At 40.7% G+C, this 507,690-nt stretch overlaps 2 protein-coding genes across 7 annotated transcripts; one reads left to right on the top strand and one right to left on the bottom strand.

Annotated features, from left to right (window-relative positions):
* Positions 1 to 28,853: 28,853 nt before the first annotated feature.
* On the bottom strand, positions 28,854 to 83,390 carry SSTR2 (somatostatin receptor 2). 2 transcript variants are annotated; one of them, XM_032208657.1, is made up of 3 exons: positions 83,296 to 83,390; positions 74,105 to 74,169; positions 28,854 to 33,775 (listed from the first exon to the last, which is right to left on the bottom strand). In XM_032208657.1, the coding sequence occupies exon 3, from the start codon at positions 33,674 to 33,676 to the stop codon at positions 32,558 to 32,560; it is 1,119 nt and encodes a 372-aa protein (XP_032064548.1). In that variant the 5' UTR covers positions 33,677 to 33,775; positions 74,105 to 74,169; positions 83,296 to 83,390; the 3' UTR covers positions 28,854 to 32,557. The 2 variants fall into 2 exon arrangements, with proteins under 2 accessions (XP_032064548.1, XP_032064547.1); XM_032208656.1 differs by lacking the exons at positions 74,105 to 74,169; positions 83,296 to 83,390 and adding an exon at positions 40,990 to 41,207.
* Positions 83,391 to 89,682: 6,292 nt separating this feature from the next.
* SLC39A11 (solute carrier family 39 member 11) lies at positions 89,683 to 460,826 on the top strand. Of its 5 annotated transcripts, none has more exons than XM_032211064.1 (11): positions 89,688 to 89,762; positions 90,097 to 90,322; positions 91,568 to 91,700; positions 93,200 to 93,238; positions 120,190 to 120,348; positions 188,433 to 188,577; positions 309,303 to 309,473; positions 397,150 to 397,219; positions 454,199 to 454,297; positions 456,179 to 456,337; positions 459,274 to 460,826. In XM_032211064.1, the coding sequence occupies exons 3-11, from the start codon at positions 91,593 to 91,595 to the stop codon at positions 459,350 to 459,352; spliced, it is 1,029 nt and encodes a 342-aa protein (XP_032066955.1). In that variant the 5' UTR covers positions 89,688 to 89,762; positions 90,097 to 90,322; positions 91,568 to 91,592; the 3' UTR covers positions 459,353 to 460,826. The 5 variants fall into 5 exon arrangements, with proteins under 5 accessions (XP_032066956.1, XP_032066952.1, XP_032066955.1 ...); XM_032211063.1 differs by having other exon boundaries at positions 89,715 to 89,865; XM_032211065.1 differs by lacking the exon at positions 90,097 to 90,322 and having other exon boundaries at positions 89,683 to 89,762; positions 188,433 to 188,556.
* Positions 460,827 to 507,690: the final 46,864 nt, after the last annotated feature.

Raw genomic sequence — 507,690 nt, 5'->3', positions numbered from 1 at the left:
CGATCTCCGCCCTCCTCACCCTAGAGAATAAATCATAAACAATTTAAATAAAAGTTCAAAGTTATCCATCAAGTCTTTTTTAAGTCCCATTCAATATATTTTCCGAGGAAATCAGCATCACTTCTTTCAGCCTTAATGTCTCTTCATCGGTATACAACTACCATTTTATACAAGACAGAAATCACAAAGTATTATTCAAGTTAAAAATTAAGCAAGTGTTTTGGAAGCATAACTAAATCCTTGTTCTCTGCTCTTCTGCCCTTCTGGAGGGGGAAAGCGATACCTCCCACCTTGTAGTTGTGTGTTTTGTTGTTTCTCTTCTACTTCTCCTTGTCTTTCTCCAAGTCCGGGTAATTCAGGAAGTCCCGCCTTCAGGATCTTGTAATAAAAATCTCAGGCTTCCCAAACAGAGTTGAGGCGATGTTTTTGGTCATCAAATGTAACTGTAATACCAAATGGCACTTCCCATCTATACTGTATCTGAGAATTTCTGAGTTCTTTAGTTAGAAAAGCATAGTCTCTCCTGGCTCTTAACATTTGGGGTGGTATTTCTTTGAAAACGATCAAGTCCTGTCCATCAATTCGCAGCCTGTTATTATAAAACTCTTGTAATATCGCATTTCTGGATTCTCTTGTAGCAAAATATATAATTATATCTCTCAGAAGCTGTCTCTGTTTTGCTGCCCATGAATTATGGCGGTAAAGTTTTTGGATCTGCCAATCAAAGTTGAGTCCCGGACTTCCCACCGAATGACTGAAAGCCTCAAAAAAAGTCTGTTTCAAATTCTCCTGTTCGTTTTCACGCAATCCCCTAACTCTTATTGCAAACGCAGTCTTCTTATAATTTGTCATAACAAGTTGTTTTTCTGCGTTTTCAACTTCCTGTTGCAACATTTCAATTTTAGATGTCAGGTTAGAATTAGCTTCTTCCAAAAGCTCCAGTTTATCCTCCATTCCAGCAATATAATCTGTCATTACAGTTATTACCCCGATCATATCCTCCTTTGTTTGAGCAATCTTGGCATCAAGTTTGTCACATAAGTCCGAAATAAGTTGCTTCATTTCCTCTCTAAATTCTTTAAGGGTTTCAAAAAGAAATTCTTTCGTTAACAAATCTCCAGTAGAGGGCGTAGAAGGCAAGAGCTGCGGCTTTATCGCAATTGCTTGGGATGTATTGTTAAAAAAACGTTTAGATTGCTTTGACTTCGGAGCCATTATAAAAAGGAAACAAACAAAGTCTCTGCTCACCTTGATTTAGGATAAGATACTTTCAATAAACTTTTGGTAGTTCGTAAAAAGAAGTCTTCAAGAAAACAGGGCTGGTTAAATATGTCATGTATCAAATGCGGAAGCTATAAAATCGCCATTTTGAAAAGCAGTTAAAGGAGTTTTTTATAAAGTTGAAGCTGGTATTTTGAGTAATAATAAAAAAAGGGTTCTCAGGAATGGTTGCTGCTCGGATTGATTTTAAATAACTTAGTTTCAAAAATTTCTCCTGAGGGGGGGGGGGGGGTAAACCTGCCTTGAGCTGAAAAAAACAGCTGAGAAGATTTGGCCGGAGTAAAAAAAAAAACCCAGCTTTTGTTGAACCCTCTTCTCCGTTCACAGCTAACAAAAAAAAAGCTGTGAACTACAAAGAGGATCCCAACGACTGAGTTCCTCCCTGCTTCTTTCTTGCCTGAAAGAAGTGATATCTATAGATCTTGTAGATATACGAACCAAAACTCTGAGGGCAGCTCCGTTGAGCCACCGGTGACGGCAGACCCCTCCCCCGGAAGCCTCTGATGTGTCTTCTGAAGCCTTTGAAAATTATGCAAATGAAGTGGGTTTTTTGCATGGTTTGGAGCAGGGGTGAAATCCAGCAGGTTCTGACAGGTTCTGCAGAACCGGTAGCAGAAATTTTGAGTAGTTCAGAGAACCAGCAAATACCATCTCTGGCTGACTCCAGAGTGGGATGGGAATGGAGTTTTTGCAATATCCTTCCCCCTGCAGCTGGGAGGGAATGAGAATTTTGCAGTAACCTTCCCCTGGAGTGGGGAGGGAATGGAGATTTTGCAGTATCCTTCCCCTGCCACACCCACCAAGCCACAGAACTGGTAGTAAAAAAAATTGAATTTCACCACTGGTTTGGGAACACTGCAAGGGCAACGGAACAGCATTCTCCTAAACTGTTTCAAGAATGAAGGCTTTGTGCAACCTGGAGCACCTGTGAGTAGCCACAAGGACCTGTCAACAGAAAGACAACACCTGAGGGGCACTGGCATATGGCAGGTTCTGGAGATCAAACACATGATTGGAATGTGTTTTCCAAATTTTTAGCATCCTGAGCCTAAAAGGTTTGCCATCACTGTCTTAGGGAAGAAGGCATCTAGAGACATCTTAATAGCACAGTTTGTATACCCAAGCCAATCAGGTTAGTTAATGAGATCTTACCCTTCTCCTCTTCCCATCTCTGTTGCAACACTTGTGGTTGCTTATAAATAGTTCTCAACTTACAAAAACAATTGAGCCAAAAATTCTGTTGCTAAGCGAGACAATCGTTAAGTGAGTTTTGCCCCATTTTACAACCATTCTTGCCACAGTTATTAAGTGAACCACTGTAGTTGTTAAGTTAGTAACACGCTTGTTAAGTGAATCTGGCTTCCCCGTTGACTTTGCTCACCAGAAGGTCATAAAAGTTGATCACATGACCCTGAAATACTGCAAGTGCCATAAATATGAATCGGTTGTCAAGCATCCGAACTTTAATCACATGACCACAGGGATGCTGCAATTGTCGTAAATGGGGGAAATGGTCCCAAGTCACTTTTTTTCAGTGCCGTTGCACCTTTGAACGGTCACGAAATGAACTGTCATAAATCAAGGACCACCTGTACTATCTCAACCAGAATAACCACCATTTTCAGTTCCTGGTAGAAGCTCTTGTCCTTGCGTAGCAAAATGGGCTTGCCAACTCCATAAGAAGTATGAAACAGGACGTATGATGATTGCTGCTTAGTGACATTTCATTATCCTTTAATTTATCCTTATAAATTAAATCCTCCAATTACAACTGTTTGTTTAGTGGCTGTTCGACATTACAACAGTATTGAAAAAAAGTGATGTATGATCATTGTTCACACTTAATGGCTGTTGCAGCATTCCAATGCGCGTGTGATCAAAATTTGGATGCTGCTGGCAATTGGCTCGTGATGCTTGCAGTGTCCCAGAGTCAGATGCCACCTTATGTTAAGCCTTAAGTCAATGGAGAAGCCATAACCACAGGGTTACTAATTTAACAATTGCAGTGATTCACTTGGTAAGAAAAGTCATAAAATAGGACAAAACTCACTCAACAACTGTCTCAGCAACAGGAATTTGGGCTTCAATTGTGATCATAAGTCAAGGACTACCTGTAAGAGCCGAGGTGGCGCAGTGGTTAGAGTGTAGTACTGCAGGCTACTTCAGCTGACTGCTGGCTGCAGTTCAGTAGTTCAAATCTCACTGGCTCAAGGTTGACCCATCCTTCCATCCTTCTGAGGTGAGTAAAATGAGGACCCAGATTGTTGGGGCAATAGGCTGACTCTGTAAACCGCTTAGAGAGCGCTGTAAAAGCACTGTGAAGCGGCACATAAGTGCTATTGTAACGATCTTCAGATTATGGCCGGCATAGAGCTGTTCTGAAACATTTCTTCATGTTGGTTCTCTTCTGCCAAATGCGTAAACCAAAGGATTGCAAAAGAGTGCATTTTCTGGAAGTCTGTATCTGTAGCATGTCATATTTCTCACTAGGGATAGTTTAGCCTTGAGTATGGTTTTACTGAAGCATGCACACATGCTGAGGAAAAGGCTACATTATTTCTATGGCCTAGCACAGCATTACTTTGGGGATGTACTATTTAGGAAATGTGTTCATACCAATTACTCTGGTAGATGAAAAACGGAATCTGCTTGTAAAATGAATATAGATTATTCAATTTTTTTTTTTAGCAGTTTGATGTTCTTCCAGCTACAGAAAGTTTACAAGAAAGTTTTCCTTTGCAGAAAGTGGTATTTACATATAAGATTTTTTTAAAAAATGAAAACGCACAACCCAAAATGAAGTCCCTGACGGGAAAATCTCTTGTAATTCTGATTTCACAATTTTAGAGGTTACAGAGCAGGGACGTGCAGTCACTAGAGGCAAGGGAGGCGGAGCCTCACCAGTCTCCTCAGGAAAAAGAAAGAAATTTAAATATATATTTTTAAATAATTAAAGCCAAGATAGTTGCTACCAGATTCCAGCTCACAGTGGCTTGGTGTCTGCTTAGAGTTAACCAAAGCAGGAGGCGAGAGAACTCGGGGCCTCTTTTCCATAAGGAATTTTTCGCCTTCTAAAAGTTAATAAAGAGTTAAAAGGCAAAGAAGTTCAGATGGAAAAGAGGCACTAATTCTCCCGCCTCCTGATTTGGAAGCAGCCAATCGTGTCTTCTTGAGCACGCTTACGTTGGGCGGGGCGTGCTTCAGAGGAGAGAGGAGTGGGCGAGAAGGAGGAGGCTGCCTCTTTGCTGCAGACCTGGGCGCTTGGCGGCTCCCGCGATGCAAAGTGCCCCACCATCCCCGCTGCTGCCGCCCGCTGCCCCGACCTGCTTCTCCAGGCTCCGCCACTGGAAGTCCCGGATCGCCTCTGGGGGAAGGCTGGGTGAGAAGCGGAGCGAAGCTTCTCTGCGGCCTCCCGGCGCTGGAGCACGTGTCAGCGGCCGGCGGCCTGGAGCGGCCCCGGCTGTGAGACAAGGGAGCACTTAAAGCAGCCGCTGCCGCCGCTGCCGCCACCACCACCACCACCCCTCCTTCGCCCAGCGGGGCGGTGGTGGCGGCAGCGGCAGCGGCTACTTTAAGTTGGTTGCTCCCGCGATGCAAATTCCACCCCCCCCCCGCCGAGGCCGACCGCTGCCCTGCTGAGCCTCACCAGGTATCAACCTCACCGCACGTCACTGTTACAGAGGGTACAAATTTAACAGGCTCACATACAAAATGTATCAGAAAATTTATTGCAATCCTTTAATTTTTCCTTTTATGAGGCCTGCTAGCAAGAATCCTGTGGGAAAGTTGTCCTCCTACTGCTAGCAAGGACTCTTACTTTCATTTTATGTAGCCTGTTGATCATCCAACTGAAACCAATCAAATGCACTGCCAGCAGACAAGTATATTCCCGGGAGTGGGGCAGCATACAAATTAAATAAACATATTCCAATTGCAAGATATTTGCTTGTAATCTCTTTTGCTCATAATGCTCAGAACAAGGCTAGTCTTGCTTAATATTTCTGAACACTTCCTGGCATTCAAGCAATCTACCTTTAACAACCACTAAGGCAGTGTAGGAAGTTAGCACTCACCCCTCTCCTAGAAGAATGAAATATCCTAGGACATATTGAAAAGGCAGAATATTATATTTCCCTGGATAAGAAATGGAGAAACATTTTCTTAGGCAGGAAACAGACTCACTCTTAATAGCCTCCGTCTTTCTTAATGGGCCATTAGGGGCCCTGAGCTAATCTACTCTACATAACAAAGACAGGGTTAGCCTTCCATAGAAACTCACCACATGGCATCTGGGAAGAAGCAATGCTCAACCAAACGTGGAAACAAAACACAGCCTAGAAAGCTCCCCCTGCATGGCCCATGGGAGTCTGACAATCAGTCAGAATACATTTCTTCCACAGGGACAAGAAACAGAGAGGTGGGGCCAAACGGAGAGCCAGGAACTTTCAGCATCTCGCTTTCTCTTTTCTTTTTCACCCAACATCTGGAAGCATATGACCACCCTTTTCCCCAGGACCACAAGCCATGTGGGCCTGTCCACCATTAAACCTTCTTTCCAAGCAGCCTCCATGTTTCCAGTGTCTTTTTCCCCACTTGGAACTGAACCCAGAAGGACATTTCTTCCACTAGCAGTCTTTTCAAAACTAATGGCTTCCTGAGATGTTGGACTGTAACAACCCAGACAGTAAAGGAGAAAATCAGTACACACTGAGGGCACAGTACAAAGTTTAAATGTCTGCCTTAACTGATCAAACAGTGCAACGCTTTAAAACCAGCAGGTCCCCAAGGCTCTCAGAAGGAATCTTCATGCTAGTTTGAATCAGATTCAATTGATGAATCCAGTTGGCTTTCCAAAGCTCTTCCTATTGTTGGAAGAAAGGTCCTTCTGGGTTCAGTTCCAAGTGGGGAAAAAGACACTGGAAAGATGGAGTCCGCTTGGAAAGATGTTTTAATGGTGGACAGGACCACATGGTTTAAGGTTCTGTGGAAAGCGGGGAATCACATGCCTCGAAGATGTTGAAGAAGAAGAAAAAGGGCCGGCTTGCTGAGAGTCCCTGGGTTTTATTCCCTCTGTGGGCTTTGAACTTGAGATTATATTCTTTTTTTAAAAATATATACTTTTTTAATTTTCCATTTTCATAACATATAATCACATGTATACTGTTACATAGCCAATATCCTATTGTATTAAGTAGTAATTACATCAGTTCCTCTTGCCATCAACACCCAGAAAGATAAAGACCCATTATTAGCTCTTCTGCTCTCCATACACCTCTTTCTTCTACCTCTCTCCTACCTCCTTTCTTCCCTCCATCATCCTTTTCTACTCTACTTCCCCTTCCTTTCTCCTTCTCCTCTCTCTTCATTCCACTCCTCCTTATCCTCCTCATCTTCCCCCCTTACCTTCTCTCCTATCCCTCTCTTCCAATCTTTCTTCTTTCCTCTGTTTCCCCCTCTTCCTCTCATTCACTTGGTGTATTTCAGTTTCTGAGCAAACTCCATTCTATGTTGATGGTATTTATGCTTCCATATCAATATACTTAACATATCTTAGTTTTAAAGAAAAAATAAGAGAAGACAGTATACATGTGCAATCATATTACTTTAAAATCTAACACCCCTCGTCAAGCCTAATATACATCCCTCCCTCCCACCATCCCCCCAGCCCCCCCAGCCTTCCCTCCCCCGACTTCCCAGAACCCATACACAGTATAAATCTTTAACAAAAACAGTCTAAAATATATTTGAAAAAAGAATAGAAAATTGATAACATCTTTACATTGAACTTAGCTCCTCCTTGCTAGGCTAACTTTAAACAATTTATATCATTCCTGATCTTAATCATAAGCTATCTGGAATTTCTTAGTCCCATATTTATTTTGTATATAATTGATCCATTTTTTCCAGTCTCGTTTATATCTCTCGTTTGAGTGGTCCTTAAGAACTTGAGATTGTATTCTGATTGGTTGTCGGACTCCCATGGGGCCCTGCAGGGGCAACTCTGTAGGCTGTCCTGAGACCTAAGCCTATTTGTCCTTTTGGCTGATACAACCCTCCCAGGTGCCATGTGGTGAGATGGGTGGTATACTAATCCTACCTTTGTTATGTAGAATAGACTGTCCCAGGCCCCAATGGCCCATTGACAAAGGGGGGGGCAGGAAATTGCAGGGAGGTATTTTGTCTTTAAAAACATGTTTTTCCCTTTTCACATCCAGGGAAAAATAATATTCTGCCTTTTTAATATTTCCTAGGATATTTCATTCTTGTAGGAGAGGGGTGGGTGCTAATTTCCTAACACTATAATTACACGGAGTGGCAAGAAGGATACCACTGATGGCCAAACGGAATGGCGACCAAGCTAGTGGCTTAATTGACCAATAAACTCCTATGAGCTAAACCCCAATTCCATAATAATCCTACAACTGTGGAAGAGGGATGTAGATTGAAGCAGGAGGAAGCTGTCAGTACTGCCCTTTGAGTGGAGGAGGCAAAATTGCTCAGAGGTTTGCAAAACAGTGTCCTGTCCCCCACCCCAAAGTAATCAGTAAACAGTAAGAACTGAAAGTTGAAGCCCATGTAAGACCTGGCAAGCATATCCGAAAGCACCAGACAGACCTTGTGTAAGCAGATGCCTCTGCAGAATACGGAGTTCAAAATGTGGTTGCTGTATTAAGAACAAACTTGACCTTTTCCTGAATTGTCAATCTCCTTATCTTGCTGAGTTTTACACACAGAGGAGCATCTGGCTCACTCTTTGCATCCAGAAGCTTTAGTTGTGCTTGCAATTGTGGGAAAGAAAGAAAAATACTTCTGCTTTGTCCTGAACTTTTGGTAAGTGAGACACACACAATCGTGTGCCTGCTTCTGTACAAAAAGCACCAGAAGTCTTGGCACTACATAGGTAATCCAGATCCCCCCCACTCTCACCCAGTCATTTGAGGTTGGGAATGGAAAGGTTAGGGCTGTGATGGCGAACCTGTTAAGTATTCATTAATATTCATGATGCCAGCAACAGCCTCTTGCTTTCTGATTGGCTGAAAGCTGCAGAGGGTGTTGCCGGCCTAGAGTTACAGTTGATTGGCCGAGGGACTGACGTCAGCGGTTGCTGCCCAGTCCCCGGCCGGTGATTGGTTAAACTGTTCGTATAAATACCTTTGGCGCGCGTTCTGTTCTTCGAATCGCTGTCAGCTTAAGAATAAACCGAGTTGTTTGTTGAACCCTGGCTGCCGCGTCGTCCCTCCGCCGATATATAAAACTGGCGACGAGGATGGGATCGCGATTCCACGCAAGCCTAGGGTAGAGAGAGAGGTTCTATCAGCCAGCTGCCACAAGCCGCAAGTCGCGCCGGCACCGAACGCTGAGAGAAAAAAATTCCTGTCACAACCTCCTCTCCTCAGCCTGTCACTAACTCCTGGCCAACATGAATCCTTTGCCGCCTTTCGCTCCATTCGGCTCCGCCGGTGAATCCTGGGAAGGGTTCATGGAGCGGTTTGAGACATACCTGATTGCTACAAAGAACCAGGCTCAAACCGATGAGGAGAAATGTAGTTTCTTTTTATCCTGCTGCGAACCTTCTATGTTCGCCTCAGCCAGAGCTATGGCTGCTCCCAGACCAGCTTATAAATTAGGTTGGGACAACCTGATGGCTAAACTGAAGGGACACTATGCCCCGACACCTTCCAAAATCGCCCGCAGCTTTGCGTTCCGCAGAAGAGTGCAAAAGCCGGGAGAGTCAATTAGCCAGTTCTTAGAAGCCCTACGCACGGTAGCGTCCCAGTGTGACTTCTCAAATCTTGAGGAAAATTTAGTAGAGCAATTCGTGTGCGGAGTGCGGGACGTCCATCTAAGAAGCCGCATGTTCCGCTACCACGATATTACCCTCCTACAAGCGGTGGAAATCGCCAGAGCGGCCGAGCTCTCTGAGCAATCCACCGCTGATCTGGAGCGGCTACAACTATCATCACAAACTCCGGGACATGTTCCGTTCACTCCACCGGCCTCCCAAATCCATGACATTGACTTTGACGATTTTACGCCTTCCGAGGACCCGGAGCCCGACAACGTCGGCCAAGTACGGGCCCAACCTCGGCGAAGACAACCGGTTTCCTCAGCGGCCGCGCCGCAAACCTCCAAGGTTCCTTGCCTTAGTTGCGGAGGCCGCCACGACCGCCAGACCTGTCAATTCCGGAACTCCATCTGCCGCCGTTGCCAGAGGCAGGGGCACATTGCCCAAGTCTGCCGAGCATCTCTGCCGGCCCCTGCCTTCTTCCAAGCCAACGAAAGACCCAAACCGCAGCCGCGCCGCCAGCCTCCGCGGCCAACGCGCAGAGGAGACGACTGCCACAATGTGTCCGCACCGCAGGAAGGGGAGAGTTCAATCAACCAGGCCTCCTCCGGATCCCGAAAAATAACAGCTAATGTCCACCTGGCAGGTCAGCCGTGCCAAATGGAGGTGGACTCCGGCTCCTCCCGTTCGTTGCTGTCCTGGGACATGTTCTCCCGCCTCTGCCCTGGGGTGCCCCAAACAAAGTTAGCCCCTACCCGTTTACTGTTGAGGGACTACCAGGGAAAATTGATTCCTGTCCTGGGGTCTTTCCCTATTCCTGTTAATTATGGCACTTTTAATGGGGAGCTGCCAATCATTATTGTAAAAAACGCCCTGCCGGCCCTTCTCGGCCTTGACTGGTTTCCAGCCCTGGGGTTGACCATTGGGGGGGTGCACCGGGTGGTTTCCTCTTCAGTGGAAGACGTCTTAAAGGAATTCTCCGACGTTTTTGATGGCCAGCTCGGGTGCTACAAGGGAACCCCCATCTCCCTTAGTTTAGATCCCCAGATTGCTCCCATTAGGCTGAAAGCCCGCAGGGTGCCCTTTGCCTTAAGGGCCAAGGTTGACGCCGAACTTGACAAACTTCTGGCGCAGGGTGTCATCGAGCCAGTTGATCACGCTCCATGGGAGACCCCCATAGTCCTCCCGGTCAAGCCGGATGGCTCGGTGAGAATCTGCGCCGACTACAAGTCGACGATCAACTTGGCCCTTCAGGCAAACCCCTATCCAGTCCCTGTTGTGCAACACCTGCTCCACTCCTTGGGGCAGGGTTGCATATTTGCCAAACTGGATATGGCGCAGGCCTATCAACAGCTCCCGGTGGATGACGATGCGGCGGCTGCCCAGACCATCGTCACCCATCGTGGGGCTTTCCGTTGCCGCCGCCTGCAATTCGGCGTGTCCGTTGCCCCGGGGATCTTCCAGAGCCTCATGGAGCGTCTGCTCCATGGACTACCGGGGGTTGTGCCATATTTCGATGATGTTCTGATCGCTGCAGCCAGCCGCTCAGAACTCATCGAGGTATTGCGGAAGGTCCTCAGTCGTTTCAGGGGCGCGGGATTGAAATTGAAAAGCAGCAAATGCTCATTTGCTGTCCCTAGGGTAGAATTCTTGGGCTTCTTAATAGACGCCCAAGGCATTCACCCCACACCGTCAAAAATTGCCGCCATTAAGAACGCCCCTGCTCCCACCTCCAGGGCGGAGCTACAGGCGTTCCTAGGGCTGCTCAATTTCTACGCCCCCTTTATTCCTCACAAGGCGTCACTAGCCGAGCCGCTGCATCGGTTGCTCGACCGATCCGCGGCCTGGCGCTGGGGCAGCCGCGAAGCGCATGCGTTCGCGGCTGTCAAAGAGACGCTGACGTCATCGGCAGTCCTGATTCAGTATCATGACGGGATGCCTCTGACGTTGGCGTGTGACGCCTCCCCATTTGGTCTAGGGGCGGTCCTGAGCCATGTCCTCCCGAATGGCTCAGAGGCCCCTGTGGCCTTTTATTCCCGGACACTCTCCTCGGCGGAGCGAAACTACAGTCAGATCGACAAGGAGGCTCTGGCTGCAGTGTCCGGGATTAAGAGGTTCCATGACTACCTCTACGGTCGGCACTTTACTCTTGTCACCGACCATAAGCCACTCCTTGGGCTTTTGGCGGGCGACAAGCCGACCCCTGCCATTTTGTCCCCCCGAATGACCCGCTGGATGGAGTTCCTCGCAGCGTATTCTTATACGCTGCTCTACCGTCCTGGCAAACAGCTGGGGCATGCGGATGCCCTCAGCCGTTGCCCGCTACCGGAGACGGACACCGCCCCCGTCCCAGCCCTCTCCGTCCTCTCCATTGCTTCCTCCGGTTTTCCAATCTCCGCCACAGACGTGGCAGCCCACACGAAGGCCGATCCAATCCTCTCCCAGGTCGCTTCCTGGGTTTTGAGGGGATGGCCATCAGACAAAGTGGCAGAGGGCTTTCGGCCCTTTAAAAATCGCCAGGCAGAAATCTCCCTCCACGGGGGATGTCTCGTCTGGGGGGATCGGGTGCTGATCCCCACCGCGCTTCGGCCACAAGTTCTGGATCTGCTCCACAAGGACCACCCGGGCATAGCACGAATGAAGGCGTTGGCCCGTAGCTATGTCTGGTGGCCCTTGCTGGACACAGAGATAGCGGCCTATGTAGGCCGCTGCACGACTTGTCAAGTGTCCAGGCCCAACCCTCCCGCCGGGCCTGCTCGAGAGTGGGAGGCTCCGAGAGGCCCATGGTCCCGCCTCCACATCGATTTCGCTGGTCCCTTCCACGGCCAGAACTTCCTGGTTGTGGTGGACGCCTACTCTCGGTGGGTGGAGCTGGTCCTCATGGGCTCTACCACAGCCGAGAGTACGGTCAGGGCTTTACGGAAATTGTTCGCGACCCATGGGTTGCCGGATGTGATGGTTTTGGACAACGGGCCCCAGTTCACATCCACCACTTTCCAGGAATTCTTGGCCGAGCAAGGGATCCGGCACGCGCCCATAGCCCCGTACCACCCGGCCAGCAATGGCCGGGCGGAGCGGGCGGTCCGCTCAGCGAAGGAGGCGCTGGGCCGCATGGACCGGGGCGACTGGCAGGCAAGGGTGGCGGCTTACCTGCTAAGCCAACATTCCACCCCCTGCCCAACCACCAACAAAAGCCCCGCGGAGCTCTTGATGGGTCGGCGCCTGCGGACTCCCCTGGATAGGCTTCACCCGCTCTATTCAGGGGATCAGCCGAGCAATCTGGGGGTTCTCCCTCCCCGTTCATTTAAGTTAGGGGACTCCGTGTGGGCCCGTTCCTTTGCGGGGGAGCCGAGATGGGTTCCCGCTTCTATCGTTGCCCTGACCGGCCCATGTTCTTTTAGGATCCAATTGGCTGACGGATCCCAATGGAGACGCCACCTGGATCAGCTAAGGAGGCGTCTCCCGTTGCAGGCCGGCTCCCACGAATCCCCGATCGACAACACCGCAATACCAGGGTTGCCCTGGGAAGCCTTCGCCACTCCAGGCCTCAACCTGTGCCAACCACAAGATACTCAAGCCGAGAGACCGCAAACAAGGGCCTTCGCCACTCCAGGCCTCCACCTGTGTCAACCACAAAATACTCAAGCCGAGAGACCGCAAGCAAGGGCCTTCGCCACACCAGGCCCTACCTACCAAAGCGCCACCTGCAGGGACGCTGATCTAACATCTCAACCCGTCCTAGGAAACTTGCAGACATTCACTCACAACCCCGGGAACACTCTTCAGAAGGTTCCTCCTACGCCTGGTGACGCGCCCCCACGGCCAAGCATACCTTTGCAGTTGAGCCCGCCTTCTGGGCCTTTTCAAAATGGCGTGCCTCGGAGCTCCACTCCCTTCGGGGAGGAGCTACCACGAGGAGGTCCTCCTCCGCCGACGACTGCCCCTGCAATGAGAAGATCTGGGCGGGTCCGGCACCGCCCAGCATACCTTCAGGACTACGCATGCTCCGTTTCGGGCATGCGCAGAACTGGGGGAAAGGGGTGTTAAGTATTCATTAATATTCATGATGCCAGCAACAGCCTCTTGCTTTCTGATTGGCTGAAAGCTGCAGAGGGTGTTGCCGGCCTAGAGTTACAGTTGATTGGCTGAGGGACTGACGTCAGCGGTTGCTGCCCAGTCCCCGGCCGGTGATTGGTTAAACTGTTCGTATAAATACCTTTGGCGCGCGTTCTGTTCTTCGAATCGCTGTCAGCTTAAGAATAAACCGAGTTGTTTGTTGAACCCTGGCTGCCGCGTCGTCCCTCCGCCGATATATAAAAGAACCTATGGCACGCGTGACACAAGTGGCACACGGAGCCATTTGCCCAGACACGCGAGGCGTTGCGCTGTCAGCTGGCCAGTCTTCGGCCTTCTTTTGAGGCCATTTTTCGCCCTCCGGAGGCTTCAGGAGCTTCCCTGAAGCCTCCGGAGCGTGAAAAACTGGCCCTACGGGCAAACCAGAAGTTCAGGAACGTACTTCCGGTTTGCTCATAGGGCCAGTTTTAGCCCTCCGGAGCCTTCAGGGGCCTTCAGGAGGCTTCCCTGAAAGCTCCAGAAGGGAAAAAAACAACCCTACAAGCAAACCGGAAGTCCATTCCCAAACTTCCGGTTTGCCCATAGGGCCGTTTTTTTTTGCGCTCCGGAGGCTTCAGGGAAGCTCCTGAAGCCTCCGGAGGGCCTCTGGGGGGTGGGTAGGGGAGGCTGTTTTCACCCTCCCCAGGCTCCTATAAAGCTTCTGGAGCCTGGGGAGGGCGAAAAAAGCACACCAAAAATGGGGGAGAACGCTGGTTGTGTGCATAGCATTATGGGTGTGGCATGCCCGCATATGCCCCCCCCCTGCATTCCCCCCGCTTTTGGCACGTGAGCCACAAAGGTTTCACCATTACTGGTGAAATAGGTGGGAATGGAAAGAGAGGCATATGGTCTGAAAATTCCTGCAGAAAGAAAGATCGATCAAATGATGTCATGCTTCTCTATTGCTATGCAATATAACAAGAGCGTGATGCAAAGCAAAGCAGCTGATTATACCCCCTGTGAAATGTGTATGCATCTTTAGTGAGTAACACAGAGTTACCATGGATACACATTCTATTTCACAGGTCCTGAGCAGCCCATATAGTTATACACCCCTTTATATGCGACATGTGGTGAAAAAAACAATGTAAAAACAAGGCAACTAATCACATTTCTCAAAGGGGGGGGGGGGAAGCTCAGTCTCCACATTTGCAGGTGCAGGCAGAGTTCCTGAAAACCAGTTGAACTGAGTCTCCAGGTGCTAGTTTTTGTTTCCTTGTCTATTTCTTCTTTTCTTTCACTTTAACCTTTTAATGTAAAGAGTCATCTTGTCTTATTTCCCTTCCCAAGGGTGTTCAACCACATTATCCAGGATTTCTTGTGATAGAAAGCAGGTGTGTTCATTCCTCTTCCCCCGCCACACACACACACTCCCCAAAAAGGAAGAAAATGAAACAAGAACAATTCTGAAGTTTTGAGGCCTTGGTGTTTCGCTGACCTTATATTAACCACTAAACTTTTCGGGGAGAGTATACCATACAATAGACACTTCATTCATATCCATGGTGAGCATCCAAGGTCTAGTGAATTACTCCTCCTTAGATGGGACCAGAATTAAAAGGAACAGAACATGCATAATGGCAAATATTCAAATTCTTCTTGTTTTTAACCCATTTTTGGTATTGCAAGTCCAATTTTGCTATGTCTTCTTTTTTTTTAAAAAAAACAACAACCCTGCTATCTCAATGTTTTTTAAACTGCAGCATGTTTAAAGATCGCTGCTCCTGAAGCCTGGGGTAACATTGTTGTGCAGAAGAAAACATACTAGACCCGTGATGCGAACCTATGGCACGCAGAGCCATTTCTGAGGGCATGCAAGGCATTGCCCTGTCAGCTCCAGCATGCATGCATGCCCTGGCCAGCTGATTTTCAGCCTTAACTTTCAGCCTTGGTTTTCAGCGGCTTTTTTGCCAAAAATGGCCTGACACACAAACTGTGTCCCCATACTTGTTTGCACATTGGGCTGTTTTTCGTTAACTTACTAGGCCAACTGGACCCTTTCTTTTTCTAAACTGCTCTTCCTGCCTTGAACTTCAATTAGTTGATTAAAAGCTTAGTAAGAGCATAGAAACAAACTTAGTCGGAACACCACAAACAATAGACTCTCTGTCTCTTTGTATTTTACACTACGCCAGTTATATTTAGCAAACTAGCAGCGAAGCATGGTTTCAAACTCTTCATTGTGCTAAAACTCAGCTATGATTTACTCATTTTATATTTCAATCTCCCTTGGGATCGTTTAAATGGTGAAGGCACTAAAATCCTGGTGCCAGCTTGTCCTTCAAACCTCCACTCCGAACATAATTTTTCTTGTTGTCTTTACTCTTTCTGCTGATTATGAATAGAAGCTAAGCAAGAAGGAGTTGGAGGTTAAATAAAATACAATCTCAAATCTATGATACTTCAATGTTCTTTTTCTTAATAGTTCACATGAGAATGTATAATGGTTTTCAAAATAGCATTGCCATTTTTTTTTTCTGTTTTCCACTCCAAAAATGGTGTTTGGTAGCTACTGTATGATCAGAACTTAGATTTAGAGGCCTCCCAAGGGCAACAGATATAACATTTGAAGTCAGAGTATAAACCCAGTTGTCCAGTTTCAGTGGTAGCTTATGTCATTCAGACATCGCATGGACCAAGCCTTTGTGTGGTTGGTTGCTTCTGAGTGAATATTTCAACAAAGCCCAATAACAATGATAAAGAATCTCAATCTATCCCTGTTGTTTGCTTAGATGGGAAACTTCCATTTCCAGGCATTTGAGCGCTTCAGAACTGAGAAGCCTCAAAGGAAACAAAAACATCAAGCTGTCTTTGGACACCAGTTTGTTCCTTGCCAAAGAGATCGCACAGACTGGGCCTCCTCCGAATCCCATCCGCCAGTCAATGTCGACTGGCAACTACACGGAGGAGAGCCTTTTCTGTTGCAGCTCCGACCCTGTGGAACGATCTCCCCGTCGAGATACGCATCCTCACCACCGTCCAGGCCTTCCGCGCAGCCCTTAAGACCTGGCTATCCCAACAGGCCTGGGGATAAGTCTCTAATTTGCCCCACCCGAGTGTTGAATGTTGAATGCAAGTTGTGTTTTTATACTTTATTTATTTTGTTCACATATTGTTTGTTTTGAATTGCACCCCCTCCCTAATGATTGTAAGCCGCCCTGAGTCCCCTCAGGGAAAAGGGCGGCCTATAAATCCTAATAAAATACTCAAAAAAAAAAAGCTGGTTAGTCTGGGAAGAATTCCTGTGTCAGGGTTCAAACCAACACCCCCAACAGAAGTAAAACTCCAAGGTAGGCATTTTCCTCAAAATTCCATTTCATTAGAGATGTCATATTGGCACACCTGGGAAAATGTCAGAATCTGAAAGCCCCCTGGATTTTTCCCACCCAAAGTAAAGTCAAAGTCCCTTCCCCACATGCCCATCACATGGTCCAATCAGGACCCCGGGAGATGGAAAAGCTAATTGCTAGAAATGTGGTGGGACAATGAGAGATATAGAAGTGATCTGATGAGAGTTGGTCAATAACAACACTTTAAATGCAACAGAAAGCTGAGCTACTGAAAAGAAGCAAAACCGATCCCACTTTTCTCTGCCAGAACGCACATTCTTTGCTCATTAGAGAAGATAATGATTTGTCTGCAAACCAACCATGTCTACTGCTTTTTAAATACTATCTTTAGTGTTGCTCTGAAGGCTGGACTGGAGAGGGGGATTACCAGCAACAAATAAGGAATGATGCAACCAAAAGTAATCACTTTAAGCCCTATTGATTTTAGTGTGAGAGAGTTAAGCCCATGCCTAGCACTTGCATTGAAATCAATATTTTCTAAAGTGCTTATTTGCGACTGATTCATAGAGATTGAGTAAAATTAAATTGTTTATAGGGAAAATACATATAATTATTATAGGTAGGACTTTAGATTCATAGCTAGGGAACTACTTTTTTTTAAACCAAGAATAAAACATCTAGCAAAGAAAACATGGAACCATAAATATTCTACTTTGTGTATAACCTTACAGACTTCCCATGATGTGTCAAACTATAAGAGATGGAAAGAACTGGATGTGATTTCATTTAAAGAAGGGAACACTCATTCACAAGATTATCAGTTAAAAGCATTAAGAACTATAAGAAATGTGAAAGAGAAGGAAGGCTGATTTTTCTTCTCATAGATTAAAGACAGGACAAGAATCCATGTTTCCACTGAAAGAAAACATCAACAATTCCAAGAGTAATAGGATTTTGATAATTTAAAAATAGTTTTATTAGTTCCAATACTGATGAACATGTTAAAACTATTGGATGTCATTCTTTGTCATTCTTTTTTTTTCTAGAAAAGTTTGGTCAAGTCTGACAGAGTTATGTTTCAAAGGCAGCATGTCCCGCCTAATAAACATAGACCAGAAATAATTTAAAATATGAAAACAACTTTGTATTTTATGAGACTTGGCTTATGGAAGGATCAGTTGCAACAGAAGACTGATTTAATGTAATCTCTAAATTTGGAAGAGAACCTAAGGGTAGCTAGTGTAGCTTGCCCTGTTTCCCCAGTTAAAATTTGTGAAAAGCTGCACGAACCACTATTATTTGCTTTTATGGTTAAGCTTTGCAGTAGATGCTATAGAATCTACTTATTGATTTTTTTGTTTTAACTTGACACTTTGGAAGATTTCAGAGCATAATGTCAAGGGGGGAGTTGACAACCTCATCCACAAATTATCTGTCAGGATTCCCACAAACCTATTATACATTACTTCATTGTTTTTAAAGTATCTGGTCCAGAAATTGCCTTAAACCTTGGTTGACTTAATTATGATTTGTTAATCAAGCCAGAACTCTTTAGAGTCGTTCAAGCTAATAAGATTTGAGCAATTTTATACAAAAGCTAGGTGTGAAGATGGAAGCTGATGAAGTGAATCTTGTTTTATCATGCCAGAGAAAGTCATTTTATAAACAAAGGACAGATCATACAAACCTTCACTGTTGGAAAACAAGTAGCCCCAAGGCCAGTGGCTCAAGACGGTGGGAGGTAGAGATCCAGGATATAGATGTTGGGATCAGTGGTGAAATTCACATTTTTTTACTCCCAGTTCTGTGGGCGTGGCTTGGTGGTGGGGTCCTGTGACTGAGTGAGCGTGGCCAACTTGATGTCACTCATGGTCATGCCTATTCAGTAGCATGTCACCACCACCAAGCCACGCCCACAAACCCAGTAGGAATAAATGTGTGTATGAGTGCATTCACAGCAGAGCTGCTGCTCCCTTTATGGTCCCCACCCCACCACCTCCCTTCCTGGGTCTAACTTAAAAGGACAGGCTGCAGCAGCTCTGCTGTGAATGGAGGGAAAAACATTCAGATTGGGTGAGTGGGTCAATTGGCCAGAAGAGGTGAGCCGAGACAGGGTGACCAGGTGGGGATAGGTGGGGCCACCAGGGATTTTTACCACTGGTTCGGAGAACTGATGCCAATCGTCCCTAGCAATTTGGCCGAACCGGGCAGAATTGGGAGGATTTCACCCCTGGTTGGGACTCACATATATAAAAGGCAGAATTTGGGGTTATTATTAGATGATAATTTCTTGTATGGCTGACTTCTTAATTCTGTGCAATAAATCTACTTGCTACTCACCTCAGACCAGTATGATTCTCTTCCTTCAATGTGGAAAAAGTTTTATTTTCTTTTTGTAAAGCTCAAAGTGCCTTAATCACCTCAACAATTTTGATTACATCAGCAATTCCCACAAGCCTTTTTGGACCAGGAATTTAAACAAGCCGTGCTGGCTGAGTTCTTTGCTAAGACCTTATTAATTTGATACAGTATGGCTTTTTGATTTCAAGCATATGATTTGACTTTTTTAAAAAATAAAGAAATATAGATTTTATTCTTTTTAGTTATAATTTTTATGTCTGTATTTTATTTTACCTAACACGGAAACTATTTAGTTATTGGCATTTTGACCCAAGTTCAAAGAGAACATGCGTAATTGCTAAAATAAACTGAGAGTTTTGTCCTTCCCTCACAAAATATGTTTCTAAGTAAAGAATAAGCTCAGATTATGTCATGTTAAGCATCACACTTTGTTTTATTAAACATTGAAAATTTGACTGTTCTTTTTATTTCTATGTGTTCATTAAGACAAATGTGAGAATCATACTGGGACAATGCATAGATATTGACTGTCAGCTTGATTTCTTATCTGTATTTTTAAAAAAAACGGTATATGGCAATCCACTCATAGTGATTCTGGATGGATTACAGGAACAAACCCCAAATATAAAAGTCAAAATCTCGCCACCCCTCCTGGCAACAACATCCAAATAAACCACTTGCTCCCATTTGATCGTGGTATCCTCAGGCCTGTTGACACAAATGTGTCTTGTGGGTCTTTCAAAAGAATATCAAGGTAGGGGGCAGTTTTATCTCCACAGGGATGATGTTGCACCAGAGGGAGCCACCACAAAAAAGGTCTCTCTTCTTGGTCCCACTAGGTAGGCCTCCTTGACTGAGGGGATCACGGGTGAAATGCTAACCAGTTCAGGCCGGCTCACCCGAATTGGTAATAAAAAATGCTACCGGTTTGGGTGAACCAGTAGTTCAGATGATTAGCTGTGCGGCAATCAGCTGGGCCGCATGATTTATAATCGCTAGAAATCAGGAAATCCTGCTTTCTAGCTAATCTAAATCATGTGGCACAGCTGTTCCCCCTCCCCCCTCACTGTTCTACTTACCTTTGCAGACTCAGAAAATGTTTCTTAATCCTCCATTTTCATTGCTGCGCGATAGAGCCTGCAGTGTGCATGCGCGCACGAAGCAAATCAGTAGCGAAGCAAAGCAAACAAGTAGCAGACTTCAGAGCATTTCACCCCTGGAGGGGACCCATAACAACCCTGCCTCCTTGATTTGTAGGCTGGGTAAATGTAATTGGGAAAAGATGGTCCTTCAAATAGTCTGACCACTCCTGCAAAAACGGGGGCACGTGCAAATCTAGATTTGCACAAAACTATGCCAGCCATTGCATTCTGAACCGATGGAAGCTTCTGGATACTTTTCAAGGGCATCTCCATGAAGAATACATTATAGTGGTCAAGACAGGAGGTAATGAAGGCATGGCTGACTGTGAGCAGAGCCTGTTGATCCAGAAAAAGTTGCAACTGATGCACAACCCACAGTTGTGCAAAGACCCTCTTGGCCATGACTGCCATTTGCTCCTTGAGCAGCAGTCGCAAATCCAGGAAAGCCCCCAGGTTCATCTAGGTTCATCTAGGGCAATACAACTCCATCAAAATCACAGATAGCAATTCTCCATGAATCAAGGAGCCCTGAAACTGCAGAGATCAGTCTAGCTAAGATTCACTTTCTCTCTGTTGTTCGCCATGTAGCCCTTAATAGTCTCTAGGCACTGTTAAAGAGAGATCAAACCATCGGTTAACTCACCATGGGCTGAGATATGCAACTGAGTATAGTCAGCATTTAAACACACCCTATGGTGATGGAAGATCTCACCCAGCAGCTTCCCGTAATTCAAATGCTTTAGGAATTGCTCACTCATGCACACACCTCTTCCTACCCATATTTCTGAACATGAAAAATTAAGGTTTTGTCATCACGAAGCCTCAGTTCGGCTTCTTCTTTCACTCTCCACTCCAAATCTTCAAACAGCTTAGCTGTGAGCTATTCTTAGGAATTAATTTCTAGATAAGTAAGCTTCAGTTCAGTTGTTTTTTCATTTCATTTTTAAAAGCTATTTTAAGCATAGTTCTTTAATAATTGGATGCTCAAATAAATTCTAATCTGAAATTGGCAATACCGTATTCATGCAGGACTAACATTCTACTTAACACCCACAAAAGCAAAGGAGGTTCTGAAGAGAGAGAGGGACAACTGTTCCCTGTAAGTGTAAAATCTTAATTGCACACATGTGTAGGTCCATGGCATCAGTGTCAAGCTCCGTGCTGAACCTCGCCATATTTGGGAGAAGAGAGACAGTGGGTGGTGAAGCTGATGATGTCCTACATACTGGCTAATACAGCTGACAGCGGAACGAAGCTAGTGGCTACAGGAGATCCCCACAAACCCTCTGATATCTGATTTGTGCAGGCTGCCGATGAATGACGTCTCACCGGTCCAAGGCACATTGCTGGAGCTGTGCCGGGCAAGCCGTATGAACCTAGAGCAACAAGCATGCCGAACAGCTGGGAGGGGGGTGGGAGTTGGGAGCGCCAGATAGTGGTTAGTTTAGGGCGTACATTGCATATGCATAAAAGGCGCTGGAAGGCAGGTGCTCCCAGCACTGACTTTAGACCAATTCACGGACTCACGTCGTTCTGAGCACCTGTCTGGTCATTGGATTAAAGGCAGTTTTATTGCTCTGGCACGAATGTTCTGGTTTTTTGTTCCTTCTGTGTGAAGCAGGCCTAGACAGCTGAGACTCAGATGTGAAATTTTGTGCATTATTGTATTATTGATGATTGGATGTTGATTATCTAAAGCCATCTGAAGCATTTCTCATTCGCTCATCAGTTTCATATGTTCACACAATAGTGGTTTTGTTGGGTTCCACATCCAGTAGCCAGCGTTCTGGAACTCTTATTTGAACAATTTGATGCTTTATTGTGATGGAGTTCCATTTCCACTAATTGGAGATACTGTTAAACCACTCTCTTTGAAGCCAGCCATCTTTCGAAACATTTGTAGATTGCAATGATTAAAGAAAAATGTTAGATTTATAGCTGCCTGGTTTGTAAAACAAGATACCCTATTATATTAATATCCTCTAAGACAGTGTTTCTCAACCTTGGGGACTTTAAGTCCCGTGGACTTCAACTCTCAGAATCCCCCAGCCAGCATAGTTATGCTGGCTGGGGGATTCTGGGAGTTGAAGTCCACAGGACTTAAAGTCGCCAAGGTTAAGAAACATTGCTCTAAGAAATACTTAGAAGGAGAATTTGCTTCATTTAAAGCAAGTTCACAATGTTAGAATAGTTTATTAACAACATAGTGACTTGCTAGGCTGAACTTATCCCTCTACCTAAACAGTTCTTAGAGCACGTAATAATAATTTATTAAACTTGTTTACAGTCTGCCTCTTTAGAACTATGCACAGCTCACACCAAAGAAATTACAATAAAACTTAAAAACAAAACAAAAAGATGGCAAGTGTCAGGATGTAAAACATCTTTCTCTCTCCCTCTCCAAAGGCCTGGGTAAAGGGAAGCAGAATGGGGATTATTTGGATCTTCCAGCTGGGGTGGGGGATCCTTTTTCCACAGGGCTACAGAGAAGGCTCACTTCTTGTTGTTGCCTCCTGGCAACTAGCAGAGCTGGCAGCAGAGTCAGACAGTGAGGAGGTTGGGGAGGAACAACTCCCAGTCCTGGGAGTTGAGGAAAGCTCAGACAAGAGGTCTGCATCAGAGGCAGAGAGGGAGCTAGACAGCAGTGAGGCAGAACAGCTGGAGCCTGTTCCAATGTGCGCAAGCACAGAGCTGCCAGAAGACAAGAACAACTAAGAAAGCAGGGTCAATTTAGGACTAAAGCCACATCTTGGAGGTGATTGGCCCCTCCCATAGGAAACAAAAGAGGAACGAACAGGGAGTGGGCTTTTGCAGGAAACAATTCATTCATTCTGTCGGTTTGAGAGTGGAAAGTTCTGTGTGTGACTTTAAGAGACTCTGTGCCAAGTTTGCCTTGCCCTGCATTTGGAAACTAGTTATCTAGCAGAGCTCCAAACGAGATAAGGTGCGTGGGGATAAACATTCCTCTGAAAGACTGTTTGCTAAGCCTTGATGACTATGAATGAAAGGCATTCACAGTCATGTAAATAAAAGAGGTTTTTCAGGGACCAAGACTTTGCTTCTTGTTTTCTAAGAAAGCTTCGGTCAGAACACTTCTACCTTCTACATTTCATATCAAAAATGTAAATGCCTACTTTCATTTATGTCAGTAGAAGCCAATCTTAACATGTACCACGAAACCCTAAGTCTACTCTTGTGAGACAGTTATTTTATTTATACGGTCTCCTTCCAAACATGTTTCTTCTTCAACTGAACCTTAAGTTTCAACCTTAAATTTGGGCTACCTTGCCAAAATATTGGACCTCCCCCTCCAATATATTATTTATCCTTAGGGTTCACATCCATGAGCTTTATGTCATATCATATTTAATTTATGTGCTGGTAATCAGTCTCCAGCTTGCTATAAAAGTAAGAAGGTTGATTCTAAGGACAAACCCATATATTTCACTGGCAACAATAGGAAACACTTTCAGGTATCCATTTGAAGGCAAAAGGAGAAAGAGACAGGAGAGGATGAGTTGGTCGATAACACTATAGTGTTATTGATGCAATGAATATGAATTTGAACAAATTCCAGGACACAATGGAGGACAAGGGGGCCTGGTGTGCTATGGGTCATGGAGTCACAAACAGTCAGAAACGACTTAGTGACAACAACAAAAATGTGTCTTCAGCTTCCTGGATTCACCCATAATTTGGGGATTTTTTCATCCTTTCCCATGCATACATTAATTGGGTCCATCCTGAGATTGACAACATTTGTTATTGTGTTGCTATTTGCTATCTATTACATATTTCAAAAAGGGACATGGCTCAGTGGCTAAGACACTGAGCTTGTCGATCAGAAATGTCGGTGGTTCGAATCCCTATTGTTGCGTAACAGAGTGTCCCAGCTTCTACAACCTAGCAGTTCGAAAGCATGTAAAAATGCAAGTAGAAAAATAGGAACCACCTTTGGTGGGAAGGTAATACATTCCATGCATCTTCAGCGTTTAGTCCAGAGGTGGGTTGCTCCCGGTTTGGCTGAACCGGTAGTGTTTTTTTGGCCTGGATCGCAGAACTGGCAGTGACCCAGGCTGACCACGCCCCTGAACTGGTTCCCTGGTCCCTGCTGCCATTACCGGCATGTTGTTTTGTAGTGTGTGAGTGTGCGCAGTTCACTGTAAATTGTTCTGCGAAGTGCGTGCGAAGTGAACCGGTAATAAAACCGGAAGCAACCCACCTCTGGTTTACTTATGCCAGCCATATAACCACGGAGACATCTTCAGACAGCGCTGGCTTTGAAACGGAGATGAGCACCGCTCCTGAGAGTTGGGAATGACTAGCACATATGTGCAAGGGGAACCTTTACCTTTACATTACATATTTCAAACACTAGCACATTATTTTGACATGCATTAAAAAAAATTTCAGACCTTAACTAAAGATTATTATGTAACTTAAAGACTACTGTTTTGATTCAGCCTTTTCTAAGGGACATCTTAACCAGACAATTGTGAATGGCTGGAACAGGATTCCCACTTGCACTAAACAGATACACAGAGAAATAATACATCTTGATCTTGAGTGAGTTCAAATTTCCAGAACCAGATGGATTGCATTCTCGGTTACTGAAAGAAATTGCCAAAAACCAAAGTGTGATCTATTTTTTTTTAGCCTTTGAGAAAACCTGGAGAAATATTGAAATGCCGGATGATTGAAGGACAAATGCTACCCCATCTTTAAACAAGGGCAACAAGCAGATGCTGGAAACTACAGTACTATCTGACCAACCACTCTGCTACTGATAAGTGGAAGGATCCTAGACAGATCACAGAATCAATCAATCTCTGGGGGAGGGAAAGACTATATAAGTCAGGACAGATTTGTCAAGAACACATCTTGCCAGACTAATGGTATTTTATGTTTTTATTTAGTAACTTCCTTAGGACATTATGGGAACACTGTGGGCATAATACAGTTGACTTCAGCAAAGAATATGACAAAGTTCCCCATAAACATATTGGTTAGCAAGTTAGTTAAGAATGGGCTGGTTGGGACATCTATGAGATGGATTCATGCATGGCTTGAAAATGATATTGACATCATTTCTCAACAGATCAAATTAAAGCGAGAGACAAATGCAACGCAACAGGGTTTAGTCCTAACATGGTAGACAATCAGTATTAGAGATAATTATCACCCAATTTAAGATGGTTTAAAACTAAATGGTACAGCTAGCATTTGTCATTGGGTTTGGGTGGGGGAACCTCACTTGCAGTTGCAGCTCTTTCATAGCCTTCATAGTTCTTCCTCTCTTCTCTCTCCATATTGTTTTTCTTCCTTGGTGTCGGAAATACTTTGTTCACCCTCTTCACTTTCATTGCTGCAGAGATCTGGCAGGTACGTCTGGAGGCAGCTGCTGTTTTATCTCTTCCCTTTTCATCCTTCTAGTTTGTTTGTTTTTTAACCTCTCAGCCAAGTGGAAGCTTACATAAGCAGGCAGTTGTCGGCTTATGACTGCAATTGAAGTCCCCAAATCCCATTGCTAAGCAAGGCAGTGGTTAAGGGACCTTTGGCTCATTTCATGACCTTTCTTGCCACAGTTGCTAAGTGAATCACTGCAACTGTTAAGTTCGTAACACGGTCGTTAAGTGAATCTGGCTTCCCCATTGATTGTGCTTGTCAGAAGGTCGCAAAAAGGGGATGTTGTAATGGCCGTTGTGAAAAATGGTCATAGTCCCTTTTTTTCAGTACTGCTGTCACTTTAAACAGTCACTAAATGAATGATCGTAAATCGAGGACCACCTCAACTTACGTTGCATTTTAAGGTCTCCCTCTCCATGCACTTAGTTATGTCAGAGAAAGCTAATTTTTGTTAATGTTTCAGTGCATACCACATTACCTCTGCAACCTAAAATGTTATTAAAACCTGGATTGTAAACAATAGATCATTCCAACATGCAAATCCATCTTTATGGATTTTTCTTATCTGCATCAAAGTATTGTTAAAATGAAGAAAAAGCTTAGCAAAAGAATCTGTAATGCAAATCAATGACCTCAACAATTAGCGAGTCTTTACATTTTTATTGTTGTACAACAGCTTTGATTTTTCCAGGTTTCTTTTTCCACCATCACAAAAGGGAATCTGATAGATATTATTGTTCTCTTGTTATTTTAAAAGAAAGCATGCAGACTCAGACCATTACCACAAATGGCAAAATTGAAAGTAAAATGCCTTTTTCATTCTACAGGTTTGGCATACAACTGGCTGCAATACATATTTCATCTAAAATGTCTCTCCCTTCTTTGGTCTTATTCCCCTTGCATTTAATTATAGCAGCATATGCATCGATTATATGAGAGATTTGAGGACTCTTAAACATACATGGGAAAAATACAATTTCAGAGTCATTTTTCTTTTGTTTCAAAGATTAGTGGAGAGCCCAGTAATGATATAGAAACCCTGGGTCTTTTGTAAACTCCTCCCTCTTGAGCTATTGAACTTTGCCCAAAAATGCCAACTTATGATGCAATTTTCTGAATAAAAGCATATAGCAATAGCATTTAGACTTATATACTGCTTCACAGTGCTTTATCACACTCTCTAAGCGATTCATAGTCAGCATATTGTCCAACAATATGGGTCCTCATTTTACTGACCTCAGAAGGATGGAAGTTTGAGTCAACGTTGAGGAGGTTAGGATCAAACTGCTGGCGATGGGCAGAGTTTTGCCTGCAATACTATTATTCTAACCAGTGCACCACCACGACTCATGAAATAAAATACTAGCATAAGCCTCTGGATATGTTTAGTTCATATAAAGAAGTAAAACTACTATATGTAGCTTCCCAAGTCCACAGATCCAAAAGAACATTAAAATCTTATCGGCTCTTATTTGCAGGAATGTTATTGGGTTATAACCCTGCTCAATTCATTATAGCTTTTGTTGGTGAGTTTTTTTTTTAAAAAAAATAGCACAAACCTTTACTGCCGATTAGTTGTCTACCTCTCCTTTACATGCAGTCCTCAACTTACAAACATTTGTTTAGTGACTGTTCAAAGTTGGCATTGATAAAAAGTAACCTATGATGGGCCTCCCACATACAACCCTTGCAGCATTCCCAATTGTGATTAGAATTTGGGGGCTTAACATGCATTTATGATGTTTGCAACATCCTAAGGTCGCATGATTGCCATTCGTGTCCTTCCCAACCAGTTTCCCACAAGCAAAGTCAATGACGGGAGCTGGAGTTGCTTAATGACCACAAAGTTCACTTAACAACTGCAGTGATTTTCTTAACATGGCAAAAAAGATTGTGAAATCGGGTGCAATTCACTTAACTTTGCTTAGGAATGGAAATTCTGGTTTCTGTTCTGGTCATAAGCCAAGGATTATTATCTGTATAGGGCTGTGATAGCGAACCTATGGCATGCGTGCCATAGGTGACACACAGAGGCCTCTCTGCCGGCACGCAAGCCTCAGCTGAGCTCCACCAAGCATGGCCACCAGCCAGCTTATTTTTGGGTCTCTGCAAAACACTATACAAGCCACCAATATACATCCAACGGGAATGTATATCCTTCGGGATTGGGCGGCCTACAAATTTTATTAATAAAATAAATTAATAAATAAATAAACAGGGAGTTCCTAACTGGAGCAGATAGAGGTAAATCCTAGAGAGGCATGAAATGCATCACTAAACAATGGAGATGAATGCTAGAGAGGAATAAAACTGCATACTAGGCCAACATAACTCCTGTTAACAGCATGTAGGCATGTACAGGGGGGAGCATGGCAGGGGGCACTCCCCCCTGCACCCCTTTTTTGATCCCAGGAGGCTTCAGGGAGGCTTGCTAGGCCCAAAATGGGGCACGGATGGGTCGCACGCACCTGCACAGTGGGAGGTGCGGGGGGCACATGCGCATTATATTATGGGTGTGGACATATGTACGTGCGATGTCATGCGCACGCACAGGCTTTCGACACACGAGGACAAAAAGGTTAGTCATCACTGGCATAGGGATTATAAAGCCTGTTCCTGCTCATAAATAACTTAAAATCCTTGGTAAATATACTACTTGGTAATGGGCTAGCAGCAGTGGGCTGCAAAATCCAGAAGTCCAGTAGGGGACAGCAAAGAGAGAAAGGGAGGGAGGGAGATATATTCTTTGATATCACCTAGTGGCTATTATTAAGTTCTGCAGCCTGCATCTGATGGTCTACTATGTCCTGTATGATAAATACAAATTGAACCCCAAATTTGGGATAAATGAAATTGTAGCAACGACTGAATTTTCAAGTCCTGGTGAGATCGCATTCAATTGTTTTCTGTGCTCAAAATTGCCATTAAAATAAGTGCCATGAGGGCGAGTTGTGATTGAGGGGCAAGTAATAATGTACTCCAGCAAGTAAAAGCCATGTTAAAATGCCTAGGATCATAAAATGTAATTATCTTTAAGGATATCAAGACTTTAATGATCAACATGCACCTTGTTTTATCAATCAACTGTTCTCCTGGGGACAATAACTGAAAGATAAACTTACTCAAGCTATGGCTTCCTTGATAAGGGGTAATGTTATAGTTTATGATAAAACTTCATTAAACAAACTCAGAAATGCAAAGACTTAAATTAAAATATCTTGCTTAATGCAGACTTCCAAATCCTACAAGTCCTCAAAATCTATAAATCATGCAGAAATACAGAACTTTGGGGCAGAAACCTATCTGGTGGAGGGGAAAAAAAGATACGATATAGGAAAGGAATAGGCAAACCTTGGGTGAAATTAAGTATGTCATCAGCTTAGAGTCCCTACATTGCCACAAATAATCCATGTCAGCCCTCCTTGAATCCCTTTGACCCTTTTCTAGCATCAATTTAGTGCTGATTTTTAGTGACTAGGTTCTTGTGTATAGGCTTGAATAAATCTTCTGTGCTGCAACTTAGCATATGGGCCTGTTCCTTTGCCCTGACATAACAGTACTCTAAAGATAAGTGTGTAGCAATCAGGAGAACAGGAATCTTAGCAGATTAAAGTCCTGCTCCTTACTGGTTGCCAGAAAAGTTGTACCATATTGTATGCTGCTCCTTATTAATAAATAAGATCTGATTTATAGTTAGATTGATCCTATCTAGTTAGATTGATCCTATCTAAGGTCTAAACACCCATTTTTCTAATGATACCTTCATCCCATCCTTCAATGAGACAGGATTAAATTGTCCTCAGTTACTCCAATTTTAAGGTAGGTTTTCCTCAAAGCCAATGGCCACCTATAGTACTTTCAAGGTATACAAAAGCTAGTTGCTTTGCCAAATATTCTATCGGCAATATATTTGGAGGATATGGGATAGATGAGAACAACCTGGTACTTACTGGCCACTGAAGGAGGCAATAGAATTGGAGGCCTCTACTGTAATAAATGGTTCAGACAGCCCAACAAGCAGCTATCACAGTAGCAGGGGAACCCCAGAGACCTAGGGTTTTAAGAGCCAGCACTCTCATTTTGCCACTCATCTACCCAGCTGCCTTATTTTAACAGTGGGCTTTTGCACCCTCTAAACAGCTGCTTCCAGCTGAGGAAGATGGCCGATAAAGTGAAGGCTTTCATTTCTGGCATGCAAAACCCTCGAGTAATTATTGCACCACAGAAAAGAGCACTTAGTGCACCAGCCCATTTCTCCCAGTCAAAAGCAAACCCCTGATGACATTTGGGCACATGGAGGGAAGAGAGGAGCTGCCAGAGGGAAAGACACCCGCAAAGGAACTGGCAGACTTTTGTGAGTGTGTGTGCAAGAGCTGAGCGTAAACATGGGGCAGTCGGTCTGACTCTCTTGCACCTCATTAAAGCCTGTCAAAAGCTATACTGAAGGAGATTCTGATTCCTTCGTATGTCAAGCTGGTGGAGTCCAGGGTTGAAATTCAGCAAGTTCTGACCAGCAAGAACTGGTAGTGGAAATTTTGAGTAGTTTGGAGAACCGGCAAATACCGGCATAATCCTTTGCCTTGGCGGTAACTGTTGAAGGTCCTGCCCCAAGTATCAGATTCTGAACTGGAAACTTTGGAATTGGAGGATATCTTCCATACTGAACTCCTAAAGCAGTTATGGCGAACCTAAGTGGCACACAGAGCCATCTCTCTGGGCACGCCAGCTGTCGTCTGTTGCTCTTTTGGGTTCCAGTGTGCACATCAACGCTAGCCAGCTGGTCTTCAAGGGCGGGACAGCTAGAAACTGAAAAAGCAGCTCCCTGGCGCACAGGGAAGCTGAGCATGTTTCCAGCGTGCATCACCTGGTCTTCCAGTTTTTGCCGCTCCCCCACATGTGCGCGCGGTCCCATTTCGGCATTCAGTGCCAAAAAGGTTCACCAACTGACCTAAGGCAAGTTCAGTATCCAGGACTTGTAGGTACAGAATAGGTCCTTTGTTTAATATTGCCAAGCTACAACTCCCAGGAGCCTCAGGCAAGATGGCCAAGAGTAAGGGATGGACGGAATTGCTAGATCGGTGTTTGTCAACCATGGCAATTTTTAAGATGTGTGGACTTCAACTCCCAGCACTCTTCAGCCAGCATGGGAATTCTGGAAGTTGAAGTCCACATGTCTTAAAGTTGCCAAGGTTGAAAAAGCACTAATCTAGACAGCCACAGGTTCCTTCCTACTAATATAGGGAAGTGCCCATAGATTCCTTTTCCATGTGGGTCAATGTTACACCTTGGTTCCTTTTTTAATAATTTAGCCACATTTTTGTTTTTTAGCCATGATACTTAAGAAGATATAAAAGAAAAGATAGCAACAGGTAAGATAGTAGACATTTGCCACCATCATTTTATCAGGGCTGTTTCATATATGAATGTTACCCGTTATCTAGATATCAAATGATCAGCAGTTTATGATCTTTTATGATCTTAGCAGAATGGATAGGAAATAGATAATAGAAATGGTTATTAAAGAAGTATTATTAATCTTGAGTTCAAGGTGGAGTAAATTCTCTCCCACAAACCATAAATACACAAGCCACTAGGGGGTTGTTTTTACCCGGGATAAAGATTTGAATCACACTGAGGACAATGTCTATTCCTTACCTGACACATATGTGGATAGCAGTGGTTTCCCGATCCCGTTGCAACCAGTATGGTGCAACGGGGCCCAGCGTCCACCACAGGAACATGTGCACTTACCGCCTGCGACACTCTGTGATGCCTCCATAAGCAGCTGGAGCATTGCGCAGGCGCCATACGTTCCTTGTGCCTGCGCAGAAGCCACGAAGAGCTCAAATGCCAGTAAGGAATGCGGGTGGGCCCTCCGGAGCCCCATACTGGAATGGTACCCGGTGCTCTTGGCAGGCACAGGTACGCCCGTACTGGGGCGTACCAGTCGTAACCCACCACTGGTGGGTAGTTGTCTGGGTTCAGTTAAAATAGCATCAGGAACAAAGACCTACATAAAAATATTAAGATTTTACCTAAAAATGTCAAAGTTGGGAGTAAGACTGAATATGCTACACACCTTAAAAGCTTGCTTCACAAGAGGTGGGTGGTCCATATAATACTATTATTCAAGTGTGGATTTTGGATCCATTTATAGAACACGAAAAATCTGATTTCATACTTTGGTAATATCAGCTCTATTTACAAAAGAACTTTTTGTGGTGCTACCAAAAATAGTGCTGAAAAAATAATGAAGATGGCTAGATGGCAGTAAAGAGTAAGAAGTTTTCATTTCTCTCTCTTGCCATCTAGTGGCCTCCTGATATTTGCAGGTGAGATCCAATTGCCCTGCTTTCTGAGAGAAAACCATTAAGAAGGAAACCAAGGGATAGCAATATGGCAAAATAAATTATTTCTTTGAATTCATAGGAAAACAATCTGATTATAGCTGCAGACATCTCTCTATTGCCCAACGAGCTATACAATCCTCATTTTTTGAAGATCACATTTTATTAGCTACTTTTTAAATAATATATTTATGCAGCTTTAATTTTCCCATTATCTCCTTCCAACCTGCAAATAGTATCATGACTACTATTTTTTTTTATTTGAACACACAAATGTAATGTTTGGTTAACTAAAAAAGGGCAGAAACTTTCAGAGCATCTACTTTTAGAATGGGAAGAGGGTGTCAATGATCCCAGCTTCATACAACTTGTTCAGAATTGGAACTTGTTTATTTAATGCTTGTCCAATCATTTTAAAATTATAATTCAAATCCTGGAAATGAAATAATTCAATACTAGAAAAAATCTTACCAGTAAAGGTTTTTTTTTAAAGACAGTGCAATATGATGGATTCCAATATAGACATTCTTTGATGGATCTAGTATAAACATTCTTACTATGCTTGATCACATCATGCCTTTATACATGCATGTACTATTGTGCACACACCAATGTGTGTGTCTAGTCTATCACCCCAAAATATACTTCTTCTTTTGATTAGTATCTTCATAACCAGCTAGCCTGGAGCTGTGATGTACTTCTGTGCCCTTTTCGTCACATACATTTGCCACTCTCTTAAGAGAACAGTCAGTAGCTTTTGCTGTCATTCAGTGTGGACTGCTGCCTTCCATGAAGAAGTATGGAGATTGTATTGACCACGGCTGGAGTTTCTCAGATACTTGTCTGAAGGTCTCCATTGAGCAATGTTCTCTGGGTTTCTGTAGCTTCATTGAGCCTGGCCTTGTCCTGCTTGCTGTCACTCCTATCAGTTTCATCTATGCCACCAACTTTCATCAGGCAGAGGACATTCTGGAAGCTCTTCTTGAAGTTGTCAGATAGAAAGGCATAAAGGATAGGATTGGCACAGCTATTTGCATATGTGAGGACTACCACAAAATCAAACATGCCCTTGAGGATAGGCGTTGGGACAATAAACACAGAGACCGATGAGACATTAAAGATGTAGAAGGGCAGCCAGCAAAAGATGAAAACAGCAACAACAATGGAGACCATCCTGGTGACCTTTTTCTCTGACTTTTTCCTCTTGGAGGAACCTACCCTAATACCAGATGATTTCACCTTGATGATGATGAAAAGATAACAAAGGCAAATGATGGTTAGGGGTATCAGGAAGCCAAGAATAAAGGCATAAATGATGAAGGCAGCATACCAAACACCAGAATCATCTGGCCAGATCATGGTACAACTACTGTTTCCATGATTATTGATCACTCCAGCATATATCATGATGGGTAATATGACCAGAAGAGAGATGCCCCAGACAGCTACATTGACCATTTTTGCTGTTCTTGGGCGCCTCCATTTAGCAGATTTTATGGGGTGTACTACAGCAAGATACCTATCCACACTCATGACTGTTAGGCAAAAGATGCTAGTGAATTGATTGATTCCATCCACTGTCATGACAATCCGGCAGATGACTTTCCCAAAGGGCCAGTGAACCAGAGCCACCTGCATAGCCAGGAAAGGCAAGCCCAACATAAACAGTTCATCAGCTATAGCCAAATTAAGGATGTAGATATTGGTGATTGTCTTCATCTTGGCATAGCGAAGGATGACATAGATGACTAGAGTATTTCCACAGAGGCCCACAATGCACACCACAAAGTAGATAAAGGTGAGGATGGCATTGCTAGTCAAGTCATAATGGTGGCTTGTGTTGTTGATGGAAACATTAGTAGCTGGAGTCTCTGGGGAGAAACTGTCCAACTGAGAGGTTGAGGGGAACCAGAAGACTGTGGTGTTGGGAAACTTGTTATCCTGGTCCATGGTGCAACCGCTGTCACTGTCTGCCTGGCAAGAAATCTCCTTCAAGCAAAAGAAGACGCCATCTTGATTGATTCAGGGTGGTTTAAGATAAAGTGGAATCTAAGCACAAAATAAATGAAAAATAAAGATCGGGTTCAGAATGGTTATTTAACAACTCCCTATAGCCAAAAATCAAGGAAAGTTCTTACTTTCATTATCTTTTTGATGATGCCCCAGCTTTTTCTTTGAATAGAACTGTCACAGTGGATTGAGCGCTAATAACCCACGTCTTCCTATATACATCAACTTGGGGAGAAACCAAAACTTCCAAGAGTAAAAGAATGTTATTCTTGATTTGACCTCTCATATGAATTATATTTCATTTAGTGCAGGGCTGTCAAATTCACATCATCACAGCAGCATCACGTGATGTATCGGGACTTTTCCCACCTTTGCTAAACCGGGCATGGGCATGGCGTGACACATCCGGCCCGCGGGCCACAAGTTTGACAGCCCTGATTTAGTGGATATTATCTGTAACAGAGAAATCTCAGCATAGGCCACTGAGTATAATTCTCCCATTAATCTGGTCCTGCAATTCATCAAGAAAGCACAATCTGAAGCCACAATCTTTAACAACCCCATCATTGACCACAGATAAGCTAATTTGGATGAGAAAGAATTTTCCACTGGAAAAAGGAGATGGGAGATAATCATTGTGTATATCCTCAGATTATTCATGCACCTTCAAAAGGTCCTTCAGCCTCTTTTAAGAACTTTTCAGGAGATGTGAAAGCTTAGAGCAGTGTTTTCACAACCTCAGCCATTTTAAGATGTGTAGACTTCAACTCCCAGAATTCTTCAGCTGCATGCTGTCTGAGGAATTCTGGGAGTTGAAGTCTACAAATCAAAATAGCTGAGGTTGAGAAACATTGACTTAGAGCAGTGTTTCTCAACCTTGGCAACTTGAAGATGTCTGGACTTCAACTCCCAGAATTCCCCAGCAGGTAAATGCTGGCTGGGGAATTCTGGGAGTTTAAGTCCAGACATCTTCAAGTTACCAAGGTTGAGAAACACTGACTTAGAGCCATGCCCTGTTTAGGGAAGGGGGGGGGAGTTGCAATATGTCACACGACGACGCCAGTTTGATACCCCAGGCTTGGAGGATTGCTTCCTATTCCCTATAGAATGCTACTAATAATAGATTTGACTGAACCCATTACTGCTTGGATGCTCAAAACATTATTCTAGTGGGTTGCCATTGTTGTTACTGTTGTTGACAATCATTTTTAAAATGCATACAGGTAGTCTTTGGCTTACAACCATTCATTTAGTGACGACTGAAGTTACAACAGCACTGAAAAAAGTGACATGAACATTTTTCACACTTACAGCATTCCCACAGTCATTCCATCAAAATTTGGATACTTGGAAACTGCCATGTATTTATGATAACTGTGGTGTCCCAGGGCTACAGGATCATTTTTTGCGACCTTCTGACAAGCAAGGTCAATGAGGAAGCCAGATTCACTTAACAACTGTGATACTAACTTAACATCTGCAATGATTCACTCAACGGTTGTGGCAAGGAAGGTCATAAAATGGGGCAAAACTCATTTAACTGTCTTGCTTAGCAACAGAAATTTTGGGGCTCAATTGTGGCCATAAGTCGAGGACTACCTGTAAACAGGAGCTTCATGTGTTCTATATGAGTTTCATTTTTTCCCCGTGATAACCCTATAAAATAGGTTAGGCTGAGAGCTAAGCTTGTTCAATAAAGTTTATTCTGACACAGATTTTCTCAACTCACTTCTCCTTCATTAGGCAAAGCACCAGATTAGTTCCAAATTATAGATCTGGTGATAAGGAAAAATGCCAGATGTAAAGCTAATTGCAGTTTATATAAACCAGGTTCCAAGTGGGTGTATTATATATGATTGCACCTCCGTAGAGGTGAGATTGGACTGCATAGTTTTTTTAGACATAACCAGCCCCTACTCTGCAGCAGCTGTTTACCTGGCAATGTGAAACAATGTCATCCCAGTAAATAGGAACCAAGTCCATTACTTCTCATCCATCAACACAACCTCTGGGGTTTTTTTCATGGAGAAACAATGCTGAAGTAAAATGTATCCTTTTGCACAGATGTGGAAGATATGGAGAAAGGTATCTCCTAAGAAGAGAGTAATTCACCTGTATCTTCCCAAGAGACAACATTTAGCTCTGGACTACAAACCAAACTAGGGTTTGAGGTTCCAATACTATATTTACTATAAAAGAGTTAATATTGTGTTGCAGCTGAAAATTGTAAGAGATTACTTTGGAAGAATCAGCTAAAATATTAACAGTCTCTAATATATCTTTTTTTCATGACCTACTTTTCAGGATAGAAATCAGCACTCCAAGATAGACTTGCAAACTACAGGTAACTCCTAATATATTTTTTTCCCTAACTGCAGAGTCTTCTCTTCAAGAACATGCCAGAAATCACCACTGATTTCTTCCTGAGTTTCAGCAGGAAAACAGACAAACAAGCAAGCGAACAAACAGGTGTGTTAAGCAAGTGGTAGGAAACTCTATCCTGCCCCTCCAGCAATATCTTTGCTTCGCCCTGTGAAACCTGTAATCGCCGAAACAGACACACTATCCAAAAGCTATCAGCCTCTTCTCTTGTATTTTCAAAAGGTGTGAAAATCAGAAGAGTTTTCTACTTAACTTTTTCAAAACAAATACTCTACTTTTTATTTACAAGAAATCTCCCGTCCACGAGGGGTAAATTCAGCAGGTTCTGACAGATTCTGGAGAACTGGTAGCAGAAATTTTGAGTAGTTCGGTTGGCCCCAGAGTGCGGTGAGAATGAAGATTTTGCAATATCCTTCCCTCAAGAGTGGGGAGGGAATGGGAATTTTGAAGTATTCTTCCCCTACCATGCCCACCAAGCCACGCACAGAACCGGTAGTAAAAAAAATTGAATTTCACCCTCCACAATGTGTACACAAATAATAAGGAGTGAATATTAGATATCTCTAAAGATGAAATTCCATGTTTACTTCTACTGGAATATATTTCACTCAATTAATGAGATTTATTGTTGTTAAATAATGATACAATTTCATTGTCAATGTAGGCTATATAGTTTTGTTTTTATTTTGCAAGGAAAACATTACTGCATTAACTTGAAGAGATTCTTTATTGTATTTTGTTTTTCAAAATAATTTACCTGTAAAATGGAAGGGCCACTTTCAAATCCTTTTGAGATTATGGTATGGAGATAAACAATAGAAATAGCACTTAGACTTACATACACTTCACAGCCCTCTCTAAGCAATCAGAATATTCCCTCAACTATCTGGATCCTCATTTTACTAACCTCGGAAGGATGAAAGGCTGAGTCAACCTTGAGCCAGTCAGGATTGAACTGCTGGCAGTTGGCAGAATTAGCCTGCAATACTAGCCACAGTCTGTTCTGACCTTCCTATACAGGAGAGTGCTGCTTCCAGGAAAATGTGTACCTCAGATTTGGGGCATTATGACCTCTGGCTGAAAATCTGCTCACAAAGCCAACTGAATCTCCAACTCTGATCTCTCCCCATTACAAGTAGTTCTTGATTTAGAAGCATTCATTTAACAGTCGATTAAGTTACAGCACCACTGAAAGAAAGTGATTTATGACTAAGCCACACATGTACGATCATCGCAGCATTCCCATGGTTCAACATAACCAAAATCTGGGGGCTTGACAACGGGCATGTATTTATGACAGTTGCAGCATCCTGGGGTCATTGCATTTGTTTAATGACCACATGTTTCACCTTACAACTGCAATGATTCGCTTAACTGGCAGGAAAAGTAAACTCCAGTGCAACTCGCTTAACAACCAAAGTTACAACTCACTTCACAAAGTTACAATTGTGACTGTAAGACATGGACTACCTGTATTAATTCCTGACTTCATTCTGTTGTAGTCTACCTATAAAAGCCGAGGTGCCACAGTGGTTGGAGTATAGTACTGCAGGCTACTTCAGCTGACTGCTAGCTGCAATTTGGCAGTTCAATTCTCACTGGGCTCAAGGTTGACTCAGCCTTCCATCCTTCCAAGGTGGGTAAAATGAGGACCCAGATTGTTGGGGAAAATATGCTGACTCTGTAAAACCGCTTAGAGAAGGCTGTAAGAAGCACTATGAAGCAGTATATAAGTGCTATTGCTATTTTGTGCAAATAAAGGAGAATTATTTGAAGCTCAGGGTTGAAACGAGGGGTCCTTGGTGCTCTCTGAGCTTGCTTGTTTTCTTGTAGACGTTTCATTGCCCAAACTAGGTAACGTCATCAGTGTTGTGAAACAAGAGTTACCCATTTTGTTCTAATGGAACGCATGGGGGAGCAGGGGGGTGGAGGAGGCAAATGGGCAATTTCCAAGTGGTTCTGCAGAGGTGATTATGTTTCTGGCCATTGGAGACAAAATGCAGAACCTTCAAATCAGGAGATAAATATACAACTTACAATTGTTCATTTATTTACTGAGGAACTGGTCACTGACAGACTGAGGTATACGTATCTGTGCTCATCTTTTTGTCAAGAAAAACTCGTTCTGATTGGCTGTCAGTATTCTGCACGTGCTGCAGGTCCCGATATATGTAAATAGGTCTGTTGGCACAGCATCCTAGTAACTTAAAATATTTCTGAAGTCCTGATTACTTTCAATTATGAAATCAAAATTTTGAGTGGTGAAAGGCTGACTGTATCCTCTGAGCCCTACAACTCATGAGCAAACTCTTTTCTTGTCACACATTTACATTGCTCCTTTCTTTCCAAGAAGGTAATTTTTAAAAACCTCTCACTCCAAAAAGACTTGTGTTACTGATACGCTAAGGAATACTAACTTGATGCCTCAAGAAGTGACCAATCATTCATCTGTATTTACAAATTACTGAGATAAATGCTGGATCAACTTAATTTTTTTATTGTAATAAGCTTTTATATTTTATCCTTTTGGATTGTAGTAATATTTCACACATGCATTTCAAGGATCAGTTTGCCCTGTTTATCTATTACTTTTTTATTTACAAATTTTGGATTTACAAATAAATCCAATTCAGAGTCTACTTGGATGCAAGGAAGTTCCATCCATCATTCAGTACTTTGTTTTAAGAAAAAAAAGCAACCTTTTGTTTTTAAGACCTAATTCAGCATGGCACTAAGCTTTTTTTTTTTAAACCAAGATTGTAATCTTAACTTTGTGGATCAACATGTTAACTGAAGCTGTTCTTTTACACCATAAAACACGGGAATCTGGATCTATCTCTCCTTTCAGTTATTGCCTGCAGTGGCCCATTATCACATACAACTGGCATCTCCCCCTTGTCTCAGAAAAATCCATTCCAAATGATAAAATGTACGCAGTGTGAGTCTGTGGACAGAATCAATGTGCCAAGAGGGAATCAAAGTGATTTAATTTCTCCAAATATATGTGCAGCCCCTTTGTCAAAACAAGACTTAACCCAACTTCAATACTTTCTTGGCATGGCGTTAGCTGACACAAGCCCTCCTAAGACAGCATTTCATTTTCCACCCAAGTGTTTCCATATTCCCTCTATTGGCTCTATGTCATTCTTGACTGGGAGCTGCTGATTTATACTGGATGTCAGATAGCAGCCATTCTCCCCCTGGCAAAAGACGGGTTGCTGGATATTGTCTCGCAGCTCCTAATCAAATCAGACTTGAAAAGAGGAAAAGAACATGTTGGTGCAGGGAAGCCACTTAGGATGGCTCTTAGGATGGTAAAAGGAAAAGCTATGTTGCCAGCTTCTCCTGCTTCCTTCCTTCACAGAATCAACAGGCAGCACCGGATCCAAGCAACAGGGGTAGGCATAGGTGCTGAAGGACATAAATAAAATGTATTGGATGGTTAAAATTAATATCTGAGTTTAATTACATTTACATTCCCATCTTTTATCAAAAAGTTCAGACTATTACACAAGATCTTTCCCTTTTCCTCTTGTCTTACCCTCTCCATCTTTTCATTCTCTTCAGGAGTAAAACTCGAACTAGGTCATGTCAGTCTTCTGTTGTACCTGGCTATGGCTGAGCCACTCAAAACATCAGAGAGGCAAGAGACAATCAAGGACACCAGGAATAGCTAGGAGTCGTCTTTCAGTGTCACACTGACTTAGCTCAACCACAGATTATTTAATCACGATTTACTAAATAACCCATAAATGGCTGGGTTTGTTTAACATACTAAGGTAAAACACATGGATAGCCGGGGTCAATCTAATGAAAATCAAAGAAATTGCATTCCTGATTAATGTGGGTGCCTTTCTCTTCCTTTTACATTAGAAAAAAAATTGCCTCCCTGTTGGGTTTTTGGAAAAAAAGATCAGATTGCAATGATCTCTAGATTGGGAGAACAGCATTCACATAGTTATCTCTGCACCATCATTTTGATTATTGGTCTTCATGTTACAGGGGAGAGAAGTGGATGAATGCATTTCACAGGGACCCAGTTTAAAGTAAAACTGGGAATCCTGGCTGGGCAGTCCTCATACTCAGCAGTTAGGGAATTGCCTGGGGAAGAACTGGGAATGAGTTGGGATACAGATGAGAAAGTCAAAGTGTGGGTGGGTGGGGGGGTAATATTACACTGCACAGAGCCTCTCTCTTCACAGAATTCACCCGTCTATCCAATTGCCAGTCAACACAGTCAATGTGAATTTTCAGATTTTCAATCACCTACACAACTGAAGGCACATACCGAAGAAAACTGCCCAACATGAAACATCCACTTTTCTTTAGGAGCAGTGGCCACAGTAAAACATCTTGTACGATTAGCGGGTTTTTTTTCCCTATCGGCCGGAATAAATGCAACGAGGATTAGACTCACTACAGATACGTTGCTACGGAAGAAGGTTCTTTTAACGCACTTTGATTCTAACCCAGATGAACGGGGAGGGCACGCAACCCAACTCGGGCGTCCATCCCATCGGTGGATGAAGCTCTTATCGAAGTAAAGCATGCAACAGATTACACAGCTTGCTCCCGTTCGCTCTGCTTGCTCGGGAAAGAAAAATCCATTAAAGGCAAGGGGATAATTTCCAAATGAGCGCGCCCACGACTGCAGCCTAAAATAAAAATTAAAATTAGAGGAGCGTAAGCAATGTGCCAGGAGAGAAAACTAGCATTTTATAACCACCCCTGCTTGGTTGTCGATCCGGGCCAGTCTCGCTTCTGCCTTTCCTCGATCGGGAAGTTTTCCCACCTGTAATTCGTAATACTTCGAGCCCTCTACCCGCCACCGATCCTGGTTGCACCACCGACTCTCCCGCAAGATCACTTACAAGGTCCGAGTCTGTGCTTCACTCTCTCTCTCTCTCTCTGCCTTCTGGCTCCAAATCGGGGCCGCGCACCTCTTCCTGCCCTCTGGTCCAAGTGAATCCCTTGCAGCTGTTGCGACGGAAAGCTTCCCCTCCGAAGCGCGGAGGAAGGCAGAGCGGCGCTCGACGCGACTCTGCTCCTTCAGCTGTAGGAGCCCCTAGATAGGGAAGGCGGGTGGGGGGCGGAGCAAGGGAGCGCAAGCGGCGGATCCCGGGCTCATATGCAGCGGAGCTCTCCAGGCACAGGAGCTTTGGAAAAGTGCTCCGCTCATGCACCCACCGGGACGGACCACGCTCGCTCGCTCCAGCCACTCCCCCGTCCGATAATTGTCCCCGTCTGCTCATCACCGAGCTGTGTCACGCTAGGGTTGCGATGCAAAGCAGGGAAAGCTAAAGTCCACCTAGCACAGAAACTGCGCTTGCCAACATAGGGCAGCCTTTCGAGAAGTGATCAATCATTGCAGCAGACCGGGAGGGGGGGATTGATCAGGGTTGCCTAGGTGGGGAACGCGGGAGGGCAGAAGGCAGGCCGATTGCCAAGAAGGTAAACTCCAGCGGCAGCGCGCCCTGGGGACGTCCAGCGTTTGTTGCAATAACAAACAGGCTGAAGGACGCTCGGTCTGCAAACAAGGCGCTGGGCCAGAGCAGCGCGTGACGTCCCGCGATACACTCTCTCTAGTCTAGAGCGACCAGCGGACAGGATGCATTTTTATTTTATTTATTTTGTCAAGCATGTATAAGATAACAGGTATAAGTATAAACATGATTATGAATACAGGAAATTGATATGAGTAAGTGGGGACAGTAGGACAGAGACGGTAGGCATGTTGGTGCACTTATGCAGGAATGGGGTGAGGTCCACGATAGACAGTCTAAAGTTAAAGTTTTGTGGGGTTGGGGAAGAAATCACAGAGTCAGGTAGTGCATTCCAGGCATTGACCACTCTGTTGCCAAATGTCCTATTTTCTGCAATCGAGTTTGGAGGATGGAAAGAGGGATCTGCAACTAGTGCCCCTGGACTAAAGGTGGCCTTGCCCCTAATACAGAGATGCTGGTGTCACACAGTAGCAGGATTTGCTCCTGGAACCAAACCTTGGATGTAACAGAGGAGGCATCTTTGGAAGACAAAGACTGCAGCAGATGGAGAAGAAGTGGGAGGAAACCATGCATCCTTAAAATCTGCTTTCCCTATTTTCTTCCCATAGCCTTGGGAGGAGAGAAAGAAAGATGGGAGATATCCACCAGCTACAGAGCCATTTCTTTGATACTTCTCACCAAAATGCTGGTCTTAAAGATTAACCTTGTGAAGGCTAACCAAGAAGAATCAATCTTCAGCACGTGCAAGAAGTAACGTTGAACTGGGTTTGACAGTTATATGTTGTAGGAGTGTTAACCCACCTCTCTCCTAGAAAATGAAATATTTTAGGAAATATTAAAGGACAGAATATTTCCCCCTAAAAGGAAGAAACTCACCCCCCCCCTTTGTCAATGGGCCATAAGGCCTGGGCCAGAGAAACATGTTACAGACTCACTCTTAATAGCCTCCACCTTTGTCAATGGGCCATTAAGGCCTGAGCCAATCTATTCTACATAACAAAGATCTACAGGCAGAGCCATAATAAGAATCCCAACGCCCTTTCAATACATCACCACCAGCAAGGCTCAATCAAACTTGGACTCAAAGAACAGCCTACAGAGGTGCCCCTGCATGGCCCCATGGGAGCCTGAGAGCCAATCAGAGTGCATTTCTTGCACAGGAGCAGAGGCCCCAGGGCAGGGCCCAACAGAGGGCATGAAACCCAGGGACTTTCAGCAAGCCAGCCCTTTTTTCTTCAATATTTTTGAGGCATGTGATTCCCCTTTTCCACAGGACCTCAAACCATGTGGTCCTGTCTACCAATAAAACCATCTTTCCAAGCAGTTTCCATGTTTCCAGTGTCTTTTTCCCCATTTGGAACTGAACCCAGAAGGCCATTTCTTTCAACAATGTACTATGAGGCTGATTCAGATCCAATTTTATTTATACCCCCAATATTTTTCCCTAGAGTCACCCTGATGATCAGATTAAAAATCCAATCCATTAGCACTTGAGAAGGCCAAAAAGTACATTGGCATAAGTTGTGCTGCCCCCATTGCTGATCTCTATTCTGCCATAGTAACAAGGCCAGATAATTGTTCTGTCCAGGCTCTCGATATTTATTGTGGGTCAAATGACAGAAAGGGCTGCGAGGAAATTCCAACGAGCAACAAGGAACCTGATTCTGATTATGTGGCCAGTAGCAGCAGGTCCATTTGGTACCCAAGAGGTCTATGCCAGGCGTATCTAATGCATGGCACATGGGTCACATTTGGCTCTGGATAGCTAGTAATGCTGCCCCAAGAGATTGTAAACTTCTAACATTATGTGATTTATATGCATTAATTATTCTACATATTTTATATGCAGCCTAAGACAATTCCTCTTCACTCTGTGTGTCCAGGCAAGCCAAAAGGTTGGACACCCATGGTATATAATATCCACATATCCACAGTAAAAGGTGTGTTTGGAAAAGTGGAAAATATTACAGTACTTTATTATCAAATGCAATAAGAAAAAAACTAATCAAGGAGAGACGCAATGTAGAACTAAGAAGAAATTTCCTGACAGAACAATCAATCAATCAGAGGAACAACCTGTCTCCAGAAGTTGTGAATGCTCCAACACTGGAAGTTTTTAAGAAGAGATTGGATAACTATTTATCTGAAATGGTATAGGGTTTCCTGCCTGAGCAGGGGGTTGGACTTAAAAGATCTCCAAGGTCCCTTCCAACTCTGTTATTCTAATTCTAATTCTAACTTGAACATGGCAAAAACAAATAAACAAATAGCTTCATTTTGGGGGATGTTTGTGTTTTGGTTAGGAACCCTTGAAATGTATTATTTGAACAAAAGATGCAAGCGAGTGAAAAAATCCCACCCACCCCCAGCCTGAAAAATCAGTATTCAGTGCAGGACAGATATGCCAACTGGAATTTCTTAATTTTTTTTTCCCTTCAGGACTCCTTCCACTTTTAAAAAATACGAAGCTTTTGTTTTTATGTGTTATTCTTTTTAATTATTTTTTTTTACCATTTAATCATGTCCAATTCTTGGTGAATTTATAGGCAAGTCCTCTCCATACTACCCTATCAAACACAGCTTCTTTCAATTGTTGGATTTCAACTTTCTGTCAGATTTGAAGTTACCAAGCCAGTGTGTTCTTTCCTTTCCCCTTCTTGTTCAACTAACCATTTCAAGCATCACTACTTTCTCCAATGATTTTACTATTTATCATATTAAAAATGTAAAATTGATATATTTGCTGCCAGTACTGCTTCTCACAATTTTTTGGTTTTAGTACTGTGCTATTTTTCAACATAGGCTCAGAAATAATATTGATTTTGAGGACCCCTGAGAGCGTCTGAGGGGATCCCCAAGACCCCTAAAACCACACTTTAGGACTGTGATGCGAACCGTGCGCCGTCGCCAGTTGCTCTTCTGGTTTCCAGCACACGCATGCACGCTGGCCCCCTAGTCTTTGTGTTCTGGTGCTCCGGCGTGCATGCGCATGCACGCACACACGCATTCCGGTTTGGGGACTCGGTGCCAAAAAGGTTCACCATAACTGCTTGAGGAAATGCTGGTGTAAACAAACAAAGGAAAAGGCAGCAGACCTGTCTGGTTCTTTTACTGTACAAAAACACCCCCTCCCAATGCTTGCAAAATGTCAGATGCACCATGAAGTGGCTTCTCTTTTTGCAGAATTCACAAAAGTTGGCACCAAAGGTAAGGGAAGAATTATAGTCTGAGAAAAGCACAGTGTGTATTCTTTTGTCACAATTATTTTGCCTGCAGAAGCTGCAAATGCCAGTTCAGATGAAAGATAGATGAAGACCAAGATGAAAAATGGAACAGTTAGTTTCCTATTCTGTCATGCAACTGTTAAAAACTTAGGAGTCCTGCCTTAAAACTTTATGAGAACTCATACGAGTAGGTCCATGAGCATTTGGACATGGCCCAGCAGGAAATAGGTACTTTCCAAGGGGCACTTGGGATTCTAGGCAAAAAAGAACTGCAGGTAATCCTCGACTTACAAGAGTTCATTTAGTGACTATTCAAAGTTACAATGGTACTGAAAAAAGTTACTTATGACTGTTTTTCATATTTAAAACATTGCAGCATCCTCATGGTCACATGATCAAAATTCAGCCGCCTGGCAAACTGACTCATATTTATAACAGTTGCCATGTTCCAGAGTTGCGTGATCACCTTTTGCAATCTCCTGACAAGCAAAGTCAATGGGGAAGCCAGATTCATTTAGCAACTATGTTTTTAACTTAATAACTGCAGTGATTCTCTTAACAACTGTGGCAAGAAAAGTTGTTAAATGGGGCAAAATTCACTTAACAAATGTTTCACTTAGCAACCCAGGTTTTGGACTTGGGCTTTATGGTCGTAGGTCAAGGATTTATCTGTATTCCTTTACAGGGGACCAAATTTCGTTCTTCCACAGAAGTTTATTCATCATTTATAGTTTCACGTGGCCCTTCCGTCAGATGTTTTATGTTCTTTTTCATAAACATGAGTACAAAAATATGTGAAACTATCCGGCTGAAAAAAGAGGAAGAAAGGGAGCTTTTCTTTGATGGTGAACTATGGAAATAGTTGTAGAGAAAGAATCTGGGGAATAGCCTCAAATCTAGAAGAAGCCTTGCCTAATCAGTCCCTTTATTTCAGGAATCTGGTAGACTGCCTCTGATACTAAGTACCTGAAATGCTGCAAAAATGGATTTGCATTCACTCATCAATTATTCCGAGTTCTTTTTTAGGTTGATTAAAGTCTATTTCTTTTATTTTACTAACACATACACACACACACACACACACACAGAGAGAGAGAGAGAGAGAGAGAGAGGATTTACTCTCTGAAAACAAATACTGTGGGGGTAAGACACCCCTAAAACCCCTTGGAGTCTGTGTTCTGTTAAGATACAGCCTGTTGTTCCTTAAAATGGCTTCTACTATGCAGTACAGTGGAGTTGCCATGGTAATGGCTTCACAGTACTCTATAAGGGGGCTCCCTCTGGTAAGGGGGAAAATCCAATATTAGAAATTACGTTTGGTCCGGCCATTTTCTGTCTATAAATAAATATCCAGGCAACGCCGGGTTATCAGCTTGTATCTATCATCTATCTATCTATCTATCTATCTATCTATCTATCTATCTATCTATCTATCTATCTATCTATCTATCTATCAGATGTACATACAGTAGTAATACACACACACACAAATGCACACAAAACACAATGTAGCAATCTACTGCCCAGAGTTGATTCTGCTATCTTGTAACCAAACTGAGAAGTACATCTATTAACCTATACAGAAGAAAATTAGAAATTAATGGCATTAAACCACTTAAACCCAATACAGAAGAAAGGGAAAGTTGCTGATAGGTTGAGCTGTTAATCTATCATGCTAAGAAAATTAAAACCAAAAAGGAAGAGCATAGCTTAGTACTGGGAATTCTTATACTTTTTTAAGCCATAAAAAACATGCACATATATACACAGATGCAAGCTATTATATGAGAGTAGTTGTATCCCACCCTTATTATTTTTATAAATAACTTAATGTGCTGAACATCCTTAATGCACCTTTTTCCTCCTCTTTTCCCTAAATCAACAACCCTATGAGGTGAGCTGAGAAAGAGTGACTGGCCCATAGTCACCCATTCAGCTTTCATGCCTAAGTGGGACTACTGTAGAATTCACAGTCTCCCAGTTTCTAGCCTGATTCCTTAATCACTCTCTTATGTATTATTTGTTTATAGTTATTATTTTACCTCTAGAAAGGAATGCTTCCTTGGCTATTGCTACATTTGCTGATCAAGCACACTTTAAAGTGACTAAAAAAACAGTGACCAATAAAAGAATCGGGAAGGGGAAAATAGATTTTAAAAATCACATTTGAAGCACTGCATCTGTAAACCAGGAGAAACAACACAACAGGAAATTACAGCCTATATATTAATTTATTCAATTTAATTCTCAGAGTGCTTTGGAGCCAAAATAGTATGTTTAAAAAATAAAGTCTCCCTTGAGTCAGGCTGTGCTTTCTGTTGTCTACATGGGCATTTTGTTTTGTTGATGATAACGTGGAAGCAGTTTGCCTTTTGGGGGGCTATTTTTGGACCTCATCTAGTTTATACTGTAGGTCTGATGTTCTCTGGCAATTGCTGATTCAAATACTAAACCAGGACTTATCTGGCTCAAATACTACCTCCTCTATCTGTTCTCATAAGAGAGGGATCATCAAGAGGCACAGAAATAATCCCTCAAATTTTCCAGGAATAAGCTAAAGATTAAAAGTCAGACTAGAGACTTGAGAATGTTCAATAGCAGAGAATGGCATCTTTGGAGGGTGAATAGAAAATATAGCAAAGAAAGGAATGAAAAGTCTGACTGGGTTGGGCTAGTAGCTTAGTTAGAAGCAGCACAAGTGGCAACATTTGTCAAAATACCACTTTAGTTTTTTGGGGGAAAAATCTGGAATTGAAACCCCAAAGGTGCTTTTACCAAAAAGGAACTAGTCTTTCTTAATTTTTTTTTTGCTCTGAAAATTCAGGTAGAACTGAAAAATCTTCTCGGATGGAAAGTGAAACGTTTTCAAAGTAAAAAACCAAGGAAGTCTAGTTGCCCTGTAGAAAAAAAGCATCTTAGCCATGACCTGGATGACCGAAAATCTCCACAGACATCTGCAATTGAAAGGTTGTCAGTGTTCAGCTGGAAAATATGGAGAGACAGTGTGACACAGTAATTAAAATATTGGAATTGTGCTGGGAGACCTCAGTCTAGTCCATCTTAAAGCAGAGAATCTCCTTGGATGCCTTGTACACTTTTTCTTAGCCTGCCTTGCAGGGTCATTGTAGTGAATAAACTTGGCAGAAGGGAGTGCTGTATATGTAACCTCCATATCCCAAAGGAAAGGCAGGATGTAAATCTCACAAATACAAAATAAACAAAAAGAGATCCCATAGGCATGTGAAGCCCTATCCATTTTTATGATGAACTAGAAATACATAGAATGGTTTGGAAATATGAATAAATCACCATTAGAATGCTAAAACTTTCCACTTAATGTAAGCCTTTTTGTGCTTGGATATCAGATGATCTTAATAATTAGCGATCCAATATTACATACCTGTTCTGACACCCCTTGTCCCACACCAACACACACTCCGAGTCAAAGATAAGTTACGGCATTTAATTAACAGACAGACAGGTCTGGCAGCAAACCAGCACAGACAAGCTTGGGCAGCAATCCACCACAGATAAGGCTTGGCAGCAATCCAGCCTGCCAAGCTCACCATAATGTTCTCCAACATTAGTTCCTGCGTTGACTTCTGCAAGAGGGGCGTGTGTACAAGCAGTCTTTTTATAGTCTGGAGAGGAGCCTAATGACCACCAGCTGAGTGCAATTACCTCCTGTAACTGCACAACTGTTCCTATTAGCTCTTCGGTGCCGGGCATCCAGGAACAACTCACTGCTGGCATCCGGCTCACTCTCCCTTGTCTCCTCCACACTGGTCCAAGGCTTAGGTGCTTCCTGGTGGCCAACCAGCCTCTCCGTGCCCTGCTCGGAGTCAGAACCCTCTCCAGGGTCCTCCACATCCTCCAGAGCCGACTCATAGGGCCCCTCACTGTCGGAGTCTGGTGGCAGCTCCAACGGCTCCTGCTGGGCCACAAAACATACCTATCTTCATTGGTGGTTTTAGATGGCTTTTCTGTCTATTCTTACCTAAAACAACCTTCATTTATTTCAGAACAAAATATAAATCCAACTGAACCATTTCATATAATAGTTGTGAAAATTGTACACTTCTCAATACCACCTGATGATCCCTAGCATGTACTTTTTAGTCTTGTCTTTTAAAAATGTAATCATAAGTTTAACACACATAAATTCACATACACGAACAAAAACTTTCTCTGATGTTTTTCCTTCAATGGTATGCAGAAAAGAACAACTAATAACTATCATTTATAATAGCTATTATTTCACCTCTTTATTAGAATGTGGGGAATTTCAAACAGTCACATAAAGGTGTCGTATTTAGAATAGTGTGTTTCTGCACAATTCTTTTTCTGTATGGGTTTTACAAATTCGGGGGCATTTCCATGTCTTGCTTCAGCCTACAAAGCTGTGATTTGGGGATTGTAGTTGAAAAATCTTGCAAATAAATTAGCAAAATAAGAAAAAAAGCTTTAGGTGGAAGTCCTTGTAAGAAAGTGTCTGGAGACATGTCACCCAAATTCAATAGTATTGTAGATAAGCTGGGAGTGAGCTATAATACAGAATTGTATTATGTATCCTCATGAAAGCTATAAAAAAACGGACTTACCTTTTTTCATAACATATTGATTTTGTTCCCTTCTTGTGTTAAGACTGTTCTATGCTAATCTTGGTTTGTTTAAATTTCATTTATAAATGCATAGCACATAAGTCGTAGTGCTTAACAGCGTGCTTTGTAGAGATCTACACTTGATAGACTTGCCATTATAATCTCAAAATTTGTAATTGTTTTCTGTAGCTCGTAAGTGTACCTGAGGCACAAGAGCAGGCCAGAGTAATTGAATCTGTTCAGTTGACAAGTCTAATCTGGGGTGCTTATTTATAGTGCTCTACCATTCAATCAAGAAGTCATAACTGTATCCATCAGAAAGTGCCACACTTGGCAATTTCACTCTGATGGCTGACCAATACCCCAGAAGCAAAGCAGTACATTTTAATGAAACTTCTCTAATGATGTTTAGTGGCACTGAAAGGTTGTTGGGTAGAAAAACTTCCCAGCTATCCTTATGGCCTGAAATACATCTCAAACAAAAGCTGCTGGTTATAACGACCGCCTTCTAAAAACAGACCTTGATTCCAGCAATGAAAAGGTGGAGAAGGAGGGATTGGGTGCCACATTTTTCAGGCACAAGATGTGTCAAGAGATATTGTATTCAATACTCTCTCTGTCAGCAAGAGTTAGTTATCGAGTAACCGTCATTCAGAAAGGCCCAAAGTAAAGAGGAGAGGTTTGGGTTAGAGAGATAACCTTTCCAATGTCCTGGGAGATTCTAGGAATGAATTAATATTCACTTTTTATCTCCGTCTCTTTTATCGCTTATCACAGAAACAACAGAAGACTGGAAATTAAGGGCAGGTTGGAATAAAGATGACAATGGCCATTAATAATTAGCATCAGGCACAGGTGGACTACAAACCCAAGAAGCTTTCATGGTTGTGGGATCTCAGGAGTTCGAGGAAGTAATCATTACCACAATAAATAACTCATCAGGCAGGAATATGACCTTTCCCAAAGAAGCAAATAGGAGATAAATATCCAAATAAGCTTTATTTTTAAAAACCCATAGAGCAGACTCATAGGGGAGCAGATGGTGTTACTATGGGTGTCCTTGTGAAGGGATCTGCACACTTATACAGAGGCAGCTGGCACAGTCCTCCAAACACTGTCCTTGCCACAAATAATGCCTTTGTGGTGATCCAAGGCCAAGGGAGATTTCCTCCAGTTAAAATAAGAGAAGGTTTGCATTTATTTAAACAGTACCTTGGAATCATTCATGGACTTTATTTTAAATGGATTCTAGCTGTCATTGAGAAAGGCCAAAATAAACAGCAGCTGAATCAACATGTTAGGGAAGCCATCCACATATATACATATCAACACACACATGGGGGGAGAGGGAGGGAGGGGAGAGAGAGAGAGAGAAAGAGAAAGAGAGAGAGAGAAAGAGAGAGAGAGAGAGAGAACATTTACATCTGCGATTCCTTCCAAGTACTTCATAGCAAAAAACTAAAAGTCATTAAATTATCCTTCACATGCCATTTTTATGTCTAGCTTTATAAATATAAATATAGCTCTCCTAAGCAAAGGAGAAATGGACAAATTCCTGCTTTAAAAAAAACACTCCTCTTAACTGCTTGGGTGTTTGTTTGTTTGATATATGACATGGAAGCTAATCAGTGCAGAAGAAAAAACAAAGCAGGAAATACATTTGAGATCTTCTAGATTCAATCTGTGTTTTTTAAAATCTTCCTCTCCACCCAGTTGGAGAATATATCCAAGACTGATCCAGGGTATCCCAATATTTGCAAATCTCTTCACTTATCAAGGCATTATGAGCGTGGTCAAGCTGACATCGTGTGGAATGTATCTTTTAGATTCAATTTGTGTTTTAAAAAATCTTCCTTCTCCACCCAGTTGGAAAATATATCCAAGACTGATCCAGGGTATCCCAATATTTACAAATCTCTTCACATATCAAGGCATTATGAGCGTGGTCAAGCTGACATCTTCGGGAATGTAGTTTGCTGAGGGTGATCAGACATTGCTTGCTTTTTCTGGCCAATATCCAAGAACTCTCAGCCAGTCAGTGGTTATCATTTCAAGCAGGCCAATATTTGAGAGCCTTATCCTGCTCTTCTCAGGCTGCTCCAGGCACAGGCAGGCTATGCACAGGTCTGTGCATAATTAATCATCTCTTTCTTCTTTCTCAACAATAAAATAACTTGCTTATATTACTCCTGTTCTACAGACATTTCTGTACCTGAATGCATGAATATTTGTCCATTGTTACTCAACAACAACAATAGCAACAACAAAACCCAGAAGCTTTTGGAGGAAAAGTTATGTAAGGGGAGGTCAATTTTTAAAAAAATGCACAAAACATTGAAAACCCTACGAAAGTTCTCCCTTGCAGGGGAGCAAGCTTCCCTTGCCTCAAAAAATGCACAGAAGGGGGATCCACAACAAACCTTTGGACCAGAAACAACAGAATACAGCACATAGATCTGTAATTACCCTGTTTCCCCCAAAATAAGACCTCCCCTGATAATAAGCCCAATCAGGCTTTTGAATGCATGTGCTAAAATAAGCCCTCCCTGAAAATATTGCAATATAACAGCAGCCATGAGGTGACCATGAGGCCTCCTGCACCTCAAAAATAATGAGATCTCCCCAAAAATAAGGCCAAGTGCTTATTTCGGGGGTAGGTGGGTGTCAAAAGAAAATAAGACCCTGTCTTATTTTTGGGGAAACACGGCATTAAGAAAAAATTAAAAATGAAACAAAATGACATAAAACACATTCTTACAGTAACTGGTAGAAATAGCAGTTGGTAATCACCAAAAATTTGCTAAACATCAACCATGGGTAGGATAAATACAACGACCGATAGCAAAAAACCTAGAAAGATAATGGCATCTGCACTATAGCCAGTGAATTGAAACACTTTAATTATTCCTTGATGACCAAAAATGAAATTAAATAAACTAAAATGCCCCCAAGAGCAGGCCATAGCCAGTCTGGTCTCAACCTCAGTGGAGAAATACTAGAAATGGAGAAATACTAGCAGAAAATGACCAGCTGGACTATGGGATATGGGGTTTTTCTGCCAGCAAGCAAGGAACAAGATATGTTGAGCATGTGGTGACATCAATGCACAAGCCTTGCTCCACAGCCATGTAAATGAAGGGCTTGTGCATTTGTTACATCTTGTCCCATTTACTTGCTGACATCCCTATTCCATGGAACTTAATCTTGGCATAGTGGGAACCCTGATTTGAGGACCTATGCCAACTATGCCCACATTAGTGGTGGGTTTCAAAATTTTTTAGAACCTCTTTTGTAGGTGTGGCCTGCTTTGTGGGAGTGGTTTGCCAGCCATGTGACCGGGTGGGAGTGGCCAACTTGTAAAATGTGGTGAAACTCACTTAACAATGCTCTTGCTTAGCAATCAAAATGTTGGGTCAGAAACTCTGGCACTTGAAGTACGCAAGTCTTAAAGCTGTCAAGTTACAAGACCCTTGCACCCCTAACCTTTTAGAAAAAAAAACCCAGGGGTGTTCAAACTTGACAGCTTTAAGACTTGTGGACTTCAACTCCCAGAATTCTTCCTCTCGCTCTTCATCTTGATGATGTGTGGATGGGCGAGGGGAGGGAGCTGGAACCGGTTCTAAATGGCACTGTAGATTTGTGGAACCTTTTCTATAGAAGAGGTTAGAACTGGCAGGAACCCACCCCTGGCCCACATGTTCTATAACAGTTGGCGAACCTTTTAGACACCAAGTGCCCAAACTGCGCACGTGCATGCCCAAACTGAAAGGTGAATGTACACGCATGTGCAGAAGAGACCCTAAGACCAGCTGGCTGGCAGGAGGTGGGGCATCCCAACACCAGCAGTGCGGCAAGAGGTAAGATCTTTTTCTTTCGTGAGCTTCTGTTTCGTCGTTTGCAGGGAAACAGAAGCTCACGAAAGAAACGCCATGGAGATCTGACCTGGGGTGATGGTGCAGGCACATGTGCCATAGGTTCGCCATCACAGCTCAGAAGCTAAGGCAAAATCTCTCCAGTGGGAATATGGATCTTCCCTTGGAGCATAAGGTAGCAATATGTTCTGAAACACTTTGCTGTCTTAAAACAGCATTTCCCTATTTAATAAGACAAGCATGAGTATACGACCATGATGGCAAACCTATGGCACACATGCCACAGGTGGCATGCGGAGCCCTATTGGTGGGCACATGAGCTCAGCTCCGGTGCACATGCGCCAGCTGATTTTCGGGCCTTCTGGCCTTTTTTAAACAAATACAAAGCCTAAAAATTATATGAAATGTTAAAACAGACTCGATAAACAAACAGTTTTTCTTTCCATCTTTGAAATTGCTAATAAATAGGAATATGGCAAGTGCAAGCCAATAAATTTTCATCATTTATTTCTCAAGCACATCCATTACAGTACATCTGGAGCTGGCAGCAGTTCTCTGAAATGGATTGTAAAAATTATGCAGTTTGAAGATCTGAAATGTTGAAGCTTTATAGTTCATGACAAACAATGAGAGCTGATGGGTTCCTTATGCATTTGCTTTTAGGTGAAAGACAGGGAAATACAATAAATGCAACAACTCCTAGTGTGAAACTTATCTTAGTCCTCAAGTTTTTTTTAAAATAAAAATGGTAGGTGACTAAGATCCTGTAGTTAGTTTGAGGATATGGTCCTCCTCCCAGAAAAGAAATAAAGTATGGATGGTAGAGAATATATATCCTGGGGAGCTAATGGGTTTCTAGTTTGAGGAAAAAGAAAGAAGAGAATATCTCAGAGGAAAAGTAGGATTCTTTTCCAAATGCCTTACTTTAAAATTAGAGGTAGAACAGGAGGTCATCTTGGATTATTAAGAATATAGTATCTATTATTTCATTTTGGAAGTGATGATCTTAAATATAAGATAAATCAGCAGTCATGAGTTTTTTTGTGATGACCACAAAAGTGTATGACCAATTTGAGAGCATACCAAGGACACAGATGCTTTTACAATAATCAGATCCCAATCCTACTTAACAAGAAGTGTGGGTCATACATACTTGGATGATATAATATCACTGATGAAATTCAACACAAAACTAATCTGGGGCGGAGTGACAGACTTTTCAATTTTATTCAGGTGTAATATCTGGAGGGGTGACATAAAATGTATATTTTCTGCAATTTTAATCTTTATTTGAGCACTACAGGCTGGATAGAACCCTGCAAGAAACCTCCCTACAAATCAATTTCCCCTCTTTTCTACTTCTCACATTCCTTGCAATCCAGTTTGGAACCAAACTGTTGGGTTTGCTAATCTAGAAACACTAAGAAACGGCAGGGAACCAAATAATTCAATCAGTTTTCCTTCAAGCTGATTAATAGGAGAGTTTAAGAACAGGATTTAGAGCCACCTATTGTATTCCTGCTACATTCAATGTGGTCCATCTGCCACTTTTTACTGTGATTTGTCATGGAAAGTTGATCTTGTATCTGTCGTGCTCCATAACTGGGCAGTTGAAGAGCCCAACTGCCAAAGTAAATGTATGGCAGAATTACAAAGATTGAAGGGGTTACTTGTAGCGACCACACCCTATTTCAGAATTGGAAAGAAAGGCCAAAAAAAAAAGGAATTTGGAATTTAGGCTCTTGATCATGTTATCACATTTATTCCTGAAGGTGTAAAACAAATTCTGGGACTAAATCCTCTAAACTACGAAGGACCATGGACTGGAGAACCTTCTTTATAATTTGCTTTGAGTTTGCAGGTGTTAGCTCAGAAGTTAGCTTAAATCAACATCTTTATTTTCAAATGGGAATTAGGAAGTAACTAACCACAAAAACAGACTTGTGCCAACCTCTACTTTATTAACTGTATATTCTGACGATAAGCAGAAAATCTAACCCAAGTTATCAAAAATAAGACGTTTGGCATTTTAACATCATTATTGGTCAGGATGATTATATAAAGTTTATTTGCTATTTGTACCAGCCTTAAACAGGTGGAACCTTATGATCTGTCTTCAGCAGTGTTCGGATAAACTGGCTCAAGAAGGTCATGTGGTCTCCACTCGTAAATTGGGTCTTGGGGAATTTTCCCCTTCACTCCTCACTTTATTTATAAGAGTACAGGTTTTGCAGGATTGTCCCTACTATTAAGGAAAGGTCCATGTTTCAGGCAGTACATGATATGTGGGGTATGCAGGATAATGGCAGATTTTTTTATGAGGGGTCCTTGCTGCTCTTTGACTTTGGTTGTTTTCTTGCAGACATTTCATTACCCAAACTAGATATCATCATGCACTGATGATGTTTCCTAGTTTGGGTAATGAAACATTTGCAAGAAAACAATCAAGCTCAGAGAGCATCATTTCAACCCTGAGCTACAAATATTCTGCTTCATAGATGCTCTTTGTTTCAGACATCTACCCTGCATCACCTAAATTAAGTTATTTTGCTGCAGCAGAGAAAGGAAGCTTGAGAATTTCTCTCTGTGGAAGGAACGAGTTGAGGACCATCATGTAGCTAAATATTTTGGACCAATCTGAGCCATTGGCAAGGATGTCCAGATGGTGGGTGTGACAATTAAAGCCCTGTCCTTTTTTTATGTACATGATATGAGCAGCATTTTAAAAAGGGTTGAAGTTTTGGTAACCCAGTTGCACCCAGCATTTTGACATTACTGACCATCCCTGTGGATGTCCCTCTATATGATCCCTTTGTTCTCATGTCTTTTGGGCAGAAATACTGAATTATTATTATTTAGATTGAAATTCTATCTTTTACGGGGGGGGGGGCTCAAGGGAGCTTACGTAGGATGTTCATAACAACAATCATTTGAAGTAGAGGAGAGAGAAAAGTTAGCCAGTAACCTTCCCTGGCTGAAATGATCTTGACCCCGAGTCTCAGTTGTCATAATTCAACACAATCACCACAACAACACAGTGCTTTCATATTTTAAGTATAAATGACCAAAACAAGGTCTAAATATATGGACAGAAAACATCTTCTCTCCCTTATTTATATTGCCTTCTTACTCTTTTCTCTCTTTCTGCTTTACCAGGAGAAAATTTTAAACTGTAAACTCTATAAGGAAAACATGCTTGCATTATATGATAACTTGCAAGTATATAAACAATTTAACCAATCCAAGTTGGTAGAAGTCACAGCCCTATATGTTTGCTGGGAAAGAGTAAGCCTTCTTAAATTACGTTCTCAATTATTTGCAAGATCTGTTTAGAAATTATTTTTATTGTGTGCTTTCCAAGCAATCTTTTTCAGCATCAGAAATAGAGCTGGGAAACAACAAGTATAAAATCCCAAGAAAATTAATTGTTAAAACAAAGATCAGGACTTCATACAGTATATATCAATCAGAGCCAATTAAGAATTCCTGCATCATACCCAATAACTGTTTATAAATCGCCACTGTTATGTATTGAATATATGTAGTTGTATTAAACCCTGCTAAAATGAAGCTAACCTTTAGATGACCCTAACTGTTAACTCCAACTGTTTTGGAGGGAAATTTTGAACATTCATATTTGGGTGAGGTTTTTCATGTATTATGAATGGTTAACACCCTGTGGTCCCAGAGTATAAATTACAGGCAACTGCCTGCTGTTCTTCAGTTCCAGTTTGAGTCAATAAATGCTGTTGTAGCTATGCTGGTCTGCTTTTTGTCTACTAAAGCCCCACTACACAATAGCCACAGTCTACAATACTTGGCCTCATCTCTACTTTTTACAATTTTCATTATCTCTGTGATACAGGATAATTACTTCACACTTGGTGAACTGGGGATGTCCAGAGAAGCTAATGATGTAATAACTTCATAAAAGGAGCTGTAAAAACTAGTGAGAATCAGCTTTCAGCTGCTTATCTCTTGTGTATAAAGTGGCTACAAATTAACTTGGTTTTAAAAATCCCTTTCAGGATTTCAATTCCCTGCTTTAGGCACAGCAATGGCCTGATAAATTTACAATGGCTTGTATCGGGGGATTCTCCTGCTTTATGTCTTTGGACTTGTAAAAACACACTGCTTTTATTGGTTTTTTTTTCTATTTTGGGGGAAAGAAAGTGATCGAACTCTTGACAATTTTATTTATTTATTTAAATGAACTTGTAAAAACATTGTTTTCCTTGTTTTCCAGATTCTTCCAATATGCGCGCCAACTTGAAAAAATTGCATACTTACTGATGGCCTAAAATATATATATTTTTTATTAAAAATAGTTTTAGTATTCAATTAGAACCTGCTAAAATCAAAATAACGGATACAAACAAATCAATTACCACCATCCTATAACATAGTCTCAAAAATAAAGCCCACTGAATTCAATTGAATCTTTCCCATTCCCAGTGTATATAAAGCTGAAGCTTTATCTTGGAAATTAAACCTTTTTCACATCTTTTTACAAACCTTTGCTAAGCTGTTTTTATTTCTTCCAAGTCCATATGGATATCTTTGTACTCCATACTAATTAATATTATTTGCTATTAATTGTGACATAGAAATTCTTTCTAGTAATACTTGTGAGGAACTTTTAAAATGTATTTTGGAGAATATGTTGCCTTTCCTGGCTTGTTTTCACAATTTCTGATACTGATTAGGATGCCCATTTCATATATAAGAAATATCACTTTTTATTTCTGAGAGGTAGTCTCTCATCCATTTATCCAGCCAGCCATCCACAAATACATGCACGCACATAATGAAAGAAAAAAAAATTGAGGGCAATCTGAAATGTGTAAAACGTGACTGTCTTCCAGGCTTAAACTTTGCCTCTCAAATTTAACTTCAAACTGAATTTGAAGTTAGCTTACTGTATATTTATGTGTCTGGCCCAGTAACCATCTTTTAGACAACATGTTTTAAGAAGGACACCTTCAATACATTTTATTTTATATCTACTCAGTTTCCCTGACTGTCAGAGATGAAATAGGCAAGCTGTGCCTAGAGCAAAAGCAAACATTGCCCTCTAAAGAAGCCGAATAGCAATTCACTTAGCCATTGGAAGCAAAAATATTTCTTTCTATCAATACTATTAATGGTTTGGATAGACTACTTACAGCAGCCAAATTGTACACCTGCATTGTGTATAGATTTAGTGACTATGACCTTCTTGCAAGAATGAGACCTGATCCTGATTAAACTGGGAACCCTAATCTCTCACAGCTTCATTTCCCAAACAGTGTCTATTAGATCTGCCCAAAATATTCCAAAGAAGAGCATTGTAAAATGTGTTTTGGATAAATGAAACACTTCTTCAAAGCTTTAAAGTGGTGTGTGTTTTGCAAGACTCATGCAGCTGTTTCAAAAGCTATCCCCAGCCAACTGTTTCGGCATAGCCATTTCACCCCACTTGTGATCACAGCACAAGTTTCTTCTGTACAAGCACAAAATGGGTCAGCTTGCCACACTTGCAAAGTACACAACTGCTTTAATGTTTCATAGAGATGTTTCACTTGCAGTTTGCCACAAAATCCTTCTGAAATGCTTTGCACAGCTTTAGGGCACTGCATTCAGCAGAGAAGACCAACCCCCACCCCAATACTCACAGATTAGAGCAGTTACCCTACTGGGTCTTTTTCATCAGAAAACAAAGATGATTTAATGCCCCACCAGAAACTGATTTTCTAGTGCTCCTATAGTGGTATAATTTTTGTATACTTTCCAGCATGATAATCTGTTATTCCATTTTGTGGATCAACATGTTCCAGCCAAGAGTTTAGAATATTCCCTTAGGAATCATGTTCCCTCATGGCTAGGCAGTGATCCATTGCATTGTTTTTGTCAGAATCTGAACCTGTATTTGGCCAAGGCTTTAATTGTTAAAATTTTATACGTTAATTGCATGTTTTACCATTTTCTTTCACTGTTTTACTATTTCTGCTCTATTTTTAATTTTTTTAATTATAATCATTACTGTACATTGTTTTGATATTTTAAGGAAAGGTTCTATTTTTTTAAAAATAGTATGATTGACATCACTCTTTGTTATCAGCACAAAGAACTTAATTTTCATCTATCAATGGTGCTTTATTTAGTAGCAATATCAGTAAAGCAGAAACGAAGTAGGAAAAACATAATGCTGTTTGAAACTACTACATTCATATTGGAAGCACTACCAAGGCGCTTCCAGGTTGAAAGGAGTAGCCGGTGACATTACCGTTGACCAGGAGATGCCAGAGGGGGAGGGGTCCTTTCGTGTCTCTGTTATTTTTCCCACCAAGGTGGTACTTATTTATCTACATGTATTTGCATGATTTCAAACTGCTAAATGGCAGAATTTGAGGCAAATCGATAGCTCATTCCATCAAGTGATTCAGTGTCCTAGCCACACAAGCCACTCCACCCCCGGCCCATGCAATTTGATTGCAGTTTGGATCAGAATATTAAAAGAGCTCCAGTAACTGAGGTTTAGTTCATAAAGTTTGGTTTAACATGGCAAATGAACCAGTTGAGACATCGCCTAAGAGACAATAACAGTGCAAAGCTTTGCAGCCACAACTCCCCATCAAGTATGGCAGCTATGGTGTATAAAAGTAATGGACCAAATCTTTCCCAACTTGGTCCCCTTCATTTATCGGTTTTATAACTTCCAGAATTCCCAACAGGTACAGGTACAGTAACACTGAAGGAAGTAATGAAGTAATGAAGTTTTTCCATAGTTTGCTAAAGTAAATGTATCACCCTATTCTGCCCTAGCAAAAATTCTTTTTATGGGAAAATTGCTGTTTATGGGCCTAGAAACAAAATTTCTACATGAGTTTTCTTCCCCTGCCTTGAAATTGAGGGATAGCCAATATTGGGTTCTGTCAGTGTGTTGCTTTAAGAAACTCTTATTTTGTGTTTTATCATCTTGAATGCTTGTCTTTTTATTTGTACATTTTATGATATTGTATATTTTGCCCTGCTCCACAAATATGATAAAGTTAAACCTGAACTATTCCATTTTTTGTAGATGTTGGTTCTCCTGGAGAGACTACACATTTTTAGCTGTTTTATGAAAACAGATCCATCAAACAATGGATCTATGAAAATATCCTTGGCTTTGTGATGGCAGAAGATCCCAAGGCAACCTAAAAGCCAACCCCCCTCCAAAAAACTCTACCCAATCCCACTAATTATGACAAATTTCAGAATATTTTAGCATGAATTGCTGTCTTAATTATGTTCACTATATGGAAAGCAGGCAGCAGAGGAAAGTTTAAAAAAACCCAATTTAAGCAAAGAATTACTTACCAGGAAACATCTTTATTACCAAGCAATAAGATTGTATCACTTTCCAAACTCTAGCTATTTTTTAATACTCAGACGTTCCTCCTATCCAGCAGAATCTATTTTGTCTCCCTATTCCTCTTTAGCCTTGTTAATTATTTACAGGAACAATGGTGCTCTACAGCTTGTTCACTGTTAATTGTTCCGTGTACATGCAAAGCATAACTGAACTTTAAGATTATGCATAGTTTACTGCCTAAAGCTTGCATTGGTTCACATCTCATACAGAATACGTTCCATTTAGATGGTGTTCAAGTAGCAAAAGATACATAAAAATGCCACATATCCTCTTTTTACACTGAAAAGGAGCATTGGTCTTACCTGATACGTTCCTTCTCTGTGCACTGTGGGAGAATCCAAGCATGAGTTAACTTCTGTCTATCTGCTCAGAGATTGAGTTGAGAAAGCTTTGGCCACACCTCCTCTGTTTGACTTTTTTTTAGTTTTTTAGACTTCCAGTAGACCTGGACTAGAGTAGTTATCAGGGTGGGTTTGGATTCTCCCGCAGCGCACAGAGAAGGAACGTGTCAGGTAAGACCAACACTCCGCCTCTAGTGCGTTGCTTGGAGAATCCAAGCATGGGACATACCCATGCAAAATGTCTCACGGGCGGGAAACAGAGTGGTCCAGGGTCCTCAATGTCGAATTAATCCTTTGCAGCACTCTCCTTCCGAACAATGCCTCGATTGAGATGAAAACATCCCACTTGTAGTGTTTAATAAAGGGCAATGGGGAGGACCATGTCGCTGCCCTGCAAATGTCCTCAATTGATTCCTGCATTGCCCATGCTGTTGTTGTGGCCGCGTTCCTGGTTGAATAAGCCATTATGTGCCCGGGTAATGGCCTGGCCTGATGTTCATAGCCCTTGGCAATGCACACCTTCAACCAGCATCCTATGGTGGATGGAGTCACCTTCTTGCCCCCAGATGCAGGCTGGAATGAGATGACCGGGGATTCTGTCCTTCAAAAGGATTTGGAGAGCCCTCCTGACATCCAAAGTATGCCATTTTTTCTCCAGGGGGTGACTAGGTCCTGGACAGAAATCTGGCAAAATGACCTCCGGAGCCCTATGAAACCAGGAGTTCACGTTGGGGATAAAGGATGGTGTCCAACCACAGAATAACCCTGTCTGGATGGAAAATGCACAGGTCCTCATGCACGGAAAGGGCCGCCAATTCAGAAATCCTCCTGGCCAATGTAATGACCAATAAAAGCAACCTTAAAGGTCAGAAGTGGAGGCTGGTGGTCCTCAACAGCTTGAATGGCGTAGCGGTGAGGACTTATAATACTATAAAAAGGTCCCAGGTAGGGTACCGGTATACCACAGGGGCTTAAATTAGGGGCTCCTTTTAGAAAGCTGCACACTCTTGGATGTTGAGTAAGGGATTGCAGATCGTCACACATCAATACCATGGACAGAGAGGCCACCTGCCTGCGGAGGGTGTTGGGGGACAACCCCTTGTCCAGTCCTTCTTGTAAAAAGTCTAGGATTTGTGGAACCGATACCGAGATGGGATTGATGTGTCCCTTGGAGCACCATTTGTAAAAAGCTGCCCAGGTCGCATTATAGATCCAGTTGGTTGAAGGCCTTCTGGAGGCCTGGATAGTCTGTATCACCTTCCTGGAGAATTATCCCTCCTCAGGATGTCCTTCTCAAGTGCCAGATGGTCAACTGGAGCCACTGAGGCTCCGGATAGATCAAGACGCCCTGGCTGAGAGAGATCCTGTTCTGGGGTATCCTCCAGCGCTGTGATACAGAAAGGCTGACCAGGTCCACATACCAAGGATGTCTGGGCCAATAGGAAGCAACGAGAAGAATCTCCACCCCCTCCAGTAACACCTTCCTGATCACCCTTGGGATGAGGGGAAGGGGAGGAAAGGCATACAAGAGTCCTTGAGGCCAAGGGCTGCGGAGAGCGTTGACCCCTTCTAGCGTCCTGAATCTGGAAAAAAAACCTGGTAGCTGGGTGTTCTGTGGTCGAGCAAATAAGTCCATGATCAGATGGCCAAACCTCTCAGACAGATGTTTGAAAAGGTCCAGATGCAGGCACCATTCAAAATGGTCTAGAGTGGTCCTCTTCAGCCAGTCCGGTTGCACATTGTCAACCCTGGATATGTGTTCTGCCCTGATGGAGAGGATTGGCCCAGAGCCCCAATTTCTCCACCTCATGTGTGAGGGACCTGGAACAGTTGGCAGTTTACATGTGGTTTGGCGGCCACATTGTCTGTTAATAGCAGAATGTGTTGGCTGGCTATCCTTTCCTGGAAATGACAAAGTGCCAGATGCACTGCTCTTAGTTCCAGCCAGTTGATGTTGTTTTTTAACTGTGAAATGGCCTCAGAAATGATGTTATGTAATTCCTGAGATAGCCCAGGGCCCTGATCCTCCCGTGAGTGGAGCTCTGCTGCAATAGGGTGAAGGTTGCTTCAGGGGCTGAACCCCTTGCAGTGCCAGCTGACTCCAAACCTGCTGTTGCTAGGCAGACAAAGGGAGCAAAATCATCCTTGAAGCAGGCTGCCTGGAAGGCCAGCGGCTCAGTGGCGCCATCTGGCAACCAATCCTGTTGTCTTTCCTCAATGAGGAAAGGAGACAGCTCATGTTGCAAAGGGCAGGAAAAATCTGCCTTCCCCAATGAGGCCTTTGGTGGCCTATCCGCCTCTTCTTGCCTTTGGGCTTTGGCAAATTGCTTCTCTAATGCCCTTTGGCATCTTCTGGAATCTCTGTCTGAGGCAGAGGAATACTCTGCTGCTGGCTAGGGGAAGGCTCAGCCTGATTGCAGCTCTCCGACAATGTGTGTTCCACCATTTTGAATAAGGGCCGGAACGTTAAGGCCCGCCAGGTGGTCACGCTATCCGAAATCCAATATAATGTCCCTCCAGGCTAGTGGGGCACCTGATTAGCAAGGCCCATGCAAAATCTTCTAGAGTGATGGCAGTTGCGTTGGAATAGCAGCGGGGGGGGATAGATCACTCACCGTTGCTGTGAGGGAACAAAATGGCTCTTCATTGCCACAAGTATCATTGAGATCCTCAGAGTTTTTTTTTTTTAAATCTATTTTATTCATTTTCACATTCCATTTTACAATCACTTATATACAGGGTATTTGCTATAAAATAAAAAAAATAAAAAAATAAAAATAAAAAAAATAAAAAAGAAAACACAACTCATCATTCACAACCCCACCTGACACTTCCATCCTCCATACACCCCATCTACCCCCTCCAACTTTCCTTTCCTCCCTCTAACGCTCCCCTCCTACTTCCCTTTCCCCTCAAACCTTCCTTCTCCCCTTACTCCCAACACGCCCTCCTTGCATTCCCCTTACTCCTTCCTTACTCCTCCCTCCTCTTTCCCTCTACCTCCCTCCTTGGTGTATTCCTTTATTCAAGTGTTGTTTATTATAATCTGATAAAAAGTAAAATAAACCAAGGGAAAAAAAAATATAAAGAAAGAAAAGAGAAAAAAAGGGAAAAAAAAGAACAACCGTATATAAGTGCATTCTTGTTCTTATTGCGACTATGTTAACACCCACCCACCCACCCCCCATAAATCCCCATCCCTACTCCTCCCGACTTCCCAGGGCCCACACCTGGCACTGCCTTCTATCTAAAGTATCTTATGTTCGTATGGATTAAAAATAAAAGTAATATATTAAGGGGGAAAAAAAACCAAAAAAGAAAAAGAAAAAAAAGAAAAGAACAAAGAAAAAAGAAAAAGAAAAAAAAGAAACTCTTTGTGTTAAGCTCAGCCCCCCATCTTTATCTATGCTTAAATAGTATGTCATTCTATCTATATTTTATTCTCGTCTCTTGCTTCTTTGTTATTTACCCCGACCTCCTGTAGACTCTCCCATTCCTCTTCCTTAACCTTGTATTCAGATAAACATTTATCCAAATTTGTATAGACATCAATATACAATCTAACTCAAACATAATCCCTTCTAGTAAAATTTAAGCAGCGTGGATCATTCCACATATTCAAATATTACTTTACAGAAGAACAATCAAACTTTCCCTTTCTTAACCTTAATTTCAAACAATAATTCAAAATAATCTGACCAAACTTTCCCTTCTTAGTAAAATTTAAGCAGCGTGGATCAAGTATTACTTTACACAAAAATCAGTTTGCATTCTATCTTGAAATGATACCGACCAGCTTTCCCTTCTAATAGGATTTAAACAACGTAAATCATTCAGTATATACATTCAGTATCACCCCACCAATATACGTAAATCATTCCGCATGCATTTTACCCTCATCCCTTGCTTCTCAAATATTTGCCACTGTCAAATTTATGCAAACATTAGTTTAAAATCTAGCTCAAAATAATTTCACCAAACTTTCCCTTCTAATAAAAATTAAATAGCATAGATCATTCCACATATTCAAATAATAGTTTCAGCAAGAATCAGTTTACCTTCTATTTTAAAATAATCTCTTCAAACTTTCCCTTCTAACAAGATTTAAACAGCGTAAATCATTCTGCATGCATTTTACATATATACATTCAATATCACCCCACCAATAAATTCCGCTTTTTCTGCCGGAGAGAGGTCGCAAACCCCCATTCAATCCACAACTTTAGTGAATATTTTAGAATGTCTAAATCCTCAAACTCCGCTTTTCTGCTTCTCCGAGGGAGGGGGAGCTACCCCCTCCATCTTGCAGCCATGTGGTCTGTTGCTTGCCTTCTCCTTCGGCTTGTCTCTCCTCTTTTCCAAGTGAATCAGGAAGTCCCGCCTTCAAAGTCTTGTAATAGAAATCTCGAGCCTCCGAAACAGAATTGAGACGAAGTCTTTGATTCTCAAATGTGACCGTAATACCGGCTGGGGCCTCCCATTTATATTGAATCTGATGATTTCTAAGCTCTTTAGTTAAAAAGGTATAGTCCCTTCTTGCCTTTAACATCTGGAAAGGTATTTCTTTGAAGACAATCAAGTTCTGGCCATCAACTCTCAAACTATTATTGTAAAATTTTTGCATGATCGCGTTTCTGGATTCTTTTGTGGAGAAATATATAATTATGTCCCTCGGGAGCTGTCGCTGTTCCGCTACCAACGAATTCTGGCGATAAATTTTCCGAATCTGCCAATCAAAGTTAAGTCCCGGGCTTCCCACCGCATGGCTGAGGGCTTCAACAAAGGTCTGTTTCAGATTCTCTCGCTCCTTTTCGCGGAATCCTCTGACTCTTATTGCGAATGCCTTCTTATTAAAGTTTATCATAACGAGCTGTTCTTGAGTGTCTCTAATTTTTTGTTGTAATATTTGAATATTAGTAGTCAAATTAGAATTAGCCTCTTCCAAACTTTCTAATTTATTCTCTATTTCAGCGGTATAATCTGACAGGGCAGACACGGCTGCAAACGTATTCGCCTTCATTTGGTCAATTTTAGACTTTAAATCACCATATAGCTCCAATACAAATTCCTTAATTTCTTGTTTAAAATCATTAAACATTTGAAAAAAAAATCCTGTGTTAAGAATTCTCCAGTAGAGGGCGTAGGAGACAAGGGCTGCGATGCCAGTGTAAATTCTTTAAGTTCATTCACAGATTCTTTAGGCACATTTGTAGAGAGACGCTTCGATTTTGACCTGGGTGCCATTATAAATAAACAAATAAACAGCGCTTTCGCTCCCCTCTGTTTCCAAAAAAACAAAAAACAAAAAAAATTATTTTGTTAAGGAGCGGTCTGCAGGAAGGCAAAACCGGCTACGTACATCCCCTATCAGTCACCAACGGAGAGAAATCGCCATTTTGAAGTTCGTTTAAACAAAGAAGCCTCTAAGACAAATGGTGCTGGTATTTACGATAGTAATAAAAGCATAAATCTCACAGGGGTGGGACCCGCCCGTATTAATCTTAGCTTCAAACAACTTTGCTTTGTCCTGGGGGGGGGGGGTCGCCTGTCTAGGGCTGCAAAAAAAAGGCAGCTGAGAAGAACTGGCTGGAGATAAAAGCTCCGCTCATGCTGGATCTAATCTCTGTCCACAGCCAAAAAAAAAGAGAAAGGCTGTGAATTACGAATAGACCCTAGCACACAGAGCTACTCCCTGCCCCTTTATGCCAAAAAGGGGTGATATCTATGATCTTATTTAGATATACAGACCAGATCTCTGAGAGGAGCTTGGTTGAGCCCTCCTCGGCGACAGGATCCTCCCCCCGGACCCGAGATCCTCAGAGTTTGACCCAACAGAGTGGGCAGTGACTCTAGAGCTGCCATGATCCCTTGGGTGGTGGCGGTCATGCAGGCAGACTGGGGGGACCAGCGCACACACTGGCAGCAACAAATGGTGGAGACATGCGACCGCTGAAATCCGGGAGATGCCACGAATGCTCGGGCTTCTCCACTTGCTGCCTCTCCTCAGAGTCCCCAGGTGGTGGCGATCATGCTGGTGGACCGTGGAAGACCAGTGCACTCACCAGCAGTTGTGTTCACCAAAAGATGCAAAAACACCATGTGGCATCGAGAAATCTCCTGATCGCAATGCCTGCTCCTCTGTAGAAGGAAAATTAAGAGAATCTAAGCAAGGATAAGTTCTGTTTACTCTGAGTATCAGAGCAAGTCTTTTCCACATCTCTAGGCTAGACTGAGTCGAAAAACTGGGCTCAGTTGAGCAGAGGATGCGTGGTGAAAGCTTTCTCAACTCAGTCTCTGGGGAGATAGACAGAAGTTAACCCATGCTTGGATTCTCCAAGCAGCGCACTGGAGAATGAGTAGCTTGTTAATGAAACAACTGTCCAAAGCTCGCCTTAAAAAATTCACGGTTATGAGAACACTTACAGGTAGTCCTTGACTTACGACCACAAGCAAGCCCAAAATGTATGTTTCTAAGCGAGTCTGTTGTTAAATGAATTTTGCCCCATTTTACAAAGTTTTTTGCCACAGTTGTTAATTGAGTCACTGTGGCTGTTAAGTTAGTAACACAGTTGTAAAGTGAATCTGACTTCCCAATTGACTTTGCTTGTCAGAAGGTTGCAAGAAGGTGATCACATGCTCCTAGGAATTTTGATCATCTGACATCTGGAGATGTTGCAACTGTCGTAAGTGTGAAAAACGGTCATAAGTCACTTTTTAAAGTTTATTTTAACTTTAAACAGTCACTAAGTGAACTGTTGTAAGTTGAGGATTACCTATATAGAATGTAGCTCTTTAAAACATCTATGTAGAATAAATCCTAATATTGTAAATTTAGCACAATGCACATGTACTCCCAGCACATGTTCTTTGGATTGTGCTAAAAAAGAACAATCTAATCAAGGCTTGCTATGAAGCCAGAAGAATCTTCAGTGTAATTGATCTGATTCTTTATCTTTAAGGTAGAATGCCTGCCTGCCTGCCTGCCTGCCTATCCTCAAGTTAGCCTTTTATAGGATAGCTGAGTTAATCCAGAGTACAATATGCCACATTTATTGTCACAAGTAAAGACCAGAAACACATGTTATGCAAACTGCAATGCATGTAATTCAATGCTCAGGCAAATGAATTAATATTTATGACAGAATTTATGGCTGGAAAGGGCCATTTGGCTCATTGAGTCAAATTACTTGCTCTGTGCAGAATGTAGATTAAAGCATCGTCAGCAGATGTATGTATGTTTAATTTCTGTTTGAAAACATCTACCAAATCTATCTTGCTGCAACAGTTCTGGAAGGAGAGAGAAGCCTCCTTATAAATACTAACCAAGGGCAAGTATCCAGATTCTTAAAGAAGATTTTTCTCCTGCTTTGAGGTATTTTTGACAGTGACAAACTCTTCTTATTCAAGTGACTATCCCTCATTCATTTAAATTGCAGCATAAAGTAACCTTGCTGACACCACCACCACCATTCCCTTTCATTCTCTTCTTTCCCCCTTCTCTGAATCTGTTTTTAATTTCTCCTCATCTTCTTTTCTTTTCCTACTTTTACTGGTTCCCACTTTGTTCATTTTTTGTTGTTCTCTTTTTGGTGTGCTTGTATGTGTGCAGGAATAGGGAAATATACACAGGCCAGGGGGAAAAGAAGATAACTCTGACTAGTTCACTTCCACACTAGGTGGAGTTTCACTTAATATACTGAGCGAGGTACCTTTCCTTTAGGCACACAGCCTTCTGAAAGCAAATCTTACTATGGTCTATGGGATTTAAATTTCCCACTGTATGATTGCAAACCTCAACTGAGGGCTACACTGATAAATTAAAAATAATTGTGGACCACAAAGAAATAGCTGACATGTTGATCCTTTGTTTGGTGGCATCAGTGGAGCTGATGGTGTCAGTCAGGACAGAAAGTGTTGGAGGTGCTTGGCAGTGTCTTGTGGGAGACTATGCTGGTGGATCCTTCCTGGCAGTTGTGATATCTGGGGGCATTGAATAGGGCATTGGTACTTACCTGATACGCCTCTTCTAATAGAGTGGAGATAGCATTCACTTATGGGTGGATCCATTCTCCTATTGGACTGAGTCTGATTAATAATTAATTAGCCGCATATATAATCCGTCTCTGTGAGTGACTCTACCCATCTTTGCGATGAAGAACAAAAACACAGACTCCACATGTTATCCAACTTTCAACTTTAGTAACGATATATAATAAACCCAACAATAAATTCCACAATGATACATAATGCAATGAACAACAACCTCATCAACCCTTCATCCAGGTAATCACTTAAGGAACATTCTCCAATCAGGGTGGGGCTGGATGCTATCTCCACTCTATTAGAAGAGGCGTATCAGGTAAGTACCAACGCCCTTTCTCAATAGAGCTGGAGATAGCATCCACTTATTGGACATACCCATGCTAGTCCCCATAGGGAGGGAGAGACTGTTGTATTACCTGCCAGTATGGACCACTTGTAGAACCCTGTGGCCAAAGGCAGCGTCTCCCGAAGCGAATTTGTCCAGCTTATAGTTCTGAACAAAGGGCAATGGGGTCGCCCACGCTGCCGCCCTGCAAATTTCCCCCAGGGAAGCCTGGGTGTTCCATGCCACCGAAGTGGCCGAGCTCCTGGTGGAATGGGCCGTAATCCCTTGCAGGACCGGTTCCTCATTGGAGAAATAGGCTGTGGCTGTACATTTCCTAACCCATCTGCCTATGGTAGTGACCGAGACCCTCTGCCCAAGAGAGGAAGGCTGGAAAGAAACTAAGAGACGTTCTGTCTTCTGCCAAGCCGCAGTCCTGTGGATATAGGTTTGAAGGGCATGCTGGACATCTAGCATGTGCCACTGCTCCTCCAAGGGAATCGAAGGTGAGGGACAAAAGTTAGGTAATACAATGTCCTACACCCTATGAAACCACAAATTGACCTTGGGGCAGAAGGAAGGGTCAAGCCTGAGGACCACCCTATCTTCATAAAAGGTGCACAGCCCTTTGCCAATAGATAGCGCCTGGAGCTCTGATATTCTTTGCGCAGATGTGATGGCCACTAAGAATGCAACCTTCAGGGAAAGAAATTGTAGAGGAATAGTGTCTAGAGGTTCAAATAGGGTTTTCGTTAGGGAGGTAAGGACCTTTGCCAAGTCCCATGTGGGCTATCTGTGTACTATAGGTGGCCTAAGATTAGAAGCCCCTTTTAAGTATCTCCTAACTGCCGGGTGCTGAGATAATGATTGTCCCCCTCCCCAAGACAACATGGTGGACAAGGCCGCTACCTGCCGCCTAAGGGTATTGGGCGACAATCCCTTCTCCAGTCCGTCCTAGAGGAACTTGAGGACTTGGGGAACCAATGCTGATAGATCCCTGAGGTATTAATAGACAGCATTGGACTAAATGGGCCAGACCCAGAATCCAACTGTGAGCGGGGGTTGCGTCCTGAGATAGTAGTGGAGGAATGAGAATGAGGCCCAGTCTTGGCCTGGGGGTGGGCCTCTTTGTCTGCTGATTTGGGAGTCTTTTTTGTTTGGAGCCCTTGCTGGAGGATTTAGAGTCCTTAGATCCTTTATTTTGAGGCTTATTTGTACTGCTGCTTTGGGCTGAGGCAGGCAAGGCCAGTGGATCGTAGCCCCTAGCCACTGACAGCAAACCTCCTTGGGCACTCCCTGACATGTCAGACTGGCCTGATGCTGTGCTATCTGCCATTTGAGGGACTGTTGGTATTCAAGATGGCGGCCATGCTAATTTTCCTATTCAAAATGGCGTTCGTGCCAAAATTCTCCTCCTTGTAGACGGCCACCGGCTCTTTCTGGGCTCCTGAGGGCTCCCTCAACCTATTGCGGCCACTCACACTTTGAATCTCCCTCTGCGGGCCTCGCAGGTATCAAAGGCAACTGCCAGGATCAAAGGCAACGTGTGAGGACTCTTTTGTCTCTCCGCAGCGTCAGCGTGCCAGATCCCTAATTAACTTGGAGAGGTCAAGTAAAGGCCGGCAAGGCGCCTCCCAGCCACAATCGGCCATTCACAATAGGGGGAGGTGTTTGAAGGGGCTGGTTGTCAGCACGCGATCCTTCCTCCCCCTTTTGCACCTGTGGCTCGAGGCTGACAGAAACCTCAATGAGCCTCTCTCTCCAATAGCCTCAAGGCTCTGTTACTCACTTTTCCTGTTAAAAACAATTTTGCTAACGAAGATCAGATACTGGATAACACTACTGTCCAGAGTGGACTGAGTCGAAAAGATGGGTGGAGTCACTCACAGAGACAGGTTATATATGCGGCTAATTAATTATTAATCAGACTCAGTCCAATAGGAGAACGGACAGGGTTAACCCTTAAGTGGATGCTATCTCCAGCTCTATTGAGAAATACTGAGTTTTTATAAAATGCTTGGTGTTCCACAAATCACCTGTATATCAAGGGTTTTTTTTGTTGTAGCAGCACACACAGCAAGCACACAAGTAAATGATCTTCAACAGAATTCAATTATATATCAGAAACCTCTTTATATACAATACTATAAATCAGAATTCAGCATACAATACCAGGAACACAGAAGCAATATTCATAGAAGTAAGTCATTACAGAAAAAAGAGATACAGAGGCCTACATTGTACAGAAGCTGAGGTAAAGTTACAGAAGCCAAACCAACTCTTATATACAGTTCAGCAAGTCTAAGTCATACCCAAACTCCAAACGTCTCTTATGACCCACATACAAACAAATACTATATTTCAGATTCCAAACAGTCCCCATTGGCTGACCTGTTATCATGTCTATTCCAGTCTATGAACATACTCTGACACTGTAGGCTACATTTTGTGCAGAAAACAAATGAGCTAGAAAGGCTATTTGTAGGATTCACCTACCCTTCATTTATTCCAAAAATAAACCTGTTTTCCAAGTGCAAGAAGGCAATGCTTTTTACTTATGTGACTGACAAGAAAGAAACTTTACATTTACTTATTTTCTTAGTGGATTGTGGCTCTTAATCTCTAGAAAGCCAAGAGTTACAAGGGCTTTCAAGTGGTACAGTACTTAAAAACTTTACTATTACAGGCATTATCTACGAATATATAAAGTTCACACCAGCTACTCTAGTGAAGTCTTACTGCACATATGGTCCAAATTCAACTCATTCATGGGTTATAAAATGATAATGAAATACAGGCAAAAGAGATAATAACTGATTTTTTCTGGATCCTGCCACAGAATGCAAAATCTATGAGAATATTTAATGCTGTTTATGAACTAGAATTGCCAATTGATCAAAAATAACATTAGCTTGACATCTTTATGTTTTTCATTATCGCTTCATTTTATTTAATTATCGCTTCAGACATAGAAATTAGCAGATGCTTGTCATTTCTTACAAACAGACATTTTCTATAATGATTACCATCATGATGTGGAGTTTTCAGAGAAGAGAATAAGCTAAAATGTGTCTATGCATTACAATGGCTTTCTATAACTTTCAATATCAGAGGCAGAATACCGACAAGAGACTGTGGTGATTCACAGATGCCTGCTGATTCAGTTCTTCTGGTGATAGAAGCACCAGTGACCGACCCCTTACTGCTGCCGCAAGCTGCACCTGAAATAGTGTCCACCACTCTGTCTAGTCAAGGCCCTGGACCTTCTGGTCTTGAGGCGGAACCTCGAAGGTTGGGACAGAAACTTCACCACCCTGCCTACCTAAAAGACTACATATGTAAAATTGTTATTTTGATCACCACAATGCTCCATCTTGGTGGGGAGGAGTGTTATGTATTGTATATAGTTGTCAGTCACTCAGGCCTTGCCTCCATTCTTCACCCAGAACATAACACTGGCGACGAGGATGGGATCAAATGGAAACTGAGGCTGCAAAGAGCTGATCACTGTGAACTGACCCACTCAGAGCTGAATCACCAGAGCTGATCCACAGTTGCTGCCACTGCATTGATCATAGATGCCTCAGCCCAGATTGCTTGGGGGCTCACACAGTCTCATGGAAAATGGCTGCACTACTGCCTTTTGCTCCATTCAACCCTGCCTCTGAAACATCCTACCTTGCTTGTTTCGACTGCTTCCTTGAAGCCAATGACTTTGCAGAGATCATTGACAACAGGAAAAGGGCATTTTTCCTAAACTGCTGCAGCCCAAAGATCTTTGAGATGGCCAGGGCTCTCCTCACTCCACTGGCCATTCAGTCTACGCTATGGGACTTGCTGAAGAGCAAGCTATGGACTCACTAAAAACCTATACCTTTTTGAATCGCATGTCGGCATGGCTTTCATCATCAGAATCAGGCTGAATGAATCCATCAACAAATACATTGCCACCATTCAACAGGCAGTCCTATATTGTGAGTTCAAGGACTTAGACGATGCTCTCTTGGACAGAATGGTCTGTGGTGTGAGGGACATCAAGCTACAGCCCAGGGTGAAATTCAGCAGGTTCTAACAGGTTCTGGAGAACTGGTAGTGGAAATTTTGAGTAGTTCAGAGAACTGGCAAATACCACCTCTGGCTGGCCCCAGAGTGGGGTGGAAATGGAGATTTTTCAATAACCTTCCCCCAGGAGTGGGGAGGAATGGTGATTTTGCAGTATCCATCCCCTGTCACACCCACCAAGCCACGGCCACAGAACCGGTAATAAAAAAAATGAATTTCACCACTGCTACAGTAGCACCTCCTTGCAAAAACAGACCTCACCCTGCAAATGGTAATCGACGAAGCACAAGCAGCCAAGATGTCCAATTAGTCAATGGCTGAGATTCAAAAATCAAACAGCCCATCAGCATCATGGAAACCAGTCATGATGCACCATGAAGATGCCAACCACAGTGAATCAGCAGATGAGGACGATGATGTCTATCACCTCAAATCCTTTAAGGGGAGGAAAGCGGAAAAGAGCTAACCATCATGTGCTGGTTGTGGCAGCAATCACTCGTGAATGGCATATAAGTTCAAGAATGACATCTGTCAAATATGTGAAAAGAAAAGAAAAGACATTTGGCCAGGGTCTGTCACACAAACCAACTGATAGCTACCACTGCAAGCCCAGAAACTCACCCCAAAAGAATGCAGAAGAGACAACAGAATCATGGAGATGACTGCTTCACCGTCTCCAAAGGCACCTGCAAATAGAAGCAGACATTGGTCAGGCCAGCCTCTCCTCTTACAGGAAGATCCATGTCACTGTCCTGTTTGAGGGGCAATGGGGGTGGATATGGTATTTTCAATGACCATCGTCTCTTGGAGCACACTTAAGAGATTGGTGCCCCAAATCTCAAAAGATAGTTGGACTTCCACTATATTCATCTCTAAGACTACCAGAGGAACAGCATTCCTGTCATCAGAGTGGGCACCTTTAGAGTATCTTTCAAGGATTTCTCGGGCCCACTGCAACTGCTCATAGTGGACGGCTCCCTATCAAGTCTCATAAGACTGGACTGGTTCTCCTCCCTAGATCTGGGAATCATTGGTATCCACTCCATCAGTGACTCTGATATCGAGGCCTTAATATCTGATTTTGCAGACATTTTTGATGGGAACCTGGGTAGGTATAAAGGGACACCCATCTCATTGAATCTTGACCCCCCAGGTTGCTTTGATCCAAATGAAGGCGTGAAGAGTACTGTTTGCCTTGCACTCAAATGTTGATGAGCAACTCAACAACCTCATCAGCCAAGGAATCCTGGCATCTGTCAACCAAAATGGGAGACCCCAATTGTGACTCCTGTGAAGCTGGACGGTTCTGGCTGCATCTGTGCAGAGTATAAATGTACATTGAATGAAGTGCTACAACAAAATGCATACTGGTGCCCATGGTCCAACATGTATTGTACTCTCTGGGTGAGGGTAAGGTCTTCACTAAACTGGACCTTGCCCAAGCCTATCAACAGTGCCACAGCTGAGGCTCAGATTGAGGAGCTTTGAGATGTCGCTGGCTGTAATTTGGGGTGAGCATGGCACCAGGACTCTTCCAGAGCCTGATGGAGCGTCTCATGCAAAGCATCCCAGGTGTTGTTCCCTATTTTGATGATGTCTTAGTGTCAGTGGCCAACAACACTGAACTCCTCGACCGTCTGTGAGCGGTACTTACTTGTTTCCAGGAAGTTGGCCTCAAAGTTAAAAAAGAGAAGTGCAAGATCGCTGTTCCACAGGTAGAGTTCCTTGGCTACCTTATCAATGCCTCTGGTTTACACCCTACACAGGCAAAGTTCTAAACCATCCAGGAAGCTCCCACACCCAAGAACAAGACCAAACTCCAGGCGTTCTTGTGACTCCTAAAGGTCTACAGCATCTTCTTGCCACACAAAACTTTCATACCTGAACCTCTCCATCGCTTGCTCAACAAGAAGATGTCTTGATCCTGGGGCCAAAAAGAATCTGCTGCCTTCTCAGCTGTCAAGGAGCTACTATCTTCAAACAGCGCCCTGATGCAGTACAACAAGAATCTTCCCTTGGTTCTCACCTGCGATGCCTCTCCATTTGGCATCAGTATCGTTTTAACCACCGATTCCCAGATGGAAGAGAGGCCCTGATTGCTTTCTTCTCACGGATTTTGTCATTGGCTGAATGAAACTATAGCCAGCTGGGTAAGGAAACTTTGGCTGTGGTTGCAGGAGTCAAATGCTTCCATTAATACCTATACGGCAAACCATTTGACATCGTGACCGATCACAAGCCGCTACTGGGTCTGCTCGCCAGGGACTGCCAAACACCACAAGTTTGTCCCCTTGCATGGTGTGCTGGACTGTGTTCCTAGCTGCATACAGCTACCGCCTCCTGCATCAGCCATGCCGATGCCCTCAGACAATGCCCACTCTTGACTGTTGTGGAGGATCCGGCTCCAGCACTATATGTCTTATTAATTGAAGACCTGCCGTCCGATCCCATTGCAGCGTCGAAGATTGGTGCACACTCTGCCAAGGACCAAGCCATCATCCAAGTGCTCAACTGGATGTGGAGGGGATGGCCAAAGGGGCCAGTCAGAGTTCCTTCCCTTCCACACCCAGCAACATGAGCTGTCCACTCAATGGGGCTGCCTATTCTGGGAGAGTCGTGTGGTAGTATCCTAGAGGTTGCGGTGGCCAGTTTTGGCAGCTCTTCATGTAGGTCACCCAGGCATCGTGCGGATGAAGGCATCACCCGCAGTTATGTCTGGTGGCCTAAATTACACAAGGTTGTGGATGCCCACTCAAAATGGTTTGAGGAGGTACTCATGACATCAACTACCTCAGACGCTGTGATCAAGGCCCTTAAAAAGCTGCTTGCAACCCATGGACTGCCAGATGTCCTTGTTTCGGATAACCGTCCACAGTTTACATCAAGCCAGTTTGAGATGTTCCTGGTGGGTCACGGCATTCGTCATGCCCTGATTGCACCATTCCATCCTGCTAGCAACAGGCAAGCTGAGCGGATGATCTGATCAGCAAAGGAAACACTGGCAAGGATGGCCCTGGGGGCCTTCCAAACATGGATAGCCGAGCACCTCCTGGTTCAGCATGTCACACCAAGCTCCACCACCAATAGAAGTCCGCCGAACTCCTAATGGGTTGCCATCTGAGGACCAATTTGGACCAGCTGCACACAGACTACTCCTCAGAGGTCCCTGCAGACTCGACCAGTCAGTTCCGGTCATTTTCCTTAGGTGACCTTGGCCACAACTATACTGGAGGTCCTTCCTGGATTCCTGCCCGGGTAGTGGACTTCACACGGTCATGTTCCTACAGGATGGCACTCAAAGATGGCAGGTTGTGGCACCGCCACATCGACCAACTGCGTTGCTGTCTCAGAACCTCCATCTGCTGTCAGCTAGAATGGACTCCACCAGAGACAATCCCAGCTAAGGACATTTCAGCTCAGCCACCACAAACTACAGTACTGACAAGGGATTGTGGTGATTCATAGATGCCTGCTGACTCGGTTCCTCTGGTGATAGAAGCAAAACACTCAGCGAACCGGTAGTAAATTGGTTAGCAACCATCACGGAACTGGGGTGGGGGGAGGTAGGATGCTCTTCCAGACGGCAGATACCCTAACAGAATGTGCTTTCCTTAGGACCCAAGATCAGTTAGTCTTTGACGTATGCCCACAATTGAGCCTAAATTTTTCATTGCTAAGCAAGACAATTGTTAAATTAGTTTTGCACCATTTTAGAATCATTTTTGCCACAGTTATTAAGGGAATCACTGCAGTTGTTCAGTGAATCATGAGGTGATTAGGTGAATCTGGCTTCTCCCATTGATTTTGCTTATTGGAAGTTGGATGAGAAAGTTATAAATGATGATTATATGACCCTGGGCAGTGCAACCTTTGGGCATAAGTGTGAACACAAGTCATAACTTTTTTTCAATACTGTTGTAATTTTGAATGGTCACTAAACAAATAGTTGTAAATTGGGGATTACCTGTATTTAATTGAAAGAAATTGGAGTGCACCTACTTTACATGATTGTACTAAATGAACATAAAGAATCAGAGATAAATGGCCTCAGATAACCAGGCCTTATGCCATAAAAGGCTTTATAAGTAATAACTGACTCCTTGAATTGCATTTTGGAATTCAAGCAGTGCAGCTTTTGGGCATATTGTGGCATGCTCTTCATGGCACACACGTGCGTGCATGTGCATGCACACACCCACGCACGCACGCACGCACGCACACACACACACAGCTGCATTCTGGACCATCTGTAATTTCAAAGTCAACTTCAAAGGGTTAGGGATTAAGTGATCATATGAAGGGCTTCCAAACATTTTACTCTGCCCTTTCATTCAATTTCTTGAAGCTACTGAATATAGTAGTTTTATTTCTTTCTTTCTTTCTTTCTTTCTTTCTTTCTTTCTTTCTTTCTTTCTCTCTCTCTCTCTCTCTCTCTTTCTTCTTTCTTTCTTTCTTTCTCTTTCTTTCTTTCTTTCTTTCTTTCTTTCATTCTTTCTTTCTCAGGGGAGATTTTAAAAATATTTTAGGTCAAAGGTGGCAAATCCATGACATGCGTCAAAGATGTCATGCCGTGATGTTTTGAAAGACATAGCATGGTTGACCAACACCTGATGACATTTATTCTCAAAAGCAAGCCCCATTTTCACTTGATTTTTGGAAGCTGTGGAGGTTGCATAAGAATGAAGTGTGCTCAGCGTGGCCTCCCGATTCCCTGGAAGCTGGGTAAGAGGGATGTGCTCTTGTGCACCTTTTGGAGCATCCAAAAATTGCCCAAGAATGGGACGTGCTTTTGTCTGGTGTTTAGAGGCTACAGTAGAAGAACATTCTCTAAAGCTGCTTTGAGTATGAAGACCTTGTGTAAACTGGAGCAATCTTAGGCTGATCGCAGGGGCCTATCAATAGAAAGAGAACACCATCTGAAGGGAAGCAGCATTCAGTAAATCTTGAGGAACAATGGGAAGTGGCTGTTTTGAGTGGCATTGGTGACCTTAGGACTAAGTCAAGACCGGATCTCAACCAAGTGCCACTGCTCAAGGTGGCCTAGATGCGGGGGTGGAGATAGATAATTGTTTCACTTTTATTTTTATGTGTGCACTTGTGATATCCAGCAGGGTCATTTAGCAAGTTAGGCATTTTGTTGTGTCTGCTATTTCGCAGATGTGGCCAAGTACGGGTCGCTGCTGATTGGCAGGAGATCGCGGTTTGCTGATTGGTCGCCGCTTGACAGCTGCTGCCATATAAAGAGCTGTCAGGCGGGGTTTGTTTCTCTCATTGCCGTTTTGCTTACTGTTGCTTTGAGTTACTGGCTATTTTGTTATCTCAATAAAGGGATCATTTTGAGCAATCCTGTTTCGCCTCAGTCCTTGCCACCGAGTACCCACAAAATACTGGGCTCTTCCCAGTGGTGGGTTTCAAAAAAATTTCGAACCTACTCTGTGGGTGTGGCCTCCTTTGTGGGAGTGGCTTGCCGGCTATGTGACCTGATGGGAGTGGCTTGCTGGCCATGTGTTCTCTCTCTCTCTCTCTCTCACTCACTCTTTCCTTCCTTTTGTCTCTCTGTCCCTTTTTCCTTTTTTTCTTTCATCTCTCACTTTTTCTTTCTTTTTTCTTTTTTTATTTCTTTCTTTCTTCCTTTCTTTCTCTTTCTCTCTCTGTGAATCTCTGTGTGTGTGTGTGTGTGTGTGTGTGTGTTGGGTTTCAAATTTTTTTGGAACCTCTTCTGTATGTATGGCCTGCTTTCTGATGGAACCTCTTCTAACCGGTTTGGTAGATTTGATGAACCGGTTCTACCGAACTGGTGCGAACTGGTAGGAACCCACCTCTGGCTCTTTCCATCTTGGATGGCGCATGCATACTCTTGCAAGTATGCCGGGCGTCTGCACAATCGTCCAAATCGTCTGTGTTCAGGAGTGGCTTACAAGAGGAGTCTGTGCGGCTGCTGGAGGAGTTTCAGGCAGTTGTATGGAACTGTCGGCGGCAGAGGACGGCCTGAGCTGACGGTCTTTAACACAAGGTAAGTCTTGTGCCGAGGTAGCCGGGAATGTAGACGGCTTGTTGTGCAATGGCAGATGGTCGGATGGTAGCTGAAGTTCCATGAGGCCTAATAGTCGGTCAGTGGTCAGTGCAGTGCCCAAGGTGAACTGGCGCCTCCATAGCTGATTGATGTGTCGGCGCCAGACTCGCTCGTCCTCTAGGCTGACCTGTTATTTCAATGATGTGACCAGGTAGCCATTTAGGGTCACCCCCATAGTTCCGAGCATAAACCAACCCCCCCGACCTGAATTCCCTGACTCTGTTGTCAAACTCCACCAGCTTAGACATGTCATAACTTGGGTGCAGTCTATCCAGGTCAATTCAAAGGGGGCGACCCATCAACCGTTCTGCTGGACTTCGGCTGGTCACTGGACAGGGACTTGAATGTTGGGCTAGGCGATACCTGTCTATTCTACTTCCCCACTTCCCTGGGCCTGACTTATAGAGCCTCCAGACCGTTTCCTGCAGGGTGGAATGGAGCTACCTGTGCATGGCGAATGCCATGTTCGGCCAAAAACATCTGGAACCGTGCAGATGTTAATTGCAGCCCATTATCTGAGACTAACACGTCGGGGTACCCGTTCATCGCGAAAAGTCTTCGCAAAGCTCTAATAACGGCTTCTGAAGTGGTTGATGCCATAAGATTGACCTCCACTCACTTAGAATAGGCATTCACCAAGACCATGAAGTTTTGTCCATGGTATGGGCCAGTGAAATCCAGATAGATTCACAACCACGGAACCTTTGGAATTTCCCATTCTCTAACAGGGGCAGCTGGAGGAGCTGGTCATGAGGTTTGTCATTGGTGGCAGGCAGCAACTCAGTTTGTGACATCTTTGTCTAACCTTGGCACCACACATAGCTTCTGCTGAGTGCCTTCATTTGGACCACCCCGGGGTGACCATCATACAGGCTGGCTAGAATGGGCTCTCACAACTCCTGGGGAATCACCACCCGGTTTCCCCATAGAAGACATTCCCCCTGCACAGAGCACTCATGTTTTCTTATTGCGGTATGTCCTGAGTAAGTCATCTGTGTACCAAGTTTGGTTGAAATTGCTTGAGGCGTTCCAAGTTATGACATATCATACATGGACTAGCAACAAAAATTAATTTTTCATCTAGATTAGTAAAATGCAATAAAATATAAATGTTTAAAAGAACTATGTTTGAATACCAATGTCCAGGCTGTTTAACCATTGATGTGTAGCATTATTGATTTTTTTAAAAAAATCAGAAACTGGACTCGTATATGCCTTCGGTTTATAGCCAGTCACGATGTGGGACTCCCGCAGTCACATTGAGAAGAGGGTACTATGCCCCATTTATATAGAAAGCCTGGCAGACACCATATAACAAATTCATAGGTTTTACTCAAGCAATCAAAGTTAAACAAGGCATGGCTTAACATGATATACAACATGATGATGGTGTGATCCTTTCCCAGTGAAGCTTCTGAATTAACTATATGTTTTATCCACAGGTTTCAGCCTTTGCCATATCATGTTGTTGGCCAATTGCATCTCCTTTGAATTAAAAGCTCACTCTTTGAATTGCTGCCAAAACATGTGAACTGTGTTTGCTTAGCAATGGGCTTTTCTGAGCCAAAAACAGCAGATTTGAAGTTTGTCTAGTTTGGCTTTTATCATCCTATCCTGTTTACTTGTGCAGCAGCCAACTGCCTGAAATCTTCCTGTTTGCTTGTTTGTTTGTTCATAAGATCATGAGATATACAATTGCATTTCTCCCCCACCCCTCAAATATACCCTGAAAAATGTGAGCTATATTCTTTCTGCTAACTCAGGGAAAGGCAACTTGTGCCCCCCAAAGCACCAGAGAAGGGAAGCTGAAATATGAGGACTGATTTTTCCCCCTTTTCTTTTATTACTGGAAGCTTGAGAGAAGATTAACGGAATCTTAAATCTTGCACAGATATCAATTTTGCCTCATAAATATTCCCCCAAAGCCTCAAAAGGTGATAAAATGTCCAAGCATTGAAACACTTTATACCACCCATTCTTAAGAAGGGTACTTGTCTTTAAATCACCATTTGCCACCTGCATTATAAGATATTGTATAGTTTGTTTGATTTTAATTGAACACGTCAAGTGAATTCTGTGCCTTGTTTGGGTGCATGTTGTGGGTACTTTTACATAATGGCTGCCATTGGCCCTGCCCATTCAAAAAATGACATTCAAATGGGTGATTTGTCAGTTCCCAAATACCATTTTAACAGAAACTAAACTGGTAAGATTGCTTCCAACCAATCCCTCTAAGAATTAAAATTTAATCTTTGCAAGGAGCAAAGAAACAAGTGGATATCAAATCTTTCTATTATGGTTACTTTTAAAGGCTGCCCTCGAGGCTTTCTTATAAACAAAGGCTGTGCTAAAGGCCGGTACTTTCCTTTGTAACATGCCACAATTTCATTTCATTAATTAAAAGAAAAAAGAAAGTTAGGGCAGTTCTATTGTTGATGGAGATTTGCAGGTCCTGCTCTCACTCTTTGTCTTTACAGGTTGTTCAGTGGCTTCTTTGGATTTTTTTTTTATATAGTTCATCATTGTCCAAGAATAACACGAAGGCTGTTTTCATAGAGACAATTTACTGGTGCTAAAATTCAGAGAGTTGCTAGATGTCACGCATTAAATACTGCACTTATGACAGATTAATAGGGTTTAGGATTTGAGAGCAAAAAGGTAAAGTGTGGGGAGGCTACATCGGATCTGACTGCACTCATAAAAACCATCGTGTCTCTTCTTAATGTCATTCAGCCACTTCCTAGGAACATTGTTTAGTTTAAAAGGGGGATGGGTAAGACTTGAAAAGATGAGCTGGAATGTTTCAATAAGAATACAGAGAGACCAACTATTTCTCACTGAGAAATGAACAGCTATGAGTAATAAAGACAGGGGGAGGAAGTGTCATTTGAATCTTGGGAACTGTAACATAAAGACCCGAACCCTAGAATTTGCAGAGTCTGCCTTTCTTGCTTAGCAAATACCTGCAATCAAAATATTTTATCAGAGCAATAACATATTGTCCTTGAATCACTGGCTGGGAGCTTTTTGGTTCAAGTATTGGTTGGGGTAAAACCAGGGGTGAGCTTCAGCTGGTGTTACTACTGGTTCCCTTGTGCGAGCACTTTGCGTGCGCTGGATGCGAGCTGTGTGTGGATGCACAGTACAATTGAAATGGTTCTGTGCATGCACAGAACTAAAAAAAGAGATGCCAATGGCGGCAATCAGGGAACTGGTTTGGGGGCGTGGCCAGCCTGGGTCGCTGCCAGTTCTGTGACCCAGGCCGGCATGCCACTATCAGTTCAGCTGAACCGGGATGAACCGGTAGGAACCCAGCTCTGGGTAAAACATGACCTAAGGAGCTGCACAGAGGAGCTATGACTGCCCCATGCCCTTCAAAGCAATTTCAAATATCAAGGGCGACCCATGCCTAAAAAGTCAATAATGCTATCTACTCAGAGCAGAATTAAAAGGGCTTGTGTGCTGTTTTCGTCGATCTTTACCTCATCTTAGCAATTAGTCCTTGAAGCTTCAACGGTTGGTTCCTTGTCCAGTATGTCAAGCTCAGAACCTTAAGTAGAACTCACAATTTTAGCTGTCCTATTAGTTTGGTGAACACTGTCACAGAATGACAAGCTACCTTTGCTCCTTAGTCTACAATTAATATTTAAAATTCTTTTGGTTAGCACTGTTTCCAGGTTCCGGGGACAACTTGAGCAAGATCTTCTCAAAATCCTCATCCTTACTTGAGTGGACTTACCTCTTTGCCACAACTTCTGCCTCTGTTTCATTGTGGCCCAGTCTTCAGGAACTTCATGGAGGAAAGGAAAGGCACAGAGACTCTGCTTCCCTTTCACCATTACTGGTTTGAAAGAAGGCAGGAAAACAAGCTTCAACTGCAACAGCAAACAGCAGCAGGATATGGGCCTTGGCAGTGACTGAAGGATGATAACCCCTGGCCCCGCTTAAAGAAACTGTGGAGATCAAAAGCCCTATCAGACAGCTTGAGCCTCCTGAAAAAAAACAAAAGAGCACCAAACGGGAGGATTAGTCAATTTTTACAATGTACGTATCAATATTAGCAATGAGTAACAGCTTTTGTTATTTACATTTTTGTCAGAACCTCGTTTGTTTTACTGACAAGGACTTTTCCCCCTTAATACAAATTTGAGTGCAATAAAATTGCAAATCAGGTTGCAGGATTCAATTTCTTGTTGCTCGTTCATCAAGGAGAGAATTTAATTTGGATTTGTAGCATACCGTTTTTCAAACAGCTTTGAATTAAGTTTAAGACAATGGTCTAAGCACCTGGGGCTAAGGGGAACTGCGTGGAAAAGAGAGAACATGTTTTCAATAGTAAATGGCTGAAGCCTGGGGAATCATCTGCCATCTGTTCTTCTCCATTCCATGGTTAAGGGAGAAAATGGCAAGCTTTCAAAAGATGAATGTTGCAGCTGCTTAAAAAAGACATTGCCTTATACCCAACATGTTTGCATTTGCTTTTAAAGTCCCTGTTCCCTTTCTTCTTCAAATTAATCCATCAAGAAGAAACAGCCAGCTGTGAAACAGCCACTGTCTATATAAGATCTCTGTGTAGATTAGCAGCATGTATTTTCTCCAGTAGTATTGACACTTCAATTTTCTCTTTAATTCTCATCCTGGAGTACCAGGGATGCAGCAGATCTGAATGGTTGTTGGTTGAGGCAAGAGGCAAAGCTAGTTTAGGTCAGAGCTAACAACCAGATCACCTGAGTCAGAGGCAAGAAGGATGTAAGTGCAGCAAACATCCAATTATCAAACAGTGCTGTTAACCTTTGGGACCAATTGGCTACCCAGACCTGGATCTTTTGTTTTCTCTTTAATTATCAGCAAACAGTTAATCAATAGTGTCTGTTTTTACTAAGTGACAATCCATTAATGTTCCCTGAAGTAGAACAGACACACATACACAAACATACACACCCAGGCTGATTACAGGTGGGAAAAGACTACAAGGACTCCTAATTAACATGGTGACTGGGAAGTCCCAGAGCTGAACGCTCAGTTCTGAGGGCTATCATGTTAGGAATGATTGATCTCAGCCTTGATTGCTTTGTCCTGTGTCTGTGAAATAAATGCATCCATTTTGCAAAACTGGCCAGACCCATAGGAAAATCCCCCAGGACTCCCACAATGTTAGCTTTGATCTTGTGGCTGCATGTTTGAAAAAACATTTTGAATAATCCATAGAGCAAGTTTCATACAGTGGTAAAGCATCAGGCTAGACATCCTGGAGATTGTGAGTTCTAGTGTCTCCTTAGAGCACAAGCTAACTTTTGTGACCTTGAACAGACAAGAGCAAACCGCTTTTGAAAAGCCTTGACAAGGAAACTGCAGAAATTTGTCCAGGCCATCACCAAAAGTCAACATTTATTTGATGGTGCACAGAGACAGACACAAACAAATAAATAACTCATCCAGCAGATGAGACCACTAAAAAGGAACGTCTCTGCTTATGTCTCAGCTGTATGAATAGTCTACACTTGTGTGCACTGACGCCACATTTTGCTTTGTTTTGTTTTGTTGGAGAAACTAACTCTTTAAATAGTTATAAGTAAAAATCCGACAGAATTTAGTTGGACTTATTTCCAGATAAGCATTCACAGAACTTAGCTTCAAAAGCTCACTGCTTATTGGAGGTGGACGGACTGCCTCTATTTTAAACAAATGATTTAAGTTTCCACTGTAGTCTCTGAATGTGACAAAATTTATGAAAGGTTTCCTAGACATCAAAAACTTGGTGTATGGGGGGTTGTGGAAGGAGAGGAATCAACAGAGATTTAGGAAAAGCTGCCTTCTCAAATTATTTCAGCTTTCAAAAACAGTTTAGCACAGAGATACTCAACAATGCAAACAAATAGTTTAAATAGTTTATTTATTTGAATCAGCTTTGTGGCTTAGAATACATTCTCACGTTCTTCTAACTAGTGGCCTGCTGTAGGAGCACCTCTTCACCTCTCGTAACTTATGGTTATTTTGGTCTAAGTTGCAGGATAGGGGAGACACTAAGGAGAAATTTTCTGAGAGTGAGAACAATTCACAAGTGGAAGGGCTTGCCTTCAGAAGTTGTGGGTGCTCAATCACTGGAGGCTTTTAAGAAGAAGCTGGACAGCCACTTGTCTGGAATAATATAGAATCTTGGGGGGGGGGGGCGGTAGATGTTGGATTAGAAGACGTCTAAGGTCCCTGCCAACTCTGTTATTCTGTTCTGTTCTTATACATCTGACTTCTACTGGGAGCCCAGCCATATAATGCCTGATTGGTAAAAGCATTCCTCAAGCATTATGTGGGTTTACAGCTTTTTTGAACAAGTGTTACTCTCTCCTACACCATTTTCATTGTTTTATGTGGTATTTCTCGGTGCTGGACACAAGACAATCCTTGCCAAAAGCACTGTTATTCCTTTGCAAAGCTTGTCAATTCTGCTCTTCTGAACCTGTCCTCTGTACCTGTAACCTGTCAGTGGTCAGAGCTGTCGTCTTTCTATAAACCTTGGTAGGTGTGTGTGGAGTGCTGGCTTTGTTGCTGTAAGTGGGTTGATTGGCTGTGTAGTTGCATCCTGATTGGTAGATGGAGTTGATGTTTGTAGATTGGTTGGCTGTTTTGTATCATCCTGTGTGGCTGAGGTGCTGGCTGTGTCCATTGTTCCCCACCCCACCCACCACCCAGATCGTTACAATACAAAAGAATAATGGACACACACATATATATATGCTGGTCTTGTTGTATTCGGGTCTTTTCCTGTGTAAGATTGAGGTTGTCTTGGCAATGTTTCGATGAGGTCTCACTTGCCATCTTCAGGCTGGTGTTTTCAGCTTAAAGTGTGGTTGGAGCTGCTGTCTTTCTATAAATCTTGGTGGGTGGGGGGTGTAGAGTGCTGGCTTTGTTTCAGTAAGTGGATTGATTGGCTGTGTGGTTGAATCATGATTGGTAGATTGGTGCTGGCTATGTGTCCGTTGTTGTTTTATGTTGTAACGGCCTGGGTGGTGGGTGGGGCTCGTTTGTTGACTAGGGCTGGTTTCCAGATGTCGGGAGGTATTGTCACATTTATTTATGTTGTGGGAGTGATTTTCTATTTCAATAGCTTCTATAATTATTCTCCTGTCGAAGTGTTCAGTTTTGGAGATTAATTTGGTTCCTTCAAAATTAATTTCATGTCCTGTAGTTTTAAGGTGCTGGAAAAGGGAGGAAGTTTTTTCTTTTTTTCTTACTGCATTCTTGTGTTTTACGATGCGTGCATTTATTCTCCTGTTCGTTTGTCCTATGTTTGTTGCAGGGCAGATTTTGCATGGTATTTTGTAGACTACTTGGTTTTCTAGCTGGATTTTGTCTTTGGGGTTTCTTAAGATGTTGGCTATTTTTTGGTCAGTGTTGAATGCTGTCTTGATATTGTGTTTGTGGATAATTTTGCTGATTTTATCTGTGGTGCTTTTGATGTAGGGGAGGAGGGCGATGCTGTTGTCCTGTTCTGTGTCTTGGTTCTTGGTGGGAGTCTCCCTTTGGATTAGTTTGGTAATTGTTTTTCTTTGGAACATTTGTGAGAATGTGTAATTCAGTTTTCAGGTGGTCTTTGTCAGCTAGGCGTTTGGTTCTGGAGATGAGGGTCTTGGCTACAGAGTTGATCTGTGCAGGGTGGTGATGGGATTGTGCGTTTAAGTAGCAGTTGGTGTATGTTTTTTTTTCTGGTAGATGGTCTGTCCTAGGGACCCATTGGTTTTTTTGTAGATTAGGAGGTCCAGAAAGGGAACTTGGTTGTTTGGTTTTATTTCCATAATGAATTGTATTTTGGGGTGTAGGCTGTTGAAATGTGTGTGGAAGTTGTCCAGTTTTTCTTTCCCATGTGGCCAAATCACGAAAGTGTCATCAACATATCTAAGCCAGAGTTTGGGTTTGGGTTCAGATTCATCTAAGGCATTAGTTTCAAAATGTTCCATGTATAAGTTTGCGATGATGGGTGAGAGGGGTGATCCTGTGGGTGCTCCTTCTATCTGTTTGTATCTTTGTCCATTATGGATGAAGGAAGTGTTGGTTAGGCAGTGGTTGGTCAGGTCCAGGATGTGTTTAGGGGGGTTGTGTTTGTTCTGGATAACTGTCAAGGCTTCTTTTACAGGCACTTGGGTGAAAAGGGATATGATATCGAAGCTCACGAGTAGGTCACTGGGTTGTAGGTTTTGTTTCTTTATTGTTTCTATGAAGTGGAGTGAGTTTTGTATGTGTGAAGTGATGGATTCTGCGTAGGGTTGGAGTTGTTTGGCGAGGAATTTGGCAAGATTCTGTAGAGGTGAGCCTAGACAATCTCAATCTTACACGGGAAACGACCCGAAAACAACAAGACCAGCATACCTACACCCGTGAAAATCTACGAAAACACATACACACACACACACACACCTGACTTTATAGTCACCAGCTATTTTTGAGCTAGAAATTTAAAAGGTGGATAAACCCACTTGTCTGTACTTGACCTACCCCACCACACGAAGTAGCAGAATTCGTCAATGATCTCCTTTAACTTGTTTGACAGCAAAACTATGAAATAGCACCTCTTACTAGCTTAGTCACTGAAGCAGAATAAGGCTTGGTATTAGGGGTGATTACAGTATATACTTTTCTGCTGAGTCAGAGATTAGAGGAATGCACATTAATATGACTGTGAAGAACTCTTAGTCATATGTGTGAATCTGCAAGCCATTATTTTTGCAGTCAACTATTATTAAGTAGCCTATTGTCTAATACAGTTGGGAATCTATCCATAGTCTCTTGTGCGATAAAAAAAATGGTGACACAGACATCTAGGTGAACCCATTGGCATGATGTATGGTCACAAAATAGTTGTCCACAGCAATGTTCTGATCATATGCCAGCTGTGCTTTATTTAATCATGGCTTCCTGAAAAAAATTACAATTTGCTGATTTTGCATTACATGTGAATTGTATAAAAAGCTAACCTGCACATAAGAAACTATATTATAGCATGGCATCTTATTTAAATCTAGCTTCTGCATATGTCTTTGTTTTCATTTTTTTCTTTTTTCAATTGAATCATTATGCATCAAACCCTCTGCTTCCAAAAATTAAATACTTTCATATTCAGCAAGATTTTACATATGAGGGTAATCTTTTATTAAGTCTTTTATTTAAAAAATAGCAATATCATATTTAATGAATTGCTTTATACTAAGTACAATCCTGAAGATAAAAATTGTTGTGATTCTAAAATGTACTTTTTAATGTAATTATTAAAGAACCTGTCCTTCCTTCAATCAATGGCAATCTAATTCACTCTCCAATTTTTGTATTGTAAAGCCTTTGCAATGCAAACAGAAAACAGTAAGTACTGCAGATGGAAGCAACACACCAAACAAGAAGCAACAATCTACCCTAAACTAAAATTCTCACTTATTTTATATTCTGGATGAGTTTACACAACAACGGTCTTAACCTACGGCACTTTCAAGCCACTAAGTTTATTATGAAACAAGCTTATATGGCCTCAGCGTTTATAATTTATAACCATTTTTTAAAACCCATATGCACTCACAAGTCAATAATAAAAAAACAAATATAATTGGGTAAAATATAATCAAAATCATTATTCCTAATAAAAAAGGGCTAATTGAATAAGAGGGTCTTGATTCCCTTCCCAAAGATAGCAAAAGAATCCTATGTAGATATTGGGGAAAATATTTCAAGGATAAGCAATGGGAAAACGTCCGAAGACAGAAAAGCAGCGGGGCAGCAATAACTGAACGATAGAGTGACAAAGAAACTCTAACCTAAATGAGAATAATTAAAATATTTGAATCATTCTTGGTCGTTCGTGCTCATGGGATGTACAAAACAAGTACAGTTTTTTTAAAGACCTGCCAGCTGTGATTTTTGTTGTTTGTTTGTATTGGTAAACTCGGATAGTCGACGAGACTCGGAAACCATATTAATCCCATTACATAGTAGTGCATGCATCCAAACAGTCTTTTTTTGAGCCACACGTTTCACTTTTTACAGAAATCTATAGGCGTGTATCGCAAAATCTAGCCTGCTATTCCAGGCTGCTTTGCCAATGGCTGAAGCAGAATAGTAGGTGGAGCCACGTCGGTTTGAGAGACACGTGTACAAAGGAACCAGGAAGTGACTGCCGGAATTGGAGTAACTGCTGTATATTGCAACGTCTGGGTGATCTTATTGAGTGTATGTAGTGAATTATTATTTTTAAATAGAATTGGTTATTAATTTAAAAAAAATCCAGGAGGATACATTGAAAACAAACACCCAGGAAGGCAAAATTCTTGCGGTATGTTTTAGGAGGTTTTATCTTAAAGAACCAAACAAACCCGGGTTAGTACTGGGCGGGGGGGGGGGGCGGATGATCTAACTATTTTTACTTGTCAAGTTTGTATCTTCGATTTTTTTACAGATTGATTATTTTAAAAATGGACCGCAAATAGTTTTTTTTAAAAATATATTTTACATTGTGGCAAACCGACCGACCTACTCATTCATTTTGGTGCCTTTCACGTTTTAGGTGGGCTATTCAAAGCTTTGCTTTGAATGAAAATGGCCATACAGACGGATTAAATCCAGTGTGATTAAAATAGAAGAAATTGTAATAGTCTGCAAAGGTTAAATTGGCGACGATAATATTATTATGGAACTTCATATAGACTGATTAAGTTACAGTAACCTGGAGTTGTGCCTCCCCTTCCCCAGGGCTGCAAGTTCTCAGATAAAAATCTAAGCAGACATAGAAGGTAGGAGAAAGTTCTATGACTATTTTTCTTCTCCATTGTAGCAATTCCCTTGTGCAATAACTTCCTTGATGAGAACAATGCTTCACTTGAAAGACAAAATTAGCGCAAGTCAAAAACACAACCCAAAGATTAGGAATTCACCTGATGTGCCTTTCAAACAGTGATTTGTGGTTTAATATGAACCAGGCATCTATGCTTGTTCATTTAATATTATTAAAACAGCTCATAGTTTATAGTGTAATGTGTAAATTCAGCTGGAAGTAAATCTCTCGGTTCATGAAGGACTCACATGCTTAGAAAGGATCACAACACCATTCCAATTTTATGAGGGATTGAAGGATGGTAGAAATTCTTCAAGGATCCTCCTCAAATGGATTACTAGCTAAACTGTCTTACTCCTTATGATATCTCCTATATTGCCCTTAATCCTCCCTTACAAGAATGGGTAAACTTTTGGGATGGAAATATTTGAAACTTTGAAGGTATGTGGTTATTGTTTTCTTCAAATGGCTGCCATGAGAGGTCTCTTAAAGAGCCATGGTGGTGCAATGGTTAGGAGAATGCAGAATTGCAAGCAAATTCTGCTGACTGCCAACTGCCGGCAGTTCGATTCTGACCAGCTCAAGATTAACTCAGCCTTCTCTCCTTCTGAGGTGGGACCCAAATTGTTTGGGCCAATATGCTGACTCTGTAAACTGCTTAGGGAGGGCTGTAAAGGCAGCATGAAGTGGTATATAAGTCTAAGTGCTATTAATCTTTTCACTAAATGGCTCCTAATGGTAGGTGTGGCCAATCATAAAATAGTAATTTACCAGAAGGCAAACAGATAATGTTGGTTCCCCCCCCTTTAGTTTACCTGGGAGTCCCCCCCCCCACCTTCCTGGACAAGCAGACACACTTCTATTGGAAGCATCATTCTTCCTATTTTTATTTTCTAAAAGTATCTACAAAGCCAAAGTGGGTCCAGAACCATCTTTTAAATAAGGATGATTCTGAGGGATAATGGTTTGCTCTATATTTAATTACAAGTATCTAATAATATATGAATAAGCAGGCACTTTATGCAGATATGGTGATGATAGGTAGCATTTTGCCAGTTTCAGGCACACTTGAGGAGACACAAATCAAATAACTTTCTAACTATTGACTAATAGACAAATAAAATGTATTTCCGAAACAGAATAATTGATTTTGATTGGCTCAGATTTTAAGTTTTCTACCTAATTTTCCTTTCATGTTTACCAGATCTTCAAATCCAGAATTCCTCATTATGATACTTGGTTACAATCCAGTGTTGCAAGCACTCCTAGGAACTTTACTGACTTGGGGATTGACAGCTGCTGGCTCCGCACTTGTATTTATATTTTCCAGTAGGCAGGTGAGGCCTGAACATTTTTGGTACAAATTTCAAAATTAGAGGATGAAAAATGCATTTTCAGCATTAGATATGATAAAATTGTGAATGTGGAGTATAAGTATGGATCTGATAATCACCATAAATACTAATTATGGCATGTGGGAGTTATGTGATAGAGCTGGAAAAAGTAATGAGTTTAGTATTAAATTTTTATATCTTTAATTAATACTCTGCAGACATTTAGCTGAGATTGTCTAGAAATGCTTGTCTCTAGCTTTTGCATTTTTAGAAGAGTAAACCAAATTGCTACAGCAGATAAATAGGTCTTTTGATATCATAAATTTGAAATATTTATTATTACCTGGGTTATATTAGAAGAGATCCTTCTAAAACTCTTTGAAAGTCATATTTATGATATCCAAAACTATATTTATCAACTGTAGCAATTAGATTTTATTTTAAAAGTGTAAATAACATAGTTATTGTGATTACCTTTAACCCATGTCCTGACATCTGGAACTAACTTGGGAAGGTTTCAGGAATATGCAGTTGTTGCAAAAGGCAGTTGGCTATGTTCCTACCAATGAAAGTGGTATGCTAAAATTGAAGGAGAAATTCCCTTTTTTTGTGCTTCTTCTGTAAGCCTGAATTTTGGTGGACAGAAGAATTAACCAGTATATGTTTACAGCAGCTTTCCCAGTTTCATGCCTTTCAGATATGCTGCTATTACAGCTGTCAGCATTCTTAACCTGCATGGTGGTACTAGATGAATATTTTATGAATTGCAGAGGATATCAAAATGGGGAAAAATGACACATTTTGAAGTGTGATGTCTTTATTAAATATGGACTAGATTTTTAACTCCGTATTGAGTATCATCTTAGTTTTACAAGAGACTAACATACACTTACCCGTATTTTTCGGAGTATAAGACGCACCAAGATTTTGAAGAGGCAAATAAAAAAAAAGTTTTTTCAAAAACGGACTGTTTTTCCAAAAAAACACCCCCTTTTTTTCTCAAAAAAAGGGGGGGGCATGAATAGCCTTTAGGAGGCTTGTAGAGTGCTCCTGGAGGTTGGGGGTAGGGGCAAAAATAAGCAAAGAACGGCCTGTTTTTCGCTCATTTCTGCCCTCCCCAGCCCCCAGAAGCATTCTGCAAGGCACCTAAGGGCTATGCACGGCCATTTTGGTGAAGGGGCAGGGTTTCGGGAGGCAAAAATGCTGTATTCAGTGTATAAGACACATCCAGATTTTCAGCCTCTTTTTTGAGGGAAAAAGGTACATCTTATACTCCGAAAAATATGATAGTGTGTTTTGTGTGTTAGGGTAAGCTATAGTGGATTTTTTTTTGCTTTTCAATGCAGCTGTTTTCTGCAAGCTATGTTTTACGGCTTTGCATGTTGCACGAAGCCAGCAAATTAACATTTACATAAACTATGATTCAACGTCAAATGTGAAATTATATGTTGCTGCTGCTGCATACAGTATCATTCTGACGACTTGTAATCTTACATTTGCAGAGACGAATCCTGGATGGGAGTCTAGGCTTTGCTGCTGGGGTATGTAATAACTTGATTTAATTTATAAATTTCTTAAGTTTACTTTGACTTATCTGACCTCCTCATTTCATTTTTCATTTATTTTCATTTATTTGACATTTATAGGCCGCCCTTTTCCCTGAGGGGACTCAGGGCGGCTTACAATTTGTAGGAAGGGAGTGCAAGACAAAACACAAAAAGAAAATGTGGAATATAATAAAATAAAACAATAAAACACAACATTCATTCAGCATTCGGGTGGGGCGAGATTAGGGTCTTATCCCCAGGCCTGACGGGATAGCCAGATCTTGAGGGCTGTGCGGAAGGTCTGGATGGTGGTGAGGGTACGAATCTCCATGGGGAGATCGTTCCAAAGCGTCGGAGCTGCTACTGAGAAGGCTCTCCTCCGCGTAGTCGCCAGTCGGCACTGACTGGCGGATGGAATTCGGAGGAGGCCTACTCTATGCGATCTGATGGGACGAAGGGAGGTAATCGGCAGAAGGCGGTCTCTCAAATAGTCAGATCCACTACCATGGAGGGCTTTATGAATGGTAAGTAGCACCTTGAAGCGCACCCGGAGATCAACAGGTAGCCAGCGCAGCTCATGGAGGATCGGTGTTATGTGGGCGAACCGAGGTGCGCCCACGATCACTCGCGCGGCCGCATTCTGGACTAGCTGAAGTCGCCGGATGCTCTTCAAGGGCAGCCCCATGTAGAGCACATTGCAGTATTCCAGCCTAGAGATCACAAGGGCTCGAGTGACTGTTGTGAGGGCCTCCCGATTCAGGTAGGGCCGCAACTGGCGTACCAGGCGAACCTGGGCAAATGCCCCCCTGGTCACAGCTGACAAATGATGGTCAAAAGTCAGCTGTGGGTCCAGGAGGACTCCCAAGTTGCGGACCCTATCTGAGGGGTGTAAATTTTGACCCCACAGCCTGAGTGATGGAACGCTGGCCAAATTGTTGGGAGGGAAACACAACAGCCACTCGGTCTCGGGTTGAGTACCAGTTTGTTAGCTCTCATCCAGTTCTTAACGGCCTCAAGACCCCGGTTCATCACGTCCACCGCTTCATTGAGTTGGCACGGGGCGGACAGATACAACTGTGTGTCGTCCGCGTATTGGTGGTATTTTATCCCGTGCCTCCGAATGATCTCGCCCAGCGGTTTCATGTATATGTTAAATAGTAGGGGGGATAAGACCGAGCCCTGCGGCACCCCATAAGTAAGGGGCCTCGGGGACGATCTCTGCCCCCCCACCAACACCGACTGCGACCTGTCCGAGAGGTAGGAGGAGAACCACTGCAAAACAGTGCCTCCCACTCCCACCTCCCGCAGTCGTCGCAGAAGGATACCATGGTCGATGGTATCGAAAGCCGCTGAGAGGTCAAGGAAAACCAGGATGGACGCATGGCCTCCATCTCTGGCTCTCCAGAGATCATCGGTCAATGCGACCAAAGCGGTTTCTGTGCTGTAACCGGGCCTGAAGCCGGACTGGAAGGGGTCAAGGTAACTAGCTTCCTCCAAGGTACGCTGAAGCTGGAAGGCCACCACCTTCTCAACAACCTTCCCAACGAAGGGAAGGTTGGAGACTGGACGGTAGTTATTAAGAACGGCTGGATCCAAGGATGGTTTCTTCAGGAGGGGTCTCACCACCGCCGCTTTAAGTGCGGCGGGGAAGTGCCCCTCCCGAAGGGAGGCGGTAACGACCGCATGGATCCAGCCTCGTGTCACCTCACTGCTGTTGGCAACCAGCCAGGAGGGACACGGGTCCAGTATACAGGTGGAGGCACTCACAGCTCGCATAGCCTTGTCCACATCCCCAGAGGCAACATCCTGAAACTCAACCCAGAGATGGTCTGCCAAGTTATCCCCCTGTGTCTCGGCTGGATCTGCAGGGGTGGAGTCCAAGTCCGACCGAAACCGAGCAACTTTGTCCGCCAAGAACTGGACATACTCCTCAGCCTTACCCTGTAAGGGGTCCCCTGCCTCCCTCCTATTTAGGAGGGAGCGGGTTATCTTAAACAGGGCGGCTGGACGGGACTCGGCGGACGCAACCAAGGTGGCAATATGTGTTCTTTTAGTTGTCCTTAATGCCCTGATATATTCCTTGGTGCATTGTCGATGGTATTTGATCTGTTGGCATTAGGACTTCTAGCTGAAGTTCCATGAATAATCACCTGTTCTGTTTAGAATTGGTGGTACCATGTTGCTTATCAACACTCTTTTTCCCCTGCCCCCATAATTGAATAGAGCCAAAGGTTAGGCCCTGCTTGCATTTGTTGGTTGTCAGAAGGCTAAAGGGCAAATGGGTGTTTATACCTTACAAATAACACACATTTAATTCCTTCAAACTCTTGAAATTGCCTCTTCCCAAAAGGCTTGGGTCCTCCTCCCTCTTGTTATGGGTTCTTTTATATGCTGTCAGACTTGTGAGGTAGTCCAGAAATGAAGCCCACCCATATGAACTAATTCTACTTTGTTGTATTGTTAATAGAATTTTGTAAGTCTGAAAGTACATTTCTCCCCTCTCCCCTCTAAAGCCCAAGAAATTAAAGAGGTTCTCTTCTGAGAAAAGGAACGCGGTGGCTCAGTGGCTAAGACGCTGAGCTTGTCGATCAGAAAGGTCACCAATTTGGCGGTTCGAATCCCTAGTGCCACGTAATGGAGTGATCTCCCGTTACTTGTCCCAGCTTCTGTCAACCTAGCAGTTTGAAAGCATGTAAAAATGCAAGTAGGAAAATAGGAACCACGTTTGGTGGGAAGGTAACAGTGTTCCGTGCGTCTTTGGCATTTAGTAATGCCGGCCACATGACCACAGACATCTTCGGACAGCACTTGCTCTTTGGCTTTGAAAAGGAGATGAGCACTGCCCCCTAGAGTCGGAAACGACTAGCACATATGTGTGAGGGGAACCTTTACTTTTACTTTCTGAGATGTTTGCCATGCCCACATACCTGCTGTGAGTTGTGATCTTTTATCCAACTGTTCCCCTGTTGTGGCTCTCTCCCTTATCTCCTAAGGTGATTCCCACATACCATTATACCTGCCACCCAAAACCCAGCATTGCCTATTAGCCAACTTTAATCCTTGCCCTGGAAACAGATGGGATATGTCAGCATCCAGATGCTGTGGATACCAGGAAAATGCTACTTGTAATATGGAAATGATTTCTGAGATAAATGGAATAATTTCCATATTATTTGTGTTTTTATTATATCTCTGTGGCATTTTCAAGAATCGGGTTTAATTTTTAATCTCCATATACATTATCAAAGTCACCAGTTAATATTCCATATGATGTAGCATTTTGGGCCATTTTGGAGATGGAATGGGGGTGGGGTGAAGTTTTTCATTTTTTTTAAAAAAAGAGAAAAAATTTACAGGGAAAAATGGAAAAACGTGACAGTTCTCTTATTAAAGGTAAATTTTATGTTCTGGTTTATAACAAGAATATATAATTGAAGCAGAACATAACAAGATCAAGGAATCTGCAATTCAAAACGGAATGTTGCATCTCTTTTTTTCTAGATTTATGAAATGTAGGACTAAATGTTCTATATTTTATTAAGTGATATTTGTGTATATATAGACAATTCCCAAAATGGAACTGCAGGGTGCTACGTCTTGAGATATTTCATTTTGTAACATAGGAAAGAAAGGAATAAAATATTAGTGGGCAGAAGGGGGAATGACGCTGTTAACAACTATAATCATGTTTCTACAGTAGATTTAGATGTATGCTGTTGACAGGTACATGTCACAGTTTTTATGGACTAATGAGTTATTTTATTTATCTAAAATTTATATCTCACACTTATACTTAATATTTATTATCCCATAGATATATCTTTAGAGCTATAAAAATACACATGGGACTTGGAAGCAACTATTTCATGTTAATTCCTTAACTGTATAGGTGCATTTGCAAATTGGTCATTATTTACCAGCAGCATTTGTAATACACTTCAGTCCCAAAGGGCTTTGGCAAGCACAAAATATCTTAAAGTTAAAAAAAAATCAAAAACACCCTCTCAATTCAGACAAGTTGAGTAGTAAAAACTGTGTTCATTACTCTTTGGGCAATAAGAAATTGGCTATGCTAGATGTAAGAGAATGCTTGAAATCTGTGCTAAGACAATATTAGGGCTACTCGGTGATCACAAAAAAATAATAATAGAGAATGTTTGGAATTCCAGATAATTGTTACAAAAATGGAAGTGTGTGTTTGTGGGGGGAGACGAAGAGAGAATGGTGTGATCAGAAAATCCTGACATCTGTAGAGTTGTCTCAAGAGAAAATAATGGAGGATGATATGGATATTCACATTTGACTGCACCTCCTGTAATAATTGGAGGTAGAACTGGACTCATAGCATGAAGAAAATAAGCCCTTGCGAGATGAATGTAATTGTCATCAGTGTGTAGGAAACTGATTATCTACAGTTTTATTCATTAAAAAAATAGAAAATATTCTGTGAAACTCCACTTAGTGTCACAAATGACAGTTGGGCATGTTTGACGCATTTAAATTGTGTTGCTTAATGTATTTGAAAATACAAGGAATGTTGCCAAGCTGCCAGTTCAGGTTATTGTTTGGGAAATATATTAATTTCTCATCCAAGATTTTTCAGCCAATACTTTAATGCCACCAAAATGCTCTGTAAACAACTAGGTAGAGCCGGCTGTAGTGCAGAAGTTGACCATCTGGGAGTGGGTCAACAAAACGTATTTCCAGGCTGTTCTCTTTATTCTATTTTTATTCTTTCTTCTTGAAATGTGTGTCTGTCTTCAAGCATATTCCAGCAACAAGAAAGGACAGGTGGTCCTCAGCTTACAGCCACAATTAAGCCCATTATTAAGTGAGATAGTTAAGTGAATTTTGTCCCATTTTACAATCTTTCTTGGCATAGTTGTTAAATGAATCACTATAGTTGTTAAGTGAATCTGGCTTCTACACTGACTTCTCAGAAGGTTGCAAAAGGTGAGCACATGACCCAGGGATACTGCAACCGTCATAAATATGAGTCAGTTGCCAACCATCTGAATGTTGATCACATGACCAAGGGGATGCTGCAATGGTTGCAAGTCACTTTTTTTCAATGCTGTTATAACTTCAGTCACTAAATAAACCATTGTAAGTCAAGGACTACCTGTATTGTGATTCTAAGTATTGCAAAAGAAAATGCTATTAAAAGCAAGAAACTAAATATATAACTAACATAAAAAATGAACAACAAAATTAGAATCTGGTTGCTATTATTTAGTCTTCTCTAAAGATGAAATGCTATTCCTGAAAGATAGGAATTTATCTTCGTGGATATAGATATTGACAAAGAGAAGCAACTGTCAAAACAGTCTTTGGGCTTATTAAAACTAAGTGCAAAAACAAATCTGAACCAATTCCAGCAAAAATATGTAGTTTTGTGAATCCTGCTTGTGTTACTCCATTCTTGTGTTTATTTGCTTTTCTGAATAGATAGTAGACGTTCTTTGGTGTATCACTAGGCCCTGGGTAACATAATGATATCCTTGAATGCCTTTGGAAATGAGTAATGATTGTAGGGACGTGGTGGCTCAGTGGTTAAGACGCTGAGATTGTCGATCAGAAAGGTCAGCAATTCGGTGGTTTGAATCCCTAGTGTTGTGTAACAGATTGAGCTCCCATTACTTGTCCCAGCTTCTGCTAACCTAGCAGTTCGAAAGCACGTAAAAAATGCAAGTAGAAAAATAGGAACCACCTTTGGTGGGAAGGTAACAGCATTCCGTGCGCCTTTGGCATTTAATCATGCCGGCCACATGACCTTGGAGATGTCTTCGGACGGACAGTGCTGATTCTTTGGCATTGAAATAGAGATGAGCACTGCCTCCTAGAGTCGGGAATGACTAGCACATATGTGTGAGGGGAACCTTCCCTTTAATGATTAGAAAGTTGTCCCTTGGTTGTGTTTCTTGGCACCATAACATTTGATTAGTGGATGGCATCTTTCCTTGTTCTTCTCATGGCAGATGCTTTGGGAAAGCATCTTTTCAAGTTCTTTTCAAACCTTTGGAGGCTGCTAACTGATGAATCAGACAAGAATATGGATTCTAAGCCCAGGGCATCTTTGTGTATTCCTTGCTCAGATATGCCTAACTAATCTTTTTTGTCATTTTGTGTAACAGTGTGAAGCTTAAATATTGCAAATGTGTAGTCTTTTTGACAGAACTCTGTGTGTTTGCTTCAAGAGAACATTCACTAAAATGCCAAGGATGTTTGCAGCTGGGAGCTTTAAAACTAGATAATTGCAACAGAAAGCAACTTATTTTAAAGTCTTAATAATGGTTGATTCAATTAAGAAATCACTTGCAAAGATAGGCGGCCATACACATTAAATGAATGAATGAGTATTCCTGATTGGAGAAATGGCATGGAAGTGAAACACTTTACGTCAAGACACACCCTTGAGTCCTCAAATCTTTTTTTCCCAGTGAGCACACTATGAATTTTGAATGCTTCCACAAAGGGAGGGGCTGTTCCATCCCCAAATGGCTGTCATGGCCAAATGTAAAACAGTAAGCCAAGTGGGACATTGATCCCCAAGGACATTAAGGGCAGAATATGCCATGTTGGGAACTCTATATTTCAGGTATTACAGAATGGTGAGAAAATGTTCTTCTCAATTAGGAATACTTCCATATCCACGTATCTTCCAATTATGTTGGATGCTATTATCTTCCTGGAAATCCCCCTGCCCCAGAGTAGCTGGAAAGGGTACTGCAAAAGAATGAGGTAAAATAAACTTGGCATCTCTGACGCCGGTGTTACCTTGTGGAGAAGGGGTATGTGGGTGTGAAGAGCGGAGGGTGTTGTTGTTGAGGAGCTGGAGGGAAAACTATATGTGTGGTGCTTCTTATCTGTGACATACAGTACTGTGCAAAAGTTTTAGGCAGGTGTGAAAAAATGCTGTAAACAAAGAATGCTTTCAAAAATGGAAGTGTTAAAACATTTATGTTCATAAATGAACAAAATGCAATAAATGAACAAAAGAGAAATCTAAATCAAATCAATATTTGGTGTGACCACCCTTTGCTTTCAAAACAACAGCAATTCTTCTAGGTACACTTGCACACAGTTGTTGAAGGAACTCGGCTGGTAGATTGTTCCAAACATCTTGGAGAATTAACCGCAGATCTTGGATGTAGGCTTTCTCACATCCTTCTGTCTCTTCATGTAATCCCAGACACACTCGATGATGTTGAGATCAGGGCTCTGTGGGGGCCATGCCATCACTTCCAGTACTTCTTGTTCTTCTTTACGCTGAAGATAGTTCTTAATGGCTTTGGCTGTATGTTTCGGGTCATTGTCCTGCTGCAGAATAAATTTGGGGCCAATCATACGCCTCCCTGATGGTATTGCATGATGGATAAGTATCTGCCTGTATTTCTCAGCATTGAGAACACCATTAATCCTGACCAAATCTCCAACTCCATTTGCAGAAATGCAGCCCCAAACGTTCAAGGAACTTCCACCATGCTTCACTGTTGCCTGCAGACACTCATTATTGTACCACTCTCCAGCTCTTCAACGAACACACTGCCTTCTGCTGCAACCAAATATTTCAAATTTTGACTCATCAGTCCAGAGCACCTGCTGCCATTTCTCTGCACCCCAGTTCCTATGTTTTTGTGCATACTTTAGTCGCTTGGCCTTGTTCCCACATCGGAGGTATGGCTTTTTGGCTGTAACTTCCATGAAGACCACTTCTGGCCAGACTTCTCCAGACAGTAGATGGGTGTACCTGGGTCCCACTGTTTTCTGCCAGTCCTGAGCTGATGGCACTGCTCGACATCTTCCGATTTCGAAGGGTAATAGATGTGTCTTTCATCTGGTGCACTAAGTTTCCTTGGCCTACCATTGCGTCTATGATCCTCAACGTTGTCCGTTTCTTTGTGCTTCTTCAAAAGAGCTTGAACATCACATCTTGAAACCCCAATCTGCTTTGAAATCTTTGTCTGACAAGTGGTGGCTGGGTGGGCGCCAGACTAGCCCCACTGTCCTGGCCAAGTGGCACCCGCGGCTGCCGCTTACCTTGAATGTGATGTTGTGGAACTCGCCTCTGCTGCTGAGGGAGGGCTGGCTGGGCAGCATCTCCCCGTTGGCCACTCTCTAATGGGCCGCGCCTGCGCCCCTGCTCAGCCCGGCCGACGAAGTGGTGGTGGCACATTGCTAGGCAATGTGCAAGGTGGAGGAGGGTGCGGCGCTGCCGCCCTTGCCCCTGGGGCTCTTCTTGCGGGACATGCTGGCTCCTCCGTGTGCAGCCTGGCTCCCAGCGCCGCCGGCATCCTGTCCGATGCCCATCCTCGGAAGCACAGTCGGTCCTTTTTGGGGGGGAGGAAATCCCCAAAACCAGGTTGCCCAGCACCCTGAAGAGGTCTGCTCGGGGCTGCAGTGGCTGCAAAGCATGGCATGAGGGGCAGAAGTCCCTGAATCCAGTGGGGCAATGCAGCTCCAGTAGCCCTCGCTAGGATTTCCCCATTCCTCTGCCCAGCCTTCCTTTGCTTAGGCTTCTTCGTCAAGAAGCGGCTTTTGGGACTAATGGGACTTGGGTTTCCAGTCCGACAGCTCCCGCCGCTTCTGGACGTCTATTGCAGTTGCGAAGAGCCAAGGAGAGCGCAAGTGTTCTCAGCGCTCTGGGAAGCTGCGAAAGCGGCTGGGAGGGGCACGCGGCTTGGGTTAGCCTCCCTGGATGTCACAGCAGCCTCAAGCCTGCCAATCTTGATGTTTTTCACATCAGGGCATGCTGCAAGAGGGAGTGAGTGAAGACCTTTTTCGGCCGGCGCAAAGGACTTCTCCAGACTTGCTTTGCTGCACACGGGGCGGCGGGCCCGCACTCCCACCCCCAGCAATCCAGAAAAGGTCTTCACTCACTCCCTCTTGCAATATGCCCTGATGCGAAAAACGCTGAGATTGGCATGCTTGGCGCTGCTTCTGTGACATCCAGGGAGGCTAAACCAAGGTGCGTGCTTCTCCCTGCAGCTTTCGCAGCTTCCCAGAGCGCACTTCTCTGTGCTCTCCTCGGCTCCTCACAACTGCAAAGGCTCTCTATAGGGCTCTTAGAGGCATGGTGCGGATGGGCGAGGGGAGCGAGCGGATGAGCGGCGACCAGATGGGTGGGTCCCAGGGGTGAGCGAGTGAGCGGGCGTTCCACTACTGGAACCGGTTCTAAACAGCATGCTAGATTTGTGGAATCTCTTCTAGCGAACCGGTTAGAACCGGTAGGAACCCTCTCCTAGTTTGGTTCATTTTGCCAGTGTCATAAAGAAATAAATAACAAACACATATTTGAAGACAGTATTAATTCCTTAGAAGTCTAGATCTAGTTCTTCTTTAGGCTTTGGATAAAATTTGTTTTTGTATTGATCTATTTGGCCTTTTCAATTCTAAAGAAATTTAAATTTGCATGGAAGAGAATACTGGAGGAAAAATCTGGTTTTCAGGTTTCTCAGACTTGTGTTGGGTTTTGAAAAAGCTCACTGATTTATTTGGGACAAAGAGATAGGAATTCAATTTTCAACCATTTGTATGCATGCAGCCTTGCATTGTACCGTCGGACTTTTATAGTAGCTTGATTTAATGCTCTTCCCCCAGGGCTAACAGTGGGTGAGCATGAAGACACAAGAATAAGTAGTTCCTGGGGGACCGAGGAGGTGGGGGAACCAGGTACTTCCAGTTTTATAATAGTATTTAGGAACAGTGTATATCTTATTTCCTATTCAGACTAATGTTTGGACATCTCTAGCAGCATAATAAAGTTCCTGCCATTACTTGCTTCCACTTTGCCTGCTATTTAGCAAGTTTTAAAGGGCAAGTTGCCCTTCCAGACTACATATTGCTTTGTTCTATATATTTATTGCATGCAGTCCTTTGATTGTAGCAAGAATCTAGATATAGAATTTTAATTAGATTAAAACATATGTTTATATATAAAAAGCAGGACAGATAAAGGTTCTAATTCCATCTATTTCAACCATTAAGCTGCTGTTACTCATTGCAAACTCCCATTAATGTAACTAGAAATAATACAATACAATTTAATTTAATTTCAGTTTTAATTTTCAAAAGAGAAAAAAAATGAGAATATTGCTGCTCCTGCTGCTAATTAAATGTAGTCACTACCACTCTTTGTGATCCTCAAGTCCCAGGATGCATCTTTTCTTCTGTTTTGTCAAACTTTGCAAAATGTCATCCAAACATGGCATGATTATAAGATGACTCTAGAATTTGTTTGTACTGTGTGCTATGTTCTTACATCTTCTTTTTGTGACTCTGTTGAAAAATAAAGGTGAACTATATCAGTGTTTTTCAACCACTGTGCCATGGCACACTAGTGTGCCATGACATAGTGTAAGGTGTGCCGTGGGAAAAACACTTTATATATAGTCAATATAGGCACAGAGTTAAAATTTTTTTAACATTTTCTAATGATGGTGTGCCTCGTGATTTTTTTCATGAAAAAAGTGTGCCTTTGCACAAAAAAGGTTGAAAAACACTGAACTATATCACTGTCTTCAGTTAAGTTCCAACCCCCACAGTCATTTTTATGTCGCTAAGGTAGACTATGTTCCTCCCCATTCAGATCCTCATAGTGTCCATATACCAGGGCAGCATCTAGAATCATCTCTTATTTCAGCCCAGGACTTAAGATATGCAATTGCAAATTATCTACTGATAATACCTGAACTCATGCCACTGGTGGAACTCCCTCAATGTGTCTTCATGAAGATGTTTAAACAAGAGGGGTAAGTTCTTTAACACCCTACAATAGAGAGCTTTAGAAATCATCCTCTCCCCCCTTCCCCTCTTCCAGCCTGAAAGAAGAGAACCACTATTTACACCCTCTTGCGGCACTTAAACTTCTGATGGCATTCAGGATAATGTTAGACAAGTATCACTGGAAATGCTGGGTAATTTTTAAGGGTTTTGCCCCTTACTGAGCACTTCCTCTGAGCACTATGTATTTTTGGACTACTCAGGAAGAACATCTGACTATTAGTTGCTCCACTACAAAACACTGATAATATGGCTGAGTTGTTTTTCAGTAAGAAGTACAAAAGTTCCAAAATCATTTTGACAGTTGTAACACATGGCTTGGAATGAACTCATTGCTACATTTGTAGGAATGCTGTCCACCATCAATATCTTGTAGTACATTAAATCTGAGCTCTCTGGTATATTTTACAAGCAACCCTATGAACAAATTATTACCTAATCCGTGAGTCAGTTCCTGGTCTGTTATATATTCCCTGTTTTTATATAAAAACCCCTCTTAATTTTTTCCATGATATTTATTTGCTCTGAATCCGGCAAACGCATGCACACTGGGCAGCTGCTCTTCTGGTTTCCAGTGCTCCCATGTGCATGAAGATCAGCTGGCCAGCACGCTGGAACCTAGAAGAACAACAGGCGACGGCTCCCGTGCCTGGAGAGATGGCTCTGCGTGCCACTTCTAGCAGACGTTCCATAAATTTGCCATCATGGTTCTAGCTTCTGGTCTCAATGATTTATGCTGCCTCTATCCATGGCCATGCTTCTTCTTTCTCTAATCCTCCCCAAACCCTATTAGAGCTTTGCCTATCTGTTTTTGCTGCCTGTCAATCTAGGAACATTTCCCTATACGAAGATTCAGATATCCTCTTCCCTTCCTTGCTTCACAGGCCAGCACTCAGAGCCTCCCACAAAGATGCAGCCCTCCACTCTTCCCAGACACCCCCGAATTCTACCCTTGGACCCAATATAATTCTTCTCATGTCTCCCATACAGGTTCCATAATACATTGCTACTAAGCAAAGAGCAGGCAAGAAAGGAGACTGAGTTCACAAGGAGTCCACTGGAGAGGGTGAATGTGTGCATGATTATGTTCATGCATGTTGTGGGTTCCTTTGTGTCTATTAAAGTATTGGACTTTGATCAGGGAGATTGTAGGAGATGACCCTGCTGAGTCCAGGGGGCAGGGGGTGTCAAATGTGTCATCAGTTTGGAATCACTAGGCTCTCACAAGAAACCTAAATCCAACCCCCTATGAATGCTTGTTGATTTGCCCTGACCATTGGTAGATCAGATTCATGTGAATAGGTAGCATGGAATAAACATTTGTGCTTGTGAATTATATCTTGACTCCTGATGTCCCGCTCCTGGCAGACTCAGGTTCAAATTCACACTTAAGAATGGAGCTCATTGGTGACTGTTAATCGTATTTCTCAACCCAACTTGTTTTATAGAAAAGATGTTAGGGTAAACTTGAACGGGGACACTCCATAAACACTCTTGAGGATTCAGAGAAAAAGTGAAATATAAATGTAAAAAAAATACACTTTTTGCATATACGGTGCATTAGTTTGCATTGTCACCTCTCCAGTTCAAAAATGATGTGTTTAAATGTTTACATTGTTTTAGTTCGGCGGTTTGAATCCCTAGCGCCGCTAGGAATGGGCTCCCAGCTTCTGCCAACCTAGCAGTTCAAAAGCACATAAAAATGCAAGTAGAAAAATAGGAACCACCTTTGGAGGGGAAGGTAACAGCGTTCCATGTGCCTTTGTCGTTTAGTCATGCCAGCCACATGACCTTGGAGATGTCTTTGGACAGCGCTGGCTCTTTGGCTTTGAAACGGAGATGAGCACTGCCCCCTAAAGTCGGGAACGACTAGCACATATGTGCGAGGGGAACCTTTACCTTTACTCTTAAAACATGTTAATAAATCAATTAGCAAAAAGAAAATGCAGAAAGTACCAATGGCTTTGAGAAAACTTCAGCAGCCCATTTTTTCCCCTTCATACCTGCCTGCTTAGGTGGGAGCCTGGAGGTATCAGCTGTACAGAAGTCACAGTAGGAGATGACGATTTGGATTGTGGAAAGAACTAAATTCCTTTCTGTCCACACAAGTGTTTTTCTATTAAGCTTGGGTCTTCCAGCAGAAACAAAGTTCCCCAGAATTAGGGTACCATTCAGATCAGCATATTATGTTGTGCCAAAGACTGCTACTGGAAGGCTACATCAGTTCGCCTCCTGCATAGGAAGAATGGTATTGCTTGTATTCAAGCAAAGTGGAGACCAGGGGGAGGGTGGGGCGTTAAGAGACCCAAACAGCTTGTCTAATTTCTTTGAAATTATGGAAGCTAGGTACCCTTGACATATGCACATCATACGTTTTTCTTCTTCACATAGAGTAAAATCATTAAAAAAAAATTCAGGATCCAGAGTTTCCTTTTCATGTCAAGGAGAAATACAGAATCAGAAGATGCAGTGAACTGCAGAAGCCTGGCTCTGTAATTAATTAAATTCAACCCACTACTCCTGTCTGCTGAGTGTTGCAGAGCTCAAAAACTTTCATTGCCAAGAGGATGAAAAATATCACATACCTGCCCTGCTTTAATTCTCAGGAAGCAGTTTTGACCTGAATATGAAGAATGTATTTGATGATCACTTTAAGGCTGTAATGGAAAATATATTTTTTTTAAAAAAAAACTAAAACCATGATGGCAAATCTATGGCACGCGTGCCAGAGGTGTCACATAGAGCTCTCTCTGTGAGCACGCATGCTATCGCCAGCTACTGTTATGGATGCATGCATGCAACGGAATCGGGAAGAGCAACTGGACGCCACACGCATGCGCACCGTCCAGCTGCTCCCTTCCAGGTTCCAGCACTCCAGTGCATGCACCCTCCAGTTTCGGCACTCGGTGCCGAAAAAGTTAACCTTCACTGATCTAAAAGAATGGTGCCCCAAAGCTAATTTTTTAAAATGAGGATGGAGGATCACTTTTGCAATTTGTTTTGCTTGTGCTGGTTAAATATATCCAAATCTACATAGGTAGCAGGTTTATTGCATGTCTTTTTAGTTATGATGCCTTGGTGATTTAGGATGGCTACTTCGAACATCTCAGTTCCTCTCCCTCTTGCGGAAATGACAAAGAGAATTAGACTAACAATGTGCTTTTTAATTTTTTTATTAGCTATTGACTGTCAGATTTGAGGAATTTGATCCATAATCTGACATTTGTTGTTTTTGACGAACAATTTGGATGATAGCACACCAAATGCCATACTTTCTAGCATTACTTGGAGAACTCTGGGTCTTATTCTGGGGAGAAAAAGGGAATGTTCCTCATGTGTCACACTACTGTTCAAATGTTTCTTGTATTTCTAAGAGAAAGAATCAGACAAAAAGGTTGTCTCACTATCTATCAGCAAGGGTGAATTTTAAACTCTCTTGCACAAATAGTTGAGATTATTCACAGAAAACCAATTTTTTTTTGTTTTTAGGCAATTAGCAATATTAGACAATTTTTGTTAGTTTCTAGACAATTAGTAATGAAACATAGCAATGAGGAGAGGCCATGTGCCATGACACCATTACTGACTTTGTGGTAGATTGAAAGTTAACCTATTGTTCTTGCCAGGGAAATAGCTATATCATAGCTATTTGACATTAAGCAAATGTCAAATAGCTATGAAATTTTCAGAGTTAAATGAATGGTGAAGGAACAGTTGGCTGAATGTCAACCCCACTAGGTAGTACAGACCAGGAAATTACCTCCAAAGGAAGGCTAAAACTACATTTATAATAATCAGCTACAATAACAAAAAAGTATGATATACATACATATATATATATATATGCGCTATAGACTTTAATTATATATATATATATATATATATATATATATATATATATATATATATATATATATTAAGTATAATATAATAGTATAGTATAACATAACATAACATGACATATAACATCACATCACATCACATCACAACACAACAACACAGCATAACATAGCATAGTATAATATAATGATGTGGTGGCTCAGTGGCTAAGAAGCTGAGCTTGTTGATCAGAAAGGTTTGCAGTTTGCTGGTTCGAGTTCCTAGTGGCGCATAACGGAGTGAGCTCCCGTTAGTTGTTCCAGCTTCTGCCAACCTAGCAGTTTGAAAGCATGTAAAAATGCAAGTAGAAAAATAGGAACCACTTTTGGTGGGGAGGTAACAGTATTCCATGCTCCTTTGGCATTTAGTCATGCCGGCCACATGACCACGGAGACGTCTTCGGACAGCGTTGGCTCTTCAGCTTTGAAATGGAGATGAGCACTGCCCCCTACAGTTGGGAATGATTAGCACATATGTACGAGGGGAACCTTAATATAATATAATATAATATAATATAATATAATATAATATAATATAATATAATATAATATAATATAATATAATATAATATAATATAATATAATATAATATAATTAATATAATATAATATAATATAATATAATATAATATAATATAATATAATATAATATAATATAATATAATATAATATAATATAATATAATATAATATAATATAATTAATATAATATAAATAGAAAATTGTAAGAACAGAAAAACAAACTATGTTCTGGATTGATTACAAAAAGGCATTCGACTCATTGTCACATAGTTGGATCATAAAATGCTTAGAAACAACTGGCATTAGCAGAAATATTACATCCTTCACTGAAAAGACGATGAAACAATGGAGAACTGAGTTGGCAGTAGGGAATGAGAACTACGGAATGGTTAATATCAAGCGAGGAATTTTCCAGGGTGATTCACTTTCACCTCTTCTCTTCATCATCGCGATGATCCCACTATCAGTAATCTTAAAAAAAAAAAATGAAATTAGGCTACCAAACAGCCAAAGAAGCTGAAAAAATTTCTCATTTATTATATATGGATGATTTGAAACTCTCTGGAAAGTCAGAAATAGAAATCCAATCACTGACAAACACGGTCCGAGTATTCAGCACCGATATTTCAATGCAGTTTGGCATGGAAATGTGTGCCACTGTATCTATAAAAAGGGGCAAAATCACTGCATGTGAGGGTATTGAAATGCCCAATGGCCAACTAATTAAATGCAATGAAAATGAAGCCTTCAAATATTTAGGCATTCTGCAGTTGGATAACATCAAGCATGGAGAAGTAAAAACTATTGTCAGGGGAGAGAACACCAACAGAGTTAGGAAAATTTTGAAATCTAAATTGAATGGTGGAAATACAATCAAGGCCATAAATACCTGGGCAATACCAGTTATAAGATACACAGCTGGTATAGTTAACTGGACACAAGCTGATTTGGACATTTTGGACTGAAAAACCAGGAAACTAATGACAATGCACTACAGTTTACATCCACGTGTTGATACTGATAGACTATACCTATCCTGAAAATCAGGTGGCAGAAGATTCTTTCAAGTGAAGCAAATAGTTGAAGAAGAAAAACATGCACTGGCTGATTATTTAAAAGAAGGCCAAGAACATCTATTAATCGAAGTAAAGAACAAAAATCTGTTGAAGGTCCAACAGACAAAACAAGAATACAGAAAAGATGTGATAAAATCAAGAATGGAGAGTTGGCAGAACGAAGCATTGCATGGCCAATTACTTGAAAAAATAAAAGATAAAGTGGACAGTGAAAAATCTTGGTTATGGTTAACAGCACATACATTAAAGAAAGAAACGGAGTCACTAATTCTGGCTGCGCAAGAACAAGCTATCCGCACAAATACCATTAAGGCCAAAATCGAAAAATCCTCTGATGATGCCAAATGCAGACTTTGCAAAGAAGCTGATGAAACTGTTGATCACATACTCAGCTGCTGTAAAAAAATCGCGCAGACTGATTATAAATTACGGCACAATTCAGTAGCACAAATGATCCATTGGAATTTGTGCAAAAATTATAATATTAAAACAGCAACAAACTGGTAGGAACATAAGCCTGAAAAGGTCACCGAAAATCAGATGGTCAAGATCTTGTGGGATTTTTGCATACAAACGGACAAAATACTGGCGCATAATACACCAGACATCACACTGGTTGAGAAAAATAAAGTTACAATCATAGACATCGCAATACCAGGTGATAGCAGGGTCGACAAGAAGGAATATATAAAAAATGGCAAAATACCAGAACTTAAAAATCGAAATCCAACAATTATGGCACAAACCAGCAGTGGTAATTCCATTGGTAATCGGCACACTGGGTGCTATTCCAAAAGCACTGGAATTACATTTAAAACAGTTAAAAATTGACAAAATCACCATCAGTCAAATGCAAAAAGCCGCACTGCTTGGATCTGCACACATATTACAAAAATACCTTACGACGTCCTAGGCCCCTGGGTGGCGCCCGACTAGTAATTAATGCCAAATCCGGCGAAACAACTGGCCGCTGTGATACAATTCTGTTGTTGCAATAATAATAATAATGATAATAATATAATATCAGTCCATCCAGCAAGAAATAACATTAAAGAGGATATGATTGAAGGATCTGACCTCCCTTATTCTATGGCACTTGGAAGACTCTGAAAAGGTTGAGAGTTGGAGTGCCTATATGTAAATCCAATATGTTCAAGTGGAGGCTTTTAGCGGATTACAATACGCTTTGTGAATGTGAAGAGACACAGAGCCCAGCTCATCTGCTGGTATGTTAGCTACTACCAGAAACATGTAGGCATAAGGGCTTATTTTCAGCCAACGACAAAGCCAAGAAGGTGGCTTCATTCTGGCAGTGTAAAGTTTGATTTAGACATGGAAGAACAACAATAACAGAATCTTGTAAGTATGATTGTGCGATATCTTCCTACTTCTTGTACTTCTGTGAATTAGGGAGTTGTCTCTCTGAGGCCCTTCCAGATATTATTAGACTGTTGTGGATTTAAAACATGTTTCACCCCTTTTGATTGTAGTAATGATGCTTATATATCTCCATCAAGATGAACTTCCTTACGCTCTACATTGAACTGGAAATAGCAAACTGAAGGGAAAGGGAATATCTACTATGTATTTTAGATTCATTTCCTTTTTTTATACAAATTTGACAGCAGGCTATTGGATGGAAAGTTGTTCACAGAACCTTTCTTAGATACATGAAGTGCCCAGAGTTGAGAATGCTTTTAGATAGGAAGTCTGAAGATGAGAAGGACTTGCACTGGCTTTCTCCATGATCCAGAATCCCAAACAACCAATGTGAATACACTTTTCCCTCAGACTTCTTGCCTAAATATTTAGAGACTGGATAGAGATTTGGGAGGTCTGTATGTGCACAGTCTCATTTTCTACCCTGAATTCTGGATTTTACACGTAACCAACCAAATGCCTGAACAAGATTAGAAGTAGAGAAACTAAACAATTTTGAAGTTTTTGAAAATCTAATAAACTTTATATTCAGAGACAAACAAGGCACTTTAAATTACTGTGCAGTGGAAGTAAAACAAATTTGGCTTTTGATTAATTATGTCATTTCATGCCAAGAATTGGTAAGAACTGTATTTTCTGGAAGGAAGAGTAGGCGTCTGTTCCTACTTTATTCACTTTATTAGAAGTGACAAACAAAAGAATAAACAAAAATTATGTTAAAAATTTTCAAAGATTTTGGCTTAAAATACAGATGAACAGAAAACTAGCTATAAGACTATTTTTGAAGGTGTTAAAATGTTTTTTTAAACTCAGAGATGGAATAAAAGGTTGGCTTATTGATCAGGATTAAAAGATAAAAATAGTTCATCTAATTGCCTTTACTGGATTTTTGCTGATAAAGAACAATATTGAAGCATTTGGATTCTGTTTTTACCTACTAGATAAACTTTTTTTTTGGGGGGGGAGAGGATATATTAATTTGTGTTTAGTTAGGGTGATAAGTTATTAAGATTGTCTGTAATGGTTGGATGAAGGCGGAAGGTACTTTTTCACAGTTTTTTTCTTTTGATTTTTTTGTATTATTTTTGTTCTTTTCATTTATAATTCTTAATAAAAGTATTTTAAAAAAGAGAAATGTAATTGTAGGGATAAATAAAATTCAGTAGGAAGTGAATATTTATTTACCCAAACAGCTGAACAGAAACAGCACGGGCCTGGACAAAAACAATGGGAACAGGAACGGTGACAAACATTGACTTTTCTTGTGGGAAACTGGCAGCGAGTTTTGGGAATCACAATCACATTTCCAATTAAAAATGGTATAAACATCATGGAAATGTCAATTCCATAGGAATAATATGTCCTGGATTATTTGTGCCTTCTTTGAATTAATGGATTTTAGGTATTTTGATTTAAAAATTGTTGCAAAATACCAGCTTTAGGGTACTGACAAACAAACGGCTAAACACAATAAAAGACTAATGTATATATATATTTTGTCTTGTAACTTTAAATATTTAGATTTATTTTTACATTTTAAAATGTCATAATATCTATTCTTTTCATTTGGGAAGATTAGTGCTATAATCCAGTGTTCCCCAATCTTTCCGGGTTGGCGGCCTTGCACAGGAGGAGGAGAAAGAAGGAATGGTTTTGTATTAGGGGTAATCGTGCATGTGCACAGCTTCATATATGTAAGTGGCAGGCTCATGCGCCTGCCACTCACTTGATAAGGACTGTCAGCCCTGATGCCCGTCACTTGTGTGGGCTGAGCTGCACAGCCCAGTTGAAAATAGCCAATGGCCCAGACGTTGGGGACACCTGCTGTACTTGCTCTCTTTCCCGCCCCCCCCCATGATAGGAATGCTGGGATATACTAGTAGAGGTGGTAGTTTTTCCTCCACATGGGGAAGTAATGCCTGAAAAGGATTAGAATGCTTTCTTTCTTCTTCCTGAGCACTTTCTCCTGCCTGTGTTTTTGTCTCCAGGGCTCACATCTGGAATAGGTAAATCCAAATGCACTTGATACCTATTGTTAAATAATGTAAAATTAATGTCATTGGAACAGGTGTTTCTTTTCTTCTATCTTGAAAAGGAAGCTTTTAAAATGCTTTTTATTCTGACTCCCAGAATATAAATGTTAAATTAATCTCTTTTTAAAAAATAAATCAATCCAGCAACTTGTTGAAAGCACAAGGTGAGTGGCCGGAAAACTTCTCTTTTATCATCCCTGTCCCTCAATAATCCTGTCATCTTGTGGCACACGGCATTTGAATGCTCTCTTTTTAGCTCTTAATTTAGTTTAATCTTTGTGGCAGTTCATTGTGGGATTTTATTTCCTATATTCTCGGTGGTGATGGAAAGCAGCCAATGAGTTTTGTTCACTTTGAGGAACCCTGAAGCTTGGCAGTGCTGTGAGTCACTGATAAGATAATTATGGCAGCAAAAAGACTTTATTAAACACACACACACACGCACGCACGCACACCACACTGGATTGAATGCCAGCAAACTAGGGTGGGATTCTGTAGCTGTCTCTTTCCACAGGGTACCATGCCAGAAGAAGAAGTTTACCTAAATATATAAAATAAAAATGCTGCACTTTATCTGACTTTCAATATAGATAGGTTCTCCATTTCAGTGTATCTTATGTAGTAAGGCTACGACAGGAAATCCTACTGCACCGTAACAATTTTTCAGCTTGGCTATCTGCCCTTATAAATTTGGTGGGAAACATTAGGCTTTTGTCAATTACTCAGATTTCAAGGCTAGCAAGCAGAGATTCAAGCACAGAATTTTTGATAAGCTAGTTGATTACTGATATTAGTACTGGAGTAGGAAACCAGCTGTAAATAAACCACACACAAACATGTATACATATATACATGTATAAATATAGATATATATGTGTGTGTATGCATGTATGCATATATATAATGTGTGTGTATGTTATATACATGTATACATACATATACATATACACATATATGTTTATGTACATATGTGTGTGTTAGATATATGTGATATATGTGTATATGTATATGTATGTATGTATGTATGTATGTATGTATGCATGTGTGTGTGTGTATGTGTGTGTAATACTTTCCAAAGGTTTGAACCTTAACATCTCTTTTTCCTCCCTTAATGAACATTGTTGCTCAAGGAAAAGTTTGTTTTATTTATTTGTTTATTGAATTTGTATATCCCATGTCGCTTGTATGTAATTCTGGGCAGTTTATGCAATTAAAATAAAAATTAAATAAACATTAGCAATGCATATAATTGGCCATTAAGAATCAAATAAAAACAGTTAAAGACTATGATAACAAAAAGAAAGAACACAGTCCTCAGATAAACCATTTACGGGGGTCCCACTTTTCATGGGATGCCCAATGGCACAAACACCTTTTGGGGGCTAATTTGACTGCAGGAGGAATGAACTTTCAAAGGGTGAGTATCATGGCAGAAAAGGCTGCCTTCTTGGGTCCTGCAAAATAAAATTCCTTAACTGACAGGATACACAACATGTCCCTCCTCTTGAATCTGATGAGAAGATGTAATTGGGAAGAGGCAGCACCTCAAAAACTTGGGCCTGTGGCTTGTGGGACTTTCAACGTCAAAACCAGCACCTTGAATTGGATTTGGAAGCAAACTGGCAATAGTGCAGCTTAGGGAGCCCAGGCATACCATCCACAGTTTATAACTGCCTGCGCCATTGACTTTTATACCAACTGAAGCTTCCACATACTTTTCAAGGGCAGCCAGATGTAGAATGTGCCACAGAAATCCAAGAATAGCCAAGATGGATCAGGTCAAAGTCCATCTTAATCTAGTGCGTTTTCTCAAAGCTGCCATCAAAATGGTGCTAGGTTGATTCCAAGCAGGAGATTGAGGCCTACCACTCTCCTAACATTATAACCTTGGAACTTGTATTTGATCCTGACTTCTTCTTACTTTTTGCATTTTATTCTTTAAATGGTTAGCATTTCATAAAATCATAAGTCCTTTTATCTAATTATCATTAAATATGTTTAAGATGATTTAGTGAAAAACTAAAGCTTTTTAAATATCCAGATATGCAGTGCAGATAGAGCTGTATTCAGAAGTGCCTGTTCACAGCAGGATTTTTCCCTTCAAGAAAGTTCATTATTTTTTTAATTATTTCACTTCAGTTAAGGTGGCATGCAGATAGTCTTTGACTTGCAACTATTCATTTAGTGATCATCAGAAGTTACAGTAGCATTGAAGAAAAGTGAAATGATGATTTTTCACACTTACGAGTGTTGCAGCATCCCCATGATCATGTGATCAAAATTCAGATGCTTGTCAACTGGTTCATATTTGTGATGGTGGCAGTGTCGTGGGGTCATGTGATCACTTTTGGGGACCTTCTGACAAGCAAAATCAATGGAGAAGCCAGATTTACTTTACAACTGTGTTACTAATTTAATAACTGCAGTGATTCACTTAGCAACCATTGCAAGAAAGACCATAAAATGAGACAAAACTCATTCAACAACTAACTTGCTTAGCAACAGAAACTTTGGGCTCAATTGTGGTCATAAATTGAGAATTATCTATATACAACTTCAATTTATATATGTGGGGGGCTATATCATGAATTAGTAGTAGGCAAAGTTATATAATATTGATGTTTGGGCTTAGAATGTGGAAGGTGTATTTATGAGAAGAAGGTTCTGGGACAGCTTTCCTTTGTCTCTATGTTAGGAGTGTCAAACTTGTGGTGTCACGTCACATGACATATCACGACACCCCCCCTTTGATAAATGTGGTGGGCGTGGCCAGCACATGATGCATCTGGCCTGCAGACTGCGAGTTTGACGCCCCTGCTGAAGGTGAAGCCTGAAAGCTGGGTACTGTTCTCATGCCATGTGACTCATGTCTTTCATTATCTCGGTGGCGGAGCCTTTCCATTGGACTCACTGATGGCTGTCTGATTGCTTATAGTGATCAGAGACGTTGTGAATGATTTATAGGCAATATTAGCATCTGGTAGCTACAATGGAGAGACCCATTCACTAAGATCATGAAAAATTACTGGTATGTGGATTGGATGTAGTAGAAGCAGGATAGAATAGAAAAAAAACTTCCAGTGTTAGAGTATTCACAACTTCTGGAGGCAAGTTGTTCCATTGATTAATTGTTCTAACTGTCAGGAAATTTCTCCTTAGTTCTAAGTTGCTTCTCTCCTTGATTAGTTTCCACCCATTGCTTCTTGTCCTACCCTCAGGTGCTTTGGAGAATAGCTTGACTCCATCTTCTCTGTGGCAGCCCCTGAAAGGATAACTTCCTCTATCACCAGATGAGCAAGTTCCAAAGAAAAAGACCAAGGAAGTACAAGGAAGCCACATTTAACCTTTCAACCAGATTGACCAGTGAGAACAGCTACAGTTGAACAATGAGAAGGAGAACAAATGCATATGCATTGGGAGAGAAAGTGTAGCCATAAGCTCACCCCTCAGTTCTTAACTTCTGAAGATCTCATTATTTGTGGTTTTGCTATTTGCATTCATGTTTTACTATTTACATTGTTTCATGTCAGAACAGAACCCAGCAAACAATGAGATTACATTTGCAATGTAAAATCATCTTAGTGTTATTTTTATCTGTTAGTTTTATAAATGTAAATGAGATGTTTTCTTTCATGTTCAAATTGGGATGGTGGAGATAAAGAAAAATAAATTTCATGAGTTTAGTTGCTGATTTTAATTATGAGAAACTTCAAGTGCATTATTTGTATGCCTTCACAATTTAGAGTAATTTCTACCATGCATGATAGCTATTCTTGTTACAAGCAGACTATTGGTGTAGTCCCCAGTGTCTGATCTGTAGAAGTTATTTTCATGTTATTACTGCTCAATGGAATAAGACTGCCAGATTTTTCATGCTAGTTGCTGCACGTCAACTGAAGAAAAAGTTTCTTAAGAGTTGAGCTTAATCCATAAAGTGTTTTCATGGGAATAGAGAATAAGCATTCCATCTGAATATTATGCTGCTGTCATTTGTGTAAATAAATATACTTAGAACTCCAAAACATCTATTGTAGCATCTTTGGTGTAAAAAAAATCATGCTATTTTATATTTTGACACCTACTGTTCAGCTGGATTAGGAAAAGGCTAGATGGGGAGTGTGGGAGGGTAGAGGTAGGCTGATGTACCCTGGATAATTACAAAAGCCAAAAATACCAAAAAGAAGTCAAGATGGGCTTCATTGATTATAGGCATGCCTGGAATTCCATTGATCACATCAAGCTATGGATTGTGCTCAGAAAAATGGGAATCTCAGAACATCTCATTGTCCTCATGAGTAGTTAACACGCAGGCCAGGAAGCCACAATGACAGACAGAATATGCACAGTTTTAAAATGGAGGAAGAAACATCAATAATCTGTGCTATGTTAATGGCACTACTCTGGTAGCCAAAATGCAAAACATCTTCAAGCTCTAGTAATAAAAGTGAAGGGGCACAGTGAAACATGGGACTAAGTTAAACCAGTGGCAACAGGTATGACAACCATTTTTGAATGGGCAATCGAGATATCAAAGTAGTAGACTGCTTCTGTCTTTTAGGATCAATCATTAGGCATAAAGAAATAACCAGTTAAGAAATCTGGAACAATCTGGAGATGAACATGTTTAAAACTGTAGAGATGAGAGTGGATTTTGGAGGAGCTCTTAAACTATATCCAAGAGCACAATATTAACAGTAGAATCATTCAAGTTTTAGGGTTCTATAATCTCCCACGATTTGAAATGGACTCCCAACATTAGAACCATCATCAAAAAGGCACAACAAAGAATGTGCTTCCTGCATCAGTGTAAGAAGTTCAGACTGCCCCAGGAGCTGTTGATACAGTTCTACACAGGAATTACTGAAACTGTCTTTTGTATTTCTATAACTGTCTGGTTTGGTACAGCAACTAAACAGGATAGGTACAGATAGTTCAGAAAAAAAAACCCAGGTGCAACCAATCTGCCTTCCATAGAACATGCATATATTGCTTGGGTCAGATCCCTCACATCCTGGACATAAACTCTTTCAACTCCTCTTGGGCATTACATGCCAAAACAACTAGATATAGGGAGCCATCACTGCTGAATCCTACAGTACTGCCTTATGTCTTCACCCATATTGTATGGCTGTAGTGTTATTATCCTTCTCATCTCCTCTACCACTCCCTCTTATTGGTATCATTATTACGATTATTATTTCTCTGTTGCTTTGCACGTGCACTGAGAGCTTCTGCATCAGAGACATTGGACATGTCTGGATTAGGATTAGAATTAGGATTTATTTCATTTATATGCCGCCCTTTTCCCCGAAGGGGACTCAGGGCGGCTCACAACTCAGTCAAGAGAAAGGAAGTACAAACAGGGGATAAAGACAAACAAACAATACACAATTTAAAAACACACAACAACCATACCATTCGAGAAGTGGGGGGCAGAAGCTCTTTAGCCCCAGGTCTGCCGGAATAGCCAGGTTTTGAGGGCTTTGCGGAAGACCTGGAGGGTGGTGAGGGTTCGAATCTCCACGGGGAGTTCGTTCCAGAGGGTTGGAGCAGCCACAGAGAAGGCTCTCCTCCGGGTAGTCTCCAGTCGGCATTGGCCGGCGGATGGAATTAGGAGGAGGCCTAATCTGTGGGATCTAATCGGTCTATTGGAGGTAATTGGCAGCAGGTGATTTCTCAAGTGTCTGTCCAATCACACTTGGCCAGATCAAGTGTTCTCTTCTCTTCTCTTCTCTTCTCTTCTCTTCTCTTCTCTTCTCTTCTCTTCTATTCCTTATTCTATTCTATACCACCATCTGATACCTGTCATAAATTAGCACTTGATAGATCAGCCACAAAAGCCTTGGAAAAGATATTAAGATAGCAGGATGGTGAAACTACAGTATTCCCTGTAATGCTGTATGGAAGGGAAAATTGGACTTAAGTAGGATAGGAAGACAATGAACACTTTTGAATTTTGGCGTTAGAGAAGAATCTTGAGAATATTGTGGACAGCATGAAAACAAATTGATAGATCATTGAACAAATCAACCCAGGGTTCTCATTTGAGGTACAAATGACAAGGGTCAAATTAGCCTAGTTTGGACATAAGTGAAGGCCAGCTCTCTGGAGAAGGCTCTAATGAAGGGAAAAGTGAAGAAGAATGAGAAGAAGATGACCAATAGCAAATGTGAATGGACCCAGTTACAGTGGCAATGGGTGCATCATTGAAAGATCCAAAAGATCAATTTAGGGACAGGTCATCATGGAGAAAACTATTTATGTAGTCACTAAGAGTCAAAAAGGACTTGATTGTTCAAATAAATTCCACAGTAGTATGCAATATGAGTATGCACAGTTCAGTGCAAACATTAAAGATATGCTTACATTGTAATCAGAAGGCAGCACATACAGAATACCAGTGGGGAAAAACCCGGTCAATTAAAATACCTCAGTAAAGTTCTTGCGGAGAGGGGATTTGGGATGGATTTTTTAAAATTGATCATTATTTTATTTAATGGAACAGTAATCAAGAAAATTTGAGATAATTGAATAAATGATAAACTGACATTTTCTGAAGGCAGGAATAAATATAGCCAACAGTTCATGTCCTAACAATCATTATTACAATATATTAAGATTTAGCCCAGGTGTGCTTTTATAAAACATCTGCTGCACTGCTTTTAAGGAAAAATTGGGTGAAAACAACAGCTTGTGATAAAATATAGGAATTAAGCAGGAATAGTAGTTGGATTGAAAATTGCCAACACTTCTGTGCATTCTCAAGGGATAGCTGAAAACTTTTTCACTGATCTGCTCAAGTTGCACTGATCAGAGCCATAGTGAAAAAGCAGTGGTTAAAACAAGCCTTTTATATTCCATAATAAAATGACCATTTGGTAAAAAGCTTTTAGATTTTCTTTGGAAGCCACATATACCGAATATGAGATCATTAAATATGAGATTAGGCTGAATGGCCCCTTCCCAGCCTTGTGATTCTATGATTCCTAGGTAACAAGTTGCTGACTTTTAATTTGAAATATTTAGACTCTGTTTAACTCTTTTTGTTTAAACCAAGGAACAATGCATTGTATATAAATCCACACCGGTTCCTCCCTCCCTGTTTGGTAAATTGAAGTCGATATTAACAGTGACTTCCTTTCATTGGGTTCTCAGGGAATGAGCATGAGGTTGCTTTAATTGTGATTTGAATAGCCTAGTGTCTTCTGTTGTTTAGGTTATGCTGGCTGCTTCTTACTGGTCCCTTCTTGAACCTGCAATTGAGCTAGCTGAGGAGTCTGGGAAGTTTGGAGCCTTGGCCTTCCTCCCTGTAGCTATTGGCTTCACTCTGGGAGCAACATTTGTATACTTCACTGACCTCCTGATTCCATGGCTGGTGAGTACCTCTCAAAATCTGATCATCCAAGACCAATAGTTATTTTTGGTGTGCTGGGGATTACTCTGAATGAAAAACGGGTACCAGGTAAGGTGTATCATTTTTGATCCAGCTTTCTTTTCAGAGCCTGTGGTGAGTTTGGAGAAGATGGAACAATGTTTATTTGGTGCGTTGCTCCTTTGATATGCCTCACTGTGCATTCTAAATCATAATTATTAATAGGAAAAGTCCAGCACTTGAATGACTATAGCCAGCATCATGACTATGAGTCTGAATCTGTTTCTTGCCTATTGTGAAAGCAACCATTCCAGATAATCTCACTCAGTGATTTTTACTGTTCCCCTTCTCCAATTGGAACAGGAGTGAGACACTGCTGGCTTTTATAACCCCAAACAACTCCTAGATTTTGTTTATAAAGGTTTCCTTGCTTTTGCATCTTTTTTTGTTTATTTTCGGGGCGGGGGGGGGAATGTTGAGAAAAGATTGAAGGAAGACCAAAGAAAGAGAAAAAGACACAGAAGGAAGGAAGATCAGGTGTGAAGGGTTAGAACTGGTGTGATCTTTTTTTTCCTGGGTCTTGCCAAGATATACAAAATGTTTAAAATTTCAATAAACTTATTTCAATTCTAGAAGATTTTATTTGTAGTGTTCTGAGTGTGCTGAAAACACTTTAAGCTTAAACATTTGAAATTCACAATATCTGGACATCATTCTTCTTCTTTACCATATCAATACCTTCTCTGTCTTTTTTGTCCCTGTGTACTTGCTAGATGTCAAGAAGCCAAAACCATTCTGTTTTTCTGTCTGCGATGTACTTTGTCTCACAATGAGAGGACAGTAAACAGAAGAATCTAGGATGGACACGGATGGCCATCTTGACAAATAGCATTATACATGTCTTTTTGACCACGTCAGTCTTAGGATATTGGACAATTTCAGTGCTTATATTTGTGCGTATGAAAATGAGAGAACTCAGTTTCTTTTCTCAGTTTCTTTCTAGTAGATGTCTTCTCTATTTTAAATCTAAAACTTTTTAAAAGTAGTTTATGGGCATTCTTACTTTGGAGATTTTGAATTGGTTTTTTTGAGCAGTGGTCTATTCCCTTATTTTTTAGCAAAGAGCTAGAACATAGAATTAACCCTCAAGTGATGTCTTTAACTTGGAAATGTTTTCTCAGCTCCTAGTTGGAAGGGTGGGCCTTAATTAAGCAGAGAGAGGCAGTTATTTTCATGAATATCTTTTACAGAGTTACAAATTGACAGTCATAGGTAGTCCTCAACTTATATCTCTTCATTCAGTGACCATTCACTGTTATGATAGAGCTGAAAAATGGATGTATGACTGATCCTCAAAGTTCTGGACATTGTAGCATCCCTGTGGCCATGTGAATGATGCTGGTGCTTGGGTGCCTGGAATGCAATTATGATGTTCCAGGAAACCATGATGTGATTGCCATTGGTGACCTTCCCTGCTGGGTTCCACAAGCAAACTCAATGGGGAAGCTGCAGGGAAGGTTGCAAGCCATTCTAATAAGTCACTTCCACTTTATGTCTCATCTATAGTACACCCCCATCCCATCCACAACTGTCTTTGGTCTCTCCAGGCCTTACTTAAATGCAGCCTGCATTGACTCTCCTAGATCCTCTGATGGCCTCCCCCACAGCACCCCACACTCCTTACCTGGGACTCCTGCCTCTTCCTGCTTAACCACCCACATGTCTTGAGGTTATGATGACAACTGTGACTGGCTGGGATTGAATTCAGTTGAATTGAATTAAATACTTTATTTGGTCAAGTATGATTAGACACACAAGGAATTTTCTCTGGTGCGGAAGTTCTCAATGTACGTATAAAGTAACAGAATAATGATAATCATAATAATAAAGAAGTAAAGTAAAGGAGTAAAGAAAATAAGGATAATAATCCTACAGCCATACTACATAGATAAACACACATAGACAATAAATTAAATTGCTATTGTTAAATAATGCAGTCATTTGCTGTTACGGTTTATGATCACTTATTTTAGCAATGTGAATCCAGATTTCAATTGCCAATGTAACCTGACAACAACTTGCACTTTGTTGGTATTAGTTATTAATTCAGTAGATACAGGTTCATATAGAACAAATATATAAAATTGTTTAAAGGCCTATACATTTTTTTCAACAAAAAAAATAGTGTTTCAGGAAATGTACCAAGATTTATTGGCAGATGTGCAAAAAGGATAATTCTATATATAATAGCATATGTACCTGCTACAGGAGGACATTTTTTTGAGTGTTTATGAACCAAATCTGACATTTCCTGCTAATAATGAGAAAACTTTTATCTAAATATACCATAGAGAATGTAGTTAAGTTCCTTTTCTATCTCTTTCCCTCCCTCCTTCTCTTTTTCAAACTCGCTTCTGATAAAGATCTTGCTATAGCAGCTTGTTTTTCTCCATTAGTTAAAACTGAAGTGAGGAAGAAATCCCTTTTAAGGTTTTTACAACGTGACTGGACTGCTAATGTCTTCTGAATTACTTAACCAGGTTTGCTGTATTGAAGTCAAGGAATAGGTTCAAACTGCTGAACTTCTGAGATTTCCTTCTATCCTAATATTTAATGTGATACTTAGGTATTTTGTTTCATTGGGTCCCAAACATCCTAGTAAATTTGGAAGGTTATGTTGGTTTACAATCACAAGTTAGGATTTCATTACTTTTAGTAAGTAATTCATTTCAATAAACATAACTTTAGATAGATCTCTTTGGTCTTTTACTCTGTGTACAGTTGTTTATGTTCCCTTTCCCCTTTGAGTTGTTCGCCGCCCTGAGTCCCTCCTGGAGAAGGGCGGCATACAAATAAACCAAATACAAATACAAATCTTAAAATCCTTCTGTGTCTTCTCTGAACATGCAGAGAAGTAAAATGTAGAAATAAAATTACCTTTAACATTGTAATCACGTGAAGATCAAGATCACATGAAGTGTTAATACCACTTTATAATGCCTTGGTAAGGCCACACTTGGAATACTGCATCCAGTTTTGGTCACCATGATGTAAAAAAGATGTGGAGAAAGAGTGCAGAGAAGAGCAACAAAGGTGATTAGGGGACTGGAGGCTAAAACATATGGAGAATGGTTGCAGGAACTGGGTATGTCTAGTTTAATGAAAAGAAGGATTAGGGGAGACATAATAGCAGTGTTCCAATATCTCAGGGGCTGCCACAAAGAAGAGGGAGGGGGACAACATATGCTCCAAAGCACCTGAAGGCCGGAGAATAAGCAATGGGTGGAAACTAATCATGGAGAGAAGCAACCTAGAACTAAGCAGAAATTTCCTGACAGAACAGTTAATCAGTGTAACAACTTACCTCCAGAAGTTGTGAATACTTCCATACTGGAAGTTTTTAAGAAGATGTTGGATAACCATTTGTCTGAAGTAGTGCAGGGCTTTCTGCCTAAGCAGGGGTTGGACTAGAAGACTTCCAAGTCCCTTCTAACTCTTATTCTGTTTTCTGTAATACAATAAACAACATTTTATTTAGATTAACTACTAGATTGCTGGTAACAAAGGAGACATCTTGGCTTTGGTAGATTAAATAAACCACAGAATTAAACATTTTAAAATATTGTAGTCTGGCAACTTCTTAGTTCAATTTTAGTTTTGAAGTTCTTCGTTCCTTTTAGAATGGCTGTTACAGTCAGTTACAGAATGTTCTTTTAGTTTGGAATAATTTCTCCCTTTGGTTATTAATTTCTGCCAGTCTTGATCTCAGAAATAAATTTCTGTATTATTTTGTCAAGACACTGCCCGGTTTGTTTTATGTAAAGTGCGGAAGGGCATTGCTGATGGGGATTGGGTGACTGCCCACTGCCAGGAGTTTGATCCTGATCAGCTGAAGGTTGACTCAGCCTTCCATCCTTCCGAGATCGGTAAAATGAGGACCCAGATTGTTGGGGACAATACGCTGACTCTGTAAATTGCTTAGAGAGGACTATAAAACATGCGGTATATAAGTCTAAGTGCAATTGCTGTTGGAAAATAAATAAATGAATGAATGTATGAATGATGTTGTCAAAGTCTGCTTAATGAACAAGTGGTTGAAAATTGACGACTACCTATAGTCCTCATTTACCAACTGTCTATTAGGACTGACAAGCCTGTTGCTAAGTGGTGTAGTTGTTATGTGTCAGTGTCAGACCTGAAAGCCATCTTTTACATTGGGCCATCAGGCCGGCCACATTTTCTACTGTGGGAAAATGGGAAGGGTGAGATATAGTCAAAATAACATTCTTTTCTCAGTGTGTCAAGGCCACCTTTCCCTGCAGCTGCAATTGTGTAACTGGGAGGCATCTCCAGAGTTGGATGGTGGCTGACTGGATCATGTGATGGACATGTGGTTGCTGGGCAGGGGCTTGAACTTTCTTTTGGGTGGGGAAAACCTGGAAGCCTTCAGATTCGGGTTTTCCCAAATGTGCCAATATGACATCTCTAATAAAATGGAACTTTGAGGAAACTCAAGCCTCAGAGTCTTCTTTTGTTGGAGGTGTTACTTGGAACCCTGACAATGAGACTGTGACAGATTATGTCAGTTCTGGCTATAGTAGTTAAGCAAATTATCCTAGATTGCCAAGAATGACATCATGTTACTGCGACTTGCAACTTCTTGTGGATTTCCCCATTGATTTTGCTTGTCAGAAGCTGACTCTTGTCAGAAGCACTAGAATAATTATCTGATGACCATGGGGATGCTGCAATGTCTGCAACTAGTTGTAAGTCTCATTTTTCAGTGCTGTTGTAAGTTTGAATGGTCACTGAACTGGAGATCTGTAAGCAAAGATGTGTATTGCTATTCCAAGTATCTATTTGTTGTTTCTTAATTCTTTTTTCATCTACTGAGCCTTCTAGCAGGGTTCTCTGTATAGCGTCATAACGGAGTATATGACCCATTCCTCTCAGGTTTGGTTTGTTTGATGGTCTTTATGACCGTTCTTTCTTCTTGTGCCATCTCTAGGATTTCAGGATCAATCTTTTGTGACTTGAAGAGATTCTTGAGATTTTCCTCAAAGCTGCATTTAAAAAAAGTTGTCAGTCTGTTCTCAGTCTCCTTTAGTACTGTTTATGTTTTGTAGTTTAAAGGAGAAATGGCCAAATATGGTATTGATCATAATCTGTTTCTCACAATCTTTCAGATATGGTACTTGGTCATTCTTAAATTTTAAATCCAAGTCCCTTGAGGTCAGAATATACTTCAGGTCTAAAAAACTTTCCTGATAATTTCTATTTTCCTCTTTATTTTTCCATGTTCCAGGTGAAACTAAATAGCTGGACAAAACACCTTTCTTGCTGCAGAAGGGCATTATTGACTATGGCAGTGTTTCTCAACCTTGGCAACTTGAAGATGTCCGGACTTCAACTCCCAGAATTCCCCAGCCAGCGATGCTGGCTGGGGAATTCTGGGAGTTGAAGTCCGGACATCTTCAAGTTGTCAAGGTTGAGAAACACTGGACTATGGTTTATATTTCTGAGGGTCTTTTTTTCTAGAAGGTACATTCATCTTAGTTTCTTTTTTGTACTACAATATAACTTGTACTTTTCACTTTATTTTTTTGTTTTGTTTTCTCAGTTAAGTTTCAGGTTCCATTCTTTTTCTGTCAGAAGCACAGAATTAGCCACATATCTTAAATTGTGTCCGTACTACCTATCTTTAATTCTAGAAGTATTGAAGGTCCTGATGTAGTGTTTAGTTCATCAAATATTTTTTCAGTAGAGACACAGAAAAGGAGAGGAAAGGTGAAAGGACATAATTCTAGTGCATTTTTCTTTTTGATTGAAAACATGTTTGAAAAAGCTCCTTCAGTCTTCAAAGAAACTTGCGCTCAATAATAGATTCACTATCATTCTAATACCTTTAGCCATCCATTCCAATTCCCTTCCAGATTGTGATCAATATTTCATGTTTTATAGAATCAAAGGCTTCTGAGTAATTGACAAACAGGTCTATTTTGTTTTTCCAAATATCTCTTGATTATTTTTTCAGACTGAGCATTTTCCCCTAGTAATACTATCTGTAATAAAGCCACATTAAAGCTTATCACATTGTTCTGTTTTTCTTGAATTTCTTAAGAAAAGACTTCTAATACAATTTTTGCTGCCTGACTGATAAAAGTAATGATTCTGTGTTCAGACCATTTTATAATTCCTGTTTATTTAACAATGGGGAAAAAAGTTGAGTGCTAAAATTCTTTTAGCAAGTGATTTCTTCCATACATTTGAGTCCAGATTTTGGTTAGAATTCCTATTCCTTTTCCCCTAGGGATTTTAAGATTTGAAGTGATTTTATCTATGCCTAATATCTTATTGTTTTTTTAGATTTATCTTATTGCTTACTTTACGTTCTGGCCCAATAAAATAGATAAATTTTCACCCTGCAGACATAGAACAATTTTTGTCTATCCTTGTGTTATATTTTTTGCATATTAAAACCACCCAGGAAGTCACAAAGAACAATATTAGGGATTTGCAAGCCTCTCACGTTGGCTAAATCAATGTTCATGAATCCACCAATAGAAAATCATTTTATAAAAGTGCCAATAGACAATAGCCTGCCTCAAGTTTTTCAAAAAGTACTTGGATTATCCTTTTTAAAAATAAAATAAATGGACCAGTAAGTCAAAAATGTGTATCACTATGTTTGGCAGAAGCTAAACATTGCATTCCACAATAAGAATCACATATTGGCCGTCAAGCATCAAAGGGGTAATGTCATGGTTCGGGGTAGCTTTGCAGGGTTTACCATCTTTGAAGGAAGCACGAATTCTCCTTTGTATCAAAGAATTCTCGGAGAGAATATCAGGCCATCTGTCTGTCACCTGATGTTGAAGCACATACGGTTTATAAAGCAAAAATATGATCCCAAAGAAAGAAGAAGTACAAGAAAATGAATGAAGAAGAAAGTGTTTTGCAGTAGCCATGGGATAGGTCTAGATCTAAATTCTACAGAAATGTGTCAGGACTGGAAACAAGCAGTTCATTCTGGAAAAGTTCAAATATTACTGTGTTGAAGCAATTTACCATTGAGGAACAGAAGCCAGTTCCACAGTAATGTGAGAGACTGATCTTTAGTTACTGGAAGTTGTTTGGTTCACTCTTAGAGACATTCTGTAGAAATTCAGGGTGGTTTTTTTCTGAAATTAGGAAAGATATGCAAAAACTCAGAAAATCCAAATGTGGGTTGCATGATATCAAGGGCAACTACCAACAGTAATTATCTGACCATTATAAAATTGTTGGAAATGTTATACATCTTCTTGCTTTCTCCTAAGTTGAACCATATGACAGGCTGAGCGCCAAAGAATTGAGGCCTTTGAACTATGGTACTGGAGAAGACTCCTGCGAGTCCCTTGGACTGCAAGGCAATCAAACCGTTCAGTCCTAGAGGAGATCAACCCTGACTGCTCTTTAGAAGGCCAGATCCTGAAGATGAAACTCAAACACTTTGGCCACCTAATGAGAAGGAAGGACTCACTGGAGAAGAGCCTAATGCTGGGAAAGATTGAGGGCAAAAGAAGAAGGGGACAGTAGAGAATGAGGTGACTGGATGGAGTCACCGAAGCAATAGGCGTGAGCTTAAATGGACTCCAGAGGATGGTAGAGGACAGGAAGGCCTGGAGGAACGTTGTCCATGGGGTCACGATGAGTCAGACATGACTTTGCAACTAACAACAACAAGAACAAAGTGGGCATTAGTTAGAGAGTAAAATTTGAGACCTTTAGAAACATTCCATATGATCATTTCCAAAGCATCTGTTGCCAGCACCTCCTCTTCTTGCTTCAAAATGTTTTAGATGATAAGAAGGTTGTAGGATCTTTAGAATCTCTCAAACTAATAAGAGCATCTTTCCTTGCACTAGACTAAAGTGTGGTTTTCTGAGGCTTGTGATGAACCTAAAAGAAAGAAATGCTGTGGTAGGTACATAACTGGGTTTTATAAAGAAAGCTTGAATCTTGCTTTGAAAACCTATTTGTGAAAGATAACCAAAAAGTTACTAAATGGAAAAGATATTATAATGTTTCTACAGGTTTTTTTTTTGAAAAAAAATAATTAAAGTGAACTGTAGTGAACTGGAGGCAAGAAAACGTTAATATAAAACTATCTTGACTTTTAAAGGAACTTTAATTGTGTGAAGAGTAGAGGGTTTTTTTTATTCATGAAGGAACAAGTTGCACACATAAAAAATTGAACATCAAGAAGCTTTAATCACTAATCCCTCCAGTGATTATTTACATTGTGTTTGCTGTCTTATTTCAATCCTAACTGGTTGGTGTTGAAAAATAATATATGTAGAAGGGTTTTTCTAAAGTACCTAACAAAACTAATGTCTGGAATTGTTTATTTTCATTAGATTGTCTTTACGGGGGTAGTATAAAATCCACAGTAGTTATCTTCAGGCTGCCTAAAAATGAAGAAACAGTGAATTTTATTGCTCTGTAACATCAAGAACATTTAAGCTAACAAATGCACAAGCCGTTCAATTTGTGAATTTAGAAATTATTATAAAGTCTTACTTACAATGTATTTCAAGGTAACTGTCAAATACATCTAACTAAATTTTCCATAATCTAAGCATCCTTCTGAAAAGTTCTTTGTTAAGAACTCATAACAACAATGTATCATCATATATTACTTCGAATTTCTTTTCCAATACCAAACCTATTAGCTTAGATACCAAAGGACAGTGAATTATTGTTGAATTGTCTTTTTTTCTTCAAACTTATTCAGGGAGGATTTGATGCCTTCAGAAGAACCTATTAAAATGTTCTTACCTGCAACAAAGAGCTGGAGCAGTTAATAAAAAGGCATTTTATATGAATTAGATCATAGCAAAAAATAAAATAATATGTCATAGATTCTTATGATAAAAGATGAATAGTGTAAAGAATTTATCTTAAGGGAGTTACAGCCCTTTGCAAGCGAATACAGATTATGCTGAAATATAACTATAAATCTGGATTAACTTTCTCCTTATGCCTGTTGCAGACAAACTGAACTTGGTGATTTGTGTCAAGTGGGAGGAAAAAAAAAGACATCTCTTACAGAAACATGCACTGGTGTCAGAATATGCTTTGAAAGGATGTGGTTGAAAAGATTAGCCAGTGTCATCATTGTTGCCTGGGGGATGCCCGGTTGGGGGCTCCTTTCATCGAAGTAGAGCTTCGATTGCTCTACTCCTAGCTCTACTTGAGTTTTTAATACAATATTTCATTTTTTTTAACAGAATGGGAACTGGCTGCCAGACAAAGCAAGGCATTAGTTTTGGCACCATTTTTATTTAGAATAATGCTTCTGGGCTTCACTTAAATACCATAGCCTTTCTTAGAAAACGGATGGCTAAAAAAACAGTGCTTTGTTTCGAAGTTTAATCATGTGTTCAGAAAAATAAAGGAAAGATGTAAACTTTAAAAAAAATGTTCTGAAATAATTTCTCTCATCTGTCTGTCAGTCTGTCGGTCTGTCTGTCTGTTTGTCTGTCTGACTATCTGTCTATCATCTATCATTTCTGCCTGATTGCTAGCCAACCAACCAACCAACCAACCAACCAACCAACCAACCAACCAATCAACCAACCTATTGTATATGTATTATATATTTTTTGTTCATCTTTGCTTTTTATAATGAAGTATTTAATTATTTTAGAAAAGAATATAAATCATGAAACATGATATTAATATAGTACATATGTTAGTAGAATACAAGTAAGTAAATGTGGGGTAAAATATCAGAAAGATTGTAATTTTTCAATATATGTTTTATAGAATTTTATAAGTTATGAAATTTGACATTTATCACTAATTAAAGGAGAATTTAAAAGTCAATTTAAGCTTTCAACTAAAAATGTTTAATTAAGCTTTAAACACAGGCTAAATTACTTTTAAAAATTAAGTCAAGGATTCTAATTTTTTATAAAGTTAAACTATATACAGGATTTGGTATAAATCCACAAGTTATTGTAATTGTCTTAATTATAGTCCAAGAATGAATTCCAGAGAGAACTGAATTCTGGATCAGTTTTATTTTTAAAATACGAAGTTGTTTTTGATATTGAAACATAATTCCATAATTTAATTATTCATTCGTCCAAGAGAAAGGCAGAACACATTTGTAATAAGCAGCATATTCTTACCACTGGGGAAAGATGCAAACTTGGTCAAAAAGACATTCCTGAATGTTAGAAAGGATGGTTGGGTGGTGGTGGTTCACGTTTTAAGATTCTCAAAAGTTAAAATTACTTTTATTAAGATTGACAATAATATCAATACTTTTAAGTTTGACTGTTCTCTGTCTCCTCAGTTATGAATCCATCTGGTGATGATGCTATCTATTCAATACTTTTGTATTTTATCAAAAAGTAAGGTTATGTTTTACTTTGTCAAATGCCTTATTGAAATCTAGCTATAGGGCCATAGCATTTTACTGGTCCACTATTTTAGTCACTTTGCCAGAAAATGCACTAAGGATTGTCTGGCATGATCTGTTTTTGACAAACTCATGTTGGCTTCCAGTAATAGCTTTGCTTCTTTCTAGGTCTAAGTCAGTGATGGTGAACCTTTTTTGGCTTGTGTGCCAAAAGCGGGGGGAGCTCAGGGAGGTCATGCGCGGGCATGGCACACCCATAATGCTATGCACAAAACCCCAGCATGCATTCAAGCATGACCAGCCCAGCATTCCCCCCCTTTTTAGCGTGCTTTTTTCACCCTACCCAGGCTCCAGAGGCTTTATAAGAGCCTGGGGAGGGCAAAAACAGCCCCCCCCGGAGGCCTCAGGAGCTTCCTTAAAGCATACAGAGTGCGGAAAACCAGACCTACGGGCAAACGGGAAGTTTAGGAACGGACTTCAAGGAAGCCGTCAGAGGGCGAAAAATGGCCTCAACAGAAGGCCAAGGGCCAAAGTCGGCTGGCCAGTGTGTGCCAGGGCAATGCCTTGCATGCCCTGACAAATGCCATAGTTCGCCATCATAGGTCTAGGTTCTTGTTTTTTTTAAAGCAAAAATATTTCTGACATTTATTGCAAGTCTTAATTCATTCTGCGTCTTAGCTTTCCTGATTTCATCTTCTCAAATTCGGACTGTATGCTGGTTTTCTACCTTAGCTATGTGCCCCTCTTTCTATTTTTTAATACTTCTTTCTCTCTCTCTCTCTCTCTCTCTCTCTCTCTCTCTCTCTGTGTGTGTGTGTGTGTGTGTGTGTGTCTCTCTCTCTCTGTCTCTTTCTTTCTTTCTTTCTTTCTTTCTTTCTTTTGTCTTTCAGTTTACGAGAGAGTTCTTTATGTAACCATGCTGATTTCTTCTGGGACTTCTTATTTTCATTTTTTTCAGTAATATTGACTTCTTTATAGCCTGTTGATGACCCAGTTTATTTCTTTACTAGCATAGAATATTATGTGCTAAGATGGTATGACTTTATGTCCAACCTGTTTCTTGAGCTGTACTAGTAGCATTCTTACTTTTTCATTCTGAAATACAATAAGGATTGACCTTCTGGATGGCAGAGGAAACCTGGTCGTCATATAATGTGCACTCTTTCCTCTCTGATAGCTGTTTCCAATGGGTCCCTTTGGTTCTTAACACTATCACAAGAATATAAAGCTATATTTATACTGCTTTATTAAGTGATAGACTACAGATATCTTCAGGGCTTTTCAGAGCTACAATAATAGGCAGTATGTGGGCAACCGTTTGGTAATCTGCTCTTTATCGCATTCTGTTGCAAAGAGCAAGGAGCACTTTATACTGAATATCTGAGAAAGCAGGCTGACATCCTTCTTTCTGCTCAGCAGCATGATCCAGATGTCTTGCTTGTGTGCCATAAATAGCTGTCTGTGTTTGCTCATACTATAGTTAAAAGGGTATTGGATCTCCTTTTTAATCTTTACTGTCAAGATATTATATAGCAACTAAAAAGGAAGGAATTTATGGCGTACATGAGTTGGGTGACCAGTGAATGACCTTTTTTTTCTTCAAGGTGTGAGCCTGTTCTTTCTTGCATTGCGTCAGAAACCCTAAAAGTCTTAATTTATAACAGTATCCAGGCTTCTTGAATCGGCAGCGTTTGTATACCTCCAGCAGAATGCAAGATGAGCTGTTGTCTTCATTGTATTGAAGCACCCAGGGATGATTTTGAGAAAGATGCCTGAGGTCAGGCAGACAATGCAAAGTGGTACTTCTGTTGCTATAGCAGCTCAGTTACTCAGTGTGTTTTATAATTCTATTGTGGAGTAAGCTTAACTTACTGTCTTGGAGAAAACTATATCTCTACAATTCTGAGTTTAGAGATTATCTGTGCTGTTTTATTCTTTTTAATTTATGGGGCCTAGACATGTGATGTGTTTGGTTTCCATACTTTTCCCTCCTTTTCCCTCATAGGATTGATAAAAACAATGGCACTGGGGCAGATACCCCTAAGAATCCTGAATCCTGTGTTTTTTCATGTTGGAAATGCAGTGAATATATTTACATTCTTGAAAGATATCTAGTTATTGCATATTCTTATGGGAGGTGGAAATCTTTTTATGTATACTTCTATTGATGCAGCTCACTGAAAATATAACCCAAATTGCTGGTCTCCCTGTTTCCTTTATGCAACAGTTATCTCTATTAGACTTGACAATCTCTTGCTCAGCTTTCCTCAGAGAAAATAAACAGATGGACACTTCATAAGATCACGTGAAGCGTTAATACTACTTTACAATGCCTTGGTAAGGCCACACTTGGAATACTGCATTCAGTTTTGGTTGCCATGATGTAAAAAACATGTTGAGACTCTTGAAAGAGTGCAGAAAAGAGCAACACAGATGATTAGGAGACAGGAGGCTAAAACATATGAAGAACAGTTGCAGGAACTGGGTGTGTCTAGTTTAATGAAAAGAAGGACTAGGGGAGACATGATAGCAGTGTTCCAATATCTCAGGAGTTGCCACAGAGAAGAGGGAGTCAGGTTATTCCCCAAAGCACCTGAGGGCAGGAGAAGAAGCAATGGGTGGAAACTAATCAAGGAGAGAAGCAACTTAGAACTAAGGAGAAATTTCCTGATAGTCAGAACAAATTAATCAGTGGAACAACTTGCCTCCAGAAGTTGTGAATGCTCCAACACTAGAAGTTTTTAAGGTGTTGGATAACCATTTGTCTGAAGTGGTGTAGGGTTTACTGCCTAAGCAGGAGGTTGGACTAGAAGACCTCCAAGGTCCCTTCCAACTCCATTATTTTAAATTCTAAATTCTAAATATAAACAAGTGTAATGCCAGGGCTTTGGTAGGTCTCTCTTTGGTAAGCACTGTTTGAACTCTGCTGTGGTGAAAGTTGGAGATGAACATCTACATCTAACATTCTTCTTCCTTTATTCCTTCAGTACCAGTTGAGGGGTATCAGTTGATAGTATACTTACCAGGTTCAAGGATAAAGAGAATCGGTAAATAGAAGACAAAAATCAATAACCTTCTGGCATTTACTTTTTTAATATACAAGTAATCCTCATTTAGTAACCACAATTGGGCCTGGAACTTTGATCATTAAGTAAAATGGTGACTAAGTAAAACTGCAATTGTACCTACAACCTTTACCTCAGCTTTCCTTTCCTTTGCAATCTTGTGAAGATTGCACATATGGAGATTGGTCATAAAGTTAATCATCCTTATTTATTATTTATTTTAATAATGTCTGAATTGTCTAGCACTGCCTCTTGTGACACTAGCATTGTATGAGTTTAATAAATAAAGTAAAATAAAGTTATTTTTTCATCCTTGCCTTAATTGTACATAAACAGCAGTCAGGGTCGATCTCCTCTAGGACTGATCGGTTTGATCAGATATGCAGATGATACCACTCTAATGGCAGAAAGTGAAGAGGAACTAAAGAGCCTCTTGATATGGGTGAAGAAGGAGAGTGCAAAAGTTGGCTTGAAACTCAACATTAAGAAAACTAAGATCATGGCATAGTGAAGTCCAGATAGAGAAACAGTAATGACACTTGTTATGAGGAACTTGCTATCTGGTTAGTTTTGGATGATTTGTTGCTTAGCTTCTGCAATGCCTGCTTATTCTGGACAGCCTCCTGCATGAGGTACATTTGCATATATCATTTTGTGGGCCCCAATTCTTTATTTAAGTTGTAGAAATACCAGGAAAATACTTCTGTGTGGGATTATATAACTGCTAAGCATTGATTGCAACACATTTTTATTTTGTACTCCAGGGGGAAGATTATTCACTTCCTTCTACCATATTATTCCTCAGAGTGAGTTGTTGTGCCTAAACTATGTTCATGAGACTTGCACAGAATTCTTGAGCAATGCATGGAAGCTCCACCAGGGATCTGGAGACTACTTAAGTTTGCTAAGTTCCTAACATGATGTGCTTGTTTATCTAAAAGTCATTAGAAGGAGGGATTGGAGAAGAAAACCAAATCATGAAAGATCCCACCATAATGTCATTACTATGCATGCAACATAGCATTTTGTTCCCTGTTTGATTGCTGAGGGAGATTGTAGCCAATTCCAGTTGGTATCTCTCATATACTGAACTGAATTTATTTTATTTGAAGTATTCTCTTCAAATGTTAACTTTGTGGGTTGTGGGGGAATAAAATATATGGTGTGTGTGTGTATGTGTGTGTGTGTGTTTGTAAAACAGTAACACAATAAGAGTAACACAAAAGCTCAGTGAACATTTTTATTTGTATGAATTAAACCTCAAACAGTCTCCTATTTCCCCATTTGTACACAATAATAATACACTGAATTCTTTAGTCTTTTCTGAATTCTTTAATCCTTTGCTTTTTGGAAGTTTTAGAGAAATGAATGGTTGGAGTTGGGTAGCCTAACAAAACGAATAAATAAATAGCTTTTAATTCTAAAATTGCAGCATGTCTTCCCAGGGGCACTTATACTTTTTGAGAGGAAATTGAATACCTAAAAGATCAATTTGCACCCAATGCATGAAATCAAATGAAATCAAACTGAAGTGAGTTCCTCTTGTTCAGTGTTAGTGGAACATTTTCAGATAGAGGTGATAACAATGTGATTTGGTGACTAAAAAGCAGGTCTGATAAAGAAACTGATTTATTATGCAATCAGAAGAAAAAACTGAGAGGGATGAGATAGTACAGTGCTCTTCAAATACCTGAAATGATGGTTAGAACAATAAAATTTGTTTTTTAGTATTCCAGACTGTCGGACATGGAACAATATATTTAAATTACTGTATAGGAAATCAAATTCCAATTGAATATTAGAAAGTTAGAAAAAAAAACTTCAGACAACTAAGAACAGCTGGAGAATGAAAGCAGAGAGTAATAGGATTGCAGGTTAGGCATCTGTTAAATGTTGTTTTAATTCTAGATATCCTAAGCAAGCTATTTTATTACCGTATATATTTTATTACCGTATATGTCCCACTAAAATTCCAGCAATTCTGATCCTACAACATACTCATTTTTAATAATGTTCTTGTCTGTTAGATTCCATAAGGTTTTTTGTTTACAAGAACTTGTTCAGGCTGATACTTTTTCTAGCACTGTATTATCTACTGTGATTAGAGGCATTTTTGCAAAACCTAAAAGGAAGAGTTTCATATAATCTATCTGATTCTTTTTAACAGAAAGTAGCAAGTGTGTGTGTGTGTGTGTGTGTGTGTGTGTGTATATAGTCTCCCTTTATTTATTTATCAGCACAAATAAAAAAACAACACACACACACACACATATATATATATATATATATATATATATATATATATATATACATACATACATACATACATACATACATATACACCATTATAGCATTCGTATGGCGACATAATTAATATTTAGATACATGGCAACTGTCATGTATTTATGATAATTGCAGTGTCCCGGGGTCACATTATTGCCATTTGCATCCTTCCCAGCTCTCTTATGACAAGCAAAGTCAATGTGGGAAGTTGGATTCACTTGCAGCCACATGATTCACTTAGCAACCGCAGTGATTCACTTTATAGCTGGGTTAGAATACAGCACCATTTGTCAATTTCCTTCATGTTGTTTGCCTTCCATAATTTTTCGGAAATGTTAAATAAGACTTGCACTTTTTCAAAGTCAATCATTTACCAACATTTGCTAAAATGATTTATGGCCAGATCTTCCAAGACAGTGGTTTTTATTTTTTGTTTTATGGATTCCATAACTGAAAGAGCCTTAATGGTAGATGATGTCCTTGAAAACAAGTCCTACATCATACCTACAGTTTTTACATGCTTTTCACATGCGTGCATTCCCATGGTTCCTACAGTGGCCAGAGGTTATGGAGGTTAAAGTCAACACATATCTGTAGGCAAGACATCAAGTTAGAAAAGATTGGTGTAGGGGGAACAGGAGTTAGTTTGGTAGTAGTTATCTGGTCCTGGAAGGTATTGCATGGTCTCAAAATAACATGCTAGGAGTTGAAGATTTTTATGGATCCAACTCTATCACTAGAGTAAAGAATGCTATGTTATATGAATCTTTGTTACATCAGCTAAATGTCAGGAGTGCTCCTGTTTTGATGGTGGCAATAAAAAGGTTATAATAAATTGGCTTATTGTGGAATGTACTTTTTGGGGTCAAGCTTTTATATGAAGCTTATGATATCAGACATCATGTCCACTTGTATCTTAACGTTTTAATTGTGTCTTAAAGCTGGCTTTAATCTCTGTGCAGATGTTTAAAATGCTGTATAAAGTTGAATTCTGATATTTTATGTCTTGCTAAGCTTGAAACCCCAGTTTGTGTGCTCTTTGTATTGCATTTAAGTAGACTTTTATATTTCATTTTGACATGCAAATGTTGTCCTAAGAGCTTTATCTTTAGAATGACTCAAAAACTTGAAAAATAAGTGACTACCGTATTTTTCGGAGTATAAGACGCACTCTTTTTTCTCCAAAAAGAGGCTGAAAATCTGGGTGTGTCTTATACATCGAATACAACATTTTTTGCCTTCTGAAGCCCCGCCCCTTCACCAAAATGGCCGTGCATACCCTTATGGAGGCTTTCAGAGAATTCCTGGGGCTGGGGAGGACAGAAATGAGCAATAAATGTGCCGTTTTTTGCCCCCCCCGGCCCCCAGCAGCACTCTATAAGCCTCCAGAAAGCTATGCATGCATTTTTTTTGACAAAAAAATTGCTCATTTTTGGCCCCACCCCCCACCTCCAGGAGCACTATGCAAGCCCCCCCCCCAGGCTATTCATGCCTTTTATTTGAAAAAAACGGGCCCGTTTTTGCAAAAAATGGGCCATTTTGGGGAGGTTTGCAGAGTGCAAAAAAATTTTTTTTCCTTTTGGAAAGCTCTTTAACTGATTAATGAGAATTACATTGATCAAGTGCAAAAAGAAAGTCTTAGGTGCTCCAGATTGTCAGCAATTTCTTTCTCCAGCACATGGATAAATACACTTGGAAACATCTACCTATCGACCTACCTACTCTCTCCCTCCCTCCCTACTGTATTTCTCTCTCTCTCTCCCCCCCTCTATCTATCTATCTATCTATCTATCTATCTATCTATCTATCTATCTATCTATCTATCTATCATCTATCTATCTATCATCTATCTATCTACCAACCTACCTACTCTCTCTCTCCCTACCTATCTACTGTATTTCTCTATCTCTTTCTATTTCTCTATCCCTCTCTCTCCCTACCTACTACTTACCTTCCTACCTACCTACCTACCTACCTACCTACCTACCTACCTACCTACACTCTTTATCTCCCCCTACCTACTGTATTTCTCTCTCTCTCTCTCTATTTCTCTCTCTCTCTCTCTCTCTTTCTCTACCTACCCACCAAACTACTCTCTCTCTCTCTTCTTACCTACCTACTGTACTTCTCTCTCTTTCTCTCCCTCTATCTACCTACCTACTTTTTAAAAAAATGCCTCTTCAAAACCTTGGTACGTTTTATACTCTGGTCCATCTTATACTCCAAAAAATACGGCAACTCTGTAATTATATGAAGACATTATCATCTGAACCATATTAAAAGAAAATTCTGAGTCTCCAAAAGCCAAGCCACACGAAAACCCTCAAAGATGCCACTTGCCTGTATCTTGCCATTGGAAAGTTCACAGAACTGCAGGATTCTCTTAACTTTTTATTTTTTATTTTATCAGATAAATAAAATTACATGTGATTTATTGACATCCAGAAAGCACATTAAGAAATACTCTCTATTTATTGCTTCTGGGATGCATGTTACATTCCTGTAAGTGATCTTGAATGTTCCTTTTTTAAATGGTTGTCAGTCAAGATGAAGGCTCTATTTCCTTTCGGATGAGGCATGTAAGACATGAAAACAAAATTGCTTCCTTCTATTCTCTCTTCCAGTTGTTAGGTTTGCCTGACAACAGGGCTGATATTTATTGTCTACCTAGAGTGGGAAATGAGAGTATTGTCACGGCTTTTGTTTAGACTTTAAAAACTCCCAATAAAATGCTAGTGAGAGAGACAAGATTTATTTCAAGCATCCATCAGTAACAACAGTAGAAAGCCCATTGAAAGCAAGATATCTGAAATTGGCTTTTGGTTTAAACCAAGGATAGGCAGCTTGTTGACCTCGAATTATAGTTATAATTCCATATGGTGAACATCAGCAGTGCTGGCTGGATGATTGGAAACATATGAACGAGGAAGGGTGCTTACTTCTGGGATTGCTAATGCTTGCCAAAGCTTTCAGTTTAATTTCAGGGCCCAATTCAAAGAGTTCTTTCAACTTTCACTGCTTGTTTTTTTTGTTCCTTGCAAGTGATAAAACCTATAGAGAAAAAGTATAGCCATGTCTTGAGCCCCCATGTATGCTGTTATACATGTTTGGGTCATGTCTGATTCTAGGATTTCTTTTAATTAGAATACCAGATTTTGTATCAGGAGAATAACTGTCAAGTTCAAGCAACCAGAACAGCTCTGAGTTAATAGAATATTTATATATTAATTTATATATTAATTTAAATACTTAATAGAATATTTCAGTTGATATAATCCATCTAGAGGTGAAATGATGCAAGCATCTAAACTAAGGGAGAAAAATAGCCATGTATGAAATAGAAATAAGGGGACACGCTGGCTCAGTGGCTAAGACACTGACCTTGTCGATCAGAAACGTGGGCAATTTGGCAGTTCAAATCCCTAGCGCCCGTTACTTGTCCCAGCTTCTGCCAACCTAGCAGTTTGAAAGCATGTAAAAAATGCAAGTAGAAAAATAGGAACCACCTTTGGTGGGAAGGTAACAGTGTTTCTTGCGCCTTTGGCATTTAGTCATGCCGGCTATATGATCACGGAGACATCTTCGGACAGTGCTGGCTCTTTGGCCTTGAAACAGAAATGAGCACCGCTCCCTAGAGTCAGGAACGACTAGCACATGTGTGCAAGGGGAACCTTTACCTTTACCTTTATGAAATAGAACAGGAAAAAAGCTCGACACAGATGTGATTACAAACAGGAAAGTAAAGGGATAATCAGTAGCTGAGGAACAGTGCAATGATATAATCTTTGAACCAAGGTGAAAAATGGATCAGCAGACTTGGGATCTCTGATAATTCTGTAGATTTATAAGAGAACTCAGTACAAGATAAAAGTAACTACTGTTACAAAAGGAAATCACACAGTACTATAATCATTTGGATCAGCTCTTGAAAAAAAAAGTAATTTTCACCCTTTGTCCCCAGCTAAAATGTTTCTGAGAATTAGTCTAAGAGAAGGACAATCCTTTCTCGTTATCCTGTTTGGTAGTTAATTTAGTGACAGAATGGTGGGAAAGAATGGGTAGTGTAAGTGTACCCTGATTTTGACTTCCATCTTGCTGAAGATGGCAGCATGAAGCCTCCCACTCTTGCAACACCCAATTGTATTTCATTATTATTGCAATTGAAGTTTAGATAGCACTCTGACCACGAAGGGTAGTTTCTAGTAGTTTTCTCCTCTAAGCTGCTCCTTTGTGGAAGCAAATGCATGTGGGGTGATAAATCCAGAAAACAGCCTTGCCCTTTCTGCTGCTCTGCACATGATGTTTCACCTCAGTTTCCGTTGGGCCTACAGTATTTCAAGTGTGATTGTTCATTGATCTGAATTGCCTTGAAACCTCCCTTCGCCAAACAGCTTTAGTCAAAACATTTTTCCTCTTTGTTTTGTCTACACCGGTGGATGTAATGAACCTGCAAAAACAGATTATTTGTATTGTACTCTGCAAAAGAATTAAGAATGCCATTCAGAGAATGATTTCAACTGTAGGGAGAGGGAAGATTGACTTACCTAGGACACACAGTTCCATTTTTTCTGGGGAAGATGGGAAAATTTACTAATCCTGGGTATACAATTAACATAATTTCCTGCTAATTTGCAGCATTTCCTGAAAAATGAAGGCAAGGATGAAAGCAATCTGAATCAAGGTTTTGTTTATTTAGCTATTTACCCCAAACTCATTTATAGAGTTGATTTGTTTTAAATAAATCTAATTATACCCCCAGAGGAAATCCACCAATTTAGAGAGTGGGTTGGGAATGCAAAGAACACGAGCCATTTCCTCTCCCCTATACGAAAACGTGGAATCAGATTTGCACGCACAACCTTTTCCATCTGGGAATCCCAAATAGATCTCCTTTCCTTTTTTTTTAATAGGTATTGCAAAGACCTACTATCTTATTCTCATCCAGCTACTTTACTGTAGCTTCCTGAACTTTGGATACAGGGAACAGCAATTCCAGTTCAGGGCTAGTGTTTTGTCTGTTTTTCCTTGGAAAAGAATTCTTCAGTTCTGTTAATTTGAAATGTGTCTAAAGAGCACTCCCAAGGTTTTTTTTACCAAAAAGAAAAGAAAATGTAATGGTGTCCTGTACTTGAACTGATTGGGGCTGTTGGATTTTCAAGGTTAAGTTACAGGCAATCTCAGCCTAGCACTCAGAGTTTTTTGCACATTATAATGCTTCATTTAGTGATAGTCAATCTGCATCTCTTGCAATAATGAATCTTCAACTAGGTTCCAAAGCAGATTACCCTGACAATGATCTGAATGATGGGTGGCCCATTATTAAAAAGCCAGCACATGAATTTTGTTGTTGGTAGACTTCCTGTCTCTTAAGAGTCAAGCTGCATATCCCATCTTTTGATGAGTACAGGAAATAGTGGAAGCAGTATCGATGGAGCTTCTCAGTCATCAAGGTCAGGGTTGTCCCAAAGGTGGTTTTCTTCTTCTTCCTCTTCCTCCTCCTCCTCCTCCTCCTCCTCCTCCTCCTCCTCCTCCTCCTCCTCCTCCTCCTCCTCCTCCTCTTCTTCTTCTTCTTCTTCTTCTTCTTCTTCTTCAAGAGGCAGCTGGACTTTCTGGTTTTTCATTAAAGACGTTTCACTTCTCATCCAAAAAGCTTCTTCAACTCTTGACTGGATGGCGGGGAATGGAAGGCTTTATCCTCCTTGCAGACAGCTGGTCATTTGCAATATTTTAGCAAGTCAATAAGGTCACCTGGAAGTTTATCTGTGTCATCAGGGTCACCTGAGTGGTGCAAATTGGTGTGGAGCCTTCTTGGAATTGTTGAAAGGACTGTGTTGCACCTCTCAGGTGACCCTGATTACACAGATAAACCTCCAGGTGGCCTTAATGACCTGCTAAAAGAATGCATATGACCAGCTGTCTGCAAGGAGTATATATCTTTCCATTTCCCACCATCCAGGCATTTCCCACCTTCTTGCATGAGGAGCAAAACATCTTGAAGGAAAAACCAGAAAGTCCAGCTGCTTCTTGGAAAAAAAACATCTTTGGGACAGTTGAACCAGTATTTTCTAGGCAATTTGGATGGAAATATAGATGAAATTTCCTTTAACACACTGGGGCACAAATTCAGATTGCCAAGAAAAGTAACAATGACTTTACTCAAATGGGATGTAGAGTAATTACTAACCCATCTAAAAGAACACACGAAAATATTCAGGCTAAGATCTAGTTACATTACCAACATCTTGGTTGAACTGCCAGATAATCTTTGTGTCTATAAGCCTTTAAAGATGGCTTAAACTATCTCAGCCTATTTATATATAGCATAATACATTTTAAGAAGAAACCATAATTCTAAATGCTCTGGCTTTGGAGTTGCCACTTGGCCAGCCTTCCTTCCTTCCTTCCTTCCTTCCTTCCTTCCTTCCTTCCTTCCTTCCTTCCTTCCTTCCCTCCCTCCCTCCCTCCCTCCCTCCCTCCCTCCCTCCCTCTCTCTCTCTCTGTTAGTCATTTCTCCCCAAGAAGGAACAATGAGCAGAGGGAACTATTATAACCCAAATAACCCAGGCAGCTTTCTTGTGGAGAAATCAATTTTATTCTAGTTTTTTTTAAAAAAAACAAATTTAAGGATATGAAAATACAAATGCCGCTTTTTAATGGCTTTATTGGATTTAGGGCATGTCAAATTTTTCAACGTTCAATTTCCAAACGTTAGGGGTTTTTAAAAGTTGTGATATGCCTTGGGGATTGTAAAGATACTTTGGCTACTTTAATATACTGTAGATATGCTTGTTAAGTAACTACATAAATATTATAACTTTTTAACATTTTGTTTCATAAAAGCATATAAGTTTAACTTACGGCTAATTTGTATGGGTTTCCATGTACACACCTTTTTCAAAATTCAGCAAAAGTACTCCTTTGAAACTGTCGTCATTTTTTATGCAAGCAGTGCCTTTAACTTAGTGTTTCTCTTGGGCATTGTTTCTTTTCAGGTTATTGTTTCACGTTACACATGAAGCATCTGGAAGCATGGAGAGGAATAAAAGAAAGGCAGGAATAAGTTTGATAGTTAGCTTTGTTGCTTGGGGGCCCAGCTGTTACTTAGAGCCACTGATATTTCTTCTTGTTCATATAGTGACTGATGGGAGGAAAATGATGAATGTCAAAGAGCATGGTTGTTTTGGTGACCTTATCATCTGTCTACAAAAAAGCAAGTGGATGTACTCAGACACATTAGAATTCTGGAATATTTTAAGATAATTACGGTAGATAATGAAATAGCTCAGATTTCTAATTTAAATAAGTTAATGGGTCTATTAATCAGCTTATTATGGTAACATTATTTTGTTGGGAGACAATCATTGTCTAAAGTTTCCACTAACATAGTTGGGGTAAGATCCTATAAACAAGAAATAAGGGAGGGAAACTTGGTATGCTATGATAAACTAGAAGTCTTCTGAATTTCTAACTTTTTAGAATGAACCAAACTGGCTGATAGATTGATTTCAGAAGTTAGATAGAAGTTAGGTTTATTATGGATTTCTGAACATAGACTGAGCCCTGGTGATGCAGTAGTTAGAATGAACTATTGCAAGCTACTTCTGCTAACTGATGGCTGCCAGGAGTTTGGCAGTTCGATTCTCACCAGGCTCAAGGTTGATTCGCCTTCCATCCTTCCGAGGTTTGTAAAATGGGAACTCAGATTGTTGGGGCCAATATGTTGACTCTGTAAACCATATAGGTCTAATTGTTAAGTGCTATTGCTATAACTTGTTTCTCTTTAGAGAGTTATGATAGCAAACTGTGGAAAACATTCTGTATATTTAGCTTGTCCCACTTATAAAGAGTGCCAAATTAGAGTAATAGGACACCATGCACCAGCATACTTATTCAACCCATTAAAGAATAATTCATATAAATCCACTGTAATGTAATAATAGCCTTACAAATCTTTCCCTTATGACAGCTGAAGTTTTTGTTCAGAACATTATAGTTTTGTTTTATTTATTTCATTTATATCCCTCCTTTAATCTCAATTTGTTGATATGTGTTGCTTTTATGGATCTTTTCTAAGCAAATACTATAATGTAATTTCTTTTATTTAGATGTAGTAGTTTTGTGAACAACTTAGTCTTTTCGGAGTTGGGGTAATAATGAATTTCGTATGGTACCTATTTATACAAATACTATTAAAGGAAATAGAATTTCCTAATAAGTTAAATTTCATTAAGTGTGGTATGCCTGTTGTAAAACCTAAAAGTTTTGCAGATGAAACCTTTATTACCATTTTATTTTTAATAGCAGCTTGTATTCATTTAATCATTTTAATACAATTATTTCATTGTATTAAAATAAGTATTATTTTCATTATTCAAAATATTTATACCTTAGTAATTTTCAGATTGTCCAGCTTGCCTGATTTTGGTAAATTTTAAAAAGCTTAAGTAAGGACAAATCTAGCTACTATTTATTTGGCTTGAAGATGACAAGGAAACACCAAGATTTTACGTTAGACTATGAACTTAAAGGTCATCCAAGAAGAATGTAAAGAGAATCCATTTTCACTGGATTGATTAAAGCAGGGGTCCACAATTCCTGGTCTGCGGACTGGCACCGGTCTGCGGCATGCCAGAAATGGGCTGCACAAACAAGAGAAGCTCCATCTACAGAATGCAGGCAGCACACAAAACCACGCCCCCTCCGGTCCACAGAAAAATCCTCTCCATGGAACCAGTCCCTGGAGCCCAAAGTTTGGGGACTGCCACATTAAAGGAATTAAGTAGTCCCAGAAGACTACCATTAAATTCAAGATTGAATGTTTAAACATTTGTGCAACGCTGAACTGAGTAGTTTCTCTCTCTCTCTCTCTCTCTCTCTCTCTCTCACACACACACACACACACACACACAAACACACACACACAAACACACGCACGCACATCTATGGGATTGATCTTACTGAAAAGAGTTATCAAACTCATGTGGAACAACTTGCCTTCAGAAGTTTTGAATTCTCCAACTAGAAGTATTTAATAAGAGATTGGACAACCATTTGTCTGAAATGATATTGGGCTTTCTGCCTGAGCAGGGGGCTGGATTAGAAGACCTCCAAGGTCCCTTCCAACTGTTATTCTATTCTGTGCTGTGCTGTGCTGTGCTATGCTATTCTATTCTTTAGGAATATATTAATTTTGACTTAGTATGTGTGTATCAGGGGTGGGTTCCTGGCAGTTCTAACCTCTTCCACAAATCTACAGTGCCGTTTAGAACCGGTTCCAGCTCCCTCCCCTCGCCCGTCCTCACATCATCAAGATGAAGAGCGAGAGGAGGAATTCTGGGAGTTGAAGTTCACAAGTCTTAAAGCTGTCAAGTTTGAACACACCTGGGTTTTTTTTTCTAAAGGGTTGGGGGTGCAAGGGTTTTGTAACTTGACAGCTTTAAGACTTGCGTACTTCAAATGCCAGTTTCTGAGCCAACATTTTGGCTGTTAAACAAGAGCGTTGTTAAGTGAGTTTCACCACATTTTACAAGTTGGCCATGCCCACCCAGTCACATGGCCGGCAAGCTACTCCTACCCGGTCACATGGCCAGCAAGCCACTCCCACAAAACAGGCCACACCTACAGAAAAGGTTCTAAATTTTTTGAAACCCACCACTAGTGTTTATGATGCATCTATTCCATAGAATGGTATGAAGTGCTAGAGGTTCTTCTGATGGAGACCTGAGGCTTTCTTATTGTGTAGTTAAATTCAATGCTTTGTAATTTGGAAGAACTGTCACTTTGAACTTCTGAATGTGACTGACTCTTTTAAGGAGAGGCTACAATATTATTCATTTATAAACATAAAAGAAAGAGACAAACATTTGGGTTGATCTCACTATCAGTGGGAATCATTATGCTGATATTATTTACAGCACCAAAAGTGTGAGTACACATCTAAGATAACAAGTGACAAAATTGTAAGTAGGCTCAACAAAGGAAAATGTCAAAAACAAAATGAGAGTAACAAAATTTCCAGGGGTTGGTTTTTTGTTTGTTTGTTTATTTCAATATAGAGGCTGAATCTGTAGCAAATGATAATGGAGAAAAACTGCTAGAGGCATCATGCATCTCAGATCTAATAGCTTGGTAATATCTTTATTATCACTACCATACCCAGAATAGAGGTTACAAAAAACAGAAATTGTGCTGCATTATCTGATTTTATTTTTTCAAAGCTCCAGGCGTTGGAGCTGAAACCATAACAACTCATTCATGGGTTTGCAGTGAATACTCACAACGCTTAGTTCAACAATACTTTGAAGCAACATGGTCAATTTATGAATAATTAACATGTGTTTTTATTCATTATAATTAAAAAGTTAATACTTGGGTGTGAAAGAATGTCATCCTGGACTTGGAAAGGGGGAAGAAATGACCTAATAGCTAATGGAGGAGTTTCAGAAAAAGTAAGAAGCATGAGAAAGAAACTTAAAATATTCTTGTTTTGATTTTGTTTGGTATATAAGATGGCATAGAGAGTAACTCTGATAGGCGTTCAAGACTCTAGAATAATAAAGAACATTCCTGGAATCCAGGCATAAAATGCTCTTATCTTTTCTACCAGTTCGGTAGCTGGAGCACACATGATACACATGCGCCAAGCATGCATGATGATGTCAGGGTGGGTGGCATAGCTTCGTACCTCCACCATTACTAGTTCGCCCAAACTGGTGTGAACCGCCAGAATACCAACTCTGCTAGAATCCCAGTTAAATCTTTTTGTTGACCGTACCTGCCTTAAAGGGCTTAAGTAAGCTACTGTATCTGTGTTGTTCCTTTCACGAATCAAATCTTTATAATGATACAGTGACATGCTAAACCCAGTGACATTATGACCTATCCCATTGTGTACACTTCAAGGTACAATAGATTGGAAATAAGAAATCAGAGTAAATGCAATACACCAGAAAAAGAAATGGCAGTTCACTCCAGGATTCTACCAAGAAAATCAAACAGGCATTTACCGCCAGGACAAAGTCAATATGAAGAAGAGCTCTCCATGTGATAACTAAAATTGAAACATTGACTTTGGTTTTGTTGATCAGAAAGATTTATTGTTATAGAAATGGCTAGTTATATATTAATGTGTAAAAGCAAAAAATTGAAGATGGACGGTTTTTATCTTGTACTGCGCTAAGAAGAGTCAGAAGTCAATGCCTTTTTCTTTCTTTCTTTCTCCTCCCTTATATCTCACACCCTCTTTCCCCCCACTACTTTTTCTTCCCTTAATTTCCCATTTTATTTCATTTTCCTTATATTTTATATAATAAAAGAAATAAAAACTTGGATCAACGAAGATGAGCCCTCCTGATAAGCAGGTATCCAGAAAGTTACAGGGGAAGAGGAGATTAGCACTGGAGTTTAAAATGTGGCTGCATTAAAGCCCCCTCCCCAATAGCCAGCTGTTGATATAATCATAGGCAAAATAAAAAAATGATGCTGCATACTTTTGTATGCGGAATGTCAGAACCATGGACCAGAGTAAAAAAAGTCAAGATGGAGCATTAACATTTTGGGAATCAATGGACTAGAATGAATCACTTTACAGAAAGAAAATAATATCTTTTATTAGGGACAAAAAATAGAAGAAACGGAGCAGCCAATATTATTAACAAAGGATGTCAAGGTCAGTGCTTGGATTCAATAAAAAAAAAAAGATAAAATCATTTCAATTCCTGGCCTAGGCAGGGCAATTAATACTATAATGATACAAGTCTGTGGTTCAGTTACAAATGCAGGGGAAGCAGGAATTGAATAATTCTATCGTGACTGGAAATAGCTTGTCAGTACAACATCGGAACAAGATATCATACTGCTTAGAAGAGACTGAAATATAAAGGTTGCAAGTAAAAGAAAATCTGAAATAATGGGGAAATTTATTTCATACAGATTAAAAGAGCTTTTCCTAGACAATCCAGTGTTTATAAGAGATCCTTTCTTTCAACAACCAAAACCACACACGAACAACCCTGAAATAAAGTTGACTATATATTGTGTAAGTGAAAATGTAGATGTTCTACTCAGTGGAGACAGGACCTGGTGCTGAAATGTGGCTCAGATAATGAACTCCGTGCAGAATTATCAATCTGGAGGAAATCATACTGGATGTACCTAGGAGCTAAGCAATGCAGCATTTGAAAGTATCAAATGAACTTTTCTTGAATGAACATTTCAGAAAACCTATATATTGATCAATATACAGTCTCCAATATTGGTGTAATATAGCTGAAATGGCTCTTACCAAGCATCATACAGGCAGGTGGATTTTTATCAAACCACAGTGTTGGGTTTGATACAGTTATTTACTACATATCAAATGTCTGATCAAAATCCTTACTAAGTATTAGTGATAAAATTAGCCAGTTTGGCCTGTTCCTGGTGATTGATGAACCTAGTGGGTTTTCAGGGGATGCTCGGGGTTTTCCAGAAAGACTTGTTGGGTTATTTGAGCAATCATGGTTTTTCCATGGTTTCTGCCAATCTAGTAAGATTGGACAGAACTGGTGTGCTGTGGGTCCCATATATTAAACAATGCCATGTGGTAGAATGTAGGAAGATTTTTCTCTGTTGGAGCATTTGCCTTCTGGAATTGTCTTTGGTCAAATCAAGAGAGATGATGTTCTGTCCTAGGCTTCCTGATAAAGCATAAATCATACGCTTAGTCCCAAAACCCTCTTTTATTTAAACGGCTGTGAATTATGGTCATTCACAGCCCGTAATGATTCACAAACAGTCTGCGAAGAGTCTGACAGATGTCTGCCACAGTCTTTCAGGGTAATGCTGATAAGCACCCACCTTTATCTCCCTTGAAATGCTGCCAGGGACCTAATTCCCAGTTAGTTTTGCAAGGCTAAACAAAGCACAGAGTCAAATGGAGCTTCTCAGAGTTTGAACGGTCCAGAATGAACAAATTGCTTCCTGCAAAGGCTCCCGTGCGTTGCTCTTTTATGTCTAATGGGAGAGGCCAATCTTCTCCAAGCCTTACTCCTGAGTCACCCCTTTTGTCTTAACTGTTATTGCCTTCTGACAGCTCTGTGCATGCGCAACCTGGAAACAGGATCACGCTGTTCTTCTGCCTCGCTGATGTGAGACTGCGGAGGCTCTGGAGGCAGCACATCACTACAGATGGCCCTGCCCCCTCTCTGCCTCCGACGCAGAGCCTTCGGCCGAACCTTCCCCAGACTCCAGGACTGGCCCATGTTCCTCCACAACTCCTCACTGTCTGACTCTGCTGCCAGCTCCGCAGGCCGCTGGCGGACCACAACAGATGATTCCCTTCTCTGGTTACTGGAAATGTGTAGCTGGTTGCGTACATAATTGTCACATGAATCTGTATCAGCCTGATCTTATAAAATTTTAGGCTATATAGATGATTTGTTGAAACTGAATTTCTTTTTGTTCTCTGAGTGTGATTGCTGTAGAGCTAGGGAACATGCAGCCTGGCATGGAAAGCACCAGTTACCTGTGGACTTGGCAGTTAAAAGCAAACTACTCCAGACCGTTTATTAAGGGATAGAATCAACTGATACATGGCAGTGGTCTGAATAGTATGTATTACAACAGATGTCAAGAGACATTTTAATTACTTGCTTAATGAGGCATAGTAACTCTTATGAACTGGGTCACCTCTCCAGTGCCATCCTAACCATCTCATCCTATGTGTAGTATATGCTTTCCAAGATATTTCATCTGCTTCTTGGCATCTCCAAGAGGCTTTACTAGTAAACAGCAATTGAAATTCTTTTTTGAGTTGTCTCAAAGGATATAGCTTTGCCGAAGCATCTGTGAGCTATACAAATAGCAATCATAAGCCATTTTGAGTTTGTCATCATATAGATTATCAGACTTAAAAACAGCACAAGTAAGCAAGTGCAGATGCCACCGGGCTCCTTGCTCCATCTGACTTCATTTTTAAAAAAAAGAAATTGTTTTTTTTAAATAAAAAAAATAGGAAGCTGACACGTTATACAGCAACGCCCAGCCTTGGCAACATATTTATTTGCAGCAGTGCCCTGGCCTTCACAAACTTCTAGTCAGACACTAGAAAGAATTCTGAGAGGTCTAGTTTGTATAGTTCTATTTCTCATGAATGGGCATATTGAGAGTGGCCGTGTCTTCTGTGGCAGTCATTTTGTAAATATATCCCTGTTTTTAGAGTTGCAAATGTCTCCCTGGCCTCAGAATTTGGCTTGCATTTGAATGCCTTGGTATCTAGTATCCTCATTTATTACATTTCTTGAGGAGATGATTTGTCTCTTGCAGAAAACCAGCAATGTAATTTGTGATACGGAACAGATTATCAAGGCAATCCCTTTGGAAAAATAGCATGAAGGGATGGTGACAATGGATGCTTTCTCCTCCCTCATTAAGTACTGCAAAGGAACTACTTTCTTTTTTTATAATTTTTTTTTACTATAATGAAGACAAAATTGTCTCAGTTTTGCTAATGAGGCATTATAGGCCAAACACATTAAGCAGAAATGGTTGTGAATTTTTAATATTGTTTGATATCTGCAAATGAAGGAAAGATGTGGAAGTCTGATTGCATTATCTGTTTTCTTTGCATGTTCAATTCTCCTTTTGATCAAGGCTGTTTAACTACCCTGTAAGTTAATGAAGGGAAACTTCATTATTTGATGAAACAAATAAGTAATTCTATGAAGTAGGGATGGGTGGATGCTTTTGACCATGGCTCATGAGAAATCTCATTTCACTGTAATGTAGAAAATGTAGTAGGAGACATGCTAAAAATGGAAGTATGTTTTAAAGTATAATTTATCTTGAAATTTACTGCCTTGGGAAAAGGCAATCTAATGTACACTAGATATTAGTACTCCTTACCTTTTATCAGCTGCAGACAACTTGATTAATATCCAAGGTTAGTAGGAATTTAATCATTTTGCAATGTTTGTTACTCCGAGCTTGAAACTGGTTTGAGATCATCTCTCCACTAGACATACAAATCTGAATTAATTAGTTAATTGACTTGCTTGTCATTCTCTAAAAGCTTCATGTGAGCCATCTTCAAATGGTCGTCCTTTATTCTGAGATGATTAGTCAAGAATTTATAGATTACCTTCATTTAGGATTACAAAGAAGTCCATCTTTCCTACTTGCAAACCCATTGCTATTTTGCACTGTTTGATGATGTCTAATTTGATTTTGTATTTCTTGAATTTTGTCCTCATCTATGACTTGATGGGACGCAGTGACTCAGTGGCTAAGATGCTGAGCTTGGTGATCAGAAAGGTGATCAGTTCGGCGGTTCGAATCCCTAGTGCCACGTAATGGAGTGAGCTCTCGTTACTTGTCCCAGCTTCTGCCAACCTAGCAGTTCGAAAGCACATAAAATGCAAGTAGAAAAATACGGACCACTTTGGTGGGATGGTACAGCATTCCGTGCGCCTTTGGTGTTTATCATACCGACCACATGACCACGGAGATGCCTTCGGACAGCGCTGGCTCTTTGGCTTTGAAACGGAGATGAGCACTGTCCCCTAGAGTCAGGAATGACTAGCACATATGTGCGAGGGGAACCTTTACCTTTATCACTTGATTTACGTTTCTGAGTAAGCTTTTGTTTCCTGATGTCTGATCTGACATAGATCTTGGTATAGAACTATCCTAATTTTTTCCTTGGAATGGTCCCACTAGGGTAAGGGTAAGGGTAGGGAACTACACTACTCACAGTCCTACAGTCCCAAATGACAAACCCACCCACCTCGTTTTTTCTTTCTCAAATCTGGGCAGAGCTGATATAGATAGTCCTTGACTTATTATTACAATTGGGACCATAATTTCCATTGCTAGGCAAGGAAATTAAATGAATTGTGGCCAGTTTTGCAGCATTTTTTGCTATTATTGTTAACAAGTCATTTCAGTTGTTAAGTGAATCACGTGGACAATCAATCAATCTAGCTTCCAACTTTGCTTGTCAGAAGGCAGTTGGGAAGATCACAAATTGCAATTACATGCCCCCTGGTTGCTCCAGCCATCATAAATTCTTGCCAGTTATCACTCACCTGAATATTGATCATACGACCATGGGGATGCTGTGACAGTTGTAAGTGTGAGAATTGATAGTAGTTGTAACTTCAAATGGTCACTAAATGAACGGTTGTAAATCAAGGACTATCTGTACGGTCCTGTAAAGCAGAGTTCCAAGCAGTTTTTCTCATTATTCAGAGTATCTTTGAATATGAGGATCTATTATTTTAGGGAATTTTAGGCTATAGTAGGCAACATGATTGCCCTACAAAAAGCTTTTTTAAGAAAGATCTGCGCCCTTATCTTGTTCAAGGGGTTGAATTGACTACCATATTTTTCAGAGTATAAGACACACCTTAGTTTTTGAGGAGGAAAATAGGAAAAAAAATCTGCCTACCAGGTATTCATTTTTATTCTCATAGTACCAGAAAGGCAAGCAAACACAATAGTATAATAAAATGAATTTTTTTGCCACTTTTTTTCTTTCCCCAGCAGCTGGGGAATATCTTAACTAGATGTCTAGGCATTCAGCCAAAAGTACTTAACAGCTTTAAAATGTAACAAAGCTGAATCAACAAACCAGCCCAGCTTGCCTGAAGGAAACCATTGAGAAAACTCAGATAGCAAAAATCCCTGCCTTGCCCTTAAAGGGATTATCTCCAAAAGAATAGAAATCACATAGCCACAGGAACTTTCTGCCTTGCCCTTGAAAGGATTATCTCCCCAAAATAGAAATTGGACAAAAGAAGTCCAGTTAAGGCAGTCTTCAAATCTTTCTCCTTGGCTTCTCCCAGCTGGAAAAATATTCGAAGCTTTTTTTCCAGCCCTAACGAGGTGCTAATGAGTGAAGCTGAAAAAAAGCTTCCAAAAAGCTTCCAAAAAGCCCATATTTCCACCCTCTTTTAGTGGGGTTAGGGTTAGGGTTAGAGTTAGGGTTAGGGTTTTATACTCCAAAAAATACAGTAAGTAGAACTAAAGGAAAGGCAGACAAGTCTATCTTTACTTTTTTTCAAAATGTTCTATAGCTAATTGAGAGTTAGTGACAGTTCTGTACTACTAGCAGCTGAATTTCAAATTGTATCTGCTATTATATAACCTTTGAACTTAGTCTGCCTATTTACAGGTTCAGATGCTGAAATCCCTCCTTGCCAAGCAGATCAGGAAAAGTGATTGTGTAATTTGGTTACTTGTACTGCAATCATGTCACTTATTTTCTTCTTCGGAAAGCTTTTGTGTATTCAATCTTCTTGTTTGACTTCTTCTGTACCTCTATAATAGTGTCAAAGTTTGCAAATTCTGTTAAGAGGAACGTTAATTTCAAAAAAGGCAACTGCTTTCAAGTGGAAGCATAATTAGAGAGACAAGTGTACTTTGAAATATTTTGCAATATGTTTTCAAAAATATGCCCTTATTTTTATTTCATTTGAATTTAACTTCCTAGAATTGAACTAAATTAATTCTAAACAAAAGCAGAGGAGAGGTGGGAGGAATCTGAACTAAAGATCTAAATTTCTAATGACTCACATATGCATTCATTTGCTTTTGTTGATCTATTCAGAAAGCCTGCTCCAAGAAACATAAATAATTTATATTCTAAACTACAAATAAGATAGTAAGTGAAAAAGAATCAGTTGAGAAAATGAAAATACCAACAATGCAAGATATATTTCCAGAGCCCAGTATAATTGTGGGCAGAAAACAAAAATACAAATGCAATAGCAGAGTTGGAAGGGACCTTGGAGGTCTTCTAGTCCAACCCCCCTCGCCTAGGCAGGAAACCCTTTAGCGTTTCAGACAAATGTAAAGGGCATTTTATTATTGAATAGAGGTGATCCTTTTTTTCAGAATTTCCAATGACAAATTGTTGAAGTCTTATACAATTCTATGAATAATCATTTCTCTCCTTTTGGCTTTTTTGAATTTCTACATTTTTTGCCATTGAATGTTAAGACAGTTTCAAGTGTGTCCTACTATAAAACACAAAACAGAGACAGAATTTTAGTGACCAAACCACAATGTCACCCTAGTTCAATCAAGTCAATCAAAGGGATAATTAGGACCACTTGTATGAAATCTGACTTTGGTTTCCTTATCATGACAAAGTTCTTACCAAATAAATTCTAAAAGCATTTTAAACAAAAAATTCATTGTGCCTTATCAGTGAGGAAGAAGTTGCAAAACCATTTCTAAACTTGTAAAGTTCACAGACAGAAAAATTATCGTGAAATGAAGATGATTTGGGACAATAGACTGTTTAGTTGAAAACAGCCAAAGAATGGAGCATTGTCCATGTTGTTATTGTTAGTTGTGAAGTGATGTCCGACCCATCGCGATCCCCATAGACAACGTTCCTCCAGGCCTTCCTGTCCTCTAGAGTCCATTTAATCACAGAGTGCTTCAGTGACTCCATCCAGCCACCTCATTCTATGCCACCCCCTTCTTCTTTCCCAGCATTACGCTCTTCTCCAGTGAGTCCTTCCTTCTCATTAGGTGGCCAAAGTATTTGAGTTTCATCTTCAGGATCTGGCCTTCTAAAAGAGCAGTCAGGGTTGATCTCCTCTAGGACTGAACAGTTTGATCGCCTTGCAGTCCAAGGGACTCACAGGAGTCTTCTCCAGCACCATAATTCAAAGGCCTTCATTATTTGGCACTCAGCCTTCCTTCTGGTCCAATTTTCACAGTCATACATTGCAACTGGAAAAACCATATCCCTGACTATATGCACTTTTGTTAGCAGGGTGATGTCTCTGCTTTTTAGTATGCTGCATTGCCCATAAATTTCCCCAAATCTGCAGCCTTCTGTCATCTGTCATTTGAATCTAAGCTACATTCAATGCTTATGACCAGTTGCCTGGTGATCATGTGATCACCATTTGAAGTCTTCTCTGCCAGTCCCCCAGAAAGTTAATGGAGAAGCCAGCAGAGAAAGTTGCCAGCTGCTGCTGCTTGCCACATACAATGGGACCTCAGGTACCGAATGGCTCAGATGAAGAACAATTCAGGTGCTGACCGAAAAACCTGCTAAATGCTTCTCTCGCGTCATGAACACATCCTCGGGTGCCGAATAAACACAGCTGCGGCAATTTTCCCTGCCACGGTGATTTCCTCTTCCGCACCATTTTTTTAATGCACGCATGGGCAGTTTGTCTTGCTTCTGGTCACGACCAAATCAGGTGCCCACTGAAGTCCTGGAATGGATAACGGTCGGCACCCAAGATCCCACTGTAGCTGATATTCTCTCCCAGCAAGCAGCCCTTTGAGAATGAATCTCTGTGTGGAATTGAGATTCCCCACACCTCTGGGGTCCTTTGAGAGCAAAAGCCCTTTAACTTGTGTTATGTTACTAAATTAAATTGGGAAATAACTGGCTGAAAGTAGTATAGTCAATAGTAATTGACTGAGCACTACTAATCATTTTTGGGATATTGTATTGAACAAGATAGATGATGAAGAAGACTAAAACACCAAAATCCAAACCATATGACAGCCAGAAAACACATGACATACCACTTCTGTAAAAAATCATTCATAGAATTTTATTTTTAAAAAGGAAAAAAAACAAAGTAAAAATAACAAGCCGAGTGGTATTGCTGTTAAAGATTAATAGCAATTAAAATAGATGAAAAGTTGAATAAATAACCACAGAAAAATATGAGAGAAAATATTGATTTAATCACTGTAAAATTAAATGGGTCAAAAGTTCTAACATATAAGATGAAAGAAAGCTTTGATTAATGCCTCTGATCTATTTGGCAGAAATGCTCAACTGAGGGAATTAAACAATGATATTGGTGGCACTATAAAATGGATGGGAGAACATATTAATAAATGTAAGATATCATCCACATTCCCCCATTTATTGTATGAGCTATGTTTTATGTTAGCTGTCATTGGCTTGCTAACGTTGGTTTAAAAGTCATCACTTTGTGATGGCTTCCAATTTATCCTTGATTTTTTTCCTATTGTCGAATTAAATAATGTATCTCTGCCTAAAGGTGGCATAAAGTAGAACTTATAAGTGCAGATTTTGTTCAATTCTTTGCTCGCCCCCTCAGTTCAATTCCTTAAGGAGTTATTCTTATTTTCCAGGCTCTAAATGCTGCCTTTTTGCCTTTTAATAAGCATGAAATGAGTTAGCCCCTGGGACTAAATGACTTGTAAGTTATTAGCTCCTGTTCTTTTTCTTCAGAAATTATTTTGAACATTGCTGAATTCATAATAGGGCAGTTACATTTGTGTTTTTTCCCACTAGTGCTCACACATAAATCATATAATAAATTATTCCTTAATATTTTCTTTTTGTTTTTGGTGGGTGGGTGAGAGAACTTTTTTTTATTTCAAAGCTTTATATTTAATAAAAATAGGACAAAATAAAAGCAGAGATGGCTCAGTGAACATTTATCTGAATTACCGCAGCTAGAGTTTTATTTAAATGTTACTTTTCCCCTTTCGCTTATTATTTTTAATGGTAACCTTTTTACCACTCCTCCCCCCCCCAAAAAAAAAGTTGGTTCAAAGTTTATGTAGATACTAGGGTTTTTTTTTTTTTGCAAGTAGATCAAGTGTTGATTATTGGAGATTGAAAAGTCTATTGAAAGTCCCATTAAAATTTGGACAGAACACATGTGAAAGCTGTTGGAATGAATTGTCTCTATGTTTAATCCCAAAGAATCTTGGTCTAATCTGGAATCTAAAATTTGGTCTTTGTATTTCTCTAAATTGTATTGTGCCTTGCTGCTGCTTCTATCCATGTCATGTGCAGAGAAGAGCAACAAAGATGATTAGGGGACTAGAGATTAAAACATATGAAGAACGGTTGCAGGAACTGGATATGCCTAGTTTAAGAGAAAGAAGGACTAGGGGAGACATGATAGCAGTGTTCCAATATCTCAGGGGTTGCCACAAAGAAGTGGGAGTCAAACTATTATCCAAGGCACCTGAGGGTAGAACAAGAAGCAATGGGTGGAAACTAATCAAGGAGAGAAGCAACTTAGAACTGAGGAGAAATTTCCTGACAGTTAGAACAATTAATCAATGGAACAGCTTGCCTCCAGAAGTTGTGAATGCCCCAACACTGCAAATCTTTAAGAAGATGTTAGATAGCCATCTGTCTGAAACGGTATAGGGTTTCCTGCCTAGGTAGGGGGTTGGACTAGAACATCTCCAAGGTCCCTTCCAACTCTACTATTGTATTGTATTGTATTGTATTGTATGTAGATTAAAGGAGGAAAAGCCAGGAGAGTTATGAGGTCATCACAATTTCTCAAGTTCTTTTTCTTGCTCCATTATCTCCTTTACTTTTTTTTCCATGACCCAGAATAAAAAGTTTTATTTTGAATTTTGTGTCTCCTATCTTGTTCTCCTTCTCTTTCTGTCTACACTTTGGTGGTCCAGAATGCTTCCTCTTATCCATTCTATTTCTATTTCTTTGTTTTCAATCCATGCTTGCTGAGCTGGTGGGATAGACACATCTTTAATCCTGTTCCTAATGATTTTGTATGCAAACCAATAGTTTCCTGTTGGGTGAAATCTGCATTCAGCACTCTGGTCACTTGAAGTGGTGGAAGCTTCTTGGTTCTTTGTGTACTTTAAAATACCCATTAAGTAGAATAGGGGTCCCCCTCCCTTATCTTGCCCTATTTGGTATCTCACAATGCAAAGAAGATGCCTTTCCTTTTTAGAAAGGTCTTCATTCCATGTCTATTGGTGGTATATATGTGTCAGTTTAAGACGCAGGATGTGTCCATGATGTGAGAACAGAGCATCAGTGGAACATTACTGGCATCTTTATTTAAGAGATTAAAAAAAAAAGAATGGTGGGTCTGTGGGTATAGCGGTAGTTTTCAATGAATTATCATTTGCTCAGTGTCTGTTCCAAGTTGAGACTGTACTGGATAGTGGGTCTTAAGTGTTCCATCTTTCCCAAAGCCCCTGCTCTGGAACTTTGAGCAATACTTTGCCTTGAATTCTGATTTACTTTTGGACACTGTGTGTGATTGCTATCTGGAGGTTTGGCAACTAGTTTGCACTCATGACCCATTGCAGTTCCCTGCAATCACATGACTGCCCTTACAAGCTTCCCTGCCAACTTCCCTAGAAAGTTGGCAGGGAAGATAAGTCTCACCTCCTGCAGCTCCTCCATGCTTCTGCCACATGAGCCGCTCACGCATCCCTGCACATCCTTCCTGATTCTTGCTGCACCACCCTTGTACCCTTGCACATACTCACCAATCATCCCTGCCCTCCCTCCCTCCTTTCCTAACTTGGCAGCAGCTAATTTACCTGACTTTGGTTGTGGGAAGCTGGCAGGAAATTGTCTTGCCTAATGACTGTGGGATTTGGTTAATGAGAACAACTGGGACTTCTTGATGACCCCATTGCTTAGTGACAGATGTTCTGGTCCCATTTGCAGTTGTAAGTCAAGGACTGCCTGTAATATGTGTTGATCCTCTTGTATTGCTCTAATGATAGAGAGCCTCGTAAGAAGCTGGAGAGCAAATTCCAAGAGGGAAGTTTCTTCTCACTCAAACATTCTTTATGATGACATTAATGGGAAAAGTGTCAAGGCTTGAGGGAAGGTACTAGCCTCAAAGGATACAACTTCTTGCTGTTACTTAATTTGATTTGAAGTGAAGATTCTACCTGCTAAATTTCAAGGGGATTCATTAGTCACACAGCATCCCTTTGAGCTCTTCTGTATCTTTTAAGAATGCGTTTGTTTGGTAAGTAAAAAAACAAACAAACATACAATGCACAATCCATTTATTTGGAAAAAAATCACTAAAACTATGGTTCCAAGTAGAGGTTCTCTGGCAAATATCCCTCTTTTTTCCCCTTCTCTACATTATGAAGCACAAGTGGAAAGTAGTACATTTGAACAAATATATAGTCCAAACAGAAGCAGTCATAATGAGACTAAAAAAGAAATATTCACAACTTGTTTTAGAGAAATGTGCTTTATTGTCAGAATAAATCAGTTGAACATAGCAAGACTTTTACTTTGATATAAACTGACCTTCTAAATGGAATGTATTGGTCACAGGAGGGATTAACAATTGTTCATCAATGTAAACATTTGCTCAAATGTTTGCCATGCGTGCCTTTTCCATGACAGCCGGTCCTGCCTTTCGAACACCTTCCCCCTGAGGCTTGGCAGGCCCCCACTCAAGACGTGGTTTCTCCCCCAAGCACTGGGATGGGATGAAATTGTGGAGTTGATATTTTAGTAGGCTATAAGGGAAAGGTTAGCTATGGTGCCAGGCCTTTTGGTTTTGATGTGCTTGGTTTTAATATGTTTTATTGTAACTAGATCTTGTTTTACTTTTTTGGTTGGTAAAGATGAGTGGTTATATAAAGGTTTTAAATAAATATTTGAAAAAGTAAATGCTATCACGGTTAAGAGCTGTGATCTGAAGAAGACTAACAGTGTTTAGAATCTCGGGTTCACCTTAGAGTTTTCCAGCCTGAGGATATGGCTTCCTCAAGCACTCCCCCCACTTAAGTCTCTTTCATAATATCTGATATTTCCCACCTATATAGGTTTAGACATATCAATGTATTTTAAAGAAATGTGAACAGCAGAAATAAGATTAGTGGTGGAATTGAGAAATTGCTTTTCTATCTTCTTTAGTTGAACATGGGAGGGTATTGGAACAGCGCTTACATTGAACCTTGCTATAGCTGCATCTGAGCTCTCCAAGGTCCTGAAAATGCTATAATTTCATTGTAAAATCTATAGCAAGGTTCAAAGATAGCAGGGCTTCAGCTATGTGGGAGTCAAAGTATGATCAAATTCAATTACTCATAACTGTTGTTCCAGCTCCTGTGAAACAGAAGCTTTTATGCCAAAAGGTCCTGATCCATATATGAGCATAGCTGATACTGATCAACTCTGATTGTAATAGCAATATTACTTAGACTTACATACTGCTCCATAGTGCTTTACAGCACTCTCTGAGCAGTTTACAATGTCAGCATATTTTCCTCAACAATCTGGGTCCTCATTTTACCAATCTCAGAAGGATGGAAGGCTGAGTAACTTTGAGCCTGTCAGGATCAAACACCTGACTGTGAGCAGAGCCTGCAATACTGTGTTCTAACTACTGTGCCTTTAGGGCTCTTTAGTAGCTGGTCTTCTTGAGAGTTATTTATTTCTTGACACTGTTACTCTCAGTGGGCCCTTCTGCACTATCACAGCCGTTTGGTTCCGGATGTCATAGTATTAACTTCGCTGATCTAAATTGCATAATAGGAGTTGAAGAAAATGGCTCAATTGGATCATATTCTGGTGCATCTTGCACCTTATTAAAGTGCATCCAGTGCACTTTATCAAAGCAGAAAGCACATCCAGATAAAAATTAGTGTGAGGGGACCATGATATCCCCACTGTGGAACACCAAGAAGAAATACAGATAACTCCTGAGTTACAACAGCAAAGGAACTTAATACAATTCCATTGCTAAGTGAAAAGGTTGTAAATTCTGATGTCATGTGACTGGATTGTTTAGTTACAACAATTACAGCAATCCCAGTTGCTATCATAAATCCAAAATTGTGCATGTTGTTCAAGGATCAATGCAACAGCTTCAGAGGGGCCAATATATCTACCTGATGAATTTAACCGATGAGCATATTTCTACATTGAGATGACTATTGAACACTTTCAATAGTTGTGCATTAAAGAATACCACCCATTAAGAAGTTATAGTTCTATTCTGTCATCTTGCTTAATGTTGTTTAAATCCTCCCATTTCTGAAGACCTCCTAAAAATAGGATATGAATCATCACCACACCTTGTATGCTCCTTGAATGGTTTTGACTTTGGCTTTGGCTACTGTATATAACATTTTTCTGATATACTGAGTTTTTGCTGCAATACCAATGGGTCATGTGCTTCAATACCAATTTATGCAGATCTGGATGTTCATTCAAGTCTGGAATTTCGGCTTTCACAAATATATTATAAACTTGTGGTCTTGGCTTGTCTGCTTCATCAAGCCACAGCAGACAGCCCAAATAAGGCAGAATCCACTTTTGAAATTCTATATTGAGCACATAAGCCATACAACTGCAAAGAGATTAAATGTTCCAATGAAGTACATCATGAACAACTTTATTTTCAACTTGAGTACTCCTGTGATTAAATCTGGCTGATCATTTGGCTGCTGATTCAAAAAAAAAGATGCTGCCATATTTCTGTCCAGTTTGGATTGGATTGCATATCATTGTAATAAAAAATGAAGCATTGCCATACTTCCTTATATACATCATAGCATCTTGACATTGCTCCATCATATATCTTGGTCCATCAACAAATGTTGAAGAGAGAATGATGCACCTTCTGATGTTTTTAAAATCATCATCTGTCATCATTCAATATATCAGTCACGTTTCTATATATTGTTGAACTCAAGGTCGCATGATTCATTCAGACATAACTCAGCCCCTTGTCCTCAATCTTTGCAGCCATGTCAAACATGTTTTGTTGGAGTAGACATCCTCTTAGAATGTTATTAAACTCATTCTCATGGTGCATTATTCGATATGCATAGTAACAAGCACTGCCATTAGTCTCTTGTTCATCATTTGGAGCTGGTGATGCCAGCCATTGTCTCCAAGAGGAAAAAAAACATGTGTTGAAAAATATCTTTGGAGCAATGAGATTTTGAAATTATTTGCAAACCACTTTCAACATAATTGGCATGGTATTGGTTCAATTTCAGTGTTGTTTGGTATAATGACGGCAACTTCATAGTTAATCAGTCTACTAAATCATCTCTCAGATTCAAATGTTGGTCTCCAAGAAGCTTTGGTATGTTTTACATTTATCCTTTTGCAAATCGAAGAGACACAACGTCCAGGTTTTGGTTGTTGTTGTAGTTTCTCCAGTTGTTCAACAATTTCACATTGAATTTATTGTGAACTATACTCGTTCTCAATTCTATGCTGACTTGAGGATCCATGATGTAAATTTGAATAAATTTGGCTTGCTGCTTCGAGTCTGGCATGAAATGTCCATTGTAATTATGGATTTGTCCTTGAATAATTGCAGACATATTCTGTCTATTTTTTGTTGGAAGGACTGTTTTTTAGCATCAAAGGATGTCATTTTTAAGAGGATGTTTGTTGTTTTGTCTGATGTTCTTCCTGAACTCATTTGCAATAAGTTCCTTATTGCTATATAAATTGAGCTCATTAGATAAAGGTTGGAAATTGCCTATCCTGATATTTGTCTTCATACAGCAGAAATTGGCAGTTTCTCTATAGAATAGAAATGCATGAGAATGAGGGCAATCTTTAGCCATGCCACCAACTTCAGAAAAAACATTACATTGTGCAAATCATGTATTTTATCTCAGTCTCTCTTTGCTGAGGTCTTGTTAAAGGTGGATATTGTCATATTGAGGAATTCCTGCAGTAATTAGTGATTGCCACATATTCTCTAGTATTCCTCCTCCCTTTCCATATTTTCCCTTTCTCCATATTCTCCTCCCTTTCCATATTCTCCCTTTCCTCCTCTATCTCTTCTTGTCTTCTCATTCTGTTTTTGTGATTCTGCAGTCATGCAACCCTTTCCTTCTCTAATTTCTCTTTTCTCCTCATTGTGTCCCAAGTTGTTGGGTATCATCTCTTGACCATGTTGTCTCCCTCTCTTTCCACATGGGATAATTATGCTGATGATAACTTAATTTACTGTATTTTTCGGAGTATAAGACGACCGGAGTATAAGACACACCAAGATTTTGAAGAGGCAAATTAGAAAAAAAAGTTTTTGCACTCTGCAAACCTCCCCAAAATGGCCTGTTTTCCTCATTTCTTTTTTGCTCATTTCTGCCCTCCCCAGCCCCCAGGAACACTCTGAAAGCCTCCTAAAGGCTATGCATGGCCATTTTGGTGAAGGGACAGGGTTTCGGGAGGCAAAAAAATGCTGTATTCAGTATATAAGATGCACCCAGATTTTCAGCCTCTTTTTTGAGGGAAAAAGATGTGTCTTATACTCCGAAAAATATGGTAACTTAACTTAATTTCTTTTGTACCACTATTTGTATGTTGACTTTCTCACCTCAGAATAGTTTAGAATCCCTGCTGTCTTACACACTGAGTTGTAAGAAACTCTCTAAGGACAATTCCAATATAGGATCACATGGCTTTCTGAGGGCTAGGGTAGGACTGGTCTACCTGATATTTGGGGGCTGAAGGAGGAGCCAGTTTATATGCAATTTTAGAGTTAGAAGCACATAAAGCAAAAAAATAAAAATCCAGGCCTTTCTTCATACCCATTAAAGTTGTTCCTTTTTAAAGAGTGACATGATGAATCAATTCCTTGCTGCTGGGTGGATGAGGGAGAAAGAGGTTTCAAGACTGGCTGGGAAATTGTCATGGGATGTTGAAAATGAAATTCACTTGACTATAGGAGCAGCATAGAAGCAGCCAGTAGCAATGGATCAGGCACAACTTCCCTGTATTCCCTTGAGAGTTGTGGATCCTGGATTTCAGACTCATTATCCATTTGAGGTACCTTGGTTCAAAAATTGTTATTGTGTGATGCATCATTTGGACCAGTTAAAGGTCATGACAATGACAGTTGTATTATTACAGAGTAGTTGTGAATAGTTTAACAACCATAGCAAGATCTATCAAGTGAGTTTTTCATACCAAGTTGGCATTTATTCTTTTGGCAAACTGCCATCATAAATCCTCCTGTATATAGCCCTCCACATTTCTATATGTGAGGAAAAATGCAATCTACAAGTAAAAATAGATTTGAAAAATAGAGAGGTAGATCAGGTGTGAGTGTATATATGTGTGTCTGCTTTGAGCTATATGATCATTGTTTCTTCTCATTCTCCTTTTTCATCAAATGCGAGAAAAAATGCTCAAGTTGCTCCCTTTTTCAACTCATTGTTTTTGTTTTATTTATTCTTTTATTGCTTTTTAAATGACAGGAAAAAATGCAAAGATAAAACACATGTATTGCCAAAGAAAAGGGAAAAAAACCACAAAGAAAGTATATTATTGTTTCTCTTTAATACAGGGAGGTAGTTGATGGACATAGTCATTTTAGCCTTGTTTTATGAATATTTATTATAGCCTGATGTATAGTCTTATTTAGTAGCCTTAAGGTCCTAATCTTATTTATGCTACTACCTTGTTTATTTTTTTTCCCGGAGATGGGTTAGCTCCTTGGCTTTTCTTCCCTATGTATACAGAATTTTATTCTTCACCTTAGTAACAACCACGGGGAAAGACGTTGGAGTTGTGAAGAAAGAATTTGTTACGGAGAAGGAAGTCTGAGCAGGAGCCAGTTTGATATCAATGACTAGTGAGGAGAACCTTTATCTTTACCTTATGACACCGAAGACTTTGTAACACATTATGATTTTGAACTTAGGAATAAGATTTCTTCTGGCATTTTCAGTTTATTTTCAATAGCAGGAGTTCATAAGAAATGCCTCTCTGAGGCCTTCAGTTTTATTTCCTATTTTATGTAATATGACTATTGTCATCTCCTTTGAATGTGGCTAGGTTTCCTATATCTTAATTGAGTATAATTACTACTATTAAGCAAAGATTAAAATGATTTTTAAACAGCACAGTGTTAATCAGGGCCTTTAAAAATACTCTTCTGTTTAGTTGAAATCAGTTATAAATGTTGTAGAGAATGGTGTGGGAAGTAGAAAATTATTGAGCTAATTAAAAAGAATAACTGCATGGCTCTGACAAATTATGCTTTGAAAAGTATGCTACCTCACACCCCTGAGTAACAAGTCTCATTTCCTTGTAAGTGTCGGTCTAAAGCAGCCATTCCTCAATTATGGAATTAAAAGACTAGGTTGACATACTCATATTCCTATCACATCTCAACCATGTAAACTTATCAAGTTGTAGAAAAAGTTGGCATGAAGATGTCCTGCCTTACCTAAAATAATGTTGAAATCACATGAAATTTTGAAGTCTCCTGTGATCTTGGCAAATTTGAATGAGATTTCAGTATTTTTTAAAAATACGCAGATGAGTAACTGCATTTGAAAAAAAAAGCCAACTCTAGGCATATAGGAGCATGCAGATCAGAAATCTAGTTGACAAATGTCCTTTATGTGTACGTAAATAAAGGCCCATGACCTGATGAGTTCTCAGAATGCTTCATAAACTTACTAGGGGCCATGAAAATAATTGGTAGCTGTTGAAAATTGTTATTCATATTCTTTTGAGGAGGAACCTGTGAGTCCCATGACAAGGAACAATGGCAGATTGTCCATTTGTTCTTATCGTCTTCAACTATAAGAAGCTGCAGTGAAGGGCTTCTGGTTTTTGGGCTGGAATGGAGAAATGGGATGCATTGATATGCCTTATTGGCAATGCCATGTGCCTTTGTCGGTCCATTTAGGATTTCTAAGGCTTTATGTCTCTTTCAGCACGAAGATCTATATACATTCTGAGACACTTAAGAAGTTTGCCTACAGTGGTTGCAGGCTCCCTCTTGCTGACCCAGATTTTTGAAATGCATAAAGGCTTTCCATTATTAATATTTACAATTAGTTTTACTTATTTTGAATGTTTTTTACTTGCAGTCTTAATCACTTTAATGTTTGATTTTAATTTGCTTTTGTTGTGAACCAAGTAGCTGGCAGTATAGCAAGTTCTGTACAATGATAAATAAATAAAAATCTATTCTACCAGCCTAGCTTTAAAAAAAGTAAAAAAGGAAATGAAAGCACTTTGGATGTTCTTACCCAAAGTCCAGAGCCATAAAACATTGAAAAACTGATGAAGTGCTATCCTCTGCTTTCTTCTTCAACCTTGACCCTGCACCACTTAAGCCAAGACAGATCTCTTCTTAAGCCACAGCTTCTGACTACAGTTATATGCTCCAGTTTCTTCTTCTTTTTTCTTAAAAAACCCAGGAAATTTGATAAACAAGACTATTAGGGTAATGCCTGAAATCATTGACTTTCAACAGCTGAAGTTTTATTCTTATTTTTTGGAGTGGAGATGCCACTGTAATGCCTTTAGAAGTAGAAGTAGCTAACCACCAATAATGAAAAGTATTTTTCCTATTTTCTTTTAATGGAGTAAAAATGGCCAATGATATTTCATAAGCTTGTTCTACTATGATCATTGATAAAAGCAAAATGTTTCAGAAGCAATTGACACTCTGTTTGGACAGGATGCCAGCTCTCCAAATCCGCCTAAAGCCTGCATTTATAGGCTGAAAAAAAATATGAGCCACTGATTTATATCCATGCTTCTCCATTAGCACTAATTCTGCAACCTGTAATTTAAAGTTTGGAAATTGCAAGCGACTTCTCGAAAGCATACTGAAAGCATCGTTGAAGGACCTATAGTAGATGAAATGGACAGGCAATAAGCTAGACCGAGGAATATTAGACTATCTTTTCTTTTAAAGCAGTGCTGTCAGTGTTTTCCCTGTTCCTCTGAATCAGCATAGTGTTCATAATATCTTATTCTTAGTAGAGAGAAGAAAGGACTCAGTTCAACTCTCTTGCTAAAAAAAACCCCTGTTCTTGAACTGCTACCAAACAAAAGACATTTAATTTGAGTTAGCCCTCAGCAGGTCTTAACTGACCCTGTACAAAATTACAAGTATTTGGTGAATATTGGAAAAAGCTTGCTGGATCAGAAATGTTTAGCTTAATATCTTAACTGACAAGTTTTTGATTCTTGTTCCTATCTATCATCATAGGGAGCACCAGTGCTGAGATTGTTCTCACCTTTAATTATCGTACTATCGCTCTTAAGAGCTGATTACTGTGACTTTGAGTAGTGTGATCCAAGATGCTCCTTCCTTTGCGTTGATGAGGTCCACATGAGGCCTCCAAACTTACTAGTGCTGCAAGACCAAATCTCCTCCTATTTACTACCACGGTCACTGCCAAAAAGGTTCTGAGAGTGTCTAGTGTCATGATGGCGAACCTTTGCCAGGCGTGCCAGAGGTGACATGCAGAGCCCTTTCTGTGGGCACGCGTACTGTCACCAGCTGCTCCTCCGAGTTCTGTCATGCGCATGTATGCCAGAACCCAGAAGAGAGAAGACAGAACCGGGCCAGCTGCATGCGCACTAGCCAGCTGCTCTCTTCCAGGTTCCGGCACACATGCTCCATTTTTGGCACTTGGTGCCGAAAAGGTTAGCCATCACTGGTCTAGTGCTATTTAGAAGCTTTTGTAGGTGCAAACAACAACAACCACTGTTAAGTTATGCTTCTTCTAACCAATCGCATATTCTGCAGCTTGCCTCACCCGTTGTATCACTGGCAGTATCTGCAGCCTAACCTTTTACAACATTTGGCATTGATTTGAGGTTTCAGAACCAAAATTCTGGTTGCATCTGCTTTCGGCATTAGCTAAAATGGATCAGTGAAGATGGCCATCTGCATTTCACTTCTACAGTATCAGATTAGTCATTGTTGTCAACCCAATTAGGATTTCATCAGCTTTCTCATTAGAGGATACCAGTCACCCGCTGAACAATTGCTTTGCATAATGAAGGCACTTGGAATAAAGATACAAATGGTTAATTGTCCCTTTTTACAGTTCATCCATTATGTTACTTCCCATTCCCTTTTACAGGCTCTGAAGTTAGTCGAAGACATTTGGCAGTGGCAGCACTAATTTCTCTCAAAAGATAAGAGTTCATGTTAGTCTGCCAATTATATCGACAGCTTTCTTTTCTAAGCCAGCCATCAGTATTGAGTGCTTTCTCCAGTTCCTACAGGGAATTAGGCTGTTTAGTCTCCTGCCTCTTTACTATTGGAATAGGCTTCCCTTAATACATATGGATGAGCACAGAGATGACGATGATGACGACGATGATGATGATGATGATAATATCATCTGAATATCTTATCTGTAACTGTGGGTACTTGAATAACATACAATAAGAGATCGTAGCCTATGGCTGTCTGTCATCCTCTCATGTGAGCAAGGAAGCACAATATTCTGTTTAAGTAGAAGTTACCGTATATACTCGAGTATAAGCCGACCCGAATATAAGCCGAGGCACCTAATTTTACCCCAAAAAGCTGGAAAAGTTATTGACTCGAGTATAAGCCTAGGGTGGGAAATGCAGCAGCTACGGTAAATTTCAAAAATAAAAAATCAGTGTTATTTGAAACTCAAAGTTATGTTTATTCAAGGGACCCGCTTAATTAAAGTGTTCTATAATATCAGTATGACTTATAATACTGCAAGTCTGCAATATTAAAATACTTGTATAGGGGATCCCCGGGATCCCCTGAAGAGATCAAATCACAACCAGTATGCCACCTTCTTGGTATATTGTTTTTATTTTCACTGAGTTTTTAAAAATGAGCATTATTTCATCCTTTTTTTCTTTATGTTTGATTGGTATCTGCAATTTGTGTTAATTCTGTTCATACATATAATATAAATGAAAAACCCAGCTCTCTTAAAAAATATTTTAAGTTCTTTCTGGTGCTCCCTTTTAGAATTGGCCAACTAATATTTCTGTTCGCCCAACTAATGTCAGGCAGAGTTAACTGAAAAAGTAATTTTTCATGAAAGGACATTTTCCTAGGATTTTAATTGTTCTTACTGTCAGATTTCTCGTTATTTCCAGCTTGAGTCTCCTTCTGACAAGTTTCCATTGCTTCTTGTCCTGTCCTCAGGTGCTATTGCTGCCGCCGCCTCCTCCTCCTCCAACAGCACCAGCACATTTGCTGCCCAGCGCTGCGGCTGAGGTGAAGCCGCCAAAGCTCCCGCTGGCGCCCCCGCAGCGTTGGGCGGATATCCGGCAGTGCTGTTGGAGGAGGAGGAGGCGAACCAGCCTGCCATCGCCAGCCACCGCTAGCCCCGCCGCTCTTCCCAGAAGCTGCTCCATCCGCTGGACTGTGGGGCTTGGAAGGGGGTGGGAAGAGCGGCGGGGCTAGTGGTGGCTGGCGATGGCAGGCTGGAATCCCCTCTCCAAGGGATCCCCGTGCAGAAAATGCGGGGAGCAGCAGCGAAGCCCTGGAGCTGCTTCTGCTCCATCCGCTGGACTGTGGGGCTTGGAAGGGGGTGGGAAGAGCGGCGGGGCTAGCGGTGGCCGGCGATGGCAGGCTGGAATCCCCTCTCCAAGGGATCCCCGTGCAGAAAATGCGGGGAGCAGCAGCGAAGCCCCGGAGCTGCTTCTGCTCCGTCCGCTGGACTGTGGGGCTTGGAAGGGGTCGGGAAGAGCGGCGGGGCTAGCGGTGGCCGGCGATGGCAGGCTGGTTCGCCTCCTCCTCCTCCAACAGGCAACAGCACTGCCGGATCCAGTTGTAGACTCGAGTATAAGCCGAGGCGGCTTTTTTCAGCCCAAAAAGTGGGCTGAAAAACTCGGCTTATACTCGAGTATATACGGTAAGAGTAGAAGACAAAGCATGTTTTATCATAAGCACAAGAACTTTCTCATAAGAAAGGTGGTGGCAAATTGGGAGGAGATAGCTGGTGTCTTAGAAGAGAAACCACTAGGAAGGAGAGGAAAAGAGATCCCTGATAATCCTAAAACAGATTAGGCAGTTTTGAACTGCTGAAAACCTGCTAGTTCCAGGGAAGACAGGGGCAAGATGTCTAAAGTTGCAGCTTGTGGGATCTGGAGAAGATTAGAAGAAACAGGGCCAATGAGGGACAGATATCCTTGCTATGGGTTTCTTTTATGGAACGCTGAAGTGAAAGATCACATCCTGACACACTAAGGATACATTTATTTATTTATATTTCATATTTCTTAATCATCCATCTCCCTCTGAGAGAGGCTCTTAGTGCGTACTTGCCAGCTAGCATAATTACCCCCTTTCTTTCTTGCAACTAAGTAGGAGAGCAATCTATACTAATGCACACATAATGTTAATGTTGTAGACAAGTGATGGCTAACCTTTTCCAGACTGAGTGCCCAAAGCATGTGTGCATGTATGTGAATGCGCGTGTGTGAGCCTGTCCCCCCAATTGCAATGTGTGTGTGCCTCCCATGCATGCACATGCCCCACATTTGCTCTGCCCTCGCACATGCACACCCTTGCATGTGCATGTGTGTGTGCCTCCCACAGGCGCCCCACTCCCATGCATGTGTGTGCGGCCCCTGCATGCACCCGTGCATGTGTACATGCCCCTCTGGCACACCCCCTACATGTGCACATGGCCCCTTGCATGTACCCCAACACCTGTACATGCGTGGCAGAGACCCAAAGACCAGCTGGCTGACAGGAGGCCTCCGTGCATGCATGGCGGAGCTGAACTGGGGCGATGGCTCGCGTGCCCACAGAGAGGGCACTACAAGCCACCTCTGGCACATGTGCCATAGGTTTGCTATTACGGTTGTAGACTGAACACATATTCAGTAGTTAGATAGATAACTTAAAATTCATTGGAAATGTAACGTAATGTATAGTACAGTGCAGTACAGTATTAACATATAACACAACATAACACAACCAGGCTTTGATTTATTGCTCTATTGCTGCTTCATTACTGCTTATCAGAAAGGTGAAAGTGTGGGAGAAAGTGAAGATGTTTTGATGTAAGGCTTCCTGTATTTGTTTACATGCCTGAAAACTGAAGAACTTGCCTTGTTTTGCTAATGAACAAGATCAAAGTTCCTAAGAAGGGACTGTTTGTTCTGTCTGTGGGATCAATGTCTATGTATACCCCAAGCTTTTGTGACAAAGACCATCAGTGCCTTCACACAATCTTCTGCACAGTCCCGTCTAAAGAATTTTAGGATCTTGTACTTTGAGGAGGGTGATTTCTACAAAAAGATCCCCTACAATTCTACAAAGTTGCATTGTAGGCTGACTCTTTATGGGAACATTACACATATCTCTGACTATGTAAATCCCTTAAAGGATATACATATATACATACATACATACATACATACATACATACATACATACATACATACATACATACTGTACATACACACCTTGCTTTAATAAAACCTAGTCTTTAATTAAAACAGAGAAATAAATTATGAAAAAATAGATAATCCTGGAAATTTTACCAAAATTATAAATGCGATAGCTGCACTTTCTTAATGCTGTTCTTTCATAATTGATGCTGATGATTTTGTGATGCTTCAGTTTTTCACCCATTGTGGCTTATTACAATACAACAACTGCATCTGATACAACTGCATCACTCTGTTCTTCTTAATAGTATTGACATTTCGTTGTCGTCCCACCCCCCTCCATATATAAATAAAATAGAGCTTCCAAATCGCTTGGGTGAATCCACTGTCATCAACTTGTTCTAAACCTAGGAACAAAATTACCTCTTTTTCATGTTTAAAAATGCAGCACAGTTTGATGCCATGATATATTTCTTAAAAGCAGATTTTGTACTAATAGGCCGTAGGCATTTTGGTTAAATTATTCCAGTTATCTCTTTATTTTTTGTCAGAGGTTTTTCTCTTTAGGGTATCATTTAGATTTGTCATGGCTGAAAAAAGAAGGCTATAACTAGCAGATCTGCAGGATTTCTGCTCCAGAGATGAATCAGCAGAGATCAATAATGGCTTTCTATTATCCATAAAGCCTGGGAAACATTATCTCTTTTGACAATGGAAGTACCATAGTTTAACTTATGCCCTGTAGCTAATGAGAAAGGAAACAAGGTGCGTGAAATATATGAAATCACTTTTATTGACTGTTTTTCATCTAGTTTCATATTTCTATGGTTGGTCCTCACATTAAGAGAGTTCATCATTGAACCCAGCTGTAACTGCACAATTTTCAACTAGTCTCCAACATTCCCTTTTTAGGAAAGGTTCTTGAGAAGGTGGTAGGTCTGTAGCTCCCAAGGGTTCTAGGGGAAGCAATGTATATGGACTAACTAGGGCAGGTGGGTTTCAGGCCAGGGTAGAGCACCAAGATGGCGTTGATTAGGCCTGTAGATGACCTCTGGCAGATACGGGATGGGGATAATCTTGACTCTTCTTTTTCTTTCTGTGGCCTTCAATGCTATCAGTCATGGGATCCAATCTGGGTCGGTCACTGGGACTAGAGGTTCAGTCTTCCAAGCTTTCGGATTTGTACTGGGGCCCATCATATTTCTCATATTTCTCTGTGAAAGTTCCCTGAGGAACTTTCAGCATGTATCTGAAAGCTCGGAAGACTTAACTTCTGGGTCCCAGTGACCGATCCAGATTGGATCCTGCAGCATTATCCTAGGACACGTATTATTATCCTTCATTCGTGACTCGGTCATGGTAGCTATTGAGAATGAGAGGTACTATAAAGAAGATTAAAAACTAACCCCAAACAACAAAGAGAGAAAGGAAAAGGAACAAAAGTGCAAAAAAGAAAGGACAGAAAACTAAAGAAGAAGCTTCTGATTTCCCAAATGCAAGCATGATCTCTTATTCTTCATTATAAAAAAAGCTCACTTTTTCTATTGTCCAATTTTTTTTGGCAATCATCAAAACCACAAGCCATAAGTGCATTTTCCAGGCAGAATGTCTATAATGGGTTTCTATGAGCCATGAATGTAGATATTAAATTTTCTCTAATCAAAGAAATTAATTTAGCATCTCTGCAAGTCTCATCATCTTCATCAATCATTCCTTCATTGTGGGCAGTATTGAACCTTTCTACTTTTAAGCATATATCACTGCAATTACCATATATAAAAACAAAGTTCCATGCCTTTTTTTCTTGCTGTCTGACCATTAGCTCCAAAAGAAAAACTCGGATTTCAATTGTACCAGAGCCTGTATCCAATTTTTAAAAGATGTTCACCAAACATGATAAAATGTCCCTTTTATGTTGTTCACATTTCTACCACAGATTCTAAGTACCTTTATATATTCTAGACAATTTCTCTGGTGACAAATGTTAACAATAGGGCATTTTATTAAAAAAAATCTCTGATTTTTAATGCGTAGGAGCTCTCCATCTATAAGCATCTTTAATGGAGTCTGTTGTTTTGATCAATAATTTCCCCATTTTTGATTGTAGAATCTTTGTAGCAGATCAGAAAGTTACTTAGTGGTGAACCTGCCTTCCTAAGCATGCCATACTTAGGAAATTTAAAAAAGGGATAATTCCAAGTGGACAAACCATGATTCAAAAGAGCTAACTTTTGGGATGTGAATTGTGAAATAATCAGATTTAACTTGTTAAGCTTACATCACCATCCCAGAGAAACTCTAGGGGACACTGTTGAGCTACATCAAAATGTATGGCTTTCTCACATACATAAAAACTGGATGATCATAGAAAGAACCATAGAGAAGGAAATGGATTAATTTCAGCCTAATACTCAATAACTATTGAGATCACCACACAGGTTGAGAAAGTTGCTGGTGGTCAAACCCATTGCAAAACTTTTGCTGTCCTAAAATAACATACTTTCTCTAGAATTGCAGTGCTAGGTTTTTTAAAGTTTAAATGGCAGTCTTTCATTTTTAGTTCTTCCTTCATGTCACCTCATTCTTCAGGGGTTCATTGAGAACCACTGGCATTTGGAAGAAAAAGTAGATTTGCCAAATTCTTTTGGCCACAGTGCCTTCATTTAATAGGTATGAGCAAAGTTAGATAAATATATTGAAAAGGACAGAAAATAAATGGAAAAGAATAGCAGATGTAAGGAGTAAAAATGTATGTGTGAGGTATGCCTTCATGGAGTAATGCCATGATCACTTGCATTCACTTCATGTTGTTCCTGTCTTACTGTAATAACTTATTATAAGAAGGGAAGCTGGAGCTAATATCATTTGAAAATTAAGTGGTTCGGACAGCTGTGTAGGTCTCTCTTCAGAATAGAGGTAGCTTGCAAAAATCTAGAAATCTCTTATTCTTTCTTCCTACTGGACTATTGTTCAATTCCAGTAATTTCTGAACCATATAATTTTCTAACTTTCCTTTTTTTGTCTGAGGATAGATAACAGTAAAGTCTGAATTTAGCAGCTGAGCTAAATTTCATGGACTGCTTCATATTATTGAAAAGACATAAAATGGTATCGATCATAGTGTAGCTGATTTATAATTAGAAAACATGCTCCATCATGCTTCTTATCTCTAAGCATTAAGACAGTCCCTGTCTTGTTTGAATTACTTTTATACTTGTGAGTTGGAAATGGAAAGCTGACAGAAATGAGAGGAAAACTGTTATGTTTTATTTTTCCTTTGCACTTGAGATATTGGCATTAAGTGGAGGTGGGGAGAGAGAGGAACATTTTAGAAAGCCTGAATATTTCAGAGGAATTGAGAATAAATTACTTTTCATTCACCTGAACTGATAGGGTAAGAATTTTCATTCTGGAAGTCCGTGGAGGAATATTGCTTGCTTGTGGAAAAGATGGGGAAACAATCTTAAGAGGGCTTGTCTACTGCCTTGAACTATGAATCCAATAGTGATTGCTTCTGTGGCCAGATTCACAGAACATGTTCATGGTGGGAAGACTGGTATGAAGATGTATATGTGTGTAAGTGGTGAGAAGGTTGTTCAGAATTAGTAATTAAATGGACAGTGCAATAGTAGGGAAAAGATATGAAACTGAACTGGAAGATCAAAACAAATTACTTGTTTTTTTTCTACTTAGCATATATTTATTGTTTACTGTATCTACATTCATTTTGGTACACAATTTTCAGTAGCAACAGAAACACAGAAGGCAATAACTAATATGTAACCAAGAAATACATAAATTGATGTTAAATGGTTAAGTAGTCTGGGAAATGCAAAAAAAAAAAATTAATTGGGAAGTTCATAAAATGGATACTAAGAGAACATTCCACAGTTTAATTATTGGATCAGTTATCCAGAGTCTGTTGTGGTCCACCGGCGGCTTGCAGAGGTCACAGCAGAGTCAGACAACGAGGAGGTTGGAGAGGAACATGGGCCAGTCTTGGAGTCTGGGGAAGGCTCAGATGAGGGCTCTGCATCGGAGGCAGAGAGGGGGCCAGGGTCATCTGGGACTGCCTTGGAGCCACCAGAGTCAGACAGCAGCGAGGCAGAGGAACAGGCTCTCCCTGTTCCCAGTGCGCGTATGTGTAGAGCTGCCAGACGGCAAGTACAGTTAAAACAAAAGAGACGACTCAGGAGGAAGGTTTGGAGGTGATTGGCCCCTCCCATAGGACATAAAGGAGGAGCAAAAGCAGGAAGCAACTTGGTTCATGCTAGTTAGTTTACCTTCGGAAAATACATTTGGACTCTTTGCTCCATGTGGCCTTGCCAAACTAATTGCCAATTAAGTCTTTGGCAGTGTTTTCAAAGAAGATAAAGGTGGGTGCTTATCAGCATTATCCTGAAGGACTTTGGCAGCCTGCTGTAGAACTCTTTACTGCTATTTGGAACTCATTACGGCCTTTGAAATAAAAAGAGGGTTTTTGGACTTAATCATGTGTATTTTACTGTATCAGGAAGCCTAGGTGAGAACAGAGTCCGTAATTGGCAGAGATATTAAAGGGTAGGCTCCTGAAGGCAGTCTTGGGATCCATCTCTCATGCCAATGCAGCTAAAGTTCCTCCTTCTTTCCCGCAATGATTCCACCTTCATTGAACTGAATGAAAGAATTGAAGAATTAGCACAGCTTAAAGAAAATACATCTTCATATGGAAGTTTGCTATCAAAAGATATAATAGATGAAAGCCAGGATGACTATATAATTAGTTGTTACTTCAAGTGGGAAGCAAAGAGGAGGGTAACATTGAGTACCTGTTCTGCCCTTGGACAGAATGGATCACATCTGCTTCACTATATTGGCCAATCTAATCTAGATTAAATCTTTTGTTTGATCTGTCAATGCTATTCTTAGGTTCAAAGCAAATGTAGGAAGAACAGTTCCCCAATAAGGCGTAGGAATGCTAGCTTCATTAGTTTCTTCCTTATGGTTATTTTTGGTGCATTTCTTTGTATGCCACTGACATGTGCATGCTACTATTTTTTACATTTAAATTTTTCCCTTCTACATAGCAGATGGTCAGAATAGTGATAAATGTCTCCATGTAGTATGTTGAAAGGTGGGAAAGGGGGCAGGAACTTTGCATTTGTAAATACTCTGTTCTCCTTTATGTTATGGTGATCGATCTGTCTGTCCGTCCATCTATCCAACCATCCAACCATCCAATCATCCATCACCTGTCATCCAACCATCCATCGCTGTCAGGAGACCATATGGGATCATAGCTGCCTTGTAGGGGCAGTAAAGGAAAGAGAGGTGCTTTGCTGACCACGAGGAACTCTAAATTTCCTTGTTAGGTCCGAAGCAATTTCTCCTGAATGGCAGCAGGGAGAAGGACCATTTTTGGCAGTCACAGAGCTGGGACAAGTGGGACTGATTTGTACTGGAGCAGATCATGCTGGTGAGATAATTACCAACTTTTACTCTAAAGACCTGATTTAAGTGCAAGAATTTTAGAAGAGAATTTCCAAGCCTAAGAAAGCGGTGATTAAATACACTGAGAGGAGGGAAAAACTGAAAATCAAGAGACGAAAGAAGCCCAGGGGAAGCTTTAAAACACAGAAAGCCTGAAAAAAGCTTAAACAATTGGAAAGGTGATTTTCGGGAGAAACTTGCTTATTTGTATTTCTAAACCCCCTGGATTTAATGGATAATCAGCTGTTTTTGACAGATTCTTTAATGTTGGATTTGGGAACAAGAGAGCCATCTACTGGAAGAAGAGAACTACTACAGCCCTATAGCCACAGTATACTCAGTGAAAGTGAACCCAATACACACAAAGTCTAATACACAGAATAGCAATAACATCTGGAAGACAGCCTGACCTTGACTTTATGTTAGAAGACAACTTGGATAATTTGAGAATACTTAATGAGTTTTTTTTCCCTTCTGAAGAATTCTACAAGGAACTAACTTGCAAATAACTAAGTTTTATTAAAATTGGCTATTGGATTAAAGATCTGAAAGATTGGAAGCATCTAGTGGATTAGTTTGGATTTGGACTATTAATGTTTAACAGAACATTCTATGAGACAAAAGAAGAAAAGTGATAGAACAAAAGAGAAAAGAAGGAAAATTAAATAAGACTTTAAAATTTGGACAATTGGGAAGATATATAATTGGAAAACTATAAGGCTGTAAATTACTAAAGAATTTTAAAGGCCATAAATTTAAGGGTTTTGGACATATAATTATGGGATTGATGAAATTTTATTAAGCAGGAGTTTTAAAATATTGAGACCTTGGAACTATAGAAATATACTGAGTATTATTGTTATAAAATGGATTTACAGGGGATGATAGAGACATGTGAAGAAATATTCTTGATGTTAAAAGTGTGCGTGAAACTATAAAGAACAATAAGGAGACAAGGGGATTGTTTAAAGACACAAAAATGAATGTAGAAGTTACTCAACAATTGGGTGCGGGGAAGAGCAACATGATATTCAGGAAATAGATGAGAAATTAAAAGAAGCCGTGGAAGGGAAAAATCACAATGAGATGCAAGACGCTAAAAATAAAGAAGAGTAAAGATTAATAATAAGTAGGAATCAATTAGATAACTCCTTTAAAGTTTATAACAGAACAGAGAGAAAAAAGAAAAATCCCTTCAAAAAAAGGGAAAGATTTAGAGAGAAAAAAGAAAAATCTCTTTTAAAAAAAGAGGAAATCTTGTGGATGGGTGTTTAAATAATATAGCAGAAAGAGACAAAGGGCACCCAGAAGAGAATGTTCAGTAGGTGCAAATATATCAAAAAGAGCTACAAGATTGCAAGAGGGAGAGATAAAAGGCTGACTAAAATGATGGAATTTCAAAAAGGTTGAGATGATGGATAAAAAGAAAATATATTAATAAAATGGAAAAATAGAAATAGGGAAAATAGTAGTGTGTATACAGAGAGAGAGAGAGAGAGAGAGAGAGAGAGAGAGATTAATTTAAGATTAATAAATTAATCTTCATAGATGGAAATTTAGGATTAGGTAATGTAACTGTATTACCAACATTAAGAGTGTGGTAAAGTATATTGTGAATTTATAATATTAAGGATTAGAAATTGTGGGGCTTTTGAGATACACTCCCGGGATTGATTAAATATTGTTAATATTTAGCTTTATTATAATATATGTGTATGTATGTATGTATGTATGTATGTATGTGTGTGTGTATATATGTATGTATGTATGTATGTATGTATGTATGTATGTATATATATATATATATATATATATATATATATATATATATATATATATATCTTTATTAGTAATCCTACACATTTGGAATATTGAAGTTATGGTGGAATAATGAGTAATTTTTAAAATATCAAATATTAGTAATTTAGTAGGGGATAACAAATATATGGGGCAAAGAAATATTTATATTTAAACAAATTAATGGGAAAAATGATTAAAAAAATTATAAAGAGAGAATAGTATTGTTGAAGTTGGAAGATTAGGATTACACATATTTATTTGTATTATTATTGTTGGCATTGTTTAAAAAAGATTTGACCCAGTCAATACATTGTCCACAAAATATGTATGGTGTGAAAAGAAAACTGCAAAAGAAAACATGTTTAATAAAAAAGGATGTACTTTACCCATCTTATATCTTTTGCCCCCTATCTGATCCAAGCAATTACTTTCACTTTGGACTTGCTTTCATCCTAGGGATACAAATGGAAAGGGGGGGGGGATTCTTTCCCAAACTTCTTATATTTCAACACCTTTGTCAACATGATTTGTCCTCCAAAAGCTGCCATCTTTGTTTACCAGCCAATCTTCTCAGCTGCACTTTTCTTTGAATCATGCTTTCTCTTGGTGAGATTTCAGCTGCAGATTCCTCTTCCATCTCTCCCTTGATATATTGTTGCTATCTACAGTCATTGCTGTACAAACACAACTCCAGCAAGGTCCAACCACCCCCAACAAACCCTTTGTATTATTTGACTCTTCTGTCCTTTTATATATTTTCACTTAAAAAGCAGATGTGCCTATATCCAGATGTTTTAAATAGGTACTCAGCTCCTCTTTCTGTATGATACTGAGCCTGATTTGGGCACACCCAAAGGAAAAACAAAACAAAATATCTTTAGCCTTGATGCCAATGCTCTGTCCCATGCCTGTCGGGGAACTCCCCCTGCTACACAGTAAAATGTACTGCTTCCTTTCCATTCCAATCTGGGACATATCAACTATTGTATTTGTTAAAAACATAATGTGTTTAGACTTGTGGTGCTACAGCCCGTGATTGCTTTGTTCGACCCCAAGGCTTCCATCCATGCCTCTCAGTTTGCCCCTAGATCCTTTTAACACTTAATCCTGTCTTTGAGCTAGTCTGAATTGATTCCTCCCTATAGTTGGGAGGCATTGAAAATGTTAGAGTGTAATTTTATTGTATGATTCTTAGCTTTATTATACGTGCAGGGTGTAACAAAAATCAGGCCCCAAAAGAAATTTATTATATAATTTGCATTACATGTTTAAATTGGTTGCCATTTTCTTCTAAACTTTTCCTTATTTGTTTGATGCAAGAGCTTTGGACATTCTTAATTATACTAACATTCTCTCTGATGTTTTCAAATTCTGACCTGATGGACTCCTGTGCATCATGTGTTGGCCTACAGAACTTGACTTTTTGTCGAATCTGTATTTGAGTTTTACTTTTTCCTTATGTGTGTGGGGCTGATTAGGACATTCTCTTCATCTGTCTATCCCTGTGGCTTTAAAATTTTAGAAAAAAAGTAGTCTCTCTTCAATTTCTATTCCATCACTATTAACCTTTGACATTCTAGAACTGAGTCACAGTTTATTAGATAATTAGTGTTTCTAGTCCAGCACTGGATGCTGACCCCTACCACCTAGTAACCTTTAAATTTGCTTTAAAGAAGAAATAGCGCACATCATCAGTGACACCTTTGTTTAGATCTGCAGGTAAGAAACTTTGTCAGACTTAGGGAGTAAACAGGATGACCTTGACGAAGAGAGAGGAGATCTGTTATGAAGGCAATGAGTAGACAAATATTGCTTAAGCCCAGACAGGGGAGAGAGTAAGATTCTGTTACTATTGCTTACCTATCCTTGAATATCCATATTTCTATCAGTAAAAGTAGTTTTAGCTTATGTGGCATCTGTTTCTTGGTTTATCATATAGGGCTGATTAAGACTCTGAGGCATAACTACCAAGGGCTTGTACAATATCTTAAACCCTTGAATGAATCATCTAGATGAGAGAGATGCTCCCTTTCAATACTGCCTTATATCCAACTCAGAAAAATTCTCTACAATAGCAATAGCAGTAGACTTATATACCGCTTCATAGGGCTTTCAGCCCTCTCTAAGCGGTTTACAGAGAGTCAGCATATTGCCCCCAACAATCTGGGTCCTCATTTTACCCACCTCGGAAGGATGGAAGGCTGAGTCAACCCTGAGCCGGTGAGATTTGAACCGCTGAACTGCTGATCTAGCAGTAGCCTGCAGTGCTGCATTTAACCACTGCGCCACCTTGGCTCCTACAAGGATACCATGGATAATGGAAATCATTAAAAGAACCAGAAGAATCCTGAATGTCAGATTTTGTTGCCTTTAACCTCCCAAGGTGATCAGGGCAGTATCTATTTCAGACTACCGTATTTTTCAGAGTATAAGACGCACCTTTTTTTTCCTCCAAAAAGAGGCTGAAAATCTGGGTGCGTCTTATACACTGAATACAGCATTTTTTGCCTCCCGAAACCCCGTCCCTTCACCAAAATGGCCATGAATAACCTTATGGAAAGCTTTCAGAGAGCTCCTGGGGTCTGGGGAGGGCAGAAATGAGCAAAAAACGGACCGTTTTTTGCTCAATTTTGTCCCCCCAATCCCCAGGAGCACTCTATAAGCCTCCATAAAGCTATGCATGCTATTGTTTTGACAAAAAGACCGGGCCATTTTTGCGAAAAGGGTGTTTTTTTGCTCATTTTTGGCCTCCTCAGGAGCACTCTGCAAGCCCCCCTCCCCCCGGCAGGCTATTCATGCCTTTTTTGTGAAAAATGGGCTGCTTTGGGGAGGTTTGCAGAGTGCAAAAACTTTTCCTTTCAGAAAGCTGTTTAGAGGGATTGATGAGAATTACATTGATCAAATGCTGTGCCAGAAGAAACAAAGTTTTAGGTGCTACAGGTTGTCAGATATTTCTTTCTCCAGCACATGGATAAATACATCTGGAAACATCTACCTACCTACCTACTGTATTTCTCTCTCTCTCTCTCTCTATTTTTCTCTCTCTCTATGCCTCTACCTACCAACCTACCTACTCTCTCTCTCTACCTACCTACTGTATTTCTTTCTCTCTCTCTCTCTCCCTCTCTCTCCGCTACCTATCTACAAACCCTCTCCCTCCCTCCCTACTGTATTTCTCTCTATATATATATTTCTCTCGCTATCCCTTTATCTATCTACCTACCTTCTCTCTCTCTCCCTCCCTCTCGCCCTCTACCTATCCACACACCCTCTCTCTCCTTACCTACCTACTGTATTTCTCTCTCTTTCTCTCCCTCTCTATCCCTCTATCTACCTATCTACTTTTTTAAAAAAATGCCCTTTCAAAACCTGGGTGCATCTTATACTCCGGTGCATCTTATACTCCGAAAAATATGGTAGGCTTGAAACATGATGGAAATGCAGCTGTAGTTAGTTGTTATTCATTAGGTAGCAGATTAGAACATTCTACCTTGGTCTGAGTGTTTTTCATCTTCTAAGTTCTGAGATTTTAGTTTCATCATTTTTACAGCCCAGTTTTAATGGTGAATAACTTTTTTCTGTGATAGTTCCATCATATATGTAATAGAGGAGAATAAACCCCCAAAAGATTTAGCATTTAAAAAATTCAGGTTAGAAAATATGCCTGTAATTTTCTTCCTTCATTGCTGAATAGCTGAAGATTCATTTTATGGCTCTGTTTTGGAGCCATTTTTTATTAATAAAAAGTGGAATCTGACAGGAAGAGATAACATTTTAAATAGCACTGAAAAGCTCTTGAGTAGCTACCATAATCCAGATACTTAATTTCACAGACAGAGAGAGGTACTTCACTTCACAGTTGTGGCCAGCTATTATTTCTCAGACATTGGTCAATATATTAGTTCTGCTTTCATTAATGCTACATATTTATGCACTTGAAAAATAAAGTTACTAAGTAATGCTTGTGAGTTTTGGATATTGTAGAACAAACTGCGGTTGTATATTTGAAAGTTCTGTTCTGCAAACTGAGCCCACCTCTTTCCTTTTAGTTCTTTTCCTCTCACCTGTGCCTTTCATGGGGAAACAGAGCTTTGGTAATTCAGAGCTTTTGTTGTAAATGATCCCAGATGAGTATCTGAAGCTCAACATTCATAACCCTCTTTTTGTTGCAGCTGCAATAGACAAATCCAACAGGGAGCAATATTAGCAATGCATTTTCAACTTGGAAATTACTGATCTTGAGAGTAAACAGCCTATATATTCCTCTGGTTTCTTGGAAAGACTTTGTTAAGATCAATTAGGATGCAAAGGACTACATGTAACTAGTTCTACATACTGTATATTAAGGGGTCTCTTAAGTTTGTTTTCTCAAATTGTAGGAATTGCTTTCATCCTCCTATGCTATACCGAAAGCTGTTTTTGGAACCAAACCAAAAATTCAAAGGCAACCTATGGTTGTTTATTTATTTATTTAGAAATTTATTTATGCATATGTATACACACACACAGAGGAAAGCGGTGGCTCAGTGGCTAAGATGCTGAGCTTGAAGGTGGTTCAAATCCCTAGTGCCATGTAACGGACTGAGCTCCTGTTACTTGTCCCAGCTTCTGCCAACCTAGCAGTTCGAAAGCATGTAAAAATGCAAGTAGAAAAATAGGGATCAACCTTGGTGGGAAGGTAACAGTGTTCTGTGCACCTTCAGTATTTAGTCATGTCAGCCACATGACCACGAAGATGTCTTTGGACAGCACTGGCTCTTCGGCTTTGAAACCGAGATGAGCACCGTCCCCTAGAGTCAGGAATGACTAGCACATATGTGCGAGGAGAACCTTTACCTTTACCATACACACAGAGAGAGGCAAACACACAAATTTAATGTTACACTGTATTTAATTATTATTAAATGGTCATTGATTATATACCATCATGGCATTTTCAATTCCAAGCAACCACGTAAATAGATGTTCTCCATCATGATCCATCTCTAATCTGTTCTTTCAGATCTTCCAATAATACACTCATTGCTACTATAAGTCCATCCTCCTTGGGGGCTTCTCATCTTCTTCTCTTTCCTTCCACCTTTCACAGCCTTTTCCAGATTTCTGATTCTTCATAGAATCTATCCAATTTGAGCTTGGTCCTTTGTGCTTTCAGTGAGAACACTGGGTTGATTTGTTTGATGACCCATCATTTTGATTTCTCGACTGTCTGTGCCCAAAGGTGTTTTTTCTAAAGGCAATTGGATTTCCTTGATTTTTTTTCTTGAAAATATTTTGCTTCTTATCCAAGAAGCTTCTTCAATACTCCAGAATGGTGGGGAGTGGAAGGATTTTTTTTTTCTTAGCAGTTATCTGGTCATTAGCATTCTGAAGGTTGGTGTTTGGCTCAATGAGAGTTATTGAAGCCACTTGGAGGTTTATCTGTATCTTCAAAGTCACCTGAAACAGAGTGCAAATGGGTATGGAACCTTCTTGGGATTGCTGAAATGACTGTGTTTTTGACAAGGGATAAGGTGAAGTTGTTCCCGCCCTCTCTGTTGAGAGATGGCTGTTCAGTTTTAATCTAGATTGCCTCTAGGGCAAGGGTTTGGCAGCATAAGGAAACAACAGCCAATGGCTTAATAGCTGGCCATCAACACCCAAATCACAACTAAAAAGCCATACACAATCAGGCACTATATATAGTAAATATCACCCACAGAATAACCTAAAGCATTCACTCTGCTAGAGAGAAGTTCCCTGAGGATGGGCTCCAGCACTCAGTCTGAAAGCTCAGAATGTTAAACCTCTGCTCCTGGTGACCAATCCAGAGTGGATCCTGCACACATAATACACTTTTCTCCTCTTATTTTGCTCACAACAACAGCAGCAGCAGCAGCAGCAACAACAACAACAACCCTGTGAAGTGAGTTAGGTTGAAAGAGAGTGACTAGCCCAGAGTTACCCAACTGACTTTCATCTGTAAGACAGGACTAGAACTCACAGTCTCCTAGTTTCTTGACCAGCACCTTAACCACTATACCAAGCTGGCTTTGTGGTTTGTTCTTCAAAACAACTGCTTCCAAAATAGCCAATTTCCCATGCCTCTTTCTGATAATTCTGGTCAACCAAATGAAAAACTAGCACTTTTGGGGTTGTTCATACATGGCGCAGAATATATATTTCAGAGTGTTTTCTCCCCGACAGAATCAGAAATTCAGCTGTTTTTTTGTAAAAAAATAAATAAATTCTGAAGTAGCTGCTGTGGTTAAGTGGTTTTTGTGATTGTCTCTTACAACTGGAGTCTTGGATTCTCCTGTTTGAGACAAGTTGCTGTTTCATTCCTGTGGGGAATTGAACTTGATATGATGGGAAAACACCAATATCCTTCCATATACACATTTAAAATTGAGGGGAGGGCATCAAGTTGAGTTCCCTCCTTGTCGTTTTAATTCTCTATATCAAATATGGCAGTTGCAGCCACAGATCCATTTTTTACAGTCCCTTGAGTTCTCCCAAGTTCATATTACTGTAAATTGGTGACAAGCCACTGAATAATGTTGTAAGGAACACACATTTCTATTCCATCATTTTAGAAGCAATTCCTTATGGGTTTGGAAATAAATATCATTCAAACATTAAAAAAATATTTCTTTACACTTTTAAACTTCCCAAGAGTACAGGTGAATGTACCTTGTAGACTTGCATATGAAATATGTACTTGTAAAAGAATTTTTAGAATAACACATGAAGCCTAGAACACATGGTATATGAGCAGAAGCAGAGCACACAGAAAGAAATCTGTGATGGTCACGTTACCATATTTTTCAGAATATAAGACATACTGGAATATAAGACGCACCAAAGTTTTGAAGAGGCAAAATTAAAAAAAAGGTTTTGCACTCTGCAATCTCCCCAAAATAGCCTATTTTTTTGCAAAAACAGGCCCGTTTTTTCCCCACAAAAGAGGCATGAATAGCCTTTAGGAGGCTTGTAGAGTGCTCCTGGGGGCTAGGGGAGGGGGGGGCAAAATTGAGCAAAAAATGGCCCATTTTTCGCTCATTTCTGCCCTCTCCAGCCCCCAGGAGCACTCTGAAAGCCTCCTAAAGGCTATGCATGGCCATTTTGGTGAAGTGGGTGGTGTTTTGGGAGGCAAGAAATGCTATATTCAGTGTATAAGATGCACCCAGATTTTCAACCTCTTTTTTGAGGGAAAAAGGTGTGTCTTATACTCCGAAAAATACGGTAATTCATTATCTAGCAACGAATGAATGAGTGAATGAATGAAACAAAAAGAAAAGAACTAGAAATAATCTAATTTCAAAAAGTAACTCTTCCTGTATCTTCCTTATACTATACTGATCTTTTTCTTGGGTTTTGTCCCAGCACATCTATTTTATGGGGGCAAAATAGCATCATTTAACAATGTATTTAGAAATTTTCCAGTGAATGTTTTTTCATGATTTGGGTATTCCACACACTGTGAAATTAGCTAAGAAGGGGATGATAAAATGGATATGTTCCAGGTCAGATGGCATCCATTATTCCATAACAGAACTGCAGACAGATTTCTCCAATTACACATACAGTGTATGATGTTAAGGTTCATTGGACATTATATTTTATATCTACTTGTCCTTTACTAATCATTTATAGTTATGACGTGAAACACTTATCATTTATCATTATAGTATTGTGATTATTCAAACCATTTCTATTCAAAAATTAAATGGTAAAATGGAAGGTAGAGACAGATAGTGAATAAATAACATACAGATATCATAATGACTGATTGATATGCTCTGATATTTGGGTGATCTTCAGCCCTGGAATATGAATAGGCAAAGCCTTAATTTGGATAGAACTTAAATTCTTTTGTATAAAAAGCAACCCTTTATCATTCAAGTACATGTTCCTTAAGCTGACTAGACCACTGACACCAGAAATACAGAGGCTGTCATACCATTGAGGAAACCATTAGTTAATTTCTACAAAGTTGATACTTTCACCGATCTCGGATACCCATGCATTTGTGATTTTGAACTCCCTTGGGGTTTTTCGGGGGCATTTGCTGACCAAGATGCCTCAGAATCCTTTCTTTGTAAATAACTTTTCATATGATTTAAACCAGGAGTTAAATCCAGCAGGTTCTGACAGGTTCTGGAGAACTGGTAGTGGAAATTTTGAGTAATTCGGAGAACCAGTAGTGGAAATTTTGAGTAGTTTAGAAAAGCAGCAAATGCCACCTCTGGTTGGCCCCAGAGTGGGGTAGGAATGGAGATTTTGTAGTATCATTCCCCTCCCACGCCCACCAAGCCATGCCCACCAAGCCACAACACAGAATCGGTAGTAAAAAAAATTGAATTTCACCACTGATTTAAACCCAGCTTGCTACTCAGTGAGATAGTCTGCAAGTAAGTTAGACTGATGTACTGATTTTATTTGAAATGCTATGCATATCTTTCCACATTATCACTTTTCTTGGATACACTCTTTTTTCTAGATAGATAATTAAGTTGCATTATTTTAAAAGAGAATTGTTCCTTAAAACATTTCCCAACAGTGACGTTCCCAGTATAGGACCTCTCTGTTGCGAAGCCCACTTTTGGTTCTTAAGATATTGCACAGCTATTAATAATATATTTCCCTATTGTTGAGTTACAGCAAACTCCACTCATGCTTTGAGTTTGTATGAGTTTGGCTGTCTCCATTGCTATGGCGCTTCTCTTATCTCTGTTCCCATGTACTTTTCAGTCTATTAATTTCTCTGCAGGGAAATGGGTGATAAAGCCTAATAGATTTTACACCCCATGGAACTTTCCTTGAACAGTGTCAAAATAAGAGGAAAGGACTCTTACTTTAACCCAGATTCAACTATAATTTAATTTCACATATAAGATGGGAACAAAACCAAGGCAACACCCTGGGATCATGGCAGAAAAAACAATCTTGCTATGGCTTGTTGGTATAATTGTTAGGTATAAGTGGAGAAAGGCCCTTACTGTATTGAGTTTTGGGCAACACCCTTCTTCTAATTTTCTTTCAAAAGTTGGGCTGAAGAAAGAAGTCCCAGAATTATTCATAATTAACCATTGGAAGGGACCTTGGGACCTTATCTAGTCTGGCCCAGTATAGGAATCCACCATGACAGTCCATGTGGGAGGTGGTCATCCAATCTCTGTTTAAGTATCTCTAGCAAAAAGACTCACCTGATCCACATCCAGCGGCAATCTATTAGGATCCCTTCCCTCCCGATGTCCCATTTGTCTCTTCTGAGGAATTGTCTTACATTGTAGTCTTATGGCTATATTATTTCCCTATTATCTTCTTTTCCCCAGACTAAACAGACTTTTTATTTTTGATTCCAGGGCACTCACATCCCGTATTGCTATTGCTATTGCTATTGCTACCCCCCTTATTCCTTCTTCCTCTTCCCCCCTTCCTTCCTCTTCCTTCCTTCCATATAAAAGTAGCAAGAGTGCTGTTGAATGCCTTTTCAGATTATATATTGGAAGAGCCAAGGTGGCGCAGTGGTTAAATGCAGCACTGCAGGCTACTGCTAGATCAGCAGGTCAGCGGTTCAAATCTCACCGGCTCAGGGTTGACTCAGCCTTCCATCCTTCCGAGGTGGGTAAAATGAGGACCCAGATTGTTGGGGGCAATATGCTGACTCTCTGTAAACCGCTTAGAGAGGCCTGAAAGGCCTATGAAGCGGTATATAAGTCCACTGCTATTGCTATTGCCACTGCTATTGTATCCCACTATAATGTTTAAGGAAGAATCACTATAAAGTGGCAAGTAAGTTTTAAAAATTAGGTAGTGATGTATAAATGAATATAACCAATATTATGTGTTGCAAATTCAGTGTCACCTCAGCTGCTAGATGCCATACTCAGACTAGTGTCTATTGTATAAAGTTATTATATTCACGTGACTCTTGGAGCTGGATAGCAAAGCACATTTGTCTGACAGCACCTGTTCCCTGTGTGCCCATACTACCTTAAACAAAGTAGTATATAATTTTGACAACAGCAAAGCTAGTTGAAACATCAGATATAGAAATGTATTAAGATTCACTGTGCTTGAATGTAGACATGTATGTCAGATTAATTCTTCTGGAAGAATATAGCATAAAATTGGGCTGAATGGCATTAAAAAGAACGAAAGAAAATAAAATGTGCATTTTGATTTGTTTTCTGTCTTTCAGGATATCAATGTGTCTCCTCAAACATCACTGGCTTTAAATTATGATTCAAGAGTGATCAAGGAGAAATACGAACATCAGTCCACGGATCGTCAGGAGTATGAAAATGAACTGTCCATCCGGATAGGTAGAACAGCTTTACATTCAGGCAAGCATCCTGTCATATACCATCAAGTTAATACGATAGTAGTGTGCATATGTATATGTACATGCATATGCACATCCTACATGTGTGTATGTCATCGGGGGAAAAATGGATAGAGATAGGGCAGCTTCTTTCTTTGGTATTTTTCTCCTCTAAATTTCTACCTTAAATCCTAATGCTTGCATATCATATTAACTGTTTAGAATGCTCTTTAATCTGGAAGATGGCTATCCTATTTGGAATGATGAATCCTGATTCTTTGAAATTCATGTAGGCTCTCTGTGGATTCAGTGAGTTCCTTGTCTATTTCCTCTATGACTTGCTTCACTTGGCTTGGTTGGGGGTTACTTACCAGCTGGTGGAATAGTAAAGTATGCTAACTATTCAAGCCCTCTTCCTTAGTAATTCTTGTTAAGATAATATTTTTCCTGTTGCTGAGAGATTTAGGGAGAATTATTCTAATTGTAATCCTAATCAGTAAAAACAGGCTTGGGTTCATTGGCCCTAGTGCTTTCAAGCCCACTCCATTGCTTTTCTTCACCGATTAAACAGCTCTTTGGCAAGCTGGGGAGGGAATAGTAGCCCCCATTGGCATAAAGGTGGAGGGGAGAATGGATGTCCTTAGATTCTTTCCTGGAATTCAAGCTGTTGAAAGCTGAAAGCATTATCACTTTGTAGGTCTGGTGTGGAACCTGAGTGGGATCACTCTATTAGATAAAAAAGCAAGGGACACAAAAATAAGGATATAAATTATTATTTGGTGTCTTCCTGTAAAAACAGAAAAATAAATTGAAATGGTTTTTAAAATGCCTATTAAGGATATACAGATATTTAATGTTTATTGAATGTTGATAAAACTTGATTTACAAATGTGAAAGTGCAAAAAAAAACGTGGCACGACATAACCGCGAACGTCAAAAGCGCGCCGACAACAGCGCACTGACAACAGCGCGCCGACAGAAGCGCGATTTAAGTTAAGGTAAGGTTTAGGGTTAGGTTTAGGGTTAGGGTTAGGGTTATTTTTAGGGTTATGTTACAGCGCACTTCTGTTGGCGCGCTGTTGTTGGCGCGCTTCAGCGCTCATTCGTCTCCGCGGTTTTGACGGCGCGTTTTTGTCACCACGCTTTAGTCACACGCGCTTTTCTCGTACGCACATTTGTGGTGGAACCCAAAAAAACCCCAACCACCCAGTTTTTAAAATAAATCTAAAGTTGTCCAGTAAACACTTATGAGCACCCAATGTTTGTGGAATGTTCATAGAAATGTATTGTCTTTATATCACAACAGATAGTACAAGTTAGATTCCGTTTCATGGTCCCGTATTTCGTGTAAAACTTTCACATAGAATTTTAATATTCCACAATATTTTCCTTTCCCAATTTGCTGAATATCATAGAGATACAAATGTATTGGCTTTTTTTTTGTTTTTGTTTTTTTTGCTAAGGTGAACATTGAGTGCAAGAACCAATTCTATATAGTAGTGGTAGCTCTAAACCATCTTTTTAAAGAATTGCTTCAGTACTCAATATTTCATGAGGCACATAAGAACCTTTGAGTTTTTTAAAAATGAGAAATCTCTTTTAAGGTAGTTTAAGTTGATTTAAGGGAGTGGTGATGCGGAATTGGGACGTGGTGGCTCAGTGGCTAAGATGCTGAGCTTGTCGAACAGAAAGGTTGGCAGTTTGGTGGTTTGAATCCCTAGCGCCGCGTAATGGAGTGAGCTCCCATTACTTGTCCCAGCTTTTGCCAACCTAGCAGTTTGAAAGCACATAAAAAATGAAAGTCGAAAAATTGGGTGGGAGGGTAACAGCATTCTGTGTGTCTTTGGTGTTTAGTCATGCCAGCCACATAACCACGGAGATGTCTTCAGACAGCTCTGGCTCTTCGGCTTTGAAACAGAGATGAGCACCGCCCCCTAGAGTCGGGACCGACTATCACATATGTGCAAGGGGAACCTTTATCTTTAAGGGAGTGGTTATCGCAACACAAAGAATGATGAAAATAAATCAAAAGTTGATTGAACTGCAAATTCTGAGAATTCAAAAGGCAATTCAATCAACTTCCTTGGGTTTGCAGGAATTAAAGAGCATTTATTTCTCAAAAATGAACAAATAAACGAAAACCTATTTTCTTCCCTAAAATCTTTAGCATGTTGGTATTCATATCAGAGGGTTGGGGTTTTTTTGCCAATAAGTACTATGAAAACTGTTGGGATAACTTTTCCCCCCTGCTATGGATTGTTTACTTTTCTCTCTGCCAGAGAAAAAAGATTACTTTTTTCCTGTCTCATATTTTAATATGTGAAAAAGACAAAAAATTGGGACTGGTATGCTTTCTTTCTTCAGAGACATGTTGTGTTCTGGCCTGTAGGAATGAACACTGTGTATAAATGCAATGAATCATGACTGTCAAGGAGGGCAAAGACAGAATACTAATCGTATGTTTACTAAGTTTCTAGTATGTTTATCCTTAGCTTCTTTGAGCACTCTTGGAATTCTAATAGCCCATAGCAAATATTTGTCACAACATGGAGATGCAAATGAGTAAACACAATCTAATCCTTATGTACTTGCATGTCACATCAGAATGCAACAGTATGCAATTGCTCTCAAGGTAATTTGTTAAAGTGCCAGGCTTCCAGGAATTCTCTAGTGTTTTTGGGATTTGACTTGTCTAGGATGATCATGGTTTCCCAGTTGAAACTGTCCTTAAGTCTGTCCAACTGTTGTGAAATTAAGGAGTTTTCATCATTTCTGACTGTTAGTTGGTTGCTAGTCTTCTGCCTGTTTGTCTTCCGTAGTAGCTGTTGTGGTCTTTACACTGTAGACTTTTCTACAGGGCAATCCAACAAATCAATACAAAGACATAAACAATATCGACATACTATGCAAAAGAGACAATCAACAAGCCAAAAGAGGATCAAAAAGGCCAAAACAATTTCCAACCAACGGCCAACATCTAGTTGAGCATAGATTGACACCAAGATTAACATTAGCTCAACAATCAAGAAACAAACAATACCCTAGTCAAGCTAACTGTAAATTGCCGAACCAAAGAACTTTGAAGACCACTCCCACCAACACTGACAGGGAAGCCACTAGAATAGAAATTGAGAGCAAATCCTATTCCTTACTAATACTGATGATGTTTCCTACTTTGGGTAATGAAACATCTTCAAGAATACAGCCAAGCTCAGAGAGCATCAAGGAGCTTCATATCAACCCAGAGCTACAAAATTATCCTTTATCAGTAATACGTGAAAGAACTAACATATCAGTTTATAAGTCAATCTCACACAAAATTCTGCTCAGTCACTTTGCAGTCCTTGACCACACTAAGGTTGTACACCTCTTCATCTTTGTGTGAACTAAGGAGGCGCTTGTCTGAGAGACATTTACTCAAGTCAGTTTCTTGGTTGACTACCTTTGTGTTGGTGGTGGCTCTTTCTCTTGTCCTTCAAGGCCATTCCCTATGCCTTCCCCATCTTTGGCTATGGGATTTTTCATGCATTCCTTTCATCAGTGAGTAATGTGATGAGGTAGGTATCTAGCATTGTGTTTCCATGGTGATACAGAAATCTATCATTATATCACAAAATCTGGAAAAGCATTATACCCTAAGCCAACAATGAAAGGAAATCATGGATTGGATCCCTGCCTCATCTCAAAATCTAAAATATGATATTCAGGACAGACTAAAAAGAAAAACAAACTAAGAAACGGCAAGGATGAATTGAACAAACATATTACATTCTTAGGTTTAGACTGTCTGATATTTCTTCACAAGGATGTTTGTGAAGTAGCATCCAATCAGGCCAGTAAAAATCTAAATAAATAAAGTTTTCACCTTATGATGGATTCTGGTACAGCCTGTAGAAGTACTGGTGTGAGATTAGATATTCATATTTTGTTCCTATGAAAGGTTGGCAGGTAATCTTGTTTCGTGCTGGAGCATAAAAACCCACTGAGGGGAATATTTCAGAGTTTGAAAACTTTCTTCAACCCTATAGAAGGCAGAATAATATAAGTTTCAACTTGTAGGAAGTGCAAAGGGAGAAGATGTTTGTTTGGGGAAAATCCCTCTGGAATCCATTCTCCTTTTAATTACAGAAATGATTAAAGTATATATATTTGCTTTGCCAAGTTTCCTTACACAACCTCCCTACAGTCTTTGAGTTGACAGCCAGGAGGTAAAACACGACTTCTGTTTCAAAATGCATAATACATCAGGCTTGTATGACAAAAAGTAGTTGCAAATTTACATGTCAAACAATATTTCCAAACTTTAAAGGGACAGCTGTAGCCCAGATTTTGGGGGAGAATGACTTCTCCTGTAAGATTGATGAGAGTATAACAAAATGTAATTACTTTATATTCACTGAGGTATTTCCCTAATGGAAAAGACACCTTAGAATGGAATATATGTATTTATATATCTAACTTGGGCTTTATTAGAACATGATCAGTACAATGTGGTGTTGTGATTTGTGGAGTTAACACTTTTGAGGTTAACTAGCATTTCCCTCTGTGATTAGGTGAATAGCTTGCTTGACTTAAGATTGTACATTAAATAATATAGTATAATAACTAAAAGCCTAAAAGATGGCAACTGGTGACCCAAACTGCAAGCCAAAAGGGAAACTTTTGGGGAAACACTTGCCTACCTAGTTGCCACATCAGGATGACCCTTTTAGGGGACCAGAGGCTCCTGCCTGGGTGGAATTGATATTTTCCCTGTGTTAAATTTTCTAAATGAAAGGAGGTATTTATGAAGGATGATCCCTTATTTCACGGTTGTTGAGAATGTTGTGTAAATAGTGCTCTGCTCCCATTGTTTCTGGGTGGATCACAAAATCTTTTCTGTCTGATTTATGGAGCAAATCTTCTATTGCATTAGATGTATAAATTAATGATAGGTCTACTGGATAAATACCAACTAAGACAAATACAGAATTCATCTGCATATATGCATCTATTGTATCCTGTATGAGAATAGTCCAGTCAGGTGTATCAATAGGTAATAGATTTCACCTCCAGGTAGACGTGTATTGTTGAGATAATATTTTGACTCCAAAGCTCCAGATCATCTAGCTCAGGAAATTCTTACATTTATGAGCTGAGTGATACCCATTACTAATTAAATAAACAACAAATTGACTTCCACTCAGAAAAGTGCTAGAGACGATGAAGGAGGACTGGTTTTGCTGACAAGATAGAAGATATTCAACTGTTAGTAGTGTACCCATGAGGAAGTTATGTAAGACAGAGGTGTTGAAATATTTAAATGTCATAAATCACTAGACATCTGGTTTCAGTGTTGAGTCTGAAAACCATGGGATAGTAGAAGTTCCTGAACTGCTCCTTGTATGTATTTAATCCTGCCCTTGAGCGCTGTATATCCATGAATGACTAGTTTAATGAGGCATTTAAATATTCAATCTAGACACATCTTGCAGGGTAAGTATATCTGTAATATATCTTTATTGAAAAATATATTTATATTATCTGTGGCTATATTCTATCTTAAATAGATGAAGTTGTCTTTTAAATTTTGATCGAATGCTGATGTTCTTTTTCAGGGCTTGAATTATTCTATGTATAGTCCCCCCCCCCCCAAAAAAAAAGTCTGGATCTATTTGGCAATATAGTAGAAGCAACAATTCTCTCTGAGTTAGAGTCTGATCGGGCAAATCTTACGGAGTTGACTGAGGCATGATCTTGTGTTAAATGGAATAAATTTGATCCTGTTAATTATAAGGGGTCTCAACTCTGGAGATATGGCCATTTGTGTCTTACATCCATTTTTTATAACCCTCCCCCCCCACTATTATTTTTACAAACAACTCAAAGTGGCAAACATATCCAACACTCTTCTCTTCCTATCCCCCCCCCCCCCCCAAACAATAACACTGTGAGGTGAGTTAGGCTGAGAGACTGACTGGCCCAAGTTCATTTAGCTGGCTTTCATGGCTAATGTGGGACTTGAACTCATCGTCTCCTGTTTTCTAGCCTGGTGCCTTAAACACTACACCAAACTGGCTCTGAAGCAGCCCTCCTTGGTTGGTTAAGGCTCCAGGGATGATATGTGTGGCTGGATCCGTGCAATAAACAATTCTTCCTTGAGACAAGTTTAGTCTTTGTTTAGCCATCTGGAGTCACAGAATTTGAATTAGGCAGCCAGATAACTGGATAAATAAATAATCAATGTAAAACTATTGGGTTGTGGTTACATTGGATGACATTACCGATATGATGCCATCCTCTGCAATGGAAGCTGTAGTATAGTTCAGTACCGCTGAGCTACATTTTTTTTAACTGGACTTAGGTGTGCTAAATAGTAGCAGTTTCACTCTGTTGGTTCCAGGATCCCCTGTGAATATGAAATTAATAATCAGAACTCCTGGCATGTCTCTTCTACATTATGTTGCCACTACCTCTTTAACTCTTGATGATGCAACTATGTGTAAACCCCTGGGATGTATAAATGAATATCCTGAAGATTCATAAAGGTAAATTAATTTGCTTGTGTTTAAGGCTCTTGGCTGCTATGGGTTGGCAAGCAGTTAAAAAGAGACATGGGGGAAATAATTGTGGGGACAAAACTAGCATGCATGAAATATTTCAGAAACAGAATTCATTATCAAGATTATTTAATGATACACAGGGCCTGTGGGCTTCATAATGCCACCTATTAGGCCTTAAATTTTTACAATTTAAGAATGCAACGTGACTACTAATATAAAATAAATGGCAGGACTAAGTTAGAAGCTTTCATCTTTTGTACTACAAAGAAGCTAAAGGATTAAATGTGTTCCCTTGGAATTGCTCAAGCACTGAAGATTAAACCTGATGATTTATAACCTGTGATGTGAATGAAGGATGACTTGGTGGATAACAAATTGCACATGAGTTTATTATTACTTCTAGGTCCAGTTCTTAACTATAATTGAGGCGTTGCAATCCACAGGCATCTAGATCATTATCTGGACCTATCAGTTTTTCTGATTTGGTTGACATATCCAATAAAGCTGGGGTTTTTGCAGGCAGATTTAACTTTAACTTTTTGCAGGTATGTTTAACTTTTAGTATTTATTGCAATCACTTGAGTTTTGACCTCAGTGTTATATAGGACTCATTATTCTAGGACTGTGATGGTGAACCTATGGCACGCATGCCACAGGTGGCACGCAGAGCCCTCTCTGCGGGCACATGAGCTGTCTCCCCAGCTCATCTCCACCGTACATGTGCGTACGCCTCCCACTGCCCAACTGGTTTTCGGGTCTCTGCCATACAGGCACAGAAGGAGACACACACATGCGTGGGGGAGAGGGGCGCATGCATGCACGGGGGTGGGGTGGGGGAGCACGCATTGCATTATGCCCCATGTGCCAAAAATGCACATGCACTTTTGGCATGCGACAACAAAAAGGTTGGATATCACTGTTCTAGGATGACGAAACAGGATATTTATTAATATTTTTCTCAATTTTAGTTAAGCTAGCCTTGAATTTGATCCTCAGTTGCATTCACAATCTCAGGACTAAAATTAGAAGAATTACTGTTAGTATAGTGTGATAATTATGTTTATACTGAGTCCCCCCCCCTATATTTTAAGCCTTTGATGTATAATTAGAGGAAAGCTTTTAGTATACTTAGATATTGCAATACTGGCATTGCAAATACCACTTTTCCATATTTGTTGTGAATCTGAAAATCCCAAATGAACTATGAGGCATTAGATTGGGGAATGGCATATACTATTAATTTGTTTCATCTTTATTTTATTGGAGTCGCTGACCTTTAATAAACATATTGATTTGATCTTTATTGTAGTAAATTGTTTTGGTAATTCTACCATATCTAAATATCTTTATATGAGAAATACTGAAGTCAAATAAAAGGTTAGAAGTGAATACTACATGAGAGTGACAAAGATTTTCCAAACTTGGTGCAGGGAATACATCAAGGCAATTAGCACCTGGGCAATTCCAGACATTAGTCGTACAGCTGGAATGGTGAACTGAACTCAAGAAGAGTTAAAAGATCTGGAAAGGAAGACCAGAAAAATAATGATAATGAATCATTCACGCAGTGATTCACAAACCCTACTTATGGAGGAAAATACCGTAGGTGTTCGTTGAAACTTGCAATTATACTAAGACACCCGCCCTGGCTCTATGCCATCCTATTTAGGCACATTTTTGAGGCCGGGTGCATGCGCTGAAGGTGCACACATTAGCAAAGCGCAGGCACGGAAGGCCCCAGCGCACGTGTGGATGCGGCACACAATGTGGGCAGGTGAATGCGCAGGGCGAACCAGTGGTAACAAAATGTGAAAACCACCGCTGATCTGAAGACAGGATAAGAGAAAGAGTTAGAAGAAATAATGAAATACAAAGACCTGCCAATAAAGCAACTGTGGCAGAAGAAAGCAAAAATGGCACCAATAGTAATATGCCCTTTGGATACAGTCCCAAAACATCTGGAGCACCCGATTAAACACCATTGACAAAATCATCACCAGTCAATTGCAAAAGGCAGCTTGACTTGGAACAGCTTACATCCTATGATGATACTTTTAACACTATCAAACAACAACATTTGCCTAACTCAGGTCCCTGGATATGACTTGATAGATGGATAAAAATGCCAAACCCAGTTCTGGACATCTGGCTGACTGTGCAAAGAACTATAATATTAATAATTATAATAAAACAGCAGCAACGTTGCATGAAATAGCTCCATTTATAAGCAGAAGCAGTGTAGCTTCACAGTTTTCTAAGAGCCTTTTTCTTTCTTTCATTTGGAACTAAAAACAAGCCTGTCAAAAGTAGTTATAATATTTTTCCATGGAATGGAATTGATTTGAGAATATTGTACTGCTGCCCTAAAATCAGATTCCTTATGATCTTTTGTATCCTTAATCTATTTGATCTGTCTTAATAAGACTGAAATTGGACTTTGAGCCACATGTCTGGTACATATTCACATAATATATTATTTCTAGAACAAATGAGTGCTATGTGCAGTTGATGACTGTTTCTTGTCACCTTGAGCGAGCTGATTACTGATTCCAAGATTTCAGAATCTAGTAGTCTTCTAATGTAAATGCATATCATTTGTATTCTTGGAAGGGCAAGATAGGAAAAGACTGACCCGAATCATCAAGTCCTCCTTGACTGGGATATTGAAGAATTGTAGACACTGTGTAATGATTGTATCTTTCTCATATAACTGTCTATAATCAGAGGGAAGTTGTAGAAGATACCAATCTGTCTCATTTAAAGTTATCTGATTGAATCAGAAGATTCCGTCTAGTATCTAATAACTTTCCCCCCACTTTCTTGCAACTGGTATATTACAAAGTATGATTGTGGTGGAGATTTTCATTAATCAGTAAACTGAAAAAAAAAACTTTGCAGGTTTTTGTTTAGAGTAATCATTCAGGGAACATGTTTGAATGAGTGAGCGTGGCCCTGCAGGAAAATTTGTTACACAATGAAATTAATAGTAATTTTGTAGAAAAGCAAAGTTGTGGAAAAAATAGACAATTTCAAAGATATCTTTAGTAACTAAGAGGATGAACTTGAAAATATTGCTTGTTGTCTTGAAAGGAAAAATCCTTTAATAAAGGGCTGTGAAATCTTTGGCATTTGATTTGCTACAACTCCCAGCAGCTTTAATTAGCATAACCAACACTTAAAGGGCTGAGAATTATAGTTCAGGAACTTTTGAAAGTGTAAAAATTACCTACTTTATTCCAGTGCAGTCTTTTGAGAGGATAGCTGGAATCTGCCTCCTCCTCCTCCTCCTCCTCCTCCTCCTCCTCCTCCTCCTCCTCCTCCTCCTTCCCCTTCCCCTTCCCCTTCCCCTCCTCGGGGGGGGGGGAGGTTGTGTGCAAATATGGTTTGGCTATGCTCCTGTTTCCTCTCCATTTGCCATACTGAACTAACTACATAAATGGTTTTCTTGCAATGGAGCAAATGCAGATTAGTATTAGGGTGGGATGCATCTGCCTTTTTCACAGCTTAGCTTCCGATTCTTTGGCTTCAAAATCAGAGTCTTCGGTGCTCAGAGTAGCATAGGAGCCTTCAGAAGCAACTGAGTTTCTTTGCTGTTCACATTACTCAAGGGTTTGCCCAGACTTTGTTTTTTGTATAATTCTTTTTTTAAAAAGAAAGATAAAAATTAATGCAAATTAATACAAAGTAAGAAAAAAAATGAAAGAACTCAGTGAGGAAACAGTGCAAGAAAGGAAGAAAAGAAAATTAGAAAAAAGAAAAGATACAAAGTAACTTCCATTTTTTTAATAGCAGTCATAAGTGCAATTATAAATTTTACTCTATGCTCATACATATTCTCTTCTCTCCATAATCTAGCCTGTCTAATCAACAAAACCATAAATCATATATTCATTTTTTCTGTTTCGTGGAGAAAAAATCCACGAGTTTTCCAGTCAACAATAAATGTCTTTTTTTTGATCAAAGAAGCCAAGTTAGGCATTTCTCCAAGTTCCATAATCTTCACCAAACATTCCTCCATTGTAAGTAATAACAATTCTTTCCATCCTTGTATAATAATCACATACAAAAACAAAATTCCATGATTTTTTCCCAACTGTTTATTAATCAGTCTCCAAAGAAAAGCCTTTGGTCCAATTGTAATTGAATCGAACATTTTCGAGCTTTTGTACACATCCACAAATATGATAAAATGTCCCTTCATGTTGTTCTCATTTCCAGCAAAGATTTGAAGTGCCTTTATACTTTCTAGACAATTTTTCTGGTGACATATGTCAGCAGTAAATCATTTTATAAAGATTATATTTAAGAATATAGTGTAAATTCCAATCCTTTAAGCCACACACAATTCCTTCTCATTCCATCTGTATATTATAATCAGTTTTACCCACTTTATCATATTTTCTTTTACTTGTACTTCTGTTTCAAATTTCAACAAAAGTTTATACATTTTAGCAATTACATTTTCATCATTTGTACATAATTCTATTTCAAACTGAATTTTACATTGTTCAAACCATACATTCTTTTGCCTACTTTCAATCTTTCTAATAATTGTAAATAAGAGAACCATTGACAGCTATATACTTCTGCCACCAGTTCTTCTATTAATTTTATTTTACATTCCCCTTGACAAAATGCTAGCATCTATCTCACAGTAAGTTAGCCATTTTTGTTTGCCTATTATTTATTGTCTTTTGAGTGATTTTAATATTTGTGTCTCCTGCGAAGTTTTGGGGAGAAGATATTGCCCATGTTTCAGTGGGCTTTTTAAGAGAGACCGCCTCCTGCCAATTACCTCCCTGCGACCTATAAGATCACATAGATTGGGCCTCCTCCGAATACCATCCGCCAGTCAGTGCCGACTGGCAACTACACGGAGGAGGGCCTTTTCAGTAGCAGCTCCGACCCTCTGGAACGATCTCCCCGTGGAGATTCGTACCCTCACCACCGTCCAGACCTTCCGCACAGCCCTCAAGACCTGGCTATCCCGTCAGGCCTGGGGATAAGATCACAATTTGTCCCCACCCGAATGAAGAATGAATGTTGAGTACTATTTTAACTCTTATGTATTGTTTTATGTTTATTGTTTATTTTATGTAATAAACAATAAACTTCCTATTTTATGTAAGCCGCCCTGAGTCCCCGCGGGGAAAAGGGCGGCCTATAAATATTAATAAAATACTAAAAATACTAATACTAAACATAATTTCTATTTGATTGGCAGAACTTTTCAAGAGTCCATTTTATCAGTATTATGAAGGAAGTTTTAAGCATACCTGATAATAATAGTAAAATTGTTACTATATGAAGTGAAGTGGTTCTTCTTACTTCAGTTCCACTTTCCCAACATTATGATAACAGAATTCATTGCTAAAATGTTATAAGGTACTCTGTATGTGTTTATGTAGGCATATATGCATTATAAAAGTAATACTGTTGTATGCATTGGCAACTAAAGTTCTAAGTAGAGCCACAGTGGCACAGTGGTTAGAGTGCAGTACTGCAGGCTACTTCTGCTGATCACTTGCTGCCAGCAGTTTGGCAGATAGAATCTCACCAGGCTCAAGGTTGACTCAGCCTTCCATCCTTCCGGGGTGGGTAAAATGAGGACCCAGATTGTTGAGGGCAATAGGCTGACTCTCTAAACTTAGAGAGGGCTGTAAAGCACTATGAAGCGGTATATAAGTCTAAGTGCTATTGTTACTGCTATTACTATTGCTATACATTTTCAGTCAGTCATATGATGCTCTGATCTTTATTTTCTGAATCAGTTTTCTGGTTTCTTTTTTCTTCTCTGGCTCTGCTGTACCATTATTTCTATGTGATGATACTAACTGGCTCATTCTGCAGCTTTGATGCTTGTTGAATTTTGCCAGCCCAGTTCTGCTGCCAGCCCCCAAGTGGGCATCTTACAACTGGCCATGTGCCTGGCATGGCTTCTATCCAGTGATATGACTTGCTTTAAATATAAGCATTTAGTTCCTGTCCTTTGCCAAATTCACTTCCCTTCTTCCTGTCATCATTTCCAGTTGTATTATCTTCTGCCAAGCTAATGATCATTTGGAAAGCAAGTAGAACCATTTCTTCTCCACCTCTCCACAAGCAAAATGAAGTTTCATTTTTCCTGTGTATTCTATTTCTACTCAATTTTCTTTCTCTGTAAGTCCACAATAAGTAGAATAATTACCTTTTTTTCTGAACATTTAATCTTTCTTGGATAGCAAACAGTGCATCTTAAAGCTGACCCAGAGGCAATATATAAATTAATCTAGTTTAAAAATGAGATTCTTTCTTCCGTAATCAATGTCACTTTTGTTCGTTGAAAATGCAGTTGCAGAAGCTTTGATTCTTTTCTTCTACCCTATTGCCCAACAAGGATAATATCAGTACTGCTAACAAATCGGAGGTGTTTAAAAAAAAATTAAAAAATATATTTCCTTCTTATTTTCTTCATTCTCTTTCCCTTCATTCTCTTTTTCTTCCCTTGATTGGAAGGAGCTTCAACCAGCTTCCTGCAGGAACAACAGCATACTCCTTTGCCTTTTCTCCCACCATGAAGATGAAAAGCAAAGAGGCAGATTTTTTTAATGGAATATGAATTTTTTTTAGGACATGTCCATTATTGGGATTGGTTCTATCCATGTATTCCTGCTCTGTCCAATAGAATTAGAGCAGTGGTCCCAACCTTTCTGCTTTTCTGGACCAATGGGAGGGGGGAGAGGAGATGGTTCCATGTGAACGGCAGGTGCACATATTTGTGTTGTCAGCTCCATTTGTGTGAGTGGCAGGTGCCCAAAAAATAGAGCCTCACAATCGTTTGTGTGAGTGCCTGCTGCTCACGCAAATGGAGCTGCATGCACAATTGTGCATGCTTACCTGCCATTTGTGTGGCCCGGTTCCAAACAGTACCAGGTCACGGCCCAGTGGTTGGGCACCCCTGAATTAGAGGCTTCTAACCAGGATTGCTTCAATATTTCGCATCTTTTACTTTAGCAAAAGTGTTAAACTGTTACAATCATGAAATGCAGTACATTATGATTCTTGACGAATGTATCTTGTCTTTTTATGAACCCTGAGAGCATATACACCAAAGACAAATTCCTTTTGTGTCCAATCACACTTGGCCAATAAAGAATTCTATTCTATTCTATTCTATTCTATTCTATTCTATTCTATTCTATTCTATTCTATTCTATTCTATTCTAATGATTTTGAATAGCTATGTGATATAATTCTATTGGTGGCATTTCTGTTAGTGATAGATGCCACTTAATAATACATGGCGTTACAATTTTGTATTATGAAGACATTGAATTTGCTTTCTGTTTCCAGAAAACCTTAAGCATGAACATGCTTCACTCTGAAATATTTATAATCTACATTAGGTAGACTATAGGATCACAAATTTTCAGTGGTTTTTTGACAGATCTAATGTATCTAGGCTGCAAAAATCTGGGTAATCACTAGATGGCAGATACACTTAGTGTTATACCAAAGCCGATTTGAGAATATCACACATAGAGATTTTCTGACAAGTTGAAGAGTTTTAAAACTCTCAGAGTTTTAAGAGTTCAATAAAGCACTTTGTGGTTTGCAAACTTCTAATTATTATACATTGCAAATTGGAATATCATTTTTACATCTAAGAAGCTGAACTCTTATAATTAAAATGTGAAGTTGTTTTTGTTACAATATATTGTATTTATCGGAAAAGAAAACTACCATACATTTGATAATCTTCCTCTACCAAAACATTGAGAAAAGATTCTTTAAGTCCTATTGCCATATTTTTGGTGAATTTTGGACTGTCTTTCCATTTCAGAAGTATTTAATCTGAGGACAAACATGTGTTTTTTTTCCCTGGTAAATACAGTTGTAACCTTTTGGGACTTTCCAACATTTAAAAAAAAGTTCTATAGCAGATTGTGTTCCCAATATGTCATTAAAATGTGTAGCAGATTTAACATCCTGCTGTTAAATTCTTTCTATTCTATTATGGAATGAAAAAGTTACAGAGATAAAATAAAGAAAATGTAGCTTTGTTCTTCTAGGACTTGGATAGCTTCCCCAATTTAGCTTTTTAATGTTAATGTTTTGTACATTGTTGACATCTTAATCATCTCTGTATTTTATTTTGTGGGTGATGCCAATAGGAAAGACCATTCCTTTATTCTGTTTCGTGTGTGTGTGTGTGTGTGTGTGTGTGTGTGTGTGTGTGTGTAATAATGAAAGATAAATACCACCTTCATTGTCCAGAGCGAGATTTCCTGTTTCAGAAATGTGAACCAAATGCTTAAAAGAGGAGTATACAGAATCAGGTTAAAATTGGCATAGATATTTAGTCCCTCTCAATTCTATAATTTTGTTTTTGTGTCCTTGCTAATACTGAAGACCCAAAGGGGACATTGTTCACATCTTCACATTCCTATTTTGTAAATTTCCTGTGAAAAAGCCAAAAAAATTTGGGCTTGGTGGGCATGGCAGGGGAAGAATACTTTAAAATCTCCATTCCCTCCCCACTCCAGGGGAAGGATACTGCAAAATCCCCATTCCCTCCCACTCCAGGGGAAGGATACTGCAAAATCCCCATTCCCTCCCACTCTAGGGGAAGGATATTGCAAAATCTCCATTTCCACCTCACTCCAGGGAAAGGATACTGCAAAATCCCCATACCTTCCCCACTCTAGAGGAAGGATACTGCAAAATCTCCATTCCCTCCCACTCTAGGGGAAGGATACTGCAAAATCCCCATTCCCTCCCACTCCAGGGGAAGGATACTGCAAAATCTCCATATCCTCCCCACTCTAGGGGAAGGATACTGCAAAATCTCCATTCCCACCCCACTCCAGGGGAAGGATATTGCAACATCTCCATTCCCATCCCACTCTGGGACCAGCCAGAGGTGGTATTTGTGGGTTCTCTGAACTATTCAAAATTTCCGCTACCATTTCTCCAGAACCTGCTGAATTTCATCTCTATTATGAACTCTTCCCTGTCTTGAGACATGACCGCATTTTTGTGCCCAAAATCTAATTGAAAATGCAAGAACTTTCAAGAACTATTCAGGAACCATTTCATCCAATATTTGCTCATGAATTTGAACCTCAGGTTGTAGCTATTTAGCACACAAGCCCAGCAGCTTGGCCATAATCCTATAATGCCTTCCTCAAAATTATAGATATAGCCTATTGATCCATGCTGAGAGATATAGGGAAGTATATCACATTGCTGCAGAGTTACTTGTTTTACAGTATCATAATGTTCTGCATCTCTTGCTGAAAGTTTGCTAAGTTCATGTAAAAGCTAAGCTTTCCCAGCCAGGGACGGAGTGTACGTGGCTGATTTTACAATTTACAGGCTTTGTATGTTCTTTGAAACCTCATAAATTTATTCTTCAAAGGGTGGTTTTTAATTCAGAAAGGGATATCAGCTGCGCCTCATAATTCACAGTTTAAAGCAAGGTCTCTCTGTTTTCATGTTGGTCCTTAAAGCAACTTCCTTACCAGCTGTCTCCAAAATTTCTCCCCTTCAGAAAGAGAAGAGGATGGGGAGCACCTAGAGAAAAATCTGACCCCACTTCTTTTAAGATGTAGTGTAGCCTCCTTGAGTATGGCACCAGGTTTTCTTGCTCTGGGCTGTTGATTTCCGTTTTCATACTGAGACACTTGGTTCTTCCTCCTGAGCATCAGAGTTAGGAGGAGGGGTCCATCTCCCCCAAATATGGGCTTTTCTTTCTCAAACTTGGGCTGGTTCATGATTGTAGGATAATTATTCAGACTTCTGCCAGTTTCCTAGCATGGGCATGAGTATGGGGTCTGCCACTAATTACAAAATCATTGTACATTACTTACTATTGTAGCTTTATGCGTCATTAATGTCTCAGTGTGTGTGTATACGCATCCCCCCTGCTCACCTATAGGATATCTGGATTGAGGGAGCAAATAAATCCAGGTAGACCTCAATTTATAATCATTAGTTTAGTGACCATTTGAAATTGCAATGGCACTGAAAAATGTGATCAGTTTTCACACTTACGACTGACGCAGCATCCCTGTGGTCACATGATCAAAATTTGGGTGCTTGGCCACTGGCATGTATTTATGGCAGTTGTACTTTCCTGGGATCATGTGATCACCATACGTAACCTTCCCAGCTGGCTTCCGACAATCAAAGTCAATGGAGGGGAACCAGGTTAACTTAACGACTGCTTGATTCACTTAACAATTGTGGTGATTCGCATAACAACTGTGGCAAAAAAGTTGTAAAATGGGGCACAAATCACCGAATGATTGTCTCGCTTAGCAACAGAAATGTTGGGCTCAATTTTGGTCATCAGGACTACCCGTAAATAAAAGGAGACATGATGTTCTAAAACAGGCACCCCCTTCCAATTGTTTTGAAACCACCATCAGATTACATATATCAAAGAGACACAGGCTGATTCATATTTCAAAATCACTTCCACCCAAGGCATTGCTTCAAAATGAAATTAGAAGGAAGATTGCATTTTTATCTTTCTCCTATGAATTTGAATCTAAAATATTCCATCCATATCCACAGAATGTGTTACTGTATATTCCTTTCTCAATCTTCCTTCCTTCCTTCCTTCCTTCCTTCCCTCCTTCATTCCTTCATTCCTTCCTTCCGCTGACCACAGCTCAGAAAGATTGCTTTCAACCTTCCCTGTCATTCTACAGTTTCTCCCATGAACTTTCTTTTTACTCCGTAAAGCTCTTGCCAGCCATTCTTCATCTGTCCTGGTGAACACTGTACTTTTTCCATTAATTCTGAGATTTGCCTGCAGCCATCTCATCAACTCATCAAATAAGATGTAGTAGCTGAGCCCGTCTACTTCTGCACCATTTAATGTTAGTGGATGATGCAATTCAAAGCAAAGTTTTTGTTTTTCTGAGAATACTCCCGAATCTCTCTCTATATATGTTTTTATTTTTTATTTGGCATCTTAGCTTTATGATAAAATGAAAAAAGATGATATTTGGCACATTGTGGTTATTACCATTATTTTATTCCAAGGATGTTCCCACTGTGACCCAAGCTAGAACCTTTAGTTGAGAGACTTTCTTTCAAGCTAACGTTGTGTTACCCTCATTCCACCACTTAGAAATTATACATAGTATATTATCACACATTTAAGATATCATTGTTATCATTAACAAGGAATACTGCAATAGGCATAGGGGTGTCTAAAGTTTGTAACCTTACCTCTTATCTATCTTTAAAAAAACATGTCAAAGCTTCAACTGACAAACACACAATAGATAGTAAAAATGAATATATATGTCATGATCCCAATTAGCCATGAAAAATGTAATGTGGAATGTAAGAGAACTTAATGGTTAAGAGCATTTTTACCTAATGAAATGAAGAAAAACAGATATTTTGTGTCTGAAACTAAAGAGAAGGCAAATATATATTAGAACTGAATGCAGGTGGTTTGATCTTGTGCCATGGAATTGGTAAATATATGCAGGGAAGTGAAGTTGGTGAATGACAGGACCAAAATGTATGTAAAAATATGAATTAATGTCATCTAGATCATTTCAAGTATACATGGACGTAGCTATTCATAGGTAGTTATATGTTACATTTCGGTAAATGATGATATGGAAGAATCAAAAACTCATCTGCTGCACATTTACATGAATCCTGTATTTGTAACTAATTTTCTCAATCTTTCATAATGAACAATCAAAATAGTTGTGCTTTTTGTTCCCACCTTTCAACACAAATATCTGCTTAAACCCTATACTAGAAACACTTTTAAACAGATGCTAGACAAAGGGGTACAGTTCCTTGGTCTTTATATAGCTCAATTATTTTTCCTTATTTGCTCATTTCGTTCCAGACCCATCTATTCAAGTTTCCTAACAAAGTAATCTTTTTTAACCGCACTTCATTCAGAATATTGCATAACATTGCATAAATTCCCACTATTTCCTCATTATTCTATATCACTATACTTGGAACATAACATGCAACTATTGTTATCTGAATAAGTGAGATTGAGAAGATGTGACTGCAGGGACCTATAACAGCCATAAGTACAAATACCACCCTTCAAAGAAGCTGAAGAAACAGTGGGCCACCTTATCAATTACTGGAATAAGTTTGCACCAAATGACTATACAGAACGACATGACAAAGTAACAACAAGGGTGCATTGGAATATCTGCCAGAAATATCTCTTGCAAACAAGCCGAAATTGGTGGGACCACAAAATAGACAACATAATGTCAGTGTATATTCATGAACTGGAATAGGGCTTAGTAACAAGGTTAGCCAATGGGAGCTGTTTGCTAATTCAGACATCGAAGAGCCTGGGTGTGGCTTAGCTCTGTAGCTCTGAGTCTGAGCTGAGCTCTAAACTAGTCTGATGCTCTGAACTGAAACTGAAGCTCCTCTCCTCTGTCTGTGTTGGAAAACCTGCTTTTGGTATTGTATATTTACTTCATGTATTATATTATATATAAGTTAATGAATCCTGCTGAATCAATTACCTGTGTGTGCTTTCTGGTTGTGATTGCTGCAACAAACTCTGACACATAATAGAAAATGAAGATGCTAAAGTGCTCTGGGGCTAGCGTTGCAAAAATGGTATCAATAGTAAAAGGTGCCTTGGGTGCAATCCCAAAATATATAGAGCACTACTTGAACATTATTGGTATTGACAAAGTTATCATCACTCAATTGCAAAAGGCAGCTTTATCTGGAACAGCTCACACCCTGGAATGACACCTCTAGAACCATGAAACCACATTACCTGCTTCTCAGGTCGTTGGGAAGGACTCGATAGGTGGACAAAAATACAGTCCAGTCTAAACGTCTGGCTAACTGTGGCTAATCGTAATAATTTATTAAACTTGTATGCTACCCAACTCTTAACGATGTTGGGTAGCCCACAGCATTCAAAGAAATTACAATAAAATCAGTAAACGAACATATGAGATATGAGACTATGTTCAACATTTCTAGTTCTTAAACTACTGTTTTAAATGGCTTTTTGCTTCCAAATATATATTCAATTATGATTGAAACGCCCGACTCACAACCACTCAGTCCCAAACAAAAAATAGCAATCTCAAGAAAAAGAGGCAAGAATCAGTAAGAAGATCAGTAATTAGGGCAAAACAATGTGCTTCTTCTCAAAGCTTTCCCGTCTTAGCAAAAGGAGATATAAGAGATTTGCCTTGTATCTCCCTTGGAAAGATATTGTATGCAAAATCAGGGCTCCATGGCACAGTATCCAGCTTTCTGATGATGTGATTGCTTTTTTTCTGCAGCTAATTTCAGGGGGGAAATCCACAGGTGACTTGTACTGAGGAGGAGAATTCTTGAATAGCAGCGGGAAAATGAATGAAAACAGTACTGTGCTGATTTCCAGAGTTGATAGATAAGCTTTCAAACTCTTCAGTTTCCTCTAACTTATAGATTTATGGATCTTTTCACTTTGTCTGGAAGGGACCCATACAAACCCTTCCTGCTGGTTCAGTGAAATGCTTGGAGCAATCTACAGTTTTTAGTGTGCAATGCCAGCAATCAGGAATCACACCGGAAACTATATTTGTGGCATTAAGCAACCAGATCATCAGAGAGAGAGATGACTTTTATAAGTGTAAAAAAAAAAGTTCTGTTGTCACAACTGCTGGATTGAAAGTTGTCAGATGTCACACCAGAACCAGAAATCCTGATTCTCTGAATCTTAATTCATGATCCTGCTTATAGCAGAGATTTGCAAGAATAATATAGCAATGCAGACAAGACAGAAGTCATACACAAGCAGAAAATATGCCTCCTGCACAGAAAATATAACACATACAGTCTGTCTCTCTGTCTCTGTCTCTGTCTCTGTCTCTGTCTCTGTCTCTGTCTCTGTCTCTGTCTGTCTGTCTCTCTCTCTCTCTCTCTCTCTCTCTCTCTCACACACACACAGACAGACACACACACACGTTTGTGTGCATTTATGTCTCTGTGTATATTTTCTCTTAGCATTTGTGCAAGGTCTGCTTGTTTGCACTGCTGTTGTCTACCTTGCAGCAAAACCATTGCATGGTCTGACAATGGCTTTAACAATGGATTTGTCACAGAGCCTGGTGCTGTTTAGGAGTGACTGCTCCAAGGGGACCCATGTCTAAGAAGAATTACAACCTGGGTCTTCCTGTTCCTAGTCCAGCATCTTAGCCCTTACTGCAACCCAATCCTCCTTTAAATAGGGAAACCAGCTGAGTGATATTGAACCAGTTGCTGGGGGGGGGGGGCTGCAATGTCATCACAAGGTTTGACATAATATTTTGATTTAAATTTTGAATTAAGTCTTGTGGGTCTGTTGCCATGGTCTGTGGCCACAAAATGTACTTAAAGGGTGGGGGGTGTTTTACAGTGAAGAAAAGGTTGAGACCACTGGTGAAAAGGAGTGGTCAAAATATTTTTAGTGGGCATGAATGACGATTCAAGATTTACTTGCAGAAAAATAAGTTATGTTATCTTTGTATCCATAGGAATACTTGCATTGGGAGGCCAGGGACAGGATTAGATTTGAATTCATGTAAATTGGTGAATGTGTAATGTGAGTAGCTTTTGAATAATTCAACTATAATGAGTACCCACAAGCACTTATTACAAGATGCCTGCGCAAAAGACAGAGAGAGAGAGAGAGAGAGAGAAAGAGAAAAGAAGGTAAAAGACCAAATATAGGGCACAGCCTGTCATACATCAAAAAACATTTCAGAAGCAGTAGAAAGCAGCTTCTGAGATCTGCAAGTGGGTATTGCACACTGCCCAGAGGCTACCATACGAAGACTTACTGTGCATTATAAAGATCATTTGGAGGCGGGAGATATTTCCAGTGTAATCTATCGGATCCCCAAACTAGATACGGTAAGGAAGGTAACTACTAGATTGCAAGAACACAAGTGAGTGGTCAGATGAGGAGACCCAAACTCATCGGTAGCCTCACATTGCAATGAACAAAGACACGCATTTAATTTCACAGCTACTAAGATTGTTGGCCATGCAGGTACAAAGATAGCGAGCGAAATGATTGAAGCCTGAGAAACGGGCCCCTTGTCAGTTAACAGGAGTGCTGAATTACCACCAGCAATTACTTAGGAGCTGAGGGCACAAGGTAGCACAAGGAAACGACAGCCATCAACACATTAATCAGCCAGTAGGAAGGCACCACATAAACACGACTCTCAGAACAGCCCAAAGCATGTATTCCAGTGGAGAGAAATTCCCTGAAGATGGGCTCCATCACAAGTCCAAAAGCTCGGAAAAGTAAATATCTGGTCCCGGTGACCGACCCAAATTTGATCTCTCATCAATATCCTGGGACGTGCATATTTGCCTTCATTAGTGAGAGATTTTTCTGTTTGATATAGGATTGTATCAACATGTCCTATACCTCAAACCTGATGAACATTCTGTTGCAATGTAGTAATTTTTTTAAAAGGGAAATACGCGAAATGCCTTAAATTCAGAATACAGATGAAAACATTTTCATGCTAGACTGAGCTTTCAACAAGGGACAAATAATAATTCTGTGTTCTGTTAATAATATGGATAGAGTTTAAGAAAAATGAATTATGTCCCCCAATAACATTCTGGTCCAAACTATATGATTTATTAGTCTTTACCACTAGCTCTTGCTTAATGGCTGTATTTATTTTCAACCTTAGCTGAAGGCAGAAATGATCTGTGAATTAAAATTAAAGCAATTGTGCAAAATTAGATATTCTTTCTTCAGGCATGTTTCAAATAAAGAAACATCAGGGAACTCAGTATTCTGATGTTTTGAGCAGCTGTATCTATTTCATTTAGAAGCTCTGCATATTTTCATGAAATTGATTGTGGTAAATTGGAGCTCTCTGTTTCTTGCTTTCTCATGGTAATTGGCATTCCTTTTTTCTATTTGCTTGGACCTTGCCTCCTTCTTCATAGTTCTTTAGAACCAAATGGAGTTTGCTTTTGTTGATTTTTCATGTTTACTACATTTCAGGATGGTTCTTTATAGATTTGCCAGGAAAGACAATTTTAGATCAAAGTTTCTTTCATGTGGTATATGGCACAGGATGATGGCCTTTTGAATAAAAGTCTTTTATGTTATCAGTTATCAGAATAATGATTGTTCTTTTTAATAATTAGAATCAGCACAACTGTAATTTCTATTAAGCATCTCATAAAGTGTTTGATTAGAATTCTAAATAACAATGCCATTTGAGCACATTGGCACAGTCATTACTAGTCAATTGCAAAAGGCAGCTTGACTTGGAAGAACTTACATCCTGATGTAAGCATGATATATATGATGATACCTTTAACATAATCAATCCTAGGCCCCTGGGAAGGACTTGATAGATGGTTAAAAATGCCAAATCCACTTTAAATATCTGGCTGACTATGCAACCAGCCATATTAATACTTTCCCTGATCTTGTTGATTACTTATTGTTCAAATGTATGCCATTGATGGGCAGTGTCCTATCTGCTTGCCCAAATGTGTAATTTTCATATTCTACTGTTCTGAATATTTTTTTCATAGCTTCAGTGAATAGATGACCTTATTCCAAGGTCTTAGGAAAAAATCATTTTGAGTCTTTATCTTGGGCCTTTGATTACAGGTAAGTAATATGTGTAACTGCCAAAACCAGTTTTTTAAAATTTTCAGATCTTTTCATTTCCTTTAAATGACTCTTAGAGTAGCTGGCAACCTCCCCAAAACTTCCTTTGTTATTTAACATCTTTGGATTCTCCACTGAACCTATATTTACTGGCCTAAGTATAATAATCTATATTCTGCTTGCAAAATTCTGGTGTGTCTCCATGCACTAAAGTGCTCTAAGCATTACTGATGGTAAATGGTCTATAAAGAACACAAGACACAGCTGCATCCTGGATCTCATTTATCTGTCAGATATGGAGAGAAGTCTTCCTGCTGTTTCACATTGCATCAAGTGTACCTTCCAGTAAATTGCACAAGTAGATAGATTTTTCTATCTATATATTTTTTCCTGCACCTTCTAGTTTTGTTGTGTTATTCATCTCCAACCAGTACAATTATTTTGTGACTTATACGACATATGCATCTGGAGGTCACCAGAATGAGGAAGGCAGGTCCATACGTTATTAGATGATATTTTATTTCCACTCTAACGGTAGCTTGGGTTAATTTATTTGTGGGCATACATTGCAACCTCTTCAAGAATAATTATTTTTAGACTCACATTTACCAGAATGGAATCAAACAGAATTTCTTAAAGATTCTATATGAGGTTAGTAATTTTATCAGGAAGTTGGCTATAATTCATCTCAAATATGATGAGTTAACACAGCATTCTGATATGTTATTCCTAGTGCATTACTTTTGGTAGATATGTATAGGGCTACAATTTGGACTAGATATATACAGGGCTGCTCTATGTAGGAATACTGTATGAGTTTTCAAACATTGAGTTATGATTTAGGAATTTTAATTGTTATTTATTTATATACTAGATTTTTATCTCGCCTTTAGTATTTTTTATAAATAGCTCAAGATGGCAAACATGCACAATACCGCTTCCTCCTGGTTTCGCAGTGGTTAAATGCAGCACTGCAGGCTACTTCAGCTGACTGTAGTTCTGCAGTTCGGCTGTTCAAATCTCACCGGCTCAGGGTTGACTCAGCCTTCCATTCTTCCGAGGTGGGTAAAATGAGGACCCGGATTGTTGTTGGGGGCAATATGCTGACTCTGTAAACCGCTTAGAGAGGGCTGAAAGCCCTATGAAGCGGTATATAAGTCTAACTGCTATTGCTATTGCTATTCTCCATAACAACAACCTTGTGAAGTAACAACAACCTTTTGAAGTGGGTTGAACCGGGAGAGAGTGACTGGCCCAGAATCAGCCAAGTGGCCTTTTCAATTTAACATTTAACTATTTTAATTTAACATTCCCAGTTTCTTGGCCAGCACAGTTTTTAGTCTGGCCATATTTCACTTGATTTTGGCCATGCTAAATGCCAAACATACAGTAGAGACTGGTGCTGACTTGCATATGTGATTTATGAGGATTAATCTGACCTTTCCGTCTTTTTGCTTGATGAGGCTTAAACGCAACGTTCCATTATTTTTAATGTTAAGGAAATTTGCAGCATTTGCAGACAAGGCCAAAGGAATAATACTTTATTTTACATTCCAGAAATTGGGAGAAATGTAGCACAGGCATCTCCCTCCCTTTCATTACTCTATCCCCTTTCCCATGACATGCCGTTACAGGTTTTTAGACCTTTTTGTACATAGATAGATTTTAAATCAACAGGACAGTGTAAAGAAAGAAGAGAAATTCTTAGAAACCTAGGGAACATCCTTAATGAGTTTTATTGGGCAAGAGGTTGGAACTGGTAACATTAATCAGGAACAGGGCTAGATATAATAATTCACAGTCAAGGTAGTCCTTGCCTTACAAAAGTTTGTTTTGTGACTGTTCAAAGTTACAACGGCACTAAAAACAGGGACTTGTGACCATTTTTTAATAGTTAAAATCTATGCAGCATTACCATGATCATGTGATCAAAATTCAGATACTTGGCGACTGGTTCATACTTACGATGGTTGCATCTTTTGTGATTCCCTTTTGTGACCTTCTGACAAGTCAAGTCAATGAGGAAGCCAGATTCACTTAACAACTTACCAACTGCAGTGATTTAGTTAACAACTGAGGCAAGAAAGGTTGTGGGGCAAAAGTCACTTAACAAATTTCTCACTTAACAACAGAAATTTTGGGCTCAATTGTTGACGTAAGTCGAAAACTACCTGTAGATGGTAATGACATATAGGCACTTAATGAAGGTCTTGAGGGAAAAATGTTAAGCAACTATACTTATGTCCAGGAATAGGTCAGTAATTACAGGTAGTCCTTGATGTATGACTACAATTGATCCTGAAATTTCTGTTCCTAAGTGAGACAGTTGTTAAGTAAGTTTCTCCTGCACACTGCTTGGAGAGTCCAAGTATGGGTATTATCACAGTCTGCTTGCCCTGGACTGAGAAGTCTTTTCCCTGGCCACGCCTCCTTGCGTGGCCACGTCCCCCAGAAAAAATTCTCAGTCCAGCCCGATCGGATTGTTCTTCTGTGAGCTCCAGGTTTTTTTTAATTATTTTTCCCTAACTTGGACTCTCCAAACTGTCTTTTCCCTTTATTTTTCTTGATTTTGCCTTCTTTTTCCTTTCCCTTACTGTAGCAGCCTGGATTGCTGCTGTTAAAGCCTCGTGCGAGGCTTGGAGATAGACCGCTGGGGGGGGTGGTTTCCAAGCCGCGCGCCTGTCGCTGGCTTCGGAGGCATGCCGCGGCTCCCTTAAAAGCGTGGCGGGCGGCTAGAGGCTCCAGGGACTGCAGCAAGGCTGCGTTTGGCACTTTTCTTGTTTTCCCTCGAGGTCTTTTTCGATTTTGGCCATAGGATTGAGGAGCTTTGCCGCAGAGGCGAGCGGGGCCTGCAGGCTTAATCGCATGTGACCATGCTCGCTCTCTCTTTCCCCTCATGCTGTTGCGGCGGCCATTTTAGGGCTGGGAGTTTCACGCCCTTTTAAGGCCCTGGCCTCTGCTTCAGCCCCGTCTTCCCGGGAGGCCGCTGGGTGGATACCGGGGTCAGCGGGGGCCTTACCCATCCCTCAACTGTTCCTGGACCACCTTCCTCGATCTCCAAGCGGCGCTGGCTCAAGAGCCTTCATGCCTGAGCCCTGGCACAGGGAGGCCCCGGGCCTGCAGATTGGCTATAGTTTTAAACTCAGGAGAGGTTTTTCTTCCCTCTTCATTGCTGGCTCCTGGGAGGCCCCCTGAATATCCCGGTTGAGGTTTGGGCCTAATAAGCTGCAAACTCATTAACCTCCTCCTTATCTGCTCTGCTCATGAATTTCCTAGTTGTGCATTCCTTTATTTGTGGAGTATCTTTAATCATGATTCTCTCACTTTTTTCTATTGCAGAGCAGTCTGTCAGAGTTGCCTGTCTTTTTCTGCCAATTGCCTGATCAACCTGTGTGTTTTCCTCATGGATTCCTCTGTCTCAGGTTCCCTTGCTGGTAGACAGGGTCCCCCGCAGGTTCTGAGCGTGGGTTCTCCCTAAGCTATGGAGGATGGTTCAGGCAGGGTGTGGGTGGTCAGTCAGGGCAAAACCCCTAAGACCCACTCTGTGGCCGAGGCCAGGGATGCTGAGAGGCGCCAGAGGGCCCTTGACAAGCAATTTGAGAAAGCCAGGCGCCTGGCGGAGAGAGATGCTCTCTCTTCTACTCCTGGGGTTTCCTTGGCTCCTCCCCCTCCCAGAGAGGATCCCGCAGCTCTGTTGGCCGAGGAGGTTGAGTCGCAAGACTTATCCCCTGGCAGATCCTTAGCTCTTTCCTCCCCTGCTCCCTCCTGGTCCTATGACCAAGGGCAGGAACCGGTAGGACATTCTGTTCACATTCCTCAGGATAATTCCCTTCATATTCAGGGAGAACATGCTGATCCGGACATGGGTTCGGATTCTGACTCTGAGGCTGAGCTTTCTCCTAGCATGCAGAGGATGATGGACAGGGCCATTGCTAGGGCCGTGGAGGCCGCCATGCGGAAGCGTGAGCGCCCAGTATCAGTTCCCTCTAAGACCACCCTTACTGAGCCGCCTCCGCCAAGGAGGGTGCGCCATCCATCTCTTGAATCCTCCGTGGTTAGTGAGACCTCGGCTCCTGAGGATCCGATTCAGGATCTTTTTCAATTGTCAGATGACGAGGATGATCTCACATCTGACGCCCCATCATTCTCGGGGCTCTTCAAGCCTTCACTCTTTAAATCCATCCTGCAGAAGGTGAAGGTGGCCACCGGTGAGGGAATAAAACTCACCCCAGCTCCTCCGGCTGCTGGGGCCACTCTGGCGAACCCCAACGCGGTGATGTTTAAACTCCCTCCTTCTCACCAACAGTTGGTCCCGATCCCTGAACTGTTCCTTGATTTAATTCAGCGCCAGTGGGATCAGCCTGCCACTTCTTCCTCCCCCAGTGGGGTGGATAAACAGTTGTACACCATGGAACCAGCCCTTGAGAACCTCCTGGTGCTCCCGGAGGTAGACCCCCCCATCACGGCTCTCACTTCCAACACGCCCCTCCCTGCAGACCTCCTTGAAGGTCTCAAGGCGGAAGACAAAAAGGCGGAAAAGGCCTGTCACAAGATTCACCTGGCAACGGCCTGGGCCATTAGAGCCCTCCTCCGCTTCCTTTTTCAATAGGGCAGTCGTGATCTGGCTGAGGGAACTCCTGCGCAAGCTTCCTCTTGAAGACGTATGTCTTCATCAGGACGTGTCCAAGACCATTGCGGCCGCCCAGTATGCCGCAGACGCCTCGCTTAACACCACCAAGTTTGCGTCCAGGGCCTTAGCTGCCAATGTAACGTCCCGCAGACTTATTTGGCTCCACCATTGGCAGGCGGACCAAAAACACAAGTGGAAGTTAGCTGCAGCTCCCTTCAAGGGTGCCAAATTATTTGGGGAGGTGCTAGACAAATTCCTTATCGAATCTAAGGATAAGAGGAATGTCTTGCCCTCTACTGCTAAGAAACAGGATCGCAAGCCCTTTCGCTTTCGTAGGAGGCAGTCCTTTCGTGCCTCAGAGCCTTCCACCTCCACCGCCTTCAACCCTGCCAACCGGTCCTCGGGTCAATCAGGGGAGAGGGCGCAAGAGAGATCCTCCTTTCGCAACCGGGGGGGTAGCAATTCGGGTTCCGCAAGTTTAACCGCGGCGGGGCTTCCAACAGGCCCTTTCGCAAGTCTAAGTGACTCCCCGATGACGTCTCCCATAGGGGGGCGCCTTCAGCTGTTTGCCTCTCATTGGGCTCAGACAGCAGAGGACGCCTGGGTACTTCACACCATCAGGGAGGGGCTCTCACTGGAATTTCTTTCCCCCCCTCCCAGGAATTTCATCAGGTGCCCAACCCCTTCCTGTCCTGTAAAGAGGGAGCGGATGGACCAGGAGGTCCTTCACCTCCTGGAGATAAACGCCATAGAGCAGGTGCCCCCTGGGCGGGAGGGGAGGGGTTACTACTCCATTCTCTTTCTCATCCCCAAAAGCTCGGGGGGGGGGTGGAGGGCCATCTTGGACCCCAAGAACCTCAATCGGTTCATTGCCTATCGGAGGTTCAAGATGCAGTCCCTCCAATCCATCCTGGTGGGGATCCGCCAGGGGGACTTCCTAACATTGATAGGCCTGAAGGAGGCATATCTCCATATTCCCATCCATCCGCAGCACAGGAGGTTCCTGCGCTTCTTTTACGCCGGCCGACACTTCCAATACCGGGCCCTTCCATTCGGCCTGTCGTCGGCCCCCAGAACCTTCACGAAGGTTCTGGCGGTGGTGGCTGCGCACCTCTGGCGCAGACCCATACGGCTCCAATGCTACCTGGACGACATCCTCATCCAATCGTCGTCCAGGCCTCAGGCCGTGCGGGATCTGCGCATCACCATGAGAACCCTCAGAAATCACAGGTTCTCCCTGAATCTGGAAAAGAGCCATCTTTCCCCCTCCACCAGAATCAACCATCTGGGGGTGGTGATAGACTCTTCCTGTTGCAGGGTTTTCCTTTCCCCAGACAGAGTAGAGGCCCTCTGTTCTCTAACAAACCAGGTGATCCGTGCAAGGCAGTCTCAGGTAATTCTCCTGTCGCAGTTACTGGGGAAGATGATATCCTGCCTGTCGATTGTTCCTTGGGCCAGGCTACACTCAAGAACTCTGCAGTGGCTTCTTCTACCCCACCAGAAGGCCAACAGGAGCAACTCGAGCATGCTGATCACCGTCCCTCCGCCTGTGAAGAGGTCCCTCCGATGGTGGACGTCACCGGCGATACTCAAGGGCCACCTCTTCAAGGAACCCGAAGGGTGGTCGTCACCACCGACCCCAGTCTCTCCGGCTGGGGAGCGCACCTGGGCCACCTCGTGGTTCAGGGGAAGTGGTCCGCATCGGAATCCCGCTGCAACATCAACCTCCTGGAACTGAGAGCAGCGAGGTTGGCTCTCCGTCACTTCCACCGGACGGTTCATCGACAGCACGTCCTTCTGATGACGGACAACGTGGCCACCAAGGCGCACATCAACCGCCAGGGTGGCACCAGGTCCAAGCGTCTGATGATGGAAGCGGATGCCCTAGGCCGCTGGGCGGAGCGTCATCTGGAGTCCATCCGCTCAGACCACATCTCGGGCGTCGACAACACCCGCGCGGACTGGCTCATCAGGAAAACCATCGACCCTGCCGAGTGGCAACTCGACCCCGCCCTCTTCAGTCGTCTGATTGCCAGGTTCAGCCTACCCCAGATGGACCTGTTTGCCTCCAGGGAGAACGCTCAGCTGTCGAGGTTTCTCTCCCGTTTCCAGACTCAAGGGGCAGAAGGGACGGATGCTTTGCGGTGCCGCTGGCCCCGGGGCCTGCTATATGCCTTTCCTCTGCTTCCGCTTCTTCCACAAGTAATCTCCAAGGTCATGGAGGAGGAAGCGGAGGTGATTCTCATGGCCCCTCATTGGCCCCAGAGATTGTGGTTCACCGACCTGATCAGCCTGTCTGTGTCTCCTCCGTGGCGTTTTCCTCCGGGTCAGGTCTCCCTTCGCCAGGGGGCAGTCGTCCATCCCGACCCCCAGTGGTTACAGTTGGCCGCCTAGCACTTGAAGGGGACCTGTTAAGGAGCGAAGGTTTTTCGGACGAGGTAATACGTACCATACAAGCTGCTCGTCGTCCTTCCACGACGAGAATTTATGACGCCACGTGGGCCTCCTTTGCCAGGTGGTGCGAGGAACGTTCTTTGAACCCGGTCACTGCGCCCGTGAAGCGCGTTTTGGACTTTCTGCAGGGGGGCCTGGACAGAGGTTTGTCCCCCAATACACTGCATCACCAGGTGGCTGCCTTGGCGATGGTCTGGGCTGGGGATCCTTCATTACCCCTAGGCAAGATCCCCAAGATGCGCATCTTCTTGAAGGGGGCCTCGAATCTGCACCCACCCACCGTCCACCGATATCCTTCCTGGTGGCTGTCCGTAGTGCTCCAGGCGCTCACCGCACCACCCTTCGAACCTCTCAGCTCTATCTCTCTTCGCCATCTGACGCTGAAGACAGTGATTGCTATCACTTCCGCACGTCGCATCTCTAAGCTGGCGGCCTTGTCGATGCGTCAAGACCTTTGCATCGTCCACCCCGACAGGGTCATTTTACGGCTCGATCCGTCCTTCATCCCGAAGGTCAATTCACTCTTTCATAGAGCGCAGGAGGTCATCCTCCCAAGTTTCTGCCCCCGTCCTTCCCATCCTCGGGAGCGCTCGTGGCATACCTTAGACGTCAGGTGAGCCCTGAAGGTCTACCTTCATCGAACGTCGGAATTCCGGAAGTCCGAGGCCTTGTTCATTTCCTTTCAGCCTGGCTCTCTGGGCAAGAAGGTCTTCTCTTCCACCATGGGGCGCTGGCTGAGGGCATGCATCGTCTCCGCTTATGAAAGTCAGGCAAGGACGGCCCCTTGAAACATCACGGCCCACTCAACAAGGAGCGCCGCCACCTCCGCAGCCTGGGCCTCCCAGGCCTCGATTGAAGATATCTGTTGTGCGGCGGCATGGTCTTCACCTTCTCCTTTCGTCCGGCACTACAAGCTGGATGCCTTTGCCTCTGCTGAGGTGGCCTTCGGCAGGAGGGTGCTCCAGGTGGTTGTTCAGGTGGATGAGCCCCGGGACAGTTCTTCTGCCCGCCCTGATGGACAGTAACTTGGGTATGTCCCATACTTGGACTCTCCAAGCAGTGTGCAGGAGAAAGACCATTGGTTCTTACCTGAAGGGTCCTTCTCTGCACACTGCGGGAGAGTCCAACCCACTCGGCTGTCCCGGGGGTGATAGTGCCATCATCATCTAGTGACTCAAAATTGTGACTCTTGTGTGTCCTCTGGACTTGATTTTGACTCTTATCAGGACATCTTCACGGACTTGTACGCTACCTTATTGTGACATCCTCACAGACTTGACTACTTCCATTTTTTCTGGAGGACGTGGCCACGCAAGGAGGCGTGGCCAGGGAAAAGACTTCTCAGTCCAGGGCAAGCAGACTGTGATAATACCCATACTTGGACTCTCCCGCAGTGTGCAGAGAAGGACCCTTCAGGTAAGAACCAATGGTCTTTTCCTGCATTTTGCAACTTTTCTTGTCATCCAGTTTTGGAAGATGGGGAAAAATAATGAGAGGTAGAACGTATTTTGGATTTTAGACTTAGGAGATGTTTTTGTAATATTTTATTACCCTTAATTGGAGAAGTTGTGAGAAAATGTAGTAGATGTTCATACTGCCAGAGGTGGTATTCAGTAGGTTCTGACCAGTTCTGGAGAACCGGTAACGGAAATTTTGAGTAGTTTGGAGAACTGGTAAATACCACCTCTGACTGGTCCCTCCCCCATCTATTCTCTGCCTCCCGAGTCCCAGCTGATCAGGAGGAAATGGGGATTTTGCAGTATCCTTCCCCTGGAGTGGGGAGGGAATGGAGATTTTACAGTATCCTTCCCTTGCCACGCCCACCAAGCCATGCCATGCCCACAGAACCGGTAGTAAAAAAATTTGAATCCCACCACTGCATATTATGTAGAGTAGTTTCATCTCAAATTCTCACACAGACACCGTCCCAATGACTTGCCATTACAATCAATAGACAGCGAGCCTAGTACAAAAAAACCTACTTGCTTCCTGCTCTAATAGCCAAGTAATGGTTGATATGCAAGAAGAACCATTGGGGGACTTTCTACCTCTATCTGATTCTCCATGTCAAGACCTGCCCATTGACCACAGGAAGCTATTAGGATCATTGAAAACCACAAAAGGGGAGAATGGGTCGGTAGCATAACCCATAATGACTTGCCTGGGCCTTCTTCACAAATGGGAGGAGAGATTGATTCTGATGGGTGAAGTATTGTAGAGGAATGTAAAATAATCTTGAACAAGGCATACCGGAACTATTAAAGCAAAATAAGAGACAACTTGGTCCTTGGAAAAGAGGAGGTGGGAGAAAGATATTAAAAATAATCCCCCAGTCCATTCTGTTTGATATTAGGGGAGGCAGAGGGAAATTTTGGGGAGCTTTTAAGGTTCTGTTATAATACAATAAAGTAACATTGCAGTAATTCTTACAGTGTCTGTTTCCTGATCTATTTTGGAGGGCTGACAATCAACATAACAGAATGTTCAAATTATGTGGAAGCCTATTTGTGTACAGTTGCTTTCAGGTAGGCATTTCTATTAATATACAGTAGTTTTTAAATCACATGAGGAAATGGTCCAACACCGATAAATGGGACTAGGAACCAGTCTTTGATTTCATCATACAATAAGTTTGACGCTTCCTTTTACACAAGTAGCAAGTCAATCAGGTGTTGTTGTTCCTTAATTCTTTTATATATGTATGAATGTGTGTGTATTTGTGTGTTTGCCTCTGTTTTTGTATTTTATTCTCTCGGCTTCTTTAAGTGGATTTTGCACCCTAAATGTCAACCTAAAAAAGTCTAAAAGAAATAAAAAAGATTTGAAAATAAAATGTTCAGAGCCTGAGCAATTGTTCCTGATGAGACTTTGGAAAGATAAAATGAAAATAGCTAGCATTTTTCATTTTGAGATGGAACGTTTATCCTCCTTCAGTTGTTAGTGATATTTTTATTTATTGTAAAGTATTCATTTAGAGTAATTGAATAAAGGCTATGCTTTAAAGATTGACCCCCAAAGAGATTTCTGTTTGAAAAGCTTTTGGAAGCATTTGTTCTCAAAAGCAGAGCTACTATAAAACAGGTGTAATTTGCAGATAAGAATTATATCAGCCATGTCCTCTTTTCTTTTCTCATCAAGGGCATATTTGAGTTGCTTGTGCTGAAGTGTTTCATTCCACTTGTGATCTAGAAAGATCTAAGAAGGAAGGACAATAATTGCTTTTTCATAAGTTGTCCAATTCCACTATTCTAGCAATATGCCTTCTAGATGTATGTGATGTTACCCTTTTTAACCTTACATCCATTTCTTTTATTATGTTTTTTGATGATAGTCCCAAAAGTTCATCAGACTCAATTTGCTATCTGCGCGTTGTCATTTTACAGAAAAGTAATGCTTGAAAAATCTCTAACTGTGGTGTTTTGCTTCATAGGTTATTGCTTGAATGCCATTTTTAAAAAATTGAAAGTTCTTCTGTACCACTTGATGCTAGCCAGTTACAATGATGAGACAGCATAATAGCAAGATTGAAAAATGTAATTATGAGATATTGCTAGGGGAAAAGTCCCCTTCCTGTTGGCTTTAATCCAAGTGGAAGAAATAGGATTTCATCCCTCTTGCCCAATCATTACAACTGGACTTATTTCTGATGATCACCACTCAAAAATCTTCTTTGAAAGCCCCATATTAGATAATGTATCTTGGAATGGCTGAGACATAATATGAGCATAGGGGACATTTCTACCAATCCTTTCTTATGGTTCAGTTGTTCTCTAGTTTCTCTAGAAATAACCATGTCATGTATTTCTCATGAAACAGACACATTTTTTTCAGTCTTCACTGATTTTGTTGATTTCCAAAATCAGAAGGTGTTTGGGGAGTCAGCTAGAAATGTAGCGGTTAAGCTGAGTGCTTGGTCAGTGCCCAGGACAACTATTTGATGGCCATGCTTGATAGAATTGCTCCCAGGCAGTGCTAGCTTGTTGGTCCAAGTAAGCAGCTTGGTTTCCCAAAGAGCTCTGAGAGCTGAAGGAGCAGAAAAGATACTTCAGTTGGCATAAGAGGAACAAATATTAGTAGACATGGGTAAGAGCTTAAATTCATGCCTATACTATGGCAACAAAAGTGGCAGAATAGATTTCTCAAGGCATTCAACCTGAGTGTCCATCCCGCTAAATTCTTTAAGGTTTCCCTGTCCCTATTGGGGGAATCTGAACTGGAAGAGAGGTTGCGAGGTAGTTGGAAGGAATTCTCTCAGCATCTCGAGAATAAATTTATTTGGACTTGGATGCCAGTTAGGTAAGTCCAATTGAAGTGACCAAGCTATTTGCTTCAGAGGTCTCGTCTTCTTTGGAGCCAACAATCCTGATATAGATCAAAACTACTTAGCCTATTTCAGGATCACCTACCAACATAGCTTTTATCTAAAGCCCCAAATCTTCAATAGTTTAGATCCATCTTAGGTTGCCAGCTATCATATCACCATCATTGGAGTCCTCCTGCTTGTCCAGAGATTTTTTTTCCAGGATTCTATCTATCAATTTCAAGTTCAATTTATTGAGTTTGTATACCGCCCTATTCCCGAGAGACTCAGGGCGGCTCACAATAAAATAGGGAGGGGATACAAAAAATAAAATAAAAACAATTTAAAATTGTACAACAGCCATAACCTCGGATGGAGCTGGATAGTTCAACAGCCCCAGGCCTGCCGGAACAGCCAGGTCTTAACTGCTTTGCGGAAGGCTGGAAGGGTAGTATGGGTCTGGATCTCCACAGGGAGATCATTCCAGAGGTCCGGAGCAGCCACAGAGAAGGCCCTCCCCCGAGGAGTCGCCAGCCGACATTGGCCGGCAGATGGAATTCGGAGGAGGCCTAATCTGTGGGATCTAATAGGTCTTTGGGAGGTAACTGGCAGGAGGCGGTCTCTCAAGTACCCAGGTCCAATAACATGTAGGGCTTTAAAAGTAACGACTAGCACCTTGTCCGGAGACCAATAGGCAGCCAGTGCAGTTCGCGGAGGATAGGTGTAACGTGGGTGTACCGAGGTGCACCCACAATCGCACGCGCGGCTACGTTCTGGACAAGCTGAAGTCTTCGAACACTCTTCAAGGGCAGCCCCATGTAGAGCGCGTTACAGTAATCCAGTCTTGAGGTGACGAGGGTGTGAGTGACTATCCTAAGGGCCTCCCGGTCCAGGTAGGGCCGCAATTGGTGCACCAGGCGAACCTGGGCAAAGGTCCCCCTGGTCACAGCCGACAGATGATGTTCTAGAGTCAGCTGCGGATCCAGGAGGACTCGCAAATTGCGAGCTCTCTCTTTGTCAGTTCATCAGCCTTTTCTCTCTCTCTTCTATGGAAACATTTTTCTATGGAGAATTAAGGTACTTGTAATTCTCAGGAAGGTAAGCAGTTCGGCGGTTCGAATCCCTAGTGCTGCATAATGGATTGAGCGCCTGTTACTTGCCCCAGCTTCTGCCAACCTTGCAGTTCTAAAGCATGTAAAAATGCAAGTACAAAAATAGGAACCACCTTTGATGGAAAGATAACTGTGTTCCGTTTGCCTTCGGCATTTAGTCATGCCTGACAGGCGTCTTTGGCAGTGCTGGCTCTTTGGCTTTGAAATGGAGATGACCACCCCCTAGAGTCAGGAATGACTAGCATATATGTGCAAGGGGAACCTTTACCTGTAATTCTCAGGAAAAAAAAAAGAGATTTTCCATCTTACTGTGTAGATGTATGCCTGCATGGTAAGTCTGTGCTGGACCAGTTGTTGGATCCTCTTCTGTGGAAGCCCATATCGATGTTACAAACAGCATGGATGGTGTCAAACAAGACCAGAAATTAAAATTCTAACAAAAGGTGATTATATGAGTACCCCACAACTTCACCTGCTCTCTCTCACTTAATATCTCACAGCATAATATCATTAGGGAAACTGAAAGCAGTCAGCCTAGTTAACTATTGCTGTGTGCTATAGAAAAATAGTTTTTCTTATAAATCAGACAGGCTATCTACTGATGGACCAACTACATGGATAGTCACATCCACTCTATTTTAGTTTCTTAGCTGCCAGATTTAAAAGACTTCCATTATTTATCCAGTTTAAGAGGTACGGAGCACTCATTTCTAAGTTTTAATCTTCCCTGCAAAGACTTACACAAATGAGCAGGTTCTTATGGGACATTTGTGGCATCAAAATGGTCAGAGGCTTCAAAGACTAGGTAGTGCATGACCTGTTATTTGGGAAAATGCTTAATGGTCCTGGTAATGATTTGCAGAGAAGATCTTTTAAATGTGGTGCTCCAGGTGCAATAAACCTGCCAGCCATTCCAAGGATCAGCTACTTAAATCCTTACTGATTGAAGAAGCTAAACCCAATGAATCCATTAACTCAATTTAAATTTAATATAAACTATAAATTAAATAAAATGTTACATTAATTCCACGGTGGTTAAGAGTTTTATCACCAAAACTTGCTTTGAGATGCATTCCCATCCAGCTAGATTCAGATAATGAATATACATATCGGTAGCGTTTAAATTTTTGAAGCTGGGTGAGTAGCACAGCTTCTTTGTGGTAGTCAGTTAGATCCCTTTTTCAAAATTGGTTGGTTAAGAGTTTTATCACCAAAACTTGCTTTGAGATGCATTCCCATCCAGCTAGATTCAGATAATGAATATACATATCGGTAGCGTTTAAATTTTTAAAGCTGGGTGAGTAGCACAGCTTCTTTGTGGTAGTCAGTTAGATCCCTTTTTCAAAATTTGGTTCACTGAAGTTTACGCATTTTTTTTTAAAGAACAGTCCTTCAAGTCCCTAACTCCAGGGCTGCAGTGTGACTGGAGACAGGCCTCATGAAAGTGGAGAGTAGAACTAAATATAATCCGTTTTGATTGCAGGAAAAACGATTTCGGCAATAGAGTAGTAAATGTGAGGAACACCCTACCTGATTCCTGTTGTTAGTTCCTCTAACCCCCATACCTTTTACCTCAAGCTGTCTACCGTGGACCTTACGCGTTTCCTAAGAGGTCCCTAAGGGGGTGTGCATAAGTGCACCAGCGTGTCTACCCTCCCTACTGTCCCATTTATATGTACTCTTTTTATGTGTTTATGGCTATGTTTTGCTTATTTATATCCGTTTATTTGTGCCATTTTTTCATGTGTTTTCATATTTGTTTCCTTGTACTTGATGACAAATAAATAAATAAATAGATGTGGTGGGGAATACTCAAGTATTGGCTTAAACTATCTTCCTCCTCCTATTAAACTATTTTCCTCCTTGATCTTTACCTGTAATTATGAGCAATGATTTCCATTTCAGTTGGAGACAAACAAGTTAACAACCAGTTAAATCTTATCCTTGGCATTTTTCTATGTCTTCTGTTTGATATGGGTTTTGATCAAGCCAAAGATGATCCCTTTCAGAATTAGGGATGCTCTTATGGCTCCAGTCATGTAGGAACAACATGCTTCCTTCCAGGATAGATAGTCTTTGATTTACAATCATTCATTTAGTGACCTTTCGAAGTTATATTGGCACTAAAAAATGACTTCTGACTGGTCCTCACACTTTATGACTGTTGTGACATTCCCACAGTTATGTGATCAAAATTTGGGTGCTTAGCAACCAGCACATATTTATGAAGATTGCAGCATCCAGGGATTCACACAATCGCCAATTAATTGACAATTAAATTCAACTAGATAAGCTGGATCCTCTTAATGATTGTGTAATTCACTTAACAACTGCAACAATTCATTTAACAACCATGGCAAATAAAGTCATAAAATAGAGTACCATTCGCTTAACAATCACCTTGCATATTCACTTGGGCTCGCAAGTTGAGGACTACAGACATATGAAGAACAGTTGCAGGAACTGGGTATGGCTAGTCTAGAGAAAAGGACTACAGGTGACATGATCATAGCATTCCAGTATTTGGGAGGCTACCACAAAGAAGAGGGGATCAACCTATTCTCCAAAGCACCAGAAGGCAAGATGAGAAGCAATGGATGGAAACTAACCAAAGAGAGAAGCAACCTGGAATGAAGGAGAAACTTCCTAATGGTGAGAATAAGTAACCAGTGGAGCAGCTTGCCTTCAGAAGTTGTGGGTGCTTCATCAATGGAGATTTTTAAGAAGAGACTGGACAGTCACTTGTTTGAAATGGTATAGGATTTCCTGCTTGAGCAGAGGGTTGGACTGGAAGACCTCCAAGGTCCCTTCCAACTCTATTCTGATTGGATACTACCTATATGTGAATTACAGAGATCATACCTATCTTTTTCTACCATTATTATTTAAGTATTCAGGGACAAATTTCTACTTCCCTGCTTGCTTTCAGACATCAGTCCTACCACAACAAATAGCATTGGCAGCTTCTGTACAGCAGTATACTCAATATTTGTCAGACAACAACTTCTGGCTTATGTTTAGTATCCAATCTTATAGCTTAGTCTCGATGTGTCCCTAGTCTAATACCATGCAGCATTTTAACAGATAGCAGCTTACAGTCTTATAGTTTATCTTCTCTACACTCTACCTCATACATTTTATATGTCTTTTATACAACTTTTAATGTCCCCCTATACCTTTGTATATCTTTTATGTTTCTATGCTTTCTTTTTCTGAAAATATTCCTTCCCTGTGCCTTATGCTGCTCTATGAACATAATAAAGATTTATTTGAGTCTATCAACAAGGGAGGTGTTGTACTGTGGACATATAAGAAAGCTTAAGGACCAAAAAATATTGGTGGAATATTGCGCTACAGGAGTAAATAGGCCATAGAACCTGGGACTTAATTTCCTGGTATAACCCTATAGAAGTAAATGCTTGACGGGTAGGCAGACAGACCTTTTCCAGTAAAAAAAAAGGGGGGGGGGATTCCTTCTGTTTAAATCAGCAAAGGACTTATAGGTCTTCTTAAACTGCATTCATTGCTCCTTGCACTATTTTTTGGAGTTGAGGAAGATCCTATACTTGTAAAATAGTGTGGTTTAGTTTTCTGATTAGTTAATAATAGAGTGTGATTCATTGCAGTCTCCTAATGTGATATACAACTGAGCTGATAGAAGAAGCCAACCCAATTGTCCTTTTTCTAATTCACATAACATCTCAAGTATTGTTTTCAATGTAATGGGTTTTGTTTTGTCTGTTCATTTGAATGAAGATGATACATTGAAGGTGAATGCAAACATACTCCAAATAGTTTGAAAAAGGTTCAGCAGAACCACACTGTGAGACCCAAGTATTCCAGCAATTTTTTTTCTGAAGTTTTGGGTTAGGACTGTTCAGCAATCTTCTTTATTGAGAAGAGCATGTTTCACGTAATTAAGTGATTCATCTTAAGTGATTTCACTAAGATGATGAATTACTTAATTACATGTGCCATGCACTTCATGGTCCATGATCACCAAAATAGAATTGTGGCCTGGGACTCTTGATAGATTCATAATAAAGTCCAGAGAAGTGGTTTTCCAAAGACCTCAAGAAGTACGAACTTATATCAATAGTCTCATTTGGGCTGTTCCACAGGTGGGATAGATGAGACACTCTGCCCTCAAATATGCTGACCACAATTCCTGGAAGATCTTGTAGAGATTCTTGAAAGGCTACAGTGCCTTGCTATGGGGGAATCATGACAAAGATGCAGAATCCCAGTTCCTTGGGTGACAGTGGGTATTTTTGGCTGTGATGATGTAACAAACCATTACACATGACGAAGACTTCGGTCAGTCAACCTTTCTGTTGGTTAGGATGTTTAGTAACTGCCTGATCTAAAAGAAGTTCTCTGTAAAACAATAGTGATATGGGAATTACATTAGGTGAACTATTTTCAGATAAGAATTAATATATTTATTCTGATTGGTATTTTTCTTAAATCTTTTCTCGCAGCCATATAACTTATTAGCAAGGAAGCAGTCTGTTCTCAAATAAGATAAGAAACAATGCATGGAAACTAATTAAAGAGAAAAGCAACCTAGAACTAAATTTCTTAACAGTGAGAACAACAGTGAGAAGTTGTGGGTGCTGCATCACTGAAGACTTTTAAAAAGAGATTGGACAGCCACTTGTCTGAAATGGCATATGGTCTCCTGCTTGAGCAAGGAGTTGGACTAGAAGTCCTCCAAGGTCCCTTCCAACTCCATTCTGTTAAAGGGGAGTCTATAAGTTTTGTTTATACTGTATTTGAGCTACTTGATTTTTTGTCAGTTTAGGAATGAACTCTTATGCCATCCTGGCTAGGATGGAATTGTTGTCCTTCTGAAAATCTTTCTTCATAGATTTTGGACTCTGAATGACCATGACATTTCCCTGTTGTTGCGATAGCATTTCCAACCGTGTTTAATTTGTGCTCTGATTTGTGGGACATGGTATTGGTATACACTGATTCTTCACTGGAGAAAAAAAATAGAAATAACAATAAAATAACAACAGTCAAGGACCTGTATATTTGCTGTTGGTTCAGCAGCTACACATACTTCCAATATTGAAAGTTGTAATGAGACTTTGGAGTTCTTGACTGCATACATTGTAGGTATTTTTCCTAGAAGAACTGAGTCAATTCCCAAATGTTGAAAGCTAAGAAGTCTAGGACAAGAATCCAAAGAAGGCTTCATGTATTAGTGTTGAGGGCCTGGATGGAGCAGGTTCCCTATCTGGATCAGAGAGTGTTGGGTCCAAGACAAGAATGGACAAGAATTGTTGTTGTCTCCTCATCATTATGGTAGGATCTGACAGCATAAGCTGTACTTTTTAAGATGTCTTCTTTTTGTCCTCTTTGTGTCTGAGAAAGGCTCTTGAAACCTGGGCATGGAATACTTGCTGAATATAAATGTTACAGTTTATATGATTCACCAGCATGGAATGTGGTATGAAATCCAAACCCAAAGAAATCTTTTGGGTTTTCCTTATAATGACTTTTGTTTTGGCTCCATGTGTATTGTAGTTCTCCGACATATGTTTGTTTCTTTGCTTGTTTCTTTGTTTACTTTTGCTTTTTGCTTTAATGTTTGCACTAAACTCGGATGTACATTTCCACTGTGGCACAATTTAATTATGTGCAATTATGTTCAAATGAGTGTGTTTTAGCCCAATTCATTAACAAAAAGAACATTTTCTCTTTTTATTTCAGTGCATGCCCTTTGCAAACAATTAAGCAAAGTAATACAAAAAAGGATCATGCATTAGAAACAATTTTAAAATATATGATAGATATAATGTCCTTCAATTTAGCACATTTTAAAATCATCTATATTTCTTTCTTTTCTCCTGCCTCTCCCAAAATTTTCTGTTATATTTTATTTATTTATTTCAAAAATTATAAGGCTACCCAATTCAAACAGTGTAACTCTGGGTGCCATACAACATAAAAACATAATACGGGAGGGGGGGGAAATGATAAAAATAACAAAAACAACCAATAAGATAAATACAAAAGCTAAAATATATGTTTAAGCTTCATTCTTCTGATCTTTGAGAGTGCTACATTTCATAATAATAGTGCCTGCTGAAAGAGACCCTAAGACTACCACTTAGAAAAATTAAATTATTATTTCAGAACTGAACCAAAAGATGAGATTTTGCAGGCATACCTTTGGAACATTAAATTTTACTAGTCATGTGGGTGCTCTTGAAGTGGGTTAAAATATTGTCTTCAAACACAGTCACCTTAGTGGTTTGGCACAATGATTTAGAAAATCAGGTTTAAAAGTTATGTCTTTGGATGTAGATTTGGAATTATGAATAGAATATGGACTGCCAACATCTATAGTGAATGTAATTCTGTGGTACATGTAGTTGTGGTGCTGAACATACTATATGAATAAAAATCACGTAGTGTATTTAAGATTATCATGATGGGGAAAAAATCAAGTTTGTGTCTATCACTGTTAGATAAATTGCACCATATGCATAGGGACATCTGTAAAGAAAGTACATTATCTTTTGACAAACTGAATAATGGCTTAGGCCACGGGTGTCAAACCCATAGCAACACATTGTCGTCACATGAAGTTTTGTGATATTTTTTCCCTTCATGGAGCTGGGGTGGGCAAGGTCTGCACATCACGCATCCGGCCTGTGGGCCACCAGTTTGACATCCCTGGTTTAGACCATTTGATTATTTGTTGACTAAGTGTATATAATGAATAAAATTACCATATTTTTTGGAGTATAAGATGCATTTCCCCCCTAAAAGAGCATAGAAATGTTGGTGTGTCTTATACACAGAATACAGCTATTTTTGGCTTCCCAGAGCCCTGCCCCTGATGCCCATTTTCTGCCCATTTTTCGCAACAACAGGGGCGTTTTTGCCTTCCACCAGCCCTGCTGAAGCCTACAGAGTGCTCATGGGGGGCGGGGAGGACAATTTTTTTTCTTACTTACATCTTCAAAATCTTGGTGTGTCTTATACACTGGTGTGTCGTATAGTCTGAAAAATATGGTATGTCTATAAAATTAGCATTAGCATTCTTCTATTATTTCGTATCCAGGACATCTATGTCTGATTCACAGTATAAACATCATCAACTCAATCCTCTAAATAGCATAATTTGGGAAATGGTGAGATAAAAGAGGTTCATTTTAGTTTCAAACATCCCCAAGATTATTTGAGGCTAAATCATAGTAGTGCAGTGGTTAGAATGCAATATTGCAGGCTAACTCTGCCTACAGCCAGGAGTTTGAACCTGACCAGCTCCAGGTTAACTCAACCTTCCATCCTTCTGAGCTGGTAAAATGAGGACCCAGATTGTTGGGGGCAATAGGTTGACATTTGTAAACCCCTCAGTACTGTAAACCACTATAAAGCAATATATAAGTGATATTGCTATTGCTAAACTAAACTAATATCCTGAAAGCTCAGCCCCAAATATAACAAACGGAGGACAAAACAGCAGTTTCATTTTGTTTGCTATTCCTGGTGATAATATATATTTTTTCATCATAAAATTGTTGAAAGAAAAGAGGAGTTAATTTAATTCCATCAGTGATTTTAGATGTAGGTTATAATGCTTATTTTTTTAAAAAAATAAATAAATCACTCTTCATGTAAGTTTTTGTGTATCAATTGGCTTTACATAATTGTGCAGGCGTATTAAGCATGAAAGCTTATCAAGCAGGTTCTAGATGATTAGAATTGTTTTCATTCTGATTCTGCCATGCTAGCGCATCTACAGGGAGCCAATTGTGCAGTCTTACCATGGGAATTATGGCACTTCCAAACCTGTCTCCTTTTTTGCAGATGTGTATACCTAATATGCACGATTAAGTAGTGCTAGCAGATGCAGTTCTACTTTCCACCTGTACTGCTATAGATGACTATTGTCATCAAGAGACTTGATTCCCTGGTCCAGGGAATCTCAAACTGCCATTTTGAGCCTTACTGGAGGAAGCAGAAGATGCTTAAAGTTTCCCGAATGTATTACACGGAATTAGTTTTGAGGAAAGGAGGAAAATTCCATGTGTGAAATATATCTCTTAAGCAGGCTTCTGTGTTTTCTGTATGTAGTTGTTATCTCCATTGTGGGGATTAAGATGCAGCATTTAAAAATCATTTATCTTCTGAATGAAAAACTGGGCTCCTAAAGTAGTCCTCTCACACAGAGGAAAAATAACTAAAATGAGCCTGATAAGAAAGCACAGGTGCACCACATTTGGTTTAAATGTGCGCACACTGTTATCAAATCAAATTCAGAAGAAAACAATGCTTAGTGTTGCCAACAACAGAAAGGATGTGCAGTGCAGTTTGACAAAACTGATGTCATCAATCCACATCCCATTCTCTGTCCCAGACACTTGTTTTTCAGGGTTTTAGAAGAATTGTTGTCTTTTGGAAAAGTGTGTGAAGATATTCTGAAAGTGGAGCTATTCAATTTGGATTGATTGCGTGATTTTGAAAGCTAGACTCCCGCTTACATGAAACTCTAACGCTTTAAAAATTTTATCGTTTACGTGAGTCATACTGCTGAAGTTTATTTTCACTGGAATCTAAGCTGGAAGCAAAGAAGCAATTACGTCCTTGAAATTGTAGTCCTGAAAGTAAGTGTCCTTTGGAAAAATTGCCTCAATAAAAATGTACATGCAGTTAGAGAAAAGCCACAGATACCAAACCAAATAGTAAGACATAACTTTTCTTTGTTTCCCAGAGGTATCAATTCCTGAAATGTTCAGTTCCAAATAAGTAGAATGGCCACTCACAATTTTGTATGGAAAGAAGAATCAAGAGAGCCTGCCTTCTAAGTAGTGTTTCCAAGTTCAGATAAAGCACTCTCTCTACTGAAGAGAGGATGCTCTAGTCCAGGGGTGTCAAACTCAAGACCCATGGGCTGGATTTGGCCCATGGGGTGTTTAGATCTGGCCCGCAGGGCTGCCCTGGAAACAGCCCATGGTGCCTCTGCCAGCAAGTTTAGGAGTGATGCATGCATCCCCACCGCCTGAGCTCCATTTTCGCTGGTAGAGGGCTGCAGGAGGCCATCACAGCTGAAAATGGGGCCTGGGTCCCCCCATGGGCTCTCCTCCTGGGCTCTGTTTTTTCTGGCAGGGAGCTAGCAAAATAAACTAAAAGCAAAACAAAAGGATAATTTTTTCCCCTTTGGCATTTGAGCATCCAAGAAGAGACAGGAAAGGAAAAAGGGAAAGAGGAAAGGCAAAGAAAAAGATGGGAAGCTGGGAAGAGACAAGGAAGGAAAAGTAAGGAAATGTGGAGGAAGAAGAAAGGAGAATGAAGAGGGAAGGAAAAAGAAGGAAGGAAGGAGTTTTTAATGAGAGAGGGGAATGGTCTGAGGGAAGACCTGCCTTAGCACTTGGCCACCACTGGTGTCCCTGACAAGAGTGACATTGAGCTGGCCTCGCCCACCCCAGCCCGCCAACGTCAAACATAACTCTGATGCGGCCCTCAATGAAATCAAGTTTGACACCCCTGTTCTAGTCTATTTCATTTCTGATGGTACAAACTTTGAAGTACCTGTGATGGTGATTTGTCATTCCAAATATGCTGGGTACAAACAGTGGAGGTTAAGTTGCTTTCCTTGCTACTGCCAGTGCTTAGAGTGCACAAAAATAACCATTTAATCATCATTGTCGTAATTAATTTTGAAGCAGTAGGGTTAGCAGACTAATGGAATAGTAGCTAAAAATATTACAGACCTGTTGATCTGCAGACCAGGAAGGGCACCATCAAAATGTCCTCTCCCCCAATTACTTACCTTGATCTAGATTCTACATCTTTCTCCATGAACTTCCTGCTTTTACTGGCACTGGGAAAAAATGAATTATTAGCACAAGAATAAATTTATTAGATTCTAAGTTATAACCAAGCAAAGATGGCAAAATTCTTTTCTTCTAGAGAGCCACAACAAAAATTATTCAAATCATTCTTCTTGGATATTCTTGTTAGCTGAATTTCCTACCTCGCCCTTATTTAAAACTGTTTCCTAGAAGACACAATAGCTCTCAGAATGGAACCACAACTCCTGCAGCTTTTAAATCTATAGAGCAAATCATGTTAAGAATTTTGTTTAAGTATCTATTCAGTGAACATATGAAGGAACCTCACTCTGTATATAAATCAGATTTCCTAGATGCTTGTCCAGTATTTCAGCTGCTGAGCCCAACTGCCTGTCAGACAGTTTGACACTTTCCCAAATATATTAATGTAAAGGGGAAAAGCCAGCTGAGCCCTTAGATGGGCTAAATTACATCCTGGAAGCATCTTTCTTCCTCCCGAGCCACCAAAAGTCCGTGCCTGTTCCCCTCTTAAAATTTTAGTATCTTCTTCTGTGGTTTGTGCCCAGACTGCATACATAAGGACTACAGCATAACAGTTTTCAGCATTCTAAAATGAATTCTGTCTGGCGGATGAAAGTGTTGGAAGATGTACCCACAGGAAAAGTGACATTTCTGAGTTACTAGCCAACTAACTGAATCTAGGCTCACCACTGCTAATTTTCTGTGGAGAGTGAAATGACAAGTATTTTTTTTTATTTCCAATAGTTCACTGAAAGCTTAAAAGGCAGAAATATCCCATATCTTATAATGAGGAACTCTGCATAATCTCTGTCTTTCTCTTTCTATCACACATAGCCATTTGCTGTTAGAGACTTACATTTTTGTAGTGTTTTACAATGCCTTGCTCTGGAAATCATTCTTTTCTATTCTTCAAAGAATGCAGTTACATATGTTGAAATGGCACGCGAAACTGTCAGGTTCAGTTCATCTACACAACTGCATTTCCCACACATCCCTTCCTCCTTGGAGCCACAAGGGACTCTGGTCACCATAAATCTTGCTGCTCCTACAGTTATGGCCTTACCTTGTGTCAAATTTAGATAATGCTGTGCTGCAGTGGTGGGATACGACCGGTATGCCCCAGTACAGGCGTACCGGTGCCTGCTGGGAGCACCAGGTACCGTTCTGGTATGGTGCTCCAGAGGGCCCACCCACTCGCCCACACTCCTTACCTGTATTTGAGCAGTTCAGGGCTTCCTTGCACGGAGCATACGGCGCTTCAGCGACGCTCCGCCAAGCAGCTGGGGCGTCACGGAGCGCCACGGGTGGTAAGTATGCTTGTGTGCGTGTGCTGCAGATGTTCATGTGGTGGATGCCTGGCCCCGTTAGATCGTTCCGGTTGCAACGAGATCCAGAACCCACCTCTGGTGTGCTGCTATTTGTATACCACTACCTTGGCACTGTAAAAGCAATAATTGATGATCTCCCCAGGATGAAATTTATAAAATCATCAGGTGCAAGAAAAACCACCACCAATTGCTTTATAGAATAGGTGCCACCAATTGCTTGTACAGTATAGATGCTTCAGTTGACTTTCCCCCCTATTTCCCCCACCCCTAAAGTTTGTCAACCCGTCAATCTAATCACTGTGGCAGCAGAGAGAGAATCTCTCTTGATTGCAATATAGTGGTGTCCAGATTTGTGCTGCCATGATATAGGTGCTGTGTAAATATTCTTGGTGCTGTAGTGTATGTGAGAGACATACTTAGCTGTGGGGTGCTCTTGGCTATGTCTGTGAGATTTGTTTTCCAAAATCAGTGTTGATGAGTTGACTTATTGACTGACCTATCATTAAGGAACAGCAAAGAGGATGTGGGGTGGGGGAATGTATATCTTGATGGCCATCTAATCGTCCAGATCTATGTAACCAAGTTGCAGCTCCTGGTGTTCTTGAACAGATGGGATTGTATTGTATATTGTAAATAATTATTTACATATAGGAGAAAGAAGGACTGGCTCAAAGTCACACAGCTGGCTTTCACGCCTAAGACAGGACTAGAACTCACAGTTTCCCAGTTTCTAACCTGGATGTTTTAACCATGATTAGACCAAACTGGCTCTCTGAATATGAAACTGAACCAGTGGCTGGATGAGCTGAATGCATTGACATGCCAATCCATATATGATGCAAAACCAGCTGGCATCAGTCATGTGGAACCACATTTTGCTTATTAGAGAGGCTTGACTAAGTGCTCCCTGGTCAAAGGGAGGAGTTTCAAATGGCGCATTTAGTGTGGAATTATATTTTTAAGCCATGCTTTTAAAGTCTAATTTTTCTGTTTCACTCCAGAAAGAGGCACATATGTATGAGATTTGTGCATGAGATTATGGCTAAAAGTCAGCTGGTAGAAATGCTAGTGGGTGACAACAATTGTGAAGAAGAAAGTTATGTTTTGCCCTTGTAATGAAAAGGCAGTGTGATAAATTTTCATCATTCCAATTTCCTGCCAAAGCCTGTTTTTAAATGTATGATTTTTAAGGGAACTCATTAGCAAGTAAGCATAAATGCTGAAATATATTCATCACCATCTGCCTGTCTTTGAAGAGACATTGGCATCATATGTGAAGCTGTGATTCCCTCCCATCACCATCAGATCCAAAAAAATGAAAATATTCTCAGAAACAGGTGTTACTATATGATAACATAAGACCTTCTGGGCACTATAAGAAGCGTAGTAAAGCTAGCCTCCATCTCTTCAAAGATGGAGAGCACTTTGTAACAAACTAAGAGCTGCCTTAAATTAATAGTAATAATATGAAATCAGGTGGATCGTTTCCATCCATAGGTTTGAAATGTGAGTTTAACTTATCAAGGGCTTCATTTCATTGTATATTAGTAGGATGGTCTTCCATTTTGTAAAGTGGAATTTTACAACCTAGCGCCTCCCAAACGTACCACTTGCAAAAAGTTACATTTTATTGCCCATGCCTACTTCTAATTCAGAGTAGAAGAGGGATTTCATGACCTTTTAGAAGTTTCTTTGGCAGCCAATCTCTGTTATAAAACTTGGTAAAAGGCAGTGCAGTGCTTGCATACAACGTTTTTCTCCATTTACATCTGGAAATAATGCCTGTTTAATTAGAGAATGAACTCTCCAAGAACAAATATAGCTTGGGGGAAAATTAGTTTAATTTTGTTGGACAACCATGCTTTTTCTGTGAAAATCCTAGCTCTGTTCTAACAGGTGGATAGGCTGTTGACAGCACCTGCCTAAGCCAGAAACAATTGTTTCCCAAATGTGGCGCAATACAAAAGTCACTTTAAATCTGTTCTTCTAGATCAGGGCTGTCAAACTCCCGGCCCATGGGCTGGATGCATCATGCGCTGGCCACGGCCAAGCCCAGTTTAACAAAGGGAAAAAAGTCCTGATAGCAGCGTGACGCTGCTATGACGACGTGAGTTTGACATCCCTGGTCTAGATAGAAAGAGAATTAATAATATTTGAGAGGCATCGAAGAGGAAAACTGGCTTTTTTCATGTTTAAAAATTATTATGGTTGGTTGCACAGTCAACAAGATATTTAGACTGGGTGTGGCATTTTTATTCATCTATTGAGTCCTTTCAAGAGACCTGGCATAGGCAGATGCCATTGTTTGATGATGTTAAAGGTATCACAGAATGTGAGCTTCTCTAAGTAAAGCTGCGTTTTGCAATTGACTGATGGTGGTTTTGTCAAAGCTGATGTCAGTCAGGTGGTGCTTCAGTTGTTTTGAGATTGCGTCCAAGGTGCCTAATATTAATGGTACTATTCTTGCTTTCTTTTGCCACAAACATTCTACTTCTATTCACAAGTCCTTGTATTTTGTGATTTTCTCCAATTCTTTTTCTTCTGTTCTGCTGTTTTCAGGTACTGCCATGTCCACTATCCTGAGTTTTCATCTTCCTTGTCACCTACTGTTAAATCTGGGCTATGTGACAGATGCTTGTCTGTTTGAATGTCAGGCCTGCAATCCATCTTTTCTTTTGGGCCTAAGGCCTGCCACACTTTCTATTATTCTAATATGCGTTTTCTATTGTGGGAAAATGGGAGGGGGGATTTTACGGAATTGAGTGAAATTCTTTCTAGAAAGCCAAGGTCATCCTTTGTCTCTGCACCTGGCCGGAACTAGATGGGTGTGGGGGCAGGATCTTGAACTTTCAACTGGGTGGGAAAACCTGGATGCTTTCAGATTTGGGTTTTCCCAGATGTACCAACATGGCGCTCTTTTTTAAAAAACAAACAAACAATTTTTATTTATTTTTGAACAAGGAGAACCATAAAAATAAAAAAAACCATGTTCCATTACAAATTGTACAAAGTGTGTCAGTTGGTTACTGTATTTCCATGCATCTCTTCCATAATCATCACCTGCTTTTCATATCAAATCGCATATTTTAAATTTACTATATTCACGTATATCACGATTATTATATCTCAACCTTAATTTGACTATAATTGTTTTTACATCCTTTTATATATAATATTCAAAATCTAGAATAGGATTATATGATAACATTCTATTAAATCTTCCTAAGATCATGCAATCACAATACATCTTTATAACATATTCTAGATAAAGCTTTTAAACCTCCTCTCATAATCTCCACGTGTGTTTATCTAACATTTCATATTATCAAACTAATATATCTATATGTATTGTTATTATTAATCATTATTTAACTATAGCTATTGTCACTTCATTTTATACATACTACTAGTAAACTAAATTTAGCTTAGTTTTTATTATACATTTTCATTGTGTCAACATGTATCTTTCCAGTAATAGTATGGTCTTATATCTCTTGCCATTTGTAGCATTAATGTTCTTGTTACTTTCTTAATAAATCTTGTATAAACTTCTCTTCGCAACATGTTGTTCGTTTCGTAACTCATAAAAGCTTGAAACCCAGCATCTGTTCTTTCCATCAGCTTATCTTTGGTTATCACTAGTGCTTCTGTCAAGATTCTTTCCTTATCTCCGTCAATTTTTCTCTCTTTTCTTCTTCTGTGCTTTGAAGTCTGGCGTAGAGTTCCAATCCACCTATCTCCCCTTTCCATGTCCCGCTCTTGCCATTACCAACCATGCTCACTTTGTTGTCAGTATCCACAGTTTTCTTATCTCTTTGCTCATTTTTTTCTTCCATCTTTTAAACTCTGTCCTCCACTTTTTTCATTTGGTAAACATCCTCAGTTTGTCCATCAAATTTTTCTGTTTTGTATTCCATATTCTCCAATCTCTTTTCAATTCTCTCTGTCACAACTAATAGATTTTGAATTTCAATCATAATCATTTGCAATGTTACAGTTTCTTTTTCCTGCTGAGCCATTCTTTCAATTTTGCAGACACTGCCATTATAGGGTTCAAGGCTATTTTAATAAATTTCAAAACAGGTTCATTTATTATCTTTCAAGTCAAAATGTTGTCTTTCTCCAATAGTTAGTGATTGAATTCCCAATAGACATCTGTATAAACAACTTGTGCTCTTTCTACTATCTCTCTCAATAAGCAAGCTGAAAGAACCTTGAATCTCAAGTGATCAAAGAGAAAGAAGAAAAAACAATGTATCCAGCCTCCAGCCTCTAAATGGCAGTGTAACTGCTTTTCCTCCTGTTGTAACAACCCTCTTTATAATCCTTCTTATTATCTTCTTTATATTCCAAGCTTAAGAAAGAAAAAACCCTTAAATGGAGATAAAAAACAATCCAATCAATCCGATCAAGCAATATGTGTGTGTGTGTGTGTGTGTGTGTGTGTGTGTGTGTGTGTATGTATACGTATACGTATACATATACATATACATGTATATGTATATATATGTATATATATATATGTATATATATGTGTTTTTTTAATCTGTGCTGATAAATAAATAAAGGGAGACTAGTATAGATCTATTTCAAGCTATTTAGCTCTCATCAGCTAGCCATACCCTTACTGGGATTTGAACCTGGGCTAAATTGCATACTAGGCAGAGTTCTTAGCCATTAGGCCACAGGCTCTTATCCGTTATCAGCGTATATATATGTATATATATGTATATATATGTATATATATGTATATATATGTATATATATGTATGTCTTTGGTTATTCGGGTTTTGTCCCGCGTAAAATTAGAAGTGTCTTGGCGACGTTACGACGAAGTCTCATTTGTCATCTTCAGGCTTCATGCTTCCAGGAGCAATGTGAGATCTCGGCTGTATTTTCCTTTTAACTACCAGTGGGGGTTTGAGCTGATTGGGTGGGAGCTTGGCTGTGTTCTGATTGGATGGAAGTGTGTTCTGATTGGTTGGGGGTTTGTGTTTCATGTAAGGATAGTCATTCCTGATGTTAGGGACTTGTTTATCAATAAGGGGAAGCTTCCAAATGGCTGGCAGGCGGGAGATATCATCCCGCCTGTTCATGCTGTGTGGGCATTTTTCTATTTTGATGGCTAATTTTACGTAAATTTCTAATTTTATGCGGGACAAAACCCGAATAACCAAAGACCTACATACTAACACCCGCGAAAACCTCAGAAAACACACATGTGTGTGTGTGTGTGTGTGTGTGTGTGTGTGTGTATATATATATGTTATATTTATGCTGATAAATAAATAAAGGGAGACTAGTATAGATCTATTTCAAGCTATTTAGCTCTCATCAGCTAGCCATACCTTGCTGGGAATCGAACCTGTGCTCTATTGCCTCTAAGGCAGATGTGTTAACCATTGAGCTACAGGGCTCGACTCCTTATCAGCCAGGCCAGGGTGAAAGGTATATGACCTTCCTCCCATATTTGGGCATACCAGGGGTTGTGATCCATAGGTGTAAGCAAAGGTGAAAAAAGAAGAAGAAAAAATTAATCAATTCAGTTTAAAAAATAGGGAGCCTTTGCAAAAGTTCCATCTGTGGAAAAAAAATTAGAAACAGGAGAACACACTAAGTTTAATGTAGATTAATTTCTCTGCTTTCTGTCTTCTGTCTTAAATTTTAATTTTAAAAAAAATTTTTTTAGTAGTCTCTTTTTCTAATAATAAAATTTCCTCACCAATTCGACACACTTTCTCTTTCCGCTCTCCTTCCATTCCGGAGCTGTCCCAACTTCAGCAGCTTCATTAGCTGTGTTTCTGTCGCCGGAAAAAAAGGCTATTCCTGGATCTTTCAGGGACTTTGGGGTGTCCCTGAGATCAGCAGGAGGTGCCCTTCGCAATCACTGTGTCTGCGGGACAGTTTAGGTCCAGATGGACTGTCCAGCGGCAGAAATGTCAACTGCGATCTAAGAGCACCAAGATTGCACGTCGTGGTGTCGCGACGTCAGCTCTGTTCTCCTCAACATGGCTCTCTTAATAAATTGGAACTTGAGGGAATTCTTTGCCTTGGACTCTGATTTACTTTTGGATGCTATTTGGAACCCTGACATTGAATTCTAAAAACCCAGAGCACTTTTACTTGCTTCGTCTACTTTAGTCCCACTAGTTTTTGCTTGTAGGCAAGTGGTATTTGTTGCAAATAGTTCAATGCATCATCGTTGCAACTGTGTCATTTGTTCATTGCACAGCCAGCCAATGTCTCAAACTAGATTTGGCATTTTATCCACCTTTCCAAGGACCTGAAATAGGCAGACATTGTTTGAAAATAGTAAGAGTAACATTGCAAGATTACAATGGGTAAAGACTTTTTCTTCCAGCAGTCCTACTGTTGCTGGCCCTGGTTGCTTAGCCAACAGTCCTATAGACAGTTTGATTATTGTTAGTATGGTTCATTGTACAGTTGGCTAAATGATTAGACAGGATTTGGCATTTTTATTCAGCCCATTGAGTCCTTCCCAATAATCTGCGTTGGGGAGATGTTGTTTGATGTGGTTTTTTAAAATATTATATTCCTACAAATACAGAAGATCCTTAAAACTAACATAAAAGTTAAACCTGAAGTTTTCTTTTTAAGATTACTAGATAAAGGATTGGGGAAAAAAGATTTGGAACTTTGTTATTGTATATGTTGAGAATTCTATATGCATATAAATGGAAAGATATCCTCACTCACCACAGGAGAATGATTGGAAAAAGTGATGGAGTTAGCAGAAACGGCAAAATTGACTGCTTTAATTAGAGAAAAGAACATATCTAGCTTTGTTTCTATTTGGAAACTGCTTCAAAACTTTGTGCTTGAGACAGAAAAAAAATGAACTTTTGATGTTAGGTTTTGCTGATTAATATAGTTTGTTACAGAAATGGCTGGTATTTGTTCAGTAGGTAAAGTAAAAAGTTGGGGGCTGTAATTTTATTTTTTTGATTTTACTGCACTGAAAAAAGTTGGAAGCTAATATTTTTTCTCCCCCTATATCTACAATTTTCTTTCCTCTTTCTTCCCCTTTCCCTGCCTTCAGCAACTGACTGATGTTTTTATCAATAGCAATGGTGTTCAAGTTATCATTCTCATTATTAATGCATAAGTGAAAGATGGAGAGCTAGGTTGAAGAAGTGGTTAAAGCATCAGGCAAGACTGGGAGTTATAATCCCCCTTTGGATACAAAGCCATCTTGGTGACTTTGGGCCAGTCACATTCTCTCCAGCTTAGAATGAAGCAATGTAATCTACTTCTGAAAAACATTGTCCATACAGCTTCAGGAACTAGTCCTGGCAGTCTCTAGGAATCAAATGCCGACTTGATCCCAGTAAAGGTATGGCTAGCTGATGAGAGCTAAATAGCTTGAAATAGATCTATACTAGTCTCCCTTTATTTATTTATCAGCACAAATAAAACACAGACACACAGACACACATATATATATATTACATTACATCATTTACTCTGTCTTTCTCTTCTTAATAGATAGCCTTTTTTAGGAAAAAAATATTGCATGGTTTTATTGATATGATATAACCTGAAAGAGGAGGAACAGATGTACTTCCAAAAAGAGAAGAGAAGAAAGCCAGTTTTGGCTGCCATTTGCCTTTTTTTTCTGTATATATATATGTACAGAAGGACTAATGCCTTGAAATGACTGCTGTCCTGCAAGGAAGGGGCGTAATTTCAGGAAATGAAGAAATTTAGGATGGACTCTAGCATAGCTCTTTGGGCCAGATGGGATGCTGTTGTCGTCCGGAGAATCTTCATCACTGCCTTAACAGCTATCAGCTATTACATGTCATCATATTGCTCCCCCCCTTCCTTATATTTTATGGAAATAAAATCTGTAAGGCTACAAGCATGAAAACATAACCGTTAATAAAGTAAACTCTAAATGAATTAATTTGTGAATGAAGATGACCCACTATTATTTTTGTCCAGGTGTTGCAGAGAAAGAAACCTCTTATTTTTAACAATTTCCATTCATTTAATTGGCTCCCTAAAATTGTGCTCAGGGGTTTTACAAGGCCGCAAAGGATGAAAATTGATTGTCTTGAGACATGTTCTTGGAGCATCACTCCAGTGGCTATTTGTGTTAAATTACTCCCTATTGTTTTGGGACTCCATTTTATCCCTTGACAGCAACTGAGAGCAGTAATTTTCCTTTGCCTCTCCATAATTTTGCCCTTCAAGAATTTTAATAATAAATCTAACAGCAGCATGAGATTTTCCCTAGTTTTGTCTTTTGCATAGAGACGAAAGGTTTCTGAAAATGGGCTTAAAATCAGCATATGCATACAAGCAAAGGCCATTCTAGTTCTGTAGCAAGATTACTCTTACTAATATTTAAGGCTATTGCTCCCATAGTTCCATGATATGCAGATCCTAGTTTTAATGGCTTGAGGGTCTTTTTTGGGCGGGGGGAAAATGTCTTTTATAACCAAGATCAGCTTTTGTCAAGAATATAATTCTGGACTAATGTGATCCACTTTACTAGCTTCATGCAGAGCACACATTAATAGGTCATGCACAGAGTGCGATTTAACTTGCAAACCTTTTATGCGACATTTTTTTCTTATTAAGCAAAAATAACAGGGGGCAGATATTTAGCTGTTGTTTCCTGCTTTTTTGAGTGAGGCCATTGCAGCCTGTTTTGTGCTCGAAAGGTATTGGCTACCTTTTCTGTGCTATCACATGCATCCAATGATTAGAGTAGAATAGATTAACAGAGTTGGAAGGGACCTTGGAGATCTTCTAATCCAACCCCATGCCCAGGCAAGAAACCCTACACCACTATAGACAAATGGTTATCCAACATCTTCTTAAAAACTTCCAGTGTTGGAGCATTCACAACTTCTGAAGGCAAGTTGTTCCACTGATTAATTGTTCTGCCAGGAAATTTCTCCTCAGTTCTAAGTTGTTTCTCTCCTTGATTAGTTTCCACCCATTGCTTCTTGTCCTACCCTCATGTGTTTTGGAGCATAGCTTAACTCCCTCTTCTTTGTGGCAGCCCTGAGATTCTCTGTGGTGCTTTCAAAAAGAGGCAAGAATCAAATAGTGGGCTTCTGATTTCTGTGCCGCCTCTCAGTTGATTTCATGTGGGTCTGCGTGGGAGGGAGCGCTAATGCTATTTTCCAAGCTGAGTCATCCTCCTCAGGCTAAGGGGGTAGAAAATAAATGATTAAAAAGAAGTGTCTCTAAACTACAAACATCATGCCTGTTTTGGTAATGTGTTTTTTAAATCAGATTTCTACCTCCAGTCGGCTGTGCCTTTTATTGCCCTTTTACTCATGTCTTGTCATTTGAAAATTAAAATGGTTGAAGCTCTATCTCTAGAGCATGGCTATTAAATCTGCACTTCAAGTACATAATGTGAAGAAAGAGAAAGCTGTGCTCTCAGCTGATAATTGTTCATTGCCATCATTTGGTTTCAGCGAGGCTTTCTTTTTGTAGGAGTGGGTGTGTGCGAGAGAGAGACAGACAGACAAAAATTTCAAACCTTAGGATGTTAATTTTTTGTTTGCCTATCAGATCAAAAGAGCTACTTATTAGGTACTACACTGCTAAAAAGAAACTCTTAGAAGTGAAACCGTAAGCCTCACTTCTTCTCTGGACTGCCATAGAAAGCAGAAACCTTATTGTAGGTCTTTTGTGTAGGGGAAAAATTGTATTTTAATGTTCAGTGGCAAATTTTGCAACTGTGGCTCCTTCACAAACAGTACGCCGGTAATCTTCATTTAGTGCTCATTTAGACTGCCTTGTTTAGTGACCAATTGCAGTTATGATGCTGATTAAAAAGTAACTGTGCGACCAGTTATGGCCTTCACAATCTTTGCAGGCCTGTAAAGCAAGGAAAGCTCATAAATTACATTTGAAGTTTCACTTGGCAACCACTTAATTTAATACGTTGCCAGTCCCAATTGTGGTTGTGTTCTGATCCCGTCCTCCGTCCAGTAATGAAAGCCGAGACAAGCGTAAAATGGAATGTCCTTTAATAACAAGACCAGAATCTTGGTGGCTGAAAGCCAAATAAACAAACAGATAAGGACCTTGGCAGCAAGTCCGACACCTTGGCAGCAATTCAGACTAACTCTGGCAGCAATCCAGCCTGCCAAGTTCGTTTCTCTTTTGTCCAAGAGTTGACTTTTGCAAGAAGGGCGTGGCACAAGCAGTCTCTTTTATAGTCTGGAGAGGAGCTTAATGACCATCAGCTGACCATAATTACCTCCTGTAATTACGTAGTTGTTCTTGACACCAAGTAGCCCTTCGACGGTGTGCATCCCGGAACAACTCACTATTGGTTTCTGGATCACTCTCTCTTGTCTCCTCCCCACTGATCCAAGGCTCAGGCACCACCTGGTGGCCAACCAGTCTCTCTGCGCCCTGCTCGGAGTTGGAACCCTGTCCAGGGTCCTCCACATCCTCCATTGCCGACTCATAGGGCCCCTCACTGTCGGAGTCTGGTGGCAGCTCCAACGGCTCCTGCCAGGCCACAACAGGTTGCTAAATGAGGATTACCTGTAGTTACTATATAACCTACGAAAGCTGTTAAAGAGTAAGTAATTAGTACAGAATATCAAGACTAGCATTTATTTTAAAAAAATTAAAAAATGGCCAGCTGCATTTTCTCAACAAGTTTTTGGCCTAACTATGGATTCCAAATAATACTATGGCCTCTAATGTAGGAGTTCCCAATCCCACAGCTGAGACCCAGTACCAGGCCATGGCCCATTCAGAACGGGTGAGTGGCCAGCGAGCATGCACATGCGCAGTTCCATTTGCACAAGTGATGGGTGAGCGTGCCTGCTGCTTGCACGAATGGAGTTGTGTGTGCTCATGTACACACGCTGCTGCTCATATGGAACCATCCCCTCTCCCCACCTCATTGGTCCGCCAAGCTGGAAGGGTTGGGGATCACTGGTTTAATGTCATTTGTCTGTTTCATATAGTGATTCACAGTTGAGAAGAACTCAAACGTATCTTTTGCATAGTGGATTAAATACATATTTGTTTGAGCTGCATATGTGCAAATATCTGCATGTTGCTATGTGCATACAGATACTTCCACTCGGGTAATCCTCAACCTACAACCACAAATAAGCCCAAGATTTCCATTGCTAAACTAGACAGTTACCATATTTCTGGACTATAAGATGCACCCTTTTCCCTCAAAAAAGAGGCTGAAAATCTGGGTACGTCTTATACACTGACTACAGCATTTTTTGCCTCTGGAAATCCCACCCCCTTCACCAAAATGGCCGTGCATAGCTTGTAGGAGGCTTTCAGAGAGCTCCCGGGGCTAGGGAGGGCAGAAATGAGGTCCTGGAGGCTGGGGGCTCAGTTTTGCTCCCCCAGCCCCCCAGGAGCACTCTATAAGCTTCCTAAAGGCTATTTATGCCATTTTTTGACAAAAAACGGGTCTATTTTTTGCAACAAAAGACCATGGAGATGCTACACTGGTTGTAGGTCATGAAAAATGGCCATAATTCCTTTTTTCAGTACTGTTGTAACTTTGAATAGTCACTAAACAAATAGTTATAAGTCAAGAACTACCTGTAATAGCTTTATGATTCCACAAAATGCACCAATGATCACTTAGCGTTTTGGGGAGGAAATACTAAAACCAATTTTTCTGATTGTCCAATTTCAACTTCCACAGTTCCCAACTAACTGGATGTGTTGAAGATGTCTTGATATTCCAACTCATCTGAAACTTTATAAAATAGCAGCAAAATCTTACCTAACAAAGCAATGACTTGACTTTTGATTTTTCCAGGAGGGGGGGATCCTAACAGTTAAGGAACAGATACTTATGGATGTCATGTTTATCTCATTTCGAAACTCCCATCTCATCATTGGAGTTACTCCTTGAGGTAGTCCTTAACTTTACTAGTATACCTATATCAATGAAGATCTAGCAAATTCTGGAGGATCCTAGCGACTGGAATGTGGGCCAGAAACTATTTTAATGCAGTTTGATTTTTCCTCCCCTTAATGATCCTTGTCATCTGCCAGATTTTCTGCGATAATTAGGTTTTGAGGAAAGGGAGATAATTAATCATTTAATATCTTTATCAGTGGCACAGAATAACACTTAACAACAGACGGCTGTCTGTTGCAGCAACTTCCAAAGAGCAGAAGCCTCTGAACAGATGGTTGTGCTTTCTCCTGAGACCTTCACACGCCCACCTGATTATGAATTTCATCAGGCTGAAGCTTGGGAGTAAGGTTGCTTCTACCAATTTTGTTCCAGAGTTCGGCATAATTCTTTCAAACAAAATGGAATATGGATCAAAGAAGCACAGTTGGTTCCATGACGCTGAGGTTTCTATGAGGAGAAAGAGGGCCTCAGTATCAAATGATGGAAGTTTTTTTTTAAAGCTTCCTCAACACAAAGCACATGATTGCTTTGCAATATATGTTTTAAACAAAATCAGAATTTTGGGCCTAGAAAATAACTTTATTTCGCCTGCCATATTTCAGATATTTTTGTATTGTCTTTTTAGATAGGAACTTGCTGTCCTTTCCATCCCCAAAATTATCCTGCATATTATTTCAGTAAAATAACATTAATGTGCTTAGCAGTGGCATGATTTCTAAAGAAAAGTGAGACTAGACATGGGGCATTCTGATCCTTAATAAGAAAGTGCACATGCTAGCTGGAGAATTCTGGGAATTGAGGTCCACATGTCTTAAAGCTGCAAAGGGTTGTCGAAGGCGGCCCAAGTGGTGGAAACAGAGGAGGGAGAGTGAAGCTTTACCCTGAGGCACAGCTGGTAGATATATGTGGACTTGCCCTGCCTGCTCCCAAGATTTTTGGAGAACTTTTGTGCTGCTATAGGAGACTTAAGACTCCATTTGAGACAGTCAATATTATATCCACTGTGCACATTGTTTTCTTTTTTTGGTGGGAGCTGAAGTTGGACATTTGAAAGGGGAATATTTCGAGCTGAACTTCCCTTTCTTTTTGTTCTCTTCTCTTTGAGGTTTGATTCCTTTTTTTGTGTTGGTGTATTTGCCCCTCCTCCTTTTTTTTTGATATGAGCCTCCTCTTGTATTTTTTCTAGATCTCTGTATGGGACTATATTCATATATATTTTTCTTTATAGATAGCAGCAAAATAAGTTGGAACATTGCTTAAACTGGTAGCAGATAGCTTATGAAACAGTGGGATAAGTCTCTTAACCTAATTGATATGAGCTGGGCAAAGGGGGGGGGGAAACCTCGGCACTACCTATTCAGTCGTCCCCATCTACAACCCCTCCAACACTACACAGAATTTTAGATAATATGGCTGGGGTAGAGAAAGCACCCACATTGCAAAATATGCAGACAACTTTGCTATCGATACAAAATAATATGGCTAGGAATCAAGAGGTCACCGAAAAATCCCTGGCCAACATTAAAAATGAAATGGGAGACATGAGGGGAGAAATGAAACAGCTGTATTCACAGCAAAAGGAGATCTGGGCAAAAATGGAGAAATAGGAGGGTCAAATTCAAGATTTAGGAATAAAAATGAAGGAAAGTGAAGGGAACATGGCGAGGTGGGAGATAAGACAGCTTCATATCAATAGAAGGTTGGAAGATGAGATTGCTATGTTGGAATTAGAAAGGTCAGCCTTCTTTCTCAGATTTCAAAATATTCCAGAGGAAAGAGGGGAGGAACTGAAGGAAATTATAGTTGAGATGATTGCAGGGATCGCCCAGAAAGATAAGCTGGTGATACAGAGTGATATTGATGACGTCTACAGGGTCTATACTTCCTATACTAGGAGACAGAAACTGCCACGTGAAGTGCATGTGAGGTTTAGCAAACGATCTCTGAGATAAGAAATTTACCAGAAGGCACATGACCAGAATACGTGGGGGAGATGGTGACAGTACTAAAACAGATACCAAGAAGAGTGAGGGAAGGGAGGCAGAAATATCAGCAACTGAGGAAACTTCAGATGATGTATAGGTGGCTTTTCCCAGAAGGGTTGTCCTTCCTCTGGCAAGGCCAGAGGTTTCGGATTGAATCATTGCAAGATGCACAAGACTTTATGGAAAGTCAGTTGAAGAGGGGAGAATTGGATAACGAGAGCCAAGGAGAGGAGCGAAAGAATAGTGCCCTGGCAGACGAGAAAGGGGGAAATGAGAATCAAAACAGAGATGAGAGATTGCAGACGAGGCAGACAACAAAATTCAAAGCCTTACACAAATAAACATGGCGGATGAACTCCGCTTAATTTCTTTAAACATAAATGGTTTGAATTCATTAAGAAAGAGAAATAAAATACTGAATGCTTTACGGAAAAAGAATTGTGATCTGACATGCCTGCAAGAAGTACATATAGTGAACCACCAGCAAAATATGTTGTATTACCCCCGGCTGGGTATAATGCATATTATGAAGCCCGGCTGGACAAACAAGTGGCCTTTATGTTTCTTGATGCACAAAAGGCTTTTGAGCGGGTAAATTGGAAGTTTATGTTGTCACAATTAGAAAATATGAACTTTGGAGAAAACTTCTTAAACGCAGTTCGGGCAATTTATGTACAACAAACTGCGACATTATTGGTAAATGGAGAAGAGGCGGGCGATATTGAGATTGGTAAAGGCACAAGACAAGGATGCCCGTTATCCCCCCTACTGTTTATCCTTACATTAGAACCCCTTCTAAGAATAGTGAGGAGTGATATACAAATTAAAGGGTTACGAGCTAAAGCTCAGGAATTTAAGGTCCAGGCGTTTGCCGACGACCTTGTTTTTATTCTGGAGGAGCCTATGGCTTCTGGGATAGAACTTTTACGTAAAATAGAGGAGTACGGTATGATAGTGGGGTTACGTATAAATAAAGAGAAGACAAAACTGTTAATTAAAAATATGATTTTGAACCAGAAAAGGGAAGTACAAAGCCTGTTAGGGATTAACATGGCCCATAAAATACAATACTTGGGAATTTGGCTCACGGAGAGATGTTCCTCTATCAAGGTAGATAATTATATGAAATTACTACAACAGGTATCTAAGGATATGACTAATTGGAGTGGTAAACAACTGTCTTTGTTGGGCAGGATTGCGACAGTTAAGAGACATGTACTACCGAAATTTTTGTTTTTGTTTCAAACAGCACCGACTAAATTGGATAAATTTTTTTTTAAATCCTTGGAGACAATAGTGGCTCGATTTATAGGGCAAGGCAAGAAAGCACAAATTAAAGCCCAAACGTTGCAAAAGCGTAAAGAACTGGGAGGCTTCGGAGTACCCAATTGGGAAGCATATTATAATGCAGCAATTATGACATGGGTGAAGGATTGGGTGACGTTGAGTAGAAGGCGCCTATTGGCTATAGAGGGACATGACCTCTCCCACGGATGGCATGCCTCCCTCTGGCAAGAAAGAGATACCCCCCATAGGTACTTCATGGGACATTATATTCGGAAGATTTTGATGGGGGTGTGGGAAAAGATGAGGAAAAAATACTATCTTAGGGTTCCGTGCTGGTTGGCACCGTTGGAGGCCTTAACGCATCCTAGTGTATTTAATTGGACAAGAAACATAACATATAAAGACATTATGACAGAAGATGGCAACATGAAAACAAAGATGGAATTAGAGCAGCAGGGCAGGAATCTGGAATGGTGGGAATATTTACAGATTAGAAATAGGTTTAAAAGCGATAAGGTATGGTTTGGGATCTACCCAACCCCCCAGGGGCTAGATAAGATTTTGTTTGGCGGAGATAAGAAAATGTTATCGAATTTTTGACCTGTCAAGATGCTAAAGAAGAGATGGATAAAAGCCTTCTAATAACATGGGAGAGAAACTTTGGCTATGAGATTGAAATGGGCAAATGGTGGGCTATGGAGTAAGACTATTAAACTTACAATATCTACAGCATTTAAAGAAAACATATACAAGATGGTTTACAGATGGCACTTCCCCCCAACGAGGTTAGCCAAAATGTCTCCACTGTGTTGGAAATGTGGAAGAAATGTGGATGGCACATTCTACCATATTTGGTGGTCTTGTACTGAGGCCACGAAATACTGGAGAAGGATTCAAAAATGGCTAAAAGAGGTAACCGGGGCAAGCATGGAATGGAAACCTGAGAATTTTTTACTAAGCATAAAACCAGAAAACATGAGTAAATCTATATGGCATTTGAGCCTACATATAATTGTGGCTGCAAGAATAACCTATCCGCAATTTTGGAAATCTACTACCATACCATCGGAAGATGCCATAATTAAAAAGATTTATGAATGTGCAGAAATGGACAGAATGACGGGTTGGCTGAGGGACAAAGGAGAAACGGAACATTATCTTAGCTGAAACCTATGGTATATGTGGGCGACAAGGAGAACAGCAGGGACTTAAAACGGGGAAAGTTAAATAGCAGTTGTTAACAATGGGAACTAAAAGTGAACATGGGTATTGTAATAGATCCCTGAACTTTGTAACGAGAAGATGCTGCTTAGAGACTAAACAATGAGGAAGGGGAAAAAAAATTGGGCTGTGAATGACTGTCACCGTGGGGGTGGGAGTGTTGTATGTTTAAAATTGTATTTGTATTTGTATGTCTTATTCTTTAAAAAAATGTATAACCAATAAAGATTTTTTTTTAAAAAAAAGCTGCAAAGGTTGAGAAACCCTGGTGCAGAGATTTAACAATTTCCCCTCCCTCATTACAATTCAGATTTGGGGCTGTAAATTTCATCAGAAACAAAGCTTTCCTTGGTGAGGTTCTCAGTCAAAATGCATCAAGTTCTTTCTTTGAACAGATGATGTTTTAATCTCCTGTATGGTGATATGGGAAAATATAATTAAAATGTACAGTTTATTGTTGTGATAAAATGTTGATCTTTTTCACTTGCGCTTGGCAATTGGGGATAGGATGGGATTTGTTGGGGGTATTGTGGGGCAATAAATCTGCTGAATTTGGGAATAATACACTATCTGTTTTGTAATTTGTAATTTGGAAAACCGTGGATCAGAAAAGAAAAAGAACCTCTACTATTAGAATGGCAAGATGCAGCATGGATTTTGAAGACTCTGGCATTGATTAAGCTTAATGTTTGTCATAAATATAATACTGTAAGTGATGAATTGAACCACTCTCTCAAGATCACAATTGCTTTATTTTTATTTTTTCCAACCTAACAGAACTTTGGAAAGGCATTATGTAAAGGGGGAGGGGGGCAGGACTCTATACATTAATCCATTTGTCAGCAAACTATCTCTGAAAACAGAACAGGATCAATTTTAGTGGGAAGAAGTTGGCAAAAGATTATTGATGTAAAAAATGGACCAGGCATAACTTGGGAGTACAGAGAAAGAGATGCAGTTGGACACTGTGTTCGGAGTGCTATAGACTGCTGCATTTTATGTCCCTTCCCTCTTCTTCCTGGCCTCAAGGCTCAGAGTAAAATCCAGGTGGCCTGCCCTTCATTTCCCAGTACATCCATACCCCAAATCCACAAAGACACATTACAAGGGAAGAGCCGAAACAATCAAGGGCAGAGGTAACACATAGGGACCACTTTAATTAGACTTTCACATAAAAAAAGATACACACCCACTACCTGTACATAATATATGCATACATCCTGATGAGTACCTGGGAAAAAGCATAACACTCATGCACATTCAAACATATACATCCCTTTTATGGTCACCTTGTCAGTGTCTCTACTTTAAAAAAGAGCAAAACCAAACCTTGAAGAATGAAGGCATGTGGTAGACAAATCTTGTTTAAATGTTGGTATCCAGAGCCTCCAGCAGAGGCAATTATGCCTTCCATCCAGTTCCGTAGAAAGAATTAATTATTTATTCCAATTCTTTATTGAATGTATATGCCTAACTTGGGGTAAAGATACTAATAGAAACCAGGCAGCTGTTCTTCCTAGGATGGGGAAATGGCCTGATGTAAGAAGACCACAGTGTAAAGAATATTGTTTATTGTACATGTGGCTAATATCAGGCAGAGTACAGCAAGTGACAAATAAATCAAGGAAGTTGTTTTAATAGCTTATCAGAATATTCCAGCTAAAAAGGGTGGTGGTGTACTGCAGTGTATTTCTTCTTTAATCTTTCTCTTTTCAGTGTAATTGACCAAAGATGAATCATTAGTAGAAATATTTCACTCAGTGTTCTCTAATGGCCAAGAGTCTGGTGATAACCATAGTGCATTCCAATAAAAGTATTCTTTGTTGCATCTGTCTCTGACACAATATAAGTGGGTAGATTTCTCACAACACTCTCTTTTAACTTTACCACAAAAACAGTGTAGGAAAGAGGGACTGGCCCAGAGGTTCTTACCAGTTCTGGAGAACCGGTAGCGGAAATTTTGAGTAGTTCTTAGAACTGCTAAAAACAACCTCTAACTGCCCCTGCCCCCATCTATTCTCTGCCTCCCGAGTCCCAGCTGATCGAGAGGAAATGGGGATTTTGCAATATCCTTCCCCTGGACTCAGGTGGGAATGAAGATTTTACAGTATCCTTCCTCTGCCATGCCCTCAAGCCATGTCCACCATGGCACACCCATCAAGCTACACCCAAGAACCGGTAGTAAAAAAAATTGGAATTCCACCACTGGACTGGCCCTAAGAAAGACCCTGAGTGACAGAAACATGAATTTGAATTTCACCAGTCCCAGTCTGGAATGAAAGTCAATGTGGGGAAAAAAAGAAGTCCTGGATTTATAATGCAAAGTTTTGACTTGGATAAAAGGCCAAATGAATCATACCTGAGGTGATCCAAGCTGAAATGTGACAGTTTCCTCCTGCTAGCTTGTATAATTGAAAGGGGGGGGGGGGGAGAGAATTTCCGGTTACAATTGCACCCATGTGTGCACCAAGATTAGAGGCAGACAACCAGGACATTTTTCAGAGAATCAGAATTGGCTAAATATATATTCAGTACTTGCTATAATACTCCTCATGAGATATCAGATATTTTCTGCAGTTAGATGCCTGCTTTCGTGGGGTGTCTTTTTCTGTTCTTTTGTTTCTACTTCACAGTAAATTCAATATTTATGCCCTATTAAAGATGCAGGAACCACATTTGCATTAATAGCTCTCTCTGTATGTGTTGTCTGTGTGAATTATCAGACATTGTTAAAGCACAGTTAGTGTTTTCTCCATTCGCATAGCAAAGTTTATTACATTTTATATGTGCAGAGAATAAAACCCAACAAGGTTAAAGTTGTTGTTAACCCCAAAGTAATTTTAGGGAGCATGGCCCGGCCAGGGTGGCAGTGATTGCATGGCTGTAAAACTACATTCCAGAACTGTTTTCCTTCAGATGTTGTGTTGATTAATGCAAGCACATTAAGTTGTTCTGCTGATGGCAAGAAAGGAAGTTCCTTTCAAGGGTAAATGTGATAGATTTGATAGCGGTATTACATTGTTATATTTAAAAAAAAAACAGAAAACAAACCTACAATAATTTGTTTTGACTACAATTTTTTTAAATTTTATCTACCCCAGATAATAAAGGAGGGGTGAAACAAATAAGCTTATATGAACTACAGAAAAAAAATCATCACATTTTATAGCTATTGTATAATAGCACTTAGCAATAGCACTTAGACTTATATACCACTTCACAGTGCTTTACAGCCCTCTCTCAGCAATTTACAGAGTCAGCCTATTGCCCCCAACAATTTGGGTCCTCATTTTACCAACCTCAAAAGGATGGAAGGCTTAGTCAACCTTGAGCCTGGTGGGATTTGAACTGCCAAATTGCAGGCAGTCGGCAGACAGCAGAAGTAGCCTGCAGACTGTTCCCTCTAAGGTGCGCGGCTGCGCGGCCGCGCACATGGCAAGAAAACACCGCGCAGGACTTTTCAACTCCCACGCAGTGATTTCTACTGCCACAGGCTCCGGAAGCTGGGGAGGAGGTCCTTTGCAGGCGCTGGCCAACTGGCCCTGGACTTGTTTTGATGAGCATGGGGCAACTGACAGTAATTGTGAAGCCCCAAAGCCCCCACCACCACCGGACTAACTGCTGCTGCCTCCTCCTCCTCTAACAGCACTGCCGGATTTGCTGCCCGGTGCTGCAGCTTTGAGGAGCCTTGAGGCTACGGGAGCCAGTAGGAACGCGGCAGAGGGGCGGGAGCAGGAAAAAAAGCCCCGATGGCTCCTCAAAAGCACGGTGGAGGAGGTGACTAAAGTGACTGTTTCATGTAAATTGAACTGAAGTTGTCCATTTAAAGTTGGTTTGGCGGGGGGGGGGAGGTTGGAGCAGCCAGAGGAGGAATCTCCCTGCTGCAACCCTACTCCTCAGGCAACATTCTGGAGTCCTGTGCAAGGGGGAGGGGGGGGAGGGTGGGGGAAGGGAGGATAACACAAAGATACAGCCTTGCTGTATTTTAACCAAGATGTGGGGGTGGCAATGTCTGAAAGAAAATAAGTCAATTTTCCCTTTCTTGAAACTGGAAAATTTGGGGAACATACTTTTTCATTCAGTTCAAGCAATGTTGTATTTCATTGATCCTTGGTTCAGTTCAGGCCATGTCCAATACGAATAGTGAGGGCTAGAATTTGTCAACAAGGGTTGGGAGGGGAGGATTATTTTTTGTTTGGAACTGGCAAATGTCCAGCAGAGCTAAGATTTTGGCACAGCATATGTACACGAGTCTATAAAGGGAGGCTGTGAACCTATTGTCAAAAGTGCTGAATTATAAAATCCTTACTTATTTTTAAGAGAATTGGCTCAATAAAAGCTCACTGGGACCTGAAAAAAAATAAAGTTTCATGTGGCAATCTAAGCATAGTGTCTTACATTCTCTTATAGCCGATATCAAATATTTATCCCCATCCAAGATGGATGATGGTCCTCTAGGAATAATGTATAAAATCTGGAGGAGTTGAGAGTATTATCTTAAGATGCCATCCTTTGTTTGATCTATATTGGGACTTTTAGGGTTGACAGGTTTCTACTTGATGATTAGACCTATCATTCCAACTTTGTAAGAGATGCTGATGTTTGTTATGAATGGCTTTAGGAGGTTGTTCTTGTTTTGTGGAATTTGTACCCTAACCTGCAGATCTTTAGCAATTCAAACTCTTTTCTAAAAGCAGCCTTACTTGATCATATTTGTACATTGTTGTTGGCTGGTTTCAAAGAAAATACAGAAAATCATCAATTAGATGTTATTTGGTTGAATACAAGGATTCCTGATTAATACTCCAACTTCAGACAGGACTGTTTTAACTGTAACATAAGGCAATGGATTTCTGAAACACTGCTACAGTATGGGATTCCTTAGGAAGGTAACAGGAGGAAATTATGTTACAGAGAGATTGGTATTAATATGCTCCATGATTTATTACAAAAAAACAATGTTGACTTGCAAATTTGCCCAGCTGAAGGAATAGCTATCCCACAAAGAGCAAAGTCATAGCAGAGAATTGGAAGGAATGAGGCTTGAGGTTACCCAACTAACATGGGAACTGCATCAATGTGAAATCACAATTGCTTCTTCTTTGGGTTCTACTTTAAGCTTAGAGCAACAACTAAAAATAGAGAATGAAAAAGTGGAGCAAAAGACAGTAGAGCACACAAGTCTTAAAGCTGTCAAGTTTGAACACCTCTGGGTTTTTTTCCCTAAAGGGTTAGAGGTGCAAGGATCTTGTAACCTGATAGCTTTAAGACTTGCGCACTTCAATGCCAGAGTTCCTGAGCCAACATTTTGGTTGCTAAGCAGGAGCGTTGTTAAGTGATACTGATATTATATAACACTTTTAATTAAGCGGGTACCTTGAATAAACATAACTTTGAGTTTCAAATAATACTGATTTCATTGTTGTCTTAGGTAACATCTGTGAAAAAAATTCAGGTGCTCAGGCATGAAAATGTGCCGCTCAAACACTATACTTTTCTGCTCACACTGAAAAAAAATTAGAGGGAACATTGGCCTGCAGTACTGCACTCTAACCACTGCACCACCGAGGCTCTTAAACTTAAGCTGAATAAAGTTTTCTGTCTAACAACAAACTCAACAAGGTTCTACCTGCATAAATAAACAGGATGTATTTAGCCTCCAGATCAAAGGTGGTGTTCAGCAGGTTCTGACCAGTTCTAGAGAACCGGTAGCGGAAATTTTGAGTAGTTCAGAGAACCGGTAAATACCACCTCTAACTGGCCCTGCCCCCATCTATTCTCTGCCTCCCGAGTCCCAGCTGATCAGGAGGAAATGGGGATTTTACAGTATTCTTCCCCTGGAATGGAGATTTTACAGTATCCTTCTCCTGCCATGCTCACCAAGCCATGCCACACCCACCAAGCCATGCTCACAGAACCGGTAGTAAAAAAAATTGAATCCCACCACTGCTCCAGATATAACAATGTACATCTGGAATCATGAATTTTGTAGTTCAACCTACCTGGAGAGCAAGACTGCTTTAAAAGATACCTTTTGATGGGAATAAAACAGTGGTGCAACTCATCTGGTTCAGGCGAACCGGTAGCGGTGGTGGCCGGAGGCTCCACCTACCCACCCAGACGTCATCACATCCCGTTTGTGACGCTCTGTGGATGCTTTGGATGCGTGCACACTCACATTTGCGAACCCGTAGTGAAGGTAGGTTGATTTTACCCCTGGAATAAAACAATATTTCTATCATATTTTCTTGTTAACAAAAGGAAATATGGTTAGAGAAAATTTTTTACATTATTAGAAGAGTTGGAGGCTTTAAATTGATAAAGATAGATTAACAGATAGTGGGGAGATTTTCTTTTCATTGTCCAGCCCAGTGAACATAGCTATGCATATTTATAAAAAATAAATGAGCCTAATGTGTTTACTTCTTGATCTGGCATTCTTTATTGCCTATGGATGGCTCATAGATATATGAGGGACATTATTTCTTGGCAGATATATCCAATTGAAATAATTTATATAATCACTAAAATAATTTATACAGCAGCCATGATACTTCATCATCAATGAGAAGGCATATCCCAAGAGACTCACCATCTAACTTCAGAAGAGCAAAGGAATAAAGAGAAGATTTTGCAAATGTAGGATGAATGTGCAATTAATCCACAGCACAAAGATATAAAAATAGATGATCTCAGCTCTAAAATAAGCATATAGTGGGTATAAGATAATTATCTAGGTTACACATAAATGCATCACAGCAGGATTTTGAGACAAGGGGTACTAAATGTTTTATTTATTTACTAATTAGATTTGTTGGCTGCCAGAATGCTAGTAAAACATAGGAAATCAAATTACATTATTATAAAACCATGAAATCCCCAAATGGTAGCATTTTCACTTATCCTAGATTTCACACATCGCCATAGGCCTTCAGATTAAGCTCTGTTTTTAGTGGTTTTCATGTAATTAAAAGTAGATACCAATCTGAATTCAACTAGGAGGCTACTGCAAAGTACAGGCGCTAGGACAATATTGGCCATGTTTCAAATCTGACCTTGGGTGGCATTTTAAAATTAAGCTTCATCAGTATATTAGTGAGGCTACACCACAAACTGAGGGACAATCTTTTCATGTAGATATTAAAAATTTGAAGAGAATCTATCATTGGAGTAACCCGCAAAAGGAGACTGTAATTTTAGGTACAAATAAACTTGAGGGACCAGAAGGAAGAGATATTGTCTAGAAAGGACCTGCCCTAATTGATCAGGCTATAAAAAGAGATGGCGGGAGATTTGTACTTTCAGACTTTATTTATTCATTTGTTTGTTTTTCACATTTTTGAACCAGCCATCACTCTCAGAGAGACTTGCAAGATTCCATTAATATAGCCCTAAGAAAAAGTAGAATTAATTCTTTTGGTTATTTTTCCTGTCTGGTTTGCCTTGGACAACTGACAGACATTAACCTCTTGGCCTCTGTCTACCTCCACAACTACTGGCTGCAATTGTCTACTAGGAAAGAGTGGAACACTTGCAATAGTATCTCTAACCCTGAACTTTTAAGAGTCCGGAAGGATACTGATATCAAAGGCTGTTGAGCAGTTTCAAGGGACCAATGCAATATATTATTTTCATTCAGGTCCTGACAAACATTGGCAACAACAAGGACAAATATCAATTCTGTCCAATGTCCAGACCAGAATACTGACTGACTGAAATGGGTACAAATAATCCATATATTTGGGGAGATGTTATTGACTGGATTGTAATAAATGAGGTTGGCCACCTTCAAGAATGACTTTTCTCTTGCATATCAAGAATTAGATTACAGAGTAGAACCTCTGGTCATGAACACTTCTGACCATGACCAAATCGGGTTCCAACCAAAAATTTCACATCCCCCCCCCCCACGCATCTGATTTCCCCTTCTGCACCATTTTTTTTGTAAGCACCAAATTTCCAAAATAAGGTTCGGGTCACGACCAAATCGGGTTGCGACCAAAGTTATGGAACGAATTATGATCCTGCTGTATCTGAAAATCGCACCAGATAAGCAATCAGGAGGAAAGCTATACCTTAATTTAAAAAAGGCGTACAAGAAGCCAAACTCTCACTAAGATTGCGGGACAAAAAGGACTATAAACAAACAGCCAAATAATACCATTCTACTACTGATAACGTTACTTATCCAGGTAATGAAGCATCTGCAAAAAAAGAAAAGAAAACCCATTAAACTCAGAGAGCTCGAAGAACCCAATATATCAGCCTGTATATAATTGTCCTGTGAGGGAATGGGCACTTCCTAAATACAATAAATGAATAAATAAAATATATTCTCTTCTATTGGAAGATTTTTAAAAATTCCTGAAATCAGTTTTCTTCTTGTAATTTTTTTATTCCATTATAGAAGTTTCATGAGCCATTTCAAGTGTAATTTTAGCGTTAGCATTCAGTAAGAGCGCTATTTTTTTCTTCCTGTTGAGAGCCTTATTTCCTACTGGGAGAATATCTCTTATAAGAAACAACATGCTGGTAGTGAGTGCAGTGCCTCTTTTTTCTGCTCTCCCTCCCCCCCCCACTTCCCAGAAATCTGCTGGGAAAATAGAGATTGTTCTCTCCCAAGTACTAAAGATATTACTTTAATATAATAACTAATCCTTCGTATTCTCAATTTCCCCAATCTTGGTATAATTGAGAAGGCCTTGGATCCTATGCATGTTCGAAATAAGCAATATAGTAATGGGTAATATGATTTGATGTTGATCTTATTATATTCTTTCACCAGTATGTTCCCTTCAGATTAATTTAAGATAATAATTCCTTTATGGGCAGGCAAAACAGTATTTCTTACTTGTCCTCCCCCACCCCCAACCTCTTCATCACTGAATTTGTAAGGAATATTTTCTCTATGTGAAACTGAAGAGTGTGCTCTCTATTTCTCTCTCTCTCAATTTCTCTCCCTCCCCCCTTCCTTCCCTCCCCCTCCCATCTTTTAATGGAAGATTTGAAGGCTGTAGATGGCTAATTGCAACATGCTGACTAATGCGTTCCTCTCAAAACAAGCATTTTAGCAATTAACTAGCTTGTGTGAAAAACACTGTGTAGAAGGATATTCTCCAAATTGTGGTAAATGTATTTCTTACATCAGATGCCGTGCTATAATCATTTCTTCTTGTAATGGCCCCATGGAGCAACATTAACCTTCTGTTTTTGTTATCCTGGGGTTTTCAAACTGTTTCTTTGTAGGAATTTGCGAGCATTTTCATTTTTCTAGCTCCTATATTTAATAATTTTTATTTTAACGTAGGAAAAAAAATGTAATAAAAATACAACAATTTCCAACAAATTTTGGAAACAATACCTGGTGCATATTCCATATAGGACTCTGCGTCTAATTTAGTGTGATATGTCAGTAACAAGTCAAGCATCCTTTGCATTGATTCCGCAAATTCAGGAAGCCACTGTACAAAGGTTTGGTGTGGCTGTTTTGTAAGCCTCCTCCGATGAGGTAGATAGCACCTCAGGAGAGTAGAAACAGCTGTATCAAGTCTTCAAATAGTCCCGGCTGCTTTGCATGTATTGCAAATGATGTTTTGACAACTTTCAGGCAGTGGTGAAATTCAAAATGTTTTACTACCGGTTCTGTGGGCGTGGCTTGGTGGGTGTGGCAGGGGAAGGATACTGCAAAATCCCCATTCCCTCCCCACTCTGGGGTCAGTCAGAGGTGGCATTTACCGGTTCCCCGAACTACTCAAAATTTCCACTACCAGTTCTCCAGAACTTGTCAGAACTTGCTGGATTTCACCCCTGCTTTCAGGTAAGCAAATGGCCCGAACTATAACAGTGATGGTTAAAGAATATAGAAAAACAAGTATTTATACAAATCTATGCAGAAAGTCCAGATATGGCATGCTGATGGTTTTCAGGAATGTCTTAAACTCAACCTGTCAGTCCTATAGAAAATAAACCTATCCAGTGGGGTCCTTGGTGCTCCCTGAACTTGAGGCAGAGACGTTTCATTACCAAACTAGTTAACATCATCAATGCTGAAAACCAGCAAGCTTGGAAAGCACCAAAAACCCCACTATTCAACTCTGAGCTACAAATATTCTCCTCTATCAAAACCTCTATTGATTTCATTCTTTTTAGGTAATTGAGGCCCAAATTATATACCTCCCAAGGTCTGAAAATACCTCAAGCACTTTGGTAAGCTCTTTCAGGGCATCCTCTTAGGCAAGATTAGTCCAATATCCAAGATCTTGGGGCTAAATTTAAATGATTTGTGTTTCTTGATACACCTCAATGCATTTCCAATTGTTTTCATGACATTTTCAGCCAGCTTAATCTTCAAGTTTTCTTTTATTGACTCAGACAGATTGCAGGATGTTGAATTTATGGCATTTTTTTGTTTTAGGAAAATATAATTTATATAGATAGGAACCTGATGATTATGATCAAGCTCTTATCTACAAAAATGATATTTTATAAATCCATTTCCACATCATAATCTCACTATTCTTTTTTTTTAATTGATGCCATATGAATGTGCCAAGACACTAAAACTATTACAGTAGAAGAGACCTTGTTTCTGATCAGACCAGAATAACTATGGAATTTCTTGTTCTATGAATCTTGATTAACCTCCTGTCTTGGTCATATAAAGTTTCATGATGAAACAGCATGGTTAGATATGTATTCCACTAAAATTTACTTTTTATTTGATTTGATTACTGATATTTATTAAAGCTGGTGATTAATATTGTTATTCTTTGAGAGCATAGATGAGATAACAAGTATGAAATATGTATTAATCAATATGGATAAAGCCAATCTTTAAAACCAAGAGCTAATATATATTTCAAGTGAACATTAATGCCAAGTACATATTTAAGGTACACAGTTAAAAAATGAAGGGACAAATAGCCAAGCTCAAAGTTATGAAATATTGTTTAATGCTGATAAAACTGCATAGATAAGACCTAAAATTATTAAAACTACCTGAAAGTAATAAATACTTCACATAGGGTAAAATAAAAAGTTTGAAAATTTATGTAATTTAAATTAAACAGTTGAAACAAGGTTTTTTTCCTCTATTTACAAAGATATTTGAGTAAGGAAGAAAATTATCAAATAATATGAAGTTCACTCTAAAATGTGTACTTCAAATAAATTCTTAAATGAGATGCTTTCAATCAAACTTGTTCAAAATATTTGATAGTGTGATTAAGCCCTTTCTATATGTAAATGTCACAAAAAAGGATAAACATCAATATAAGGAATAAATGTTCCTGTTATAATCTGAATAATCTGAGGAGAAATGTTATTCCAAATAGGAACTGTACTTTGTAGTAGCTCTTCTTTTAAATGAAATATTTACCGTAGTAGTAATTTTTTAAAATTCTGAATATGGATTGATCTTTCTAAGTAATTAGAGTTTTACATTGAAGAGATTTGTTGTCCTATAGGCTTGCTGAAACAAGCTTTAATTTAAAAAGAAAAGGTTTAGGTGACCCCAAATTTCAGAAGAACTACTATATGGACAGTCCTTAACTTATAACCACAATTGGAAACAGAATTTTCAGTCCTATGCAAGGTGGTTGTTAAGTGAGTCACACATGATTTTCTGATTTTATGCAGCAAATCACTGCAGTTGTTAAATGAATCATACAGATTAAGCAAATCTGGTTTCCCCCATTTACTTTGCTTGTTGGAACCAAGTTGGGAGGGTCGCAAACGGCAGTCACATGATTCCATGATGCTGCAGCCAGTTTGTAGATACACGTCAATTGCCAAACACCCAAATTTTGATCTTATGATTGTGGAGATACTACAAAGTTTGCAAGTTCAAGGATTGGTCGTAACTGACTTTTTCCAGTGCTGTTATAACATTGAGCATCTGCTAAATGAATGATTGTAAATTGAGGACTATTTGTAGTCTGTTTGGCAGTACCAAGCTATAGCAGTTCCAGCCTGATCTTCCATAATCTCAGGTTGTTAAACTGTGTTCAGGTGTCCGTTGCCATTTTCCTCATGGGATTGTAAAGGCCAAGCAGTACTTTTAGCTTTTCCCAGTGTCCAAAATGAATTTGGTAGATTAAGAATAATTTCTGACACTAGTTTTAGAGGACAGGGGAACCTCCTAGTTTTTTTTTTTTTTTTGAATGAGAATATGACTTAAAATATTACGAGAATGAAATAAAAGATCAAATTGGTTCTCCCCCCCCCCCCCCCAGTCCCGGTCCCTCGGTTCTCTTTGCAATTTGTTTGAAGGATGTGGGAAGTATTTGAAAGAGGTGGTTTGCGATGTGTGGAGGCATGAACAAAGCATCTCTCTTTCAATAGATAAAACTCCCAAATATTTTGTGTGCCCTATTTGGCTACTTCCAAAATGATTCCTGGAACTGCTTCAATGCTTTTCCTTATACAAAGATTATTTTTTATAATAGGCTCATTCAATTTCATTGTGCACATGTTGTGCATTGACAATAAATATTTGATTTGATTATTCTCATTTAAAAAAAAAACTTGATCATAATATTAAGTCTGATCTTTTGAATTCTCACTTCAACTCTCACTTCATTGTAAAGCTTATAGAGCAACAGTAATATTTTTTTTTAAAAAAAACAATAAATAACAATGTAGATGAATTAGGCTTCATACTACCACAGTATGTATGTAATTATTTGTATGTAATCTGTTCATTTCCTCTTTTTTCTTCGCTTTGTTTTTTCTGTTGCTTTTTAATTACAGTAATTGATAAAAATTACAATTATTGGTTAAAAAGGGTTCCTGTTTATAGCATATGGAATGCATATGCACACCAGAGGTGGTATTCTGCCGGCTCGCATCTGTTTCAGGCGAACAGGTAGTGGTGGCAGCGGGAGGCTCCGCCCACCCTCCCGGTTCCGAACTGGTAGCGAAGATAAGAGGATTTCATGCCTGATGCACACAGAGGCACCTGGAAGCACCTTTAGAAACATCTGTATGAACCTAGAGGAAAAAAAGGTTGCTTTAGGATTTTGAAGGGCAGTGCTATGCTGGTGCTTTCCAATGCTTTAAATAGTCGAAATTTTTATTACAATTTTGGTAAATTAGGAGAAAAAACAGAAATTAAGAACATTAAACTAGTACTTGATGGTTGCATTATGCATGATATCATACCTTCTGTAAAGGAGTTAATATGCTCTTTTTCCAAAATTAATTATTTCATTCAAGAGCTGAGTTAAGTGGCGGAATTAATGAAACATGTTGAATTTATCGATTTCCACTTATACTTGCTTCATTATAGTGCATACATGGGGCTTTTAATCAAGTAATAAAACGATAAGAGGACATTTTCTTCTTCACAGTTTGGGAATCTGTTCATGAAATTTGACAATGTTACTGTGTAAAGTAACAGAAATTAAACTCTTAAAATGCCCTTATCCTTCTGAAAAGTAGGTACTACTGAATGATTTAAATTGAGGTGAATATGTATATCCATAGCCATTTATAGTGGAATAACATTTTTATGTTATTATTTATTGTTTCAGTTATCATGGTTACTCATGTGAGAAGACTACCAATTAACCATATCCACACATTCCCAACCAAGTTCTTCAAAGCTGTTTGGAAAGCATGCAGGGAAATGCTGAATTCTGATTACAATCTTTGAGAGAAAAATAATTCAGTTCCTAATTTCAATATTTCCAGTGAAGGTCTAAAGAAGCAAATCTAAGAGAAGAAATAATTTGAGCAAATATTTTTGAACATAGGTGAAAGCATGCTTTTGTGCTTAGTAGTAATCCTAAGGAAAATCAATATTGTTCAAAGTTGGATTTGAAAAAAAAACCAAGATTGATAAAATCTGGACTTCTTTGGAGCATGATAAATGGATATGATAGGCAATGTTGGTTTTGCTAAAAATTCTTATAAGAAAATGGCATAATAGTGCTTGGCACCTTTAATATCTGCTCCAAATGCATTTTGACAAATAGGGATGAGACTTTGCAGAGTTTCTGAATTACAGGTCCTAACAATTCGAGCTAATAGGGCTGATAGGAGTTTAGTAATCCCTATAAAATCTCCATGTCCCCATTGATATTCTAGTTGGTGATAAGTGATCCTTGCAAGCTGAATGAAATAGGTTTTTGGTATATTTGGTGATCAAAGACTAGTTAAAGTAGCAGGGATGGTGAACATAGTAAATCTTTTGGATCCTGTACTCATAATTTAGCAGTGTGCAAATATGTTCGCATCAAACACACACACAAACACAAAATATTCACATGCAGGAGTTAGGATTAGAGAAATATTTGGAAATACTGGAGAAGATGTGGAAAGATCTATTCTCCAAAGTACCTGAAGGCAGGACAATAAACAATGGGTGGAAACTCATCAGAGGGAAATCTAACTTGGAAATAAAGAAGAATTTCCTGACAGTGAAATCTCTCCCTCCCTCCTCTCTAAAATAATAACTGGGATGGAATTTATTAGCATGTTATTAATATCATAATGTTCACAATGTTTGTTGTGTGAAACATTTGTAGTTTATTATGACAACCCATCTTTTCCCCTCCAGTTGTTAAATCCATCTTTCCCTTCCCCACCACCCCCAATCCTCCACCATCTTGACTTTTTCTTGTCACTGTCATCTTGGCCCTTCTTCCTTCCCCTCTGTCATAATTCCCTCTACAGAGTAAGCTTCAGGATAAATAGTTAGAGCTTTGCTTAGAAGATTTATGCCCTTCAGATGTGATTACTTCTTCTCAGAAAGGGAACATATTTTTGTTTTATAAAGTATATGAAGACTTCATTGAGGGCTTTACCATGATTCTTTCAGATAAACAATGCAGTTTCTGCATTCAGCATATTTTGCATTAATTTGGTAATCTTGTTCAAAAGGAAATATAGGGAGGGCATCCTCTGACAACTCAACATCCATACAATCATATTTTAATGGGAAAAGTAGTCTTTATTCATATAAGTACCACTCAGCACGACACTTTCAGTTGAAGAGTTTCTTTCAAGTACTTCCATGGCTGACAGGCAAGATTAATCCCAAATTCACCTGATGTTCTTTTTTGTTTCAGTAATTTAAAATCCACCGTTTTTACCTATTTAAATTTGACTGCAATTGCTATGCAGTTTATTTTCCACTAGATAGACTTCAGTGTAACTAGAAGATGTACTTTTCTCATTATTAAGGAGTAAAATGGGCATTTGACCTTAAGAATGTGTGGGTCTGTTTCTTCTAATCCTCCTGCATAATCAAGTTCCAGTTACATTTTGCATTGCATTAGAATTTATTCCAGATTGACTTCATTGACATTTATCTCTTAGACATTGCCAGCTAAAGGTTTGTTGTACAGCAATTTCTGTAGTGGACTTTTCTTCCTTGTGAAATATGAGTTCACATTCATGGGACATACTGTCCCAAAATAAATAAGAGTTTATAGTGTTTGAGACATAAAAGGTAAATGTAAAGGTTTCCCTTGTAGATAGTCATTCTCTCTTGGCCTTATGCTGGAGGCAATGGCAAATCACTTCTGAAAAAACCTTGTCAAGAAAATTGCAGGGACTGGTTCAGGCAGTCAGCAGGAATCAAATAAACACTTGAAGTATATGAAATCAGCTTCCCAATGTTCTTTAATATATTTAAGAAGGTTTTAAAACTTTCCACCCCATTTTGTAATATTGTATAATGGAAACAATGTACCATGATCTGAGCAATATTATAAAATCTGATTTTTAATTTGGTAGGGAACAAATACATTTTCATATGTTGGACTGTTTATGGATATTTTAATTGCTTTATTGGCTATTTTGCTAGGTACAGGATGGTGTGTATTTGAATTGATATTGCTGTTTTAGGCATTATGAGTTAACTGGTTCTATTAAGTTCCTGTGCTTAAGCAATGTTATTGTATTAAAAAATTGCCATTATAGCTTGTCTTTCACTTTCTGGAATTTTAATTATCTCTTGAATCAATTGTTGCAATGCTTTATTGAAAAACATATTATGCATTATTATTATTAAATTAAAATGTGTCCTTTAACATTTGTCACTTGTATTGCTTGCTGTATGTACCAGACTGAATAATATTTATGAAGAGCTATTAAACAGCTCATTAAATGTAATTTCTGATAAGTGATTTTTTTCAACATCTTCTGACAAAAGGAGGTATTCATTTTATCATTAGGTATTGTTCACAATTACCAAATGTTACTAGAAAAAACAGGCTCTCGAGTATCTGAATGATTGCACAATCAAGTTTAAAGACTTGGCCATTCCACCCAGGTAATTATTGGAAAGCTAATTAAAAGGATCAAGAGCTTGCTGACCTATAGAATGATCAAAATATATGGAGAAACTGCAGTACTGTTATTTACTCTTCTCCCTCATTCTGCTGGTTATGCTTTCAGTTCCAGAAACAGGCCACTATGATCCTTCTTGGTACCAGAGAATCAGAGCATAAGTTGGACAGGCCAGAAGGATGCCATATATGCTCTACATGGGCCTGCCCTTGGAGACCACTTGGAAACTTCAACCCATCCAGAATCAGTAATATGAGCAGTGATAGGCATGTCTCAGTAGGCCCATGTCTGTCCATGCCCATATTCTGTGAACTGCATTGATTGTCATTGAGTTCCAGATGTAGCTGAAGGCCTGCAATTTCTTTGATTCTTGTAAACTGCTCAGAATCATTGATGGGCATCATATAAATGGTGGCGCAGTGGTTAGAGTGCAGTACTGCAGGCTACTTCTGCTGACTGCTGGCTGCCAGCACTTCGAGTCTCACTGGCTCAAGGTTGACTCAGTCTTCCATCCTTCTGAGGTCAGTAAAATAAGGACCCAGATTGTTGGGGGCAATATGCTGACTCTGTAAAACCACTTAGAGAGGGCTGTACAAGCACTATGAAGCAGTATATAAGTCTTAAGTGCTATTGCTAGGTGCTAGTAATATTATTATCAATCAGTTGTTTAGATTGAATTTGACACTTTTTCTGCCCATCAAGTCCTTTAAAAATGCCAAATAATAATAATGCATTATGTATTTGTGGGCACCAGGTTTTTGTTGTTTTTAATGTTTTAATTCATTTAGTTTGATAATTGTAGTATGATTTTATATGTCCTTCAATCTTTGATTGAAAACCGCCCAGAGTTGTTTTAGAGATGACTGGCTATATAAATGTATTAAATAAATAAGTGAATAGAATAGAATAATAGAGTTGGAAAGGACATTGGAGGTCTTCTAGTCCAACCCCCTGCTTAGGCAGAAAACCCTATGCCGTTTCAGGGAAATGGTTGTCCAATCTTTTCTTAAAAATGTACAGTGTTAGAGCATTCATAACTTCTGGAGCAAGTTGTTGCATTGATTAATTGTTCTAACTATCAGAAAATATCTCCTTAGTTCTAGGTTGCTTCTCTTCTTGATTAGTTTCTATCCATTGCTTCTTGTCCTGCCCTTGGGTGCTTTGGAGAGTAGCTGGACTCCCTCTTCTTTGTGGCAACCAACATGCAAATTTCCATTTGATTGAATTTTCTACTGAAATAAATATTTCAGTTTTTGCATTTTATAGCAAATCTTGAAATACAGGGGACAAAAACTATGGAAGCATTTCAGTACATTAATACTAACAAGCACAAAGGTCTCATAATAGAGGAAAGTATAAAGAAGTGTAAAGTGTAAAGATAGCCTTGGGAAAAAAATTAAGATTTGCAACATTTTCAGTAGTAGTTTCTATTTGTCCTTTTCATAGAGTTGGGAAATACTAACTGGTTCAGAGTCATCCAGCTGACTTCATGCTTAAGGCATATTTCCCCCCGTATTTAGTCTGGTGTGTTTAACTTCTAAGCCAAATTGGTTCTCATATAGTATATGCTTAAAATATATGCTTAATAACTGCCTGATTTGGGGAAAATATACAAAGCTGCACAGATTAGGAAGAAAATGGAAGGAATATCTTCCAACTTCCTTAGTTCTGTGCTAGCTTGGTCCAATTAAACACTAAACTGGACGATGTTCTCCTAAAGAAAAATATATGTTTTGATAAATGTCCATTCCAATTTTTTGAAGGATTTTCAGGAGTACTTTACCTAGGCATCCTAATTATAGAATTTTCCTGGAGATTTTGACAAGTATGGAAACCTTTTTTCCAGAGTGGGAGGAGGGAATGGTCACACGTGGGTTTTATCACAGCCTGATTGGTCCAAGACTGAGAGGAAATCTATAAATACTGGTGCCTGTCCACTGTTAGCCCAGATTCTCTCTCAGTCTGGTCCAAGTTCTGTTAGAGTAGTTTTTGGTCAGTAGGATTCCTATTTAGGGTAAGATTTCTTTGCAATCTGATTCTATTTGGCTAATTGGGCACTTTAAATTGCTTTAAATTCCAAATTGTATTGCTGCGGCACCAAGGGACAGATCTCTGTCTCGGGCGGCTGGGGGAGGGCCCCGTGGGGCGTTATTCTCCCCCCCGCAGGCCAGGAGCCTCAGCCCGACCCCCGGGGGTGCGGGGGTGCCAGCTCCGTTTCGGCTGCTTAGAAGCAGCCCGTTTTGCAGCAGCGGTGACAGAAGCGGCTTCGGAGCCTCGAGGAGCGCGCGAGCCGCCCGCTTTACAGCTGATTGCTCCGGGCGGCTGCCGCGCTGCGGGCTCGTTATTATCTCGCCGTGGGGACAGAGTGGGGGTGAGGGGAGCATGCGTGGGTGCCGTGCGGCTCTCCCCGCTCGTATTAGAGAGGCGCCAACTGTAGAAACCTGGCTGGGCTGCTGGAGATTGTTTGCAGCCTTTTTCTCCCACGCACGGAGTTCCGGCGGCCATTTTGGTGACTGCCACATGCGCGAGGCCCTGCTTCTCGATGGGCTTAGTGCGGCCTAGCGCGAGGCCTTGAGCCTCGGTCTCCCCAGAGGCTTAAGGCCCTGGTCTCCGGTGGGACCTTGGAGGCCGGTTTCCTGCTCCATTCGTCGGACACGTGAGTGGGGAATGGACGAGGGAGCGGAGATTCCCCAGGGGCAATTGGCAGGTCCAACTGGGAGTGATGAGGCCTTGGATCAGGAGGTGGGGGGGTTCCCCCTCAGAGATCCCTCTCTTCTAGATGTCCTTCTAGGTCATCCACTAGGGAGGAGGCCAGGCGCCATAGGGCGCTGGAAAAAACCGTTGCCAAGGTGGAGAGGCAGGCCCAGTCCTCCAGGCCTTCACCTAGGGACAGATCCAGGTCCCCTCTTGGGCCTAGTTCCGACAGGTCTCCCCTCAGGGGATTTAGCCCGGCTTCCTCAGCTAGCTCCCCTGGTAGGTCTCAGGCCTATTCCAGGAGGGGGCGCTCTCCATCCCCCGCAGATGATCCTCTGGAGGGTACGTCAGGGGCCCCCTGTTCCTCCCAAAGGTTGGCTCCTCAGGGCCCAGCTTCTGCCTATGGGGATGTGGAGGATCTGGATAATCTTCCTGAAGGAATTAAAAGGCTTATTTCTGCAGCCATCACTCGGGGCAGCGGGACAAGGGCACCCTTTCTTCTAGGCATGGGGGGCTAGGCAGGGCTCAGTTTCGGGCCTCTTCTCCTTCCATGGTCAGTGAGGCTTCGTTCTTGGGGGGGGGGAGTTACCCCAGGAGTTGGGTTTCTCGGATGATGAGAATACCACCATTTCGGAGGAGCCTTCCTCCAAGGTCCTCTTTATGCCCGCCATGTTTAAAATTCTCTTGGATAAGGCGAGGCAGACCACCAAGGTTGGAACCAGGGATCCTTCAGTGCCCCCCCCTAGGGATCCCGACATGGTCATGTTTTCTGCCACGGCCACCAACAAGGAGGAGATCCCTGCCCCTCCTTTGTTTTTGGAGGTGCTAACAGATCAGTGGGCTTGCCCTTCAAACTTTTCATCCCCTGGCAGCACTGACCGTCAGCACTATAACGCTGAGCAGACCTTTGCTCAGGCCATTCAGCTCCCGACAATCGACACCCCTGTGGCCGCCCTGGTTTCTTCTTCCCCGGTTGTGTCAGGCGATGCGGCGGACAAAATGAAGCCGGAGGATAAGCGTGCAGAGCTTACCTTGCGGAAGAACTTCAATGCCACTACGTGGGCTATTAAGTCGGCGGCCTCGTCTTCTTACTTTAACCGTGCTACTGTCATGTGGCTTAAGAAGCTTCAAGAACGCATTCCCATTCAGGAAGACTGGATCCATCAGGATCTGGTCAAGATCTTAGCAGCCTGTCAGTTCTCGGCTGATGCGACCTTGGATACGGTCAAGTTTGCTTCCAGTGCCCTGGCCACCTTGATCACCTCCCGTAGGCTCCTGTGGTTGCGCCACTGGCAGATGGACAATAAGGCGAAATGGGATTTGGTGGCTGCCCCTTTAAAGGGCCCAACCTTTTCGGGGAGGTCCTTACTCACATTCTGGTGGAGGATAAGGACAAGAAAAAGGTCCTTCCCTCCACGGCCAAAAAGACAGAGAATAAGTTGCGCCCCTTCCGTAGGCAACGGTATAGGGCTCCTGGCTACGGCTATAATCAGCGCTTCTCTTCCTTCCCTCCTGACAGGCAATTCTTTGGGCAGTCCTTTCAAGACAGGAGTCGTTTTCACGGCCAGTCCCGGCGGCCCTTTTGTGGAGGAGGCGGCCGTCCCTACCGCAGAGGGAAGTGACTCGAGCCCGAGTCGTCCCATCGGCAGCCGCCTCGCTCTTTACGCGGAACGGTGGGACAAAATCACGTCGGACTCCTGGGTACGAGCCACGGTTCGTCACGGGCTCAGGTTAGAATTTCTCTCCACTCCTCCAAACATCTTCCGGTCGTTCCCTCCGTCCCGGAGTCGGGAGCGCCGCCGCCTGATGGTTCAGGCGATCGCCCACCTCCTCCAAATCCAAGCGGTGGAGACGGTTCCCGCAGAGGAACGGGGCCGGGGCCACTACCAAATCTTTTCGTGGTCCCGAAGAGTATGGGGGGCTGGAGGGCAGTTCTAGACCTCAAGCGCCTGAACAAGTTCCTGGTGTACAGGCGATTCAAAATGTCATCTCTCAAATCCATTCTTCAAGGTATCAGAAAAGGGAGACTTCATGGCCTCCGTGGACCTCATGGAGGCCTATCTTCACATTCCCATCATGCCCGCTCATCGCCGGTTCCTGAGGTTCTCTCACGGGTCCCACCACTACCAGTACAGGGCTCTTCCCTTTGGCCTGGCCTCGGTTCACGAAGGTCCTGGTGGCTTTGGCGGCTCATCTGCGATCTGTGCCAGTTCGTCTCCAATGTTATCTAGACGATGTCTTGGTTCAGGCGGGATCCCTTTCTCAGGCCGTATCAGATCTTCGGCTCACCATTCGGAGCCTTCAGGACCTGGGGTTCTCGGTGAACTTCGACAAGAGTCATCTTACTCCCTCCACTCGCATTCTGCATCTGGGGACAGTCATAGATTCCAGGTTGGGGGTGGTGCATCTGTCACAGGAGCGGCAGGTAAGCCTCCATCACCTGGCTGAGAGCGTTCGCGCAAGGCGGTTCACTTCCATCCTTTCCCTGTCACAGTTGTTGGGCAAGATGGTCTCTTGCATCGGGATCATTCCCTGGGCCAGGCTTCATCTCCGGTCCCTTCAGTGGGAACTCATCCCCTTTCAGAGGGGACGCCTGAGCAATTCTCTTCGGGCTCTCCGCCTCCCGGCGGGAGTCTAAACCTCTCTGGCATGGTGGCTTTCCCCGGCCGTTCGGCGGGGATGTTGCTTCCGGGAGCCGGACAGGGTGACCGTCACCACAGACGCGAGTCTGTTCGGGTGGGGGGCTCTGGTGGGCTCCCGGATGGCGCAGGGCAGATGGACGGCCACGGACCTCCGCCACAACATCAATTGGCTGGAGTTGAAGGCTGCGCGACTGGCTCTGCGTCACTTCCGCTCCTCGGTGGAGGGGCGTCACGTTCTCCTCTTGACAGACAATGTGGCCACCAAGGCACACATCAATCGGCAGGGCGGGACCCATTCGAGGGCGCTCTGGCTGGAGGCTCTACAGTTAGGGTCTTGGGCGGAGAAACACCTGCAGTCCCTGGTGTTGGAGCACATCTCGGGGCTCTCCAACGTACAGGCAGACTGGCTCAGTCGAGCGACTCTGGACAACGGCGAGTGGCAACTCCACCTGTCGCTATTCCGGAGAATTTGTCAATGATTCGGGTCCCCTCAGGTGGATCTGTTTGCGTCTCCCGAGAATTCCCAGCTCCCGCGGTTCTTCACCCGTTTTCAATCCAGCGCGGTGGAGGGCACGGATGCCCTCAGGAGCCGGTGACCCCCGGGCCTTCTCTATGCCTTCCCCCCTCTTCCACTCATCCCGGGGACCATCAGGAAGATAGTGGAGGAAAGGGCCTTAGTCATTCTGGTGGACCCGTTTTGGCCCAGGAGACCATGGTTCGCAGACCTGGTGCAGCTGTCGGTGGTTCCCCCGTGGAGGATTCCACAGGGGGAGGTGGTCTTGCAGCAGGGGGCTCTGGCTCACCCAGCGCCTCAGTGGCTCCAGCTCACCACGTGGCTCTTGAACGGCGGCTTCTGAGGGGGGCTCATCTGTCTTCCGGGGTCATTCACACCATTGAGGTGGCCCGGCGCCCCTCGACGACCCGCATTTATAACTCCACCTGGGCGGCCTTCGTCCGATGGTGCTCTCCTAGGGGCATTCCTCCTGATAGGGCCACCATTCTTGGATTTCCTTCAGAAAGGTCTTGAGGACGGGCTTTCGCAGAACACCTTGCGTCGCCAGGTGGCAGCTCTGTCTTCAGTCTTGGGGGGGGCGGGGGTCTTCTTCCCTTTTCCAGTCACCTCTGGTCAAGCTGTTCCTTAAAGGGGCAGCGAATCTTAGGCCTCCCCCCGTTCACAGGTTTCCCACGTGGGATCTTCCCCTGGTCCTCAGGGCATTGACGGGTGCTCCGTTTGAGCCCCTCCGTTCTGTGCACTTGCGTTTCCTGTCGCTGAAGGTGGTTTTCCTGGTGGCTATCACTTCCGCCCGGCGTATTTCCGAGCTCGGCGCCCTGTCCTCCAAGGACGACCTTTGTCACTTTCACCAGGACAGGGTAGTCCTTTGCCTTGACCCGGCTCTCGTCCCGAAGGTGAATACTCCTTTTCACAGGGCCCAGGAGATCGTCCTGCCCGACTTCTGCCCGGGCCCGGCCAATGACAGGGAGCGTCGCTGGCATCGGTTGGATGTCCGCCGCTTTCTGCGCATCTACCTCCGGCGGACCAGGGAAGTCCGCAAGTCGGAGGCCCTGTTCGTCTCCTTCCAGCCTGGGTCGCTGGGTTCGAGAGTGTCTTCGGCTACCATCGGCCGTTGGCTGCGTCAGGCCATCTCGGAGGCCTATGTGGCCTCAGGGCGACCGGCTCCGTCAGGTATCACGGCGCACTCTACCAGGAGCGCCGCGACCACGGCGGCGTGGGCCACGAGGACCCCGTTTGAGGACATCTGTCGTGCGGCTACCTGGGCCTCTCCAACTTCTTTCATCCGGCACTATCGTCTGGATGCCTTCGCGTCTGCGGACGCATCCTTCGGTCGTAGGGTTCTACAGGGGGTGGCGGCTGAGGCTCCCCTTGGGCCCTAGTTTTCTCTTTTCCCTCCCTGGGACCTTAGCTTGGGTATGTCCCACGTGTGACCATTCCCTCCTCCCACTCTGGAAAAAGGACGTTGGTCTTACCTGAATGTCTATTTTCTGAGTGGAGGAGGGAATGGTCACGACCCACCCTGAGTTCTGTTGTTTGGGGCCAAGGGGAGGGCCCGGGGGTTCCCGGGGTTTGTTGTGTTGTTGTTTTTTTGTCTTTTCAGTTGTACCGTTCATGTTCGAGAATCTGGGCTAACAGTGGACAGGCACCAGTATTTATAGATTTCCTCTCAGTCTTGGACCAATCAGGCTGTGATAAAACCCACGTGTGACCATTCCCTCCTCCCCTCAGAAAATAGACGTTCAGGTAAGACCAACGTCCTTTTTGGCCTGGTAGCCGCTTAGTGGCCAAGGTTCTGCGCATGCCCAGATATGCTGTGTGCGAGTGAAGCGAGGGTGCAGGAGCGTGCACTCCCACTACCAAACCGGTAGCGAACAAAATAGAATACCATCTCTGCAGAGCACATGCAGACCAGAAGCACACCAGAGTATTAGCTTGATCTTTAATGTAAGGTTACATGAACAGAATCTTGCAAGTCTGAAAGTCCTTGTCTCCCCCTCATGCTGTCCAAGAAACTAGGGAGGGTTCCTTTTGAGATATTTGCCATACTTCCATTCCTTCTGTGGACCCAGTTGCCACTTATCTGACTGTTGTTTAGGTTGCAGCTCTTTCTGCTGTCTCCCAAGGTCATTCCCACACACCATTACATCATCTGAATACTCTGAGTCAAGTTTGACTTGAGGGGAATCTTTAATCTTTATGTGTTGATTTTTATCGTATTTGTGGAAAATATTTTCTTGTAACTTAACTTGATTAATTAACCAATAAGTTGATACTGTACCTTACCAGCGGTTGTAATTAAGTTTTTGCAGAAATTTTTGCTCTCAGCTTTTTTTTAGAAATCTAATAATGCGCAATTAAGAGAGAGAGAGAGATTCAAGAAGGTTTGAGGGTTTTTGTTTTTAAGTGAATGGAAATTAAAAGGAAATATGGAAAGATACACTCTGCACACTTCATTGTGTGTCATATGATTATCTTGTCTTTCAGTACTTTGGTCTAATTGTAGTGCTTTTTTCTTTCTAAAAATAATTGGTTCACATCCCTTCCTCTTTTTCCTTTCTTTTCATTGCCAAAATGCATGTGATTTCCTAGACGGATTTAGATTGAAGTCTTATGCTTATTTTTTTGTATTTGTAAATATAATATAGAAGAATTTTGGTCTGAAGTTTACATTGTTCATTTGAAAGTTCCTATAAACATATCTTTCTATGTGCATGCTTTTTATTTTACTTAAAATTCATTAATTGAGTAACGGAAACTAATTCACAGATATCCTCTATTATAGCTGAATTGAATTAATATGTTTTTTCCTAGCAAATTATCAACTAGATTTGGAGATAAATATAAACCTGTATAAATGGTACTTTGAAAGTAAACTTCCAGATTTCCACCAGTATGTACTAGAAAAAACTCATTTCCAAACATTTTATTTATTTACTGTCTTCATACTGCCACAATCTTTTGGGGGGGGGGGGGAGAAAAAAAAGCAAGCAATTTCTTTGGGTAATCTCTTTTTTGCCTGACCCTTTTTGCCCAGTGAACAGATTTGAGACGAAGAAATTTCAAGAGAGTAAGCTGTTTGCTCTTCTAGACATTGAAATCAATGTGATTGACTTGGCAGCAGGAAATAGACAAAGAAGAGATTGCCTACAGAAATTGCTTGCATGTTTTCTCCCACCTCCTATCACCTCCACAGATTGAAGAGGAAGAGATTTCTGGAGAGTATTGTAAATTGTTTGCATAGCACGCCTGCAATTCCCAGCCCCTGGTTGCCCACACAATCACATTGCTTTCAGTGTGTACAAGACAGTTAGAGACTCTTGTTGAGAAACGAGAAGAATAGCAACACATTTTAATTGAGTAGTGATTTCTCTCCTTTGATCCTATCATAGAATTTTACAGCCATCCACACTTGTGATGCAACTTTCAAGGAAAATATATGAAAATTGCAGGTTTACTTCCTCTGGAGCAGTGTTTGGGGGATGGCTGGGGGATTCTTGGAGTTGAAGTCCACAGGACTTAAAGTTGTCAAGGTTGAGAAACACTGCTCTAGAGAGAGGGTTCTATGAGCAGAATTTTATTTAGAACAATACTGGATTCATTCAGACTAACACCCCAATGAATATTATAATAGCAATTTTAAGAACTAGATCTTATTTTAAATGATTCAGTAGGAAAGCTAGGTTATAGTTTTAATTCTAATAACATTATATAATTTGAAACACAGCAGGGGTGAATAGTCACATTTTAAAAACAAACAGAAAAGTTCCATAACTGACTTTATACAGTTTTAATGATAGTTAAGTATTCTATCTTTGATCTAATTTTATTTTCTTCTTTTTCACTAAAAACTGAAATGCTAGAAGACAGTGTAACCTTGTTACTAATTTCAATAGTTCATTTATGATAAATTTGCAGTTGATCAAACATTTACTAAACACTGGCTTGTCTACATTCCATAATATCAGACAGGCGATTTTTAAGCTTTCCGCTCAATATGTCACATTTAGTTTAAATGTACTCATGTAGTTGGACACAAGGCTAATGGGCAAGCAGCAGATAAGTCTATCTTGGCAGGTATCTTTGTTATTTGGGTTTGGGAAATTAATCTTTGATTGACACTGTGATTGGGTGCCAAATTGCAATGCTAATTGTTTCTATAATGGAGTAGTGGGTGTTTTTATCTATATTGGTAACTTATTAGTGTGTGGATCTAGGACATTATAGTCCTCTGTCTTAAAGGTATTGCAAAGACAGTTGTTCAATGTAATCTGATTTTGAGTGGGAAATTGGCATATCCTAATAGCAATAGCACTTAGACTTGTATACCGCTTCACAGTGCTTTACAGCCCTCTCTAAGCATTTTACAGAGTCAGCATATTGCCCCCAACAATCTGGGTCCTCATTTCACCCACCTTGGAAGGATGGAAGGCTGAGTTAACCTTGAGCCTGGTGAGATTTGATCTGCCAAACTGCTGGCAGCTGGTGACCAGCAGAAGTAGCCTGCAGTACTGCACTCTAACCACTGCACCACTGCAGCTCATGGTTGACATTTTTATAGTGAGTATCATGTTGCTAGCCCAGGCAAAGCTGGATTAAATTTTGGGATTCTTTCCATTTTGTTTGCGCGAGGTATATTTCCCTCCAGGCTGTTGCCTACTTTCCCCCCCCCCCCAAGTAACCCTCCTATACACAAGTTTTCAAGAGGAAAGCAGTTCTAAGTCCTCACCTTACCTCTAAAAGATAAGAGCAAGGGAGATCTTACCAAGCCTCTTCATTTAGGCAGATTTCTTATGGGAGAAAATCTTCTTAATGCTTCTGTTACAGAATCTGAGCTGGATACTTAGCGCTTCTCACTCCAGTTGCTAGCCACTTTCTCCTTTGAATGTCAAACTCCTAAAGAATACTTTTGCTTGCAATATGTATAGTTAGGTTGTGAATGTTGGACCTTAAAAAAACAAGATGCGAAGAAAACTGATTCATTTGAGCTGTGGTGCTAGAGAAGGCTGCTGCATATTTCTTGCATAGCAAAAGTGACCAACAAATAAGTACTGGATTACATAACACAAGACATGTCACTGGAAGGAAAAAAAAATCACAAAACCACATCTCACTTATTTTGGCCATGTCATGTGGAGGAATTAACTGGAGAAAGCATTTATGTTGGAAAAAGCTGATGATGTTCATCCATTGTATTCGAATAGGACCTTGACATCAAATTGGGGGGGGGGGATGTCAAGACTTGCGTGTGAATTGGATTAAAGTGAGGGAGAGGTGCGCAGAGTCAGCCTCGTTCTCTCTTCCCAGATTCCATCTTGCTCCAATAGCAGAACACGAGTCAAGGGAAAGAGATAGTAGTAAAAGGAAGCCAGGCTGCCAAAGAACATGATGGCTTGACACCATTAAAGCTGACCCCAACCAGAGCATAGGAAAACTCAAAGAAGCAGTGCAAGATCAGAAGATGAGGAGGGACCTGGCCCATAGAATCACTAAGAGTCAGACACAACTCAATTGGATAACATCATCACAGTATCATGTAGGGAGAAACTTCATCTTCTGCAAGGGTCCTTGCATATCTGGGCAATGCAGTGGGGCTTCACATGATGTTAATAAAGTCAGCTTTTGCTGCAGAGCAAATGCAACAGAGATATAGTGTAATATTTTCTCTGAAGCAGGAGAGCAGTTTCCTTTTGGTGAAAACTTTTGATCCTGCCTCGCAATTTCTCCTCCCCTGAAGCAAAGAAATTCCCCCATTGTGGTCAGTCTATTTTAAGGAATTTTTTTTTTTTGCCTGATCCTTGCATAGTAGCCCCCCTTTTGTTTTTGTTTGTTGATCTTTTGCGTTGTTGCAAAATAGCAAGTATAATGAGGGAAGAATCAGAAAAGAGATGGATACTGAGTAGCTGCTGTTAGCCAGCTGGTTGGAAAGCTGATCATCTATCAGCCTTCAAGAAACACTAAACCAAGAAACTAAGGCCAAATAGGTCAGGGCTATTTTTATTATAACAGCTACTATAACAGACTCCTGCAAGTCTGAATGTGCTTCCCCCACCCTTGCTTAATCTTCATGTGAATTAGGGTCTGTGTCAGCCCACCAGGTAAATTACCAGACAGGAAATAAAACTAGATGAATTAATCGTACTTCATTATACGGCTACATTAACAGAATCTTGCAAGTCTGAAAGTACAAACTTCTCGCTATCACTTTTAACTGTTTTACCCATTAGAGTGGGTCCTCCCAAAGTTTCTTTCAATGGTTATTAAGCCATGGGGGTGGGGGAGGCTTCATTTCAGTAATTGTTTCCTGGGCAGCATTTCTTCCCCTCATTCCTCATTACATCCTGTCTGAGATGTTGACTCAAATTAGTTTCTTGGGACAAACTAAAATTAGTTTCTTGGGACAAACATCACTGCTTGATGGCGGATCTTCCTCCTGTCCTTCATGGCCATTCCTTCTGCCTTCTACATCAGCTCAAGAAGGCGAACTCTGGAGGATCTGCTAAGCACTGCACAATGGTATGAACGCGCTGCTTACAGTTGAGGTGCATGTGTCTGAAGCTGGGGGCTGTGCTCTTATTACTGTGCATGTTGAACTAGATGAAAGTGTTCTTGGCTTATCCCTAAAGTTGTTTTGGTATTTTTTTTTATAAACCTCAAATGATTTTTCCCCAGTTGGGAGAAATGTAACATACATGGAGTTCTGATTCTATTTATTTATTCAGAAAATCTTCAGGTAAAAGAACACAAATATTGTTCTGTCCTTCCCCCCCCCCTGCCTCCCCCCCCGGGAAATCCCTAGGGAAGAAGCACTTGGTATTCCTTATTTCTTGCCAATTGTGTGAATGTGCTTATCAAACTCTTTCAGAAATGCCCCCTTTGGGTGTCATATCCCAGCCGATCCTGGGAGTAGCTGCAGCTGCAATCTTCTGGGGAAGTGCTTTGATGGAAGACATTCACAGCACTGCTCTGTGGGCCTCTGCTTACTTCTGCAGAACGTTAAAACTGTTGTACCTACTGATTACATCTTAAAAACAGTTGAAGCATAAAAGTCTAAAAGTCATTGGGGGCTCTTAAATATGACTGTTGGCTCAGTTCTTGGTGTTAGCATGACTGTAAATATAATTTGGTTTCACATAACGTTAGAAATCCTTAACAAGCATTTTTAAAATAAAGAGCGATTTTTGTAATTACCATAATTAGTTGGTAAAATTGAAAATGGGACATCTTTGGTCAGAAGGAGAAATGAATATTTTAAGTAATCTTCAAAAGAACATTAGTCATTAAATTACATTTCAGTGTTTGTTTTTGCGATCTATCTCTATTACAAATTGATTCATTTTTTCAAGCTTTAACTTGGAATATTGCATTAAGAAAAATGCATCTGCTGAATCCTGAATGTTTTTCCTTTAATTCATTGTTCTTTAAAAGTATGGTGTATGTTGCTGTGCAAATAATTCAATTGTTTTTACTGAATATTGCACAGAATTGTTAGATGAAAGGAAAAAGAAATATTACTTATATATTTTTTCTTTTAACATTCATTTTGCAATAATGTAAGTAATGACTGATGTTTTTTCAACATGTTTACTGAAATATGCAGAATATTAATAAGAATATTATATTCAAACTTGCTTTACTAACTAAATGTTAGCAGTTTCTTCTCTATGCTACAGTTGATAGGCCATAGTATTTTATACAATCCTTCACATATGACCATAACTGAGCCCTCAATTTGAGATGTGTCATGTTGTTTGTTAAGCGGTCACCATATCATGTCTAATTTTATTACCCTTTTTGTGGCAGTCATTAAGTGAATGGGGCAGTCATAAAACAAACACTGCAGATGTTAAGTGGGTCTATTGTTGGCTATGGTTTTTGTTTTGTTTTCTTGCTGAAAACCAGAAGTAAATGCTGGTTTCTGAGAAAAATGTCATAAATCAGTCATATGAGTCCTGGACACTGCAAAAGTTCATACACCCCAGCTGATTGCTGAGCATCCAAAATGTGGACATATGACTTGGGTGTGTGTATGTTAGAACTTCAAATCTGGATAAGGACTGGGAGGACCCTGGTGCCTTATCTGTCTTCCAGAGGACTATTGCTATCAAAGGAGGTGAGTGATTCGAACGATGCTGGATGAGACAAGGCAGCTGGTTTTCCTCCCAGCTGCCGTAGTCTCTCTAGGCACCCCCCCCCTCCTCCTCTACTCTGGTGGATTACATTACTGGATACTCTTGGCGTTTTTCGACATCTTTGGCCCTGTTTCCTTGGAATCTTTTTGGACTCTGTTGGCTGACTTTATAGAGGGGTAGTTGGTTTGATATGGGGCGGTATAAGACCTGGCAGTCGGCCTTGCGGCCATTGCCACAACCCCTTAGTCTACTCCCTAGGCCTTTTCTACAGTGCGGCCTACCCTCTCTTCCCTGGCCCTCGGCTTGCTCTTACTCATACGGGACTTTACTATATGGTTCCCTACTCACGGCTACTGGACATTGGACATTGGACTTACGATCTGGTCCTGGTTGGTACGATCATTGCCGCCCGTTGTTGTTAAGAGACTCCATCTTAGCCCCTTTGGAGCTTCTATCCCAATACCATCTATACCATCTTTACCACCTATCACGCAAGAAGAGAGAAGACAAAATCTTTCTCCCTCTTTATATTATATTTATATTTCCGCGAACCCCACCGGACTGGACTTTTTGCGAACCCACCTACAAACTTTACCCAAACTTGCACATTTTTTACATCTTTTAATAGCTGCGCAATTTTTCTTTTGTATGGGGAGTGCATGTGGTACGTATGTATTTGATTGAATGATCCCACACTTTTAACTTTGTAACTTGTTTTAATTCCCTTTATATTATATTGTTGTATTTTAAATTTTTGTAGGGGTGTGAGTGAGTGAGTGAGTGTTTGGGTGTGTAAGCGAGATTGGGATGGGAACCGGGTTCCCCCACACTGAGTGCTTTGCAGAAGTGTTGGGGGGATCTGGGCCTACTCCAATCTCAGGATGACTGATCCGAAGGGCCTGTCGGGAAATGCGGGGGCTATGGGGGGGTGGAGGGACTACGGACACGGGAGTGGGCTGGAGCATTATGGTCTTAACAGGGAGGGGCAGATATGGCGGGGACTTAGGGCTGGCCATTACCGGGGAAGGAGGGCTCGCTACGTTACAGAGATCCCTCCTTCTGGCCCTATGAGTCTCACTCCAAGGCCAGATGGCGTGAGTAATCAGGACCCTGGTCTCAGGCTGCTGTCGCTAAATGCCAGGTCTGTAGTTCACAAGGCTCCCCTCGTCCAGGATCTAATTTTAGACGAGAGGGCAGACCTGGCATGTATTACTGAAACCTGGCTGGGCCCGGAGGGAGGAGTCCCCCTCACTGAAATGTGCCCAGAGGGTTTTCAGGTGCTTCATCAGCCGCGACCCCAGGGAAGGGGTGGGGGTGTGGCTATTGTTATCCGAGAGTCTCTAGTACCTCGTAGGATCCCTGCTCCGGAGCTTGTCGGGTGTGAGTCCTTGCTGGTGAAGTTGGACCTCAAGGGTCAAGTGGGCTTGCTGTTAACGTACCTGCCTCCCAACAGCGTTGCAGCAGCCCTCCCCTCGCTCCTCGAGTCAGTAGCTGAGCTGGCAATTGAGTTCCCCAGGCTTATGGTTCTGGGGGATTTCAATTTGCCTTCGCTCGGTGAACACTCTGATGGAGCGCAGGAGTTCATGGCTTCCATGACAGCCATGGGCTTGACCCAAGTAATTCGGGGCCCGACTCACTCGGCGGGTCACACGCTCGACCTTGTATTCCTCTCGGAGCAGTGGAGTTGTGATCTTGGTTTGAGGGGTAGCGAGACCTTACCCCTGTCATGGTCGGACCACTACCTACTGAGGCTTGACTTTCGGAGACCAAACCCCCACTGTAGGGAGGAGGAACCGATTACGTGGTTCCACCCCAGGCGCCTTATGGACCCTTTTGGCTTTCAGACGGAGCTTGGTGTTGTTCCTGATACCCTCGCTCGCAGTCCGGCGGAGACTCTGGTTGCTGCCTGGAATTCAGCAGTGGCAGAGGCTCTTAACTGGATTGTGCCTTTACGGCCGATCAGAGGCAGTGAATCCAGGAGGGCTCCTTGGTTTACTGAGGAACTCCGGGAGATGAAGCGCCGTAAGAGACGCCTAGAGCAACGATGGAGATCCAGTAAGTCTGAGTCAGACCGAGCGCTTTTAACATCCAGCATCAGAGTCTACCTCCGGGCAATCAGGACGACAAAAAGAACACACATTGCCTCTCTGATAGCTTCCGCTGAGTCGCGCCCAGCCGCCTTGTTCAGGATAATCCGTTCCCTCCTAAACAGGAGGGATACGGGCGATCCTTTGCAAGGCAGAGCTGAGGACTACGTCCAATTCCTCGCAGACAAAGTTGCTCGGCTTCGGACGGACCTAGACTCCAATTGCGCAGAGCCAGCCGAGGCACCAGGGGAGAATCTGGATGGACATCACTGGATTGATTTTCAAGCTGTTACCCCTGAGGACGTGGACAAGGCCATGGGAGCCGTAAGTGCCTCCACATGTGTGCTGGACCCGTGCCCCTCCTGGCTGGTTGCTAACAGCAGGGAGGTGACACGGGGCTGGATCCAGGCAGTTGTTACCGCCTCCCTTCGGGAGGGGTTCTTTCCCCCTGCTTTAAAGGTGGCGGTGGTGAGACCCCTCCTGAAGAAGCCATCTTTGGATCCAGCCATTTTAAACAACTATCGTCCAGTCTCCAACCTCCCCTTCGTGGGGAAGGTTGTTGAGAAAGTGGTGGCCTTTCAGCTCCGGCGGTCCTTGGAGGAAACCGATTATCTAGATCCCTTCCAGTCGGGATTTAGGCCTGGCTACAGCACGGAAACCGCTTTGGTCGCGCTGATCGATGATCTCTGGAGAGCCAGGGATGGAGGTCATTCCTCCGTCCTAGTGCTCCTTGACCTCTCAGCGGCCTTCGATACCATCGACCATGGTATCCTTCTGCGGTGACTGCGGGAGGTGGGGGTGGGAGGCACTGTTCTATGATGGTTCTCCTCTTACCTCTCGGACAGGTCGCAGTCGGTGTTGGTCGGAGGGCAGAGATCGACCCCTAGGCCCCTGAATTATGGGGTGCCGCAGGGTTCGGTCCTGTCCCCCCTCCTGTTTAATATCTACATGAAGCCACTGGGTGAGATCATTCGACGGCACGGGATAAAATACCATCAGTACGCGGACGATACACAGTTGTATCTGTCCGCCCCGTGCCAACTCAGTGAAGCGGTTGACGTGATGTGCCAGTGCCTCGAGGCTGTTAGGGCCTGGATGGGGGTTAACAAACTTGTACTCAATCCGGATAAGACCGAGTGGCTGCTGTGTTTCCCTCCTACTAATTGGCCAAGTTTTCCATCTCTCAGGCTGGGGGGTCAAACAGTATGCCCCTCAGACAGGGTTCGCAATTTGGGAGTCCTCCTAGACCCACAGCTGACTTTCGAACACCACCTGTCAGCTGTGACCAGGGGGGCATTTGCCCATGTTCACCAGGTGCACCAGTAGCGTCCCTACCTGAACCGGGAGGCCCTCACAACAGCACTCATGCCCTTGTGACCTCTAGACTGGACTACTGCAACGTGCTCTACATGGGGCAGCCCTTGAAGAGCATTCGGAGACTTCAGCTTGTCCAGAATGCAGCCGCGCGAGCGATCGTGGGTGCACCTCGGTTCACCCACGTAACACCTATCCTCCGCGAGCTGCACTGGCTGCCTATTGGTCTTCGGATACGCTTCAAGGCGCTAGTCGTCACTTATAAAGCCCTTCATGGTATTGGATCTGGGTACTTGAGAGACCGCCTGCTGCCAATCACCTCCAACAGACCGATCAGATCCCACAGATTAGGCCTCCTCCGAATTCCATCCACCGGCCAATGCCGACTGGCGACTACCCGGAGGAGAGCCTTCTCTGTTGCTGCTCCGACCCTCTGGAACGAACTCCCCGTGGAGATTCGAACCCTCACCACCCTCCAGGCCTTCCGCAAAGCCCTTAAAACCTGGCTATTCCGACAGGTCTGGGGCTAAAGAGCTTCTGCCCCCCTTCTCGAATGGTATGGTTGTTGTGTGTTTTTAAATTGTGTATTGTTTGTTTGTCTTTTTATCCCCTGTCTGTACCCCTCTCCCTGACTGAGTTGTGAGCCGCCCTGGGTCCCCTTCGGGGAAATGAAATAAATCCTAATCCTAATCCTATAAGTAGCTTTTTTGAAGTCCATCATAACTTTGAATGGTCGTTAAACAACTGTGCATAAGTCAAGGAGTACCACACAATTGCTGGTAGTGTGAACATTCTTAAAAATAATTAGTGATACTGTTGTATGCTTACAGTATTCCCAGATATCTTGGAACTCTGTTATTTTTTTCCTTGCAGACTATAGTGAAAGAGGAAAGCTGATATTCTTAAAGTTTGCTAAATTAAAAGTCTTTTCTAGGCAATCACTCACCTATAATGGCAGATAGGTATTTTTCACAAGAGACAATTATACCCACCTTCTACCTGAGGCAAGCTTCTTTGCCCTCTTCAAAAGGGCAATGGAATGGTGGGATACTTCACCCAAAGAAGTAACAGTAAAAACAACAACATAATAATGCCAAGAGCAAAAGTTTAAATAACATGTTTGAGCCTTTGTAAGTATTACTAAATCATGTGGTTTGGTATTAGTATTATAGTAGCTATAAATACAGTATGAAGCAAAAAAGAAAGAAAACTGCCTAGAAATCCATATTGTTTAATATATTAAGAACTTCTTTTCAGTCTGCTTTAAAATCTCTTGTTGCTCTGTCAAAAAAGAGAGCAATTTAAAGGTGGACAAAGAAGACAGATTGGGGTAGATTTCTCTTTTCAATGTTATATTTTGGCTATTCTGATACACGTAGGCTCTATAACATTCATGCCTTGAGAAATTCAAAATGCTGGCAGTGTAATCAAGAAGAGCATTTGAATTTTGGACAAGCAGTGATGATAGAAGTTCTTATTGTCCATTTTGTACATTTCAAACCAACAGGACCAGTAGCCCGTGACTCTATGCTATAATCCCAAAGTTGTCAGGAAGATGTATTTTTTCCCTACAAATTTGTTCCAGTTTTGGAGGGAGGATTACCTCAGGTTTGCTGTTAAGAATAGAAGTATTTGAAAAGGAATGAGCATGGGTTGTAAATAGCTAGCAACATCTCTGCTGATAAGTGTTTGGGAATTGTCCCTGCTTTGAGATCCTGCTTGATTGAGGAATTCAACCCTTTACATAACCCTTAAGTAGAGCTTTCTCCTTCTTTTCAGTTCCATCTTCATCCCATTTCTACCCAAGATTGTCTCTCCCATGCACTTCCCTCTAACCCACCTCCAAGCCTTTTGCCTCCTTCCCCTTTCTCCCTTTTTCAGTTTTTGCTGGTTTTTGCAGGAAGGAGGGAGGGCAAAATGTGTATTCCTATGTACTTTAGTGTGAGTTGTGCGTGTTGACACAGAGAATGGTTTGTAGATAGATGATAGATAGATAGATAGATAGATAGATAGATAGATAGATAGATAGATAGATAGATAGATATCTGTTACTTTGTAAATGATCTTATTTTACAGGCAATTGATTCTAATTAGGAGTTACTACTTCAGTTAATATTAGATATATTTTTTTGTCCTGGCATGCCTCCCTTGTGTGTGTGTGTGTGTGTGTGTGTGTGTGTGTGTGTTTTAAATTGGGCAAGCTATTTCAGGAATTCCTTTCAGATAGACTTAGCAATCATAGCTTGATAAGGCAGGGCATTGGGCTTTTCTTTTTGTTCATCCTTTTTTGGTCGTCTCACAATATCTTTTGAGTATCTCTGACTGTCCTGACTAAATGTTCTTTTGAGATTTCTAGTTGTTGGGAATAAGTTTCTGTTATGAGAGACACACATGTATGATAACAAAGGAAACCAATTTCAGCTTTTAAAACAATGATTTATAAAAGGGGGGCATTCAAGTTCACTAGTCCAGCCAGGAAGAAACACGATGTGTTATTTAAAGTTATTGCTACTGTGCATGATCTCTTCCACAAGATAGAGAAATGAACATGTAAAAGATACTTGAGGTGACAGGTAATTGTCAGCAGAAGGCAGCTGACAATAAGGCTGGATCTTATTTAAGGGTTAGTTAGCCTGATAAAATAGACTCTTAACTGCAGACAAACCGTTCCACATCTCAGGATTATGCAATGGCAGTAATAAGGGATAGAAATATAGGCAATGGGCTGAATTTAAAAGAAGGGAACTGTTAGCAGCTGGCCTGAGAAAGGCTGCTGACAGATGGACAATATCATTCCATATTTTTCCTATTTAAATTTAGAGCTATTCAAAAAATGCTGATTACATCTGCTACACCTCAAATTTGTATTTAGTTTTTTGTAACATAAATCAATTCCAAGTGGGACCTAGTCGTGTATATGTTTGCTTGAGTATGCGTGTTTACTATATGATACAGTTTTGCCAGTTTGGACTGGTGGTAAAGGCCCCAGGTTAGAAAACAGGAGTTCTAGTCCTGCCTTAGCCATAAAAGTTAGCTGGGTGACTTTGCGCCAGTCGCTCTCTCTTGGCCCAAGTTACCTCATGAGGTTGTTGTTCTGGGAAAAATAGGAGGAGAAAGATGCGATGGACATATTTGCTGCTTTGAGTTATTTGTAAAAATAATAAAGGTGGGATTCAAATAATAATAATGTAAAGTAAAATAAAATAAAACAGTTTCACAGCAAAATTCTGATAGTTTTTTATTACTGGTGATCTCTGCTTTGGGGTTGGGGTTGGACCATTGTGTGATATTTAAAACATTTGTCACTTCTCCAGAGACTGCTTTTCAGTAACTCAAGAGGGGTTTTGAGTATCTGCATGTATATATACTAGAAATAATACTAGAAATAATTTTCACCTTTCTCCATTTTAAATGAAGCAGGATTTTCCTTATAGACTGAACATAATGGAAGGATGTAGAGCTAACTTTAAAAGTTGGACATATTGAGCAAATCTCAGGGCAAAGATGTAAATACTATGGGCTTCCAAAGTAAAGTGATGACTGTAAAAACTTGGATAACTCTCTAAATGAAATAGAGAAATATTTAATAATTCTGTATTTATGCTGGAATAAAGTGAGAAATTTTCAACTTTTTTCCATTGTCCCACAGTTCAACTTTTCTATGTATTCAGCAACTTAATATGTGGCTCAGTCATTTCAAATATGTTTTATTTTCATTTTCATTTTCATTTCATACAGTCACATATATACTGTGCATAACCGGGGGCATATAACATTGAGGAATAAACACAGCCATCCTTGTCAAGAATACTCCCCAAAATACAAACCCAATATACCACTTCAACCCTCCATACACCCTTTCTTTCACCCCCCTCCAACTTTCCTTTCTCCCCTCCAACATTCCCCTCTCCTACTTCCCCTCCCCCTCTATCACTCCTCTCTCCCAATACACTCCCTCCCTTCCATCTCACCCTCCCTCCGATCCTCTCTCCCACCCTCTCTACCCCTCTTTCTTCTTTCCCTCTGCTCCTCCCTTCGGTGTATTTCTACTATCTATCAATATATTCAGCTTCTTATTTTTACACTAGAATTAAAAAAGCAACAGTATACAAGTGCAATCATGTTACTTTAAAATCTAGCACATACTATATTTCCCCCCTCCCCCCCTCCCCCTATGACCCCACCTCCCTCCCCCCCCCGACTTCCCAGAGCCCGTACACGGTATAGCTTTTTATCAAACACAGTCTAAGATATATTAAAACCAAGGAAATTTAAAAAAAAAGAAAAAAGAAAAAAAAGTCAGTAAAATCTCTGCGTTGAACTCAGCTTCTTGCCGTTACACAAACTTTAAGCAGTTTACGTTGCTCCTAATCTTAGTTGTTTGATTACCTGCAGGATTTCCCCAGAGGTTATTTGTTGGTTCAACTTTTGCCTGTACTCTTCTCTAACTAGGGGTATTATCTCTTTATCTAAGTATCTATCTATATCTAAACCCTTAATTTTGTCCCCTTTGTATAATTCTGTAAAAAAAAAATAAAAAAAAAATTCCCGGAATACCTTTTAAATCTCCTCCTGTTGAAACACCTCCTTCCCTCTATAACACAATTTGGATACATTTCAAATTTTTCTTTTAATTTCCTCTTCCAATTCTTTTCATTTTTGCCCTTGTTTATGTCTATCTATTTTGTTTATATTCATCAGTACTCCTCTCATATATGCTTTACTTACATCCCCTACAAATTCCATGAATATACCCTTATTCATATTTAGAACAAAGTATTCAGATAGCAATTTTTTACAATCATTAATATACTTTTCATATCTAAATAAACTCTCATTCGACCTCCAAGACCTTCTTGCCTGCACTACCCTTCCCAATTCCATCCAGACTGGGTTATAAGGACCCTCGCCACAATCTTTGTCTTCTTCACTCTAGAAAATAAATCATTAGTGATTTGTATAAAATCAATCCTTGAAAGGGATTGATGTCCATCAGAAAAAGGGGTGAAGTCATATGCCTCTGCGTTTCTTTCTCACCAAACATTTCTCAATTCGAAGTTGTCCATCAAGTCTTTTTCCCTTCTAGAATTAGGTCTAATGCGATATATCTTCCAAAGGGATCTGCTTTAATTAATTCAGCCTTAATGTCTTTTCTTAAATATACAACTACCGTATATACTCGAGTATAAGCCGACCCGAATATAAGCCGAGGCACCTAATTTTACCCCAAAAAGCTGGAAAAGTTATTGACTCGAGTATAAGCCTAGGGTGGGAAATGCAGCAGCTACGGTAAATTTCAAAAATAAAAAATCAGTGTTATTTGAAACAAAGTTATGTTTATTCAAGGGACCCGCTTAATTAAAGTGTTCTATAATATCAGTATGACTTATAATACTGCAAGTCTGCAATATTAAAATACTTGTATAGGGGATCCCCGGGATCCCACGAAGAGATCAAATCACAACCAGTATGCCACCTTCTTGGTATATTGTTTTTATTTTCACTGAGTTTTTTAAAATGAGCATTATTTCATCCTTTTTTTCTTTATGTTTGATTGGTATCTGCAATTTGTGTTAATTCTGTTCATACATATAATATAAATGAAAAACCCAGCTCTCTTAAAAAATATTTTAAGTTCTTTCTGGTGCTCCCTTTTAGAATTGGCCAACTAATATTTCTGTTCGCCCAACTAATGTCAGGCAGAGTTAACTGAAAAAGTAATTTTTCATGAAAGGACATTTTCCTAGGATTTTAATTGTTCTTACTGTCAGATTTCTCGTTATTTCCAGCTTGAGTCTCCTTCTGACAAGTTTCCATTGCTTCTTGTCCTGTCCTCAGGTGCTATTGCTGCCGCCGCCTCCTCCTCCTCCAACAGCACCAGCACATTTGCTGCCCAGCGCTGCGGCTGAGGTGAAGCCGCCAAAGCTCCCGCTGGCGCCCCCGCAGCGTTGGGCGGATATCCGGCAGTGCTGTTGGAGGAGGAGGAGGCGAACCAGCCTGCCATCGCCGGCCACCGCCAGCCCCGCCACTCTTCCCACCCCCTTCCAAGCCCCACAGTCCAGCGGACGGAGCAGCGAAGCCCCGGGGGTCTGTAGAGATTGTCAGTCATCCAGGTCACGGTTGTCCTAAAGGTGCTTTTTCAGGCAACAACTGGGCTTTCTTGGGTTTTTTTGGGAAGACGTTTCATCCAAGAAGCTTCTTCAGCTCTGCCACTATCCTACTTCCCCACTATCCTGTCAGAGCTGAATGGTGAGAAACGAAACGTCTCCAAAGAAAAAAACAATAAAGTCCAGTTGCCTCCTGAAAAAGCACCCTTGGGTTGATCAGTGATATTGAGAGACACGCTGCATTTACCTTTAATTTTCTTTCTTCTAGCCTTCTGAAGCGGGCAAACAACTCAAGAGAAACTTTTGCAAATTCATACAAGTCCGAATTTACATCATAAAGCATTGTTCTTCCACGTCGATGAAGTTTAACTCTGGCAATTGCCTTATAATATATTACTTTCTCCGGTCTTATTGTTTTTGCTGGGGGGGACGGGGGACGAGTGTTTAACAACGCCACCCGATAATCATTTTTTATTGTGCCCCACCCCTCCCCTACAAAGCGAGTCTGCGCGGCCGGTGGAGACAGCCGACCTCCTTCCTAATCAGGAAAAGTCAGGCGCGTCGAAACTTCGGTAGCTCTCCGCGCTTCCTGCCATGCTCCGAGCCGCGGCTCCTCTCTTCGCGGCCTCCGACGCACCGAGAGCGGGAGCCCTCCAGCCGCCAAGGCCCAGCCCCTGAGGCGGTTGCCCGCTGCGATAGCGAACAAGTGCAACCTCTTCCTTCGGCCGGACTGGGCTGAAGCCGCCGCCGCCGTCGCGCGCTGCTGCTCTTCCTGCCTCCGCGCTTGCAGCGGTAACGGGCGGCGGGGTTGGTGGAAAAGGCGGAGGCGGCGGCGGAGGCGAAGGGAGGGAGGCGGGGAGAAAAGAATGGCAGCAGCCGAGGAACCCGGAGCGGCACCAGCAACAGGGAGCAGCAAGGCCGGCGAAGGGGAGCCGGCGTCGTCTTTCCAGAGCCACCTGTGGAGGAGCCTGCAGCTGGGGGGCAAAGGCAAAGGCAGCAGCAAAGCGGGAGCCGAACGCCGCAGTGCGGACACCTCGTCGTCGCTTCCGCGGAGTCGCGCCGCGGAGCAGCCGGCCAAGGCGGACTTGTTAGCAGGGGGCGTCGTCGTCGGTTCCAGGTGGGGCGGCTTGAGGCGTCGAAAACACGTGCTGGACCGCGTCTTCTCGTCCTCTCAGCCCAACTTGTGCTGCTCCTCGGCAGAGCCCCTGGAGGGCGTGAGCGCCGAGGCCGGCTCTGCCTACGCGAGCATCTCCTTCACCACCCTCAGGGCAAAGGGGGACAGCAGCAACAGCAGCACGGCCGGGGGGCTGACGACCCGCCCGCCTCTCCTTCCTCGACCTCTTCGGCGGCTGCCCCCGAAAAGGAACGGGTAGTAGGCGGAGATGGAGCCCTCAAAGCCGAGGCGCGGGAGAAGCCTCCGCAGCCGCCCCGACTCGGAGCTCACCTGTCCCATCAGAAGAGCTCTTCTCTGCCCGGCAACTGGAATCCCCTCTCCAAGGGATCCCCGTGCAGAAAATGCGGGGAGCAGCAGCGAAGCCCCGGGGCTTCGCTGCTCCATCCGCTGGACTGTGGGGCTTGGAAGGGGTCGGGAAGAGCGGCGGGGCTAGCCGTGGCCGGCGATGGCAGGCTGGTTCGCCTCCTCCTCCTCCAACAGGCAACAGCACTGCCGGATCCAGTTGTAGACTCGAGTATAAGCCGAGGCGGCTTTTTTCAGCCCAAAAAGTGGGCTGAAAAACTCGGCTTATACTCGAGTATATACGGTATACCATTTTTCTTTTCCATAGCAGAGGTCACAAAATATTGACCAAGTTTGGGGTTGAACAGATATTTTTGATCAGTTGATTTGATATGAATTTCTTGCAGACAAATTATATCGTTCTTGAACTGTTTGAGATAGTGAAATATTTTCTTTCTCTTCTGTAAAGAGTTCAGACCACAACTCCTTGATCAATGGCCGATGATTATTGAGGTTGTTGCAATATGCCTTGTTTTCCCATTCGTCTGGTAGTCATATGGCTAGATCTTTGTTCCCTGACCCCTTGCCCTTCCGGAAGGAGGAAATGGTGCTTTTTGTCTGGTAGTTGTGTGATTTGCTGTTTATCTTGTCCTTCTCGTGGTCTTTCTCCAGATCCAGATAATTCAGGGTGTCCCACCTTCAGGATCTTGTGATAGAAATCTCGGGCTTCCCATACAGAGTTGAGACGATATTTTTGCTTATCAAATGTAATTATGATACCAAATGGCACATCCCATCTATACTGTATCTGACGGTTTCTGAGTTCTTCCACTAGAAAAGCATAATCTCTCCTGGCTCTTAGCATTTGGGGTGGTATTTCTTTCAAGACAATCAAGTCCTGTCCGCCAATTTGAAGCCTGGTATTATAAGACTCTTGTAGTATCATGTTTCTGAACTCTCTTGTAGTAAAGTATATAATTACATCTCGGGGGAGTTGCCTCTGTTTTGCCACCCAAGAGTTAGCACGATAAATTTTTTCGATCTGCCAGTCAAAGTTGGACCCCGGTCTTTCCACCAGACGGTTAAAAGCCTCTGAGAAAATCTGCTTCAAGTTCTCCTGTTCGTCTTCGCGCAGCCCCCTGACTCTTAATGCAAGCTCCATCTGTCTGTAGTGTATCATAACAATTTGTTTTTCAGCGTTTTCAACTTTTTGTTGCACCACTTCAATTTTGGATGTCAAGTTAGTGTTGGATTCATCAAGAACCTCTAGCTTATCTTCCATTCCAGAAACATATTCTGTCAATACAGTTACAAGTCCCACCATATCGTCCTTTGTTTTGGCAATCCTAGTATCAAGCTTATCATATAAGTCTGCTTTAAATTTCTTTATCTCCTCTCTGAATTTTCTGAAAGTTTCTAAATTCTGCTCTCTAAATTCTCTAATAGTTTCAAAAAAAAGTTATTTTGTTAGCAAATCTCCAGTAGGGGGCATAGAGGGTGGAAGCTGCAACTTTGTGCCAAGTGCGTGAGATGTACTCCTAAGAAGAGGTCTCCCCAAATTTAATTTTGATGCCATTATATCTTTTCTTCAAACAATTATTCAACAATTATTCAAACTCTGCTGGCCCGCTGTGTAGCTTACGAGGAAAGAAAGTATTAAGTCCCCCCTTTATTTGTTCTTAGAGGTTTTTCCAAAGGTTTCAGAAAAGAGCATTGTAACAAAGCAGGTTTCAAAAGATTAGCATTGTTCAGCATATTCATCTCTGTTTGGAATGTCTCTATATTAACAAGGAGTCTTTTAAAACTTTTAAAAGTTTATAAGAAAAAAGTCTTGTAAGCTCTTCAGAGAAATGAAACTAATTAGTAAGAGAATGCTATCTGGCTGTTCCTTTGATCTTTTTTATCACTGTTCTTTGCCAGATAGTTAGGAATGTAGCACCCGCCATTTTAGGAGCTTTTTTTTTAAGAAACCAAGTGCACAAAGAAAGCTCTTTCTTTTTTTAAAAAGGCAGATAAGGTTCTCGGGTACGGACTCTGCTTGTATTAATCTCAAATAAATATATCAAAAATTGTCCTAAGTGGGGGTTCCTTACTTTGCGCCGTAATGATTACAGCAGGAATTTCTGGCACGGAGATGTGATTCAGCCTTGGCTGGCCCCCCCTTCCATTCGCAGCCAATATGTGGCTCAGTCAATAACCTTATTGTTTCTCAAGAAACCTTCTGGTTTCTTAGATTATTCTGGAAAACTTAGATTATTACTCAACTATTATTACTCGACTATTGTTTCACAATTTTTCTGCTTACAGAAAAATCAAGAATCTCAGTTTAAATACAGAATTCTCAATCTGGACATACAGAATCTGTTGGCACAAACTAACTGTGATTGGATTCACACTAAGCTACAATATGTTTGTTTCAGAGGTGGTATTCAGCAGGTTCTGACCAGTTCTGGAGAACCGGTAAATACCACCTCTGACTGCCCCTGCCCCCATCTATTCTTTGCCTGCCGAGTCCCAGCTGGGGGAATGGGGATTTTGCAGTAACCTTCCCCTGGAGTGGGATGGGAATGGAGATTTTACAGTATCTTTCCCCTGCCACTCCCACCAAGCCTCGCCCACCAAGCCATGCCATGCCCACCAAGCCTTGCCCACAGAACCAGTAGTAAAAAAATTGGTTTGTTTCAATTTAGATTGGCTTGTATGGATCTAAACATTGTAACCATGGTTTGTAGTTTAACATGGGTTGTGACAATATACTTTTTCTGAAATGCTACTTGGGCAGGAAGAATACAGAATATAATATTATAAGGACTTTTTGAAATATTTTTCAGACTTACTATAGAAAGTTATCTGAATCTCTTCTGAGCAGAAGTAGAATTTGGAATGGGTAGCTTTTAAGGCTCATTTCACTTTGGTTTGGTTTAAAACTGGTAGAGCACTAAAACTCAGTACATTTTCTCTGGGGTGCCATATTATTTATTGCTATGAAGTTCAGATATCTGGAATGCCTATGCTATGCATCAGTTTCAATGTACTATGAAATATTTATTGCAGATATTAACAGAAAATGTAATAGAAATAATAATTTCTCTTTAAGCATAACTCTTCTTTTGCCTTCTATGATGACGGGACTGTCAGAAGGTCTTACTTTAAGAGCCATCCCATGGGTTTTCTTTTTTTCTCCCCCAATCAATGTAAAGTGGAATTTACAGCTAAGTCTACATAAAATATTTTGTCACATCTCAAAGACCTTAATTTTAAGGGTTTTCAAGAACTTTTATCTCAGCATTAGTGTGAAAATATATATTTACTTTTAGGTCACATTTTAATAGGTAATTAACATTTTTGATAATAATAAATATCGGTAGATTGTTTACTCTTTTAAATAATCCATTTCTCTAATGTCTATCAAAGTGATTATAGACTGTCATTCCAGGTCATGAAAAGTTACAAATAAATATATTTGCGTTGTAACTGATGTTTTTTTTTTTTAATGGCAGGCTTTATCTTAATTAAAACCACTATGGCCCATCGTTGCTTTTACTTGTCATTTGTTGAAACTATATTCTAGAGCAGGGGTATCAAACTTGTGTTGTCATGGCGTTATTGCATGATGTTTGTGAGTTTTTCCCCCTTTGCTAAACCGGGCATGGGCATGGCAGGGCATGATGAATCGGGCCTGGAGTTCATGAGTTTCATTTCTGTGGAATTTCTCCCTATGAACTATAAATGTATATTATTGCAGCCTAGTTTTCCATTACATGCTCTTACTATCTGAACATAGATATTTATAATGTATATCAAAATCTACCTGCCTTCTATATTATAACTAAAATATTGAAGGAGTTTTCCATGTAAAAGTAAACAAGGAGCAAGGAAAGATTTTGACAGTAAATGTTGCATGTGTATGCCAATTGGACATAAAATTGTATACTTGTCATTTAGCAAATTGCCAGCAAATTACCTCAGAATTTTCTTGATGCTTTTGTGTTAACCATCTGTATTATGATTTGCAAAAGCAGATTTTTTTTGGTATTGCAGCTTGTTGATGAAGTGGATTTTTAAATTTATTTTTAATTATATTAATTAAAATTATAATATTTGATTATAATTAGATATGTCTTGTAGCAACCCCTCACAAACATGCATGTTTACAAAATAAATGCATTTGGACCTGGAACTGGATTAAATCAAGATCTTTCTTGAAGGCTTAAAAAAATCAGTAGAGTTTATTATAATATAAAATACAAATGGAAATAAAGATCAGAAGGAGGATAGGAAAGAATTGTAAAGTAAGAAGAAAAGAAAAAATAGCAGTGGCTTTCAACTCTTTTTGGTGCAATAGAATACAAAGAACAATTACAGCCTCAACCTTTGCTTTACATTTCTGATAAATACAATAAGAACCAGTTATTCTAATCATCAAATCAAATGATCTTTTTTTCTATTTCAAGCATAAAATCCAGAAGCTATTTTCTATTGGGAGGAAAAATGGATAAGTTGTTCTCTTTAATTAAAACAGATTTGTTATCTCTGCCAATTCCACCTCTTAAGATTTCTTTTCTGAAGGTTTTAAATGACTTGTGTCATGCCATCCTGATCACAGTTGATAGGGTTCTAGTGTGATTTTGTTGTTTCACTGTCAAAGTCTTGCGGAAGAGATGAGCCAGAGGCCATTTTCTCAGCTAGATTTGGTGCTAATGGCTCAGCTAAAGAAGAATCTATATCACAAAGAAAATGAACGAATGAAGCCATGTTAATTGCCCATTGATGTTAATAGTATGCAAATAACTTTTAGAACCCCAGTGGTTTAAAGTTGTTATTTATCATGCACTTCCCATTAATTAATGGAGATTTTACTCAGCATGACGTGACCTTGAAACTAAGAGGTAGTAATATGTTTGCACAAGACTGAGAATCGTTAGTTCCTACTTCCCAAACCTGGGTAAATTACTAAAAAATAGTTTAAAGTGATTTATCATTGGGTAAGGACACATAAACTCTTTACTCTTTACAACCAGAACATTTACATTGACTTAAAGATTGCCATATGCACTAAATATATATTTGAAAATATCCCAAAGTATTACTGTTAAGATGAAAATAGTTGAAATTACCATTAGTAATTTGTTGAAATGACATAAAGATCATTCAGTGATATTGCTTTCATAATACAGGCAGTCCTCAAGTTTTGACCATTTGTTCAGCAATCCTTTGATGTTACAATGGTGTCGGTGGTGAAATCCACTCACTTTTGCTATCAGTTCTGTAGCAATGTGAGCGTGTATGGGGGGGAACAGCGAGGGGAGGGAACAGCAGGAGGAATCAGCTGTGCCACGCGATTTAGATTACCTAAAAAGCAGGAAATCCTGCTTTCTGGCTAATATAAATCGTGCGTCACAGCTGATCGTTGGAAAAAACAGTTCACCTGAACTGGTTTCATTTTTTTTACTACCGGTTCAGGCGAACCAGTTGCATTTTTACTACCGGTTCGGGCGAACTGGTCCGAACCGATAGCATTTCACCCCTGAATGGTGTTGAAGGAAGGCACTTAGGACTAGTCCTTGGAGTTGGATTAGACTTTCTGAAAAAGCGGTTTTTGATACTGCAAGAAAAAGTTTGGAAAGCACTGCTTTAGGATTTGGTGCTTGGTTAGGAAGCAGTTATGAGCCTATCATTTGAGAACTGAAGCTTGGTTCTATGAAATCTGGAATGTGAATATATTGAGCAAATGAAAGTACTGTGTCCAAAAGAATGGATATCTTTTTAGTCTTATAGCTGACTAAACTAACTTACCTCAGTATCCAGATAGGCCACCTGCTGTTTCAAGAGGACAGGAACAAATGATGTCTTTCTCAGCACATTCCCTAGAGAAATAGAAAGGAAATTTCTATCTGAGATGCTAGATTTGTATCAGAAATAAGTTTTTTTCCCTCTTGATGATGCAAACGATCATCTGGTCTCCCTGCTGTGCTTCAACCCCCTCCTATACAAATGCTTTTGTGCCAGCTGAATAGCGTATGCTCTGGCAGGTAGGCCTCGATCACCATCAAATTGCATCTTTTGGTTATCTGTTTCTTTTTTTAACAGATTGAATAGTGGAATAATGAAATGCTGGTCATTTCTTTGCTTTTTTTAAAATAACTGGCTGAAATTGACAGGACTGCTTCCAAGTTTCCTCTTCCAGCCCAACTGAAAAAAAGTAAAAATGTAAAGCTATTTTCTTCCTTTCCATTCTGAAAAAGAGATGCCCAGAGAAAGGAAAGCAGGCCTGACATGGATGATAGAGGAAAGAAGGAGGTGAAACTACTAATTGGGGCCTTGTTAACCATATCTTAGACAGAGCATTCACCACAGAGGTGGGTTTCTGCCAGTTCGCCCTGGATCGGGCGAACTGGTAGTGGCAGTGGCAGGAGGCTCTGCCCACCCGCCCGGATGATTCTGCACAAGCGCACAAGAGCAAACTGGTAGTAAAATAAATTGAAACCCACCACTGATTCACCATCACTGTGCCAAAGGGGAGGAAAGTGCTAAATCCCAGGAACGGATTTCTTAAACCATCTTCATTTTCAGCTGGTTTACAGACAGATGACAAACAACTAAAAGTTGGACTGTGGATAAGCTCTTAGTATATCGATGGAAAAGCAATTTACTAGGCCAAATTTAGATCTCTCTACTATGCTATTAAATTTCCATGACATGTGAAGCTCCCTCTGGTGCAAAGGCAAAGGGACCGTGCACAATCGCCCCTATTTTATGGAGCATATAGCCTGTGGGAATGAAGCAAGCCCGTTTCTTATTATAGTAAATGCAAAAGTCAAAACATGTCTTTAGGGCTTTAGGGCCTTTTAGGGCTACATGTCATTTTTCTTATCATGTCATCAGGCAATGTACGGTTTCCAAAGAAATAAAACGTAGCTTTCTGACATGTCTATGTTTGATTGCTCATGTTTGATGACTGTCTGCGCCCATAGATCTATCTTCACAAGAGTGAAGAGTGCTAGTGCTCTGATATTACAACCATCAATTGTGGTTCTGTGCTAAATATGCTGACCTCAATAGGGCTATCCTTGAGCACAATAATTCCACCTAGGGCAGAATTTATTAACCTCTGCCATGGATTAAACAGAAACCTGGTTTTATAACATACCACATGTGTTATTTATTATCACCTAATACAGGATCAACATGGGGGGGGGGGAATCTGTGGCCACTAGGAGTCAACAATGACTTGAAAGCACATAATCATAATCAATACAGGAATAGCTAGATCAGTGGTGGGTTCCGGATCCTGTTGCAACTGGTACAGTTGCAAGGGGGGTTGGCGTCCTTCACATGAACGTGCGCAGCGTGCGCACATATGCACGCATCACACCCATGCATCCTACCCTTCAGCGATGCCTCTGCGAGCCTCCACGACGCTCCAGCTGCTCGGTGGAGTGTCGCACAGGTGCTGTACTTGCCATGCACGTGCGCAGAAGCGCTGAAGAGTTTAAAGACAGGTAAGGATGGCGGGTGGGTGGGCCCTCTGGAGTACCATACCGGAATGGCAGCCAGTGCTCCGGGCAGGCACTGGTACACCCATACCGGGGCGTACTGCCTGCAATCAACCACTGAGCTAGATCATATACAACAATGGTCACTGTCATTAAATATTGATTTCCTTATACAGTTCCTCTTTATCTGATTGATGGGTAATACTTAGATGACCTAGAATAACTTTATTATCATTTTGAATGCACACTAATCGGCATACATTAAAATGAAATTATGTTGCATACAGCTCTCAAAGGCTCTGTAGAGATATAGATTTCTAATATAGATTTAAACATGACAAGATAAATAGATAAATACAAAATTATGCATGTACTCACATATATTATATGACACACACATATATTATATGACAATTAATCTACCCATCAATTATTTTAAATATACTTCATTCTCAGGATTATTTTCCACAATGTGGTGAGGGATGTGATAGTGTGTCAAAGCTTATATGATAATAAATGGCATAGCCTTTTAAAGTGCTGCCTAAGGTACTCTTTTTGCTGTAATAGAGTAACACAACTGCCCCTCCGAGAATGAGTTCCCCCATTTCCCTCCCTTCAGTTCCCTCATTTCCAAAGGTGCTCTGAATTATTACTTGGCACTTATATACACTATGGTTGCCAACAGCAGTGAGGTGACACGAGGCTGGATCCAAGCGGTTGTTGTGGCATCTCTTCGGGAGGGGCACTTCCCCACCGAGCTTAAGGCAGCGGTGGTGAGACCCCTTCTGAAGAAACCGTCTTTGGATCCAGCTGTTCTTAATAACTACCGTCCAGTCTCCAACCTTCCCTATGTGGGGAAGGTTGTTGAGAAAGTGGTGGCCCTCCAGCTTCAGCGTACCTTGGAGGAAGCAAACTATCTTGACCCCTTCCAGTCCGGCTTCAAACCAGGTTACAGCACAGAAACCGCTTTGGTCGCATTGACCGATGATCTCTGGAGAGCTAGGGATGGAGGCTTTGCGTCCATCCTGGTTCTCCTTGACCTCTCAGCGGCTTTCGATACCATCGACCATGGTATCCTTCTGCGACGACTGCGGGAGGTGGGAGTGGGCGGCACTGTCTTGCAGTAGTTCTCCTCCTACCTCTCGGACAGGTCGCAGTCGGTGTTGGTGGGTGGGCTGAGATCGTCCCCGAGGCCCCTAACATATGGGGTGCCACAGGGGTCGGTCTTGTCCCCCCTCCTATTTAACATATACATGAAACCGCTGGGCGAGATCATCCGGAGGCACGGGATAAAGTATCACCAATATGCGGACGATACACAATTGTACCTGTCCGCCCCGTGCCAACTCAATGAAGCGGTGGACGTGATGAACCAGGGTCTGGAAGCTGTTAAAGACTGGATGAGAGCAAACAAACTGGTGCTCAACCCAGACAAGACCGAGTGGCTGTTGTGTTTTCCTCCCAATAATTTGACCACCGTACCATCAATCAGGCTGGGGGGACAAAACTTATACCCCTCAGATAGGGTCCGCAACTTGGGAGTCCTCCTGGATCCACAGCTGAGTTTTGATCACCATCTATCGGCTGTGACCAGGGGGGCATTTGCCCAGGTTCGCCTGGTGCGCCAGTTGCGGCCCTACCTGAATCGGGAGGCTCTCACGACAGTCACTCGAGCCCTTGTGATCTCTAAGCTGGAATACTGCAATGTGCTCTACATGGGGCTGCCCTTGAAGAGCACCCGGAGACTTCAGCTAGTACAGAACGCGGCCGCGCGAGTGATTGTGGGCGCACCTCGGTTCGCCCACATAACACCTATCCTCCGCGAGCTGCGCTGGCTGCCTGTAGATCTCCGGGTGCAATTCAAGGTCTTACTTACCACCCATAAAGCGCTCCATGGTAGTGGATCTGACTATCTGAGAGACCGCCTCCTGCCAATAATCTCCCTGCGTCCCATCAGATCGCATAGAGCGGGCCTCCTCCGTATTCCATCCGCCAGTCAGTGCCGACTGGCGACCACCCGGAGGAGAGCCTTCTCAGTTGCTGCTCCGACGCTATGGAACAATCTCCCCGTGGTGATTCGTACCCTGACCACAGTCCAGGCCTTCCGTACAGCCCTCAAGATCTGGCTAGCCCGTCAGGCCTGGGGATAAACTCTTCTGCCCCTCCCGAATGCTGAGTGAATGTCGTGTTTTAGTACTTTTTAGTTATTTCACATTTTTTTTTTTTTTTTGTATTTTGTCTTTCACTCCCCTTCCCTTACTATTGTAAGCCGCCCTGAGTCCCCTCAGGGAAAAGGGCGGCCTATAAATGCTAAATAAAATCTAAATCTAAATCTATTGAATAATCTTGCCCTGCTCAGCCTTCCTGCCTAGGACACAAAATTAACATATTAAAAAGTTTGGTGTCCCAGTGTGGTGAAGAGCCACTGTGATGGAAGATAAAGGAATACACAGCTTGGAATTCTTAGACAACCAGAGTGCAGCCCTATTGATAGCTGTGTTATGGCAAAGGAAGCAGTACCTTGCTGTGTGGTTAGCACATAGCTTTCTGAATCATCAGTCACTGATTTGCCTATTTGTTCTGGTTGCTGTAATGCAGAAAATGATTTGCAGACAATGTTTATCTGGAGAAAGGTCGGGGTGGTTTCTGTATCCTAACATAATTTCTTTTTGTTGGGACTGTTTTGATTTTCTAGAGTTGCTCCTATGCTACATAGCATTAATTTTTAAATCGTGATGGCACAGCTTGATGTCAACAGTGAAATATAACTGCGCCAGGATATAGAAAAGGCCACCGTGGGTTTTTTCTTCTTCTTAAAAGTTAATGTAAGAAACAGGGCAGCTGATGGAACTGACACAAATATTTCAGATGATTAATTGCCTATCTCTTGGCTAGGATGTGATACATTTCTTTGGATGGAAGGCAGATAATTAATTCCTTTCCCACTCAGAGCATGTCAGAATGATCCAGTAAGGATTGCAGCAATCTGTATGACTTCAGTTTATAAGGACAATTACTCAGTAGAATAACATGTAACTCTAGCAAGCAAGTGCTACTTGTACAGGAGAGGATTCCTCAAAAATAACAAATGCAGCAAAAATGTATAAATAAATTAACAGGATTTTTCAGGTTGCATGCCAGATAAAACTCCAGGATCCCCAGGTTGCCTGCTGATTCAACTCCTGGCTCTACGGGATGAAACAGATTTCTAGACCTGGCTGTGGAGCAGAATCTGCCTTAATCGCCCATGAGAGTGGTGGTAAAAAGACAAGTAATGTTGGTCCTCCTAGACCTCTCAGTTGCTTTAAATGCTGGTTGAACATGCTATCTTCCTGAACTGGCTGTCAAAATTGGTGTTTAGGGACACTCTACTATGGCGATTCTATTCCTACTTGGGTGGCTTTTGCTAACAGGTGGTACCTCATGGGGATTGGGTTATGGAGTCCCTCAGTCTCCATATTATCCCCTATGCTTTTTAACACCTACATGAAACAGCTGGAAGAGGCCATTCAAAGATCTAGATTGAAGTCCCATATCAATATGCAGAGGACACACAGTTCTCATTTTTCTTTTCCTCTAAAATTTATGAGATGATCGGCATTCTGAACTAGGGCTGAACTAGGGTAATAGATTGGATGAAGGCTGATAATCTGAGACTCAATCCATACAAGATGCAGATACTGTTTTGGGATGACACATCAGTCCATTTGTGTAGAATATAGTGAGTTTCAGAAGGGAGGGACTTTTTCCTAGAGGGCAAAGGGATAGTGGAGCTTGGGATGTCTGGTAGACGGGAAGAGAGCAAAGTTGGACTATCCCTAGCAGTTCTCAGAGTATGTTTACAATTATTGCAGATAATTGGTTTATTCAGGCAAGATTCTTTTTGTAGGTTAGCAACAATAATGGAACTACAGAAGTAACTCCACGGGTTGTTCTTGGGCTGAGTGATGACCAGTGGTGGGTTGCCAATTTTTTTACTACCAGTTCGGGCACACGCAACACTTCTGCGCATGCGCAGAAGCATCCAGGTGGGTGGGGCCTCCCACCACCGCTACTACTGGTTTGCCTGATCTGGGCCAAACTGGGAGCAACCTATCTCTGGTGATGCCCTGTTGGTCCTATCAGCCTTTCCAGACAGGAAACAGGATTAGATGAATTAATTCTTCTTTACTGTAAAGCTACATTAACAGAACCTTGCAAAGTTTGAAGGCACAAACTTCCTGCTGTCATATTTCACTACTACTTCTATTTGTGGCGGCGGCGGCGGGGGGCTTTCTAAATTTCTCTGTCTGACTATTAAACCAACAGGAGCTCCAGCCTCTCTTGTCTGATTGTTTCCTAGGCGGCATCTCTTTCCCTCCTCTCTCAAGATCATCCATGCATTCATTGCAGGCAGCTTAGCCTGCAGAAGGAATCTAGACATGGCAAACATCTCAGAACAGGCCCTCGAGCAATAAAAAAGGCCAAGGAGAAATATATATTCTGACTAGCAAGATTCTGTTAATGTAAACTATAGTAATTCTAAAGTAGAATTAGTTCAGCGGAGTGTACTTCCTTTCTGGACTAACTTGCATGGCTAACACATACATATCCCCCCTCACAATCTGAAGTCTTTTCCAAGTCCCTCCAAAGGAAGAGAGGCAGGCGTCTACAAGGGGGAAAACTTTTTCTGTGGTGGCACCCCATTTATGGAATTCCCTGTCCAGAGGGCCTCAACCGGTGCATACATTAGCATCACTTTTGTATGTTTCCAATTTCCCAGGCTCCTGGCTTGGTTTTAATATATTGTTTAGATTATGAATTATTGCCCTACTGCTGCCTTTTTTCTATGATACCTCCATTTTTTAGTTCAATCAATCAATGAACTAAACTTTATTACAGCTCATAGACCCTACCTTTTATTTGATTGTTGTATATATGCTTTTATTCAGATTATATTTTAATGTGCTGTATTATTAAACAACTAAGATGTCTAGTTACTGGATATTTAAGATATTTACTTAATCTGGAACATGTTTCTTACTTTGTTCTTCATTTTACGAACAACAGCATTCTTGTCATTCTGTCTGGTTAATTGTTAAAATAGTTTTTCTTGGAGAAAGTCTTAGATTCAGCTATTTGAATGAGTTCTGTTCAAAACATACACATGGTTGTATACATGTAGTCATGAGGGGTTTTGTGAAAGAGTTTATTTTTCCTTGCCTGATATTAAAGGGGTTTTAATGAAAAGCTAAGTTTTTAAATTCTTTTTTAAAATTATATATATATTATTTTTCAAAATACAAAAAGGATTTTATTCTTAATCTTACCTTTATTCATTTTTTTCTTATAGTTTTTATGAGTCAGTGTTTGGATCAATAGTGGTGTTGAAAGAAATGTCCTTCTGGGTTCACTCCAAGTGGGGAAAAAGACACTTGAGACATGGAGGTTGCTTGGAAAGATGGCTTAATGGTGGACAGGACCACATGGCTTGAGTCCTAAACAGAAAAGGTGATCACATGCTTCAATGTTGGTAGAGAAAAGAGAAGGGCCGCCTGAGATGCTGAGTCCCTGGTTTTATGCCCTCTCTGGCCTTTGATCTTGAGCTTGTATTCTGATTGGTTGTCAGACTCCCATGGAGGCATGCAGGGGCAACTCTCTAGGCTGCGTTTTGAATCCAGGTTTGACTGAGTTCTCAGATGCCAGGTGGTGAGTTGGGTAAAGTGCCAATATTATCATGCCTTAATCCCATTCCCCTGGAGCTGAAGGCGAGAACTCTTTATTATGTAAAGGGACTGACTTGGTTTTCTTAATGGCCCATTGACAAAAAGGGTGGAGGCAGGAAGCTACAGGGAGCTATTCTCTCTTTATAAAACATTTTTCTTCCTTTTCACATCCAGAGAAATATAATATTCTGCCTTTTCAATATTTCCTAGGATATTTCATTTTTCTGGGAGAGGGCTGGATGATAACTTTCCACAGTGGGTTTCACTTACCTTCGCTACCAGTTTGCAAATATGAGCGCGCTCGCATCTGCGCTCGCTGCACTCAAATGCACCAACTTTTGTGCATGCGTACCGCCTTCTGCACATGCGCAGAAGGTCATGCATTACGTCAGGGTGGGTGGGTGGGTGGAGCCTCCAGCAGCTACCGCTATCAGTTCACCCAAACTGGTAAGAACCAGCAGACCACCACTGGTTTGCATATAAAACATATTTTTGTGTCAACTGCAGTACTGTTTACCCCTAGGGCTAAATGTTTGGTGGACCAGAAGTAACAAGGCTTTGGGAGGGGAGTAATGCCGTGAATGAGGTAAGGACATAGCTGGTCTGTGATTTCCTGACTTTTCTCCCCCAATGTATTGGGGGAAGAATTTTTATTTTCATTTCATATACCAGGGATGTGGTAACTTTAAAACTTGTGGACTTCAATTCCTCCTGAGAATTCCTCAACCAGCTTTCACCATAGCTTTTACCATCCCTGTATCCAAATGCAATGAATCTGTAGGCTACCTCTGAATTTGTATCATTACCATAGCAATAAGTTCAATAAGAGCCAAGGTGGCGCAGTGGTTAAATGCAGCACTGCAGGCTACTGCTAGATCAGCAGGTCAGCGGTTCAAATCTCACCGGCTCAGGGTTGACTCAGCCTTCCATCCTTCCGAGGTGGGTAAAATGAGGACCCAGATTGTTGGGGGCAATATGCTGACTCTCTGTAAACCGCTTAGAGAGGCCTGAAAGGCCTATGAAGCGGTATATAAGTCTACTGCTATTGCTATTGCTATAAGTTGACTAAATTCACTCAGTTTTGTTCTGCTCCTCATATGTTTGCCAAACCATTATGAGATATTAGAATTTTTTACAGGGTAAAAAAATCTGTTTGGAAGGCCTGTTTATTTTAATGTGTTGAGGTGCCAGTTTTTGTTTCCTTTTTATTATTTAATACTTGTTTGAACAATCTGCACTGACAGTGGAGTCAGACCAGATTTTCTACAGTACCATTGAATGTTTTTATATTGTCCCAGTTCTCCCCTTCTCTTTCAAAACTGTTATTTCAAACACAACGTTTAATGTGCTACAGAGTTTCAGGGGCCGCCAAGTTATGTGCAACTTGAACATTAGCATTAAAATGCTTTGAAATGGCATGGGAAGCAACTGACATTAATTGAGAAGTGTCTTCAAATGACTTCTGAAACTTATTAGTTTGCCTGGAGACTTTAAGCTGGTTGGGTAAAGAGAGTCAATATGCATTTAAAATGTCAGATAATTGTAATCAGAGTACAGCTGTTGCCTATGTAAATTTCAGGCACATCTGCCTTTGTTAGTTTAACGTGTTAGAATTTTCTAAGTTGTACCAATCAGTGGAAAGAATCTGATATTGTACTTCAAAATGCTGGATGTTTTGCCCTTTTCCTAGAGCCTTAATTTACACTTGCTTTGCTCGTACTGGCTTTTAAATCAGAGAGACCTTTTCAAGACAGCTCTGTCAGAAAGAAAAGAGAAGAATAGGTAGAATGTAATAATGTTTTTTTTTAAAGAGTTAACCAATAAACACTCTATCCTTTAGTGTAGCAATGACTGTATGATTACATGCTCATATACATTCTTTTCATCCTGGACTCTTTCTTCTCTGCTCATTTGCTGCTTTCAGATTGTAATTCTACTGTATTGGGAAATACCTCTTGTGCATAAGCTGCGAAGTTCTTTATGCTAATATTCTTTTAAGATCATGGTGTAAAATGTTAGTAGCACAATTTACTTGATTTTAGACCTTTTTTGCCCACTGTAGGCTGCAGTCATGATAATAAAACATCTATGGACCCTTAACAATAATGTAGCAAAAAACAATAAGCAGTCATCTCAAGTTATTCCTGAGATAGGGTTGGTTACTTGTTCACTCAGACTCATGGACACACAAGGAATTTGTCTCTGGTGCATAATCTCTCACTACATAGAAGCAACAAGTGATAAATCATGATTATAATCATAAAATACATTCATCATAAATGATAAGATACAGTACTTAGTGATGATCATTGAATACTAAATAATCAATCAAAATAAATCATACTAGGATACTAAATAAAACAATTAATATAAATCATAAGATATAAATAACAAAGTTATAATCATAAGAAGATAAGGAATAGGTAATAGAAAAGATGAGAAGGATAATAGTAATACTGCCCTACTAGGTAGTTTGACAGTATTGTGGAAATTAGTTGTTTAGCAGAGTGATGGCATAGAGGGAAAACTGTCCTTGTGTCTGATTGTTTTGGCATGCAATGCCCTATAGTGTCATCTTGATGGAAGAAGTTGAAACAGTTTATGTCCAGGATGTGAGGGGTCTGTAGACATTTTCATAGCCCTCTTTCTGGCTTATGCAGTATACAGGTCCTGAATGAAAGGCAGGCTTATAACAACTGTTTTTTCTGCAGTTCTAACTATCCATTGAAGTCTGTGTCTGTCTTGTTTGGTTGGATAACATGATTTTATTTATATACTATTGCATTTCTACAATATTTTGTAGGTTTTTAACCTCTAATTAAATATTTCATTTCAGGTCCTCCCCCCCCCCCCCCCAAAGAGTGCCTTCTGTATGTGATGAATTGCAGTTCCCCTACTTTTAGATCAATTTCCCAACACATGTGGATGGTACCATATTAGGGAAAGCTGGTTTATTTTAAGGTTAAACTCCATATGCTTATCAACATCTTTGTGACTTTTCTTTATTTCTTTATTTTAAGCATTTATAACAGGAACCTAAAGTTTTGTAAACTTTTTTATTTTTACTCTAGACAAAGGTGAAAATGGGGAACCATATCAAAGGAGGAAAGGTGCTGGACATAGTCAGCCAGATCTTCCTGCAGTGTCCCACACACTCAAAGACAACGTTCCTGTTCCAGCAAGCAGCAGTTGGAGGAGGATCATGTTGTTGATTTTTGCAATAACAATACACAACATTCCTGGTAAGCCCTGTTTTGCTCTTTGGTGTCTCTAATTCTCAGACTTGAAAATACCATAAGTAGGGTTTTCATTATGGTCTTAAGGAGCATCCAAGTAATACTTCAGGTGCTTTTCAGATTTGATAAGTAAAGTTAATAAAGTGACTGCTAATAGGTTCGGTACAATGAGTGATGTTGGCATTATAATTATGTCTCTGTGAAGCAAGAATGATGAATGGCCTTCTAAGTTTACTCTGAATTGAATGTACTGTAATTCCTAATGACAAAAAAAGAAAAAGGAAAAAAGAGGTTTATGTAGTCACCAGTAGCTGAGATCAACATAAGGGGACTTTATCTAAAGGATGTATTATAGAACCCACTATTCACTGTTAAAAGTATGAAAACCCCATTGTGGTGGATGCAACAAGAGATATCAGGCTCTTTGTCAGCTGCTTCAAATTTGTTCTTTACAAGTACAATTCTCATAGTTTACTTTATCAATATTTATTGAAATAAATGATATGAAAGTAGAAAAATTACAGCAATTGAACTAATGAACAAATATATCTCCTATGCCAATGATGGCTTTTTCTAAAGGTGTGCCAAACTGCGTGTGTGTGTGCTATCGCGCGCATGTGCGAGCGACCCCTCCACCTGTACATGTGCGAGCAACCCCTCCCCCATGCATGCACGAGTGACCCCTGCATGGGGGGAAGGGGATTTTCACACTCCCCAGGCTCCGGAGGCTTTCCTGAAGCCTAGGGAGGGCGAAAACTTTTTCGCCTTCCCCAGGCTTCAGGAAAGCCTCCAGAGCCTGGGGAGGGCGAAAACAGGCCCAATGGGCCAACCGGAAGTTTAGAAACAAGGGCTGCCAAGGGCTGCCATGCCGGCAAATATGGCTCTGTGTGCCACCTATGGCATGTGTGCCATAGGTTCGCCATCACGGGCCTATATGATGATTTTCTACATCTTTGTACCAACAGTTATAGGAGACATACTTTGCCATTACCTTCTTCCCATATGCCTTTTCAACTTCCCTGTCAAGCGTAGGACTCTTAAGATTTCTCCCATCAAAATACTAACCAGGGCTGAACCTCATTAGCATTTTTTCAGTTCAACCAAAGTCACCCAAACATTCTCTTGAAATATATTGTAATTTAAAGAAATCAATTTGCCATTGATTTTGATTGCAGCAAAAAAAATGATGTTCATTGTAGCCTGAACCAAGTCTTCTTCAGCCAAAGTCAGATAAGTAAACAAAATAATTGTAAAGAATTTTAAATAAATAGATTGATGAATTATTTGAACATCACATTCCCATTCATTTAAATATTTTAGAGAATTTGGCTAATATCCAGGCAACCAAAAATGCATGCTAGGCAAAATGGCTTTAGATAGTGTCAGTGTACACACAGTGTGACTATGCGAGACAATCCAGGAGCAAATACGGTAAACACAGGTTTGTATTTAAATAGTGTTTTTTTAATTGAATTTTTTTTTAAAAAAAGACTTTTACAAATATTTACCTCCCCTTCCCCACCCAAGCCCAACCTCCCCCAACTCCCCCCCCCCCGACTTCCCAGAACATATACAGGGTATAAATCTTTAACAAAGATATTCTAAAATAAACTTAAAGAAAGTTAGTATAATCTTTCATTTGAGCTTTAACTCCTCTTTTGTTAGGCTAACTCTAAACAGATTATAACATTCCTCACTTTTTCAGTCATAAACTATCTGGAATTTCTTAGTCCCGTATTTATTTTGAATATAGTCAATCCATCTTCTCCACTCCAGTTAATATCCTTGAGATATGCTGATATTTTAGCCATCTCTGCTAAGTTTGTTACTTTTAATGTCCATTCTTGGATAGTAGGCAAGTCTTCCTTCTTCCAGTATTGCGCCACCAACAGTCTTGCTGCCGTTATTAAGTACAAAATCAAATTAGTCTCTATAACAGTACAATCAGTAGTTATACCTAACAAAAATAACTGAGAAGTAAACTTTATTCTTTTTTTAAGAACATTTTGCATAATCCACCATATTTTTATGCAAAATGTTTTAACCTTTTTACAAGTCCACCATATATGGTAATATGTAGCATCAACACAATCACATCTCCAGCATTTAGGTTGTAAATTCGGATACATACAGGCCAGTTTTTTAGGATCTAAATGCCATCTATAAAACATCTTATAAAAGTTCTCTCTCAGATTCTGGGCTTGTGTGAATTTTACATTTCTTACCCATATCTTTTCCCATGTATCCAACATTATTGGTTCTTCAAAATTTTGTGCCCACTTTATCATACAATCTTTGACTAATTCTGTTTCCGAATCCATTTCTATTAATACATTATATAATCTTTTTATATGCATTTGACTTTGATCCCTAATTTGTTTTAGTAAATTATCCTCATTTTGCGTAAAACCAATTTTTTGATCTTTTTTCCATCTGGCCTGTAACTGTCCATACTAAAACCATGTTTGAATTACCTTTTCCTCTTTTAGTACATTCAAGGGTTTTAGCTGTAATAGACCTCTTTCTATAGTGAGAAGCTGTCTGTATGTAGTTACATCCTGTTTTTGTACTATACTTATGTTCTTTATTGCATGTCTGGGAATTGCCCACATAGGTATCTTCTTGTTTAGTTTATGTTGATATTTTTTCCAGACCCGCAGTAGAGCATTCCTTAAGATATGACTTTTGAAATTCTTATCCACCTTCTTGTCATATAACAGATAAGCATGCCAACCATATACCAGATCATACCCTTCGATATTAAGTATTCTATCATCTGTTGAGTTAATCCAATCACTGATTAGTGATAAAACTACTGCTTCATAATATAATTTTAGATTTGGCAATTTCAAACCTCCTCTCTCCCATACATCTTACATTATCTTAAGTTTTATTCTTGGCTTCTTCCCTGCCCAAACAAATTTATTAATACCCTTCTGCCATTCTAGCAAATTTGCATCTTTTTAAATTATTGGTATCATTTGAAAAAGAAATAGAAATTTAGGCAGAACATTCATTTTCACTGCTGCTATTCTTCCCAACAAAGATAATTTTTCCCAATTTTTCATCTCTGCCTGCATACTATGCTATAGTGGCTCATAATTATACTTATAGAGTTTCCCGTTTGAGGTTGAAATATAGACTCCTAGATATTTAACCTTTTTAACTATTTCACATCCTGTCATTTTTTTCTAAGTCTTCCCTTTGATTAGTGTTCATATTTTTAACTAGCATCTTTGTTTTTCCTAGGTTAATTTTAAATCCAGATACTTGGCCATATTAATTAATCATATTCATTAAAACCTTGATAGATTTGTGTATGTTTGTTGCGAAGCTTGTTGCTTTTTAAACTCTTGTTCCATATGCCTAGTGACCATGCGGGTTTGCCTTTGCTCCTTCACTCCTTCTAGTTTTGAAAGAGGAAGTTGGTCCAACCTTAATGATCCTTGGATATCTTGCTGTCTGCTCTGTCCTTCTTGTTCTCTTTCTCTGGGTCCAGGAGGGGGAGGATGTCCAGCCTTCAGTATATTATTATAAAAATCTTGAACCTTCCAAACTGAGTTAAGACGATACCTTTGTCCCTGGTAATTAACTGCTAGTCCAGCTGGGGCTTCCCATCTGAACTGTAACTGATGGTTTTTGAGCTCATCCACTAAAAAGGCATAGTCTTTCCTTGATCTCAACATTTTGGGTGGTATTTCCTTCAAGACAGTCACCTCCTGACCTCCAGTTTGCAACTTGGTTTTGTAAGACTCTTGCAATATCAAATTCCTCGTATCTCTCGTGGCAAAATACACCACAATGTCCCTTGGGAGTTGTTTTTGTCTGGCAAGCCAGGAATTAACATGATATATCTTGTCAGTTTGCCAATCAAAATCCTCTCCTGGCTGCCCCATCAATTGATCAAAAGCTTCTGAGAAGATCTGCTTCAAATTTTCTTGGTTTTTCTCTTTAAGGCCCCTTATCCTTAAAGCAAATTCCATCTGTCTGTACTACAACATTATAATTTCATTTTCTGCATCATCATTAAATAGTGGTTTTTATCCACAAAGCATACATACATGTACTTTTATTCAGACTTCAGGCAATCAACAATTACAGAATGGAAGCACCCACGAGAGACAGATATGCCCCAACAGGGCCTCTTATTATTACAGAGCCTCTTAAAGTGATATCAGCCCCAAAACCTTGCTGATTCCTTTTCCTCATTGCATCATCATTACAGCATTACAGCAGTTGGTCAGCTATTAAATCGTTACCCTGACAGATAGATAACTACCCTTAAAACTGCCTATTTCCTTTGGTCTTATATCTAAACCAAACTGCATTCTATATGGGTCTGCCTTTGAAGACTATCTAGAAGGTACAGATCTTTCAAATTGTGGTGTCACAACTAATAATGAGCACTCCTTGTTGTACACATGTGTCACCTCTGCTATGTGAGCTGCATTGCCTACTAATTGGCTTCTGTGTGCTAATCAATGTGTTGGTTGTAATCTCTAAAGCCTTCATTGGATAAGACCTGGTTATTTGAGGGATTACCTCTCTCCCAGTGTATTTGCCTGTCCAGAATATCTGGGCAGAGTGGGTGCCCTGCACTCCCTTCTGTTACATGTTGTCAACTTGTGTGACTTAAGAAGCATGCCTATTCTGACATGGTCCCACCCTCTGAAACGGGAGATACTGATGGCATCCACTTTCCTGAGATGTCAAATATCCCGTAAAAGCTGCCTTTGGTTCCATGCTTGGGATTAATGTGTTGACAGGCAGGTTGTTATTGCTTTTGTTATAGTAGCTGTTTTAGTTTAGGTTGTCTTCTTTTATTTATATTTTTAATTGTTGTAACACTGCATTAGATTTTGTAAATTGCCCAGAGTTTGTTTAGAGTGGGTGGCCATAACTAACTAACTAATTAACTAACTAACTAACTAACTAACTAACTAACTAACCAAACTAACTAACTTTACTTTTAAAGCCCTTCATGGTATCGGACCTGGGTACTTGAGAGACCGCCTCCTGCCAATTACCTCCCAAAGACCTATCAGATCCCACAGACTAGGCCTCCTCCGAATCCCATCTGCTGGCCAGTGTTGACTGGCAACTCCCCGGGGGAGGGTCTTCTCTGTGGCTGCTCTGGCCCTCTGGAAAGATCTCCCCACTGACATCCAGACCCTTACCATCCTTCCGGCTTTCCGCAAAGCTACTAAGACCTGGCTGTTCTGGCAGGCCTGGGGCAGTTAAATCTTTCAGCCCCAGCTGAGGTTACGACTGTTGTTGTATTTTTAAACTGTTTGTCTTTTTATTTTTATTTTGTACCCCCTTCCCTTTCTGATTGTTAGCCGCCCTGAGTCTCTCGGGAATAGGGCTGCATACAAACTGAATAAAATCTAAAAAAATCTAAATCTAATATAAATAAATCAATAAATGTCCTTTTTGAATAAAAAAGGGGAAAAAATTACAAAATATAACTTCCCTTATGCAAACTGGAAAAAGTAACTTGATGACTTTTCTCAAAACCACACAACCAAGATGTACTGTACTAACCAATGTCCAAGGGGCATTTTCTGAATTGAAGCTAATAAACATGCAAGAAACTTCTCAAATCAAGTGGGGCTGAGCTTTGGAATGGCATAGCAAGAGTCATAGGCTCAGTTAACTTTCCCTTTCTTGAAGAAAACTGCAGAAGTGGAATGACATGTTTATCCCCTACTCACTCTCTGGTGTAAAAGGTAATGAGAATCTGGTGTAGCGTGAAGTTAAAGCTGTAGTTTCAACTTGAAGGGTAGATTGCTACGTGATACGATCAACAGGAGATTCTTTATCTTATTTCCCTTTGGAAGGCATTCCACTGATCAAGTTCTTTCAGCCATTTATTCCTTTACATATACGTAATTGAAAGTCTGTGGAAGATTTCTTGCTCCGTGTAACATAAGAAGCTTGCATTATATACCATATATGTCTTCTATCTTGACACATTAAACCATAGAAATTTTTTTAAAAAGATTTTGATTTAGAGTGTTGCTGTTTATAGATCAGATTACCTTATAACATAGGAATTATTTCTATGTTCTAGGTTGAAGGAAAGGTATATTGAATAAAAAGCAGATAGCAAGGAGGAAAATTTATAACAGCATCTCCATTTTTGCTGTTGGCTCTGCCCTTTATTTTAGAGCTTGTAGCAATTGAAATTTCCCCCAAAACCCTGAACTTAAATATCAAATTTGGTGAACAAATTATCTGTCCTTATCTACTAAACAAATTTGCTCTTGATTTCTATATATTACGATTTGCAGCACCCAAATGATGTATATTAATTAATTAATTAAGTATATTTGTGAACCATCTGCTTTTATGGTTCAAGGAAATTCATGCAGCAATATCAATAGCATTTAGACTTATATATCACTTTATAGTGCTTTACATCCCTCTTTAAGTGGTTTACAGAGTAGCATATTTCCCCCAACAATCTGGGTCCTCATTTTACCAACCTTGGAAGAATGGAAGGCTGAGTCAACCTTGAGCCAGTCAGGATTGAACTCCTGGCAATACTGCATGGAGCCTAAAATTCTGCATTGTAACCTCTGTGCCACCACAACTCTAGGTATCTATAATATTAAGTGATGTACAGTTTAGGAACTTCTTATTTCTCTGGATGCTATTTCTGTTTGTGTCATTTTGGCGATCTGGAAAATCCACAACAGGTTTCTCCCTGGAAGCTGACTTTTAACATGATCCATATTTTTAGCTCTTAAAATCCCAATCAAGCATCAACAGATGGGAGCAGTAATTCAATTTAATAATAAGCATAATATCTTCTGACTTATGTGTAAGTTATATAGCAAAATGAAAATCTGTTCATCAAAAATATCAGAAAGGTTTTTTCAAACATATCTGGGAAAGTCTGCTTTAAAATGAAGAAAATAAGAACTAAACTTTAAGGGAAATATCAGTTAGAACTTCCAAGGTAAGTTCTAATTAGTAGAAAATCTTCAAATCTAAAAGGCAAAGATATCATTTTGGACACAATAAGGCACAAAGATAAGAAAATGCTATAAATTGTTAGACTATGAATATAAGAAGATCAATATATTTACACATTGTCAGTTCTTCTGTTTCAGAAAGCATTTGCTCTCTTGTGAGCAAAAAATAGAAGGCTATTATCATTCTCCTACCACTTCGGCAGGTCAAAGTCTAAGCATGGAGATCAAGTAACACTCTTGACAAAAGTTATTTCCTAAATGGATAAAATACTGGGTTACATGTTTTAATATGGATATTAATGTTTCTTCTCCTGACTTGCTAACCTTGGCAACTTCAAGACCTGTGGACTTCAACTCCCAGAATTCCCCAGTCATCAAGGGGGAATTAATAACATCATGGCTTCCTTACCATTCGCCAGCATCTTTATTGGATGGAGTTCCTCTTTGTACCATCACCCTGTTCTGCTTCTGATAGTTGTTCATATTGTACTTATTTTGGCTTGGAGTTGTGATAATATGGCAAAGACAAATCTGTAGAATTCTGACTGTGAAGTAGCTGCTTGTACTTTATTTTTGCTAATGGCATGGTGTTGTTAATAACCTTAAGAGGAAGTGTGTTTTCCTTTTTAGAACTCAAGCACAGAATAAAATCCAAAAGCAGATTTATTTTAAGGGGGCACCTTTGTTTTTACTTCATAAAGGTTAATTTGTTAGAACTGGCAACTCTAATTGAACTTCATCCTTTTTGCAAACTGTCAAACGTCATTTCAAATAAGGATGGAGTGAGAATGGTACATCTTTCTGAATGCTACCCTGCTACTTTGTCAGAGCTGTTTTTTTTACTGTCACTCAAGACAAAAATAGGGAACTTCTGTAAAGAGAAGACAATCCCCTTTTCACAATAGGTCAACTGTAATAATCTCACTGTTGCTAGAGTGAGATCTTGAAAAGGCCTGCCTGACCTTTTTAATCTTCCTTGTTCAGGGCAAAGCTACCTTCAGATAATTATAGAGGCCTCAGAATGATCTCCTTACATTTAAAGGTTGTGGCGTTAATGTCCCTCCCCCCTCCCCATAAAGTTGCTAGCAGTGTGTGAGAACAGCACCTTCAGCATGTATGTTTCAGTTCAATGAAATAATAATGTGCTTCAACCTGTGCTTTAAACCCCATCCCAGCAATGTTCTTGCTTTGCCTTTCAGTGCAAGTTTCTGTTCTCACGAGTCAAGGCTTTTTAATAATTAAAGTTGTGTAATTAAAAATGCTATTGAATTCCATGCTGTATATGGCTAAAATGATTTGGCTTCCTTAAACTAATAGGGCTACATGCACAGACCAAGCATATATTTATAGATCTCTTGAACAACTAAACCAGGTTAAAACGCATACATCTTTAAAGTGTTTGCTAAGTGGAAGATCAGTTTGTGGGCTGAAGTATCAGGTTTTGTGAAATTTTCCTTCTTTTCAAAAAGCATGGGGCCAAATAGTATGTACCATGGATTTTTTTTTTTTTTTACAAATTACTCATAAACTCATTGAGAGTTGAACTACACTCAGCGAATGCTTTGATTTGTTTTTCCCAATAAAATAATGGAAATTCAGCTTCAACTGCAATAATACACAGGCAAACAATAGATACAAACTCAAGGTAAACTGCTCCAAACTCGATTGCAGAAAATATGATTTCAACAACAGAGTGGTCAATGCCTGGAATGCACTACCTGACTCTGTTGTTACATCCTCAAACTCCCATAACTTTAACCTTAACCTGTCTAATGTGGACCTCACCCCTTTCCTAAGAGTTCTGTAAGGGGGCATGCATAAGTGCACCAGTGTGCCTACCGCCCAGGGGTGGGTTCCTGCCAGTTCTAACCTCTTCTATAGAAGAGATTCCATAAATCTACTGTGCTGTTTAGAACCAGTTCCAGCTCCCTCCCCCCGCCCGTCCGCACCACGCTTGCCCCGCCCGCCGCTCACTGATTGGCTGGATCACCAATCTCCCCGGCCGCCTCTAAGAGTCCTATATTAACCTTAAAGTCTTAAAGCTGTCAAGTTTGAACATCCCTGGGTTTTTTTTTTCTAAAGGGTTAGGGGTGCAAGAGTCATGTAACTTGACAGCTATAAGACTTGCATACTTCAATGCCAGAATTCCTGAGCCAACATGACTGGAGGAGGAATTCTGGGAGTTGAAGTCCACAAGTCTTAAAGCTGTCAAGTTTGAACACCCCTGAGGTTTTTTTTTCTAAAGGGTTAGAGGTGTAAGGGTCTTGTAACTTGACAGCTTTAAGACTTGTGTACTTCAAATGCCAGAGTTTCTGAGCCAACATTTTGGTTGCTAAGCAAGAGCATTGTTAAGTAAGTTTCACCACATTTTACAAGTTGGCCACGCCCACTTGGTCACATGGCTGGGAAGCCACTCCCACAAAGCAGGCCACACCTACAGAATAGGTTCTAAATTTTTTTTTGAAACCCACCACTGCTACTGTCCCTGTCCTGTTGTCCCAATTTGTTCGTCCCTATTTCCTGTGTTCATGTCCATGTTTATACTTATATCTGTTATCTTGTACATGTCTGACAAACTAAATAAATAAAATAAAAATAATTATATTTTCTCTCTGTAAAATGAGGAATCCATGTGGGCAAAGGAAACATATTTTTGCACAAGTGTTCAGTCCAATAGTGGCAATACGGAAGGCACAGTAAGTATTTTATTTCATAGGATGTGTTTTTTTATTAATCAAATATATACATCACTTATACAAGTATTTATTACTAATTAACTTCTTTTACTTATGGTTTTCAACTTGGCCTGCCTGACTAATGTTTGAGATATAGACATTTATTTTATGAAGTTGAGACAGATTGTTTACCATTCCTAAAATAAACACATACATACAATATGTACGTTTTCATTTCAGGAAAGGAGATAGATGAAATATGAAAAAAGATAATGGAGTGAAGCAGCTCAACTTGCCTGCCTGTTTTGTGTTTATCGGCTTAAGAGTTGAAGTAAAGGCTTGCTAATTTGCTCCAAGCTGAAGCAAATGAAGAGAATAAATTGATATAGATGAGAGATGCCAAATGGTAGAGTAGTAGTTGCTAATGTACTACTGGATCATTAATTATGCATTTAATCAGGGGCTGTTTATTCTGGTGAAATCTTTGTGCTTCCAGTGGTTGTTATGGCAAGAAATGGAAATGAATTAAAATGATACAAGCCTACCCCACATAAAAATTAGCAAAGTGTAAATGAGAAAATTTAAATCGTGTTTATAAAAAATTCTGATTTAATAAAAAAATGAGAGAGAGAAAGAGAGAGGGTGGAGAGAGAAAGAGAGAGAAGTGGATGCTGTAGATTTGTGCATTTTGTATAGTTTTGTTTGTGTCTTTATTTGCCATGTATCAGTAAAAAGATTAGGTGTGAATTTTATTTCAAAATATATGATATATTCAATGAATTAGTTGCTTAGCAGAGTGATGGCATTTGAGGGGAAAACTGTCCTTGTGTCTAGTTTTTTTGCTGTGCAGAGCCCTATAGCTTAGTTTTGAGGGTAGAAGTTAAAACAATTTATGTCCAGGATGTATTTCCTCAACAACCTGCTGGCTCAACCACCATCTTTCTATTGTCTAGAAGGAGTTGCAGCATGTATACTTCAATACAGATATTTTAGTCTGTCATTTATCTTAGACACTAAAGGAGAGAGATCATAGTCCTAACTTTGGACTGAAAGGAGAAACTTGCTTTACTTGTGAATGTTTCTGTTTTACATATTGTTTTGAGGTATTCTGTCCAGAATGTTAATGAAAGCCTAATAAGATATGGGCCTAATCCTAGTGCTTGCATAATTGTAATAATTGTAATTAAAATACCTGTTAGGAAAGCTAAGGAGAAATTCCTTGTTTACATGGACGGTAAGAATAGTTCATCAAAATAGTTCACCCAAACTGGGCAGATACATACATATTCTTTCTAGCATTTCCTTTCTTTGAAAATTGCTCCTCAAATCAGTTCCACAAGTAATTCATATCCTGGAATTGTAGGCTATAAGTAAATGGAATCAGTTTGCATTGCTTTAGGAAGTCTCCAAAACTTTTTAAGTGCCTCTACTTGAAGTTGTTAACCAATCATGTCATTTATATGGAATAAGAAGACATTCCCAATATGTATATCCAGTGATTGCCCAGAATAGTTTTGCAGAACTTCTGTTGGATAGCAGTAACCTCTCTGATGTCATACATATATTACATAATCTCTGAGGGACTTTCAACGTCTTGTCAATAGTATTTATTGTCTACAAATGAATCACTTTCCTCAGGGATGAATTTTCTCTAGTCCCTTTGAGAAAACTGTACAGCTTTAGCCTAACTACAGTCCTGCCATCATTATGGGCACTGTTAGAATTGCTGTTATCAGAGTCATGACTGCAAATGTATAAATATGTAGAAAATGATTGAAATGAATTAATCACAATTGAACTCTGGGGAGCCAAGTTTATTATGGTTTATATTCTTTTCTTCTGGACATCAATTTCAAAAATTAAACTTTTCCTAGACAGAGAGAGAGGAGGGAGGGAGGGGGCGAGAGAAAGAGAGAGACAGACAGACAGACTCTATTAGGGCACATTCTTTTTGTAGTTATCTGACTACCAATTAAGCTACGACTTATGAATAATTCAAAACTGTTAAATCAAGATGCCAAGTTTTTTCCTTTAGTATCAGCAAGATTAATCAGTTAGTTTATCATAGCTTATATCTTTTATGATTAAAGAGTCTTCATGGTCAATTGTCAAATGCAGATTGTACTAAGCCAGCCTTACATAATACTTTTTTTAAATTCATAAAATTTTAAAAAAGTTATTTGCTGATTCCTTAAAGGTCCTTGATAATCTTTAGCAAGGGTGTCAAACTCGCGGCGTTACATGATGTACCATGGCTTTTTCTCCTTTTGCTAAAATGGGGATGGGCGTGACCAGCGCATGATGCATCGGGCCTATGGCCCGCGAGTTTGACACCCTGATCTATAGTAATCGTTGTCTTCTCAAATTACTCCAGAGTGTGGTAGCTGCTTCTTGATGGAAAATTGCCAGATGTAGTATTACTTAGAATTGCTGATTCATAGAAGCAAAGCACAACTCCTCTTTGGGAGAAAAAAAAATCACACTGGCACCAAGCAGCAATTCTCATTTTTCCCACTCCCTCTTCTTAAAACTAGATGATGGAGTAGAAAAGTATCTTTTCACTAATTCTTGATACTGAGTTTTTATATACATTGTTATCTGATTCAAGGACTCCACCAGCTCTCCATTCAAGCTTTAGAAGATCACATTTAATCAAGAACTGATTTACATACACTGAACATTTACTCCCTGACAATTCTTCATTTCCAGCTTAGTAATTTTGGGATTTTGTTTGGTTTTATATGTAGTCATATTGAAATGTATTAAAATGAGGCTTGTATGATTAGAGCTACAGCTGTCAGCCTTTCCATGTAGTCCAGATAGGAAACACAAACTGATGAGCTAATTCTCCTTTATTGTAAGGCTACAAAAAAACCATGCAAGTCTAAAATCACAAATCATCTACCATTTGCTTTATTACCTGATAAGTTAGGATGGTTCTTTCTGAGATTTTTGTCTACCATTATGCATCTGTGGGCTATGCCCCCTCTTATCTGATTGTTCAGATAAGCAGCATCTATCCCCATCCTTGCCTCTCAAGGTCACTCTTACATACCATTACAATAGCAGTAGTTATAGATATAATTCCAATAGAGAACAGCTGGATGGGCTGTGGATTGCCCATACCCGTGGTGGGATTCAAAAAGTTTTACTACTGGTTTGGTGGGCGTGCCTTGGTGGGTGTGGCATGGCTTGGTGGGCATGGCTTGATTGGTGTGGCAGGAGAAGGATACTGCAAAATCCCCATTCCCTCCCAATCAGCTGGGATTCCAGATGCAGAGAATAGATTGGGGGGGGGGGGGTGGAATCAGTCAGAGGTGGTATTTACTGATTCTCAAAATTTCCACTACCGGTTCTCCAGAACTGGCCAGAACCTGCTGAATACCATCTCTGGCCCATACTTACATTGATCCTGATAGATATATACCTTTTGGAAGAGGGACACATCTGTAGATGATAGCTGTGCAAAAGAGATACCTACAGCATACATATCTTTTTCTAGCTTGCTGCCTTCCACGTGAATTCCTGCAGCTGCCATAATCCGTAGGCCAAGATGGTGAAGGCTGTTCTAAAACTAACCCTTCAAGTATTCCTAATCCTAATACATAAAAATGATGTGTGAAACTCAAAAATAATATATAAGTTAAGGCATGTCAGCTGCCAAGAATATCTAAGGAAGGCTTAGACTATTTCAGTTCTCATATTGGAAACACCCCAGAATTTTCAACTTCCGCTCCCTTCATGAAATAGCATTATATTTATATTTTTAAATAAAAACCATAAAAGACTTTTGGCCACTTTGAAATTCTCAGCTCAGAACTATTTGCATTTTCAAAGAATTTCTAAGTAGATTTAATTTTTTTTTCAGGCTTTAAGCCCCATGAATATATTCCAAAGGTCTTAAAAGAGTCTTCTGCAGAAAAGACAAGTTAGGTTTAACTTTAAATTTCTGTTCTCAAAACTCCTAGAACTACTAGTGAGGAGAGTTCATTAGATAGAATGATGCCCTTATTTTTGTGTTTTGTGTACAATACAGTGTAGGTTATATACTGTACTATTGAAAAAAAGGACTGTCACAGAATGGGTTGTTAAATGGTGGTTTCAAACCAAAAATCTTGACAAAAGGCAAAGAGTGTTTGAAGGCTTAAGCTAAAATGGAATGAAGTTCTGAGAATTATTCTTGGAAGCAATGACCCCTAGAATTGGTTTACTGCAGAAATCAAGTTTAAAGACCACAGTTATGCCAGCAGCCTGATGGAACTTTCCCTCGAGCAAGTGGTTGGGATTTGAAGGGTATTACTTTGTTCCAATTTTCAAGATCTTTCATCAGCCCATACCACACCAAGACCTTGCAAAAGCAAAGATCCTTCCTCCAACCTGATTGGATGCACAAACACATTTTAAGCAGCTTGTTGTTGCTTTAAAGTATCTTTCTTTAGAAAGGCTCAGCCACTCAAATGTATCTTTCCCTTTAATCTTCAGAAAGGGTTTGATCCTGCGTGTCTCATTCTGTACCTTTTTTGTTCCTGATAAAATGGCGGATTCATTCTGCCAATGACTTGGTAGAAGACTCTGTTGCTTAGATACAGAGGTATTTTGAAGGAAGATAATGTTGCCTGGGAAACCAAGCCCTGAACTTCTCTGTCTTATATTTGTTGCTTCGGGGTTTCAACACTGGGCAAAGATCTTTTTTTCCTGACAGCTGTGAGAACACAGTAGCTTTGGAAATTTGCATAAATGCTGCTAAGTAGCCAAGAGAAAAAACATGCATGTTCCAGGTGTTAAACTACGAGCTGTGTAGGTGTGAAGTCTGTCTGTGAGGGGCTAAAGAACTGTTCTCACCTCAGATTAGAAGGCATCAGCTATAAAAAAGTGGTGAAGGTAGCAATCAGAAAAGGAGAAAGACATCTGATCCTTTAATTGTTGCCCTGAAAATCATTTATAGTTTTTCACACGATCTACACCCAGGTTTATGCAGGTTCATTGTTCCGTGCTATAAAACAGTGAAGGCAGAAGATCTATTTTGCTAATTGCATTGATAGGTTGCATTGATGAGGTTGAGAGTCGGAGCAGGAAAAGGAAGAATAACTGAAATGGGAATAGTCAGTTCAAGATTATTCATCAAGAGGAATGAAAAAGAATACCATATCAGGCTGATCAAAGATCAGATGTTAAATTAGCCCGACATGCAATGACTGTTCTAGTATTTATAGTTATGTTATCATTAGGGCTCTTTCAGTATTCAGGTTACAGCGCTGAGATTATGACACTGAGGACTTTTGAAGCAGCAAAAAGGGTAAAAAATGAAAATGGGAGAAAGTAGGGGGGGTAATAGATAGTAAAAGATAACAAATAGCTGTATGAAGCTGCAAAAAGATACACATAGTATTTTGTGAGTGTTAAGAGATCTTAATAATGGCAATATCTGATGTTTAATCTTACATTTGGCTCTATGCATCTTGAAAGCTTAGTTTTCACATTTGTTCGAACATAAACTCCCAAATCTACATGAGCGATTTTTTTCTTCAGTAAAGGTAAATTTCAAATGCAGCTTTTAATATAACACAGCAACACCTGTGGTCACTTAACTGACCTTGGTTTATTTTGATTAAAACTAAGCAGGTGTGTCCCTGGTTAATACTTGGTTGAAAAACCATTACGAAATAAATATATAAAAATCTGGAAGAGACAAAACATTTCTATATTATTGTCAAGCTCAACTCAGGGAGATCTTTTACTCTGTATGATATGATAAGGAATCCTCTATCAAAAAATGTAACCTTGTTTGTTAACTCTTCTAAAGGATGATTTATGGGAAATTTATTAGGCTGGTTATTTATTGTGGCAATCAAGACTGAAGCCAAAATGTGATTCTTATTACTACATTATTGGTTTTTTTTTTCAAGAAACAGTCATATACTGATTACCCTTTCATTCTACTGAATTTTTTTTCAGATAGATATTTTGATATCCAAAGATTATATAATTCTAGTATTGTGTCTAGGAAATAGGTAAAGAAATTTGCAATACAGATATTTTTAAGGAAAGGTATTGGGTACATTAATTTTGATTATGAATTTCTTTTCTACATTGCTATTCATTATTGGACAGATTTGCCCCTGTCATATTTAATGTGCATTCTAAGGTATCTACAACTATGAAAGCATGAGCCAATTTATATAATTCACATCTCTCTCCTGGAATTTGAATTCTATTGTGGGAAGAAATAGCCATCTGGTTTGGTTCCAGGCTGGGGGAAAGACACTGGAAACCTGGAGGCTGTTTGGAAAGATGGTTTAATGATGAAGCAGAACCTTTTGGGTTCTGGGCAACTGACAAAATGAAGTTGAGAGTGTGATTTTTATACCTTCCTTTGGGCTTTGCACTTGAGCTTCTTGTTCCTGTGCAAGAATATGTATCTATTGGCTGTTGTCAGATTCCCATGGGGTTGTGTAGGGGTTACCTAGGGATCATAGCTGGCTATATAGGCAAAGTACAAATCCTAGGTGTTTGTCTGGGCTAGGTTTGGTTGGAGTTTCGACTAAGATGATGCAATGAAGGAGTTTGTGTTCTGAAATGTTGTTGGGCAATTCCTATTGTGGCTTAATGGCTTTGTCCTGAAGGATAATCCCATCATCCTGGAGTTGAAGGTCTTTTGTTTTGTAGATAGGCTGGCCCAGATTTTTTTAATGGGCACAAAATATCTGCTAGGGGCTATTAAGACTGAGACTGCTTCCTTTCTCTAAAAAAACATGTTTCTCCATTTCTCATTTAGGAAAATATAATATTCTGCATTTTTAAATATTCTTCATATTTCATTCTTCTAAGTGGGTGGGTGCTGACTTTCGACATTACCTTAACTTTCTATTTATAGGAATTTTCAGTATTTTCTTTAAAGCAAATTTTGTTTGCTTTCTTGAAGGCTTACTTTTGTTCTTTATGAAAAATATCAGGGAAAGTGTATTTAAAGGGACCTGAAATTTTAAAGAGAATCAAGGGCACGTGATATTAAGACTATTAATAAACTCAGCTGGATTGCATTGGATTTTACTATTTTTGTTGTTTGCATTGTAATTGCTTTGATTATTACATGATTACTAATCTTAGGGGCTGAGGAAATCAGTGTAGCTTCTTATTCTGCAAGATGAATGATTACCAATAACATTAATGAATTTTTCATTGGGGACAATCTTTCTTGGAAAAAATGAACACCGAACTTAGTCTCAGCCCTTTTATTTCTTCCCTCTCTATCTCACTTTTATTTCCATTAGAGCAGTTTATAACCTGCTAGATGCTGTGTTCTGGTAAATAAAGATCCACATCCATCCATCTCTTAAAGCCATCATTTTTCTTAGAAGGGTAGAATAAGTGGATTATAGTTTCTATCCATTGGTGATCCACTTGCATGCCTTGAAATACAAGAGACACAACTATAATGGGCAGAAGTATAAAAGCAGCAACATTTTTTCTTTGTTTAATTGCCCTCCAGTGAGATCGGGGTGTCCAATCTTGGCAATTTTAAGACTTGTGAACTTCCCCAGCATGACTGGCTGGGGAATTCTAGGAGTTGAAGCCCCCAAATCTTAAAGTTGCCAAGATGAGACACTCCTGATCTACATCCTATAGCAGTGATGGCTAACCTTTTTGTCATTGCACGCTGAAAGTGTGCATGCACCCATAATGCAATGTGTGTGCCCCGCCCACATGCATGTATGCAACCCCCTACATGCGCCTCACCCCCACACATGCATGTGCAACCCCGCACATGTGCTCCACCCCTGTGCCTGTGTGCACATCTCCTGCATGCACCCCATGCATGTGTGGAGAGATCTGAACACCAACTGGCCGGCGGGAGGCGAATGCACATACGTGGTGGAGCTGAGTGGGGTGATGGCTCACATGCCCATAGAGTTTCCCCATCACAGTCCTATAGTATATGTCACCTTCCATTTGCCACATCCAGTCCTTATAGATTTTTATACAGTTTTGCATAGCTCTTCTGGACTTACTGCTGCTTTTAATAGCATCACTGAATGTTCACACCAATTTTCTTGCTTTTATTTCCCTGTACTGATTTCTGGCAGCATTCATCAGGAAGCTCCCATATTTGCCTTGTTCCTATTGGGAAAACTGAAAGAAAAAAAACAAACCCACCTTGTTTTCTTTCCTGCATTTTGAGGGGTAGGAAGCAGGCCATCCAGTCTCAAGGTTCCTTGGGTGCTCACCTTTAAACTACAGCCTTAGAAATTGTGGACTACAGCGTGGGGAAGACATCTGTCAGCTTACTCTTTTTGCACAACTTCTGACAAAAACGTAAGGAAAAAGAGAAATCATTAAAGAAACAACATCCTCTGACTGTCGTATGTTGATAAAGTTGACAGAAACTTCTGTTTGGACTCCTAGACAGGGAAGCCTACTTCTTAACCAAGGTCCCTCCCAATCTTCTACTTCCATGTGATTTTGTGTAGTATTTCTTCATAATGTATTGAGTGTAAAATTTTCTCCCAGATTCAGATGGCACACGCTTGGTGGAAATCGTTTGCAAAATATGCCTCATTTTAAGTCAACAATATCAACAAAAGGAGCTCCTATTTTCAAATGCACTTGCAAGATTTAAGCTGCAAGCCTGACATTTGCAATCTTGATGAGTTTATGCAAATATTGTACCATCAGAGGCTGTGTCTGTGGACCCATTAAGGGTTTCATGGCTTGGATCTCGTTTAAATGCTTTTATCAAGAACTAAATTAACTTCAAATGAGTTTTTTACTCTTTAAAAAAAAATCTAGCTGTTGATAGTCAGCTCCATTTCATGGCCTGGAGCCTTCCCATTCCCTCTCTGCTCCATCATGGATAGCTCTGCTAGTAACTAATCATCTGACTTCTGCCGATAGGTTGGCAGCCTGACGTTTTTAGCCAAATAATCCCAGCTGTCACTTTCATCTCTACTCACAACTGCTGAAGAAGAGTTCCTTTGATTTGCTTTTGTTTAACGCTTGTGTTAGAAGGGTTGTGCTTCTATATCAGGGTTGTCAACCTTGTGGCCCCCGGCCCGGATGCATCACATGCTGGCCATGCCCAACCCTGGTTTAGCGAAGGGGAAAAAAGTTGTGATACATCACATAACGACAACGTTATGCTGAGAGTTTGACATCCCTGCTCTATGGTGTTGCCTCAAATGTATAAACGGCTGTGTCTCACAACAGATTTGAATATTTGGAAATTTATGTCCATGCATTCTCATTATGTGTATAGTGGAACATAACAGTCAATTTATATCTCATGTACTTTCAACTTCATATATGTAGTATAGGTAATGTGAGATTTCAAACTGGGTATTTGAACAAACAATACCCACCCCACCCCCCAATAGAGCTTCATTTAAAGCACAGGTGTCAAACTTGATCACATCGCGTGATATATCACAACATTTTTTGTCTTTGCAGAGCTGGGGTGGCATGACCTGTGCGTGGCACATCTGACCCACGGGTTGCCAATTGTGTTTCTTGGGAAGCATTGATTATCATTGTATAGGTTGCAAAAAGCAATTTAGATTGAAAAAGTAGCAAATACAGCAACAAATGCAAAAGCTAGAATGTAGATTAAATAGCCACGGAAAGGTCTTCAACCAGAAACCACCTGAAAATCACAGGCAAACAAAAAATACACAAAAACGTTGTGAAAGTTTTAGCCTGTATTAGTAGGGACCGTCTAGCTTCAAAATGGCCTTTCTGAAGGTCAGATTCTGAGCTATTACTTTTCCCATTTGCCCAAAGTAGTAGATAGTATATCCTGTTGTCCTGGCTTTAAGAGGTAACAAGAGTTTATTTGCATATGACGAGATGGTCTTTATGGATAGACTTGAAGGAAAGATTAACAGAGAGGAAATGTTTTGTTTTCATTCTATGGAAGGCAGAAGGCAGACCCTGAAACTAGTCAAACCTTAGGCAGTGATAAAGAATGAATGCAGAATTCCTGATTCTTTGACTATACAGCCCTTTCTCCTTGTGATCATTAGAATAAAAGGTGCTGAATGAATCCAAAGATGTCTCTTCAGCAGCTGTATGGTCCATGTGCAGTTCTCTGGAAGCATGCTTTTTTCATTCCTGCCACCATGCTATCTAACTTACTCTTAAAGGAGCCCATTCCATTGCTGGCTACAGCTCATCAAAAGATCCATCCACTTTGCCCATCAGTGGATGACCTACTTTTGGTAGAAACTTGGCGGCAAGGGATAGCCATCCTGAATCTCTTGCAGTTCTTAGTAGTATTCAGTATCACCAACCATGGTGCATCTTTGTGCACTGTCTGCATGGATTGGTAATGAGAAGATTGTTCTTCAGTGTTTCTGCTCCTACACGAGTGGGCAACACTAGTTGATGTTCATGCAAAATTGAGCACTGAAGTCCTTGGTTCTTCTCGCTTGGGATTCCACAGAGGCTTCCCTGCCTCCTCACTTTTTAACAGCTAAATGAAACCATTGGGAAAAGTAATCTGTTAGTTTGGGATGGGATATCATTCAAGACAGTGATTTTACTCAGTTACATTATATATTGCCAACCAAGGCTGGTTCAGAGACTCTGTGACCAAGTATCTGATAAGTGTTAGGAGTTGGTTGGGTCAGAACAAATAAAAGGTGTAGGTGACTGATGGGTCTCCAGCTTCATCCCTAAGTTGGCTGGTCAATGTGGCAGCCCTCCCCCAAATTAAAGAGCAGGCCTGCCGTTTCTGGACTACTGGCTTGTCCTTTAGCAGGAGGTAGAAGTGCTTTTGTCCCATTTTGGCTTGTGCATCAGTTGAAAACTTTTTTAATGCCTTTGCAACAGTTACTCAAGACCTCATGATTAGTTGGTCAGGCTACTGCCATTCACTTCACACAGGTTCACCACTGAAGGTGATTTGGAAGCTGGACAAGTGCAGTTGACATTGAATAAGTTGCATAGGGCTGCAATATTACAAGCTCTGTGGCAGCATTTCATATGAGCTAAGACTTCAGAATCAGTTTTCAAGAGTTGTTCATGAGAGTCCAGTTTCTCCCCTCAGATTCCATGAAGCCCAAAAGTAATTGTTAAAGAACGTTAGATAATAGGACAGCAGTAGACAGAACCAACATGTTCATGCCAGGACATCCACTTTTTTTTTCTTGTTTTCAAAACTATTTCATAAATAGGGGAGCAAGCAGACATCCATCTCTATCCAAATCCTCATCTTTCTAGCTTTCTATAATATGAATCTTATCATAGAGTAAAATAAGTTTTATTCCCAAGGAAACCTGTTTAGCAGCTGGTTTTATTCCTTGCACTCTTCATAGTGGGTAAGTTTACAATGGAAAAACTGCACATGCTCAGAGTTTATATTATTTTTTTATCCAGGCTATTTGTTAAGTGTGATCTGAGGACTCAGGAGTCCTCCAAGACTCTCTCAGGGATTCCCAAAATCAAAATTATGTGTCAGATATTGAAGTTATTTGCAAAAAAATTAAAACGATGTCACTCTTTTCAACATTTTGTATTTGTTAAGGACAGTTTCATAAAAATATGTTAATATCAAATGGTTTAATATGTTTATTTTTGAAAGATTAATATTCTGATATGTCAATTGTAATTTTATACAGTAAATATTTGAGACATATGGTCCAAATAAAACTCTTTGGGCCCCTCTCTAAATTTTAAAAATGGGAAGGGGTCCAAGGAGAAAAAAGAATTAAGAAAGTGATCTTTTTTAAAAAAATCTAACATACAGAAATATTTTGTATAGATGGTGTGCTAGTGGGACAAGAGATTGAGGTAAAGAAAGTGTTTAATTGTGTGCTTCACTTCTGGGTTTGCATACACGGCCATTTAAATGCAAGGGTCATTAAGACCAAGGTGGAAAATTACTTGTTATGTGGTTATATGTAGTTGCTGCTCATAAATGAAATTGCAGTAATAAAGCACGGAGGCTAGCAAGCTTGGATCAGCATGGCAGAGCGCAGACAATTAGGAAGAAAGTTTCCATGGAGGCAAAGACTGGAAAGATAAAATAATAATCTTGGCAGCTATTCCAATTTGAAATAGTTGAGCTAGATCTAGTCCCTAGGCTTTTTACTTGATCAGAGTGGGTGATATCTGTGGTGCTATAAAATTACTACGAAGGTGAAAGGGACTTTCAAAGGGCGTGTTTTCATAGATTTTGCTTAAGGCTTCAATGGATTTGATTAAAAGAGACAATGCCAAACATTCTATCTTCACTCTTTTTAAAAAATTCAGATTACTGATAAAGCAAACACAGTTTCATTTCCTGCTTTTTTGCAGGTTCGAGTTACAGCAGCCATAATTGCATTATGTAACATTGTGACTGGGTTCTCCCTTTATTTTGCAGATCAACCAATGCTTCGAAGGGGCATTGTTTCTGACTTCCAGCTTTCCGCTTGAGTAAAGTTTAAACATGGATATAAATACAATTATTATACAAGCTTAATCTGTCTGACTCGACTCTAGTGGAACTAAGTGGCTGTGGGCATTTGGACTCTCCAAAGTACTTCCATCTTTAGTTCTGGGTGGGGTTGCACTACCCCAGTCAGACCTGGTGTGCGATCTTGGGGTCTTTCTAGACCAGTGTTCCCAACGTGGGGCCCCACAACCCACAGGGGGACAATTTGATTTTTAATGGGGGCAATTTGAACCTTGTTTAAACCCAGTTAGTGGCCTTTTAGGCTTACTCTGTGTGAGTAGAATTCACTTTTTGAGTAAAGTAAGAATTATACGTAACGGGGAGGGGCATCAGGATTTTAGAGATGCTTAGGTGGGGCATGGCCGAAAAATGGTTGGGAGCCACTGTTCTAGACTCACAACTCCTGCTCACAAAGCAGAAGGCAGCTATAGGCAGGCGAACCTTTGCACATCTTTAGGGGACGTACCAGCTGCATCCATTTCTGGACTGGGAGGCCTTGTAATCTTTCTTTTAGACTACTGCCGTGTGCTCTACATGGGCTGCCCTTGAAGAGCATCCGGCGACTTCAGCTAGTCCAGAATGCGGCCGCACGAGTGATCGTGGACGCACCACGGTTCGCCCACATAACACCGATCCTCCGTGAGCTGCGCTAGCTACCTGTTGATCTCCGGGGTGCGCTTCAAGGTGCGACTCACCATTCACAAGCCCTTCATGGTAGTGGATCTGACTATCTGAGAGACCGCCTTCTGCCAATTGCCTCCCTCCGTCCCATCAGATCGCATAGAGTAGGCCTCCTCCGGATTCCATCCGCCAGTCAGTGCCAACTGGCGACTACGCGGAGGAGAGCCTTCTCAGTTGCAGCTCCGACGCTTTGGAACGATCTCCCCGTGGAGATTCGTACCCTCACCACCGTCCAGACCTTCCGCACAGCCCTCAAGATCTGGCTATCCCGTCAGGCCTGGGGATAAGATCCGAACCTCGCCCCCACCCGAATGCTGAATGAATGTTGTGTTTATCGGTTTATTTTTTTATTCACATTTTTTTTCTTTCTTGTGTTTGTCTTACACTCCCTTCCCATTGATTGTAAGCCGCCCTGAGTCCCCTCAGGGAAAGGGCGGCTATAAATGTCAATAAAACTCTAAACTCTAAACTCTCTACATGGGGATGCTGCTGAAGAGTATTTGGAAGCTTCAGCTAGTACAGAATAAGACTGTCAGGTAGTAAATGATGTCAAATATAGGGCACATGTAACAGTACTATGGTGTGAACTGCATTGGTTATTGGTACCCTGTTTCCCTGAAAATAAGATCTCCCCGGATAATAAGCCTAATCGGGCTTTTGAGCGCATGTACTAAAATAAGCCCTCCCCTGAAAATAACCCCTCCGCAAAAATATTGCAACACAGCAGCAGCCATGAGGTGACCATGCTCGCCGCCACCTGCACCTCAAAAATAATAAGAACTCCCAAAAAATAAGCCAAGTGCTTATTTGGGATCAAAAGAAAATAAGACCTTGCCTTATTTTGGGGGAATCATGGTATATTTCCAGGTGCAATTGAGATTATCACTTTTAAAGCTTGTTTGGCACTGGATTACTTGAGGCACTGCCTTCTTCCAAGAGTCTCTACACATCCAGTTCAGTCGAGCAGGATGCTGCAGATCCCATCAGCCGAAGTGTCGGTTGGCAGGGACTAGAATACAGGCCTTTTCTGCAGTAGGTCCTGCTCTGTGGAATATCCTCCTCTCAGAGAATGGCCCCAGCCCTTTCATAAGGCTTTAAAAGCTTGGCTTTGTACCCAAGCCTGGGGTACACTAAATGTGTTTAAGTTGGCTTTACTGTTTACTGGCCAAGTACCTCAGCTGCTGTGTATATTTTATGGGATGTTTTTATTGGTTTTACTTTTTAAACATGCTTTTTATTGTTTATACTTTAGAATTGTAAGCTGTCCATTGATCGAGATGGCAGCTATAGAAATGGATGGATGGATAAATAAATATATAAATAAATGTGGATGTTCTATTCTGAATGTACTCTTGCTTCCTCTTACTAAGTCTAAAGTTAAGAAAGGGCTTATAGATCATCAGTGACAATATTTCTCAGATGACTAGCAGCTTACTTGATCTAGCTGGTGATCCTTTGATAACTAATCCCTTTGATCTTGTTTCTTCTGTCAACTTCAGTGCAATTAAGGATCCCACACCCTGTCCTCTTCAGCACTTGATCTTCCAAATGCTTTATGGGCTTTGTACCATTAATGAAGTAATTAGTTCATTCTGCAATGCCTAATCCATTCTAAGATCCTTAACTTATTTTTGGTGTGGTGTATAACTACAGTCCATCTTTATCAGTCATGTGAAGCCATTTTAGCCGCCAGCCTTCACCCCCTTTCCCAGCTCCACCATTTCCCAGCTCTTGTTTCCCACGGTCCTGTTTGGTGTTGCTCAAGACTTACTCCTTTGCCATTCCCCGATGGTCACAGTCCTTGTCCTTTGTGCGAGTTATTTCTACTTAAAACTACCATCAGATCCTTAGAGAAAAAGAATACAATCTTTTTTGAGTGTCAGCAAAAAAAAAAGGAAGAATCGTTTAAGAAGCTATATCTGAAAATAGGTTCTGCATACCGTAGGTGTTTGTATAACATCTGTATTATGTCTTAAAGTAGTTGCCCTTCACAGTCGCAGCATGAGCCCAGAAAAAGACACCGTTGGTTGAAGGGAGTTCCTGAAATATCTTTTCCTTTTAAACCAAAGTGTAGCACAGCTCTAATAACCAATGTCCCTGGTCCTCTTTAGCTAACCTGTATCTACACCAGTCATTCATATTCATGAGTCACATGCCTTTTAACGATACCCATCTCTGTATTTTCTCCCAAAGTCAAAGCTGAGTAATAGGCCATGTGCTTCACATTCAGACTGATCTAGTTACAATCATGGCATTCCAAGATAGGATTGAAAGAGAAACAATTGCCATTACTAAATGTTGGAAGTACTGATTTGATAGAGCAATAATCTGACTCAGTTTAAGGATACTTCCCTAGATCTGGCCAAAGTTCCTCTGATATATCTTTTTAATCACTTCCATGTGAGCTCTGGATTTATCATTGCCCCAATTATAAAATTGTAGACACTCATTGGGGATCAGTTTTAGAAGTTGAGGCAGCTGAGACAGCATCCTTCTGTGAGAATTAGAATTTTTATGCAGCACTGTAAATGTAGGTTCATGTGGTACATGGACACACTTGGCCAGTTTTCATAATTCTCATAAGCAATTGATGTGATTACTCCTGAACCAATTGCTTCAATATTCTTTATTCTTTAAACCAATCTTTCTTAGCCAGTTTTATTTGTTCTTTTGGCCTCATCCTCCTTCTTCACAGCTGTTCTGTCGAAGGTGGAGGGGGGAAAAAACCCCAATTCCACCTCCTCTCTTTAAGCCTTACTCTCCTCTCTGTTATTCCAAGGAGTTCAAATTTGTTTTTTACATATGTATATAAGAGATATCTCATCCAGACTGTCCACACCTTCTTCCACCTCCACGCTTTTGCTGTGGCTGCCCCAGCTTCATAGCAGTTCAATATTGGCTACCTTCTCAGCTGTGGGTTTGGGAAGCTTCTTCTCCAACTCCAACAGGGAATTTGCGGCTCCCTGAAATCATTGGGGTGCGCTCCCCTTGCTTACTGTTGCTACAGGATGGCTTCGGTCCCAAAGGACCCCCCCCCCAAACAGCTGACATACCAATGATTCCCTCGGGAACCTCCAAAGGAAGAGTTGTCTCGCCATGATGCCAGCCATGGCCCCCTCCCTTCAATATTCTGAATGCCCAATCCCAGTTTGGACTCTGTTTTAGTATTTTAATTCAAGTGACATATAGATGAGCTAAATATTGTTCTCTCTCTCCCCCTCTCCCCCCCCCTCTCTCCTTGTTTGTGTGTACTGTGTCTCACACATTCATAAGCACATGTAAATAACTCTAGAAAGCTACAGAGATGACCTTGGAGAGACTATGTAGAAAAGATTACAAAAATGAAAGCATGCTTTTTAGGTCTATGAAATAGAGAAAGGGTGAGAAAGGAGGTCAGATTGGCTCCTTCCTAATTCACTGCAGAGGGAACGAAAAACATAACCAGGCTTTAAAATCATCTTACTGTAGCATATATCAATGAAATACACTTCTTGTCAGACCTGAGTCTTTTTCCTGACCTGTTTTATCTTGAAGAGCTGAGATAGATATTCTACAACATAATTTTAAGCCACTTTGGTCTTAATGAAAGTTAAATGTTTATGTGGATTTGAATATTTCACATGAGAAGTAGCATTTGTTCATTATAATTTCAAGGATATGGTATACAGGATACCGTGAAAATAAAAGTAATCATAACCGTGTTATCAAACACTTTTGATTAACAAACATGGAATTTCAACCCTTGCCGTTCCCATGACCCATTCAAACATAGTCTATAACGGACTTCCTGGGAGGAGCTTGCTGGTGGAGGCAGCAAAAAATCAGCTGCCTCCGAATTCCTGGCTACGTACCTGTTTAGAGGATCTTCCATCTAGACTCTTATCAGGTTTTCTTATCCTTCAGGCAAGAAGGAAAGAAGAAACTGTTTGCTGGCAAATGCTCTTCGATTTTTGCAGCTTTGTGCTTGCAAAGGAAAGGGGGGCTAGCCCAAGGCAGAACGGCTGTCCGTGCTGGGAATTTCAAACTGCCTTGTGCAGGGACAAAGTAGTCGCCCCACTCTGCTCAAAGTTTTGTTTGATTTAATCTATCAACGAGCTGAATCCGTTTACTGCGTGGACAATAATTGTTTATCAACATTTTAGCTTCTTTTCTTTTTCTCCTCCGAAAAATTATTTACTTAGAGGCTTTTAAAATGGCGGCCGAGGCAGGCGGGTTTCTCTTCTCCGGTAATAACGAACACTTTTGCTAATTCCTCACAAAATTCAAAACAAAAGAGATTGCTTATCATATGTTTTTGGTTTCACAATAGAAGAATTTTACTCCTTCATTAACTTTGCTTATTTGGAAGTTAAATGGTGATGAATCTGCTGAACGGTTTTGATACAATGTTTACTCACTGAAAGCGTTGCCAAGCCTTAAACGTCACATAAAGCCTCTTTACTTAAAGCGGCATATTCAGGCATAGAGTTCTACTAACTGCAGGCAGATAAATTTTGAAATGGCCTCAAAACCAATATTAACTTGAAGTCGTCACCCTCTACTTCCAGGGGCACATCTTCAGTGCCTGGCACAAAGCTGCAGCCTCCGCTTCCCTACGCCCAGCCTGCTGGGGGCATGTGTTAACGAAAGAATTTTTCCTGAGTAATCTAAGCGAGGCTCTTAATGCACCAGACAATTAAATGGAAGATAAGTTAGAGATAATAGAGAGGAGAGAAAAGAGGGAAATAAAGAATGAAAGGAAGAATTAAAAGTGCAATAAAAGGACTTAACAGGAGCTGTATGAGAAATTTGACGCTAAGGTTGATAAAATTAGAGACGACATGCTGAGTCGTGTAACTGTATTAACAGAACATATTTCTGGAATGGAAGATACTCTAGAGGTTCTTAATGATGCCAATGCTAACTTGACATTGAAAACAGAGGGGGTGGAACAAAAAGTGGAAAATGCTGAAAAAGAAATTATTATGATACAGTACCCGACAAATGGAGTTCGCATTAAGAGTAAGGGGGCTGCGTGAGGAGAAACAGAGAAACCTGAAACAGATCCTATCGGAAGCTTTTGATCGCCTGATGGAAGACCAGGGACCAACCAAGACTGGCAAATTGACAAAGCTTACCGCTTAACTCCTGGCTGGCAAAGCAGAAAGCAGCTTCCTCGAGACATCGTTATATATTTTACTACAAGAGAGCTTAGAAATATGGTACTGCAAGCGTCTTATAACACTAAGCTTCAAATTGGCGGTCAAGACCTGGCTGTTTTGAAAGAGATACCACATCAAATGTTAAGAGCCAGGAGAGACTACGCTTTTTTGGTCGAAGAACTCAGAAATCGTCAGATAGAGTATAGATGGATGCGCCATTTGGCATCATATTTACATTTGATAAGCAAAGGTACCGCCTCAACTCTGTATGGAAAGCCAGAGATTGTTATTATAATATATTGAAGGCCGGACACCCTGCACCATCTGGACCCAGAGAAAGACCACAAGAAGGACAGGATAGACCAGCAAACTACACAACCACCAGACAAGATGGAGCATCTCTCTTCTCTAGAAGTGCAAGGTGCTATGGAACTAAGACCTAGCCCATGACTACTAGACGTATGGAGAAACAAGCTAAAAAGCAACAGCATCAACAATCATCGGCCATCGATCAAGGAACTACAATAACAAATCTGGAAGCAGTGGGAGGAGCTACACCTAAGGTTAACAGGCCGTGCAGGAAGCTCTAAAAATGCTTCAACCAACCAAAGATGACAACTAAGATTTTAACAGGGAATGTCAACGGACTGAATTCTCCACAGAAGAGGAAGAAAATATTTCATTATCTCAAACAGTTTAAGAACGATGTAATTTGTTTGCAAGAAACTCATATCAAGTCAACTGATCAAAAATATTTGATCAACTCAAAACTTGGTCAACATTTTGCAGCTTCTGCTATGGAAAAGAAGAATGGTATAGTTGTATACTTAAGAAAAGATATGAAAGCTGAATTAATAGAAGCAGATCCCTTCAGAAGATATATTGCTTTAGACTTAATCTTAGAAGGGAAAAAGACATTACTTTTGGGAATTTATGCTCCCAATCAACAGCAAGATAGATTCTATAGAAATCTTCATGCTAAATTAGTACAGTGGGACTATAGTTCCTGTATACCATTGGGTGACTGGAATGGAGTGATAGATACTAAGAGAGATAAGAAGATTTCCCGCCTAAATACCAAGATGCGAGCAAAGTTACCCAAATCTTTCTTTGACATTATGGATGATTTTGAATTGAGAGATATTTGGCGAGAAAGAAATGCAGAGGAATATGACTTCACTTTCTTCTCGGACAGGCATCAATCCCTTTCAAGGATTGATTTTATCCTAACCACTAATGATTTGCTTTCTAGGGTCAAGAAAACAAAGATTGCAGCTAGGATCCTTTCGGACCATAACCCAGTTTGGATGGAGTTGGGAAGGTAGTGCAGGCAAGAAGGTCTTGGAGATTGAATGAAAACTTATTTAGATATGAAAAGTATATTAATGATGTAAAAAATTACTATCTGAATATTTTGTTTTGAATATGAATAAGGGTACATCTATGGAATTTGTATGGGACGCAAGCAAAGCGTATATGAGAGGAGTTTTGATGAATATAAATAAAACACATAGAAATAAGCAAGGGTTAAAACGAACAGAACTGGAAGAGGAAATTAAGAGAAAAGAGCTGGAGTTAACAATGAACCCAGACGATACAAAGGTTAAGGAAGCTATTAACATATTAAAATCTCAATTTGACATGTTGATCTCTGACCAGGTAGCTACTAATTTATTATATGCAAAACACAATACTTTTTGTAATGCAAACAAACCTGGCAGATGGTTAGCTTATCAGATTAGGAAAAAAAGGAAAACTCGAAATATATCTAAACTGATTTACAGAGGGAAGGAGGTGTTTCAACAGGAAGAGATTCAAAAGGCTTTCTGGGAATTTTTTACAGAACTGTATAAAGGGGATAAAATTAATGGTTTAGACATAGACAAATATTTAGACAAAGAGAAAATACCTTCAGTTAGAGAAGAACACAGGCAAAAATTGAATCAACCAATAACCTCGGGGGAAATCCTGCAGGTAATTAAGCAATTAAAAGTCAGGGAAAGCACCAGGTACAGATGGCTTGACAGCGGTTTACTATAAAACTTACAGTTAGAAATGGTAGAACCTCTTAGAGAATTATTTAATATGATTCAAACGGAAGTAAAGTCCCTCCATCTTGGAAGACAGCGTTTATATCTTTGATACCCAAAGAAGATCAAGATACTACTCAACCCAAAAATTATAGACCTATTTCATTACTGAATGTAGATTATAAAATTTTTACTAAAATATTAGCAAATAGGGTTAATGTTGGTCATTCAACAATTGATACATATGGACCAAACAGGTTTTATACAAGGGAGACAGATGAAAGTAATGTTAGATTAATTATTAATGCATTAGAATATTTGGGAAAGAACAACCAGATCCCTGCTGCGTTTATATTTTTGGATGCTGAGAAGGGCCTTTGATCGAGTTAACTGGCAATTTCTGCTGAAGATACTGCAAAAATGCAGATAGGAGATAATTTTTTACAGTCAATTAAAGCAATATACCCAACAGCAAACAGCACAATTATAGTCAATGGAAATTTAACAGACTCTTTTCAAATTGGAAAAGGTACAAGACAGGGCTGTCCTTTGTCCCCCATTATTGTTTATTATAACTTTGGAAGTATTGTTGAATAAAATACGGGGCTTGATGGTTTAAAAGGGATCAAGATTAGGCAGCAAGAATATAGAGTCCGCGCTTTTGCGGATGATTTGGTCATAATATTGGAACAACCGCAGGAATCCAGTATGGTTTTAATGAATACGATTAATCAATATGGTCAAGTGTCGGGTTTTAAAATAAACTTAGGAAAAACCAAAATATTAGCTATAAATATGAATATTAAACAAGGAAGAATTAGGAGTGATGCTAGGATGTGAGGTAGTTAAAAAAAGTCAAATATCTTGGAGTTAACATTTTAACTTCAAATGGGAAATTATATAAGCATAATTATGAACCACTTGGCATAGCATACAGACAGAGATGAAAAAATGGGAGAAATTGCACTTATCTTTGCTGGGTAGGATAGCGGCAGTGAAAATGAACATTTTAACCAAAATTTTTATTTCTTTTCCAAATGTTACCTATACTTAAAAAAGATGCGAACCTTTTAGAATGGCAGAAGGGTATCAACAAATTTGTGTGGGCAGGAAAGAAGCCGAGGGTAAAGATGAAAATAATGCAAGATGTACGTGAGAGAGGAGGATTGAAACTACCTAATTTAAAACTATATTATGATGCAGTGGCATTATCTGTAATTAGTGATTGGACTCATTTAACCAATGATAGAATATTGAATATTGAGGGACACGATCTGGTATTTGGTTGGCATGCTTACCTGTTATTCAACAAAAAATTGGATAAGAATTTTAAAAGTCATATTTTAAGAAATGCTTTATTGCGGGTTTGGAAGAAATACCAATATAAATTAAATGACAAGATACCCATGTGGGCAATTCCTAGACACGCAATTGAAAATATGAATACAGCACAAAACAGGACAGAATTACTTACAGACAGCTTCTTACCTCGGAAAGGGGGGTATTACAATTAAAATCTTTAGAGGTATTAAAAGAGGAGAAGGTAGTTCAAACATGGTTTCAGTATGGGCAATTACAGGCTAGGTGGAAAATAGATCAAAAAATTGGTTTTATCCAAGTTGAGGATAATCTGTTTAAACAAATAAGAGATCAAAGCTTAATGCATATAAAGAGGATATATAATGTATTAATACAGATGGATTCGGAAACAGAATTAGTTAAAGATTGTATGATAAAATGGGCTCAAAATATTGAGGAACCAATAATGTTGGATACATGGGAAAGAATCTGGGTAAGAAATGTGAAATTTACACAAGCTCAAAATCTGAGAGAAAATTTTTACAAGATGTTCTATAGATGGCATTTAGATCCTAAAAAGTTGGCTTCTATGTATCCGAATGTACAGCCTAAATGTTGGAGGTGTGGTTCTCTCGATGCTACATATTATCATATATGGTGGACCTGCCAAAAGGTTAAGGCATTTTGGATAAAAATATGGTGGGTCATGCAAAATGTTTTTAAAAGAAGGATAAAGTTTATTCCTCAGTTATTTTTACTAGGTATATGTACTGACTTTACAGTGGTAGAGACCAATTTGATTCTGCACCTGATAACTGCAGCAAGACTGTTGGTGGCGCAATATTGGAAGAAGGAAGACTTGCCTACAATCCAAGAATGGACATTGAAAGTAACAAACTTAGCCGAGATGGCTAAAATATCGGCATATCTCAAAGATCATTCAAATGAGATATATAAACGAGACTGGAAAAAAATGGATTGACTATATACAAAATAAATACGGGACTAAGAAATTCCAGTTAGCCTATGCTTAAGATCAGAAATGATTTAAACTGTTAAAAGTCAGTTCAGTAAGAAGAAGCTAAGGTCAATCTAGAATGTCATTAATTTCTTTATTTCTTTTTTCTCATAGATTTTAGACTGTGTTAGTTAAAAATCCATACCGTGTACGGGTTCTGGGAAGTCGGGGGGGGAAGGAGGAGGGGGGGTGGGGGGGTGGAGGGAGGGAGGGGCACACACAACAAAAAAAAATTGTACTTCAATGTCTTAATGATTGACAAATGATGACATATTTGTGTTTTTTTTTAAAGAAAAATAAAAAAGTTCTGTTTAAAAAAAAAAAAACATAGTCTATAACTAAGTCTGTGTTTTTGAAACAATAGTATAGCCAATCATTGTTTAGCTCTTCCTCTACTGTCCCTTTCTTCAATGTTATTTATATGTTAATTCAGGGTCCTTGTGAAAAGGATTTTGCAGAGGCCAGTATGTAATATTTATTAGCAATAGAAGCTAGTAGTGATAGAGGTAGTCCTCAATTTATGGTTGACTGTTTAATGATCATTCAAGGTTAGAATGGTCTTGGAAAGGGTACTTTATGGCCTGTAAAGATGTCCCCATGTGATCACAACCTGGGCGCTTGACAACCTCTTTGCATTTATAACTGGCTGCCAAATGCTTGCAACCGTGAGATTGCCATTTGCAATCTTCTCTGCCAGCTTTGCAAGACAGTCAATGGGGAAGCAAGCAAGGACGGTTGCAAGCAGCTGCTGCCTGTCAGAAAACTCCCTCTCACCTCTGAAAGAGCTATCTGCCAAGGGGAGCAGAACTCTTTTTCGCAAAGTGAAGAACAAAGAGCTCCATCCTGACGAGTCAAGCTCCATTCCTGCAGCCCAATGGAACAGTTACTTTCTGCACATGGGGAGGAGTGAAACATGTTATGCAGGTCTTTTACTTGGTCCACTTAACAATTGAGAGATCGCTTAATCACAATCAGAAGCGCCGGAATTGCAGTCATTGAGTAAAGCAGCCACGTGGGCAACTCAGTTAACAACCACTTTGTTCAATGATTCCAGTCCCAATTGCGGTTGTAACTTGAGGACTACTTATAGTAACTGCTAACTGTTCTTCATTTAACACTGTATATTCTATATTTTAATGAAAGATTCCGCTGCTGGACTGACTTCATAAAATGAAAGAAATTAACCCCTTTGCAATTGTGCGTGTAAGAAGGTATCCCAAGAGAACTTCTTCATCTTTTGTGTGACTGGTTAATCGATTTAGAGAAAAAGCTTGATTTTCTATAGTTTTCAGATTTCAGTTCTGTGGTTTTCTATAATCTTCTTATTTCAGTTATGCAGTGAAAAAGGGCATTTATCAAAAGGTATGAGCCCCATCAGAAACATGGGGAAAATACACCATTTTACACGTGCAAGGGGGACTTTAATCCCCCTTAGCATGAAAGAGGAGTTATCATAATTTCAATTTACTGAAATAGGAGATGCTTTCCCTGCCTGAGCCAGGTTGTTATTTTATACTCTGAGATAATGAAGCACTGTTACAATAACTTAAGTGCTTGATTGCTATTCAGATGTTAGAACTGCAGTGTAGAGCTGGTGATTATGAAATTCGTAACTCCTTCTGGCAATGTTGGCATCAGTTTGTCTTCCTGTGAAGACAAATATCAAACAGGCCAAAGAGAACTTTATACTTCTATTGATTTTGATGGTTAGATGAAATGAATCCTCAGCTAACAACATTCCTGGAGACTTAAATTCTTTTATTCTTCAGGGAGAAAAAAGTTTACACCACAATGCAAAGCAGACTGAGCTTGAAATATTTGCAGAATAATGGGATACTTATAGTTAGGGAATTCTGCTTTAGAGAATAATATCTTTGTATACCGGGGCACCAATGTCAAAACCTAGATCCAGTGGTGGGATTCAAATAATTTAATAACCGGTTCTCTGCCCTAATGACCAGCTGGGTAGGCGTGGCCCGATGTTCATGTGACTGGGTAGGCATGGCCAACTCAGTGTCACTCACGTAGATGGGCGCTTCGCCTTAGCTGTTACAATGCAATAGGGGTTAACCAGAGAGGCAGTTTCTGTAAGCAGGGCAATAAAGATTAGGCTAGAAACAACACCAGAATGTTTCCTTCCTACCTTCCTTACAGGATTAGCCCCGTAAAGTGGAAAAAAACAAAATGAGATTTATTCCAACAACTGGTTCTCCAAACTGTTCAGAAAGTTTACAACCGGGGTATATTTTGAAATGGTTTATTGAGAACAGAGTAGTTGCCAAGAAAAGAAATTGGCCCCAAACTTTTACTTTTATTCAGCAACATCATTAAGTATTAATAGAAAATAAAATGCATTTGTGGTTTGTATACAGTAAAAGTCCACAAAAAGACTCAGAACAAATGGAATATGTTCAGGGCAAAATTGATTTTCTTCTACATTTGTCCGAAAATGTTGAAAAGACTGTTAGAATTAAATTAAAGGATTGTTTAATCTTCTACCTGGCTATACAAATTATATTTACAGTTATTTGGTTAAGAGTTTGTTGTTATTCCTGAATATGTTAACTTCTGTGAAATTATGAATTGCTATAAAAAGTAAAGGTTCCCCTTGCACATATGTGCTAGTTGTTCCTGACTCTAGGGGGTAGTGCTCATTTCCATTTCAAAGCCAAAGAGCCAGTGCTGTCTGAAGACGACTCTGTGGTCATGTGGCCAGCGTGACTAAACGCCAAAGGGACACGGAACGCTGTTACCTTCCCATCAAAGGTGGTCCCTATTTTTCTACTTGCATTTTTACAATGCTTTCAAACTGCTATGTTGGCAGAAGCTGGGGCAAGTAACGGGAGCTCACTCCATTACGTGGTGCTAGGGATTCAAACCCCCAAACTGCCGACCTTTCTGATCGACAAGCTCAATGTCTTAGCCACTGAGCCATTGCATCCCTTTATGAATTCCTATATATGGACATAAAGATTAGGGCTAGAATTCTGGGAGTTGTAGACAAGCCCAAAAAGGCATCAGATTAGGGAAGCCTGATCTAGGCAGGTGACTTCAAGTAGAGAAATGTTGGGTGGGAAGGATTATCTTTCATTTCCTTCCTTCAACCTAAGATCTTTTCTTTTTATGTTGATTCCTGGAGACTAAAAAAAAATAGTTGGGAAAGAATAGTTTGAGATGTAGGACACAGGTGTAAACTCGCAATGTCACTTTGCCGTCACGTGACGTTTCATGACATTTTTTCTCTTTGTGTAGCTGGGGTGGGTATGGCCTGCCTCTGACACATCCAGCCCACAGAACACCAGTTTGACACCCCTGATATAGGGGATAAAGGGCAGTTAGAACATTTAAGCCTTCTCGCATTGTTGCCTAGTTTGCAGCTTCAAATCCATTTCAGCTTGAAAAATCAGCCATCAAAGGTGACTTTGCTGCTTTCACATTTAGTTGCAAACCTAACAACTTGCAGCACTAAATATTTTGGGGGGAGTTTTTCTTTGAGAAAAAGCTAGGATCACAGAAGTATAGAGTTCAGCTGCCCAATTTTCCATTCAGTGTATTGTATTCTAATGTAGATTTGCCTTTTTACCTGCCGCATCACTCTGTTGCTTCCTGTTGGTTTGGTCATAAAGCGAGTCATCATGTGATAAGATCGGGTGGTGCAACAGTCAAAACGTACCCTCCAGAGGTGGGTTCCTACCGGTTCGGCTGAACTAGTGGCCTGGGTCACTGGAATTGTTTGCAACCCATTCTTGCTTTGTATCATCTCCAGATTTTATAACTATCTCCTCAACTTGCTGATCCAACGCATTGACTACAGGGTGCCTGACAGAATCCTTGATACTCCATACCACCCTCAAAGCAGATATGGGATTATTAATGAGATCTGGGCACAATTCAACCAATGGTGCTTCCATCAACAGTATAATCTAGTTTCCTTTTTACCATTTATGAAGTATAATATTGTTCACTGTGTCATGATATTCCCTGATCATCTAAGATAAATCTAGATGGTCCGATCCTGATGATGTTCAAGAAGCTATTAAACCCGACTATTCTTCCATGCTGTGAAACATAGTGAAAATTGAAATCCTTGCTGGATGGGATTTGTTTTGCTAGCTGCTGTTTTGGGGCCAATCATGAATTCTTTTTGTTTTTTGTGATGTTTTACTTTTTTTTAAACTGCAAATCACCCAAGGTTGTTAGAAACTGGGTGGCCTATAAATTCTATCTGTACATGTATATATGAATAAAGAAATAAAATGAGTATCATCCTACTAAATTTCAGAGATAATTATCACATATTTGTCTTCCTGACAAATCTCTTGTTCTTTCTGTTTATTTATACTATATGCATAAGTATAAAAATATCTAAGGCAGGGGGTGTCAAACCCGCGTCGTCATAGCGTCATCACGTGATGTATCGGGACTTTTCTCCCTTTCGTTAAACTTGGCAGGGGTATGGCCAGCATGTGACGTACCCAGCCTGTGGGCCACGAGTTTGATCTAAGGTTTTGAGTGGTGCCACATACTGGCCACTTTTTTAGTTTCCTTCGAAAATGTCACTTCAATATGTCTTTCAGTTTTCTCTTGGGGTTTTGCTTTCATGGGCCTGTTATTCGCTGCATGTTAAGTTTTGGATTTGAATACTTCCTTTCCAATTTTTAAAACTTACCTTGCTTCTTCCCAGCTGCAAGTATTAATGAAAAACCTACCTGTGCTCCCATTTTGTTCCTCTTGTTGTCCAAGGCCTCATAATCTTCAGAGACGTTTTCATGATCTCTTCTGGTTGTTATTTATCCCCAAATGGACCAGCAGGGAAGAATAGTTATTAGTGGGTTTAAATAGTTATAGTAGTCTCTCTGCCACATTCTGGTAATAAGCGTCTAGAAGAATGCATATTTCCAATGATCTATCAGTTCCATACACAGCACCCTGCGTTTCTCTTAACAGGAGATCAGCACAACTGGCAACCCAGCCATGGCACACTACTTCTTCCTCAGGGTGGGTTCTTCATTTTTATTTCAATCTATGGAGGCTCAGCATTGATCTGTGGCACAGTTTGCTCAGGTGACTCTCAATCATCCTTGAAAGTTAGTTTGGTCCCACTTCTTGATTTCCACTGGCAATGAATATCTCCTGATCCTCTTCCTTCGTTGGGTCTTGTGCTTCTACATGATATCCCCGTGGAGGTATTTTGCTTCTCTTCTTTGGCATTCTCTTCACTTCTCTGCCCTCCTGTCAAGGAATGTCTTGTTGGTCCTGATACACCTCAGTGTAGCAATTTCTCAGTGCATTGTTTCTCTTCCAATAAGGAAACAGTTTTCACTTGCAGCAGGTATACCGTGAGTTTTTTTCAAGTAGGAAAGTAAATACTATGTACACTTGCATAGTTTCCCTCACTATCCATGTTGCTTTGAGCCTTCCCCATCACTTCCTTAGCAAAATGTCCAAACAAATATTGCTTTTTTGGCAGCTGAATCATGCCTTCTGTTCTTTCTACGTCCACCCTGGAGGACATATACGGGGTCCGCCTAACCAACTTGTTCAGACTGAAAAAGCTATTTGGCTAAGCAGAGAAACCTTTCGATCCATAAAAGAAAAGTCTAGTTGCCATCATTCAACTTCCAGACAAAGCTACTGGATGATTGAGAATCTTCATCAACATACAATATTTCTTGTTTGATTGCTCTCTGACAACTGCTTTCCTTCTCTACTTCCTTGATTGGTGTCAAGCGGATCAGCCAAGATAACGTTCTAATCCGATATAAAAGGACAACGACTTATAAAACTGACAGCTGTCAATCCATAGTACACGGGAAGCTATTGTAGCAATTAACAATAGCAGAAAACACTCAGGAGTCCCCCTTTACCTTCTTGGTTTCCTCTTTCTCTTTGGCTTCTTCCTTGAGACCTGTTTGCTTCCTTACCCTGCTCTCTTATTCAAGTCAAAGATGCTAAGTGCTCTCTTTCTCTCAAAGTTCCTTTCTTCCAGTTCCTAAACTATAAGCCTGCAGTGATTTGTTCTCAGTCATTTTTCTTTTTGTATTTAATATGTGCATTGAGGCAGCTAGAGGGACGTTGAACTTTGTTTGCATATCTTCTATACTGTTGTGATGTTAACACACAGCATTTTTCTCTTCTCTCTGCTTGGAGGGTGATTCTGGTGTTGACTGCAAAATTTCTTGATTTTTTTTAAAAAATGGGGCGATTTATTGTATGTGTACAGGAGACAAGCCAAGTAGCAATAACAGAAGCTGTTTTAATAACTGGAGAGAAAAAAATCTGCAGGAATGCAGAATAATGATAAGTAGACATGGAAGACATTAGTCTTATTATTTTGAGCGTTTGCTTGCAGGAATATACACAAAAGGGCTTTGGAAATTATATTAAAATCTCAAGTTGTTTGACTTTTTCCAGGGAGAAAACAGTGGGATCTCAGCATTTTGTATATCCTTGTGCTCACCCCTGTGGTTAACAGAAGCAGAGTTAATGATACAAAATAAGCAAATAAATTTTATTTACCCTATGCAAGTTAAGTTATCATTGCAAATAAATCCTTTTCTCAGTGCCAAGCGTACATATATATTCATAGACAAATAAGATTAAAGGAAATTTTTCTGTAAACATTCCCATAGCCTAAATTTGTGCACAGCTTGATTGGTCTAATAATTGCTTCATCGGTCTTTTCTCTAAAAAGAATATTTATCTAAAGATGACCTTGAACTTCCAGAGTTGGAGCCAGTTCTTTATGTCCCTGAACTGGGATCTGGGAACTCGGGCAATGTTAGCTAACATTTGAACATAGATAATCGGTTGGAAGGGACCTTGGAGATCTTTTAGTCCATGGCAGGAGATCCTATACTGTTCCAGACAAATGGCTGTTGAAAACCTTTGATGTTTGGATAGTCATTGGGACAGGGTATCCTTCTCCTTTATTAAATTTGTATCAGAGGTGGTTCCTACCGGTTCAAGCCCCGGTTTGGCCGAACCAGCAGTGATTTGGTGACCTGGGTTGCTGGAACCGGCAGCGACCCAGGCCTGCCATGCCCCTGAACCAGTTCTCCTACGGGACCACCATCTTGATTTTCGGTTCTGCGCATGCGCAGAACAATTGTAATTGCACAAATTTTAATTTTTCCCTTTTTTGTGCAAATGCGCACAATTTTTTTGCACGCAACGAACTGGCAATAATGCTGGGAGCAACCCACCCCTGATTTGTATTTCATCTGTACTTCCAGCAACTTGGGGCTATACAATTGTTAAAATATTTTTTTAAAGAAACAATACAAAAGCCACAAAAACATCATGAGATAAAAGGGCAACAACGGCAAGTACATGCATTCAATTTCACAGCTACTACAATTATTGGCTGACCAGGGACAAAACTAGTCAGATAAATGATTGAAGCCTGGGAAACTGCCCCCTTGTCAATTAATAAGAGTGCTGTTTTACCACCTGCCTACCAGATATTTAGAAACTAAGGGCATGGCTGCACAAAGAAACAACAATTAACAACTTAATAGCCAGCCATCAACAGCCTAATTAACAACTAAATGAAATATACGACCAGGAACCAAATAAATACAATGTGTAGAATAGCCCAGTGCTCATATTTTGGAGAGAGAGAAGTTCCCTGATGATGGGCTCTAACACTTTCGTTCCCAGTGACCAACTCAGATTGAATCCTGCAGAGATATTTATCTTCCATGAAAATTTTTTGTTAATTCTTTTTTTTATTACCTCATTCAAATTAATCTGTGTTTTTTCTTGGTTATTTTTGTTAGGTAAAGTAATGTATAGAATATCCTCTCGCAAAGTGGTTTGCATCCCAAACCACTCTTAAGTCCATATTAATGTTTAAAGTATTTTTATTAGTTCTATTAGTTTCTTTTTACAATTCTTCACTATTGCCTTTTTTCTGTAACATTTCATTTAGCCTCCATCTGCAAGTAGTAACGTTCTTTTTATAAACCAAACTCACAGGGTTATGGTCAGAAAAAGTGTTTGATAAAATTTCTACTTGAGCAATTCTTGTAGCTAAATTCTTTGAAATTTCGCTTGGATGGTTTTGATATTTTTCTCAGATACTCTGTCTAACAATATGGAAATGACCGCATTCCACTTTCCCATCAAACACCAATTTTCATTAAAAAATATTAATTTCTCCATAAGTCACATAAAATATTGCTTTATCATCATTTAAGGCATAGATTTCCAATATCATAGTCTTAACCCCATGTAAGCTTAACAAATTTACCAAGTTCATTGATCAATCAAAATTCTGGCTTTAGTTTGGGTTTAATATACAAAGCTCCATTTCTTTTTTTTTGAGTCCTGCTGAAATAATCTTTAGAAATCAAATATTCGATATCTTTGGTCCTGATAAGGGTCTGTCTAGCAAAATATATCTTATTTTTTTTAAAGTAATTACAAAGTTTTGAGAGTGCATGTTAAATATTTGTAATCCATAACCAAGCCAAAGATTTAGAAAATACCTGTGTCACTCAATTCATTATTTTCTCCTTGAGAATCTTTTGTATCTGTTGTAACTGATGTGAAATCTTACCTGTCATCTCCATTTGATCCTCTTCCAATTCTTTTTTATATTTTTCAAAAATTATTCTGACTTTTGAAAAGAAATTTGTTGACATCTCTGTTGTTCAGAAATAAAAATCATATCCTCTAATTTATCCCAGTGAAATGAAACCCTTTTCTGCCTTAATTTTTTAGACGCAAAGATAAATTCTTTTTCCTTGCATAAAATTCTAATAGGTATTTATTTTGAAATAATTATATCTACATTATCAATCTTCAATATTATATTAAAGTGCTGTTGCAGAACTTGATCTCTTGTGGTTTTTCCTTACAAAATAAACCAAGATATCCCTTATCCTATAGACTTTGTCCATCTCAGTTTCAATATCATCTGCTTTTGACCCAAAAAAAGTAGATAAAGTTTTTATAACTCTTTCTGTTATATTTCCATCAGAACTGTCTGGAATAGCTCTAAATCTCAAACAAAATAATTCATCATTCAATTTCAATAAAGCCCTCTTCTCCAATTCTTTCTCTAATTCTCTATCTGCGATTTCAGTTTTACTGTCCAGAGTATTTATTTTGTTGTTAACACTTTTTACATTACCCTCATATTTGCCTTATAGAATTAACCATGTTTTTCCAAATATGTCATCTATTTTGTTTTCAAAGGTTGTAAATTTAATCTCAAGTGATTGAATTCTGCAGCTGTGTGAAAAAGTCCTGCATGCTTTACGGTTTATGACATTTTTTGGATAAGCCATTGATTTTATGATATTTTATGCTAACTGCTATGCAAATATTGTTATATTGAAATAAATACTGGTGGTTTTTAAGTGAAAAGCATAAGCTTTTTGCAATTTGGTGCTCTTTGGATGGGGATTGTGAATTTTCTTGCATGCTTACAATGATTATGAAAACAGATTAACTGATGCATACCCAGTGGCATACATGTTGCAATTACTAAGGCCGATGCTAGTGTTTTGTTAACATTTTTATTGTTTGTGGCCGTGAAAAGGGCCATTTAGGTAACCAAACATGGTTACTAATATGAAATTGGCCAGCCCTTATTGCTTATTACCAGGTGGCATCACTTTGGCATAGCCTTTCCACATGATCTTTGGTGACAATGTTGTGCCAGATTGCCAAAGGTGAATAATGGATTCAATCAGTTCTGGCTTGGTCTTTGGATGCTTCTTGCTTATTTTGTAACCAATCTTGGCCCACAAGTTCTCAATTGGGTTCAAATTTGGGCTCTGAGCTGACCAATCCAGGAGCTGAACACCATGCTTTTTCATCCACTGCTGGACGGACTTGGCTCGATGACAAGGAGTGTTGTCATCGTGGAAGTCAAAGTCCTTCCTTACAAGTTGCTGAGCTGAAGGAAGCATGGTCTTTTCCAGGACTTCAACATACTGCTTGGAATTCATGATTCCCTGCATGATTTGTAACTGACTAATACCAGAAGCAGCAATACAGCCCCAGATCATCACATACAATGGAGGCTTCACAGATAGATTCAGGCAGTACGGCCTAAATTCTTCAGCTGGAAATCTTCTGACATACTTATTGCACTGATTCCCAGTCAAGTAGAAATTGCTCTCGTCACTGAAGATGACCTTGACCCACTGTTCGTTGGTCCACTTGGCATACTTCTTGGCCCACACACGTCTATGAGAGTGGTGAGCATCTGTGAGCAAAGGTTTACTTCCCTGCAGCCTTTGAGCCCTCTGGCTAGCAGTCTGCAACGCATTGTGCTTGTGCACACTATTACATTGCATGTTTCACCCCAAATTCTTGTAATCTGAGGTGAGGTGAGCTTCTTGTCAGCCATTGAAATGCGTTGCAGAGCCCGATCTTACCATTTTGTCGACTTTCTTGGTCCTCCAGAGCGGAGCCTGTCATCAACTGTCATCAAAATACCAGTTATTTGGTATTTTTCAACCACTCTGCTCACTGTGGTGCGATGGCATTTTACTCTCTTGACTATTTCTGTACAGGAGTAACCCTCTTCATGAAGCACAATGATGCGATGCCACTGCTCAGTACTGGTGAAAGCAAAGGCCTTCATCCTTGCCCCCAGCCAGAGCTAAATTAAATTTCTTGATGCTTTTCATGCCTATTTATAGTCAGAGAGTATGACAACATTGATTGGCTCATAGATTTAGCCTCTGTGCATTTTGATTGGTCAGCCAAAGCTCGCTGCCGATTGGCTACTTTCGATCCTAATATTCTCGAAAATTCAAGTTGTTTTTGTCTTACCACATAAAGTCACTCAAAATCTTAAAAAAAACTTTGGTTATATTAATAAAAATTATGCATCTCGATCAACTACAGAAATTTTCATCAAAGTACTGATTTTGCATGGTTTCTATGAGTGAAAAGTTGATTAAACATGTAAATACAGCTTAAAACTGAAAGCGTGCAGGACTTTTTCACACAGCTGTATACCCAATTGGTCCAACATACTCTGAAGTAAATCCAGTGGGACAGCCTTTTCTTTTCTACTTTCTCTACCTATTGCTTCATGGAGCTGCTCCTTTTGGGAGCTTTTCTGGTCATCATTTTGTAATAAAAAAGTACATATAGGGAGAAGTAAACTCACTCCTGTTTTTTTTTTTTTTTTTAGTTCTCTTGAGTTGTGCTTGGATGCAGTAATTTGAGACTATGCTGTTCTAAGTTTCCATAGTTATAAACAAGCAGGCAGTCTACTCTTATGTTATGTAAATACCACCAATTTGTTGTAGTATTTTAGCTGGAAACAACTCAAACAACTTTATTTGATTGAGAAAGGCAGGTCTATATCAGTTACTTAATGCAATTACAGTTTTTACATAACTACATCTAGTTATATATGTTAAGTCTCTTTAAAAAATAACTCTTCCTTTTCAATTAAAACTTAAGTATTTCACCTGTGTTAAGCTCTTTGTCACATGTTTTTTAAATATAAATCTTTACATCTTCTTTTAGTTTTATAATCCAGAGGGAATGTGGCTCACCAAAAGGGACTCATCTGCTGTTAAAAAAAAACCAAAAAACCCTCATGCTATGAAGTATTTATTTCAAATATGGCTAAGAAATGGAGTGGTAGGTTATATTGTACCTAAAGGCTACACCCATGATGGCGGACCTATGACACACATGCCAGAGGTGGCACATAGAGCCCTCTCTGCTGGCACTCGCGCCATCACCCCCAGGTCAGATCTCCATGGCGTTTCTTTCATGAGCTTCTGTTTCCCTGGAAACGATGAATCAGAAGCTCATGAAAGAAAAAGATCTTACCGCTTGCTGCACTGCCTGTGGTGGGATGCCCTGCCTCCCCCCAGCTAGCTGGTCTTCGGGTCTCTGCTGTGCATGCGTGCATGTCCGTGCATGTTCATGCAGGTGCATGTTTGTGCATGTCCATGCATGCACATGTTTGCACATGCACACGTTTGCACATGCACACGTTTGCACATGCACACATTTGTGCATGCACACAACTTTTACCTTGGGCATGCACACGCAGTTTGAGTACTTGGTGTCTAAAAGGTTCGCCATCACTGGACTGCACCATAGATGCAAACATGAATGGAACTCCCACCTCCCAGTTGTTCATCTCGCAAGTGTGTTTCAGAAACTCCCATCTCTGCAGTTTGCTTATAGGGAACAAATGGAGTGACTTTGCATTCTTTCCTTCATCTGGAAAGTTACTTTTGCGCATTATTCTTGTGAGCTTGGCAGATGCTACATTTTAATTAATGGATTTGTTCCACTGATTGGAACTTATTAAACTTTAATATGTGGAAAAACTAGTCAACCATTTAAAAATGTAAACGGATGACTAAACCTGAGCAAAAATAGGGATAATAGATAATAATTTGTATGAAACTGGCCAAATTCTGGTGTTTATGGCACTTTCAACTGTAGATGCTGAGGCTGCCTCAATTTTCAGGGAAAAGAATCACAGTATTTAATATGGAAGTGGTTTGCCTTAAAGCCAAATGAATCTTGACCTTGAAACCAAATCAATGTAGATTGCTCCATAAATTGGAACAAATGGATGGTATTGAGGGATGTTCAACATCTGTTAAAAGAGTATTGAAGTAGTGTCAGAGCTAATGTTACTAATTACATTTTCTTAGCCATGCATGCCATACAAAATGACAGGGAAGTGTCTTGTGTAATGCCAAGTATACATTTCACATTCTATGACATGCAGTCAACTTCTGTACTTAGTTTCATCTTGGTTTGTATGCCTGCCTTTAGCTATTGTCCAATGATCCAAGACTTGCTTGTCATCTTAAAGAACAAGCATATTAATGAGGTAAACTGCAGCATTGGCAAAGGGCATTAAATGGGGAATAACAATTTGGACATGGAAAATGAATGGGAAATGAATTGCTCATGAGACAAACAAAATGTTAAAAAGTTATGATATTTATGTCACATCTAAATTATATTAAAGTAACCAAAATATCTTTACAATCCTGAAAGCATTTCACAACTTTTTATAACCCCTAACGTTTGGAAATGGGAAAATAAATGACATGCCCTAGTACATAAGCATCCTTAATAAAGGCACCAAATGTATTTTTGAATTTCTTACAATACAGAAGATTCAGCTATCCATACTCTTAACTCCTTAGCCAAGGGGCTGCACCCTGGAAATTATAACAGTCTATTTCAGATGTAGGCTAACTAGCACTCACTGGATTTTGAAAAACCTTGAAAAGTCTTTACCTATTCCAATTTTCAAATCTTGGCTATATTTTTCTTTTTAAAATAGTGCCTCTAGTCATCAAAAATTAACAACCCCTGGTGGAATGCTAAATCAGTCTGATCTGTCCAGCGATTGATAATACTTATAACGCTTCTTTTAACGTTGGACTTTTATTGGCTTTGAGGATATTATTTCTTCTCCATCCTTGTTTTCCATCCTTGTTTTCACACTGCCAACTGTGGCTGCTAAATGGACACCCTTGAATTGGATTTGGATTTGGATTTAACTTTATTTGTATGCCGCCCTTTTCCCTGGGGGGACTCAGGGCGGCTCACAATTCGGGGGGAGGGAAGGACAAAACAAGTTATACACATGAAGACAATACATCGTTAAAAAGCACAACAGTCATACTATTCAGGTGGGGTTGAAGTCTTTAGCCCCAGGCCTGTCGGGACAGCCAGGTTTTAAGGGCTACGCGGAAGGTCTGAAGGGTGGTGAGGGTACGAATCTCCACGGGGAGTTCGTTCCATAGGGTCGGAGCAGCCACCGAGAAGGCTCTCCTCCGGGTAGTTGCCAGTCGACATTGACCGGCTGATGGAATTCGGAGGAGGCCTAATCTATGGGATCTTATTGGCCTAGTGGAGGTAATTGGCAGTAGGCGGTCTCTCAAGTACCCAGATCCAATTCTGCATCATCCATGTATGCTTCTGCTTGGAAACTTTTGGGATGATATGTTAGTGAAAAAACAAAATATTAGGGACTTTACTTGGTAGGTAACATCATCGAGGCCAAACTTTTTTTTAAACTGTTGTAAGTCAAGAGCCGAGGTGGCGCAGTGGTTAAATGCAGCACTGCAGGCTACTTCATCTGACTGCAGTTCTGCAGTTCGGTGTTCAAATCTCACCGGCTCAGGGTTGACTCAGCCTTCCATCCTTCCGAGGTGGGTAAAATGAGGACCCGGATTGTTGTTGGGGGCAATATGCTGACTCTGTAAACCGCTTAGAGAGGGCTGAAAGCCCTATGAAGCGGTATTTAAGTCTAATTGCTATTGCTATTGCTTTTGACACTCAGCACTCCCAATTATCTTTAAATAGTTTTGAACATTATAAACACTAGATTCATGATTTGTGAGAAAAATATAATTTGCATTTTATTTATTAAATTTGTATGCTGCCCATCTCTCTGTCCAAAGCAATTCTTTGTCCCAATGTGTGCATTTTTGATGCTTCTCTTATATTATCTTTGGATCTGGAAAACTTTGAAAAACTGGTTTGTAGGATAAATATTCAAGAAAATTGGAATTGACTATTTAATGTTTAGAGTCCACTGGCAGGGTTTCAAATATGTTTCTGAGTTCAAATTGTATTTAATTTTACTGGCAATGTTGTTGTAAATTCATTAGAGCATGACTTTGTGTGTATACTGTTGTATCACCCCATGATCTGTTTAATCTGTGAACTTGTAAATAGATTTTTGCAAAACATGGTAAGCTATCAATTGTTCAGTGGGGGCAAATGCCTCGGAAAGGCTGTTCTAAGCTTTCTCAGCATGGGAGATGGAAATATAAATCAATACAGCATGTTCTTATCATTTAGAAAGCACATTTCAGGTAATTAGTTTTCATCATTTTACTGTTCATTCCCTCAACTATACATAACAAAATTCATTGTATGCTGGAAACTTTGTGAGATTGTATTAACAAACTGGTATTATACAAGCCAGTGTAATGGTGAGTGGGTTCATTTTTAAATTAAAGTCTCTAAAATGAATGCATCCTGATTTTTGAAAGTGTAGGTCTTTTATCATAGTGATGATATTCATATTGCTTATGATAACAACTGATAAAAGGTGGTTGTGCACTATTTTTGGACCAATTGTGATCTTTGTTGCATAGATCAGTGTAGTCTTTCCTTGCTAAAGATTAGACTCTAGCCAAAAATAATACATGTAGTTCATGTAGTTTGTTATCAAGCTAAGTAATATTTATAGGGAGAATAATAATGAATAATGGGCTTTGCTATGCGATGCAGCAGATGAAATGAGGCAAGTGAAATATGACAAAAGTCACCTATAAAGTCTTATTTTTTTCCCTTTTGCTGAAGGGAAGCCTATATATTTTCTTTGCAGGAAGTGGTGCGAGAAAATTATATGGAACTCAGATGCCCTTGAATCACCTCAGACATTAAAGAGTTTCACATATTTAGTTCTACTGACACCATATTTAGTGGAGAAACTAAGATGTCCAGTTCTTGAAGTGTTTGTTTGTATTTGCCATCAAAAAGCTCCACTGTGCACTTAGCTTTCTTCTCATGCTTTATAATATCTAATATAATATGTTCTATTAAGCCAGAGAGTGGCAAAGGTATCACAGTTGATGAACTGTTTATGGAAATCATCAAAGTAAACCTTCAGTTTGATTGAATAAAGCAGCTACTTCAAGAAGACTGGAGTGAGAAGTAAATTAGGACCATGACACCTCATGTTTTAAAAATGAATAAATGTCTTAAGGCTTCTAAATTTTGCTTCTGCTTTCCTTCCATCTGATTTGGTTATATAGATTCCTCTATAAGACTGTGATAAGAATGCAAATATTCCCATCCTTCTATTTTTTTCATGGTTCTTAGTCACCAATTTGTGATGTGTCTAATAGAGAGTAGTATCAACTACTTCAGTGCAAATTTGTAATGCTAAAGATGTCATTTTCTGATATGGTTCAAGTTGATGAGGGAGAACAGTTGTGTGCATATTAATGCAATGTGCAGATAATAATATTAATATGTGCATATTGCCTCAATTAAATAGTATCAGATGCGGGATAATGTTTGTTTATATTAACATCTATTCCTTATTCATATGAGAAATGAAAGAAGAAAGAAGGAACATGTACACAAATAATAGTTTCTCTATTTTAATGTAGCAGATATTCTAGAAATTTTTATTTCGTGTTCTTTTATATGATTTCACTTACAGTTCCAGTGAAAATCACCTTTTCTATTATTGTTTCAAAAGGTCATCAGTGTAGAAAATAACAATATTATTTTCCTCATCTAGAGACAGGTGAGACAAGACAAGAGTATTTCCCGAGGACAATGAATAGTCCATAAAACACATCACATGCATGTAGCTAACACTGATTAGCCAATTCAGTAAATGGACCATTTAGATTGCTGCGCCTTTTACATATTATATGACAAGATTTGGTCCCGCTTAGCGAAATAGATTCATTTAAATCAGAAAGTTTAAAAAAATCACTAAAATGAGTGAATGAGAATGATCAAGATATTTAATTAGGTGTGGGGTTAATAGCTCACAATGAGAGTTGACATAAAATGAACATTATAATAAAACGTATTTAGTGGCCCCTTCGCTATTTTTATTTTGCCTCTAAAACCACTAATGAAAACTCATTAAACTGTACCAAGGTTAAGGCCTTCCTTAATTTGGTGACAGTAATTTGTTTAGTCTATGAGAGACATGAAGGGTAGTTCTCATCAAATGTAATAGAATTTCACTGTCCTTGAGGCATTTCTTAATTGTCTCTGTTGGACATTCTTGTCCCACATGAACACTTGAGTCCCCGGCAGGTCCAGCTCTGATAATTTTGTCTCCTCTGGGACTGTCCTCTTCTGGGACAAGCTAGTCCAAAGGGGCAAAAGAAATATATGGAGCTATCTGGGAATCAAATATGAATTGTGCCAGTTGGATTTCGTATTTAAGGCACCAGGCAAGAAAGTCGGAGACCGTGAGCTCAAGTTCTGCCTTAGCCATGAAAGCCTGCTGGGTAACCTTCAGCCAGTCACTCTTTCTCAGCTCAACTCACGTTATAGGGTTATTATGGGGATAATAGAAGTAAGAAAGGTGTGTTGGTTATGTTAACTGCCTTGAGTTATTTGTAAAAATAATAAAGGAGGGATATACAATAAATAAATAAATAAATAACCTGGACTGAATGCACTTGAAGTGGAGCAAGAATATACAAGGCCTCTTTATGTAAAAGAAAGTTTGGAGGGCTGTTGTACATTTTTATGATTACATGTTCCATATGTAACCCATGTGTGGTTATTACATAAAAGACAATGGTGATTTGCTTAAACAGTTTAACCTAATCTATTGGATGATTTTTTAATGTCCCAGATGTGCCCTTTATGTTCTGTTGCAAACACTAGCATCTTGCTTTTAATGTAGCTAATTTCTACAACTTCTGCATTATAATGTTCAGCCAGAGATAGCAGTGCTGTTTTTAAGCCAGGATGGGTGTGGGAGAACAGAACTATGTTGTCTGCATATAAATCATATACAGTTTTAGGGAATGATGTGAAAGGCGATTCATCTTGACAAGGATTGATTTAATAATTAAATGATGATAGTGCCGGACTGCATCCCCTGTCAAACAGAGATCTCCTTAGTTTAATGGTCCCAGAAGCTACATCTGACCTTTATAGTGGAGCTATCATGTAATTTATAGATAAGCAGAAGGAACTTTCTGTCTGTGGTGGAATTTTGGAAGTTTTGGGCCAAAGATTAGATTGGGAAATTGAATCAAAGTCTCTCTGATATTTATGTAGGCTTTTTAGAGCTTTCCATGTGATTTTGAAGTGTATTACCCTGCCAATAGAATAAGAGCAAGATTGAAAAGACCTGAACTTGAGAATTTCACAGCTAACAGTCAAGCATCTGTGAGCCAAAGGCTTCATATATTGTGAAGAGGTTAATTAATCCTGTAAACTTTTTTTTTCTTTTTAGATAAAGTTGGGAAGGGAGAAAATAACTAATTAACAAAAGGTTAGGTTCGGTAAGAATTTCCATAAAGATGTATGTTCATTTGCTAATCTCGGGCTCAATACTTACAGAAGTCTCCTAAAAGGTAATTGATGTAATCTCCAGCTCTCTCCATGTTACTTTATGCTTCTGAATGCTAAACAGTCCATTAATAATTTTAGGCTATTCAGTTCTTATCAAAATGTTAATGGGAGCTTAATTTCCAAGCCATGTGGTCTGTGAATGGTTATTACAAGAAAAAAAAATCTCTAGATTATGAATTGTAACACGGAAAATAAAATGTAAGTTAAGGCTTAATCATAGTAACAGTAGATACTTCACAATAAATGAGTCTTAAATTTTGCCATATCTAAAATTCAAGAATATAAATCGAATCAATCTGACTATTTTTCCAATGAAAACTTGTCTTTGTATGCCTACTCTTGGTTCTTGTTCTTATGCTATCTCCTGATTATCAGCTGTCTTCTTATCCTCAGGAGGCTTTGGTGTATGATTTTGTCAGAGGTTTGTTGCTGACTGCTCGACATCCTTAAAAATGGATTTTAAAAAAAGACTATTCTACCAAGTGCAATAAGACAAAACATATCCTTTCAAAAACCATCAAATGTTCTATTGGTTCCCATTTTTCTTTCAGATGATTCTGAATAACAGCACTTATATACAGGCCTATCAAGGGAATGTGGTGACTCAGTGGCTAAGACACTGAGCTTGTTGATCAGAAGGGTCGCAGTTCAGTGGTTCGAATCCCTAGCATCCTGTAATGGAGTGCGCTCCTCTTACTTGTTCCAGCTTCTGCCAACCTAGAAGTTCAAAAGCATGCAAAAATGCAAGTAGAAAAATAGGGACCACTTTTGGTAGGAAGGTAACAGCGTTCTGTGCACCTTTGGCATTTAGGCATGCTGGCCACACGACCACAGGGACGTCTTCACACAGTGCTGGCTCTTCAGCTTTGAAATGGAGATGAGCACCGTTCCCTAGAGTCAGGAATGACTAGCACATATGTGCAAGGGGAGCCTTTACTTTTACCTTACAGGCCTATGAAAGACCCCTTACTCATACAAAATCAAGTACTTTTAGAAAGATTTATCCTGGGCACCAAGAGAAATACATCTGCTGCAGCAGTAGTGAGAACTGAAAGAGTTATCCATTCCATTTACAACCCAACAATAACCAAAGTCTTTTAACTATCAATGCAGGTTCTATTCTCCCAATGGAACCTGAGGCTATCAAAAATGTGCCTTGAAGAACAGATGGTTAAAATTCAGTTCACCACATGGATGAATCAACTTCTCCAAATCATCTCACAGCTTGGCTTCTCAATACAATATCTACTCTCTGCTGGACATTAGGCCAAGGCAATATTCAAACCAAGAGTCTTGGATGTTTACACCTAAACCAATGTTGAGTCATTCACAACATCAGGTCATAGAATGGCTGGACAAGAATAAAATGTCCTTTCAGACAGGAAAACACTTGATAATGGGCCTGCCTCAATACCATAGCACAGCCAATGTTCCCTCTAATTTTTTTTCAGTATGTGCGGAAAAGTATAGTGTTTGAGCAGCACATTTTCATGCCTGAGCACCTGAATTTTTTTCACAGATGTTTCACAGAGCAATTGGTTTATAGGATCCGAATTGGAATGGAGAAAAATGGTTTTGTGCGTGAGTGTGTGTGTGTGTGTGTTTGAGTGAGCGAGGGATTCGGTAAGGGAACTGCACCTATTTAGAAAAGGTAAATTATTGCAAACATGATCTGTCGAAGATAAGTATGGGACAGGATAAAAGAGTGGAAGAGAGGAAGAGAGGGAGAAAAAAGAGGGAAGAAAGACAGAAAGAGACAGAGAAGGAGAGAGAAAATGACAGAAGAGTGGGAAAGAAGGAGAGAGGAAGAGAGACAAAGAGAAAGAGGGTGAGAGAGACAGAAAGACAAAGAGGAGAGAGAAGGAGAGAGAAAGTGAAGGAAGAATGGAAAAGAAGGAGAAAGAGAAGAGAGACAAAGAGAAAGAAGATAAGAGAGACAGAGAGAAGAGAGGAAGAGGAAAGAGTAAGAGAGAACATCTCATTTCAACCCTGAGGTGCAAATATTCTCTTTGATTGGTAATTTTATTTGTCCATTTACTATCCAATACTCTCTTTTCTCCTTAAGTTATCAAGAATTCCCTTCTTTTTATTGAATTCATCACAATACCTTGAGAACAACTTTTTCAGTGTAGCTTTACAGCTATTTAAAATATATAGTAATTTAGGTCAGGTTTTCAGAACATTAGTCTATTTATAAGTTTATTTATAAGAACATTACTCTATTTATAAGTCACTAAGTGCAAAGAAACAGAATTCAGAAAGTTGGCTTCCATTTTTGTAATTGCCTATTGTCTGCTTAATTTTCTACCTACATTTTTGATAACTGATATTCACTGTTGACCCAAGAAGCCCATCATAGAAAGAAACTCTCCCTATGAACTTTGTTGGGTTTCCATGGAATGAAGTTTGATTTTTTTCTCAACCATACAGTAGCATAGTATTTCTAAGGAGGATATAATCAAGATAGTCCATAATTGCCTGTCAATCTAACAGTATGGCAATTGACAATCTCTTTATATTTCAACTCTTAACTCTTTCAGTCTTAAAGGTTTGGTGAGGAGAAATCCAAAAATTCTTTTAAAGAGGAAAAAAAATGCTTGCACAATTGCATCCATGGAGACATTTATATATACACAACACACAGAGAAGCAAACTTAACAAAGTGCTAAGTCTGCCCACCAACTAACTAACTAACTAACTCTCTCTCTCTCTCTCCCTCTCTCCCTCCCTCTCTTTTAATGAGAGAGAGGGAGGAAGGGAGGGAGAGAGTATCCCTTCTTCCTTCAGCCCAACACTCTCGCTGGCATCCCGGCCAGACGAGAGGGACTGCAGAGGGTCTCTCTGAGTCTAGGACAGCGAGTTATTCGATGGGAAGCTTGCCTCTTGGAAGGAATGACCCGGCTTGGCTCCCGCTTTCGATCTGCTGCCCAATGACTGAACAGAGAAGCAAAGAGGCAGGAGAGACGAAGCGGGAGAGATGAAGCGGGAGCCAAGCCAGGTCATTCCTTCCAAGAGGCAACTTTCCCATCAAATGACTCGCTGCCCTAGACTCAAGGAGACCCTCTGCAGTCCCTCTCATCTGGCGAGGATGCCAGCGAGAGTGTTGGGCTGAAGGAAGAAGGGATATACATGCTCGCACTCTCCCTCTCCTGCTCCCCCCCCCCTCTCTCATAAATGGCAAATCCAAGCAGCTGCTGCTGGGAGCCCGTCTCATGCCTTCTCCCAACCTCCATACCCCTTCTCTCAGCTATTTTCTGCCTTGTGGACCTAGAACTGATTGCTTTCTCCAGGCTGGCTCTCCTCTCCTATTATCATGGAAGGTGTCTCACAAAACCACTGCACGGCAGTTGGAAACTGCTGCATGGTGTTTTGTTGCCATGTGCGCGGCTGTGCACCCACGCAGCTTAGGGGGAACATTGAGCACAGCCCTTGCCAGAGCCATATTTAGCAAGATTTTTTTGGTTAAATGCAGACAGTTCCACAAAATGCCATATTCTGAGAGAAATAGAAGAATCTGTGCATGTCTTATTCAATTGTCAAACATACATCCCATCAAGAGCTCAGTAGTACTTACACATGGTACCCGATAGAACCAAATATTAGGACTGTAACAAAAGATCTTGTTTATCTTGGGGCACAAATGCTGTACATATGTATTCATAAAAACTATATAGGATATAATTAGAATTGTCCACCTGACAACATGCTTTATAGCACAGAGGAGCAGTAAATGTGATGAATTCATCTAAATGCATACTGTTCTGAATTTTAGCAATCTCATGTGTCTCTGCTCTATTTTATTTTACGGTATTTTATTTCACTCTTTTATCTTTACCTTGTTGATTTTATTTCACTTGGTTTTACCCTATCTCACTTCATTGTATCATATTGTGATTGATTCCCATTGCGTTGGTACAACCAATTGTCTAGCCAATGAAGTTATCCTATTACCACTTACATATTGTTTTCTCCCTTTCATTTCCTCGGGAAATGCACTTTTTCCTTTGTGATCCTGTAGCTTTAATCAATCAATTTTATTCAGTTTCTGGTTTTACAGTATTCTCCTTTAAACAACTGGAACAATTTTCAGTTTCATCTTCTAGAAATGACACTTGTCCCCTTTCTCCTGAAATCAATTCAGAAGCTGTTGTGTTTGGGATCCTTCATATTCAGGAAGTGTCCTTGTCTTTGTAGTCTAGTAACTAGATTCTAGTTTGTTTCAAAATATTCCCAGTGTATCTCTGACCCAAATTACTCCTAGCACCATAGTCTCATCCATACATTAGTACTGTTCAGCTCAGCATATCTAATTGACTCTATATGTGCTATAGGTTGGATTTTGGGGAAAACTACTGTATTGTAGCAATACAATAGTTTGGATTTCAGCATCCAAGCTCCCAACCTAGATTTCATATTACATGTTACATTTTCATGCAATTGATGCCACTTACTGCTTCCCTAGCATCATCTACAAAACAACATCATCTAGATAACCAATTTCTGAAACTTTTTCTGTAGCTCACATTTTAGAAGCTATGCTTCTAAAAATTGAATTACCTTCTACAAGGATGCCTGGCCCGTGGAGATAGTTTGATTTCCCTTGTGCTATTGCAGTCTAAAACGATATCCAAGTGATACAGTTAACCAGGCTTGTCCAAAAGTGAAACCATTTGTATGTTTACATCCTGCCAGGGATTCAAATATCTTTATCCAAGATAGCAACTGATTCTGTTGCTGACATATTACATTTTATTGATTTGAAATCTTGTTGCTGGGAAACTGTTTCCCTCTCCCTCCTCTCCATCTCTAAGTTCTGCACTGTGGAGAAAATACACTCAAGCTATTAGTGTGTAATTATCTACACAAGTCTTTTAATAAAATTATTATTGTCATCTTCTATTTAAATTTATTTCTCAGAGGTTAAATGAACAAGGTAAAGCAGCTATCTAAAATGACTGTGCAATTCTTTGTGAAAATAAAATAAAAGTTTTTTTATTGTGTATGTTTATACAATATCCAATTTGTAAGAATGCAGCTTAACAAGATTGGACATTTTGATAGTTCTTAAATTCTTTCTGCTGCACTGCCTTTAACTGAAGGGTAGATGCACAATTTCTGAAAGAAGCTTCAGAATATTTGTTAGTTTAAATTGCCTACAGTAATATTCTTCAGTTCTTTTTATTGTATATCCTATGCAGTGTTCCAAACCTATAATGAATTGGATTCTCGCCATTTGATTTAAATAAATATATTTTTCCATCTCTGCCACCAAATTGTTCTGAAAAAATTATCTTTGTTTCTGTCTCTTTAAAGTGGGAAGTTAATCCTATATTTCATACTTTATTTGTAGTGGCTGCCTGGTGCAGATAATCTATCCTGAGCATCCAACAAGGTTTTATCTCTGGGAAGCTTCAAAATATAGTATAATAATCATTCTTACCTGTTGTTCCACTGTCTGATATGCAGAAATACTGTATGTTGCCTTAACACTAATCTACATGTAGCAAATTATTGAACCTACTGTCATGAATGACACTGTGAGATGATCAGAGTTCTTTGTTATTGCTAACCTATTCACACAAATCTCACCAGGCTGACTGTATTCTTTTGGGAATTCCAGATAAGGGTTCAGGGATTTGAGGGGAGATCAAATCTGTATTGCTTCCTGTCTTGCAAGGATTCTAGGCTTGCCAGTCTCCCTCCACTTTAGCTGGAGATTCCACCATACCTATGTTCTTACCAGCTTAACAAAAATGTGCAAATCTAAATGTTTTGCAAAGTATTATATCTGGTTAGGATCAGAGCTTTTGGAAGTCTGACCTGACTGTTTTTCCCCTGAGGAAATTAAGTTGTTACTCGGCTTTGAAATGGTGTCCTTTTGCACCTCATCATTACTAAAGCAGAGCATCTAGAGTTTACTTCTAAATATTTTTTTCATTTCCAAACATGTTTAATTCAATTGCTTCGTGACTTACTTGTACAACCTTTTTTGGGTAGGCTGTAAGCGTTATCTTAGGTTCATGGCAGGTCCTGGAATGTGCCTTCTCACCCTGCAGGAGACATGAAATTGTTTAGTAATTAATCATGGATTTCCAGCAAAAGGAATAAAAATAATAGTTGCAACAGCTGAACTCTGAAGGAAGAAAGTTGAACAGAAATTTGAATATTGAGTGCCTTGTAATCAAAGTTTTGTTACAGAATTGGGAGAATAAATCATAAGAATTCACTGAGTGGTGAAAGAATGCCTGAAGTAGTTGTGCTACTATCACCAGCTATCAAAAAGTGTATTTATCAAGGAACCGCTGGCTGTGCATTCAGCAACAGCATGGGCAGTATATTCAACAATAAGGGCAGTTGTGTTTTGGTGTGATTGATTTAAGTATCAGGAAGCCAGGGGTGGGTTCTGGCTTCTTTTGCTGCCAGTTCACTCAGGGACGCGCTTGAGGCGTGCTACACACGCATGCGCAGTAGTAAAAAAATTGCTTCTTTGCATGTGCAGAAGCAAAAAACAAGATGGCGCCGCCAATAGAACCAATTTGGGGACGTGGCTGGCCAAGTTACTACCTACTTGTCCGAACCAGTCCGAACTGGTAGGAACCCAACTCTGCTGGAAGCATAAAATTCTACTTTATGACCAAATTGAAACTTTGTAGTATAAAGTAACTGAAACAAATAAATCAAGATATGAATTATTTGATACTGATTCAAGCCCAGTGGTCTTGCCTTCTTCTTTTTAAAACCTGTTGTATTGTTTTTTACAACTTGACCAACCAACATTAGCTTTTTATTGTGCTTGCCACAACTTACAACAATTTCCCTGCAGATAACACATTCTATGCAGCACATCTAAGGAAGTATTGAAAAGCAGATAAATCAATACTACAATGGATAATAAGACTCAAGTGATTTCATGAAGGAGCCTGAAGTGATCTTGATTGAGTTGTATAGCACACATAAAAGATTAATGCTGAGGTGAAAAAGCAGGTGTTTTAGCCAATGTAATACAGGTGAAACTCGAAAAATTAGAATATCGTGCAAAAGTTCATTTATTTCAGTAATGCAACTTAAAAGGTGAAACTAATATATGAGATAGACTCATTACATGCAAAGCAAGATAGTTCAAGCCATGATTTGTCATAATTGTGATGATTATGGCTTACAGCTCATGAAAACCCCAAATCCACAATCTTAGAAAATTAGAATATTACATGCAATCAATAAAACAAGGATTGTACATAGAACAATATCAGACCTCTGAAAAGTATAAGCATGCATATGTACTCTGTACTTGGTTTGGGCCCCTTTTGCAGGAATTACTGCCTCAATGCGGCGTGGCATGGAAGCTATCAGCCTGTGGCATTGCTGAGGTGTTATGGAAGACCAGGATGCTTCAATAGCAGCATTCAGCTTTTCTGCATTGTTCTGTCTCATGTCTCTCATCGTTCTCTTGGCAATGCCCCATAGATTCTCTATGGGGTTCAGGTCAGGCAAGTTTGCTGTCCAATCAAGCACAGTAATCCCACAGTCATTGAACCAGGTTTTGGTGCTTTTGCCAGTGTGGGCAGCTGGAAAATGAAGTTAGCATTCCCATAAAGCTCATCTGCAGAAGGAAGCATGAAGTGCTCCAAAATCTCCTGGTAGACGGCTGCGTTGACCCTGGACTTAATGAAGCGCAGTGAACCAACACCAGCAGATGACATGGCTCCCCAAACCAACACACACTGTGGAAACTTCACACTGGACTTCAAGCATCTTGCAATGTGGGCCTCTCCATTCTTCCTCCATACTCTAGGTCCTTGGTTTCCAAATTAGATGCAAAAGTTGCTCTCATCAAAAAAGAGGACTTTGGACCACTGAGCAACAGACCAGGTCTGTTTTTCTTTAGCCCAGGTAAGACGCTTCTGATGTTGTTTGTTGTTCAGGAGCGGCTTGACAAGAGGAATACGACATTTGAAGCCCATATCCAGGATCCGTCTGTGTGTGGTCGCTCTTGATGCACTGACTCCAGCCTCAGTCCCACTCCTTGTGAAAGTCCTCAACACTTTTGAATGACCTTTTTCTGACAATCCTCTCCAGGCTGCAGTCATCCCTGCTGCTTGTGGACCTTTTTCTTCCACACTTTCCCCTTCCACATAACTTTCTATTAATGTGCTTTGTTACAGCACTTTGGGAACATCCAACTTCTTTTGCAATTACCTTTTGAGGCTTTGCCTCCTTATGGAGGGTGTCAATGATGGTTTTCTGCACAACTGTCAGGTCAGTTGGGACACTTTGAGTCTTTCCCATGATTGTGATTCCTACTGAACCAGACTGAGAGACCATTTAAAGGCTCAGGAACCCTTTGCAGGTGTTACGGCTTAATTAGCTGATTAGAGTGGGACACTTTGAGCCTAGAATATTGTACCTTTTCACAATATTCTAATTTTTCTAATATTTCTAATTTAATTCTAATTTTCTGAGATTTTGGATTTGAGGTTTTCATGAGCTGTAAGTCATAATCATCACAATTATGACAAATCACGGCTTGAGCTATCTTGCTTTGCATGTAATGAGTCTATCTCATATATTAGTTTCACTTTTTAAGTTGCATTATTGAAATAAATGAACTTTTGCATGATATTCTAATTTTTCGAGTTTCACCTGTATTAACTGAAGTGGTGGAATATTTATTCTTTGTTTTTTTTCCCCCTTGTAGTTTTCTTCCTTGAATAATAGGAATATTTAAGCTGAAATCTCAGTATGCAATAATGGGAGAGGTTAAATATCAGCTTAAATAAATATCTCATTGAGTAGAAGTTGTGGCGTGCTTGACTCTAAGGAAGTTTTCCATGTGATCCTCCTTCAGTATCGTTAGTGCTATACTGGCAGACAGTTTCTTGATAAATGAAGATGAGTAATCCTCAGTCAGTGTTTATACATATGATGAATTTACAAACAACCTGACCATGGTTTCTGGAAGACAAATATAAACTCATACTGGATTCCATAGCAATCCAAATATAAAACAAAGGGGCCTGGCCAAATTTCAGTTATTCTGTTCTTGTTTAAATTATGCAATCCTCCTTTTTAGGATTATTTTATGAGTAATTAATTGATATGGAAAAATTGTGGTTTAAGCATTCTCCCTTGATTATGCTCCTAGGTTTGGCTAATGGTACTTCACTCAGATCCACAGGCTGTTGAAGGATGTAAATCTTGTATGCCCTCCCCCTGCTTTCTATTTGAGTTGTCCACATAGGTATGACTAGAGCAGACAACCCCACCCTACCTCTCTCCGGTCAACAACTGGAAAATAATTAGGATACACACAAATCACTTTGAACCAAACACTGAGGCACACAACATGTTCTTCCAAATACATGGAGACCCAGTGAATTTTAAAGTAATAACAAAACTTTTATTGGTTACAGTGTGCATTTGCTTTTTTATATGTAACACACACACACACACACACACACACACACACACACGGACATGCATGCACTTCCTTCTCTATCAGGCTGCCAAGTACTAGCTAGAGAAGCCTTTCTCAACCTTTTGACTGATGAAACTATTAATCGAATTTATTCACCAAAACCTGAAATATTTTTCAGAACCTCTGCACATTCAGGCTCAAACATAGCCCAGAAGTTACATAATTATTATATTAGTTTCATGTCAAGGCCTGTTTATATGCATTAATAGTGTCCTTTAAAAAATGAAACTTCTCTCTTTAATGTGACATCTGTGCTTGTTTTTTACTGCACAAATACTGAATTCTGGGCTGAACCCGAGATAAGCACACATGAATTTCATCTTCAAAAAAGAAATAAGACCCTTTCTATCTTTGCTTTTGATGCTTGTTAAAGAAAAAAAAAACCTTGCTCATATATGTAAAAAGTTGAAAATTGCAACAAAATGTTCAATACCTTCTTAGAAGTTGAAAACTTCAGCAAAATGTTCTAGGCTTTCCGTTAAATGGCAAGACACCTTTTCACAGAAATGAGGAAGTTGTCCCTGGGCAGATCAGGGAATCTGAACTTGAGTGTACAATGAGATGCAGCTCACACAGTTCTTCTTCCTTCAAGGTGAAGTTCCCAGGCTGAGTAGAAGGTTCAGGAAAAGGATCCTTCTCCCAGTCATAAATTTGTTTTGAAAGGGAAGGAAAGTACTGATCGATTTTGTTCTGTTAACACCCTGTGGAGAACTCTTCCTTTGCTGAGCCACTGTATTTACAGTATATATGAGTATTGTGTGCTCTTTATCACACATTTTTAAAAATACATTCTTGAGTGAACTGGTCTATTATTTGACCAGTTTTTGTAATTGGTGCATTTCTCTAGCATCATCCCAAACTTTTTTCATTTCATTTCCAAGACTTTTTGACATCTACAGATTTCTGTGAAGGAAGCAATGTATTTTGATATCATCCAATTTTTCTTTTCTTACAAGAGAAATGAAACCTCTCATGGAGCCAACCATTGATGGAGCACCATATAGAGTTCAGAAGCTAACACGGTTCCCCCAAGACAAACTTTTTGTCTTCAGTTATGAAGACAAAACACAAAATACATCTTGGCTTTTGTGTGTTTTGTAGAGCAGCAAAAAAGTTTCTTGAAGTTTCATCATCATTTACAAATCTTATGTGTCATAATATGACATTTATTGGTGAAACTGTTGACCAATCAACTTGATAGAAAGGCTATTGTTCTTCAATTTATCACACACAATTCGCTCAGCATCATGTGACAATAATTGTGACATGTCATCAATATGCCAACTTACTCTACTGTTCAAATTTTTGTACTATATCTCACCCTAACATTTTTTCCCATTCTTATTTTATATGCTGGCATAGTTACATCCTCACCAAAGCATGATTTTTCCTTTGCTGTGTAATAAGTTCTGTTACGTAGTTTATTGCTTTTTGGGCTTTTTTTTTTAACCAGCTGTCATTTTATTAACAGAAGCTTTACTTTTACATCTGCACAGGAAATTTGTTCTGTGAATAGCCATTTAAAATAATCACAACTTTTATTTATCATATGACTCTGATTTGTAATTTAAGCGTCTTGTCCTTTTGCTAGAGTCATTGCTGCATTTCTAAATTGTTTGATACAGATGGGGCACAACAGAATAGGGCAACTGAGATTACCAGTTTATAGTGAGTTGTAAAACTCATTAATAATTTTGATAATGGACCCTTTTTAAATGTGTTCAGTAGACTGCAGGAAAATGCCTGAGAAGCTTTAAATTATTCATTATCATTACCATCATTAAACTTATTGGTTCTGTCCATTCTAGAACCCCCCTGTTTTCTCACACAGCTGCTCTTCAAAAATTACCACTTTGCACCCTCAAACATGATTGAATAAATATGCATGAAATTTATTTAAGATAATGGGATAAAATAACTATAGGAAATTGAGGGGAAAATATGAGAGAGAGATTGATATTACAGATTTAAGTTTGGACAAGTTGAATAGTTTCTTGAAAAACACACTTTTTCCCTCCCTTCCTTCAGTATATTCCTCACTGCAATATATAGCATTCACCTGTTATCAATGTCTGTCCTATCATGTGTTAAAAATTAAAAAATGGATTCAATCAAGCATAAACCTATAGTGAACTCAGAAAAAGCGATAACCAGGTTTTTGTTTGTTCTCTGTTCATGATTGCAAGAGCAAGTTGCCTGAATCTGAAATAATTTTTTAAATAAATCATGGTTTTCCAGGGCCTAGTGACTTCTTGTGGAAGCCTAGGTTTCTACAGAACCCCAGTTGAAAAGCTCTGTAGTAGAGAGAGAGAGAAGCTGCTAAATCTGGATCCAAAGACAATTCAAGGAATGAGTGAGCTTCAGGACCCCTTTTAATCCCCAAAGGTTTTTGCTTGTTGTTTACCTGGGCAGGGGTGGGTTCTGGCCACCATTACTACCAGTTCGGTAGTAAAAAATTTGTGAGCATGAACATTTGAACTTAAAATGATCTGTGCATGCGCACAACATTAAAAAAGGAATAAAAATTACATTTTTTTCAATGAAGATTGTTCTGTACATGTGCAGAACAGAAAATCAAGATGTCACCGCCAAGGATAGAACCAGTATGGTGACGTGTCCGCCGGAGTTACTACCTATTCGTCCGAACTGGACTGAATAAGTAGGAACCCACCTGTGACCTGGGATTGTGTTTTTCCCATGTGCTCAGCAGTGGTGGGTTCCGGATCCCGTCCCAACAGTTACTCTGCAACGGGGCCAGTCGTCCACCACGGGCATGTGCGCTGCACACGCATGCACACCCACCGCCCTGTTACTATACCATCAGATCTTACACTTTAGATTTTCCACTGAAAGATGCAAGGAAAATATATGTCACTCAGGACAGAATAAAAACAGTTGGAGTCATAATCAAAGTAACCTGATAAGATAATAGGCAACTGTAGGCCCAGTGGGTTTGTGTCTTGCACAACCATTACATCTTTCATATTTTTAAAAAATGTTTTTCGTATTAGCAGCTTTCATGACCTAGAATCAACTTCTCTCATAGGGGTGTTGTAATTTTTTTAACCTACCTGAATACAAGTAAAAGAGAAATGGTAATATACCCTAATGGACAGATGGAGCATGGAAAGAAGGGAAAAAACATGCTTCGAGATAAACTGTTTTCTCTATCATTTCTGTCCATTTCCAAGGTTGCTATAGCAGCAATATTTGCGAGAATATTTTTCCCCCTCTAATTACCTCTATTCCATTCTTTGTACTTAATTTATGTAGCTGTCAGATGTGGCAGCATCTCATGCAAGCAGTTTGCCTTACACACAAGCAGCCCGCAACATGCCATTAATTGAATGGAAAATTTGGGAACAAGAGGGAGCAGTGATTTCAGCAGTATAGTCAGCATGCTTCTCGTTTTCCTATGCTCTTCCTTTTATTGTTGAGAATCTGGTGATATGTTCATGCTTGGGAAAAATATATATACAGTTTGTGTGTGTAGACAATAAAGTCTTTGACATATGCACATATAAACCATACACTCTCCTATCTGCTGTTTTATTTTTAAGCATTCAAGTTTCGAGTTTAATAAAATTTGTATGCCGCCCACTCCCATTGGGACTCTGGGCGGCTCACAGTAAGACAAAAGAAACATTTAAAATTTAAGAATAAAAAATACAATTAAAAGTCCCCATCATCCATTCCATCTAAGCGGGGCTGGATATCAATCAACAGCCCCAGGCCTGCCGGAACAGCCAGGTCTTGATGGCTTTACGGAAGGCCGGGAGAGTGGTAAGGGTCCGGATCTCTACAGGTAGATCATTCCACAGGGCTGGCGCAGCAACAGAGAAGGCCCTCCCCCGGGGGGCCGCCAGCCAGCATTGTCCGGTTGACGGCACCCGGAGGAGGCCCAACCTGTGCGATCTTGTTGGTCATTGGGAGGTAAGTGGCAGGAGGCGGTCTCTCAGGTAGCCAGGTCCTAAACCATGTAGGGCTTTAAAAGTAACGACTAGCACCTTGAAGTGCGTCCGGAGACCAATGGGGAGCCAGTCACTGTTCCCTCTAAGGTGCGCGCCTGCGCGGCCGCGCACATGGCTGCAATTCCCCGCGCAGTAGTTTCTAATTGCCGCGCAGAGGCAGGTGGGGCAGGTATCTGGACACGAACTACAGAGCGATCGCAATCAAAACCTCCTCCAGCTAAACCTTTTCTACTGCAGTACATTGCCGCCCGACTTCAGGATTCTCTAATCAGTGTAGGTTGAAAAGAAAAACGGGAAAGGGATCTTAAAGATTTAAAACTCTGGAGCAGTTTTCACGGGGAATTAGAAGAGTCAGAGAGCCCTGCTGCCTGGAGTTTTGCTCCCCCCTCCCTCTCAGACCTGCCTGCAAGATCGGCTAATTTGCTATTGCCTGGGCTGACTCTCCCCGGTTACATTTAGCAACAATGTAGCTTTTTTGAGCTCTTTTTCTCCCTCCTCAGCCCCGCCCGACTTCAGGATTCTCTGTGATTCTGTGTAGATTCTGTAAAGAAAAAAGGAAGGAGGAGGGAGGGGGATCTTAAAGATTTAAAACTCTGGAGCAGTTTTCACGGGGAATTAGAAGAGTCAGAAAGCCCTGCTGCTGCCTGGAGTTTTGCTCCCCCCTCCCTCTCAGACCTGCCTGCAAGATCGGCTAATTTGCTATTGCCTGGGCTGGCTCATTTAGCAACAATGTAGCTCTTTTGAGTTCTTTTTCTCCCTCCTCGCTTCTCGGGGCTCCACCAATGGGGGAGCAAAGCCCAGCGCCAGGCTTTGGGCTAACATAGGGGTCTGCAAAGTTGGCTGTTTTAAGACTGGTGGACTTCAACTCTCAAAATTCTGGAAGTTGAAGTCCACCACCAGTCTTAAAAGAGCCAACTTTGCAGAATGCAGATCCCTTGGCTAACATGATTGATGCCCTCGGAGTTGGAAAGAGGCGAGAGAGAGCCCGGTCACATGAGTCATCATGACACGACATCAGCTTTGTGACCACACTGCTGAGTAATAAAAATTCCAGTCCCACGTTGTAACGAAGGAGTACCTATATTTGATAACTCATTGGGATTTTCAAAGTCATTGAGAATATTTTTGCTTTTAATCTAATTAAACTTCCTATCTATCAGTTTAAAATAGTGACTTCCATAGAGCAAACTAAAATCACTACTTTATAAACAAAAGGAAGGTGTTTTTTTCTCTTATTTGGTTATGGTAGAGCCATTTTAACAATCTATATTTGCAAGTAGTATGCAGTTTTGCAGTAGTAGTAGGTTACTGAAACCCTCTGTACAGAAAGGAGCAAATTCCCACAAATTTTTAAACAATCAACAAGCATTGTTGAACATGAGGCAATAAATCCTTGAGTTTACAAATTAACGATGGAAGAAAACTCTTAGATGTGAATGAGACTTTAATTATGGTTATTTTAATAATTTTACTCATTTAAAATAGCAAATTGCATATAATACATTCACAGAAGCATACAGTGTATAGACAACTTTTGCAATTGTTAACTCATTAAAATGAAGTATATCAAGTGAAATTCATTAAAATGAAGTCTATCAAACATTTACTATTTTAATATTAGTGGTATTAAGTGCCATTTATATATTCATTTCAAAGCTCTTTTTTATTTAATCCAAAATGAATTTGAAAAGATAATTGTAATAATTGATAAACCCTAACCCTATAGGTACATCATCAGTCAGTGCTGATGTCAAAACGTAAAGCTGGAGTAAATGTTGTTACGAAGAAAAAGTGCAGCTGGAAGTTTAAACTAGAATGGTTGGAAGAGTTAGTAGAAACTGAACTGCCAACTTCGTCTAGAAAACAGTTAACAAAACTGGGTTTCAGCTTGATGAATGCCATCAAGACCAAAGCTCGCAATCGGCTGCAAACTGAGCACTTGGATATGCTGATGCGAATCCGATCTTACCAGACTTCAGTGGTGCAGATTGATCTTGACAAAGTGTACTCGGAATGGTTGTTAAAGAAAGACAGACGTGAGAAACTTTAAGATGAGATAGACTTTCAGTGAATAACAGTGTACATTACTGTAAACACTATACATAATTTTAATATTTTAATAATATAAGTGATACTGATATATAACACTTTTAATTAAACGTGCACCTTGAATAAATATAACTTTGACTTTCAAATAACACTGATTTCGTTGTTGTCTTGGGTGACATCTGTTAAAAAAATTCAGGTGCTCAGGCATGAAAATGTGCCGCTCAAACACTATACTTTTCCGCTCACACTGAAAAAAAATTAGAGGGAACATTGGAGCCAGTGCAGCTCACAGAGGATAGGTGTAACATGGGTGTATCTAGATACACCCCATATCGCTCGCGCGGCTGCATTCTGGACCAACTGTAGTCTTCGAACACTCTTCAGGGGCAGCCCCATGTAGAGCGCGTTACAGTAATCCAGTCTTGAGGTGCCTCCCGGTCCAGGTAGGGCCGCAACTGGTACACCAGGCGAACCTGGGCGAAAGCCCCCCTGGTCACAGCTGACAGATGCTGCTCTAACGTCAGCTGTGGGTCCAGGAGGACACCCAAATTGCGGGCCCTCTCTGAGGGGTGTATAATTTCACCCCCCAGGCTAAGAGGTAGAATGTATGGACTAGCATTTTTTAAACAACGATCTAAATACAAATCTTAGTGACCTAAAACAAAGTAGCCTTGTTTGCAAGTACATTATTTGGATAACTAATATTTATTATTACCATGCTTTGTAGTTTGGATTGGCTAGAAATTAAGTTGATCTGCAGAATGCTTATTTCTACTTTTCTAAAAATAAAAAAAAAGCTTGCAACTTCTCAACAATAAATTGTTTCTTCTGTACTTTCCTAGTATCTTTGACTATTCTGGTGTAGACATATAAATTAATATTTAATATTTAGGGTATTTAGTATTTATTTTTCTTCTGACTGAACAATACAAATTAAAATAAAAAAGATACTTTAGAGGTCCATCCCTTTCTCCTTTTTACTATTTGAGATGTCAAAACTTCAAACCCAACTTGAATGTGCTAGAATTAAATAATTAAATATGTAATTAAATTTCATTTAATCAAAGAGCAATAGACATTAATAGAATCCAATTAATAAATACAGGCTAATAAATCAAATAAATTGATGCACAGAAAAAATAGAGACAGAATCATTGAGAAGGGAAAGTTGTTCCTAGCTAATATTTGGAGGATAAAATATATAATATAGAAAACAAACCCATTCAGTGGTGAATATCTAGAGATTTTTGAAAATTGTGGGATATAAATGCGGAGGGAGGGAGGGGGAGGAGAGAGAGAGAGAGAGATGCTATGAAAAGTGCCATTGCATAAGTAGGAGATAAACATTTAAGTAGGCATTTTAATCCAGAATAGAGAATTAATTGCTGTGTGGATTTCCCCAAACAAACTGTAAAATTAAATTTAATGTAAATTTTATTTTATTTTATTTAATTCATTAAGTATAAATCTGTTTAATCAACCAGTTTGCAAATATGAAAAATATTCTTTTAGGTTTTTTTAAATCTCACTTTTATTATTTTTTCTAAATAATTGCCCACAACAACAACCCTGTAAGGTGACTTGGGCTTAGAGAGAGGGACTGGCCCAAGCTACCCATCTGGCTTTCATGCCTATGGTGGGATTAAAATTTAAAGTCTTCTGGTTACTAGTCTGTGCTTTCATTATTAGACCATAGATTGAAAGAATTAATATACATATGTATGGAACTCTGACTTTTTCCCATTTAAAAAGTTTATATTGGTAAGGAAAAACATTTTGTATTAAATTCCCAACTGATCTACATTTCAGAATTTTGGAATGCAGAAGGCAATTGGGCAGCAGCTAGTTGTTATTCTGAACTCACAACGTGATGAACTTCATATATGTTAGGTAGGACATGTTGTTTTGATCCCCATTGTTATTTTTCCCATGATTGTTCCCATAATGGAAGTATGAGCGGTTGACAGTAAGATGAACCAAAGGCTTTTCTTCTTGCTCTAGAAACTGATGGGCAGGAACCATTGCTCTATTCTGTTGTAGCTTGCAAGGATTGTCCCTGGCTGGTCAAGAAACAGTGAAGGGAAGTATCCATGACCTCTTTCTTGTGGTGAAAATGAGATAACACTCGCCAACCTTTCCCATTTCACAAACATGAAAGAAGTGATTTCAGATTTCTTCTCAAAATACATTGTCACATTTTCTGCCCAACTAAAATGAGAGATTAACACCACTGTGGGTTAGGACATGGGGATCAGAAGTAAGAATACTATAGAAGAATTCTTGTATATTTTGTTGGAAAGACAGTTTAATTCAGAGTCACCTTGTAGGTACAATGGACAGCATAAAAATTTTAATAGATATAAATTCATTCATTCATTCGGGTGGGGGGGGGGGGCAACAATGAGAGTGAGAATTTTTAAAGCTATGCCCAAGTAGCAAGCAAGCAAGTGAATTGAATTGAATTTAATACTTTCCTTAAATGACCCAAACCTATTATGGGCAAAAATCACAGTCAAGCAGTGCCCAAGAGATAGTTTGCAACATGCAAGAAGTTTCTGTGCATAGTGGGGTTGAGTTAAAATGGATATTAAAAGAAGCCATGAGGGAAAATGATAGAACATTATAGTCTATAAATAGAATGGAAGGATTTGTCATATGACTACTAGGTAAATCAAAAGTTAGCAAAGCACTCAGACAGCAGGTGTAACCATTAATGTAGATATTATATTTCATCATCTTAAGTTCTCTGATGGTGTAAAACTAGATATATTAACAGACAATGGTATCTTAGCATTATGCAGAAAATTTGGAGCATTCATATAGCACACCCTCAGACAGTTGCTTTTGCCATTTGGAGAATGTTATATACTTGCAAGCCATGCAAGAATAATTAGCTCAGACAAATCTTAAAATCTAAGCAAATTAACAGGCTTATTCCACATGGAGATGCAAACAAGAACACATAGGAGGATAATTAATTTCTTATTATGCAAGAGAAAATGGCTTGGGCAGTGCGCCCACTTCCTCGCATATGAGCCAGCCAGTATATTGAAATCTTCTAAACCAAAGATAGGAAAGATGGAAAGAAATGAAATAAACTGCCATTTACAGGCTACCCTCTAGAACAGCATTCTCAACCGTAGCTACTTTAAGATGTATAGACCTCAACTCCCATATGATGGCTGGGAAATTCTGGGAGTTGAAGTCCATATATCTTAAAAGTGGCCAAGGTTGAGTAATACAGTTCAAGAAAGAGCAAGGGCAAAGAACCTTTAGAGCAGTGATAGTAAACCTTTTGGACTTAGATTGTCAAAAATTCAGGAAATGTCTTAACTTGATTCTGCTGCCATGTCTCCCCAGATTAAAAAAAAAACAATTCTCTATCTCATCCCCATCTAGATCTACCTAAATAGTGACACTCAGCAGCTGCACCAAGATTAGGCCTAAAGGAAAGGCCCAAACTTCAACTTTGGCCCGAGCACTAGTGGTGGGTTGCAGGCGGTACACTTGGGTATGGGCGTACCAGAGCCTGCCCGGAGCACCAGGTACCGTTCTGGTATGGTGCTCTGGAGGACCCCCTGCTCCACCCTACGCTCCTTACCTATCTTTAAACTCTTTCATGCATGCGCATGCTGCATACAGCGCCTGTGCGACGCTCCGCTGAGCGTTGTGCAGGCGCTGCAACGCTCAGGAGCGTTGTGGAGGCATCGCTGGATGATCATATGCATGTGTGCACTGCGCACATGTGTGCGCATGCCGCACACGTTCATGTGGAGGACGCCGGGCCCCATTGTAACCATACCAGTTGCAACGGGATCCGGAACCCACCACTGCCTAGCGCCATCACTGCCACACAAAAAGGCTGACTCACACCATGCCCCAAGGCATACAATCCTTGGGGTACAGCATGATTACCCCGTGGCTCAGTGCTTCCGAGCACTGCCATGCACTGCTTCCATTAAAGCAGTGCTCTCTTTAGGTTGATGGGCCACTGAGGCCTATCTCAGGCTGCCCTTGATCTCAGGAGGCCTTTATTCTTGAAGCAGTTTAGAAGGATGTTCTTCTATGACCTTCCACAGCCTTTGAAAATCACATGAGAATGGGGCATGCTTTCAAGAATAGCTGTTGGGTATTGGTGAATAGCAATATCATTTAGACTTATATACCGCTTTACAGTGTTTTACAGCCCTTTCTAAGCAGTTTACAGAGACAGCTTATTGCCCCCAACAAATTTGGTTCTCATTTTACCCATCTCGGAAGTCTGGAAGGCTGAGTCAACCTTGAGCCTGGTGAGATTTGAACTGACAAATTGCAGTCAGCTGGTAGTTAGCAGAAGTAGCCTGCAGCAGTACCACTCTAACCACTGCGCCACCGGGGCTCTTATAATGCTTGCATGTCGCCAAAAATATTGTGGTATCTCACCTTTGATATGTGAGTCACAGGTGTGCCATCACTGCTCTGGATGTTGCTGAACTGCAACTACCAGCAGCCCCTATATACGGCAGACCTTGACTTATAACAGTTCATTTAGTGACCATTCGAAATTACAACAGCACTGAAAAAAGTGATTTATGATCATTTTCACACTTACAACCATTGCAGCATCCCCTTTGTTACATGATAAAAATTCAGATGCTTGGCAACTGACTCATATTTATGATGGTTGCAGTGTCCCAGGGTCATGTGATTCTGGTTTGCGACCTTCTGATAAGCAAAGTCAGTGGGGAAGCCAGATTCACTTAACAACCATGTCACTAACTGCAGTGATTCACTTAACAACTGCAGAAGAAAGGTCATAAAATGGGGCAAAATTCACTTAACAAGTGTTTCGCTTAGCAACAGAAATTTTGGGCTCAGTTGTGGTCATATGTCAAGGACTACCGTTGTTGAGCGAAGTCATTATTCCACATCATATTATGTTTAAAAGAGTATTGGATTTCAAATTCTCGGAATGCCACTGGTGTTTAAAACAAATGGAGGAAAATTATTGCTCAGAATTATCTTTCTTTTCTAGCATTAGTAAGCAGACACAAGGAAAGATTCTTATCTGCCTTTTGTCTTCTTATTTAATAAACATACAGCCATGAAGGACTGTATATTACTTTTATAAAGTGACTTTCTACAACCATTTGTTTTAACTGATCCTCTGACTAAAAGAGAAGCAACTCATTGGTGAATCTTTATTGATTTCTCTACAGTTCTTACTTACTTTTGTGTAGTTTACTCCTGTAAGCTTTTTGTAAGTAAGTACTTAAATACCTAATTCCCAGATAAGTGTTTTTATAGATACTATCTATGGTGGCTGGCCTGTTTTCCTCTAAGGAAGCAAACATAAAGCTCAGCGGTAGAAAAAATGAAAGTACTTGCACATCTGTCTGTTTGGTGACAAATGAGGCGTCAAGGTTATTTCCATTACATTTAAAATATTGTCTCAATCTTGTTCCTGTACCCAATTACATCTTTGTTTTAAGTCCAGTTCTTTAATATTGGTTCTAGTCATTGAAACTGTTATTTTAAATTCATAACCCAGAGGTCCTCTTAAGTAACATAATTAGAGAATCTCATGCCTTTGGCATGCATGTTACAGAGAATTAACACTAAAACATTATTACAGCCAATTAGGAGGCAATGGAAACCCCATTCTCCAGTTGATAATTTAATAATGCTGATGATGCATTTAGCTACTTTAAATAAACGTAGAAAAAATAATGTAAAGTAAGGTAAAAGTAATGAGTCCCCTCAGCTTAATATGGAAGCAATTAGCCGTTGCTTTCTTCCAGGATTTTAAATTTCCAAGTCTAGCCCATAGTCCAAGATATCCTAGTGGTCTTCCTTCAAATATGAACGTGACAGTTCTTTTGACATCAGTCAACTAAATACTGCCACCTGCTATGCCACAATGAGGGAAGGAAACATAAAATGGCTTCCTAAGTTTATTAATATGTTGTCCAATCAGGTAAGAAAGAAAATGACTTTTACATGCAATATGAGCCATGGTGGCACAGTGGTTAAAATGTGGTATTACAGGCTAATTGTGCCGGCTGCCAGCAGTTCGATTCTCACTGGTTCAAGATTGACTCAGCCTTCCATCTTTCCAAAGTGGGTAAAATGAAGACCCAGATTGTTGGAGACAATAGGCTGACTCTGTAAACTGCTTAGAGAAGGCTATAAAGCATTGTGAAGCGGTATATAAGTCTAAGTGCTATTGCTGTTGCTAATACATGTGATTTTTAAAAGTATATTTGTATAATAGAGACCATTATGGAATGCTTTTCAGTCCCTTTAAAGGATTTTGAATAATAATTACTACTACTACTACTACTACTACTACTACTACTACTACTACTACTACTACTACTACAACTACATACTTTATTCATTAAACATGAAACTCAGCCAAAAATGCATTACAAATACCAGTGACTGGTGTTAATGATACGGATTGCTGCCAGTGTCCTAGATATCAACCAAGTACCTTCTTAAAATATAAGATGTTCCGAGTAGCGCAGTTTTTTGCAGTTCCGTTGCTGTTATTGCAGGAAGGTGCAATTTGCTGATGTATCTTGTAAAGTTCTTAGACATGGTACCAAGTGCCCCAATGACAATGGGTATCACTGTTACATGCTTCATCCATAGCCATGTAGTTTCGATGGCCAGGTCGCAATATTTCATTATATTTTCTAGTTCTTTTTCTTTGACTCTGGCATCTCCAGGAACAGCAATATCAATAAACTGTACACTTCGGCCCTCTACAACCGTGATTTCTGGCGTGTTCTGCTCCAAATGACAATCTGTTTGTATTCGAAAGTCCCACAAGATCTTCACCTTCTCATTTTCGATAGCTTTTTCCACTTTATGTTCCCATGACTTTCTGGATACGGGTAAATCATATTTTTTACATAATGACCAGTGGATTAATTTAGCAACTCGGTCATGTCTAGCTTTGTAATCAGTTTGTGCATTTTTTTCTGCATTCACATATTAAATGTGAAACAGTTTTAACTTTGTTATTGTTTCTGTTGTTTTTATGCTGTTCTCCGTTTTCACAGCATGCAGCAATTTTTCTGCACTTTGGTTCACATAATCATTCAAACTTCATTTTTCTATTTCTACAGTTTGATGGATTATTATTATTCGCAACAACAGAATTGTATCACAGTGGCCAGTTGTTTTGTCGGATTTGGCATTGATTACTAGTCGGGCCCCATCTAGGGGCCTAGGACGTCATAATGTATTTTTGTAATATGCATGCAGATCCAAGCAGTGCGGCTTTTTGCATTTGACTAATGGTGATTTTTTTCAATTTTTAACTGTTTTAAATGTAATTCCAGTGCTTTTGGAATATCACCCAGTGTGCCGATTACCACTGGAATTACCACTGCTGGTTTGTGCCATAATCATTGAATTTCTATTTTTAAGTCCTGGTATCTTGCGATTTTTTCATGTTCCTTCTCGGTGACCCTGCTATCACCTGGTATTGCGATGTCTATGATTGTGACCTTATTTTTCTCAACCAGTGTGATGTCTGGTGTATTATGCACCAGTATTTTGTCCGTTTGTATACGGAAATCCCACAAGATCTTGACCATCTGATTTTCGGTGACTTTTTCAGGCTGATGTTCCCACCAGTTTGTTGCTGTTTCAATATTATAATATTTGCACAAATTCCAATGGATCATTTGTGCTACTGAATTGTGCCGCAATTTATAATCAGTCTGCGTGATTTTTTTACAGCAGCTGAGTATGTGATCAACAATTTCATCAGCTTCTTTGCAATTATTATTATTATGCAATTGTATCACAGCGGCCAGTTGTTTCGCCGGATTTGGCATTGGTTACTAGTCGGTCCCCACCCAGGGGCCTAGGACGTCGTAACGTATTTTCGTAATATGCGTGCAGATCCAAGCAGTGCGGCTTTTTGCATTTGACTGATGGTGGTTTTGTCAATTTTTAACTGTTTTAAATGTAATTCCAGTGCTTTTGGAATAGCACCCAGTGTGCCAATTACCACTGGAATTACCACTGCTGGTTTGTGGTGTCATAATCATTGAATTTCTATTTTTAAGTCCTGGTATCTTGCGATTTTTTCATGTTCCTTCTCGGTGACCCTGCTATCACCTGGTATTGCGATGTCTATGATTGTGACCTTATTTTTCTCAACCAGTGTGATGTCTGGTGTATTATGCACCAGTATTTTGTCCGTTTGTATACGGAAATCCCACAAGATCTTGACCATCTGATTTTCGGTGACTTTTTCAGGCTGATGTTCCCACCAGTTTGTTGCTGTTTCAATATTATAATATTTGCACAAATTCCAATGGATCATTTGTGCTACTGAATTGTGCCGCAATTTATAATCAGTCTGTGTGATTTTTTATTATTATTATTATTGTACAATTGTATCACAGCGGCCAGTTGTTTCGCCGGATTTGGCATTGGTTACTAGTCGGGCCCCACCCAGGGGCCTAGGACGTCGTAACGTATTTTCGTAATATGCGTGCAGATCCAAGCAGTGCAGCTTTTTGCATTTGACTGATGGTGATTTTGTCAATTTTTAACTGTTTTAAATGTAATTCCAGTGCTTTTGTGCTTTTTTTCCAGTGCTTAATAATAAATTATTATTATTATTATTATTATTATTATTATTATTATTATTATTATTATTATTATTATTATTATTATTTCTATGACTAGCCACCAAAGTTGAGACCTTCTTTGTGCAGCTACTCTGAATTAGTGAGCGCTATACTCTTGTTAGATGCTATTTATCACAAGGTGCCTGCAAGCAGCAGCTGGAAACATCTATAATTTTTAGTGCAGTAGATATTAGATTCTTTCTGATGAATAGAAATAATTCTCATTAATATGAAAAACATTAGTTTTTCTCTGCCGGAGGCTGTTCTACATGTTTGGAAAACAAAGTGACGGTGATTCTTTTTCATAATGTGGAAAATGCATGTAAAAATGGTTTTATCTTTCTGCAATATGCTTTCTTTGACATAAAATCTCTGGCGAAAGAACCACATGTTGGGCAGGTATGTTTGTATTTACAATTTCTTGACTGTTGCATTGCCAGAGCTGATAAGGCTGCAGCAAGTTAGTGAGCTTCAGATGTCTTTATTCTCTTGCCAAGGTGACAATAATAGCTAGGTAGAATATATGCTTTTAAGATAAGCAGTTTCTTCCCTTCAAAACCTAGCTGTAGCTTAGTATTGAAGAACAAGATGTTGAAACTACACGTACTAAGCATACTTCAATGCTTTATAGGTTGATCATGAATGTAAGTGTGGCTCTTTCCAATTTCAACACGTAACTATTGTTAGCTGATATTCTAACTGAAGTGCATTAAAATGTATATCTTCTCTACAATGCTACATCTCTGAAGTCACATAGTGACAATGTTATTGGGAGTGAAAGTCTACGGTCATGGAGCAGAGCTCGCTGGAAATTACCATTATTTATCCACCTTTATATTTGCTGTTGTTTGAATAGTATGAAAATTTTATTCCTGGGCAAGAATTAAGCCTGCTGAATTAGATGTACAGGTTTGGTGGAAATAAGAGCTGAAGAATCCCAAGTGTCATAATTCTCTTTAATTATGAAGGCCTGAAAGGGGTAAAGGAGGATTCATGGTCTCATAAAGAAAAGTAGAAAACCCCGTCAGAGCTCCTGGCTTGGCTTGGCGAGACCAGGGACATTAGATTCAAAGTGTGTATGTGCCCCACCATTCTTTAAGATCTCATGAATAGGTAAGGAGGATTCACCCTTCTACTTCTATAGTGATATCTATTCACAAGAGAAGCCGTATGTTATATGAATTAAAATTCCATTGCACATTATCAGATTCCTGGCTTGCATGGAATTTAGAGTATATATGTTATACCAATGTAAGCTTTCTTTTAATAGACAGTAGCACTGAATGCACAGAGTTGGTTTTATACAGTATATTTCTTAGCTGCCATCTACTGGTCATCCATACGTTTGCAGCCCATATCTAGTGGTCTTATTGATACTATATTAATTAGCATATGTAAATTACCCCTATGTGTTTAAATGCAGGTTGGATTGCATGATTTTATGGTAACTATACCAGAAATGAGTATTTTCTTTTACCTGATTGCAAAGGACCTAAAAGTAGTGCTTTTAAAAATTAAACTATCTATACACACAAACATATTCTTGATGTATGTGCGTTTGGTAATATTTGCTTAAAGAATATTTCTAATTAAGCATTATTGGTTTTCCCAGGGAATTATAGGGCAATGTGTGCTGCAGGTGATAGAAAACAGCCTGATGAAGAGAGGTTGAGGGTGTTTGTTTCCCACCAATGTAATGGTTCTATTAATTATGTGAGAGCCAGTTTGGTGTAGGGCTCAGTCTAGAAAGCTGATCATGAATTATAGTGTTGTCTTAGGCACAAAGCCAGGTGGGTGAATTTTGGCCAGTCTCTCTCTCCCGGCCCTAGGAAAGAGGCAGTGGCAAACCACTTCTGAAAAACCTTCCAAGAAATCCCGATATATAACTCCCTTCCAAGTGCTGATGAGGTATGATAACTTTAAAAGATCAGCCATGTCAGGTAGTACTGTCTGCTAGCATTCTTTCCTAAGAGTAATACAATACAATACAATACAATACAATACAATACAATACAACCACAACCACAACCACAACCGCAACCACAATAGTTGGAAGGGACCTTGGAGGTCTTCTAGTCCACCCTCCTGCCTAGGCAGGAAAACCTATATCATTTCAGACAAATGGCTATCCAACATCTTAATTAGTGCTTTATAATCTATTTCTTTAGATTTTTTGATACCTCCTTTTGCTTGATTTGAACACACGACTTGATTAATGGTTTCTCTGAGTAAATGTGAATCTTCATTTGTTATGTTAAAATGAGGTTATCCTCATTTTGCATTTAGAAAATTTAAATGTCATATAATTCCTGGCAAAGCCATGCCTTTGCATGAACTAGTACACCCAAGCTAGATTCCAGATTTTGAAACATTATGTATGTTTCAAAAATTAATTTGAAACATATATATTTCTACTAATCCAAGACTGGATTACTGTAACACGCTCTACATGGGGCTGCCCCTGAAGAGTGCTCGAAGACTGCAGTTGATCCAGAATGCATGAGCGATAATGGGTGTACCTAGATACACCCATGTTACACCTATCCTCCGTGAGCTGCACTGGCTCCCCATTGGTCTCCGGACACGCTTCAAGGTGCTAGTCATTACTTTTAAAGCTCTACATGGTTTAGGACCTGGTTACCTGAGAGACCGCCTCCTGCCATTTACCTCCCAAAGACCGGTAAGATCACACAGATTTGGCCTCCTCTGGGTGCCATCAGCGGGTCAATGTCGGCTGGTGACCCCCCCCGGGGGGAGGGCCTTCTCTGTTGCTGCCCCGGCCCTATGGAATGATCTCCCCATAGAGATCCGGACCCTCAGTACTCTTCCGGCCTTCCGTAAAGCTACTAAGACCTGGCTGTTCCGGCAGGCCTGGGGCTGTTGATCAGCATCCAGCCCCATTTTAAGTGGTATGTATGTTGTGTAATTTTAAATAATTGTATTTCTATTTTTTAAATTTTTTATATTCCCTTGTTGTCTGTAAGCCGCCCAGAGTCCCCTGGGAGTGGGCGGCATACAAATGCTAATAAACTTCCAAACTACTGGGAAGTCGGGGAGAGAGGGAACAGAGATTGGAGAGAAATTCTAAGACTTAAAAGCAGGCAGCATGAAAAAAAAGTGATTATCTTTCCTACCCTGTTCATGATGGCAGTCTGGATGGTTTCTATTCAGTATTTTTTTTTTTTAATCCTAGTCTTGGGGAGAAAGTGTTACATAGAAATGTGTATAATGGACAGCTTGGCCCTGAAGTGTCACTTTACAAATAAGTGCTTCTCTAAAAAGAAATAACAATATGCATCAAATTTTGAAACTGCAGCGGGTGAAAGACTGATTGCTTGAGCAATCATTCTTTCTGTAATGCCTTTCCCACTGAATTAAAATACAGGTGAGCAAAGCTCAGGAAAAAAAATGTGAGTGTATTGGTGAATGTCTATTACCGCCAAATATTTTTGAAACAGAAATGAAGCAGAAGTTAGCTCTCATTAGGTCTACTTTTACAATAGCTAAACGCAAGTTTTATTTCAATTGTATTGTGTTTTTCCCCCTCCTATGATCAGACAAGAGGCTTTCGAATTGAGCATCTACTCATGACTCGGATAGTAAAGAGATTTGTTTTATAACAGCAGATGATGTTTGACATTAAATGGGATTTGTCAACATTATTATCTGCCAGCCAGCAGGTGAAGGAGAATGAGGCACTTTAATTGATTCCTAACAAGATGTTAGTTTTTTCACAGCAGTCCTCTCAAAATTTAGGCCTGGAGAATTAAACCCAATTTATATGCATCCCCAAATAAAAGGGGGAGGGAGAATGAGGCTAATGACTATACTATAGCATCTAATTTGGAAAGAGACTGCTGTCATCTTCCTAGGAATCTAAGTAGTACTTTCAAGAGCTGCCTTGATTATCAATTTAAATGGCGTAAATAGTGAAGGTATGTGATATATTTTGATTGTGTGACAACAGTTCTTGATCGATCAATTGGTGCCATCAAGTCAAGGTCAAATTGTAGCAATCACATATTTAGATTTTATCCATGATGGTCTGTCCCCTAACCTATCCTTCAGGTTTTCCAATAGTGCACCCATCACCAATGTAATGGAGTCCATCCATCTTGCTGCTGGTTGTCCTCTTTCCTTCTACTTTCCCCAGAGTTAGAATCTTCTCCAGAGAGCGGTAATGAGATGTTCCAGAATTCCCATTTTTATAAGCACATTGCATAGCTTAATGTGATTGACATAACCCAAGGCCTTTCTACCATCAATGAAGCACATACTGAATTCTTTTTGGTATTCTTTGGCTTTCCTAATTATCCAGCCCTGCAGCAGCAATATTATTTCATATTTCTCTGCATTTTCTAAATCATCTTGACATCTGGCATCTCCTTTTCCATGCAGGGCTCCAATTTGCATTAAATGATCCTAACTGTTCCTTCTTTCTTTCTCATGTCCTGAAGGGTAAACAATGTGGTCTTATGACTCAAAGTATCCAATTCTCAATTCCTTAGATCTCGGGTTGCAGTTATTTCACTTCATTTTTCACTATGTTGAGCTTTTCCATGTCCCTGATTCTTACATTCCATGTTCGTATTGCAATTCTATTTTTGCAGCTTTGAATTTTATTTTCCCATATGGCAGTATCAGCAACTAGAGGTCTTGAAGGCTGTAATCTAGCCACATCATAAACACCATTATGACTCAGAAAGATTCTCAGTTGCTCCTCAGTAGCATGTTGGATGTCATCCAACCTGAGGGGCCTGATTTGTTCTGGCAGGATACTGTTAACCATTTTATATTTTTCCATCCTTGGTAAAAATACAGAAGTGATTTACTATTGCCTTCCCCGATGAAATAGTAATTAATTCCTTTTCCATTGTCACTAATGTGATCATCTGCATCCAGCATCTTCCTCTAGTAGTGCTACCAAGTATAAGATGCCTGCTTGCTTCATTTCTTGGTGACCTTACTGGGAACTTGGCATACACTCCCAGAAACATTCCCCCACCCCCAGTCCCTGCCATGATGAGGTAGAATAGGATATGTGAGGATAATGATTTGTTGTCCTTAAAATAGGAACTCCCCTTATTATATAGGTCCCATAGAAATCCTTGGTTTAGACAGTCTAATTGCAAAACATCAGGCTGGCTCACCGTATAATTTTTCCCTCCATTCTTTGACTTTTCCTCTCCATGTGTCATTAGAAGAGGTAATTATTCTCCCCAGCATAAATGAGCTTAACCTCTTCGAGCACCTCATTTTATATATTCATGAGTGGCACAATAAGCCATTACAGTCCATTCATAATTGATTTTACACTTTGGGAACACACTTAGTGACATGTTAGTTTCCATTTTCTTGCCCAACATGCTGTCCTCTCACCATGTAACTTCTGCTGAACACAGTTTTCTCCTACTTATATTGTGTGGGTAGCTACAGTTTGTATTTTACTTGCTAGGTTTCCTCCTGGGAATTCCCAGCAGATAATTGGCTTGGTTTTTCCATGGCTTTTAGACTGTCTTCCTTTGTTCTTACCAGTATTTGGGCAACTGAAGCATCTTTTTTCTGATGTAGTTTGCTGATATTTTGTTCTTTAAAGGACACAGCTTCTCTGGCTAATGGCACAGAATGTATCTCCTGCCTGGAGAAATGCTAACTGCATATATGCAGTAATTATGCATCTAAGGTCTTTTCTTTCTCACACTGAATATAAGACTATCTTGTGCAGTACATAACATGTTTATCATTAGCAAAAGGCAGATAGAAGTATGCAATTTTTTCAGACCTTTGTTTTTTGAGTGTATTGATAATGATAATGCAGTGACATATGGAAAGCCACAGGTTTTCCATCTAGACCAGTGGTTCCCATCTTTTGGGGGGGGCATGCCCCACCTAAGCATCTCCAAAATCCTGAAGGCCCCACTCCCAACATATAATTCTTTCTTTACTCAAAAAGTGAACTCTACTCACACAGAAGAAGCCTAAAAGGCCAATAACTTGGTTTAAACAAGGTTCAAATTGCCACCATTAAAAACCAGTGGGCCCCATGTTGGGAACTACTGATCTAGACCTAAGAGACCAATGTTACTTCCTTGCAGTACAAATATCTTACTATCACAATTCAGACCAGAATATTCCTTACTAGGCAAGACAGTTGTTAACTGAGTGGCACTTGATTTTATGACCTTTCTTGCCATGGTTGTTAAGCGAATCACTGCAATTGTTAAGTGACTCATACAGTTATTAAGCAAGTCCTGCTTTCTCCGTTGACTTTGCTTGGCAGAGGTCAGCTGGGAAGGTTGCAAATGGTGATCACATGACCCTGGGATGTTGCAACTATTGTAAATACATGCTGATTACCCAAGTGACTAAATTTTTATGAAGTGACCCTTGGGGGTGCTGTGACGGTTGTAAATGTGAGGGCTGGTCACAAGTCACTTTTTTCAGTGCTGTTGTTACTTTGAATGGTCACTAAATGAATGGTTATAAAACAAGGACTACCAGTTCATTGAAGTTTGGCTAAGAATGTTGAAGCACTGCAAACATTTGTAGAAATTATCAGTATTTCCAGTTGATTTGGTTTTGTAATAGAAATCCAGCAAAAAAAACAACAACATTTATCTTATTAGCCATGGCACCATTCACACAGAACAGGTTTTCAAATATCAATCTCAAATAGCAATAATTATCTCACTTGCCAATCCTGGCCTATGATGACATTTCTTTTGGGCAGATATGGAAAAATACCCAGACATTTTGAATTCTTTTCAAATATTTATTCCACTCTACCCAAGATCTCATCAGTTTTCTCTTCTTTTGTTTTGTTGTTCCTGAATCTTTATCTTGAAACTTTATCTTGTTTCTAACCTCCTGCCTTGTTATTCATTGAGTGCTTTACTTACTTTGGAATCTAAAAGTCAAGACAAGCATTTATACAACTGTTATTGCTCAACTGTCTCATTGTATGCAAATGAAAAAACTCACCAAGTGATTGTAAACTGTACTATAATTTTTGTCCTTTTTGTCTATAGTTAATTTTTCTTCCTTTTCTTTCCCCCTCCCTCCAAAAATTTAGAACTTGAATAAATGATAAAAAATATATGTTGTATAAGTTGTTCTACTTCTTTTTCCAGAAGTATATTTTGTGATTTTCTCTCATTCTTTCTCTTTTCTTCTTCTGTCTCCAGGTACTGCCACATCTGCAGTTCAAACTTCTTTGTCTTTCTTATTGACAATTATTAAGTTTGATGCGTAATGTGGCAGGTGTTTTTTTTTTTTGAATTCTAAAGTCCAAGAACACTTCAGCCTCTTCATTTTCTATTATTTGCCTGTTTTGTTGTCCTACTAGTTTTTGCTTGCAGGGAAATGGTATTTCTTTCAAATATTCTAGTGCACTATTATTGCTATTGTGTTGTGCTATTGCATGTAGTGAGTCTATATCAGGGGTGTCAAACTCAAGGCCCAGGGTCTGGATCTGGCCCACGGGGTGCTTAGATTTGGCCGGTGGGGCTGTCCTCAAAACAGTGAAGGACCGGCCCGCAGTGCCTCTCCCAGTGAAAACAGCTTGGAGAGCCAACTTCCACCCTCCTGAGCTCTGTTTTCACTGGCAGAGGGTTGCAGGAGGCTGTTGCAGCCGAAAATAGAGGTCGGGAGCCTGTATTCGCTGGCCAAGTGCTTGGCCCACCACAGGTGTCCCCAATAAAGTGATGTTGAGCTGGCTAATAGCAATAGCAATAGCAGTTAGACTTATATACCGCTTCATAGGGCTTTCAGCCCTCTCTAAGCGGTTTACAGAGTCAGCATATCGCCCCCAACAACAATCCGGGTCCTCATTTCACCCACCTCGGAAGGATGGAAGGCTGAGTCAACCTTGAGCCGGTGAGATTAGAACCGCTGACTGCAGATAACAGTCAGCTGACGTGGCAATACTGCACCCTAACCACTGCGCCACCTCGGCTAAGCCCACCCCAGCCTCCCAAGGTCAAACACAACCTTGATGCGGCCCTAAATGAAATTGAGTGTGACACCCCTGGTGTCAAGGTTCTGACTGATGCCCTAATTAAATCATGAGCCTCAAGCCAAGCTTCAAAAGAAATCTAGTTATTTATTAGGAGCTTCATGTCGGCATGAACCAAATGAAGCCAACTCTGAGCTCACTTAATTCACACACCTTGGTTCTGATCCTGTTTCCCCTTCCCCCAAAGTGTGTCATCAGTCACATTCCCCAATGAAGCAATTTCGCAGGTTGTAGAAATCACTCCCTCTAGCCACTGTGGTCACCCTGGACATGACCTTGATGTTGCCAGCTGGAATGTGCTTTGTTTTGACTGAAATGTAAGTTCCTCGATGTAGCTGCAAGGCTTGATTCCTCATCCCCCTGTCCATAGGAGCAGGTCAGGAATGTTTGGCAAGTTGACACCTGGTCTATATGATCTTCTTACAGCAGTTAGATAATCCAGTGTTTCTTCAGCTTCTTTGCAGAGGCGGCATTTGCTGTATGTCTTCGCAATTTTGACTTAGTATGAATTTGTTCTTAAGGTTTGGTCTTATGCAGCCAGAATTGACCCCTCTGTCTCTTTCTTAAACTTTTCTGCTTTTAGCCATTGCCAGTTCTGTTATCTAGTTTGCCTGCTATTTCTGTTACATACTGACTTGCCATATCTCTTTTCTCTTTTTCATTTGGTCTTTCTTGAAAGCCAATTTCATCTCTCAGTAATGCTTCAAGACATACCAGTTCCAATGCATCTACTTAAAAAAGTTAAGGAAACAATTGGTCCATTGCTGGGAGAAAAGGACAAGAAGGTGTCAAGCAACAGGGAGAAAGCAGAACTATTTAACTCATTTTTTTGCATCTTTCTTTACACAAAGGGATAAAACAGTCCAACCTATCAAAAACAGCACCACAAAAATCAGATTAGAAACACAAGTTGAAATAGGGAAGAAAATGGTAAGTGAGCACCTGTCTACCCTAGACGAGTTCAGATCACCAGGACCGGATGGATTACACCCCATGGTTCTGAAGGAACTGGCAGACGAGATCTCAGAACCACTGAACTATATCTTTCAGAGATCCTGGAGCACCGGGGAACTGCCAGAGGACTGGAAAAGAGCTGATATGGTTCCCATCTTCAAAAAAGGGAAAAAATAGATCCAGGAAACTATAGACCTATCAGCCTGACCTCAATACCAGGAAAGTTTCTGGAAAAGATAATCAAGTAACGAATTACCTGGAAGCAGACAAAGTAATAGCCAAAAGCCAACATGAGTTTGTCAAAAACAGATCATGCCAGACTAATCTTATTGCATTCTTTGACAAAGTGACAAAATTAGTGGATCAGAGGAATGCCATCGATATAGTTTACTTGGACTTCAGTAAGGCATTTGATAAGGTAGACTATAACCTACTACTAGATAAAGTAGAAGAATGTGGGTTGGACAGCATCACCACCAGATGGATTCATAACTGGCTGACCAACTGCACTCAATATGTAATCCTCAATGGAAACTGCATCTACATGGAAGGAAGAATGCAGTGGAGTACCCTAAGGCTCTGTTTTAGACCCAGTATTCTTCAACATCTTCATCGATGATTTGGATGAGGGAATAAATGGGGAACTCATCAAATTTGCAGATGACACCAAGCTGGCAGGAATAGCCAACACTCCAGAAGATAGGCTTAAGATACAGAAGGATCTTGACAAACTTGAACATTGGGCACTATCTAATAAAATGAAATTTAATGGTGAAAAGAGTGAGGTTCTACATTTAGGCAAGAAAAATGAAATGCACAGGTACAGTATAGGTGGTACCTTGCTCAATAGTAGTAACTGTGAGAGGATATTGGAGTCCTAGTGGACAACCATTTAAATATGAGCCAGCAGTGTGCAGCAGCTGCCAAAAAAGCCAACGCAGCTCTAGGCTGCATAAACAGAGGAATAGAATCAAGATCACGTGAAGGCTTAATACCACTTTATAATGCCTTGGTAAGGCCACACTTGGAATACTGCATTCAGTTTTGGTCACCACGATGTAGAAAAGATGTGGAGACTCTAGAAAGAGTGCAGAGAAGAGCAATAAAGATGATTAGGTGACTGGAGACTAAAACATATGAAGAACGGTTGCAGGAACCGGGTTTGTCTAGTTTAATAGAAATAAGGACTAGAAGAGACATGATAGCAGTGTTCTTATATCTCAGGGGTTGCCACAAAGAAGAGGGAGTCAAACTATTTTCCAATGAATCTGAGGGTAGAACAAGAAGCAATGGGTGGAAACTAATCAAGGAGAGAAGCAACTTAGAACTGAGGAGTTCTAATTTCCTGACAATTAGAACAATTGATAAGTGGAACAGCTTGCCTCCAGAAGTGTGAATGCCCCAACACTGGAAGTCTTCAAGAAGATGCTGGATAGCCATTTGTCTGAAACAGTATAGGGTTTCCTGCCTATGTAGGGGGTTGGACTAGAAGACCTCCAAGGTCCCTTCCAACTCTGCTATTGTATTATTGTATTACTTCGCTGTCCTTCAAATATTCTTCCAATGCTCTTTTTTCCCTCTTTTTCAACCATCTGGTGTACTAGCACATTATACACCCACCTATTTTCCTCAGTAAGTAGAATCTGTCAACATGTTATTTTAAAAAATACCTTGATGTTTTCTATACAGGTAAGAATTATTCCAATGAACATTCAGTATTGAGAAAGAGGGAATATAACTAAGGGGGAAAAATAGAAGCCTCCATAATTGAGTTAAGGAGAACGAGCCAATTATGCAGGAATTACTTCAAAACTCATCTCTGGTGAGCACAAAACATTGTCTGATTTCCTGCACCTGTTTGAAGGCTAAATGCTTTCTTTTCTCTCCCTATTAACAGATAATGCAATTGTAATTAAAGCAGTTCTGATTTATCCCCTGCAGAGTTGAAAATACACCTGGCAGAAGGGTGTCTTAATAGAACATGCTGAGTTCTTTACTATAATAACTTTTAAAAAATGTAAAATCTGGCTCACAACAAATTTCATCTCCTGTGAGTTAACATGTCCTAAGAATTCTAATTTTCACATCAGCGAAGCTGACAAAGCAAAAGTGGTTTTACAGACAAAAGTTATTTCAGGAAAGGTTGATCTGCTTTTTCCCCAAAATAAATTTTGTTTATATTTTCCTATGTGGGATTTGTTTTTCTCTTTGACATTCCAGATGTGGAACAGCCATCTTAAATACAGTTTTATTGGGCTATTTAGTCCTGCAGATCTGTGCAATAGACAAGTTAGCTTTACATTGGAATGTTGTGTAAAGTTATTATGGGATTCTTATCAATCCCAGATATAATGGCCGGCGATCAGGGATGGTAGTATAATTATATCATGGGATAATTTTTTTTATAAAGGATTATAAAGGCAGTGAGGCAGGTATCAGGATTTTATTATGAAAGGTGTATTCTTTTACAATTGTATGACAAATAGGGTGTTGGTTTATTATAGCCAGTGATTAGTGTCACTTTTAATGTTTATATTTATGTTAGCTGTTTCTTCTGTCTTATTCTAAATTCCTCTTTAGTTAGATTTTGGTTTGAACTTTGAAGCCTTTTCTTTACTTAGCAGCAGCTTTTTTTTCATCCAAATCGTAAGTTCTTTAGTCCTCTTGTTCTCACTCTCCCCTCTGCTAACACTTTCTTATCTCTTTTATTGCTTTACAACTTAGTTCTTAAACTTTTATTATTTTGACTTTTTATTTCCTCCTTCTTTCCCAGAGTTAGTTGTTCAGCTTCTTCCAGCTTTTTGATTCAAGTATGGTACAGAGCTTGTCTCTCATATTTGAATATTGGTTGCTCTTTTGTGGATGCGTTGTCATTCCTGCTTCTTCGCCTGCTTCACTCTTCAAAGACTCATGTGGTGGGACTTTTCCCTGGGCCAGGGGTGTATAACTGGCGACCCGTGAGCCGGATACATCACACACAGGCCACACCCAGCCCAGCTCTGAGAAGGGGGGAAATGTCATGTGACGGCAATGTGATACACCAATGCTCTGAGTGAATACAGGCATCTCTTTTCACCTTCTTCTCCTTGTCTCAGCCCCCTTGAGGATAGTGCTGCTTTCTGGCTCTTCCTTTTTCTGGCCCTAGTAGCCAATCAACATTTTCAAAGGACTCTGCAGAACAAACAGTTGAAAAAAACAAGACTAATCTTTGTCTTTGGCTCAAAACCCCTGAAGCTTTTGGTCTGAATTGCTGATTATACTTCTCCATTCTTATGTCACCTAGACATACTCACACCATCAGCAGCCCCTTTTTTAAAGAACAGCTTTCTTCACTACTAGTTTTCAATTGACCCTATTTAATATTTTTCAGTTTCACCTCCTTGCATCTAGAAAGGCGTTGGTTGATGTGCTTCAGGAATGCAGTTCTGTAGGAGATACGAACAAGTGGTTAATCTTGAAAGATGACAGGTAGAAATTGCCCTTTGACAAGGTGAATACCATATTATGTTTTAGTTCCATCTGGATAAAAAGCACAACACTTTACATCAATATAATTTGTGTCATGTTTCTTCTGAAACAAGTATCCCATCTGCTCTTTTACCTACATGTGGAGTCTTGCAGTAGTTAGAATGCTGATGAGTAGTTTTCATCTTCCATATATTCTTCTCCATCTGTGTCCATGCTATATTATCATTGTTCAATTACTGTGATGCTTTGAATATCGGTTCCCAACTTTTAAAACAGGTTGGTTCCATATAAGGAGTCATCCTGTATTTGATTTGTTGTTTGGTGAAATCAGCATGATCCTTAAGATTAATAATAGTTTATGTTGTGATACCGGGCCCAAATTGTGGTGCTGACCTACAATAGTAATTACAGCATATAATGTTGTGCCCTTGTATAAAATTTTAGACTTAAAATTATAGAGCAGAACAATCAAATGTATATGAGTTTTATGCTCCTAAAGGGGGCATAACAATGGCTTCTTTGGAAGACATAATTAATGCCATTATTGGTCTTTGTTTTGAATCATTTCTATCTTAACTAGTAATGTGTCTTGTAGATATCAGAAAACTTATAATTTCCAGATTAGTGGGGAATTATAGATTTTTACATCAGGTAAGAACTGTTGCTATTCTGCAAGTTTTATATAAACCAAATATTTGAAGAGAACAATCTGTCTGCCAAGCAAATTGCAGGATTAGTAACCACGACTTTCTTGCTCTGTTTCAGAGGGTTTGGCTGTTGGTGTTGGATTTGGTGCTGTTGGGAAGTCGCCTTCTGCAACTTTTGAAACTGCAAGGTAATTGGTGTGATTTTAATTTATACACTGGTGGGATTTCATTAGCTGTAGTTGCTTATTTCCATGGTTGATAATTCTGTATCAGAATAGTAAATTCTTTAACATATGCATACATTCCCAAGTGTAGCTTTGATCTGCTGTTTTACACATATAGTAAACATCTGCCCTTCACTCCCATCGGTTTTCCAGTTTCCAAATATCTGCAGCATTCTGACCCTTTTTGATCATCCTCTTATTTTATCCTCCCCAGGGAAATACATAAGTGCACATAATCTTTATTTCTGATTTTTCTGCTTGCAATAAAATAGGGGGAAAGGAATATCTGAAATGGCCAAAGAACAGTATCATTATTTTAGCTTTTTCCTTGCATATTTGATTTTCTTTCTTTTTAAATCATTTTCTAGTGTTCTAGAATCTAGCTCCCCAGTTCTCCTAGTCTCAGCTTCAGAATCTTTTTTTTAATAAAAATTTTATTTTCAGAGAAATACAAACACACAACACATATAACTTAAAAGCCTCCTCAATTACACACAGTGTGTTGTTTGGTTACAAAGTCTTTCTGTGTCCTTTCCGTGGTCCTCACTTGAATTTTATCAAAATTCACATATTGACAATCAAGATATCTTTGTATACATTGTTTTTATGCTTCCTCCTATTCTAAGTCATTCAATCATTTTAGCATTGATAACATTCTCTAATAGTTTCCAATTCCATGTTTTTTCCCCATTATTAGTATCATCAATCTAATATACATGTATACAAATTGTTATACTTATTAAGCATCCATTAAGCCCAGCTATTATTACATCCTTTCAACATAAGGCATATTAAAATTGAAGTAAATTTATAGTATAACATTTCATTACATTATCCTGAAATCATCCAATGAAATTAAATCTTTCTAATTTATTCTATATAGAATTGTTTATCTTTTATAAAAAGGCTTTTCAACATCATCTCCATAATCCTCACTTACAGTTTGAAAATCTGAATCTTGAATTACACCAGAAGCTTACTAGGAGCCATATACAGCTCATAAATTAGAGTGCTACATGTATGTCCCATACTGCATCCATAACTATCAGCTTCAGTGATTCTGGAGCAATTGCAGTTTTGGCGGTTTTTTCAAGATACAGTACCATGTAGAGCTCATTATAATATTCCAACCTGGAAGTGTTTAAGGCATGAATGGTGACAAACAAGACCTCCATAACTGATCTAGCAAAACTCCATAATCGAGTTAGCAAAACTCCACTAAAAACTAACTACATTAGCACTGGGGCACATTGTGCAGATTGTGTCAGATTGTGCAGCATCTGACCATTTCACACAAGAATACATTTGTGAATGTCGAGGGAATGCCCATCCCTGCAAGAAGACGACAAAGTGCAATAGTTCTTGAAAAAGGGAACCTATTGTAGGCAGCTGATCCAATGGCTCCAAATTGAGTTGTCAGGAAAAAAGTCCAAATCGCCAAAGGCTCACAGATATTTTTGAAATCCACATTAATTTTAACTACTCTATCTAAAGCTTGGGTCATGATCTTCTGGTTCTAAAAGTCTCATAGTTTCTCAGCAAGATCCATTCCTATTCCTTCATCTAGACAAAATAACAAGCAGCAAAATATAATACCATTGTATAATACGGTGTGTTTCATACTCATTTGGGGGGGGGGCACTTATTTTCTTGTATGTACTTTCCCCCTTAATTACAACCTCTTTCATTTCATCATTCCACTGAACATTTTTTTCATACTTCTCATTAGTGTAATGTCAAACACTTTTGTAACATAACTCTTTCCAATTTGCTCTGAGCAACTTCCACATCCTTTTTCATTTCATCCATTTTGCAGTCGTTCTGTTGAATGAATAATCTGTCTTCTAATAGTTTAATGCTATTTCTATGCCACCCCCTCTAACAATAAATAAAAAGAAAAAGAGTATAAAATATACAACTGCAGTAAAAGAACAAAAGCAATAAACCTGGACAGTAAATTAAAATAGCAACAATCTCCAGTAGGCTAAAAGGCCTGACAAGAGAATTGTTTTAAATTCCTCCTACAGGTAACAAGGAAAGGCCAATCTTACCTCAGTGGACTGACTATCCGCAAGACTGGAGGATGGCAACAGAAAAGGCATCTTTTTTTCTGGTCCCACCACTTTAGTTTACTGATGATTGGGGGGAGGAATGAGAACAAGTAGTATAACTAGATAAAGAAGGACAAGTAGCTTTGGTCTGGAGCAGGTGGTCCTTAGTGTATAGGACTCATACTTTCTTCTCCTGTTTCATCTACTTTCTCTCCAATTCTTCGTTTGTTGTTCTCCCTGTTCATTCTTTTCAGAAGATTCACTTTTGACACTAATAAAGATTGCCCTGTCACACATTTAGATCCTTTAATTATTTCTGTACCTTTTATCAATTCCCTCAGGTTTTTTGTCATAAACAATCAAAATAGTCATGCTTCTTGATTTATATTAATTGCTTTTCCCTGGGTGTATATGAATGGACTTATGTTTAAACTATGTGTTTGAAATAGGCCTTTTTTGAATAAAATATTCATCAATCACCATCTAATTCTTTCTTGGGTTTATGAATGACTCAGTTACTTTTTCTATATTCTTCTTGTTCCCTCTGTCCATTCATACCACTTAGACTATTTTCTCTCCTGGGATCACATTCTTTTAGAATGCTGCACTAGTTTTTCCAAATCTGACCTCTGATTAACACTGTTGACTGGAGTATAACATGCAACTTTTACCAACCTACAGGTTCCTACTTTCATACAACCAGCTAGAATGACCCCCCCTTCATATTTCATGACATGCATCTTAGCCCTGTCATTCGTAATTATCAAAACTACACTTTCACTTCCCTGCCTTTATTTACTCCACTGCAATTGATAAGACCAGCATCTTCATTTCTATAACATTATATCCAGTGGTGGGCTGCTATGGGTTCGCCCAGGTTCAGGAGAACTGGTAGTTAATGTTATAGCCAGTTTGGAGAACTTCCAAATCCCACCCCTGGCTGGCCCCGCCCTCTGAAAATGTATGGGACCTCATTACCTGGGTGCACTGTTAATTTTTATGATAATTCTTGGTTTCCTATATGTATTATTTGCAATTGTTTTTATGCTTTTAATTTTTTGTACTGTTGTTCACTGTCCAAACTTGGATTCAGATGGGCATTTACAGAAATTGAATGAATCAATGAATTAATAAATAAATCTCCTATATTGAAAATTGCTATCTTCCATGCTATGGTCATCATGGGGTGACTCAGTAGATACAGGTAGTCCTGACCTACAATAGTAATTGAAACTAGAATTCAAATTACCTCATTTCAAGCATGGACAAAACTGGATAATTTCAAGATGAGGAGTCATTCAGGTTGATTGAGATAACAGATGAGGGCAGAACAATCTGTTTCAAACTCAAAATGGTTTATACGCAACAGTTTTGAGCTTTAAGTGTCTTAGCATTTCAGAATGCTAAGCATAGACATTTGTGTGTGTTTTCTTAATGGATACACCCGAAGTTTAGAACTCCTTGGCAACCACCCTTGGTTTGAAAAGTAGCAATAGCAGCAATAGCAGTAGACTTATATACCGCTTCATAGGGCTTTCAGCCCTCTCTAAGTGGTTTACAGAGAGTCAGCATATTGCCCCCAGCAATCCGGGTCCTCATTTTACCCACCTCGGAAGGATGGAAGGCTGAGTCAACCCTGAGCCGGTGAGATTTGAACCGCTGAACTGCTGATCTAGCAGTAGCCTGTAGTGCTGCATTTAACCACTGCGCCACCTTGACTCTTGGAAAAGTGAAGGTTATTGTCTTCAGTAAGCTTTTTCCGATCTTTCTGAACTGAGTGAGAGATTTCATATGAACCTAATGGTGAACTGCTTCGTGTGTGTGTGTGTGTGTGTGTGTGTGTGTGTGTGTGTGTGTGTGTGTGTGTGTTTAGACTGATGTACAATTCATCAGTGGCCTGCTTTAAGCCAATGCTTTTAAATATATTTTATTATTAATAGAAAATAAGCATGATATGGAGTTGTGGCATTTGGTGCTGTAGTAGGATCTCAAGAAAAGACAATAAAATAATCAGTAGGCCATGCAAAGCTAACTGTCTTTTTCCTTTAAAATTCTCCTGTGAGTTATTGTAGCATGGAAATTATAGAACATGAAGAGCTCCAAAGGGTACTGAATGGCACTATAGCACCCTTGGCACACATCATGAGTTGTAATTATGGGAGACATTCAAGCATGGAAGAGTTTGCCATCCTTGAATGTTGTCAAAAACAAATATAATTAGTGTACCCCAGTTTCATTATAGGAAGAAATGCAGTTGCTCTAGAACTGTTCCAGGCTTGAGAAGTTTGTTGTTTCTTCTTTTTATTTTGTTACTAAAGCACTTGATAATTTCCATGATAGAGTGTTAAATCATTATACATTATGATGAAGAGGATTTATGTGGTTTTGAATCAACAGGTATGACCACTCTCCCAATGGCAATGTGATAGATATATTATTAATGGGGAGGGATTGTTAACTACAAAATATATGTATTTAAATTTGTGAGGACTTTTCTTTCTGATACTTTCATCTGTCTTCCTTCTCCATCAAGTCTTTTGATCCTGGCATAGAACACTTTGCAAATTTTTCCTTAGTTCAGAAAAGGCACCATACAGTGAGAAAGGAGGGGAAAATAATTGGGGCTTTCAACAAGCCAGGACTTTGGTTTTCCCTTCCTCACCTCCTACTTACTACCCTATATTTGTTTGATGGCTACATCTGAGGCTTACTCCTTTCATAAAACCCTTTGAGCAGCTTAGATCAAAAAATTATCAAAAACCTTTGGAACAGATGGTTTTCCCCTCCCAATCCTCCGCAGAGTCAGCAGGAGTTTGTGTTGTAGATTTGTGAGTCACATACCTGATTCTCTCTATCGAAGTATTAGATTATAATGTTTCCAATGTGCAGAATTGAGATGGTTGATGTAACTTTTTACCAAGCTTCTATTGATAATATCAAACAATCCCCTAGCTACCAACAGCAGCACTGTTTTTTTAATTTCTCTCAAAAGATCAAGCATACTTCCTTTCCTTCTGCTTATTTCTCCAACTGCTCATCACAGCCTACATGTTTGTATTTTTACTAGCAAGTTGTATTACTAGTATTTATTTAAATATCTGCCCAGAGTGATTCAGATAATGAGATGGGGAGTATCAAAATGTGATATAAATAAATAAACCCATTAATGTATTATTTTGATTGGTCTCATAACTTTCTTCCTAAAAGACATAGTCCAGATGTCTACCTTTGCCCTGCTGTGTAATTTATACCAGAGTCATTCTTCCTTAACTTTGGTTAGATCTCTGTTTTGGATATATACTGTCAATTTTGCCATTGATGGCATATTCATCAGTTTCTATCTGATATATTGGCAAAGTTCTTCCAGTGTTGTGCCAAATTTGTTCTTGCAGCTGCCAGCGAGATCAAGGATAATTAAATCACACTGGGATTGTACTTAAAATTAAGAAACCAAAGGATGGTTTGGTTTCTTTCACATGGTCCTGTAGGTCAACGGCCTTTGAAATAAAATATTGAATTGAAGCTGCAGTGAAGATAGGTAATGAAGAGTAGCTATCAAAAAAACTGCAACGATTGATTAAAATTACATTTGAATCTTGGTTAATTTAATTTGGTGACAGAAAAGAAAATGTAACCCCCATCCTTAGTCTCCTAAACATGACCATTGTTCAGAGTAAGTGCTTCAAAAGAAGTAAACTATTCATTTTATCCCCAGTGGCTGTTTTATGCAACCAGCAAGAATCAACCCTTTGGCTGATGCTCAACTGTACTTACCATACAGTGTCATGAGGTCTGGATTGAGGTTGATTAGGAAAAAAATGAATAAAACAGCACTGTTGTCTTGAACGTGATTTTGGTTATTATTCAGGACAGCCCAAATATTTGGTTTCTTTTATGAATATGAGCAAAATATAGAAAAAACAGCAATTTGCAGAGAAAAGGTGAAGACAAAAAGATATATTTCTTAGTTAGTGCTCAGAACAATAGGAAGATGTGCCATGTTCTGTGGACATCAAACTCTTGCTCAATCCTTCAGACTCTGAACCTTAGCTGTTTTCTGAGCATGTTTGACTTTGGAAATCTGACTCCCTTTCTGATTACATGGAGTAACCTATTGTGTTGTTTTCTCTCTCAAGTTTAATTCTGCTTAGAGATGGTAGTTGATCTTGTATCAATCACTCCAGCAAGTAAGGGACAATAGCATCTTCCCTTTTAATTGTTGCCCAGGACAGAAGTAATGTAGAACCTGAATCAAGGAGAGAGGCGCCTTATTTACAGGGAGAGAGTCTATGAGCTTTCTGTGTAAAAGGAATGTTTCAAACACACACACACCACACACCGTTCCCCTCGCATATATGTGTTAGTCATTCCCGAATCTAGGGGGCGGTGCTCATTTCTGTTTCAAAGCCAAAGAGCCAGCACTGCCCAAAGACGTCTCTGTGGTCATGTGGTCGGCATGATTAAATGCTGAAGGAGCATGGAACGCTGTTACCTTCCCACCCTATTTTTCTACTTGCATTTTTACATGGTTTCGAACTGCTAGGTTGGCAGAAGTAATGGGAGCTCACTCCATTATGCGGCACTAGGGATTTGAACCACGGAACTACCAAACTTTCTGATCAACAAGCTCAGTATCTTAGCCACTGAGCCCTACTTTTTTTTTAAGGAGATCTTTGTCAAATATCAGCTTAAGTTCCTTATACATTTCTGATAATGCTAATTTCTTTGGAAGATAGTGAGTTAATTCTCAAGGGCAAATAAAAAGCTTTTGCCAAATGTCCTAATCATTTTACCTTTCCATGTGTGTGTATATTCACAAGATTTCTTTAGTATTTTGACATCTGCCATCCTATTATCTTTTGAATTGCATAGAATTGAATTATCAATTCTATTTCTGAAATCCAGGGATGTATAAAGCACTATCTTAAACTTCAGAGATATATGTAAAACTTGGTGTAAACAGGTTGGGGAGAAAACAGCTTTCAAACTGAGTATAAGATTATGTGAGCAGAGCTTTTATGTGAAATCTGTAATTTTATAATGATTTTATAGACCAATAATTCTTGGCTGACAGGTAGCCCAAATGATGGCAGCTGTACAGAAAAGTTACCGTATAATCTCTATAGGAATTGTAGTTCTTAATTAATAGCAGTCGGCACATCTATTCTTTCAGAACTGCATCTGGATTCAAATGTTAGAGGAGATTATTCTTTTTTTAAAACAAATTTAATTCTTTTATAGGAGGAGCAGGAGACAGGGCAATACTTCATCTTAATTAAGCATTCATTGATTCTGAAATGAGCTGAGATACATGGAAGACAAGAATTCTGCCCTGAGCAAAATAGGTTAAAGAGAGTGTCATTAATAAATAAATGCTCTGGAAACCTGATCTGAACTTTAATACTGCTTAGAGTCATCCTTCTGGAAACATTTTGTAAAAGAGCAACCTTTATGATGCATATAGTGCTTTGATTTGAGAATTAGAAAAAAATAATCTCTTGGGAATAATACCATACAGAATTACCTCAAAGTTGTGAGAAGGATAAACTTCATAACTTCATGGCTCAATGCTTATCGGAATTTTCTTTTATCAATTCTTGGTTACTTTCCAATTCGTTACTAGGAAATTTAACATAATAGTTATGAGACAAGGAGATTTTGGGCTTCAAGCACAGATTTCTCAGAGTGAAATAAAACTTTTTAAATAAATCATACCCAGACTACTAAGATTGGATTACTTCCTTGATTTGTAACTTAATATTTATTTAGACCGGAGAATGTAACTCTGAACCCTTGTGCCACTGACATTGTGCAGTAATCCACAAACCAAATGCGATATAATATTTGTTAGATTTTCATCAGGAAACAAGATAACCTGGATAGGTTTCATGTCTTTAACGAAGTTCAGTTCCCCTAATGAAGCAGTGAGCTGAAAACCTTTCCGTAGTCCCTTTGGTGATGCCATTCCTTCATTCTCATTACATCCATTAGCTATTGACCCTTCCCCAAATACTAACCACGGTTCATTTCTTGGGGGTATCATTGTTGTATTGTTGTAACCAACTTTCATTCCTTTATCAGACCTCAGGTTTCTGCTATCTCCTTGCCTCTCTGACTACTTTTGCTCATCAGTTGCATGACAATAAGAAATGGAAATCAGTAAGTTATAGTAGACATTGTTTCTTGACTTAATAATAATAATAAGACCTATTCCTGATGTCAGGAGAAAAGTACATATTTCATAGAGCAAGCTTTGTACTCTTGTCCTATTTAGTTTAATTTCAGTATTTCCACCCTTTGTCCATTCATGGTTACACATATACATATAAATACACACACAAAACACACACACACACACATGCATACATAGATATGGAATTGAGGTTCATGATTGAAGGAAAGAGTGGGCATGGGTATGAGCTGAGTGTTTGCCTTTGAACTCTCAGGTCTGTACCAAGGTCAGGATTCAGAATATATATATCCACATTCACCATTCACCATGTTCAGTATATAACCCACCCTGGGGTGGGTTCTGGTAGTCACTCATGGGCACACTGCATATGCATGTGCGGTACAATAAAAATTGTTCTGCGCATGTGCAGAAGAAAAAAACAAGATGGTGGTGCTTATGGCACCACCCAGAGAACTAGTTCAGGGTCGTGGCAGGCCTGAGTTACTGCTGGTTGCAGTGACTCAGGCCGCCAAACCACTACCGGTTCGGCTGAACTAGTTCAAACCAGTAGGAACCTACCACTGGCCCATAAAGACTGCAGACTTCCTCAGTTATTTACTCAAAACTCTCTTTTCATAGGAACTTGCTTTAGTTTTCTCGCAGAATTCATTCATTCTCCAAGGTTCTATTGTACCTTTGGTTTATCCAGTTATTCAGAGGAGAGGTTGCATATTATAGATTGGTACAGTATATAACCTCAATACAAATAATTCTTGTTTATTGACCACTCATTCAACTACCATTTAAAGTTATAATGTCATTGAGTAAAAGAAACGTATGACTGGTCTTCATAGTTGCAGCCATTGCATCGTCCACCATCACAAGATTCCAAGTTGGGCATTTGCAATTATGATGGTCGCAATTATAATGGTGACAGCATCCCTAAGTCACATGACCACCATTCGCAACCTTCTCTGCCAACTTTTGACAAGCAAAGTCAATGGGGAGTTCACTAATGGCACTTATGTGACTGTTGGATGTGGCAACTGCATAGGATTTGCCTAACAGTGGCTACTGGGACTGCTGTAACTGCTGTTGTAAGTTTGCATGGCAATGTGACATCATGCTTTACAACCATGTTGCTTAGAAATGGAGTTCCAGGTCCCAATTACTATGACTAAGTGAGGACTACCTGTAGATAGAGTCAGATTTCTCCTACTCAGGTGATAGATTCTGTGCTTGCTTATTAAAATGTGTCAGTGGTTTTAACAGGATAAATAAAGCAGACAGAAGTTCATTAATGCCTTCTAGGTAGTTTTATAGGTAGGTACGGTTTTTGCGCATGTGCGGGTTTGGAATGGCGACCGGGCTTTTTCGCTCCGTGCAAACTTGGCGAAAAAAGCACCGGGAAGCCTTCCAAACGAACCGCAAAATTTTTGGAAAGAGTCCCTGGGAGAGCCTAAGACCTGCGGAACCCAAAGGACCTGAAGAAACCCGGAGGCTTAGCGTTCCCTCACAGCAGCAGCCCGGATCGCCCAGCTGCGTGGGGACGGCGGCGACGGCGGCGCGCGGCGACGGCGGTGCACGGACGTTCGGCATCTCCCCTTACCACCTTTGGATCCCTGGGAGCTCCTGGTGCTGCCTGGTGAGCCCCCTGGCCATTTATCTGCTGGCCCCTGGTCCTACCAGTTGTCCCCTGAACAGCGGAACGGCAGCTGCTGGAACTAGAAGGAAAGCGTGGAGGGAAAGATGGCGGCGCCAAACAGCTGATTCACAGCATTTACACCTCGGATGTTTCTTCCCTGGCCAGCCTGTTCGAACTTGCTGGAGCTGAGTGACTGTGACTGTGAGCCCTGGTGACTAGTGAGCTTAGAGGGGTTAATTTTCAACTTAATTTTTCATCTTAAAGAAAGGGGTTGTCGGAGGCTGCATTGAGACTGCGGAGCGACGGACTGAATGGTTGTGTTCGCTGCCGCCCCAGACGCCCCCCCCCCTCGGATCTACCTTTGCTCACCTCACTATCTGTTACCTATCCCACTACCTACTATCTGCTGCCTGCTCCTGCGGCCCCTAGAAAAGATCTGGCCGTCCTAGGCTGACTGGTGTGCTTACTCGGGCAGGGAAGAGGACGATCCTTGAACTGGACCCTGCGTCATTGCAGCCTCCTCCGGATTTTGCTCCTGGGCCTTGCTTAACCATTAGGAGGAGTAGGATTGTGGCTGAGCTGGCGTGGGAGCAATAGAGGATGGCGGCTGCAGTGGCGAGGACTGAGCCCCGAAAACATCAGTACTTCCCCCTCCATCTGCTAGAGTGGCACAAGTCAGCCTCGAACTTTGGCCCCCTACATTGGGGCCCTTATCCATCTTCAGGAAAGAGACTTTTAAATATACAGCCCGCTAACCTTCATTGGCAGGGTAAGACTGCATGGTTGCCGCCCATGAATTTTGGATCTTTATATCTAATCCTGCTTGTATACGGCCACCTTATATATCACGCACTTTTGACTTGGTGGCCAAGGACGTCTTCCCAGGACATAAGAAGGGAGAGGAGCGGATCACCGCTCCCTCCACCCTTTCCACATTACTATACATTATAATTGCGCAATTTTAAAACAGTATGATGAGTGTATGGGAGTTGGCTGGAATTGAATGAATGGCCCACTTTTATTATTTGTTACTATTGTATTTTTATATGTTTTTAAATATTACGTGGGAATTGCTAGGGTGGATAAATGAGAATGTTTGACTCGGAGGGCCTGCTGGGGAAGGCGGGGGTCAGTGGGGTGGTCGGGGGGACTACTGCTACGGGAGTGGGTCGGAGCATTACGGTCATTACAGGGAGGGGCAGACATGGCGGGGACTTTAGGGCTAGCCATTACCGGGGAAGGAGGGTTCGCTACATCACAGAGATCCCTCCTTCCGGCCCTATGAGCCCCACTCCAAGACCAGATGGCGCAAGTAGTCAGGACCCTGGTCTCAGGCTGTTGTCGCTAAATGCCAGGTCTGTTGTACACAAAGCTCCTCTCGTCCGGGACTTAATTGTTGATGAGAGGGCAGACCTGGCATGTATTACTGAAACCTGGCTGGGCACAGAAGGAGGAGTCCCCCTTGTAGAGATGTGCCCAGAGGGATTTCAGGTGCTTCATCAGCCGAGAGCCCAGGGAAGGGGTGGCGGTGTGGCTATTGTTATCCGGGAGTCTCTGTTACCTCGTAGGGTCCCTGCTCCGGAGCTTGTCGGGTGTGAGTCCCTGCTGATAAAGTTGGACCTCAAGGGTCAAGTGGGTTTGCTGCTAACGTACCTGCCTCCCAACTGCGTTGCAGCATCCCTCCCCTCGCTCCTCGAGTCAGTAGCCGAGCTGGCAGTTGAGTTCCCCAGGCTTATAGTTCTGGGGGACTTTAATTTGCCATCGCTCGGTGAACGCTCTGATGGGGCGCAGGAGTTCATGGCTTCCATGACAGCCATGGGCTTGACCCAGGTAATTCGGGGCCCAACCCATGCAGCGGGTCACATGCTCGACCTCGTATTCCTCTCGGAGCAGTGGATGTGTGATCTTGGTCTGAGGTGTAATGAGATCATACCCCTGTCGTGGTCAGACCACTGCCTACTGAGGCTTGACTTCCGGAGGCCAAACCCCCACCGTAGGGAGGAGGAACCGACCAGGTGGTTCCGCCCCAGGCGACTTATGGACCCGTTGAGGTTCCAGACGGAGCTTGGGGTTATTCCTGATACTCTCGCCCACAGTTCGGCGGAGACTCTGGTTGCCGCCTGGCATTCGGCGGCGTCGGAGTCTCTTGATCGGATTGCGCCACTACGGCCCCTCCGGGTCAGTGGATCCCGGAGACCTCCTTGGTTCACCGAGGAGCTCCGGGAGAAGAAACGCCGGAGGAGATGCCTAGAGCACCTGTGGAGGTCCGATAAGTCCGAGGCGAACCGAGCACTTCTGACTACCTGCACCAAGGACTACGATCGGGCATTAAGAGCTGCCAAAAGATCACACATCTCCGCCTTGGTAGCGTCCGCCGAGTCACGCCCAGCCGCCCTGTTTAGGATAACCCGCTCCCTCCTTAATAGGAGGGATGCGGGAGACCCCTTGCAGGGTAGGGCTGAGGACTATGCTCAGTTCTTGGCGGACAAAGTAGCTCGGTTCCGGTCGGACTTGGACTCCACCGCAGTAGATCCAGCCGAGACACATCAGGATTACTTGGCAAATCATCTCTGGGTTGAGTTCCAGGATGTTGCCTCTGGGGATGTGGACAAGGCCATTCGAGCTGTAAGTGCCTCCACCTGCATTCTGGACCCGTGTCCCTCCTGGCTGGTTGCCAACAGCAGGGAGGTGACACATGGCTGGATCCAGGCGGTCGTGACCGCCTCCCTTCGGGAGGGGCACTTCCCCGCCGTACTCAAAACGGCGGTGGTGAGACCCCTCCTGAAGAAACCATCCTTGGATCCAGCCATTTTAAACAACTTTCGTCCTGTCTCCAACCTCCCCTTTATTGGGAAGGTTGTGGAGAAGGTGGTGGCCTTCCAGCTTCAACGGGCCTTGGAGGAAGCTAGTTATCTTGACCCCTTCCAGTCCGGCTTCAGACCTGGTTACAGCACAGAAGCCGCTTTGGTCGCATTGACCGATGATCTCTGGAGGGCCAGAGATGGAGGCTATGCGTCCATCCTGGTTCTCCTTGACCTCTCAGCGGCTTTCGATACCATCGACCATGGTATCCTTCTGCGACGACTGCGGGAGGTGGGGGTGGGAGGCACTGTTTTGCAGTGGTTCTCCTCCTACCTCTCGGACAGGTCGCAGTCGGTGTTGGTCGGGGGGCAGAGATCGTCCCTGAGGCCCCTAACATGTGGGGTGCCGCAGGGTTCGGTCTTATCCCCCCTACTATTTAACATATACATGAAACCGCTGGGCGAGATCATTCGGAGGCACGGGATAAAATACCACCAATATGCGGACGATACGCAACTGTATCTGTCCGCCCCGTGCCAACTCAATGAAGCGGTGGACGTGATGAACCGGGGTCTTGAGGCCGTTAAGAACTGGATGAGCGCTAACAAACTGGTACTCAACCCGGACAAGACCGAGTGGCTGTTGTGTTTCCCTCCCAACAATTTGGCTAATGTTCCAACACTTAGGCTGGGGGGTCAAATTTTATACCCCTCAGATAGGGTCCGCAACTTAGGAGTCCTCCTGGATCCACAGCTGACTTTTGACCACCAGTTGTCAGCTGTGACCAGGGGGGCATTTGCCCAGGTTCGCCTGGTCCGCCAGTTGCGGCCCTACCTAAAGCGGGAGGCTCTCGCAACAGTCACTCGAGCCCTTGTGATCTCTAGGCTGGAATACTGCAATGGGCTCTACATGGGGTTGCCCTTGAAGTGCATCCGGCAACTGCAGTTAGTCCAGAATGCAGTCGCGCGAGAGATAGTGGGCGCACCGCGGTTTGCCCACGTTACACCTATCCTCCGCGAGCTGCACTGGCTACCTGTCGGTCTCCGGGTGCGCTTCAGGGTACTGATGACCACCTTTAAAGCACTCCATGGTAGTGGATCTGGGTACTTGAGAGACCGCCTTCTGCCGATTACCTCCCTCCGACCGATTAGATCGCACAGACTGGGCCTCCTCCGAATCCCATCTGCCAGTCAATGTCGACTGGCGACTACACGGAGGAGAGCCTTTTCTGTTGCAGCTCCGACCCTGTGGAACGATCTCCCCGTCGAGATCCGCACCCTCACCACCATCCAGACCTTTCGCGCAGCCCTCAAGACCTGGCTCTCCCATCAGGCCTGGGGATAGGTTCCCAATTTACCCGCCCGAGTGTTGACTGTTGAATGAAAGTTGTGTTTTATTATTTTTCTTTTGTTCACATTTTGTTTGTTTTTTGATATTGCACCCCCTTCCCCGTGATTGTAAGCCGCCCTGAGTCCCCTCAGGGAAAAGGGCGGCCTATAAATCTTAATAAATGACTAAATGACTAAAATTTATAGCATTGGCTATTTTTGTTGGAAATTCTGGATGTTGGAGTCTTGTATATTTGGAAGATACTCCCCGCCCTCATCCCATGGATGGCTGCAGAGGATCAAATGACTAAATATGTCCAGTTACTTTTCCCATTGCTCAGAAATATTAAGCAAATATTCTTTCTGAGTTTGCTTTTGCATTTTAAGTTAAATGTGCACAATTTAACCTGTCTAAAAAATATTTTTGAATAACTATCTATTGCTGCCTGGTGTTGAAGATGGTACCACTAATGAAACATGCACTAATGTACATGTTGCATATAAAACTGAAAAAAAAACCAGTAGAGCACAGTTGCCTATATTGGGGAGCCCTCTTCTATAAGGAAAATGTTCCAAAACTAGAAGCCTTACACAATCAAGGGTCAGGCTTGTTGCATGCACATAAAGATTCCTTTTTGGTTGATTGGGTTCTTGTTGAAGTCAAAAGGTAAGCATAGTATTAGAATATTTGTCATCAACAAATATGCAAATTTTCTGATATAAAGAAGAGCTCTGAGATCTTTTTTAAAATATTTTTTTTATTTTCAAACAAACACAAACACACAAAACATATAACATAAAAACCTCTTGAACTGCATACAGTGTGTCGATTGGTTACAAGATCTTTCTGCAACCTTTCCATAGTCATCACTTAAGCTTTATCAAAAATCACATATTGTCAATCAAATATTTTTGTATACATTATTATTATACTTCATTTGATTATCACTATTGTTTCTCCATTTTAAACAAGGTATTCTAAATATGTATCCATTTATATTATGATTCATTATATCATCTTCAATATATCCAATAATAAAGAATTTTTTAATATACTATTCTAAATCATTCTATTATTTTAGCATTGATAACATTCTCTAATAATTTTCAATTCCATGTTTTTACCATTATTATCATCAATCTAATATACAAATTGTTATAATTGTTAAACATCCATTAAACATAGCTATTATTACATCCTTTTTATATGAGGCATATTAAATTTGAAGTAAATTTATATTATGGCATTTCATTACATCATCTTGAAATCATCCAATGATATTACATCTTTATATTCTATTCTATATAGAATTATTTATCTTTTATAAAAAGGCATTTCAACATCATCTCCATCATCCTCACTTACAGTTTGTATAAAATTTCGTATTATCAATCTAGTACGGTGGTTCTCAACCTTCCCAATGCCGCGATCCTTTAATACAGTCCCACATGTTGTGGTGACCCCCAACCATAAAATTGGTGTCTCGGTTCCTAAGACCATCGAAAATATGTGTTTTCCTATGGTCTTAGGTGACCCCGTGAAAGGGTCATTCAACCCCCAAAGGGATCCCAACCCACAGGTTGAGAACCACTGATCTAGTATATATAAATGCTTTATTATCATTATTGATCATTTATTTGACTATACCTGCTATTACTTTGTCTTATACATAGTACTCAAAATTTAACTACATTTAACTAAATTTTATTGTGACATTTCAGTTCATCATCCTGTATCCTTCCAGAAATAGTGCAGTCCAATATCTCTTGCCATTTGTAGAATCTGTATTCTAAGTGTTTTCTTGATAAGTCTTATGTGGACTTCTCTTGACAACTTGTTGTTCACTGCATATCTTATAAGGATTCAAAATCCACCATCTGTTCCTTTCATCAGCTTGACTTTTGTTATCACTGATGCTTTTGCTGGAATTACTCTCATTGTTTCTGCCAAATTTTCTCCCCTTTCTTCATCTATATTTTGACATCTGAGATAGAGTTCCAGTTCATCGATCTTTCCTCTCCATATTTTTCACTTATCATTTCCCTCCGCACTCGATTTGCTGTCAGTGTCAACAATTTTCTTATCACTTTCATATGTCTCTAATTTTTTGAACTCTGTCCTCAAATTTCTTCGTTGTTTTATAACTATTCTCAACTCTTCCCTTCGTGCTTTCTGTATTTTGATCTATTATTTCAAGTCTCTTCAATTCTATCTGTGATTATTAAGGCTTTTCGAATTTCTAACATAATGTTTTGCAATGTTAGTTCCTTTTTTTCTTCATATTGTGCCATTTTTCCAAGTTATAAACACTGCTACTTTGTAATGTCAGATGTTGCCAAGCCTCTAGATGGCAGTGTTATCTTTTCCCTCTTTTTTTGCTCCTCTTTTCTAAGCTCTGAACTCTGGAAGAGAAAAAAAATGTTTAAAGATTACGATCCTTGCAAGGAAAGAGGTTTTTAATCCATGAATACAAAAAATGGGAAATGTATAGAGGAAGAAGGGGGGGAAAAGACCAGTCCAGTTTAAAAGTAAATGGCGTTTGTAAAAAGGCCATCCATAGAAAACAAACAAAATTAAAGTGGTAAAGATAACATGATAGTTTTAAACCAGGGTTAATTCGACGCTTGCTTCCTTCTGTCTTTAATTTTATTTTAATTCTAAGTCTTTTGGGTTTTCTCTTCTCTAATAATAAAAATTTTTCTCACCATTTCGACACACTGTCTCTCTTATTCTGCTTCCGTTTCAGGGGCTTGTCCCAACCTTCTGCAGCCATTTTGGCTGCTTCTCTTGTAGCCAGCAAAAAGAGCTTTCCCTGGATCAATCAGAGGCTTTGCAATGCCCATGAGATCAGCAGGACGTACCCTTCTCAATCACCGTTCCTTCAGAATAGTTTAGATCCAAAAAGGATTGTCCAGCAACAGAGATATCGACAGCAATTCTGGAGCCCCAAGATTGCATGTCGTGTCGTAGTGACGTCAAGCCCCACTTCAAGAGCTCTGAGATCTTTTTAAGGCCACAACAGATTGCATATCCAAACCATTTCAGAGTATATTTACTCTACTTAAGAGTATATTATTTTAAATGCAAGAAACTGAATATTATAATAGAGTATATCCAATGTAATATATAACACATCCAATACCAGTCTTGTACACCGCCCAGAGTCACTGTTTCATGAAATGAGCAGTTATATCAATTTGATAAATGAATAAATAAATATCTCTTGTGAATCTTTTTACATAGTCAATGTTACATTTTAGAGACTTTTGAAGCAAATGATTTAAGAAAGAAAATAGAGAAGAAAATGCAAATCTGAAGCTAGAATTGTTGTCCAAATTAATTAAAACATACAAAATTTTCTTTTCCACATTTTAATATCCCACATGATATTATTCTCTACATTTTTGAAACATATGTTTAGAATTTAATACACTGGTTTGATGATATTGTTGACAAATTCTTCTCACTTTTCACTTAGAAAACTTGGACTATCAAAGGGGATTTAATTTTGAAGATTTATATGTATGCCATAAGTCATGTCTCCTATCTCCAGTTAAGGCATGACAAGTTCATTAGTTGGAAACTTAGCCTCACAGGCTATTTTGAAATTGTCATTAGAGACCCTTCATAAAATATCAGGTGTAAGTCCAAATACTTGGTTAAGTATAAAATGTGTCATATTTCTATCTTAGCGACTACAGAGGTCCTTATGATCGTTCTAAATTAACATGGGGGAATCCAGATTTGGAAATGTCAAGGCAGTGTTTTTGAAAGTGAACAAAACTGAAATGAGGACAGGATATGGAAAATTAAAGATTTAGAACATATTTTGTTTAGTATTTAGTATTTTTTTTAGTATTTTATTGTCACTTATAGGCCGCCCTTTTCCCTGAGGGGACTCAGGGCGGCTTACAACTCATGGGAAGGGAGTGCAAGACAAAACGTAAAATAATATGTGAGTACAAATAATAATAGCAATAAAACACAACATTCATTCAACATTCGGGTGGGGTGTATGAAGATCTTATCCCCAGGCCTGACAGGATAGCCAGATCTTAAGGGCTGTGCGGAAGCTCTGGACTGTGGTGAGGGTGCGAATCTCTACGGGGAGATCGTTCCAAAGGGTCGGAGCTGCTACTGAGAAGGCTCTCTTCCGCGTAGTCGCCAGTCGGCACTGACTGGCGGATGGAACTCGGAGGAGGCCCACTCTGTGCGATCTGATGGGACGAAGGGAGGTAATCGGCAGAAGGCGGTCTCTCAAGTACTCAGATCCACTACCATGAAGGGCTTTATAGGTGGTAAGTAGCACCTTGAAGCGCACCCGGAGATCAACAGGTAGCCAGCGCAGCTCGCGGAGGATGGGTGTTATGTGGGCGTACCGCGGTGCGCCCACTATCACTCGCGCGGCCGCATTCTGGACTAGCTGAAGTCGCTGGATGCTCTTCAAGGGCAGCCCCATGTAGAGCACATTGCAGTATTCCAGCCTGGAGATCACAAGGGCTCGAGTGACTGTTGTGAGAGCCTCCCGGTTCAGGTAGGGTCGCAACTGGCGTACCAGGCGAACCTGGGCAAATGCCCTCCTGGTCACAGCCGACAGATGGTGGTCAAAAGTCAGCTGTGGGTCCAGGAGGACTCCCAAGTTGCGAACCCTATCTGAGGGGTGTAGAATTTGACCCCCCAGCCTGAGCGATGGAACACTGGCCAAATTATTGGGAGGGAAACACAACAGCCATTCGGTCTTGTCTGGGTTGAGTACCAGTTTGTTAGCTCTCATCCAGTCCTTAATGGCCTCAAGACCCTGGTTCATCACGTCCACCGCTTCATTGAGTTGGCACGGGGCGGACAGATACAGCTGCGTATCGTCCGCGTATTGATGGTATTTTACCCCGTGCCTCCGAATGATCTCACCCAGCGGTTTCATGTATATGTTGAATAGTAGGGGGGATAAGACCGAACCCTGTGGCACCCCACAAGTTAGGGGCCTCAGGGACGATCTCTGCCCCCCAACCAACACCGACTGCGTCCATATCTATCCAGAGGTAGGAGGAGAACCACCGCAGAACAGTGCCTCCCACTCCCACCTCCCGCAGTCGTCGCAGAAGGATACCATGGTCGATGGTATCGAAAGCCGCCGAGAGGTCAAGGAGAGCCAGGATGGACGCATGGCCTCCATCCCTGGCTCTCCAGAGATCATCGGTCAATGCGACCAAAGCGGTTTCTGTGCTGTAACCAGGTCTGAAGCCGGACTGGAAGGGGTCAAGATAACTTGCTTCCTCCAAGGTCCGTTGGAGCTGGAAGGCCACCACCTTCTCAACAACCTTCCCAAGAAAGGGGAGGTTGGAGACTGGATGGTAGTTGTTAAGAACGGCTGGATCCAAAGATGGTTTCTTCAGGAGGGGTCTCACCACCGCCGCTTTAAGTGCGGCGGGGAAGTGCCCCTCCCGAAGGGAGGCGGTTACAACCGCCTGGATCCAGCCTCGTGTCACCTCACTGATGTTGGCAACCAGCCAGGAGGGACACGGGTCCAGTATACAGGTGGAGACACTCACAGCTCGTATGGCCTTGTCCACATCCCCAGAGGCAACGTCCTGAAACTCAACCCAGAGATGGTCTGCCAAGCTCTCCCCCTGTGTCTCGGCTGGATCTGCAGAGATGGAGTCCAAGTCCGACCGAAACCGAGCAATTTTGTCCGCCAAGAATTGGACATATTCCTCAGCCTTACCCTGCAGGGGTTCGCCCGCGTCCCTCCTATTTAGGAGGGAGCGGGTTATCCTAAACAGGGCGGCTGGGTGTGACTCGGCGGACGCAACCAAGGTGGCAATATGTGATCTTTTAGCTGTCCTTAATGCCCTGATATATTCCTTGGTGCATGTTGTCAGGAGTGCTCGGTTCGAATCGGACTTATCGGACCTCCATAGGTGCTCTAGGCGTCTCCTCCGGCGCTTCTTCTCCCGGAGCTTCTCGGTGAACCAAGGAGGTCTCCGGGATCCGCTGACCCGGAGGGGCCATAGTGGCGCAATTCGGTCAAGGGACTCCGATGCCGTCGAGTGCCAGGCAGCAACCAGAGTCTCCGCCGAACTGTGGGTGAGAGTATCAGGAATAACCCCAAGCTCTGTCTGGAACCTTAAGGGGTCCATGAGACGCCTGGGGCGGAACCACCTGGTCGGTTCCTCCTCCCTACAGTGGGGGTTTGGCCTCCGGAAGTCTAGCCTCAGTAGGCAGTGGTCTGACCACGACAGGGGTATGATCTCACTACCCCTCAGACCAAGATCACAAATCACCCGCTGAGTGGGTTGGGCCCCGAATTACCTGGGTCAAGCCCATGGCTGTCATGGAAGCCATGAACTCCTGCGCTCCATCAGAGTGTTCCCCGAGCGATGGCAAATTGAAGTCCCCCAGAACCATAAGCCTGGGGAACTCAATTGCCAGCTCGGCTACTGACTCAAGGAGCGAGGGGAGGGCTGCTGCAACGCTGTTGGGAGGCAGGTACATTAGCAGCAGACCCACTTGACCCTTGAGGTCCAGCTTCACCATCAGGGACTCACACCCGACAAGCTCCGGAGCAGGGATCCTACGAGGTGCTAAAGACTCCCGGATAACAATAGCCACACCGCCACCCCTTCCCTGGGCTCTCGGCTGATGCAGCACCTGAAACCCGTCTGGGCACATCTCAACAAGGGGGACTCCTCCCTCCGTGCCCAGCCATGTCTCAGTAATACATGCCAGGTCTGCCCTCTCGTCTAAAATTAAGTCCCGGACGAGGGGAGCCTTGTGAACAACAGACCTGGCATTTAGCGACACCAGCCTGAGACCAGGGTCCTGATTCCTCGCACCATCTGACCTCGGAGTGGGACTCATAGGGCCGGAAGGAGGGATCTCTGTGATGTAGCGAGCCCTCCTTCCCCGGTAATGGCCAGCCCTAAAGCCCCCACCGTATCTGCCCCTCCCTGTTATGACCGCAATGCTCCGACCCTCTCCCGTAGCCGTAGTTCCCCCAACCACCCCGATGACTCCCGCATTCCCCGGCAGGTCCTCCGAATCAAACATACTCAGGCACTCACACAAACAATCCCCACGTTCTAATTAAAACACAAAAAAATACAACAATAATAATAATAAAAGTGGGTCATTCACACTATCACATGCAGTCCCATACACTCAACATACCAATTAAAAATCTGCGCGGGCACACAAAGTTTGTTGTTTGTTGTTTTAATTTGAGGAGGTACAATATAAGCCAAAAATTGCAGAGGAAAATATTTTATATTATGCTGTGGCCCCCTAAATTCCAGTTCATCAGACAATCATCACTAGTAAAATATTGAATTTGTGACTTTTAATTTTTTTTGTTATGTAAAATTGAATGTATGGGACCTTTGGGCTGATAAAAGAAGGAACCAAAATAAAAACCCCAGTTGGCTCGTACATTTTCAAAACAAATCCTTGTTCCTGAAAAATTGATGAGAGGTCTACACCAGCATATTCAAAAGCAATTGTTGGTAGAAAGCTGAAGGAAATGTGCTACCAATCATGCCCGCAAAAATATACAGTAATTTGTTTGCATATTTCTGCTGCAGTCCAGCACTTGTCTGGATTTTAATATCCCAGCTTCGGTAGCCCTGTTTCTAGCTAAAAATGAATGATTTCTGACAAGTTCCCCCCCCCTCCCCCCGGCTAATGTGAATTTTAAAAGCTGTTTTTCCTAATATAAAGAGTTTTTGTGGACATTTTCTCTTCTATTGAATTTTGAAGAGTACTATGATGCTTTTGTGATTCTTTGCTGCCCCCAAGTGCTTCTGTGCTTTTACTGCACCAGCTCCAATATTGACGCTGTTCATACATTATATTGTTTATCCAGCACCATAGTCAACATGATGTATTGCCATTTAATTAAAATTCTTTATTTAGATCTGTCTATTATGAATGCAATGTTATATATTTTTCTAGTTCATATTTGCAATATAGATAGCATTTCCTACATCAGCATTTTCTTCTATATATCAGGAAATGGTTGGAAGCCTCTGGGCTACTGCCTAGCAATGAGATAATCCATATTTGAAGAGTTCATTGTCTGACAAACTAAGTGCTGGCATCTACCTCATCCTTCATCTCCTGCAAGTGTGGCAGTTATCCAGGTAGCTCACATTCAGGAATGAAAAAAAAACCTTTTTTGATGGTTTAAAATTCAGCAGCATTTATGGAACTCCTGGAAAACTACTACATCGCCTGCGGATACCAATATGATACCACTTCTTTGTTATAGAAGTGACAGCTTCTTTTGTACTACCTTCTTCATTTCTCCTTTTCCTTCCTCTCTTCCTTCCATCGTTTTCCACCTCAAGTTTCCACTTCCAAAACTGCCATTTGCTCACAGATATCCCTGCAGTACATATGACAATTGTATTGTATGAAGTATAACTAGAAAAAAACATGATGGACTTACCGTATTTATCGGCGTATAACACGCACCGGCGTATAACACGCACCCCCCATTTTAACACAAAAATTTGAGTAAAAATTTTTTTCATTAAAAATAAATGACTTGGAAGCTCGGAACTTAATGTTGGATTAAAATTTATAACATTAGAACATGAATTATAACATTAACTCCTCTTAAAAGGCAAACTTTCTTCTCTTCCTTCCTTTCTCCTTCCATCCTCTCTTCTTTCCTCACTCACTCCCTTCCTCCTTTTCTCTTCCTTCCTCCTTCCATTCTTTCAACTTCCTTTCTTTTACCTATCTATCTTTTCTGTCTTTCTGCTCTTTCCATTTCTCTCTTCCTCTTCGCTTCTGTTCCTTCCTCCTTCCATCCTTTCACCTTCCCTCCTTCCTATTTCTTCCTTCCTTCTGCCTATCTACCTTCACCTTTGTCTTTCTGCTCTTTCCCTGTCTTCCTCTTTCCTCCCTCCCTTCTTTCCTTTCTAGTTCCATCTTTTCTTCTTTCCTCTCTCCCTCCCTTTTTCTTTCTTCCTTCCTTCCTCCTTCCTCTTGCCTATCAACTTCATCCTCCTCGTCTTTCTGCTCTTTCCCTCTCTTCCCCTTTCTTCCCACTTCCTTCCCTCTTTTCTCCCTCCCTTCTTCTTTTTCTTCCTTTCTTCTTCCATCTTCCTCCTTCTTTCCATCTTTTCTCCTTCCATCTTCTCCCCCCTCCCTTCTTTTCCTTCCCCCTCCCTCCTTCCTTCCTCTCCTTCCCACTCTCTCCTTGGGAGGGGTTGGGGTTGGGGGTGGCAGCAGAGACCAAATAAAGTCAGAAAATCTTATTAAAACTTTCCTATTTGTTGGATTGCCTTGCTGCGAACTTATAAACCAAATCAGGGAAACATTTTGCAACCGAGCCTGCTGCAAGGAGAGGCAGTCCTGCCCCAGTTTTGCAAGGAATGAGAAACGGTGCTTTAAACCGAAGCAACTGCAAGGAACCGCAGACAGGGAAAGAAAGAAAGAAAGATCCTTGTAGCACAAAACCCACCTTTGCATGGTTGTGAGAACATAAACAAACAAAAAAAAAAAGCACAGCGTCCCTCCGCCCTCTGAATAGGACTCAGCATGACTCCGAGCCGGGCAGGGAGATAAGCACCTTCATTTGCATTCTCTGAGACCGTGATGCTTTGCAAGCCCCGGGCTTTTTGGAGATTTTTCCTTTCGTGCTTAAATAAAAAGAACGAGACTTCTTTAAAACGCCACAGCTCTTTCAGCCTAACAAAAATGCAATCTCTTCCTTCGTCCTTCTCCGTCACTAACAGCTGGGGGCTCAGAAATCGGAGTGAAAAGTCAGTCCTCCATCTCTTCCCTCTTCCCGGATTCACTCCGAAGTTTTAAATCTTCCTTCTGTGCATAAACACTCCCTCCCTCTCCCCCTCCCTCTCCCTGTATCTGTTTGTCTCTCACTCTCTGTGTGGCTCTTTACCTCTATCTCCCCCCCTCCCTCTCTCTGTCTCTCTTGTCATTCTCTGTGTGTGTCTGTCTCTCTCTCTGTCTCTCCTCCCTCCTTGTGTGTGTGTGTATGTGTGTGGGGGATCCCTGCCACCGCGGATGGGCTCCGGACTAGTGGAGCCTCCTCTTCCTCCTTTTTAACCAGGCGATCTTTGGCTGCTACACAATCCCAAGGTTTGCAGCGCTTCAGAGAAAGAAGGCATGCGAGAAAGCCCCCCCCCCCCATCCCCGCTGCCTGAACATTTGAATGAAGGAGGCTGCAGGCTCCTTTGTCCTTGGCTATGCAATTTTCTTTCGTTCTCTGCTGCCCGAACGAGTGACTAAGGCAGAGGGAGAATGAAAGGAGATTGCGTCCCTTCTGTCTCCCAGTTGCTCAGAAAAGCAACTGTGGGAAGGTCAAAGTATCCATGGAGAGCGAGGCTTTCGCCTTCCCGGGCTTCTGCCGCCCGGCAGAAGCCCCGGGACCCAGTCAAATTCGCTGCGCAAGGTGAAACGGCCGGCAGCAGCCTCGCTCTCCTGCTGCGGCTTCTGTTTCAGTAGGGAAGAAAACTTCCTTTCATGGGCGCCGGTGAATCAGCTGGAGCAGGCAGTTTGGGACCCGGCGTCACGCAGTATCGGCGTATAACACGCAGGCAGGGTTTAAGCTTGCAATTTTAGTTTTAAAACTGCGTGTTATACGCCAATAAATACGGTACTTATTTTATTTATTTATTTATTTATTAGAATTAGTCAAACAAAAATGAGAACAAGTGTAAAAGAAAAAAAATACAATGATAGGGACGATAGGCACATTAGTGCACTTATGCACACCCCCTCTACAGACCACTTAAGTATGAAGTAAGGTCCACGGAAGTCAATTTGTGACTGAAACTGAAAATTTGTAGCTGAGACAACTGAATCAGGTAGGGCATTCCAGACTTTGACAACTCTATTACAGAAATCATATTTTTTACAGTCAAGTTTAGAACGATTTACATTGGGTTTAAAGCAGTTGTCTGTGTGTGTATTATTGCGGTTAAAACACAAAAAGTCATTTACAAGTAAAGCATTACTATGTATAATTTTGTATGCAATATCTAGGCCTGACCACAAGCGACACAGATTTAAGTTATCCAAATCGAGAATTTCGAGCCTAGTAGCATAGGGAATTATATTATGTGCAGAAGAGTGCAAATCTTTTCTTGTGAAACACTTCTGAATTGATACTTAAGGGACACCATTATTAGATTGCTTTATTCCAGACTATAAATTTTATCTCATCCTCCTAAAGTCTCACATTTGCTAAATATAAACTAAAGGCATATTTAGTACTATGTCCATGCAGTTAACGCTGGAATCCTTTGCAGATTTAATTGTGAATAAATATCACAATTATCTATTCAATAAAAGAATAAATAGAATTGTGTAAGAAGCAGATCAGTTAGAAACTGAATGCATAAGACTATAAAGTCACTCTGCTTTTCTATACAGAATCAAAAGATTGTAAACTACCAGTATTTTTATTTTGATGGATCAAGAAACATGTGCAGTGTTTGCAATTATATGAGATAATTTGGGCTCACGGTGAAAATACTCAAAGTCTTGAAATCACAGGTTTGGAGAAGCTACAAGAATACATTTTACTAGAATATTTGCTAGGCTGTTACTTTTCCAATAATTTGCTCCTGGGTAAATATATTTATACCACTCAAAGAATTAATCTATAAGGAATAATGTTTTAGAAATATCAAAAGAATCACTTTGGAAAGATTCAGATTAATAGAGTTGGAAGGGACCTTATCGGTCATCTAGTCCAACCCCTCTGCTCGAGCAGGAGATCCTACACCATTTCTGACAAATGGCAATCCAATCTCTTCTTGAAAGTCTCAAGTGATGAAGCTCCCACAACTTCCAAAGGCAACTTCTGTTCCATTGGTTGATTGTTCTCACTGTCAGAAAATTTCTCCTTATTTCCAGGTTGAATCTCTCCTTGGTCAGTTTCCATCCATTATTCCTTGTCTGGCCTTCAGGTGCATTGGAAAATAGCTTGACCCCTTCCTCTCTGTGGCAGCTCCTCAAATATTGGAACACTGCTATCATGTCTCCCCTGGTCCTTCTCTTCACTAGACTAGTGTATCAAAGGAACAGATTTGTTTGAAAATAGATGTACAACTGTTTGGCTCCCAGCTGACTTTTTGATCTTCCTTTGAACTTCATGAATTCAACAAATATTAGAAACTTGCAGTGAAAAGTGATGAGAAACCTGTGCGATCTTTAACCTTTCCCTCATTTGTGTAGAACTTCTTTATCATTTCTAATTCTTTCTCCCCAGTTCTATGCTTGACAGTCGTGACTTTGGGTGCCCTCCAGAATGCTGCAGTAGAGTAGAGATGCTATTACCAGAGCTGGTTACTAGCTGCCTCTGTCTGGTTCATGAAAGCCTCTTGTACCTAAAATAAAACCTCACTTTTTTCCTCCTTATCTAATCCTAGATAAGAAGAAAAATCCAGAGTGCATCTCACACATAATCATGCTTGCCTGCACAAGAAAAATCCTCTAACCTGACAGATTGTGCTCTGGGCAACCAGTTTATCTGGGCAGTGCAAGGAAACATGTGAGTCTCAATCTTAGTTGCATTGAAAATTCTGAAATCTAAGCACCAACATTAACTTACGGATTCTTTTTAAACAGCCCTTGATGTGCCTGATTGTGCTCTATGGGTTAAAATTCCTTCCTGAATGCTGAGATACGCATGTTCTTCTCTAGTTCACTAGGAGTCTGGGCACAAAACTGTAGGAAAACAGCTTAGTTCTAAAGTGAAGTGTGTCCAGTGAGTTTGGGATTGCAACTGACTCTTCTTTAACTGGCCACTCTGTTAGCAATATTAAAAAGAAGAATGAAAAAGTTAGGATTGAATTTTCTAACTATTTGTTATCAAGAAGTGCTATCCAATCAAAGGGATTTTTTTTAATAAGCAATACTTTTTCTATCAGTCTTATGTTCTCAACCCATTGCATTTCCTGGGATTCAGTTTAGTTAAATTGACTATTGAGAGCAGATTCCCAAACCTGTACAGTTAGTCCTTGACTTATAACAGTTATATTTAATGACCGTTCAAAGTTACAGCAGCACTGAAAAAAAGGAACTTATGACTGTTTTCACACTTACACCTTTGAAGTGAGATCTTGGTCATGAGATCAAAATTCAGCTGCTAGGCAACCTGTTCATACTTATGATAGTTGCAGTGTCCCAAGGTCAGGCAATCACTTTTTGTGACCTTTTGACAAGCAAAGTTAATGGAGAAACCAGATTCACTTAATAACCGTGTTACTGACTTAACAACCGCAGTGATTCACTTAACAATTGTGGCAAGAAAAGGTTGTAAAATGGGCCAAAATTCACTTGACAAATGTCTCGCTTGGCAACAGAAAGTTTGGACTATTGTGGTCGTAGGTCGAGGACTGGAAAGAAAAGTCTATTATCCACTACTTTGATATTTCTCATTTTGAAAGGCTGCCATGACCCATTTTTGCTGGAATTGACTATTGTTGTCTAATTTAGATAATATCCCTGGAGAATACCCTACCTGCTGTGTTGTGGCTATCCAGAATCACCATATTCCCTCTCTCCTCTACCATTACCCTACAAGATTCATGACCTCTCATCTCTCAGCCTAATGGACCAAATGTAACTGATACCTGGTTTGTTTATTTCTTTCAGCTTGGCCAGTTTTATCTTCTCTATCCTGTTGATCTGAGTCATCAATTTACAAGGGAAAATTTAATTAATATTTAATTAGCTGTGCCAATGATAAACCTTGACAAACAGAACAATGTCATTGGGAAACCAGAGCAGGGCAAATTAGCATGGCAGATAAGCAGCTGAGCCAGTCACTGCTGCTTCTCCCCCCTCCTTCCCCACTGGCTGCACCTCTGAGCCTTGTGTAGTCATTAATTAATCAAAATATCTAGCCCTTGTTGCTTACTCAGTTGGTACCGAAGTGTTATGCCATCCTGCAAAACTGGTGCGTGCAATTCAGAAAAGAGGAAAAAAAATAAAGTGCATTCCCAAAGTGAGTGCCCCAAAGGTTCCTGTTGAGCATAGCAACCTGTGGAATTCAGGCAAGGGTCTCTCCAGATGTGAGCAGAGGTATGAGTTGGTCTCTGGAAGATTTCCAAAAAGGAAGGTCAAAAGAAGGGCAATCCATGTGTGTAAATGAGCTGATTTACCCCTCTCAAAATGCCTCTGCCTCATGGGACTGATTAAAAGGAACCATATGATGGTGGAATGTTTTACCTCAACCTCAGCTTGAATTTCTGAATTGTGAAGCTGCCCGCACTGAGGAAGTGGAGAGACTGTTTTTTGGTAGGAAGCCCCATACATAAAGCAAACACACACAGACACACACACACACATACACACACACACACACACATATTGGCAGATTGACAGTAAAAACCTGAGAAGTACTAAGAGCACATGTTGAGAAACAACGCAGAGTTGAAAATTGCAGGTGCAGAAGCTAGTTTTGTGGTTGAGTCTACAGAAAGATTTTTTTATTTTTTTATTATTTTTTTTTTTTAAAGAGGCCTTACTCAAAATGGAAATACAAGGCACAATTATATTCTTTATTTCCCCAGGCTTCTTTCATGTAAGAAATACCAGCATAACTGCAAAGGTGTGGAGCCTCCTTGAGCAAGTATTTTCCTGACTTTGAGGAGGCCTGTGAATCAGACAAGATGATTCCTTGCTTTGGGCTGTTTATGCTGTGTTTTTCATTGCTTCTCATTGTTTACAAAGTAGGGTTCCATTTCGAGCTTTCTGCCTTTCCTATGCTGTTAACGTGATTTTCCTCTCTCTAAAAACGTGGGATGAATTTGCATTCGCCATCAGTCACTGAGGTAACTTCTCCTTTCCACTGTGGCTAGCTTGATCGTCAGGTTTAGGGAGTCAAGTGCTAGTAAGGATTAGCTTTCTGGAACCTTGTGTCAGTCAAGTTGACAAAACAAGATTAAGTAGAACTTGAACTGTAGATAATTAAAAGTAATTGCAGTAGAAGCAATGGGGAAAACTGGCACCAGTGTATAGAGTTAGTCTTCATCTTATTCTTGAGCCCAGAAGTATGGTCATAAGTCATGTTGGTCATTAAGTGGATCATTATGCCCAATTTTATGGCCATTTTTGTGGTAATTGTTAAGCAAACACTACAGTTGTTAAGTAAATCCACTGTCCACAATGGATGTTTTTTTTTTGCCATAAACAAGTTGTAAATACTTGTTTCTGACAAAAAATGTTATAAATCGCATTCATTTCACCACAAGATATTGCAAACAGCCGTAAATACAGGCCAGTTGCTGAGTGGTCCAAAATGCAATTACCTGACCGCTGGGGACAGCCATTGGAACAGAGATTGGACAGAGAAGATAAAACTGCCCAAATTGAAAAAAAGAAATCACCAGATATCAGTTACATTTGGACCATTGGGCTGAAATTAAAGGTGATAAATTTTGCTGGGTAATAGTAGAAGAGACAGGAAACATGGTGACCCTGGATAGCTGTAACACAGCAGGTATGGTATTCTCTAGGGGTGTTATCCAAATACAACAACTACCCTGTGAGGTGAGTTGGGCTGAGAGAGAATGACTGGCCCAAAGTCACTTAGCCAGCTTTTATGCCTTAGGTGGAACTACAACTCAATATATTATTATTATTATGTGGTTAATCTTTGGTGAGATTCACAACCTTTGGGACTGGTTGGTAGCTCAACAGCTCGAGTCCTAACCAAGGACCTAGGAACTGTTACGGTAACGTGGGAGGATATAAGCTGTTCCAAGTAGGGTGGTTTCTTTTGTAGTATCATAATGTTCAAGTCCAGTAAATTTAGAATTTCCAAATAGCGAGGTAGCCCTTTAATTATTGCTCCAAGGGCTCCAATTACAATCGAGACAACACATTATTTCTTTTTCCACAGTTGCTCAACTTCAATTTGCAAGTCCTGGTACTTTGTGAGTTTTTCTTGCTGTTTATCTTCAATTCGTGCATCTCCAGGTATTGCAATGTCAATGAACCATACTTTTTTTCTTTTCAACTATTGTTATGTCAGGTATGTTGTGGGCCAAGTGCCTGTCAGTCTGAATTCTGAAGTCCCACAAGATTTTGACTTTCTCATTCTCTAAAACCTTCTGAACCTGATGTTCCCAGTGGTTTTTGCTGTACTCAAATCCAAACTTTTGGCACAATTTGCAGTGAATGATCTTAGCAATGCGGTCATGGCGTTGTAGGTAGTCAGTTTGTAAAATTTTGCTGCACTCACTGATCAAGTGGTCGACTGTCTCATCTTTCTCATTACAGAGGCAACATTTGCTGTTGGTGGTAACATGTTGAATTTTTGCCTTCATGCAGTTTGTGGCTAAGGCTTGTTCTTGAGCTGCCAAAATAAAGCCTTCTGTTTCTTTTTTCAGTGCTCCTGATCTTAACCAGTTCCAAGTTAGCTTTTGGTCAGCTTTGCCTTCAATGCTTTTCAAGTATTGGCTATGCATAGCCTTTTTTTTTTCCAATTTTCATCTCGCTTCTCAATTACTTCTTTCTTATATTCAGCTTTTGACTTAATAATAATAATAATAATAATAATAATAATAATAATAATAATAATAACAACTCCGCCGTTGCCGGTCCCAAGCCCGGATGAGAAAGGAGGAAGGTTGGGATCAGGTTGGCATCTGGTCCCGTAAAAAAAAAACCCCCGCCAACCCATACAATATGGTGAAAAAAACGAATAAGAATTCCATACTGCATCGGTCGTCGCGCGGGTTAACAAGGGCCGCGGCGGATGTTGGGGTCCCTGGACATCCGTCGACAAGTGGGCTACAAGTGGACCAGCCAACAAAACGACAAAAATATAGTGCAGATGAAAACCGTGCCATAATGGCCTGTTACTACAACTCAGAGCCAGAAAAAAGAGGATATTTAAAGCGAATGTATGAATTATGGAAACAACAATATCCAGATTCAAATGTTAGTGAACAACGACTAGCAGATCAAAGGCGATTTATTATACGGAATAAAGTGTTTAGTAAAGTTGAACATGAGGAAATTCAGGCAAATTGCAAAACCCAAAAAACAATATCACAAGCGGAAATAACTGATATTCAAGACACAACTAAAGACACTATAGTAGAACTCCCAGAAGAAGCTCTCAGGGAGGAAATAACATCACCACCACTAGAACCAGTTATCACTGAACCAACTGATGAACTAACTCAAAAACAAAAAGAATTGAAGGATAAGATCATGGAGCATTTTCTGCTTAATGAGGAAAGGCAACGTTTACCATCACTAAAAACTGTGCCTAAGAAAATTTTGGCCCCTATCATGAAAATGGTTAATGCAGTGTTTTCAACAATTGAACCGGGATCCATCTTGGAAACAAACCAGTTAATGTACAGCGCAGCTGTAATAGTCACTAATGAACTAGGCATTAAAATTAAAGTACCTAGTCACACAACAGAAAAAGCATCAAAGCCAAAGTGGAAAATCCGTCTAGAACAAAAAATCAAAAAATTAAGGGCAGATGCTAGTAACTTAAAGAACATGCATGAGCAACGGCTTAAAAACAACAAAATCATAGATCGGCTAATCAGAAGATATAGATTGGATACAAGAAACATCAATGAAGCTGTAGAGATTGTAAAACAGCAGATAACAGCAACAGCTAGAAAAATTGAAAGATATGAGGCACGAATCATCCAATATAAACAAAATCAGCAATTTCGATCAGACCAACGGCGTTTTTATCAAAGTCTTAATGTGAATGGTGACACCAAAAGTGAAAAACCAGAAAAGCAGGCCACAGTTGAATTCTGGAAAGAATTGTGGGAAAATGCAAAGGACTACAACAAGGAAGCAAAATGGATACATGACTTTGAGAAAAGCATTGGCAACAAACAAATGCAAGTATTAGAAATAACAACTGAGATGATCAAAAATCGAGTTAAAAAGGTAAAGAATTGGACATCACCTGGAAAGGACCAATTACATGGTTTCTGGCTCAAATATCTGACCAGTTTACATGCAATATTGGCCAGGCAACTGAATGAAATTTTACAAAAGGGCCAAATTGATGAATGGTTGACAACTGGAAAAACATACTTGATTCAGAAAGATCCAACTAAAGGAACAACACCTGAAAACTATAGACCAATAACATGCTTACCAACAACCTTCAAATTACTCACAGGCATTATTGCAGATAACATGATGGATTATTTGGAAACAAACAACATCTTGCCAGTAGAGCAAAAAGGCAACAAAAGAAGGAGCAGGGGCACAAAAGATCAGCTTCTAATTGATAAAATGATATTAGAAAATTGTAAGAACAGAAAAACGAACTTGAATATGGTCTGGATTGATTACAAAAAGGCATTTGACTCACTGCCACATAGTTGGATCATAAAATGCTTAGAAACAACTGGCATTAGCAAAAATATTACATCCTTTACTGAAAAGGCAATGAAACAATGGAGAACTGAGTTGGCAATAGGGAATGAGAGCTACGGAATGGTTAATATCAAGCGAGGAATTTTCCAGGGTGATTCACTTTCACCTCTTCTCTTCATCATCGCAATGATCCCACTATCAGTAATCTTAAAAAAATGAAATTAGGCTACCAAACAGCCAAAAAGCTGAAAAAATTTCGCATTTACTATATATGGATGATTTGAAACTCTATGGAAAGTCAGAAATAGAAATCCAATCATTGACAAATACAGTCCGAGTATTCAGCACCGATATTTCAATGCAGTTTGGCATGGAAAAATGCGCCACTGTATCCATAAAAAGGGGCAAAATCACTGCATGTGAGGGAATTGAAATGCCCAATGGCCAACTAATTAAATGCAAAGAAAATGAAGCCTACAAATACTTAGGCATTCTGCAGTTGGATAACATCAAGCATGGAGAAGTAAAAACTATTGTCAGGCGAGAGTACACCAACAGAGTTAGGAAAATTTTGAAATCTAAATTGAATGGTGGAAATACAATCAAGGCCATAAATACCTGGGCAATACCAGTTATAAGATACACAGCTGGCATAGTTAACTGGACACAAGCTGATTTGGACCTTTTGGACCGAAAAACCAGGAAACTAATGACAATGCACTACAGTTTACATCCACGTGGTGATACTGATAGACTATATCTGCCCCGAAAATCAGGTGGCAGAGGATTATTACAAGTGAAGCAAACAGTTGAAGAAGAAAAACATGCACTGGCTGATTATTTAAAAGAAAGTCAAGAACATCTATTAATCGAAGTAAAGAACAAAAATCTACTGAAGGCCCAACAGACAAAACAAGAATACAGAAAAGATGTGATAAAATCAAGAATGGAGAGTTGGCAGAACAAAGCACTGCATGGTCAATTTCTGGAAAAAATAAAAGATAAAGTGGACAGTGAACAAACTTGGTTATGGTTAAAAACAGGTACATTAAAGAAAGAAACAGAGTCACTAATCCTGGCTGCGCAAGAACAAGCTATCCGCACAAATGCCATTAAGGCCAAAATTGAAAAATCCTCTGATGATGCCAAATGCAGACTTTGCAAAGAAGCTGATGAAACTGTTGATCACATACTCAGCTGCTGTAAAAAAATCGCGCAGACTGATTATAAATTGCGGCACAATTCAGTAGCACAAATGATCCATTGGAATTTGTGCAAAAATTATAATATTAAAACAGCAACAAACTGGTGGGAACATCAGCCTGAAAAAGTCACCGAAAATCAGATGGTCAAGATCTTGTGGGATTTCCGTATACAAACCGACAAAATACTGGCGCATAATACACCAGACATCACACTGGTTGAGAAAAATAAGGTCACAATCATAGACATCGCAATACCAGGTGATAGCAGGGTCGCCGAGAAGGAACATGAAAAAATCGCAAGATACCAGGACTTAAAAATCGAAATTCAACGACTATGGCACAAACCAGCAGTGGTAATTCCAGTGGTAATTGGCACACTGGGTGCTATTCCAAAAGCACTGGAATTACATTTAAAACAGTTAAAAATTGACAAAATCACCATCAGTCAAATGCAAAAAGCCGCACTGCTTGGATCTGCACGCATATTAAGAAAATACGTTACGACGTCCTAGGCCCCTGGGTGGGGCCCGACTAGTAACCAATGCCAAATCCGGCGAAACAACTGGCCGCTGTGATACAATTGTATAATAATAATAATAATAATAACAACAACAACAACAACAACAACCACTTTAAAACTTTAGTATTAAATTAACACAACAAAATGAAGTGTTTATCCTAATTTAGCTGGGTCCTTTCCAAGGATCTAGCAGAAACTGAAATGCCATGTGAGTTCATCCCTCCCTCATCTCTCCTCCAAGTCTGCTGGCACTATTACATTCTATAAAGAAATAACTTTTTGTCATAGCACAAGACCAGGTCCAGTCACGAGTGACACTTTAATGCACCAAGAAGAAGAAGAAGAAATTATTCCATTGTAGTATTCTTTGTGCTCATGGTAAAAATCTAGTCTTTGAGGGACTGTGTGAAACAAATTGTACTGGGCATTATTCCAAAGAGATCTAAAGAATTTTACTTAATCGTATAAATTTGACATATACTCAATTATACTGTCTTTTTCTTCTCTCTGTTATTTGCTAACGCGTGTCTTCATATTGTCTTAGCAGATTTGGATTTTCTTTTTCAGAATGGAAGAAACGTGGTTTGCTAGTCCATGTACAATAATTTGACAATATTTTTTTTAAAAAAATAGATGGATTAAGATTTTTAGTTTTCTGTGGATTTGCAAATACAGGTGGTACTTGGTTAATCTCCACCTATTCAGCGACCATTCACATTTAAGGTTACGGTTAACGTGGGGTACTTACAACACATCCTTCTAATTGCAAGTGTCCCCGCAGCATCCCTGCCTCCCCTTAAAGAGCATGATAATGTTGTTGTTTTCATTAAGATAGTGATAATGCATGGGAAGAGAAATGAAGTTAGGTAAATCCATAAAGCACTGCCCATATGTTGTCCTATAATAAAGCTGTAAGGACAAGAGCCACCCTAAACTGTGGAAGCAGTTTATTATTGATTCTCAGGGCTCAACAAATTATGGCAGCCTACTTTTCAACGGATTCATGAATTACAAGGAAGCGCATGAACACCGACGTCTGCAGAGAAGGCCCCTAGATTTGTCTGAGGTTGACTTTTTTCCCTGCAGCACATTTGTTTTTATTTATTTAAATCTAGCTTATTTTCATTATAGGTTGTCTCTGATCACAGTGGCTTTCAAGAGCAGTGGCTTACAAGTACAATGAGAATTAAAGTTGGTAGTACATACACAGAGATCACCTGCTAAGAAACATACTTGAGTGTTGGCAAGAAAGCATACATTCGCCTGATAAAAGACACTGGAGAAATGACACTCAAGATTACCCACAAGGAATGTGCAGGAGGGACAAAGAAAAGCTGAACAGGTTCTGTTAGTTCAGCTGATGGACTCAATAGGAAAGAGACCCTTCAGAGTATTTTTGTGAAAAATATATCCAGCTGGACAAAAATCAAAATGCTAGTTCATTTCATTTGGGATATTTTTGTATAATTGGTGTGTATGTGGTGGTAGGGACCCCTGCATTTAGAGACACACAACACTTCTATCACTTTTTTAAAAGAGAGTTTTATTTAGGGTTTCCATTATCATTGACGTCTGCCATCAGCCTCATAGGAATATCCTACATGCGAATATATATATATATATATATATATATATATATATATATATATATATATATATATATATATATATATATATATATATATATATATATATATATATATATATATATATGTAGGTCTCTAGTTGTTCGGGTTTTCTCCCGCGTAGAATTGGAGATGTCTTGGCGACGTTTCGACGAAGTCACATTCGTCATCTTCAGGCTGCTGCTGACTACTTCAGGTTTGCAGTCAGCAGTCAGCAGCAGCCTGAAGATGACGAATGTGACTTCGTCGAAACGTCGCCAAGACATCTCCAATTCTACGCGGGAGAAAACCCGAACAACTAGAGACCTACATACTAACACCCGCGAAAACCTCAGAAAACATATATATATATATATATATATATATATATATATATATATATATATATATATATATATATATATATATATATATATATATATATATAATAAAAAACCACAAAAAAAATATAACAAAGGCAACAGTAAAAATATTGGGTTTCTGTCATGATGGACTCTTGTGACGAGCCGATTGATAGATGATGGAAGCAGTTAGCTTCCTCCCATAATTGGGGCTTACCAGGGGTTGTAAAAATCTTATATATATATATATATATATATATATATATATATATATATATATATATATATATATATACACACACACACACACACACACACACACACACACATGCATACATACATACATACATACATACATACATACATACATATATATATATATATATATATGTTATATTTATGCTGATAAATAAATAAAGGGAGACTAGTATAGATCTATTTCAAGCTATTTAGCTCTCATCAGCTAGCCACACCCTTGTTGGGAATCGAACCTGGCTAGCTGATGAGAGCTAAATAGCTTGAAATAGATCTATACTAGTCTCCCTTTATTTATTTATCAGCATAAATATACAAATGTAACAAAAGGCAACAGTAAAAAATATTGGGTTTCTGTCTGGATGGTCTCTTGTGACGAGCTGAAGACAGAGAGTGGAAGTGTGACCTTCCTCCCATATTTGGGCATACCAGGGGTTGTGACTTTATATATATATATATATATATATATATATGTATGTATGTATGTATGTATGTATGTATGTATGTATGCATATATATATATATATATATATATATATATATATATATATATATATATATATATATATATATATATATATATATATATATATATATATATATATATGTAGGTCTCTAGTTGTTCGGGTTTTCTCCCACGTAGAATTGGAGATGTCTTGGCGACGTTTCGACGAAGTCACATTCGTCATCTTCAGGCTGCTGCTGACTACTTCAGGTTTGGTGTTTCCAGGAGTAGTGTGGGATCTTGGCTGTTTTGTTCCTTATAACTGCTGGTAGGGGATTAAATTTGAACTGCCAGTAGGGGATTAATCCCCTACCAGCAGTTATAAGGAACAAAACAGCCAAGATCCCACACTACTCCTGGAAACACCAAACCTGAAGTAGTCAGCAGCAGCCTGAAGATGACGAATGTGACTTCGTCGAAATGTCGCCAAGACATCTCCAATTCTACGCGGGAGAAAACCCGAACAACTATATATATATATATATATATATATATATATATATATATATATATATATATATATATATATATATATATATATATATATAAAAATAAAATATATATAAATATATAAATAAAAATATAAATATAAATATAAATATAAATATAAATATAAATATAAATATAAATATAAATATAAATATAAATATAAATATAAATATAAATATAAATAAAATAGAAGCAACAGAAGTATTTGTTTGCATGTATGATTCTGGATGGACTCTTTTAAATACTTATGGATCTTTTTCTCAGTTTAAATCTAGAATGGTGTTAACATTCCCCTGGATCTTTTTCCCATCATATCTTCTTGTAGCTAGACAAAATAGGCTGTAGATGCTTTGAAAATGTTTCTGAAGAAGTACTTCAAACCTCATGAGGTAACTGCCCCTCTCTGCATAAGGCTTAAAAAGGACGCAAAGCTGGCTGAGGAACTCTGGGAGTTGAAGTCCACAAGTCTTAAAGTTGCAAAGGTTGGGGATTCCTGCTTTAAAGAATCTGCCACTAAAGTTAAGGCAACTCTGACTGAGGTTGCACTTGAATCTGACTCTCCCCTGTCCTAGTCCACTTTTTAAAATAATCTGCTACTTTGGCTCTCTTTAACAATTGCATTATTAGGCTGTTACCTGAGTCCAGATTCAAGGTGCAAACCTTGTGGTTGTCTCTCTTCCAGCATAGGAAGCTGAGGAGGGCTAAGATATACTTTGCATGGAGTCACAAATCAGTAAGTGATAACACATTTGCATTTTAAGTTTTGGATTGTTGGTTGTGGGAACCTAATCATAGTAATTTATTTAGTAAATCATGGTCAGGCAATCCATGCCTTAGCATTCTGTGTGGTCAGTAGATTAACTGTAGCTTCAGAGGCATCTAAGTAGAATCCATGATGATGAAGTCACAGCACATGTGGCATTGCTTGCCCCACTTTGGATGCCTGTGAGTAGTATGTAGCTGTCCTTCTATTCGATTTTTCTGGTTGTTATAGGTTTTAAATGTAAAAAAATGGTTTAACTGCATCGAAGCCTGATCTTGATTTTTTTTTTTGCAAGACGCTTGGCCATATGAAAACACTCAAACCTGCTTTCTCAGCCACCTGCTTTTCATAATCTGTTTTCTACCAGTCCACAGAAGGTTTTTTTTTAATGAAAGTTTTTTTTAAAAAAAAATCTAGGCATGTTTCTTTCCAGTTTGTTAAAGGTTTACCTTTTTTTTTTTTGGTCTAACAAATCAACTTTGGTTACCCATCTTACCAAAGATGGCTGTAAGATTGGTCTAACAAAACTAGGGCTGTTCACTAACTGGCTGTTAATAGGTGCTGCTAACTCAGCTGTTGAGTCTTCTAACTCAAATATGCTTTTCAAATCCACATTCAGTATACTCTACTCTTTGAAAAGCTGGCCTATCCCTACCCAGAGAATGAAGTCCCCACTACATGACATAAATATACCAACAAAGGAGAGGTTGTATTGAAAATGAGTTTGAGGAATGCATTTGTGATTGGGATTCAGATAACAGAGGACAAAACATAAATTTACAAGTACTATTGAAAATATTTTAGATAGAGATTGAATTCTGCCTTCAGACCACCCAGTTTTAATTCACAGATGTGCTTTCTTTTCTATTGAAATAAAATATTTTAATAACCTTTACAAGGCTTTAAAGCTCTATCCAACTCTAGACCTTCTTGAGATCAATGCTGCTGCATCATTAAATTGTACTTTGTGTGTGGCCTTGCCAATGTTAACATGCAATTTATACTTTGAGGGGGAAAAGACATTTCTAAGGAGCTAAAGGCAGCAGGCTTTCAGAGGAAGGTTCTTTTTAAAGCAGTTCCAAAAATAGTATGAGCTTAATATTTGACCTCCAGCTTGCCTGCCTGGCCTGGCTATAGTAAAGATTTCTTTTTTAAAATAGTGCCACAAAGAATAGAGAGACTAATAATCAAAAGCCAGATAATTTGTATTGGGATCAGCAGAGAACTGACAGATACTGTGCTTTCTAGTTCTCAATCAATTAGGAATATTTTGATTACTCTTGCTATGTTACTTTTTGGACTCAAGTCCAATACATGGATGTCCAACATGTGGCTTAATGTAATGTGATGGTGGGTAAATGGGCCATTATGAAGCTCAAGTGACTAATGCTCTACTAATGGGACAACGATTTACACATGCCGTTCATCCTTTGGTTTGACAGACAAGACTAGGCAAAGGAGCTTGGTGTATATCTTTGGGTCTACTCACTGGAGCCCCTGGTACATTTGCAGACAGCATGTCCCCAATGCTTAGTTCTTAGCATCTGTGTGGAAGAGTGGAAAAGAATTTCTGATTAAAGGCTGTCAATCTCCATGGCAAAGTTTTAAACTAGGTGGACTAATGGTTCAATATGCAAAATGCAAAGATGAATCCTGTGTGTGTCCTTACAAAAATTTGTGGTTGAACCATGGTGGCCAGAGATTTGCTTACTACTGGTCTAGAATCACAAGGACAAAATAAACGCACCTAATCACAAATGGCACCAATGCTATTTTATGGTGCTGCTTTTCCTAATGAAAGACATGGAAGCAGTAAATTTGCCTTTTCCTAATTGTGGCTTCCTGTGTGTTGCTTTTATATTAATCCAAGTTTCTGAAAGCAGCTATTTGGCTGTGAAGTAGCTTTCCATGGAAAACATTATGGTAGAAATATTTGGAGGCCCGAGGAAGCAAATCTAGGTATAAAAACAAGGTATTGCTGAATTGGGCTTGGCATCTGATTAGACAGAAGGAGACAGCCTCAGATGGCTACTGTTGGGGCAGGAATGGTGTGGAAAGGTTGGAATAGATGGCCACTTATGCTAGAGGTCTGTTTTGTACCCCCTAACAAGTCTTTTTACCAGAGATGGGTTTCACATAATTTTACCACCGGTTCGCTGCGCACCAGAACTGTGAGCACTTGTGTGCATGCGCTTTGCTTGCACGCATGTGTGCGGCTTAGAAAACGTGACTAAATAGGACGGCATAGCACCAGGGCAGGTGACCTGGCCTACCCATAGGTTGCCACTACCGGTTCGCCTGAACCAGTTCGAACTGTCTGAATATCACCACTGCTTTTTATCTTGAGTGCAAGAGAGGACTAGTTAGTAGTTATAATGGTGTGTGAGGATGGCTTTGGGAGACAGCAGAGCGAGCAACAGACTGGCAAGCAGCATTTAAAGATATTTCAGAATAACAGAATAACAGACTTTGAAGGGACCTTGGAAGTCTTCTAGCCCAAGCAGGAGACCCTATATCATCCTGGACAAATGATTGTCCAGTCTCTTCTTAAAAAACTCCAGTGATGGAGCACTCACAACTTTGGAAGGCAAGCCATTCCACTGATTAATGTTTATGCCAGGAAATTTTTCCTTAGTTCTAGGTTGGTTCTTCCCTTGATTTGCAGTTTGCAGAAGGAAAGAGGACATGGGAAGCACTTCAGAAGGGACCCGTCCTAGTTTTCCAGAGAGTAAAAGGGAGGAAGTGAGGAATGCTTTCATAGCTGCAAGATTGGTTCATGTAAACATATAATAAAAATAGAGCTGGTATTTACTGATGTGCTTCCTGGGTGAAGTACCTCAAATGCCTAACATCGATCTTAGCCATTCTGAGACATCTTTTACATGCTGCTTGTACAGCCTGTGACTCTTATACTTGTCTCCAGGAGTTATTCTCACATACCATTACAGTAGGCAACAATGTTTACACTAGGCCATCCTTGACTAGGGTACCCACCAGACCTGAAGAAGAAAAACTCATTGAAGCAGAATGGCCAAAGTGGTATCTTCCAGATGCTTTGCACTGTTAATCTCTATAGCCGTGATGGCGAACCTATAGCATGCGTGCCACAGGTGGCACGCAGAGCCATTTCTGAGGGCATGTGAGGCATTGCCCTGTCAGCTCCAGCACACATGTGCACACACTGGCCAGCTGGTTTTTGGGCTTGATTTTTGACCATTTTTTGCCCTCCAGAGGCTTCCATGAAGCCTCTGGAGGGAGAAAAACATCCCAACAGCTTCTGGCAACCCAGAACCCAGAAGTCTGTTCCCAAACTTCCAGTTTGAGTGTTGGACCACTTTTCGCCCTCCCCAGGCTCCTAGAAAACATCTGGAGGTGGGGAGAGCGAGAAACGGACCTACCGGCCCCACCGGAAGTCAGAAAACAGGTCGTTTCCGGCCTCTGGTTTTTGCCCTCCCCAGATTCCAAGAAAGCCATGCATGGGGAAGTGGGGTGGATGGGGTATCACGCGCACATGCGCAAGGGGCACGGTGTGGGGGAGCATCAAATTATGTGGTGGGCACACGAGCTCATGTGATAGCGCGTGCACACATGTGCTTTGGGGACCCAAGACAAAAAAGATTCTCCATCACTTCTCTATAGCTTCTCATCATTAACTTATGAAAGGTGTAAGTCTAAGCATCTGGTGGTTTCTGAGTTGCCCACCCAGCCCTTAACCTTTTTCACAGATGTTTTCCTCTCCCTTTCAAGAAGCCTTTATGTCGAAGAAGAGCCTGCTGTACCATTAGACAAAGAGAATTGGCTGCCCCAGGCAAGTGATACCAGAAAGTACTTGCAGCGCTGGCAGCTCTATACTCTTATTTCTAAGCATCTCCTGCATGGAGGAGGATGCCAAAGTTGTTCCTCGCAGGAAAATGCAGTGAAAATGGATGCATACATTCAGTTAGTTAGCTATTGAGCTATTTGGTTTTATACAGCTTTTCTCTTTAAAGAAATGAAAAAATGATTAAACACAATCAAACCATCTAACATAATTATATTCAACATTGTTTAATAAGAACAGGTTAAAGCAAGTTTAAAAGCCGGGAGAGTAAAAGGCTTTAGATATATATAAATGTATTGGAGATAATGAATTCACTGACTCACATTTTGCTAAATTTGCTAAAAAAAAAAAAGAGGTTTAATTATTGAAGCTAAAAAGAATCACCACTTCTGTCTCATTCTTCTTGTGCATTTGGGCAGTGTGAAAACAGGCCTGTAATTATGTACACTGAAATAATAATGACTATTATTATCGTTGGTTACACAGCCAGATGTTTTGCCTGTATTTGGCATTTTTACCCATCTACTGACTCCTTCCCTAGAATCTAGGATAGGCAAATGTTGTTGAAGGATTCCCCACCACCACCACCACCCGGATCTCAGCAGCATTTCATACTATTGACCATGATTTCATTCTAGACCAGAGGTGGATTCCTACTGGTTCACACCAGTTCAACCGAGTAGGTAGTAACTCAGCTGGATACCCATCCAAACCGGTTCTATGCTTGGCACCGCCATCTTGATTTTCTCTTCTGCACATGCGCAGAACAATCTTCATTGGGAAAATGTAATTTTTCACCCTTTTCTAATGTTGTGCGCATGCGCAGACCTTTTAAAGTGAAAATGCGCACACACAGGGAACTGGTAGTAATGCCATCAGGAACCCACCCCTGTTCTAGACTAGCTGCAGGGCTTGGGAACAGGGGCTACTGTTCTCCAGTAGTTCTTTTCCTTCTTCAGTAAAGAGTATTTAATTGTGTTTAAATGAAACTCAAATACTTTGGCCACCTAATAAGAAGGAAGGACTCATTGGAAAAGAACCTAATGCTGGGAACGATTGAGGACAAAAGAAGGGGACGAGAGAGAATGAGGTGACTGGATGGAGTCACTGAAGCAGTTGGCGTGAGCTTAAATGGACTCTGTGGGATGGTAGAGGACAGGAAGGCCTAGAGGAACATTGTCCATGGGGTCACTCAATTGTAGTTCAATTGTATTGCAAAATATATGATATTTTCATTCATACTTCTATTATAAAAACCAATGTATTTATTATGACAAAAATGTTTTTATTCTTGATAATTTTCTTTTTTTAATAATGGATTTAATTCAGTATAGAAATCCAGACTCCAGACTCTTGTGAGGCACAACTGCAAAAGATTGGGAAGCTTTGATATCATTTCTCTGAGGTTCTTTCTCTGTGCCTGTCTTATGCAAGAGAGCAGACTTATTTTTTTTTATATAAAAAACCGGGGACTGGGGAGGGGAACTTTGCATGTGAAGGCAGCAGGTAAGGCAAGTATGGGGAAGTGCTTAAGGCTTACCAGAGGAGCCCTTCCCATCTGCAGCCCTGATCAAACACCTTGACAGGTTACTAGAGTGGGAAGCCATGACGTAATTGTAGAAACCCCAAACAATCGGCCCTTTCATGGCAATACGATAACAATCAAAACAGTATGTTAAGGCCCCAGCCATACAAGAACACACATGCATGTAGGGAGTTGAAGCCAGAGTGAAAAAGGGCTTGTTAAGAATATGTAGCCTACTTTCATAATCAGCCGACCAAAGAATAGGCTTTTCAAAACAAGGGTTTAGGCTTACAGAACGCTTTCTGTGCCTTGACCTTTCAAATATGTGGGGATGCCAAATTCTTTTCTTTGCCACTTTTTATAGAAGCACAAGTAGAGATCTTCAAGGTGAGACCATGCCGGCTGGCAAAATAGCTACGTAGGGTTAGAGAAACCAGTAGAAAGGTGCCCATTTAAGATAGGCTAATGCTTATAAAATAAGAAACTGCTTAATATCCACGAGCTAATTACACAGATACAGAGCTGGCTAATCGAAAGATAAGGAATATGGAGCTATCACCAGCTCTTTTTCCTTTTTTGAGTACTGGAGATTATTGGAGAATACCCAGTAGTACTTGCTTTTTCCTAAGGCAAATACTTGTTCTTAGCACTGATGAGACAATATTAGTATAAGGTTAAGATAAAGGTTCCCCTCGCACATTTGTGTTAGTCGTTCCTGACTCTAGGGGGCGGTGCTCATCTCTATTTCAAAGTCAAAGAGCCAGCGCTGTCCAAAGACGTCTCTGTGGTTATGTGGCCGGCATGACTAAACACTGAAGGCACACGGAAGGCTGTTACCTTCCCACCAAAGGTGGTTCCTATTTTTCTACTTGCATTTTTACATGCTTTACATGCTATGGTGGCAGAAGCTGGGACAAGTAATGGGAGCTCACTCTGTTATGCGATGTTAGGGATTTGAACCGCTGAACTGCCGACCTTTCTGATTGCCAAACTCAGTGTCTTAGCCACTGAGCCACCACGTCCCTATAATATCAGTATAGGATTATATAAAATTACTAGCATATTTTACTAGTACATTTAAAACATACTAAAAATAATATAAAATAGTATATACCAGGGGTGGGTTCCTGCCGGTTCGCACCGGTTCTTGCGATCCGGTTCGTCAGTGAACCCGGAAGTAATTAACTTCCGGGTTCCTAGCTCCTAGCCCCTGTCGCTGGGTGCCTGCAGGGTTTTTCTTTTTAAAAAATGCCTCTCCGGATGATCTTGAAAACCTGCAAGGTTGCTTTGGAAGGGGGCATATGGGCAGCATTTTCCCCTGCCCCCCTCCCCGGGAGCCTGCAGTTTTAAACCAAGCCTTTGCACAGTAAAGAAAATCTCACGAGCGAGAGAGAAATTCTTACTTGCTTTTACTGTGAAGTTGCGGAAGCTTCCAAGCAGAGATGGGGTGGGGGTTTTCAAGATCGTCTGCAGAGAGGCATTTTTTAAAAAGAAAATCCTGAAAAGGATTTGGAGAGATTTGCAACTGGTCTTTGGTGGGGGGGGGGGAATTCCCAAAACCAGGAGCACAGCCCATTCCCCCTCCCAAAAAGACTGTTTTCTTTTTAAAAACCCCTCTGCAGAAGCTTCTCAGTGGAAGCTTCCAAGACTATAGGCAAGCAGAGATGGGATGGGGGTTTTCAAGATCGTCTGCAGAGAGGCATTTTTTTAAAAGAAAATCCTGAAAAGGATTTGGAGAGATTTGCAACTGGCCTTTGGTGGGGGGAGGGGGAATTCCCAAAACCAGGAGCACAGCCCATTCCCCCTCCCAAAAAGACTGTTTTCTTTTTAAAAACCCCTCTGCAGAAGCTTCTCAGTGGAAGCTTCCAAGACTATAGGCAAGCAGAGATGGGATGGGGGTTTTCAAGATCGTCTGCAGAGAGGCATTTTTTTAAAAGAAAATCCTGAAAAGGATTTGGAGAGATTTGCAACTGGTCTTTGGTGGGGGGGGGGGGGTTCCCAAAACCAGGAGCACAGCCCATTCCCCCTCCCAAAAAGACTGTTTTCTTTTTAAAAACCCCTCTGCAGAAGCTTGAATTCCAGAACTCTTCCATGCCCTCCCTCCCCGTTTCATGGCAGCTGAAGCAACAGTGAAGCAGAGGCTGACACTCCTTGTTTAGGTAATTCTGAGGTGGTTGATGGTTCTGTGAGTGCCTGTCCTTTATAATTTTCCACGTTGCCTTGATGGTTTTTATTCCAGTGAATAAAAACCATCTTCCCTGTTCTTAGGCTTAGGAAAAAAAAACTGGTTTCATTGGCAGTCTTTTTTGGGGGGGGGGGGGGATTTTTATTTTTTGGTTGTTTTCCTAGCACTGTCATAGTTTGTGGGTGTGGGTGGGTGTGTAATGTCCCGCAGTTATCTATGCATTAATAATGATCTAGTAATATTAATAATATCTAGTAATTAGTAATATCTAGTAACATCGTCTTGGCCACTCCCACCAGGTCACATGGGTGGCAAGCCACTCCCATCCGGTCACATGGGCAGCAAGCCACTCCCACAAAGGAGGCCACGCCCACAGAGTAGGTTCGAACAATTTTTGAAACCCACCCCTGGTATATACTATTTTTATTATAATATTTACTACCATAAGAATATTAGTATATTTTGGATTAAGAATATGTATGAAACCTTTATGCCTTGTCTGCAAAAAATAAGCTCTTTAGAGCAAGGGTTTAGATTTCCTGCTCGGCCTTGTATGGGCTCTGCATCTATATATGATTGGACCGGCTGATACCTGAATAATAGAATTAGGGTGGGAACAATTCAGGAGCCTGGACAATTGAAGACACTTTATGGACTTCCAAGGACAAACCATTTCTATGTGGTACCCAACAAGAAACAAAAAGCGCCTCTTGGAGGTGACCTTGAAGTCCCCAGGAACCAAGCTTGCTTCTTTAAAAATGCACTTACTTAATAACTACCCTACAGGCTGTAACCATAAAATCAGGACTGTTGGTGATTAAATTTCTAAATCAATTGTGGTCTGAAGAAATGTTGTTACTTTTTTTTTTTTAAGTGGCAGGTATTAACGTTGTACCCATATGCTCAAAATGACCCATTAAATGGGAATCTTGCCAGTCTTACTGAAATTAAAGTGGTTCAGATTGACAATTTATTTTAAACCATGTAATGATATCCCATTGCTGCAGCATAGGCCACCTCTATAATTAATTTCTATGGTTCATATTTAGATTCTTACATGAGAATTTCAAAACTAAACTTATTAGGGCCGGGGTTGTATTGGGGCGGGGTTAGTTACAATTTAAAGACTTCCCATATCCAAATGACTCTGGGCAGCTAATCTTCTAAAAAAGAACATTTTAAAAAAGGAAATGGAACACAGAATCTACAAGAGAAGCTAGCAGTAAAACATCATACCAGGGTTCAACCACTGTGCTGCTTGAGAGCCTGGGAGACTAGCCAAACATTTTGATGACTTTCTGAATGTCTTCAGGATGGGGAACCGTTACTACCCCAAATGTCATCAGTGTCATAACTAAGTAAGTCTAAATATGTGGGGGATGTTATTCCAGAAGGTGGACGCTGGGAGAAAGTCTCCAATGGCTTAAGTAGAGATTTTGAATTTAATTGCATCTGGAATGCAATACCAGTTGAAGGTATTGCATTCCAGGTGCAATTCTGATTCACTGGGCAAGAAAAGCAATTGGAGAGAGGCAGTCCCTCAAATAGCCAGGCCCTATTGCATTGAGATGAACTAGCACCTGGAATTTCACCTGGAATGCAACTGGTAGCCATTGCAGCTCCGGGAGCAGTGACATCACATGGACGTACCACAGCATGTAGAGCATTTTACAGTAGTTCATTCCTGAACTGTCTAGGGTGGGAGTGACTAAAAAAATACCACTTCATATTTGCATTGACCTTGCTTATTTAATTTGAACATTTTGAAAGCAGGAAACTTGAATACCGCTGATAGTTTTGATTTTGGCAGGTTTCACATTTAAAATAGTTTAGCCAATGTAGTATTGCAGGTTATAGATCTGTTGCAGCATTTTTAAAATGACTTGCTAGTTATTAAATGTGATCAAATATTAAAATGTATTGCTATTTAAAGGGTGCAGAATAAGCCGCCTACAGTTAGTCCTCAACTTATGACAGATCACTTAGCAACTGTTACGATTCCCCAGGGCTACTTAAGACCAGGATTCAAAGTTCCTACAGCTTCCCTCCCCCTCCCAGTCATGTGATCATATTTACAGCCATTTGCAGCATCCCAAAGCATCCCAATGATTTATGGCACTTTTTTGCCGGAAATAAGCATTTACTTCCAGTTTCTGGCCAAAAACGGCCATTGCGGACAATGGATTCCTTAACAACTGCCACTTTCACTTAACAATCACCACCATAAAAAAGGTGGTAAAATTGAGCACAGTCACATGGTGACTCACTTAATGACCTGCACGGTTTACGATTATAATTTTAGGCTCAATTAGGTTGCGAGTTGGGGACTACCTATATCAATATATGGGATGTATAGGATGGGCCTTCTAAACTACACCTTCCATGTAAACCATACATCATCCTCATCCAACTCTTGAGAAAAGCCTGTTCACAAATGTTGCCACCAGCCCCTTTACTTCCCTGCCCTCTACTCAGAAAGAAGTAGCAATGCTCTTCCTATCTTTTCTTTTTTCCGCCCCGATAATTTGATCCAGAAGGGATGGATCTGTTAAATGCCCAGAAGTGCACCTTATCTATGCATTGTTTGCCTTCTAGAATGCAGTCCCTCCACAATTTTGGAGATTTCCATCCTACTGAAGTTTCAGAGAGCAATGAAGACCTGGCTTTTGCTAGGAGGATATTGCCTCTTTGAAGCAGCTTTTTTGTGATTGTTGTGCCATCTTTGCTGCTTTTGTTGTTGTTGTATTGTTTCTCTTGTTTTATGTTTTCTTGACTTCTTGAGAGTTGGGCAGTATGCAAATCAAATGAAATAATATATTATCTGTAAAATAAATTGAATTAACGGTCCTTAGCTTGCTTCCAGCTCAGCATTCATGGGTTGGTGCTTTTTCTTACCTGGTTTTCAGATGTTGGGGAGAAGCAAAATGGAGCTCGGCCCCTCTTTTTAGAAGAAGGGAGGAGGAGGAGGAGGAAGAAGAAGAGGAGGAGGAGGAGGAGGAGGAGGAGGAGGTGCTGCTGCTGATGCTGTGGTCATCAGTTCTTAACGTCTTATGGAGGTTAAAATAATGAGCTGTGATGTATGGCCCTATTGGTCTTCCTCAGAAGACAGGTGATCTGCTGGCCTCTTGGGAGAAGGACAGCTCATTTGGTAACAGAAGCTGCCTGACATTTTTTCCTCCCTTCCTCCATTATTTTACAGGGGCACCAGGCCTGGGCTTTCGTGATTTAGATGGTAAAAGAAGCAGCAAATGGAGATGACATCCCACCTGCTTCTTCACTCTTGCACGCCAGCCACCTAATAGAGTCAGATATGTTATGCCTTTTTGTAAAGAATGTTCAATTCTTCAAAAGTTCACCTGCCTCAGTAGCAGGATTGCTGAAAGGCCTCTTGCTTTTTGCTTGCTACTCCTCCTCTCCCTCTGTTATAGTCGTAAGAAAATGTTGGGAGCGTGTTATGAATCAACATTGTCCTGAGCAGACTGCAGTGTTGAATGCAATTTTCCTGGCATGTGCAACATTTGAAATTCTCCATCATAATCAGTTAATAAATACCTTTGCAGGTCAGATGTCAAATACTGTGAAATCTGACTTTTCCCATCTCGTGTCTAATTGGATGTTGAATAAGAGGGAATGGGAGTATTCAGAAGTAAAACACAATCTGCATTATATTACAAAGCTGGGCTTTTGGTATGTGCAGTGTGCATGAGGGCGGCGGTGTGTGTGTTGATACATTTTTAAAAAATAATGTCCATTTCCTTCCTCTGCCATGTGAGGGAGCCTTCAAAGAGTTTCTTCCTAGTTCTTCATAATGGATCTTTTGTTTTCCATAAAACTTTGGTGGAGTTGTGATCTTCCCTTGTGCAGAGTTAAGAAGCAATCATAAAATGAACAGATGGTATTTACATAGCACCAATCACAAAAAAGTTCTTGTTCAGGCGTTTTAGAGGGAAACCTTCTTCACTGCATTAAGCATACCATCATAAGAACTTCTTTCCCAAGGTTGACCTGTTTTTGTGCACATCTGCAAACAGAACTCCTTTCTCTTTCCCATCATTGGAAGGTTTATGTTAAGCAAAGGACCAGGGGAGCACCTTTTTAGCATTACAAATCCAGTTATGGGTAGGCATGCAATTGGCAGTAATATCATTTCATGCCCAGATTAATTCCTAGGAAATCTTACTGATAAGTACAAGGTTAGCCTTTTAAAAATATAGGGGCTGGTATTGATTTTTTTTTTAATGGTACTCTCAATCTGAAATTTATGTTACAGCACAGGTTCAAAGTATTTACCATACTTTTTGGAGTATAAAATGCACCTTTTCTTCCCAAAAAAGAGGGTGAAAATCTGAGTGCATCTTATACACTGAATACAGCATTTTTGGCTTCCTGAAACCCCGTTCCCGCGCATCCCATTTTTCTAAAAAATGGACATGTTAAGGGTTTTGGAGGCCTGCAAGTGCTCCTGGGGTCTGTGGAGGGCAAATACGAGCAAAAAACAGACTGTTTTTTGCTTGTTTTTGTCGTCCCCCCCCCCAATCCCCAGAAGCACTCTACAAGCCTCCCAAAGCCTATGCACACCCTGTTTTTTTTTTTGCAAAAAAACGGTGCGTGCGGAGGGTTTGGGAGGCCTGCAGAGTGCACAAACTTTTTTTTTAATTTACCACTTCAAAATCTTGGTGCGTCTTATACTCCGGTTCATCTTATAGTCAGAAAAATACAGTAAATAAATAAATCATCCCCTACATGAGAGAATAAATTTACAAGAACAAAGTAATTTTTGATTCCAAATGTTTTGGTAGTACGATATTGGTTTCTAGGCTTAAGGAAACTCTTTTTACCCTTTGATAAAATGTTCTGTGACCTTTTAAGAGTCAAGAGACTTTTCACAGTAGGATTTTTCCCCCTACTATTAAAACAATAAGGAAACCAAGATTGAATTTTCCAGTCACACATTCTCTGAGGAAACTGATGATTGCACTTTTCAGTGTGATTTAAAAATGCATGAATACTAATTCCATAAACCTATCTTCCAAATTAATAGATAGGTTTTATTCAACCTTAATTCAATTTCAAGAGCTATTAGAGCAATGGTTCCCAACATGGGGCCCATGGCCTACATGGGGGCAATTTGATTTTTAATGGGGGCAATTTGAACCTTTTTAAATGGCCTTTTAGGCTTCCTCCTTGTGAATATTCACTTTTTGAGCAAAGTATTATATGTCACAGGCAGGTGGCATCAGGATTTTAGAGATAATTAGGTGGGGCATGGCCAAAAAAAGATTGGGAACCACTGTATTAGAGTTACAGTGATTGTAATTAGTTACTATCATGGGGGCAGAGCAGTCTCTAGCAGTGCAGTGGCTTCTCCTTTAATTATTGTCGTAGCCCCCCCTCTTGACTATTTCAGATTTCAGCTCACCCTGCCTCCCCCCCCATGTTGCTATCCAGAGAGTTGAGACCTAAGGAGCTTCATGAAAAGGATGAATCTACATTACTAGAAGATCTAAAAAATTAACTGTAGACTAATGTCTAAATTAAAGGGGACACGGTGGTTCAGTGGCTAATACACTGAGCTTGTCGATCAGAAAGGTCGGCAGTTTGGCGTTTTGAAACCCTAGCACCATGTAACGGAGTGAATGCCCGTTTCTTGTCCCAGCTTCTGCCAACCTAGCAGTTCGAAAGCATGTAAAAATTCAAGTAGAAAAATAGGGACCACCATTGGTGGGAAGGTAACAGCGTTCCGTGCACCTTCGTCATTTAGTCATTCCAGCCACATGACCACGGAGTCATCTTCAGACAGTGCTGGCTCTTCAGCTTTGTAACGGAGATGAGCACCACCCCCTAGAGTCGGGAACGACTAGCATGTGCGAAGGGAACCTTTACCTTTAATGTCTACATTTGCTAGAACCCTGTTTCTAAAAAGTGGGTTCCAAAAGATGGACTCTCTAATATTATTCATTTCTAAGAACTTTCTCCCAATTATGATTTCCCAAGAAATATTTTAAAGAACAGGTTGAAGATCCTAGCTAATGTTGTGAATTGAGTAGCCATAAGGAAAATATGTTTACAAAGAGTTCATTGAAGCAACTGTATGGCCTTGTTAACCTTTGCCAAGGAATGTCTCACCTTCTTCAGATACTCTGTTGGAGGAAAGGCCCTACCTGGGTCCTGAATCACTAAAAAAAGAGTCCAGAGACCTGCTTTTACTACTCCCATCCTCATATTTTTATTCTTGTATTTTCATCAGTTCTGCTTCATCTTGTGCTGTTGAACCTAAGGAAATGTCCTTCATCTAGTTTCAGCATCTGGCTCTTTATTCTTTTTACAATTAAATATATTCTGTTTTCACAACAGATTTGGCTTCTTGGTAGTTTTCATAATTTGGGTGTGGTTAGTTAGCATGGAAAAGAGACATAGAGCCTGATGATATTTTGGACCAACAGCCACAGAGAAATTCTTTCCAATCATCCAGAATACTGGCAGCAAATGGGACTTTAAATGTTGGCAATTCCATATTTCAAAAGTGTTTGTAAATTCCATGTGAACATGCCATCGTTTGCATTATCAGACACTCCCTGAAAGTCAAGAAAAGAAACATTGCCCTGCACAATTGTATTTTCTGTTCAAAAGTAAGACCAAGGAGGATAGGCATTGTTTGATCCTCGTTTCATCAAGATGTTTAATGCATGTAATTAGCTCAGCTTTTGCCTAGTTCCTTTTGTTTTCCCGTTCAGTCATCATCACCTAACTAACCCATCCTTTTCTCTACTCAGGACAAACCAAAACAAGGATTCACCTAATTGCTCTTTCTTTTTCTTTTTTTCTTTTGAAGGCAATAACTAGAGCAAGGTCAAGGCAGGCTTTGCCTTCTGGTAGGGAAAAGTGACGGTCTGTGGTTTGTTTTAGCACAGCCTCTTCCATTCACATTTTTCTCTCTCCCACTCATTAGTTTGTTGTGGTTGGAGCTAGTAATAGCTGTTTTGTACTAAGGAGAGGCAGAAGAGGAGGGGAGCATGGAGACAGCAGCTCCCCTGTTTTTTTGAAAAGATGATTTTTTTCCCCACTCTCCCTCTTTCCCTTGATTCTCATCAGTTTGTCCCGTCCTCCTCCTTTCTGTCAGCTGTTAAAAAGTTAAGCAACTGAGAGTGATTCCCCCCCCACACTTCCATCCCAAGTCTTATTTTGCTAATAGGAAGCAAGAGTTTTAATCTGTCAAACAGGATCTTTCTCTTGCAGCTGTTGCATTTTCTCTGTCTGAAGAATGGAGCCCCTCTTTGTGAAGAGATGGGAGGCTCTCGGTTAAGGGAAAGAACAGAAGGCACCGAAGGAAGCCCTGCTGTTTTTCAACTCCATATTTCAGAGGGGAAATCTTCCCCCAGGGTAGATCTCTAAAGCCACCAAAGATGGAGATAATTGCTCCTGGTGCTTGCTGGAGGCTGCCTAGTGATGAATCGAGCTACTGCACAACCCCAAAGATATATAAGTGAATGTATTCTGTTCTCCTAGGTGGCATTTCTTTTCAATCAGCACATCACACAAAGCAATTAGCCTTTTGTCCACTACCGAGCTCCGTTGATGTGTCAGGGATTGCCCCAGAGCTCAAGTGTTCAATCAGTTTTCCCATTCACATTTCCCTGAAGAACAGGAAAAAGCATGTCCTTTATATAACACAGCTGTCTGCACACATGAGCTCAGTAAAATCGGCTAACGTTTCCTTTCTGTGCTGTAGATGCTGCTAAGTGAGATTGAAAAATCTTACTGGCCTGCTCTTTTAATTTCAGAATAGCTCTGCCACAGTGGTGAAATTATTATTTTTTTACTACCAGTTCTGTGGGCGTGGCTTGGTGGGCGTGGCAGGGAAGGATACTGTAAAATCTCCATTCCCTCCCCACTCCAGGGGAAGGATACTGAAAAATCCCCATTCCCTCCCCACTCTGGGGCCAGCCAGAGGTGACATTTGCCGGTTCTCCAAACTACTCAAAATTTCTGTTACCGGTTCTCCAGACCCTGCTGTATTTCACCCCTGCTCTGCCATATCCCAAATAATATACATACTGCACAGAACTGGTCACCAGTCTGGAGAATGGGGCAAGTCTATACAGGCAGTAGTTGTAGATGTATACTGCACAGAGGATACCTTTAGAAAGGGAAATTTGCTAACCTTTCAGCATTGTCGTAGATGTAACCTGGTTGGGTTTTGAATGGCGCTTGGCTTCAGTTACTTGGACTGAAATGATACTGTAGGTGTGTGTGGCATAAGAGGGGTTACTATAGGACATGACTGAGCCTTGTAGGTAGAGCCTTGGAGAGAAAGGTTTGTGCCACTCTCATCCAGAACCTGCCCTCTGGCGTTGTTAATCCTTCATGCTTGAGAGCAGCAAATTCTACCATCAAACAGGGAAACTCAAGGAGAGGAGCTTAAGTTTCCTTCAAAATTTCATTTTAGGAAAATTTCGCAGGCAGGCATCCCACCGTAAAGCAAGTGGCCCCAGTTTCATAAGCCATTCATTCAGCAGCATCCATGCCAAGCACGTAATGTAACAGGCGCTCTTTTTCTCCTATACCACCGATGCTGGAATGGAATGAAACTCAAACATTTGCTGGTAAAGCTCACTTCTTATTAATACACCCTTCTGTTGTATGAGAACAATCAGGCTGATTCACTCAACATTTTGTCTGTAACCTTTTAGAATTTAGTTACTTTTAATCCCCTGGCTCTTTCTTGGAAAGTACCTATAGGGAAGTAACATTTTTTTATTCTAAGTACAATCATTTTCTTTCCAAGAGTTGGTTTTTAAAATGTATCTTGTTACAGCTTTAGAAGCTAAAAAATGTGATAAAAATTGATTGTGAGGGGTATGGGGACATAATCATAGTTAAATCATAAATAGCATGATAGCATTATTTTGCAGGATTGTTGTTAGAAGGAAATACTTGTCTCCAGATTGCATATTCATATTTGTGGAGATATGACTGAGCAATCTATTCTTATTTTCCCTCTTCTGCTCTCCCTCTCTGAGTGATCCATCTATTCACCTACTACTCCTAGTGATTATTGGTAGCCCATTCTTGGCTTCCTTTTTTTTTTAACACAACATGTTTAGACGCAAGCAGGATCTTTCAATGGAAATTCGGCTGCCAAAACTGAGCTCCTCTGAAGAATAGAGGCAGTGAAAAGGGTACAAGGCACTACTGGTGATGGAAAGGAAAGGGCAGGTACATTTTATGTGCATAAAGCACTTTGAAATTCTTTGTTCATTTATCCTTTCAGTAAGCCACTAACATAGATTCTGCAGAGATTGTGACTTGCCCAAGCCCACCCAGTGAGCTTTGTGGTTGGAAAGAGATTACAATCTAGATTTCTCACATTAAAATTCAATATTGTGTCTACATAACCACATTGCTCTCTTTTTACCTCTTCAGATGAAACCTACTCAAATTCAAAGCTACATGTCTACTTTAAGGATAATTAAATCTTGGTGGTTTGACATTCCTAGAAAAATAATGTTTCTACTCATTGGCAGTTAAGCACTGAATAGACGGACTGTTCGATCCTTACATTGGTCAACTGTCTTTTTAAAAAAGTGTTATCAGTTGTAATCAGTTACTCAGTGTTTAACAGTACATTAACAACTTTAAGAAGCTTGTTGTACATTTTAGCCATTCATATTGTTTAGAAAGTTATTTCTATTATTTCTACTTTCTATTATTAGAAAGTTTCAAACCCAGGCAATACATTTGCCCTTATTTTATTAAGCCTGAATATTCAACAGCAAAATTAGAAGATATACGGCATAAAGTGGATGATTTATTTCCTTTTGACAAAGGCATATATGTACATTCTGTTGTCAGATATCCTAGCCTTTGTCTGTTAAGCAGTATCACCAATACTTTTCTTACTTTCTGAGTGTACCCATATTACCTTCTGCCTTTTAAGAATACAAATGCTGTACTCTGTTAGAATGATGAAAGTTATGCACACTTTCTTCCAGTCTAATAATGCAAATTTGTATTGAATGAAAAGGGATGTTCAACCTAGAATGTCAAAGACATCAGATTTTAGAAATTGCAGACTGACATACAGTCCACTAAATTCTGTCTTAACAAAAAAACAAAACAAAAGAAACTCTCACAAACCAGCAATTATCTAGACAAAATATATGCCAAAAACCATATTACAGAAGGTTGCATAAAGAAAGTCATGCGGAAGGGGCAATTGTAGTCAAAACAGCTTTTATTCTATTTTTGTTTAAATAAAGTGATATGTAAAGCTGTGTTCTAGGGCAGGAATGGAAAACCTTCAAGCTGAATTCCACCCCACTCCCCTTAAAAGTCCCCCCCTCGTTTTGATCACAAGTAGTCAATCAAACTATCTGAGCTGCGTCTACTGTTTCCTCTTTGAAGAAAAAAGTAGAGTTCAACTATATCTCAAGAGAGGTAGATATTTGATATCTGGACCTGTTGTAGCTTTGGGAATGATTGATGTGGCTTGCTTGATCACAGAAAATTCTTCTGTTCTGTGGTGGTGTTTGGAAAGAGTTTATAATTCATATGTGGGCACTCATGAGTGTGATATACTTTTTAAGAATGTAAGGCAATCCAGATTCCTACTGAAAATTCTTGCCTACTCTATATAATTTTGTGATTCTCCACCTCTGAGTGAATCTTATGAGGAATCTCTTGAAAGTTTTCAGAATGGGACATGTTGTTGTCTATGTTTATATGTTGCTTAATGCACACTTTATTTATGTATATGTATGTATATGTATGTGTGTGTACACACACACACACACACACACACATATATACACACACACACACACACACACACACACACACACACACATATATATATATATATATATATATATATATATATACATACATACATACATACATACATACATACATACATACATACATACATACATATATATATATATATATATATATATATATATATATATATATAGTGTACATTAAGCAACATTAGCCTCAGCATCTTTCTTACCATTTTACAATGTACCTTTGTGGAGGTGTTTTCGGTGTGTGCTTCAGCTCTTTGGAATTCAACTGGAGTTAGCTATTTTAAGCTTGCTTCTTTTTGACAAGTTTTCTCTCCACCCACCTCTATTTGCCTCCCAGAGGCATTGTTAAGTTGAGGAACACTTTGAAGATGAAAATCATGAGCTGGATGCCAAGCATTAGTTATTACATTAGGCCTCAAGGGCTAAAAACATTGACATTAAAGAGATGTGTTTAATCATAAAGATTTCTTTTCCAGTAGAGGACGATCCTCATAACTTTCCCCCATGCTTATACAAACATCAATGTTATATAAAATTTGTTTCATTTTATTCCTATAGGAATTTAGCCATTGGGATTGGCATTCAGAATTTTCCAGAAGGGCTGGCTGTCAGCCTTCCCTTGCATGGGGCTGGATTTTCAACATGGAGAGCCTTCTGGTAAGCAAGTCAAATTGTTACTCCGATGTTTCTTTGTGTTTTCTTCACTGTTATCTGCCTTAATGGTAGAACTAAAATGCATAAAAATGGCTTTGAGTCATACTATCCCACTAATGCAAGGAAAATGCTGCTATTTCTGTTGTTAGTTCTCAAACTTTTTATTCAGTGAGACAATTTTATGGTCTCTGAAGAGCCTCTTGTGCAAATGGAGTTTTCTGCCAAATATTTTACGATTTCATTGAAGGCATTGATCTTAGCTTTTTACCCAAATGAAGGATAAAGGGCAGCTGTAGGTGGTGATCTGAACTTACAAAAAAAACAAAAACAACAACGCACCAATAGCAGTACAATCTTCTTGTTTTTATGATGTTCCATGCAAAAGGAATAATTTTTCAAGTCTGTCTCATCATTGTCTGAACTGGGTAAACAGTACAATTGAGGGAGAATTTGCCAATTTTTTCATGGTCTTTGCCGCCTACAAATGAAATAAACTGCTGGGTCACACTGGGCTTTATTTTTTTACTGTCAACTGATCCAGACCTGATCAACTCAAGAAATGTTTGTTATAAAGTCAGAAAATTGGGCACCCTCCAAATGTTTTGGATTTCATCTAATAGCACCAATCAGCATGGCTGGTACCAATTAATTGTTGGAGTTATAGTTCAAAATATACTCAGTTTTCAACACTGATCCTAATGCCCACATTCTAATGCTTTGATGAATCTACACCTGAGGGCTCATGTGAGGACCCCTCGATGCCTCTGTACACTTTATACACATCCTGTAATAAGGCTTTATTTCTCCCGGTTTGGTCTGTCATATTAATTTCCTAATTTTTGCCCCCTTCCAGTTTTATCTAACAGCATGGATTTGAAATTTTGATTTTTTTAAAAATCATAAATAAACTTAACCACACATTCTCCAAAGCCCTCAAATTGCTCTCCCATATACCTGCTAACACATCTGCATGCTATACTAGTCAGAAACCTTCTGGTGAAAAGAAGAGACTCAATGTCACCAATTGAATGCCCTCTAGATGTATTAGGCCTACGATGGCGAACCTATGGCACGCGTTCCAGAGGTGGCATCCAGAGTGGGAGGGCATGCCATCGCCAGCTGCTCTTCTGGGTTCTGGCATGTGCATGCACACTGGCCAGCTGGTCTTCACACAAAGACCAGCTGGCTGGTATGCATGCATGTTCCGGAACCGGGAAGAGACCTGGCTGGTGTGCATGCATGATGGACCAGCTGTCCGACGTGCATGCGCGTGACAGAACCCAGAAGAGCAGCTGGCCTCCACGTGCATGCACACCAGTCAGCTGCTCTCTTCTGGGTTCCAGTGCTCCGGTGCACATGTGCACGGTCCAGTTTCAGTACTCTGTGCCAAAAAGGTTAGCCATCACTGTGTTAGGCCAATTGCATAAGAATATGCAGAGAAGATGAGGGTCCTCATTGGGATTTTTAGATCTCTTAAGTGACGTGAAGTCTTTAACCTGAAAGTTTCATAGAGAAACAAAGTGGACCAGGTAAATTAGGAATATTACATGCTGAGGCAGGAGAGAGAGTGGGGGAACAGAGAGGGGCTGCCTGATGTTCTCATCTTTCCTCCAGAACTTTTGGTCACTTCTCAGTCTAAAGGAGGGATGATCTCCTAGATGTTTGCTCAAGAAAGACTTGGAGAAGCTTCTGTTTGTTTTTCAAAGGCTGATAAACATCCCTGACCCCAGGGAAGAACTTGGCAGAGAGGAGGGAAAGAGCTGATCCTATATTGACTCTGAGTCCTCCAAAGGGTGGCAGTTGAGGGGGAAAACAATCCACTGCATGTAGAAGGAAAGAGATCCTTTGTCTCTTGAGTGACATTTTGCTCCACTTGCTTTACAGGTATGGGCAGTTAAGTGGCATGGTGGAGCCCCTAGCTGGCATCTTTGGTGCTTTTGCCATAGTGCTAGCAGAGCCTCTCCTCCCATATGCTTTGGCTTTTGCTGCTGGAGCAATGGTGTATGTAGTGATGGATGACATCATCCCAGAAGCACAGATCAGGTGAGGACCTGGTTTATTTGCATCTGATCAACTTTAAAATCCTAGAGGTACAATGCAATCTAATCCACTTAACTGAATGATTTTTTTCTTAGATTAGTAAATAATCATTAGTAATTAGTATTCAGTAAGTAGTAATAATCAGTAATTAGTAGTAATCAACTTAATAATTAGTAATAGTTGGTATTACTAATTAGTAATTTATAATTATCTACTTAGTAATAATCTACTTAATAATTAGTGACAGTCGTACTAAACAATAATTAGTAATAATCTACTTAGTAATAATTACCTCTTTGTTGACCCTGTATTGTTGACCCTCTACACTTATATCCAGAATACGTTATTGAAGGAGCTAGGAGCAGCAATTAACTGAAAAATCACAACTTCCATTAGTTTGAGGATCAATTTCATCAGCACTTGATTGGAGCCAACTAAAAAAAAATAAATCAGAAATTGCATTCTGTCTTCAGTAAACTACTTTACTTTGGAAGGACACACAACTGTTTGTTTTCTGCAGTGGTGAAGGGAAACAACCAGAGCCTTTGTGTATCACAACCAGATGGGTCACAAATGGACCAAATGGCTTTCTTATGATTTGTCTTCAGTTTTCTCACTGAGCACAGATCACTCTGAGTAGCAATCTCATTACCAGCTCTCAAAGTAGAACGTTTATGTAACATCTACAGTACAGCAACTTCCAAATCTCTCCAACATTGTAGGGTCCTTCCCAGTGGTGGGTTTTAAAACATTTTCACTACTGGTTTGGTGTGCGTGGCTAAGTGGGGACATGTGACTGAGTGGGTATGGCGAACTTGATGTCAGTCACGCCCATGCCCACTCAGTCACATGACTCCCCCACCAAGCCATGCCCACAGGAAAAGGTAGCAAAAATTTTGAAGTTTTCCTTTACTGTGCAAGGTTTTTCCCTGCACACAAAGGCTTGCAGTAGGGCGCAATTTGGGGGTGGCTAGTGGGGCAGGATATGGACCGGGCCGGGCCATGAGATGCACATCTTACCAGAGACTGGAAGCTCTGGATCTTGAAGCTTTTTCGGGGTTTTCTTTAAAAAAAATGGCCTCTCCCGATGAGCTTGAAAACTTTCAAGGTTGCTTCAGGAGGGGGCAGTCAAGCAGCATTCCCCCCTTCAGAGCTTCAGAGCCTGCAGCATTGGAGCAATTCCCGGCCCTTGCACTGTAAAGATAAACTTCTCGTCAGTGCAAGAAGTTGTTAATTGCCTCACATTCGTGAGAAGTTTTTCTTTTTCTGCCTCCATTCCTGCCACGGCTGCAACACCGACTGCTTTGGGAGACGCTAGCCAGGCAGGGAGTGGGGGCAGCCCAGCAAGCTTTGCAGCCATGTGGCTACAAAGCTTGCCAAGCTGGGCAGCCCCCTCCCCGCTGGGCTAGTGTCTTCCAAAGCTACTGCCGTTGCAGCCATGGTGGGGATTGGACAGGGGCAGCCTGGCAAGCTAGGCACCCGAAAATGGCATGGAGTTGCAGGCGAAGACCGGGAGGGGGGTGCAACATGCAGGAGGCTCCCCGCAGTTCCTTGGCTCGTCCAGGCTGCAGCTGATCCCACTGCCCTGAGCTGGCGAATGGAAGCATCACAGAGTGTGGCTGGGAGCATGCTAACCTTGCCCTCCCCGAGTGCCCAACTCAGTCATTACCATCGCCCCTGCCCAGTTCACCGCCGGCTGGCTCACGAGCTAGGAGGCAGCGGCTGGTTCCCCCTGTCCCCTGGATTGCCAACATGAGCGTGGCTCTCCAGAAGCTGCAACGGCAGCAGCTTCGTCCCGACGGGGAGGGGGCTACCCGGCCTGGCAAGCTTCGTAGTCACATGGCTGCGAAGATTGCCAGGCTGCTCCTGTCCCCACCGTGGCTGCAGCAGCTTCGGAAGATGCTGGCCAGTAGGGAGTGGGGTAGGCTAGCACGAATGCTTACCTGTGTGTAGGCAGGAAGAGGCAGTTCTGCGGATGCACATGGTGAAAGCGAGGCAGGGCGAGCATCCGAGCCAGTTTTGGGGCATGGCCAGCCTGCCCTCCCTACTGGTTTGGTGTCCCAGGCCCAATTTCCAATACCGGTTCGCCTGAACCGGTACGAACTGGTAGGAACCCACTTCTGGTCCTTCCATGTTTAAAAGGATTGTTCTGTGTTCAGTTCTTGCTTGATCTTACCCAATAAAGAGAAGTTGCTTATGTATAACTGTAGCTCTCTAAATGGCCGTCTTGACTTCAAAAAAGTCCACCTAACCTCCACATTGAGGTCTGAGGATATCTGATAATTTTATGAACTGACAGTTTAGACGTGAATGCTACATGTCAGGTAAAGCTCCTGCTAGAAAATTATAGGCTTTAGAGTACTACCTATATGAACAGTAGACTGTGCAAGTGTGGAACCCAATATTTTAATTTTGTAATAATTTCATAGGTAGTAATATGCATGTTCAGTTTTGTATTTATTCTGGTATAATGGCCAAATAGTAACACACATTAATACTGGGTATTATGGTATCAGTAGTCCAATATCAACAAATACTGTATTCCAGAATCACTTCATGGAAGCAAGGAAAATGTGTGTGTGCTTGAATCAAGATAGAATGAAGTATCCAAGCAGGAAACAGTAATTTGTTACTCCATCCGAGCCCCAAAATTAATATAAGTCTGTATGGTAGATATACTGGGGTGAAACATATGAAAGGTACAGGTGTCCTGAAAACTTTGAGAGCTAAATATTTAAGAATCAATTTACTCCTTGCAATATGAACAGCTTGCACAGAAGGAAAGGTAGAGAAGCTTTTAGAAGTAAATTGAGCACTTTTAGAAATCTTTCGTTTTCAAGAGGGGGATTTTTTAAAAAGTCTTTTAAATTCTAAAACTGTCATTCTTACCAAACAAACAAACAAACAAAAACATTATTGCCTTTTCTTTTTCTTTTTAGTGGCAATGGAAAGCTGGCTTCCTGGACAGCCATCTTAGGATTTGTGGTTATGATGTCCCTGGATGTAGGACTTGGATAATAAGAACTAATGCCTTTTCTCAAACTGACCTTCAAAATGCATCAAAACAGGGAATATTGCACAGTAGAAATTGCAACTGGACTAGTGTTTTATATTATTGTGCGGAACTAAGCTAGTATTGATTTAATTATATTGATTTTTGAAACTTGATCTTGGGAAGCAGGTTTTTTTGTGCATTTGTCCTTTTGCCCCTAATTAGTTCTGTTTCTTCAAGGCTGTTGATTATAAAGCGTAATCATGAGTTTTCAAGAGGTTTTTTTTTTCTTTAAATTCTTCTAATTGTTGAGGCAGGTCTCTATAAATGTAACTGTCCAGTGTGGTCTATAATTGATGGCCTTTGCTGTATGTATGTGTGTTAGGGAACAGAGTGGGGCAGCCTCAGAGACCTTGAAGGCTTATAGTCTTCTATTGAAATACAGTGTTCAACAACAAAGGTGTGTTGAGTTTTTTTTTTCAGGGATTTGGAAATATTTACTTTTATAAGTTGCTGAAATAAATAGTATCCTTTTTTTAAACAATCAAGAGCATAGATAGGATTTTAGGAGATTTATTTGGACAGCAAGGCTGAATTGCTTATGTCCTCTTTACATATCCTGTACTAAACAGTCCTCAGCAGTAAATCTCTGCAGGTGGATCAATGAATAGTTGACAATGTATAGTTGTTCTGCATTGTCATTGCACGTAACAAAAGGCAATAAGTGTTTTGTTTCATTGTTTAAACCAATAATAATAATAATAGATCTGTTCTAAACATTTTTCCACCTTTAGGTATAAATGCGAAATGGTCTCGTGTTTAAAAAAAAACATACTGAGGAATTTCTGATGGATATAAAGATGATATGACTCAACAAAGGTTAATATAAACAAAATCATTTTTCCTGTGTAAGAAAATAATATCCATTCGGCCATACAGTCAGAATACATCTGAAGGACTAAACAATTTTACAGATCCAGCAAGAGAACTTAGTATATGTATGGAATGTACTTTTGATTCAGGACTGTTTGCTTTACATCTCCAGTATTTATTCTTCCAAATGAAACTTTGAGGATTGTGCTTGAAATCTCTCTTCCCAAATGTTATAATGGGGTTCTTGCAAATGGATAAATACTGCCAATAGTAGCCCCATTCCTAGCCTGTACTGTAGTGGTAATTAGTTAGGCTTTTCTGATAATTCTTAGTTTTCCGGGAGAGATGTATAAACTTTATTGTCATTGTACTTAAATACAACAAAATTGGTTGGATTATAAGATGATCGCGTCCAGACCTAAGTGAATTCTCTAGAGTAAAGCTTTCTAAGAGCCATGCAACTTCCCTTAACTAGCAAGGATTCATGAACGAAATTAAATTATATAGAATTGTTTCTTCATTTTCAGGAGGGGGTTTGTTACTGCGCACAAAGACCAATACAGAATGATGTTTGCAATTGATTTTTTTAAAAAAAAATCTGAATAAAAAGGGATCAATAATGTGTAATGGGCCAATTCTTTATTCTTCTATTTCCATCCCACTTCCTTTGTTTCCTGACTTTTAGTATATACTACTATTCAGACTCAAACGAATTCAAGTTTATCAGACCTTTGGTGTCTCTGCATGTGCTGCATTTGGTAGATGATATTTTTATTATAAAAATATAAGCCAGTGTCCATTTAATCATCTTAGTCAAGCTGATTCTACCCATTCTTATTGTTTACTGGCATGTGTAATATAGCTGTTTGAAATATCACCCAGTCTGCCTTCCAATCTATAAAGGATACATTGAAGAACGAGCCATTCTTATTAGAAAGTCTGCATTTCTGGCACTAGAAAACATCTGGCCCTTCGTTCCCTTACAGACCCATGACAGATGTTACTATAGTCCTTGTTCTACCTCAAGTGCAAACTAAAAGCCAGTGGGAAAAAATTATATCAGTTGCACCCTTTGAAATGCCTCTCCTGTCTGTGACATCTGGTGTTCTCAATTTGTTCTTTCATAACAAGTTAAAAGCAATTTACCATCAGAAGTGTTAGTCTTAGGCAATGGTTCCCACTGAGAATTCTGGGAGTTGAAGTCCACAAGTCTTAAAGTTGCCAAGTTTGGGAACCACTGCTCTAGGGATATAGAAATCTGAGCTATTTGTCCTGCCGTGGTTGTTTTGCAGAACTTCATTAATACAGAAGGCTTTCTGGGACCGTGTGTTTCAGTGGTGGGATTCAGCCAGTTCGCACCACTTGGGGAGAACTGGTTGTCAACTTTCTGAGCAGTTTGGAAACTGGTTGTTGGAAGAAATCATTAGGGCAGAGAACCGGTTGTTAAATTATTTGAATCCCACCACCGGTGTGTTTTGATTTCTGTTGATAAATTATAGAGAAATGCTTAGAGGTTTCTAAATAAAGCAACTCCTGGAGGGCTGGAGTTCATTGAGTGATGCAGTGATATCTGGAAGATGGTGGAAGAGCTCTTGGGAGTTTGCAGGAATTAAAGGTAGAAGTGAGAAAGGAAGTTTGAGGGAACCACTGTGCTTCTATTCACAACATTAAAATCTGACCATTTTGCTGTGGAATTTTGAGGTTATGATCTGCAGGTACTAATTGCCTGGCTGTGTTACAGAGTAATAATGAATGAAATGTTTCATTGACTTCTGTTTGATCTCAGTTAATAATGTGTTTGAATGGGGTGACATGTTCTCGGAACCCCAGCCCTTAAAACCAGGAGAAATCCCTGAGGTTGCTTGCTTGTAACCTTGTACTTTACTACTAGAAGGTCTGGATGTGCCTGAGGAATCAGCTAGGATTTCACAGAGATGAAAAGAATGAGATTTGCTCTAGAAGCAACATAGGGAATGGCTTGTAGCCCTGCATCCATAGACTGACATTCCATCCTGCTTCTTGGTTAAACAACACCTGGCCAGGAATGAACAAAGAAGAGGGTTGCAGCCAGCCTGTTGAAGTGCTTTTCCGCACTGTTTCCTGCCCTCTTTGCTCTCTTGTTGCTGCTGAGTCAGTGAGGAAGCCTGTCAGGGCCAGCAAACTCTGTCTGCTTTTACCTGCATGGCTCTCCCTGGGCTGAGGTGGAACTTCTTCCTCAAGGGACCTCATGCGGCTACTTGATGTTTACTCATAAGGCGGGGGGGGGGGAAGGTGTTGGTGGAGGAAAGGTGCAGCTCAGTGTGGTTGTGGTTTTTAGGGAGGAGGCAGGAACAAGAATAGCCAAGGAGAGCTTTGCACGCAACTAAACAATAATCTTCTTATTATAACTGATGCCGTAGAACAGCACAAAATTGACAAGGGCGCTCTTCATGCTGAAGCTGGAGGAGATGGCTGTACCTGAGTCACTGCTCGTAAAGGGAGGCTGATTTCACCTGCTAACCCAAGCTCTTCCTGGGGGTGGAACCCAGAGACAAAATGCTTTCTGTTCATAGTTGTTGGGGGTTTTAAGTTGCTCTTTGTTAGGCGCTTGGCACCAGAGTAGCAATTAAAAGTGAGACACGCAGAGGCGTCTGTCTCCCAAGTCAAGGGCAAAGGTTCTCTTGATTGCAGTATTCTTAGGACTGTCTCCTTTATGTGATTATAATTAATAATAGCGGATTTTGCCCAGGCAATATTGAAGTCTATCCAATGCAAACTTAAAAGTGGCGTCAAGCTTAACAGGAAAAGGACAGCGGTCCATTTAGCGTAGAGGTGCAAACTCTTGGTGGCCAATACTTGAAATGGGAGGGGGCCCTTCAGTGTCACCAAGTAAGACAAATTGGGGGAAAAGTAGGGAGGGATTTTGTTTGTTCAATTGCAGTGTGCCAGCTTTAAGGCTTGACCCTGAAATAATGAGAAACTGTGCACTGTGAACTTTTAAGTAATAATGATTAGAAGGAACTTGGCCACAAAAGCAGAATTTGGGTTGCATTTTTGCCCTGGAGCCACAAATCACCCCTGTAAACGAATGGAAGGATTTTATCATTTGTATATACTTTCAGAAAGACCCAGTGTATGGTTTGTTTTCAGTGGGTTGGCAGTGATACTGGACAATTTTTGCTGCCATCAGTTGCATTTGTTAGGCAGAGGTGGGGTAAAGATGAAAGAAGGGGACTACAACTGCACAACCAAATTATTAACAAAGGGTTGTATTTATTTTGAGTAGTCACCATGACATTTTAAACCTCCCCCCCCCCAATCTTTTAGATACTCCTGATTTAGCAATGCCCCCAAATATGGCTATCAAAAGCTTGCCTGACTCTGAATCTCTTATCAAAATTGCTTCAGTTATGTTGAGGATTGGCCCTGGCTAAATGCCTGTATATGATCTGAACTGTAACTCCTTTTCTGACACAAAGACCTGTACTTTCTATTTACACTGATATGGCTCACAAGATGCCATTTGATAAGGAAGCTTACTCAAGTGTAATCATATCCAAGGAGAACTTTGAGTCATGGATATGCAAAACCCCTTTTTTGTGGGGTGGGGGGGGGAAACCTAGCAATACCTCTTGTAGCTGTTGTGCGTGAGACGATCTCTGGTGGACTACAGACTTAATTGGGTACCCAGGAGTCTGAGGACAGGATGAGAGAGCAGATATAGCACCTTTTCCACTTTTCTAATTTTTTTATTTTCTTGTTGTTTGCCATCTGCATTGCATCTGGCAATTTTAAACAGTTGTCTTTTCCTCCATATTTCTCGTAATTTTGATTTGCTTTTAAGATATGGTCACCAAGGCATTTGTTTTCCCTCCAGTGCTGACTCTTTCAGTAAAGCAGATGTCAAAGATAACTCTTCAGGCACTACTCAAAACCCTCCAATGAAATCTCATAGCTATTATAAATGTCAGCAAAATGAGAGAGGGAAACTATGGAGTTGGAGACATGCTAGATCTTGTCTAGAAGGAGAGTGTCAGAGGGTTGAACCCCTGGCACAGTTCATGCCCTCTGCTGTGAAGCCAGGGACTTTAGCATGACCCACAGCTACCAAGCAAGCTGTACACTTAGTTAGCTGCTAAATAGGAGCTGCCATTGTTTTGTTGATTTTCATTCAATAGATTTCTTATATGACGAATCTAAAGAGGCACTTTGGTCATTAAGTTGTTTATTGTTGGGTAATTTGTATATTACCAATGGTACTTGCTCCTGGGGAGAAAAGCTATGGCAAATCTAGATAGCATACTAAAAGAAACATCACTGTGCCAACAAAAGTGCGTATAATCAAGGCTATGGTTTTCCTAGTTGCAATGTATGGCTGTGAAAGTTGGAGCATAAGAAAGGCTGAGCACCAAAGAATTGAGGCCTTTGAACTATGGTGCTGGAGAAAACTCCTGCGAGTCCCTTTGATTGCAAGGCGATCAAACTGGTCAGTCCTTAGAGGAGATCAACCCCGATTGCTCTTTAGAAGGCCAGATCCTGAAGATGAAACTCAAACACTTTGGCCACCTAATGAGAAGGAGGACTCACTGGAGAAGAGCCTAATGCTGGGAAAGATTGAGGGTAAAAGAAGAAGGAGATGACAGAGAATGAAGTAGCTGGATGCAGTCACTGAAGCAGTAGAGCATGGTAGGGGACAGGAAGACCTGGAGGAACGTTGTCCATGGGGTCACAATGGGTCAGACATGACTTTCCAACTAACATCAACAATGGTACTTGTAATGGCATTGTATCAAGTTCTCTGAGGCTCTTAATTTTTTTATTTATATATTTCTAGTACATTCTAGGTCCTTAAAGAAGTGTTGAATATCTGAAAAAAATGGATCTGTGGACAGAACTACATTAACTGTACTAAAACAAATTAGTTTCATATATATTAGGATTCTCATTTTCTCTCTCTGTAGACAAACTTCCAAGAAGAAGGAAAAGATACTAAGGTCTGAGAGTTCAGTCTAAGGGAACAGGTAAAGCTTACATTTTTTAAAAAGTCAGCATTGACATCAAGCTTTATCTTTTGAGTGCTCTAGAAAAGCAAACATAGAGTTTCATAAAATAATTTCTATTTTCCTGGTCCCATTTCCCCAGCTACTCTTATTGATCTGCAATGGCATTCCATACTTGGATTGACTGAACTTTTCTTAGTGTGTATTATGTTTAAAGGTGTTTTTTTATAGCACTGTTTCTCAAACTTGGATACATTAAGAAATGTGAACTTCAACTCCCAGAATTCGACAGACAGCATGTTGAGGCCCACATATCTTAAACTCACCAAGGATGAAAAACAATGGACTCCCAGGCCACATATTGTTGTGCTTATTTTATAATATGTTCCATTTCTGCATTATATGTTTTATATGTATAGAACATTTCTCTGAATGCACACCTAAATTTTATGCTCACTTTCCCTAAGATAAGTAAGTTTCTGTGTACATTTTTGGAGGATGAAACTGCATTGCAAAATTAAAATAAAGGGCTATTCAACACATTGCTTTCTGCCTTTAGAATAGACATCTAAAATGCAGGTGAATTGGGTTTTTCTTTTTTAGATTTTGGTTTTAATTTTGGTTTTTATGTTTTTTAAGATTTGTAGTTTTATTATCGCTGTGAGCCACCCATAGTCTAACATGAGCAACTCAAACAAATAGTTTTTAAATCATTTATTGGTATAAATGCAGTTTTAATTGTAATTTTAATTAGTAATGTTTCTAGTGTAATCCCCTTTTCTTCCTTCCACCCCTTTTTAAAGCCCATTCATGTTCTGAAAACAACCTCCTTAGTACATATAAGAACACTTGATTTAGCTCTTCTTATGTTACCTGATTTTTTTATTCTTGAAGGAGAGCACATTGCATTCCTTAAATTAACTTCCATTATACGCTGAGGTACTAAGAAGCATCAGCAGTTCTTTTGTGTCAATAAAATACATGGTACATGAGTTGTACATGGAAAACTTGTGGCTGCATATTAATTTACTCTCACAGCTTCCCAAACCTTTTGTTGTTCCATATCATACTGATCAAAGTTGCAATTCTGCAAAACATGCCTATTCAGGTAATAGGGAATCCCCTTCCTCCTGAATAAGCAAATTAAATTGCTAGAAAATGTGGGAGATATCTTGTGAATGGGTATGAAAGCAAGCAGAAGAATTTATAAGAAGAAAAACACTAATGAGTGGTGTCAGAGTTTTGGCAGTGTGACTATTATTATGAGATAAACCCAGGAGTAAAACACAGTACACAAAGCCCTTTAAACAATTAATAGTGGTTTATATATACATATATACAGACATACACATGGTAGATAAATCCCTTACCACTCAGCTATGGACACAAGGAGATAAGAGGGAGGGAGGGAGGGAGGGAGGGAGGGAGGGAGGGAGGGAGGGAGAGAGAGAGAGAGAGAGAGGGAGGGAGGGAGGGAGAGAGAGAGAGACGCCCTCTGATGGCCATACATATATAGACACCTCTTAAAACAGTTACAAGACTTGTAAAGGACCCCACCAGAGTCTTAAACTGGCTATACCTATATTGCTGAATCATCCTCATTGCACCAGCTTACAGTTTATAGCTTACAATCTTATATCAGCTGGCAGCTATTAAATCCTCAGTACCTGACAAGTGGTGACAGCCATCTCTCATCTATCTCCTTGAGATCTTTCCATTAATTTCTTTACTCCATTCCACTAAAGCTGTGTTTCCCAACCTTGGCCAATTCACCTCCCAGAATTCTCCTCAATGGCCATGCTGGCTGTGAAATTCTGGGAGTTGAAGTACAACATCTGGAAAATATCATGGTTGGGAAATTTTATTAGGGCATTGGTCGGAATCCTGACACACTGCACTAACACCTAGGTTTGCCCAGAAGGATGGCTCCAGCCTGTCCTTTGATTTCTCACTTGATTTGCTCTTTTCTGCCTGTTGAAGAAATAATTGTTTCCACAATCATCTTTCTTCAGATGTTGTGGTACAGTTTCACTCTTTGAAAACTTCCTTGGATTAGAGAAGCCACATAGATCACAGACCCTATATGAGAGCAAGCATTTAAGCAGTTTGGTTGGGTGTTCATCCGTGGTTCCCTGTTATGCTTTCTAGTAATTTTCCATTGATGTCTATACAGTATTAAATGTATTTGCCCGTTAACATTTGTTCAGTTTGGATGCAAGTAGGAACTCCACATTGGAAAATACCTTGTCTCATCTATGAGGACAGAGTGAGTTCAGGCAACTGTTTCCTCTGAATCTATTTGAAAAGATGGTTCTAAGCTCTGCTAAGATAATGCATGTGAGGGAAACAGTGGAACAATTACTACTACACTAAAAAACTGATAAGACCACTAAATCAAGACCACCCAAGGCACTGGACACAGTCAAGTAAAGAAACACCACACACTGGGGAAACATGTGAACAAGAAAATTCTGACCCACTCCTCTTTCATCAAGGAGGATCACAAAATACCCTTATATTAAAAAGCTAAATTTCAAAGCTTTTTCTAAACCAGATCAAGATTTGGGCCAAACAGATATGGGGAATGGGAGACTAGCATTGCAGTGGCAAGACTAGCAACAGAGAAAGTGCATCTCCATATTTCCACCAGATGGCACTGTTGGATCCAAGGGACTCAGACTACACCCATCCTGTCACATGGATCATTTTTGAGTCAATATGGCTAGGAAATTTGCATCTTTCAGAAGGAGAGGGAGGTGAAGGGAAGGGTGGGGAGGACCGAGTGGAGGATTCCCATGCTGTTGGGATGCATGTCAGCACTGACACATGGTGCTTGTGCTTTCTTACTTTTTGTGGCCATTTTCAATGGTGGCTAAGGCTATACTAAAAGTCTGTATTCTGTGAGCTTCCTCTATCGCATCTTAGAGAAATTTCTAATTACTCAGCAATTACAATAGAATCAAGGGTGCCTGAAGTGGTCACTTCAGCCTTGGAGTTCAAACTGTCTGATCAACCACAGTGTCCAAACCACACGTTACCATCTTTCCTTGTGCTATGTTCAAATCCTTTTTGTTTTGTTTTTGGTGCCTTCAACTCAGTCTTGACTCATGGACAGGTGCCTGCAGTTTTCTTAGCAAGATGTTTAGAAATGGTTTACCATTGCATTTTGCAACTGCTCAACTTTACCAAGCCATTATCCAAATTACTGCATGTGTGGATTTTGATCATAGAAACACAGATCTTGATGTTTTCCAGCTATGATTTTGTAAGATATTTCCTCAAACATTCACACAAGAGCACTCTTGTCTCTTGAGGCTTCTTGATTTTTGTAGATTTTGTCCATAAATGGACAAATAGTTGTTGTGCAGATAAAATCTAAAGTAGATGCTTACTGGAATGTGACAGTCGTATGCCTTACCTGACTTCACCTGCTTTATACAAAGCAGGTCCTGTATCCAATCTCCTAGAACTACATTCATCAGTACCACTGGTTTGTGAATGTACAAGGCATAACTTTTTATATAATCTGATGTTTTATTACAGTATTTATTCCAGAGTTATTTCTGCTCGGTGGCTGCTGATAATACTTACAGTATTGTATTGATTCTAGCTAAAGCATTGGTATGAACCACATCTTTCCAATTGTAAGCTTAGGAGAAATGTCATGTTGAAAACATTAGATGAAGTTTACCATCTATGGCAGGGGTGTCAAACTCAAGGCCCAGGATCCGGCCCACGGGGTGCTTAGATCTGGCCTGTAGGGCCACCCTGGAAACAGCAAAGGACCGGCCCGCAGTGCCTCTGCCAGTGAAAACGGAGCTCGGGAGCCCATTTTCGCTGGCAGAGTGCTCGGGCCACAACAGGTGCCCCAATATGAGTGACATCAAGCTAGCCACGCCCACCCTGGCCATGCCCACCCCAAGGTCAAACAAACAATGAAATCAAGTTTGACACTTTTGATCTATGGCATTCCAATTGTTGGCTTTAATGATAACATCATTTTAAGTACTTTCACCTCAAGTTCACATTAAGTTAAGCTGCTCTGAAATGTAGTTTAAAAATAATTCATATTATTCATATATCGGAAGAAGTTTTTTTTTTAAATCATACATTTCTCACCCACATGTACTCCCCTCCCCTGACTAGAAGCATTATGCTTAACTTCTTAGCGGCATTGAATATGCTTTTGCTGGCTCTGATTTCTCTGAAGACAGGAAGGTATTTGAGTCTTTTATTTTCATCCCTTCTCAACGCTATACTGTTCCTCCAAGCACTCAAAGAATTACAGCTGCCTCAAACTCCTTCCAAGAACTGAAATCAATCATTCAGAACTAGGAGAAAATAAACCTTTATGGAAGCTGCGTAGTCAAGAAATGATCATTGAAGCTGCTGAAGCAAGTGCAGAAAACAGATTATGATGGAAATAAACAATACCAGAAGGACAGATTGGGGAGTGAATCGTGTGCTTAATGAATGAGCCAGATGTCACAGGGCCATAGAAAAGGAGTTGTATAGATTGGCCCAAACAATCGATTGATTTAACAAAGTTTTCTACTACTATGCTAAGGGGGAGTATTCTGACTTGGTAAAAAGCACAGAGGTGGGGGGAGAGAAATTGCAAAATTCAAATAACTGCATTATGATCCGGTTAATATAAACAAGCAGAGAGAAACTTACATGGTTTACAATTTTAGATTTTTCCCATCCAAATACGTTATAAATATAATCCAGACCACCATGAAAATGTTTGGCCTCTTTTGTACCAGAACTGCCAAGAGTTCATGCGTCAACATCTCTATTTTTTTTAAAAAAAAAACCTCTCATATTTTCAGTCCCAATTTATATTCTACTGGAAATTCTTGAGAACGCCATTGACCAGAAACTACAGCTTTGTTGCTTTCAAGAATTAAGAGTTACTTTGGCTTGTGGGCCGGGAGCCATCTCTGAGTATCCTCTAAACTACTTAACAGGATAAGTGAAGGGCTTTCAGAAATACTTCTAAACAATAGATGCTTCCCAGATACAATAGCTTTTTCATATTCCCATATTATATTATATACACTGAAGAGAAAATTACCACAAGAGTTTTTTTGAGTTCATCTATCTTCTGAGCCTGCTTAAAATTCTGTTTAAATTCCATTGCGTCTCCAGAAACTTCCAATGGGTTTGGACTTCTTTTGCCCTTTCTACCAGCAACCTCTACACCTCTAAACTTTTATCAAAGTTAAACAGGTAGGTTAAGATTTAAATAAGGAACTAACCCTTCAGGTTGGTGTTTAGTGTGGGTGGCTGGGAGATAGTCCCAAGGAACACTGAAGAGGACTTCAGACTCTTTGCTCTCCCCCTGGTATTGTGTATTGTGAAGTGAATGCCCCAACACTGGAAGTCTTTAAGAAGATGTTGGATAGCCATTTGTCTGAAATGGTATAGGGTTTCCTGCCTAGGCAGGGGGTTGGACTAGAAGACCTCCAAGGTCCCAATTCTGCTATTGTATTGTATTGTTATCAGGATCATAAGGAGGACAGATTTGAATGAAGATTCAATTGTGAATTGTTTTATTGTTGTGAAAACAAAAATTGATGGTTTTATCTAAGCCATTCAGCACCAAAATTATTTAAGAGGTTCCTTTTACCAGCCATTACAGATACTTGGGCACAAAATAATTATTCAGTCTTTTGCATTTTATCACTTACATTTTCAAAGAAAAAAAACATTTTCTTCCTATATAAAGTTAATTTCAAAGGTTAATCTCAGTACTTTGTCACATTTAAGTGCTTCTGAATCTAGGTGGACATGAGTCCAGAAATGACACACTACTAAGCTGGGATTTTAAACTCCAGTTTATTGGACAAACCATAATGGCCTAGTTCATATATATCCCTGTGCCAAGAGTAAAGAAATCATATTATGACTTTTGACTTTTTATTCTATGAGATCTGATCTTTCAGTTCCATGATAAAAATAAGTAGTTTATTTTTCCTGCCAAGTGCTGGGTTTCCTTGAGGATGGTCTATGGGATTCTGCATCTCAGTGTGAGGTGGGAACACAACCATCGGTTCTGATCAGGAATTACTCTGTTCTCCACCCCCCCATTCCACCCCCCCATGCTGTCTACCACTCCTAACTTCCTTTTGTTTTTGTTTTTTCCCCTTGGTAGACAGGCCCATTTCCAGACTTCGCTTTGAGCTACAGCCACCCACTCTTTTTATTTTCAAAGCAAGTCTGTGGGCTCACAGTTATTCTTGGAAATAAAAATGATTGGCAGCTGACAGTTTGTATCCCAGCATGTCAACTTGGCATAACTTTATAGGAGAACTGGCAATCCGCTGGATGGGCTGCCATCAGTAGAGTCAAATAGCTGGGTTTGCATTTATTGGATGGAATGGTTGGCCTCCTTTGAAAGGAGAAAGAAAAGCTGCTGCACTTAGAGGTATTGCCATCTGCCTGATACTGAGTCACCATCCTAGCTGCTAACAATGAGACCAAGACAACCCCCCCCCCCCAAAAAGACTCCTCTCAGCATTTACTAATGTTTTCCTAGTCACAATATCAAGCCAATGCCCAAGTCTAATGTCTTTGTTAGATGCTAGCTGGCCTGAGACATTTTGCTGCCAAGACATATCACCACAGTTAGCACCCTCTTCCTTCTCTCCCAGCTGCTGTCAAGGTGTGGAGGTTTTACCCAGAAGTGCTTTGCTTTCTTGGCATTATAAATAAACCAAGACTGGGCTGGGCTTTCATGATGCACAGATTCAGCCATTCAGACGCCTGCCTTACTCTACCCAAAAGCAAGTCCTATCATTCTTCAAAGTTGGTGGAGACAGCGGTCATGCATGAGTTAACTCATCAGTAACCAATAGAACTGAGTTTACTAAAGTGATGTCATCACCTCTGAGGAGCATGCTCCCACTTTTCTTGACGAAGGCCTGCCGCGCCCATGCCGCTGATGTAGCCGCGCTGCACGTGGAATGAGCCATAATGTTGGGTGGAGGAGTGAGATGATGCGTGATGTAAGTTTGAGTAATGGCAGACCTGATCCATCGTCCAATCATGGATGGAGAAGGTTTCAGTCCTTTGTTGGTAGGGTGGAAAGAGATGGCTATGTTAGCGGCGTGAGCGTGGCAGGCCTTGGTGGAAGAGATCTGCAAGGCAGCGACCTGGTCTCCTCCTAATTCATTTATATGATATTACAAGGTGGATCGATATGCATCGGCAGATGCAGCTTTCAGACAGCGAATCCTCCAACAGGTTCTCCCTTCTTCCAGCTCCTAGGCCAGCCTCATGCCCTCCCGGGGACACGCCAGCTTTGGTACGTCCCATGCATGACCGCTGTCTCCACCAACTTTGGAGAACGGGGCATTGGTTCTTACCTGATATGCCCCTTCTCTGGGCAGGTGGAGACAACGGTCATCCCCACCCTTAGGATCCTGGCCTACCTCCCGGGGGTGATCTGGGAGCATGTTGTGTAGTCACTGGACGGAAAGCGATTGTTCACCGCACAGCACTCTATTTATCTCCTTCGTCAAGAAAAGTGAGAGCATGCTCCTCAGAGGCGATGACATCACTTTGGTAGACTCAGTTCTATTGGTTACTGACTGAGTTAACCCATGCATGACCGCTGTCTCCACCTGCCCAGAGAAGGGGCGTATCAGGTAAGAACCAATGCCCCAGTTTAAAGTAGGCAACAGAGGTTGCAGACAGGCAGCTCATGCTTCAAATCCACTGACTGTGTGTATGTGTGAGAGAGACAGAGACGGAGAACAGTGTAATTGGAGTCTATCTCTATCTGGACAGATGGAATAAATACAAGCTGAAGCTTGGTCAGTTCTTTGCCTTTAGATTAGGGTGTCCAATTTTGGCACCTTTAACACTTGTAGACTTCAACTCCCAGAATTCCCTATGCTGGCTGGGGAATTCTAGGAGTTGAAGTCTACATCTCTTACATTTGTCAAGGTTGGCCACCCCTGCTTTAGACTCTGCTGCCAGTCTCTGATTTGTTTGCACTTTGTTTCCTGCCTCAATCTGAGGTCTGAGCCCTGTCAAGAAACACCCACTAAAGCGTTTTGTGCTTTTTGTTTTAAGGCGGATGATGCTTCACCCCCCCCCCCTTTTTTTAAAAAACGTGACTTCTAAAAGCTTTTCCAAATATTCCTCCTTTCCCTGGACGGGACGTTATGCTTGCCAATAAACTCTCCCCGTCATTTCTTGTGGCTCTTTATGTGACTCCGATAGACAACTCAGTGTGTCAAAGAGTGCTGATCGGAAAGGCCCTGAGGTCCCCTGGTTCACATGATGTCTGGGTGAATTAACTGGGCTTGGGTATATTATGGGGTCTGACAAATGCTGATGGATTGGGAAGTCAATAGAAACTACTGTGAATGTTGTCAGCACAATAGGAGTCATTGTGCAGCAGGGCAAGCCTCTGCCTGTTTCCTAAAAGACAGAGACAGGTGTATCATAGTACGGCCATACTAGGGAGGAGGGCGTCCCGCCGCCAAGACTTCACCTCACCTGCTTCTGTCTCTTCCTTTTATTGTTCTTATTAAGCAGGAGCTGATTGTAATTTGATCTGAAAGTGAATGATGAGTATCCTCTTGCTTTGCTCCCTCAGTACCGGAATCCCCTCCCATTTCAGGGGCTTAGAGCTCGGGCATTGGCATCAAACAGAGCTCACATCTGCCGGGAGGCACTTTTTAGGCTAGGATCTGACCACGAAAGCAAATCCTCAAACCTGCAAGGAACTTTCTTGCAAAGAACACACATTAGCAGATTAACAGATTTGGAAGAGACCTTATAGGTCATCTAGTCCCGTTCAAGCAGGAGACCCTACACCATTTCTGACAAATGGCCATCCAGTCTCTTCTTGAAAGTCTCAAGTGATGAAGCTCCCACAGCTTTCAAGGGCAGCTTCTGTTCCATTGGTTGGTTGTTCTCACTGTTAGAAAGTTCCTCCTTATTTCTAGGTTGAATCTTTCCTTGATCAGTTTCCATGCATTATTCCTGTCTGGCCTTCAGGTGCTTTGGAGAAATAGCTTGACCCCCTCTTCTCTATGGCAGCCCCTCAAATATTGGAACACTGTTATCATGTCTCCCCTGGTCCTTCTCTTCACTAGACTAGCCATGCCCAGTTCCTGCAACCGTTCTTCATATGTTTTAGTCTTCAGTCACCTAATCATCCTGGTTGCTCTCCTCTGCACTTTTTCTAGAATCTCAATATCTTTATAGTGTGATGACCAAAACTGGATGCAGTACTCTAGGTGTGGTTTTACTAGGTCTTTATAGAGTGGTATTAGTACCTCACTTATCTTGATTGTATCCCTCTGTTAATGCAAGTACTTGAGAGACCGCCTGCTGCCAATCACCTCCACTAGACCGATTAGATCCCACAGATTAGGCCTCCTCCGAATTCCATCCGCCGGCCAGTGCCGACTGGCGACTACCCAGAGGCGAGCCTTCTCTGTGGCTGCTCCGACCCTCTGGAACAAACTCCCTGTGGAGATTCGAACCCTCACCACCCTCCAGGCCTTCCGCAAAGCCGTTAAAACCTGGCTGTTCCGACAGGTCTGGGGCTAAAGAGCTGTTGCCCCCGTCTCGAATGGTATGACTGTTGTGTGTTTTTAAATTATGTATTGTTATGTTTCGTCTTTTATTTTTTGTCTGTAACCCCCTTTCCTGATTTGAATTATGAGCCGCCCTGAGTCCCCTTTGGGGGAAAAGGGCAGCATATAAATATAATCAAATCAAATCAAATCAACAGGATTGCATTGGCTTTTTTGGCTGCCACTGAGCACTGCTGGCTCATATTTAGCTGGTTGTCCACTAAGACTCCAAGATCCCTTCTCACAGTCACTGCTATTAAGCCTGGATTCACCCAGTCTGTATGTATACCTTTGATTTTTCTTGCCTAAGTGTTTTTCTAACCTAAGTTCTCCATGTTTACTGCAAATACCTTGGAAGGCAGAGTTGCCTTTTCAGATTCAAAAAGAGGGAATCAAGACGCATTTTATAATGTTTCTTTCATGTTTACAGACCTATATATGATTAATCCCAGTAATGGGCAGTTCTGTCCAAAACTGAATGATAATTTTAGGAAGGATAAAAATACTATTCATTTTGTTTTGCCATAGGTAGCCCTCGACTTATGACCACAATTGAGCTCAAAATTTCCATTGCTAAGCAATACAGTGAAGTGAGTTTTGTCCCATTTTGTGACCTTTCTTGCTACAGTTGTTAAATGAATCACTGCAGTTGTTAAGTTAGTAGCATGGTTGTTAAATGAATCTGGCTTCCCTACTGACTCTGCTTATCAGAAGGTCGCAAAACATGATCACATAACATCCCTGGAGCACTGAAACCGTCATAAGTACATGCCAGTTTGCCAAGCATCTGAATTTTGATCACATGACCACAGGAACGGTGATAAAGGGCTCACTTTTTCCAATGCCATCTTTTTAAAGCTTGAATGGTCACTAAACGAATGGCTGTTAAATTGAGGACTACCTGTTTGGTCCTGATGCAAATCAGACTCTAGAGCTGGTTTTGCTGCCAATGTTAACTTCTGTCCTAGAACAGGATGGGAGAGGTGATATTTGACAGGATTCTGCTTTCCTTTCTCCCTCCAACTCCATTCCAATTGTTTAAGAGTTTAAATATTGGTTAAAGGAATATCGTCTTGCAGCATCTTAAAGACCAAATGTATAAATCTTCACTCATGTTTCCAGGGACAGTTTTGATCAGATTAGCAATAGCAACAGCACTTCGATTTATATACCTCTTCATGGGGCTTTTACAGCCCTCTCTAAGCCAGAGTCAGCCTATTGCCCCCAACAATCTGGGTCCTCGTGATAGATTTACAGCCTACACAAAGCATATATGATCTAGATTTGTTTAAGGGACTGCAAGACATTGTGAAATGTGCCTGCTAAAGACAGCCAAAGCTTTCACTGTGGAAGGCACACTTTCATTTAAAGCACCACTGAGCTCAAGTCCTGTGGCTCTGCTCAAAATTTCATAAATGTGGATGGGAAGATCTTCTTTTTTTTAATGTATACTATATAAAAGCTTTCTCCAACCAGGTAACCTTTGGATATTTTTGACTAGTGTCTTGATGACTTTCAGCCAACTTTGGCAAACGGTTTTCTGAGAACAGAGTGTTGTAGTAATTAAGGCACCAGTCTAGAAACCAGCAAATGGCCAGTTCTAGTCCAGCCTTAGGCACAAAGCCAGCTTGGTGACCTTGGGCCAGCCACTCTCTCACTGCTCCTAGAAAGAGATAATGGCAATCCAGTTCCAAAATTCTGCCAAAAAAATGCAGAGACTAATTCAGGTAGTTGCCAGGAGTCAAATACTGACTGAAAGGCACCAACAAAACAAAACATAAGTAAGTATCCAATGGATGGATGGATGGATGGAAGGAAGGAAGGAAGGAAGGAAGGAAGGAAGGAAGGAAGGAAGGAAAGAAAGCTTTGAATATGTAATCACAGTTGCCATCTTTCCTTTGTTGTTATACTCTCAGCCTACCACGTATGGTCCTGGGTTGATGCTCAAGCTGGAGTTGCAGGCAGGAATGGACCGTATAGAGTGGCAGAGCCCAAAGCTTCCAGCTTGAGCATCATTGGAAGAGATTGAGTGTTGGGGGGGGGGGGGATCCTGTACAGATTTTGCACTGGTAGGAAATAATGAGCTCATTAGCCTTGTGTACCAACTCTGTCTCCAAGACACTTAGCACTTTCCACATGCAAACTGCTTGCTTTTCAGCTGAGCAACAAGCCACTACCTTCTTGCTTTGATTCCAGCTCATGTTTAATTTAGGGTGAAGCCGATCAAAGAGAAAGATTACAAAGAGAAAAGGACATTCCTGTCCCAACCCACTTATGTGTGGCCTTAAGGGAACAACAAAAATCACTAGTGGGACAATCTTCCTCCAAAGAAGGCAGAGAGCCTTCTCAACAGTAACTGGTCTTGCGTAGCACTACTTTCCAGAGCACATACCTTCATTTGCCATTTAAAAAAACAACCCCTGAACATTTCCAGCTGAAAATGTCATTGAATTGACAGATTTTATTAGGCCTCCTGCCTTTTAAAGAGGCACTTTATTGTAAAACACAGTTGATGTGGTTTGGGAAGCCTACCCTGTATTTTGCTTGCCACCATGGGCAGACCTGGTCCAGAAAGGTAATGTTATAAATATGTAAATACATATTTAAATAAAACCCCTTCCTTATTGTAACAAAGTCCTCCTTCCTCTGTTATATGGTTAAAGGGTGATGGCCTCACTTCAAAGGGTTTATTCCCCCACCCGCATTGTTTGGCAGGGCCCTCCCCGCACCTGCTGTTGAGCTCAGCTCTTTTCTTTGGCTTTTTACTATTTGGGAAAGGGGAGGGTGGGGTGGGGTGGGGGGAGGCAGCTTTGACAGCATATTTTTACATGGCTTCCCAAAATCCTCCACTGAACTATGGAAAATATTTATGAAAGTTCTCAGAGGTCTGAAATTTGCTGTGGTGGAGGTGTTACGTTTCTCCTCCCATTCGTTCTCATTCTCTCATTCTCTCCCTCTCTCTCTCTCTCTCTTCTTTATTTCTACTTTTTAAAAAAATGCTTGAAACTCTCAGCAACAAGTGCTGGTTTTATTGCAGATCACTTACCAGCAGCATAAAGGCGGCTTTGTAATGCTGGACTCCAGATGTTTAGCATTTTCAGGCTAATCTAATCATAAAGAACCTGCTCATTAAAACACCAGCTGGACAGGAGGGAAATCAAGGAGTTTGAAAGTTAAAGACCAAAAGGGAGAGGAAAGAAGAGGAAACAAGTGTCTGGTGTTCTGTTCAAACAACCGCATTTATATGGCTGGGTCTCTGTTGCCATTTGCACACGGGTAATCTCTTGCAGAGAACGGTAAAAGGAACTGGCTGATGGAGACAGGCCTAAGAGGATAAAAATCTGGTCTTAGCAGACCTCAAGTCAGTAATCAGACCCTGGAATGGTATGTATTGCGAACGATATGTTTCTTCCTGAAGGCAACCCCCCATCCCACCTCATTTTCTTTGTTGTCTTCTGTTATAAGTGGTCTTAAGAGGCAGTATTCCCAATGCAATCATAGCAATGATTTAGGGATCTTGGCAAAAAAAAAAAAAAGTACTTAACTCTTTACAACAAAGCTAATTGAGTTGAAATGAACATTGCTCTCAGCATATAGATTAAAATGTTAAACTGCCTTTCATTTAGGGAGTTCATTTGTGGATTCTCAGCATAAAAACTCTCTGAATGTGCAGCTTTTAACAAATGATGTTATTCCAGAGAGCACATTAAATAACCAATTTTACAATGACTAGAACTGCAGTCTTAGAAAGGCAAATAAGTCCTCATTAGGGATTATAGCCAGAGGTGGTATTCAATCAGTTCTGACCAGTTCTGGAGAACCGGTAGCAGAAATTTTGAGTAGTTCGGAGAACCAGCAGATGCCACCTTTGATGCCCCCATCTATTCGCTGCCTCCCGAGTCCCAGCTGATGGACTGGGTCTTCTTTTGTTGCTCTGAACAGAACGGAGCTGGAAAGCAGGTTAGTGGGGTGTGGAGGGAATGGGGATTTTGCAGTATCCTTCCCCTGCCATACCAAGCCACGCCCACCAAGTTACACCACGCCCACCAAGCCACACCCTCAGAACCAGTAGTAAAAAAAAACTGAATCCCATCACTGTGTATCCCAATAGCAGAATAGCTGTAGGGAGACAAGCCTAGATTTGGCCTATCAGTTAAAAGGGTTAACAGAAGATAACGTGAAATATCTCTGTCCAATTCAATATCACCCCCAAGGAGATTATAGCGGCTGCAAAGATTAATGAATTTGAGGTAAACAGTGTCCTCCCATATTTCAAGAATCAAAAATTATTCAAGACACCTCAAAGTACAGAAGGAATCTCAAAGATAAGATGCCCCAGATGAAATGGCCTGTTAACACCTTATTTCAGATACTCTGGTAGGGCATGTTAATGCCTTGGAAAGCTAATTGAGATATTATTTCATCTCACTGCTTTTAGTTGGCCAATGGCTCAGAGATGGGTTTTAGCCACCCCTCACAATTAGCTGGGATATTGCTGCCAGCTTTGCCTGGACAAGTCTGCCATCGACTTGCCCAAGCAAAGCTGGAATAAGTTTTGACAGGGCTCTGGCTTGGCATGCACACACACACGGTTTCCCAGAACTGTGAAAATGGGCACCGAGCTAGGCTCTCTTGCTTTGCAAATTCACAAATTGTGAATGTGTGGCCACCGGAATGCTGTGATGGCCATGACCCATTGTAAGTTCCCCTCATTTGGCTCCGTTTTAACCAGTGAGGAGCACCTGGGTTTATTAAACAGACGTTTTAGTGCTGGTTTGTGCCTTGGGGAGATTGTGTTCTGGGAATGTGACTCAGGAGGCTTAGATCTTTCAGGTTGATGACCAATATGATGGATTTAAACTGTCCTTGTGTTTTTCAATCGATCAAAAAAAGGAAGGCATTTTCTTTCCTTTTGTCTTGGTTCTATAGGTCAGCTGACAGGGCAGGGTGGAGATGGTGGCAATGAACAGCAATGAAAGCAATAATTGCTATGTTACCCTGGATTGTCCCTCAGCAAGTAAAAGGAGCATCCCACGGTCAACGTATCATTTGGCAAACTCATTCATGACATTCAGATTCTGGGCTAAAAGTGGGCTACATGACAATTACATGACAGCAGTTGCCTCAAAATCATGCTCATGGTGGCTCCTCCCCAGAATGGAGTGAAATGCTGAGAGGGATGTATCAAAGTTCAATTGCAGGCTTGCTGTTTTTCAAAAACTTGTTAATAATAAGTAGATGAGGAAATGGAGGAAATGTTTATATTGATAGCCCAAAATTGGGTGAGACGGTCACTGTCCCAGAAAACAGAAATAATCTTGATATATATATTAGCAAAATGGGTTTAGAATCGCAGAAAAGAACTCTGAATTAAATACAAGAGCTTTCTGAAAGGATGTCACAGAGAAGAGAATTAAGACCTGTTTTCTATCATCATAAAACACACGACATACAATAATGGATTTAGATTACAGGAAGACAAGTCTGACTGAAAGTTAGCAAACTAAACGGTAAGAACAGCACAATGGTGGAACCAATTGCAATCAGAGATTGTGTGCCATGGGTATATTCAAACAGAGTTTAGTTAATTGCGTGGGATGCAATAATGTGGATACCTGCACAAAAAAAGAGATTGAACTCAATGCCTAAAAGTCTCCTTCCATCTCTCCGATTGTTGAATAGATTGCATAGGTTGGTGCTGTCATCCTTACATAGGTACCTCTCTGTCCTCCCATACATTGTCATCCCTCTCCACAAACTTCAGCGGCCACCCTCTAAAGTTCCCCCTCTGCTTAGTTTCATGACTGAACCTGAAAGCGCCACGATGTCAAATGAAATGTATGGTAATGAATGTAATCAAAATTTGTGATTGACAAATGTCCTGGTTTGATTTGAAGTACACATAGTTTCTATTTCTGAAACTCATTTCAATATTTGAGCTACATTGTGCTTCCAGCGGTATCATCAGGAGACCAGATACACTTCACCAATACATTGATTACCGCCGACAATATTTGAGCTGCAGCATGAATTCACCTGTTCATCCACCTGAGAATGGAGAATTTCTGTCTGCTCTCTAGGTCATATAAATAGTCCATGCCAGCAGAATAAATGGGATGAAGAAAAAAGTAGCTCCAACTTTCTTGTGAGGCCAGAATTTCTGATGGTCACTTTGTTCACACAAAGTGACCATCTTTGTTCATACCAATAGTGGCACCACACAAGTCTGCGCATGAGAATTCTCAGATATACCAAAGGAAAAAAAGAGAATCACCAACGACCTTAACTAAACAGATGCAGATTCCATGCAGCTAAGCTCACTCAATGCCATTCAGTCTTCTCCAAGCTTCTAACTGGCATAATGTATTGAATAGTTAAAGAAACAAAAAGTATGTGTGAAATCCTTATTTTCTGACTTTCCAGGTAAGAGAACTTTCTTGAGGTGGTTCAATGCATAAAAGAAATAAGAAACTGCACAATAATTAGAAAAACCAACCTAACCAACCTTAAAAAGTTAAAGATTACCCTATCCAGTCATGTCCCATTCTACGGCGTGGTGCTCATTGCTGTTTCTTGGCCGAGAAGCCAACCTTACACTGATATAATTCTTAAAGGTTAGCAAGATATATAAGGCACATCTATCACAAATATGCAGCGGCTACATTATCTGCTTTGGAAGATCCAAGATACAAGCTCAGAGTAAATAGAGACAATAACCCAGCTCAAAAACTGTGGTTTGCTTAATTACCCTAAGCCACAAAGATTGACTTCACACAACTTGCAATGTGAAACCAAACTACGTATGTTATCGCTCAACACAATGTGAAGCAGGCCACACAATTAGATGTGTTTTAATGGCATGATTATAATTTTAGCAGTTACCTAGTCAAGTGGTGGTAAAAAGATTCGTGAGCATTGGATTTCCCCCCCGAAGATCTTGTCCTGCACAGTTTCACATTCATAAGGATTAGGAACAAGCCTGAGAAAGAAAACCGAAGGGGGGAAACATGCCGGATTTTGCACAGGCAATGCATTGTTTTCCTTTCTACACAGTATGAGAAAGTCACAGAAGAAAAAAAAAAGGAAGAAAAAAGAGACTCCAAATACAGCCCTGGCTTAAAAGATGTAACCAGTGCTCAAATAATGTGAGAAAAGGACCAGTGCTTGTTAGTTTGGTATCTAGAGTTATGTGCAAACATTTTTAGGTGTATCAAAATGTTATAGATCAAAAGGGGAATGTTTAAGGATACTATCATTGCCAGATGAGTCTGGCAGGTGATGTTAGACAGATGCTGTGAGCTGTAATTATTGCTCAAAATAAGACACAGAATGTAGTTCATAACAGCAATAATAAATCAGACCTTAATGCCACTGAAAAACAACTCCAAAAAAGAACTGTAGCTTCCCTATAGCGTTAACTCTTCGCTTCCCATGATTTTCTACTGGCATTACCTGGTATTGTTAGAGCCACTTCCCACCAGTCAAGTGAAATCAAGATATGTTTGAATTCACCTCCCACAAGTCCCAATCTTGGAATCTTAATCTTGGAAAACGTACAGGTATAGATTAGGTGAAAACCTGGTTCAATGGCAGCCCTAAAATATTGGATCATATTGGACAATCACTTGCATATGAGCCAGCAATGTGCAGCAGCAGACAAAAAAGCCAATGCAATCCTAGGTTGCATTAATAGAGGGATAGGATCAAAATCACATGAAATATTAGTACTGCTTTATAAAGCCTTAGTAAGACCACACTTACAATACGGTATCCAATTTTGATCACCATATTATATAAATTTTTGTTCAGACTCTGGAAAGTGCAGAAAAGAGCAACAAAAATAATTATGGGACTGGAGGCTAAAACATATGAAAAGCAGTTGCAGGAACTGGGTATCTGGTTTAATGAAAAGAAGGATTAGGAGTGAAATGATAGCAGTATTCCAATATTTCAAGGGCCGCCACAAAGAAGAGAGAATCAAACTATTCTCCAAAGCACCGGAAGGCAAAATAAGAAGCAATGGGTGGAAACCAATGAAGGAAAGAAGCAAGCTAAAACTAAGACAGTGAGAACAATTAATCGGTGGAACATTTTGCCTTCAAAAGTTGTGGGTGCTCACTGGAGGTTTTTAAGAAGAGACTGGACAGCCAGTTGTCTGGAATGGTATAGTATCTCCTGCTTGAGTAGGGGGTTGGACTTGAAGACCTCTAAGGTCCCTTCCAACTTTGTTATTCTGTTATATATTTCACTGAGCAAAAAAAGCATTGCCTCCGACTCAAACACAGATCTTGAAGGAACTGATGTTCCCTCCCAAAGATTGTCCAACTGTTCCATCTCTCAGGCTGGGGGGCGAAATTATACGCCCCTCAGAGAGGGTTCGCAATTTGGGAGTCCTCCTGGACCCACAGCTGACTCTAGAACACCATCTGTCCGCTGGGACCTTTGCCCAGGTTCGCCTGGTGCACCAATTGCGACCCTACCTGGATCGGGAGGCCCTTCAGACAGTCACTCGCGCCCTTGTGACCTCAAGACTGGCTTATTGTAATGCGCTCTACATGGGGCTGCCCTTGAAGAGTGTTTGAAGACTCCAATTAGTCCAGAATGCACATTACACCTATCCTTCGCGAGCTGCACTGGCTCGCGAGCTGCACTGGCTACCTATTAGTCTCCGAATCCGCTTCAAGGTGCTGGTCGCTACCTATAAAGCCCTACATGGCATCGGACCTGGGTACCTGAGAGACCGCCTCCTGCCGATTACCTCTCTCAGACCAATTAGATCACACAGGTTGGGTCTACTCCGGATTCCATCTGCCAGCCAATGTCGGCTGGCGACTCCCTGGGGGAGAGCCTTCTCTGTTGCAGCTCCGGCCCTCTGGAACGAGCTCCCTGTTGAGATCCGGATCCTTACTACCCCCCCCCCCGGCCTTCCGCAAGGCCACCAAGTCCTGGCTGTTCCAGCAGGCTGGGGGGAGCTGAGAAGCATCTACCTCCACAGAGATTGTGAATGTTGGTTTTGTTTTTAATATGTTGTCTTTGTCTCGTTCCCCCCTTTCCCTTGTCTTTTGTGAGCCGCCCGGAGTCCTCCGGGAGTGGGTGGCATACAAGATAGATAGATAGATAAATAAATAAATAAATAAATAAATAAATAAATAAATAAATAAATAACTGCATTGTTAAAGGAGCAATGAAACCCAGGACCAACCAAAAAAGCAGTACAATGCAAACAGCCCCATGATTTTAAAATAAAAAGAGCAAATCAAAAGAGAAACATGACAACACAAAACTTTTATGAATCATCTCAGTGTTTTTACACCTTTTGGGCAGAATAGCGAAAGCTGGGAATTGCAGCCTTACTTTTCACTGAATGCCATTTAAGTTTTCCCCTAGTAAAAACAAAGTTTTGTTCTTGATTAAAACAAAATAGGGATTGCATGTCTAGATAGGACTGAGGAAACCCAAGTTCAAATCCCTATTCAGTTGTAAAACTCTCTTGGGCCAGACACACTCTCTTAAATATCCAGGATTGTTATTTAAAAAGAAAAAAGAAATTCAGGAGGAGAATAATAAACTTGTCAACCTCTCTAAAGGATAACAATGACAGAAATACAGAAGGATGTGAAATAAGTAAATGAAACATGCATTTCAGCATTCACGCCAGTGCTGCCACAACCCCCAACTTCACTGAAAACTAGTATCGCCTCATTTTTAAAAATTTGAACCCAGTTTGGATGACTGAATCACTTATTTCGGCAAAACGGCCCCTCTTCTCTTTTTAGTTTCCTTCAGCTAACATTGAGATTCCAGAAGCAGCAAATGCTAAATTTCCAGCCACGATGGAGAGGAGGGTGAACCAGCCCACCTCATAAAGCTGGACAACACAAGTAGGTCTCTGTCCTCTTTGCCTTCCATAATGTGCTTCCTTTGTCTCTCTTTTCACAGTTCCTCCCAATCCTTTTCTCTTTCTCAAGCTGCCAGCAAGATGAGGATACCCTTTCCTGTATATTATTTAAAACCTAGCGAAGAAGCCACCTGCTCCCTTCACTTTGATTTCTCAGAATGCCCCAAATGTTTATTTCAAGAAGTTCAGGGCCAACTTATTTAGGGGAATAAGGGAGAATATATGTATATATATATACACACATACATACACACATACATACATACATACATACATACATACATACATACATACATACATTCTCCTCTCCTTCTCTTCCTACCCAGTCCCCCCCCCCCCTTAGGACACAGTTAATGAGTAACTATAGCGTGCTTGGAGGCAGCTGTTTCAGACAAACCAAAGAGAAGGTTTTTTTGTTTTCTTTCTTTTTTTTTTGGAGCTACATAAGGGAGCATTTGTTCTGTGGTTTCTCAATAGATCCTTGTACAGGAGGCAAAAGAGAGGCGGGAGGCGAAGGAAGAGACACTAAATCACCCTAAGTCCTGGAATTTTACTGATATATACATGTATCCTTTTCATAATAGCACCAGCCTTTCAAGTCATTTAGTTTTAGGTGGAACTCTTAAAAAAAAAAATCTCAACTTCTAAAAACGTTTTAAATCACAGAAGGAGATGAAATACCTGATATGTGCTTGAAATGTGGTATCTACCTCCTCCTTGTCACCCTGCCTAAGAAACTTGAGGTACCCCAAAACTATCAAATATGTTACTGTAATAGGCTAGCCTGCAGAAGCACGCAACGATATTTAAAAATGCATAACCTCCATCATCCACAACCAACATGGTATTTGACAGCTGGAATGCAGCACTTCGTCTGCGAATATACTGTACATTTCCTACCAGGAAACTTTGAGACACTTGATATGACATCGATAGGTTTTGTTTATCCAGCTTAGAAACAGAAAATGAAAACTTCTGTATCAGTTTTAATTATTCCCGTTCACAACTCCACCCATGGGCTTTTTATCATGCTCCTGCTAGCATTTTGCATCTTGCACTTCCTTATGTAATTCTCTGCCACAAGAGGTACTGTAGATGATCTTGAAAGGATGAGGTCATGCAGGCAGCCTTCGGTTTATGACCACAATTGGCTCTGGAACAATATGCTAAGTGATGCAGTTGTTAAGTGAGTCACACCTGATTTTTATCACCTTTTTTGGTCATAGTTTATTAAGTGAATCTGGCTTCCCCCATTCACTTTCCTTGTTGGAAGCTGGCTGGGAAGGTTGCAAGTGTCATTTTGTAACCAGGGGTGGGATTCTACCAGTTTGGGTGAACCGGTAGCTCCAAAGATCAGCTGTGGGCCCACCCACTTGCCCCTGCACTTTACCAACCTTCATCTCCTTACCTGAGTCACGTGGCAGAGTGGATTGCCACACCTCAACTGTTTTCCTTCCTAAGCATTAATCCTGAAGGTAAGTCTTCTGTAAATTGTGCACACACACGCAGCACACATGAGAAGTGCGTCCTCAGCGAATTGGTTGTTAAACTGGTAGGATCCCACCCCTGCGTGTAATCCTGGAATGTTGCAATTGTTGTAAATACATACCGATTGCCAAGTGCCCGAATTTTGACCATGTGACTGTGGGGGATGGCGTAATGATCATAGGTCATTAGTTTCAGTGCTGCCATAACTTTGAACAGTGATTAAACAAATAGGTGTAAGTCAAAAGGACTTCCTGTAGTTCAGTATTGCAGATTAAAGAAAAACCTCGGCTTTGGAAGGAAGATGAGGAGCGACAAGCTTCATGCTTTTTAATGAATTGCCCAAAGGCCTCTAATCTAGCTCTTTCCTCTGGTATCCTGATCAGTCCTGATCAAAAGGTATTGTCAAACACAAGTGAGCAGATCCAAATGTGAGCAGTTCAATCGAACCAATTTATTGTGTTCTGCCTATAATACAGGGATCTTCCCAGATTGCTTGCCTCCCCTTGGGAACAGATCCTTCCAAGGAGATGGGCTGGGCAGTCAATCAATCCTGGATCTCTTGCAGCTGCGCTGCATGACTCAAGACTAATTCCCTGCTTGATCCCTCCTCCCTGTCTGGTTGGGTGTTTCCCAACAGGGATTCTGTAACTGTTCTGTCTTTTTTTAGGAAAAGGAAGTGATTAAAGAAGTGAGGAGGTGCTAAAGCAAAAACATTTTGTAATGTTTTGTGAACAAGGCAGGGCGACTATGCAGCGAAATGCCTTGTTTGGAAGAGTTCCTCTAGTGCAGTGGTTCTCAACCTGTGGGTCGGGACCCCTTTGGGGGGGGTCGAATGCCCCTTTCACAGGGGTTGCCTAAGACCATCGGAAAACACATATTTTCGATGGTCTTAGGAACTGAGACACCAATTTTATGGTTGGGGGTCACCACAACATGAGGAATTGTATTAAAGAGTCGCGGCATTGGGAAGGTTGAGAACCACTGCTCTAGTGAATTAGTTAAGGACATCAGTTTTCTTGGATATACTGTATATAGGGCTAAAATGTTAGGTTTTCATTGAAGATTGTGAACCCTAATCTATCACACTATATGGGTTGATAGACAGGTATGTTTTGCCTTCTCAGCCTAGAGCTGAGAGACAGCAGCTAGCCAAGTCTTCCATGCTTAAGGGAGGACTAGAACTAGTCTCCCTACTCCTAGTTCAGCACCTATAGCACTACTCCATGATGGTTCATTCTCTGTCTGCCTGTCTGTCTCACTTATTCCCTCCCTCCTCCCCTCCCTCTCACATACACTTATGATACAATGGTTTGTACTTCATTCATATCACTTACTGTATATACTCAAGTATAAGCCTAGTTTTTCAGCCCACTTTTTGAGCTGAAAAAAGCCGCCTTGGCTTATACTCGAGTCAGTGAAAAATTTGCCTGAAATGGAGGAGAAAAAGGGGCGGGGCCATGCCGCTGGGTGACGCTCGTGAATGGCCCAGCGCCCCTGAGTTTCCCCTCCCTCTGTGTCAGTTTGCCGCGCAGCGTGCACCGCACCATCCCCCCTCCTCACGTTCTAATGTAATGCAGGGCTATCTTACGATTCCCCTTCCTCCCCCTCCTGCCGCTCTGCAACGATGTCCCACCTCCTCCATGATATGGCAAGCAGCCACATAGCGATGTCCCACCTCCTCTGGTACAGTGATCCAATGATAGGAATCACTGTGCCGTGTGTCATAGGAGGCGGGACATCATCATCACAGCGGGACATCAGCATCATGAGGTGAGTGAAGTATTTCATTGAATACACCGGTATTGTGTGATAATAATTTGTTATGCAGAGCAAATTTTTACAATGGCTACTGTATATTTAATGGGCACAGGCAGGCTGTATATGTTATTCAATGGGCAATGGCATTATTGGTATCTATTTTTATTTTTGAAATTTATCGGTAGCTGCTGCATTTCCCACCCTAGGCTTATACTCGAGTCAATAACTTTTCCAGTTTTTTGTGGTAAAATTAGGTGCCTCGGCTTATATTCGGGTCGGCCTATACTCGAGTATATACGGTACATCAAAGATGACAGAAAAGAAATTAAAGCCATCTCATCAGTGGTAGGATTCAAAATTTTTTACTACCGGTTCTGTGGGTGTGGCATGGCATGGTGGGTGTGGCGTGATGGGCATGGCAGGGGAAGGATACTGTAAAATCTGTAAAATCCATTCCCCCCCCCCCCACTCCAGGGGAAGGTTACTGCAAAATCCCCATTTCCTCCCGATCAACTGGGACTCGGGAGGCAGAGAATAGATGGGGGCACAGCCAGTCAAAGGTGGTATTTACCAGTTCTCCAAACTACTCAAAATTTCTGCTACCGGTTCTCCAGAACTGGTGAGAATCTGCTGAATACCACCTGTGGATCTCATGGAATAATTGCATCTAAGTTGCACAGGAATGTTTCCTAACCTAGCATATTCTAGAAGTGGTAGGCTTTCAATCTAAGCATTCTTGAACTTGCAGCCCCAACACATCTGAATAATGTTACATTGAGAAGACGGAACTTAGTCAAAATTGCTAAATTATACTTGCACCCAAAAGATGAACATGTCAAGGAGGCGAGGGGCTATGGACAAATCCGCATCTGTAAATCCAGGGTAAATTGTGCCAAAGAAGACACAATATAGGATGCACTACAACTCACTGTCTACATTAACTGTGCAGCATTGGGCACTATCAGCATCACAGCCTTATAGAATAAAGGGGATTTTTTTTCCATATTCTGTTCTTGATGAAATTGGCACGACTAAGAAAGAAAAGACTGCTGTTCAATCCAGTCAATCCAGTCACAGAATATATGCTTTGCAAACACATTTTCTCAAATCCATCCTTGGCAGGACAAGAAACAACTAATCAAGGAGAGAAGCAACCTGGAATTGAGGAGAAACTTCCTAAAAGTGAGGGCAATTAACCAATAAAACAGCTTGCCTTCAGATGTTGTGGACACATCATCAATAGAAGTTTTTAAGAAGAGACCTGACATGGCCCATTGTCTGAAATGGTATAGGGTCTCCTGCTTGAGCAGCGGGCTAGATTAGAAGACCTCCAAGGCCTCTTCCAGCTCTATTGATCAAGATTCTAGCTTGACACTCCAGACAGCCATTGCTAATCACTATACTACACCTAAACTAAGTATCTTTGCCTACCACCCTGAGTAAGACAGCTTCCCATATTCGCCTTTATGATTTTTGAGGGTAACCTACAGAGTAGGGTTCTGGGCTGCAAAAACAGAGACCACTCAGTTATTATTTATTTCTTTAAATGAATTGGCTGCTGAACTCCAGTAAACTTTTGGGCAGCATGCAATACTAGGGAAAACATAAAAACAGTGAAAAATACCAATCACGCAGGCAGCCCAGACTAAAATGATCTAATGGAAAATCATTAGCAAAATGTGTGTTCTTGTAGTAACAACAGCAACAACAACAAAACTAGGGGCCATGAACATATAGTAAACATCAACGGAAGGCCTGGGACCAAAGTTGTGTTTTCAAAGCTTTCTGGAAAACCAGGAGAGAGGGTACTGTCCTTATATCTGCAGGATTCTATTCCAGAGGGTGGGGCCCACAACAGAGAAGGCACATGGCAAAGTTTAATGGAGGAGACCTGGAATGTACCCATCTGCTGGAACTAGGCAGGCAGAAACAGTTGGAGCTAAGCAGTTTCTCAGGTGTCCAGGCCCTGGGCCATACAGGGTTTTACAGGTAACAATGAACACCTTGAAGTGTGCACGGAAGCCAACTGGCAGCCAATGCAGCTCACATAGCAATAGTGACACATGGGCACACTGAGAGGTCCCCATTACATTACTGCTTGCACTGCTGCATTTGGAAACAGCCATAACTTCTCAGTGGTCTTCCTGGGCAGGCACATTGCAATAATCCAAGCATGAGGTGGGCAGGGCACAAATGATTGTCTGGAGGGCCTGAAGGACAACTCTGAATGCTTCCACTAAATGGTTGCACGCTGGATCTGAATATCAAACCAAAAATGCAAGGTTGCAAGCTAAATGCAAGCAGTTACACAGCTCTACAGTGAAGGCATACGAGTAAACATTGAATGCAAGGCAATTCTGCTCCTGAAGTGTGGCAAGGTAAGACAACTGTTCTGGTTGCTTCATTTAAACAGACCTATTCACCCAAGTGCACATGAGATCTTATGGAATAATCCAATTGCATCCAGCCACATATATCCGATAACTATGTGGAAGAAAAATAATGAAAGAAAAAAGGGATGAAAGAAAAGAAGGAAGGAAGGAAGGAAGGAGAAAATAATGTAAAAGATGATGACCATCAGTAAGTGAAGTACAATAGTCAGGGTAGGGACTAATTAAATCACTGACCAGAAATTTAGAAGTGGAGTTAGAATTTATAACACTGTAAAAAGACGAGCTGTGTGTATTGGAATTCGAACTCTGCTCTAAATGTTGTGTCTGCCTTGCCAGTTCCAGAGAGCCATGCATCCAGAGAGTTGAAAAGCTTTCACAAGTATGTTTATATATAACACAGAGGGGGAGAGATTTGCGTGACTACAGCTCTGGCTGGAAACATAAAGTCATTGTTTTAAAGTGAGAGGCTCCTTCCCTTCCCAACTTCCTTGTGTGAAGGCAGCATTCCTCCTTTGCATTCCTTCACCACTGCTGAGATGGGGAGGGAGCCAGGGCTGAAGCAAGCCCATGTTTTTAATTATTAAAATGTGTCTGAAGTGTTTGGAGGGCAGGGCTGGGAGGAAACGAACCGCCAACAAAGCAAGATAAAATATGTACGAAGCAGGTAAATTAAGGATGATTATCCCCCTCCCTAAGCCCTGCCTGCAGGCTCCAATATATGTCAACCAGATGTTTCTAAGATACAAAGAGTTAGAGCTGGTTTTCCCTATGGGCTCATATCAGCAATTGAAAGCATCCTTTATTCTCTTCAACCTGGCGATCTTCTCGTGACAGAGAGGAGAGTGATGGAGTTGAGACCTCGTGGACACTTTTGGATGAACCAAAAATATTTCTAAATCCCTGAATGCGGGTTAAAATCAAGAGCTAAGCTGGGGAATCCAACCCATCTGTACCTCAATTCTAAGCCCTTCAGGTACTTTGGATACTGTACTGTTCCTATAATCCCTAGCTAAATCTCATTGGTAGGTTAGTTCAGATTGATGGGAATTGTCATTAATTATGGATGATTTTTCTTCTTCTTCTGGTGCTTCCTAGAGATTCATTTAAACATTTTGGCAGCAATATACAGCACAACCAACTCAAGCTGTAAAAAGGATAATGCTGCCATCCATCTAAAACATCTCAGAAACCATCAATACACTATTAGAACCACATGGCATCAGTGTGGCACACAAACCCAAAAAGCCCTCCAAAACATCTCAAGTAAACCAAAAGAAGAAGAAAACAGGAGTCATGTAGACTTCTGCCAGTCTATAAAATCACTATGTAGGATAAACAGGCAAAAGACTAGCAGAATGCATCTATGAACACCAACTAGCAATCAGAAGACATAATAAAAACTGCTTAATTTCACAACACATGAACAGACTTAACCATAGTTTCAACTGGCAAACTGTGACCATTCTAGACCAAGCCAACCCTGGAAGGTGGCACTCAACAAATTGGCCATTAATAGGCATATAGACAAAAGCAATATCTATATATTGTGCACAAGAGGCTATCAACAAGCCAAAAAGGAATAAAAAGACTAAAATAGCCTCCACACCAGCAATCAATACTCATTTGTGTAGAGATAAATGCCAAGATTAACATTAGACTAACATTCAACATTATCCCAATTAAAAAACCACCAAGTTAACAGTAAACAGCTCAACCAAAGATCCACCAAGACCACGCCCACAAACACCAACAGAGGAAGACACTAGAATGGCTTAGGTCAATTTGTGCTTCAGAAATTGGCTTTGTCTTGAATCTTGAAGTAAGGGTGGAAAGTTGAGATCACAGAAAGGAACCTGCACAATTTTCACTTACCCCTTGTCAACAACAACAACAACAACAGCAGCAACAACAAAACAACCCATATAGTCTTGGGAGATTAAAAATTCTGGCAGCAGCTACATTTCCCCCAGATTTCAATATTCATTGTGCACTCAACCATTTGCAAATTTATTTGGACAACGTAGATGTACAAACTTTTTCACTATCATAACACTAAATATTCAAATATCCCAAGATGAGTTTTATAGAGTAGTAATTTACAGAAGTATGTCAACATCTGGTTCAGTTTCCATCTTCTGCTTTCAGAAGTTAGTACCGTAAGGTTATTGGGCAACATAACAGGGGAATGAGAAGAATTCTCATAGAATTATTAAGAAATACTTTACAACAGGCTTATAAATATTAAACTATTTGGCACTTTGAGGACTAATATCATTTTATCTTTCCTGTAAACTGGTCTCACGGGTTTTTTTTTGTTTTGTATGTACTTTGAACTGTTATTGCCATCCATTATATGCCTCATTTCAGTAATATACTCCTTTAGGGAATAAAACGATCCTTAAAAGAAAAGGACACAAAATGCAAAGTTGATGTTGCAGGAAAACTTTCCCTCTTATTTTTTTAAAAAAATCTTTCTTTGGTAGTGCATGAAGCTAGTCCTTTATTTTTGTTATAATAAAGTTTGAAACTAATATAATTTATTTCAAAGTTAAATAGGTATAATAAATGTTTAAATATGAAATCCTAAGTTCAGAAATAAATGCGAGAATAAGTGTTAGCCTGAACTAAATAGACATAGCAGTTCCATTTGAAGATTCTTTGCCTATCCACTATGGCAGTGATGGTTAACCTTTTTCTAAAGATATGCCCAAACTGTTTGTGTGCAGGCTATCATGCATGCGTGCATGCCCACCCACCTGCACATGCGCGAGTGACCTACCTGTGCATGAGTGAGCGACCCCCTTGAGCATGTACCTCCGGAGGCTTTCCTGAAGCCTGAAAATGGCCTCCCCTGGCCCTCTGAGAGCAAAAAACCCCCAGGCCCAGTGGGCAAATCGGAACTTCTGGTTTTGCCGTTGGGCCTGTTTTCTGCCCTCTCTAGGCTCCTGAAGCCTCCGGAGGGCGAAAATGGCCTTCCCCAGTCCTCCGGAAGGCTGAAAATCAGCTGGCCAGCGCACACATGCACTGTGGAGGTGAGGGTTGCCGAGAGCTGCCATGCCAACAAATATGGCTTGTGTGCCATCTGTGGCACGCATGCCATAAGTTCGCTATCACGGCACTATGGAGTAGGTTACAAATATAGTGTTGAATGTGGAAAAAGGTGATACTAGTGACTCAGTCACACAATGTAGAGATTACACTTTAGATATTTGGCAACCATCATGTATTTATCACGGTTGCAGCATCCCAGGGTTCTGGGATTGTCATATGCAATTTTTCTAGGGAGCAAAATCAATGGGGAAGTCAGATTCATTTAATAACTGCATGATTCATTTAACAACTATAGTGAAACACTTAACTATAGCAAAAAGGTCGTAAAATGGGGAGTAACACATACTTGCTTAGCAATGAAAATTTTGGGCTCAAAAGTCGAGAGCAGTGGTGGGTTGCAGGCAGTACACCCCAGTAAGGGAGTACCGGAGCCTGCCCAGAGCACCAGATACCATTCCGGTACGGTATCCGGAGGGCCCGCCCGCCCGCCCAAGGTCCTTACCGGTCTTTTAAGTTTTCGGCGCTTCCGTGCACGGCGCGTACAGCACCTGCATGACGCTCTGCTGAGTAGCTGGAGCGTCGTGGAGGCTCGCGGAGGCGCTAAGACACATGCGCACGCTGCATGCATGTACACACACGCTGCACGTGTCCATGTGGACGCCACCGGGCCCGTTCCAACTGTACCGGTTGGAATAGGATCCAGAACCCACCACTGGTTGAGAACTACCTTTAAATAGATGGTATCTCTAACAGTTCCTGCTGGATAATTTTCCAACTAAAAATGTATTTAGAACAGAATTCCAAAGCTCTTACAAAGTAAGGAAAACCTCACAGCTTGTTTAGTGAGAAGTGAGTTTACTTAGAGCAACTCACTTTTTGCACTCAACCATCATTTAACAAGTTAACTCTTCGAGTCTGCAAAACAAACTGAGCCACCAAACAGCCTAGTAGATTTTTGTGCATTGTGCAGTTGCAGCCAGAGACTGTCATTGCAGAATTATAGTCTAGGGTCACTTGGACCATAGAATAGAAACTCCAATCCAGGACATAAACCCTATTTGGCACCCTCCCCTACTTTTCTGGAAAAGCGGTTCCATTTCATTTGCCTTTATAATCACTCAACAGTTACCTGCATTGTTTTGGGGCCACAAGAAAGGCCATGATTATTTATTTATTTTATTTAGTTTGTCAAACATGTAAAAGATAACAGGTATAAGTATGAACCAGGGGTGAAATTCAGCAGGTTCTGACAGGTTCTGGAGAACCGGTAGCAGAAATTTTGAGTAGTTCGGAGAATTGGCAAATACCACCTCTGGCTGGCCCCAGAGTGGGGAGGGAATGGGGATTTTGCAGTATCCTTCCCCTGGAGTGGGGAGGGAATGAAGGTTTTGCAGTATCCTTTTCCTGCTACGGCCACCAAGCCACGCTCACAAAACCGTTAGTAAAAAAAATTGAATTTCACCACTGGTATGAATACAGCAAATGGGTACGAATACATGGAGACAGTAGGACAGGGACCGTAGGCACACTGGTGCGCTTATGCACGCCCTCGATTAAATCGAGGCCAGCGAGCCGCACAGGGATTTTCTACGTTGTGGTTGTTAAAAAGTTTTGCAGCAAAATCCAACCCTTGCGGGGAGGAATAGCGGCTGTGAAAATCGGAAGCCCCGCCATGTCATTGCCAAGCGAGCATCATCGATTACCTAGGAAATCGACCGAGCGCCGATTGGCCAGCTGGCGGCAGGCGCCTTAAACTACGATTCCCGTGATGCTTTCCGGCGTGTCTTGCCGAAGTCAAAGGAGCCTGAGGGTATATAAAGGCAGGAATGGCTCGAGCCGAGGCAATCGGAGGTAAGTTGGCGGGCAGGCGATGTACCTGCTTGGAGGGCGACGGCGCTCGAATAATTCCCTCGCCGGAGGTTTGTAGGAGAGTCGGGCGCTACGTCAAAACCAAGCCGCGTTTTGGGAGGGCTGTCCTGAGACCCTTGCGGGGATCGGTGGATGCCTCTGGCTCTTCGCGGCGAGGAATTGTCTGGGATCAAGTGAGCGGGCAGCTTCCGGAGGGATCGATGGAGCTTTTCTTCGGGCTTTCTTCAGGACTGGCAGAGAGGTGGTGACGGATCCTCCTGGTTCAGAAGAAATCGTGGGAGTTCAGATGAAATAACCTTTGTTCCTGCATAAATCTTGATCTCTTCTGTCCTGTCCCGAGAACCGAAAGTTTGGAGTGGAAGGGATCTAACGAGATTAGTTTAGCCCTTCCCACCGTCTTTTTTTCTTTCTCTCGACCAAATGGATCTATGCTTTTTCCGCCTAGAAATGACACATACGATATACATCTGCCTCTTGGGGGGGGGGGGAAGCAGCGACGTCTTGGGGGAGGTGGGGGAGGACGCCTCTATTCCTTACCGGACCGAAAGTCACCAGTGGATGCCCGCCTGTCGTTTCTCTGATCGGATATAACGCTTCGCAGTGATGCTTTCCTTCTCCTGCTTCTCGGAGTTCTGGCGTTTTGCTAGACATACAATAAACTCGGAGGCGCCTTTGGCATCCCGTGTTTGTGGAATATAATGGAGCGGCTGCCTCCTGTCACTTTGTTCTCCGTGGAAGGCGGCGCGGAAGGTGAGTAACTTGGACGAAGGCTCAGGTGCTTTGGGTGACCTAGGTCGGATGGTGTTTGGCCGGGGATGAGAAACCTTGTAGTATAACGTGCGTGTGGGGGGAAAGGTTGGGTTAAGGGAAGGCCGCGTTCGGAAGCTTTCGCTTGAATGAGAACGGGAAAGATGCGTGTCGTGTATCGCGAAACAGAGGAAGGGGGAGATGGTGGGCTTTCGTCGAACCTCGCAAGGGTTTTTTTTTTTTTTTTTGCCGCTCCGTGGTATCGGCTTGCTTGTCATCAGGAGACACTTCCCTTCCTCCCCCGCCAGAGGAAAGGACGCAAAAAACGGGGCATCCCCATGCTGCTCAGTGGCTCTGCCTTCGGGATCCGTTACTTGAACGCGGGTGTGGGCGAGAGAACGGCGCCTACCCGCCAAGCTGGGGGTAGCAGGCAGCCGGTGGCCCGAGCGCGCCGCTTTAGAGACAGGTAGGAGGAAAGAAGGGGCGAGCTTCCTACGGCGGAAGCCGCCAACCGAGGCAGGAGATGGTGTTGGCGTTAAGGAGAGATGAGAATAATATATTGCTTAAAATATATTTTTTTAAAAAACCATGTACGCCCCTTCGCAGTTTGCGCGGGGCTCATCACTTTAGGCAACAAAGGGACTGCGAGTTCATTGCAAGATCGAAGCCTTTTAGGAGTGAGTTGGTGGGCGGGCAGGGACGTTTTGTTCCAGCCACTTAACGGGTTTTTTTTATTTTTATTTTACAAATCGCGATCTCAAAGCTTGCCGTACCTGCCGATTTAAATGAATAAATGCATTCGAGGCTCGAGGGCTTCGTGTGAACGGGCTCTCTGGAGGAATGAATGCACGTGTGCTGCGGAAGCCCGAGCGGGGTTTTGTCCCCTGGCGTCTCCTTTTCCTCAGAGGACGCCGTTGTCCTTGTCGTCCGAGGCCCCCTCTCTCTCTTCCCATGTCTTCCGTTCCCTCTCCCTGGGGGCAGAGGTGGTGTTAACCCTGCTTTGTAACTCATCCCCGTGGCCTTCCTCTGCCCAAATGGCTCTCAGGGTTGCTTTGGGTTGCTCGCTTTGGGTATAATCGGCCTTTGTTTTCATGGCGTGGCCAGCGCCTCCTTCTCCTCCCCCCCCCCCGCCCAATTTTCCTCTTTGGTCTCTTTCTTAATGGATCTCTCCTTTCCACACCGATGTACTAGGTTCCTTCCCCACCCTCGAGTGAGTGAATTGGTCTCAGGTTTGTCTTCTCTTCCTCAGCCCACCTGTACAGTTAGTGAGTCACACCTGCCCAAGAGTCTGGTTGCTGGGGATTCCCTTGCCCCTCTCTTTGGGGTAGGTGGTCCTTGAACTGGAGGAGTTGATTTATTGTGCCCTGGTGGGAACTCTTGAAAGGCCAGCCAGCACCTTAAAATGTATATTTAAAGGCATTCCACTCAGGGCTATGTTTAGCTTTATGGTGAGAAGGGGTTCATTCACCCCCCCTCTCTTCCTTCCAAAACAAGTGTGAGGGTGATGAAATGCAGCATTGCTGGTGATTGACATCTCTCCCATGGAAGACTGAGCAAAACATGCTCTGTGCCTACTTGGGGAACAAGTGTGGGGTGCAGGGGTTGGAATGTAGGCCTGCATCTCCTCATGGTTTACTGGATGGTTTGCAGTCAATCGGTTCCAAGTGCCAGCAATTCCCACCCTTCCTTTCTAAGGAAGCTTGCTGAGATGGAAGGAAGGGTGAGCGTGGTAAGAAGTCCACACAGATCTTTGTTTGACAGCCCCAGGCTGCCTGTACCAGCCCTGTTCTGGTACAGAAGACACCTTCTGGAGCTCCAAGGCACTCCAAGTACTTCAATTTGGGAGGTGTGGCTGTTTCTCAGCTCCCAGGCACCCCATCTCACTGCTGGTCCCAGTTGGACTTTTCCTTCTGGAAGAATTTTATAGGAAGCAAATGTTTTTTGTTCCCCAGAAAGAACTTGTCTATTAGATACGTGCAGAGCTTGCTTATTTATTCACTCAATTGAACTGAGCAGCTGAAGTCAGCTGGACTCTAGGCAGCAGCGTGCAGTATTTAAATATCTAAAACAGAATGCACATCAGAAAAATGTAAAAAGTGACTAAAAGTTTGTTTTAGTTTCCTGCTGTGACGCTTTTTGTTCTCTTCTGAATGTCTCAATTTGCTGCTTTTGAACACAGCAGTTGTGTTTGGCAGTGGAGAGAAGTTAGTTCATGTTAATATTAGGAAGGCTTTTGGGATTAGATTTGGATTAGACAATCTGAGCCATTGCAGATGCTCTAGTTTTTCTTTGGATGGGCTATTATTCACAGAAGCTTCTCCTAGGTTACATTGCTCTGAAATTTCAACTTGTACTCCAACAATCTTCTCTGGTGGGAGCATCTGAGCAAATCACACTACGAGTACTACAATCTCCTTTGCAGCACAGTCCTGCGATACTTGGGTTTCCTTGTACATTTTTGAAGAAGTCACTTTCTGACTTTCAGTTGTCACCAAACCAAAAGAAGCCAAGGTCATGTCCAGATATAAATACACAAACACTGGAATTTACAAGTTGTACAGTAAAGTAGTTTTCCCATATAAAACAGATATTATTCTAGGCTCAGGCATACATCCCAGGTGTTCAGGACTTGGGCAAATTAAGAACTGTGAAGTGTGATTAATTCCAAATGTAGTAATACTAGAATTTCCATGTCATGAGAGGCTTAATTAAAACCATCTGCTTGTAGACCTTATCACAGTCAAGTCCTCTGCCCAAATGAGAAGATACTATTGTCTGTGCAAGAATTATTTTTTGACATTGGACATATGTGGGGGGGGGGGATTAAGCCAAGATGGTTGGGGAATTCTGGGAACTGAAGTCAAGGAATATAATTGGGAAATATTACTTATAAGACACAAATATCTTTATAAGTCCTCTTGTACTAATAAAGTTATATATCATAAGTTCCTATCATAACTTTTGTAGGAGAAAAATTCTTATCCATTGCCTAACCTTATGTATTCTGAAGAAAACCAGCCTTTTCTTACACACCCTTCTATTAACCCCTAATGAAAATAGGTCTCCTAAGTCAGATCTCTCCCCCCACTTCTGTTTGTATAATGCCAACCACAAACTTAGGCAAATCCATTTTTACCAACATGTTTCTACCAAAAGAGACTAAGTATGAAATTGTAATAAGACACAAATCTTCAGTTTTTGACTTTTAAAGTCATCTTTCTAAATTAAGAGCCTAACACCTGGTGATGGAAATATTTATTTAGCAATGGAATTGGTAGGTGGTTTTCAGTAAGGCACCTGGCTACTAGTAGCTTTATTTTATTATTTATATCCTAGGATTTCAGGGAGGCTTAACTGTAAGGATTTTGGAGAAGGAAACTGAGTACTATATTTGGTAATCAGAAGAAACAAAGAACTGCAACAAAAATATTTTCTGATCATTAACATTTTCTTACTCCTCCCACCTTTTCTCTTTTTACACCATATACTTTGTTCTACTCCTGCCTCTCCGTAGCTCTGTTCCATTTTGGTACACTGACAGATGTAAACTTAGGTTTGGCTGTTGTTTAAAAATGGTTTGTCTACTCCAACTTCCCCCACTAGATGAGGAAATTGGACACATCTGGAAGGAACCAGATGTTGGCTAAATAAGTCCTTTAATGGCCTGTCATGGCTGTAACTTAGGTTCCTTATTTCATGTTAGAACAGAAATTTCAACATGTGTCAAGTAATCCCCATTCTGGATTCTCCTAGAAGCAGATGCAGTGATTTCAGAAGCTGGGTCAAAAGGTCTTATTATATTTGGTAACCAGAAATGTAATTTGTTTCTGGGATATTCTTCCACAAAAGAAACAGATGAGTACTATGTTCTATTGTATGTGTGTGATGGCTTAAATTTTTAAAAATTTGAACTAGATTTAATCTAGTTTAATTGGGATTGTAAGATTTGAAATTGATCAAACTAAGCTAAAACACTCGTGCACATACACATTTATGTAAAAGTTGTACAATTCTTAAACTCTCTGATTAGGAAAATGTAACCCATGATGCAGATTTAGGAGTGATTCTTGGATACATTTTTGTCATGTAAAATATATAAAAAACTTCTGGGTTATAGAAAGCTATTCATCCACTTTTAAGTCTTCTTTTTTGCTTTGGCTATTTTTTAGGTAGAAGAATTTATACTGTTGAAAAGAGCATAGAGAATGAGATGTGAGGATGATGGTAAATATACTTGGCAGTTAACTTTGATGGCATGAACCTATTATGGTGCATGTTGAGAACTATATCTAGATAAGGCAGAGGTAGTCAAGAATAAGGTCTCAGAGGCCACTTGACTTGATGTGTGAAAAATTTGGGCCTTTGCACCCAACTTAATCCCCAAACTTCAAAAACAAAGCAATTGTTTTGATTACTGCAGTAACACAAAATAGACTGGTCATCTATTAGAATGAAATGAATTGTGCGGCATGTTCTGTAGGTGAGGAATTAAGACCTTGTTAGTGCTAAGTAAAGGAGAGATGTTTCATGGGGTGGACTGAAAGCTTTGCCAAATATATGCTTTTGAAGCAATTCGGTATGAAAAATGGACAATGGAGGAAGTGACAAAACACCACAAGTAGGGCAATACTATGGTCCCTTAAAACTGTCTCAGAAACTATAGGCTATTTTGGATCAAACTCACCAAATAGAAAACTCTTGTGTTTACAGCAGGGTTTCTCAAACTGCAAGGTTTACCTTTTTTAAAAAAGTACAGAGAGAGTCCAAAGTTTCTCAAAGTTTCATGTGGATTGCTAATTGTGTTCATTTTGGTGCCTAGATTTTTAGAGGTGGTAAAGGGAGTCATCATGACAAAAAGTTTAGGAATCCCTAGTTTAGAGGATCAAATTCTGTCTCAAGCCTGCCCTTTGAGATGAGAGGTATGGACCGATGGACAGGATGTTCAAAAAAAGTTCTTGGAAAGGTCATAGGTAAATCACTGGAGGGACATGACTGCCAGAAGACAGAGGTGATTTTACAAATTGGGTGTCATCCTAGATTAATGGCTCCTTCTACATCAGCAGGTGCCAGTGCAGCCAAAAAACCTTTGCCCAGCTATAGCCAGTTTGCCAGTTGTGATTTACCTGGGTAGGAAGACCTGACTTTAGTGGCTGTGTTCATGTGCATAGACTGCCATAATGTGATGTACTTGAGGCTGCCTTAAAAAGTTCAGAGGGTGAAAAATTCAGTGGCAGTAGGCACAAGTTATAGCTGTTTGCGTGCCCTGCGTTGGCTTCCTATGAACTTCTGAGTGCTGCTTTTAACTTAGAATAGAATAGAATTCTTTATTGGCCAAGTAGTTGTCTTCTGAAACACAAGGTATTTGTCTTTAGTGTGTATGCTCTCAGTGTACATAAAGAAAAATAAAATACATTCATCATGAATCATAAGATACAACACTTAGTGATAGTCATAGGTTAAGCAAACAAATCGTACTAGAAACAAATAAAACAATATGAATTGTAAAGATAAAAGCAACATGGTTATAGTCATAGGTTGGAAGAGATAGGTACTAGGAAGGAAGAGAAGAATAATAGTAATACAGTTTTAGTAAATTATTGACAGTGTTGCAGGAATTAGTTGTTAAGCAGAGTGATGGCATTCAGGGGGAAAAACTGTCCTTGCGTCTAGTTGTTCTGGTGTGCAGTGCCTTATAGTGTCGTTTTGAGGGTAGAAGTTGAAACAATTTATGTCCAGGATGTGAGGGGTCTGTACATATTTTCACAGCCCTCTTTTTGACTCGTGCAGTATACAGGTCCTCGATGGAAGGCAGATTGGTAGCAATTGTTTTTTCTGCAGTTTTAATTATCCGTTGAGGTCTGTGTCTGTCTTGCTGGGTTGCAGAGCCAAACCAGACAGTTATAGAGGTGCAGATGACAGACTCAACAATTCCTCTGTAGAACTGAATCAGCAGCTATTAAATCCCCTCAGGATTCAGGATTGGATCGTCTTTAGGTCTACGTCCCTTCATCATCTCATTGATGGAGGGAAGGAGAAATAATTGGTTGCTCTATGTTTTCAGGAATTTAAGAGGACTGAGGACCCAGAGTCATTATTTGACTGCCTCCTAGAATGGACTCCCACAAAAAGCGCCTTTAGGCCCAACTGTAGTTGTCTTTTGAAACTTTTCAAAGCAAAGCTGTTCCAGAGAACATTTTGGGGCTGATGACGCCAGATGCTATCTGGAATATAGGCTTGACTGTTGGCTTTTAATTAATTTTTATTGCTCCTTATGTTATGAGCTGCTGAGAATTTGTACATGGTTGTGGCAAGCTGAATAAATAACAAATAAATAAAATGTTAGTTTCATAATCAGCATATGATTTTCAGACACCCAGATGTTAACAGGGCTGCTCTGCTCTGTGCTGGCTAGCACTTACCTTCTCTATTATATACAGCTCTGCTTTCCCTTTCATTGCATTAGGCAACACCTTCACGTGGCTGGAAACTCAGCCTCATTGTGTGAAGGAAGAGCTGAATGTTTGACTTTGAGAAGCCCGAGGAGTGAAATGGTAACCCTCCACAGGGATTTAAAGGGTTATTATATAGAAAGAGAATAGGTCACATAAATAAATAGGTACAGAAAAAGCAATGGCAGTTGAAAATTTATCAAAACACACGGTAAGATTAATGTGACAGTGGGGAGATACTGGTCATGTTTAAGCTGAAGTTGGAGAGTCATATTTTGGAACACTTTGTTCTCCATAGTGAGGGGGAGGAGTATCCAGGATGGGTTGACTTTATCCTCTCGTTGATTGGACTGAGTCATCAGAGCTCTTGGTATAAGCCTCTGGTCCACCAGGCTCCGCCCAGTTTTAGACTCAGTCCACTCAAATGGACGGTTGACCATCCTAGATCTCCAACAGGTTGAAGATATTCAAGAAAGAAAAGGAAGGAAAATTCCAGTGTCTCCCTCCTACAGCATCCCAGGCGAGCTGGCAACTCCCGGGACTGTAAGGATCGGCCAAAAGCCCCTCAGGGGGCGGCCCGCCGCCCAGGCTTCTGAGTGAGACAAGCAACACTCAGACAGGAATTTGCCGGGTGAGCAGGAGACAGAGGGCAGAAGCCTCTGGCAGGCACGCCCGGCTGCAAGGACACCAGCAGCGCCGGAGACTTCCCCAAGAGCCGCGGATCGTGAGAAGGGACAGGCTAGGACGGCGCGGAGCCCCCCCGCCCCCTGGAAGGGAGCCTTGCAAACGCGGAGTGCCCGCCCCATTGGTATGTGACCCACCTCATTGGAGGGGGCTCACGGGCAAAGCAAGGACTCCAGCGGCATGGGAAGTGAAGAAAACGGCAGCAGCGCAGCTCTTCGGAGCACAAGCCGCCCAGCCAGAAGATTCAAAAGGGGCGCCTTCATCTCCTGGCAAAGGCGCCATCTTGAAGCCATAAGGGACCATGTGTTCCAAGATGGCGGCGCCCAGAGGCAACAGGAGACTGGCAGGACACAGGTACTGGCAACAACAGCCGGCAGTCCCACCAGGTTAGTGACTACCCCTCAGGCGGCCCAGAGAAGGTGGGGGGAGGAAAGGCAGAGACAAAAAGAAGCACCTCTCCCCCAGGGCAGAGCTGGAAACAGGCGGGGGGGGGGGGGGGGAAAGGCAGAGACCAAAAAAAAAAAAAAAGCACCTCTCCCCCAGGGCAGAGCTGAAAGCAAGGGGGGGGGTCACAAGCCTCCCAAGCCATCTAAATAAGAAAGGAGGAGGCATTAAAGACTGGAACAGATTTGCAAGAGGGCAAGTGGCCTCAAATCCATCCCATGCCAGGGAAAGAAAAGAAAGGCTCCTGGAGGCCCCACAGCAGGTGGGACTGCAGGGGAGACAACCATTTGCAGGCAAGAATCCCCTTTGACACCCCTAGTCCTCCCTCAGAGATTGCAATCCCCCTCCCCCATGCTGCCTCCCTGAGATCAGCCTCTGCCACCCCCCCCCCAGACAGGCAGGGGCCCCCAGCCAGCAAGCACCACAGGGGCCCCCAATTTTCAGACATAATGATGAAGGGCTTCCAGCAATGCCTGACATTGCTGCAGGGTCCTCCTTCTGGGGTTAGGATCCCTTCAGGGGTTCAGGGGCGGGGTACTCAGGTGCCAGGCATTACTAGGAGGCTCTTCCGGCAGGCAGAGATGCCAAGATAGGCAGCAGAGGGGCAGGCAGCAGAAGCGGCCCTTCCGAGGGAACGGAGGATGTGGCGGGGGGGATGCCCCTCCCGCAAAAACTAAGGCCAGAACCGAGTCACCCCCCCCCTAGGGGGGTGGTTGGCATACTTCACCGACTGCTGCGACCGTGCCTCATCAGATAAATAGGTTCAGAACACCATGAGGCACAGTCCGGCTCTGGAACTCCTGTCTAAACCCCTGGGGTTCTTCCAGAGCTGCCCGGTTTCAAATAACCCGGCACGGAGATTACTGATGCAGCTATACAACTCCTGCTGGACATGGAGCCATCCAGCCAGTGCCTCTAGACAGCAGGGCCAAGGGCATTACACCATCCCTTTCGTAATCCCCAAGACATCGGGGATGGAGGGCAATTCTGGATCTGAAGTGGCGGGACCGCTTCAATCATTACAGGAGGTTCAAAATACATTCCCTCCACTCCATCTTGGAGGGAATCAGACAGGGAGACTTCCGCACTTTTATAGACCCCACAGAGGCCTATTTACACATTCCCATCATTAGGGATTACAGGAGGTTTCTCACGTTCAGCTACCTGGGGCAGCACTCCCATAACCAGGCCTTGCCCTTCGGCCGGTATCCCTCCCCGCAAGACTTCACCAAGGTAATGGCTGCCTTAGCAGCGAGCTGGAGGCAGATTCCAGTTAGGATTCTAGGCCACCTAGATGACCTCCTCATACAGTCATCCTTTGAAGGGGCATTAGGGGATCTAGATATCACCTTGCCATTCCTGAGGGAGCACGGGTTCTCGGGGAATCCGGTTAAAAGCCAACTCTACCCTTCCACTAGGCTCATTCACCTAGGGGCTCTGATAGACTCAGTGGCAGGTAAGATATTCCTGTCACCCAAAAGACAGTGCTCGCTAAGACGACTAGTCATCCAGGTAATCAAGGGAGACAGGGTGCCTTTAGCCACGTGGTCTAGATGGTTAGGCACCAGGGTCTCAGCCTTTGGCATTATTCCTTGGGCCCGTCTCTACATCAGAGACCTACAAGGGTTCCCTTGCCATTGCCAAAGGCACAGGAGCTACTCCCAGGCCAGGGTTCTTCTCCCGGCAATAGTCCCACGCTCACTGATCGGGTGGACATCCCCGGCGATAACCAAGGGCGAATTCTTCAGAACGCCAGACCGGGTGACGGTAGCCACAGGTGCCAACCTGTTCGGAGGGTGGGGGCGCCCACCTACAAGACCAGATAGTGCAGGGACAGTGAACCAGACAGAACTGACTCACAATATCAACTGGTTGGAACGCAGGGCAGTTCGCTTGACCCTAGAAAAATTTCACCACTCTGTCAAGGACAGACACCTTCCAGCCCCCCACAGACAATATTGCACCCAAGGCCCACTTAAACAGACGGGGGGACCAAGTCGAAGGCCCTCATGCGGGAGGCCAAAAGGCCGGGTCAGTGGGCCGTAAGGAATGTTCTCTCCTTAAGGGCGGAACATATAGCGGGGGGGGGGGGGGACAACATCAGAGCCAATTGGCTCAGCCGGGCAGAAGTGGACAACTCGGAGTGGAGATTGCACCCGGTGATCTTCAGAGAGGCGATGGACCACCTCAGCCACCCGGAAGTCGAGCTATTTGCCACCCCCCCAACACCCAGCTCCCAAGGTTTACGCCAGGTACCAAAGCCTGGGGTCAGAAGGGGCAATAGCAGTTAGACTTATATACCGCTTCATAGGGCTTTCAGCCCTCTCTGGGCACAGAGTCAGCATGTCGCCCCCAACAACAATCCGGGTCCTCATTTTACACACCTTGGAAGGATGGAAGGCTCCTGGCCCCTGGCCTCGGGGACTGCTCTACGCTTACTCACCCTTGCCCCGGATTCCCAGGGTCATCCAAAAATTCTTTGGGAGGGGGCGGAGCTGGTACTGGTTGCCCCCTATTGGCCCAGGAGGCCATGGTTGGCAGACCTTCAGTCGTATTGGGGGACAGAGTGCAGAGGATTCCTCAGGATAGGCTCTCCCTCAGGCAGGGGTCACTGGAACACCCGGAACCCCAATGGCTCCAATTGACCACTTGGTGGTTGAGCGGAGCATCCTGAAGGAGGAAAGACTTTCCATCAAGGGGATAGAGCCCTTAGTGCTCAGATTTCTTCAGGCAGGCCTGGACAAGGGGTTAGACCCTAACACGTTTAGGAGACAAGTCTCGGCCATTTCTCAGCGCTTCTATGTGGTAGAGCCCAGGCACTCAGTCAACAACCTTTAGCAAGGCAGTTTCTGAAGGGGGCATCCAACCTCACACCACTCACGATACGCAGGTGCCCCTCCTGGGTCTTGCATAAAGGGCTGGATGCTTTAAGGGGGCCCATTTGAACCATTGCGAACAATGTTAAAGTTTTTAACCCTTAAGGTGGTGTTCCTAGTGGCCATCAAATCTGCCAGGCGGACATCACAGCTGCAGGGCCTGTCCATGGAGGACGACCTATGCATCTTTCACCAGGACAGAGAGGTGCCGCGGCTGGACCCTTCCTTCATTCCTAAGGTGGGTTCATGTTTCCACAAATTACAGGACCTGGGCGTGCCCAATTTCTGTCTGGACCCTGCTCACCCCCTAGAGAAGAAGTGGCGCACCTTAGACAGAACCTGCCCAAAGAGAAAGTCCGAGGCCCGGTTGGTCTCCTACCATCTGTGGTCTCTGGGTAAAAAGGTGACTTCCACCACAATAGGCAGGTGGTGAGGACCTGCATTGCTACAGCCTACCAATCCCAGGGCATGCAGGCACCAAGCCCCATCATAGCACATTCCACACAAAGTGCAGCCACCTTGGCATCCTGGGCTACACAGGCCTCATTGGCGGAGACATGTAGGGCAGCCGCAAGGTCTTCTTCCTCACCCTTCGTGAGGAACTACAAGCTGGACACCTTTGCGTCGGTGGAGGCTTTGTTTGAGTGCAGGGTACTACAGGCTGTCCACAGGGCAAGGGAGACATCTCACCAGGCTTACTTTGGCCAGGGGTCTTCAACTTATTACCCACCCTAGGGACGTTGGCTTTGGTACGTCCCATCCTGGATACTCCTCCCCCTCACTATGGAGAAAGGGCGTTGGTACTTACCTGATACGCCTCTTCTCATAGTGGGGGGGGAGTATCCAGACCCCCCCCCCTGTCATGGTAAGGTAACATTTACTAGGTTGTAGGTTGTAATAACATGACCAAAGTAGGATTCAATAAAAAGTAGAAACCTTAACAAGGTCTGGAGTGGATGGTTCAACGAGTCGGATAGAGTTCTTCGTCTACAAACTGGGCGGAGCCTGGTGGACCAGAGGCTTATACCAAGAGCTCTGATGACTCAGTCCAATCAATGAGAGGATAAAGTCAACCCATCCTGGATACTCCCCCCCCCCCACTATGAGAAGAGGCGTATCAGGTAAGTACCAACGCCCTATCTGGAGTTCTCTTCAGAGTAGAGCATTGGACTTGAAGAGTGGTCATCTGTGAGGCCTAACTCTATCATCTCTATCTCTATGTATGTCTGTCATCTCTGGCTTCATCTCTGTCATAA

The sequence above is a fragment of the Thamnophis elegans genome, chromosome 2, assembly GCF_009769535.1.
Source record: "Thamnophis elegans isolate rThaEle1 chromosome 2, rThaEle1.pri, whole genome shotgun sequence".
Classification (NCBI taxonomy): Eukaryota; Metazoa; Chordata; class Lepidosauria; order Squamata; family Colubridae; genus Thamnophis; species Thamnophis elegans.
The sequence above is the reverse complement of the archived record's forward strand: the minus strand, read 5'-3'. Positions and strand labels throughout refer to the sequence as shown.

Coding starts and splice junctions, on each gene's coding strand:
- SSTR2 (XM_032208657.1), bottom strand. CDS start 33,676: ATGGACCAGGATAACAAGTTTCCCAACACCACAGTCTTCTGGTTCCCC.
- SLC39A11 (XM_032211061.1), top strand. CDS start 91,593: ATGATACTTGGTTACAATCCAGTGTTGCAAGCACTCCTAGGAACTTTA. Junction 91,701..93,199: donor TTATATTTTCCAGTAGGCAG/GTGAGGCCTGAA, acceptor TTACATTTGCAG/AGACGAATCCTGGATGGGAG. Junction 120,349..188,432: donor ACCTCCTGATTCCATGGCTG/GTGAGTACCTCT, acceptor TCTGTCTTTCAG/GATATCAATGTGTCTCCTCA.